A 576,716-nucleotide genomic window follows, 5' to 3' on the forward strand; every position below is an offset into this window, starting at 1 on the left:
TAAAAAAAAGAGGCCTGAGTCCCATTAAACTCCTTTCACTTGTGACTCAACTTTGAGCACAGCTGTCCAAAGCAGAAAGACTAATGCATTAATCCCTTGCACAGCTCAGCCCCCTCTAAGGGCAAGTATTATTGTTAATGTGGGACAGGGCGGTGCTTTCCCCACCCCCTCATGTTTGCAATCTTGGCTAAGTGCTCTCAGCTGTGGCAGCTGCAGCCCAGGAGGGCTGAGTGGGAGTGAAGTTATATAATGGGTGGGGCACAGCAGAGACTTGGAAAGGAGATGTGGTTGGAAGCTTGAAGCTCCCCTACAACGTGAACTGTTGCTTCAGAGTCTGCCTGATTCCACTAATTCTAGGGATCCTCCCATAGCAAGTACCCCAGCCTTCATTGCTCTGGTAAGTCTTAGACATTCTGCTTTTGTATTTTGCCCCCTTCTTCCCCAAGCAGGTGTGAATTAAAGCTGGAGCAATGGAACAGCAGATCTGGGGCCTGTGGAGGTGTAAGGTATGTCTCTAAGAATGGGGGACACAGCCAGTGAGAACTGGGGTCTGCTTTGAGTTAGCAGGGCTGGGAGACAGAAGCCCCTTTTGAAAGGGGAAGCACTTTAGGATTGGGAGTTTTTTGGCTTCTCTTTGGCTGGATTAGAGAAGGACTCTATTTAGTTTTACTCTTTTTGTGCCTTAGTAGGGAGTCCCCTCCATGAGCCCCTTGAAATCACCCAGCAAATGTAATTCCCTTTTACAAGTTACTCCAGACTGGTTACAAAGCATTTTCCTCTCATTGGAGAGAACCAATCAGCTAAGGGGACCTGCCTACTGAGTTCTGCTCTGCAGCAAAGCTTGCACCTGCTGGGCTAAGAAGTTGCTGCCTGACTAGAAAGGAAGGGTAGGTTTTGAAATGACCCTGGCAGGTGGGTTGGGATGCCTTGCACCAGTGGAAATGTGCATGCTCACCCTGGCTCTGCCTTACTCAGGAGCCTGCTTGGAAAGGGAGATATGGTACTGCTAAGTGCAGACAGGACACTGATGTCAACACAATATTCCACCTTGATGAGCTTTCATATATAAAGTTATTTAATGAATTAGTTAATTAATGAGTGGAGTTTGATTGATGGATCATACAGTGTTCTCTGTAGGGTGAGCCTGACCCTGGGACATTTTCTGCTATTGCTTAAATGCATCTCCTCATTGGTCTGAAGCACTGTGTGTTCTGGCAATTTGCATGCATTTAATGTAGTTCTTTAATAGGATGTAATGTTAGTGAAAAGCCAAAAGCACAGCAGCTGTAACTTTAAAGACAGCCCCATTACTGCAAGCCTTATAATTAGGATAAGAGGGAGACTCACTCTGCCATATGTTAAGCCTCTTTTGAGGTTAATAGCTCTGTAAGATTTTGCAATTTAAAAAAAATTAATCTTGAAGAATGATGACAAGGCTCTTCAATGAGGTGTCCCAAACCAGGGGCTGCGGATACTCTATCCCCTCACAGTCCAGTGGGAGGCACTTGCTAAGATGTGACTGGTACAGGGAGGTACTAGCAGGAATCCTCCTCTCCTGTTTCCTGTTCCTTCATCATTTGTCTTCTCACCTGCTCTATTGCCTCTTTTCTGCTTTCCTCTGCCCATTCATCTTTCACTTTGCCCCCACCCCAGCCCTTGAAAGGCAAATATGGCTTCATTTTACAGGGCATAAGCAACTTGCATGTGCTGCTAGCACTCTGCTGCTCTGCTTCGTTTTCTCAGTGCCAGGTAGGTTGTACAGTAAGATTATCCAGTGGCAGCTGCTGTCTCCAGGTCCGAAGTCTGGCAATTAACCAACACTGTGGTTCAAGCAAAGAATAACCTATTGTGCAGCACTTTCCTCTGATCATTGCCCTTGCTGCCTGTGCTACTCACTTCCCATAACCTTAAATCATCAACTGTTTGTGTCTCGTCAAAAGATGAGCTCAGTAAAGAGTGTGGTTTAGTGGCTAGAGAAGGGCACTGGGAGCCAGGACTTGTGGGATTTGGGTCCTGGGGAGGTGAGTGTGGTCTAGGGACTACCACAGGGGACCAGGGGTTGGGTTTACTGATTCTATTCCTATCTTGGGTGGAGAAGTTTGAACTAAGAGCTAGAGCTGACAGGCCATGGTTCAGAACTAGATTCTTAGCTCTCACTGACTGCATTATTTTGGGCAAATTACTTCACCTTTCTGGGCCTCAGTGTTCTCTTCCATATAATGGGGCCAGTAAAATACTTCAGAAGCAGAAGGCTCACAACACCTCTGAAGTGTTAAAAGTTGTCTGGTGAAAATTGTTGTGAAAGTGCAAATGCTTTATTATTGTTACACAAGAGGGGTGTCTGGCAGACTGCAGCCAAGAGCCCTGTGCAATCTAATCAGTATCTGATGCCTGGCACATCAGGGCTTTTGGTGATCCTGAGCTTCACACCAAATATCAGCCAATGTGGGTTGCCCAGCTGAACCCTCCTCTGGGCAGGGATTAGTATCTTCCTCTGTTGGTGAAGTGCTCCTAGTGCTCTGTAAATGACCAGGGATAACAGTACCTGGCCAGTGAGGGACTCCCAGTGAATGTAGCATTGTCATTTGCTATCACCACCTCACTTCCTGTTCTGTGACCTTCCTACAGGCAAGGAGACCGTCCTCCCCTCTGCTGCTCTCCCCAAGCTGCCCATCCAGCAGGAGTTTCTGCTTTAGCCATGTAGGGTTGAGCCTAGCTTGTCACCCTCCAAGGCACCCAGTGCACCCTCCTCCTTGGGGAGGGAGTGAGTTACAGGACAGGTTTGGAGCCCAGAACAGCCACTGCCAGACACTTCAGTTCCACAATGTGTGGTTTGCTACTACTGCATCTGGAGGCTGTTCTTCACCCCAAATCAGGCCTGAAGGCTGCCCAGCACCACCTCCCATCTCAACAGTTCCTTCTCCTGTCACTTCTTCCCTCCTAAGGTTGACTTTTATGCTCACAACCCATCCCTGTCACTGTGTCTCTTCACCTCCTTCCAAGGTGCCTAGGAGCTCCCTGCTGGTGCATGTGATCAAACTGCAAGGTCATTGGAGTCAATAGAAGCTGTGGGCCAGCAACCTCCAGGCTATATATCCAGTGTAGTGACTAGCACAGAAAGAGACCCATTCCCTTTTGCATTTGGCACCATAGAAAATCCAGTTAGTGGGCAACTGAGTTCCTAACTTGTGCTCTTTGTTCTCACATTGTTCCCCTTATGCACCACCTTCCACTAAACAGATTGTGGGATGGGCAGAAGCCCAGATGATCCAGTGTTGAAACATGGGAGTTGATCCGAATTCCAGATGAGAAATACTCCAGTTGTTCTGCCTTTGATTTGTATTTTTAAAGGAGTATGCGACAAATGAATGGCTTAACTGCAGTTACTTTGGGTGTTTAATGAAGAACACTTGCAGTCCCCCCAAAACAGCCTACAGAACTACGTTAAATTTGCCAGTGGCTGCTAAACAAGAGATGACTCTTCTGGTCTTAACTATAATTTGTTTCCAAGTGCATCTAGTGCTTTGAAAAGAGATAGGAAGAAGATGGGTGAGGAGGGGAGTGCTCTGTAGCAGTGGTTCTCAGCCAGGGGTGTGTGTGCTGTTGGGGGTACACAAAGGTCTTCCAGGGGTATATCAACTCATCTCGATATTTGCCTAGTTTTACAACAGGCTACATAACAAGCACTAGCAGAGTCAGTACAAACTAAAATTTCATAGACAGACTTGTTTATACTGCTCTACACTATACACTAAAATACAAGTACAATATTTATATTCCAATTGATTTATAATTGTATGGTAACAATGAGAAAGTCAGGACATTTTCAGTAATAGTGTGCTGTGTTGCTTTTGTATGTTCGATTTTGTAAGCACCTTTTTATAAGTGAGGTGAAACTTGGGGGTATCCAAGACAAATCAGACTCCTGAAAGGGGTGCAGTAGCCTGGAAAGGTTGAGAGCCACTGCTCTGGAGGACTCAGGCTGTCTCTTTCCAGTGTTACCTTGTGGTTTGTGCACAGGACTGGGAATCATGAGGGACCCAAGTTCTAATCCCAGCTCTCCTACCAACACTTCATGTGGAATGGGGCAAGTCACTTTACCACTACCTTCATTCCTCCATCTGTAAAATGGGCCCAGTTAATAACAATGTGACTAATTACTAGTTAAGGTCTATGCAGTGCTTTGAAAATAGCAATCCTATAAGAATTCCCAAGTATTACCTTCCTTTTGTTGGTTAACTTTATCTTAATAATGGTGTCCTTCCTTTATCTTTCATTCTTCCTTTGTGGTTGCATTCCATCTAATTTCTCAGCTGCTCTGAGGTTTCATTAATGATATACTGACATACACATCCTTATATCTGGTATTTGCTGTGTTTAGGGTGTTTGGATGCACTGGAAAATTTAAAACGAAATTCACTTGAAATCACCAAGTTCTGACCTTGTTTTGTGAGACAGAGGGTCAAATTTCTTCCACTTGAAATGGGGTCATTGGCCTGAAATTCACAGGAAGGTTCACAAATGTTTTGGTGACTATGGACCAGGCTTTGAGTTTAAGTTCATGCAGTTTTGCTCTAGTTTGGAAAACTATTACTTTAAATGTTGCTCAGGAGGTGCAACTCACTCACACAGCATGACTTGCCAGATGTTTTGTGTATGATTTCTGTTGGGTTCACACAAGGCACAGTCATAGTTCTCATGAACAGCACCCAGGGCATCCAAAGCTGTACAACAGCCTGAATTCCATCCAGCTGCCATGGTATCAAAGGGGCCATAGCAATGAGTAGATTATAAATTCCTTGGACAAGGACTGGGGTTTTTATTGCACCAAACCCAATGGGGTCCTGTGTCCATGACTGGGACTGCTAGGTGCTACTGTAATTCAAACAATCCTTTGCCTTCAACAACCAACCCCTCAAGTACAACATGCTAGCTCCCTTTTTGCTTCTGCTATGCTGTGTCCAATGTCAGAAGTGGAATTACCAACCTCAGATCAATAGCGAAACTATTAAAGTGCACCTTAAATTTATACTCCTGGCACTGCTGTGTTCATCACTTCTTTGGCAGCGTTTCTTATAACCTGGCTCATCTTTCCTTGTAGAAGGATAAGCTTTGCTGAGCCCTCAGTGGCCCTGGGAGCTAGGCTGCTGCCTTTCTGCCTCTATGGGTGGGCCATGGGTTTGAAGCCTGGCTTACCTCGGTGAAAGGAAAAATGGCAGGCTCGTTCTGAGGGTTCATGAGAGATTCTTGCACAGAATAACTAGACTGATGCAAGCTCCCAGTGTAAAGCCGGGGTCTGTTGCATCTTAGCCCCATTTCAAGCCACATCTGTGCTCAGGTTTTGCACTGGCATAATGTCATTGATGTAAAAATGCCTGATATAGATGAGCCTTTACTTTCAAGGGGACATTTATTCAGACACAATGTGTAGTCTGCAGCATGATCTATGCAGGCATGTGCAAAACACTTCAACACCCTTTTTTCTTTCAAATCCCTCAAGACCCACTTCCACTGTGATGCTGTAAGAAATTAGTCAAGTCAGACAGCTAGGACAAGGAGCAACAGAGGATAGTTGATTGTTACAAATGTAGACTGGGAGAAAGGTAACCTACTTTATATTTTGAGTTCTTCAGTGCAAGATGGGTGGCTTCTGACACTTTTGGACAACACTTAGCACACTGCCTGCTACCATAATGCAAATAATGTGTTCATGTCTTGCCATGTGTGCATCACCATAGCGTCTGAGCTACTTTCCAGTAGCACACTAAGGTGCATGACTAGCATCTATTGATGTGGGTGGCTCCTTTTGCACTGTTCTTTATTAGCAATAACCCTCATAAGGTGGGTGGAAGAGCCTTTTGGTCCCATTCCCCCCCTTGCTGCCTCCTGCTGGGATAGTTGAGCCAAGGTGGGCCATGTCAGGGTCTTAGCTTGTCTGCCGCTCCTAGAAAAGTGTTTTGTTTTTGTGTTTGCACGAGGCAATTGTCCACATTAGCTGAGGTTGCGGTCTCCAGCCAGTGTGCGCTCTGGCAAGCTGAAGGACTGATAAGCCTCCCCTCATGTCCTGATCTCTCTGTGTGGGGATGTTAGCCTGGCTCCATCAGCTATCCCATTCACGAATCCCCGACTGCTCATACAAACACTAACAAATGACTCAGAAGCCCCATTTGCACAGATGAGGTAAGGGAGGTCTAGTGATGAGACCCAGAGCTGCAGGAAATGCAGCTCCTGGGAAATAAGTTACAATGGCTTCTGCGTCCTCTCCAGCCCTTGACCATATTCAGTGCACTACCCTAACTTCTCCTTCCACGCAGGCGAAGGATCGGATCTATAGTGTTCTGGGTAGAGGCTACTTTTTAATCATTTCTGATCTGCCTGAGGTTGAGGCTTCATTTCCACTCAGCAGGAAAAAAATCAATAATGTTTAAATTATTCAATTAAAAAAGTGTTGGCTGCTTAGCGGAGGAAGAGAAACTGGCAGCCTTCTCCTCCAGAAAAAGGCATGTCTGCTCTGGGTGTGCTATGCAAGGAGCCCAGGGCTGCCAAACGGGGGGGTGCTTTTAGTGTCTCCCCCTTTTGGTGCAGTGGGGGATGGAGGAGTGCTCCCTCCCTGTAGCAAAGCACAGAATGGCATGCAGCTCTCAGGGCTGGGAAATGGCGCTCGTCCTGGGGGGAGCAGTGCCAAGGGGAAGGGATTTAAGAACTAGAATTCACTGAGAAAGCGAGGGCTGGGCCCAAATGATACAAGTCAGTCGAAAAGAAGGCAATCTTACACTCAAGGAAACTTCAGTGCCCACTCAAAGGGTTCATGAGTGTCAGAGGTCCAGTCAAGTGCCCCCTCTTGGCCACTCTCAAGACTGGGGGAATCTCCTCACTGGATCCCATGTGTGTTAAGCTTCCAGGGTCTGACTAGACCCTCTCTTGGTTCCCTAGGCATACCCTTCGGGTGCAGTTCCTCTATCTGCACCCTTCCTGAGCGTTTCGACCACATGGCCCATTGCTCAGCCCCCTGGAACCAGTGCTGACTCTCTCCAGCCCCCTGTAGATGGATCAAACACCCTCTTCCAGAATCCCCCACAGATGTGAGCCATGTGGGTTACAGTTTAACTCTCTTGGGCACAGGCATAGCACATAACACCAACTTTGCACAGAACTCAAATGCAGCATTGCTCTGTCTGTATATTGTTTGTGCTAGCAAAGATTTTTACAAAACCAGTAAAACCCTACACATTTCCCTGCCTCAGTTTGCTCACCACTCCAGGGCACTTCTTGGGCTGGGGTCCTGGATGTCTCTCACTGTCCAGCATCCTCCTGTTAGTCTGTATCTTGGTTCTGAAATGTAGATCCTTCTCCCTCCAGCTAGTTTCCTCTGACCTTGGCCAGTCAATCCTCTTCCCCCGCTGCTGTCCAAACTTCCTGTGTCTTTCTCCCTGAACCTTCCCCTTCTGAGTACTTTTATAATCTGCTGCTTTTGTCCTGTGTCTTGCCTGATAACTTTCTATTCTACAAACCTCTAGCCCCTTGTGGAAAATTGAAGAGAACTGGTTTCCCCTAGGAGGCAGTTACTCTTCTCCCCAGGTAAGACCTAGTCTGGTGCTGATAGTCCTTAATGATTGGCTGTTATCACTGGTCTAGGAAGTACATGCATTGGCAATGGTGGATACACAAGAGACAGAGGAGTTCAGGAAACTGCAGTTTTCATGGCAACAACTGCATAATGTTGTAATATCAACCAGATTTCGTGTTGTATGCACCGATTCCTCATGTGTCACAGTGAATGTCTCAGGTGCAAAGAACCAGTCTAAAAGAAAATACAAACAGTCTCTAAGGCCTGGATTTGTAAAGGTATTTAGGCATTGCTGCACTCAGTGTTGTAATGCGTAGCTGACTCAGGAACCTATGTCTCATTTTCAAAAGGGATTTTGACACTTACGAGCCAAAGTCTCGGGGATTAAGGCTCCTAAGTGCCTAAATCACTTTTGAAAATGCATTAGGCTAATCAGTTAGCTGTTGCAACAGTGAGCCCAGCACTGCCTAAATAACATTCCAAAATGTGAACCTAAGTCAACAGGACTTGAGCAAGGTCTTTAAGGGATTTTGCTAAATCGGCCTAAATTCCCATCCATTTTTGTCCAAGATACAACACAGCAGGTGAAATTGCATCATGCTCATGTCTCCATGGCTACTGTCCATTTCACACACCCCCCCCAATTTGGAAAGGAGATGCATGACTCCTGTGCTGGAGAAAATGGTACCATCCTGTAGCTCAACATATCATGAGCCAGGGATGGACACTTCAGGAGCTGCTCCTGTGGCTTGATGCTGGTTAGCTTGTGTCGTTAGGAGGACTGAGTGCAGTGGGAGAAAAGCAAATGGAAATCCATCTCCCAGCCTCTGGTTCAATGACCATGTTCATGAAACTGCAAAATATATTTTGGAAAACCTGACAATAAAACCTTATAGAGGTTGTCAAAAACACCCATAAAAACTAAGGGCATGTTGTTCAAGTGTGTTATGAGTTGAGGCAAATAACCCTTTCAGCAAATGAAAGGCCAGGAACGGCATCCTGTGGGTTTCTAGCCTGTGAAATGAGACACTAATGAATCTGGTATACAAGAATTTCCTTGGGCACCAGGGCCAATGGGGTCTCAATAGATGGAGAACAGAGATGAAATAGCTGTGGTGAGAGGGTGAAAGGTTCAACCACAGGATGTAGGGACAAAGGGAGGCATAGTAGTGACCCGTTGGAATGTCTAGCTGGCTGCTGCCTTGGAGGGGTTGCATTTCTACAGAGAATCAGATGCTGGACAGCTGTCTGCCCACCCTTGCTATGATGACACCTTCCCCAAACTACAAGACAAATGTTCCCAGTGGAGCATGCTTAACCTGGGCAGAGAAAGAAGGGGATTCCCAACCCTCATCTTGAGTCTGGAGCAGCCCAGGCACTCTTGTGGTCCAAGCACAGGCAAATTCACCTGATCAATCACTTTTTGCAGTTGATACCTATGGATACCAGGAGAGTTCAGCACATTCCATCCTTTCAGTAGCCTGTGACAAACTTGCATGATATTCACTTTGAATCTGTCTGGTGTCCCTGAGAACTGTTTGCTGATCTAGTTGTATCTGGGGGGGGGGGGGGAAGCATGTTAGTTGCATTTGTCTAATTAGTGGTGATTAGAAAGAGCTGTCATGCTGCAGTACTCCCTGGTGTTGTAAAGTGCAGGAGAGTCTGACAAACTACGCATCCTATGTTTAGTTTCCTGCTACTTTTGTATGGAATATTTGAACTGAGAATACTAAATACACAAGAAGCTAAATAGAGAACAACCTATCACGTTTTGTTCCCCAAGGTTCCAGCTCAAATTTTAATTTCTTTAATTAATGAGCTCATTCTTTTTATATACTAGTATTAGGCTGGTTTCCACAGTAACAACCAAACCTGGAACCCAAAACTCAGAGACAGACTTGAGTAAATAATGGGGAAAAAACATACCATGACTGCAAAGTGAACTGGCTTTAATTCTGTCTGTGTCCCTCTGTCTTCATTTTTCATGAGTTGTCCAGCAAAGGAGATTGGTGGCAGCAACTTGCATGGAAACATGGCTCTGAAGCAGATACTGGAGAATATTAATACTGATATACAATTCATAATTCTGAGTGCTTGCCTGAGTAGCCTCATTTCAAGAGGGATACTCCTCCAAACACCTTCTCTTGGTATCAACAGGCATCCTCCAAACCAAGGGTGATTTGGAAACACCTGGTTCAGGGAATAGCATCATGCTAGACAAGGTTTCATTGGCCTAAGCAGTGCTACAGTTTCTGTAAAGTTCTGTTCAGAGTATTGGAATGACAATCTGGCCCTGTCAGGGGCAGCAGCTGTTTCTTTGTAGGTTCAGATAAGACTCCAACTTGTCTCATCATGAACAGTGCTGTACTGGACAAATTAGTCCCCTTGTACTCAGCTGTGCTGCTTGAGAAGCAAGTTGTTAGTCATCATGAATAACCATATCATGGTCTCAGCCTTTGGGCACAATTCCTGTTGAAGTGAATCGGAGTTCTTCCTGGCTAAAGACTAGATGGCAGGGTGAAGATATGAGCCACTAGATTTTGAGATTTCAGCCAATTGCCAAATTCAGGATGCAATACTTAGTGTCCCTAACCATCTCTCTGCAGCATGTAGTACCAGCAGTATTATAGTAGTCATGTCAGGACAATGGCACCAAGATGATGAGTGGCTGTTTGAGGAAGCCCAAATACCTAGGGCCAGACTGTAAAAGGTATTTAGGTTAGTATTTAGGTTTGACTAGCCCTTCAAATATTTGTAAGGCAGAAGTGGCTGTGAAATGCCAATTGTTTTTCCCTTGGAATGTTTTTCTTTAGTCTTCCAAAATATCCTGCAAGTTTTAGTTTTGCAATGAGAAACAGAATTTTTCCCCTCTCCCACTTTTAACAAAAGAAAAGTTCCTGTTTTTTTCTGTTGGGGGGGGGGGGGAGGGAATCAAATGAAGAGAATTTTCTTTAAGAGAAGGGAAAATCTCAGTAGAAACCAGATTTTTCAGAAGAGCCAATGTGCAGCTTCATCGGAACCAGGGTGGGAGTCGCATGCAGAGGGGAGATTACAGGGACTGTAACAATGGGCCAATTTTTTAATCCATTCTCTGTCCATAATGCTGCTCTCTAAAGCAAATAGTTTTGGTATTGACAGTTTGTCAACTTGCAGTAATTATCTTGGTTAACCTTTAGGCAGATCAATTATTCCCTGTGACAGGGAATATAATATTAATATCCACTTGGGTTTACTTAGAGTAATTCCTCAGTACTTTTCCATGGTATCACAACACATCTTAATCAGATGGTGAGTGGGTTTAATTAGCTGAAGTATAGGTTTTATTTTTGATTCCTATGACTACTTAATCTAATGGAAACACATTATCTGCTCTGAGGTTTGCAGTTTTCTGTTTGTAATTATGGCTGCTCTTAATTGATAGTGCATCACGGGTTGTGGCTGCAATATGGGAACTGAAATAATGTCTCTTTTCTTAAGTAGAGCCTTAAATACGTTGTCATTGAAGCGTCTATGCCCTCATCTTTGCAGACAGATGGACTCCCCTTTTTTAATTATTGGATATCAGGCTTCTGTCAAAGGAGGAAGGAAGATCTTGGAAATTATGAAGCATTCAGTTTGCTTCTCTCATGCAGAACCTGTGTTGAAGTTTATCATGGCTATTATTTGATATCAATAAATTAATCTGTGGAATCTGCTGCTGCAGGAAATCTAAGTGAAATAGCTTAGTAAATTTCCAAAGGAGACCTGGGTATTATAATTAATCTATGGCTAACTAGGACTTCACAACTGTCACCATGTCTCACCACAGACACTCAGAATTGGCTAAAGATCAGGACAGTGCTGATAAAAACCCAGATACCCTCAACTCTGGAAGCACAAACTCACCACTTGCACAAATGAAGACTCCTAGTATGATGGGACCTAGAACCCAACCGAGGAGTTCTGATGGCAGCAGGTAGAGGGCACAGGTACATTACGTTAGCATCTTGAGCTACACCAGGTAGGGTTCAAATTGAAAACTGATGACTCCTATGGCTTCAGGATATCCACTGATGGTGATTCATAGACATTGGGGGAAAGTCTCTCCCCAATATGGTGTTACACAAATGACCATTGTGGCCAAGAGCTTAGTAGAATTCAGTAAAGAATTAGACCTCGATATGACTAATGAGTGTCCCATGTTGCAATACAAAGGTCACAGTATGTTTGTAGTAGAATCTAGGAGCCCCTTTGCACTAGATGCGGTACAAACCATGGATACAGGCAACTGGGGGCTAAGGGGGGGTTAGCTGCACTCCCTTCCCCCCCAAAAAGGCATTAACAAAGGAAATGTGTGGAACAAAAGCTTGTTTATCTACCTTTATTAAAAGTGGACACATTTAATCCTGGTACAAAACTGCTCATTGAAGTGACACTCAACGGCAATTGCTTTATTTTAAAGTTTAGACACCCCCTGCCCAGCAAACAGTGAAAAGACAGCCCTACCCCAATTGCTTAAAGTAAAACTCTCATGCTTCAGGATGTAAGCCAGCTGCTGAGGGAGTGTGGGTCTGTGTGGGCAGCCAGCCCTGTTCTGAGGGAGAGCGGCTTTACGAACAAGTGGTTGGGCCTGGTAGGGGGGATGATCAGACCCAGCCTGGAAATGGTCAGGTGATGACTATAAAGCCAGCAAGTGGCTCTTTTGGAGTGGAGAGAGCTACAGGAAACAGTGTGGTGCTTGTGGTAGGTGATGGAGTAGTGGGCTACCTCGCAGGTAGTCTGTCGGAGAATAGGGGAGTAGCTGCACTGTATTTTGATTTCTATGCTTAAATAACAAATGAAGCCCTGAGAAACGGGCCCTAACCTGGCATTGGGTATAGTCAGGCTGCCCTTGACTAAAACAAGGCAGTAGTCTTGAATGTCTGTTATAGTGTTTCTTGCATCTTACTCTGAAACAGCTGGTGCTGGTCACGGTCAGTGGAGTCTGGTAGTTCCTGCGTCCCTAAGTTGATGCATTGTCTGGTGTAGGCCTTTTCTTTTTGTATTCTTCTTTCAAGCCCCAGCACCAATCTCAATAAAGAGTATTCACACCTGAATAAGGGAGAAGATGGCTGGGCAAGAGACAAGTACTGTGCTTTAACAGCATCATCAATGCTGCTCCTCTCTCCCAGCCATCCAAGCATCTCCTGTTCCAGCTCCTGCAGTCAGAGGAAATAGACATAAACACAGTGAGTGCTTATTTCCCCTCTTGCTTGTCTGCTTTTATTAGTGATGTTGCTTAGCTCAGGAACAGGCTGCAGGAGAGGGAAGTGCTTGGCACTGAGATATTACATCTAGAACAGGTTGAACTGTACATTGTGGACCACTGGTTGTCCATGCTCTGGGCTCCAGCAGGGGCTCCCTCATGTGCTCAGTGGCGGGGGCTCAGAAGCAGTTGCTTTTGCAAAAATAATTACACGGGCTCCCTCATGCCTGATGTTAGTCAGTGACCTCAGAAGTCAAGGATTCCTTTCCCAGACTGACGGGGGGACAGATCAGATAATGCACTCTAAGCAAATGTACAAATGCCAATTGGGGTTGGTACAGAGCAATCAGGTGTACTTGGTGTATTTTGCAGTGTTCTAGGAAAACGTCTGAGTCTCAGATGGGGTTTTGTCAGAAAGCCGTCCCCCTGCATCCTGCAGAAAGGCAGTGGCCTTCAGGAATGCTTTGGGAATGAAATGAACTCCAAGGCATGCAGTGGGAGGGATGGTTTTATTTTTAAGGCATTGGACTGGGATTGTGGAGAACTGGTTTCAACTCCTGATTCTGCCATAGGCTCCTGGTGTGACCCTGAGCCACTTAATCTCTCTGAGCCATAGTTACCCATCTGTGAAAATCCTTGGTTTAGACTGTAAGCTCGTCAGGGCAGGGATTGTCTCAACTCTTGCTATGTTTGTGTGCAGCACCTCAAGTAGTGCGGCCTGGATCTCACTTGGGAACTCCAGACAGTACTATCATATAAACAGTGGGAAAGGAAGTCAGTTGTCAGAAAGGAAGGTGGACAGGAAAGTGTGGGGTTCGGAAAAGAGGTTTCCTTCTCCTTTGCAGCGTTTGCCCACATTTATCCATTCTTGTCTCCATTTCAGCAAAACTAAAATCTGTCTCTGCTTCTCTGATGCAATCAAATCTTGCCACTGAAGGCTGATTGCTCTGTGCACAACTATGGGAGTTGGGGGTGTGCACATGCATGTATATCTACATGGGTGTCCATCTGGCTATGTACCCCAGAGCAGTTCGAGATGGAGAAGACCTACACCACACCTGAAACCTTGTACACATGTGCACCCAAGCTGCCTTGCTGCAGTGGGGGAGTGGATCTGCATTGCTATCTATTGGGTCAACTGTATGTACTGCAGCACTGGCCAGTCTCTCACCAGTAAAGCTGTTTATGTAGGTGTGTGGGCAGATGGGTGCATGTCTCTCACCCATACCTTGCCTAATAACTGAAGCTTTAGGTCACCCTGGCAAACAAGCTCCCTATTACCAGTTGAGTTCATATTGCTACAGATGCTGCTGTTCTCCATTTCTGTGAACCTGAATTGTGCGGGCAGGATGTGATGACAGCATTATATTCCTGCTCCTTTCCCTCCAGACTTTGCCACCTCCCTCTCTTTGCAACATTAATTAGCTACAGCTAGAGGCAAGTCTGAGGTATTAAAACCAGGCTCTCTACAACCTCTGAATGTGTAGAATAACCATAGCTCCAGAGACACATGAGCCCCTACCCCTCAAACTCCCCTTGATGGAGCAATAATTCCTCACCTTCATGCCCCAGCTATCCTGTGTGAGACCAGTGTTCCTTGTTAGCACTGCAGAATCAACATCTGTTTCTTTTATGTTGTCTGTTTACATTGGGGAAACTTCAAGGGAATCTCTTTATTGTTAAAAATAAAAAACCAGGTTATAAGACTGGGGAGTTCCATGGATGAGTGTTCATAGTTAAAAATCACAAACTTTCAAATTTAATAGGTCAGTTGCCTGCAGCCTTCATGGATTTTACTGACATCTGGATGTTCCTTTCCCTTTATCTCTGTAATGATGCATTACGTGGCATGGTCAAGTGACGCTGCACAGCAGTTATCACTGGGGGACTGAACACAAAACCTCCAACCTCTCCAGCTTGAGCAAAATAAGACTTGAGCTGTGAACTAGATCAGATTTATCCTCTGTGGATCAAGCATGGGCAAGGGTAGGGGGATGTGGAACACACTGGAGGCAGGCCCTTAATCACCTGCATGAGGCTCACAGAATCAGGCATTCTTTCTGCCCTGAGGAACTCATGATCTAAATAAAACAAGGGAGTCTCAGAATTCCAGAGCATGAGGGCAGGGGGTGTGCGCACATGTGACTTTCTGGCAGAAGGCTTCGACTTCTGGGAACCAGCCATCATCCAACAAACCAACATCCTTCTAGGTTTTCCTGGCTGTTTAGTGCCTCACCTTTATTATGGCTTTAAAGAGTTTTTGTCTCTAGTAAATAACGGAGTTCAAACACCTCCTTTCCTTGCTCTGCCCAAGCTGGCTACTGAGGCCTTTCTATTCTGCAAAAACAATTTGAGAGGATTGTAGTGGGGTGCTTACCCTGCTCCTGCCCTGAAGGGCTTAAAACAGCCCTGGGAGAGGGCTGTGGCAGGGAAAGCTGGGCTGATTGGGGCAGCAGCTGCAGCTGGGCCACACCCTGATCAGGCCTCAGCTAGTCCTATATAAGAGGCTGGGAGCCAGGACCTCAACAGTCCCTCTCTGCATTCAGAGAGAAGGGCCTGGCTGCAGAGAGGGTAAACAGGTATCTGGGGAAAGGCCAAGGGAGCTGGGGAGCTCCGGCCTAGAAAGCCCCAGGTTGCAGGCCTGGTAAGGCCTATTAGGTACTGGGTTGCAGGGGCAGGCCACAGGTAGCCAGAGGCAGCAGGTCCAAACCCCTTTGCCTGTGATGAGTGGCCGATACTGCAGTCTGCCCCAATGAACAGGGGCTAGATGGAGACTAGGCAGTAGCCAAGACTGAGTCAAAGTGGAGATACTGGGTGGGGTTCCTCTGGGGAGGAGACCCCCAGATTGGGGGGGTACTGCCAGGGGGCAGCACCCAATTAAAGGGGCACCAGGGTCCTGGAAGGGACATGGGGGCCAAGCGTTAGCAGGACACCAGCCTGCAGAGGGTGCTCCAGAGGCTGGATAAGCTAATTCCCACAGATGACCAGCAGGAGGTGCTGCCGGGTGAGTCTGTGCCTATTTACATGGATACACTAGATTCGTTTGTCTTCTAAAATGATTTAAGGAAGGGTCCAGAGTCATGTCATGCTGCCTCTGATGTTCTGCTCTACTACAGCTGAGGGAGGGGAGTTAAGGAGCTGTGTGTACAGTATTGAGTGGGTTAAATTTTAAACCAATGCAGTGAACTGGAAGTGGCATCAAGGTAATCAGCGAGCTCTCCTCTACCTGCAGCACAGCAGGGACCTGGTTGAAGAGTTTACTTATCACCTTCAATTTACATCACTGCATGGTTGTCCTCAGAAACCAATCTCATGCTGATCCATTTGAGCAGGGCCTCTCCTAAGCAGCAAGATTCTCTTACTCATGTAGGTGGAGTGACCTGTGTTCAGGGCTGCTTTCACAGCCACTTGTTTAAGCTATTACATTTTATATATGAGACATTATAATATTTTAATCACTGTCCCATTCCCTGCAACATCTTAGCCTCTTGACCACACTGCACTATGCACTTTACAATGGCACATAGGTCCTCTTGAGTTGATGCAAGCAATTTAGAAGCCTGTAAGGGATACAAGTTTAAATTCTCCCCTCCAATGGGTAGATCTCTGCATTTATCCACAGTGAATATCTTTTGAAGTCTTCTTGCCCGTTTACCTAGGTTCTTTGTGTCTCAGTCCTTTCTGGTCCTGAATAACCCATATAACTTGATCTGCAACTGTTGATACCTCACTTTTTCCCCTTGCCAGATTAAGAGTATCCTGGAAACTCAAATGTATTGGAGACCAGCTGGTAATTTAGAGTGCATGAGTGTATTTTAAAGTTACTCCACTTAGACTCCCTAAGATACCTATCCCCTAAGAGGCCACAGAAACTTTCTTCTCTAAATCCCTCTCTGGCCACTAGTGGTCAAAAGTTTGGGCTGCTGAGCTCTGGATCCTATTCCCAAATCATCTTCTCACCAGGCAAGGGTGTTAATCTCTCTGCCTCTGTCCTATATAGCGCCCAAGGCTGAGATTTCATTACTTAATGTTTGTAACTGTGTTTTAGGAAGTAACAAAACAAGGATATTTGCTAAAATACAGTGTAGTACAAGCAGCAGAAATAAGGTCTACTTTCCTTAATTTAAAAAAATGTATTTTTTCCTTAGAATAAAAATTACAGGCATGAAAGACTGTCTAATTGTACAATTGTTTAAGCAGCACAGGTTTATATTCCAGGAAATTCTGCTGATGAGTCAGTAGTCAAAATTATTTATCCTATGGGGTAACTCTGTGCTAGACAATGTTAGACTTTAATTTCTCTCTTCTTACAGATCTGCATAATTGTGTGTAATTACTAATCTAATTTTTCTCTTGTCAGAATGTTTATCAGAAAATAACATTTGGTTTTTCTGAAAGAGAATAATGCAGAGCTGAGGATGTTTATTTCTTAGGATTGTGTCAAAGATGAAAAGGCCAAAGATGGTCTCAAGAAATGCAGTTAGAAGTAGTTTCAGATGTCACAGCTGCAGAGTCACTGCCAGTTTTTGTGGTTTTACATTTCTATTGATTTTACTTACATGCATGTGCACATAGACACACATTCTACAAAGAGGGGGAAATGACTATACAGAGCAATAGCAAATATGGTTCAAGACAAAGTCCTGCCCAGTGCATAAAGTGAACAAATGGCTAAAATAACATTTTGTTGCCTTTAATCTTTCCTTGATGAAACACTTTGGTGTTGCTAACACTAGCAAATATTTTTAAGAAAGTAATTTTTAAGGAGTGTCCCCTTTAAAGGGCCATTGTCAAATAACTTAAGTTCCAAACTTTGAGGGTTTTTTCTAAATTGCTTTACAGACCCTAAACTGAACAGGAATTCTGGCTTTGATCTTTAATAAAACCAAACCTGCTTTTATTGGCATGAAAGTGAACCTTTCCACAAAGTTCTAAAGCCCAAATGCTGTTTAGAAAGAGGAAGGTGGCATATATATACACCACAAATTGGAGCAGCTTAGCCTAGTTTCACTGTTGTTGGTGGTGGTAGTACAGGAGGGAAGAAAACTAGATGAATAGAGGACAGTAATAAGATAATCTTCAGAGGAAAAAAGGGATAAAGGTGGCAGGCCTTTGCCAAACCCAGAGGAAATAGACGCTTCCTAGAAGAGCTCACTGTCTTAGACACATGAGGTGCTGGGGAAGGGGTTGTGATATGTAAGCCAAGTGGTAAATTGTAACTTTCACACCCTGAGGAAAGTGTGGCACTTAGATGCACGGTCTCAGAAGCAAACCAAAAAGTGAATGGTTACAGCCCAGGTCTCTTCCTGCAGCCTGCCTGACCCCACCCACAGAGCAAGACGGATCAGGAGTGTAGCCAGATTTTTTTATCTGAGCAGGGCTAAACAGGGAATAAGAGAGGACTCTTTTATGCTCTTTCTTCCTTGTGTCTAAGGGCTGGGATAATCCAGCCCGGAGTGATCAAGGGAATGATAGTCACACATGGTTTGTTTCCTAATCTGCTGATGGGAGTTTAACTCTAAAACAGCCTACACTTCTCATCCCCCTTGGCTTCAACCAGCCATCTCAAGATTCAGATGCAGACCTTGCCTACACTAGCTGATTCACAACCAGTGCAATGCTGCCATGGGTAGCAATGGTGCAAGCTGTACAGGAGACATGGCAATAAGAACACCGGGGGGCCTGTCTCTACCTTGCAGTCTCTGTCTATACTACAGCTTACACTGTTGCTTGAAACGGTGGAGCTGCTGGTAAATTATAGCTACAGCTGCTAGTGTTGGTGGGGGCCCAGTGTTCTCACATCCCTCCCTCTCAAGTCAATGCCTTCTCTCCGCGTGTAAATAGATAGCATAAGTAACCCAAGCAAACAGTAGCTGACAACCAGAATCATCAGAATTCTTGCAGGTAACAGTGGATGTGCTTATCCATATAAATGTCTAATCTTCAATCCTACCTAGCTTTAGGCTTTGTGTGGTGGTGGTTTCTTCAGTAGTGTCTCATGACCTTGTCCATCTTCTAATGACTTTGTCACCAAAAGAGATGGCAAGTTGGTCGTCTGCACAGAACTAGATTTTCTTTTAATCAGATACATCAAACGGTCACCAGGAGACAAATCTATGAATGCTTGTTTTGCTACTTTCATGTGAGGCGAGTCTGGGGCAGTCGTTTAGAATGACCGTTTATGCAAAACACTTCAGGGCAGGGCTTCTCAGATATCAAAGGGAAAGCTTGAAGGGGTAACCTGCTGGAATTTGCATATCAAGTTACCTACCATTAGACAAACACAGGAAGGATGTGAAGATGAGTACGATGAAGGATAAGCATGAAAAACGTTGGAGGGCCTTGGAATTAGGGGGGGGCAGGTAAGGAGAGAAGCAGAGAGATGAAAGAAACGGAAGAAAATTAACAGAATATTTTAACTAACAGAAAAGTTTCTTGCACTGAAGACAAATGATGAAAGAGACCATGAGGAATTATTAGGACAGAAGATAAGGAAACAGCAGAGATAGGAAATAATTATTTAGTATCTATCTTTATAAATGAAAATGAAAGGCATTAACTTAAATGGGATTTAGATTTTCAGGGACAGAAGGGGATGAATTAGGAAGCATTCAGATAATGTAAAATTTTTTATTAAGGTTGGAGGCTCTTGAAACTAACAAGGCTCCTAGACCAGACACATTCTTAAGTGTTACAAGGCATATTGAGGCTAAGTCTTGGGGAAGCTTTCATGGGTAATTGTACAAGACTACTTGGTTAGACACTGGAAAGTGATAGATAGATATAGAGAGAGCATTCTAAGTGTGCACAGAACTTAGGGTCTCTGCCCCAGTGAGCTCGCAATTCAACTCCAAAGGAATCACAGCAGCAGTTAACGTGTGTGACTGGGTGGGCATGGTGCTGCCAACAAGGTCAAACTAGACAGGTTTTGCAAAAGGTTAGGGGTATAGGAAGCATTTAAAGGATGGTCTCAGGAGCTCATGGAGCTGGGAAGCCTGTTGATGTCAGGGGTGAGATGACAGAAGATTAATGCTGCTATTTGGAAAAGGGTTATACACCCTTATCACAGTAAGTGTCTAGTTTTATATGCATGGTTCCTCTTCAATTAGCACCATGGCTCCTTCACTTACACCTGCAAACAGTCTCTAATGGCACATCTAATTTTTATTTTCAAAATAAATCTGATGGCAGTGTCATTCTGCAGAATAGACAGAGCTGAGCCTAGAAATATACAAGTGGTCCAGTATCTCTCAACCCTCCTGCTCAATCAGCCCCTCAGCCAATGTACTAGCACTGGGTGTAAAGCATATTTATGGAATTCATAAGCCCTGGGTCCTCCTGCATTTTCATGCACATACAAACATCTTGCAAAATCTGTTCGTTCAGGCTTAGTTCAATTTCAGTAACATTTTCATAAAACCACTCTCCAAATTTTGCATGCACAGATTTCTGCCTGTAGTTATTTGCAAGCACAAAACCCCATGAGCTTCAAGCACTGACTGTCTAATTTACAGGCACAGATGCATAGGTTTGTGCCTGACAATCAAAGGTTGAATTGAGGTCCCTTTAGAAAACAGACCAAGTTTATCTGATGTGACCAGTGATGATTAGCTGCTTTGATTTGTCTGGAGCTCCCAAACAGACACTTAAATGGGCCTGATTTTCATAGAGCAAATGCTCAGCCCTTTCTAGGAATTAGGGCTCTTTAAGGTGTCTCAATTTATGCAACTGAATTCACTAGCCACTTCTGAAAATCTTGGTCATTGTTCCCATATTGAACATTAAAACTCAGCGCAAACGTTGAGGTACTGAACGTAGCAAGCTGTAGTAATTTCCTCTTATACCAGTCTTGCAACACTCCTATAAATGACATTTTAGTTTTCTATTTCTCCTATATACCCAAACCCTATGCAGACACTGTACTTAAGTGATATCGCAGTGGTACTACACCATTTCAGGAGACTCCTCTAGCATTTCTGTAAGGCTCCTATTTTTGTAAGGTTCTACCAATGGATCCCTGAACTCAGTCTCTCTGAGAGAAGCTCGGGGCTGGGGTTGTTCTTGGGCTGGCTTTAAGCTTTTCTGTTGACAGAATCAGATAATCAACTATGTTGAGTCTACCAGAGTTCAGGGCTTTTTGAGTGAGACATAAGGCCAGCCAGCCAGGCCTCTGAGCCTTAGTCAGCTTATTGCCTGTTTGAGTGACTTTACCCTGTGGTAATTACACCAAGCCTGTGTCTGTGCGGGGAGCTGTGATATAGCTGTGTAATCCTCCAGTTAAAATCCTGTGCGGGGAAAGCTTGAAACATTCCATGTTTGTTTCCTAAAGGTGGCAGGATCAACCTCCTGAGTGGGCGAGTTACTTATTTATAACTTTCTTGCTGCAGTTCAATTTGTTTAATTTTCTGGAGCAGCCCTGTGCTTGCAAGTAACGCTATACAAATTACTAGCAATTGAGTCTGTAGTCCATCAAATAGCTACGATGGATAGAGACTGGCCTAGCTACACTCTAGCCATGGGTTGGTGGTGGTGGTTTCTGCCACGGGTGGTGTAGTAAGAATGGTAATGAGGGGACCCCTTTGGGAGAGTGTAAAGGCCAATGGTTTATTGTATTTCCTTTTAGTTCTGTCCCCCTTTTTGCCACAGCTGCTATCTTAGCCTCACTTGGTGCTAAATAAACCTGCCATTCAATTACTGTTTTGACAGTGAATGAATGAGTTTGAGTAAAGCAGTGCTTTCTTTACACACTGTGCATAATCCCATTGAAGCCAAATGAGATGAGACTTGGTGCATAAAGTTAAGCATGTGGTGAAGTCTTTGCAGGAATGGAGCCTTGGTTACTGTTGTGATAGAAAACGTAGACAAGAAGAGGTGAAGTTCGCTTCTGCCAGTGATCCTCCCTTCTTGCAGTCTGCTCACTGCACTAGGTGAGGAGAGGTGCGCCTGGACTGAGTTCAGGAAAGGATAAATCAGAAGAAAGGGAGGATTATGGGTTGAAATGAACTTGCCCTAATGGAATCATCCCAAGACCTTCATGATCATGCAGGGAAGATTTCTCTTGCCTTTCCCCTGCATAAATGACTTTCAAATACAGTAGGTTAACATTAGCCTCTCAAACTTTTCCAATTGGATTAGAACTTTTTGAAAACTTTCCACTCTGTTCAAATACAAAAATTGCAGCTGAATAAAAAGCAAGACAAAACAGGAGTTCTTACAGACAGCTAATGTCCATATATAGTTAATTACTTCATGTCAACTCTGTCAATTAGCAAGGGCCTGGTTATGCACTTTTTGAAGTCCACTGAGTCTTGCAAATTACCATAATAGCTTTAGGATTTGGTCCTTAGTGAGAATTGATTGTTTTACTTTAAGGGGGAATGGAACTAAATTACAGTAAGAACTGACACAATACAAATTAAAGGTGTGTTTGAGGCTGCATTTTCAAATCACCGCCCACTATTTGTGTGTGAAGACGGGTGTATGTACCTAAATGCAGAAGCTGGCAGGATGTTAGGTAGGAATGATACTTCCTTCCTAGATGCAGAATATCCAAGTTTGCCTGTATAAATGGTTCTGAGCCACTCAAATTAGCGGAATGCTGAGGGACTAAGCAGAGCTGCTCTTGCAGTTACTCTAAATTTCTCTGAAAATTGCACTACAGCGCATGTCCCAACTGGCTAATGCAAGACAAGTAACGTTGACTTAGCTAGATACCTTGGGAAAGCACCTACGGCAGCAGGAACACCTCTAATCATTCTGGCTAGTTGCTAAAATGCTTGTGGGAGTTTAGATTACAAAAAGGACCCTTACAAGATCAGAAGGCAATATCCCAGGAGGCCACATTGCTACTTATAATAGTACTTAGTGATTCCTCTTTGGTCCCCACAGAGGAACTAGTTTCAGATCAGACTGAGTTTCAGTGAAAGGTTTTTGAAAGTTGAATACTCAGGAGACTAGTTACCTGTAACAGTTTTTTTTTTTAAAAAGCTACATCTACAACCTGTATAGTAACAGGCTTATTGATCACAAGCATAAGCCAAATGTAGACATGTTTTGTTTTTTGGAGAACTGCTGATTTTCTTCTGACATGCAGCTGTAATAGAAAGCCATGTATGGTCTTAATGAGACAATATTCTAGAAGCTATAGATGGAATCTGCTGAGGGAGTTTTTTCAAACTTCTGATAGTCCCAGTGCGGTCATTTCATGTCATACAAATTAAAAGGTACAACTGAAAATGTCATCCTTTAGGTGAATTGGGCAGTATTCTGGTGTATAAGATGGGCTCCTATGAGACAATCATCCAAAATAAACTGTGAAGGAATAGTCCTTTGACAATAGACAAGCTGAAAGTACATTTTAAAACAGTATGTGTAAAGTATATGCATTCAATTGGCTTTATACATGATTTTCTGTGTGTACACATACATACACACACTCCATAGCAAGTAATAAAACTGCACATTGGGGAATGAGAACTTGCATAGAAAATTACAGACATGTAAGGACTGGAGTGTAAGAAAACATGCTGCCACACCACCACTACATGTTGATATCTCAGCATTGCAGGGAAATGTAAATACTCAAGTGATGTATATTTGCAGCCTAGCTGGGCGTAAAAATCTGCTTGTGCAAACAAGCAGTGCTTCAGCTCATTTTGCATCTATTAGTGTTTAGCAGTACTGTATTTTTTTCCAGTACATAGAGATGCACTTGAGTTATAATTGTTACCCATGTGGAAGACTTACCCTGGACTATTTTGAAAGCCTAGTCCAAAATGACGTGCAGGCCAAGTTCAAAGGTCAATACTCAAGTAAGGATACTCGATTCCTTACTCACGTATGCATGTGAGCAGAGGGGCGCATCTAAATGTGGAATTGGACTGCCAATTTGGAAACTAAAATCATTATTTTAAAATATTGAAAACAGACTAAAAGCAACATTGAACTTTTCAGGTGTGCTGCACTGTGTGCGTTGTTTTGCTGGTCATAAGTGAAGCACCATATATCACACTCAAGTCCAATGTTCAGAACAGAAAACCCTTTTGTCTATATGGGATGGGAATAAGTGCTTGTTTTCTTGTTTTGGGTCCATCCCCTGCAACTCAAACGTAGATGAACATCTAACACAGCTTATTTTCTGTTTCTCTAAACTGTCCAGGTCTTAACAGCCTCTTACTTCAGTTGAGATCTGAAAAGTTTATTTCAAACCAGAGCCAATAAAACTTGGCATTATTAATATGTCAAGGGTTTTTCCAGCTGCTTAGGGAAAAACAATGTGTCCCATTAAACATAGCTCCTTGCACTGTGAAATATGAAGTGACTTCTCAATGACTACCAGCTGGAGCTATTAGTTTTTCTTCATAACTATTGATGCTGAGAGGAGAGGTTGGTTGAGAACATTTTATGAAGATGTGAGCTGAGCCTGTGCAATCGAAAGGCTTTTAGGTTTCATAGGGATCCCACTCTAACTGCGGCTGCATATCAAAATGTGAATTATTAAAGGCTTTAAATACATTTTGCAAGATGTGCATCCTCTCCCTCTTAATGTGCCTGTTCCATCAGGGCCTCTGCGTTCTCCACTGGGAATTCTACACTAGACTTCAATCAACTGGGCCAAGTTGTCCATCTCTTCCCACTTTCTATCAGGAGCAGCAAAGGCAGAGGAGGGAGGAATAGTCTTTGATATAGGTTTTTGTGGTGGGTGCATGGTGGGTGCATGCTAGTCTGAGAGTTGGCAGCTGTTATCAGGCAATGTTACATTCTGATGGGAGTATTTTACTCAAAGCTGGTTTTCCTCTGGATATCTCAGCTGCTGCTTCCTTGCTTGTCCAAGAGCCAGAGAAGAGAAACCACAGGCAGCTTGGTACAGGGAATATAAAGTTTCTGAGATGTTTTCCTTACTCTGCCTTTCAATTTTTCTGTGACCAAATTGCTTCATCTTTGTCCAGGCTATGCTTGGAAAGTGTCTTTAGAATGTGTTAGGTAACATGTGCTAACTAACACATTGTAAAAGACAAGGGCAGATGTTAAAGTGTACACAGCTTGGTCTAAGCTAGACATTTACAATGTGTTAGCACATTGTCTTTAGCACGCATTAGGTAACACACTTTAAATCCTAGTAAATTCAAAGACAGGCCTTCTCTCATTTTCCCACCTGAACAATGAGCCACATTTCACTATCTCACAGGGGAGCTGTGAATATGAATTCCATGTTGATGCAGCTTTGTCAACAAAGTGTTGAATGTTAAGTATCACTGTATGGGGGAGCTGGGGCAGTGATGGCCTCTGTAATAGACTTTTCCTTCTTAAGTATGCATTGACCTTCTGTGCTAGGAACCAAGACCATGGACAATGGACCCCTCAGATTCCCAGGACTACTGACCAGTACCAGCATATGGTTCCCTCTGGGTTCTGACTAGTCTTCAATTCTTAATCCTGTTTTAAACCCATTTACTAATGTGATTGTAAGGTCTAGTGGAGCAGCTACACAAACACTCTCCTCTTCTCTTCTTTCCCCCCACAGGACATGTTTGATCTGGTCTGTGCTAGAACTGAGACTCATGCTAGTTTACACATGTTTAAAATAACTTTAAAGTCCAGTACAGATACACCCCATATGCAGGATTTGTGGGCACTTGGAAAGGGTGCAATTTTTAGTAGGAGTTCAGTATAAGTCACTCTATGGAGTGACTGTCATGTTTGACTATGCAGCTTGTCCTTCTGCCAATCATGTCCCCGTTGGTCTGCAGCCAATTTAAGCCCCTTCTGGTCAGCAGTTGGGAAGTGACCTGTCCTTGCTCAGGCTGCTTTCATCTAGGCTAACCATTGTCCCATCCCCTCCTGCACTGCCATCTGCACATGTCCAGTGTGCATGTGGCAAGCGATGGAATGCTTTCTAAAGCAAGAGGTGACACAAGGCTTAGAGGTGAAGGCTGCCACAGACACTAATAGCAAGACTGCCTTCTGACAGGTGAAGGGTTTGGGCTTTTGTAGGCCTCTTGTAAATGGCATGCTCCTTCCCCCTCAGCTGGCTTTGGGATGGGTGTGTTTCCTTACAATGCACAACTGACTCACTCAGCTGGGCCTCACAGGCCCTCATTACAGAGCAGTTGGCCTTTGATTACAGGGTTTGCTCTTATCAGTGTCTTGTTGGGATCAGAAATGCTGGCTTGCAATCCAGGGGTCTGTTTTGACCATAGCATCTTGCCAGTGTACGCACAATGCATTTAAAACAAAAAAAACCACCCTGGTCCCATTGATAAAATTATCTCTCTGCTTTGAATTTTGTATTTGTCTGGCTAATGTGAAGCAGCAGCCTTTGCAAACTCCATGCAGACAGGCAGCGAGCTCTGTGTTGTGAATTGTATGGAAAGTGCAGTTCTAACAGACAACCCCAAGCACTGAGGCACTGCCTTCCCCTCCAGACTGAGCTGGGTCCTGTCACTTAACACAGCCTGGTTTCTTTTATACCATACAGGGAGGAGAGAAACTTGTATGGTCTCTCTGCCTGCTGCACAACCTTCCTTCACCTTCTTTCTTTTAATGTCTTAATCAAGTAGCTGATAAGAGAACTGATCCATGAAAAGGACAGGTATCTTGACAAGACACACACAGACTTGCAGTCACGCTCTTCTCCACAGATCAACATTTCCCACAAGAGAGGGAGAGACCAAAAAAGACACATTTTGTACCCTTAAGCCTCCACCAGCACAGTTCAAAAGACCAATCTTTACAGAAAATAAATTTAAAGGAGAATTTTTGATGTATATTATGGTCTCTTGTGGTTGACAACAGTGCTGCTGGCGGTATGCGGAGTTATGCAAAGCCAGGGTGGGATTACTTAAGTGTCTGTAGTTCTTTGATTCACTAGTGTTTTATTTTTTTAACACAATCACAGACCTACAGTGATATCTTGCTATTGTTCAATAGATGAAATCCCCTCTTTCCTGCAGTATGTTACTGCTTTTAAGGGTATATCTATATTATTTTTAAGACCCCACTATCTGCATATTAAAATAATAATTTTAAGAGATTCTCCATGCACATGGGTGTAGTTGGTGTGATGCAGACACATGTGGCTCCATAAGCAGTGATTCATGAATCTGAAAGCATAGAAAATGAAGTTTCTCTTGGTAATATTAAGGCAGTGCAGTCTAGTGAACAGGATGCTGGACCTGAGTTTTATCCCTGCCTCTATTGACCTGCTGTGTGATCTCAAGCAGTTCTTTCCCTCCCACTGCTTCCCTTTGTTTGTTTAGTTTGTAAACTCTTCAGGGCAGGAGCTGTCTATCCCTCTGTTTGTACAATGCCTTGCATGATGTGGACCTGATCTCTTGAGTCCTCTTCAGTGCTACTTTAATACAAATAATTGTCTTTTATATTGTGACAGACCCAGACCAGTGGGGTACAGGAGTCTGGTAGAGGGCAAATATACTGGTCACTGGATGAGTAGTTTTCTGTTCCCTGGGTACTCTAGTGCAGCCCCTGCTCTGGTCAATCAGGAACCTGCTAGAACCAATTAAGGCAGACAGGCTGATTAGAACACCTGCAGCCAATCAAGGCAGGCTAATCAGGGCACCTGGGTTTAAAAAGGAGCTCACTTCAGTTTGTGGTGTGTGTGTGAGGATCTGGGAACAAGAGGTGCAAGGAGCTGAGTGTGTGTGTGCTGCTGGAGGACTGAGGAGTACAAGGGTTATCAGACACCAGGAGGAAAGTCCTGTGGTGAGGATAAAGGTTTTTGGAGGAGGCCATGGGGAAGTAGCCCAGGGAGGTGTAGCAGTCATGCAGCTGTTACAGGAGGCACTATAGACAGCTGCGATCCACAGGGCCCTGGGCTGGAACCCGGAGTAGAGGGCAGGCCCGTGTTCCCCCCAAACCTCCTGATCAGACACAGGAGGAGTTGACCCAGATGGTGGGTTCCACCAGAGGGGAAGATCACTGAGGTGAGCAAATCTGCCAGTAAGCGCAGGACCCACCAAGGCAGAGGAGGAACTTTGTCACAATATGTATAGCCCTCTTCCTCCATACAGCTCAACGGCTTGTACATATTTCACAGAAAGGGTAAGTGGTTCACTGAAAGGGGGAAGGACTTGTTCAAAGTCGCACAGCAGGTTGGTGGCAGAGCCTAGGTCTCTACTTTATTTTTTATGACACAATTACAGACCTAAATTGATGACCTCAATTATCTTATTATTTTTCTCTCACCTCATTAATAGACTTCCATTTCCTTTGCCCCAATCCATCCATAGCCAGGCACAGCTCCAGCTGTCCTGTTCAGGGGCTTTCTCTGGTTTTTGCCTAGAGGCATGCCAAAGATTTGTACATCTCTCCTATCTCATGTGGTGAGTTGTACCAGCTTTCACCATGAAGCATTTTGTGAAACAAACAAGGAAAAGCCTATTGGGCATGAAGGGGAGCTTCAAGTTTCAGGTTTTTAACTTGGCTTCAGTTGGATAAATAAGTCAGTCCATGAATTGTGCAGAAAAATACCTAGTGTAAAAGTGCCTAAGGCAGCCCTAGCCAGAGCTTCAGTTAGGTCTCATGTCATTAATTTCTTTCAAAGGATTAAAAAGCTCCACCCCACAATCTACTTAAACTCTAGGGGCTAGATTGTCATTTAGCTGGCGGTCCCTCTCGCTACACCACTCTAGCAATGTAAAAGGGCCTGGGGTGTTGGTAGAGAGGTCTTCATATAAATGAGCATCTGGCTCTAGGTGTTTAGCCATTATTAAAATGAGATTGAAAACTGTATCGGCTGAAGGATCCTCTCAACCCATCACCAATAAAAGCAAAAGCTGCCCCCTTAGGAAAGACCTGGGAAAATAGATAGGCCTTGCAGCGTGGCCCGAAGGTTGGCAAATCTAGGCTCTGTCAAGCCACTGCTCATAAGCTGTCACTTGCTCTGCTCTCTCCTGTGTGTGAGGGAGGGGGAAACTATTAATTGTAACTCTGGATTGTTTGTTTGCTCCTCCCTGTCACTCTGCCAAGCAGCCTGGCTGTGATAGGGAATGCACAGAGCATGCTGAATGGGTGCACTGGCAATTAAGCTGTTCGGGACTTATCAGAGTGCCAGTGCGTGTGAGCTGACAGACGCAATCCCTGGAGATGGGCAAACAGCTCGTGACAATGAGAACTTGGTCTCGGTACCAAAAAGTGGGAGTGAGTTGAATCATCAGACACAGCTTGGCTCATTGTAACTCAGATTTCTTGGCTCTTCCACATCCAAATCTCCCCTTCCTGTTAAGCTTAGATGGGGTTTGGGTTGGATTCCCAGAGGTGGGGTCTGGGGTCACTGTGCTTGGGGGAGCTGAGATCTTCTGAATTGTCACCTTGGTTCTGACACTACTGACCTCTGAACTTGGGCAAGTCACCTAAGTGTCCTGCCTTATGCTCCATCCCCCACCCTTCTGTAAGTGGGGGAAAGAGTTCTTTACGACATCACTGGGCATGCTGCAGTTAGTGGTTGCACAGTGCTTTGCAGATGACGACGTGGCCTGGGGCCCCACTGTTTTAGATGTTGTACAAATAAGGGATAAAAAGCCCTTGCATCAAAGATCTTAGACTAAGAATTATTACATCTGAATATTGATTGTATCCAACTTCCTGCTGGAATAAGACAGCTGGACTGTTTGATGCTTCAGAGCCCTTAGGCAGGCAGGTATTAATCCCATACTTGCATGCCCCTGTAAGTGCTGTAAAAATCCCGCAAGACTGCCTGTTTGCCAGGCTGCAGTGGGGAGCATGTCCGTGCTGTTGCTGTCAGCATCTGCACTTCTGCGCATGCGCTTGTATGAGTCTTCAAAACCAGCTGCTGACCTGTGAACAAATCAGGGTAACTGTTACAGTGGCTCAGTAAGGCTCTAGGATTCTGATTACTACAATGGACTGGTTGGCTTAGATTAGTTACCAGATGTGCCCAAAAGTAAGGGATAATATTGTTATGGGCAGAAGTGACTCTTCAAAATTGTCTCTTCAGGCTCCATGTTTATCCTCAGCAAGTAGAGGAAACTTGTTCCATTTATGTGTGTGCGCGCATGCACACATGTTGAGGGGGTGTCTAGAAACTTCAATCAAGGATCAGCTCCTCACCGTGCTAAGGTTTGCACAAACACACAAATGAAAGCCAGTCCTTGCCCAAAACAACTTAAATCTTCGTAACAAGCACATATAAAACTCATTGGAAATCCTGCAAACTCAGACCTAGGCTCTGCTGCCAACTTTCTGTGTGACCTTGAATGAGTCGTGGGATCTGAAAATCAAGCTGGGTTCTTAAACCTTACAGTGCTACTAATTTAATCTGCATCAACAAGAATAACTGTTCTGGAATCAGAATGGAGCCAGCAGTGTTGTGGATTATGTACAAGGTGTAATAAGACACCAGCTCCATCTTTTGCAGCTATATTGCCTCTGCAAAGCTGATAGCAGTAGTAGCTTATTCTTGTCAGTTGGCTAAGCAGATATGATTCAGGAGACACATGCAGAGCAGAGATTAACTGTACCAAGGTGTCTTATTTCCCCAACAGTCGCTTTTTGCCCAACAAAATTCCTCTAGACATAGTGTAAGTTTTTTATCTGTTTTTTTAAAAAAAAAGCCAATTCATGAGACAGAAGCTCACCAAGGTGGTGTTAAAAGAAAATTTCTTCTGTAACAGGGCAGCAATCTTACACAAGAAGGAACTGGTTTCGTGGTGGGCCTCTTTGTTTTGTTTGATGTTTCTCAAATCCTCAGTGTTTAGTTGCAGCAAATGGCTCTGTGAAAATGACACCTTGATGTATCAGTTCCATCTGTGATTTTATGACTGGCCTCCCAGCTCCTTAATCACTGTGAGTGATACCCAGACAGTCACAGTGCTGAAGGAACAACTTGACTCTTGGAAGTCTAGCTGGCTTGACATCTGCTTCAGAATCTGTCATCCAAGAAAGACTCTGAACTCTCCATTAAGTATGCTTAAAGCACCCATCACCATAACATTCAGCTGCTGCTTTTGAACAGGATGCTGTTGATAAACATGATGGATCACACCCTTGTTAATATGAATGGAGTGCACTAGTCAGACTAACTGCACTGGAGGTTCTCAGCCAGAAGAGAGAACATAACATGCTGGGGATGGAGGTTGGGTAGGGGGTTTGCTCACAATGGAGACAGTTGTGGGGTCAGAATCGGAGGGCAAGGGGTGCTCAGCTCTTTGATTATCAAATGTATTTATTTTCTAATACTTTACCTCTTTACAGAAATGAGCATAACCAGCAAAATTAAGACCCAGAGCCAGGTGTTTTGGATCTGAACAGTGTGAGCTCATGTCCACATTATCAAAAGTGTACAGAGCCCCAGTTGTCAAATGCTCCTTACTCACAACGGGGTCAGATTTTCAAAAGTGCTCAGTTCCCCAGTGACACTTTGACACCTAAGGACAGATTTTTCAAGACAGTCCCTGTAGTTTGGGTGTGGAACAGAATCTAGTCACTTAATTTGTGCAAATGAGAGCTGAGCTTGTTTAAAAAAAAATCTGGCTCCAGTTGTGAGACCTGAGTTCTCTGCAAACTCAGGCTTTAAGGACTGAGTCCTGTAGCTGGCGAACTCCACCAGAGCAGTCCTTTGGGGCCATCTGCCTGTCCCAAGTCAGGGTAAAGGAGGAGGGTTGGGCATGGGGCTAGCAACCCCACACCGTAAAAAATCAATTTGCTACACAAATGCCTGTAGCTGGCTGCTGTAGATCCAGTGTGAATCAGGCACTACAGAAACAGCATGGAAAACTAGAAGGAGACTATATTCTTTTTTAGCTCACTGTCTTACAGTAGCATTCAGCTATTGCAGCAAAAGTTCAGTTGGTTCTTATATCCTCAAAGCAGTTATCCCATCCTTAATGCAGACTTGGGGTCTATTAGCCTCAGGTCATTTTAAGGTACAGTTGAGGTTTACTAGAATCAAACTTGTGTGACCCTGTATAATGTAACTGATATTTACATGGGGGATGGCTGGTTAATTTAGAAATCAAGCCTGTTTTTAAAAAAAGACAAATGTGACAGACATCTGCAGTGGGTGGTTGAAGACACTTTGTTCAACTCTTTTTTTAAAACTGTGGTATCTTCCATGACAGTATGTTTTGCTGGGAGCCATAACAAAGCGAGACGGTCGACGTGTCTAACATTTGGGATGGGTCTTTGTTGGCAGGGGGAAATATCTCTGTTCCTGAAGCCTTCTACTTGTTTTAATATAGTAGAAATAAGAACAGCAGAAGGATGGGTGTAGTGCCCTGACCACTAGCCTGGGACTTGCAAGGACCCAAGTTAAATCCCCTGCTGGATTGCAAACTTCCCATGTTCCCTCGGGAGTAGTGTGGTTGGTCTCTGGGTATTTCTACCCTGCAGCTGGAAGTGAGCCTCCCAACCCAGGTCCACAGACCGATGCTAGTGTGCTAAATAGGTGTGTGGGTGTTGTCTCGGGCTAGAGCTGGGACCTGGAAGCACAGGCTTGAGAGCCCCAGCTCCAACCCAAGCCTCAACACAAGTCCTGCTAGCACCTGTGTTGCCCCGTGGCTGGGCGGTTCACTTACAGATGCAGTTAGATGGGCCCTCTATGACTTACTCCCCCATTAGTACACCTCAGGTGGGTGGTGAGGGCCAAACCATTAAAACAGCAAGGTGCTCAAGGACTATGGTAATAGGCCATCTAAATATGATGGAAGGAGGATGTATAGGTGGGTGGCTGGCTGGCAGGTGAGTAGAGCATTGTTGTGCAGGCTTCCTAGTTCATGCTTCTCTTAAAAGTGGAGGTGTTCCCGTGGCTGGTATAGACAGTTGGCAAATGTCCTTGATATATTGGCCAGGGAAGGAAACCACCCACCATTAATTATGCACAACTTTAGAAGCCAAGAGCCTAATCCAAAGCCCATTGGAGTCAATAGGAGTCTATTTATTGGTTTCTAAGTGTTTTGGATCTGCTCCAAGTTCTAATTCAGATGGGGAGAGTGTTTATGGTGGGGCAGCTTTATGACTTCTTTCAATGATATTTCCCTCCATATATAATAATTCTGAAGTGGCTAAATGACTAGCTGATCCTTGGCACCTTTCATCCAATAATCTCTATTTGCAAACATGAAGGGTTGAGCACTTGCAGTTTCCCTTGATGGCTGTGAGGACTCAACTCTTCTGTAAATCAGGCTGCTTACATAGGTGCCTAAATATGAATGTAGGATCATAACTTGAGGAGTTTTGAAAATCTTAGCCAGAGATGATTACTCCCTTTGAAAATCCTCACTGGTAAGGTGTATATTCTCAATATATCAGAGGGGTAGCAGTGTTTGTTGCTTTTTACCGACCCAGACTGAGTCCTATGGCACCTTAATAGACTAACAGATGTATTGGAGCATAAGCTTTCGTAGGTGAACTCACTTCGTCAGTTGGGTATCCACCCACGAAAGCTTATGCTCCAATACGTTATTAGTCTACAAGGTGCCACAGGACTTTCATTTGCACTATACATATAGAATCTAATTTTATAGTTTGTGTGTGTGTATATATAATACCAACTGTATGTGTATATATCTAAATATAAATATTAACTGATGAATAAAGCATGCCATTGACCTATAATTACTTTGTAACTGATTCTGTCCATAATAAATATCTATTGCAATTAATAGTCAATTGAAATTTAATTAATGAAGCGATAACATCAGTGGAACAGAACACTGTCACAGGATAATGGTCTCCTGCAGCCACTATACTGTAGCTGTCCCACTAAATCAAAATTAAGTGCAGTATTATGTATTTGGAACACTCAGAATATAAAGTGTCACCATACTCACTGTCTTGCAGCTGGCCCTGTGCCCAACTTGTTAGCAAGGTGCTCTGAGGACACTGATTTTCTGTAAAGAAAGTATAGAGCAGCTCTGGTAAAATGGGTGTGTGATTGCAGATGAAGAGTGTAGAGCAGTAATGCTTGGATGAACTTCCCTCAGACTATCCTCTCTGAAACCTGGTACAAATGCAGCTCTAATGGCATGCAGGCATTGGGATGCTGTTAGGGTATCTGTAGCAGAAGTCCATGTCGCGTTGAATAGACAGCATGTGGCCTGTCCCTCCCTCCATCTCCTCTCCTCCTCTCCCAACCTGCTCTTTGGTGTGGGCAGTAGAATGGGATGGAATGATGGACATAAGTTTCTTCTAGAAGATTTAAGTCAAACTGATGAGCTTTCGAGAAACAGTGAATGTTGCTTTTTTTGAAGCAGGACCTTCCAGGAAGTTAGTGGGTTAACTGTGCTGTCTGTGTAATATTTGGTTTCATTCTATGCTCTGTCCTTTTCTTAGAGTGCAGGCTGTTGCACTAAAGCTGACTTGGGACACACAAATGCCAGCTTCCTTTAGGTTTTAAAAGAAGTCCTGTTTTTTCTGTCTTGTCAGGTCTAATTAAGTATTTAATGAGGTGAGATAGCACCAATAAATTTAACACAGCACAATAGCTGATATGGGCCACAGACTAATAAACTTCCATCCTTGGGACTGGAAAGTGATCCAGCCTATATTAGATTGTAACTGATTTGATTGCTTTGCTCAGATATTAAAAAGGCTGAACAAGGACTCTTCAGGCACTACCACAAATGTGTATCCTGAGCAGGAAAGATTGGAGTGGGTTTGCAGAATGCAAGGTTGTTTCTTGACAATTGAGGTGTGGAAGATGAGTTCCAAAGTTTTGGCTTAATCTTGCAGGGATAGCCTAGCTTTCAGAGTTGGATATCAATGATTCACATGCCTCTCGTGAGTATAATGGGGTAGGAGGAGCCAAAAGACTATCTTCAAGGCTTTAGGATGACTTGCGTACTAGATGTACACTGCAGACATTCAGTAACTGCACAAACACCACATTGCATGTGGAGCTGACTTCCAACTCCAAATGTTTGGGGGTCTCTACCTGGTGACCTAAAGGAGCAGAACTCTCCTGCTGAGCTTATCCAGGAACAACTGTTGCACAGAGATGAGATAATTGAGGCTGGGGTTTTCAAAGGAGCCTAAATGTTAGGCACCAACTTGCATTGAAATTTGGAACCCTTAAAACCATTAAAACTGTCTTGAAAATCTCACCCTTAATGAATAATTTGACAAATTTTCCTTCCCATTTGACATGTCTGCAAGCAGCTTGGTATTTTCTCAGAACTGTTACCTGGAATCGTATGAGCTGTCTTTCACGAACCTTGTTCACCGAATGTCGTGCAGTGCTTCATCTTTAGGGTCCTACCAAATTCAGTCCCTTTTTGGTCAATTTCACGGCCATACAATTTTAAAAATTGTAAATGTCATGATTTGAGCTACTTAAATCTGAAATGTCAGTGTAATTGTAGGGGTCCTGACCCAAAAAGGAGTTGTGGGGGGGTTGCGTTATGGCTACCCTTACTTCTGCTAGTGGTGGTGGTGTTGCCTTCAGAATTGAGTAGCTGGAGAGTGGCGGCTGCTGGCTGGGAGCCCGGCTCTGAAGGCAGAGCTGCCATCAGCAGCAGCACAGAAGGAAGGATGGCCTGGTATGATATTGCTTCAGTGCTGCTGCCTGCAGAGCTGGGCCCTCATTCAGCAGCTGCCACTCTGTGGCCACCCAGCTCTGACAGAAGTGCAGGAGTAAGGGTGGCATGGTATATTGCCACCTTGACTTCTGAGCTGCTGCTTGCAGGGCAGTGCCTTCACAGCTGGGTGCCTGGCCAACAGCCACAGCTTTCCACCCACCCAGCTCCGAAGTAGTGCAAAAGTAAGGGTGGCAATACTGTGACCCCCCTAAATAACCTTGTGACCCTCTGCAATTCCCTTTTGGGTCAGACCCCCAAACACTGGTCTCCCCTGTGAAATCTGTATCGTATGGGGTACAGCACACAAGAACAGATTTCACAGTGGGACACTAGATTTCATGGTCTGTGATGCATTTTTCATGACTGTGAATTTGGTAGGGCCCTAATCATCTTGCAAGCTGACATAATTGGTCATGAAGGTTCCATTGTCTGTCCCACAGTTTGAGAGAACCATGTTTCTCTCATGAATGCTCCCAAGTGAATTTTAACTTTTTACAAGCCTAAAATTCACTTTCAGTGTAACTCCATGGCATAAATATTGGTGGCTGAAGGAAATTCATATCTAAATTTGACGGAAGGGTTGTGCAAGTCTGTTTGCAGTAGGTCTTCTATTAATCACTTTTTTATAGCCTCCAGTCCACCCAGGAGAGGTGTGGTAATGGCAGAATTAACCCTTTCATACACAACAGTAATCACAAGTTCATGAGGGTCCATGACTCTTGCCTCTACTGAAGGAGAGGTGGAGAGAACTCTACCAGCTTAGGCTTTCTGCAAGAAGCCTATCAGCTAGCTTTATCTAACCAAGACAGTGGGTGCATTTACGCTGATCTTATACATCCATCTTGGGCTCTTCTCTAGCTATAGATTTCCAAAGCCCACCAGTGCTAAAATTCACCGTGTTTTGTGGATGCTTTAGCCAGACACATCTAATTATCCCCAATTGAGGAAGAGAGAACCACAAATCTACCATTATGGAAAGTAGTGGATGATTCAGAGGTCCAGGGTCCCTGCCTCCTAGAGTCCAGCTCTCCATCATAAGCCCAGGACAGTCTCAGCACACTTCTTCTGTTCTGTTTTTGCTCTGTTGGCTGTGCTAAGGGACATAGTGAGGGTAGTTTATTATAGCTTTCTGTTTAGCTCTGTTGCAGTATAGTAGAAATAATACAATCCTGTCTTACTACGTATGGTCTCTGAGTCTGACAAGCAGAAACTTTTTGCTTTGTTTTACGGTGTTGAACACGGTAGGGAATTTCTGGTGTTCTTTCCATCAAGACCCCTACGTACTCCTGTGTACCTCTTACTCCCCAAAAGGACCTAGGCATTGTTGTGGATTCATTATGATATGACTAGAAAAAAGTTATGCTTGGAAAAGTTGTTCCTGACCTAATTTTTTGTATATGTGGGTGTGTATATGTGAACCAGTTACGTAGGTCTGTGTGTAGATGTCCCAATACAGGAGGAATGGAATGAAATTCTACGGCCTGTTAGATCATCTCGTTTGACCGTCTATATAATGCTTCCTTCTGACCCCTTGATCTATGAATTTGAGTGATGTGTGTAATAAAAATGAGGTATGGGTATTCTAGTTAAATGGTTTAAAAACCCTACTGAAGGCTGTAGGTTTGGGCTATTACCATAGAACGTTGTGTTGTCATGGGCGTTTTGGTCTATGAATGGTTCTGTCTAGACATAGATGTTCGTAATTGCTGTTCCAAGCTTTTTTAAAGTTTTAATTGAACTCTGAATGTGTGTGGTGGTGGTGCTGCTCTGTACTGACCCAATTACTGCTAGCAGAGATTTTCCTTTTATCTTGTAGGGCAGTGGCCAGCACTTTTGGAGTGGGAGGGCTCATAGAATGAGGGTTGGAAGGGACCTCAGGAGGTCATCTAGTCCAACCCCCTGCTCAAAGCAGACCCAATCCCCAGACAGATTTTTGCCCCAATGAAGGATTGAACTCTCAACCCTGTGTTTAGCAGGCTAATGCTCAAACCACTGAGCTGTCCCTGCTGTCTTCTTACAGCTGATGTGAAGTTCTGCATGGCCACTCATGACCATTAAGTTGTAGGCTTGGATTGGTTAGTATTAAACTAATTATGCCAATGTAATGTAAGGCTCAAGGGTATTGAAACACAGGTCATAAGAGAAAGGAGTGCCACTGTTTGTCCTCTCTGAATCAAGCCAGCTGTACAAATTATACACAGCACTGCTTGCAAAATCCATCCAGAGCAGTCATGTATGCATCCATTCAATTGGTGCTCAGGTTTATTAGAACAAGCTACTCAGAATACATCTAAGGGATACTTTGTGCTGAGCAGCAAATTTTAGCATTAGCTAACTAAGACCCAGCTATTCCTTGAAAAAGTGTTTGAGGGGAGGCAACAGTCAAATACACAACTTCCTAAACTCTGTCAGCTTGGCTGCAGGTCATGAATTCTGATAAATTGATCCAGCCCTGAAACCTGAGGTTTCTTGAAACAAACCTAAGGGATCAAGAAAACATTCCAGAATGCTCATGTGCTTCTGTGCACAGAACTGCAGAAACAAATTTTTCCAGTTATTAGGGGGCATTTGCGTGCAGTTTTCACCAATGCTGTAGGGTCTGGATTTCCTCACTGATAAGGTCTGTTGGCCAACATCTATGTTCCCATAGAAATAAAATGCAGCTTTACTTGGTCGTGTGTGTACAACTGTTGGATAGAACTAAAAATAGGACAATCAAGAAGTGGAGGCTAAAAAGTTGAAGAGCAGAGATCTGAGAGAAGGTGTCTGCAGAGGAGACAAAGCTTTTCAGGGCCTGGTCTGAGACTGGAACAAATTCTCACAAGAATGAAGGACCATCTCTTGTTTCAGCACCTTCCACTTCATGTGTAAGGTGCACTTTTTTGACCTACCTTCTCAGACATAAAAAGAGCAGCATGGATATGTGGGTTTGAGGTAACCTATTAAAACACTCTTCACTAACACAGTCCTCCCGTTTTATTTGTTTTAGAGAGAGGATAGACACCAAATCATGCATGAGATGTTAGTCACATTGTTCAATGCAGTACTGGAAGGTATGCTGATGATACAGCAATGGGGGGGGGTAAGAGCCAATAAAGAATAGTGATCTAAGATATAGGGAAGCAGTTTCAGATGACAGGAAGGCTCTTGCACCAAGAGGGCAGAGAGCATGGGCCAGGACTATGACGAGGCTAGCACTAAAGGAGTTTGCTGGAAGGAACCAGGCCTTTAAGTCCAGCTGGCACAAGTCTTGAATAACTTGAAAATTGTGGATCACTTTGAACTGGAGACCTGAATGGGCCACATTACTCTAATTGTCAGCAGGTGGTGATGGTGTTGTGTGGCAGTAGCACCTCCTGGCCCCAGTGTAGCACGTGGCAAAGAGTAAGGGATAGACCTTGAACCAAAGAGCTTATAATCTAACTAGAAAAGACAAAGGGTGGGAGAAAGCAAGTCTTCCCATTCTACAGATGCAGGAACTGGAGCAGAGAGAGAGGGTGAGTCACCAAAGGTCAGAGGAAGTCTGTGGCAAACCCTGGAATTGAGTCTGCATCTCTTGATTCCCAGTTCAGTGCCTTGCACTGAAGGATGGCCTTGTGCTTATTTAAAGTACAAACATTTGGATGGGCAGATCTGGGTTCTATACTTGCCTCTGACTCTGGCTTCTTGAGTGACTTTGGGCAAATCACTTCATCTCTCTGCACTTAGCTTCCCCACCTTCAAAGTAAGGCTGATCCTTGCCTAGCTCCTAGACAATGCCTTGGTTTGAGCAGTTCTGATGAAATATATAATCTCAAATGCCTTCCAACTGTTTCTGAATATTTTTAAACAAGATACTCTGGAAGTAGTTGTTTTTGGTTGACAGTAACCAGGGCTGGCTCCAGACCCCAGCGCGCCAAGCAGGCGCGTGGGGCGGCATTGTCCCGGCAGGGTGGCATTTGGCTTCGGCGGACCTTCCGCGGTCATGCCTGCGGGAGATCCACCGGAGCCCCGGGACAAGCGGACCTGCCGCAGGCATGACTGCGGAGGATCCCCTCTTCCCGCGGCTCCGCTTGAGCTCCCGCAGGCATGACTACGGCGGGTGCGCTGGTCCCATGGCTCGGACGGAGCTCCTGCAGGCATACCTGCGGATGCTCCACCGGAGCCGCGGAACCAGCGCAACCGCCGCAGACACTTCTGCCCCGGCCGCGGGACCGGGGAAGGGCGGCGAGCGCGTCGCCCTGCTTGGGGCGGCGTAATTTCTAGAGCCGCCCCTGACAGTAACTGCTGTTGCTAGGAGGTCAGGCAGAGACCCTGGGGAGTTTCCTCTGTAGCATGAGGCATGGGTCACTTGGAGTTTTAAAGTGGTGTAAATGGTGGATGCTCTGTAACTTGAAGTCTTGAAAACATGATTTTAGGACTTCAGTAACTCAGCCAGAGGTGAGGAGCTGTTACAGAAGTGGGTGGGTGAGGTTCTGTGGCCTCCGATGTGCAGGAGGTCAGACCTAGATCATGATGTACCTTTGACCTTAATGACTGAGAAGCACAAATTTATTTAGTTATTACGTCAACTTTTTAGGTAGTTGATTCTCCTTCTCCCTGCCCATGTGCTTATCCCTGTTGCCTTTTCTGTGTCACTATTGGTACCAATAAATTTAATCCTGAAGGTTATATTCCATTATGTATTTTGTTAACCTGTGGTTTGTGTGTCAGATACTGTGGCTAGAAGAGCCCCTCAGTGTTCAAAGCAGAAAAGCCCAGTTTAGATACTGCTTATCCAAACTCTCTGAAACCCATCTCTGTGTGTAATTAGGCTGCACACATGGTGTTTACAAACTTTATTGTGGTATTTTTGCTCTTCTGGCTCTGGCTGAAACCTTGGAATGCAGAGGCATCAGCAGGGGATCTGAGAGAGAAAAGGGTTTGAGGAGGTGAACTTAACTTTTCTAACTTCAGGAGGGGTTTGGTTGACTTCAAATGCTTTTAAGAAGTGTATACATATAACAGTGAAGTACAAGCCCCTAGCTGTCCTTATAGCAGGAATAATATGGCCTGCAGCCATTCTACCTCAGGCTGTGATCTCTTCAGTGACAAGCTGAAGCAGTCAGGCCTGATAAATGTTTGGATCAGAGACCTCCAAGGAGAATCCAGGATGTTTCAGGGAATGGTGCTGCTCAGTTAGTAGGAGGGATTTTTCTGTCAGCACTGATCTGGCCACCAGGAGAATATTATAGGGCCCTGTGCTGATGGAGATGCCTTCTTTCAGCTGAGCTGTTGCAACCTCAAACCCTTGTTTCTTGGCACCTCTCAACTAGCAGGGAGTGGCTTTCTTTTAAACTGCAACTCGAATTGTGTTGGGTTTTGTTGTTGCTAGTGTAGCTCTATAGCCTTCCAAAGGGATTCTTTTCAGGATTTTTCATTCATGCTTTCAGCTAATACCTGTTAAGCTTAAATTGAGATCTGACCTGCAGGGCTATAGCTATTCATCCTAAATGGAGCCTTTCTCCCTGAATTGAAAGGACCAAGTCTAATATGGGCTATGGGTACAGAGCAGGCCTGGAGGAGCCTTGCTGTGGTATTCATAACAGAATTGGACCCACTTTGTTCTGTTGGTTTAGCAGAGGAAGAAGTGCGTGGAGACCCAGCTGATAGAGGGTAGGACACACAGCTGCTGTGTACCTAGAGCTTTGATTTTGCTCGCATGGGAGTAAGTGGAGACACTCTCAGGTAACAGATTCAGAACTGGGTTAATGCTGCGGCTCTTGGTTGCTCAAGGCACAAACCTATATCAAATGCATCCCTAAACCAAAGGGGCACTGCATCAGCCTGCTCAGCAGCCATGCATTTCATTCCTGGATGATGGCTGTAATATGGGATATTATTAAGACTACAATAGTAGATTGTTCAGCAGCCTACATCTTGTGTGTTCTATTCCCCCTCCTGTGTGTCTGGGGAGATAGATTAGATCAGTCATCCTGCTTCCTCAATGCTTCCATTAAAGGCACTTAAAACAGGGATTCTATTAAATATAATCTCCCATGTCAAATATTACCTTCCCTATTCTCTCGATTCTCCCTCTGGTTGTAGTGACAACAGTTTACTGCAAGGAGTAAAACTCTGACTCCACTGAACCTCTCCCTCTCTTCCCCCAGCGCAACCCACAGTGCTGCCTGGTAAATCCTGCTACTTTCTAGGGTGGTGGCATCCATTTGTAATACCATTCCAAGAAAAGCACCCTGCAAACCACATCTGTCTAGCATGTGTAACAAGCTTATCAAAGGGTTTCTTTGCAGCAAGATCCAAGCCCTTCTGGTTTTGATTCATAACGGGTAAAGACTGTGCTGAAATCTGATGGAAATGAGTGAGGTCAACAAAATAGAGCAGTGAGTGCGCAATAATTGGAAAAGCAGCACTAGACTTGCTTTCTCTGTGTTCATGTGATCCCTGCACTTTCATCTCCTGTTTGCAAAGGAAAGTCTTTGTCTTACGTACTCTTTATTATAGTGTTCATTTGCACAATGGGTCTTATTAAAAAGAGAGAACTCAAATTGTTACTGATGTGGATCATGTTTCTTTGTGCTCTTGCACCAAACATCTCCCTTTGATGTTGAGGCTGAAAAGGTGGGTATGGGAGGAGGAGAGGTACGGACTTTAAGGAATTCTCTCCCCACTCTCTACCTCTGATCCATTGTCCTAATAAACAGCTGATAATTACCATAGATCAACAGGTTTGAGATGAGGAAGGATGCTTTTGTGCTCTAACTTGTTTGGGAGGTTAACTCCCTTGGGGAGGTGAGGGTTCCATTAAGCACCAGAACTGAAACCTCTGGGATCATTGGGGCAAAATAATTGACTTTAATGGAGTTGTCAGGTTCTGAATTTGGCCTATGAGAATCAACACAGGTTCCAAACTTGGCTTTTGTTAGATCTGGTGTAAAAGTTTTGGTAAAACTTTTTTTCAACAAAAGGTGAGAGACTAGGCATATTGCTGATTCCACCCTAAGGGAGGAATTGGAGTTGAGGAATGACTCCAGGAACAAGTCCAAGCACGGACTCAGGAGAGTCATGGTGCCAAGTCCAGAGCTTGGAAAGCAAGGCTTACAGCACTGATAGAGCAGTACTCGTAGCTCATGGCTCACCCCTAGGAGATGTGGATCACTTTGCTGCACAGCTGTTCTGTTTGCTTTGCACATGGGGTGCCTGATTGACAGACAGGAGTCATGACAAGTAAATGAACTAGTGGTGGCTGATTGAATAGAAGCCAAACAAGTGAAGCAGGGTTTAGGACAGGCTCCAGCTCTCACCCCAATCCCCCTCCCCATCCCGAAGAGTTAAAGAAGACAGCCTAAAATTAGGGCATTGCTTACCAAGTCTTTTAATGCCACTGTGCACTGAGTCATCTAGGGAAGATGCTTACCCAGGGAATCTGGTTGTGGCAAGTGTCTTCCTGAGGTGGAGAGACTACGAAGGGAAATGAGAACCTTACGGTACTGCAGAACAGGGCTGAGCTGGGAAGTGGGATTCTGGGTCGTTCCTGGAGGACAAGATGGGACAGGGCTGAGCTGGGCACTGTGGCACAGGAGGAAATAAAAACAGTAAATTCTTCTCTCCTTTATATTCTTTCACAAGTTGGTTTTCTTTACCCTTAGAAAAATAAAGCAACCCATGCATGGGCTGTGAGTGCCCTTTCACTTATCGTACAGCTACAAACCTATATACATGGTCCAGTCTTTCCAGTCCAGCTCATTCTACCAAGCAGCAGTTTGTAATCAAATGCTAGCACCCCTGTATGTTGGGGTATATCGCCATCTCTGCCCCCTCATGAAAATCAATAGGTCCTGTAGCTCACCCTGAAAGTCAACAGTTCTGGACTATTTTGGGCCAGAGTGCAGGAGCTTCCTTCCATCCCCACCTCCAGTCTTTTCCTTGCCACCTCTTGCTTTTCAACTGAAACTTGCTAATTCTCAGTTTTGCCCTGAAATTTTGCTCCTGCTGTAGAATGGACAGGAAACTTCCGAGCTCCCTTCTGATGCACTTTGAGCCATGGCAGGTCCTCCCATTTGTTTAGTCAGGCTTGCTGTTCAGACCCCTGGCCTGGCAGCAGCAGCCAAACTTAAACTGCACAACTATGGCCTGAAGACACAGCTACTGGAGCCTGATTATCACCAAATAAAATCTCTGCCTTGCTGCAGATGCCATACTGATTAACCAATATCCACAGCTAGATGAGGACTCCCTGCATATGCCCCACACAGTCTCTGTGCTTCAAAGGAGTGGTGTGTTGAAAGTGGTGACATTTCACTGTGCATGTTTGTGAGTAGACCAGATAAGACCTGCTGCATCATGATTAATTACACAGCTTCACACACAAATGATTTGTAGACATCTGTGTAAACCAGAGGGTGAGACACAAGCAGAAACCCATTGTTGCAAAACATGGCATCTGAAACACTTTGCACAATAATGCGACCTTTTTTAAAGTGCAAAGGAAAATGGAGAGGGGGCGGTTATGTTTTGACAGTTCATGGTGCAAGTATAGAGGGCTCTGAGTCTACTGAATGAAGATTTGGAATGCAAGTGCTAACAAAAAGAATGAGAAGGGATATAAACCCTCCTGCTTCAGGGCTGAAACCAATCTCGAACTGTTAGGGATCAGGATGAAAACTTTGAGACCAGATTGTCCCACACCTGCCTACTGAAGGGTTGTTTGCACTGTCCTTGGAAGCAGCTGGTGCTAGCCACTACAGGAGAAAGATACTGGGCTGTTCCTATTTGTGTTGGTGATATTGAGCCTGGTGGACAGGGTGCTGTCAAAGGCTCCGGCCTAACTAGCAGAGACTGGGAGATGAGACCCCTGGATTCTATTCTTGCTTGTTGATCGTGTTACTTTTGGACAAATTGCCCAGGCTAAACCAGTTTTCCAGTCTGACTTGCCTAAAGTTGAGCACCTAAATGACTGCTGATGTTCAGAGGTGCTGAGTATCCAAAACTTCCATTGATTTAAGTGGGATTTGCTCAGTGCCTTGAAAATCAGGTAATTTACCAGGTGCCTAAAATGCGGCACTCAAGTATGATCTCATCCTGCTTTGCTCATCTGCTAATACACAGGGCTGGCATTAGACTGGTCTAATGTTTACCCAGCACTGGGAGATTGTACTTGAAGTGCTGCTGCTGTTGTGTGCCAGATGGACCAGTGCAGAGCTGGGACAAATATCTACCAGAATTTTGCTTGCAGGAATAGCTTTGATCAGCATCATTGGAAGATGGAAACTAACCTTACCTCTGGGATTTGAGGAATGATCAAGAGATCTCAAACAAAGCTATGCTATTAAGGAAACTTTTTATATCCACATACCATCAAGGAGGAAATCTTTGAAAAACATCTGGGATCCACATTTGGTCCTTACCCTAACTAGTGAGGGGCCTGGCAGAGGATGGGGGCCTGGCAGAGGATGGGCTCCTGTCAACTATGATTTTTGGGAACCTTTTGTAATAACTTCATACAGTCTATCTGCCTACTGTAGTGGTGTTTTTCATAAGGGGTAGTTGTGCCAAAAACTGAATGATTTTTAATAAGACTTAACCTTGAATATAATGAGCTGCTTATTGCTTATTTTAACCAGCAGCTGCCCTCTTCCAAAATATAAATGCCTGAAGCCTAGGAGCTGGAGTTTGAATTAAAAAGGGAACAAATGACTTTTGGTACATACTGTATTGATTCAGTGTCCATATTTGGATTTGCAAAACAATAAGCTCTACACTGACTTCAGGTGGTAGCTTCCTACATTCTCCTGCAATATGGTCTAATGGTAGGAGTAAGGATCTAGATGACAAGTAGACCCCAAGTTCTAATCCTGTCCGAGATGGTGGCTTGTTGGGACCTTGCAGGGAGCCATCTGATCTCCTGTTTAAGGGAGCCCATCTGGAAAATTGGGTTTAAAAGCTGGGTTTTTGCCAAATACGAGATGCTTCGTCTGAGCTGAGCTTTTTAAAAGGCTTTTGACATAGTCCCACACAACATTCTCATGAGCAAACTAGGGAAATCTAATCTAGGTGAAATTAGTGAGGTGGGTGCACAACTGGTTGAAAAACTCTATTCAAAAAGTAGTCGTCAATGGTTTGCTGACAAACTGGGAGGGTGTATCGAGTCCAGGCCCCCAAGAGTCAGTCCTGGCTATGGTACTAGTCAATATTTTTGTTAATGACTTGGATAATGGAGTAAAGAGGATACTGACAGTGTGTAGATGATGCCAAACTAGGAGGGTTGCAAGCATATTGGGGGACAGCATTAGACTTCAAAATGTTGACATATTGAAGTATTTGGTCTGATACCATCAAGATGAAATTCAATAAAGAGAAGTGCAGAGAATTTCACTTAGGAAGAAATAATCAAATGTACAGCTGCAAAATAAGGAATAACTTGCTTGATGGTGGTACTGCTGAAAAGGATTTGGGGGTTATAGTGGACTACAGATGGAATCTGAGTAAACAAAGGGTTGCAGTTGCAGAAAAGGCTAGTGTCATTTCAGGGTATATTTACAGGAATGTTGTATGTTAGACACAGGAGGTTATTTGTCCCACTCTATGCAGCACTGGTGAGACCTCCAGCTGGAGGATTGTGTCCAATTCTGGCTGCCCCACTTTAGGACAGATGGACAAATTAGAGTCTGAGGAGAGAAACACAGTGATAAAAGGTTTATAAAACCTGACCTATGAGGAAAGGCTAAGAGACATAATTAGCCTTGAGAAAAGACTTATCTGAAATCTTCAAATATGTTAAGGGCTGCTATAAAGAGGAGTGAGCAATTGTTCTCTAACCACTGAAGGCAGGACAAGAAGTAATGGGCTTAATCTGCAGCAAGGGAGATTTAGGTTAGATGTTAAGAAATAAGGGAAGGTAAGACCTAGAATAGGCTTCCAAGGGAGGTTGTGGAATCTCCGTCACTGGAGGCTTTTAAGAACAGGCTGGACAAACAACTGTCAGGGATGGTCCAGGTTTACTTGGTCCTGCCTCAGACCAGGAGGCTGGACTTGATTTTTTTTTAAGGTCCCTTCCAGCCCTACATTTCGATGATTCTATGAAATCTCTTAAAACAGGCTTGCAGCACCACTTCTATTTTAGCACATTGGGCCCCCCTGGAAGCTCTGCAGTTCACTTCATTCCTGACCTGTTGGGCTTCCCTGCTATTCCATTCTCTGCCCCTTTAACACAGAGTGGTAGTCAAAATGTGCACGCACACCTCTCCTACAGGACATGTCAAGGGACATGTCTGTATCAAAATATTACTGTAGCAACATGGTTGTAGTAATCCTTGCTGCAGTAGCACTAACTCGGACACAAGGAGCCCATCTTATCAGGGTTGCAACATCAAGGGTGGAGGGATAAGAAGGAACTTTTCCTTTCAGTGGCCTCTGAACCCCAACTGTGCAGGGTGACCCCTTCGCCCTTCTGGGGTCACAGGGACCCATGCAGTGCCTCCATGTGGCCTTGGGGACAAGTGAAACTCCAGTGGCCCAGAGAAATTGAAGTCAGTGGGGACCCTTGGGCACTGAATGTTATGACTCTTGTTACAACTTTGACTCAGGACTGATTGGCTGTTGGCTCCCATCTTCTCCCTCAAACTTCTTCACCTCATCTGCTTCCCTCTAACCCCCTCCTAACAGCTGCCCCAAGAATTAAAATAAACTCCATCAAGTTGGCAAACCTATAACTCTCTGCACTGTCCCTTTTTCCCTGCTCTTTGTCTGCCCAGAGCCAGTGCAACCCATTAGGTGACCTAGGCGGTAGCCTAGGGTGCTAACATTTGGGGGCAGTGACTGTGGCGGCCGGATGTTCATTCTCTGTTGGGGGTGCCATTTTGGGGGCGGGACCTTCCGCTGCCTAGGGTGCCAAAAAGGCTGCCAGTGCTCCTGTGTCTGCCTGCTCTACTTAGTTTGTAAGCTTTTGGGGGCAGCAGTAGTGTTGAAATTCAACTGTTTGAGCCCCTCAGTATTTGATGGTGTTGAAGCCTCAGATCCTGGAGTTGCGAACACACAACTTGAGATTTTGCAACTCCAGGATCTGAGGCTTCAACACCATCAAATACTGAGGGACTCAGTTAAATTTCAACACTACTGCTGCCCCCAAAAGCTTACAAACTAAGTAGAGCAGGCAGATTTGCTGGGGGGTGGGGGACAGACATTCCCAGCCCTTGACAACTGTGGAGACAACGTGGAAAGTATGACCCAACTTAAGGCTCAAAAATGTAAATAAACCAAAATGTGTGTTTAAAAACCCTCATGATTAAGCCAATCTTGTGATTTGGGGGAGGAGAGCCTGTCTCTGAATTCTTGGGGCTGGTAATACTCTGGGCAATGCCTAGCCCAAAGAGGCTTTCCTCCAACCCCTATGGCTGGATTTTTAAAGATACCTACTTCCAGTTGACATCCATGTAACTTAGGCACCTTAATACCATGAAAAATCTGGCCCCAGTATGCCGTACTGTAAGGCGTAGTGTATTGGATCATGGCTGTGGAATAATGTCTTTCTAAATAAGGGCAGCTGGCTGCTTCGGCAAAGGACACTCACTCCCCTTCCACCTGCTTCCCTGTGTCAATTTTGCTCTGTTTTCTCTGCTGTTACTATATCCCTTATCTTGACCCCGCCCCGGGTCTGCCAGTAAATTTCACATTGTAAAGGGCTATTGATTTCCCTACTAATGCACCTTGCTACATTGCAGAAGGCAGGCCAAACAGAACCCAATCAGCCACTTAAACACAAATACAGACTGGGATGATCATGCTGCTATAACTTGAACGGGTTCCAGTGACCCATGGCGCTCAGTTAAAATGAAGGCAATGCTGCAAATATCAGCCAGAGACACACTCAGGAGAGCTTTTTCCTTGCATAAAAAAAGACCATTTTGTTGATCCTTGTTACCTGCAAATGAGAAGGGAAAAGTGTCGCATTCCGCCACTCCTTGTAGCATTATTCCAGCTAGGCTGATTCACAGCTCCCTTTCCCCCTCGCTAATAAGTAATCATGAGAAGGTTTTTGCTCTTGTTTGTTATATCTGGCCCAGAAAACACATTTTTCCCCACCTCACTCAGTAAAATGCTTCCTGAGATTTATTTGTGAGCCTGTAAATGCAGAGTAAATAGCTTTAATTTAATTTACTGGGCTACTGTATGAAACCATATCTCCAAACCAGGCATTCCGTCCAGCTGTACTGAACTGAGCGGGGTCTCTGTGGAGGATGGAGGGGACAGATTTTTCTAAGTATTTTTTCCCCTTCCTAAAACAGAAATTGTCCCCACTTTTTGTTGTCTTTAACCAGCTCCACCAAAGGGTACCGGTCTGAAAAACCAGCTTGTTTTACTTTAAGCACCAGCTATGTGTGATGCTGAGCAAGGCAAAATGGAGTCTTAAACCTGAGAACTGCAATTTGAGGCCTGGTTCCTGTAGTGTGCACCACACAGGTGTTGAAGTCAGGTTGCCTGGAGCTTGCTGCAGGGTCAACCAGGGCATAAGAGGCAGACACAGGAGGAGGAGACTCCCCTGGGACCCAGAGGAAGGTGTTAGCTCAGTATTCTTTTCTTTCTCTCTCTTCCTTGTTGTATGGGATGCTGGGTTGCGGAAGGCTGACTGCCACAGCTTGGTGTTCACAGGCATTTGCATAAGCAGTGGAGGAAGCCCTCTGGCATACAGGGCAGTAGTTCCATGCTTGGAGAGGTGCACAGGAGAGGGGAAGGGAGATGAAACCGGGCCTTCGTGGGCCAAGAGGGAAAGGGAAGATGTGAGATCTTAGATGAAAGCTGGTGTGGAGCTGGGAAGCCTTGAAGCCCTCTAGGCACGTTTGTTTTCGAGGGCAAACTGTGTCCCTCTGATGGCTGGTGCACATAGATAAGCCTCCTGCTGTTAGGAGTTACTCCTTTAGCTTTGGTGATGGAAGGTCCCAGGTTCAAATCCTTGCTGACCTCTCATTGTAGCATCATTACACATGCAATGGAGATGCTTTGAAAATTCAGCTGTGGATCCTGCTGCATCTCAGCCCAGTGTCCTAGTCCAAGTGGGGATGTGAGTTGGGGCTCAGAACTGCTCAGTTCTTTAGCTCCCAGGCATGTGTTGCATTCCAGCCACTGAAACCATAACTCTAATTTTACAAGGCAAAACCTCCATGACACATGATCATCTTGAGACATAGTGCAATTGTGACAAAGTTGTATGGGTTCTTGAGCAAGCCAAAGCCCAATTTACACAACAGCCATCTGTGACATTATGTGCAAACTGAGTGCATATCTGGTTTGTAAATGTTTTATGGGCTCAGTAGTCATGATGATCCTTTCCAGTTGCTCTTGAAGAGGCAAAGCCATTCACGAAACAGCAGTTCCTGGTCCTTATGCCATCATTGGTGCTCCTAATCTTCATCTGCTCACCCAGCTATCTCACCCCCTCTGTTTGCAGCCCTGAAAAGAATCTATTCACTCTCATGCTGTTCTGTGCTCCCTGTACCATCAACACCATTGATTAGGCACAAGCCCAAAAGCAGGATGGGTGGGAACACAGGAAATGCAGGCAGCCCTGGCATGCATCAGAGCGCCTAGATCCATGAGCCACTCGTGCAGAAAGTTTGTTCTCCCAATAATGTCTGGCATGCTTCCAGGTATTCAAGTCTGTTAGTGTTCCACCAGCTAATGCAGTGGACTGGAGACAGCACCACTCCAGCTGTACTAACCTGCTACACGTGAGCTTGTGTGGCTGTGTTCTGTATGGTTTTTCTGTGGCTTGGTTTGGTTTTTTAATTCCAGGTTCTGAAACTTGCCAAATCTCCATTTGGCATCAATTTATCAAACAGGAGGTTCCCCCATCCCCTTTTTCTCTTGTTTTACTGTCTGCCCTGGTTAGTCAGACAGCTTATTTAGAATGGGCTGGTGCCCAGAGGGAGAATTTGCAAACAAATAACTTTCACCCAATGTGACAGTGCACAATAGATTGCAAAAATCCCAGGCAATGCGCTGGCATGACCATAACAATGGGAGGTTTTTTGTCCTCATTAGTTTTCAGACAAAAGGTTTCTGCTCTGCCCAACCTCAATTGCATGTCAGTGGGAACGGGTTTCAACAAAACCCTAACCACTTGGTAACAAGAGTGCTGTCTCCATAATCTGAGGAACAAAGGAACCCCGCTTCCCCATCTCCCCACCCTGGTGCCCTAGTAAACTGCATTGGTTCTGCAGGCTTTTTGTGCATCGATAGAGCCATTCGGGGGGTAGGTTATAAATCATTAGTGCTGGTTGACATTTGCATGTTTTCTATTTCCTTTTTACTCAACACCCATCTTTTCTCAGAGGGCACCAGGAGCCAGAAAAACACTGCATATGTTTTCCTCTGATGGAAGCAACTTCTAGATTAATTTTGTTTCCTTTTTAATTGGAAGCATTTACAAATCCTGAAGCAGTTGCCCATTTAAATGCTGACCCTAGATTACATCTCCATGATCACAGCATGTGTGGCAGAGGAGGTGGCAGGAGGAGTGTATGCTGATGTAAACTCGACTGTATCTTCTCTGCCCACCCACTCCTTTGTTCTATGTTAAACTAGGCCCAATGTGACTATTAAGATGGGGAGGATGGAAATCTTCTACATTCTAGTCTCTTTTCAGTCTGATTTTTAGTGTCGACCAGAGGTATTAATTTAAGCTATGAATTTAGGGCTTATTACAATGTGTAACCCACTAACCCCTTCTTTGTCCTATGACTGCAGAGGTGTTAACAGGCTGCTCTATTTTGAATGGTCCCCTAGGATGTGCGCTAGCTATTTACGCTAAACAATCTGTTCCACCTTGCAGTTAGCTGTGACACTTGGGGTACCTTTCCCAGACTAGAGGGGGATCTCTGTGTAGCCAGGGGTGGCTCTATTTTTTTAGCTGCCCCAAGCATGGCAGTCAGGCAGCCTTCGGTGGCACACCTGTGGGCAGTCTGCCGCTAACATGGATTCTGCAGCATTTTTGCGGGAGGTCCGCTGGTCCCATGCCTTTGGCGTGTCCACCGCCCAAGCCATGGGACCGGCGGACCTCCTGCAGAAACACTGAAGGAGGCTGCCTGACTGCCGCCTTTTTCAGCAACCAGCAGGCCGCCCCCCGTGGCTCGCTGCCTCAGGCACACACTTGCTGCGCTGGTGCCTGGAGCTGCCCCTGTGTGTAGCTCAAAAGCTTCTCTCACCAGCAGAAAGTAGTCCAAGAAAATTACTTCACCCAGCTTATCCCTTGGTACGTTGTTTTCAGAGGAGAAACAAAGGCACTTTACGTTTGCAAGTGGCTGGTGCCCGGGAAACCATCACTGAATCATCAGAGAAGACTGACAGTCTCCCTCTGAATGAGGAAACTGACTGTTTTCTGTTTGGGTGCAAGTAGGCCACCATTTTTCCTAATTAGTCACGATGTCTTGCCCATCACAGGAGTAAATAGCAAGCATCCCCTAAGGACACAAGATGAGAAGCACTATTTATTGCTGTTCTTGGAGGAAGCTGACAGCATGATGGGTGAAATATCAGGAGTAATTAAGAAAAATAAGGGCTTATGTACTTGATTGCACCAACAGTAGGAGTGTGCTGCCAGTTCCTCACAGGCTGCTTGTGAACCCAACAGCCTCCAAGAATTTTCTAGGAACCCACATATAATTTGCTCTGTAATGCTTGTATAATGACTTTCATGTGAGGGTCTTGGAGCCTGACACCTAAATTAAACCCCCTAGTGCCCCCAGCAGGTACAGTAACTGCTGTTTATTATTTCCATTTCTCAGCTGCTTAAGTGACACAAAGCAACTTGCTCAGGGTTGCTCAGTGAGTCAGACAGATGGCGCTGGAACCCAGAAGTCCATCTCCTTGTTCAGACTGTTACACAGCACTACCTCACTTACATTAGGTAACTTCAGGCCAAGGTAGATCTGCATATGCCCTGTGTTTCCCTGTGCATCCTCTTCAGAGCCAAGGTTGTTTCCTCTTGTACTGATCCTTGGCTTTATCCACCACGTAGGAGTTCTTCACCGAGTACTCATGGGTTTACTGGACATGTCTGAGCTCTACTGGAGACTTGAGTGTATCTGTAATGGCGAAGGAGAGATGAGAAAGATGAGTGAATGTTAACTGGTTCCAAGTGAAGGATCACTATGGGTATTGCCATTCTGTGGGAGTGTGCAGAGGGGCTATGATGGTGGCAGGACTGGGTAGGGGGGTTGCAGTGTGTGTTTAACACATCTGGGCCTTCTCTCCATTTGGCCTGTGGTCAGTAAAGCTGGCGTTTCTCTCGTATTGCTCTGGAGGAAAGTTGTGGAGGCCCAACGGAATTTTAAACTAAAAATTCAGTTTTTCTCTGCAACCCACCACTGCCACCATGTTTGTTACCCAGGTGAGAGTTGTATGGGTGCAATACAGTTGACATTTCATGTCCTCGGACTGCTGGCACTGGGCAAGTGCATGCAAGTCATGCAGGTCTCAGTTTCTGTCCAAAGAGGCCCATGTGCTTGGGGTCCTATGGGTGTTTTTAGCACAGTCTGATACCTGTGAAGTCCTGGAATGAGACACATCTGGTTATGATGGGCCTCTGAGGCAGAATATTAAAATGGGAGGGAAAAGTAATATTTAGAGCGTTGGAAGCACCCAGGTTACTTGAACAAAACATGTCTGTTGCCACAGAAAAGCTGAAGGGCCTGTTTTTACTCAGACCAGTTTTCCACCAGTGAGATTCTGCTAGCCCCAGGCAAGTTACTCCTGACTTTAAACCAGGCTAAATCAGAAGGCCCAGTCATTTTCTATTAAGTAACAAAAATGGGTAGCTTGTGCATTTTCTGGCCTGCTTATCCCCCTCTTCTCCCCCCAAAAAAGCAGTGACCCAGGCAGCAACATATTGTGGCTTTTACAGTCTGGGAAACTTTCTTAGCAAATCACTGATTTGAGGCAGGGAGCCAGGCAGGGGATCCTGTTGGAGGTGCATTTTGAAAAGACTGGAGCTACGTATGCCATTTAAGAGCTTGCCCGTTCTGTTTTGTTTTTGATGAGAAGGGGGAGGTACGTTAAGGAAAGCATCTGGAAAGATGGCTCCTCTTAGCCTCCATTCTAAAATCAATGGGGAAGGGGCATGCCAGGGGCTTCAGAAGATGTGTTCTGTTACAAATTTAGCTCTTCCCTGGCGGGGGCTCCTTGAGTCCATCTAACCTCCATTCCACTGTCCTCACCTTCACCCCAGACTTGTTCTGTAATGAAGTTTAAACTGTAGCATGGGTCCATAGGGGAGGCCCATTTCCTTTTGAAGCAGAACTCATGGAGATCTGAGTCAGAAACTGATCTATGCAGATGATGCAAAAACCTGATTACAGGAAGCATCACTGGGCTTCACTTTAATTCTTCTATAACCCCAGCTTTGGCTGACAAGTATAATAGATCTCCGGGATACATCTTGTACTAAAAGTAAATGTCTAGTCAAAAGTGTTTAAAATCCCTCAACTCTGGAGTTTGCTAATAATGTCATTACTTCACCGGTTCCACGTTATTTTTAGGACAGCTATTTCCTCCTACATTAAGCCTCATTAAGATTGTGCCGTAGTGTTTCTAAAGCAGAATAAGTGGAATGTAGCCTTTTTGGTCCAGAAAAAGAGCATTTTAAAAAATCATGTGGCTGTTCCTCATCTTGTTCCCTCTTTGACCAACTGCTACGAACACCCATTAGGACATTTTAGGGGGGCTTCTGAAAGCGATCCTTTATTCAGAGGGGAGGGAGGAAAAGCTAATGGACAACAACTTCTGACCTGGCAGATGCTGCATTTCATTCATTTATATTTAGCTCACTTACAGCAGTGTCTTGCTTTACTTTGCTCTCATGTTCCTTTGACTAGCAATACCAAGGCTCAGAAAGGAGAGAGAATAGTGTGTGGGGGTGTATTTCTTCAACTCTAACCCATGAGGTTATTTTAATTCAGGAGCCGGGGAAGGGGGATATGCTTCCTTCATGCGTGGATTCTGGAACCAGTGCCGTGCAGCATGCCTCAGGAGAGGCACAACGTGTGCAGCGCTGGCTACAAAGATGTTGCACGTGACTGGAAGTGAAACCAAATGTGGAAGATGAAGAGGAGTGTCGAAAATCACAGGTAGAAACTCATCCTCCAGAATTACTCATCACACACCATTAAGGAAGAGATACAGCTAGGAGCCATGAAGAAGGCAGGCTGGCCACGTGGATTAATTTTAAAATGTAGGGTGGCCAGAATCCCAGCCCAGCAAAGGAGGTGAAGAGAACTTGTCTCACAAGAAAGCCAGGTCTCTGCCAAAGCTGCAGCTGTGCTTTATTTTCATCTAGTAGATATTTATAGAGTGCTGTAGTACCTAGTGTTAGTCTCTGTGCTCCTTGGGGCTTTGGAGTATAAAAAGATGTCCAAAGTAGACTTTGTTGGCTTATAGCACTTGTATAAACTGCCACTTTATAGCATGACCTTGGGGGTTTTCACCTCCTTTGTTCTTTTTTGATTTATGGAATGATTGATCTTCTCTTGACAGAGTATCTGCAACTCCAATGCTACCAGCAGTCAGTATAAACTGGATGTGTCCTGGCGTTCTCTGCAATTGGAAAGGAGAAGGGAAAACCAGCTGCAGCCTACAGACTGCCGCAGCATTCCAGGCAGTCTGCCAGCATGGCCTGGCTGGCTGTGATCCATGAGGTCACAAAGGCATTAATCAAAGTCTGAGCAGTGGTTGTGTCCAAAAAAAGGTGGTTTCATATAAGATGTTAAGGCCAAAGAAAGTGACTTGTTTTGTCTTAAGGAAAAGTCACGGTAGCAGAGCAGAAATGAGCCACAAATGAAGATGGGGGAATAAGGTTGCTATAACCAGCTGGAAACAAGTGGTAGCTGTAAAACAGATGACCATTGACCATTGTAAAACAGACAACTGGTCATCTATCAGTCAGCTTTTGTTGACTGACAGAGCTTTAGCAAAATTACTTAATTCTTCTTGGTCTATTGAAGAAGTAGATGTCATTGAGTTCATAGCCTGCCGGGGCAGTGGGCCCCAAAACTCAAGGGAACTTTACAGTCAGAAGCAGCAGCATCTTAAATACACCAGGGAAATTAGGATTGTGGCAGTGTCCAGACATCCCAGAAGGAGAACATGGTGTATGAACCCCCAAAGAATAAGCTACAGAATCAATTGTGTACAATAATATTGTACACCAAAAGTGTATTGAGTAAGGTATCCTACTAAGGCTGGTGACATGCTGATCACGAATATCATTGTCATGTACGTGTAAGTTTGTATGTATAACAAATTAGGTATGTGTGCTGGAAAGAAGTTGTTAAAATGATTCATGCACTGCCTCCAAAATGCTAGTCTGCCCTAGACAAAGGATTTACATGTCTGATGGGCTTGATAACAGGTAGAGTAAGTTAAACAAAGCAATCCAGCTAACAAGTGACAGAGGAAACAATGTAATAAGCACCCAGGGGAGAGAGGCTCTGCACCCTCAGGAAGTCTTCCTGACTCTTGATATAAAGATAATGGACTTGGTTTTTTTGCTCCCTCTTATCTTCTCCATCCCTTCTGGGACATAGGGAACAGCACCCTCTGAGCCTGTGAATGGTGGATCCTCTTGGTCTGAAGGGCAGGAGCTGCTGACAACTTGCTGTGGGTGAGAAACTGTTTTAGGCAATGAAATAGCCTTCTAGAATCAAGTGTTTATCCACTAGAAAGTGGGTTTTACTTTGTAACCGTTGTCTGTTTCTGCTACCACTACTTAGTATTTTAAAACTGTTCTTGGTTTATAGTGAAACTAAGAATAAGTGGGTTTTTAACAATCTCAGTGCTATTTATTGAAGTAGAGAGGCGAGTCCTTAGCTCGCCTAATGGGCGATTTTGTGTACGCTGTCTCTTGGGAGGCAGCAAACTTAATTTCTGAGCCTCTAGTGAGAGGGACTGGATTCTACAGAGACATCTCTGTGGAACTTGAGAACTGGGCTCACTGTTACCTCCAAGCCAAGGTGAAGACTGGCAGAGTCTTAAAGTTCGTGATGTGGACAGTCTGAGGCAGTGAGTTGACAGTCTTAATCTTCAGTAAAACTCACTCTTCCTCAGGTGGGGAGGGGTCCCACAGTGGCTTAGGCTGCCCTGAGAACATCACAATCTTTGAAGGATTCCTGACAAAACATGAATTTTAGTGAGAACATAATGCTAACATCAAATCCTGCAGTGAATAAATGGGGTGGTAACAGGCCATCTGTTCTATAACTTCTCATGAGCAAGTGAAAATATACTATAGAAGGTCAGCTGCTGGTGCCATATTTATTCACTCTGCAATGTTTGGATTTTCTTCACCTTATATTGTCTCTACCAGTCCTGTCACTGACTTTCGGAGGCTCTGTCTCTGCCAGGATTGATTCTTTTTTGTTTGCCCGTAAGCAAGAGCGCCATTTTTGAGATGTTGCACATTTACAGCACATAAAGTACAGCAATTGGGATCTATGAAGCTTGTTATTGCATGGGTGCATGAGGCATAATTGTTTCCTCTTTTTCAATGTCACCTGTAAATGTTTTGGCCCAATCTTTCCTGAACATTATTCTACATGTATAAACACACACCTCTTCTTCTTTTGCCCTCTCTTCTGAAACACCCTAGAATCTTCTCGCATGATTTTCACACATCCTCCAGTATTCTGACTTGTAGCCTGTTTTAGCTAACAGGGATAAACTACACTCAATCAAAATCCTTAACAGCCGCTTCACCTATGTATAGTCAAGTTATAATATAGGTATCAATTAGGAAAGTCCTCCTGTCTTGACTATACATAGGTGAAGTGGCTGTTAAGGATTTTGATTACACCTAGGTAACCAGCCACTTCACCTAGAAGCACACTGGGGAAAACTCACATTCTGCATTTCAGAGCACTAAGTCACTGTGATCAATGCCAGACTCTACCGCAGGCACGGGGTGGTCTGTTGGTGGTGCCCTTATGCTCACAATGGGCCTTTCGATGGAAACTGGAAACCTTTCATGTTCTATAGATGCGCAGAAGGGGTGCAGAGTATAATTTGCAATGACCCGTCTCTCTAGTTGGCATTTAAAGGTCACATTATGAGCATGACACTTGGCGTTGGTCAATTTAGAAAAGCCTGAACTTTGTACGGAACGGAAAAGCGGGGGAAGGGAAACTAAAATAAAACTGACAGCTGTCATTGTTTAACGCTAACAATGAGCCACTGAAAAGCTCCTGTTGTACTGCCAATAGCCAGATCAAGGGAGCCCTGTGGCAGAGCCACGGTCAATGAGAGTATCTGGCCTGTATGGACAGAGAAAGTGTTTAGCTCATGTAGCTGGAGGGAATTGGTGGGGGTTCTCAGTGGCGATAGAGTAATAGAAGAATGGGCTGCTTCTTTGAAGGGGAGATGCTCAAGCCTTTATTTAAGGGCATGGACTGGGGGAACAATGTGACTAGCTGATGGGACTGTAACAGGACAGAGCTTTGCATGTGCTCATTGCTGAATCCTCATGACATCATACAGCAGGACAGTGTGAAAGGGATAGAAATATAGATATACATCCATGCACCTGTCAGGTCATCCTGCATTGTAGCTCTCAATGCTACAGGAAGCCAGGATGGCGTTCCCAGTTGTGCATTATGTACACAAGCAATACATAGTTACCAGTAAGTGTTATCTAAAGCACTCTGGAGTCTAGACACAAGGATGGTGATGGAGATGAGGCCTTGATGGGTGGAAGGCAGGAGAAAAATGAAAGCTTCTGTATGGCTATGGAGGTCACATGCCTTGAGGGATTTCAATAAATGTGCATCTTGCCATCAAATGATGGGAAGAAAATGGATTTAATGTTTAGTGAATGCACATCACAAGGTTCAATATCAATAGCTTAGGTATTTTGAAGGCAGGAAAGTGAAGTTCCCACCAAATGCACTTCAGTCTGAAGGGGCATCTCCCCACAACTGGAATTGAATAAGTACCAGGGAAATATCCAAGGCTGAGAAAGAAATGATTTGCCTTAATGAGCTCAGCCAACCGTCAGCTGTTTTGTAAGCATTAGCAAATAATGAGAAATAGCTGCATTTGCTCTGTGAATGCAGAGCTAATGCAGTTATCTGTCATGTAACAAGGGGAATATTGGCACATTGTTATATTTCAAACACAGTTAATCAATGTTCCAAAAAACAAATGTACCCGGAGGCACTCTAGTAGCATCACAACTCTCAAACCTTACATTATGAGGGGCGGCAGTGGAGTGAAGACAGCTGCTGTGTGCTTGCCAGTTAACAAATGGATTATAGAACAGATAGTAGGGACAGGCAGACCGGTTTTGGGGAGAAACAAGAACCCACTCCCCTTCCTGAGCTCTTACCCATATACAGAATGTGTTTGAAAAGTCAGACTTTGAGTTGGGGCTTGTTCCTCCTTTTGTTTTCAGTTTCATTCAGAACTGGCAGCGTCTAGTTAGCACAAGAGCAGCCTCTTGCAGGGTATGCTAAGAGGTGACGAGAAGTGGGTGGAAAGCAAATAATGCGTTCTGAGATTTGGACCAATTGTTGCAATTTTAAGTGGTCTGTCTGCGCCCCCAAGCCCACCTGAGTTTTACCCATCATTAGCAAGTAGTATCTTGAATCTATCCCCTCAGCTTGGGGTTTGTAAATCCTAGTAAATAAAGCAAACTTTCACTCCCCTTCAGGATGTGAGTATGATCAGAATATCATCTTTTCCCATGGGCTCTGTAACTGCACTTCACACACTTAACCATGCTATATGGGTCAACAAACTGCTCTCCACCAGAGGTCATGGTCCCTGTGCTGGAAACAAGCAAAGCAATTTTTGACAAGAGGGGCTAGTGTGTAGGAGAGGAAAGATGGTCCAGTGATTATAGCACTAGCCTGGGACTCAACAGCCCAGCTTCAGTTCCTTGCTCTTCTGCAGACCTACCATTTGACCTTGGGCATCAAGTACTTATCTCGGTTCCCCATCCATAAAATGGGGATAATATCTTTGCCCTGCCTCATAGGGGTGCTAGAGGACAAGTACATTAAAGGTTGTGAGGTGCTCAAGTAGTGCTGAAATGGGAGCCAGATAATTATCCTAGGTAGATAACATGGACTGATACATCACCCTGCTTATATAGGCACTCCTATAGTTAAGTTTATGCTCAGTTCTGGGCACTTCAGAGGGAATATGGACACAATTAAAATTCAGGGGGCAGGAGGGATTCTGTTTTGAGGGCAGGAAGTGAAATAAAAATAGTTCTGCACAGCGAAGATGAAAACAGATGGGTTGCAATATATCCAAGTGCAGGGTCTGTAATCAAAAGATGGAGATGACCGTTTTAGGGGGCTAAGAGTTAAGGAATGCTATCAGAAGAGAATACTTTTATAGCGAATTGCCGGGGGGAAAACAAACCTTCCTAATGGCAGGAAGCGGCAAGAGCCCTGTCAATTGATAAAATTAGACAGGCCTGATCACTAAGAAATATACAGGGCCAGCTCCAGGCACCAGGGCGGGGAGCGGGTGCTTGGGGCAGCCAACAGAAAGGGGTGGCGTGTCCAGGTCTTCGGTGGCGGGTCCCTCTCAGAGGGAAGGACCAGCTGCTGAATTGCCGCCGAAGAATGAAGTGGCATGGTAGAGCTGCAGCCGATGTGCTGGCCAATCGCGGCTTTTTTTGCTGCTTGGGGCAGCAAAAAAGCTGGAACTGACCCTGGAAATATACATTAAGGAACAATTCTGCATTGGCTCAGGGGCTGGGCCAAATGACCTAATGGATCTTTTCCACCTCTAACATCTAGGATTCGAGAACTACTGGGCTTTGGGTGTGAACAATGGAAGCCAGGGAAGGCTTAGATTATGGAAGTGATGGAGCCAAAGAAAAATAAGAGGTTTGACAGGTTGAAATTCACTGCAAAGTGTGGCCCAGAGGTCACCATGTTCCTCCTTCTTTTGGCTTTTTTTCTTGTGCAGAGAAAAGCAGCTGGCCAGCTTGACAAGTGGAAACTGTAGTTTTGTCACTAATGTGCAATGCTGAAACAATGATGTATGGCTGGCAATAGATCATGTTGGGTTTCCGGAGAGCTGGGAAGACTAAAGCATGCACCTAATCCATGATGCATGAACACATTGATCTTCCTGGCTCTGAAAATACAGGGTAATGAACCCCTGCTAACGCATCATTTTTATGCCACTGCACCTCACTAATATCTAATGATTTCACCTTCCACTGAGATAAAATATAATTGTATGGGAGTTCCTGCTTTGTTCTTTGATACCAGAATAGCTGTGTTGCTCTGCAGCTATTGGTGTGTTGAGACTGAAACTTACAAAACCAATTATTAGGATCAGATGCATATTTAAAGTACTGCATATAAGTGTGTATAGAGAGCTTGTATGTGAGGTACATAACTCTGATATATATGCACATCGTAACTGAAACAGCTGAAAGATAAAATAAAGTTGTAAAGATGCTCAGAAGCAGGTGTCCAGACTCTGGGATTTCTGGATCTCTTCCATCTGATTGGCACTCAGGAAATAACAATTAGTTAGGGATGGAGATTACCCTGTAAATGTTGTTGTTTGCAGCATTCCATCTGGTGATTTGAAAAAAAATTGAAGTCCATATCCCTTCCTAAGATCGGTCTGCCACCTCTTACACACAGTTAAGCAATAGTCAGACCATGCTTCTCTGATGCAACCGTTTCCCACAATTTTTCTTTTTAAATGAAAAACAAGTACAAATCACTTGCTGTGATGCTTTCTGCTCTATTGCAGTGAAGAAGCAGAATATTTGCAAATGCTTATGGACAAATGTCTCACTACTTTGTATGTGGCTTTTCTGCTTTTACTTGCTTATGGGTCCACAACATCCCTCTGGGCATATTTTGAATACAAATAACTTGCAAATATCATTTGTGAAGTTCTGAGTGCCTTATAGGGTGGATAAGAACTTTGTCTTGTTTGTGAAAATGGGGAGAGGCTGAGTAACTTGCTCTATATCATACAGCAAGCCTGAAGCAGAGCCTAGGTCTCCTGACACCCATTCCACCCTAGAACCAGTAGACCCACTGCCACCCAATTCCACTAGTGAAAGGTGAAATCACTGATTGGGTTCCAGTGGAATAAGCTCCCAGAAAGTTGGATGATACTTCAAACTTCCCAAACTTCTTGAATATATAAAATTGAGCTGGATTTTTTTCTGAAACAGGCTTTGTTGCAAGACTTCCAAGTGCAGCTTTATGCTGAATGGGGCACGGATGCGTTTCTGTGAGGTAGGGGGGTGGTTGGTGGTTGGTTGGGGGCGGGGAGGGTAACTAAGTATTCTGACTCTGATGAAAGGTTAGTTCAGGGTAAAGGTTCTGGGTAGAGGGGATGGGGAAGAAGGGTGTCTGGCTTTTTTTGGCGCACAAAGTATAAATAGGGCTGAGACAAAGGTGCATGTGTCATTAGAGAAATAAGGGTACCCAGAACCACCCCAGTCCAGAGCCTCTCAGTAAAATGATTAACTTGACAGTCAGGCAGTTGATATACTGAGACCACTGCCTGGAGCAGGGGTGGCCAACCTGAGCCTGAGAAGGACCCAGAATTTACCAATGTACATTGCCAGAGAGCCACAGTAATACATCAGCAGCCCCCCCAATCAGCGCCTTTCCCCTCCCTCCCCACACCTCCTGATCGGCTGTTTCATGGCATGCAGGAGGCTGGGGAGGATGGGGAAGAGCAGTCTGAGGGGAGGGGGTGGAGTGGGGGCAGGGTCTGTGGCAGAGCCAGGGGTTGAGCAGTGAGCACCCCCGGTACATTGGAAAGTTGGTGCCTGTAGCTCCAGTCCCGGAGTTCGTGCATATACAAGGAGCCGCATGTGGCTCCAGAGCCACAGGTTGGCCACCCCTGGCCTAGAGTGCTGACCGATGTTGTCTCATTATGTTCCCCTGCCTGTTTGTCTCCTGTTTTTATACTTGGATGGGGAGAGGGGTGCAGGGACCACCTTTTCCGTTCAGTATTTGTACGGCACCCAACACACTAGAGTCCTGGCCCTGGACAGGGACTGGGGCTCTTGGGTGTTGCCACAACATGCAATAATTAGCATCTGTCAGCTTTTAAACTTGCTCATGGATTCTTCAAAGGAAAACCCCATTACTTCAAAATGAGTGAGTGTAGCCCTTATTGAATGTTAGAGCTGAAGTTACATTAAACCTAATTTGAAATTTCCTCAAGGCAAAGTAAGATTCCACACACCCACACACCCATGTGTGGTGTTTGTATCCCTTTTGGGGCCTCTTGCCTATGAATTCCAGTTGGCTACATGTAGTGCTAATGGAAGACAAAGGCAGAGTCTCCTAAATCAGAGAAACAGCCAAATCTGACTGCACACGTGGGCATCGATTGGCATCGCTTTGATCATCTGAACCTGATATGTTCTCATGAATGCAAAGCCAAAAATGCGATGTGAAGAACAATCCTTTGACAGATGTACATTGGATAGTCTAACTCGTCTCTTCTACCTCTGATTTCTGCAATTCTTAGATTAAAAACGTCATGTTGTGGGGTCAATAAACTAGCTTTAGGAAATTCTCTGCAATACCTGCCCAGGAAATAATCTGTCCCCCTCAAAAGTTTGTGGGGAAACAAGGTTAGATATTGTTGCTGTAACGTTCTAGCCCTCCGAAATGTCATTGTAGTAGTGCATTCTTCCCTTTCAGAAGGTTCCCTGGTGTCTTTTCAGCAAACAAAATGTTCTGATTTGATGCCAGAGGATATGAATTGACTTATTCAGGGCTTATTTTCAACTAGTATTAACACAATCTTGTGTGTCTGGGATCTACAGGTTTTCTCCAGGAAACCTCCCATCCAGAGCAGAGACTTTTAAATGCAATCAGAGGGAAGAAGTACTCTTTAAGTGGTGATGAAAGGCACCAGGCAGACAGTCCTGAGAGAGGAGTTTAGTCCCCAGGGCTAAGTGTAGGGATCCAGAGCACAGACTGAGCAGCAGGCTATGTGCTGGTTATTTCTGGGCAAACAATCTGTCCCACTCAGTTGCATGGATTCCACAAACGTGACCCCTTTGACTCCCTTGAAACTGTGCAGCAAAACCACTCACCACAGTGTTGGGGTTTGCCCATATGTGCACAGAATAGCTGCACCAGAGCCAGTGGCAGCACAAGCTTCTCCCCACAGCGCCCACCCACTTGCCTCGAGCCTGACCAGAAGACCACTTCCAGCTGAATACTGCTCCATCTCCAGGCAGTTCTTGCGGAGACATCCAGAGTGTAAGCGTGCTGTAGATGTCTGTCCACCAACAGCTGCAATGATACCATAATGGTGGGAGCAGCTCTTGGTTGCTACCTCCCCAGGTATGCATTTGAAGTAGTATTTAGTGTGATGGTGCCTTCCCTGGAAAAGGGGGTGGTTTGGAATCTGAGAATCTCAGCAGAGGCAGCTAGAAGGGAGGATGGATGAGTCAACAGTGACTGAGAAGGTTCCGGGAAGGGACCACACACACTCTGCTTTGCATTAAAGTCCAATGTATCTGTTGCCTGGGGAGGTATTCTTCTCAGGGGGAAGTAGCATTGTCTGGGGCAACTTCAAAAGGAACCAGTCTTTATCGCATCTGTAAGGATCATTGGGCTTGGGAAGCATGTAGGGGAGGAAGAGGAGGAGATAGGCACTAGCATTCATTAGCTTTGAAGCTGCCTCTTTGACAAGCCTGTGGTTTCCCTTAGCACTTATTGATAGCTTACTCTCTCCTCTTCTCCCCCGCCCCCCCGATCTTCATGACTTGACTTTTAGAGGCACTTTTCTTTAAGAGTATGAAACATATTTAAAAACACTTAAATGCTAATGTGAAACCTGAAAAAAGGATGTCAGATGCAATCGAGACACACTGAAGACCATCTCTGCAAAAGGATTTGACCCCATAATCTAATTTGCTTTAAATTTAAAATGGTATTCTGTTCCCTTATTATAAGGCTCCATGTCATTGGCTCATAAAGATCACAATTTCTTGTCTTCCAGTTGTAATAAATCCAATTTAAGCACCCTCTTGATTTGAAATTTGTCACAACAACATTCAGAGGGCACAGCTTCTCCGATAAGTTTTATGGAGAGGGTGCTCTGTGCTCATCTGCAAGAGAGATCATGCAAGACTATAAAGTGCTTTGCCTCCTCCCTTCTCAATATGATCTGTGAAAAGAATACTATGTCTAAATTATAGTCTATTCCTCATTATCTAGCAGTAAAAAGGTTAGACCAGCAAGGGAGCCAGACTGGCTAGAGTTTCACATTTTATCTGTACGCCGGGGAATAGTTCAGATTCTTTAAATCCATCTGAAAATATTCCATCTTGTTCCAACAAATCTGGTAGCTTAACCTTTCTGGTTATTTTTACTGTAAGTGATAACTGATCAGTGAGGAGTGTCTTACTAAGTAATGAGTAATAGTCATCTGAACTGATGAAAATAAAACTTTTAATACTATAGATATCATAGATTCTGTAGAGTTGCCTGTCTTGAGAGGTGGAGCAGAAATCTATTTATTTATTAACTGCATTGTGAAAGAACCCAGGACCTCCCCATGACAGATGCTGCAAAAACAGTTTGGGCATGGGTCTTATCAGGCTTCCTAATTCATATTTCAATGTTAGCAATGTGCTCAGCTACTTCATACATGATTTTTTGGTACCAGTTTCACTGAGTGTGTGTGTGTGTGTGTGTGGATACAGATAAAGAATGGATCTGTGCATGTATCAATGGATAATTCTGGAGATACTGCAGATCAAGCCTCCCTAGTTAGGACTGAATTCAATGTCTCCTAGTTGGCATAGGGTGTACCATGCACCTGCATGATTAGGACACATTTCCAGATTGAGATCTTTCTTTCATTCTCTGGATGCATCTCATTTTTGTTCCCTTCTCTAAACTCCCTATGGATGGGATTAAGTATCATGTGGTGCCCAAAGCCAGCTTTGCAATGCGGGAGACTGGCTGACCTGTGGAACCAAAAACACTTCTAGCCTTACAAGTTGATTCCCACTTGAGCTATGCAAAAGTCGTGATGGCAATATTTCTGTAAAGTGATTGAGAGATCATGTCAGTTGGCTTGAGGTCATTGGACACGTCCCAAATTCTGCTTTTCTGTAAAATTTGACAAAACAGCTATTTTTTTCACCAAGAACTAGCAATGTTTGTTTAATTTTGAATTTCAAGGTCACTCTTCTCTCAGAACTGGAGAGCCAGGAATGGAGTGCAAAAAGTTGTATCCTACAGTCCCATGGTGGCGGCCTAATTTTCTGATCTATATCAGCTGTGATGGAGCAAGGCCGGATGGCTACAGGCAAGTACTGAGGAACAGGTATGTTAGTCCCAGGCTAAGCAAATCCCTAGGACCATGGGAACCAAAATGGCAGTTGCTCCAGGGTAATCAAGGCACCTGGGGCCAATTAAGAACTTTCTAGAAGGCACTGGAGAGAGCTACATTGATTGGAGCACCTGCAGCCAATCAGGACAGGCTAATCAAGGCACCTGGTATAAAAAGGGGAGCTCACTCCAGTCTAGGGAGGAGGAGCCAGAGGAAAGAAGTGCACATGAGGAGCTGGGAGCAAGAGACACAAGGAACTAAGAACTGAGAGGGGGTACTACTGGAGGATTGAGGAAAACACCATACAATCAAGTAACATCAGACACCAGGAGGATCCTGTGGTGAGGATGATGAAGGTGTTTGAAGGAGGCTATGGGGAAGTAGCCCAGGGAGCTGTAGCGGTTACAAGTAACACTATAGAGACTGCTGCAATTCACAGGGCCCTGGGCTGGAACTCGGAGTAGAGGGTGGGCCCGGGTTCCCCCTAGCCCCGCTACTCCTAATCAGACATAGGAGTAGTTGATCCAGACTATGGGTTTCATCCAAGGGGAAAACCACTGAGGGGAAGAAATCTGCCAATAAGTGCAGGACCTACTAGAGGAGAGGAGGAACTTTGCCACACAGCTGATAAGATGGCCTGAATTTGAAGGGAAATCCCTTTAATGAAAACCACAATGCACCCTCCCACATATATCCTCTTTCCTTTTGTGTAAGCCTTTCTCACTTAAAACAATTTAAAAATAACCAAAAAAAAAAACTCTACTAAACTGGCCTTTGAACTGATTTGGTGAACCAGTTCTGTCTGTCATATTTCAAGATATCAGTCTGAAGCAGAAGTGGACAGGTTGGCATTTCAGAAACCCAAATGTAATACAGTTGATCCAGTCCATGTGTGTGGATATAGATTATATTGATATAGATATCTGGAGAGACAATTGCTATTGGTTAGCTGCAACCATTTGGGAGTACTTCCCCCTTTTTGAATAGTCTTGAATCAATGCATGCTGGAGATTTCCATTCTCTGCTTGCAAGGGACATTTATATTTCTAGTATTTGTGCAGTGTTCTTTAGGGTTTGTTTGGTTTTGTTAACAAAGGTCTTAGCCAAGCAAAAAAATCCCATCTGTATTGTGCTTTTTTTATTAAAAGATAAAAAGCTGGAGTTCCTAGGAGTTAGCTTTAAGTCACAGTCCATAGCAATCTAAGGTATTCATTGGCTGGGGACTTCCTCTGTTTATTTCAAATACCCCTTTATCATTTTTGTTGAAAGAGCTGTGTTCTCTAAAGTGCTGCCAATTGGAAAAAGAATCAGATAATGAAGACTGATGCTACACTGATGACAGCCCTTCAGTTCCTCAATAGGATTTCTCCAAAATCAAAAGACTGTTTTATTGTCACATTTGTTGGGTTTTTTTACAAGTAAATTAAAAAATCTTTTTCAGGTCACATAACAAAAATTAAACCTTACAAACATGCCAAGAGAAGGATTGAGCAAATGCAAATATCAAGTGGGGTATTGGAGGAAATTTTGTAACTAAAAATGAAATTGTTTATGATGGGTGCTGAGCATATGTGCTTTACAAAGATTACATTATTGCCTGTGTACATCTATGTGATGTTTCTATAGATTGCAAGAGAATTGAAGTCAGTCTGATTACATCATTGTATAAAGGTTGCTTTTAGGTTTTTAATTTATCAATTTTCTCCAACTATTTGAAATCTAACCTCTTCCCAACAGAGGCCTTGGTTCAGAAAAGTACTAAAGCATGTGGTTTAAATTTCATAGAAATCAATAGAATTTGGGCATGTGCTTAAGTGCTTTGCTGAATAGGAACATACTCTAGCACGTGCTTAAAGTTAAGCATGTGGCTGCATTACTGAATTGGAGCCACAGTTTACTTCACCATGAAGAGATCCAAAAGTGCTCTTTGAACTGATGACCAACTACACAGACCACATTAGCCTTCTCAGAAAAGCAGCCACCTCTGGAGTGAAATGTAGTCGCTGTCAGTGCACAGCAACAGGGAACGCCAGCTAATTTTTATTTTAAAACTTAGAAGCAGTGTGAGCTAGTGGACAGCACAGGGCTGAGACGCAGGAGACCGGAGTTCGGTTTCTGCTCTGCCACTGGCCTGCTGGATCACCTTGGGCAACATACCTCAATTCTGTGCCTCCGTTTCCCTATCTGTAAATGGGAATAATGATACTGACTTGCTCTGTAAAACAGTTTGAGACCTATGGATGCTAAATTTCAAACAGTGAGGTAGTATTACTATTTACATAAGCTAGGAAGTTATTGGGCTTTCGGCTTAATGGAGGACAGTGGTTGGCGCCTTATGCTCCACAGGGAGTGAAGGAGGAAGTTATTAGATTTTATGGCACTGCAACTTTATTGGGGATTTTAGGGATGCAAAAATCTAGCTACTGAAGTTGGAACAAGGCTTGGACACTGGGATTAGTGATGCGAAAAGGCCTATGGGCTCTTGTATATCTAGTAGTCAGAATCCTCTGTAAATCCTTGTTGCTTTCCTTGCCTTAGTATCAGATCTTAATTAAATTATGGCCACCAAAATAGCTTAAACTTCTATTCAAAAGTGGCCTCTCCCCAGTACAACATCCCCCTTAATCAATGCTGGGGTATTCAGCCAGTACAGAGTAAGGGCTCTGGGCAGGGACTACCTCCTCTTGTATGTTTGTACAGCACCTAGCACTATTGAGCCCTGATCACTACGGGTGTCTCCACCTGTTACTGCAATACAAGTACATATTTAATGGGAAAAGTATCTCCCTATTCAATCACCAAAACCACTTTCTAGATCATTTGTCTTCTCATAACCAACCTTGTCTAGCTTGTGAAAGCTGATGGGATCAGAACGCAAGATGCTCCGTATCTTTTTTTAAAGGGGGATAAGAGCAGTATTCCTGCATTGTGCATTGGAGTCTCTTTGATACCTTTTAGATTTTGAACAAATTTGTTCATCATAGTGAAAGCCAAATAAATAAAATATATTGAGAGATTTGTACTGGAACTAAAGTACTAAATTTATAGAGGAAGAGCGTGGCAAATAACGACAACTTTGTCACACTACATGAAAGAGAGGAAATTAAGCTTTGCATTTTTACCTGATTTTTAAACAGACTGAACTTCACTTCAGTCTAGGGATCATTAAAAGGAGATATTCAGACTCCACCTGGGAGCCCTATTGGTTGAATGAAACACATCCTTGAAGTCCTTGAATTTCTGTCAGGAGAGCCATTGAGTTTGAAATGCTATAACTTGATTATTCCTTTTCTGGACTCTTCCCACAAATGCCTAAATTTTCAAAGAGTTACACAGGTTTTATCCACACACTAAACTTTCATGTGAGTTGTGTGGCTAAATCCCATGCAACTCTGAAAATTTAAGGGCTGATGCTTCTTGCAAGAAAGATGGCTGTTTTTATTCCACTTGACAGAGTGTGTGAATGAACAAACACTATCATTTGTGGAAAAATGAAAATCTCTTAGGAATCTATTGCTCTTTGCAGCACTTTTCATCTGAGGCTCTTAGAGCTGTATTAGGATGGAAGAAACCTCACAATACCGGCACAAATTACATAAATGTGTATCTCCATTTTACAGAGAAACTGAGACACAAACTCAAGATGACCTACTAAGGTTTATACAGCAAGTGAATGGTAGTCAGGGAGAGAACACTGGAGTCCTGACTCCCAGCATCATGCTCCAACTAGTTAGTCATGCTCCCTGGACAGCGAACAGTTTAATACCTAGATATAATCCCTTGATGGAGTTCAGGTGATGACATAAACCACACAAAATCTGAGCAAAATTCTCATGGAAAGAGAAGATCCTGCTTTATATCAATAATATCACTAAAAATCTGTATTTCAGGAAGTTGTTACCATGAAAAACACTCATAAAATGTGTGAAAGCGCAAAGGAAACTTGCACAGCATTTTAATGAAAATGACCTGTGTATCTGAGTTATGTCCAAATGCACAATTGGTGGGGTTAAAAATAAAAGTTTAAGTTTAAATATCACATTTAAAAATGTCTTTCTGTACTAACAAATCTCTGATCAACCAAACTTCATTAAAGACATGAGAGAGAGAGAAAGGGGCCTTTGTACATAATTTTGAATTAAACTCTATTTCCTTAGTTAAAAAGAAATCCTAAGACTTAGGGCATATGTATATAAACCTAGTGATCTCTGAATTGTACAATAGGCTATGCATACATGTTTCAGGATTCTGGTGGAGACCACCTTCAGCTGTGATTTTGTTCCTACCTTGATAACATAAATTCCATTAGGGAATGTCTGGCTTTATAGCAGTTACATTTGTAGTATCTCTGCTACGTACACTAGTGCTCCCAGGCTCCAGTCCTGCAAACCCTCATGCACTCACTTAAATTTACCCATGTGATTAGCCCAATTGACTTCAATCCAGCTATTCTTGGGAGCAAAGTTCAGCATCTGTGTTTGCAGGACTTAGGCTATGAATTGCTACTCTGTGTGTCTAGCTTTCTATCTCGCTTTTGAACAATAGCTTGACCTACCCTGAACTTATCTGCAGGAGAAATTCCTCTGGATTTAATACATTTTAGGTTGTGTAGTTTACCTATCAAGAAACTAAAAAAAGACTATTTTTACAGGGATTATGAAAACACAATTTCTTGCTATTGGCTCTTTAGAAGTAGTTAAATAAAAAAACAATCCTCATTGTAGAGCTGTGCAAATACTCTTTCTAGAATGAGTAGGCTCTATACAAAATTAGTGAAAGTATCTAAGGCACAAACATACCAAGGGTGAATGTGTAGATATATCTTGTATTATCATCTAGTGGTTAGAGCTGAATGTCAAAAAGCCTCCTTAAAGTAAATAAAAAGAACCTCTCAAATAAGAGCTAGATTGGTCCGTAACCTGAGAAACGTGTCAGTGCTCACTGTTCATCCAAATATCTGAACGTGAATCCTTCCCATGTCATATTTGCCCTAAGTGGCATGTATTGTTAAATAAGGTTCACTCTTTAGTTTGTTGCACGAGGGAGAGCAGTATATAAACTTGCCTTTCCACTTTTCTGCATTTTTTTCTATACGTGTAAGTCTAGCACTTTACAGTTTGGGCATTTTCTCCAGCTCAAGTATGTCACAGATTGGAATTCTCAGTGTTAAGTTTATTTCTGTTCTTGCTTTAAAAAGGCATTAACAAACAATTGATTATCGGTTATAAACTGCAAAAACACCATCTGGTACTTGAAATTAGCTAAATTGAAGTAGAAAAAAAAAATTCCCATCTGAATGTTTGCCAGTGGCTTAAAAAAATGCTATTGTCAAGAAATTCCTCATGCTCATAACTTTTATTAAGTAGCTATGAAAACTTGGCACATTTCACATATTCCATATGTGATCTAGATCATCTTCAAGTCTGGGAATTATCCGATCACACTTGAGTGGATTTCTGCTGATGTTCCCCAGTTATAAAGTGTTAGAAACTACAGCCCATATACAGTCTTAAAATGTTCCCACCTACCGATATTTGCCAATAGGAGAAGTAAGTCATTACTAGACTCAGAGGGTTGTGATTGGTTACTCTGGGGCCCTTTACCACTCCAGCAGTGTAAAGGACCTTAGAGTAAGCAGAAGCAGCATGCTGTGAATCTCCAGCCAGTGGAGAGCTGACTGGGAGAGGGACTGGACACTAGTCCTGCCCTCAGCATAGAGAACCGATTGGGAGCTTGGTCTGAGTGCATTGCACTATTGCTATTTGCTGCTTCGCCAGAGTCATAGGTTGCTCCCACTTGCACTGTGTGCTGGGCAGCGATCCTGCATGGCTGAGAAAACAGGGAGAACAAAAATGGCTTAAGAATATCTTCACTCCCATCCTCCATTTCTTTGCTGGAGGAATTTAGAAACAGGCCCAACATCTCCCAGGTTCCCTTGATCTCCTGACTGCATCTGCATGAAAGAGAGGTCACTACTGGACTAAGAAACCTGATGATCATTGAATGCCAATTTGAATGGGAGACTTTGGGAGAGGCCTTGTAATAAGAAATCTCTCCATTATAGATGTAATGGTCAGGTCACTCTTCTCCCCTCCCACTTTTTAGCTAGCTTCTGTCGCCAGCTGCCTGTAACCTGAGCCCTCTCAAGTATAATATAGCTTTCAATCACTACCAGTGGGGCTCATGCTTCAAGATCAAAACTGCAACTCACTGTGACCAATAATCTGAGGTTAAACTTCCATGGTAGAGGAAATAGTTTTCCTCTTGAAACTTAAGTTAATGCCTAATGGAATGCATTAGGACACTTCCAGCAGGTACCTAGCCACTCTCCTTAGTACATCTTGACTCTTTCAGCAAAAGACAAAGGAATGCACATGGTTAAGGAAGTCATTTCCTAAAGTTCAGGATTTGCAATTTGCATTCCATAATCTCTTGGTCATTTAGCAGTAGATAATTTGTCATGGTTTGTTTTAGCTGTTGTGATATTGATATTTATTATGCAAATTGTATTTCCTACATCTTATTGTTCTGCATCCCATGAATACTTAAATTATTATAAACCTTTACACTTAATATGGGTCGTCCTTCAATTTGTTGCTTGAGCAGCAGTGGGTCATAATGTACAATATCTTATGGAAGGAAATAAAATAAGTAATTAAAAAGAGACAAACAAGAGAGTCTGGTACCTAATCATACTGAGGCAAATTGAGTTTATATGCAGTGTCTTTCAGACCAGATTTGTTTACCAGCATGAAAGTCCTTCTGGAGATGAACAATATACGGTGTCCTAGACTAAGATAAGTGCCTCCCTCCTAATCAAAGGATAAATCTGGTTTAGCCACATAGTTGTAATGACTCTAGCAAGCTTAACATTGTGTGCATCTTGTGAAACAGGGCAATTGTTGTGCAGGGAGCAATATTTTACTTCCAATTTGTAAAATCTGAAATGCAAAAAGACGTTACTCTTCCAACAGAAGTGAGAAGAGCACAGATCTAACGGAGGAGAAAGGGGGCTGTTTTGCTCAGAGGCTAGTTGTGGATATAAATGCTCCCAGTTTGGAGGAGTTGGTGTGTGGGAAGTCCTGTGTTTGCACAGATAATGCTTGTCTGAATCCATGCTAGAAGCAATTCAATTGGAAAAGGTAGTTCTTTCTAAACCTACAGTGTGATGCAACATTGCCCTGAGCAGTTTTAAGTTTAGACTCTGCAGAAGGTGACAGAATCGTAAAGCTAAAGTGACAACTCCTTTGCTGTAGCATTGCTTCGAATAACCTAATTAAGAATGTTGGAAATATTTGGCATCCCCTTTCCGGTAAGGCATGCTTAGTTCCATAATAAGGAATAATGAGAGAGGGACATTAAGTTCTTCTTTCCAACGGAAGAGACACCTACTAGTCGATAGCCAAGATGATGCATTGCACAAAATGTATTAAGGCACAGCGTAGCAGTCTGGAGGAGCAATTCTCTGGAGCTAGTCTCTTTTGAAGAGGGAGGAAGGGTTGTTCAATTCAGACAATTAAGACCTGTAAAAAAAATCATTGCACAGATGGAAAATCTAAACAAAGGTAAGTTACCAGCTCCTTGACACCATCTTCCATTTACTGTCAATCCAGAAAAACAAGGCAATGGGGTGGGGAGATGGTGTCTGTCCAGAAGTGACCGCACCCCTCATGCCTAGAAGAGCAAAGGAGATAACTCCGTTCCATACAGTGTGTAATGCACTGATGTCAAAGGTGCAGAAATTAAAAAGAGCTGTGGATGCATGGCACCCTCTTGGGAGGCCCTTCCTCATGCCCATAAACTGACTCCTGCCTTTGTCTGACATCTTACATTGGCCAAAGTGAGTGGAAAGGTGCTAGGTTACTTTAGCTTAGTCTGTTCAGGGAGCAGTTGGATGGAGGGATGAGATGTGGGGGTGGAAGAAAAGTTTGATTGAATGGAAACATAGAACAGTCCAAGGAATTAAGCTAATGGAGTTATCTGAACTACACAGCTATTACTTTAGGAACTTTGAGGGCTCCTGATGAGGTGGTAGGATCATTACAAGAACAAACCAACCTGCTAAGGTTGGAAATGCACCTATGTGGACCATCAATACTTGTTTTGGTTGGTGTATTGAAGTGGGACTAAGTTGCCACCCATCTTGTGTGTTTCTTTAGTGGGGAATCAAACACCTATTAACTTGGAGAATTTACCAGCATCCACCTCATGGTCTCAATTGCATCATCTTACTCCTGGCTGCCTTTGTTTTGATCATAAAATACATTCAGGGGGAGAGAGGAAGATGACAGTAATGACTGCACTGAGCAACTCCTAAATTGTGAACCTAAGGTTGCTACTACTGCCTCCTCCATAGTCAGTTTTCTACTCTGCCCTTTTTACTACCCCTTTACTGTGTTTGCCTTCTTTCTAATGAGTCCAGATGAGCCAACCAGAACAATTCTGTGTAACACTACTGTGACCAGGGGTCCATCTAAACCTGATGCCTGAGCAGCTTGATTTCAGTGGAAGCTCACCAGGTCCCAGCGTGGCTAACTGCATGTTGTAACCTTTGACTATTCCTACTGTTGCTTGTAGTCCCCAGGCTTTCCCTGTCTCTCAACTGACTGCAGTCAATATCTGGGTGACACTTCAATGTGGTATTCCACGGGGCAGGTCACGTCTTTTTTTTCCCAGACTGCCTCTCACCAGAGGCCAGAAGGTTTGTCTTAGTACAGCCACTTCACCTCAAAACAATCAAACTCCAAGACAACTGAGCTGAAAGACAAAATCAAGAAGGGAAAATCATAGGTACGTTGTGCAGACCCTTCTGATTTATTCTGAAATTCACCAAGAGTTTAGCAGCTTGGGTTAGTTCTCTCAAAATGGCCTTAAATGTCTAGAGGGTGTGTTCTGACTCCTGGAAAGCACTGCCAGTGGAGGCTAGATCTTTGGCTTCATGTGTTGTGTTGCTCTCTTCCCTGTGGGTTTCAACTTGACTAGTGAATATATTAAAACTACAATGGCCTGTCTCTTAATCCTGTGGGTAATGCATGCTAGTTAGTGGGTTGAAAATGCACCTTTCTTCTCCAGTGAAGACCAAGCCTCTTTCCTCCCCCGTCAGATCCAAATCCTTTATAATTTGTGCCCCTTCACTGGTACTGAAGAGTGTGGGAGAGCTCATGATCACCTTGCTGTCCTGGTAGTGTTTATGAGCAATGTAATGTATAATCAGGTGCACCAGCCTGGTAAAGAGTGAGAGTGTTTGCTCACTGTTCAGTAGCTGGCCTCCCTGCTATGGGCTAACATCTCCTGTCAGGCTATTGGGAAATACCTTCATAGCTAATCTGAAAAATCCAGCATTGCAAATTCTCTTCAGATCTTTCCTACCCCTTAGTAAGCCTAAAGGGTCAAGATGACAGGATCTTGGTTTGCATGTCAGTTGTCCTTGGCTAGAAATGTTAAGAGTCGAGCTCAATCTGTCTTTAAAGCAGCCGGATTTACATTTTTGTATAGTTTCCCCTTACTATTTCTTACAATTGATTCTTAACATGAATTCTACTCTCTCAACTATGAATCATGGACAGATTAATCAGTCATAGCCGTATGCTATGTCTGATTTTTTTCTTAGCAACTGAATTGCCAACATTAGAGACAGAAGGTGCATTTTCTTATCTTGAGCTATGCTTTTTCCTCCTTTCTGTGTCCCTCCTCCCTTCTTACTTTGCCTTAAACAATAGGATCCAATTTCAAAGGTGGAACCAGAGAGCTTCTGCCTAAATCGCTTTTTTTACCCTAATGGAAGCATTTGATACCATCTAAGACTGGTAACAAAGGGTTTTTCTTTTTAAAAGACCCTAAGAAATTTGTTTAAAAACATCCACTTATTTGTTTTTTGAGGGAGATTTTTAAATATTTTTCTTGTGTACTTAAAAAGGATTTGTTCAGTTCATAAAACAAAACAAATCCCCAGCAACCACACCCTGAATGTAAATGTTGTGATAGTAAATTGTAACATCCTAAAAGCCCTATTGGATAATCCATGCAATTCACTGCTAAATTCCGTTCTCCATAGTGAGGGATAGTACACTGAACAAAGGCAAGGAATTGGGTGTTTAGTTGTTATAAAGGACTTAGCCACTGCCAAATATACCACCGTGGCTTGTTGCTAATGCTATTGCAGCCTATTGGTCCATAGTCAGTAATGCGTGATGCTGAATTCAAGGGATGTAAAAGAATTGTGGGGCTTGTGGTTAGCACAGAATCCATGTGTCCTCCCTTCCTAAGTCCCATTTACCAATAGGTTTATGTACACACAGTATTGCACCAGTTTAACTAAGGCTTTGCCTGCATGGGGAAGTTTCTTCATTGTAACCTAAGGTGTGAATTTAAACCAATAAATTACAGTGGTATAATTAGAGCTACGCAAATACCAGATCTTTTGGTTCACTGGCAGTTCATAAGTTCTTTTAGGTTGAACAAAACATTTTGTTTTGACAGTCTAAATGGTCCATTTTGATCTTAACAGCTTTTAACTTTTTTGATAAATGGAAAAGGATTTTTAACACTAATTCCAAAGGAAAAAAATGGTTTAAGCTACAGCCGAAATCCAAATACGCTATTTGTTTAACATTTGACTGTAGCTAAATCTGCGTTTTGCCTGAAGATTTTTGCCTTTAGGTATAATCCTATTTAGACAGTCTCATTGCAGTTTGTGGCTTTTTTTTCAGTGTTTAACTCCCTTCCCCCACTCAATATAAACTAAACTGAAAAAAGCCACTTTCACTTTGAAATGTATCCATAGACCATTATAGTCTGACAATCAGTCAAACCACTATAAATGATATATTTCCCTCTGTAGCTAAAGCTTAAAGTGGGTGGGTTTTAATAAAGATTTTAGGTAAATTTGAGAATGATTTTAAAACTAGCTTGTATTAGGTTACCTTACATTTACTTTGCACCTGTAAATGTATCAACTTCTCTACCCAGTTTTAAAGCAATCTAAGTCCGTCCCCTGTGGATGTGAGTTGAGGGATCTTAACGACCAGGGGTTCCTCTGAGGAGGAAGTGTGCTAAGGCTGGATTAGCTGGAGTATAAAAACATAGACCTGTGTGGGCTCTGTAAGTGCCTAGTACTAAGTCACAGAGCTGTTGGCTGCCTCCACTATCATCCACCTCCTGCTAAAGCCATCAAAGCCGCCTTGCTTTACGGAGTGACCCTACACCGCTTTAAAGGCTGCTGCTCTAGAGCATGGGGAGGGGAGAGATCCTTACACAAAGGACGGGGCAGGTTTCAGAGAGGGGCTGCATGGGTGGGGTTGGAGTCTTGGGGGAGCAGCCCCTGGGTTACAAGGGAGGGAAAGGGGGTTACAAGGGAGGGGGATGCAGGCAGACGGGGGCTGCAGGGTTGTTTGGGGGGGCTGTAGTACAGGGGTGGGGGCTGCACCACGTGGATCTGGGGATCGGGGATGGATGGGGGGGCTGCTACGGGTGGGGGGGCAGAGGGAGGTGGGGGGCAGCTGGCTCCCCCCACCGGACACCTGGCTCAGGCGAGCAGCAGCCTCCCCTCTCCCACCGCCGCTGCGCCCCAGGCCGGAGATGAGACTTTACCCCCGTTCCCTTATCGCGGGGCGGGGCCAGGACGGGGCTCATTAGCATCCCGCCAGCGGGCGCCGAGAGGGGCGGGACTCCAGCCCGCCCCGCCCCGCGGTGACGTTGCGCATCTCATTAGCGGGCGCTCGATCGCTAGGTGCGGGCGGCGCTGGCAGAGCGAAGCAGGTGCCCGGACATGGCGAGTCGGACCGAGCCCAGCGGCTGCTCCGGGCGCGGCGGCGGCGGGGCCCCCGGCATCCTCCCGCTGCCGCTGCTGCTGCTGCTGCTCGCCGCCGCCGCGCTCGTCCCCAGAGGTAGGGCGGGGGGGGGCTCCGGCCCCATGGCGTCCCGGCGACGGGGTGGGGTGTGGGGGGGAGCGCCCTGGTGCACCCCCATAGCCCCTTGGTGCACCCCTATACCGCACCCCTATAGCCCCCTGCTGCGCCCCATAACCCCATACTGCCCCCTGCTGCACCCCGTAACCCCATACCGCACCCCCATAGCCCCCTGCTGCACCCCATAACCCCATACTGCCCCCTGCTGCGCCCCCATAGCCCCCTGCTGCACCCCATAACCCCATACTGTCCCCTGCTGCGCCCCCATAGCCCCCTGCTGCACCCCATAACCCCATACTGCCCCCTGCTGCACCCCATAACCCCATACTGTCCCCTGCTGCACCCCATAACCCCATACCGCACCCCCATAGCCCCCTGCTGCACCCTCATAGCCCCCTGCTGCACCCCATAACCCCATACTGCCCCGTGCTGCGCCCCCATAGCCCCCTGCTGCACCCCATAACCCCATACCGCACCCTCATAGTCCCCTGCTGCACCCCCATAGCCCCCTGCTGCACCCCATAGCCCCATACTGCACCCGTATAGCCCCGTGCTGCACCCCCTGCCCTCATACTACACACCTGTAGCTCCCCACTGCACCCCCATACTGCACCCGACCCCATACTACACCCCGTAGCTCCGAGCTGCACCCCCATACCGCACCCCCTGCTCCCCCATAGTGCTCCCTATAGCGCTCCCTTGCATCCCCTATCGCCCCCTCTGTATTCCTGTGCCCCCATAGCTCCCCTTCTCCACCCCCTTGTAGTTTTCCTGCTGGACCCCTGCGGCTTCCCCGCCCCCCAGCTCTCCCCTGCACCCCCCCCATAGCCCTTCTCTTGCCCTCCTCCCCCCGCTGCTCTGCCCCCTGGCAGGGCCACTCTCGGGGCTGGCTGCAGCTCCCCTCTGCCTGGCTTTCCAAAGCAGAAGTTGCTCCCCCGTGACTTGGCTCCGGCTCCGGCTTCTGCTTCTTCCCCAGGCCCTGACTCATTGCGCTTCTCCCTTCAGCAGCTGTGCTGGGGGGCAGGGGTTTGGGGGGGGCAGGTTTCTTCTCCCCGTTTCCTCTCTTTCGGCCGAGTCGGGAGGTAGGCAGGCAGCGATTGTGTGAATTAAAAATCTCAGCCCCTATCAGTGTTTTGAATCCAGCCAGCCTGCCGCCTCCTGGGCTTGCAGACTCCGGTAGAGCCTCCTGCTTCGCTAAATTTTGCAGGGATGTGGAGATTGGAAGGACTAGTTCGAGTCTTAGCCCCCGTTCCCAGCCCTGCTGTTACAGAGGCTAGCTCCGTGTTTGTAACTAGAAGGGGATTTTATTTCCTTCCCTGTATTGCAAACATTTTTCTCTTCCAACAGCAGCGGCTGTGAGTGTTGGCAAGATTGGAAATGAAGAGGGCAGTATTTGCTTTCAATAACAAAAGGGAGAGAGACAAATCACTTCACCGTCAGATCACTCTCTTTAGCAATGCTTCAGATAATGCTGTTTGCTGATTTCTTTTCACCCATACCTCCCTAAATAAATACATGTGTGGAATAGATCAGATTGAACATCCCTTGTGCAGAGAACCCATGATGACAGTTACATCAGCAGCAACAAGTAGAAAATAAAAAAAATAAAATTGCCCTATCAGAAAGAATGCTTAGCTGTATTGTGGCCTGAAGGTTGTTCTTTGGCTGCTATAAAAGTCTTCTAGCATTTCTCTCTCTGATGTTGTGGTTTTACCAGTTATTTTCACAATTATGTAAATAGTATGCAGCTGAGTAAATCCTAATGTGCTAGGTCAAGCCCTTGAGAGGATTATTCCATGCAAAGCATTTTTAAAAAGTGTTCTATTTCCTCCAAGCCATTTATTTTATAGACTAAATGTGTATCGGGTGCATAAAATGAGATTTTTGGTCTCATTTTTCTTCCACTGAAAGCTTTGTGTGAATCGCTAAATCTTTAATTTATGGGTTGGTAGATCAATTGGTTTGGCAAACCTGGATTTGTTCGAGGTTCCTTCTTTGTGATGTCCAAGTTTTGATGATCTTAATAAAATATTCCTGAAAGAGCATCCTTGGACTACTGCATTGTGAAAGACCCTGTGTCATTAAAACCTGGGTGCACGTGAGGATCTGAAACTGGTGAATAACAGAGGAAACAGTACATTGGCTGCTGAAGAGACTGTTGGGCACAGATATTTCCTTTAGACCAAAAATGAGAGAGACATACGGTTGCTTATGGAGAGTAAAGTAATGGGCTACATCTGAGTGTTCAGCCTGCTTGTTGAGTGAGTGGTGAAAGTAGTAACTGCTTTATTTATAAATATTTTGCTATATGAAATTGCTGTTCTTAAAAGGGGATATATAGTGACTAGTAAAGAAGGAACTGTAGGCTCGACAGTGCGTGTCAGTGACATGAAAATTCTGTTACTGGTTACCATGGAAGCAGCTTCTTGCTCTTGTGTATTTTATGGGTCTGACTGGCTATCAAGTAGTGTTCACATTTAAAAGTAATTGGTTTCTGTGTGTGTTCTATAATTCTTTGTTCGTAGAATTGTTGTAATTGAAAGTGCTAAATAAGTCTGGGCCATATGCTGCAAAGGCAGGCATCTGTCAGTGTAGCCTGAGAGAGGACACCCCGATGATGAATTGGGAAGCCAGAAAGTCTGTAGTGAAGAGTTGAAAACCTGTTGGTATCGAAGTAGAACTTACGTGCTTCCATTTTCTTTTCTGTTGTGGCTAATAGGAGCCTTGTTAAAATGAGTACTTCAATGTAACATAATCTGTCTTTCATTCAGACTAGATGCTTTTCCCATGGCGATTGTTTTGGATTAAATGGATGTTAATTTAACTCAGCCAAAATGGGATTGCCCAAGCCTTTCTGGCTCTTTAAAATTGCTCCTGCTTTACAGGGAAGCTGCATGATTTAACTTCAAGCTATAATTGGAATCTCAGCTGACAGTTTTGTGGGTGATTTGGGGCAACTTCCGCAGTACTCTGCCACAGTGTTTTTGCAGAGGCTTGACAAGCTTCTATTCTGGGCTACGTATTCTACCAAGTGCTGCCTAGCTATTGTTGCGTTTCTTCTGCATTGAACTGAATAGCCACAGGAGGGACTTGCACTTGCGTCTGGCTTTGATAAAATATCCCTCATTAATGCCACTTTATATTTACAGTGTGTCACTGGAGACGCACAAGGCTTCATTCACTGACTTGTGTGACAAGAGGAGCTAGCGTTATTTGACTGGGACATTTTGGAGGAACAAGAGAGTCATTGAGTGATCTTTTGAATTTAACTAATACGAAAGGGGGAGGTGGAGAATAAAAGAGCAGGCAGTTCTTTCCAACAAAGAGCTTTATTCATCTGTATGTTGTACATGTTTTCCCCAGTGGCCCTCTTGGTCAGGCAGTGGGGGAAGAAAACTGGTGTCACTTTCAGTTCATTATTCTGACTTGACATACCTTCTTTGAGCGAGGAATGCTCTCCAGAGCAAGGCCGCCATCCCGTGCCGCCTGCGTACCAGTTAGGTCAATGGCAGTTACTTTATGAATGTGCCATTTTAAAACACATTGTTTTGGAGGAAGTGCTAATTTGAGTTCCAGTCCCTCCTCTTAGCTCAGCAGTTCCATAGATGTAAGTGCCTGCTTGTTGGGGGAAGAGGGGGGGTGGAAAAGGAAGGGAATGTGCCATTGGCTGATTTTTTTTTATTTTTTTTTTAAAAAGGGTAGGGAAACAGAGATGTCACTTTGGCATGACTCTCAGTGGGCAGAGGCCAACACTCAATATGTTCAAACGCTCAGGTATTTATGCAATTACTGCATGGTGTTCATGGTTTTTAAGACGTTTTGCTGCCAGATGGATTTTTGTCCTTTTCAAAAATGACATTGTAAAATGGGCTCTGGTTTTATGGGGTCATGGACTTTTCTTGCGCTCCTGCTCATACCTGTTAGATTTTAGTTTCACGCATAGTGAATTGTTCAGTCGTTGGAGCTGGAGAATTGGATCACTAAACAATACTCGAGCTAAAATAAAAATGCTTTCATAATGTGGCCATGAATACACAGTTGCTCATCCCCTCTTTATGTATCTCAAACCCTTAATGCCTCATCTCCTGCTTAGAATCACCATTTAAAAAAAAAACTTTTTTATTAAACGGAAGGCTCGTACCGCGCTACTACATGGCAAGCCGGGTAAATGGAGCCCAGCTAATAGACATAACAATCTGAATTAAAATATTGCAGCATTAGGAGCAATTGAAAAGAAATGAAAATGAGGGATCTGAATGCTGCAGTTCTTCCGTTAAAAGGAATGTGACTGACCTGTACATTGGGCATTACTCACTGACAGACTGGAGAGCACCACACAGCGGTAACTGTTGCAGAACGGATAATTTGCTACTTGGAGCCTGGTGGTCATTAATCTCCACTACAAGTCTGATTATCCGAGGCAAGGGGTAAAGCACTAGACACTCTCCATTGGCTGAATTTATGTCAGGTTTTCTTAAAACCCCAGGAATGTTTTCCTCACTTCTCCCTCCTCTCCCAGCACCTTTTAAAAGCAGTTAATATGCAATAATGAAGTTTCAGTACGTCCGGGAAAGAAAATCCATGCCATGGTAGTAAATACTTGTTTGGTAATAATTGCATAGCTTTGCGTGCCTGTCTGTCTCCTAACTCTAGGGTTAAATAGGTCCTTTCTGCAGTGCTTGGCTAGGTACAATACGGTGATATTGCTGTATCAGACTGTCTTGGCTGAATCCTATAATTGGGGTGTGCTTTGGAGCATGTTGTAATAGCTGTGCTGAATGAGTCAAGCACGGTAATTGGTATAGGGCTAGGCAGTGTTAAAACTTGGTATAAAATAGTCTAATGCCATGATGAATCTGCGTATTTCTTCAGCACCTTTCATCTGATGGTGTCAGTGCTTTACGCGTAAGTAAGTTTCACCTTCTCTCCCTGAAATGGGAAAAGAAAACAGGAATGACTTCAGCTAGCACTGAACTGCAGTCAGCCCTGGGATGGAACAAGCAGCTGTGTAACAGTGCACAGTAATATACTACATGGTAGTTTGGACAGAATAACATTCCAACTCAAACCACTGGGGGAATTTAGCGAGGCAGAGTATAACTGCCCAAACTGGAATCTTGTCTGACATCCAGAGTTAACAGAGACAAGATGGGTGAGGTAATATCTTGTATTGGTGAAAGAGATAAGCTTTCACCAACAGAAGTTGGTCCAATTAAAGATATTACGTCACCCACCTTGTGTCTCTAATAGCTTTGGACGGATACAGCTGCAACAACGCTGCAAATCAGGGTTAACCGTTATACTTGTAAGAGAATGCAGTGGGATATCTAATGACAAGAAGGGTCAGGACTTGAGTTTTACATCTTAGCCAGGATAGATAAGCCCTGTAAGCAACGGACCAGCAAAAAGATCTGCTCAGATGTCAGTGATCTAACGTGACTGGTCAACAATCCCACTGAGAATATGGGTTAAGCAGACTCTTGTAAATATAGAGCAAGATTGTAAGGAGCCTTTGTCTGCAAGCAGGGGGGTGGGGGGCGCGAATCTTACTATCCACTGTGTTTCACTGGGACTGAGCTGAGCACTTGGCATGAAAAAATATATTAAGAGTTTCTGGCTCTGGTGAGTGTTCTGCATGATATGCAAATACTTGAGTAAAGTTGCAAAGGAGAGGCTGGCAAAGAAAATACAACTATCCATTCTGGTTGTGATATGGGCTCATTCAAGGCAGTGGAGCCCTGGTTGTAAGCATGACATTAAATTTAGGAACCTAATCACCAGTGGGATTACTATGACCTCTTCTGAAGGACAGGAAGAATAATACCAATCATCTAGGCTTTACGTACCCAAGCTATGGTGAAATGGGGGCTAGTCACTAGCACCTTCATCTCACTAATTAGTTTTAAATTAACTAGTGACAATATTGGACACAACTATACAACTCAGGAAGAGCTGCTGCTGCTCTTGTTTTTGGGGAGGCTGTTGTACCCTTTAGCCAGAGCATAGATATGTTCCTTCTTCAAGCAGCAGTCCTCATCAGTTTCTAGTGTTGATCTTTTGCTGTTTGTTTGTGTTTGACTTTTGTTTGGTTGTGTAATTAAAGAAACACTTTACATGAAACAACTGACTCAGTAAATAAAGATGGCTTAGAGCTGTTGGGCTGTGCCAGACTTCTGAACATGGTACATGGTGGGCAGCAGTAGGCAGACTGTCTCTGCCCTATTGCTGGATCTAAAAATGGATCAGACCTTGTGTGTCTGAGGCCATGCCCAACAGAATCCATTTTTGTTTTAGAGCAGGCATGCTGCCTCCTTAGACTATTTAAGCGCTCTTACCAGCCTGTTTTGTTGATTTAAAAATAACTTTTCCTAGTAACATTATGCTTGTTGTTCTGGTTAGGGTGTTTGGCACTGACTCCCTGCAGATGCTGGTAATTTACCTTTTTAAAGTGTCTTTACATTTAAATTAATGGAGGTATCCTGTCTCCTAGAACTGGAAGGGACCTTGAAAGGTCATTGAGTCCAGCCCCCTGCCTTCACTAGCAGGACCAAGTACTGATTTTTGCCTTAGATCCCTAAGTGGCCTCCTCGAGGATTGAACTCACTACCCTGGGTTTAGCAGGCCAATGCTCAAACCACTGAGCTATCCCTCTGCCCAATGTCTTTCATTTCGAGCAAAACATGTTTCAGGGTGTCCCAGAACTCCTTCTCTGACTGTATACAAAAGTTAGGCACCTTCTTTTGTTTTTGGGGATATGATTTTACCAGACTTCTAAAACGTCCTATGTGCAAGTGGACTGTAAATTTAAAGCATTCAGTCTGGCTGGATTCCAGCCACATAAGTAAACATTTATGCAGTAGTTTAGGGATACAGATTACGTGTCCAGCTTTGCTTGTATCTTTTCTGTGTAACTGGACATTACACAGAAAACTCTGTAGTCATTTCCTTGTGAAGCATTGTATACAATTCTCCAGTGTTGCAGAACCACCAGCACTGAATAAACAGTCTTTGTTCAGAAACCTGCAATAAAAGGGAGAGAATTTAGCTGGAATGTTGCAATTACAAGTGGTACCTACTTGTTTAAATCTCATAAAGCTCTGAAAAAGTAATTGCATGCTCCAGCCAACAGCTGCTTTTGTGGTTAATGGGAGGTTCCATTGCAGAACTTTCTTTGAAGGTCTTCCAGGGCTGGCTCAGAGACTTTGGTGCAGCTGGCTTCAGACTTGTGTCGGAAGAGGTGGGGAGAACATGGGTGTGTGGGAGGGATAGTTTTTTGACATGCTGCAGGTTTTCCTTGGAAACAAAGCATTATGAGGTTTTGGTTACAAGTTTACAATTGAAACAGTGGGGCCATGTTTCTAGGAAGAGCAGACGGGTGTTGGTTACCCTGGTGAATCCTAGTCCGTTGGAGTTAATCTAGTAAATTGAACTGGGTTCTCCAGTTGTGTGTATGTGGACGCTGTGCCTGAATCTGATATTCCAGATGGGGTTTGTCAGATACAATAGTCAAGCCTGGCCATTCTGGGGGAACTCCTCAACTAGAAGCTACAAGTGGATATGGTAGGTCCCATTCTGATACTTGGATACATGTGTGGTTTGTGCACACACCAATTATTTTTCCAGTCGGTTAAGTTTGCTGGGCTGGGTTGTTGTGCTGCATTTTACATCTTTTACCAACTTGTTTTATGCAGCAGCTGAAAGTGAGTGCAAATCTCTGACTTTTAGGAGTGGGTGAGTAGGCCACATGGCAGGGCGTGTGGGGTTTCTCCAGTGAATAAGGTGGCTTGGGTTAGTCTCTCTTCCTGTCTCAAACTCCTCCTGTGGACACAACCAGCTCTCATGGCTGGGTCCAAACTCCACCCTTCACTCAGCTGCTGCTGTGTGTGGATGCTGTCTGCCTTGGGGGACTGCAGCATACTGGGAAATTCTGGTAAAATATAGCCAGAACCTGCTAGTCAAGGACAATGCTCAAGCACGTAGTGGCACATAAGCCGGAATGTCTGCTGGACCAACTCTTATTGTACATGTACAATACATGTTTTAAACAAAATCATAAAAACTGTAATTTGACTAGAACTTTAGTGAAGGAAATTCCCTGAGAATGTTGAGTTCTCAAGATAAACTCATAAACCGGAAAACCAGTCTTATTAGGAGCTCAATACTGAGATACAAAATGCCATCTTTACACTCCTGCACAATGGGAATGAAGAAATGGCATATTGTCTAGGTACTGGAGGCTTAATTGGGAGAGCTTATTGTCTGACTTCAGTAGAAACTCTTGCTTCTATGTGACTAAAAATAGCTGCCTAAATGCCTGTTTTCTGGACTGAAGACGTCCAGATTAGTTTAGCCCAAGTGCCATGTTCTGACATGGTTAGTTCCATCCCCCTTTTCTGTATTGCAGTAAAACTAGCCGTAGCCTGTAAGCAACTTTCTCAGGCTTTTGGTTCAGGATAAGTGGAAATGGCATTTGTGAGCGCAGTTTGACTTGTTTTACCATTCTAACATCTTATCTATGATTTTTTTTTCTGGACAATAAGATGTCCACCCTCCAGGTCTTCTGTTAGTGCCAGTGGAAGTTGAGTGGACATACTGAAGGGAACAGACCCTTAGCTGTACATGATTGAAACCACTCAGGTACAGATTATCTGATGTGACAGTGAATTTCCCTTCTTTGTTCCTACCATGTGAAGGTGGTACAACATCTTGAAGATGAGAGGAACCTCTTTGACACCTCCGTTTGGCAGTTGCGTTAATACCCACAGCTGCCATGTACCAAATTAATCTGCTTTAGGAGAATGAGAAACACCTCACCAATTTTCAGTGGAGAGGGCTTTGCATGATCTTGTCTAGTTTTGTTTTTTCAGTTCGATACAACATCTTTACTCAATACTATAGACTAGCTGTGAGCTGACCTTTTTTATCTCATTTTTTTTACCCACTTTCAGAGGTTACCAGCTACCATTGCTGATACTAGAAAAGACAAGGCTCTAGTTCTACTCATAAAATGAACCTGTAATTCATTAGTTTTTATTATGAATGTTATGGGAGATTGTAGAAGAAGATTGGCCTGTATCACCGGCAAGTCAAGAGCTCTTCCTTTACAGTAACGCTTGGTGTCCAGTAGGATCATAACATTCCTCCTTATGTAATGGGTGGGTTGACCTCCGTTCCTAGGAATGCCATCTGGATGTACCTCAAGGGGCTACTAAAAGGTGTTGGGTTAGTGTTAACCATGCCCCTGGCCAAAGGCTCCCGGTGTAAGAATTTCTGAAAATGTGCCGATTGGCGTGCATAATCTATTACCCCAGCCACCCCAAACACAAGTTACTAGTGTAAACTGCTTTCTCTTGCCTTCCACGTTGTCTGGTCTCTCCACAGCTTGGCTGCGAGGGACAGATGAGCATTGCTGGCCCTTAACTCTGAAGGGTAATTCTTGGTAATTCAACACTCTCCTTATTGTAAAATAACTTCTGTTTCACAGCTGTTTTTATTGGACGTCTGGAACAGTGAGTCACATGTTGAGCTTCCCTCAGGGGTGGGGAAGAAGAGGTTCTTATTAGCTAGAGAAACTGGATTTTTTTTTATTTTTTTTGGTCTACACTTCTTCACCTTCTGTTCTCTGTGGCAGTGCAGCCTAACCAGATTCGTCACGGGTAAATACAGTGTTTCAGGGCTAGATGTTGGGGCAGGGGAAACCATTGCACTTACAGTACCGAAGCATGGTCTGCTTGTCTCAAAGTGGGAGTAGGGAGTTACCGGGATGGAAGGTTCTTCCAAAAAGTGCATTCCCTGATTTAAAAAAAAAGGAAAAAACAAACCAACCATCTTCTCGAGCTTTCCGATCCTCATCAAAGAGAAGATATTCACAGTTGCAGAGTTAGTCACAAGGCGTTGCTGCTACGTCCACAGTCCATGCCTAAACATCAGCATTGTAACTGATTTGTATTAAACTTCCTTAAACACCCACTGTTTTCAGCCCACTCCTCGACAAACCCAAGCATGCACTTATGAATGGGGCAGGGGAATAATACTGAAGGAAGAAATCACTGAGATCGCCTTGGATCTCCTTGACTCTTCATGAAGTCAGTCAGATGGAGAAAAAGCGCACATCCTGCCTTAAGACTCCAGAGCCGTAGTCACATATATCCACATAATGCTATGGGGAATTACAGAGGTTCCTTCCGAAGAGCTAGAATACCAGTCTGGTCATTGCATTGCTCTTAACAATTACTGATTCTAGCTACGCAAGGAGATGGTGATGGAAGGTGTATGTCTGCATTTTCTTTTAGAGAAACACAAGTAATAGTAAGTGGTAATCTTCAAGGATGGCGAGTCCAATGTCAGTGAGTTACAGGGGATTGGATTTCCTTTAGGGGCATTAAGTACATCTCTCCTGGGATGGAAGTGAGCCCTCTGTACTCAGAATTCAGTCACTGGTATTGATGGACATAAGAGCACACGGGGTTCAGACTTCAGCTCTGCCAATGTGCTAAAACTTGACCAGACAGCTCAGATTTCTTTGTATCCCCTTCTAGCACCAAGCATCTGTGAGACAAGGACTCATCCAGAATAGAACTTAAATTGCATCCTTCAAGCTGTTACTAGGTGTTTGAAAGTTTGCTTCTGTGGGTTTGTTTGTTTGTTTGTTTTTTCTGTGCATTAAAACAAAACTTCCTAAACCCTAATGCAAAACATAAACCTTGAGATGAGTGAAGACCTGAGCAGAGCTCTCCAGATTTCATTTGAGAACAGCACATTTAACTGGCCAAGAAGTATAGCTTTATAATTCTGGTCACTTGGTAGACAATATGCTCCATTTGAGACATCTGCATAGAAGTTGGCACACTTTCCCCAAATCACCATTAATTTGAATAGCGGTTGGTTGAGGACTGTTGCTCCTCAGCAGTTTGGGTTAAATTTCTACCCATGATCTAGAAGACAAAAGCATCCTCTTCCATTGCCTGGCATCTGAGGCCTCGAAGTGTCATCTGTACCAGGTATCTACAGCATGTGTGTTCTCAGAAAGAAGCATGATTGAAATGAGGAAATGTTCAGCATCAAGTGACTGTTCCCCACCCCCATTCAGTAATTAGAAATAAGTCTGTCTACAGCATCAAAAGATCAGAGTAATAGGATGGAGCAAGAGAAGTGGCTTGTTGCTGCTTTTTTGGTTTTTAAATGAGGCAGCCTCCCTCCTAGGAAAATGTGCCCTTTAAATATCTGTGGTATTAATCTCTAAAATTGGAGTTATTGCTAAATAAGATTTTGCTACAATTAGGCCAGAAAGTAAATTTGCCTTCAAACAATCTCCTGTTAAATAGAACGGTTTTGCTTCACGTTAGCTCGGAGGGGAATACATTAAAATAAAGGTGAAACGAATGACTTTTTTTCCACTTTAATCCATATCCTGGGAGTAGATTGGGGTTTGTACCTAACTCTGAATGTAGAGGTAGAACCTGCACTAGCCACCTTTTATTGCTGTAATCCTTTTCTTAAATGCGTTTAGTGACACTGATATATCTGTGACCTTGAAAAGGCATGTGGCTTTTAAAAAAGCTATTTTTTCCCTCAGCTGCCATAATATATCATGGAATAACTTTTGGGCAACAGTCGCTCTTCATCCATAAACAGTAGCTGAAACGATATGACTGAGCTGAATTGGGGAGGAAAAGGCTAGTGGCTCTTGTTATTTATAGCTTATTCACCAGCATTGTCTCTTTTACATGAACTTCCATTTGTTTGGCCTTCTGTTATGTCTGCTGAGGGCACGTAGACTGCCAGCAGTTTTACTCTTTGCAATGTTGTATCGCGTCAGAACATTCAACGTCTTGTCAGTGTTTCCTTTGCAGATGTAAAACGGCGTCTTCGGTTACACAGTTGTATTTGCTTAAGCATTATATATGGATTAGCTCAATTGGTTGAAGTTTTTAGAAGAAAGACCAATACTTTGTTTTCCTGAAGCGTAAGGTGATGTCAAATGGTATTTCTTGGTGGACGTTGCCGATAGGACTACTTGCTTTTGGGAACGCTGCTTTATGAGAGGAGTATTCAAGCAGTCTTGTTGTGGCTTCAATTAAGCATTTCTTTCATAGGATGCCACCAATAAGCCAGTAAAGACAGAAAGCTGACGTTAGACAAATCTCATTTCTTGAGTAAAATCATTGTATATTAATGTACAGGATATAACATTTGTGCATTGAGTCAATGAAAAGGTTAGTCAGCCAATTCTAACTGGATTCATTACAGTTAAGCTCTAAAATATCCCTGCTTAGAGAATTGCTGCTCTGGCTTGTCTTTTGTGTATGTCTCTCTTATTGTTGTGAGATTTCGAATGAAAACAAGCTCTGATTCTTAAATTCATCTGCTTCTGTGATCCTGCTCTCCCCCACCCCCAAACCTCTGACATGTAATTGGTAATATGAACATGGTTGTGATGTCAAAAGGCTTCAGTGGATGACCAACTGTAGGAGTGGGTGAGCTTTTAAAAGCACCCCCCAAAACCGATGTGGGTTAAAAAAAGACTATCTGTAACTGAGATGAAGGGAGAAGAGATTCCTTATACTATGCAAGCTGTTTCTAAATAGAACGTATGGCACTTTTTGAGGTGTCAGCAGTTCTTTAAAACATTCATGCCCACATCTATCTTCCTGTCTTAATGGAAAAGGGGGGAAAAAAACTTGAGAGTAATTTCATAATGCTGCTTAATACTGAGCAGTGCCATTCAGCATTACTATTGCTTTCTGAACACTGTCTAATTAGGGTTTTGGGGGTTACAGAGTTAAGTAGAAAGCGGATTCACAAGCATCAGAACTGTTAATGCTTTTCATTGACAGAATGTCGGCTTTATTGAACTTCAGTCTTCTTGTGGAGCAGTTGGATTAGATTGTTTGGAGTAAGCACAATTTTTTTTCCAAGGGGTGGGGTACAAAACAAAACCGAACAAAAAGCTGATTAGTGTAGGAAATGCTTCTGTGATAGCAGTGGGAATCTAGGTCAGCCTAATAGCAACTCCAGTTCCTTAGGCAGATTAATTTTTGTCACCCTAGTTTTTAGCATGATATGCAAAGTCCAGAGAAACAGTGTCTGGTTCCTTAGTGCATATTAGCCAGCAGGGGGTCTGGAATTAAATTTGCAAATTTCATTTGCAGTTGAGCAGTGAGAGTTTAACTCAGGCCTAATATGGCATCATGCTGAGATGTCATTGGCATTTCTTGAACTCTCCAACATCTGCACAAAACTTTACGTCACCTGTGGTAGGTGACTCTACGTTTCTTGAATGTGGGGAATGTAGGAGGAGAGAATGGGTGGACTCCAACTCTGGCTAATATGTGAAGGATGGACGGATGGCCCTCTCTTGCACATAGCATGACTTGGGACAAGTGGCACACAGCTTCCCTTCTATGTGATACGACTAATTTCTGGCCAGTATTAATGCCAAAATTTACCCCAGATAGGTAGAAATATGGCAGAGTTCATCCAACTCCTTTTTTGTCTTTTCTAAAATCTTTTGTTGAGGCTGGTGCATTATCTTACTGCTTACTCACTACTATTTTATTACTTGCAAAACTTCAGAAATCTCTTAAGGAGGAAATTAACTTGATATGAAGAATTATCCTTTCTGACCTCAGTGTTCTAATAGCTCACCCATTGCTCAGATTAATGACTTTTGCTTAGTTCTTAAGAAGCTATATCTCTAAGGTTGTGATTACATGATTGCCATCTCATGCCAATACACGTGATCTTTCCTTGTCCCCTTCTCCTTCTGATGCTGAAAGTGAGTGAAATGTGAAAGAAACATTACTCATTTTAAATAGTTTTTTCCTGCCAGGTTAATGTGACTCTTAAGCGGAGCCTCATGAGCTCTGTCCACAGTAACTGCTTTTAAGTTGATTTAAAGTTCTTAAATACTCTGAATTGCTTTACATAATCTTTTAAACAGGATGTACAAATTTAATGCATTTTTTTTAAAAAAAATCCATAACTGTCAGTTGCTGTCCACGAACTATAAAGAGCAGGTAGATGATTGTAAGTTCTGGAGTGTGGAATAAAATTGGCAATGGACAGAAAATGCAGAGTAATATCAACTACATTGAGATATTGAAGGGCAAAGGTAAAACCTAGTGTGGGTGAGAAATATAACACCTACTTTTAGCCAGTTCATTTATTGCTAAACAGAAATATAATTTGAGCCTAATAAAAAGGAGGGTTTATAGCAGAACCAATGATGTGGCTTTTAAATTGCCCCAGGAGGCTGTTGAGTGCACCATTGCATAATGAATCTCTCAGCCATGCCCTCTTTTCTGCAAATGGACTCTTGTTAAGTATGCTAACAGAACCAGATAAATACACAATACAACATTGTGAGCCACATATGCCATGTTAAATACTGCTGTCTTCCTCTTGGCTTTGCAGCTGGATAGCATTTCTTGTGTAGATGCTGGATAGGTCTATTTGTGTGATTCCTGTGTGAGGAGAGGGGCTTCCTTCGATGATTTATTGCCCCTTGATATTCTTATGTTTCTTGCATGGGGAATTAAAAAAAAAAATTCTCTCCTCTCCCATAGATAAAAATGACTTAACAGAGTGTAGGTGTCAGATCACTTAAAAATAAGTCCAAAATAAACTTTGAAACACACTGAGATTTAAGTGTGCATGCCACAGTGCAAAGGGAAAGAAAGAAGAAAGAATAGGTGGATTCTCATTAACTCTACTGTGTTGAGGATTGGGGCTGAAATTTATCTTGGGTCTCAAATGAAGACGAATTCCTTCAGCAAGTCATTCGGGTATGATGTATGTCACGTGGAAGAGCAGGAGTGTTGCAGATACGGAGTATGAGACACATTGGGGAGAGCTGCCTGGGAAGACTTGCCTAGTGAATGTCCTTAGTGCAGATTTAAAGACTGCTCCTGTTTATATGTTTTTAGTGGATTAAAAGGTAACCTGGCTTCCATTAATAATTACAGCAATGCTGCCATAATGAAGGTTGCATTCTGGAACAGACTTAAAATGAGCTGTACATTTCTGTGTTTGTTTTTTTTCTACACGTGGATGGTCTTCCAGTCTGAAGTTTCACACAGGTTTTATGCTCTTGGAATTTTATATGTAGGTTTTTTGTTTTGGATTCTTTTCATAAACTTTGAATAGGAAGTGTTTTGAAATTGTTCTCTGCTCAAAATATGTTGGGATTTTTACTGTTTTGTTGTTGACTGTATTTAAAATAACGCTTTGCACCTGTTACCAATTGGCAGATGTTAATAGTTGCTTAGCTCTGGTACAATGGGTAACTCTTAGTCTCTGCCAGAATAATTTCAGTGGAGCTGTGCTTACTGTAGTGGTCTGTAATTGCTCAGTGCTTAAGGTGCTTGGGAGAATTCTGTTTTGTTACCTGTTTAGTTCCAATGGGCTGCACGTAACAAAGCACCCTACTCAGACTCTGTCTGGGAAGCTCAGCCCTTAAAGTCCTAATCCTCTCTAGATCATATTTGCCAGTGCTTTCCCACAATTCCCCTCTGGGTGAAGTGGGGTGGGGATTGTGCTTAGTTTGGGAGAAGGGGCTTTGTCAGAACCTGAAGCCATGAACATTGGCCTGGCCCCAGAAGCAGTGGGAATACCACCTTCAGGGAGGAAAAACTCATTAGGCATCTTCCTACTCAGCCAGGCGGAAACTTGGAACCAGGGAGCTGCCTTGGTCCTGATTCCTTTGGCTTACCCTATCCCCAAAAATGATTACAGGAATTTGAGGGCTGTATTGGTTCCTGATGATTTAATTCAAGATTAGGGGCCTGGCCTTTTACAGGAAGAGGGTCTCACTCTGCTTGTGTTACAGAGGTCTGGTTGGACAGTGCTGTGGGCCTGGCTTTGGCATAATCTGTTAAGTTGATGGTGCTGCTGGGTTACTTGATTTGATGTGGAGTATTTGGTAGGTATGTTTAAGTGTATTTTTAAGATAGTCAAGGCTGCCCGAAGCTTTGGATGACCGCACTCTTTTATTATCATTTGTAAAAGTCCAAATAACCAAAATGAATTAAATTTAGGCTCTTGAGTCTTCAACATTAACAAGTATAAATCCTGCAATCAAATAAGGAGTAGCTTCAATTTGGCCAACTGATCTTTTCTTAGGACAGGATATTTAAACATGTCATGTGACTTTCTTCCAAGAGGATCACGGAAGACTGCCCCGGTGTGTAAGGGTCACATCTCGAAATTCAAGAGAAATATTTTTCAATGTGCAGAGCTTAAGAGAAGGTGCTGAAGGCTGTCAAATCTTGCACCTTTCACCAGCACTAAATTCACTGAGAAAGGAAAACCTTTAGGACATTTTCAAACACAACTGTTATTTTTAAACCCATTTTTTGACCCACATCCAAGGCATTGGTCTTCGTTGAAGATGTAAATCCAATATACTTTTGAGGTTTTAATAAACTTGATTTTTGGGGGTTGGGTGCAAAAAAATCAGTTTAAAGAAATATTATTTTTCAAAGCTTAGTTAATAGAAAACTGGCTAGGTAATCTCTTACCTAAACCTTTGGAAAAAGTCACATGTGAATAAACTTGCCAAAGGGTAATTTTTTGACAACTTAAAAGCTATCAAAAATGAATTTTAGTGAAAATAATGCCTCTGAAATTGGTATCGTTAAGGAATTAAAGGTGCCTAGAGAGTAAACAGCATTAGCTAGATATTGAAGCAACTCGCATCTATTTTTCAGGAAAACGTATGGGCCTTCTGGAATAGAAGCTGCAGCTACTAAAAACTGCATCACGTAAGGAAGGTGCTGCTTGCACAGCTTAGAATACTGATAAAAGTAGACCTTCATGTTGTTTGATTTTGCAGGTCACTGAACATTTCAAGAATTGTTCCTGTTGACTTCCTTCTGTGCCCTTTGTATCGATTTTAACCATTTCACATCAGCATGCAATCTGCTTTATTTATTCACCACACACTGTTTTGTAGGCTTAGTCCTTTGGTGTATCTAGCATTCATTTGTCCAGATTAACAGCATGCACAGGAAAACTGGCTTGTATTTCCATGATTTAGTTGTAAATATGGTGAGCGTGTTGATGGATATTGTTGTCACAAGTGCTTACAGCTTGTGGGCTGATTACTGAATTTCTTATGTTTTAAATTTGTGCAGGCTATGCATGCTAGTAGGTTCCCAAGGGAACTAGAGCACTGAGCTTGTGGCTTGCATATAGAAATGAAATCCGAGGTGTGGTTGTATTGCATTGATATATTTATCAGGAAAATCTTAACTTCAGGGCCACTGGATTTGTGGCAGCAGCAGGTTTTGGTTTTTTTAGAGAAGACTTGGAGCAAATTTTTCCCTTTCTTCACTGAATAGGGTAATGATTTGGCGACAGAATGTATGAAGGATGTCCGTGAGGTCATATGGAGAGAGCAATAGATGGGAGACACATTAATAGATACCAGCAGGGTTAAAGGGACACACATGTGATTTTGCTGCTAGCTTTTTAATTGACTAATAAGCAGTAGTAATTGTATTACGCCTTTATGGTATTCATTCCAGAATGCCTTTGATGTCTGTTTAGGCCTCTGACGTTACCACACGAACGTTCCTAGAAAATATCCCTCTGCATGCAAGGCATGGTCTTGGCAAAGGATTGTTTGGGTGTTTTGTTGGCCCAGAAGGTAGACAGTGTTTTCCAAAGCTTGTATGAAACCTTGCTTGGTAGTGAATTTTGGATTCTTTTGTTCTAGGCCAGTAAAAAATGAAAACGTATGGCATTGGCTTGCTTAGTATCTAAAAGTGCGCGGGGAGTGAGAATGAATTGACTATATTGACTGTGTGTATGCAGTTAATTCTGAACTGCCTTAGTGCTGTTCACTAACCATGTTCACTCTGAGGGCGGTATTGTGCCCGTTTACAGGTGGGCACGTCGAAATACAGAAAATGAAGTGGTTTCCTGGTGATTCTCATTCACACTTGGCTAGTGGCAGATCTGGAAACTGGACCCACAAGGTTTGACTTCACTAGGATTTGGGAGGTACTTGGCTGAATTGGGCTGAAAATTTGTAAATGACGTTGTAGAACTACAGTGCTGGTCAGAGTGGTATGACAAAATGAGATTTGGACACAAGTGATTTATAATACAGTTGGCTGACTTGAGTGTATTGGTAAAAGAGATTGGGTGTTTGCCTTTTCTCCCAGACACACTGCCATGCTGTTAAATGACACGAACAATCCCCAGTTCTTCAGCGTCATAATCACATTGCTTAGATTAAATGAACAAAACTCAAAACTGTGAGGTTTGCTCAGCCTTGATTTCCCTCCCTCCCCCCAATGTGGCTAACTTCTGAAACAGTGAGACACTTGAAATAGAAGCAGTGCTTGCAGACGATACACTTACTTTCTTTGCTGGAACTAAGGCTCCATCCAGTATTGATAAATTATTTGGAAGTCTAGGTGTGATAAGAGGAAGAGAGATGATACGTGAAGATTTTAGTTGTATGGACAGAATAGGCCTTAGAGTCATAAATCCAGATGGATTACATAGGGAAGCTGACATCTTGTTTAAAAACAAATCATTCATTATGTAGCAATGAATAATCAAGCATTACAGTTTCATCTCTGGAGATTGCTTTTTTTGGTTGGGATTTTGATAGTTCAGTAATTAAAAGCTGAAAGCTGTTACACTGTCTACATGTTGATCAATTGGTAATTAAAAAGTTGATGATGGAATGGTATTTCATGCGACTATTTGGTTTATGATCAAATTTCCTTAGTCTGTTTGAAATTTTTCATTTAACTTGGCATTTGATTTTTTTTCAGTATTCATGAACTATTGTATTTGATTTTTATAAATAACACTATCACAGTTTGCATACTGCATAATGGATCATGTGATTTTAATATGATCTGAAGGGTTGTTTTTTATCTTTCTGCCAGAATGCATTTCCAGAATATTAAAAAGTTCTTTCTCTGAGCACCATATAATTTTTGACAGTTGTATCGTTAATTTGCTGATGGATTTGTGACTGCCTTAATCAGAATGAATGTAAGACAAAGTGCTGAAAACTACTTGAACCACGAATCAAGCGTCATGCCTCAATCCCTGGAGGAGACACTCAACTTTCATATTGGGTTTTTAATTTGTAACTGGTATAAAATCCTAATTGGGACAAATGATACGAGTGGTCGGGCCAGTATGTTGGCTAAACGTTTGCAAAACGGACACACGCTGTTTTCCACACAGTGACAATCCCTTGGTTGGGAATTGTCTCAAGAGGGTTCTACATCTCAAGAATAACTTCTAATCACATACAGTAGGACCTCAGAGTTATCAGCACCAGAGTTACAAACTGACCATTCAGCCACACGCCTCATTTGGAACCGGAAGTACACAATCAGGTAGCAGCTGAGATGGGGAGAGGAAAGCAAAGACAGTACAATACTGTTAAACAGCCTTTTTAAAAAAATAAAAGGAAAGCAGCATTTTTCTTCTGCCTAGTAAAGTTTCAAAGCTGTATTAAGTCAATGTTCAGTTGTAAACTTTTGAAAGAACCACCATAATGTTTTGTTCAGAGTGACGAACATTTCAGTTATGAACAGCCCCATTCCCAAGGTGTTGGTAACGCTGAGGTTCTCCTGTATCCCATTTATAGCAGTCGGTTTAAATACAGTGTATGGGGAAGTCCAGTGTTGCAGTACCATATCAGGTTCTACTGAAATGCAGATGTGTAGTCAACAGATGTGTGCAGTGATGCAAGAAGTGTATTTCTATGCTTTAAGGAATGAATTCGATATTGTAAAAGAAATGGTAATAAATCTAATCCGTTTGACCTGTATTTGACGCCATAGAGATAATATAAATAAATTTAACAGACTTTAAATCATAATTCTCCATTTAGAATTTGAGTACACCAAACTGTAAATCCTTTGCTCTGGAACCTTCAGACATTTGATTTTTTTTTTTTTGTATATAATCCCAAAATGCCTGGAGGTGCCAATTCAGGCTTAGCTGTCTTAGGGAGGGATAGCTCAGTGGTTTGAGCACTGGCCTGCTAAACCCAGGGTTGTGAGTTCAATCCTTGAGGGGGCCACTTAGGGATGTGGGGCAAAAATCAGTACTTGGTCCTGCTAGTGAAGGCAGGGGGCTGGACTCGATGACCTTTCAAGGTCCCTTCCAGTTCTAGGAGATTGGTATATCTCCAATTATTATTATTTTATTATAAGTGCTGTACAGAGCTCTAGTAGAGCCACTGCCCTAAAGAGCTTCTGATCTTGTTTAATGAGAGGATGCAGCAGGTGGAATGATGGGCAAAGGAGGTGTTGAGAACAACATAATAGTGATCCAATTATATTTTTGTAGATTGTCTCTGTATGCAGTGTAGTTTACCTCTTGTCTAACTTATCAACTAGCAAGCAATATGTTATAGGCAAGTTTAAAGGAGGATAAAAGTAGCTTTCGGAGTAGTTTGTACAATGAAGAAAGGGTAGCATAGGAAAGCACTACTGGGAGAAGTAGACCATACGTTTAGGGTTGGTAGTGATGGACCCTGGAATGGGGACCCTCGATTAGAACATAACCAGCTGAGACAATTGTGAACTGTATCTCTATCGGTGTTCGGGGCAATAGGGATGTATGCTCAATCACATTAAGGTAACTCTATAGATAAAGCAACTTTTTTTTTACCATGTAGACATACCATAACTGGTGATAAATGCTGGCAACGCTGGCAGAGCCAGAAGATCTGATAGTTGGGGCTGGGCTAAATTTTGAAGGGTCTGTAACGGTAAGGACAACGAGCTTGCATTGATTCTTTGGTTCTGATCATGTTTGCATAGGGTAGCTAGAGACTCACGTGGCTGCCATATAAAAACAAATAATTGAGGCTAGAAGAAGGATTATAGTTTTTAAATTAAAGGGTCTTGGACTGGAGGCCAGGCTAGCTTCCGTTGGCAAGGATGGATATGCACTAAAACCTATTGCAGTAACTCCATGAATTCAGGGCCTGTTCATTTCCATGAAGGAAAATGGTGGGAGGCAATGAAGGGGAATTTTAGTGCGTCTCCATTGGGAATGTGAATTCTTTTTTTCCTCTGAACAACAAAGCATGCTGCTGGAGGGAGTTTAACATCTTCCTTGTTGGAGCCAAGAGACCCTGTGTGAATTTCAAATTCTCTTTGGTGAATCATGGATTTTTAGTGGTTTCAGTTGAAGATGAATAGTTAGCATAAGCTTTTTAAAAACACATTCTACTTCAATACAAAGGGAAAATGAGTTGCACTTTTTATCCCATAGCATGATTACTGCACCTTGCTTTTTTTAAAAACTGGCTGGTGTATTTTGAAAATGTTTGTTTTAGTGAAGGAAGACTCCCTATGTGATCTATGGCACATTGGCATGGATCAAAGGGGAAGCTTTCAGATTTTTGTCCTCTCCTAACAATAGAAAGAGGGTTGAATTTTTAGTTACTCAATAGCTGGAAGGACTTGTGTGTCTTGGGAGCAATGTGTGGGAAATTCAGTTTAATTGCAAAATGTTTGGGTCCTTTATTACTGTATATTGAGTTGGTAGTTCCATCACTTCTGTTCATGTATTTTTAGAGAAGAAGTGATGTATGAATTTATATCCGTAGACCTATGATATATGAATGTATGTAAGCCTTAGCTTTGGTCTCATAATTTGAAGTCTCATATAGTGAAAGAGGAAGCATTACCAGTGATTGAAGCTTAGTTTGGGAATTTCTGGTAAAGAATGTAACACTCTACAGCTGGTACCGCTCTCTGCATATCATGAAGGTGTTCATCAGAGAACAGACTTTCAACCTACTTACTCATAATGTGAAATCACTTATTTTCCCCTTGAACAGAGTCTGCTGTAGCTTATTTATAACCAATACATTAAAATGAAAAATACTGAAAGGGTCTTAAGTGGAAGACTATTGAAATATTGCGTTATTTAAATGGGGGAATTCTGTCAAACTGATTTGTGGAAGGAAAAAGTAACCTAGGTAGTTCATGTACTTAGAAGTACAGTACAGCTGTATGGGATGAAAATTATGCACTCCATAGAAATACTGAGGAAAGGTTAGTATCTCCTATTTTAACAGCTTTTGTACTGATATTCAGTCAATATTTGTGCTTTTTGAACAAGTTCCCATGAGTTACAAAAAACTTCAAAGGTCTATTGGCCTACGGTGCTTTCTACAGCAGAGGGAAAGTTGAAGTTATGCTGAAAGTATTAGCTTTGTAAAACAGTTAAATCCCCAGGAGAAAACGCTTGGGTGTAGAGAGAAGAGCATTTTTGGTGGAAGGTTCTCTGCTCTGGGACCTCTAACTTGAGATCAGAATGAGGCTCAAGCCTGATGCATCATGCTCTGAAAAGCAAGACTCAGTGCAGCCTCCTCAAAAGGTAGGTAGGTAAATAAAAGAAAATAAAAGCTTTCTACCTGTAATTAGTGCTAAAGAACACTGGGGCCTTGGTCCACTGTGGGGACTCCTGTGTGCTATTGCAGTGCAAATAAATAAAATCAAGGTGACTTGACTTTGCTTTTGCATACCTTACTGGTGGGCACAATATATGTGCAGAGGGCTATGTAAACCTCTTCTACTCCTGTTGAGTCAATATTTGGTTTGGGAAGAGGTAGGTGTGTCACTTAAGGTTGAGTAACTTGACAAGAACACCTCAGGACTGGAGCGTTTTGATCTAATGGTTTAAAAGCCCTTGCAGTTGCTTCACTCATGCCTTCAAAATATATGAACATCTTTGAAGTAGAACAGCAGATACAATGTCTAGTTCAAAATATTAATAAATTTAGCTGCATTCTGATGTTGACAAATACTCTGAAAAGTCATTGGTTTAAAATGTATGATACCCTTAGATTATTGTTGCTGTGTGACAGCTGGTTCCAGTAATTTGTTTTTATAGGGCAGTTTGTAGTAAATGAATGACATGTTGAATATTTTGCTGAGATTTTAGGTTATCTAAAGAACAGTTTCTGGTTTACTAATTGGTAGATAATGGTGAATACATTGATGTTGACATGTGCAAATGGATTTAAAATGATTTTGAAGTGAGCTTTATTAAAAGATGCTCTAATTCAGAGTCAACAGGAAATGTCAACTAATATGTCCATAGTCAGTTTCACAGAGCAGATTGAGGCAGCGTTGGAATTTTACAGGTCTGTATTGTAGGCAAATACAGATTCTGTATACCCATGCTGATATGTCTTACTAAAAGGAGGGTGAAACTCCTGTGGAGTCCAGTTATCGGTGTGTGTTTAGTGAGATTTGTTACCTTAGTAGTTCTGAGATTTTCTGTGAGCCTTTCTGAAGGGTGTGTGGGGAGGAGATTGTGTGTTTGTTTTTTGTTTAAAACACCCCCAACCCCCAACTTATTCTGAAGGATTCTAAGCTATTATTTTCCATCTTAAAAATGTAGTTATCTCCAACATATGATGAAGCATTGATTCTGGAGCTGCTTTTTTTGGGGGCAGATTAGTACCTTCAGGGGTTTCAAAGTGCTTTGCAAAGCTGGCTTTGTTTTTCTAATTTTACAGATGGAAATATTGAGACACAAAAAGGCTACATGCCCAAGGTAGACCTGAAGAAGAGCTCTGTGTAAGCTTTAAAGCTTGTCTTTCACCCATGAAAGCTCATGCTCCAAAACGTCTGTTAGTCTATAAGGTGCCACAGGACTCTTTGCTGCTTTTACAGATCCAGACTAACACGGCTACCCCTCTAATATTTGACCTTTATATTGGTAAGTTTCATGGTACTTTCAATCACCTTAGGTGCTTGGGTCTTCAGGCTTGACTCAGCTGAAAAATGGCTGCACAGCAGCATATCATTTCTTAGCACCACACAAGGACATAGATAACATGACTTTGGGGACTATGTTAAAAACTGAAGGAGGACAGTAAGGACTTCATTATCCAAGTACAGAAAATACTGATGATGTAAGTGACGTGGAATTCTCCCCTCTGGTACCAAGACAACTTATAGAAGCACTTCAGTTGTTCCAGGAAGTCTCCTATCCCATTAGTGTGAAACCCTTCCTCTTTGTAGTGTGAGGGTGGGTAAGATCAGACCATACTAATATACTGTAGTTTTTCCTGTGAAATAGAGGTTCTAATGTCAGTTTTGTATTATGACTACTTTGTACATCACTTGACCGTGTTTAACTCAAGACCGGATGTTTTTCTAAAAACTCTGCTCTAGGAACTATTTTGGGAAAGTTCTCTGACCTGTTATACAGGAGGTCAGACTCAGTGATCGCAGTGGTCTTGGAATCTTGGACTCTAAACATTGGATGCAGTAAAATCTTTGTTCAGTTGTTGGTCACCTTCCCCGCCCCTCCTTCCCTGCCCTCTCCCCCTCCCCCAAAATGTGAATTACAGTGTACATATGGCAGTTTGGCCTGTTGTTAACCCCCTCTCTTGTTAGGGAAATGGAGCTTGCATCAACTTTAGAAAATGAAGGAAAAATGCTTAATGGAATGACTGTCTCAAATATGCATTATACTGCATTAACCCATTATGTGGGTTAATGTAATGTTTTCTCTAAAGATTCAGGACCTGTCAGGAGAGTGAAGAGAAACAAGCAATCCTTTGCCAGAGAATAGTGAACGGGTTTAGATTTCTATTTAAATATACATTCACCTTAAATTAAATATTTTATTTTCCCTTCCTTATTCAGTGTTGCTATGCTTCTGGTCCACTTCCTATCTTACATTACCACTATCTTGCCTGCTTGGGAATTTTTTTGTTCAATGAAATAAGACTAATGTGTTAAATATTTTAACACTGCTTTTCCTTTACAATGAATCAATTAAACAGCCACCCATTGCTTGAACCTTTGGTCAGCACAGAGACAGCAGGAGCAACCTACTGCAGATGATTCATCAGAAGTCAGTGGAGCAGGGACATAGACCCGGTTTTAGACGGTCTCTACACTCCCGATGTCGGCATAGGGTGACCGTATTTCCCAAAGCGAAAAACAGGAAACCGCGTGGGGTGGCCTGACCACTTGGCTGAGGACACCCCACCCCTGGCACACAGGGCTGGCCCGAGCCGCTCGCCCAAGCCCAGCCCCCCACACCCGGGCAAGGGCTGGCATTGCTGCTTGCCCAAGCGCGGTCTGCCCCCCATGCTTGGCTGAGACTGGCGTCACTGCTCACTCAAGCCCTGCCTGCCTCTCAGTCTCCTCCCCTTCTGATCAAGTTGGCAAGAGTAAGTGGGACAAATGCCCACTTTTGCCAAAAAAGAGAGGACGGCCGGGACAGGGCTTAAAAAAGGGGCCGTCCTGGCCAAAACAGGATGCATCGTCACTCTATGTTGGCATAGCTTATGTCGCTCAGTGGTGTGAATAAACCATCTTCCCATGAGCGACATAAGTTACATCAGCATAAGCGCTCATGTGCACAGCGCTGCATCGGTGGGAGAGCTTCTACAGGTGACATAGCTTCTGCTGTTCGCGGAGGTGGTTTTCTTATGCCAATGGGTGAGCTCTCTCTCCCGTCTGCATAGAATGTCTTCACCGGGTGCTCTGCATCAATACAGCTGCGCCACTGCAGTGCTGTTTGTGTATGCATGGCCTCAGTCTCTTCCTTGGGAAGAGGAAAGGGAGATATGGTGAAGTTAGAGTCCATGAAGGTATATGCACAAAGAAGTGAGACTTGCACAACTTCAGTTACGGAGAAGCAAAGAAGGGAGATGGGGCTCCTGTGCAGAAGTATTGCAGTAAAAATCACTTGTGCATAAAGCATTGCTTTTCTGAAATGCTGTACAGACACCAATCGTGTGAAATAGGTAAATGTTCACCATGTATTGATGGTGAAATTGAGACAAAGCTGGAGTTTGTTGAAGGCCACGCAACCAAGACAATGTGGCTTAGTGGATAGGGTGCTAGACCTGGTTCTACCATTTATCAACATGGTGACCTTGAAAGACCTTGCTAGGCTATTCTGTTTCATCTTGTCCAAATAAATTGTAAGTCCTTTGGGGCAGGAACTGTTTCTTTCATGTTTGTGCAGTGTCTGATTCAATGGGGCACTGATCTTGGTTGGGCCTTCTAGGCGCTGCTGTAGTAAAAACCAAAGGTAATAAGTCTGGGGTGTCATGGCAGGGATTAGAATTTGAGTTCATGTCTCCTCGTCCTGAGCTCAGACAAGTAGGCCCCTTATGTTGGGGTTTGGAAACGGGGTAATATTTTAGTGTTAAAATCTTGTTTTTAAGTCTCTGCCTAATATTTTAAATCACTGAACTAAATCACTGTTTTCTCTATAGTCTAGTACCACGTTTCATATTCCATGTTACAGAATCCAGATATAGGTTTTGCTTTTTCCACACAATCCAACTGGTATAAAATTACTAACGTTTGAGAAAGGAAGCATTCTCTGTCAGAGAAAGGAAGGCAGTTATTCTAAAGACTTTTTTTTTAAATAAAGAACACATATTGCATATTTCATTTAAAGCTGTCCTATGAAAAGTGTTATAGAAGATGAAATGTGTCTTAAATATAGTCTGGGGGTGGGTGTCTGCTGTGAATTGCCTTTCTATAGCATCTTGGAAACCTGTCCATGTCTCATGAAAACATTTTCAGGTCATCAAAGTAATTTTAAAAAGAATCTGTGGACCAGGGCGTTAAAGTGAATCTGTGCCTCTTCTGTCTGTGTGCGTGGGGGGAAGATGGAGAATAGGACTGAATAAGAGATTGTAAGTGTGCAGGGTCTACAGATCTATAGGAGTAAGTGCACTGCTGAGATGAGGGTTGAATAGACAAAGGTGTCCCCAATGCTTTCTTTGCTCCACAAGTTACTATTCTCTGAGGTCAGCAGGAGATTTCTATGTACAGTTAATTCTTACCTCCAACCCCTACCAGCAAGTTCATGCTGTCTTCTTTCTAAAATATACTCATCGATACAGGAAGCCGCAAACACAAGGATTATCGATTGACACATAAACTGGTAGAAATCATTCCCCAGCGTGCCTTCTCTAAAAAGTGATGTCCCCTCTCTTCCTCTGGCAGTGTAATTAGGTCTTGAGATGATTGTAACCACTACCTTCTTGGCATTCAGACCCTTTTTCATTGTAAGATCTGTTTTCTCTCCCTATTGCACAAAAATAATTACTTTTAGATTTAATAGTTTATGGTGGAACGCTCTACTGTAGCATTTTTTTTCTCTAGATTGGTACTAGACTGAACGCTGGGCTTGTCTACCAGCACAGTTGGAGATGCTGCATTCAGAATGTTAGGTGAGCGCAGGGCACCTTTAACCCCTTAAATTAGCATCTCTGTGGATATTAAGCTGCTCTGTGGGAGGACCCATGTTTAAAGATAACCTCAGACTGTCAGTTGAGTTAGTAGCTGCCTGGGGAATTGTGCAGTATGTGCCATGCTTGTTAAGTGTACCTTTCAGTGATGGGTTTAAAGTAGCACTTAAATGTGTGAATGCCCTTGGTTGGACTTTTAAGAGCCATGGCATTTACACGATAGAAACGGTGGTATGTGGGGTGTGGAGGAGTGCCAGCCTAAAATGAAGCAGGTGATGGATTGAGAGGTAAGCAGACTTCCTTTGACTTGGCCATGGTGTAGGCATTAAGAAGAGCCCGCTTGGTTCATGGCAGTGATGAGAGGAAAGCAAAGGAGGGTGGTGGGGAGGGGGGAAGGAAAGAGTTCACTTTCTGGATACTTAAGTGAGGCTTCCACCTATCAAAATACTTTCCTTTTTGTCTGCCCGTTGAAACCGCTGAGGCTGTTGATGCAGCATTGCAGAACTTGAAAGCACCCTTATTCCCAATATTAAATCTTATTTGTGAGGAAGTGACTAGAGGGGTTAATAAAAGCTGGAAACTATACAGGAACATTCGAGCCTTCCTCTGGCGAGTTCTGGAAGCCTGAAATATTCTGGTGAAATACTAGGAGGTAATTTATTTTCAAAATTTACTGAACCCAATGAAGCATAGACATGAGGATAACAGAAACCTTATGCACATGTGGCAAAAAAAAAAATCAAATCCTTTGGATTTTGGATTCCTGTAACTCTGCACTAAGCAGCCTTGAATTAACTTTTTTTTGTGACTCTTCCAATTTAATTTCTTCAGGTTGACCAGTTGCGGAGAAACAGCTGGTGAAAGCTACTGTTGGACTGCTAAGAGAGAAATGAGGGCCAAGAGTTCCTCACTGAAATTCACCTCCCTGTGAAGGGGAATTGTGAATTTCTTTTCTTGAAAGAAAGCAGCAGACCAGCATTCAACTTAATCTATAGTTTCAACCTTTCCAAGGTGTATAAATAGCAATTTGAGCCACTCTGAGTTTTCACTAATGCCTAAAATTAATTGAATATATTTTAAACACTGTGCTTTCACTGAGAAATTCTTCAGCAGATTCCACGTAGGCATAATTAAAGGATGCTTACCATATTACATTACCTGGATTGGGGATATTTTTATTATACTATGAAAGCAGTCTGCAATGAAATCTGATATGAAGAGACACAAAAGGTTAGTTGGAAGCAGACAAGAACTGAATCATTGAGTTGACTACAAAACCACATTGTGCAAGCAATAATGTTCCTTTCCATTCATTATTGCAATTATAATTATGGAACCCAAAGTATTTAATTGGCATAGCATACTCTTCACGTTGAATAGATTGCATTGTTTCCGTTTTAAAAAAAAAATCCCTCTTATGCATTGCAAATGCATGTACATGTTGCTCTCTGGCTCTCAAGAGGCTTCTTTGTTTACGTGATAAGTGATTAACGGAATTATGGATCCTTGCTATGTAGCATCATAAATGAAAATCAAGGGAGAGAGGATCTCTTCCACGCCTCAACGTCTGGAGTTCTCTGGCAATCTTACCCACTTTTTCTGTCTCCAAGTGGAGAATTCAATATTTGAGAACTGGGAAAAGCCCATTGAGTCATGTCACTCATTCCCTCCCCCCCCACCGCCCCCGGTGACTGGATCTGGATTGTTTGCCCTAATGTATTTCATCCAATTAAAGACCAAGTCTAGAAACTTTTGCCGTATAGCAATGTCTGTTAAGTGTGCATTACCTTTTATAGTACTATTTCTATACCAGCAAAAGGTCTAATAGAGATTTGGTTATGCTGGTATAACAGTGGTTTTGTTGATATAACTCACTTCAGTCTGGGAACTGGGATAAACTATGCTGTCATAGACTGTGTCTACATGAGGAGGGTTGCTGCAGTAGCTATACCAGCAAGCCATTGCTAGTGCAGACCAGTAGCTCTCAACCTTTCCAGATTACTGTACCCCTTTCAGGAGTCTGATTTGTCTTGCGTACTAAAAAGTGCATATAAGGCATACAGATTTTTTTACTCAGAGTGGTATAGGAAAGTGTTCAATGATAACACTTGGCTCTTTCTCACCAGTGCTTTATAAAACTGTACAGCTGATGGTATAAAACCATCAGCTATAGCGCACATATAAATTACTAGAGTCAAAGTTGAAATTGAAGAGTCAGTAGCTGGCTGCTTGAAAGAATGGCTGTGTCCCCTGACTCGAGCTCCATCTCATGTTGCTTTAGAAGTTAAGCGTGGCTGGACTTGGTCGCTACATGGATCGGACACTTCACAGGCACATCACGCACACTCAGACTTTTAGCTGCTGTCCAAAAAAGTCTCTCTCTCCGCGCCCCTCCCCCACCTTAGTGGTAGATAGCCTTACCACTTTTGGCTTCAGGAAGTTTCTGGTTCAATTTCTTGCTGGAATGAATTCCTCCCAAATAAGTATCAGAGGGGTAGCCGTAATTTCCACTACATGCATCCAACTAAGTGGGTATTCACCCACGAAAGCTCATGCTCCAATATGTCTGTCTAGTCTATAAGGTGCCACAGGACTCTTAGCTGCTTTTCCCAAATAAGGATAATCCTTCATTTGATGTTTACTTACTTGGATACCTTTCTATAGTCTGTGTTGTCCACACCAGCCTTTGCAAAAAAATTTTATGTATTCTTGCTGGAATGCACTTATTCATTAGCTGTTTTTATTAGAGTTATGGCTCAGGTGACACTTTCATTCTGAGCCCCCATTTTCAGTAGCCTATCACTTTGCAAAAAGATTATATTTCAGGCTGAAATTTCTTTTTTCCTCTGTTTGAGGGTGAATACATTCTGCAAAGTTACAAGAAAATCCATTGATCTTCAGGAACGCTTAAACAGAAAAACGCATCTCAATTTTATTTTATTTTCCTTTAAAAGGAAAATTGATGCATTAAATTACATTAATTTGACATTGCATCTGAATTGGCTGACTTGTATGCAATTAAAATCCCATAGCAACTATAACTCTCCCCTGTGCCTTTATGGGGTCTTTCAATATGAGATGAGTGACTTTATATTATCCAAGACTATCTGCTAATATATTAGAAAGGGACTGGTCTTTTTTTCTGTGCTGGATAAATAAGGCGGATGCAGTTTGAAGTGTGTAACCCCATCTCTCTCTTTATTCTAAGATGTCCAAAGATGGTATCTTGGCCTTATGTATGTGCTTTGGCCATGTAATGAAAGATACAGTTGTATTGCACACACACAAAGAGGTGGAATTAAGGTTGCTGTGGAAATCTTCTGAGAATTTACTGACTCATGCAATTAAAAATTTCAACCCTATTAGCATTTTTTTCCCCCGCAAAGGGTGGCCTGGGAGTTGCAGTAGTCGTTCCAACAGCGCTGTAATTTTACTATGAAATGTGTGCTTGTCCTAAAAGAGGCAAAATCGTAGCTATATTTCCTCTTACATTATTTTCCCTTCGCTTTATAACCTTCTCCCCCACATTCTGGGGATGTGTGTATTGGGGGAGAGACAATGACTTCTTCTTGTAGTAAGTGAAACATGAAAAAGCAAAAGCGGGGTAATACATACGCATTAGCTGCTTGAATTCCAGAATTGCCTTTGGACATTGCCAATTGGTGGCATTTCAGAGTGAAAATGTAGAGCATGCATATACTGTTGGCTTGATCTTGCAATACAGTACACGAGATCGATGAAACACTTCAGCAGAGTGCACACAGACAAAATGAACAGGTTTTTGCCTTACATGTAAGAACATTTGATTTTTTACCTTGGCTCCTGTTATTAGATGTACTCAAATTCTATTTTGCCACTTACTTTCGTGAAGTAAACCTGCTGCTGGTGTATCGGTAGTTATTGCGCACTGAACTTTGCAGGTAGTGGATAGTTACCAGTATTCTGCCCATTTCTCCCTCTTCCCCGCCCCCAATTTTTATTAACTTCCAGTCTTCCTTGGGGGGTGGAGTTCTGCTATGAAGTGCTTGCAGAAAAGTCGGACTACAATTTGAATATGTAAAATATATCCTTTCACATGTATTACAGTATCCCTTACAGTGCTGTGCAAACCTTAGTTCCGTTTCCCTATGGCAGGGCTTCTCAAACTTCAGGGCACCGTTACCCCCTTCTGACAACAAAAATTACTACATGACCCCGGGAAGGGTGGCTGAAGCCTGAGCCCACCCAAGCTCCACTGCCCTAGGTTGGGGGGGTCCAACAAGTATAATGTCAGCCCTGGTGACCCCATTAAAATGAGTTCACAACCCACTTTGGGGTCTTGACCCACAGTTGGAGAACCGCTGCCCTATGGGATAGGCCCGGTAGGTAAGTTGTCTCATTCCCATTTAACAAAGGATGAAAATGTGGCAGAGAAGCGTAGTGACTTGTCCCAAGAGATGAGGTTAAAAATGAGGAGTTCTTTAATCCCATCCTCTAGATGATGGTGTCTTGCGTAGTAAGAACATATAAACAGCCGTACCGGGTCAGACCAAAGGTCCATCTAGCCCAGTGTCTGTCGGCTGACAGTGGCCAATGCCAGGTGCCCCAGAGGGAGTGAACCTAACAGGCAATGATCAAGTGATCTCTCTCCTGCCGTCCATCTCCAGCCTCTGACGAACAGAGGCTAGGGACACCATTCTTACCCATCCTAGCTAATAGCCATCTATGGATTTAACCACCATGAATTTATCCAGTTCTCTTTTAAACGCTGTTATAGTCCTAGCCTTCACAATCTCCTCTGGTAAGGAGTTCCACAAGTTGACTGTGCGCTGCGTGAAGAAGAACTTCCTTTTATTTGTTTTAAACCTGCTGCCTATTAATTTCATTTGGTGACCCCTAGTTCTTGTATTATGGGAATAAGTAAATAACTTTTCCTTATCCACTTTCTCAACATCACTCATGATTTTATATACCTCTATCATATCCCCCCTTAGCCTCCTCTTTTCCAAGCTGAAGAGTCCTAGCCTCTTTAATCTTTCCTCGTATGGGACCCTCTCCAAACCCCTAATCATTTTAGTTGCCCTTTTCTGAACCTTTTCTAGTGCTAGAATATCTTTTTTGAGGTGAGGAGACCACATCTGTACACAGTATTCGAGATGTGGGCGTCCCATGGATTTATATAAGGGCAGTAATATATTCTCAGTCTTATTCTCTATCCCCTTTTTAGTACGTGTCCTTTATCGCATGACTATATATTGCAGTGACCTGTGGGTGCACCAAGTAATCTAAAAGTCTTCTTCTGCCTTGAATCTGCAACTGCAGTTTGGCTATCAGTGAGATCTGAGCAATGCGTTTTATTATGGTTATCTTTAGAATAGATTGGAAAAGGGAAACAGGAGTCTGGTATTTGACGTTTCTCATGAAACTGCTTTTAAAGTAGTTGTACAATTTAGGAGTCCATTACACAGCTGCTGCTCACTTCTTGAGTTAATTTTGTTATCCGCCTTCTTTGTGCCTCCAGATTGTATCAGTCACTTGTGAGAAGCTAGGGATGAGTGTGGCACCTGTGACCCAGTACTTTGGATGCTGTTTTAAACTAAAAAGCTTTAGTTCCCAGGGCTGCAGGGATTTAGTGCTGTCTGTCATCTTATCGTTCTTAAGAGGTACATCTCTGGCTGATTCTAGGTTCTTCCTAAAGCTGCTGTGAAGAATCTTAAGTCTGTTACATATGCTACTTGGACACTGGGGTATCCTGATATCTCACCAGGTGTCCTCTGTAACTACATGCCTTGTCATATTGCTTTTTCCTCTTGAAGTTTTGTACTCAAGTTAAAATGGATTCGGGTTTTTCTCTCTTAAAACAATTAAGCACTGTTCCAGTAGGCTTGATTTCTCTCCCCGCCCGTCCTTGCATTATCCACTAATCCTAGCACCAGGGGAGTTTCCGTCTGTGCTGAGTGCCCCAGAAGCTGCCTGGCAGAGGACAGCCAATCTGCAAGCATTCTGGTTTTCAGGAGTTCCTGCCAGAAGTTCTGACTCTACGCACAGTGAAGTGGGCAGTCAGGTACACTTTTACATAATCAGATTTATTGCTTTTAGCCTTTGAGGCTGCAGGGAGTGTTTTTTTTCCTCAAAGAAAATTAAGAAATAATCTTTTTTAGCTTCACTGTTCATGTTTGAAAGAATTTCGGGAAACTGTCACGTACCCCAGTGAGCTTTATCTTTAGCCTTTCACTAAGATGGCGCTCTCGATCCTCTGCATTATATATTGCAGGGTGCTCAATGTTTTGCACTCAGAAGCAGCTAGCTCCCCAGGCCATGCAAGCGCTGATGTTCCTGAGGTCTGTGGTGCAGGCACCCAAAGGACCTTGCTAATTATGCAAGCCAACCAGGGTGCAGTGGAATGACCTGAGTACAACTGTCTCTGGAATTGCCAAGGGCTTTTTTGACCAAGGAAATGACGTTGCTGCAATTCCTTCGGGAACAGAAGTCTTAGGGAAAAAAAGCAGGAGTAATCCTGATAGCAGTGCAGTCTGGCTTTGAGTGTAGCAATTGAATAGCACCCAGGAAGCATTCCTGTTGCCTTCGGGAGCTGTCAACTTCTGTCTGTCCATCGCCTTCCTCTGAGACCAATATCTAAAATAGGCTTCTAAAAAAATTCAGGAAGGCAAATGGTTTCTTCTTGGTCCTTCCTGCTCAGTAAGGCAGATGAGCCCGTGTAGCCTGTCTTTAAAAAGACACATGGTCTTGACGGTCTTTGATGTGAAGAATCCAGGATTTGCCCTTGGAGTCTTGTTACAATGGTAACAAATTCTCTGCATTGAGAAGCAGCACCACAGATGTTTTCCAAGTACACATAAGATACAAGGATTCCTGAATTTCCTGGGTGGAGAATGTAGTATGCTTTGAGGTGCCCCAGAGGAGAGGCCTGGCCAGTTTTAGGAATGATACAGAGCACCCTCCTGCTACCAGAAACAAGCATTTCAAACAGAAGCAGCGGCATCTGCATTATCGAGTGATACCGTGGAAGGGAACTGCCCCCTTTATCCCAAAGAATCCTTTTGAGGATGCCTCCCTTGCCCTGTAAAGAATTTCAGGGTTTCAGCAATCATCCCTGCCTGCAGCCTCATGCTGGAGGGGAGTTTCTTATGCAAAGGTTAAAGAATGTGGAGGACTGTGGTCAAGGGTTTAATTCCTTTTGGAAGGTTTTTAGATTCTTAGATAGGGTTGCTAACTTCGTAATGTATAAAAACCGGGCACTCCAAGAGGAGTGCTGGAACCGCCCCTTCCCTCAAAGCCCCACCCCGTTTGCCCCTCTTTTCCACTCCCCCCCTATCGCTCGCTGCTCTGTCCCGCTCCCAATGCAGGTAGGAGACGGCCCTGGCTGAGTAGGGGCTGGCGCGGGTGATGACTTTGCACCTCCCCTGCCTGTAGTAACCGGACTTTGGGTGTCTGGTCAATAGATCTCTCAGTCAAAAACAGGATGCCTGCCCACCCTATCTGTGGATCCGGGCTGGGAGGTTGGCTTGTAGATGCAGTGTAGACATTTCTTATGTGGTTGAGAGCCAGGATCTGCAGCTCTTCCAGCTGACCAAATTTGGTTGTGGAGCGAGGTGCTTTTTAAATCTCGAGTAAAATTAGTGGCCAGAACTGCAGGAAAACCACCATGTTTTATTTTCTTCCAAGCTTCAGAGAAATATAGAGTTTAAACAGCTATATATATATTTAGAGAGAGATGGCTTTCATCCCTATTCCCAATGAAAATTACAGAGGAGAGAGTCTGGTAACCAGAGACATACTTTGAATAAAAATCCCTGAAGAGGAACCTAAACTCTGAGACTTGAAAAGCAATCCATTTGGGAATCATTACCAATATGTGGAAGATGTCTCAGATGTTTATAGCTGAAGGTTTCAATGCAAATTGTGAGGGAAGAGAATAGGAGAGCCATCCTGAAAGGACTATGGCCCACTCTGCCATGTTAGTTTCTTGCTAAATGTAAGTTGGACCAGCAAGTATTTCCATCTACGATTTTTGAGAGAACAGGTCTCCTGCAATGAGTCTAGTTGGTTATCAACAGTGTTTCCCTCCCTTAATTCTGTCTTCAAGATTAGTGGATCTTAAAAGGAGAAAAGCATATGGTTTTTGCATAAACCAATTTGTCCCACCATATGAAACAAACAATATATCCTCCTTAGTTCTTGTTGTAAGCTTTTGTCTTCACTACACAAAAAAGACGCTGTGAAACTCAAGCTAACTAACACAAGATAAAGGCCAATTCATGTCAAGGCCCCATCTTTTTTATGTAATGAGGACACCACCATATATTAGCAAGAAGATGGCAAAGAGAAATGATCAAATAATTGCATTAAGTGAGCCCATCTCTGCAGCTTGGAATATCCTCGGGCAGTAACTCCAGGATTGGATTTTTCAGCCAATAAGTGCCTGATTGCTTCTGAGTGCCCCTATTCTTTCTGTTTGTTGCACTCTCCTTGAAGATGTTGGCCTTGATTTTTGTTACGTTAAGGCCCCTTTACGCTGCTCTAGCTGCAACATGGTGCTTGAAAATGGCCAGGAATGCAACCCTGAGATTACCCTAATGGGACAGAGACGTGTCACTTGTGTGGCTAGCCGAGAAGGCTGCATTGCAATTCTTGTACCTTCTGGTCCTCTTACAGGGAAAGTGTCTGAGAATCAAACCCATAGGTAGGTTTCATAACTAATGTGGCAGCATTTCCACCCCACTTCTCTTCCACATCTCCCTCCTCTGCTTATTGGTACCTCGGCATTTTAAAAGCCTTGGTAGTAACTAGTTTGCTTTTGTTCTCAGAATTGTAGTCATTGGAGGTGCTCACATCTGTGAAGTTGGATTTATGTAATTTTGATACTTGTGTTACACACACAACAAAACAAGCAACTTTAGATGTAGGACGACAATTTGATCTGTGAAGTTCCATGGAACTCTTAAAATATGTGAGAGCCCATTTTTTTCATTAAGAACAGAAACAATACATTTGGCCCTTTGATATTCATATTTCTGCTGATTGCTGGTGATACTAGTTAGAGTTGTCCTTCTCCAACCTTTTAACATCTCCACAGACTGAAAGAGAGTAGTTTGCAATAGACCAATCTAAAAACCCTTGCAAATATGAGCTGGTTTTGAAGCTGCTTGTTTTTCTGTTGGCTGATCTTCGTTGGGGAGTGAGGAGATGTGCTGACACGCTGTGTGTGACACTTGAGTGAAAGAGTTGAAATTGGATTTACAAGAAACTATTCCAGCAACTAAATGTCCATGGTGTTTATATAGCTTATCTCTATTCATCTGCGTTTGCAGGGCTCTGCTCACCAAGTGTTAATGTAAACACTCTATTTCGAGACACTCGTCCATTTGCCTTCTGGAAATCCATCCCTTATAACGTGGTAGTAAACCTGTGTACATAAAAACAACACATCCCTGTGGACGGAATGGCTTTACATAACTGCTCACAAACACATGCTGCTAACAGTAAATGACTGAGAACACTCACCACCTGTATCAACAGTTCTGTGTGTTCAACCTGTCCTGTTTAATTAAAATACTCTTGCTCTTGCGGGGGGAGTAGCTTGGCATAATGGATAAAGTATTTGACTGTCACCTCTAGTTTGAGTTGAAGTCCTGCTTCAGGCCCTGATTGGTAGATGGGGGAGGGAATTACGCTCTATTCCATCCCCTGGGTCCAAATTCTACTTATCTTTGACATTCTCCATGCAAAGGACACCCGAGACTGCTGGTTTGAACACATCCTTTAAAGACAAGCTACCAGAAAGTGGGTTATCCTGGCTAGGGTTGAAGTCCTTGATGGGACAGTTTTTGAGAACCCAAGTTGCTTCTGTATGACAGTACGTAGCCACCAGATATAAGAGTATCAGAGGGGTAGCCGTGTTAGTCTGGTTCTGTAGAAGCAGCAAAGAATCCTGTGGCACCTTATAGACTAACAGATGTTTTGCAGCATGAGCTTTCGTGGGTGAATACCCACTTCTTCGGATGCAAGCAGTGCATATTCACCCACGAAAGCTCATGCTGCAAAACATCTGTTAGTCTATAAGGTGCCACAGGATTCTTTGCTGCTTCTACAGATATAAGAGGTTTCTTTCACAGGAAGATAAGTGCTACGAATTATAGGTGTAGCCTTAACATATGCTGGAGATGATTAGAGGGATGCCTATTTAAAATATAGCAAGGTTGTTTTTTTTAAGTGACAAAATAACTTCACCTACTCTTTGGTTCCACTGAGTATTTTACAGTCTGTTACCTTTTTAAAATGTCTTTCTCTTCCCGTGTGCAATGTGAAAGGCCACACAAACAGCAGGAATGCTGAGTACTCAAAGGAAAGTGACTATACACAGAGTACTCTGAATTACTAATTTGGAAGCAATAAATATATATTTTTCTTTTAATCTTGATATCTTTGAAAACTTTTTTTTTGTCAAATGATCAGTAGATAAGGGGAAAACATCAGTAGCCACTGTAGTATGATACCTTTTAGGATGTTAAGAAAATAGCCAAAACACTTTCACCTCTGAAGCAAAAATAAAATGTGCTGCTTTTTTTAGTTTTTCAGGCTGTGTGCACAATGAAATTGTTAAAATCAGTAGAATGTTTGGAACTATAAAGTTAAGACGGTTTGGGACGTTACTGTTTCACATTTGGCTTGAAGGCATGCATGTTCTGAATAAAAGTGCCATAAGCATTAGCTGATGGGAGTGCTAGGAGGAAGTGTGTAATTTTCAGTAGCAGAGATCAGTTTTAAGAATTCAGATATGAGAAATGGAGAATGGAAAATTACAGGAACTCATGTGTTGTATTCTCCCCCCATCCCCATCTGCTGTGGGCTCAGACAAATTGGTGTTCAAAGAGGTCACTTCTGATTATGACTCTGCTAGAAAAACAGCTTTACAGGGCTGACCTTAAGTACAAAAGGGGCAGTAATTCAAACTCCTATGGGGGCTTAGGGAATGACTGCAGGTTATTGGTTTTGGCAATGAAAAAGTTGGTGGGTAGCATCACTTAGACCTTTGACTGAAAATGCAGAGAAGCTGAGCAAAAGCTGTGTGTGCCCCACCAAGCAATTCATTATTTTCATTGGCACAATGTATTGCCCGCTGTTTTAGAAATTATCTGAAACGTAGGCTAGGCTGGAAAGGGTCTGTTGCTTTAAATATTACTGTGGCAGACTCTTGACTCAAGTAGTTTGAGTACCCCAGATGTACACTTAAGAATTTTTGTTAGGAGTCCAGAAATCCTGATTTGATTTTTTTTAAAGAGTATTTGTGGAAGTTGGATAGACTAAACTATAAGGTGTTTTTTTTTTTAACACATTTTTGTCATCTTACACAAGTGTGATTTGGGAAGAGGAGAGGATGGATGAATGAATCTCTCACTGGAGAATGGTAGTGGTGCATATTGGTGTGGAAGTGAAACCTGTATATATCCTTGGAGTGCAGATAATTTTCTGGAAATGAAACAAACTTGATTATGAAAACCAGGCCATCCGTTACCTATTCCTGCTCTCCGGTTGCTCCTTGTACATGAGCGTTTATGAAAATGGGTAGTCTATTGTTGAAAAATCAAAAATTGAAATAAAGTTTCTAATGATTTTTATGAATGTGGCCTCAAATGGTGGGGAAGAAAGGGTTATTTGACTTCTTAACTAGTGAAGTTTCATCTATTATTGAGGTTGGCTTAGTTGAAGGCTCTGGGAATACACTTGTCAGGGAAAAGAATAGAATGTTCATGTTTTCAGGCATTGTCTTTGGGTCAATTAAGGAAGCTGCAGAATGAATTTTCTAAACTGAATGTTAAATAAGAGGACAGTTAAGCAATGTACCATTCCACTAATGAGTGCTTGGCAAAACATGCTGAGATGAGCCGCTGGAGTTGTTACTGATGTTAATGCACTTTCACAGTATGGTGCCCCGAGGTCACTTCTTCATGTTTACAAATAGGAGAAGGCTTCTTATTTTAAAGACAGAAAGGTGGGATGGGCAGAAGAAGAGTGAAAACATGTTCAAAAGCTGCAGAGATGCTTTGCTTTAGCTTCTCCATGTAGGTTATTGGTGTTCAGGCAAGATCTTGGTACTGAAGTGTGTGGGAAACATGTAGAAATGATGTAATGCAAAATCCCGGGTAGGATGCCAAAGTCTCAACGCACTTTGTTTAAAAAAAATAAAATACCCCCCCCCCCCCCCCCAGTGTTTGCTGAAGGTGCACTCGTTTTGGGCAGGTGAGAAAAACTGCAGCTTTTATTCTTCATCTCCTTGGACAAGTAAACGTCAGTATCTACTGCACTCTGTAGAGTTATATGAAAAACATAAGTGATCAGCTTTCTTCGTGACAAATGGAAACTGTCATTTAATTTTTATCCCCAATTATACAGCTCTGGGACCAATTTTTCAGGTGGAATGTTGGAGCCATTAGAAAGAAATAAGTAAACTATACTGCATTCCATCATTTTTCTGGCAGCTACCCAATGGTCTGTAGCCTTATTACGTGTACTTTTTTTATATAGATATTTTTCTCCGGGCTTCTACAAGGTTCTTATTTAACTCTCTACTGACTCTCTTGAGAGTAGGAGCATTAGATAAATTTTACAGCCAGATTCTTGAGTGGAAGCAGAAAACGCAAAATGTTGGCTGTAGTTCTGTACCAACGCTTATTCTCTGATTTTCTTGGTAAATTGGTGGCTGGTATGTTAAGTTTTTACCCACGTTGTTTCTAGAATGAGAATCCCTTAGCTTTGCTGGTGTATATCAAAGGCCTGCTAACGTTTAGGCTGTTTCTTTATAAGAAAAGAAGGACTTGCATATCTCTTTGAGTCTAGTAAACTGAAAAACCTGAAAATATTTTATGGAACATATATTAAAATAGGCAGTTGGACATCTCTCCCTCTTGCTTATCAGGCTGGGGTTACAGCATAGTAAAGCTGTTTCCTGCCATATAAGCTTTTAGTGTCACTGGTTCTGCAACATGGTTACAATTTTGTGGATGCTAAAACCGTATTTTTATTTCAAGTATTAACATCTGGAGGCTTAGTGTGGCAAATCCCATGCACGTGTCTCTTGCACTTGGTGAAGTTCTTCAATAGACAGTCTGTCTAGATAAGGCCTTGCCGTTTGGATACTTTCTAGAGTTTGACAAAGTCTTTGTTTTTTCTTTGTGTGTAGTCTGTCCTGTTGCCAAGAAGCAGTAGCCTTAAATGGTAGCTTGAGTCTCCAAAAAGTAGACTATCAAAATGTTAAACATGATTTCTAGTAAGAGAAGTTTGATAGTACATTGAAAGAAATTCAATTCTAAGTTTTCTTTAGATATTCTAAGGGAAGTTGAGTTAACTTGACTGAAGCTGAAGGGAGGGAGCTATATACTTTGTCTATGCATACAAAACCTTCAGCTGATAGTTACCATTGTAAATTCAGGCCAAAGGGCGTACTTTTAATGTGAAAGGTTTTACCAGAAAACCTATTGTATTGTCGATCTCGTCCACTTTCTTTTCAGGGACTAATAGTTGCAGACATTCTCTGCGTGCTATTCTAAAGGCATGAAGCTTCTGGATACCGCAGTCAAAATGCCCTTTAAGTCTGTTGCCTTAGTGTTTCTTTTGCACTTTTTAAACACCATTCCTGACAGCCATTTTAAGATGGGAATTCAAGGTTTTTTGTTTTTTTGTTTTGTGGGTTTTTTGTTGTTGTTGGTTTTTTTTGTTTTGTGTCTTAGACTGCATGCTGATATGTGGCAAAGCTTTCTACAGTTGATACTGCTACAGCTGATATGTTTTCTTAATTAACTAATTTACAAGAACTGCATACAAGTTATTTGTTTCTTTGACTAACAGGAATATGAATATAAATAAAACAAAACACCCAACTAGCTGCAGTTCCAGACATACCCTACACTTGTTGAACACACAATCCTTTGTTGCTTGTGTTGACATAATAAAATAGCTCCATTTGGTTAACACAGTTCCTGCAGAGGAAATGCCTGAGATTAGCATGTATTAAATTTTGTTTCCAGAGGGTATTTCTTTGACAAACTTGTTATCTCCTTTAAAGCGAAGTGATTATTAATTCTTAGTATAAAAACTAGGTGATAAAATGAATGTGTCCTTTTGCATGCGTCTTCCTTGGCCAGTGAATTGATTCCTCCTTGTTAGCCTATGGAGACAGAAGAAATATGGTGTTGGAGGTCATTTGCCCACGTAAGCAGCAGGGGGAGCCCAGACCTGACAGATATTCTTATGCTTCCATCAGGTGGGTGCTGTGGCCTCCTCTGATATCAGGCCCCTGGTTCTTTGGAGTCAGTAGTTTGAGTTCCATTTATCAGTGGAAGTTTTTCAAGGGAGAAATCTGGTCGAAGAGCTGTAAGGAATAGGGGCTGACTGTGTTCCTGAAAAGGGGAGTACCCTTCAGGGTCTTTCCCCATCTTCCTGTGGGTCGTACAAAATTAGAGATGCCATTCTGGATTTTGTACATCCTTGCAGGCTCTGGGTACCTGTAAGAAATGCCTATTGACTGATGTTGGCCTTTCTACCTTCCTTTCCTCTACAGAATGGCAGAACCGTCTCCAGGAGCATCTTCCAACCCCTCTCATGCTCTCTGATATTTCCCATATCCCTGTTTGATGTGGCTTTTCCCAGACCTCAAGGGAAATCTGGTAACCCCTGCCCTACAGTGATAGCTGATACCTTCCTGCATGTACATAGCTGCCCAGGTACACTAATATTGTCCCAATCCCTTCCTCCTTCCCCACCACAGCTGCAGCCTTCAAGCCTTCTTTTAAATCACAAAATAGATCTGAGAGAAACCCACACCCTTTATGAAGATTATTTCTATATCAGAAATCTGAATCAGGCCTGTTATCTGGAACGAACTAGAAAACCGATTTCATTGCTCTGGATATTTAAGGTAGCTAGTCCTATTCCACAGGAGTAACATCTGCTTTTGGCCACCAAAGGGAGGGTTGCCACATTAAAGTTCATCAGTGGAGTAATGTGGCTGTAATTTTGTAAATGCTACAAATTATAAGGACATTTTCAGCTCCCTCAAACACATCAATTGGGACAGATGGGTTTCCAAGCTGTGGTTTGGAACATTTCAATTTTCAGTAATGGGCATGCATCCCCAAGTGTGGTGAATGTTATGTGGCTTGTAAGGTTATGATAGTGTGTCCTTCCTCCAATGTAGTTCTATGATAACTGTTTACTGTGAGTAACCTTCCTTTGCAATTATAATTCTGCTTCACAGCAGCTAGACGGCGTTCTCTTACTTCTCGCTTGCCGGTTCTTGGGTTGGAATAACGTTATTGCATAACAGCACCTCTTTTCCCTCTTCCCTCCTCCAGAATTTCTGGAGAAACAAAACAGTCAGTACTTTATTTAGAGGGCCAGGACATGTGCATGACTCTGGCGTGAGGGAGGCAGGAGTGCTAATAGGGATCTGAAAGTCAGCTGGGTACTGCAGGTTAACCTTTAGTCAAATTGTACCAGCCTTGTGAAACTTTGTACACATTTAGACTCCGGTCCTGTGTGGGATCTCAGAGGAGTGGTGGCTTGTTGAGGTCAGTATGACTGTGTGGGCATAGAGATGTAGCCTTCATCCACTGTTGGATAACAGAATAATGTTCATCTGTACTGTGACAAGTATTACAGGGTGCGGACTGAAATTGTAACAGACTTGCTAAAATGTATGCACTTGCCAATAAAAGTATAGCAGGGACTTCTTTAAATATATCAGATTTTACTTAGTGCTACTTGTTACTCTTTAAGGAGAGCATTGACTAAGTGCTCATTAATGCCTTTACATTTAATATTTAAGATGACTTTCTGGGGTACAAAACCTGTCTGTACTTATGTAAATGAAAATATTTATGAAGGGGTAACTGTAATCTGACTCTCTCTTTTAAAGAAGCTCTAAAATTGGCCTTTTTACAGAATGATTAACCCCTTAAAATATTCAGAATGCTTTGTGACAAAGGCTAACATTTTTCAGGACCTGCCTTTTTATACTTGATAAACTTGGAGGTAAAAATTTTTAAAATGTGTGCGCCAGTTTACATCTCTGGCATGCTAACAAGACTTCTTGTGGGTAGATGGACCACTTCAGCTATAAAACTGCTGGGCAGGATTTAATCACGCGTGTCTCAGATTGCTTAGGGCTGGGGCACAGGTGCACTTGGTCTATATTATTTCCCTTTCATTGACTTGAGTGAGGGAGGCAAAAGAAATAGGCAAATATCCTCCTGGTTAATACTCAGTGAAAAGAAAATGGATATATTTTTAAGATGCTTGCTGCAGAGGCCTAAAATTATGCAGATAGTTTGCCAGCCTTATATATATATATATGGAGATAGAACTGGAAGGGACCTTGAAAGGGCATTAAGTCCAGTCCCCTGCCTTCACTAGCAGGACCAAGTACTGTCCCTGACAATTTTTTTTCCCCAGATCCCTAAATAGCCCCCTCAAGGATTGAACTCCCAACCCTTGGTTTAGCAGGCCAATGCTCCAACCACTGATCTATTCCTCCTGCCTTGGGGAGAAAGAATTTCTTCTGTTGAACTGAGCAGTTAAAGCAGTGCTGTGTGGTTACCTGCAAACCAAGGCTGCATTCAGGACTATGTGGAAAAGTTTTAATAGACTTTGTCTTTTTCTTTTAAAAAAGAAAAAGTGTTTTAATGAAATTTGCTTTATTGGAAATGATACCCTCTCTTGGAATCATGAGAATAGGTCTTACACTCAGCTGGTGTGTTTTACCTTGAATATTGTCACAACTATTCACCATCTGATTTGTGTAATCATTTTCTTGCAATACAGTGCATCAGCTGTTAAAAATGACTGTACTATCCGTTTCCAGTAAAAAGGAGTATGCTTTCAAGTTCAAGACTAGTGAGTGAAACTGTATTGATCATGTACTCCCTAAACGTTAATACAGTTAAAAACCTTTCTCCTCAAAATCCTTCTCCTAGCTTCCCGCTGTAAATATAATAATGAAGCTTGTAGCCTGAACAACTATTACATTAATAAGTTGTACCCCAATACATAATCTTATCACAGATAACCAGTTCCTTTCCCAGGTGGCTACTTAAAGTTAATTGAGAGAGTGGAATTGGTGAAACACACAGAAACTTTAATACAGACAACTATAATTGAAATCATAGGAAAGGATCAATACACATAATGATTAGAATAAGATAAACACAAGGAAGTGGTTTCCTGAATTGTTCATACTTGCAATCTTGTGCATACATATGGAGACTATTGGAAAGAGAGATGGAAGGGAAAGTGGAGCCCATCAGACGGGTGGTCCTGATTCATTTTACACCATCTTGGGGACCTGATGAACCCAAAGAAATAGGAACTGGGTATATTTTATACCCTTTATGGTAATACATGCTACATTTGACTCTTTGCCCTGATTATAATGTCAGTTCCTACCCCATCAGCTTGTGGCTTTGGGGTGTTCATAATTAAGCATTAATATCCATGAGTTACATCACTTATTTCTTATAATTCCTATATGAAGATGTGGTTTAACTGCTTATATATTGCATAGCAACATAATTGCTAAAAGCCCCCAAAATTCTCTTCTTGCAGAATTCTGTGGTGTACTACAGACACCCCCTGGGTTACACACACCCAATTTATGCAAATCCGCACTTACGGAAAAAGTTCCATAAGCTAGAAATAGGAGGGTTTTTTGCATGTAATGGTCGGGTATATGTTTCCGACTTATGCAAAATTCGAGTTACGCAAGGCGTTCCAGAACAGAACGCTTGCATAAGTCAGGGAGCGTCTGTATACCCATTTGTCAGTACTTGATAGTGTCTCTGAATGAGAGTGCAAAAGATCTGACCTGGGGTTATCTCCTTAGGTCTCTCTCATTTCAGCTACACTTCAGCCTTTAATAAACTACTCCCACAAAGCCTTAACATAATATGACAGACCCTTAACGATAGCAAGCTTAATAACCGATTTACTTAAATTCACCTATGTGCCCCCATGCATATTCAAAGCTAATAAGCAGCATATCTCTGTCGGTCTGATACTCCTATGCCATTTTACCTCTAGTAAACATAAAATCACCCTCGACATGAGACAGTGTCATAGGTTATAAGATCATGTCAGGATGAACAAGCTGCATAATTACACAAATGTTTTGCTATGTTAAACCTACAATTAAATATAGTAGTCGGTCAGTCTGTTGTTTTAATGGATGAGTCATGCTGTTCTGAGCATAGGTTATACTATTTTGCTAGCAGCTCACAATAGATCAATAGTAATTTTGTTATGGGAATGGGCCAGATGTCAAAGAACAGAAATATGCTTTCAAATACCACTGACTTTCTATGACAATTAGTATGGTGAAAGATGTTGCTTGCAATCGAGGCATTAATAGCAGGTTTTGTTGTCCACCTGTTCAAGGGAAGGCATTTAATTACCTTTTTGGTTGCTGGCCAGTGTGATAATACCTGTACGTGCTGCTTTTCTTTCCTTCTCTCAGTCCCTTTGTTTGAACACAAAGGAAACATTAAATGTCCTTTCCGGAAGAGATGAGGCATTTAGAAAGTGTATCCATGTTAAGGCATGTCTTCAAATCTTAGTATACTGAGGGATGCACCGAAGGTGACAAAGGAATAGCCTTTTGGAGTAGTTGCAGTCGCAAAACATAAATAATGCAAAAACTATTACATACATACACACACCACCATAGTGAAAGGCACCTCAAAGTTCCAGTGCCGTCTATACAAATAAAGATTCTGTGTGTATGTGAGAGACAGAGAGAGCGTGAGCCTTAATTATGGCATTTCCTAATTTTTGAGCGTGTTTGACTTTGCAACCTTAACTTTTTAATGTAGTTTTGGGATGCAATTCCTAACTTATTAAAAAAGCTACAACCCACCTCCCCCTCCCGGAAATCCCATCATGTGGAATCATATTGACCCCCAGCTTGGGTTATGGGCACTGTGTGGACTGAGAGATTCACAGCACAGCACAGCCTGTACCGCTTGAGCTAATGGAGTAACTGGCAGAGGATAATAGGCCACTACTGCTACGTGGCACAGTCACTAGAGGGTGGGGGGATGAGACAGACATTTGCAGAGGAATGTAGAAACTGAGGACTGCTGGATTCAGTTACAGGTTCTACTAGTTACAGATCCATATGCCCTTAGGCTGCCTCTATCTCCCTCCATTCTGTTCACCTTCTATGTCTCCTGCAGCTATGCCTATATAACCCCTCCCTATTCTTTCCTCTTGTGTACATATATATGTCCCATCCTTCTCCGTCTCCTCCTCCTCATTCCCTAGATACCAACAAGGGGAGCACAAACACACCAGAGAGACAAGGTCCCTGCAGCCCTTGACTGCCAGGAGCAGCAATTGAGGGAGAAATCCTGCATCCCTTGGGCTCAGTTGTTCTGTGGGGATAGAGCATGTGCAGTCCAGTTGACACAGAGGAACTGTGTGGGAGTGGATCATACTCAGTGCAGGTGAAATCTCTGGAGAATTCAGCTTCCAAACGAACAAGTCTCTATTGTCTAAATGGAGACACTTTTTCAGGGGCTTACAACTTGCCGAACTTGGGGAAACAGTCACAGGAATCGCAAAAGGCACATCCATGACACAAGGGCAATTGCCACCTGCCAAATGTCAAGCCCTTACTCCAAAGTATGAAGCACTAGATCAGGGGTAGTCTCCTCCCCCACCCCCCGGTCCAAATTTCTTGGTTAAGGTATAGTCAAGGTCCAGACTCCAGAGAAACATTTTCCATACCCCAATAACAATAATAAGTAAATAAAGATTTTGCTGTCCATTCAAAAGCATCAGGTGGTCCTGATTTGGCCCAGGGCCCACCTCCACTAACTACTCCAAGCAGCTCGGTGAAGCCATTGCAGGGATGTTTTGCCCACATTGAAAAAAAAATGTAGTTTTCCCCCCATCTTGTTCTCGGACGTAGTTGAGCCATTTTTGAGGAAATCCCCCTCCTCTTTTTCTTTTTCTTTTTCTTTTTTTTTTTTTTTTTTAAAAAGGATCTGGCAGACACCCAACATAGACTCTTTCAGCCTGAACTGTTAGTTTGGCAAATTTTGTAAGCTGCATCCTTAACTACAAGAGAAGCAGGTAGTGACCTCTATTTTAAGGGGGGCAGAGGGGATTTTGTTTTAAAGGGAGTGGTGCTAGTTATATCAATTTAACAGGGTAAATAGAGCAAAAGAATGCTAAATATATAATAATAATTTGTTAGGGAAGCATCACCGATTGGATCTCTTAAGATGAGTGGAAAATAGCCACTGTTAAAGTAATTGTTAACTGTTTTCTATTTCTACTTCTGATTATAACCCTGCCCTGCCTCCAGGTGTTCTAAGGGTTAATGTTTACACCCTTCTTTGACTACCTCAAGCACTATAAAAATGCTACATGTGACTTTATTAAGAAAAAGACAATAAACACTTTGCGTGTGTGACATTCCAGAGCAGTGGACATCAGTCTCCAGGTAAGTAGTGACAGCGGCAGGTAGAATTGTTTGTATGCTGCAATACACAAAGCCTGGGTTTTCCAATGAAATGGACTGATTTTATAGAGGCATGCAGCATTTTTTTAGCCATGTCCGTCCCAGGATATTAGAGAGACGAGGTGGGTGAGGTCATGTCTTTTATTAAACTCTGTAGCTTGAAAGTTTCTCTCTCACCAACAGAAGTTGATCCAATAAAATATATGACCTCACCCACCTTGTATCCTTGATTTTACAGATATCATTCTTCAAAATTACGCAAGATTTAATAAATAGTCTGTTTTCCCCCATCACTACACAAATATTCTAATTCGGTTTAGGAAATATACTCACATGCTAATTTGTTGAAACTGCTTTTGTGATAGGCCTAGTTTTTTACCTGTTTGTTTTTTATTCCTAGACTGAGTATTTAGTTCGGTCACTGTTTGTCAGTTGTCTTGCCCTTCTGCTTGTTTGAGAACCTGTGCACATAAGTGAATTCACTGCAGGCAAACAATTGGACTAGTAATGTAGCCACTTGAAAGCCAGACACTCAAGTGAATGGGCCATAACCCTTCAGGGCACGCCTGCCAGTTACACAGTTGTCATCAAGCCAGCTTCTATTGTGATGCTAAGAAAATTAATCCATTCTCGTGATTTAATGTCAATTTTATGTTTAAAAATTATGCTTCATCATGCTGTCACAATGTACTCTCTTTGAGCAGCTATGTTACTGCATTAATTTTAGTAAAATTAATGAGCGTCTTATGTAAATTCATATCTTAGCTTGCTCTTAATTTACATTGGATGCTTAAACAAGAGGTGTCTTATCATTGCCCATTGGCTCTGCTGCTCTCTAGTTTTCGTAGATCCAAAACAATCAGTTTAAGAAAACCCTTACAAGCAAAAGGTAGAAAAGGTTAGATGTTAGGGCTTTATCATTCATTTCACAAACTCTCGTTTGACACTTAGTGTCACATCTAAGTAGGGTGACCAGATGTCCCGATTTTATAGGGAGAGTCCCGATATTTGGGGCTTTTTCTTATATAGGTTCCTATTACCCCACTCCCCCCCCCCGGTCCTGATTTTTCACACTTGCTGTCTGGTCACCCTATGTCTAAGAAAACTGGGGGGGTGCGGAATTGACTTATTGCCTGTCCCTCACTTAATGCAGATTTTAATGCAAAGATCTTTTATCTGGAGTGCTGGCAGGCTAATAAATTCACGGACTGTTTTAAACATGGTCAATCTAAAAAGTAATCCTATTAAAATAATTGAGTATTTTCAGAGTAAAGAATCCCCTCCTCCTCCTGTCCACAACACAGGAGAGAACATAAAGGGTAGACAGGAGTGTCCTTTGAAGAACCTTGAACCAATCAATGTTTGTGTGCAGTTATCATCTTGCTTCAGCACAAACTCAGTCCGTTGCAGCCCTTTGAAGAAGCATAAAGTTTGTAATGAGCGACTAGTTTACAGATAACCTCATTTTAATTGTAATTATTTAAAGTCTCCTGAACCTCTCCCCCACGCCCTGAACACTGCACAAAATTAATAACTATATTAATGGTCACCTGGCAGCCCTGCTTTGGTTAAAGTTGCAGAAAAGTTTTCATAATAATCCTATCTTTCACATGTTGGTAACTTTCCAAAGTATTTGTCCAGTGGGTTGAAATTCTCCATATTTGGTCTTTGCTTGAAGAGTTTTTTTTTTTTTAATTTGCGGTGGGGCCTCGTTTTGCTTGTTTATGGAGGTTTTTCCACCTTCTTGTTTACATTAGATGTGTGAGGAATGCCAAGCCTAACCGTACCTGTTTTTTTGTTGTGTTTTTTTTTTTTTAACTGGTGGATGGGGAGTTTCAGAAAGATATATTCTGGTCTCTTTTAGTGGGAGGGGCAGGATTTTGAATCTTTAACCTTTCTTCCAATTGTTCATCTGGCATTGGTTTTTTAATAGGTTTTAACAAAAACAGAAGCCAGTGCTCAAATATCTGGCTGAAACACTCAATTTTCCAGCTTTCAGTCTCCAGTGATGTCAGAATTCCACTGGTTCTCCAGTTGCTACTGTAGTCTTTCAGTGCAGGGAAGACCTGAATTTCGAATATGAAAAAAACAAATAAGAGGATAAGGGGAAAACAACCATAACAAAAAAAATTTACATCAGGTTGTCTTTGCACAGTGTGCTCACACTCTCTTAAATTAACAAACTTACTTTGGGGCAGGTCCTTAGGGTTGCCAATTTTGGTTGGACGTATTCCTGGAGGTTTAGTCACATGACACACTCTTTAATTCCTGGAAAGTCCTGGACAGTCCTGGAGGGTTAGCAACTGTACCACTGTAAGGGGGAACCAAGTGTGAGTTTGGCTTACATAAGCTGAGTTTATTACAAAAGAATGCAGAAAATCCTTTTTTAGAAATAATCAAATTGCATTTTTCAGAGGGCTGTAGCAAAACCAGCTTACATGTAAACTTGCCAGAGAACAAAGGCTTAGTGAGGGGTGACTTGTCTTGACTGGGGGGGAGGAAGTAAAGCAAATGGGGAGGGGGGGAGAGAATCATTTCTGAGCATGCTCAGTTGATTATTGATGCTTTTACCTGTCTAATGAATCCTGCTCACTTTGCAGCATTGCTGCATGTTCTCCTTACTTGGCCCGGCCATGGCCCAACAAGCTGAGGGCTGTTCCATTTGGCAGGAGAAAAGTGTTGGGGTGTGTAGGTACTCTGTGAGTACCAATACCCTAGCACCTGTATGACAACGTGAGTTTTCAGTTTCTCCTCCTTTTGTAGAATAGTGTCTGCAATCTGAAATGTCTGTCCTCTTGCTTGGGGGCTTTTTGTTCCGTTTCTTCCCTAAGCTTGGGTTAACTTGAATTCAATTGGTGTATGGCTTGCCATTTTTGGTAAAATGGCAAAAAGAAATGGTCACATAATTCAGAAACGTTTGCCCTTGCAGTGATTTAGTCATGCTGGATGATAGCTGAGGAGCCTTTATTGACTTTGAGCTCCCTTTGGAACTGAATTCAGAAAGCTGTACAGTTCTACAGCACCTGCGAGACGCTCACTTGAATAGAGCTACTGAGAAAAGCATTTCAGTTATTGGCATTTTTCCTAATGCATTTTGTATGTGTCTATACCACAGGGAGAAATGTGTGGTTATTGTTGAAATATTATCTACATGGCTTTTCAGAAGATGAAAGAGAGCCACTCGGCAGCAATGAGTGTTGTGGACTAGTATTGTGGTAATGGTTTGGGGTTTTCACACAGATGTGGCTCAATGTGTTTTATCCCTACTATGCACATGTTTAAAAGTATTCAACAGGATACAGAATTTGTCAAACAATGCTTGGCGGGCTGCTTTCTGGTGACTGTTAATTATGGGCTGAAATGTTATTTAAATATCACTACTTCAGTGTAGAGTATATAGTCTATTAGAAACTAACTCGTAATGCACATCACCTATTTTAGTAGCTATGCTGTATATTAAACATCACCTGTAGAAGTCATTGGAATATGAAGAAATAAATGAATCTCCCTGATGCACTTTGAATTGATGTATACATTTATTTGAATTGTAGTCTAAACAGATTTCATTTTGTCATGGTGTTTCAGTACAAGTTGTGGTCTGTTGGAAACAGCTCCAAATGTCTGTCCTGTAGCCCTAGGATGCAATAGCTGCTTTCTTCATCTTAGAAAATCCATTTTTGTGTGTTTTGCTAACTTTGCTGGAGGACTTTGTAATTATTGTCCAAAACAGTACAAATCCTGTGGCTCTTTCTCAAACTTAATCTCAAAAGTATGGCTTGGTTTTTATTTGTTACATGAAAGGAGTTATTTATTATTCATTACTAGGCAAATGACATGCAATCATTGAAAAAACCCAATAGCAAAATAGCAAACCTGTGTTGCATCTCCAAATTTCTGTATCTTGTTTACTCAGCTTCTCTGGTCTTTTATCCTCGCTTAGGAGAATAGAGCTTCCTTTCTATAATAGCCTGGAGTTGTGCGTAGAATAAGTTCTCGAGTCCAGAATGATTGTTGGAAGTGCCAGGAAAAGGTGGAATTGAGCAAAAAGACTGAATCAAAGTAGAAACATGGTCACTTGCCGAAGTTACTGGTGATCTAACCACAAAATAAGAAGGTAGTCTCATTACCTCTTCTTTAAGATTCTGTTTCAACAAAATGGAAATATTGCATTTCATTGTTCTTCCTCCATTCATAATGTGTAAGTGAAATGCCAGACTCCTTTTAAAAAATAGCAATTTATTTGATCTTGGGGATATTAAATTAGCTGTCAGCACAATACACAGGTGAATGGTGACTTCTGAATGAACTTAACAAATCACTGTTCCTGAGGCATTTTTAGTCTCTTGTCCAAGATAAAAAAACCAAATCATTTGTCTAGATAACAGTAATATAATTGTAAGGAGGTGCTTTAGCATGCATAGTTTTTCTATATTAATTACAATAATGTGATAACCCTTCTGTTTTCATCTTAATGTGACTGACTACAACAGGCAGAACTATTAAATCTGGTTGGAAGAGTAGTTCCAAGTAAATCCAGGATGCTGGTACTGTGGGCTAATTTCTTAAGTGATTCAACTGGATACAATGTTAACTAACCTGGATTTAGTTTACAAACACAGTGTGTAAAAGAAAACCATTACAACACTATAAAATTGAGGCTTTGAAATAAATCCAGCAAAACAAGGGAGTTCAGAATTAAGACTTACTGTTCATTTCTCATTGTGTTATCTGAGTCTTGGCGTCTATGCAGGGTTATTACTAAATTAGCTTTATTAGTTAACCATAGTGAAATGAACTAAGGACAGAATGACAATACCTGAAACCCAGAGTGCAGGTTGTTTGCATCTTAATGTTTTAATGGGCTTGTTTGTAATATTATAGGTAGTAACTAACTAGTGTTGTTACACTGGCATTGATAAGATATATATTGCAAGTCAGTGCCATCTTACTATATAATCATACGCTGTTTATGTATCCTTCAGAGCTGTTCGATCATGCTGATGCTTGATGTGGGTCTGTGGCAAACTCCTGCAGGAGTAAGGTTTGTATGAGTCACTGTGGGCACAGTCAAATGGTAGTCATACTTCATGGAATTACTGTTTGAAAATCTAGGCCCCAGTGTGTCTTTACTCAAGTGATACCACTCTAATGGATGGGTCATTCATTAGCTTCCTTCTGTTCCACATACCTGATGGTGATAGGCCAGTGTAATCCAATAGGTTTTATATATCTTGGCGATGTTTGTAATTTGAGGTTGGTTATATGATCGAATGCATCATCTTTGTTGTTAAGGCTGTAGGCCTGGCCTGGCCATGTTCCACAGTTAAGGGACTGTTGCCCAGCTGCAGTTTGGTACCTTTAAACTATCACTTCTGATGATCTCTCTGTCAAACCTTGCATACACTAGCCCAGTGTTTCTCAAATGTGGTCCCCAGGGGCTTTTCATGTGACCACAGCTTCCTGGGCAGTGATTGGGGGGCGGTGGAAACATACAAAAAACACTTTGCACAGAAACAGATTTACTAGCTAGCAAGTCTTTAAACAAAACCACCAAACCCTGCCCCCCCCCCCTCCCCGCAAAGAAACAACAACAAAAAAGACAAGAACATGCAAAGCATGTGATTTGTTTCTATTCTGTTTAGGTCCAGTAAAGAGTAGACAGCTGTATATTTTTATTATTGAGTCTGTAATAAAAATCTATGTACATAAATTACAAGTATAGGTGTATATTTTTGTTTTTTCCTAAAGTTAATTGAGTCTTTAATCAAAAATTGTCAGAGCGGCCACCAGCAAGAGTTGGTGGCCATACTTTGAGCCATACTTTTGACCAAAATTTTTCTTAAGACCCCCTGTACTAGCCTTTCCCCCTAAAATTGCCCACCGTTGCTAACATGGATACAATTCCATCTGATGGCAACATCAAGAGTGTTGGTACATGAAAATCTTGATGGTACAGTCTGGACATACATGTAAGCTTGATCTATCTTTGAGGATTTTTCTCAAGAGCTGTGAATAAGTATGAAAAGGCGACACCTGCCTCTAATGGTGATGTGGCAAAATGTCTACTGGAAGAAGCATAACGTGGATGTTTGACTTATTAAACTTTACTGTATTGCGCCACTAGTTTTTGAGTAGTAAACTTGGTCTGCATAAAAAAAAATGTTAATTTGAATGTAATTGGACATAAAGAACAAGCTTTAGGATGAGCTATCTGGGTCAAGCACAATGGGAGTTTTTCCACTTGTTGCCCGCAGTGTGACTGTACTGTTTTCAGCATTTTCTTTTGCGGTGGTGGCATTGCCTCAAGGTTTTCATTTGAACTATGATGTATTCATCTAATTATAAGGGTGCATAAATGTTGCAAAACATACTACTTCTGTGACTTTCACTAGCATCTTATTTAGCTGCAGTATTATCCTACTGTGACGTTGCAGTCTATATGATTTTATAAAAATATGCTAATAAGTGAATATAATGTAACTGAGAGATGCTTCATGCAAAAGGTCTCTTGTAAGGTATCATTACAAAACTTATCTACTGAGAGTGCTCATCCTATTTCTATAAATGTATCACTGTTGTGTCTAAAACTAGAAATATGAAATATAACTCTGAGGGCCTATTGTAATTACGCAAAGTGCGGGCAATTAATGGTGGTTTGGAATCTTGCTGGCTCCCATCAACCAGGACAATTGACTGTGGCTGGCTCTGTTTGCAGGCAAGCCTTCCTGTGAGTCAGGCTGGGAGGAATGAAGGTTTGGGGTCTTAGTGACGTGATCATGTCACCTAAACTGGAATCCATCTTTAACGTGGTGTCTTTCCATTAAGAAGGAGGGGGTGGGAACCCAGAGAGGGACAAAGGGTTCCCGCCTTATATAAAAGATATATAAATGGGTGGAACATTACAAAGAGAGGGCCATCATGAAGAATCTCCTAGCTACCACCTGACCTGGAACAATAGCTGTACCAGGGGAAATAATTTGTGCCCAGGCCTGGAAGGTGTCCAGTCTGAGGAAAAAACTTACTGATGCATCTCTGAGGGTGAGATTATCTGTATTCAGTTTGATTAGACATAGATTTCCATGTTTTATTTTATTTTGCTTGGTAACTTACTTTGTTCTGTCTGTTACTACCTGGAACCACTTAAATCCTACTTTCTGTATTAATTAATAAGTAAATAGTGATTTTATTAAACTCGGAGTATGTATTAATACCTGGGTGGGCAAACAGCTGTGCATCTCTCTCTCTGTGTTATAGAGGGTGAACAATTCATGAGTTTACCCTGTATAAGCTTTATACACGGTAAAACGGATTTATTTGGGTTTAGACCCCATTGGGAGTTGGGCATCTGAGTGTTAAAGACAGGAACACTCCTGTTATCTGCTTTCAGTCAAGCCTACAGCCGTTAGGGGACGTGGTTCAGACCTGGGTCTGGGTTTGCAGCAGGCTAGTGGGTCTGGCTCACACCAGGCAGGGCACTGAAGTCCTAAGCTGACCAGGCAGGCAAGCAGGGGCAGAAGTAGTCTGGGCACATCAGGTGGCAGCTCCCAGGAGGGTTGCTGTGATCCAGCCCGTCACACCTACCTTCCCTGAGAATGAGAGAGAAATCAAAGTGGTGAGTAAGGCCAAAATAACCCTATTGGAATATAACTGTTTGCAATATGTAGTATAAACCGGAAACCCTTCCATTGTTCATAGATGGCTGCATTCAGTCCACAACACAACCTAGTAACATAATAAATGCCATCAATCTGGGGCCTTGTCTACACTGAGGCTTTTCAGTAGTTCTTCTACTGTTGGTCTCGCACCAGTGAACCACTACTACTGGTAGCATCTATGGAAGCACTGAAATAATCAGGACACAAGATTTTTGTAACCAAACATATTGGTCTTTCCGCAGTGCCTGCACCTGGTTTACACTAGCACTTCTACCATTGCTAACATCATTGGGGCTGCATCCACAGTGCTGTCACCTGTAGTGATTTTTATTGTCTCTCAGTAGTTGGTGCTTTGTCTTAAAGCTTCAGGAGTCAATTGATTGTATGAGACTCTCCACTTTCATTTACAAAAAAGGTTTCTAGCTTTTGTGATTGTGGAGAAAGCCTGCCAATGTGAATAGTGTACCTGTACTAGCTCAGAAACCAGAAGGCAAATATGAAGAAACCAGTACTACTTTAAATCATTAGGTTTTTGAGCCTAAGGGTACGTCCAGACTACCCGCCGGATTGGCGGGTAGCGATCGATCTATCAGGGATCGATATATCGCGTCTCGTCTACTCTGAACGTGCTCCCATCGACTCCGGAACTCCACCAGGGCGAGCGGCGGAAGCGGAGTCGACGGGGGAGCCACGGCCGTTGATCCCGCACCGTAAGGACAGGAGATGAGTCAAACTAAGGTACGTCGACATCAGCTACACTCCTTCCCGTAGCTGAAGTTGTGTATCTTACATCGACACCCCCCCACCCCCAATGTAGACCAGGCCTAACTAGTGATTTTGAAGTGCCTGAGGTTGGCAATGCTGCGGCCTTGTTAGATTAACAGTGGACATATTGCTGAAAATATCTTTTGAGGAGTGTCCCAGTGCTGGTCAATATTGATGCTAATTAATGGCATAACATATTTTACTTTGGTAGCATAACTTGTTGTAAACCTTAGCTGAATTCCGCCAGTGCTTGCTTTTGAACCGTTCACTTTTCATCTTTCTCCCACTTTAGTCTTCGTGCTTTTGTCCAGACTGCTACTTAAACCAGTCTTATGGTTCAGTCTCTTACTTCTTGTGCACCAAATCACCACCCTGCCCTCCCTTGGTTCCTTTCTCTAGACCTTTCAGCATTGCACTGAAAAGGAGGAAGGGGGGAAGGAAAAGAGTTAAGTAAAGTTGTGCTGTTCTGAAACTGGGCCATCCAACCCATGGTCATTCATTGCAATGTAGTATTTGTCCAGTGTAGAGTATAAGTCCCTTGAGTGGCCTCCTGTATAACATAGGCCAGAGAACTTCCCTAGACGAATTCCTAGAGCTTTTAAAAAAATCCAATCTGGATTTAAAAATTGACAGTGATGGAGAAATCCGCTATGACCTTTGGTATAAATTGTTCCACTGGCTAATTACTGTTAAACATTTACGCCTTATTTCCAGTCTGAATTTTCCTAGTTTCAGTTTCCAGCCATCGGATCATGTTCTACCTTTCTCTGTTAAATTGACGAGCCCATTATTGAATATGTTCCCCATATAGATACTTAGACTGTAATCAAGTTATTTCTAAACGTTCTTTGTTAAGCTAAATAGACTCAAAGAGTTCAATCACTATAAGGCATGTTTTCTAATCTTTAATCATTGTTGTGACTCTTCTCTGAATCCTTTACTTTCTACCATTTATAAGTCTTCACAGAGATAGTGACTGATACAGTGGCCATTCTTTGTGGTTAATTTGCTTAAATATTACAATTGTTTTTTCAGGGTAAGGAATATTCACCTGGGACCTCTGCTTAGTTGTAAAAAATTGCAAGAATTCACAAGCATGCAGGAACTTTTCTAACCCCCCTCCCCTGGGACCAATTAATTCATATGTCTTGTGTAGTTGGTTAAGTTTCTTCCCCACAATGTTGGTGTAACTTGCTCTTGATAGACTTGTAGGAGAATTTTATGCTGTGGTGTTGTAGCTGTAATGGTCCCAGGATAATAGAGACACAAGACGGGTGTGATAATCTTTTACTGGCCCAAACTTCTTTGGGGGGGAGAGAGAGAGAGACAAGCTTTAGAGTTTACACAAAACCTGAAGAAAATCTGTGTAAGCGCGAAAGCTTGTCTGTCTCTCCCACAGAAGTTTGGGCCAGTAAAGATATAACCTCATCCACCTTGTCTTATAAGAGAATTAGTAGTCAAGGAGGCAAGGCTATAATTCTGTTAGATAAATATTAGAAAATGGTTTCCTCTTTTGATGTAATGAAGTAAGCTTTGGAGCATAGAACCGTTCTTTTGCTGGCTTGCTCTGATTAGGTCAAAGCCTGCCTCTGAATTTGTATGTGTTGGAGGGAGGGAGAGGGTGGTTTTCTCTGATTACTTACCTCTGTTCTGTGGAGCCTTTTTGGTTTATCTAGTAGAGCAGTGGTTTTCAACCTTTTTTTTTCATGTGCAGACCCCTAAAAATTTTTAAGTGGAGATGCAGACCCCTCTGGAAATCTTAGAAATGGAATACAAAATGACCAATACTTGCATTATTTAAAATTGGAAGTCTAATTTGTTTGTACTCCATCAGCAATAATATTACTCTGCCACCACTTCACTAAACTGGATGCTTTTCAAACACCTGTCTTTTGAGACCAAAAACTAGATGTCAGTTCAAAAACAAACAAACAAAAACAACAACCAAAAACATTATTTTTTTTGTGGCATATTCAGCTGAACACTTGGCTTGGTTGCTGATGCCTCATTGAAAGCATGGACAAGCATTATTGCTTATTTTATTTTTTTTAAGCTCTTGCTTAACTAGTACCATAGTCTGTGTTTCTCTTCAAGTATTAAGTGCAACAGAATGCTTGCATAAAACATACAATATTTTGCTTAGGAGTTAATCTCTTCCTATTTCTTCTTCTGCACCTAAATACAATGTTTGAACGTTGAAAGCATTTCAGACTATCAGTGGACTCTTTCTGGATAATTAAGTGCTTTTCAGGAGGCTATGATCTGTGAATAAAGCTGTTCTTCAGAGCCGGTGACCTACTTTATCTTTGTAGTATTTCTAAAATGTTATGCTGTCCCTGTGTTGAAGATGCTAAGGCCAATTTCATCCATGAGCCTTGATTTTTTTTTTTTAATTTTTTTTTCATCTCTGCTACCCAAAACATACTTCCCAACCTTTCCGTTACAATCTCTTGCAATTGTAGCCAAGAGGAAAGACAAGCCAGCTAAAATTCCACCAAACCAAATGGAACTGACAGTTTTTGTCTGCATAAGGAGTTGGTACGAGTAGCTAGTACACACCAGCTGCTGTGGGCTTTTTCCCTGTGTAGACAACCCCTTAGTAGTAATGTTAGTTCCATGTACCCTCAAACCAGTCTGGAGAGTATACTGTTTTTGGACATAGACATGCTTGCTAAACTGCCCCAGTGCCTCTGTTTGTACACGATCACCTAGCATGGAAGACCTTACTGCATCCAAACTCTTGCAACACAGTGCTTCTGGCTGCCAGTCAGTGTTTTGTTTTTTGTGTTGTTTATTTGTCTGTGTCTGGCCAGGAGGTTGGGATCCCTTTCTTTTTTGGATGTGGGGCTAGCAGTCACTGTGTCAAAATCAGACTGTTGCGATATGCTCTGTGGGACTGCACCTGAAAACTTTTCAGAGGTTCAAGCTGGTACAGAATGCAGCGGCTCACTTACTAAGCGGGACATTGTGCTGGGAGCATGACACCAGCGCTCCAGAACCTGCCATGGCTGCCTATCTGTGTCTGGATGGAGTTGGAGGAGTTGGTTGTGTCCTATAAAGCCCTAAATGGCCTGGGCGCTGTCTACCTGGGACCTTCCTCCCATGTCATACTATCACAGCTGCAGGTCCCTCTCATTATAAATGAGAAGGGGCTGAAGGCAGGGCGTTCTGTGAAGATTTGGGTACCTGCTGGAACTACCTCCCCTTCAGCACTGAAATAACCTGAATTTGGTGACCCAGGCAGACTGCAAGTGAAGCCATTTTTGAGAGTGGTTTTTGGAGAGTATGGTATTGGCAAGTTGCTAGAATGAAGGGGTAGAATTCATTTTTTGTAGGTGGCTGGCTGGCAGGGATTATTTTTCTGGGGCTGTGTTGTATTATTAATAGCCCAGAGCCTTTGTATAGCCACCTATTCAACAACATTTACCAAATTACCACCGTAATATCTATGCAGGGTTTCCATATGCTTAAAGTAAGTGTCTGTTGTGCATATTGTTGGTAAATGTAGGCTTGGAAAGGGTGTCTCTCTTGTAAAAATACCTATGTAGCCCACCTAAGCCTTAAAATGCACATATTCCTCAAGAACTAGAGCTCTCAGAAGAGGCAATTCATCTGGTTGTAAGTGTATTGAATTGCTTAACTTTCTAAAGGTAATAGATCTTACCAGACAAGAAAAAGCCCTTAAATTATGAGCTATGGGTATTGTAAAAATCCGGTGTTTTAATGCCCAGAGCACATCAAGCTCAGTGGAAGAAGCTACATTCTGCGTAATGGCCAGAGCAGTCTTAAGATATAGCTGTTACCTAGCAACAGGTGGAAACGTAATGAGAATGAAAGGTGCTTGTCTGTTGCTGAAGTGAGTGTAATGCAAAACGTTCACTAGGCTGTATTGCTCTCTGTTCTTAAAATGATGGTGTAAACTGAAGAGGAGCTGATCTGCCTTCGTTGATGTCTAGTATTAAATTCCATGTGAAATAGTAGTACTTCCGGCTGGACAAGGCGAAGAGGGGAGCCCTATGCTCCTGATCTACTTCCGACTCATTGAATTTTGACTTTAGCATCGTTCTCCTCTACAGACTGAGGTGTCTGGGAATGTAATATGGAAACTCCAGCTTCTCAGGAGCAGGTGGTTACTTTGGCTTGTTCTGCAGCATGTGCCATTTATAGCCGCTCTAAGAATAGCCTGGTGCAGCGATACTTCCTGCAGCAAAATGTTGTTCAGGATGGTTACCGCTTGGTTTATTGCAGTGTCCTTTGGAAGTTTAATTTCCTATTCTAGTACCTTGCTTAGGTTCAATCCTTGGTTTGAGCTAAGTGACTGGAATAAGCCCATGAATCATTAGTGGAGGATGCTGCTAAAATCACTCAAAAACTGTGAAATTCACCATACAAAATAAAACAATCCCCTTTCTTCTTTTAACTTTTTTGTCCACTCCCTACTTTTTGCTTATTGACTGAAAATGTACTATGGGGATGGAGACGGGTAGATATTTTTCCCAAAGTACCGTTAGGTGCCCAAAACACAAGTTCCTTAGGCTGCTATGAAAATCCTAGCAATAGCTGTCAGGTCATTTGTTTCCCCACAACAATCTGACTTGTACTGTAAGACATGGTTTTGATAGACATAATATATGATCAGATCTGACTCGCTGTTGCAACTCTTGCCCCATCAGTAAACCTGATCCAAACCCTTTGATTCCTAACACAGTATTGAGGGAAAGCGTAGAGTACTTTCCATACGTATTTGGCAACTTGTGACAAACAATTTTAAAATTTGGCAGATGAGACAAAACTGTTAGCTGTGTCCTGACACTACTTCTGGGGCTTGGGAATGTGTTTGTGTAGCAGATGGAGCTATTAGTTAGCTGTGCTATCTTGAAGAATTGCTTTCCCAGGTAATCAGCTCTGCTCATTTAGGATGTCGTTTCCCCACCTCGAAATGTCAGTTGAGGAAGCAGGAATGATTAATCGCTTTGGTTTGGACATTGCTCTAGAATAACTGCATAGGGAGAGTCTTTCCATAGAGCACCAACACCACAGGGAGTTTAAAGTGTTCTGATGCAAAGCAAACAAGATGGAAAAGATGACCCTGATGCTTCCTGACGGTTGTGTGTTAGTGCATAGAGTTTCTGTGGCAACCTGAAGATTTGCAATTCATAGGAGGAGTGGAGCGAGACAAAACTTTAAGTCCTGGCTGTCATTCCAGTGGCATGACTGCCACCAACACCTGGCAACCTCTTCCTTCAACTGCTTTCCTTTCACGCTTGGGGGGATAAATCACATAAGAGTAATATGCATAGTAAACCCTCTTTTAAAAATATGTATGCCTTGTATATTTTGAATGAGTTGGAACTTAAAGTTAAAAGAAGAAAGAGTCAATATTAGTGATTTTTTTCTTGGATGCTTTATTTTTGGTGGACAATTGTGCAGGGAAAACTAGAGTCAGTGTTATCTTCCCCTCCCACTCCCAAAAACCAAACAAATCTATCTACTTAATTAGAGAGCATGAGTATAAAATACCTTGTATTTTTCAATTACGGATACTGTTAATTTGTCAATGATGACCAAGGTTTGCACTTCCTTTTTAGCAGGTTGCAAAATTGTAGAACTTTCAGGAGTAGAAACGTTGACTTCGAGTTTTGACTCAATCTCTGTAGCAATAGTAGTTTGAATATCGTAAGTTAGAATTTTCATGTATAATATAAACATAAGGTGCAAAATAGGGCAATATAGGATTTGTGGTTTGAAAGGATGCCAGCTACAGCTCCTAAGTATGACCAAGTAATTTAAGAGTATTAGGCAGTTTAGTCTCTTCATGAATATGCAGGATTTCCCGTATCTATCTTTCATTGTACTTGCTTCCCCCTATGTTTTTTCTGACCTCCTAGCTCTTGATTTATACATGAGATAAAATATGCTAACTGTTATACAAAAGTAACTCACTGATGACTTTATTTTCATGTTGGGTGAAAACAGAAATACCTTAAAAGGGGGTTCCAAACACTAAGCGTAAACTAAAATTCTGTAAAATGAAAAACCTGTCTTTTTTTTCCCCCTTGTCAAAACTTTAAAGTATGGAGCACTGGAAACTCATTAACAAGAATGTTCTTTTAAGTGCTAGTTTCTAGCAGGGCTTAACCTTAACCGGCTATTTATCCCCAACTGAAGTTAAAGGTTTCCTTTGAACATGATAAAAATGTATCACTGCAGTAAACCTGGTGTAGTCAGTTTCATAAGAGTGGGTGGTGTTGCCTGTCCAGCTTTTCCCAGGATTGTCCCCCTTTTTTTTCTTTTGAGGCAGCTGTTCTGAGACACTACCAGCTGTCCAGTTCTAGGGACTCAGGATCATTCCAGCTGTCCCCTGAGAGACGGCAACTCTAATGGCAGATGAATGGTCTGTTGGTTGAAAATCTAAAGGAGTATATTGTGGAAATGACTGAGCCATGTCAACATGCTTAGTGTTTGTATACAAAATGAAGATGGCAGGTTAGTTGCCCGAAGGAGCTTACAATCAACCAACACAGCAAATTATTATTTATAGAGTACTGTAGGTTTGCATGGTGTTTTACAGACAAATATATTAGATTCCCCATGGTATGCTCCGCCCTTTCCCAGCCTTTCTAAAGTTTAAAGTTACTGCAGCTGAGCTATCCAGAGTGAGGCTTTCAGAAATCTGACTAGGGTTCAGAAATAAAAATTCAGGTACAGACTCATGTAGTGTTGCTTCATCAGACTACAGCATGCTCTGCTTTCTATTCAGTCTTTTCTGTTGTGCACGTTCATTTCCTTTAACGCAGGAGTAGGCAACCTATGGCATGTGTGCCGAAGGTGGCACACGAGCTGATTTTCAGTGGCACTCACACTGCCCTGGTCCTGGCCTCCGGTCTGGGGGCTCTGCATGTTAGTTTAATTTTTAAATGAAGCTTCTTAAACATTTTAAAAACCTTATTTACTTTACATACAATGATAGTTTAGTTATATATTATAGACTTATGGAAAGAGACCTTCTAAAAATGTTAAAATGTATTACTGGCACTCGAAACCTTAAATTAGAGTGAATGAATGACACCTCAGCACAGCACTTCTGAAAGGTTGCCAGTCCCTGCTTTAACGTCTGTTCATCTATATATCATCTGTTTTATCAAAGTACTTCTACGGGACTCATCACAATACTGTGTAGGCACTTCTCAATGTGACTTATCCAAGGCCATGCACACAGGCAGGGATAGAATCCAGGGGCCTGACTTTAAGTGCTGAGCACCCACAATGCTCCTCGCAGTCATTGGAGGCTTTGGGTGCTCAGTGGTTCTGGGGCCTGATTTTACAGCTGTTTTTTCTCCTGGGTGCAGTGTGGTGTTCATGCATCTCGGGACTTAGCTTAGTGCCATGTTGTCACTTGATATTGGTTTGTCTTGTGTTCTTGATTGGCATGTTACTACTGTGTGCTGTTAGTAGAATAGCTTTAAGCCAGTAAGATAAAGAAATTTGACAAACATCTCCTGAACCTGCAGTTCTGTGCTTTTTGCAACCTGCTAGTGAAGAAATTATGCCAGTTTTTTTATTAAATATATGATTATACGGTTGTCATAAACCTGACGTTAGCCTGTTTTCAGTAACTTGAGTTGAATGAGAAGCCATACATTTTGCAAGTAGGTAACAAACTGCTCAGAGCTGATGATTTTCCAGGATTTGTGATGTGATGGCTCCACTAAGGAATTCAGTTCTATAATTTGTCGCACAGTAACTTATTTACCTCAATCAGACATGTTTGTGAACTTGTATAAATGTTATCCTTATCCAGTCTAGCTGTGTCTCTCTCCAAAAAACATGTTCATTTGTTTTCAACGTAACTAATGCCTGTAGCAAGATTTTGAAGTTAATTGCCCACATGAAGCGTTACAAGAAGATAGCAGTAGATGAATGGATTGAGAGAATAACCCCGGGGCACGTCTATGAATAGACACGTAAAAATGCATTAATTTTGAACTTCTGACTTAAAATATTTTGTATAGAAATGTTTAAGTAGTTTTCTATCAAGTTCGATCTTTTGAATCGCCAGACCTTTTTGTGGCTGGCAGGAATCGTAAACGTATTTTCTTAAATGATCTCTGAAGCTGTCAAGCAAGTTTGAGTGAATAGTTCTGGATGGACATCTGTACAATTTGTTCAGACAATAGCATAGAACTGGAATTTTTCCAATAGAAACTAAATTTGCTTTTTAAAACTACCTGCTATTTACATTAAGAGAAGGTTTAGTGTTCAAACATTTGCGCAAATGGAGGCACATTGCATTAGCTTGTATTTTTATATTGAAATGTTCATAAAACTTTTGAGACAAATGATTTGAGCACTGTTTGAAATTTAAGTGTATTTTGGGTCAGCTAGATTTGTTGCATGAAGCTGTGTACATGTTTCCTAAAGTGTACGATAAACTAATACAGGAATGTGGGCCTTGTTTTTTCCAGATGCTTAGAAGTCAGTCTCCCTTTTAAAGATATTTTTTCACTCTGTTCTTCCCAAAATGGGATTAGGAAAGAGATGGTTTGGTTTTTTGAATTGTTTTGGGCTAGTAGTCCCGTGCTCAGATATCATTTGGAATGGATAGACTCTTCCTGGCAGATGAAACCACAGCAGACTTGATCAGCTGGAAGCATTTGGCACAAAATGAATGGTTAAGCTGGCAGAGCTAGCGTCTCTGAGGCTGTCCTAAGGGTCCACCAATAGGTTTTGCCAGTGGGATTTACATTCTCAAGGTTAACATGAAAGCATAAAGCATATATTAATCAAAGCTGTTGTTGTGTGAAGGATGGAATACTCTTATCGTGCTAGTGTAGCAATGAAATTGTCCCTTCCAGTTGACATAGTGTAAAGATCTGAAGACTAGGACTTGTGTTTTCCAAATATGTGAGATTACTTTGTGGACCACTTTTTCTTTGACTCTGAGCCTAGCACACTGTTGAAATGCAGGTAGAAGAAAACTGCCTTGAAGTTTCTGGGCATCAGTAAGCCAAAAAGAACACAGCATGGTTCATTAAGATTTATAACTCAAACATAAAAAATTCAGACTCAACAAACATAACATTAAAACCCCCTAAAACACTCCTGGCATAGCACATAGATCAAAAGGATCAGACTACTTGATAGAAATGACTTGGTTTGAGACTTAGTCCCAGAGGCATAGTAACTTACACTGTAAGGTTTTTCTGATCCTGTTAAGTCCATTGTTGGATCTTACTACACTGCTACCCCGCTATAACGCGGCCCGATATAACATGAATTTGGATATAATGCGGTAAAGCAGGGCTCCCGGGGAGCGGGGCTGCTCCAGGATGGCGGGGCTGCACACTCTGGCAGATCAAAGCAAATTTGATATAACGCGGTTTCACCTATAACACGGTAAGATTTTTTTTTTGGCTCCTGAGGACAGCGTTATATGGGGATAGAGGTGTACTAAGGCGAATGGACAAGAAAAGACAAAACAGCAGGGATATGTCAGCTGAGGAATTAAATGTTCTGAAATTGATTTACTCTGTAGAAATATATACAGGCTTCTTTCTAGTCAGAAACTGCAAACAAAACAGATCTCATCAATTACCATTTTCTTTTGCAGCAACCGTCACAATTAGTAAGCATCTCAAGTACAAAACATGTTTTCCAAGTGAAGCCTGTTGCAGAGTGAAGATGATTGTGCAATCTAAAGTCTTGTCTGGGAGTTTTGTCGCAGTCATCCGCATAAGTCTGACCCATTCTGGTGACAGGCAAAGCTACTCTTGGCATCAGGGCTGCTTCTTTGGAAGTGGTAAATGGTGGCTTTGCGGGTTCATCCTAAAACTTGTGCTCATGCTGTTATGCTGGTGCCTGCATTGGGTTCAGATCCCCTAGACAAGGCCTTACATTCGCTGTTCAGCTGTTTTGTTTTATACATGAATTCTGCTGGAGAGCGACGTGTCAATATTGTGGGAGGCTCTACCCTTTCGGATGTGTGGGCAAAAAATACATGGCAGATGTCTTGTCATGCTGAAGGGCTTTGGGGGAAGCTGCTGTTGCCACAGGGTCCTTGAGTACAGTAGGTAAATGTATAAGCATTTCTGGTGTCTACAATTAGAGGGATGTTGCTAAATTGGAGAGGGCTCAGATTAGAAAACATGCTTTCTAGTCGTAGACTCCAGGAGCTCAATCCAAGCATGAACCAAGTGATGGTTAAGGGGTGACTTGATCAGGCTATTAGGGAATCTATGCAGGGAACAGAAACTTTGATAAGAGAGGGCTCTTCAGCGTAGCAGATTCAGGTATAACAAGATCCAATGGTGGAAGTTGAAGCTAGACAAATGCAGGCAAAAAATCAGATGCATGTTTTTAACTGAATTCTTAGCCATTGAAACAGTTTAGCAAGGGTTGTGGTGGAGTCTCCGTTGCTGACCATTTTTAAACCAACATTAAATGTTTTTTTCTAAAAGATATTCTCTAGTTCAAACAGGAATTAATTTGGGGAATTAAATCAGAATTACACCAGTGTTAGGATGAGACTCTCTCATAGATGTTTATGTATGAATTCTGCTCCTACTCATTTGACAGTCTTTACCAATAGACTTTCCACTGCTATCCCCAGTTACGGATACTTCCGAAACCTATAAAAGGGTGTTTTGAATGATGTTCAAACATCTTACCGCAGGGAGATTGCTTCTTAGAGCTCCTTCAAGCAGGGTTTGGTAGTACCCTTCCAGGGCACATTTTTACTCTTGGGACATCCAAGGGAAATGGGAGTGTTGACAGTGGGCTCCCATCCTCTTAAACACTTAATTTGGGCTCTATTAGCCTGAAATCAGTGCTTTCATCCTGTAGTCCCACTGTCATGTGTAAATATGTTCTTCCTTGCCATTTTGAGCCTATGCTACTATTCCTCTAGAGTAGACTCCCTCTTCTAAAATGGCTCTTTTTTTAATGGTTACTTTGGCCAGATGAGCTGGAGAGAGAGAGAGAACTCTCTTTTCCTGCAAAGAACCTTTTCAGCACTTTCTACAAGGATAAAAGCGTCAACTTTCTCTCTCGAGTTTCCACTTGACACCAGAATTGCCTATTCTGGTGTTTTATACTGCCGCCAATCACCATAATGATGGAGTGCCTTCCATGTAAAATTGGCAGCAATAGCCAAGTCCCTAGTGCTTCATGGATATTTTACTGACTCACCAGAAAATATAGCCTTGACCATTTGATGACCTTTGCTTTCTTCTAGAAAACCAAGTACTGAACTTACTTTTACCTTTTTAAAAGAATCAATCCTGGGATTTTTGCTGCCCTAGAATGGTACTTTATCTCACCCATGGTTTATTTCTTAATCATGAGTTCTTTTTTAAAGGGCTAATTTAGTAACATAATCTTCTTTTCTCTACTGCTTCATATATTCCTTCTCTAAACTGTGATTTAACAAGTCCCTGAGTCTTATCTTTGTAGATTATGACACTGTCTATCTCATAAATATTTTGTTAAAACACTGGATCCTGAAAAATATTGCATTGGAATAATTCTATTGCAGTCTTTGTTTTTGCTAAAACCTAATCTCCAATACTGTTGTTAGTCTCTCTGGGGTTGCATTTAAGGGAAGTAGCGTTGAATTGGATGCTTAATTCTAGAGTGCCTAATTAATTTTTCTTTTGGTAGCTGATAAACTTTGGCTTTTGGTCTCTGCAGTCTTTGACATTAATCTTAGTGAACTGTGATATGAAACTGTGAGCATCTTAAACTGACCCAGTAAATTCAATTTACAGCAGGATATTTTAGAGCATAACGTAGAGAATATTTCTGGTGCAGACTTATCATTAAATAACTGGAGACAGTCCCAACTGGCGACTCCTTTCCTGGAGTCTAATATAATTTCCTGCGAATCTGAATGAATAGGAGTTTGATATTTCAGCCCTTGGTTCTTGCCCTGCTGTAGAAACCATCCGGACTGTAAGCAGATCATGTGAAATAAAGGACCTGTGGATTAAGTGTTCTTGTTGTGTATAACATAAGCTGCTTGAGTGCTCCACTCCCTTTAAGTCCTGGGGCTAAGCATTAAAGGGAAGTTCCATTTCCAGCCAAATGGTACAGTGCACGACTACTGAGCCATGGGTGTCCCTGGCTTCCCAGGGGTTAACAGGAATAATTTTCAATGCCTGATTGAGATCTGGTTTATATAAATACACTTTTTTTCAGGAACTCTGTACTCAAAATATTGAAGGAGAAGATTCACTACGTAGGCATGCGATGTGCTTGTTGCTTTGTTTACAGTTGTGGCAAATATACTGGTTCTGTTGAAATTATAAGGTAACATTTAGTGCAAGAGCAAAATATTTTCACTGCATTATATAACTGTTTTCCTATTCAGGCTACAGACATGTAAACCAATGGAGTTAGCAGTAGTTACACCCATCAAACATAAATAACTTCACTAATGGTGTAAATAAATACAAATCATGGTGTTGTCAGCGCACTTTTCAAAGTTTTAATTCTAGGCTCCTTTTTAGAATCTGTTTCTTCGTAGCACTTAAGTACCTGGTTAAAGTTAGGCATGTGGTTAAGTGCTTTGATATGGTCCTTAGTGAGGTGGCCTATCATGAAGTCTTCGGCACATTCAGAGAATACAGTACAGAATGTTTGCACATGGGTAGGGCCCTACCAAATTCACGGCCATGAAAAACACATCATGGACCATGAAATCTGGTCTCCCTCCATGAAATCTGGTCTTTTGGGTGCTTTTACCCTATACTATACAGGTTTCAGGGAGGAGACCAGTGTTTCTCAAATTGGGGATCCTGACCCAACAGAGAGTTGCTGGGGGGTTGTGGTATTATCACCCTTACTTCTGCACTGCCTTAGGAACTGGGCAGCCGGAGAGTGGCGGCTGTTGGCCAGGCGCCTAGCTATGAGGTCAGCGCCCTGCCAGCAGCAGCACAGACGTAAGGGTGGCAATACCATATCGGGCCATCCTTATTTCTGTGCTGCTGCTGGTGGCGACTCTGCCTTCAGAGTTGGGCTCTTGGCCAGCAGCCGCCGCTCTCCAGCTGCCCATCTCTGAAGGCAGCATCGCCGCCAGCAGCAGCAGCAGCACAGAAGTAAGGGTAGCAGCACCGCAACCCCCTTCCCCCCCGCCCAAAGAAAAACCCCACTCTTTTTGGGGACAGGACCTCTACAATTACAACACAGTGACATTTCAGATTTAAATAGCTGAAATTATGACATTCACAATTTTTAAAGTCCTATGACTGTGAAATTTACCAAAACAGTCTGTGAATTTGGTAGGGCTCTACATATGGTGAAGTATATAGTTATTCTGATATACGCCATTTCATATTAAAGGGACATGTTTTTGTTTACTCTTAAAATTCACCAATCTGCGGTGTCGCTGTGAATTAGCCCGGTTCTAATATAGTTTAATTACCTGTGTGTGTGTGTGTGTTAGCTTCTGCCCTAATTTGCAAATGAATGGTTGATGTATCTGAACCATTTCTAACTATATGACGTACAAAATGTAAGGTGAGTATACATAGTGTTGAATCTCTTCAAAAGATTGGAACATAATTGCCGTATCATATGACAAAAGCAGTGTTTTTAGTCCAGCATGCACTCTGACAGTGGGTGTTATCTGATGCTTTAGGCAGATGTTCAAGAAAACCCACTGTGAACAATGTCAGCTCACCCTAGAGGAGACTTCTTCCCAGCCCGCTCTCTCCTCTTCCCCTCCCCCCCCAATCAATCTCAGGGTGATTCATTTTCCAGTTGCGTGCAAACCTGTTTAAATTTTAACCTCATTGTCTTGTGGCAATGAGTTCCATAGGTTAATTATGTTACAGTGGGTGTTGGGGGTGGGATGGAGGTAATAGTTCATTTTATCAGTTGTAAGTGTTTTCAATTAGCTGATCATCCCCTGACTCTCTAGTAGTATTAGAGGATGAATAGAAGCGGCCATTTAACCTTCTATATTGTTCGTTGTTTTATATACCTCTATATCATGACTCATCACTGAACTTAAACAGCCAGACTCTATTCTGTGAGCTGCTTCATGCCTTTCATGTTCACTGCTTGTCTCTGAACCCCTTCTATTTCTGCTCCATCATTTCTGAGATGGGGAGACTAGAACTGCGCACAGCATTCCAGGTTGGTCCCAGTTATTTTTGCTTAATCTCTAAGATGACTGACCTATTCAGAGCATCAGAGTACAGTAATTCTTCACATAAAGTCATCCCAGTTAACGTTGTTTCATTGTTAGGTTGCTGATCAGTTAGGGAACATGCTTGTTTAAAGTTGTGTAATGCTCCCTTCTAAGGTTGCCTGTTTTGTCTACTGCTTGCAGGAAAAAAACAGCCCCTTGCAGCTAGCTGGTGGGGGCTTGGAACCGGGGTGGACCGGCAGCCCCGTGTCAGCTCCCCACTCTCCTAAGTTCCTGTGCAGCAGCTGCCTGCAGTTAGCTGTGTCCCTCCCCTGCCATGTGCTGCTCCTGCCCTCTGCCTTGGAGCTGCTCCCGGAGACTCCTGCTTGGTGGGTGGGAGGGAAGGAAGAGGGGGGCTAATGTCAGATGTTCCCCCCCCACTCCTGCACCCCGCTTACCCCATCTTCCATAGAGCAGAGGGGACAGACCAGGACGGAGGGAGCTTGCAACAGCTGAGTCTCAGCAAGCTGATCTAATTAACAAGGCTGTGTACTTAAGGGAAATGGGCATATCTCCTTCCATTCCTGCTGCCTTGTGTAGAGAGAGAGAGTGTTAACGCTTGAAGGCTCAGCCAATTGCTAGTTAATCATTTAGCAGTAAGGGAAATATCCCCCCCTCTGACTCCTCCACCTCAACCAAGCTTCACAATCATCATCACGGTGTACCAGTATTAAATTTTGTTTAAAACGTACACTGTGTGTGTGTGTGTGTGTGTATATATATATATATATGTATATATATATATATATATGTATATGTATGTGTGTGTGTGTGTGTATATGTATAGGGAGAGACAGACAGATGAAAAACATGTCCCCGGATGCTAACCCCCTCATTTACATTAATTCTTATGGGGCAGTTGGATTAGCTTAACATCGTTTCCCTTAAAGTCACATTGTTCAGGAACAGAACTCCACCATTAAGTGAGGAGGTGCTGTGTGTTTACTGTTACTCTACAGATTTAGTCATTCCATGTTTACAGCTTCACCAGTTTTCACATCAGGGTTTAATAGTTCTGATAGGCAGAAATAGGAGTGCTATGTATTGTTTCTCTTCACGCATTCCCAAAGGATTAATGAGAAACCAGCAGAGAATTGGCCAAAGAAGCAGAACTTTGAAGAGGGGCCTCTCCTGTCTCAGAATATTACTTAAGTCTTAAGGTTTTTTAATAATTGACAACCTGGAGTTTTCTCTCAGCGTGTGGCAAAGTGGTGCATTAATTGTTTGACTTGGGGTTTATGAGGACAAGGACTGAGCTATAACATTTAAACAAAATGCCAGAAATGGCATGTGGACCAATGGATAACATGAAATTGAAATTTTTAGTGAATGCTATGCTATATCACTGGGGACTGTTTAAATTGCCTGCTGTGGGTTCCTTTCCCTCAATAACCAGACGCAGCAAACTAATTATGAAGCAAACCCTGTGGATGAAATTTGGTCTCTTCTTAAAGTGCAGTGTTACTGAGATTTATAGGTAGCTACTGACCCATCCATCTGTTGGTAGTAATTGTATATTCCTTTTTGAGACCTCTTACCCAACACTAAATTCATAATTACAGCTCAGTTATCAGGTTTCTTAGTAGTACCTGTTGTCAAGGAGACAAATGAGGCCTATTGAACTAATAGAAATTGTACTTTAGAAGGAACTGGCACATACTTGTAGTTCTAGAAGTGAGTGATTTGATTCATTTAGGTTTTTCAGATGTTAGCTGCAGCAATTATATTTATTTTTATAGATTAACTTTTGTATTTTCATGTGGATGTTTAAAATACATTGTTCACACGTGGTGTTTGTTGTATTTACTGATGGGAAATGCTTCATGGGAACTTGTTGATACTGGTTCGATGGTAGACACACGTGATGGTGATTGCATTGGTACAGAATTGGGTGTGCAAAGAGGTTATATTTGCAAACCAAATAAAATTCTAAGAGGTTAAAAAAAAAAATGAAGATGCAGTCCCAGGTGAGTAGTGCACAGTCTGTATTGCCACGTAGTAATATCCAACTCTTGTGGGATTCTCACTTGTGTGTGGCATAGTAGGAACGGGCATTGCTGTGATGGGGCAGCCTTTCTCATCCTTTACAGAGGTAGCAGAAGTGTGTGTGTGCGCGCGCGCGCATTCCCATGTATGTTTGGGTAACCTGAGAAGTGCAAAAGCTTATAATTTTAAATTAACATGCACTTCTGTAATGTCTCTTACACACATTGTTCTTTATGCTTTTCACAAACAACATCCCCAGGAAGTAAGGTATCCATCTCCATTTTACACATGGGTACAGTGAGATACCATGAGGGGAAAGGACTGGTCCAAAGTGTGTCAGCAAGTCCAGCTGTAGAACTGGGAACAGAATGTTGGCATTCTGGCTCTGTCATCTGTGGCAAACACTGATACACCATATTTACCCCCTCTTGAATCTGATGCATTAATTTTGGTTTCTTCATTTTATGTCACTATTAAGGGGATGTGTTCAATCTTTTACAAGGAACATAGCTCCAAGAGCAGCATTTGTGCTGCTCGTACCCCAAGCAGGAGACGATTATGATGAGTCTACTTAAATTAGAGGTGACAAATTATTGATAATTAGCATTTGTCTTTTGTTTTACTAGGGCAAAATGTGAATTTATAAAAGCTGATTTTGCTTTATCTTTGGCCTCAGGAATTCTCAAGCAGTTGTACTTATTCTTAATTGCTCGTTTTATGGGTGAAAATTAGGTTGTAATGTAGGCTGTATTGTGGGGAGAATATAGTAGAACTGTTGTGGTGGTTGAACACCAAGTGAAAAATTGGTAGAGGATTGCCTAATACTTTGCAAATTCCAATTTTTATTAAGTTTAACAATGCAAGCATTTCATACCATTCTACAACTAAATATAGTAATGAAATTTTATCTGAAGTCAGGAACATTATCCAGATATGACTTGATGTGTGTAAGATACTGCACATCAACTTAGTGGTACAGATTGTGTTAAATGGGCCAGAAATAATCTTCAGGAAAGAAAATCGCTTTCTATTCTTCTTGGCACAAAGTGTTTGTCACAGATACGCATTCTTATCCACATCTTGTTAGTGAAATCATTGTACTTTTTCATTACGAGTTTTATGCAAATATGCTGGCTTTCCTTGATTAGGTTTACATGAATAAGCTGCAATTATATACCGAGGTGATATTAATGTGTGATAATTAAATGTGTAATTAATATGTGTAATTACGATCTGAAAGGTGCATTGTAGTCCCTGTGCACTGTGTTGATTTATGGCATAAGTATTGCCCACGCAGGGAGATAGGTCTAGTTTTATGCTTAACACTTCTTCCTATAAATCTTCAACCACTTGTAGGGAGAGAACACATTCTTTTATTTAAGTACAGGGAGTCTTTATAGCCATGGGGGATGCAGGATTGCATTTAGACGTCCACTTGGTGTTTTCTGGTTAAGCATTTGTTTCATAAGCAGCCGCAGATATTTGGAGGAGGAAAGGAATACAATTAGTGTTTTGAGGAGGCCACTGAATGTGTAGTCACAGAGTTAGAACTCTGCTTTTCAGAAAGAGAGTTCGTAGGATGGATGTCAGAATCATTCTGTGGTGAGTCAGAAACATTCTTGTTTAGCATCACTTAGGATAGATTTTGCATTCAGTCCATGGGCGATCCTAGTCACTCTTCCTCTTCAGTCTCTCCCACTTCATGTGGTGGGGATCTGGCTATGAATAGAGGTTCGTTCCTTATCCATCCCTTTGTACAAAAAGCCAGCTGCAAAGGGCAAACTTAAGATCTCATGCCCCCAGCTGGTTTGCCATAGAGCTGGCTCCGTTTGCATCTGGACTCGTGCAAAGTGTTGGAACATTTTTGTGGTCTGGGTTACATTGTAATCATAAACTGACATGTAGGCACCATCAGTAACAATATGGCTCATGAGGCCCCACGTTTGACAGCTCTGTTGTGGCCTCCGGTGGCGTCTACAGTTCGTGTTTCAGCCCTGTTTGGTTCCATTTGAAGTCGTGACTTGTGCTCAGTGAACTTAATAGAGCCAAATCATTGGCAAAGGCCAATGTAACATCACTTAAATGTCTGATTCATTCTCTGTTGAGGACTATATCTTTTCATGGTGGGAGGACACACTCAGTGCATGAACAAGTTATTTTAACCTTTAATTCCCGACTTGTGTTTAACTTATTAGAGTTATTTTACCAGACTTTCAAGATGATTTCATATGTACAACTTTATATAGATAAGAGCAAAGGACATGGAATTTAGAAGGGTTTTTTACGGTTTTTCATGTACTTCATTTTGTATAGGTAGATACTGAGTTGTAATCAGGGAATTTCATGATTGTAGAAGTTTTCAAATTCCATCACTAGATGGGTCACCTAGAACTTTCTTACTGTTCTGTCAGTTGAAAGCTTTTGTGGTGCCTGTTCTTCCTTCATCACTTTCTCAAAATGTGTCGTAACTACCTGATATGCCAACTTATAAGAACTGGGGTGTGTCATACTTGTGGATGCATATAGACTGGATCCATTTCACGCAATGCTATTCCACCCTGTCACTACAGGGGTAACTTCTCTTTCAAGTACAATAGAACCTCAGAGTTACGAACACCTCGGGAATGGAGGTTGTTTGTAACATTGAACAAAACATTATGGTGGTTCTTTCAAAGGTTTACAACTAAACGTTGATTTAATACAGCTTTGAAACTTTACTATGCAGAACACAAATGCTTCTTTTAACCATCTTAATTTAAACAAAATAAGCATGGAAACAGTTTCCTTACCTTGTCATTTTTTTTTAAAGGCCCCGCCTCCCCCCCCACCCTTTTTTTTGTCCTTAGTACTTTACCTTTAACACAGCACCGTACTGCATTTGCTTTTGTTTGGTCTCTGTTGCATACTTCCAGTTCCAAATGAGGTGTGTGGTTGACTGGTCAGTTTGTAACTGTTGTGTTCGTAACTCTGAGGTTCTGTTGTAGCTTATTTTCATTGCAGTCGTTGGGGCCATCATATTAGCATGCCCAGTCAGAACACTCTTTAAGCACACTTGGAGAAGGATTTCCCCATGTCAGGAGGCATTGTTAAGGGAATTAAAGAAGCTCCTGAACTCCTCTGACTCCTTTGTACTTGAAAGTGACTGAGGAAAGATGCAGTCTAGTGAGGTTATAATACACTTGGAATCCGTATTGTGAGCCTGGGATGCAGACTAATAATGCTGTGGGTAATTGTAATGTAAGATGGAGAAGCCAGGTTGGAGATTATTTAAATCTGCTTAGACTATCCTACTGCTGTGTAGTCAATGTTTCTTGTCACATTTTGGGGAGAGCCCAAGGGCCTAATAACTATCAGCATATAATTTTGATACAAGTGCATATGTATGTATGTTTTCTTGAATAACATGTGGAGGGTTTACTTAAATTGTAATGCAGCATGTTTCCAAGGGGGAATCTCAGAACAGATGTCTTATCTACTATGAATGTATTGGGATCAGTCCATTTTGTGCTTACAGACCCTCCTTCTGTTTGGTGCACTCTGCCCTCTAAAAGCTTCCTGAATTGCTTTTTAAATAAGGCAGCTACTACAGCTGCAACTGTTGGATTGGGCCATCTGCCAGCATGTAATGTATCCTTACATACTGAGACTCTAGGAGCAGACGAAAAGGGAGTGATACTTCACACACGGAGACCTTGAAAGTGTGTGTGTGGGGGAATATTAAACAGGTTTAATTTAGGACTACTTCCGTTGGGATTATGGGGTTGGTCATCCTTGGTCCTCAAAGAAAGGGTATTCATCCTTGCTCGCTCCTTGTCCCTCTCTGTCTGATTTATTGAGCACGCTTGATGCAGTAAGTTGTTGCTTTTCCCTTATCTTTGCAGTGTTCATGTTAGTCGAAGATACACAACATGCATTCTTGAGGAAATGTACACAAGCCCTAAAATGACTTTCAGGGGTTTTCTTCATGTTATTTAGCTGACAGGCATCAAAGTGGATCTTTTCTCCAAAACATTAAACGGTTCTATATTCCCTTCACTTTTAGTGTGTTAAAACACCATGTATAAATATGTATTTAACCTTATTACTGGAAGAGTAAAAATACCTTTCAGTCGCTTAATTCATGTTTGGTGTACAACTTTTGAATGATTGTTTCTGTTTGCAAATGCTGAAGCTACAATGTCCTGTGTAAGCCTTGGTTTGAGAACCAGTTGGATTCATTTAAAGACTTCCTAAATACATTATTCCTTCTCCATTCCTTCTGCATACTCAGACATATATGACCTTTGGAATATTATTCTTAAAGAAGAAACTTTTGTCTCATAGATCAGGACTTCGGAAATTGCTCTAGTGACTCTTCTATATATCTCCTTTAATTTCTTTTAATGCCTTTTTTACATGTGATTCATAATATTTAGCATTGGAAATTTATTTCTTGTGTCAAAGAATTGGCCACATTCTCCAGTTTGTAGGAGCAGAAAGTAAACCTCCCCCCTCCCCAAAATAAAATAAAATAAAATAAAAACCCCAACCTTTGAGGAGCCTGCCAAAATTTTCCTTTTGGAAAAAAGTCAAAGCAGCAGATGAAGTATTGAAACAGACTCAGATATAGGGAACGCTCGCTTCTTGTCTTGGGAGGGTTTTGAAATTTGTGTTGCTGTTTTTTGCCGGACTCTTTGTGGCGGGAGAAGGGGATCAGTTAGGAGGTATGGCCTAATTACACCTCTGTCTCGATATAACAGTGTCCTCTGGAGCCAAAAAATCTTACTGCATTATAGGTGAAACTGCGTTATGTTGAACTTGATTTGATCCGCCCCCCGGAGCACTGTTTTACCGCATTATATCCGAATTCGTGTTATATCAGGTGGCTTTATATTGGGGTAGAGGTATACTTAACTTTCTGAGGGTAGTGAAGAACTGTGGGGCAATGGTCTGTGGCAGTATGATGTGGTAAGGCATGTTGCTTGATTTTGGTTTTTCACAGTGTCATTTGCTGAAGTGTTTCATTTGTTGCAATCTTAGGTCAGTGGCTGGTGCAGTTGAGAACTAGACGGTTGCGTCAGTGCATGGTTTGCAGGAAATGCAGGCACTCACTCACTTTCCTTGGTCTGAGTCCCAGAAGGTCAACTCTGCTGGGATTCCAAATGTTAAAAGCACAACATGTTAGCTGCAGCTTAGAGAAATGAGTATTTTGTGCCAGTAGAATCATCTGAATTGAAATTGACCCACTTTCCTCAGGCACTGTGAAGTTAATAGTGGGGGCTGTTACCATGTAGCAGTGATTTGAGGGGTGTTTATTCCTCAAATCCCTGTGCTACTGGGGTGTGTGTGTGTGTAAACAACTTACCTCTGTGGAAGTTGCTTCAGTGTTTATTAAGCTCTCAGCCTTCTTTTTAAGGACTTACAACTTTGCAGAAAACAAATGTTTGTGTCTGTAACTACAGTAGTTATAGTCCATGCACCATTCCTAACTTAATGGTATGGAGAACCATCTGTTAAAAAGGACATTGAGGTCTGTGTTCCTAAAATGTGCTTTTGCTCCCCATACCATGTCCAATCAGCCACACAATTCTTCCATGAGTCCTTTCCTTGATGACTCAATGAGCATGTATATTTTTCTCTCTAGGTACGGATCCTGCACTGTTTGACAATTGCACCTTTTAGTGTTTCTGTATCTTTGAACTGTGTTTGCTGTTGGATCTAGTTCTATGGGGCAGGGATTTCTGTACAGTGCCAAGAACACTGTTAGTACGCAATAAATAAACGTACACCTCTTCCTCCAGTACTCACACGTGTGACTTGGTATTGGAGGCTGTGGTGTGTAAAAAGAAATGTAACTTTATTAGACCTTTGGGTGCATTGGATTAACTTAATCGTAAAATTAAAATGGAGTTAGGGCTAAGGCGGCTCTTTAACTGGGTTGTTCGGGGCCTACAGCATAGAAATGAATTTTGGCTTCTATTTATACCTATAGGTTGAAATATATATTTCTGCGGACATAGCTCACCTTGCTGTTCCACTGAAATCGGAACAATAGTGAACTGGTTAAGTTTGTGTGCCTGTGGGTGTTTGTCTCCAAACATTTGAGAAAATATAATGTGGTGCCTTAAGCAATAGGAACAGAATGCCTTGGAGGGGAGGAGAAGGTGCAAGTGACATGGACTGGCGCTGCATGGTTACGTGGAGTTAAAAATAACCTTTCAATTCTCCCATACAAGCTTTTACACCTAACATATTATGCTTGTAGTAATATTTTTTCCCCCCGTCTTTCTCTTTTTAGGTAAGTGAACATAATGCTTGGATATACCAATTGTATGGTCGTGTTTTTTGCAACCAGCAGCTGTGAATTCAGAAGGAAATTGTAAGTAGAGCTGACCAGAGGACGATCGTTCTGTTTAGCAGCAATTTCTGAGATTTTCCAAATTTGTTTTTCATTCATGCACAGACACACTCAGTAGCTGAGTGGCTAGGGTACTGGCCTGGGATGTGGGAGACTCAGTTTCAAATGCATGATTCAGAGCAGTCTTGCATACCATATCACCCCAAAGCAGGCAGAGCAGGGACTTTAACTTGGATTTTCCACATCCCAGGTTCGTACCCTAACCATACAGATATTGAGTCAGTCTCTCTGCCTCAGACCTCAAACCTTCCCAGTAAACTTTGTGGAGGCCAGTATGTCTTCATGAAAGACATGGGCGAAAATGTTCTGACCAGCTCTGAGATGCTTGCCAACTGACAGATGCTCCCGTCGCACATCTAGCAATAGAATGCATGAGGTGCAATGTACCTGTAAAAACAATTACAGTGTGGTCAGTCTGGCGGTACTCTAAGGCTCTGACTCTGTTTCTCAGACCTGTGTGGGTTAAGTGACCTCTTTGGCTGTGCAATTACCCTTCCTGCCATCTGAGATAGGGCACTGAATGGCTCTGGAGGGAGCTGGCTAGTCACTATCAGAAAACATACTCAGTAGGAAGCAGATTCTGAGTTCGGTGAGGTTCTCTGGGCTGAGTGGGAAATGAAGAGCAGACTTGATTCTTTCTTTCTTTCTTAGTCCAAATGCCCTTTGCAGTCAGGGATTTAGTGTGTCTCCAGATATTTTTGAGATCCTTGTCCTCTAGTCAACATTTTTTAATTGATTCCTCATGGCAGGAATGTGCTTCTGTTTAATTTTGAATGAGGGGGTGGGGGGAGGAAATGTTCTTTCATGCTTAATTTAAAATTAAATTCAGAAGTGTTCGAAGAAAATAAACACGATCCCCCTCAGATCAAATTCTCTGAATACTTTTTGTCATCTGTTCCATTTTATCCAGTGAGCAAGTAGATCTAGTAGATGGAGTTACACACTGGACAGTTTTAGTGGCAGCAGATGTGCAGGGGAGGGATCTCAGACTGAACCAGGAGAACTTCAAGCATCGATGGCTGATTTCTTTCCATACTGGAGACTGTTGCTTTTTGCAGTGAAGATGTGACCTGACCTCGCCTGTTCTTACTGAAGTCAAGTCAGTGGAGAAACTCTGATTATGTCGATGTGGGGTCAGAGTCCATTTTCCTAAAATATATGGCTGACAAGCACTCACTAGAAATAAACAGGGTTAAGGAAAGAGATGGCAACTGAATGCACAACATGTGATTAGCATCCCTCTCTAGTTGGTTGTTTCAGTGCATCACCTGAAATTATTTAAAAACTTCACTTTTTAATTGGTGCCTATTCATGACCAGCTGTCTAATTTAGATGGCAAATGCCTCCCCTTCACTAATGTTATAAGAAAATTGCATGAGAGTGTTGAAACCTCATGATGGGGTGATCGGTGAAAAAGCGTTGACGAGTTCGGCTATGAATCCAATTCAATAATATACTTCCTGATAATTTGAGGAAGTCTTACTCATGTGGCTTGTTATACAGACAGCCCTCCTGGGCAAATATAATCTGTTGTGATGGAGACATCTGCCATGAGGAAGGCAAAGAATGGTGGAGTGGGGTTCTGACAGGGCCCAATCCTGTGAAGTCTGAGCATCTCTTGTAAGGTGCTGACTTTGCTGGAAGTTGAAGAAGTCTCAATACTGTTCAGCTCTAGCCCTTACAGCGCACATTGGGCTTGTCTGCGCAGCCCCGCAGTGTGGCCTGCAGTGGCGAGAATGGTAGCCCGCACTGAAGTGTCGAGCTGTAACCACCCCCGTGTCGACCCAGCCAGTGCGAACTAAAAGGCACCTGCTTCGCATTAACATAGGCCTATGTGATTCAGGACTGCTTGAACGCAAGCTTGGTACCTTTTTGATTGATTGAGCGAGTATAGGCCATTACCACACAAGGCCCCAGTGTGTGCTACAACTCACAGGCCTATAGTCTGCACACAAGCCCATTGATTCATTTCATCGTTAGCAGGGAGCAGTCCGGCTACTGTTGTTTGTGATTCTATGCTAATGATCTCAGCTGGGCAGACTAGTGCAAACGTGCGTCCCTTCACGCCAAGGGGGCAATGAAACCTCTGGGACGAATGAAGGATTTTATAAGGTGAGTGTGAAGGACGGAAACAACCATCTGACTAATACTAAGCTGTGTTCTTGGCTGAGTGGTTGTCGGCACCAGGCTATGGACAGAAGCCCTGTGACCTGAAGTAGCTGCATTCCTCCGCCATGTGGAATTGTGGCCTGCTGAAGCACAGACTGCCTTTCTCAGCAGTTTGTCCAGAGAAATACAGATGCTTGCTTTGCCAGGGGTTACGCACTTGCTGTGCTTGCAAGAAGCCATTATACAGAGTGGACTGTTAATGAGTAGAAAGAAAAAATGGGAATAGGAACCAGATAAATGATAGTTTCAAGTAGGATTATTTAGTCAAAAATACTTGTGTAATGTGTTAGAATCCCATTTTCCAGCAATAACGCACTCAGTGTTGTATTCAAACACTGAGATAAATGCATCAATCTAAATTCATGATTTTGGTTTTCATATTGCTGCTAATTATTGAACACAACTAGCTTAGTCATAATTTCTTTTCTCCTTCTGCTTGATAGCTATAATCCTGTATTTGTGCTGCTGTCATTCCCATGGTAACAGATTAATGTCTGAAGGAAAAGATTATTAAATACAGAATAGTACATTAAAATAATGTTAAGGTTTTGACTTCCACATAGGGGCAACCGTTTAAAAAAAGTATACAAAAAGCAATTTACTTTGTCAGTAATGTTCTGTATTCCCACAGCTATTACTGAAGAGGTTTGTATGAATAAACAGCCTTTTCTCACAACCCATTTTTTCCTTCTGCTTTGCAGAGAAATCCTAATCTTGTGTTTGTTGTCAGTCTGTTGCCGTGGAAACTTTTCCACAAATGTATCATGACCTCATGGCAGCGTGGAGAAGAGAGAAAAACATGGGTTCAAAGGAAATAATAAAGAAGACTTAAAAAAGAAAACAAAACAAAAAAAGAAAGCAAACCCTCAAATCTTACCAAATGTAGCAAGGACAAAGTACATAAAAGTTAAATAGATTTAGGATATTTTATATAAATCGATATGTTTATAAACAAAATTCCTTTTCTGTTGTGAAAGTTCCCTTTCTGTTGTGAAAGTTTTTGCAAATCAACAAAAGTGGCAAAATTCAGAGTTAAAACTGTGATGTCAGTCTGACACATTGTTGGATCCCTGATGTGATTTGATACCCTGCGTTGCAACAATGAGGCATAACAGGATTTGGTCAAATGGAATGTTAGAACAGCTTCCTCAACTTCCGTGATTTTAATGGCTTGAGGTTGAATTATCATGTTAACTTTTTAGAAAGTGTCAAACATTCTTTTTTATTAACCCCCCACAATCTATTTCATTTCGGTGAAGTGCACAAATATTCAACCGTTAGACTCATCAGTGAAGCAAAATTGCGTGATCCTCTTATACATGAGTAGCATGTGTGCTGGATGTGTGAAATCCTGATGCAGCAAAATCAAAGATATATATTTTTAATACCTGAAAAATCTAAATGAACTAAAACAAGAAAACAAACTGAAATGTATGCAGGATTTGAGTCCCAGAAGACAATGGAGATGTTTGAGTATGTGCCCCAAAAGCACTAGCAAAATCCATATTTCTTGGATTGTCGGGGTAGGGAAAAAGGAACAATTATTAGCTACCTCAGATAGTTCTGTGTAAATGGGTTGCTTATCCCGTGGTGGCTTGTGCTTATTCACAAGCTAAAACTAATCACCAGTCTTGAGTTAGGAGAGAATTTCCACCCACAACATATTGACAGGAAGATGGGCTGTTTTGCCTTCCTCTGGATCACAGACCAGTGAGAAGGTTGCTCTCCCCTTTGTGAGAATGGCATGAGATAGGTGGTGGGCTAAGATCTTCCTGGGAGAGAATGGGAAATGGAGGCAGATCTTGATCTTTCTCTCGCACATGGCAGTTCAGCTGCCTTCTCTAGTTCAAGGTACTTGAAGGTTCTGAGTTTGTCTCTGGCAAACAGTTTATTCAGATGTAGTCATTGTAGTTGACAAGTATGAGCGTTTTATAGGTATATTTTTAAACCTCTCCTAAATGCTGCCGTTTTGGAACCAACACGGTATAATTTTGTCTGCTGCTGGTTCTGGATTCCTTCCTCCCTGGCAGCTTTCCTGATGAGGGTATCTCTGTTAAATGTCAGTAATATGAAAATAGTCTGGTGCCAAACGTGACACATTTTTAATGACTCCTTTTGCTGTGGGTTGTCAGTTAAGCTATGATGGTAGCAATGTGGTATTTACTAAATCACTAGGCGTGGCTAACATCTTTTTGGATGAGGCTTCGAGCAAAAGTTGTCTCCTCCAACGCCTCTTGTGTTTAATGAAACTCAAGTCCAAAATAGCAAAGAGAGGACATAGATAAAAAATAAAATTTACAGAAAATGCTGCATCTAAGAGGTTACTCCTTTGCAAATGTCTTTGTCTGCAAATTCTTATAAGCAGTCAGCCACATAATAATATCATTGCCTGCATACATTGCCCTTTGCAGACTTTTTGGTAATGCAATAAACAATTGAATTATATCAGAGGTAGTGGCCACTTTAGCAATGCCACATTGAGAAAGCGGTGGAGAGAGCTTCCTGTTAGTTACCACCTGTTTAGTGGCAGAAATCAAACCCTGGCTTTTGACTTTGATTTGTATAGTACATGCTGACACTAGTGTTCGGCCAGCATACATTTTTTCCCCTTAAGGACTGTATAAATGAGATGACATTAAATGGATAGTTTTCCTCTTGCAATAGGTAATGCTAGAGGAGATGAGTAAGTGGCGATTTCTTCGTACCATAAAACAAAGTACCACTGCAATAAAGTCCTGCCTAAAACTTAACCCTGCATTTTTTAATTTACCTTGGTTATTGCTTTTCACTGTCTGTTTTAGTGAACAGAGATTTCCCTCTGGAGCCAGACTTAAAAACAGAGGTTATAAGGAATCAGAGCATCTTGTTTCAAGTTTAGCCAAATGTATTTGACTTAAAATAATAGGTCTATTTGTTTTTTCTATTATGTTCCACTTTGCAACGTGGATGATGTTAATCTTAGTTTTAGACTGCAGCCTACAGTAAGTTTACAAGGTAGCATTGTAAAATCATTGTGCTATAGCATTTTTTGCAAAGGATTTTGATGTTATTCCTCCACTGACACATTAACTTGATTGCTAAAGTGTGTTCTAGTTGTTTTAAAATTTTAACTAACATGTGGATGTGCTCTCACATTTAAACTACCTTAATTGGTTTATTTTAGAATCGTGAAATGACAAAGATAGCAGAAAAATATCCTTTGAAAGTAGGGCATCTTTTCTTCTAGTATTTCACCAAGGCTGTGCTATTTTATATGTGCAGTCTTTATCTTCTGGGTAATTTATGACTGAGTTCACCTAAATTCTATATTTGGCTGATATATTGAAAAGTCCATTTACTATCAGTGACTTTGTGTTATATTAAAAGAAGCAGATTTATGGGGAGGAGAGTGCTAGCATCGCGCATGCCCTTTATCTTTACTCCTGTGGCAGATTTGCTCATAACATGTGTCTGTTTGAACCGGTGCCTTGTTGGTTTTCTGAAATATTAGGATTTAAAACTATAATTCAGCTCTAATGATCACCTCAAGGGAAATAGCCTAAGGGCATGGGGTTGCTGTTAAATTAAAACATTGAGGTGTATTTCTTTGTTTAGTTTGTTCCCATTGTTAATCTTTGTTAAACTTTTATAGCTGAAATGAGAGAGAGAAATGAAATCTGATCAGGAAAGCAGTGATTCTTCCTGTACTTTTATCTTTTTATTTTTCACTTGTCCAAGAATGTGCAAAGGTGATGGTTGCTTTAAAACAATAATGCAATCACTTCTTTTGTAAAGCTAAAATCATAAGATGATGCAGTTCATATAGTGGTTTCAGAATGGGAAGTGTTTTAACAATCTGATTTAAACTGAATTAAATTCCTGAGGTGTATTGACTGGTAGCCAAATGAGCTCTTTGACACAGATAAAATGAAGATGAACCACTGAGAAAAGATCTGCTGGCCAGACTACTAAAAATCTCATTTGGATGATGATGATTGTTGAAATATCTGCCTGTTCCACAAACTGACCTCCTCACCAGTAAAATAGTGATCATTCTTTCCTCACTAAAATTATTGAGGTTGTAACAAGTTCATCTCTTAGCACCAGGAGGTGGATTGGAGCTCTGCATTTTGGGGATGAAAAATATGTTGGTGCTGGGATTATTAGGTGGAGGGTAGAGCAGATGATGGAGCATAAATCAATGCATGTTGCGTTCCTTGGGAGAAAATCTGAGTCTGCTAGGACAAATGAATTTCAGGTAAGTATCCTTGGAACAAAGGATTGAAAGAGGCATTGTGACTTGCAAGGGAGGTAATGAAAGTCTGACATCGACCCTTGGGATTATTTTGACAATAGATCACCTCCCATGTATTATCCCTTTTTACATGCATTTGTTTAAAAAAACACTTCTGTACTAGGAACACGGAAGTGAGGAATGGGAGGAGAGGGAGGGTGTGTGTATGAACTGAAGCTTGGCTCTTTGCACACCATCTAGAACCCTGTTAAGGACACAGGAAACTGTTTTAAGCCATCATGGAGGATTTGTGATAGGCTGTGGGTGGGAGGCAGAAAAAGACAAGTTGGATTTATTTGCAACTTTGTGTATGAGAGAGAGCAAGAATCTGATCTGACCTACTACACCGAGTTGTTGAATTGTGATTTGCTTTAAAACAGGATAAACAAGAGCTGACAGCTTTATGTATAAAACAGGCTTTTTAAAGTTTAAATTCACCCAGATTTGTTTTCAGTCTGGATTCTTAAACACACTAATGCCAGTGGATAGTTCATATTAAATAACTGCAGCTATGACTCATACTATTATATTGCAAGTATAGTTTTAAAAATGGGTCTAAACGATACTTGCACATATGGGGTCCAAATGATTTTTGACATCTGAGGCTATATTTTTACCATTTGATGTAGTGGAATAATTCTTGAATGCTTCATCCGTCTTTCAGGACTGATGTTGAAACTCTTGGTGTTTCTGAATGAGAGATGTTTCAGCATGCACCACTTAACTCTGAGAGTCCTTTGTAATCGTTTGCTGATAAAGAATATGAATGCAATAAAGAAATGTGAAAAATAGCTTGCAGTAAAAGTAGTGTCCTCTTGAAAAGGAACAAGAACAAAATGGAAAATTTCTTTATTTTTGTTCATTCATTTTGTTGAATCCTCTAAATTTTATGTCTAATTGGGCTCAATTATTACAGTCTGGTGCAGATAGGTTAATACTTTCTAGACAGTGATGTACATTGATTTCTTTTCACAGGCTTTGAGACAATTGTCAATTCATAAAGCATGGCTGTAACTTTGGGTGGTTGTCAGTTGTGTTGTTTTTTGCATTCCTGCTTCTGTACTATTGGCAGTCCTTAAATTGAATCAGTTTGAAATCTGAATGAGAAATTAGTGTGTTCCTGTATGAACACGTCTCAGCTAAATTATTAAATGAAGTGTTTGACTTTGCCATCTGAATTAAACTGGCAGAAGAATTTTAATTAACTATTTCATTGGCTGAGAAGGAGTTGGAAGATATAACCAAAGGTTATTAAAAATTGAGTAGATAAACATTTTTGTCTGTGCAATACTGTGGGAGGAGTATGAGGATGGGCTTTTAAAGGACTAGATGAGGGGAAGGGGACCACAACTTATTCCCACTAATAAAAGTTAATTTTTATCTTTGTTCTCCAGTTATTTGAATAACCAGCTATTTGGTACAGACCACTGGTAGCTTCTAATACTTGACACCATTTGTGCAGCAGAATGAACTGTATATCTACCCAGTGTCACTTTGTAGTAACAAAAAAAATCATTCAGGTCACCCTCATCCAGAGAGTCTCCTAACAAGACTCTTTAAGGCTGAGCTTTCTGAGAGAGCCTTTTCACAATGAGGGAGGTGACAAAATGGGCTGCCTGACAGCGAAATGTCTCTTCATCTTGCTCTGTTTGGTTTGTCCTTTCCACAGCCATGGTAGGTACATGGATCTCTAAAGCTATGAGCCATACCACTAGATGTCAGGTATATTTTTAAATATGGTCCAAATTCCAATTTGAGGCTTAATTTTTTTTCAATCGAGAGAGTGAGATGGAGTCAAATGACACACATGCAGGAATTCATAAACTTTAGTGCGTGTGTGTGTGTGTGTGTGTGTGTGTGTGCGTGCACATATTTATTCAGTGTAAAAAGTCTTTAGTTGTGTGGAGGGATGGTAGAAACAGTCAAACATGTCCCAACCTGAATTGTGTGCCCAATGTAATCCTGTATAATGGTAATAGGAACTGGTTAGGAAATATTTCAGTACTTGTGTACCTTTGTAATGAGTTTGTGTAGTGTTAAAATATGTTCAAATCACTTTCTAGACATTGGCACTCTTGGCAGCATCCTTGTGAGGGCTGATACCCTATTTTTACAAATCAACACAGTTGTTGAGACTGAGGGACAATGAGGTGATGGGATTTGCCTATAGCTGTGCACTGAGCCAGTGGCAGACCTGGGGTTAGAATTCAGGAATCTGTCTCCCAGCCTTCCCTTTGTTCCTCCAGACCATGGTGCTGCTCATGGGCTCTCTTGTTCAGGATCTGTGATTAGCGGGTGTAACCATCATCATCTGCTTTCCTCCACAAAATACTGCTACGCAGTGTGCTAGCTGTTAGGTTTGATACAGTTATATTTAACTGTAGTTCAGTTACGCCCAGCAGTCCTGTCCATGTTGAATTTTGCTCATAACCAGTGCTTTCACAGCACTGGCTCTGGTAACTATTTAGTTTTAAAAATATACATATGTGCTACTGGTTACATAATCAACCCTCACTATTAAGTTTCCAGTGAGACTATAGGATGCTAGCAATTGTCCCGTCATCTAAGTTAGGCCAAGGTTCGACAGCTGCACTGCTGCCATGTATCTGGTAAGTGTTAAGCAAAAACATTTTTCAGTACTCCTTGCACATACCTGGTGATATGTTGGCTACTTCACCTTTTCTGCACTTTGAGATAAAAAGCCAGAGACCAAACTGTTTTTGAGACATCATAATAAAAGCTTCCCTATTTGTAAAGATGGGGAGATTGCGGCATAGATAAGTGACTTGCTTAAGGTTACAGAGGAAGTCTGTAGCAGAGCTGGAAATAGGATGTAAGGCTTCATCAAGACGCATTAGAAACAGTACATCCAACACAGCAAATGTGGAGATGGCATTTTCTCTTGACTGTAATTTTGTATATAATCTTAATACACACTATGCAGGTACGCGGTTAGTATTATCCAGTGATTCCGTTGAAAGTTCCCAAATGTAAAGTACCAGAGGACATTAATTACAAAAGAGAGTGCTTCACAATCATCCTCTGAGGACCAGACAAAATGGATCGTAAGTTTTGTTTGCAAAATATTATGTAGTCTGATGAAACTTGGAGAGTTGTACGTATAACGAAATATATATATAAATATAATATATTGAAGTTGAAGTTTGGGCTTACAAAGCAGAGCTTGCTTGCTTGAACCTTGGCTGCTTTTATTTCGAAGGAGTTTGATGTTTGCCATGCAGATAGGAGTTGATGAACTTAATTTCCTAGTGCAATATTATTCCCTCATTGAGGAAAAGTGTGTGCCTTCTAGCACTGGCTGTTAATAAGAGCTACAATTTGGTTGTTGCACTGGATTATCTTGCCTTGTCTTCATATCAAAAGCTTGCTACTGAATTCTCGCAGCAAATCTTTATACTTACTAAATTCTGCACACCAAAACATTCCTTGGGAGTTGCTGGAAACTTTTTGGTTCTTGAAATACTGACTTTCAGAGAACTCTTTTGGTAGGTACTTTCATCTGCAACATAAAGAAACTTCACAATGTGTATTTACTTTTTAAATTGGATAAACCACTTCAGACTCCGTTAATGATCCTCTGCTGAGGAATCTTCATTATACCAAAAACTGCTGATGCGTTGGATTGACTGACTTGAGGTAGAAGTGAGGGTGGGGAGAGGTGGGGTGTGTGTGTGTGTGTGTGTTATAGACTTTAAGGTCAGAAGGGACCATTATGATCAGTTAGTCTGACCTCCTGCAGAATGCAGGCCACAGAATCTCACCCATCCACTCCTGTAACAAACCCCTAACCTATGTCTGAGTTATTGAAGTCCTCAAATTGTGGTTTGAAGACCTCCAGCAAGTGACCCATGCCCCATGCTGCAGAGGAAGGCGAAAAACCTCCAGGGCCTCTGCCAATCTGCCCTGGAGGAAAATTCCTTCCCGACCCCAGATATGGCGATCAGTTAAACCCTGAGCATGTGGGCAAGACTCACCAGCCAGCACCCAGGAAAGAATTCTCTGTAGTAACTCAGATCCCATCCCATCACAGACCATTGGGCCTATTTACCTGCTAATAATCAAAGATCAGTTAATTGCCAAAATTAGGCTATCCCATCATACCATCCCCTCCATAAACTTATCAAGCTTAGTCTTGAAGCCAGATATGTCCTTTGCCCCCACTACTCCCCTTGGAAGGCTGTTCCAGAACTTCACTCCTCTAATGGTTAAAAACCTTCGTCTAATTTCAAGTCCACAACTTGAAATTCCTGAAAATCCTATCTGAAACTGTGTTGGGGGTCTGTTAGGCAGGGATACATGAACATGTTTAACACATGGCAGCTCATTTCACCCTAACAACCTTTAATTGTTTTATACTGTAATAGTATGTATAATAGCTAGCTTGGTAAGAGAAGCTAAAATGAGTATGAATGTGGGTTTTCTGTAAGGTTCCAGAGTGCAATAATAGAATTTAAGCTCTTCTGTTCCAAGAAGGTGAGCTATCCATCAAAAGCACAATCTTGGATTTGGGTCTTCTATTTAGATTAGGCATGTTAAGAAAGATGGATGGTAAATGTCTTTCAACCACACTGTCCCCAAAACACAAAATGAAATCTAAAGACTCTCAAAGAAGGTTTCAATTACGTTAGCAAATAGCTTGAACAAGAATTGGGTAAGAGAAGGTCATGGGGCAATGGAGTGCCAGTTGAGGATTTATATAGCTTAAAATGAAAACATTATTTTCATTAACCCTCCCCTACACATATAACATTCCATGCAAGTTATTTTTCGGACCAGAGATTTGCAGAGATTCGTCATACTTGATGCAGAAAGACCTTTGGACTAGTATGAATTGCATGGCATTTCAGCATGCACATAAATATGTATTATTCATTACTGCATAATGCGTGGATCTTTTTCGTTAATACTCATGAGCTCTGCCTGGAGTCTTTCATTGTTTGTTGTACTGACTTGCTCTGAAAATGAAGCAGCAAGCAGACTGGATTGCAAGAATATGTTTTGCAATGCTGCTGCTTAAAATCCCACCCCCCCATGCTATGGGTGAACTTTTTTTTTGTTAATTGTTTTGTTCTGATTACATTCATTCTATACCACTGAGACACTGATAACTGAAAAATAGGAGCTACTGGAAATTAGAAATGAAGCTACTTAATACTTACCATAATTGATAGATGCTTGGGGAAATTTTGGTGTCCAATAACTTAAACACATTGGAGAAAAACATGGTTGGTAACAGCTGCCTAGCTCTTGAAGATTTGAAATTTACTATATGCTCAAGGGCCATGCGCTTCTAAGAAGCACTGTTAATTTTAATAAAATGGGAGAAGTGGGTACACCACACATTCAGAAAGCACCAAAGAAGATGAGCCTAATTGTATTGTCCATATTTAATTGTCTTCAGGCTTAAAGTTTTACAGGCATTTCAGACTGCTTTATTTCTTTATGTATATGCTTGACTATTCAGGGGTGTGTGTGTGTGTGTGTGTAGCCACATTAATATAACAAAAATGATGATGACAAAGTGATTTGGAATCCAGATAGCACTGCCACTGTCTCCTTTAATAGGAATTTTGCATCCTTGAGGCAACATATTTGGTTACTTAGACCAACGAGAGATGTTTTTGTGATTATTCAGGCATCCCCACAGGACTGACCTGGGTAGAAGATGGAAAGCATAATCTGGGTAAATTCCTCTTGGTGAAAGATCCTGTCGAGGCTTGTGGACCCTGGTCTTACACACTGAAAGGAGAACCTACTGTGTATAGGAAATTCTTGCTTGAAGTCCCCTTCAACCCGAATGTCATAATTTACCTTCATACACTTTTATTTTATAAAGAAAAGCACTAATTATCAAAAGGGGGGGGAATCACTTCTTGTTAATATCTAACAATAGCCGGTCTCTTCATTACAAAATGTACATATTATTTACAGCTAAAGCAAGAGTAGGTGGTGTGTGCTTTGAAATGTGATGATAGTATTCTAGCGTCACAAGGCTAGGCTTGTGCTCATAAAGCTTCCAAGGAAATCAATGATGTACTGACAGCTGGAATTAATGTCAACATGACAGTGATTCTATAGTATACTGAAGGTTTTTTTTATTTTTCCTTTTAGTTAATACAGGAGCCTAATTAGCCATTAACATGCTCTCACCTTGCATGGTCCTAACCACAGAAGCATGTCTTATTGTATTCTAGAGACTGTCACTGCTAGTTATCTTTTCACTTAATCTATTTTATGTATTTTGCACTAAAGTTTGCCCTTTTGAAAATCCCTGCTTCTGATCTGTATTTTTCCTTAGTTATAGGATCCATTTCAAAATATATTTTGACTACTGTTATCTTATCCAGTACTGTGCTAAGATGAATTACATTATAGTGCAGGTCCACTAATAAATCAGGAATTGATAGCATACTGTGCTGCAGGGCTGTGGCAAGATTAAAAAAGGGCAAAAATTACAAAAGATGGTCTTAAGCCCTTGCTGTTGCATTTACTCTGTTACCTTACAAAGATGGTGAAGTTGTTTCATAATAAAATGTGTGTGTGGGAGGAGGAGTATTACATTTCTATCCTCTGTAAAACTGGCACTTAACACTTGTATGACAAGAATGCTGTGAAAATTGGTAAAATGCTTTGAGAGCATCAGACGAAAGTTGGTAGAGAAGTGCAAAATAGTACTGAGTTCCTATATCAGAATATCTGCCCTGAATTTTATTTAAATTGGTGAAGTCTGTTCACTGTTCTCTATCTACTTTTTGAAAAGACTAACCAGAAGAGCAGGAAAGCATGAATTAAAAGTGTTTGCAGCGTTCAAGGTTTGGAACAAGAAGCTAAGAGTTCATACTTTCTGCTACGTTTGCCTGCTACTAGTATGAACTCGGTAGTGTTTTGCACTTCTCTACTACCCTTTATCAGGTGCTCTCAAAGCATTTTAATGTTCACACCATTCTTGTGATGGAAGTAAGTTTTTAAGCACCAGTTTTACAGAGACTACAAATGGCTTTTACACACAGCATCTTGAGTATTAAAAGATGGCTATAAAATTACTTGTTTCACAAGCCATGATGATGAACCTACAAAGGTGGAGAATGGCATTCTGGTCCATGTTCTTTCCAGAGCGTCTTGGTGCAGTGCCAGATTCTCCTTATTCTTCTTCGTGTTCCTGCTAAAGAACTGAAGGGTTCAGTTACCCATTCATGTCCACATACACCAGTACATGAATGTGCACAGAACATTGGAGTGCTTTAGAAATCATCTCCCTCTAATGAGCATTGCTGTGCCTTGTAGACTAGCCCTAAAGTCCCACTGGATGTCTGCGGCAAAGCAGAAATTGTCTCTAGATCACCAAAATCCTAGTCCAGCTCCCTCACCACAAGACCATCCTTAAAGCTTCTTTTCTGCCTCTGTTGCCGGGATTGTAAAATATCTGGCATAGGGACTATATTTAATGGTTTTGTACAGTATGTAAATTGTCGTCAATAACAAGCGAGGGTCTTAAACTTCTGAGTATGTATTCCACTCATGATCTTTATCACTGAAAGACAAGATTTTGAAGATTACAATATTGTAGCAATAAAAATCCATTAGGGTGATACATTGTCATGTCAGTACAAAATTTTAGTTTTGTGCTTTGATTCTTGGGATTTATTATTTTAGTTGTCATTTGGTGTTGCCAGTTCAGTTTGTTAGAGTACTGATTCCTAATGCTCACTTGGCAGGTTCTGTAATCTGGAATATAAGGAACATGTTAAAGTTTAGGGGACCTGCAAGCTACTCTAATTGTAAATCTTTGACTTATTGTTCCAAAAGTCCATTGAATGAGTAGTGTAGTACTGTTAGCCAATACATATGTGGTAGGCAAAGGCATAGCATGTTAATATTGTGTTATACCCAGCAAGTGGGCAGTTTTGTTAACTAAATTGTATTGGGAATATAGCTTCAAGGTACACATTCTTGATACATTGAACTGTGTGTTGTGAGAAATAAGCTTCCTAGAAGGATTTATATGGTATTGACTCTTCACTTTCTATATTGTACTTTAGACAATAAATTGGCTGTTTTGGTTACTTGAGCTAAATCGGCTATACCTTTAGCAACATTGTTCAATGTCAGTTGAGCTTCAAATAGGCGTTCCAGAGGCTTTTGATTTAAAACCCCATGCTAGACTTACATGAGCACTTCATAACTGAACGGTAAGTTTTATATAAGAAATTCCATTCTAGAAATTGCCTACCTTCTTAATCTTGCATTTGACTTCTAGCAGGAAAGTTCACATATTTCTAGGAAGCCCTTCCTCATACTGGAAAATTCATTGGAATTTTAATTTTGTCCATAAACTGGACTTACATATGGGATCACTTAGACCTAAGAATGGTTTACCGTATATTTAGGGTAGCACACTTGTAGCATTTTTAAGGATATCATGTTTTACATGGCATGACAACAGAAGCATAGATGGGATTTTGGTCAACAGTACTGGCAAACAGTATTCAAAAAGAGAACAATCTTTAATGTCAATGCAGAACACAAAGTCTGGCTATAAAGTCTCATTTGTAAGCCCCATTTCTCAACCTTGGAAGTGCTGGAATGCTGAATTGACCCTCTTGAGTTTCCAGTGTGGAGTTCCAATGACTCTTAACTATCCTTTGCTATCTGTTGTTGTCGTCATAACTGGTGACAGTTAATTTTTTAAAATTCTATTTTGGCTTCCAGAGAGACCAGTTGAAAACCATTTTAACACCATATTTGTTGTCCGACACATAAATTGACTGTTTACTAGGTTGTTGTTGCTGTACTTTGCCTTAGGCAAAGTTGTGAGTCAGTGCTGTTGTAAATGATGCACCATGAACTAGGCCTAGGCATCATAAGATGGCAAACAGAGGGACATCCAATTCTGCCTGGTTAGAGGAAAGTCCACCTTTTATGATGGTCAGGATCAGGTCCTACTTGAGCCACTGACTGCACAACAGGACCCAAGAACTCTGCCATCACCCCATTGATCCAGCCCACATACCTAGATTGTATTTTTTCTGCAAGTGCTGTAGAGGGAGGAAGGAGCAGCTGTGTTTTATTGCTACCTGATAAAATTAATTGGTCCCTAAAATTAATATTAAAAAAGATACTGTGCGTTCTGCCACACTGTAATGACTGAGGTAGTCCCCCCACAGAGCTTATTGACATTGGTACCATAAACTCCTTGGTGTTCAAGGTTGGCACGGTGTCCTGGTACAGATCCTAAACTTTCACGTGATGCTTTTTACTTGGAATTGGGAGGTAGCCACACTTGGTGATACTCTCTGCCCCAGCATTACTCCAGCTTGCTACCACTCCATGCGTAAGGCAGGTAAACAGTGTACTATCTCACCTCTCCATCGCTTTAGTAGTTTGTAGGATGCTGACTGCTTCTGCATGTGTGTTGCTGGTTTGGAGAGAGAGAAGAATAATCCTCACAGAAGCTGGTGGTCAACATGGCGCTCTGTCAGCAAGATGATAATTTGAGTTGTGTCTTGCATGCTCTCATTCATGCTTTAAGAAAACAATTTTTTTTATGTATCCTCTGAAATGTGACTGTTTTTCATGACACTTAATTTCTGTGCTAATGTGCATCTCAAAGGGGATTGTGGTGTGGTAAGGGAGTTAATATGTTTATCTGCTTTATTGAGGCAATTTTAATCGAAGATAAATGAGCTTTATTTTTAAATGTCTTGAGCTATTACAGATCTTCAGTTATTTTGTCCTAATTTCAGGACATCTGAAAAGCTAGGTAACTTTTAACGGCCCTAATCTGATTCAACATTCATTATTGCAGCTAAATCAAATAAGAACCAGGCTAATGGAAACGTGGCTGGTGCAGTCATTCTTCAGTTTAATTAGAATATTGTGTATTGTATTGTACTTAGATCTTTATATCAAAGACCGAACTTGTATCGATTCAAGAACTGTATTAGAGCAGTGCCTGCTAATGCCATTAGAGAGACTTGCAAATACATTATATCCCTCTGTTTCTGGGGCTTCCTACTTGACAATAGGAAACTTTGTTCTAAGCTAAAACTTTCTTTGAGTCATCTGTGATCTAGCAACTACCAGAGCATTTGAACAGTCTCTCCGGTCTGTCACAAGTACAGGTGGCAACTAACTGTAGAGGTTAGTTAAGTCCTCCTTCCCCAGTGGGGCCGATCAGTCCACTCGTCCTCATTTGGGTTAGAATTCTACATTATAGGAAGGGTTAATGCTGGAAGATACTTCTGACTTTTTTCAGTGGTACTAGGACAATTAGTAGAATGGCAGAACTTGTGTGTGGTAGGAGACTGCACAAAGCAAACCACTTCAGTGCAGTTTGTAGACAAGTTGGGGAGCTTGTTGCCACAGTAGATCAGTTTAATACTGTGGCTGGAGTTTTAAAACTGGCATAATTTCATGACCTAACAGCTGTAGGCAAAACCAAGGGAAGGGAAATCGAATCTCAGGCTTCACGATGTAAACCAGTTTCCTGCAGGACTGGGAAGATTTTTTTTTTTCAGAGGGTGGGGGGCATATGGACAGCCCAGCCCAGTTGACCAGGCATTTACGTTGTCTCTGAAACATCAGGTATTGGCCAGAGCCAAGATGCTGGAGTAGGTGGATTGGTGGTCCGATACTATATGATAAATCCTTGGCTCATGGAACTCCTCTTTAAATTCAATGAAGTTTTATAGCTTATATACACTATTTCCTGTTCCTTTGGTGCTATAATACACTTGCTTCCCTTATCTATACTGCATTAATGACTGTGATATCTAGGTATATGTATAAATAAAACTGCTGGTGACTGGTACAAAACATACCCAGCCCCACTGGCCCCTTTTTTGATGAGCGAAGTCTCCTTTGTAGAATCCCCCTGTAGAACTAAACTAGGGAATCTACTTTAGCAGCTGATTGCCTTGTGCCTCCAGCCTCTCCCACCACTGCCTAAAGTAGTAGATTTAAAGTGAGTGAAGGATAATTGTAGGCTATTTTCAGCTGCAGTTACCTTGTGCTATCAGATGCTTTTAGCTTTGAATTATTGAGGAACCAATAATGCCACTGAGTTGATTCGTCTGATTTCTCATTTCAAGAGAAACTTTTTTTATTTTATTTCTGGAGTTACTCAGTGTAATTAACATGTGCATAATCTGCCTTTAAACCAACAATCCTAACCAAAACAAAATGCTGTAAATTGATTGCAGTTTTTCAGTGTCGGTTTTCAGCCGTGACTTTTCTTGTTGAGCTAGTTGGCCATTGCTATTAATATAAACAAATAACACAAGATTAATTTTATCAGTAAAGTTTCTGTCAGTCTCATAATCTTGTTACTACATCTGTATAGATAGTACTGGAACACTGCAGAGGCATGCTGCTTCCATAAAGTCTTGATAGACTTAATGAAAAGCACTTTAAAGCTTTCCATTCCACCTTCACCAGGCAATGAATAAAAAAAGGTACCTGATCAGTCAGCTGCCTGGAAGCTGCTTTTGAGCAGTGATCAAGAAGAGGTGGGTTAAACCTCTAAGTTAATGCATAAGGGAGAGAACTTGGGAGCTGTGCTCCCTCACTGAAAGTTCAACTTGATGATAAATCTGCTAGCACTTTGTCACCTGACATTATGGATTGTCTTGCCTTATAAATATAGAATTGCTCATTTAAGCTTGCCACTGGCATCACTCTCAGAACTGGACAGCTTGGCAACCTTTTCTCCTTTCACTGTCTGTCTTTTAGGCCTGTTGGAGCAGGGCATGGTATGCGAATTTAAACCCTTCTTTTGTAACGGTAGTCCTCTGGGACATCAAAAGATGGAGAGCCATAGATGTCGTCCATTTCTCAAATTCATGTCGACCGCTCACCTTCAGAGCAGGTTAGAGAGGGAGGCGCTTGTCAGCTGGGTGTGGAGAGGTTATAGTGGTATAGACTGTGCATAGATTCCTATATACCAATCCAGACAATAGGTTAGAACATTCTGCACCAACAGGGGAATGTGACACCTACTAAATTTTAAGACCAGGAGAATCACCATGGTCTCATTTTGTATTTGGCTGCAGCATGTCAGTAATTGAATGATTTAAGTATCAGGGGGTAGCTGTGTTAGTCTGTATCCATAAAAACAACAAGGAGTCCAGTGGCACCTTAAAGACTAACAGAATTATTTGGGCATAAGCTTTCATGGCTAAAAAAACTCACTTCAGATGCATAGAGTGAAAATTACAGATGTCAGACATCTGTAATTTTCACTCCATGCATCTGAAGAAGTGAGGTTTTTTACCCCCGAAAGCTTATGCCCAAATAAATCTGTTTGCCTTTAAGGTGCCACCGGACTCCTTGTTGTTTTTGTGAATGATTTAAGCTTTCTCAACTTCCAGTAAAGGTATTTGATCACTTTTCCCCAAGAAGCGAATCCCTTTTCAGTCCTATTTTTCCCCATAACTTCAACATATTGGAGAGTGTGCACCATTTCTACCATGTGTAAGTATGGTCATCATGGAATCAAAGTGGTTCCCAAACCTTGGCTGGCGGTCCTTTAGGTAGTACTCAAAGTTCTGTAGGTCAGCTTGGAATCATCATGCTTGCAAGGGGGAAAAAATTTGACTTCAAAGGACAACTCTGACATGGTCAATTAATAATTAAAACCGTTTTTTAATGAGCTGTGCAATTACCTGTGTGTCCCTGGAGATGATAGTTTATAGTATTATTGCAGTGTGCCCTTTCTTTAGTCATGGCACATGACATCTGTAATTTAAAGCAGGCTAGACATTAAAGTGACAGGACTTTCATTAACCTTGTCTAAAGTTTGCTAATGACAAATGTCTTGTAAAAAATGCTGTTGTCAAAACACCAAGCTAAAGTGAAAAGAGAAGCCTTTACAATCCTGAGGCTTGTTTCATTGGTTAATAAGCATGCACAACTCCTATTGATGTGGATAAATGTAATGGGAGAGCAGAGTTTTTTCCCTTCTCCCTGTACCCACAATCTCTGTGTATGGTGTCTCCGTATTCAAGACATAATGGTGGTGCTGCATGAGTTTTTCCTGTATAAATTCTGGGTTTTCTGGGACTTGCAATTCTCAGCTATAACTTACTCAGGCTTAAAACTTGGTTAACAAATGTGGCTTTGCATTATTTTTTCCCCCAATTTTAAAATGCCTTGGCTGGTAATAGTGTAAAGGGGTGTGTGTGTGTGTGTGCGCTATTTTGAGCACATCTAGAGAAAATGAAATTTGTTTAAAGCTGTACTCTAAGTGGGGAGGGGAATGTTGTCTAGTGGGTAGAGTAGGGGGCTAGGAATTAAGACACGTAGAATCTGTGCTTGGCGCTGCCACTGATGACCTTGCTCAAGTCACTTATTTCTGTATATCTCCCCCTCTGTGAAATCTGTAGAACATCAACTAGTGAAGGATTTGTGCTTTTAGAATGCTTTGAAATCTTTAAAGAGGTAATAAACATTTTTTTCTTTCAAAATGTTTAGTGCCTGAAGAGAGATGAAAACTCAAACTGCCAGTGATATAAATGCAACTGGGTGTCTTTGATATATCCCCAGTAAAGTCTCTGGAATATTAACATAGGCTGGTATTTTCAAAGGACCGTAAGGGAGTTTGGTATCTGGCTTTGAAAATCCCTGGCTTTGAAAATAGCTGGTGATATATGGGACGGAGTAGAATGCAGTACGACCTGAATTACCCACAACTCCTGGGGACTCCTGAAAACTTCCGAAAATAGGGTAGAGCTGTCCCAGCCGAGCTCTGCTAATGGATCTCTGTTTGACCTCCTCACCAGACTTGGCTTTGCTCTTACAGAGTTGAGAGCTTTTGTAACAGCTTTCAGATTTCCTGATAAGCGTTACTGTAAGGTGAACTAGGCCAAGTCAACCCTGGACGATGAGTATGTTGCTGATCTTGCTTAGCTACCCTACAGTAAATACTCCCAAGTGTCTTGTCTCCACTTATGATTTTACAGCGCGATAACTAATGCATGAAACTTATACCATTGTTTAAAGAAAAGTCTAAACACAAATGCCCATAAAGCCTAAATGAGATTGACCAAACGCTTACAGCTCCGTTGTCTGCAATGCTGTCTGTGTGAACTTCTTACTTTACTGACAGAGATGACGTGGAAGTCACATTTGGAGAAATAAGAGTATCATTTTTATTCACTACACTGGCCACACCAAACAGGAGTTTATTTTTCAGTATGTCTTAAGAGTGCTGCTGTCTCCACCACTCTATTCCCCAGTTCTATGGGGTAGCTATTTTATTGTGGGCTGGGTGTTAGAACCATTACATTTTGTGTATTTACCCATCCAACATCCCATTTGGGACTAGTCGAGTGCTTCATTACATACTCGCAGTAATATGTTGGTAAATGAGCCAACCTTAACTCCTCTCCTCAAACATATGAGTTGTCTCTGCTGCAGTGTTTTCTGTTTGAGGCACTGAGAAGTTAATTTAGTTTTCACCGGAGTCTGGATTAGAGAGGAAAATTATCTGTTTGAATCATGAGCAACTTTGTAGGAAGGGGATCAGCAGCAGAGAAGTCTGTTGAGGAGAGCTGAATTTGCAAGGAGATGGTGTTAAAATGGATAAGTCAGATCTTAACATCTTAGTATTGAATGTCACGCTGTTTGGAAATGGAATCTGTTCTGGTATTTTTGCAGCAGCTTCACTAGAGAATCATGTAGTAAATAAATAGACTTTCCTTATGCCTCTGTCACTGCAGTGGAGCCTCAAACTCCAAACAGGTAGCAGGGTTTTTTATTTTACCCCCAGTGTTGGTGGATCTGGAATGAATAGAGTAGCTCATTAGTGAAGTCTGAAGTGATAGGAATCAGAACTGGATTAACTTTACTTCCATTCCTTTGAAATTGAAAGTCATGTCAATCCCACAATATTTATTGTTAATGTAGACTGTAGGATTTAGAAAGCACATTTCATACATAACGCTGCTACCTTTGTAGTCTCTCCATATGGCCATGAGAGACCATATTTCATCTGAGCGCTTTTTATTTTCCTCATTAATTTATACAGAAATTTATTTCTTACTGTTAACCTTAACAGAATAAATTTATTCATTTCTATTTGCCGTGACAAATTGGATTTTAAAAACGTACTTGTGCAAGAATTTGTTTTTATTTGCCTCAAGGAAAGAGTTATCTATACTTGATAGAGCCTTGTGTAGTTACATAATCCCCCTAATATTCTCCAGATTTGCCTAAGGATTTGAAATGAAGGCACTTCAACAAAATGTATGCATGGATTGACAGTAGTTACCTTCTCTTTAATTGTGGCTTTGCAGCAAGATTGTGGTATCAGCGGTGTTCTACTTTTTGGTTCTGTTGAGTAATCGTTAATGGCCTTACATGTTTTTCTCCAGTGCTTTATTGGATAAACGATTGGTGCAGAAAAGCATTCCTTTTGCTGGATGTAGCTTGCACTTCTCTCATGAGTTAACTGTCACTGGGTAGGAAGGAGGCCTGTGTTTCTGAAGCTTCTCCTAAATCTGTTAGCTCATTTGATCCAATTGCAGTGTGTGGGCTTCACAGCTCACTTCCTTGATGGGTAAAATCTCCCTTTTTCGCTTAAGAAAGTCATTGGGGATTTTAGCAGAGGACTTTCATGCAGGTTTAAAGGAACCACTGAAGTTATGAATGCCTGACACTTACTTTTTTGTATTTTTAATGAAGGTGGGATTCACTTGCTTTTTTTGTATTTTTAATGAAGGTGGGATTTACAGATTGGCACAGGGAATGGGAAAGGTTGGCCACAAACCTCTTATTCATTATTAGGCTATATAGGGGCTTCTCTAATCTCAATGCTGCCTAAAACCCCATCCTTCCTGCTAGCCTCCACCCCTAATTGTACACCCCAGTCCTTTTTGTTATGAGGTAAATATAAAACTTGGGAAACAACCGACCAACCCTTGCAACTTACAATAGTCTGCCCCAACTGTCAGTACTTAAATTACCTTCCAACACCCCCTTCTGTCTTTGCATGCATGCATGTCTAATTCAGAATGTAATCTCTTCAAACCAAGGACTGCACACATCTGTGTTGCCAGACTCTCTCTTTTCTGGATCTGCTCTGGACTAAGTGCTCACAAAATCTACACAGTCCATTAAAACCATGAGAACAAAGAATAAACAAACGGTCTGCCCCTAAAAACTTCTAAGCATAAAATAATTCACTTACCAATAAAGACAAAAAAGATCCCACAAAACTGCTCCCCTTGCCAAAATCCTGGGGGAGGAGGCGAGATGTTGGGGAATAGCTTTAGCAGCATGCCCTGAAGGTAACTATTTACAACATGTGTATGTATTTACAACATGTATATTGAATCATATGGTCAATAAATACAATGCACCAATGCTGGGGCCGTGTTATCCATTATAATCCCCCCCCCAGCATTTTACAAAATTTAATATCATGATAATTCCCTCCACAACGTAAGGATGTGGGCACAAAGACAGATCACTTACTTCCTTAGCTCTCTTAGAGTTGGATTCAGTCTGCTCAGTGGTATCTTCTGGACACCTGATCCCTGCCTTTAATTCAGCACTGGCATCTCCCCGCTCCTGGAAAAAGCTCTCCAACTTTTCCTTCAAATGTGGTGCAGTGAACAGCATGATCCAGTACCATAGACAGGATTGCAAACAGTGGCATCCCAACAGTTTTATAGGCAGTGCTGTCAAAAAAGAAACTGACAAAAAGTGGAAACATGGACAAATTGTGGAGGAGTTACAACAGAAGAGCACAAGCATGTAGGGAAAAAAAATCAGAAAGGCTAAGGCACAAAATGAGTTTCACCTGGCCAGGGATATAAAAGGCAGTAAGAAGAGGTTCTTTAAATACATTAGGAACGAGAGAGAGAAAAGTGTAAGCCCCTCTACGTGGTGGGGAGGGAGAGTTGAAGACACTGGCATCAGTATTGGCTACGGGTGACCAGCTACTCAGCACAACATTAACAACAAGGAGATAGGAACACAAGCTAAAATAGGGAAAAAAACAGGTGAAAGAATATTTAGATGTTAGATTTATTGAAGTTGGCAGGGCCAGATAAAATTCATCCTAGGATACTGAAGGAACTAGCTGAAGCAATCTCGGAACAGTTGGCAATTATCTTTGAGAACTCAGGGAGGATGAGAGAGGTCCCAGAGGACTGGAGAAGGGCAAACATCGTACATATCTTTAAAATGGGGAACAAAGAGGATCGAGGGAATTTTAGACAGTGAGCCAAGCTTTGATACCTGGAAAGATACTGGATGAAATTATTAAACAATCTGTTTCTAAGCACCTAGAGCATAATAGGATTATAAGGAATAGCCAGCATGGATTTGTCAAAAAAAAATCATGAAAGACCAGCGTAATTTCCTTGTTTGTCAGTTTTACAGGCCTAATGGATGAAGTGGTCATGGGGAAGAAACAGAAGATGATGATGATGATGTTGTTGTTGTTTTTAGTAAGGCTTTTGATACACTTCCACATGACATCTTCATAAGCAAAGTAGGGAAATGTTGTCTAGATGAAGTTATATAAGGTTGAAAGACATACTCAGAGTAGTTATCAATGATTCATTGTCAAACTGGGAAGGTGTGTCTAGTGGGGTCCTTCAGGAGTCAGTCCTGGGTCTGGTACTATTCAGTATTGTCTGTGAGTTGGATGATGGAGTGGGGACTATGCTTATAAAATGTATAGATGACACCAAGCTGGAAGGGATTGCAGGCACTTTGGAGAAGAGGATTAGAACTCAAAATGACCTTGACAAACTGGAGAATTGTCTGAAATCAACAAGACAAAATTCAATAAAGACGAGTGTGAAGTACTTCACTTAGGAAAGAAAAATCAAGTGTTCTAGATGGGGAATAACTGGCTAGGTGGTGGTACTGCCGAAAAGGCTTGGGGAGCTATAGTGGATCACAAATTGAATCTGCGTCAGTGTGATATAGTTGTGAAAAAGGCTAATATTGTTCTAGGGCATATAAATGGGAATGTTTTATGTAAGACATGGGAGGTAATTGTCTTGCTCAGCTTGGCACTGGTGAGGCTTCAGCTGGAGCACTGCATTAAATTCTGGGTACCACATGTTAGGAAAGGTGTGGACAAATTGGAGAGCGACCAGAGGAGAGCAACTAATGATAAAAGGTTTAGAAAACCTGACGTATGAGAGCAGGGTAAAAAAGATGGTCATGTTTAGTCTTGAACAAAGAAGACTGAGAGGGGACCAGATAAGTTTTCAAATATGCTAAGGGCTGTTATAAAAAAGCATAGGGATCAATTGTTCGCTGACTTCTGAAGCTAGGACAAGAAGTAATGGGCTTAATGTGAAGCAAGGGAGATTTAGGTTAGATATTAGAAAAAGCTTGTTAACTCTAAGGGTAATTAAGCTCTGGAATAGGCTTTCAAGGGAGGTTGTGGAGCCATTCCAGGTTCTTAGGAACAGGTTAGACAAACAACTTCCACCATTCCTGACAGGTTACTTATTCCTGCCTCAGGGCATATCTACCCAAACAGTGTGAAACTGGGGTGTAAACGGTACCCTTCTGTGTGCACACAGTCCGCGTGGACCCTGCTGCCGCACACTAAGTTTCCCTAGGGCACTTAGATGTACCCCGATTGGAAAAGGGAATAGATTAAAGCACACTCTGGAACTAAGATAATGTTTTCACCCCTCTTAGCCATAAGGCCGAGAACTACATGGCAGCAGGATCCACGCAGACACTTAGTGTGTGGCAGGGTCGATTCGCACCCCAGGAACTAAGTGTTCATGTAGACAAGGCCTAAGCAAAAAAGCAATATGTGTATTAAAAATTGTATCCGTCTCTGCCAGCCTTACACTGAAAGTGGGGAAGGGCAACTGTATCTATGTGTGGACTTAATTCAATAAATATTATGTAGTTTCGTATACAAAATATCAGTGCGGTTTGTGCAACCCTATTACAGATCATGTGACTCTAGTGACTGCGTTTGTACTCAAAGAACCCATTATTTTGAATTAAAATACTAAACATTTTCAGATGAGCAGATTTATTTAAATAGTCGACACTTGTATTTGTAAATGAAAGTTGCTCTGATGTAACGAATACCAAATTCAGGTAGATATCGTCTGCGCTGATGTTAGTGTTTGCATATTATAGGCCAGCTGAATGAAATCTCAACGTATAGTAACATGGTAAATGTGCAAAATGCTGTTCTCCTAGAATACACAGGTGTGATTAAGCTCTTAATTAAGAAAAACACTTTTAATATCTGTTGTAGGTTTTTTATTGCTGAAATGTTAATATGTGAGAGTGTTGGGAAAAGCATGTACATTGGGAGCTTGAATTACTCTGACTGCTTGCTTAAAATAACAAAGTTACTATATTACAAGTATAATAGAATTAGAAAATATTTTTGTGAAGTTAGCTGTCCCACAGGCATTCCTTGATCATTTTCTGAATCATTTAGCTGCTTATGCAAATGACAGAGGTTAGTCATTGACCAATCTGTTAGTGTGTAAACTAACAGAATATTAAGTCTGGCAACTCAAATTAAGTTAAAACTGACCAGTAATAGTTTGCCATCTACACGGTAGCCCTTCCATCTTATAGATAATAAAGTAGCTAAAAGGAGCATGCAGGCATTTGCGCTAGTGGCAAATATGACGGTGAGTTGTGTTTAGTACAGGAAGCTTGCCTTTGACTTCTTTTTAAATTATTTTTTCAAAACTTATATTTGGTTTTTATATTCCATAACCCATGTTCCGTGACGGTAAAACAGCTGGGCATATGCAATGTCTGAATAGTGGTCAGCCTGGGGTGGGCAGAGCAGGGGGATGTGCACTACACTGGAGCATACAGGATGGGCAATGTTCAAATTCAAGTGTAGATAATGGGAACTCCCATTAAAATGTATAAATTAATAAAAGGGATGATATGAAAGTAACGTTGCACTCAAGCACATCATAAATAACAAAAGGTCTGTCTGTCAGCTATTGGCAGGGATTTGTCATTTAGTTTGTGTCATAATTATTGCTGCAGGATGTGAGCAATAACGTTATATATCATATTGAAATAGGGTCTCTCCAAATCTATATAAATATCCAGTGTTAATGGAAACCCAGAGGTGACCGTGTATAGGTAATTCCTGAATGTTCCTCCAACTATACTGGAAACATTTTTTTTAGATTTCTAAGATGCTTGATTGTTCCCTTCCTGAGGAACTTTAATTTAAAATGGGGACCGGGATGAAGAAGCAGCATCCTGCTTTGTCTTCATCTCCTTTTTAAAGTCTTTTGTTTTCTATTTTCTGTAAATTGGCCTCCTTTTCTCATCTTGCTTTGTGGAATACAGTAGTTCCTCCCCTGCCCAAGCCACGCTTTACACGTACTGCATTAATCCTATAAATTCAGTTCCTTCAAACTTTCTAGGTCATCAGTCTGGTGAACTACATCTCTACCCCGATATAACGCTGTCCTCGGGAGCCAAAAAATCTGACCGCATTTAAAGGTGAAACTGCGTTATATCAAATTTGCTTTGATCCACCGGAGTGTACAGCCCTGCCCCCCGGACCACTGCTTTACCGCGTTATATCCGAACTCGTGTTATATGGGTCACGTTATATCGAGGTAGAGGTGTACTTTCTTTTGGTAAAATTCTTTATTCTTACTAAAAAACAAACAAGAAACAAAATGAGGAGTGAGTCTCTAAGGTGCCACACGAACAAATTTATTTGGGCATAAGCTTTCATGGGCTCGTATTTGTATTCTAGATCTACAGTGCTGGTGCTTATACCCTTCCTATTGGAAACGGAATCCATGCCAATACTTGTGGCAAGATGACTTGATGCTAGTGAGTAGCAGCAATTAGATACGGAGGCTGACTGGCTAAGATGTTCTACACATTAAATAAACCACCCTTGATTGAATTAAGTGACGATTGAGGAGAGTGTACTTCCTCTCTAGTTGGCCCAAGTGAGCTCGTCTCCAACCAAGTGTGGTGTGTGGTAAGTGATGTATGCTAAATCTGCCTCTTTCTGCCAAATGGATGCTATAAGATCTGTGCTGAAAGCAGACAGAAGTTGTATAAATAGGCCCATGCTACTCTTGGAACATTTGCCTTCAAGTTGGACAGATTGGTCACCTGTATCACTCCTCAGTTGCAGCTAGATATTGCCTCATGTTCCTGTCACAAACAGTTCAGCACACCAATATTGAAGGAGGTGAAAATAGGAACAAATCTGATTTTAAAGATAATGAGGTAACCGGTGCAGAGCTAACCTGCAATTATTGCTTCTTTTCCTTTTTTAGAAGGACAAAAATATCAAATGCTGTACAGTTCAAGACTTAGGGTGTTGGGGGAAAGCAAGGTTAAATAGCATCTCTCACCTTTCACTTCCGAGTTTGTTATTCATTGCTAATAGAAGCTTGGACCATCTGTCTCTGCAAAGAACATTTGTGTGTGACAGGCATAGTAGATACTGCAAAACTTTCTCTTCAGTAAAATGTTGGTTTATAGCTTGCTCTGTTGGTGCCCTGGAGTCTTCTGCAGCTCACCAGTTCTTACATGAACAGTAAACTACAAGCTTTGCTGCTACTGAGCTTAACTAGCTGAGCTTTTCTGGCTTTACAAGGCACTCGGTAGGTTAACAGGAACAATGAGTATTGTCTCTTTTCCTCTTAGGTTTCCTGTAAGCCAACTGAATCTTCCTTAACAAAGAAACCAAAACCGAGGGGTTTTTTGACACCGCTATAACTTAAGAGAAATGTATGTTGGGAAATAAATGGCTTATGTATTCTTAGTGGTATCTGGGCAAAGTGGTTTCTCTGTATAGGGACACTTAATTCCTTTTGCGGTGGATGCCTGGACAGGATCTAGCAGAGAATGAAATAGCCCTATCAAGATTCCACTGGTGTAGAGATCATTAACCTTCATGAAGAACTTACTGCAGTCCATTTTTAGTTCTTACTCATGAATGTCGCTTACTCCCATTATTCCAGGCTATGCATTTTAATCCATCAATACTGTGTTTTTCAGATGTCTTCTCAGTTGAACTGTTGGAGTAACTAAGAAATGAATTGTGAAGGATTGGGGGAGGGGTGTCCAATGTTTAAAGGTGAATTGCAAAGGGGAAAAAGGAACCATTTTTTCCCCTTTAGTACTGGTGATTTTCTAGTGTACACAACTCTTCAGAATCTGTGTTTTTCAGCATATTTTACCTTTAAAATACTAGGAATATATATAAATTCTTCCCTGGAGGATAAAAGAACTGCAGTTAGACATTCTCTCTCTTCCATGCCTTTCTGTTTTTCTTACCTTGCTCATCACTATGGTATTCGGAGCTGCTTATCTCCCTCAAGCGGAGTGTATGGATGTTGCACCTTCCCCAGGTATCTTGTTCTCAAATGTTTGAAGCCTGTGAATTAGGTGTTTTCTAAAAAAGGAATCAAACTGACTCAAAATCTCTTTCCCTCTGTTCAGGGCTGGCTCCAGACCCCAGCGCGCCAAGCGTGCGCTTGGGGCGGCATGCCGCGGGGGGCGCTCTGCCTGTCGCCGTGAGGGCGGCAGGCAGCTCCGGTGGACCTCCCGCAGGCATGCCTGCGGATGCTCCACCGGAGCTGCGGGACCAGCGGAGCCTCCACAGGCACGTCTGCAGGAGGTCCACCGGAGCCGCGGGACCGGCGACCGCCAGAGCGCCCCCCGCGGCGTGCCGCTGTGCTTGGGGCGGCGAAATTCCTAGAGCCGCCCCTGCCTCTGTTGCTCAGATTTGACTCACTTGGTAATCATGGAGCCAATCTGCAAGTTTTTCAATTGTTTAGAGTTTTCTAAGAGAAACCAAGTAGGCAGTATCTAAATTTCTATAATAAAAATCTAGGCAAAATATTTTACAGTTTTTGGTGGGTGTAAAACAACCTTTGAGCCTGCCTTATATGTCTTAATGGAGCAAAAAAGGGCATAGAAATTGAAGTTTGCTTACATAAGCTTTTAAACTTTCATAGTAAAAGGACTTGAGTGGATCTGAGAGCTGGAATTGGAAAGTGTATAGGTTACATTGGTTGTCCTGTTGTCTAAATCTTGAGAGGAGAGGGTGCGTATATGTGGGAAGTGTCTGTTGCAATGGAAGTAACTATTTTGGGAGAGATGGATCAGTTTGATTGCTGAATATTTTTAAGTCACAAGTATAGCAAGATAACCATTAAGTCTGGCTGCTTAAGTAAAAGATTACTTTGATTCCTATGGAATCCTTCTCTCTTCCTCCCGCCCCCGCCCCAAAAGAGGCATTTTTAGGAGGAAAGTTTCCCTGAAGGGATTGAGGTCACCTCTCTTTTCTCTTAAAACTTGGTGATTTGCCTCTTGGTCACTTAATCTTATGAACAAGATGGTGTTCATTGAAGGGGTTATGCTGACAGCGTAAACGACACACATACAGTTCAGTTTTTGTAAATCAGCAGAATCTGAGATTGAAGTACTGCTGTACCGTTTATGATTTAGTCATGGAATGTGAGGAATTTTCAACAGGAAATGTACCAGGTTCTGAAGTATTTTCATCCCCTTCAGACTTTTACCCTAGATGCCAGTGGGATATCAGCATTTGTTTATAGAATTTTGTCTGTAAGGTATTTTTCCTATTTCTTCACAGGTCTAATGCTGTTCGTTCTCAGTTTTTTGCCGTCAGTCACACAAACTGTTACCTGCAGGTTTTGGCAGAAACTACTTAGTCTTTACTTGGATGCATAACATGAATTGGCTGGCTCTATAACAACATGGGTACAAATGATAATGAAGTTAAGATGCAAATACAAAAGAAGATATCCCCAAGGCATAAAATGTGCAGATGTTTTATTCATGTCTTATCATTTGTGTCAGAACTGCACTTTATGCCAGTCAATAGAGTCTAGTGTTACAGATTTAGAAGTTAAAGAAAAGTATATGCAAAACCCTAATTTGGTGTGGTATTTTTTTTTTTAAGAGTAACTCAGATGTGTGGTGACAAAGCACTACTGTTGTTCCTTGGTGTGTGTCTTTACTGCAGAGCTAACCTGGATGACTGACCCCTTAGCCTAGCCTGGGTGTGAGAAATCAGAGCAAAGCCCTACTACAGTTAGTATCTCCATGGGTGCCGCATTCCTCAGGTGTAACCTCACTGCTAAGTGAGTGGGTTACCAGTCCCAATGAAAGCAGCATTCCAGCTGCTACTGACCCCCTGCACAGGCTGGGTTGAAAGCCCCACTAAACTCAAGATGTTTGTGTGGATGGGAGAGGGGTTTGGATCAGCAGCTGAGTAAGACTCTGGGCTAACAATGCAGTGAAGACATACCCCTTACATCTCCATGGGAGTAGTCGGTACAGTTGCTATGATTGTCTTTCATCTCAGAAGACTTACTTTGGCTACCAGGGCTGGATCTTATTCTAATGTCTCCAATTTGTTTCCATATTGCAGAATCACCATGCAGTTAGTTATGTGCTGGATAGTCACTGGGAACTGAAGTAGCTGAGATGTGAAAAGTAGGATTCAGGTGTATTGGCTAAAGTTCCCTTTATTGCATGGCTCTTCCTAGTGCGATTTTATCCATACCATATAATTAAGTTGTTTTTTGGTGTTGTTGTGTGTGTGTTTTTTTTTTAATTTTTTTTAATAACCAATTTTGATTTTTCTGTTAGATTTACATTGTATTAATCTGGAAGATGATGGATTCATAATCTACCTTTTAAGATTGTTATCCATGAAGTTGCTTTATCATACACTTTCATCTGTTTCATACGTGTAGCACAGGAATGTCCTATCTATTTGAAAAGGTATCTCTTCTAACAAGGATATTAAAAATAGATTTAGATCAGATGAAGATCTATAATGGATTTATTTTTATTTTTATTTTTTTTGTTAGATTTGAAATGCTGCCATGGTTTCTTTTCATAACACTCATTTACAAAATATGACGGTAGTGGAGAGAAGTTTTAATAGGAGAAGAAAGGAATAGCTAACCTTACCATCTGCAGTGAATCTCTATTGGCAGTACATGCCTTTGAGCAGTATATTTGGCCACTGAGCTGGAAAATTGTCATCTTTATGTGGGAAGGATATTTTTAGTCAGAGCAACATCTGTAGAACACCACTTGCTCAAACTTCTACCATCTTTTGACAAGTCAGACAGATGTGACTCATGTCAGTTTTGTACTTTATGGGGGAAGGGAGGAATGCAGTGCGTATACCAGAAGTGTGTGTGTGTGTGGGGGGGGAGAAATACTCTTTCACTCTAAATAGGTCATTCTCCTTGGTTTGTAAAATATATTGAGAAAAGATTTGATTTTCCATCTCCATATTAAAGATGCCTGCATTTAAATTTTTATCTATAATCTGTGTTGTAGAAATCATGTTACGTTGATTTTTATGAAACTTCCTACTAATTTCCAAGTTGAGGGGAGAATGGCCTACTTCTATACTTGAATGCACCCAGCATGTGCCCTCTTGTCTGGTGAGTTCTCCTGAAACCAGGATGTTTTGAAATGTGCTGCTGCTCGAAGAACATTCTGCAAAAGTGGTGGGGAGTGGGGTTCTATGTCTATTGTGTCAGAGTCCCAAATTTGTTGACTTTGCTATTTAAAAAAAAAATCTTCCTCCCTCTCTCTCTCTCTCTCAGTTCACTTCAGGATTGGAGGGTCAAGCTGTGATGTAGCATGAGTTACAGGTGGGGCTGGTTGCACCACGGCCTATTAGGGCTGCCTGATGCTTCAAATTATAAGACCGTTTTCAGTTGCTTATAATTTTGCCCAACTTTAAATGACTGCGATGAGAATTTACATGCTCAGGTGTCTGTGGGTTTTTGTAACTTTAACTAAAAGCAGATCAGCTGTTTCTGAGTGAGGCTTGGGAAAAATACATTTTGCCCATGTTTTAAATTCTGGCAACCTTGTCTTTGAAAAGCTCTTGCACCCCCCCTTTGCTTCAGAGCAAGCACTTGAAATTTGGGGGTGTGCGCTTTGTGTCAGGGATATGTCTTCTGCCATCCCTGTGAAAATCTTCCCATATTTAGCCAAGTTACAAGTCTTAGGAAAATTTCGGTTTGTGTGAGCTTAGTGGAGACTTGTTGAAGCTTGGCTAAAATCTCAAGGTTCTGTCCTCACTGAGCATGGTGGAGCCTCTCGCAGCTCCTGTTGCTACTGAGATGGCTCATGCTTCCTGTCCAGGGTTCTGGGAGCTCATAAGGCCTTTCCCTCTTACTGCTGGGCTGGGCTGGGTGCTGGAGCTAAGATCTGGGAGGGGGAAGGGAGGCTGGAACTGCTTGGACACGAAGACTGAGACTGGGAGCCAGTTTTTAGGCCCCTTTTACACCCAGAGGGAAGCAATATTGGACTTAAATAAGGGTCTCTAAAGAGGGTGTGGCTCATACATAGGTTTTATACACTATTTCCTGGGCCTTATGTACAGAAGACTTGATTTTTCTTAAAAATGTTCCCTGATGGATCTGCACCATGTGGTAGCAATGCTGGCAATGTTATGGCAAAAAAATGTGCATGCTAGCGAAGAAGCTTAGGGCCTGCAATGTTGGTGAAACAAATAGAACTCAGGTCAGCAAAACCACGTTTGAGCCAGGCTTTAACATTGTGTTTTTGAAACAGATTGGTTTTATTTGGCCTTAAAGCAGGATTTTTAGTAAGATTTAACATTATTGCCTACTCAGAGGTGCAGGATAGTAAAAGGAAAACAAGGCCATAGCTTCACTTTCTCCCGGAATTCGTTGATTTTATCGGGATGAAGGTGTGAAGTTTTCTTTTCACGTGTGGTGCATAACTTAAATACCGAGGTTTTTTGTATTCACGAAACAGGACTTGAGAGTAAGCTGTTGAACAGTATATTTTTTTAAATTATTATTTAATGAATGAGTTGCAGCTTTTGTTGACCTAGTTGGTTGTTTAAAGGTTGTTCACAGTTTCAAACTTGTATTATCATTATTTACACAAAAAGTTGGCATTTGGATTCAGGAGCTGCCAGTCTTACAGCTCCAAGTACTTGTGATACACAGAGTTTTGTTCAGCAATGCAACACTTCTGAATACCCTGCTGTCACATAATACTTGTGTGGGAGTCACGTTTTTTTTTATTGAAGTGACTTGCAGTTATGATGATCTTGAGTAGGAGTTGGACCTTGACACGAGGTCTCAAAAATATTTTTGGCTTAAATTCAGTCACTTGCTGTTGAAAGCATAAGCCGATATGTCTTGGCATATTTAGAGTTGTTTAAATAGCTTTTAAAATATTTGATAGTATTATGTTAATATATTAACATTATATTAATGACTTGTCTGTCACCAGTTAGTTATAATACTTATCATTCCATTACTTCTGATGGGCCTAGAGAGTAATTTCTCCCATCAATATACATACACAATTTGTATTACAGTGAGTGGGAGATAGGGTTGGCGGGTGGGAGGTTGTTCCCACTGTTATCACACACAAATGGGAAAAATAGATCCCAAGGCTTATGAAGATCGAATTGTATGTTAATGTTCCAAAATCAAATGCTAGCATTTGTTGCATTTGAGACTTTTAAAATAATTGTTTGAATACAATTTTGATAACTGGCTTTCCAAGCCATTCACAAATGGTTTCATAGCAACATGTTTTTATTGGGGGACCAAACAAAATCCAAACCTTGATTCTTTCTCTTCCACCACTCCCTTGAAAAAGATGCTAGGAAAGAGAAAGTTGCAGATCCCTACTCCATGGTTCAGGTGCATGTCTATTCAGAGACCAGAACCATGTTAAAAATGGTAAAGATTGGGAGTACATATTAATAGTTTAGAGTAAAACATGTTTTAGAGATGCTGTGTTGATCCCCAAACCAAGTGTTCTAAACCTAAGAAATTAAGAGTTAAGATTGAATTTAAAAGAAATCCAAACATGGTAAAGTATAAAAATACAGTGTGTTCTCACACAGCCTTAACTATGCCCTATATTAACACATGCAATAACTGTATAATGGATTGAGGCGTTTTTGTGTTTGTACTCCCACATTAGGTTAAACGTCAGTGTCACCATAATGTATTTTACCTTATTACTGATGTGTTCTCAACTTCAGCAGCATCTTAGACAAAAACTATCTTGAGAATTTATTTTTGGTTACTCTTCTATGAAATTATTGAAACAAGAAACCCACAGATAATGTTGTGATATTTATGTAATGTAATTAAGTATCAATTTTAATTTTTTAAAACTTCTATGGCCATTTTTACCATTATGATCTGACTTCTTTATGCTACACTGAAGTAGCACCAGGTATCCAAAGTATGTTGGCCAGTTAACCTGAATTAGAGCTGTTTTACATCTGCAGAGAAGTTCGAAATAGCTAGAGTACAACTCCAGAAGTTAAAAAAAAATTATGGGTCAGATCTCCAATAATAATGAGAGTGAGTTTTCTCTCTCTCTCATTTTTGAATTCCCCCTGCCCATTACCAGTGCGACAAATATATTTTCCTGTGCACATCCACACACTGTCTGTTTTTCTCCTCTCCCTCTTGCAGTGCCTCACATTATTTCACGGTCCGTGTGCACACAAACAAACCAGTCCCCCTTCTCTTCCAAATATATCTGCTGTAAGGAGTAGCTCCTGAAAATAAATATTTAGTACTAATGGTCATTTTTGCCATTAATTTTCATAACTGAAAGTTCCCATCAACAGAGGCTACTGCATAAATCATGTTTTCCTTCAGAGAAACTTGTGGAAAATTGCCCTCTTTCAAGAAAGGTGTCCTTCAAAATGGCCACCCCATTATTTCTATTAAGAAAGAATCCAGCAGCCATCTTGGAGCAGCTTGTATCCTCAATCCTGTTGAGAATAGGAGATAAACACCCTTCTCTCAAAATAGCAACCCAACTGTAGGTACATTTATGACCTCGTTTCTACTTGGAATAATGGAAGATGTTAGCCATATTGGAAGAAGGTGCTTCTACATGGAATTATCTGGAGTTGAATATTATTTATCATCCCTTGTGGAAGAAGAAACGTCATGAAGAATAATGGGGGAAGAATAACTATTAACTCTTCTAAAATAAACAAAAGAAAAACCTTCACAACAACCTTTAAATGTATCCTGTGTTGAGGATATCAGTGAGTTTTGACTGTCAAGGAAGTTTGAAGCACCTGCATTATTTTGCTATGATTATCCAGGTGAGAGAAATGATCTGATCCTGGGTGCTAATGATTTTTAATGACTATTTTAAAAGTAGTTTTAACCCATGACTAATTAACTGTTTTACTTGTAAATTCTCAGAAAATTTATTTTGTGCTCAGAGTAAATAGTGGAATTTTTCAGAAGGATGCACTGTATTGTTCAGCCATTGTTATGAGCGAGTCCCTGACTTAAGTCGAAAGCTCAAGGTGACTTTAAACTATGCAGTTGTGAGTGGTGCTGTATTACTAAATTGTATTATCTTTTGCAGTTTCTCACAAGAGATTATTTTAAGTCTCTGACTGATAGTAAGAGTAACTCTGGCTTCTGCTGTACCCTTAGGCATCAAGCTACCTAGAAAAGAGGAAAACACTTGATTCTTTGTGATGAGCTAGTTTCTTTGCTTGAAGTTGCTAATTGGAAAGCAGTGATTAAGGCTGACATGGGTGTCTTTATAATAGCAACCTGAAGGATCAGTTCTAATGTTTGTTGGCTTCAGATTTATGTGTTAGTTTCTTTAGCTAGTGGATCACTAGATATTGGGACTGGAAAGCATGTTTCCTATGGGAGAGAGAAAATATTAGAAGCTGCAAATATGATGGAATTACCAATGCCTTTAATTTTTTAAGTCATGGATAATTTAAAAAAAACCCTATTACTTACATTTGTTTGTTTCTTTGCTTGAAACCATGTCTATCTGCCAACCTTTCCGAAATGTCATCATGTAATTATTTTAACAGGCAGTGTATTCTCCTTTATTTGGGGGATATTAACCTTTCTAAACAAAAGGAATGTTAATATACACTGGAGACACAACTAATAGGATTTCATTTTTCTCGTTAGGCAAGAGACTTATTTGAATTCTCTTTTTAAATAATTGTGAAAGAATGCCTCAAGTAAAATAATTGCCTTAAACTAATCCATGATAGCAATTTTAAACGTGAATATCCAGATCATTTTGTATGAATTGGAAAGAGAAATGTTGTTTTCTTGCTTTTGTTTGCTTTGGTCAAACATTGTTGAAGGATGATATAAATTCATTGAATTCGGAACAAAGGAAATGCTAATTATTAATGCACTAAATTCTTTTATGCCATGAATGTAGTGTTCAATTCACAAAGCTTGTTGTGGCCTATTTAGACTTCAGCTAATGTTTTGTGTGTTGGTTTGGGGTTTGTATGATGTATTAGGGTTCAGCACAACACATTTTTATGTTTTCTTTCCAAAATATTTAATTGAAATTTTGTCTCCCTAAATTATCTGCACTTCACTTTTTCTTTCAAACACCATTTGCCTGGAAAGGCTGAAGAGATGAGAAGAAACACCTTAAACTGCAAATATCACTTCTGACCTCTTTGCATTGACGACTTCGGGCCCTTAAGGAAGATGGGTTCTGCTGTTCTTGTATTAGTGGGAGAGTGTGAAATGTTTCTTGCTTCCCTCCTAGGCAAAAATACCAGCAGAGTCAGCCTTTGGAATGCAAGGGCTGATACCTAGTGACTTCTCAGTTTTGAATTGCATGTTCCAACAAGAACTGTGCATTAGTCTGCTTAGCCATTGTGGGTGTATTTTTACATATTTGGATACTGCTTTGTGGAATTGGTAAAGTTTGTGTGTGGGTGTGGTCTATATCCCAAGCTGTTCATTGTTTCCCAAATAGTGATTTGGCTTTTAATGGTACTTTGAATGTGAACACTAGTGTTTTATGCGCTGAAACTGAAAAAATATATGTAAAATTGTGCAGTGTCTTGCATATGAAATGTAATGTGGACAAATATCCCAAACTCTAAAGCATTTATATTTCAATCTTGATTTTAAAAGAATATTTCTAGGCCCCCTAATGACTTTCTTTATCTACATTGAACTTCATGTGTGTTGCAAGAGTATAAGTGCTTCAGCACCTTGGGTGAACAAGGAGCAACACAGTCGTTAACAAAATACATACGGGAATTTAATACAGTCCTTTTGATGCATAAAGGAGGATGAATAGTAAGTGAAGTTGATTGCATAGCTAGAAGAATCTTTGTGCCTTATTTATGCTCTAATTTTAGCACTGAATTTCCTTTGTAATAGTAAAATGTCACATTAGCATGTCCCTTTTAATTTAATTTAGTTCCAGTGAAAACAAATGCATGTGCTGAGGGATTCTCAAATTTAGTAGTCCACTCTGTAGTAGACCTTGTTGCAATACAATTATTGTTAAAGTGACTCTCTTGGTCCCATATTTTGAGACCAAAATGTTATGTATTTTTTTCTTTCCATCATACTCTTTCATTCACCTTTGAATACTGATGAAACAAAATTAAGAAGACAGAAGTGTCAGTAAATAACCATATGGTTAATTTTCAGCAGCTAAGGGAGATCAGTTCACAAAGGCTTATGCCTCTAAGAAAATGAGTGGCTCAAAAGGTCTACCTATGTAAATAATAATTCATTAGAGGATAAAATCAAAAAGAGAAAGTACCTTTACTCTGGAGAAGACTTCTGAGTTACTAAATAGAGAGCATCATGTTCAAACATTCAAGCTCAGTTACTTCTCTTCATCATTTAATAAAAATTCAACACTTATGCATAACACACATGCAATTTTACAATTAAAAAAAAAACAATATTGCTGATTCTCAAGGGTTGTGACCCAGAATTTGAAATCCCACATTGGCCGAAGGTTCACTTGCAACTACCCTAATGTGTCTAAGTGCTACTAATTTAAAGCTGTACAGATCTAATCTTTAGTTGAAGTGAAAGCTGCCTCTGAACTAATTATGATTTACAGAAATTGATAATTTGTCTTGTGTGTGTGTGTGTCTGCAGGAAGAAAATTAATATTAAATATGATTAGCAAATGACAGGTTTCGACCCAGTAATTTACAGTCTTCATTAACAAACTTCCAAAATTTATCAATAACACTGGAAGTCACTTCATTTATACAACTTCATTGCAGCTGGCATCATTTTTGTAGAAAGGGAAATGTGGACATTCTGTTGTTAGGGTGCTTTTACCTTACCCAGCCCTTCTATGAGCCCTGAAGTCTACTTAAATCCTCTAAACCTTCCTTTAGTGTTATATCATAGGGCAACCACAGATGCATTTTCATAGAATGATCGGACTGGAAGGGACTTAGAGAGGTCGTCTAGTCCAGTCGTCTGCACTCAAGGCAGGGCTAAGTATTATTTAGAACATTCCTGACAGGTGTTTGTCCAACCTGCTCTTAAAAATCTCCAGTGGTGGAGATTCCACAACCTCTCTAGGTAATTTTTTCCAGTGCTTAACCATCTGAGAGGAAGTTTTTCCTAATGTCCAACCTAAACTGCCTTGCTGCAATGTAAGTCATTGCTTCTTGTCCTATCCTCAGAGGTTAAATAGAACAATTTTTCTCCCTCGTCCTCGTAACACCTTTTATTGATTCGAAACATGTTTTCTGCCTCCCACCACCCCCCTGGTCTAAACAAATACATTTTTTCCCCTCTTCCCTCATAGGTCATGTTTTCTAGACCTCTAATCACTTTTGTTGCTCTTCTCTGGACTTGCTCCAATTTTGTCCACAGCTTTCCTGAAATGTGGCACCCAGAACTGGGCACAATACTCCAGTTGAGGCCTAATCAGCACGGAGTAGAGTAGATGAATTACTTGCTTACAACACCCCTGCTAATACATCCCAGAATTGTTTGCTTTTTTTGAAACAATATTACATGGTTGACTCATATTCAGCTTGTGATCCACTATGACCCTCAGATCCTTTTCCATAGTACTCCTATTTAGGCAGTCATGTCCCATTTTGTATGTGTGCAACCGATGGTTCCTTTTAAATGGAGTACTTTGCATTTGTCCTGATTGATTTTCATCTAATTTACTTCAGACCATTTCTCCATTTTGTCCGGCTCATTTTGAATTTTAATCCTATCCTCCAAAGCACTTGCAACCCCTTCCTGCTCAGTATTGTCCACAAGCTTTAAAGGTGTACTCTCTATGCCATTATCTAAATCATTGATGAAGATATGGAACAGAACCAGGCCAGAACTGATCCATGTGGGTCACCACTTAATATGCCCTTACAGCTTGACGGTGAACCACTGATAACTACTCTCAGGGAATGGTTTTCCAACCAGTTATGCATCCGCCTTATAGTAGCTCCATCTAGGTTGTATACCTCTAATTTGTTTACGAGAAGGTCATGTGAGACAATCAAAAGCCTTACTAAAGTCAAGATATACCACATCTACCACTTCCCCTCCGTTAACAGGGCTTGATTTTTAATAGCTTGTAACTTTCAGCACAAAATCTCCAAGTCAAAGGGTTTTTTTTGTGAAGTGACTTAAGCCCCATTTAATGTAATTATGCATCACATGCTGTATTATCAAACATGATAAGGAGAGATTGTAGCAGTCTAATGTGTAAGCTGTTGTTGATAGCTGAGGAATGGTATATTGTGAGTAGTCTTGGAACTGACTTTGTAGGCACATTACTAAAATGTAAAACTGTTGTAGTATAATAGTTAAGATCATTAAATTGTTTCTATGCTTACTTAGCTTTTTAAACAGTTCACTTTATTGTAGGCACAATACCCCAACAGTGTATTCACTATGGCTTAACATGTGCATTGCATTTGTGGATCTGCCATCTCCCAGAGGAACATGATATGCTAGTCTCTGTGGATGCCGAGGTCAAGGCTAATTATAAAAAAGCATGGAATGCATCTGCTCTTGTCTTGGTAGAGTAGGGCAGAAAATTGTGAAACAGCTTTGTACCCAGAGGGTGAAGGCCTGTGTATGACGCTAATTCTAAAATGGGCTTGAGAGCAAATGATCTGACACTCTAATTAAAACTCCAAATATAATATAATCACTTGCTCACAATTTTTGGAGCAGTGGAAGGAAATCGCTGGAATGTACCAGTATGGTAATCAGGTGTCATACTCCTGTAGTAGTATCATGGTGCTGGTCTTCGACCAGGAGGCCTTTTAGAGCATAAATCATGTCCTGTCACAATTTTTTGAAGTGAATTTTAGTGCTTCTAAGAACGCTGGTGTGATTCCCTTAAATCAGAGGTTAACATTTCCTTAAATAAGAGAATGGGGAAAAACTACTAGTCTGCCTTAGTCATGATGTAAAACAGGGGTAGGCAACCTGTGGCACGCGTGCTGAAGGCGGCACACGAGCTGGTTTTCAGTGGCACTCACACTGCCCAGGTCCTGGCCACCGGTCCGGGGAGATCTGCATTTTAGTGTAATTTTAAATGAAAATTCTTAAACATTATAAAAACCTTATTTACCTTACATACAACAGTAGTTTAGTTCTATATTATAGACTTATAGAAAGAGACCTTCTAAAAACATTAAAATGTATTACCGGCACACAAAACCTTAAATTAGAGTGAATAAATGAAGACTCGGCACAGCACTTCTGAAAGGTTGCCGGCCCCTGATGTAAAACATCCCTGCCCTCTCTTACAGATCTTCTGAGCAATGACTGCCAATCTTATGCTCCATTTCATGCTGGCTTTATGTTGTGGACAAAAAGGGGCTAGGGATGAGTCTTTTGGATACTTGATTGTTGCAAGGGGTATATAGGTACCTAGAGAGTTCACATGTATCTCAGGTCTGTGTTTGATCCTAGCTCTTCAGAAGTGGAAAGCGAGTGGATTTGTGACACCAAGCTCCTGTTCCTGCCATCAGAGCTTCAGTCTGGTACAAGGGCTTGTGCGAGTTTTCCAAGTATTTTGGATACAGGCTTCTGAAAACAAAACACAATGTACATCACATGGGAAATAGCGGGGAGGGGAGACATTCTTTAAAAACTAATTTCAGCCCCATTTTAAAACGGGTGACTGTGCTTCAGGGCCATTTTTCCCTATAATAAACATGTACTGATGACTGTCGCTGCTCAGTATTGTGCATTTATTACTTGCTATGCTGACATGTGCACGTTGCTATGACATCTTCATACAGAATTATTTTTTTTAAGAAGTATGTACTCCAGGTGGAACAAGCATACAACATGCTCCTTATCCTAGTTAAGTGACAGTGTTAAAGGACAAAGAATCAGAACAGCTACTGATGGAGGACTTAGAGAAGTTTGCAATACAAAAATCTTTCCAGGCGGCCTTCAGGGTGCATTTACTCTTAAGCTGAAAATGTTTGAAATAGTGATGGTGCACCATCACCCATCATCAGTAAAAAGTAGTCTTCTCGAGAAGTCTTGGGGAGTGGGGTGGGGGAGTTGAGATTTGAACGACAAGAACACTTGCCAGTGGTACTGAGTGAGTAGCGGTGAAACTATGGACTATTGGGATCTTGCAAATCAAATGGAGCTTGCTACTACCTGGACAAGGACAGCATGTAGCTCCCTCTGTAAAGGTGCAGTTAGCTGCGTCATGCTCAGTTGGGACGATGCTATTAAAAGTTGCGCTGCTTTTGCAGATGAACTACAAGACATCAGCTTTCAACTTCTCATTCTTTAGCCTTGTTTTATTCCTTGCTGAGCACTGACAGATGAAAAACGTACTAAATTTAGGGATGAGAGAAGTCTCTCTCCCACACTCCCACTCCATTTTTAGTGCCTGAATTCTTTTGATTAGTTTTACCCTTGATTTCTATCTCAGATTTGAGACATTTTCTAACAGCAAGGAGTCTAATTTTATATTATGTGAGTACTTGGTTAGCATGATGGCAATATAGCTCACTGCTAACATGGAGTATGTCTGAACAACCTGAGCTTACAGGCATCAGATCAATGAAAATCATCTACCATGTCATAACATGATGGAGCTTGACTGTCCCTAACCGAAGGAGAGGGCTGTAGGTGAAAGCTGCCTTCGCCGAGAACAAGGTCTGAGGAGGTGAACTTTGAAGTGGAGTTCTAGAAGTTGAAGCCCCCTGGGTGGGCTAACTTTGTCAAATGTAGTTCAGCGAGAAGGATGTCTTTCTTTGCACAACCTCTCCATCAGGGCTGGCTCCAGGCACCAGCTTCCCAAGCAGGTGCTTGGGGTGGCAATCTGCAAGGGGCGGCAGTCTGTGTGTGTTTGCCCCCAAGCAGCCCGCCGAATTGCCGCTGCGGACGGCGGGAGCAGTCCGTGTGCTTTAAGCGGCTTGCACGTTTCCACGGTGGCAGCAGTTCGGTGGCAGCTTCTATGTTCAGCTGCCCGCGGCGGCGCAGCTTCTGTCTTCCGGCTGAAGGCAGAAGCTGCCGCTGAATTGCCGCCGCCACGGAAACGTGTGTGCCGCCCTAGCGGCACATGGACTGCCCCCGCCGTCTGCGGCGGCAATTTGGCGCGCTGCTTGGGGCGGCAAAAACAGTAGAGCCGGCCCTGCTCTCCATTGAGTAATTCAAGTATGTCAGCTTAATACTATGGAATTACTGTTTGATAGTTGAGAGTCAGTTAGGGTGGCACAGTTATATGATGCTGGGGATAAAACCAGCATTCTTTAGACAGATGTGACATCAGGGTTTGGTGCACAATGTACTTATGTCATGACTTATCCTCACTTTAATGAGTGTGTGTGTTCGCGTTCATCACTGTGATATTTGGCCATATGAGCAGTAGCATGATCTAGCAGATAAGGCACCAGGTTGGGAGTTGGAAAACCTGGGTTCTGGTCTTTGCTCTGCTACTGACCAGTTGTGTGACCTTGGGCAAGTCACTTCCACTCAGTTTTTCATTCCTCTGCCTCTTTGTCTCTCAAGTCTTTATTTTATTTTTATTTTTTGGCGGGGCGGGGGGGAAGGACACTCTCTCACTATATCTGTACAGTGGTTAGCATAATGGAACATTGATCTCAGGGCCTCCAGGGAGCTATTGTAATACAAGTGAGTAGTAATAGTAACGTGATGTGTATAAATAGCAAGTACCATGTTAAACTAATCACATTAGACTGCACAAAAAGTTGTTCTCACTGCACCATCAACAGCCCACCATAAGCAGGCCCTGAATAGTTACTCATGCTCACAGTTGTTTGGCAAAAAGAAGTACGTTTTACTGAGCTCTGAATGTTACAAGAGTGTTTGACCAGAGATCTGAGGCTAATGAAGAACACGACTACAGTCCTTAGTTGCACATGTAGGGACTGTATCAAAAGACTTGAGCTGAACTCCAGCCTTTGCAGTTACACAAGAAGGAAGGTGACCTCTGTAGTAGCCAGTCTTCAGACCAAATAGCACTTGATAAAACCGCTTATACTGTATCTGGAATCTGTAGGAGGAAGCAAGCAAATGCCTGGAATATAAATCTAACATGCCGAAACCCATTCATTACACTAAAAACTGGAGCTCAAAACATCTTTAAGACCACAGATTTAAAATTTGCTATTCATATTTATCAGCGCGTATATTATGAATCATCTTGCTCATAGTTGGTTCTGCTTTTCTAAAGAAATCTTGACTGTTTTCCACGACTGACCAATGAATTTTGTCGAGTTGTGAATAGCCAGTAATACAGCTCATGTGCCCTCCCAATATGGCTGATGCTTCTTGATTGTTGCATTGTTTTGCATTTGCTTTCATTGTAGCATTTAATTTAGTCAGTCAGTTTGAATTCTTAATAAGGAAGGAATTCAATAACCTCTAATGATTAAATAACCCTCATCGTTTGTAAAATTGGGTTTGTCTGGATATTAGAATGCTGCTCAGATGGCAGACGTGGACTTCTAATTGTCGGATCAGATTTATAGCTGAAAGATGAGATGTACTGTAACATTCCCTCGTTTTGTGTCTCCTTGTAGCTTTCTCTCTCCTGGAGCAAAATGGGCTGTGTGTAAAAGTTGGTGCATTTGTACACCATAAAAAAATAAAAAGCAAAATCCAAATAGCTGTCAGAATTGGAAATAATTGGTACCATTGTCCTGGGGGCTAAGGACTGAATGGACATTAAGAATGAGCTTCTTTCTCAGCTACTAGACAACTCTACAGTCCATGCTGAAACTACAGTGGTAGAATATTATGAAGAAACTTGTACTGATACTGCCCATACTGTACTGCTTCTTGGAAAAAGAGGGTTTTGGTTCCAAGAGCTGCTATTATGGAACTTTAAGCTAGCACTAAATACCAAGCAAAAACATTATTTTAAAAATATATAGTGTCCTGGTATGTTAGTTTCTCCCTGAAAGACAGTGGCCATATTACTTACACCTGGCTTTATAAAAATGGCACTACTTAGTGGACAGTATCCATATCCAGCTTCAGCTTTTTGTTTTCTATCACAAAATTGCCTCCACAGAATCGCACTCTTTGCTTCCAGTTTATAAGAAGACATGTGGGGGTGTTCCCAATCCAAATGTCTTTTTATCCGCCCCCGATCCAATGTCACTTTCTTTGGAGCTCATACCGTCTAGATACTTGGCCTTTGATCACTGTGTCACGTAAGACTCCTTCAGAGCAGAATATAGATGTAGCTCTTCCGTTGTGGTGTATTGGGACTGTTCTATTAACTTTGCTTCTAAGGAATCGGATTAAAGTAATCTTCTATTATAGTATGATAGAAGCTGCACATGTAGAGATATTTTACTGTAGCCACAGTTCTTAAGGTAAGTTAAAGTTATTTCAATTGTTACTTATCTTTGGGATGACAATCATGACAAATGGCTGGTATAATTTCTTTCCCTTTAGCAGATGGATATAAAATGAAGGTATTATATAGATCTTTTATAAATTTTTATTTGTGAACGTTGAATTAGATACTGACACATTTAACTTGACAAGCAAGAAGTAAATTGTATTCTGATCTAGTTTAATAAAGTGAAATCCAATTCTTGAGATTTGTGCTGGTAACTTTTCACTGCTCTAAGTTAAGTTACAAGAAACAGACAACAGTCATTGGTCTCTGTTAGTGACGCAGACTTCCAAGAGATGATGTTTACTGCAGTTGACTTTAAAATGGGCACCTTTTTGAAGAGGGATCCCTCTATTCTGTTAGTGGATGGGCATGTAGCTGTCTTCATTGCTACATAAATCAGTTTAGCAGGCACTGGGCTATAGGAAAAGAGGGCATCTGTCATGGAACTGAAAATACAGCAAATAGCTCTACCAATCTGACTGACCCAGGAAATGGAGTATGGACCCTATAATGAGAAGCCAAGCATGTGGTATAATGGATAGAATGCCTGAAAAGGAGGTGGGGGATTCTGTTCCTAGTTCTGCCACTGATTTTCTGAATGAGGTTGGCCATGTCACTTCATCTTTCTATGCCTCTGACGCCCCATCTTCAAATTAAAATGTGTTAGAAGGAAAAAAAAGGAGCAGGCTGACCCAGAGGCGGATTTGAGTAGATGGGCTTCTTTATTGCGGTACTTGTTCCGCTGGACCCAATTGTCCAGTAAGCACTGGATTAGTTACATCGTGCTCTTTTTTGTTTGTTTTGTTTAGGTTAGTATGTACACACCTACATTTATTACAAAACCCTTATTAAGTAACAGAAACACCCACTGGTAGTAAACCCGCTTCAGTTTATCACTTATAGCATGACACATCCTGTTACCTTGAAAATACATTTATTTGCAACAATTTGTTGCCACAAATATTTCTTCTTAGCAGTTCCCAGGGGAGGGAGGAAGGGGCCGTGGACAGTTCTCAAGGGCAGCAGAGGAAGGAGCCCTAAGCCAGGGCTGGTTTATGTAGCTGGGAAACGGAGGGAGGGGAAGATAACATCCCTTTTACTTAATTCTACACAAAGGGCATTTTTCTGCAGTCGCATCTTTATTAATCTTTGTGAGGAACGGAGAAGGGAAGAATCTGGTAACTTGCATTTTAAACAAAGAAACTGAAAAATTTACAACTTTATGTATTAGACATGAAAATATTGCCTACATATGCCTTTGTTAATAATAAAAAAATAATAATAATTGGAGATATACCTAGCTCCTAGAACTGGAAGGGACCCTGAAAGGTCATCAGGTCCAGCCTTCACTAGCAGGACCAAATACTGATTTTACCCCAGTTCCCTAAGTGGCCCCCTCAAGGATTGAACTCACAACCCTGGGTTTAGCAGGCCAATGCTCAAACCACTGAGCTATGTTTACAAATAAAATATATAAAATAATAAAGTTTCTCTGTTTACAGGTATAGTGAGTGACCAGAATGAAGATTTTTTTTTTTTAAATCCACAGCCTCAAACTTATTCAGTTTTTGAGCTTGGAATCTACATGAGAAAATGTTTTCCCCGTAGTCTTAAGGCATGAATGGTGTTTTTATGTCACTCAAAAAAACAGACTGAGAATCATTGGAATCGGGCAAGTTTAGCACCGAAGTTTGAACAACACTGAACGATTTGCTTACCTTTTGGCCGCTTATTTTACTTTAAAATTAAGTGAGCAGCATTATGAGATAGGGCTTCCCAGAGGGCTTACAAGATGGAAAAGTGACAGGGGGTTTGGCCAGCGATGGTATTTCTCTGTACCCTGCTTTTTTAAAAAGTGCAGCAAATGTAGAATGAGCTGTTTTGAGACTCTGAAGTGACCAATTGCTGCTGAGCAGCCACTTCCTTTCTTTTTACTGTCTGTTTTCTTTGTCTAATTTACTTCTATGTAACCAACACTGAAGGCTTTGTGGCTACTTAGAATTGTGTAGCAATATTCTGTACCAACGCAAGGTTCAGTATAGTTGTATGCAGGATATGGCAACATTCTCTTTCATAAGAGTCTCTGCCTCCACCCCACCCCACCCACGTAAATGGTGGCATATACCATTACCAGATTTCAAGTAACAGGAAAATGTCTTGCAGGTCTGCACATGTTGTGCTAAAGAGTAGATGCATATCCAGACATTTCATCGTCTCTCCTATAGCATTTTACTTGAGACTTCAAATTGACTTGAACTTGAGCATTGTCCCATGGATCATAAACTGGTTGGAAAAAATTCTGTATGAAGTGTAATGATAAATGGCAATTTATTGAATACACGGGAGATGCCCCAGGAGGTGTTGCAGGGATTGTTGTTAAACCTTCTCATTAATAAGTCTTTAAACAAAAATAAAGAGACAAGCATGCTAATTAATCTCAGGTGAGACTAAGTGGTGCTATGGAGGGTAGTGGAATTATACAAAGAGGGATTATTTAGAAATAAGGGGAGGAAATAGAACTTGGAAGCATTCAAGTGAATCCCCCTGAAGAATATTAATCAAATGTATGTATTGAGAAAAATTAGGCAAGAGCAGTACCGAGGGTCACCAAGGAGGTGATAGTGATCAGCAGATTAGACATGAGCATGCCAAAGCAGACAGTAAAATAGCCAGTGCATCTTTGGGCTGTATATGCAGAGATATCATGCATTGAGCAAAGAGTTGGTAATCTGTGTCGTTCAAGAGACGTAGCACTAAATTCCCTCCATCTGGGAGTTCAGCGCTGGTATTCTGGTGTGAGCCCATCTCTCTGCTAGAAAGAGGGTGGCAAATCGGAGGGAATTCAGAAGAGAATAATGGGGGGGGAAATTGAAGTGGAGGTGAGAGCAATTTAGGGGGGAAAACCCCCTGAGCTCCAGTCCAGCCATATGCTCCACACTGCTGGCCCCTTGTTCTGCGTGATGCTTCATTGGGTTGGACAGGACCCACGGCAGGAATGGACTGTTCATCTGCTTGGATCCAGTTGCAGGCCTAGGGCCTGTACATGTATAGAGGGACCGAACAGATCAAGGCAGTGCTGCCTTACATGTGCTTTAAGGTTGTAAAGGTCAGTGAGAGAGGAGCCTTGTTCGGAGCTGTTCAGAGGGATAGAATTAGAAGTAACAGGGCATTGTGAGCATTGTGAAATGGTATTTATTAGACTGGAATTGTCTCCCAAGGGAAGTGATGGAAGCCTGATTACTTGTCATTTTAAGACTGGGCTACTGGCAAAGCACAAGCGTGTACTATAGGGAACAATACCGTGTAGGCAGGTAGATGGACTAGGTGACCTAATAAGTTTCAACCACCTGTAATTCCTGACACATCTGTTTTTAAACTATATAAAATTCTGTTAATCTTTCAGCTGTTGGCTGCTTGGTTCTGAAATGAAAATACATTTTTGTTCACGCTTCTGGATGAAGGGCTAATGTCATGAAAACAAGAGGTGTATCTCATGAGGCTACTGCAGCTCTACAGAAATAAAAAATACATGTAGAACTGAGAGAGTTCAGTACTGGGGGCGGGGGAAAAGCATACACAGACTGCAGTATGGAACTGGATTAGTACATTTCTTTTATTGAATGTGGCCCTTAAAGACTGCATTTAAAATGGTACATACAGAAAAGGAAAAACATACCTACACAATCATTCTTCTCTTGCCTTGTGAATTTTAAATGTTAATTTGCCCATACCTGTGTGCTTCTGCAGTATGGCAAAGTGGGGAATGAACAGAATGCTTTGGTCTTTTAGAGACTGTTTGTTCAGTGCAATCATGGCCTTTGACAAATTCAGCGGTCACAAAGCTATAATATGTTAGCAGGCAGGAGCACGCTTTTAATATTCATCATCTCTAAGTGCTACGCACTGACATCTAGTAGTAAATGTGCAGATATGGGCACTAGGAAAAACAGAGCAGGGAAGCATACTTGCTAATTTTTATTCTAGATGGAAATCTTAAATTAGTTTGAGATTTTCAAATGAATTTTAAATGCCGGGCACATAGGAGATGGAGTTGATATTAATATTAATAAGGTTTTAAAAGATATTTAGTGAAATATTTGTATAATTTAATTTTGTTCATAGTCAAGTCGGAAACTATACCAAGAGTGACTGTGGAGTCCAGAAATTGGAGAGTTGGAGTATTCTTTAGTCTGATTCATTATGATGTGTATATATACAAAGCATTTTGCATTAACATGGGTAACTTAATCCTCACTTGTTTAAGCCTTTGCTGCTATGATGTATACTCAATACCTCAAATCTTATTTTTGCATCATGAATGTAATTGTTTTATCAGGAGCATTAAAATGACCTCTATCAAGGCATGCATATTGTGTTCATTACCCTTGATCACCTGCCAGTGATGTCTAGATCAGTATTCATGGAACAGTTTTTTCCCCTAGAATATTAATAATTATTTAATATCAGTCTAGTGCAGCAGGTTTGCCTAGTGCTTGACAGAAAAGGGGTTGGAGTGAGGGATGCAAGGTAGGAAAGACATTCCCTCCCTGGGGAACCTAAAACCCTATAAATAACAAATTTCAGCTATAAAGAGTTCTGCTAATGGTTTGGGGTGTAAAAAGCATTGTATGTGTTCATTGCACTCAGTCTTGCTCTAAAGAGAGGGTGTGTGTAATATAATTACTTTCCTCTTAATTTTTACTTACCTCTTGCAAATGGGGCGTAAGATTTCTCAGCACACATCAGGTGCCAGGGGTTTAAACTACTATTAAAATAGCATGCATGTAATATGAATGGGCAGGCAAGAGCAAATCTTGTGTTAGATTACTGTGTAGCGAATGCCTGTTGGGATCGTAAGACACAATTAAAAAGCATTTTACCCCAGATAAATGGTGACTTCTTGTTTCTCTTGGCAGTGTTTAGTCTCACAAGAGAATGTATTTTGCCGCCTTGTTGTTGGGGAGACGAGCAAGAATGGCGTCCTGCAGATATGGATAAAACCAGGGCAGTTACGGGAGGACAAAGATGGGAGACTAAAATATTAATGGATATCTTTAAAACACTGCAGCTACATTGAGAGCAATGTGATGTTCTTACTTATGTATTCATGTTGAGTTAGCTGGGGTTTAAATTTTTAAAGCCGAGTAGGAAAAGAAAAGTATTTTGCTGCTCGTTACAGGATCTGATGTTTTGTTTCTGTTGTTGAGATAGAAATAGAGGAAACTGATTTGAGCTTGTGTCCAAATACCTCTTGACTACCTTATCAATGTGCTCTCATGTGCATGACTCCGACAGACACATTACATGCTTAGTTACTTTTCCTTGATTTTGGGGGGCTTTTGTCAACAATTCTGTTCCTTATGTAGCCAAAGATGCTGTTTAAACCAGGAGTGTTATAAGTGCATTTAAACTGTCTTGTGTGTGCGGACTGTTCACTCCATGCAGTTCTACTGCTTTAACAATGCGGATATCGTTACAGAACACCCTACTGTGGATGCAGGTATAGCTTATTTCCCTTCTCATGAAGAGAAATGAGCGATACAGCATAAGACACCTTATATGGTATAGCTGCATCCCCATTAGAGACTGTGCATAACTGTTTTGGTTTAAAATAAATAAACACTACCCTCCTAACTGGTGTACTAGTACCAGTACAAAAGCCGCATGTAGCTCAGGCCTACCAATAATAATTCATCTGGAGTTCTGTAGCTGCTGCTTTCCCTGAGTTTCTCACAACCAGAGAATGCTACAACCTATAAACACGTGCAGATTTGCACTGTATTTTTCTTAGGAGACTCAGGATGGGATAATATGCTTCCAGCTATGGGCTATGGTATCTGGGTTTGTTTCAGGTTTGTAAACTGCCTCTGTACAGATTTACTTGATGGAGGGTAGTGACGTTGCAAGGTAAAATGGCATTTTAAAGTCCTCTGTAATGTACGCTGAAAAATTTAATCGGCTGTTCACATGACTGATAAAGTAACAGCATCTTTGCAGCTATTACGGACTATCCTATTGGGGACTTGTCTATAGGTGAATTGCTTCTACACGGCTGCATCAGCACTAGTAACAAGCTGTTCTGAATGAGGAACTGTTGATGCTATAGCAACTTTGATTAGCACTTCACTCACAACTACTACAGTACGCTTTAGCTTTCATGTTGATGTATGTGCTTGCTTCAGCAAGGAGTTTGCCTCCACCTACAGGAAGCAGCAGGCAAGAAAACCCCAAACACCTCCGATCAGCCAACCTCTTCTGAATAAACCCAGTAACATTTCTCTTCAATCTTTCTGCTTTTTTGGAACCAGTCAAACTCCCACAAGCATTATGGTGGTCCCAAGACCTTGTGCCCCTGCGGCTATTTCTGCATTTGCCCTTTCTCATGCCCCCACACTCCTATCAAGGAAACCTGTAAAAACAGGGCAGGTGGTAATTGGGCTCCACTTGTCATTAGCAAGGCTTCCATTGGAGTTCTGGGTTGACTAAACCATGCAATTTAAAAGACTAAATGCATGGTTCAGAGCAGAGCAACAAAAACATTGGGAGGTTTAGAAAAATAATAGCTTTTGATTCTGAGAGAATGGAGCATATCTGGCTGGAATAGCCAGAAGGTGAATGATACAGTAAACCTCTAACTTGCCTTTATGTATCCGAAAGGAGAACAACTAGCTGTTACTCTCATCTGTCACCCCAACAGACTGGGCTGTTAGGAGCTTAAGCTCCAGCAGGGACAATTCAGAGATATAGGCCCTTTCTCTCACTAAGGATTCCACAGGGGAAGGCTGGGATGGCTCCTGCCTCTATTTCACTATGACCCAAATGCTTCCTAAGCCGTGGAACCATAATGGTGTCCATGGATTGATGGCTTCTTAAATGCTTCTCGGTCTGCCTGTGGTGGAGCCCAATGAGAAGGTGAAATGAAAGACCAGTTATGGTCGCTAATGTAGCTCATAGACTATTAGCCAGCATGTTACTGCTTCCTTGGTGCCTATAATTACCTCCCGTACTGAAACCCCTGGAGCCCAGCAATTGCCACCTCCTTCAAAGTCTTCAGGCCCTCTGTACCCCGGGCCTATTTTGTTACCGTTTCATACCGATGTCCTTTTTCATTGCGCCTCTTTGTCCTCCTTTTCTGCAGGCCCGTGACAGCATAAGCAGCCTGACAGTCCTTGACTAATTGGAGCTGGGTCCTGTGGCTCATGGTGTATAATTAGCTGAACATGAGTTCTTGGTGCAACTCCGTGGCCTTAAAGGGCTAATGTGATCCGTGGCTGCTTAAAGGGGGAAATGTTGAGTAGGGCTAGAGAGGATATTTTACCGCTGTATTCTGCACACTGTGTCCAGTTCTGGTGCCCACCATTCAAGGAGGGTGTCAAGTGGTTGAGGGTTCAGAGAAGAGCCATGAGAAGGATTAAAGGACATGCTTTAACAGGGTGCTGAGTGAGGTGCTAACTCAGTACCCAGTCACTCAAATCCCTGCCAATATTGGTTAATTGGGACCTCATTAGAGGATCAGTTTTTAAGTGGAGCTACAGCTGAAAGACTAATTAGTGAGGGGGGAAACAACCCCAGCAGCTGGGAGCAGATCAATGGAGAGGAAAGAAGCCCTGGAAGTTGGGAGCTCAGAACCGGAAAGAAAGCAGAGATGGCTGCTTATAGCATCGCTCCTTTGCTAGTGGGGCGGCTAGTTGGGACTTACAAATGGCACTCCAGGGAGTGGCCTGCTGGAACAGAATAGTAACGTTCGGAGGTGTGAAGGAGACATGGAGTGGGTGTGGTCTGTATATAAAGCAAGAAAGGACTCACCCTGTGACATATGCCTTGTAGTGAAAGACTCAGAGTGCAATCTATTTAGCTTAACAAAGAGAATGTTAGAGAGTGACTTGATTACAGTCTACAAGTATCTACATGGGGAACAAATATTTAATAACGGGCTTTTCAATCTAGCAGAGAAAGGTAGAACATGATCCGATGGCTGGAAGTTGAAGCTAGACCAGTACAGACCGGAAATAAGACCTAATATTTTTAACAGTGGGAGTAATTAACCATTGGAACAATTTACCAAGGGTTGTGGTGGATTCTCCATCATTGGCAACTTTTAAATCAAGATTGGATGTTTTACTGAAGGTTCTGCTTTAGGAATTATTTTGGGGAACATCTGTGCCCTGCGTTATACAGAAGGTCAGACTAGATAATCACAATGGTCCCTTCTGGCCTCGGAATCCAAGTTTCTAGTTTGATGCTGCTGTAAGAATGGCTTTTCCGTTCCAGTAACTAATTCCTGAAATGATCACCAACTCCTAAGCTTCGGTGTTCTGTCCATAGCAATTAGAAATTAGTATGTACCAGGCACCAGCCTCTACACACAATGCTTCAAAATTTCCAGTGTGGTGCCAGTGGCTCTTTGAGATACATACAGGGTTTCCTAAAAGTTTATAGGATAGCTTTTTGTTTTACAAGAAAAAACAAGGTAATTGACAGCTAAAATCAACTTGGTCAACTCAGTTACCCTGGTTTGCTTGTGCCACCGAGCTTCTGTTGTGACGTGGAGAGGGTAAACAAATAATGTCTTAAACTTAACACGCTCTCCACGCCAGCTGTCAGTCCAAAAGTCGTGCCATCGATCTGATGCCAGATAGACAGAATTATGAGTTTGTCTGTCAGATGGATTGTATACTATTTTTGAGTGATGGCTTGACAAGAGATTCTAGCCTCCATATATTATGTAGAGGAGTCCTGGTGGTAAAACTCTATGATGATATTTATCTTTATGGACTATGAGAATTAAGTTGCCGATTTTAGTTTAATTAAGCAATAAAGCACAACAGATGGCGCATTTCTGGGTGATTATTGAATAGCTCTTGTTCACCAGGGAAGTTCAGTAACACTATAGAAATGCCTATGGTCCTTATTAGCAATGAGACACTCCAGACCATCATGTGCTGGGATTGGGCTGATAGCAAGTTACTTATGCCTGGAGTTCTAAAGCAGTTTTATGAGTGTCAAGGTCACAGGTGAAATATTACTAGCTGAAGAATCCACTCCTTGTGCCCAAATATGCCAGGGCCGCCCAGAGGATTCCGGGGGCCTGGGGTCTTCGGCAGCGGGGGGCCCTTCCGTTCCGGGACCCGCTGCCGAAGTGCCCCGAAGACCCGCGGCGCCCCCGCGCCGATTACCGCCGAAGCGGGACCCGCCGCCAAAGTTCAGCTCGGTCTTTGGGGCACTTCGCCGGCGGGTCCCGGAACGGAAGGGCCCCCTGTAGCCGAATTACCGCCAAAGACCGGGCTGCACGTCGGCGGCGGGTTCTGCTTCGGCGGTAATTCGCCAGTGGGGGGTCCTTCCGCCCTGGAGCGGAAGGACCCCCCGCCGGCGAATACCAGGAGCGGAAGAAGCTCCTGCGCCCTGCCCTGCGAGAGTTTTCCGGGCCCCCCGGAGCGAGTGAAGGACCCCGCTCCAGGGGCCCCTAAAAACTCTCGTGGGGGCCCCTGGGGCAAATTGCCCCTCTTGCCCCCCCCCTCCCCCGGGCGGCCCTGAAATATGCACCAGAATCTCAGCTTTTTTTATAAAAAGCTTGTAAGTTTTGTGTGCATATAAAGTTTTAAGAGAACAAAATGCAGATGAGCACAGTCTCTCGTCTTCCTGATTCTACAGGCAGTCTGAAACAACTGGTTTGAAAAGAGCAAGTTGCTTCTTATTTTGCTCAAGGAGAGGTATTAGCCAGTAGATGATGTGTCAATATTAACTAGTTAGGTGCTGTTACATTTAGCAGTTAATGCATTTAGTCCTCAATAGCAAACTGCTTCCCATTTTTCTCTAGTTACCAAAAGCCTCATCTACCCCTGACTTCTGTGATGTAGCTTTGTGATACCAGCACACAGATCCTTGGTACTTTAGAAACTAGAGGTGTGGGTAGCAAAAAATTACATTGACTATCAAAATATGCAGAGTATTTTACTGACAGTATGATGATTTTTTTGTATTTAATGAACAAAATAATCTCTTCTCCCTTAAACAAGGATTATATTGTGGTTAAGGTGTTGGAATGAGGTTCTGGACATCTGAGTTCAATTCCAGTTTCTGCCATAGATTGTGACATTAGACAACTAGCCTGGGCCATGTCTCTACTGTGGAGTCCATGCTAGCATAGTGTCAATAAAGCTGACATAGACAGTTTTTCTGCCAGCGTAGGTACACTGTTTCTCTGATGTTAGCTATATTGATGGAAGTCTTCTCTATCTGGCAATACTGTGTCTACACTGCGGGTTTTGTTGGCATAACTCAATTGGTCAGGGATGTGGTTTTTCATACTCCTGACCTGCGTAGCTATGGTCATATCACTTAAGTGTAGACCAATCCTTAGTCTTTCTTGTGCCTCAGCTCTCCATCTGCAAAATTGGAATAGTACTCTCTTTCTCCCAGCCTTTGCTGTCTTGTCTATGTAGATGGTAAACTCTTCAGGGCAGGCACTGCTTCAGCTAGGAGTTGTACATACACATATTCACAGAAGGATCTCAATCTCAGTTAGGGCCTCCAAGCACTATTGTAATGCAAATAAAAATACTAGCATAATTTCTAATAGGATGCAGAATCCAGGACATTAGCTTCAGAATTTAGGTCCAGCTTCCTGTGGAGTATATGGGACCTTTACAATGTAATGGAAGACTGCTGCACTAGCAGTTCAGCGAGGGAGAAGATCAGGAGTGCAATTGCCAGGAAATCCCCCAAATGTAGCTGTCATAACCTCTCTGTACACACTTGATTTGCAAACACTGTGTACTGTGGTATTCTTTTGTGTAATCTGGGTCAAACATTAAGGATGCTTTGGAATATGATTTGCATGTTTAAGTTGCTCAAAGGAGATCCAGAAAACGGAGAAGAGCTGAATTTATGGCAGGTTGTTTTATCGTGTTTGCTTTTACTGACTACAGAGAACATTGGGAGTTTTCTGCAATATGCGTTTCTCTAAGTACTGTCTGCTTACAGCTAACGTATTTACTCTAGAGGATGTTTAAAAATATACCGGGACAGAAAGAACATGGAATTAATCAAATAAACCTCACCAATCCCTGGCTCATAAGGGAGAGCACTGGACTGTTAACTTGAGTCACAGTTACTCCCATTGGTGTGGCATAACTGTTTGTGTCTCCTCCTATTATATTTTTTGCCCCTTAACATTTCTGAAGTTGTGACTGACTTGAAACCTGGCATGAAGCTTGCGATCGCACAGTATTTTAGATCACTGGCTAATATGCCTCAATTTTTCTCATTAATGCAGTATTTGAAAGCATCAAAATGAAATACATTCACTTGCTGGCTGCAGTGTTGTTGAAAGTATGATCTGTGGGGAGTTTTTAATACAGCTGTAGTTCTTTCAGATAAAATAGCCCATTTGTCTCAACCTGGTGCTGTGATGATGAGATTTGAGATTGTATTTTAAATCACAAAATTCAATACATATTTAAACATAGATGCTTTAAATTTCCTTTTGGGAAAGCCTGTGACTCTTCTTAACTTTCTGCTATACAATGAAAAAGATGTTTTCCTTGCTACGCTTTCTAAAGAGGTTGTCACCTTAAAATTACATACTCAACCATTTGCATCTGCCCACTTAAGTTTGTCTGGAGAGCTAACTACTTGATTTATAAACGTTTTTGGGGTAGTTTTTCTTCAGTCTTCTACTGTGATGTTGCAACTATACAAGGGACAGAAAAGCACCAAAATAGATCTTTCTGTGAGCAAACACGTTCCTATTGAGTTAGAAAATCTTGCCTTTAGTTAAAGCATAAATATATTTAAGGAAAAGGTTTGCAGATTCTGTATTCCCCCATGGCTCCCTGTGGATTTCTGTTCTTGTTTGTACTTCCAGCACTTGAATTCTCCTACCACAAAAGTTATGAGCTATTAAGTCCCCATATGCTCATGTTAGGCTCTTCATTCAGCAGCTCAGCTACTCCAGTCTTCTAAATTCATTTCCTGTCTGACTACAGTTGGCATATGTGCTTCTAGGCATCACTGTGCCATAGAATCCTTCAGTGTCTAAACACGATTAACACTAACAATTAGAGATTTCCCCAAATTCTACCAGTGATGATGCTCTGTAGCCTACCCCTTCCCATGTCCTTTAATCTTTTGCTCTTCTTCATTTTATGGGGCGAGAGGGTGTTAGTATGTCACACTGGTACTCCGACGCCTCCTCAGGGCTTCCTGTTCCATGCTGTGCTCTAGCCAGTTTCTGGCTGCAGGTCCTGGGTTGCTGTATAGCTGGGAACTTAGCTGCTTTTAACAGTAAATATTAGAAGTTCTGGGAAGAAAAGCAACCCTCAATTAGCTTAAAGCTTAAAGTAAATCGTGATTTCAAAAAAAAAAAGTTTGACTCCTTTAGATTAATTACTACAATTAAAGAAAAATCCCATGTAGCAATGGGCAGGTTGGAGGCATTTTTTTAATAAACATAATGGGTTTCCTCTGGTGTCCTTGATGTCTAAGCTTGATGAGTGTGTGTCCCCCTTGGATACATATTAAAGAACATTTGTGAGTATGCCCTCTAGTTTAGAAGAGACTAGTTCCTGGAGATTTTATGCACACAACTCTTACTATGTTCTAGGGGAGCTACATACCTCCAAGAATTTAGAGAACAAACTATAAAACCAAAATATTTGTTAGATGTGGACTGCTCCCTGAGCATACAAAAGATGAGATATATGAATGCTCAGTTGCTGCTCACTGTTCTGAAACATCTAGAATATGGAATGTGATGTAGAAAACCCAAGTTTTCCTGGGTTTGATCAAATTTCATGTCGATTTTAAGCATTTGGTATTTAATAGAATAAACTCCCTATGTTCTCTGTTTCAGTTCAGGGTTCTGACAGGTTTGAACATATTCTCTTTAGAACTCTCTCTGCCGAACATATAAAAGATGTGTTATATCAAAAGCCTTGTTTTCAATGCAGTATTATGAAACTACGTGTGTAATACAATTAAAGCAAATTCTTGGTCATAGATTAGTTGGCTTTATGCCATCTTCATAGGCAGTGTCCTACTTAAATAGCTTGGATTGAGCTGAGAAAAATAATTGCTGCTATGAAATAATTTTGCAATTACCACTGTAATTAAGGGCAGTTTGTTAATGAAAATGCTTGGTGAATAATGACTGTAGGGTACCTCATTTTGCAGCCTTATGCCAGATGATTGGTTCATGTGGTGGATATGGTTAGGGAATTAGTGACACAGCTGTCATGGTTACAGGATGGATGTAAATAGCCAGTGCTGTTTGATGATGATGAACAGTCATTAGCCTTCTGCCATATGGGAACTGGTCAGATAAGCAAAAATAAATTTAACATACGATGGTGAAAGCTATTGCTTATGTCTTTTGAAAAAATATATAGATATATATGTTCACATATACTCAGTGACCTATTGAAATATATATTCATTCAGTTGGTCACTGCGGCCATGTTAACTTAATAGATAAAGGCCTCCAATCAGCGTATTGATTACTCAGTTGCGAATGAACCAGCTTTTTACAAACTCAGTGGATATATTTGGATTTTATCCTAATAGATCTGCTTGTTTCATGGTTTCTCTCACGCACATGAAATCTTTTTTTTAGAACAATAAACATCTATGGACTTGTGTGCTTGCTGTCTGTATAGAGCAAACTGCAGAGCAACTTCATGTTTGTTTCAGAGTAACAAAATATTGTGTTGGCCAGGAAACCTGACAACCTTGCCTTCTCTTTCTGTTTGCAGGTAAGAAATATGAAAAAAAAATTTCACACTCAGGTGCAAGAGATCCACCACTCGAGCATGCTAACCTGTTGGATGGCAGTAGCCAGTGACAGAGACACTAACCAAAGACCCCTGGATCAGGTTTGATAGATTATGCACAGTTAAACTCCAGGCTTGTTGAAGCGAGTGGTGCTGATGACACAAATGTTGGTGTTGGACGAGCAATTTCCTGGACTTTTAAATATTTTCTTTATATTGATTATTAGGGGGTAGCTGTGTTAGCCTGTATCCACAAAAACAATGAGGAGTCCTGTGGCACTTTAAAGACTAACATATATTTGGGCATAAGCTTTCATGGGTAAAAAACCCACTTCTTCAAATGCATGGAGTGAAAATTACAGATGCAGGCATTATTATACTGACACATGAAGAGCAATATTTATATTGATAACACTATTCTCAAAGGTATTGAAAACCTACAGTGATTCATGAGCTGTTTACATATATTTGCATATATTTTCAGATTGGTCCTGTATTGAGCAGGTAACTGAATTCCTCCTGCAAATATAAATCTCCCTGTCATTAGCTGTGCAGTGCCATTCAGTACCGCCCATTGTATTCATTTGAGTATCCATGTCATGGCCTACAAGTAACTCTTAACAGCATGGCTGTATTGTAGCACAATTTGGGATTCTTACTGTATATAGAAGGTACCTTAGAACAACTGTTTTCCTTAAAACTTCATATTATCAGGAAGTGGCCAGCCACCACTCCGGCCTTCTGACTGGTTTCTTCCCCTTCCCTCTATTCTCCATCTGTCTGTTTAGCTTCTCTTCCTTTAGAAGGCAAGGCTGGCTGGTGATGAAGTTGTGGTGGAAATCTGAGGGAGTGTAGGGCGTCTGTCTAGAGGATGAAAATATTGTTGATGTAACTCAGGTATATCATTGTTTTGTGGTGCGTTTTTCCAGAAATTCTTCCTCAGAATGGCCCATGAAGCGATTGGCGTATTGGAAAGCCATCTGAGTACCCCTGGCTGTTCCCATGGTGATAATTCAGAACAGTGAAGGGAGGGCTGGTTCAACAGAAACTGAAATGTTTTCTCCTAATCCCTGACTGGTGAGACATAGGGTAGCTTGACTGGCACAGCACTTAGCGCATCACTGTCAACTTGAATTCACTAATGGATAAGTCAGTTTTGTGACCCTGTGTCCTGAAGGTTTATCATTGAAAACTTAAACAAATAAAGGGGTTTCTGTTACTTGCTTGATTAAAAAGATTTTTTTAGGACTCGCCTGAGAGCAACAGCACCAAACATATGCAAGCCAACCTTCCTTCGCTCCTTTGTACACCTTCCTACGGCCGATTCAGTGTTGCTGTTGCTATTAGTAGAAGTTCTCTTGTGGAGTTGGGAGAAGGGCCTGGCTCATCAACAAACACATCTAACTGCACACAAAGTATGGTCAAATGCAAAAAAACCCAAACAACCTAGAAAAAGAGAGAAGATTTTTGTTCGTTTTAGTTTTAATATACTAGACTACTGTTACTGTTTTTAATTGGATTCCCAACCAATTTGAATAGGTGTGATTTACAAGCACGGCTTAAATATATATACCAGGTTCTTTGGAATTGCAGAGGTGGCTGTCGTTTGATCATCAGTGTGAGATAGTACAGGTCCTGCATATGTTTGTGCAAATAGTTAAAGCTCCAAGGGTCCGAGAGGGAATGTTGCATTTCTTCTTTTTCCTGCCTCTGCCATATTGAGACCATTTATGTCATGCTCTGTCTTAGGTAGGAATATAAGGTACGGGTACAAAAGGCTCTCTCTTCAGGACTTGTCAGAGGATTTATCGAGTTCCATAATGAAGATGGATCAGGTTCTGTCTTGTTGCCAGTCACTTTATCAAAATAATGCTAATTATAGCAGTTACACATTAATGTGCTTCTGTGTCGTGTCACTTAAAAGCACATTCTGTACCAGTTGTAAAAGACTAGATTAAGGGGGACTTCTTTCTTAGTTTTGGAAGAGTAGTTAGTAAAGGAGCAGGAAATTGATTTTGGTGTCACAAAGAACATTTCTGACAGGAGCGTACTTTGAAATGATTCAAGGCAGCTGTTTCTGTTGCAGTGCTGCTAAGAGCTGTACCTAAATCAAACTGTTTAACATTTCGGCACCGGATCTGAACACCATCTACAGCCCAGTTGCTTGGTTGGAGTTTTTATGATTTTATGAACTTTCTTTAAGTCACTGAACGAGGTCTCTCCGGTAGCAATGGTGTTTTCTGGTGTTTGTGAATATTCAGATTGCATTTTGGTAACTGTCAAAATGGATATAACTTTATAAGCTGTTTGGGTTCATATGGTATTTAGTTATAAAATTTAACTTGTTTATTTACATTTAAAATTATATTTTTCATTTGCCCAATCCTGTTCCCATAGAAGACAATGACAACATTGCTGTTTATTCTAATGGGAGCCCTACGGAGTCGTTGGTTTGATAGATGTTAGATGTTTTTCCCCCCCAACATTTGCTTTGTCATGCTACAACTGTCACCTGCAGTAATACAAGCACTCCTGTAAAATGTTTGCAAATAAAAGCCAGTAGGGACAAAAAAGTGAATACAAAGAATTCTTTTGAATACAAAGGGCCAGGGATGTCTCTTACTATTTGTGTGTACAGGGCCTTCCTTGTAAATGGAGCCGTGATTTCACTTGTTTTGGGGAGAGGTGTGATCTATTGGTTTAAACATGGTAGGAATCAGGAAGTTTTGAGTTCTAATCATCCCTTTGATGCAAATGACTCCTGTGTCCTTCAGTAACCCACTTAATCTCTTTGTAAAACAGGGATATAATTTCAGAGACACTGTCATCTTACAACTAATGTCTGGAACTACAGCAAAACTTCCCAGCCCTCGTGTTTAGCAGAACACTCTGGCTGTACTGTAGAGGAACACTTATCTGCAACCTCTTATTGTTTTAATATTGTCGATGTTACTATTTCAGTTTATTTTTCTGTTTAGATTGTGCATCATATTTGCCACTTGTTATGGGGAAAAAAACAGAAATTTTGCATTCTGATGTCAGTGGATGCTGCTATTGAGCAGAATTCTAATACAGATCTTGGTGCTCTTTAAGAAATGGCAAGACTCAAGCTATTTATAATTAGAGGCCTCTTGTTTTGTTTTTGGTGGTGCTCACTCCTGATATCAATTTGCATTTCAAGATGCGTGGTCACTGTGGGTTTCTTGTTCTCTGGTGTCTTATGGATTTTTGAGGGACTTTGTCAACTTGAAACCTAGATGATTAAAAAAAACCAACACGAGTTAAAAGCATTTTCAGGTATTTTCACTGCCCCCGAGGCTCCCTGCAGTTTGAAAACAACATTCTCTTTTTCTGTTGGTATGTGTGAGACCAGTACACAGGGAAAATAATTATACAGGGGAAAGAGTGAAAGTGAGTCCAGGTATAATTCTGTCAGATGTGCACAGTAAGCAAGCTGGGGAAAAAATTGTTCCTAGTCTTTGTTACCTGAATCCTATGTGGTGGGGTTTTTAACAGAAGTAAAAAAATATTTTCTGGGAGAAATGTGACTTTTTTTCTTTAAAGCTCTTGATGCCCCTGTAAGTTGCTTGAAATACAATTTGATTCTTTAATTTTCTACCTTAGCTAAATATCTGTCTTAACGTAAGTCCAGGATAAGTATTAACTGTAAAACCTGATACTCTGGCTAGGACGCATTCTGATAAGCTGACGTTCCTATTGTTCCAGCTGTACTGAGGCTGCTATTAATGGATTAGTGCATTTCAATTGTACATTTTTATAGCAGTCTGTCTTCCAGCAATCAAAACATGAGCGTCGTTGTGTTGGGAGTCAGAATATGGAACTGCTGGTTAGGCTGCGCTTAAAGGGGGTGGCAGGGACGGACGGAAGAAGTGTTAAGCTGATGAGAGTGCTCATCTGTTGTGTCTAGTTTTTGTGTATTTTGTTGATGGGAGGGAAGGTTCTGTTTGAGCTGTCCAAAGTAAAATGCTCTTATTTATAATCGGACTGTAAGGATAATGCAATAATAATAATAATAAATGCTGATGTGTACATTTAAAAATCCTTATTTTGTTATTGTAGGCCTCTTCTCTGCCTTTTGTATGATTGTCAGCTTTAACTGTAAGCTCTTTGGGGCAGGAACCAGGTCTTCCTCTCTGTTTTGCTCACAGTTCAGGACGTGTAATCCTGACTGAGGCCTCTGACCTAGAAATAAAAGTACATGTTTAAAAATTTTTACATTGCAAATTGCCATGTTAAAACCACAGTTTAAGTATTATTTCTCAGCTGATAAGGAAATCGCATGTTATATCCTTCTGCCAGAAGTTAACCCTTCCAGCTTGGGTATCTACTTATGCCCTTGTATGGTTTTCATCAGGGAGACTGACCGGAGTTGTTATTCCTGTCTGTTTTAACTAAGATTTTTCTTGCAACATGCTAACATGAACTTTCACCCTCCAAGAGCGGGGAGGAGAGGGAAAGGGACAAGAAACCAGGATGGTTTCCTGCTCATACAGAACACGTGCACTGGGACACTTGTGAGTGTAGGAGCTATGTGGCTAGGAACCTTGCATCAAAGCTGCAGCCACTGCATGCACTGAAAACACACCTTGTGCCACTTCCACTTCCTTAGCTACAGCGTAAGTTGCAAGTTGGAACCAGTGGAAAGTTATATTGAAAGGAACTGATGTGAGCAGTGAATCAATGCACCCGCCCTCCCCCCATAAACAAGTATTAACAGGACACAGATGGCAATCTGAATTGGATGCAATAGAAGGTTGAATTTATCAATGGCCTGATTCAGCTGTTTTGTGCGCCACTTAATCCTATGCCGGTAGCCATCTAGCACAGCTACAGAATATGCAAGGAGCAGCATATCACCTTCCTTTGAGGGACAAAGACGCCAGGGTAGTCTTCTGGGTTAGACATGTCCAGCCAACCAAAAGGGCTGGCAGGAAGGCTTTTAGAAAGGGAGACAGAAGGGTGGCTGGGAATTGCTCCAGGCCCATGGCATAGTTCTACACGTACCAGGGTTTGTTTGAATCCAACCCAGGTTTTCCCTAGCAGACATCCCATCCCCCTCATACTCCAGAGAAGGTCACCTTTCTGCAAAACAATGAAGAGTTGTCAGAAGTAAGAATGTGTAGAGTGGGACACCCTCTCTGATTTGATCTGTTAAGTTTCCTAGTATCCACTCCAGTGAGTTGAAGGAAAAAAGGAAATCATACTCTTTGGCACAGAAGAATTTATGCAATACATAAAGTCCCTTTTCTAGTCAGTACTCTTGAACAACACCCCTGTGCTAGATCACTACAAATCCTCTAAAGGTCTTCTGCTATAAAAGCACCCTAGAGATGTGCATGATGGACTTCATGGCCCATTTCATAGCAGGGTGTGGAAAGCTGTACTCTGGCATTCTCTGCACGTGGTGCAAAATGTCCCTCCATTTTGTTTTGCAGGAAATAAATGTGCAGACTTTGTAAATTTGCTTAAATATACACCTCGGCCTTCAATTGGATGTGGTAAAAGTGGCCTGTGTACTTGTCTAGAGTGGTTTCTTCACTTTCACCATGTCCCATGAAAGAAGCTAAAGTTGCAAGTCAAACACTAAATGGCCATGAAGAACTTATACAACCATGCAGTGAAAAGATCCCTTGCTTTCTTTTTCTGGAGACTCTGATGGCATGTACTGGTAAGTAGACTCGGCTGTGGGCCTGCCCAACCTGAGCTCTGTGCTCGTTAACTAGCAGTGCACTTTCTTGTGTGCTGTTGTGGCCTTTTATGCTAAGAACAAGTGACCATTATGTACATTTTTTAATTTGTCCTTTTGACTTTTACACTTAAGTTTTTGGTATTTTTTTTAAAAAATGCAACAATTAGTGAACCTTGTATTCAAAATGTAGGGGCGGTTGTCAGTGCTAAGATTCTGTGAAAGTTGCAGAACTTCCTATATTTGATATAGAATCTGTTCGTTTGTTTTAAAAAGGCTCATAAAATTACTTTATAGTACTAGTTCTAACTAGGAGTAGAAAAGGAAAGTGATGTGTAAGGTTGCGCCTTACAGTTGTGAAAATGCACCATTTGCTACAGCTCCCTGTTTATCTCCAGTCTCTGCCATGGCACAAACAAATTGACATCATTTGGCACAGTAGGGAAGCTGTCTATAAATGACTACCAGAAGCAGGCTTGAGACCATGTGATTGATGTTGTTTCGGGTTGAACTCAAAAGTTGAACCCAACTTTCCAGATGTGGGATATCAGTACAGATGCTCCCCGACTTACACAAGCCTTCTGTTCCAGAACGCCTTGCGTAATTCGAATTTTGCATAAGTCAAAATATATACCCGACCATTATGCGCCCCCCCATCCGCTCCCCAAAAAACCCCACCCTCCTCTTTCTAGCTTACGGAACTTTTTCTGTAAGTGCAGATTTGCGTAACCTGGGGCATCTGTACCCTAAACTACTGAGCCAGCTACAAATCCAACTTCTCGTGCTTCAGTTCTTCCTCTTTTGCTTAACAACTGGCGGCTGCTGCTGCTGAAATAACAAAGTACTGGGTCAGAATGTCTTGGTAGAAATGTGATCTTGTGGATGACGCATGGGGAGAGGGACTTGGGAGATCTAGGTTCTGCTCCTAGCTATTCCATGGAGTTTCTATATGAGATTATTGTTTCATTTAATTAAATTTTGTGCTTGTTTCCTCCTCATGCATCTTAAAGAAGAAAGGAGTTTGGTGATAATCATAGAAATGAGAATATTGTGAGATTTGCTAAAACTTGTAAATCATTTGAGAGCCTCATAGGGAAGATGCTATAGAAAAATGCAAATCATTTATAAATTGCAGTCTGTGGGTGGGACTTTTAAAAGCTCCTAAGGCGATTCGGTGTCCAATTTTAATTGAAAATTAATGAGAATATGGGAGTTGGATCTTTACTCTCTTAGATACTTCTGAAATTTTCACCATGTCTTAAAACTGTATGTTAAATCTGCTTCTGTTTGTCTGGTTTGATGAGATGATAGGGTTTTACAGTTAATGTTTTCCTTTACCCAAAATAAACTTTTTTCATTAAACTTCAGTAATCTGTTTGGAGGTGAGAATAAATACAGTAAAAGCTTTATCTGGCATGCTAGGGGAACGGGGCGGGGTGGGGCGAAGAGTTTGTGTCCAGGAGGGGGCACAGGGCTAGATGTGGGGGCAGGGCACAGGCTCTGGGAGGGAGTTTGGGTGTAGGAGGGGACTCAGGGCAGGGGGCTGGGGAAGGGTTTTGGGGCACCGTATCTGGGCGGCGCTCACATCGGGGGCTCCCTGCAAGAGGGAACATGTCCCTGCTGCTCCTAGGTAGAGGTGCGGACAGGTGGCTCTGCGTGCAGCCTCTGGCCGCAGGCACCACCCCCACAGCTCCCATTGTCCGTGATTCCTGGCCAATGGGAGTTATGGAGCCCCCGTGTCCATTCCTCCACCTATGAGAAGCAGGGACATGTCGCTGCTTGTGGAGAGCCATGTGGAGCCAGGTAGGGAGCCTGCCTGCCCTGTGCCACCCAGATTTTTAATGGATATCAGAAATGCTGGTTTTCTAGAGCTTTCCGGTTGGTAAAGTGCTGGCTAACACGGCTTTGACTGTATTAGGACATAAGAATAAAGAGTGTACTTAAGAGGGGATGGGTGACATGTCATTACCATTCATATTAGTTTGTATTGGCTGAAAGGATAAAAGGGGAAACAAGAATATTGACTTAAATTATTGAATTAATATTTTTTTTGCAAAGGGCTTTTAATGTAACTCCTAACTGTAAATAGTTTCAGTTCAAGGTGGCCTAGAAAGTTCTCAGAAGGTATGTATTGCACACAACTGATTAACTTTTCAGTATTGCTAATATCTTGATGTTGGGGAAAGCTTTGTGGAGTTGCTCCTAGAATGAAACTTGGTGTCCCTTCTCTCCCCCCAGCACATTCTTCCGCCAGTGGATTAACTTGCATCATGTTACATAATATGCTCCAATTCTATTGATGGCTAGAATCCCAATAGTGCACATAGATTCTTGACTCTATATTTGACTTGCAAACCTTTCTCTGGAAGCTGAGCAACCCAGTTATCTTTCCAAAATGAAATGCTCATGCTTTTTAATAGGGTGAAAGTTCTTGCATACAAAAGCATTGTAGCATCTTGTCCTGTTGCTTAAATCTGTGGTCTTTCAGCAAGAAAACACTTCACAGCTGGATGTAGAGCTGTATGAAATAATCACTCAACGCCAAAGGAGGGAGAGGCAAAGTGCTGAATAAATGTTTCATGGAAACAAGGGAAATTAGATACAGTATATAGGATACGGCACCATTTATTTTATTGAAAAGGGGAAACAATACAAGGATCAAAGTCTATCTTTGGATGCAAACATCCAAGAGCAGAGTATGGTCCCAAGAGGTGGTCTTTTCCATTTACATTATTAAAGGTTTCGTTGTGTATGTGTTATCCTTGTTTACTCATTTCAAAGGAAATGGAGTAATTCAAAAAGTAGAAACTACCTCTTAAGCAGTACTGATGGAAACGGTTACTATTCTAAATCCAAACTTCATTAAGTATGTGAAGGTAACTGGTGCTGTTGAGCAATGAGTCCTGATTTCAGCCTGCATTTCCCCAGGGGATAGCGAGAGCTGACAGATGACTAGGATGCACATTTTCATTGTCCTCCCAATAAGCAATATGCAGGCAAGAGATAAAGCAGAAATGTACATACTTCTGACTTAAAGCCGCCCAGACAAGATGTTCAGGAACTATTTGCAATGAAATGGAGATATGTATAGTATGTACAAGAAGAGATGTGATAGCAGAATGAAGACTACTCATCTGCAAATAGGAGAAGCCAGATTAAATCAGTGGAAATAGAAAGGATTTAAAATGTCTTTCATATGAATTTTTGATTGTTTTGCTTAATATATACTGTTTAGATCTTTTTTAATGCAGCAGCATGATGCTAAGTTCCCTTGACATTCTAGCTGTGCATTACTCTCTCTCACTGCATAAATCGATCATAGCTACTTCGCTGTGTGGGGTATTGATGGACAACTTAAATACTTCTCATTTAAAAAAGAGAAGCATGCACTCTACAAATTAGAGATCAGCTTCTCATGGAGGAACAGTAATGAATAAAAAGTACATTACCCAAATTAAACTCTTACATTGCCTGTAGGTCTGTAACTATAGACTTGGCTATATGAATTTCGTTACACTGTAGCAGAATCCTGTTAATGAAGGACTCTTGCAGAAAATATTCATGGATTTAAGGGTTTATAAGGGGAGGTTTACACTTACCTGCCGGGTCGACGGGCGGCGTACGACTTCTCGGAGTTCGAACTATCGCGTCTAATCTAGACGCGATAGTTCGAACTCCGGACGCGCTCCCGTTGACTCCGGAACTCCACCGGAGCGAGCGGCGGTGGCGGAGTCGACGGGGGAGCCGCGGACTTCGTTCCCGCGGCGTCTGGACGGGTGAGTAGCCCGAACTAAGGTACTTCGACTTCAGCTACGCTATTCGCGTAGCTGAAGTTGCGTACCTTAGTTCGACCCCCCCCCCCTTAGTGTAGACCAGGCCTAAGTGAGGAGATGAACATTGTTGCTGCTGTTCTGATTGAAACACTTAACTGTTCTTCCTTCTTCACTCCTTTTACCTGGCCAAAAATGTAAGCATGAGTCTTTAAACCGTTAGGAAACCAGGCCTATGAGGTTTTTTCCTTAAGATAAAGACCTAAAATTAAGCACCTGAATAAATGGCCTGATTTTCAAAAGTAATGTGCACCCAGCGGCTCCCACTGAGATCAGAGGGAAATGTTGGGTATGCAGTACCTTTGAAAATCAAGCCACCTATTTATGAAAATCTTGGCCACGGGACTGTAAATATGTTACCTGGTTCTACAGTCAGGCCAGCCAAACCAATTTTCTTGGTAATGGAATTTATGTATTCTTTAGTAACAGATGATTGTCCTTCGAGCTTACATATTCTAGAAAATGGCCCAAATTCAGCCCTGAAGTCACAATTCCATTGGCTTTTGAGGGTTTGGACCTGTTTATATCGGCGCTAAATTGGGCCTAATATCCTCTGTAAATGAGAGGGGCATCATTAGCTACTGGATTAAGTCAGGTCCTAGAACCTCTTGAGTTCTATACTAAATAGACGGATTATGATTGCCAGTTGGAGTACAACCACTGGTATACTTCTGAATAACCACCTGATGCAGAGCCCTCAATCTGGACTGGCTAATAATAGCTGCCAGTTAATGAAATTACAGGAGTGAACATTTGTTATGCTTGAAATAGTCATATAATTATTTTGGACATCAGATGTCTATAACCAACTAGAGTATAGGAAATAGATAACTAGGTAAGGCACCAGTGGTGCATCAGTAACAGTGCAACATGCTGATTGGAAAAGACAAGCCTGCTTCAGCAAAATATTTTGTAATTTAAATCTGATTTGATCAAAGGACTCTAGAATGGCTCGTGCAGAAATCAAGTGCTGGCTCACTCAGCTCTCTAGTCTAGTGAACCGTTGGAGAGGGCAGCTTTGCTCATCCAATAACTTGAAATAGAGATGCTAATTCCATATGAAAGTTTTTCCATTTCTACAGTTACTTCAATTGAACGTAAAAGAACCCCAGTTCCATTGTGGTTGCTCAAGGTTCTATTTCTCCTTCTTCTCCTTGTGCTATGACTCTCCAAGCTGTGAGCATCAGAATGTGAACATAAGAAGCGGAGACCAAAATGAGAGACAACCAAATCTCCGAAGGATTTAGGCTAGTAAGAGCACAAATGAATAGGGATTCTTAAGGGCAAAGATGAGGTTACTTTCATTAAATACACATGGAGGGGAAAAATGGGGCTACTTACTCTCCCCTCTCCCTCTGAGCAACAGCTGTCACAGTGTTATACTTAGACATCAAGGGTCCCTGCCTCTGGCCAGATCCCGTCTGATGAACTGTGATGCAGCTTCCTGAGCTCAGCATGCGTTGCAGCTGGCTCATGCCTTGGAGGAAGACTTGAGGTAAAAGGGAAAATTGCAAAGGCTTGAAAGAGCTGCACTTTCACAGTGGTTATTCAGTGAATTTACAGCCATTCCCTCGTTTGTCTTCACCTGTGCAGTTACACTGGATTCCTGTCCAGTTGGACTGTTTGTCAGCCACACTGGGATTATGTCTACACTGAGATAGGGGTGTGATTTCCCTGCTCATGTACACATACTCCTTCAGCTCGCGTGAGTATAAATAGCAATGTAGCTGTAGTAGTGGTCGTGGAGGCACAGCTGATCCATGCTGAGTACCTCCGTTGCTGCAACCAGCGCTACCATGGCTACACTATTATTTATATTCGGGCTCGCTCTCCTGGAGCTAGTGCAATATGCGTTCATGAGCTGGGGAATCGCACCCCTAGCTCGTAGTGTAGACATAGCCTGAGACCTTCAGTGCTCAGTTTTAAATTGGCTTCCATTAACTAGGGCGTACTACAAGGTTCACATTTGCATCATATTGACTTTCTGCGTGTGTGTGTGTGTGTGTGTGAGCGCAAAAAGCGAGTAACTACAAAATCAGATGAGTCATTTATGTGCCACGGTCATATCTTTCCGTCAAGAAAACCACCATTCAATTAGCTTTAGCATAGTGTGTTTCAATCAAAGCATTTGATCCTTGTTTCTGCAAGATAATCCGAAGAATTTCTTACATTGAGAATAGAAGGCCATGATGGATTTAATTCATAAAGGGAAGCAGCCGTAAGGAATGTAAATGTAAGAGTCAGATAAGGTAGGATTTCCTAGTTGCTATGGCAACCCTTGGGTCATGAGCCTGAGAAAATATAAAGTAAGTCCTGAAGCTGTGAAGATGATTATAAAATTTAACTGTCATTCTTCATTTAGAGTTCATAGCAAACATTATTTACTTAAGTTTATCTGCAGGCAGACAAGGATCCTCTCCCCCCTCTGAAACCCCCCCACCACCACCCTGTGCCTCCTAGCCCCCCCCTTTAAATCTGAGGCTTGGATCACAAAGGAATATATGTTGTGCATGTCTGACATTTATACCCTGAATCCTGCATTTATTATTCTAACCAGGCAATTTGTACTTAATATTCAAGTAAATTTGGTCACTGTCCTGTAGAAACGAAAGGTTTTCTCTCTCGCATCCATAATGAAAGCCTTCGTAATGCAGCTTCTCGCAGAGTAATTTTACAAAAGCAGTACACTTTTCACTGGACTGAAAAGGTGGGTGGGGTAAATAGGGATTTCACACTAGTCTTGTACAGTTACCATTGCATTCTCTTGCTGGAGTACAGAGTTTTGGCTTGTACATGGAGGAAATTTACAACCCTAATTATTTGATCTGTAGGCCTACCAGTCTAAGCTTGCAGGGTAGTTGTTTTCTGCAGGCAGGTGAGGACAAAAAGCAATCTGCAACCCCTGCATTCTCCGTAGAGCATTTTCACTTAGTTTGGCTTTGGTTCCAGCAACAAAAATTTAAGTTTATTCGTCAGTTGCTGTCTCTTACTTACAGCTGGTGGATGGTTCCTTCTGTAACCCATATATGCTTTATATTGTGGATACTTGATCACCATTTCTAACTGGGATTGAGAAGGCATAGAACATTTTATGGGTCCCTCTGTCAGCTATTGACATTCTCAGGATTAATTTTTCAGGTAGCTAAGCATCACATGCTTTTTAAAAGTCCCTGTAACCCATACCATATCAACCATTTATGCATAGTAACTTCAACTGGTCTAGCAGGGTTTAGAAGCACTGTTAACTAGTTTTGGTTTTTTAAATTAGTGAAGTTAAAAAAAAATGCAGTCTTAGTGCCTGCTGTGTAAAGCAGGGATTCTCACACTGGGGGTCGGGACCCCTCAGGGGCTCGCAAGGTTATTACATGGGGGTCGCGAGCTGTCAACCTCCATCCCGAATCCCGCTTTGCCTCTGGCATTTATAATGGTGTTACAAATTAACACTATTTTTTATATATTTAAGAGGGGGTCGCACTCGGAGGCTTGCTATGTGAAAAGGGTCACCAGGAAAAAAGTTTGAGAGAGCCACTGGTGTAAAGGGAGCTTTTTAAACTAGTGTGTATGGATACGTAATGTTCGGGGGGTGCACAAGCACACTCCCCTGCTGATGTATAAGGGTCTTTCAGCAAGTTAGAAACTGGCTATAAAGAGGAATAGTAAAACCAACTATACATAGTGCTGTCAGCTGCAGAAAGTAAGTAAACTTGTAAAGCAGGACAGTGTGGTAGTCATTTTGTTTTTCATGTAGTTACAATAAGCACAATATTTTCAGACAGAACCAAGATTTTAAAGTTTGGTTTATATGGAGCTGTAAAACAATAAATTGTGGCATCCGTTTAACTTGGCCCTTTTTGTTCTTTGTTTTGATCATTTAATATACTGTATTGACTCTCCTCTTTAAACCGCCCCCCCCCCAAAAAAAAAACCCAAACTCCTCTCCCTTTTAGCTGCCTTTAAGGACGAGCTGTCTCTAGGTTTTAGAGCCAGGATCTTTAGTCCAAATTAATTTAAAATAAAATGCTGCCCCTCGTCCCCTAGAAATATCATCCCAAATCTTAGCCCAGATTATTCACTGCAGTCAGACATTCATCTATTTCTACACACTCGAAAATAAAAAATAACTTGAATCATCTTGTTTTAATTTGAGGTCTGCATACACCAAAAGCCCATTAAGGCATTGTCCTGAATTATTGAACTTAAGCAAAGCGAGAGATTTATTTACAAGTAAATCCCATAATTTCCATCAATACAATGTATTTTATCGCTATGGCCTTGATCCTGTAATGAACACCATGCAGGCAGATCCCATTGACCACACACATCTCCTTGCAGGGTCAGGGCCAATGGTTGCAAAATGAAATGCTTATTGTGGAAACACCGTAGATTAAGAGTAAAGGCATGAAGGAAAAACACACTCACTGCCTTTTCTAGGTAAACAGCTGTACTAGTTGAGAAGAGCTGAACCAATCAGGACACAGACTAAAAAATGTCATTTATTATAATGGTATGGGTGTTCGCTCCTTATAACCCAGGATCTATTGTTCTTGAACTCTGTCTCTTTTCTTTGTATGTCTGACACACTGTAGTTATTTTACTGCTTATTTCATTCATTATATTACTGAAATTGTAAGTAAAACTAAGCACCCCCTTCCAAATCAATGAAACAGAAATGTTTGAGGATCAAGAAAGAATTAATTAATTTGAAAAGGAGAAAACCGTGTTAAAAGTCATTGCTGTGTGAGGCAGCAAAGAGGCGTACCTGCCTGGCCCATCTGCTACCAGATGGATAACTTCCTGAACTTCATAATCCTATAAGGGAGATCTCCGTAAAGAGCTGTTCACAGCCTCTCACACCACAGTAGTAGCTACTTCACTGAGAGGCCTGGATCTGAGATGTATTAGGTTATTACTCTAAGATCTCTGAATGTATTCACTTGACACGGCTAGCTGGATGTGATCACCAGCAGAGACAATCTCTCAAGATAATATGTCTTATATGTCATTGTTCATCCTTTTTGTTTTCTTATGGTTCTGCTTAGTCCCAACCCTGAATTCATCTGTACAAGCAGGCTTTGCCAACAGGACAATCTCTTTCTACTTGCATGCTAAGTTTATGCCTTTCTTCTCTATAATCCAGGAATCTGTTCAAAAGAGAATTTTCCCCTTCCAATGAACAGTTGACGTAGGTCCTTATATTGTTGTATTCAGTTGCTGGTGTGCAGGATATTGTTTAATGCATGTGATAGCACTGCTGTGGAATTCTGAGAGAGGCTCATTCAAAGACCATTGTCATGCACCTGTCTTGACTTTTTTTAAAGTTACACTTTTAGGATTCCAAAATCTGGCTTTAACAGAGAAAATACTTCCACTCCCTCCATCAGTAGGAAAGGAAATGTCCCAGAGACCATATTATTTTTCCAAATTTTCAACTTTATCAGAAATTTTTCCTCCTGATTCGTCCAAAGCTAAAGTTAGTTCTGCCAGGGAAAACCAGTGAAACTGATCAGATGAGCCAGCTGCTTCCATTTGCAGACATTATTTCCTCTTACTTACCAGCTCTCCTGCCCTGCCTGATGCTCTGGATCCTGCCTGCAGCCATTGCTAGCTCCCCACCCGAGCAAATTCTATTGCTCCCATCCCACTCCATGCCCTGACCAGCCCAGCTTCTCTAACACACGTACAGCCTGAGTACCATGATCCTGCTTTTGAGACTTCCTAGCATCTGTTGGAACATGTTCTCCCTCTCCACTTTTTGGTGGACCACAGGAGAGTCATCAAAACTGAGCAGCTGCTTTTGGAGTTGAACAGCAAATTCTGTGTCTCTGAAAACTTGGCGTTGCCCCTTCCATTGACAGTAAGAAGGCAGGATACCTAGGGGAAGGGGTCAGCAGGTCCACTGCTCAAGCAGCTGCATCCTCTGATGAACCTCCCAGTGGCTTGCCAAAGGGGGCCACCCAAGGGAGTCCAGTGGGAGTGAGCTGCTTAGGCTTAGTAAGTGCCTTGCTGGAGTGTGTCAGTGGTTGGAGAAGAGGGGAGGCATAGCAGCTGACGAGAGGCCAGGGAGCATAGATAGGAGATGTGGGCAGTGAGGGACGTAGTGTGTGCCTGTCTAGTTCTGCTCCCTCTGCATGTGATCATATCCCCCATCCATCCAGGCTCCCATTCATCTTCTCCACCTCATACCACTTCTGAAACCCAGCAGCTCATCCTCACTCCTGGCTTCCTCAAATTTGTTAGAGCAGGGTTTCCTACTCACAAACCATAGGAAGTTCATTCCAAGGAGCGCTTGCCAGTGTAGTAGCGCTACAAAGTCCTTATCTCTTGGCCTTGAAGAAACCCTGCAGCTTCACAATAAACTCGCCTTTGATTCTGCTTATCATGCACCCATGCCATTTTTTATAATTCCACTAAACTCTGATCTCTACTTACACTTAATTTGTGCATGGGTATCTTATCCAATTATCTGTCTTGCTGAGGTCAGAGATAGGCTTTTGTCTGTGTCATTTTGATAAATTGGATGAGTGCATTAAGTGAGTGTGCTGGGAAGCTAGTATACTTAGGTATTGTGGTAAACGGGTGGAAATGTGTGCGATGAGGTTAGCGTGAATGCTTATGTTGGCCAGCTTGGGGTCTTCCTTGATTTTTAGGTATCCCATTGCCAAGAAGTACAGTTAAACAACTTTAACGATATGTTGGTTTACAAATTTGTTTTTGGGACTGAAGAGAGAGAGAGAGAGGGTGGAATGCAAGGGAGACTGGAAGAGAAATATCTAATCATAAGACTTTTTATCACACACTTTACAGCACTTGAGACCCCCAAGTGTTTGAAGTAAATCCTCCTAGCCTAACTAGGGATGAACTAAAAGCAGCATGTTTGTGTACTTTTTCAGGATGATAGAATAACTTCATTTGATATGTTCTGGTTAATCCCGGTTGCAATTGTAATTTCTATATAGTTAGTCTAGTTTGTGTAAATTGTGTTATTTGAGATGGCCAAGGATAGAAATGCCAAACTGTCCCCAATGTATACTATTGATTGCAAACTGGCTTATTGACCAGGTAAGAGCTTCCTTCTATGTTCTTGTTGAGGATACCTGAGCTACTGTGTAAGAGTTGTGGTTTTGTTTTGTTTTGTTTTTAGCATACTTTTAGGCCTAGGTGAGGGCATTGCATATTTGCACATTTATCTTCTAGTATTTTGAGTTGTACCTTTAGAAGAGTGTGGGACAACTGGGTAGCCTTGATTTAGGGGAAAGTCTGTTGATGGGTGTCTGGGATTCCTAGGCCACCAAAAATAAGTTTACAGTCTGCAAGGATTTGCTATCTTGCAATCTTAAACTAATATTGCAAGCCCCATGTTGTTTTATACTGCAAACTTTCAAAATATCTGAATACTTAACACTTATTCCAAGCAATTACCCTAAATCCCAGATGTAAAGAAAATAATTTGTTTTTAAAATAGCCTGAGCAAATCCCCAATAGAAAAACTATCAAATACCAAATAATCCAAGGGGTCTCATGTCTACACCTGTTTGAAAAACATGGTGTAGGTGTGTAGGATACTGTTGTTAAAGCTTGCAATTATTTTCAAAATCCTGGGGAAAAAATCTTTACTTGCAAGAACTCATTTTTAGAAACATGCACTCAGTATGAGAGCAGCTCAAATATTTTTCCTTTTAGATCAATTGCCATGTTTCAGTTTCCCTATTTATAGCCAGCCTAATTTTGGCTGGATAAAGTGAAAACTGTTACATTTGCCTGTATAATACACTTAAAGTAGCTAATCTGAAATAGCAGTTTTCAATCAGAAGGGAATTTTTACTGCTTTTATAGAAAGATTACTCTAAAACATGTTTCCCGTTTGGCTGATTTAGATTCCTTGAACACACTTTGTAAATGTTGAAATGTGAAACCAAATGTGTTTGTCTATCTTTTTTAAAACGTTTCAAATTCAAGGCAGAGGATTCTGTTTCCATCTTCATATCAATGAGAAAAAAACGTTTTAAGGGGGAAAATAGTGGCTCACGTGTCAGTGCTCTGAATCACCTCTATCAGAAAGACTGATTACTGTATTGATGGTGACTTCTAAGGCCATCTCACACTTGCTTCTGCTCAATAAGGTGCTATAATGCAGTCCACACTCAAGAAAAATAGGTCAAACTGCAAAATTGTGGGTATAGAATACTGAATTACCAAAAAACCTTAAGTCTTAGGTGGACAGGCCCTCCATGAGCTATTTCTACATTCTAAACAAAATTTAAAAACTGTTAATAGAAACTTAATATATATTTATGCACTGAGCCTCTTTTTTTGCTCATTTAGGCATCATTATTTTTGCAGCACCAGGGGCTGCCATTTATTATGTTTAAAGAATGCACATCTTTGGTATCTGTCAAACCTAGCTGCTACATAGAATGTAAAAAGTAAACACATGGACTTTTTGAGATAAATTCCCTCAAGGCTGAAAGCAAAGTTAGTTTTCTCTGTAAGCAGATAAGAGTATAGGCCTTGACTCAGCAAGGGTGCCTAAGCGTATGCCTAACTTTAAGCATGCGAAGGTGGGTGAGGTGAAAAGAGATTACCTCACCCACCTTGTCTCATCCTGGGACCAACATGGCTCCAACAATGCATATAAGTTTAAGCATGTGAGTTGCTCCAGTGACTTCAGTGGGAAAACTTGCTGAATTGGGACTACAATCAGTGCTAACAAGGTGCAAAACACCTAAGCATAGAAGGGAAACTCATTAATTTTTTATTTGGTATCTGATCAGCAGCACTCCTTGAGCCTTGCAATTGCTCTGAATTGCTTGAAAAGTTAGGTTCGCTGTCCTTACCTTTAGTTAGAGATAGAAAATATTTTTTGAAAAAGCATAAGAGTTAAAAGCGACAAAGAGTCCTGTGGCATCTTATACACTAACAGATGTATTGGAGCATAAGCTTTCGTGGGTGAATACCCACTTCGTCAGATTCATGTAATGAGTTAATTAACTCTGGAAAGAGACGAGACATGAGCTAAGCGTCTCAGCTCTTTTAAATACATCCGACAGGTGCCCTTATGATGTCTGCTTACTATTAGTATTCTGAACTAGTCTAACCTGACAGGATTCAGGTAACTTAAGTTTTTTGTATAATACGAAGATTTCAAGCGGTGTGCAGGAAACTGTTCGTGTAAATCCAATCCAGGAATAGCTGCTGTCTCACAGACTGACAGATAGATGCCATTCTCTTCATTTGGCATGTGTTGTCTGTGATACGAGGCTATGAGAGTTGGCAGCAGGCCCGTGGTGTTGGGTGTCAGACTAAGAAACATTCTGAGAAGTGTCTTCCAGACTGACACCGAGTTACTTAAAAGCATTGAGTTGTTAATAATAATAAATTAATAATGGTAAAGATAAGGGTGGGAGAGTCGTTGGATTGTACAACTAAGCCAGAATTCTTAAAGCAGGCATATTTCTTTTGGTGATCTAGGTTTTCTGATGTTGCTTTCTCCTTCTCTTTAATATGTACGAGAGCAATATATTGGCTTAGTGAGCTACTTTGCACAATTGTCATTGCTCCTGTGGTAGAGATCAATAATTCATGAACATATGGAACTATACTTGCTTGCTAGATGAGGCGACTTGTTGACTCCAGGAGAGTGTTTTATTAGCTAGAGTGGTCCATCTGCTTTTGAAATTGTAATTAAGATATGCATTTCCCTTTGACCAAAGAAGTGGAAAAGGTGTTAGAGATATTGCGGTGAGGTTAGTTACTCAGCTGCCAGCTCCTTCCCCAGAACCCAAAAAAGCAAGACTTGGCAAATGTGATGTAAATACAAGCACCCTCATGCACCCTGCACACTACCTTGAGCTTTAATGCTGTCACTGACAAATATTTAAACAATTTTCATCTCGATATCTTGATAAAACCTACATACCCTTGTGTAAGATGATGTAGTGAGAACTGTTAGTTTCCCATTTTTGGCAGTAAAAGGGATGCTGAATATTGTTACAAAATCTGTTTTGAGATGACTATAGAGGCTGTGTCAGGCCCATAACACATATGGCTGTATTTGTGGACTAATCAGCAACAAACTGACAATACCTTTGATTAGTTGTCAGTGGCTCTGTTTCTGTTGCCTTGTTTCTCTGTATAAAATTCCTGGCGGAGATGTGAGCAGACAGAAGCAATGATGGTTATCCAGGGCTTCATTATACCAATATCTATAAGGATCAAAGCAATCTTCTCGTATGGATCTTGTTCTTTATCGTGCAGTTGAACAGCTGTCTGTCCGTCCACCTTCTGATTGCTTCACCTAGGTATCTGTGATCATAGGCATCTCTGTCAGTGCCACTCTGCCGTCTGCCCTGGCTGATCACCATTAATGTAGTCTGTTCCGTGGGGGATGTGTGTACTGTAGAAGACTTTATTATTAACGTATGCCTCATCGTTCCATGAGGAGTTAATTGACTGCTACATGTTTAGTGGAGCAGAAACCATTCTGCTGATTTCCCGCTATGGGAACGCATAGGAGAATGTGGAGTGGGGCGGAGGGGTGGGACATGTTCGTTTGGTGCAAACAGATTCTTATTTAGTTGGAACACTTGAGTGTGTTCATGAAGTTGTTTTCTGCTACAGTAAATGTGAGAGTGAGGGTGGGGTACCAATCAATAGGCCAAGTAAGTCTGAAGTTCCTTGGGCACCATGATAAGCTCACACCACAAAATTAAGGGTTTCAGGGCCTCATGTTGCAGGATTACAAGGTAGGAAGCATCTGCTTCAGCTTGGGGGGACTAATTGGTCTCCTTGATAACAGTCAAATCCCTTCTGAGCTCATTCAGTCTCTCCCTACCTCTGCCAGAGATTGTTCTATGTGCTGCTTCTAAGATGCATTACAAAGTGTCTGAGGAATCATACTGGTTTTAGTCACATGGTTGTAGTACATTTTCTCTTGTGTAGAGAAAAACACACGTACAGGTACTCAGAACTGAGCTCAGCTACAGTCATAATACCAAGCAGCTGCACTTTGCTGTAGAGCCCTGCTATAAGCCTTGTCTGACTCAAGGAAATGAAGAATCAGGGAGGCTTGCTTCAGTATTTACCCTCGCTGTCCTGACTTTTCTGCTCCCTTCTTGAATTACGTTTGCAAATAAACCCCAGCTTGGTGATCCAGTGGTAGTGCTCTGAATTGCCATGCAAGACCTGACCTCAATTCAAAGAGTCTACAAACCTAGCCGCCCAGGAAAGGATTGTCCTTCCACAGCCATTTCTCCAAACGTAGAGGGTTAATGATGGTGTTAGCTAATTGGGAGTGTTCTTAGTGTCCGGTTAGTCATAGAATTTAAGGCCAGGGGGAAACACCGGATCATTAGTCTGGTGTATCACAGGCCACCAACATCTCCCACACTAAACCCAGTAACCAAAATTAGACCAAGGGATTACAGCCCTCGGGAGACTGAACTATTATGCGCCACACGCAGAGAATAGCAGGGACTGAGGCTCACCAATCCCTGAGGCCCTGCAATGGCAGAGAATTGAGGTTTGGAGGAATACATTTAAGGACAGGGCTATGTACATTAGTATTTCTAACCAAGAAATGAAAATGGTGTGGAATCTGCTGCAGACATTTTAATTTCCTCTTGCTACAGACTCTAAGCAATAATTGCAATGCAGCAATAGGAAATGTGCTATGTACTGCTTGTGTAAGAAAGATGTAGTCAGTATAAATGTGTAACCTCTTCGGAAAAGTTCACACTACCACTGGAAGACCATTGCTAGTTTGTACAAAGCTAGAAGATCCAATGTCTTTCTCATTGCCAGCATTGTAACTAATTCAAAATGGGTGCATGTGTGGGTTTCTTTCTTGCCAAATCATATTAAGCCTATTTCTAAATAAACTTTCTTCCTCAGTTAAATTGTAGGCTGTGATAATCTGTTCCTTTTGTTTCCTTGGTTGTTTCTTACTGCACAAAGAGAACAAGACCAAGATATTAAAAACCGAATGTCTTAATAGGTGTCTGTTTTTGCACATCCAGCTTGAGATACTTTAAATGGGTTTGGTGATGAACAATCACTCTTTGAACCCCCCCCCCCCAGATTGTCTCCCCCCCCAAAAACAATCAATCAAACAAGCAAACAAACAAAACCAAAGAAGAATTACAGTCAACTCTTAATTTCTACATGTTGAGCAATGACTTAGCAGCGCATTTCATAGAGCGTTCTGGCAGCAGAATTGTGATATTTTTAGCTCTCCTTCCAAGAACTTGCAAATAGACCTGGTCAAATAATTGAGTTTTTGCTTCAGTGGCTGAACTGAAACACTAGAAAAATTCATTGCAGGTTTACCCAAAATGATTTTTTTTCCTGTTTTTTTGTGAAAATTTAAAACAAACAATTTCATTGTCATGTTTTTACATTTTCTTAATTAAATTGGAATAAATTTTGAAACAAACTCTAGATGTTTTGTTTAGAAAATGTTGAGACAAAAACATTTACTTTTTTGAATTTTTACAGTTTTTTTTTTAGCTGAAACTATTCACCAAATTCAACCTGAATTCTTAGATAGGTTTGATTGATCTGAAATTACATTTTTTGGTAAATAAACTATTTCCTTGCAGTGCTAGCTACAAAAGTGCCACGCAAATGCCAGTTCTCACTTTCTGATGATATTGTAAATAAGAACCGGGCAGCAGCATCTCCTGTAAAAGTAAACAAACTTGTTTGTCTTAATGATTGGCTGAACAAGAAGTAGGACTGAGTAGATTTGTAGGTGCTGAAGTTTTATGTTGTTTCTGAGTGCAGTTATGTAACACAAATAATCTATATTCGTAAATTGCATTTCCATGACAGAGATTGCAATATAGTACTTGTATGAGGTGAACTGAAAAATACTATTTCTTCCATTTTTTTAACAGTGCAAATATTTGTAATAAAAATACACATTTTGATTTCAATTACAACTACAATACAATATATATGAAAATGTAGAAAAACATCCAAAATATTTATTAAATTTCAATTAGTATTCTATTGTTTAACAGTGCAATTAAAACTCTGATTAATCGTGATTAATTTTTGAGTTAATCACGTGAGTTAACTGCGATTAATTGACAGCCCTAGTTTTTACCTTTACTCTCATCTGTAACTGAATCCTATTATGTGGATCCCTTTACATGATCTCCCTATGACACATGTTCTCTAACTCGCCAACGAAAAGATGGGCTGTGCTGGATTTAATGTTATCCAGTCCAAAAACTAATAAAGTAATCAGTCCACTAACATTTTATATGGAATATATAACAAAATGCATATGCATCTCAATAGCATATGTAGCAATATCCTTTGCAGTGAGGTTTAATTGATTAATGACAAAGTTGCTCTTTAACTAACTAATTTCAACGAGTTCTTTTTCCCCTCATGATTCAAAGGGCTGGGGAGTTCTTTCTTCATCCCCTCGCCCCCCTCCCCAAAAAAGTTTAAGTATGGAACCTTTCAGTGGACTGTGAGCAGCGTATATTATGATTGTATCAAGACTGCATTTAATTTATAAAGAGGAAGGGAGGATAACACATGAGAGAGACAGAAATCTGCTGTTCTTTTTTTAAGTGAAAGGTCGTGTTACTGAGCACTGCAGGGTGGATTGAGAGAAATGAGCTCCTGTTTGCTAGGAATTAGAATGAGTCTATCTGATTTTCCTTCACTTGTGACCTTTAAAGATGCAGCTTTTAGATTGATAAGCAGGTTGATGCTTTGAGTAACCCAATCCAGAATTTGTTTAATATAAAGACTATCTTTCAAACCCCATGGATATTACTTCCACAAAAAGGTTTCTTTCTATGAAACCTCTAGAGAAAGGAATGCACCGATTACATCTTATCTGTTAGACAAAAGAAAATTCAGAATGACTGTAAGTTTAAATTAGATAGAAGAATGTTGAATTTGCTAAGGTATAAAATATTGTATGGAACTTCTTGCATCCTCTCATTAGAAGTCTTCAGGCTAGAATATTCTTTCCTAACCAAGAGCAAATTTTCCATGCCCTACCCTTCCAGGTCTACCTGCTTTGTTCTCTTTCCACTTCGTTTGCAGGCGTGAAGCATTCCTTTCCTATGGGACGATAGAATAGCTTGTCAAGATAACTTACTGTGTGCAGTGTACAGTGGAATGTTACTTAACAATCTTTTTGTCGATGATGTATAGCTGGAGGTGTTTGAGGGCAGATCAAAGAACGCATGCAAGTTGAAAACACCTTACATACTGCATGAGTAAAACATTGATATGTTGCCTTTAGATTTCTTTGTTTTTCACTATAACAGTCTGCTACCCTGTATTGGTACAGCAGGCTCTTTATAGCGCATCAAATTTCAAGCTTATCTGTACAGTTCTTGTGTCGTCTTGGGCACCTGTGGCCATGTGATTAATTTGTGACTGGGTTCTTCACATCTTTCCTGACCCTTGTTCACAATTGCTTGATCTGCCTGCAGGGGGAGTTTTTCAGCGTACTGTTTGTAACCCCCAGCTATCTAGTCACTCATGTCTGCTCAGAGATAGTTTCTCTTGAGCTCTCTCTGGCTCCTGGTGGGAGCTTTTTCCGGTGCATTATTTGTATGCACGCACCCTGGACATTTTCTTGCTTGGTGCATCTAGAAGAGGGAGGATTTTTATTTATGTATTTATTTAAAGAAAGGAGCCCGCAGACTACTTTAACTTGAGTAGTGTGGCAGGACTAGCTGAGCATGGAAAGTCAACTTTATCCCTAAACAAGGTCCCTGCTGGTCAAGGTTGAAGTATGTTTGTGTGACAGTGGAAGAAGCGCTCCCTGGCACTTCCTGGGCTCTTCTTGTTCTGTTGTTAATACAAGGCTTGCCTTTCCAGGTCTAGTAATCCAATGTCTCACTAAACAGATCATTACGGAAGTGCTTTTGTCAGGTGCTGTCTCTTCAGACTGCTGTACTTGAGTTCCTGTACAGGGCTCCAGCTTTCACATTTATTGTGCTGAATATTACCTATGCCGTTTGTACAGTCAGTTTACTCCTGTACTTGAAAAGTATTACAGAAAATGTGCTCTACAAAATAAAAAGAAAAAACATGTTTATGAGGTAGCTAGAACATAAGAACGGTTGTACTGGGTCAGACCAAAGGTCCATCTAGCCCAGTATCCTGTCTACCGACAGTGGCCAATGCCAGGTGCCCCAGAGGGAGTGAACCTAACAGGTAATGATCAAGTGATCTCTCTCCTGCCATCCATCTCCACCCTCTGACAGAGTCTAGGGACACCATTCCTTACCCCATTCTGGCTAATAGCCATTAATGGACTTAACCTCCATGAATTTATCCAGTTCTCTTTTAAATGCTGTTATAGTCCTAGCCTTCACAGTAAGGAGGGTCCCTCCCAGTAATGCTCCTTCAGCTGCTGTATGCGCTTCTTTTCAACTACATTCTCTGCTGTCTTAGTTTAAATTCTAATTTGACTGGCTGTTCCAAATCTCACAAATGATTATTCAGAGACTTCATCTGAATCATTGCAGGGACTTCCTAGGAGGGAGTATGAGTGCTGTCTCCTCTATGTCCTTTTTTGTTTCCATTTAATGTTGGTGGATGTAGACATGAGAAGTAAATCTGAAGTAAAAACCTGCATCTCATCACTTGCAAATCTGTGCCCTTACCACTTTTCCTTGATGCTGAAATTCCTGTCTATAACTTCATTTCCTCGCAGCTGGGATTGCTGTAATACATAACAGATGCACATTACAAATAATTGATGATTTGCTGTTATGGGGGTCAGAATACTGCCGCTGTGTCCACCTAAGGCAGACTGAACATTTTATGCCAGTTCCTGGTTCATCTTTATCTATTCTAGCTTTCAATTTGGCTTGATCTGGTTTTTAAAATCCTGTCCTGGCTAATTCTATGTAGACCTAAGGTTTCTACTTATAATATTAAGCATGCAAAAAACTCAGACTGACTGTGTGTGCCATGTTCCCTTCAGTTGTACTTGATTTGCATCTCCTATTGAAATAGAGGGTGCGTGTAGAAATCTTCACAGCTGCAAAACTGCCTTCTCCGGGTGACATGGAGCATTTGGGCTCCTGGCCTCTGGTGCTTTGGGCTAACGTTACCTGAAGAGCAGCCTAATGTACAGAACCTGTTGGGGTTTCTTTATACATGCTGTAAAGAAATACAGACACTCCCCGGGTTATGCAAGACCCGACTTGTGCAAATTCTCACTTATGGAAAAAGTTCCATAAGCCAGAAATGGGATTTTCGAGTTGTGGAAATTTTTGCGTAATGTATAGGTATACTTTTCCGACTTACGCAACATTCGAGTTACGCAAGGCTTTCTGGAACTGGACGATTGTGTAAGTCGGGGGGCGTCTGTAAGTTATAAAATGCCTTTACACCTCCTTCCCCCAAAAGTGTGAAAATACTGGAAATGACAGAATTAAAAATTACCTGGAGAATCTTTTACTTCCCCTTTGAAACTGTGAAAAACCCCATCTGTAGAAAGTTACTGCACAATATTGTACACTAAGACACTACTGCCAAAGACTAGCCTTTCTTTTAAAAGGCTTTCCTCATTGCAAACTAACGCAAAGAAGCCGTAGAACGCTCTTGAGTTTACAATATGCTTCCTGAATGCGTTCTTTAGATGAGTACAATTGTGCAGTGCAGTACAGTCCAGAACCAGTATCATGGAAACTTTATTGAACCAGCCAACTTTACTGATCTTGGGCTACACATCCGTTGTTTGGGAGGGGAGGGGAGGAGATGGGGAGGGAGTGTGGTTATTGCATTCTTCAGTAGTATCAGAGAAACTAATAAAACAGTCTCTCCAGAGTATTGTGTTAGAGCTATATTCCCCACCAGCTCACAATTGATGCTGCTGGGTCTTGTGATTCTAACTTCAAAAGGAAAAAAATAAATCTTTGAATGAAAGCTACCAAACCTCTTAACTTGAACAGATGTATGCTGCTTAATTAGGATAGCCATTCCGAATGTTCCTTCCTAGCTTTGGTTATCTGTCCCAAGTGTTGAGGGAAAATGGAGGCGTTCCCAAGCAGGAAATGATTGATAAGCTGCTTTTCTTGAAGCTCATTCTGTTATTGATTTTGTGATATTGTTTGAAGAATGATTCTGCATTTTTTATTAAAATATGTACTCCAAGTAGCTTTTCAATTAAGTGAAAGGTTCCGTTGTGCTTGAAATATGCTTGCTTTCTGTACCTTCAGCACCATCTTAATTAGTAGTGATGTGACAGGAGGTGGAGACATCTCACTGGCAATCCTCTTCCTTTCCCCTTGATGATTTTTTTATTTTATTTTTATTTTATTTTATTATTCCGCTAAAGCTCAGCCTCTGAAGTAGATGAAATGGTGACCTAACCGGGGAAGAGGGAAAGTTGCGTATAGTAGAATCTGAAAAATTTGATTATATACATGCTCAGCCATAGCTTCTGCTTGCCTGTTGCCTACATAAAGGAAGGAAGGTGTAAGATCCACATGTGGAGAACACGCAGAACTGAATAACTGGAATCTATTTGTACTTCAACTTGAATGCCAGCATGAAATGAAAAGCCACTCTGAGAAGTTCATTTTGCATGAGCAACTTTGTAAATGAATCAATCAGTGATATGATGGTTCTAGCTAGACAGTACTCCAACACCCCACCATACCTGAATTTGGTCAGTAACAATTGAGGCAGCTGGCAATTTTTTTATTTAGCATAGCTTTTATTCACTTTTTTAATTTGATTTGTTGTTTCTTCAGGCTGGGAGTAATGGTGTGAATGGGTGGACTCAAATGGTCAATGGAGGAGGGCAGTTACTGGATCAGAACCAGGTTACTGCCTCAGGGTGGTGACTGGAGCTGTGTCACGTAGGGCTGATGACTCAGTTGTTTTCCATGGCTCCTGGAGAGAAGTCCCATTTGGCTTATTAAAACATAAAAACCTACCAATTCTCCACGATGTCAGAAAGCATTGGGATGTGTCCATCAGATGCAGAGGGTGAATGCATGACTGGGTCGAGCTACTGAAGCATATGAAAGCTTTGTCTTGAATGACATTCCTGGATGGAGTCCATTCGCTAGGAATCAAATGCTTATGTCATTTCAGTCAATAGGGACAGGGGAAAAATGCATTTTAGAATTATGAGTGCTTTGAAAATGGGAAGGCTTTACACTTACTAAGCTTAAATTCATACTTAAAATGATTGCCGAGCACAGATGTTAAGGTTATGTAATTCTGTAGAGAAAGTGTAACAGTATAACATTTAAGATGAGCTGCAAACTAAAGTTCAGATCAGGCAAAGAAACGAATGGAAAACCCTTCTGTGTATGAGTGTGGAAAACCTAATAATCATAACTTCAACATTTCTGAGCCAATTTCTTTAAAACTGTGCTTGTTCTTTAGAGTTCAGTGAGTTCTAAACAAGTCAAGTTTGAATAGAGTCATTTTGGCTGTTGAGTAAATTATGCACTGTGCTGTTCAGACATGTGAGTGTGCATTTGTCTTTTACGTGCATAACTCAAATACCTGAACAGTTTTTTTTCCTGGCGGTTTCCAAAAAAAATGAACTTGAGGCAGACACATGAAAAATTCAGCCCAAAAGGAGTTTGAACAATAAAAGACAAATATAATACATATTGCAATTCAATCTGAAATGGAACACACACAGCAATTCAATCTGAAATAAAGTGGTTATTACCATTGTCTTTGTAATATGATAGGTCTTGGTAGCTATAGTCCACTGAATATCCTGTGTAAACTAATGAGGTTTCTCAATTTCATTTTATTTTTCTGGACAAGATGGAACATTTCAAATGATGCATTTGCTGCAACCTTTCCCCGAACACTGAGAATAGCTTATTCTTTCCTGTAGGGATGGAATTGCTCCTCTTTGACGTTATCGAATTCTAAGCATTTTCCATACAGGAAAGATGTTGCAGCCTCTCCATGCATGGAACTCCAGTGAAGGCCTACAGGGCCGGGCCCTCCATTAGTATGCACAGGTAGTGAAATTGGAATTTAAATAAAGTGGCTGGAGAGCGAGTCAGCAGTGTTGTCTTTTTGTTCTTGATCTTAAGAATAGTCACCATTTCCCATCTCCTAAAATGCCTTTATAAATATTCTGGCCATTGAATCTAGTTTTCCTAAAATTGCAGTACAGAATGGACCAGTCAGTTGCCTGGTCCGTCTGGTGAAAATCAGCCTTTACAGATTTGATGTCCCAGCCTGCAATGTGATTACATTAAGTGGCTCCTGGCAGTTTACAGTTGATGAGTGACAAGTTCAGTTCAGTATATTGCATTTCAGAATGAAATGCAGAAGAGTATTGCAGCTATATTCCTCTTTTCTAATTCCCCACCCCTATTTGATTACACTGTAGTGTCTCTGGGCATATTTAAATAGAATTTGACTTAACTCATTATCCATTGTCCCCCAAACCCCTCCATATAATTGGCTTTTTGTACATTCTCAAGATACTTGACTTTATGTAGTTTCGGTTGTAATGAGCAGAGTGTAATTCTGATTTTTAGGAAATTATAAGAAACTGCAGACCCATAAAATCTTATGATTCATGATCATTTGTTTTGTTCTCATAATGCAGCCTAAACTAAAAAGCCATTCATCAAAGCTGTAAAGCTGTTCATGGCTGTCTCAGGATAGCATGCAAAAGATAATTCATCCCAACCAGAAGAAAAGCACATGTTCATCCATCCATTTCCAGACATGAAGTTCGATTCCTTCTTCAGAGCTGTGGTGGAGGGAAGAGCTGTCACCAAATTATAAAATCTATGCAGCAGGGGAAAAAAACCTTCTTTGTTGAAGTAACCTGGCATATATTGAATGCAAAATATATGGTAGGACGCTTAAAGTGACTGTATAAAGACCTGCCTGCTTTGCATCATAAACAGAATTTACTAAATTCCATTTACAGAATTTATTACTCGCAGTGACTTATTTCAAGCTCAGACTAAGATTAGCTGTTAAGTCAGCTCTACATACCCAGTTGCAACAGCGTTTTTTGTTTGTTTTTGTTTTCCCAGCCTAAAATCACATTTAAAATGTCCCCTTCCTAATACTTTTTGGCCCCCTTAATAAGCTTTTTTGACCTTGGAAGAGAAGGTTTTTTGTTTGTTTTTAGAATTGAGGATAATCGACTTTTTAACTTTTTTACCTAGATTGTATTGCACTAAACTACATGACTGAGCCAGCAAATTCTAACAGCCCCTTTTAGAATGAGTCCAGTTGGAAGCACTGGTGGTCTTGTTTATACAGCTTGTGTTATCTCACTAATCTGCATAGAGATGCTCTTCAAATGTGCATCTGATTTTGTTCAGTTTAATTTAGATGGATTATGCAAAAATGGAGCAAAAAGTCCCCATTCCCGTGTTTTCAGAAAGGAAGAACTTCCACCTGGAGCACTATTACTGTAGATGAAAATTTGGACCTAAGCTCCATATGCTGCTATGACTGGCTAAATGGAAGACAAAAGTTATTAATTTGAAAGCCATTTGTAAAAACTAGGTCTTGAATGCAAATATAGCTAATGAATAAAATAACCCAGTGTTGGTATCTTGGAAGTACAATTGTGAGATTTTTTTTCAGTTATTTATTCAAACAGTTGCTTTAGAAATCAGGTATTCTACTGGTTTCTGAAGCTTCTCTGTTGTCAGAAGTGGCTTAGTGGGAATAAAATCTAAGTGACAGCAGTGTGTTTTTTCTTTATTGAGATGTGTGAGGCAGAAGTTATTTTTATCTAACTCGATACAGTTCTGATGTTTTACGTACCATCAGCCATACATTCACCTGCATGTTTGTCTGGCATTGGAGGGGGCTGTCTTTCTGATTTTTAAAAGTTAATAGAAGTAATCACACTTCTTCAAACCGTTCTTTAGGTTGGAACATGATGGTACAGTTCTGGGGTGCAAGGTTAGGGGCTTGAGAGATTTGCTGGTGCCTTTCACTGTGTGATTCGTGAGTGGCTCCAGGAACTTGCATGCAGTTTAGCTGGGTGTGGGGCTCCACCTGTGGTTGTGCTGAGTGATAACAGCGCCAGTGCTTGTCACTAGCAAAACCCTGGGGATCCCATCTCAGTCCCCAAAACCATCACCATAGTTGGCATCAAGGGAGTCCTTGTTGGCACTCGTGGCAGAGGGGGCTAGTTTAGAACAACCAAACTCATCTTTCATCTCTAGGATCCTTGTGCTCAGGGGTGTGGCAGTTCAGCAGTGTGGTATGGGAAAAGTTTGCATGGCGGCAGCCCTTGGTATCTGCTCTGTGGCCAAGTAAAGTACAGTTCTCTTGAAGGCTGTGAATCTGGCACTCTTTACGAGTACGGAGTCCACGTAGAAAAAACCTTGATAAGAGGAACATTTACACAGGCACCCAAGGGACAGAAAGCTAGAACGATGGAGGCTCTTATTTATTTATGGGCTGATTTTCAAAGGTGCTGAGCAGCTGGCAGGTCTTGCAGAACTCAATGGGAAATGTGGACCCTCAACACTTCTGAAAAATCAGTTGAGCAGCCTTGCAGAGAAGATGGCATTTGTACGAGATGCTTAGCGTTCTGCATTACACACAGGAGTCTTGCTTTACGATATTAAAAATACAGAATAGGAGCTTGCAATGATTAACTCCCCATTCTTACTTTACTGAAAAGCAAATGTCTTGTTAATTAAGCCTTTTTAATAAACTGGATTAAATCCAGTGGTTTGGTGTTAGCATGCATTGCAGCCAAGTCTGTTGTTGTTCCATGAAAGGAGTTTAGCATTGTACATCAATAGAGTATGCAAGGCACGATCCCTTTATAGGGCGCTGGTTTGTCGTGGTTTTATTTTGGAATGCAAAAAGAGTACAGCACATTGAGAACCAGTAACTAAATATTTTTAGACCCTATAAAAGGGCCATTGTAATTAAAGATATGGTGGCAAATTGCATTTGTGTGTATGTCTTTGTATATAAATAAACACTTGTTAAATATGGTGGGGATGGAATGGAAAGATGTCTGGCTTTGAACTGCTGTTGATGTCCGACTTCTGTAAAATCTGAATGATGTTATTCCTTCCCTGCTAAACTTTCATTGAGGTGTTTAGCATTTTAACGTGGACTCTTACGATTTCCTGGTGGGTTTTACCAGTATCAGCAAATATCAGTAAAATGCATTTTATAATCCTCTTGCCTTGCAGTATTATTAACAAGCTCATGATTGTTGGTGTAACCTTGCTCATAGACTGGAGAACCACTCCCGTTTCTCACTGAGGTGATAAATTCATTTGTGGTGCCAACAGTGTGTCAGATGCTATAGGGAAAGGCTAGAAAACCTGTTTTGCAGCATTTACAATCTAAGCAGCCAAAATTCAAAGAGAAGCCATTCTCAAGCATCAGCCAGTGTGCAAAGATTAAAGAGCGCCTCCTGGCCATTCCACTTGTGCCTCAGTCTCACAAGTTAAATAGGGCCAATCCTCATCAGTTTGAGAAGATGTAATTGTGGATGCTGACCCTTGTCCGGTGGCAGGGAATTAACCGTTGTAACCAGACACGCATATCAGTTGATAGGCACCTGGAAGCAACATTCAGTGCAGCACACCTGTTTATCACACGCTTCACTATGTGTTATCAATACTAAACTAATCTCTGCAAAAATAGATCAAATGAAGCTGTCTGAATCCATCCCTCAGTCTGAAAGGGCACCTGACACAGATGGGGAGGCATTGGTAGCAGAGCTTTCATTCTCCCAGAAGCATAGAAATGGGAGAAGGTGAAATCCTCCATGCTGCCACATGTTGCAGACCGAGAGGCACTGGAAGCCTGCAGTAGATTCCAGTGGGAGCGAAAAGGGGACCATAAGTATCAGGATGATGTCATTTGAAATGTCAAGAATACCATGATCTCCTTTTTGCTCCCTGTGGAGGCAATCACACAACACCAGACAGGTGTCCAGAGCAAGTGGTGCAGTGTCACGCTTACTGTTTAAAAACCAAAAACAAAACCAACCATTTTACAAGAGTGTGGTGCTTTGGGCATTTAAGTCAAATGCAGGTGATAGGAGGCAAGGAACAAAATTAGCTTCTTGCGAAGTGGCAGTCTTCCCCTTCACTAAGTTCTACACCCTGTGACTCACCCTAGTGATGAGGGGAATTGTGCTGTACTGTTTTTCAGGGGAATTCCAACCATGCTCGTTAAAGATCCCATGCCCCTCTTCAGAAAAGCAGAGGGAATAAGATTCGGTGTCCTGGCAGAGTCCCAGTGTGGGCAATTACTTTTTATCTCTCCAGATTGTTCTTCTTGGTTTGAACTGGTCATGGAATTTTTCGTACTTCCTGTCCAAAACAGCTGCATTGTGCTTTTAACGCTATCGAAGTATTACTCTGTCTTGGCAAACTGTATTCAGTAGCAAAGCTGGTGATGTGATCGCTAATGTTGCATCCTTCTATGCCGTTTGGAAGGCTACAGTTATTAACAACGAGTAACATCTTGCAGGCCAGCTTGCAGCCGCCTACGGTACATCACCCCCGAGTGTATTTGTGCTTCAATTTAATCTTAAATGGAAAATGTAGTCACTTTATTTTAGCTCAGTTTTCTTTATTCAGTAGGTTCTTCTCGCTTTTCCTTTTGTGTATCTTTGTAGCATATGGGTGGATCTAAAATTTATAGCAATGAGGGTAGTTGTGGGACATCATGGAGGATGCTGTGGTTTTTTTTTTCTCCCATATGCTGCTAGCATGTTGTCCCATTTTCTTGTATCTGGATGTTCACAGAGGATTAATTTCTCAGTCCGGCACTGCCCAGTGCCTTGCCAACATTCACCTGTATAAGTGGGTGCAAAGGAGATTTTTTTCTTAGGCAAAAATAAAAGGCTTTACTGTAGAAATTAAATGGCAAGTGGATGGGGAGGGGGGTTAGTCATTTTAAAATAGCTGTTCTTTACAAAGTTGGAATTAATAAATACTTGCAAAAACACTAAATATTCACTCCCTGCTACTTCTGAAATGCTACAACAGCATCATTTTTAATGATGGGTAACGATAAAAAACATCAATTTTAGATAATCTGTTTTCTTCTCTACCTCCTCCTAAAGCTGTGAGTCAGAAAGCCTGAAATTAAATACAGTTAATGCAGACAAGCTTTTGCTACCCTTATTCATGGAATTGATACCTGTCCATGTTTCTTGAATGCTCTGAGTATTGGGGAAGATCAGCAAACCAAAAATTGTTGCTAATGGGCTCAGGCTGGATTTTTTTTTAATGCATCTCAGAGAGAAGAAAACAAGAAATATTGAGCCTTTAAATAGAACAGGCACCATTATCTTCTAATGCACATTTTCTTGTGTTTGTCTCTTTACAGCTCTTGTCTGCTGCTTTTCTATAATAGCTAAAATGAACCTGTAATCAAAAGGCATCCAGAAAAATACCCCTCATTTTATCTTAGTCTTCCTGTTGGCTTTAATAGGGCAGTCTGCATGCAGGAGACTTGGGGGATCAGAGTGCTGCTAATCCATTATGTAACAGAACCCATCCAAAACATGCAGCCTGCTATGCCCCAGGGGCTATGGTTGTATACTTGTTGGGGATGAGGAGATGCTATTAGTGCAGTGTCAGCATGTTCACGGGTCTGATCATACCAGCTAATAAGGATGTTCTGTGTTTTACCATCAGAGGTGGGAGGAAGACATTTAACTATAAAAGAGGGAGCTACACAAAAATGAGAGCGCTTGTTAAATGGAAATTAAAAGGAGCCAGTCGCAAGGGTTAAATGCCTACAAGCAGCATGGTGCCTGCTTAAAAACACCATAATAAAGGCTCAGACAAAATGTATACCCCAAATCAGAAAGGAAAATAAGAGTACCAAAGCAATGCCACCATGGCTGATCAGCAGAGAAATAGAGGCTGTTAGAGGCAAAGAGTATATCTGCACTGCAGGTAACGGGTGGCTCTATGTATTTTGCCGCCCCAAGCACAGCAGTCCGGTGGCTTTTCTATGGGAGCGTCCGTCGGTCCCGCGCCTTTGGCATACCTGCTGCCAAATTGCTGCCGAAACCGCGTTACCGGCGGACCTCCCTCAGGCAAGCCGCTGAAGGCAGCCTGACTGCTGCCCTCATGGCGACCGGCAGGCCGCCCCCCGTGGCTTGCCGCCCCAGGCACGCGTTCGGTGCGCCGGTGCCTGGAGCCGCCCCGGTAGGTAAACATCCACAGCTGGCCCGTGCCTGCTAACTCCAGTTTGCGGGGCTTGGGCTAAGGGGCAGTTTAATTGCGGTGTAGATGTTTAGGCTTGGACTGCAGCCTGGGCACTAGGACCGGTGAGTTGGGAGGGTCCCAGAGGTCAGGCTGCCTCCTGAGCCCAAATGTCTACACTGCCATTAAACAACCGCACGAGCCTGAGTCAGCTGGCATGGGCCAGCCACGGGTGTCTAATGGCATTGTAGACATATCCAGAAAGGCATCCTTTAAAATGTGGAAGTCAAAACCTAGCAAAGATAATAGGAAGGAGCTCAAACTATGGCAAGTTAGGTGTAAAAGTGCAACAAGGCAGGCCAAGAAAGAATTTGAGAAGAAATTCATAGTATGCAGCGTAATGGTAGCCATGCTGGTCCCATGATACTAGAGCAGAGGTGGGCAAACTACGGCCCGCGGGCCACATCTGGCCCACAGGACCATCCTGCCCGGCCCTTGAGCTTCCGGCCGGGGAGGCTAACCCCGGCCCCTCCCCAGCTCCGGGGGAGGGAGGAGAGCGATGCCACCACGTGGGCAGCGGTCCGGGCAGCATGTCTTGCGCACTCCTGCAGGGCAGCGCGGCAGCATGTCTGACTCTGGCCGGGTGGCGCAACTGCCAGACATGCTTCTCTGAGCAGCATGGTAAGGGGGTGGGGAGGGGTTAGATTCAGGGACAGGGGGTTCCAGGGGGCAGTCAGGGGGCAGGGGGTGGTTGGATGGGGCAGAGGTTCTGAGGGAGATGGGACGGTCAGGGAACGGGGGGATTGGATAGGGGGTGGAGTCCCGGAGAGGTTGGATAAGGGGCGAAGGGTCCCAGGAGGGGGTGGTCAGGGGACAAGGAGCAGGGGAGTTGGATGGGCTGTCGGTTCTGAGGGGGGCAATCAGCGGGTGAGAAACGGGAGGCGGTGGATAGGGGGTGGTGACCAGGCTATTTGGGGAGGCACAGCCTTCTCTACCCGGCCCTCCATACAGTTTTGCCACCCCAATGTGGCCCTCAGGCCAAAACGTTTGCCCACCCTTGTACTAGAGACACAAGGTGGGTGAGATAATATCTTTTATGGGACCAACTTGTGCTGCTGAGAGAGACAAGCTTTGAGCCACACCAAGCTGACCTGAAGATGATTGTGTGTGTGTGTGTGTGTGTGTGTGTGTGTAATAGAGGTCTCTAAAATCATGAATTGGGTGTGGGGAAAAAGTGAATAGAGACGTGTTGTTTACCCTTTCCCACAATACAAAAAACAGGGGTCACCTAATGAAATGAATAGGCAACAGCTTGAACACAAAGAGGAGGCAGCACTTTTTCACACAATGCTCAATTAACCCATGGAACTCATTGCCATGGGGATGTTGTGGAGGCCAAAAGCATAATTGCGTAAGTTCATGGAGGGTAGGACCAGCAATGGCCATTAATCATGATGCTGATGCTGGGGTGAAACCCTATGGTGGGGAAGACAAGGGTAGATGTCTCCAGAATTGCCCTATTGGGTACACCCCCTCCTATAGCTCTGGTATGGGTCTCTGTCAGAGACAAGATACTGGGCTAGATGGGCCATAGGTCTAACCTTATATGGCCGTCCCTATGCCATTAGGGGAGTGGTGTGTTGTTTTTTCCTCCAAATTTCAACTTTAGATTCTTTAAGTAGGGTTATCTGATTATATTAAGAGACATTAAGTATCAGAGGGGTAGCTGTGTTAGTCTGGATCTGTAAAAAGCGACAAAGAGTCCTGTGGCACCTTATAGACTAACAGACATATAAGTGTGAGCTTTCGCGGGTGAATACCCACTTTGTCTGACAAACTGGGTATTCAGCCACAAAAGCTCATGCTCCAATACTTTGGTTAGTCTATAAGGTGCCACAGGCCTCTTTGTCACTTATTAAGAGACATTGTTAACCCTTTCTCTTGTGTAAGACTCGTGGCTGTTTTGTTTTTACTTTCCTTGCAGTCTAGGCAGCTGTGTATACCTGGTTAGAGAGAGTCTGAAAGCAGAAGAGTGTATGAATGAAAGGTGGCCATGAAGAATATAAAAGCAAAATATATGGATTTTCATTGACCCGTTCCTGAACCCATTCAAAGACCAGTCAATGGATAATTTCTAAAACTTTTGTTTCCAGTTCGTGGGAGCTGTGCTAGATATGGCAGGTGTTAATCTGGCAGAAACATTGCTGATGGAGTTATTATATTGGACCATTGTCAAGGTTTTGTATTAAGTTGCACAAAAGAGAATTTTGGGGCAAGGAGAAGAAGTGAACAAGGTTTGTCTCTCCCAGCTGTTTTTGTTCTTCAAGGGACAAATCTCCCTGGGTGATAACTACCAGATTGATGGGGTTAGTGAAACACAGCGCAGAAAAGAGGATGCTGCTCAGTTGGAAGTAGAACCCAAAGCTCATGTTTAAGTACCGCTGGCACAGCTTCAGTTTTGTGTCTGAACAAGTAATATAAGAAACAAAGCATAGTTGCATACGACAGTGTTGTGCTGATGACCTTGTTGCATTTGGTTATATTGTCATTCAGCAGATGATTCGTTAAACAAAGAGCGTGCAACTGAAAGATGATCGTAAAACAGGAGTGAGTATAGTGCACCTTTCTTTTACTCCAGTCTGATGACACCAAGAAAATCTTGGATTCACAGTATCTAAAATGTCTCACTAGCTACCACGTGCTCTTAAAAATTGACTTTCTTCTTGGCATCACTTATGTTTGCATGTCATCATACTCATCACATACTTATGTTCAGGATATAATTTCCAGGTGGTGTAATTGAAACCTAGATATTTTGCACTGACCTCTGTCTTTCTTTCCCTGCTCCTTTCACTCAACATTCTCTCCCTTGAATATTAGGTAACACATTTGCTAAGCTTTATGGTGTGTGCTGGTTAAATATTCCCCTGTCCTGCTGTATGCAGAACTGTAAGAGGAAATTAATATTTCAGTTGAGAAGATGAAAATATGAAATGTGAAGGCTTCTTTTGCTGTGGTTTTGCCTTGCAGCACGTTTCTTCAAAGACAGCAGTGAATTTAAGTCACTCACGGTAGCTGTCTCATTCTTTCTTGAGGCAGTGTTTTGATAAATGTTGATGAGTTTATAACTGTAAAACCAAATGACATTTATAGCACGATGCATGCTTTACTCATTGCATAATTATATCTAATAGCGTTGCATGTAAAAAAGCATTTACCATTTACTTTTGTTTAAAATGACAATCTAAACCTCCAGGCTTACATTTTTTTAATATGAAGATAAAGACTTAATTAAAAACTAAACACAATTTATTTGTGTATCTCGTTTTTTAAAAGGTACCTAGCACTTTTTATTAAATAGCTGATAAAAATCAGGGTGCTTCTATTGAAAGATCCATTTCATTTGAGGGTTGGTTTTTTTTTTTCCAGTTCTCAAGCACCGGTGGACTTTGTTTTTAATTAAAAAAAAAATTGAATCTGGTATGAGTCATCATCCTCTTCACTTTTCTATTTTGAAACTTTAGGGCAGTGTTTAACAGCGTTCCACATTAACTGAAGCCATTTAGGTTCCAATCTGAATTTGATACGGTGGCTGTAAATGATGGGCGCAGTTATCTGCAGTGTGGTCACATGGTGTAACATTAGTCTTCCAGAATTGCCTTCCTTTCTTGGCTGTTAGTATTGGTAAAACCAGTCAAGTGAAGGACATTCTGATTTTCTACCATTTGCTAAAGGAGTCCAGCCCAGAAACTACAACTGACTTCTCAGAAATGTGGGTGGTGGTTGTTTGACTTAAAGAACTGCGACTCTCCGATAAATGCGACAGTTATTTTGCACAAGCAATATTCTTCTTTCTTACAAACCCTCCTTAGGTTTTATTTTCTGACGCTACATGCATCCCATTGGTCATGACTTTTGGGGCTACTACTGTTAATCAGTGGGGTGAAAGTAAGGGTGTCACCATCTACCTCCTCCATTATATCAAACATTATACTTTGTTAAAAATTGAGCTTGTTTTTTTAAGAGGAAACTATATAATGAAATGAGATGTGTCTGATTTAGCCAGTGGCATTTTTATTGCTATTCACTTAAATTTATTGTTTGTTTTTTTGTTTTGTTTTTTTTCATTATATTTTAAAAGAAAAATCTACAGCATTATTTTGTTTACAAGGTATTCAGAACCTTCTGTCTGCTTGCCAAACCGTTCTTTGATTCTCTGCCAAATTTGCCTTTGTGCTCCTTGAAATTTTATGGTGTTACTCAGTCTTCCATGGTTACACCATAAGTGTCTGAGTCATTGCCAGTCTCCTACATTTTAAGTGAACTACTGTCATTTCTGCTTGTCTTAACCAACTGAGCATCACTTCACTTGCCTCAGGTCTTTTGCAGATTCATAGGAAAGCAATTGACATGTCTTATTTATTGGTGACTAAATTTTAGGTGCTAGTAAACTCTGTTACCATCATCAGCGTCATCACTCCCATCACTGCATTGGTCGTTGGGGCACCATCATTGATGAGCAATCAACCAATTGTCTCCACCCCTAACGATTGTGTGTCAGTGCTTGAGTCTCTGCGAAGTCCATTTCTGTCCACTCTTTTATGTTGTCAATCCATCTCTTTTGCTGTCTACCTCTTCTTCTCTTCCCCTGTACTGTCCCTTGGAGGATGGTCTTGGATAGGCCAGATGATCGTTATGTGGCCATACCACTTCAGCTTGCAGTTCCTCACGGTCATCAGGAGGTCTTCATCTGACCCAGCGCATTGGGTGATGATGTTGCAGACCTCTTCATTAGTGACGTGGTCGAAATAGGAGATGCCCAGGATTTTATGGAAGCTTTTCATGAGATGCTGCTAATGAGAGAGAGAAATACTTGCTCCTGGTATGTGTACAAGTACTGAAACTTATTTTCCAAATAGTGAGTTGGGTGGAGCGGGGGTGCAGAGTAAAATGTAATGCTTTCTGGAGATGCGATCTAACACCTGGAGACATAGTGCAGCTTTTGTTTGGAGACTTAATACAAATGTGTGTCAAATTCAGTAGCAAGTGTGAGGCTTTACAACTATCTGTTCAACCCAGGATTTCAATAATGTGCTGAAAGACTGCAAGTCTTTGCCCCACACACTCTCCCAAACAGAGTAAAAGAACAACTAACTGTAACTCCAACATAAGAACTGAAGGTCTCCCCGGACAGTCTGCCGGGATTTGTTAAGATGGAAGGTATTGCTACGTTGACACCTCATTCAGGTTTCCAGTACTATTTAAGGACAGATGTTAGTGATTCAGCGCATGTAATAACACCACCTTAGAGTCAACCGTAGTGCCTCAAACTCCAAAGGATTCTTCGTGCTTTCCAGTGATAGAGGAAGCGAGATGTCTAGCCACGACCTTGGGACAAAGTCTCAACTCCTCAAAAATGTTAATTAAATTAAGAAAATATTTGCTCGTCTTGTACATTAAAGATTAGACGAATAGTTTTTGACTTTGGTTTTGACAGACTCTCCCACTGGTACATGCTGCTTGGTTGACCAGCCTTGGGAAGGATGAAGATAGTCTCTCAGGTGAGATGAGAACTTACACCTGCAGTGTGTTGATGGATATCAAGCAAAGATGTATGCTAGATGAACTGAAGATCAGCTTCAATCACATTTTTCTCATTTTTATTTATTTTTTATTGTAATTGCTATAATTTCACAAGGGAGGAGGATAAACTATTTTGAAAACTCATCAACATTTTCTTGAAGGTTTTTTGTTTTGTTTTTTTTGGGTGGTGACAATTCCCCTTTTCCCTCCTCCAGGTGTGCCATTGTGCATTAGCAAACAAACAGAAGCTCCTCTATTGAAAATAACATGTCAAGAATGAGTATTTGTCTGTAAAGCTGCCTTTTTAAAAACAAACATCGGCTCAGAGTTTTGCACTTAAGCCTGGCTACCCAGCAATGACAGCAAGCAGTAATATGCTCAGGAGAGTCTTCCCTTCCTGTTCTTTTCAAGCTTTCACTCAATAAAGCAAATCCTGTAAATGCACTAAGAATATTTTTTTTTTTTTTTTTTTTACTGAAAGGTGGTGTGTATAAGGGGGGGGAACAGAATTTGTAGTGAATAGATTAATATTTAGAGACATCAGCACTGGTCTTTTGCTAACATTTATTACTCTGTTGGTGGCAGACTGAGGGCTGAATCAACATTTTTCCCCTCTGTAAAGTAATAAATATGGTAAAGTAGCTCTCAGAACTGCCTTTATCACATGGATAAATCAGGACAGTTTGTGTTGCAGGAGAGACTTTAAACTTATAAATATGTTGCCCTTTAGGCTACTATTCATCAATGTGTCTGATATGAAATCTAGACTAAAGGCTTTTGTTATTATATACCTGTTTATCCTTTCTTTGAGGTATAAATTGGAAGAAACTCTGTCACTTTGATCATCACAGGGCTGCTGAGTTATTTAAATGTTCCTCTGAGAGTTTGAAAAGAATTACGTAACATTGGTGGGTAATGTCTGTCATTCTTTCATTTTACAAAGAGCCTAGTGTTTCTTTACAGGTGCCCCCATCCTGTGGGGGGGGGTGTGGGTGGGGCCGGGTGTGTGGGGGGGGGGGGGTGGGGGTGCGCGCAAGCATGCACAGTGCAGGTGTTGCTTCAGAGATGACTTATCTGAATTTCCAGGCCACTGAAAAGCAGAAGGACGTTTTCACTGTATATTGATGGAGTAGATGTGTGCACATGTGTGTGCTCCTGTGGGAACTCACATTCCTTCTCACATTTGATAGGAAAGCGGATACAAATAATACAAAAAGACATGACCAATCCCACACTTCACAAGGAAGTCTAGCTCCTGGTGACAGAGTTCCTACAAAGTATTCACTAGTCTGAATTTCTCTTGTTCCCGTGTTTTTTGCAGTTAGAGCCTGAGCACTGAAGTTCAGGCTAAAGCTCTGTCCTTAATTCACCTCCATACTCAAGTATTGGAGCACAGATAGTATGTAAAATCGCTGCAGACTGCTTAGTGTCTAGTAAGTAGGGTTTCTTTAATGTATGGTAAGGCTTTAGGTTGTAAAAATGACCAACAGGGAGTGTAAACATTGCTCTGCCCTTGAACTGTTTAGTGAGTTTTAAGGCTCCAACATTGTATACTAAAAATTCACAAAGGCAGCATTATGATTCTTGCTGCAGTTTGACATCCTGCCCATTTGGCTTCAGTAAGCTGCTGGCATAGAAGTGCTCTGGGAAGGAAGCAGCAGGATCTGTTAGTTATATTAGCTGTTATATCATGTACAGTTGGTAACACTGATCATTAACTACATCAGTTAAAGCTCCCTGCAATCCTTGGATAGTTGCAGCAAAAAGTGTGCGTTTTCAGAATTATACTCTTGGTTTCAGAAAACAAAAATTTTGAACAGGAATTTTTTTGATTGTGTTGCAAGTTCAGATAATTTTTTTTTGTGCTTCTCCAGATATTTGGCAGCAGCAGCTGGAATCAATAAATTGTTTTAGAAGCTCCGCTTTCATCTTTTTAAAAAAGTGTCTAGCCATCCAGGTTGCAGAGAGAAGCTGGAGAATGTAAAGCAAGTGAACCCAAAAGTCTGAGAGAAACCAGGAGACAGACAAACCTTAGGGAGTATCTTTTCACTGAATTTGAAAATCCATGTGTGGCAAGTGTAAATAACTCTTTATAGGATTTTTAAACATACGATGTCTGCAGTATAATATATATAGTATGGTTATAATATATCAAGGGAAATGAATTGAAATGGAAGACATCCATTTTAGTTGTTGTTGACCTAATTTTGGATGTTACTTTGACTTAGTAATCTGACAGTAGTAGTTATTCCTTCACTAGTGCGGTTATAAAATACAGTTCAGACTAGTATAATTGCAACGGTTTGCTAGAAACAAGTAGTAGTCAGACTCAATGCAATATTCTGACATTTCTCTACTAACAGATCATAGTTCATTCACAAAGATACAAGTCACTTAGTGGATAAAACTGCCTTTCTAATGATTGAAAAATCATAGAATGCTGATGCTGTCTGCCTAGCCATTCTTTAAGTGATTGAGTCTCAGGTCACCCTATAACAATACTTAGATAATTGAGAGTGTGTGCAAAGTTTCAATATACAAAGAATAGTAATTTCAGAGCATTTTGCGAGAAAAGTGTGTTATAAGAAATATGCCAGAGACAGACCACTGGACATTTTGTTTTAATCTATGCTCACGAATGCTATACAGATGCTTTTGACCCTTTTGGTTCTACGCTGGGGGCAAAATAGCTGAGGGAGATCGCACAAAAGCATATCCGTACTATACAGTGACAGTATGTGGCTTGCTTACATCCCAATGTACGGTTGTGGGGGGGAGTTAGAGTAGGGGAGGAGAGGGCAGTTAATTCTCACAGCATCAAGAGAGATTCTCCAGACGGGGAATATATCTGAATGAGAGAGTGCATATTAAATCAGATGCCTGACACTGCTGCCAGTTTTTACAATATGTATAAAAATTGAGGTGGTGATGCAGATCACAAACCTGAAAATATAAATCCTCATCTTCTCTCCCACCCCCCATGTTTAAGATTGTAACAAAAGCTGCAACAGCTCTTACACAGTGTTACAAATATGGAAATGAGTATGTAACACTGAATGTGCTATTAAGTAAATTTGTTGTAATAATGTAAACATTTTGAATACACTTATTGTGTGCTGAAATATTCCATTTTCAGAAAGATTCCTCTTCCTCACCTGCAGCAATCCCACTGTAAATCATTTACTAATGAAACAAGGCATGACAGACCAAAGAAACTCCATGTGTATTTTAAACTCCAGATTCATCAAGGTCTCCATTCTTAGATCTAGGCTGCATGAGTCCTTGGTAGTGATGTAGCTGGAAGATAAAATGCAGATAAGAAACTCTGTATTAGAACAGCATTAATAATAAATGCATGTTGATCCTAACTGAGTAGTATTTAAATAGACAGGATGGAGGCAGCAGTCTGCAGGGACCATCTTCTGTTGTCGTACCACTGCCTCCCTCCTGTGCTGCTGGAGCACTTGCCTTTTTATAGTAAGACTGAACTGTTCCTTTTAAAAAAATAAATAGAGGAGCTCTTTGAATAGGACAGTTGAGCTTAGAAAATGGTGCGCTCACATAATTGTGGTGTTCCTGCAGAACCTCCCCGCCCCTCCATCTTCCCCCTCTGGTTCTAGGCTCTGCACAGCTCTGACCCTCCCTGCTTCCCTATCTCCTCTCCTCTCCTTCCTCACCAGACTCGCACCTGACAGCTCCCTTAGTTTTAAGCCTGAGTCAGCAGATGAGGTCTCCAGCTCTTTATTGATGTTCACCAAATCTCTCTCGCACGTGCGCACACTTACACTCCCTTTTCTTGTGATCTCCTTCCTAGCTTGTCTTGCACCTGCAGAAGTTGGTCCAATATGATATTACCTCCCCCACCAGGTGTCTCTAGCATCTTGCTTGAAACATTTGAAGAGTGGCATCAGCATTAGTCTAGCACCTTTTCAATCCTCCACAGTCGTCCGAAGCCCCATGCATCTCTAAATTGTTTTGTATCTGTTCCTGTTTGTAAGCATCTTGGGGTTGGGCCTTCTCCCCTTGTGTGTACAGTGCTGAGCATGCTGTGCATAATGCATGATAGCAATAGCTCAGGAAGGATGTTCCTGCACTAGACTCCTCTGTCCATGACAAGAACAGCAACATTTTTAACTAGCTTCATTTCTTCTGTTCAGCAGTTACGGATTATTTTTAGTCGGATCTCTGACTCGCTGTTGCAGAGCAGTCTAGCACCTCTACAGCCCAGGCCAGTCATGCTTAGTCTGCTTTTTGGATCTCATTATGACTTACTGGTGCTCAGGTATTTAAGAATCTCCTCGCTCTCTACTTATCCCTCTAGTACAGTAGGACACACACAACTTCCACTGGTGTGCTGGGCCAGTTTTTGAAGGGTGGAGATTTGCAGAATCTCCTGTGACGCGTGCCGTGATTGTGAACATGAAAGAGGAGAAATGTTAGGTCAATACAATGGGGGCAGGATGAAAATCAATTCAGTTTAATGTATTGGGTGTGGCTGCTGGATGTGTTTATCTACCCTTCTCCCCCATTGTGTGTCCGTACGGTTTGTTTTCTTCCCCTGGGGTGCAGAGCTTTACGGGAGCTGGTATCAAGTCTTCCTTTTTTTTGTTTTGTTTTTTGGTTGGGTACTTCTGGCCCCCATCACATATTGAGTTCTTCAGTCATCAGCGGAGTTTATCCACACAACACTCTGTGATGCAAGGCAATATTGTCCCTATATTAGAAATGAGGAGCTGAGGCATCAGATTGAGACTTGCCAAGTCTGTGGCTGAATTAAGAATTGAAATCAGGTCTCAAGTCCCAGTTTCTCATTCTATTTGCTATCCCAGTGGTTCTCAACCAGGGGTACGCATCCCCCTGGGGTACGCAGAGGTCTTCCGGGGGCACATCATTTCATCAAGATATTTGCTTAGTTTTACAACAGGCTACAAAAAAAGCACTAGCGACATGAGCGGTGGGTGGAGCCCCCTTTAGGGGAGACTAGCTCCCGGCTCCTCCCCTTCCACCCCTCAGCCGGAGCCCCAAGACGTCTGCTCCTCCCCCGTGGCAAGAGCGATGAGCCCCCCCGCCCGCCCGCTTGGAGGAGTCCCGAACCCACCCACCCCTTGTCTGGCCAGAGGAGCCCTGGGCCAGCGGCGCTGCGCCTCCCTTCTCCAGACCCCAAGCCATTGTGGGGAAAAGCCTCTCGCTCTTGTCCAAAGAAGCTTTTTCTATGCCCCATGCAGGTTCTGGAGCAGCTAAGAAAGCAGTATTTGCTACTCAGCTTCTTTGGTTCATCAATATTCTCTCTGGAGTCCAGGGACCACCCTGGAACCTGCATTGGGCATAATAAAGCAAGCTCCCTCACCCCCAAAAACCCTGCAACTGGGGGTCCGGTGGCAGCACCAGGGGAGGCTGAGCCATCCATGACTAGCGAAGTCAGTACAAACTAAAATTTCATACAGACAGCGATTTGTTTATCCTGCTCTAGATACTGTACAGTGAAGTGTAAGTACAACATAACACGGCTACTGCTCTGAAACCTCTTACAATATTTATATTTCAATTGATTTATTTTATAATTAGTGGCAAAAATGAAAAAGTCAGCCATTGTTCAGTAATAGTGTGCTGTGACACTCTGTATTTTTGTCTGGTTTGTAAGCAAGAAGTTCTTAAGTCAGGCGAAACTTGGGGTAAATCCGACTCAGGTACCCCTTTCAGGAATTGGGAAAGGTTGAGCCACTGTGCTAGGCCAACCTTTCTATTATTCCCTTCAGCACTCACTGCTCTGATCTCTCCAAGTCATTCCGTTCTGTGTGTTTACTATCTTTCCAGGTTGTTTTGTGTTCAGATATAAACATTGTGGGATTCACATCAAAGAAATAACAATGAGAAATACAAAGTAGCCACTCAGTACAGAGAGGTTGTTTTAGTGTCAAATAAGCCTCTGGGACCCACCTGAAAACCTTGAACTGGGCTAGAGCAAGCAGGAAGCATCAGTCCTTGAAAGTTTGTGGATGTTTCACCATTTTTATGCAGGCATTTCACTGGGCCATCTGGAAATGCCTTTCAGATGATCATTTTGAGAGATGCTGATGTAGCGAGTTAGGATCTAGTGACAGAGGGGGAGCCGTGTTAGTCTGGATCTGTAAAAAGCGACAAAGAGTCCTGTGGCACCTTATAGACTAACAAATGTATTGGAGCATGAGCTTTCGTGGGTGAATACCCACGTCAGACGCATCATCAGGATCTAGTGAGCAAGTCCCAAATTACTTTTCCAAAACCCAAACCGCTAGGAGTGTTCTACTAAGTAGCCTCTTGACAATTGTTCGATACCCTGTGCAGTTTCTGTCAATGTCGTCCACTTGCAAATGTGTCTTCAACACAGCTCCTCCTCATGACATCTTGGCCCCAGTCTTGCACCGTTGGTAAGTACATTTAGACAGTCTGTCAGGGCAGGAGGTTGATATTGGTTAGTCTCCACGCTGACTGTCTTACAAAGGTTGCCCCAGCCAGGGACTGTTATCCACAATGCTGTCCATCCGAGCTGTTTGTTTGATAATTTGCTATTGACCATCTGGCTATAAGGCAGTGTTTTAATAAATGACCTTGTATTGCCTTACCAGGTGCTATTTCCAGGATAATAGCGATAGATCAATTGGTAACTGGTTCCTGAAAGCATTTCTTCTGTTCAGCTAATTGAAGTATTTAAGCATCCACACGCATCCTTGGAGAAGTACCTTTTAAAGTTCTTACAGGGTACAGTATTATCATAATGATCTAACAGAAATGGATTGCTGCAGCGGAGTCTTCCCTTCTTTAGGGATTGTAAAATGGGCGGAGAAATTAGTTCCAAAATAGGCAATGCATAAGACACTCCTTTCCAGTGTAGTCAGTGAAAGCAGAATGGGTTTTTTTTCCCTCTATAAACTGAGAACTCTATTGTGCTGAATATAAATTGTAGAATTCTTTCCTTACATAAAAATCCCTTGCTGTAAATATGCTAATATTCTGTAAGGCTGGGAATTTTCGGCAGTGGATGTAAATTACAATCTACCACAAGATCATTCACTTAAAAATGCGAATAAAACACTAACTGGCCAGACTTTTATAGAATAATAGGTTTTTCTACGCAAAGCTGTAATCCCATGAGCCACACCATTTTTTTTTATCTTGTTCCCATGCCTTGCAGTGTGCCTTGTTTGCCATGCTTTTCTGGTGGTTTCTGACAGATATGATCTGTATTGATTTTGAGCATCTACTGCCCGTAACCTTTTGAAGGGCCATGCAATGCTTGGCCGTAGAATTTTATCTATCAATATCTGAGTAATAGAAAGACAGGGATGACATCTAATCACAACACTGGTGACAGATCATAAATCTGAACTGATACGGTACTGCTAATGGGCAGTGGAGGAAAAGGGATAAGGATTAACAGGATAAAGTTAGAAAAGGCTTAGATGGAAATGGGATGTTCTTTTTCTTTTTTTTAAAAAAAAGCTGTTTTTCACCTTTGAGAGGGATTTAATCGTATATATTTTTTTAAATCAATCATTTTACAGGTTGGATTTAGAACTAGTTACTCTAATAGATAATGCAGGTACTGTTATGAAGGACACGCAGACTGACACACATAGATTTCGAACAGTGCTGACTTTCATGCATATATATTTTTCATAGCTAGACCTCTGGTGGTCCCCTCCTTACCTATCCACATTGCAGACATCATTAGTCAAACTGTTCAGCTCAGGCTGGGACCGCTTTCAGAACTGATCTCTGTTCCTTAAAAACCACTGAACACTGCAGACATGCAATGCCGCGTACATACTGAGCGTCCTCCCATGCTTTCCTTTGGATTAGCATTCTGAAAAATGCTTGCATTCTAGGGGTTACTTTTCTGAAGGGGTCATTTAGAGATGAGGCACTCCCACCTCCTGACAGCCTGATGAGTAAATAATGTGAAGCACTTTAATAATAAAAATGGAGCATGATTCAGCAAAGAGACTGCCTTCTTTTGGACCCAGAGTACAGTCACCCTAGCATTATTTTAAGTCTGTTCCCCATCTTATAGTATCCTGGATGCTTAGCGCTACAAAGAGGTTTGAGTACAGCTTAATCACACCAAAAATTGACAAAAGTTTTAGTAAACCTAACAGCTGGTGTCAGTTTGGGGCTATTGTCCTTGTTGAAAGCAAAAATATAGTAATGGGGACAGGCTTCAGTAGAGGCAACATTTTTCAGCAGGAGTTTATGTCCGTGCACAACTGGTTGGAATTAAAGTACTTGCTCATGAACTATCTAATTTAGACCATAAATATGCTCCCCATAAACAGATCTGCCTTTTTAAGACCCGATTTCAGATATTCCCTGGAAAACTTTAGTCAAGTGATCTAGCAAAGTTGTTCACCAAGGATTGTGGAAAGGCATGCACTGCCATCCTGGGTGAATCAGTAATGAAAGGTGTTGAAAGCATTCACATGTATGCATGCCTGTTAAAATATGTATTGAGAAGAGAGAAAACAAGTTCCTGCAATTACAGAGGTTGAGTAAAATAGATGACAAGAAAATGAAATGTTTTGTGCCAGAACATGTGGAATGTTTTTTCTGCAGAAAATGTCTGGGATCTGACAAAAATTTACATGTAGACATCTCTGGATGCAAAGACCACTAGCATTCAAGTCTGTGCAATCTTAATTTCATACTAAATCCCTAAATATTAAGGATTTAATCCTGTGCCCAGACTTCAGTGACACAACTCCACTTGACTTCAGTGGGAGCAGGTTCAAGCCGCCCTAAAGTTTTGTTGAAATCTCATAAGATCTGATTGAGATGTTAGTGGGCTTCTGGGATTTCTCATCCTTTTATCTGGCACCTGCGATATTTTTCTTCCCATGCAATCTGTCTAGTGCAGGGGTTGGCAACCTTTCAGAAGTGGTGTGCCGAGTCTTCATTTATTCACTCAAATTTAAGGTTTTGCGTGCCAGTAATACATTTTAATATTTTTAGAAGGTCTCTTTCTATAAGTCTATAATATATAACTAAACTATTGTTGTATGCAAAGTAAATAAGGTTTTAAAAATGTTTAAGAAGCTTCATTTAAAATTAAATTAAAATGCAGAGCCCGGACCGGTGGGCAGGACCTGGGCAGTGTGAGTGCCACTAAAAACCAGCTCACGTGCCGCCTTTGGCACCCGTGCCATAGGTTGCCTACCCCTGGTCTAGTGTCATTTTCTGAGAAGCTTTAAAAAAATTGCTTATGGTCTGTTCCTGCTCTCATGGTGTCCAATGCGGAGACTTTCAAAGGCATTAATAGGTAGTTAGGTACCTAATTCCTACTGGAAGTTAATGGAAACTAGGCACCTAATTGCCATTTGGGTTTATGAAAATCTTGCCCCTTACTCTGCAGCCAAGAGGGGCCGGCCCAGCTGAATATGGATGTCTGACACCATACCTATTCCTTTCCTTTCCTTAATCTGGAGCTTGTTTTTCTTTCTTTTGTTGCTATGTATAGAGTTGGCTCTTGTACCATAATCACAAATGCCTGCAACTAAATTGTTGCAGAAAATTGTATTGTCTAGAAGACTAATTGAAGAACGCAAATGTTGCTGCTGCTGGTTGTGTTGTAGAATTTAGTCATGGTTGCACCACAACTTTTGCAGCATAATTGCATTGTGGTTTGAAACCCCTATTTTGTTCCTTGGTATGTTTCTTTTGCACATACTTGTCCTGGTGAAGTTTGAAGTAGGCAGCACAGAGAGCTACTTGGTTTGGAAAGCAGAGATAATGTGTGTTTCAGGTGGAAACTTCTTGTGTCCAGTTTTAAGCAGAACTTGTCCCTTTCCTCATGTTAAAATGAAGTTCAGACTCTGTGCTTACTACATCTTGGACATCTTTAGGGAATAGGCTCTGAGCACCAAATTCCTATTTATACTAAGGCTCCTTAAGATGCTTATACACTGTTAGAGTGGAACAAAGGGGTCCACGCCGCTTGGATGGGTAAGGCACCAATCTTAATGCTGCAGTCAGCCATCTTTCTCACTTGCTTTGGTCATGTAAGATTTTATCAGCAGGTATCTTTATTGTCTCCCCTGAACTTTCATGAAATAACTGGTAGGAGATAATCTCCCATCCCTGTATTCTAGCATCATGATCACCCCCAGCTGAAAGGAGGATCTGGTGTGGGGGGGGGGAGAAGGAGCAGAGATGTTCTACCTGACTGTTCTGAAGAAATATTCACAGGCGTGGAGTCATCAAATTTTGGATGCTAATCCTGGCTCTGCCGGTGATGTACTTTGTGGCCATAGCCAGCTGCTTTCCCCCCTCTGCCTTGGTTTCTCAGTCTGTGAAATGGGGATGAGTCTTACCTCAAAGTTGTATTGCAAGATGTAAGGTTCAGTGCTCTGCACATGTAAAATGCTCTGCAAGTGCCAAGAAGTCTGTTTTTCAAGTGTCATGACACAAACTGTTGGAATGGTTTCCTTCAAGATGAATTGTAAGTTTCCTCCCCTAAAGGAAGTAGTGTGTTTAACTTGCATGCCTGCTCAGAGTTGATGCCTCAGATTCCATTGCAATTAGGAGCAATGGAATTGACAAGGAAATACTTGACCTCTGTCTCATTGCTTTTCTTTAAAATTAGCTTTTTGCGGGGAAGTGAAGGATGAGTGACACCCATTCAATTTGAAAGTAAAACTGTTAGCACAAGATGAGCACTAGCAGATGAATTTGCTATATAGCATAAGCTTCAGACTCCGAAGTATAAACGTGTAAACTGTTATACCTGGTTCCTCTTACTTCATTTGTACAGTGTTTGTTTAGATCAGTGGTTCTCAACCGGCAACCCGTGGGCCGCTTCTGGCCCAATTAGCACACAGCAGTGGCTCATGTGACATCCTCGGGGCCGTGCGGGTGGTATTGGATAACATATTGTGGGCTGCATATGTGACCCACAATGGTAAATAGGTTGAGAAGCACTGGTTTAAATTGACTTCAAGGCAGGAGCCTGTGTGTCCATAAAACATCTAGTGCTCTTCCCACTATAGAAATAAGAGTTTTGCCCTGTGAAAATCCCAGAAGATCAAATACTTGAAGATGGTCCTCCACAGTGGAGGGAAACTGAGAAATGAGACTGTTTCTGCATTTGTTTTACTGCTAGTGTCTTTTCCTGACTGGTCTTTTCCCAGGCTTTTTTCCTGCTGGAGTCTGCTGTGAAATACCAGTCCTGCATGGTTCATATTAGTTTGCTGGCACAGAAATAACTTTTCACATTTCAGCATTCTGACTTCTCTACAGGCATCAAAACTAACTGCTTTGTTTTGACTTTTTCTTGTCTAAAATGTTATCGAAATCGACACATTCCTGTGAAACGTTTCAATTTTGACAAAACTGCATTTCCCAATGGGAAACAATACCTTCAGATTTGTCGATCAGCGATAATGGTATCCAAAGCCGTGGTTGCATGTGAGGTCACCATGAGATAGTCTGCAGAGGACCAAGAAGGGGGCCAGTGATGAAGACCTGAGTGATCCTCACTTCAAGAGGGAGAGGAAAGGAAAGGAGATCCCATTGAAGAAAATACTGAAGGAGGGAAGATCCAAGAGAAGATGGAATCATAAAATCCCTGGGAGGCTAGGATTTTGAGAAGAACATTAGACACTTGCTAAGTCTAGGAGGTTGAGGATGGAATGCTGTGTGGTCTGAGATTTGGCCAGGAAAAGGTTGCTGAGGACCTGAGTGACAGAAGTTTCTATGGAGTCCAGGCAGAAGCTGGATTAGGGAGCGTCTAGAGTAGAGTGTGTATGTGGGGAGTCTAGAAACTAAAGAGAATTTAAGGCTACGACCTGCACTTGCAGAAAACTGCATGTAGGGGGTAGCTTGTGGATATGCCCCTGACTAGCATTTGGCTAACATTGTCCTCTTTCAGGAAGGATATCAGTGAGGCAGTACTGCACGTGTCTCAGATCCAGCTAGTGCTCCCTTTGCATCAGCATGAGATCTGTGGTCTCCCTAACCACAGCTGGCAAGAGCTCGATGGATGGGCAGAAGCGTAGGCAGGATTGTCGGCCTTGGTCTCCATCCATCACAGATCCTTCTTTTCCTGTTGTGGGGCAATGTCTGCTCATTGACAGGTTGGGGGAGGCATCTCATCAGGGTGCCCTAGCTTCCTTGGGAAGTCTGATCTTCCAGTTGCTTAGACAGTGGTGCATCCTCATTCTCCTCTTTCAGGGCTCTTTGGCCTACACAGAGAGAGTTTTTTCTGATGCTGTGGATAATTGTGGGCTCTATCCAGGTTGCCTTATACTGAATTACACCTTGGATTTTGACTCTTCTTATTTGGTTAAAGTGTTAGCCAGTAGGGAATTTGTCTGTCTCTCTTTCTGAAGGGGAGAGGAGTGTGGGAGAGTTAGAAGTTTCAGGTGGCAATCTTCTCTGGTAAACAGTGTCTCCAAGAAAGAGAGTTACTGTTCTCCATCAGATTATGTGCCTGGGAGGCTTTCCAGCTATTGATTATTTTGCCTGCACTCAGAAAAGAGAAGATACTGTGGGGAGCAGATACATGAAGTCTTCCTATTGGTAACTGCTGTTTGATTGGCAGCTGATGAAGTGAGTAACCCATCACAATAGATTGGTGAGTCTGAGTCACAGAAACTTAATTTTCAGGTAAGAAATTACCCTTTCATATAATAGTCTGACACCACTTGGCATCTTCATGAGAAATATGAGTAATTTTCACATTGTAATATTATTCAGCACGGTTATCATCATCTGTTTACAGCTGTCTCTTGAGCGAAATGTATTCCTTCCACCCCCTCAGAACTCTCTTTGGAATAAGAGTCTGAGCGCTGAGCATCTCTTCTCCCGTCTCCTGCTTTCCCGTTTCTTTGGTAATGTCAGTGGATTCTGACATACGCTCTGAGTGCATATCTGATGAGTTCCAACACAGATCCTTACTGCTTGGTGTGTCAGTTCTAAGCTTTGAGTTTGGAAGGCTTTCAACATCTCTCTTTGGCATGAAAATGAACCAGGAGATGCAAGAAAACTAATATTGCAGCCAAATTTCAGTCACACAGACTGTCAATATTAATGAATGCCCTTGAAGCAGGTACTGCAAATGTCTGACTCTGGAGTTGAGCTGCTTTTAGAGGCTAGATCATTCAACAGACTTCTCTTAAATACCAAAGGCCCTGTATTTAGGTTCTGGTTATAGAGCTAATTTCATCGGTGTCACATTTAGAAGCTTCTGAATGCTGACAGATTGAGTGCTTAGATAAGTTCAGGTGCTTGTTGCAGTGTTTTATCTTTATTACTGTGCACAAATGAGATGTTGAGTTATTTTGTTACCTCTGTGCATTAACACTTTCATATCTGAAGACTTGGATGTCTTTCATATGCATGGTAAGCATGCAATGAAACTTGATTAAAATGTGCCTGGATTATAAAGTTGTCATAGGTTTCACCCCCACTTGGAGCTGTTGGGTTCCAATGTGGGGACCTGCCTTGGTTTGCCTCTAAACTAAAATCCTAGTTTAGATCTGGTTCTCGCTACCACCAGTCAGTTTTTAAGTGTCTGACACACTCCCTGTTCCCCCAAAAACTTCCCCTGGGGAACACAGATCCAAACACCTTGAATCTCACCAGAGAGAGAGAAACAGCCAGTTCCCCTCCCCCCTTCCCTCTCTCCAGCCTGCTTTGGAGAGATTACACCGAGTCAAATCCTTGACTCAACACAAAGAGGGACTCACCTCCCCCTCCCCTTCCCTTGAATCTCCACAAAAGAAGGAATTAACCAAGTCCAAAGAAAAGAAAAGAATTTATTAAAGAATAAAAAAAAGAAAGTCACGGTCTCTGTAACCAAGATGGAACAATATACAGGTCTAAATTTATCAATCTCTGGAGAGAATTCCCCCTCCCCCTTTCTCAGTAAAAGCAATATCAGCAAACAGGAATAAAGAATTTCCTTTAGCAAACACACAACTGCAAATATAGAAAGCAACTCAAAAGACTAATCCACCTTTCTAATTAATACTCACTATTAAATAGTAGAAACTACTCCAGGAGAACTTGGAGACATGACTGACCTCTCTTAGATCCAAAGAGAGCTCTCTAACAAAGAACACAGACAAAGGCTTCCCTCCACAGAGATTTGAAATTATCTTGTTTCTGATTGGTCCTTTGGTCAGGTGGTTATTAGGTACTGCATGTTAACCCTTTACAGGTAAAAGAGACCTTAACCCTTAACTATCTGTTTGTTTATGACAAAAGTCAACACTGTTAATAAATGGAAAATGCTGCATTCCAATGGCACTCAACTCACGTAATGAATCTGGTCCTATAGGTAGAAAATCAGTGTTTCTTTCCCATTGCTGCTCTGTAAGCACAGTGCATTGTAGGGAATTTATAACCGCATTCACGATCAACTAACTGGTAGAAGGGTATTACATCAGTAATCCATACAAATATATACAGTACAGAAATGCAAGCAAACCTTTGCTGGTTCCCCTCCTGCCCCAACACGTTTATAATGGTGCATCCTGCTGGCTAAGGGGTGGGGTGAAATGTAACTGTTAAGGATCTCACCTTTCGTATAGTCTGAGTAGAAGTGCCATCTTGACTGTAAATTCCTTGGGGCAAGTGTGTCATTTTATTTGTCTGCAAAGTGCCACGAACATCTGTGGTACAGTCGGCAAAGAATTGTCTTCCTCAGCAATTGTCCTTACCACTTCAGTCCCCTCTCTGAATTCTTCTCTTTTGCACGCTACTTCAGAGGTGTTGCACAACTCAACCCCAGCCTTCATGCTGGACCTCATTTTATTGCATCTTCTGCTTCACCTGCAATGCCAGCCTTGATGCCCTAAACTCTCTTCTCCCATTTCCATCTCCATCTTTTCCATGATGCTCTCTCGCTCTTGGACTTTTCCAGCTTGGCTCACCAAGCATCTCCCACCTATTCTTCATTTGTATCCCTCTTAAAAGCTCACTCTGTAGGGAAGAAGATACAGTACTCCGGATTCTTCTCTCTAGTGGATTCCCTGTCTTTGGCTGTCTGGTTGTTTTATTAGCTCCGTATTTCTTCAGAAAGAGACTACATTTAATGTGTGCCCTGTAGAGCGCCAAATACCTGTCATCATTAACACATACCAGGACTGCTTCTTGCCCAAGAGCTAGGGACAGAGCAAAAGAATTGTGTGTTCCACACGTCTCCAAAGTCTCATAAAGCTGCCATTTTATAGATGGCAGCTTCCAAGTGTCTGTGGAAGTACAACGTGGAAATGAGGCAAACTGGACAAGTTAGTGTATGTAGCAGAGAAGAAACAGCTTTTGTAGTAACTGGAAGCCAGATTTTTAGACACTTAAAGATAGTCATCAGCCTAAGAGCATTAGATGTCTTATGCCCAGGGGAGTTAGGCACCTAACCTGCTCAGGTGCTTCTTTAAATTCACTAGGCACCTAAATGCATTTGTAAATCTGGTCCTGAGACTATGGGAGTAGATGGTACCTGGAATTGAAAACATAAGCATTGTGTGTGGAGTGGGAGGGGATCACCTTTTACAGCTCTCATAGAAACCTGAGCTTATTAACAAAGATGCTAGTTAATATGGGAGGTTTTCATTAAGTGGTCACCTGTGATTAGGAACTGGACAGAGCAGCGGTTCACTTCCTGTGCTCTGTGAGCAAATGTTAGAGGGCAGCTACTTCTGATCATGACTGACCCTGGTGGTATTCAAACCAATACTGTACAGGTGGGAGGCTGCTGTAGTACGTATGCACCACACTGATGGGTGATTTGGAAAGGCATTTTCTGTAGTAGGATTCTGTATCCGATCACTAATGCTCTTCTAAGTCATTCGCTCCCTCTACAGTTTGTTTTAGAAACAAGTTCTAAATCTTTTCACCCTTAAGTTTTTATACAAGTGGACAATGGCATACCTGTTTTCACACACTCAAAATGTTTTAATAGATCTCGGAGGACATAGTATCAGGTTTTTTTATTGCACATTTTAAAGCAGCTGCAGTCAAAGCTAGACGTGATATTGTTTATCATTGGTATAAAACTGTTCTGGCCGGAAGAGACTTAATAAATGACAGAAAGCAGCACAGCTTTGATATTTTTCTGCTGACAGCTGTCCTTTTATTCTTTGGCCATGAACAGACGTCACAAAATTAACTCCATTGAAAGTAAATGCCTTTCGTTGCCAACACAATTAGCACAAATTGTCCATTCTTCTCAAAAGTTCAAGTTTGACAATTGTATGGCTTTTTAAAATGGTCTCCTAAGACTTCCTGACCAGATGCAGTGAGCTTCAGTGACTTGCTTTCTGATGTTTTTTTTTTTTCTTAAAGCAAACTTGCTGCAGAGTGAAACTGTGGCTAGCCTGCCTTTCCCTCCCCTCCCCAGCATATAATCCTGTATACGTTATACAGTGCAATGTCTGTCCATTTATGATAGTCTTGCCACAGAAATAGGTTATTGTGTTTACTTTAAACATATTCTATCTCTATGATGAATAGAAAGGGCAAGGACTCTGTCCAGTTACAAGCAAAGAATGCTTTTAGTAGCACGGATAGATGACTAGATGTTTGTAAGATTTACATGATGTTTGTCTTCAAATTTGTTGGTTCCTAACCACTGCCTTTCTTGTTGATCTTTAACATTGATCAATTTTTTACACTAAAATTGTGTTAGTCCTGTGGATTGATCATACTTTTTTTTCCCCCAAAGTAACAAGTGGGATAACGGACTTGATTGTCCCCCTTCTTCTCCCCGAATCAGCTTATGGAGGGGGATTGCTGCTTTTAAGTTGACATTAATTTTCATAAACTTCTTTAAAGATGTGACTCTAAGAACCCTTTTCTGACGACGCACATGTCCATCAGGCCTCACAAACTCACTACCCTGAACGCTGCTTTCAAAGCATTTACCCGAAAAGGGTTGTGTGAGGTGTCTAATGGGAGCTTACTGCTGTGACAAAGTTCCTCCTCTACCTTGGTGGGTCCTGCGCTTATTGGTGGATTTGCTCACCTCAGTGATCTTCCCCTCTGGTGGAACCCACAGTCTGGGTCATCTCCTCCTGTGTCTGATCAGGAGTTGGGAGGTTTGGGGGGGAACCCGGGCCCGCCCTCTACTCCGGGTTCCAGCCCAGGGCCCTGTGGATCGCAGCTGTCTATAGTGCCTCCTGTAACAGCTGCATGACAGCTACAACTCCCTGGGCTACTTCCCCATGGCCTCCTCCCAACACCTTCTGTATCCTCACCACAGGACCTTCCTCCAGGTGTCTGATAACGCTTGTTCTCCTCAGTCCTCCAGCAGCACACCCTCTCCCTCTCAGCTCCTTGTGCCTCTTGCTCCCAGCTCCTCACACGCGCACCTCTCTGACTAACTGGAAGGCTTTTAACTAGTTCCAGCCAGCCCTTGATTGGCTTCAGATGGCCCAATCAATGTAGCTATCTCTACTGCCTTCTAGAAAGATCTTAATTGGCCCCAGGTGTCTTGATTAACCTGGAGCAACTGCCATTTGGTTACCATGGTACCAGGGATTTGTTTAGCCTGGGGCTAACATACCTGTTCCTCACTACTTTACTGTAGCCATCCGGCCTTGCCCCATCAACTGCATAATGGTTGTGCAGTGTAGGTACAGGTGATGTACATACTGAAAAATACAGTTTAAAATCTGCATCCCAGTCAGGATTGACAGGTTTTTCCTAGACAAAGGAAGGTTGTTTTACCTGTCTGCCTTGACTGATATGTAAGTGAAGCAATGGAAACGAAACACAATGGGAGCCACGTTTGTATTCCATCCACAACCAGTAGAATGTGAAGTCAACATGGGAAGACACTGGAGACTGGAAGCACAGGGGTTGTCTTGTCTTGGGTGAAAACACAATGAACTTGGGGGTAGAAGGGGAAGTAAAACAGATCGCTCTGTTATCCATTTCACTGAAGAACAGACTTGGTGTTCTGGTAATTCTGAATCCCGGTTTGACTGAAAACTAGCAAGCTCTGCAGAAAAAGCTTACAATCCTTTGTCTAAAGGAGTGTAGTCTGCTACAGTAAAGTTTTAGTTTCTAGAAAGCTTGTTGTACTCTTGTATAACATGTTGTTCTTATTACCCTTGCTCAGGGGGCAGGGGAGGGACAGATAGCTCAGTGGTTTGAGCATTGGCCTGGTAAACCCAGGGTTGTGAATTCACTCCTTGAGGGGGCCACTTAGGGATCTCGGGAAAAATCAGTACTTGGTCCTGCTAGTGAAGGGAGGGTGCTGGACTCAATGACCTTTCAGGGTCCCTTCCAGTTCTGTGAGATAGATAGGTATATCTCCATTATCTCTTACTCTTTTGTCAATGAAGTTATATTTGATTTTACTATAGATTACAGTGCTGTGTTATATTGGAGCTGATACTCAGTTTAATCAAACAAGCTAGTGTATATGTACTGTTCCCTTGGAAGTAGAAAGCCTCGTAATTACAGAGTGTGTCCAGTGATGGGCTGGACACAACAGGAGGATGCGTCTCAGGTGTTTGGGGACTGAGATACACTCAGTGCTAACCTGCGAGGCAAAGTGGGAGCTTGCAAAGCCCAGAGGAGGATGTTTGAGTAGCTGAAGGGCCATGGCCCTGGACACCCAGAGAAACTTACATCCACTGTATTGATTGAGCAATCTTATGGAGCTGTCAATCAGTCTTTATTTGCAGTGCTGTAGCCATGTCGGTCCCAGGATATTAACGATACAAAGTGGGTGAGGTAATGTCTTTTATTGGGACAACTTCTGTTGGTGAGAGACAAACTTTCGAGCTTACGCCTCCCTCCTTTCTCCCCTACCTGTCGCTCTACCCGAGTCCAGTACATACAGAACAAGGATTTATTAAAGGGTAAATATCACCTAAATGTGGTCAGTGTGAATGAGCAGGATGTTCCCAAGTCATTCCCTTATCTATACAAGACATACATAATTGGATCTTGCGCTGAACACTCTGCTTATTGGGGGATTTTATTATTTTTCAGCTTTACAAACTAACGAAGACTTAAGACAAGAATATAGGTTTGCAGAATTTCAGTATATACCATCTTCTGAACTTCCTCGCATCTTGGTTTATTCCAAGACTTTTCCTTACAGGATTTATGTCCCTCCATCTCCCCCTCTCTACACTCACTATATAATTCACTCATTTTCAAATGGTCCAGAGGAACTGAATAAATGAGGTCAGAGATTCCCTTTAGGTAGTAAGGAAAAGTTAGCCCAGTGATTTTTCTTTCACTTACACTGCAGATACCTATTTCAGGTACTACTGACACCCATAAATATAATACATGGTTATTCAGCCTATTAATCCAAAATGCTCAGGTGCTGGAGTTGGTTTTACTTTTATGTTGTGTGTTTTTTTTTACAAAATAGGGAAGCATTTCTCCAGTAGCTTGAATTACCCCAGCATTGATTCAAAAGGCTTCTTGCCTGTTGTGTAAACTGTAGGTCATCCAATTTTTCACAGAGATGGAAAGTTTAATCGAGGAAAACGGTTTGGAAATCTGCATGCTGACAAGTGCAACTGACACATTCACACCGATAAAATGGGTTCTCCACTGCAGCGTAAGCTAGGATTTAGTTAGCAAACAAACTGTTATTTGAAGGACTTTTCTCCCCTTTTTCCAAGGCTCTGATTGATTGATTGATTTTTTTAACCTGGAGCATTTGTCATTGTTGGAATCTAGCTTGAATTTTGCTTTTTATATCCCTTCCCTATTAGATTCAGAAGGGGGGGGGAGCCAAGTGGCCCTCTCTGTTTTCCTGTAGGTTCCCAATCTCTGTAGCATTTTAGCCACTCACAAACAGCAGTGAATGTATCCTCCCAATACCGAGGTGAGGAACAGCTGTACTGTGACTGTTTTACAGACCCTGATCCCAAGGGTGGGAGGGGGGAATCCTTTTCTAGGACTGCGGTCTAACTGACTTCCACATGGTCACCCAGGAATCACGTGCTAGAGCTGGAAACAGAATCCAGGTCTCCTGAGTCTCTGTCCCGTGCTTTAACCACAGACCATCCTTCCTCTCTCTGAAATCTTTTATGGTACTTGCGGTCTTGGCTGGTTCACAGAACTTTGGCGATAAAAGGCATTCAGCTGCGGTGGTGATGAGAGGCAGTCTGAATCCCTAAAATGGATAAGGCAGGTGTGGGTAAGATCAAAGGCGAAGCAGATCAGAATCGGATCTTTCCCTTAAAAGTGTCTCTTGTCCTGACATCTAGGTATGGAAGGAGTGGAGCACAGGAGTGCATGGTGGGTTCCTTGAGACGCCGTTTCACTTACCTTATGTAAACCCAATGTTCAGTTTCCAGGAAGCTGTATAGTGCCAACTAAGCCCCGTAGCAGAACCGTAACGTGCCATGAAGGAGATAAATGCTTTTAAAGACTGGACCAAAGATGATGATGTAACAACTTAATTTATTTCATTCACTGATGAGAATATTTGGAAATGAATTTGTGTAGTTTTACCACATATGGCCTCAGAGTGTGTAGGCTGTGTTCGAAGCTAATGGGATTAGTGAGTGCAGCTCGAAGGACATAGTCATGTCCCTGTGAAAGTACTCAGCATTGCAGAATTCAACATTGGACGTAGTAATTAAGTGACTAAAAGTGTCTTAACAATTTTGCTTGGCTCAGAAATACCTTTTATGTTGAAATTGAAATATCTCCCTGTAAAACTCCATAAAATGCATTGAAATATTTCAGGCATCCACCAAATAAATTGAGCTTGCTGTGTGTGATGGCAGATGTAGAGGTAGGACAGACAAACTGAATTGCCCCATGGTCAAATCAGCTTTTCCTATCTATATTTTTTGACCCAATAATCCTGTTGTCATTGTACTGACAGGAAAATCTCAATCCATTGTAATGTGACAAAGTGGAAAACCTCAAAACCATTTGTATCAAGAACATTCTGGAGAAAGTGGAGGGAACTGAAACCCTGGAGGCACAGTGCTCCTTTAAAAATGAGACATTTCAGTGACTCCCTTGTCTTGATTGTGCTTCAGTTAGTGTAGATCTATGGTGGAAATGTATTTAGAAGCAAAACAATTCATCGTGGACAAGAATAAGTATCAAATCATGTAACCAAAAAGCAAGACAATTTGGAGTTTAGTGTGGTTCTTAACAAATTCCATGTGCCCCTGAGCAATGGTTAACAAACTTTACAGTATTTAAACAAACACTGGCATTTAAAGGGGTGACTTAAGGATGGGGTTTCAACTTTCAAACTGAATTTCCTGGGTTTGCCAAGTCATTAACTTTACTTGAATGAGGGTCTTTTAAACATTTTCTTTCCTTTGTTTCTATTACCAAATCCACCAAGAGACAATGCACCTTAATTGTTGTCAAGGAGATATGATTGTGATCTATATGCAAATATCCAAGGCAATAGACTGTAGAGGAACCAGTTATAGACTATAATCTTAACATGTATTTAAATTATTGTGAAACTGTATCATATTTACTATATAGACCCTAATGACTCCAAAGGACCCATTACACTATATTATGTGATTTACATGTTTAAAGTGCATAGTAATAATCAAACATACCCATGTAGTAATGCATATCTAAGCTGGAAGAGAGAATTTTAACTTAGTGTTAGACATCTCAACAGGAAATTAATTATATATAATACAGATACAAAGCACGTGGGTTTTTTTATATTCAATTTGTGCACAGTTAACTTTAATTGAACAAAATCTATCCAACATGAATATAAATCAGTTGATTTTTTTTACCCACTTATTTTTCAAAACTTGTTCAAAAGTTTTGCTGATTATTAGAGGATATTTATTCAAATAAGGATTTTTCACCCTTTAGCACAGCTTCCCTCACTCACACCACCCCCTGTGATTCTGCATTGGGAACATAAAATTGATTTTTCCCCCTCCATAATTTTTCTTTGTTAGAATGTAAACGCAGTCTAATGGAATTAAACACACTTTAAAATGTATATCTACCACCAGTAAATATTTTGCTGAATATTTCTTGAAATGTTTGAAGGGAAACTGAAATAAGACTGCTGTTGGTCATAATATATCTTTATGCTTGTAATCTGCATAATTCACATTAATATTTTTCCCTATTTCATGAAACTGAGTATGTATCCAGATGACTGAAAACACTAGCTTATACTATCTGGTGTTTTGGTTAAAACAAACAAGGATAATGGGTGATGTGAAGGGTCCTCATTTTGACTGGGTAAATGTCACTTGGGTTCATGATGCAGAGATAAAATTTCTAGAGTGGTGCTTCTTGGAGCAGGTAATCCTGGAACCCAAATGGGGAGAAGGAATTCTTGATTTAGTCCTAAATGGAGCATAGGATCTGGTCCAAGCGGTAACTGTAGCTGAAGTCACTATAATGCAATTCAATATAACATACTTAGGGAAGATACGAAAAAAAATAAATCACGGTAACATTTACCTTGAAAAAAGGGAAGTAAAAAGAATGACAACTAGTCAGAAATTAAAGTGAGCAGTCACAAGAGTAAAATGCCTGCAAGCAGCATAGGGGCTACTTAAGAACACCATAACAGAGGCTCAGAGTAAATGTATACCCCAAATCATAAAAGATTGTAAGAAGACCAAAAGAATTCTACTAAACAGCCAAGTAATGGAGGCTGTTGGAGGCAAAGAGGCATCCTTTAACATTTGGAAGTCAAAACCTAGTGAGGAAAATAAGGAGCACAAACTGTCAGGTTAATTGTAAAAAGTACAATGAAGCAGATCAAGAAGGAATTTGTGAAGCAACTTATTAAAGACACAAAACCCTAACAGTACGAATTATTTAAAGTACATCTGAAGCAGGAAGTCTACCAAATAGGTGTTGGGGCCACTAGATAACCAAGGTGTTAAAGGAGCAACCAAGGAAGACAATACCATTGCAGAAAAGCTAAATAAATTCTTTGCATTGGTTTTCACTGCAGAGGACGTGAGGGATACCCTCATCAGAGCTATTGTTTTTGAGTAGCAAATCTGAGGAACTATGCCAAAGAGATGTGCCAGTAGAAGAGGTTTTAAAACAAATTGATAAATTACACACTAAGTCACCAGGACCAGATGGTATTCACCCAAGAGTTCTGAAGGAACTCAAATATGAAATTGCAGAACTACTAAGTGTGGTATGTAACTTGTCACTTGAATCAGCATCTGTACCAGATGACTGCAAGGTATCTAATGTAACACTGTTGGATTTTTTTTTTTTTTTTAAAGAGCTCCAGCGGAGATCTTGGCAATTACAGGCCAGTAAGCCCAAGTTCATTACCGGGGAGAGTGGCAGAAACCATAGTAAAGAACAGAATTTTCAGGCACATGGGTATCTCTGATTTGTTGGGAAGAGTAAACACAGCTTTTCTAAACAGAAATCAGGACTCACCAATCTACTAGAATTCTTTGAGGATGTCAACAAGCATGTGGATAAGGTTAATCCAGTTGATACAGTATACTTGGATTTTCAGCAAGCCTTTGGCAAAGTCCCCCACTTAAGGCTCTTAAGGGAATTAAGTTGCATTGGATAAGAGGGAAGGTCCTCTCATGGATCAGTAACTGGCTAAAAGATAGGAAACAATGGGTAGGAATAAATTCAGTTTTCTCAATGGAGAGAGGTGGACAACGGCATCCCCCCAGGTTCCATACTGGGACCTGTGCTGTTCAACGTTTTCATTAATGATCTGGAAAAAGGGGTGAACAGTGAAGTAGCAAAGTTTGCAGATGATATAAAACTATTCAAGATAGTTAAGTCCAAAGCAGATTGTGAGGAGTGGAAGAGGGATCTCACAGAACTGGATAACTGGACAGCAAATTGGCAGATGAAATTCAGCGTTGATGATTGCAAAGTAATACACATTGGAAAACATAATCCCAACTATACATATATAATGATTGGCTCTAAATTAACTGTTAGCACCCAAGAAAGATCTTGGAGTTTCCGTGGATAATTCTCTGAAAACTTCCGCTCAGTGCACAGCTGAAGTCAAACAGGCAAACAGTACGTTTGGGATAGAAATTGTTAAGAAAGGGATAGAAAATAAGACAAAATATTATAATGGCACTAATCTACACACACACACACACACCCATAATGTGCCCATACCTTGATCACTGTAACCAGTTCTGGTTGCCCCATCTCAAAAAGGATATAGTGGAACTGGAAAAGGTTCAGAGAAGGCAACAAAGATGACCAAGGATATGGAAAGGCTTCCACACAAGGGAAGATTTAAAAGATCTAAAAAAGAGACAACTATGGGAGGGTACGCTAGAGATCTATAAAGTCAAGAATAGTGTGGGAAAAGGGACTAAAGAAGTGTTGTTTACCCTTTTCAACCATACAAAAACCAGGGATCACCCAATGAAATTAGTAAGCAGCAGGTTTAATATAAACAAGAGGAAGTACTTCTGTTCTCACAACCCACAACTAACCTGATGAACTCATTGCCATGGGATGTTGTGATGGCCAAAAGTATACCTAGGATGATCGTAAACTTCTGGCTGCCAGAAGCGGATCACTTCATAATTGCCCTGTTCTCAGCACTCTGGTATGGAGCACTTCCAAAGACAGGCTATTGCGCTACATGGACCATTGTTCTGACCTAGTATGGCAGCTGTGATGTTCCTTCGATAGAGGTTGGGAGGGGGGGTCAGAGAGAAGCTTTTCAAACAATGTTTAGATTGAGAGGCCTTTGAATCAAAATAACTATTCAAATCTTCAGGAAAGTTGAGTCACTGGCTGTTTCAAAAAATGCAGAACTGTGCTTATGCTTCCTGGATCCCATCATGAACCCCAAACCTAAAGGTGAAAACACACTTCCATGAGACATATTGTCATTCCAACTAGGCACTGGATTTCTAAAGAAATCAGTTGTCTGTTTTAATGGAGCGACATTCCATCATCAGAAGCTTCAGTGACTTGAACTTCAAGTAATTTATTTCTAAATTACTTTTACTGTAATTCTTATTAATTCAGATAGGGTTTTGACTTGACATAAAACTCGACAAATATAGGGAACGGTTTAATGAATTGAAAGATAGAATTGAGTCTTTTAAATAAATGTAAAAAAAATGTTAATTGCTTAGATGGAAATCAAATCTTAATAGCTTTGTTAATCCTTTGTAGTGAATATTGTGTTTACAAAGAAGTATGGAGAATGTATCCAGTTTAACCTTCTCCAGAAGCCTTTTCTCAACTGGAGTGATAAAACTCTTCCCCAGGGTTTTTTTTTTTTTTGTGGTGATTAACTTTTTGCTTCTATTTATCCACAGCAGAAGCTGCTGCTTCTGTATTGGTGACAATTTTCAGCTGGGGAGCTAACCCTACTGTTAAATTCTTCATTGTTTAATAGCATAGCAAGTTGAATGCATCCAAAAACCATCCTCTTCTTTGCACCTATAAAAATTACTGCATAAAAACAGGTGCTTTGCCAACTTGAAATTGACCACTAAGGCATCTGTACCCTTCCAGTGGTCTGAGTCTTGTAAATCCAGAAATAGTTTGTTCATGGGCAGTGACTTGTTCCATTTTTAAATGCAGCAGTTATTTCTATCATTATGATAAAAGCCAATGTACAATGTGCTGAGTTAATGCAACTTGGTCACATTCTGCAGTAGGAGAAGAGAGGGGGAAATGTTTGCTTGATGTGAGATCTTGAAAAAATCTTTGTGTGGTTTGCTATGGATTTAGTTACAAAACAAGGCCACACAGTAGTGTGTTGCCAAGTATTTTAACATGGCCTCCCACCAGGATTCCACCCTTTAGCCATTATAAACCACCTTTCCAGGGTTCCTTGTGCAAAGAGGACAGTGCGTTCAATAGCATGCAATACATTCACTTGTTTTCACATATGAATAGGAGACTCCTCCATCCCCCAATATAACGGCTTAAGTAGACAGCGTCATTTTGGCAAACCAGATAATAATTGTTTGGCGATGTTTCAGAAAACTATACTGAGTATATTGTTAGTATAGAATGGTGTTTAGCTTATGTGATTGGAGATAAGGAGTGAGCATTGATAGTCTTGTAGAGGCACCTGGTGGAAAAAAATTAAATGCCTGTAACACATTCATCATGAGTATTTTTAATGAATGCTAGGGGACACATCCTCTCTGGGGAGGGAGGTTGATTGCTTTTATTGATATTTTTTAATTGCCTTATAAATCTGAGACAATTTAGCAATAGGCACAGAGACATTAATAACACCCAGGGTCACAGAAATTGCTCCAAATCCCTCTTCAAAATGGTGGCAGGATTTGAACACGGCTCTCCTGAAAGCCCTCGCCACTCCCTCACTGAGCATTGTGAAAGGCATGTGGCAATTTTTCAGTCTATTAAAATTTACATTTCTCTTACAGGTTAAATAATGAGAAAAATATGAAATTTTAAGAGTAAATTGTGTCCTTATGTTGCTGCTTCTCAACCTTTTGTTAAATTGTGGTGCACAGAAATAGACTTTATTCTGAGGTTTCATCGGAAGCACGTATAGTCACATCGTTACTAAGTTACTTGGACTCTCTAGCCTTAATGCTAACCCTTTATGCATATGCTGTCATTAGCATCCTTGACACCTTTCTGCTATATTTTCTAGACATTCGTTGGTACCTCCCTTTCTCACCTCTAGTTCAATACCATACTTTTTAGTCATTAACTATATACCTACATCTCTTACATTTTCCCATCATTAAGTTTAATTCGACACATCTTGCCAGTCAAAAAGTTGAAATTTTTTTCCAGTCTGTGCTTGCTTTTCTGTCATCAACAAGTGAAACCACTTATTATCGGTCCTTTTGTCTGTACTGTTTGTATAGTTTGAAAGCAGATGAGAAATCAGAAGTGACCCAAAGGTACTTCAATCTGAATTTCTCTTTTGGGTAGATATCCTCTCAAGTTCTGTTTTATGTACTTTTTACTGCTTAGCTTCTGCTCTAATTTTCCTTAGGATTCCTTCTGCTTATTTTGTGACCTGACAGAACTTGCATCATTTATGAGGAAAATTAGAAATTTAGAATGCAAGGGTTTTATTTCAACTATGTTCCCCAGCATTCTCTAAAACTTGAACCCAGATATCGCTACATGCATCTGATATGTTGGTTCCTGTCAGTTAAAGAGAGAGGGGGGTTTTGTGCAGCTGACTTGTAAATAATTACTAGACTCAGAGAGAGGAGATGGCATGAAGGATTTTTCTTCCATTTCTGGACTTCACCTACTGCAGTTTATGAAACTAAGTGTGCCAAGGTTCCTTCCCCACTCTGAACTCTGGGGTACAGATGTGGGGACCCGCATGAAAGACCCCCTAAGCTTATTTTTACCAGCTTAGGTTAAAAACCTTGTCTGGAACAGCATGCTGCCACCACCAAGTGATTTAGACAAAGAATCAGGGAAAGGACCACTTGGAATCCTATTCCCCCCAAGCTATTCCCCCAGGCCCTGCACCCCCCTTTCCTGGGGAAGGCTTGAGAAAAATATCCTCACCAATTGGTAGAAGTGAACACAGATCCAAACCCTTGGATCTTAAGAACAATGAAAAATTAATCGCCTTCTTAAAAGAAGAATTTTAATTTAAAAAAAAAAGGTACAAGAATTACCTCTGTAAAATCAGGATGGTAAGTATTTTACAGAATAACAAAATTCACAAGCTAAAACAAAAGGTAATCTAATGCATTTCTTTGCTATTACTTATTATTTTTGCAAGACTAGATGCTTTGTTCAGATATGTCGTAGGGAGATGTATTTTCCCTGCCCTGTTTCCTTGTTGACTCCGGGAGACGCAGAGAAAAAACCTTCCCCCACAGATTTGAAAGTATCTTCTCCCCTTCTCGGTCCTTTTGGTCAGGTGCCACCCTTTACAGGTAAAAGAGGAATTAACCCTTTATGATTTTATGATACCCTTAGCTGTATGTTTATGACAAAGTGTATATCTGATAATCAGAGGACAAATTGCTGCTTATCTATATATTTTCTTAAATGTTTTAAAGAGACTTGCTTTGTGAGAACAGTGTTTCAATATTCATGCTTTGAGAGAGTGGGAGTCAATCTTGTAACATTTTATGCAGTCACCCCAATGCCAAGAAGTTAAGTGCTAATTTCATTTTCTCTGATCTGAGTACTTGGCTATGCTTTAATACAATGGGCTGTTCTTTTGTTATCTGCAAAATACTCTTTCTGTTTAAATTACATTGAAGAGTTCTGGTATCAATATGTTGTCACAGTGTAATCTGGATTCTGGTTTACTGTGGGCCTTCTCTTTTATTGCAGATTCAAATGGAGGGGCTTCTCCAAAGCATATGGAGAGCATTGTTTAGTAGCAGGCTAACTGGGGGTGTGAGTTCACAGACTTGGTAAATGTCCACCATGGAAATAAAGCTGATCTCCTGAGGCTAAGCGTGCTGAGTATTAAAGAATGAAGGGAGTAGTAAACAAGGTGTTTGATATTCCATACCGTTTCTCCCTAGACTTGATGTGCATAATTGGGTTCTGGATAAATTACAGGAATTAAAAAAAAAAGAATCCAGTGTAAAAGAGCTCATTTACATATAAGTATATTCTCCATAGCAAAGTAAACGATGCACAAGCAGGGATAGTTGTCCACCAGCTAAATAAAAGAAACTTCAACAAAAAAGGTTGCAGTTTGAAATACGATTCCTGATCGGGAGTAGGTTATCACTCTGGCTTGTGGAGTTCTTAATGAACAAAAATTTACTGGAAGAAGGCTTGACTTCAAAAATGCAAAAGTACATCCAGAGGGTCTATGTATAGTACAGCCAATTCCTCATGCAATACAAGCTTAGCATTACAATTAAGTCACCTTGCGTCTTTGAGAAGTGTACGTACTTTATCTAAAATAGCCATGCTGCATGCAGATGAAAGAGTTAATTGTTAAAGTATTTTTTTATAGTAGAGCTTTATAGTTCCAATATTTCCATGGCAAATAAAGCTATTATCGTCTGTGGCATATTTTGAACATAGTAGCTTCTAGGGGTTCAGGACCTTTTATGGAGTAGAGCACGTATAACAGCACAAAGGAAATAATTGTCATTTGTTACCTGAAGAATAGAGTTGTGACCATAGCTGCCAGTCCTCAGAGACAGATGTTCTCACCTTGGGAGCATCAACCCACAGCCTTGGCATCATTGGAAGGAATCTATCCTTGTTTGGGATTTGAGCTCCAGCTCTTTTTGGTCTCTTGCATAACCCAGCTGAAGGAAATCATTGTTTCTTACTGTGGCAGCTTTTGTACCTTGTCACTCCTTTGATTCAAGGGGGGGGGGGGCGAGGTTAACCCTGCCTCCCTGTGTTTGTCGGTCTTACTACCTCCCCGGTAGTCAGGGCTGTATGGCCCAATGGCCAGAGTCCCTCAAATCCACCTCCTTGGGTGGGGTAGTGCGGCCCAGTGGCCGGAGTCCCTATAGTGCTCTCCTAAACCAGCGGGGCCCAATGACCAGAGTCCCTCTACACTCTCTTCGCCCAGCGGGATAGCGCAGCCATGTGGCCGAAGTCTCTATAGTGCACTCCTAAGGCAGCGTGGCCTAATGGCCAGAGTCTCTCTAAATTCTTCTCCCCTCGGGTGATAGCATGGCCCAGCAGCTGGAGTTTGTCTACCACCTTTGGGGTGAGAGAGAGGGGTTGGTGAACTGTCTCGTTCCCCCAAAGGTGGGGGGGTTAGAGACCCCCGGTAGGGGAGTCCGGGCCCACCTGCCTTCACCAGGATCCGACTCAGGGCCCTGTCAGTGACAGCGTGATCCGCCATGGGTCAGCGGGGAATCCTACCACAACACGCTGCCCGCAGAGTGGTGGGAGATACCACTCCCTTCCCTTCCCTGGGTCACTTCCTACCAGTCCTCCAAACGTAGCAGTCCTTGTGGCATCAGGGTCTCCAGGTTCCTCAGTACCCGATGCTCCGTCGGGTTCCCACAGCTGCCAGTCTCTGGGCCTGCTTCCTGGCTCCTCAGCTCCCTCTTGTAAGGCTTGCAACTGCTCCTGGGCTGGAGCTTCTGCTGGGCGTCCTCCTTCCTCAACGGCCAGCCCTGACTGAGCGGTTCTGTAGGCTTTTATGCTTGACTCCCGGTTGGAGCATGCCCAACAGAGCCTCAGGGGCATGGCTTCCTCTGCCAGCGAGGAAAGGGTTAACTCTCTTAGTCCCAGTGCGGGGCCAGTCTGCCCCATCACACTTACCAAGAAAAAAAGTCTGCCGATAGGCTTCAAAACAAAGAGTAAAGTTATGTAATTTTTTAGTTAGCTATCTGTTGCAGATTTCTCCTTTATAGAACTGGAGCTACTGTGATATCACTACATGGTCTCTTGCTTACCAGTCATAAGCACATGTGTACCATGCATGGATGTAGTGATACTTTAAAAGGCTCATGAATGATGGAGTAAGTATAATTCTGACATAAATGGAGTTGCCCAGTGGGATTAATTTCAGATCAATTAGATTACAATTGAAAATATTCGTAGAAGAAAACTCATGCAGATTAGAACAATAGAGAATGTGTTTCAAGTGTTGTGTTCAGGCATTAAAATTAACTTGTTAACTGTTCAGAGTTACTTGATGTTTACTGAATGTTTTTATTGGGTTTGCTTGTTGGTACAGAACATTCTGACTGACTTGATTTATCCATTCTATTTTATTTATTGACTTCCTTTTAGTCCTGGAAAGGATAAAATACAAAAGGCTTTGGTAATATTATTATTTATATTAGTTGAGCAATTTCCATATACACTTCTGCTGCACATCTGATTGCATTATTGTGTTTAGTGGCTGCCTAATTGCCTGTGCAGGTATTCCTGGTTGGAAATTATCAAGTCTCTGTTGTGCAAGTGAACTGTCCTACATGAGTGGGGCAGTCACTAAATTGTTTGTGATATACCTCACTTTTCCATTCTAAACCCTCGAATCTCCAGTCCAGTTTATTTCATTACGTTTAAAAGTTGTCCATTTTTCTCCAGTGTTCCCTTATTCACAGTTTTTTAATGTTGCTAAGCATCATTCAAGTGGAAAGAATATTTGGCCTGCTAGAGGGAAAAATATGTTGCATTCTTAGTACATAAAATATATAGACAATTTAAGATTGAGAAAGGTAAATTTAATTTTCAGACTTTTAAGCAAATACTTTTCTGTTCCCTTCTTTATTCAACTCCGTCAACTACCCTTGACTGTTTTCTATGACAGTCCTTGTTATCACAGCCAATGTCAGTGCTATGGGGCTTGGCCACCCTTACTTTCATGAACATTGATGTGATGAAGTGTATGTTGATAAAGACTTACTATCATCTCCTTACCACTTCAGCTTGGAGCTGCTAAAGGCTCCCATCCTTGAAGGCAGTGGTTTAGTATAACTTAGTTGTGTAGCTTGAGATTAAATTTACATACATTACTGGTCTTTTTTTTTTTTAACAAACTACCCAATCTATAGGTATTTTAATTGCCTCTCAAGCGATTCTTAAAAACTATTGCTTTATCATAAAACAGTATAATTGTTGCTGTATTTTCCTCAAAAATATGCAAATTGCTGCTGAGTAAATAGCAACTGTTAGTTGTGATGATTCACAGATAATTAAAAAAAATGGAGAATATGGCCAAAGGAAGTATCACCGACTGTATAAAGCTTCCCCAAATTCCAGAGATTGAGTGAAAGCTGTAGGTGAACAGGGGGAAATGCCTGATACTATAGGGGCTTTCTCATGTATGGCTGTTGTGAATATGGGCACTTTGTACCACAAGTGATTTCCTTTCAACAACTGTAACAGGAACAGGCAATATTTTGTGTTGCAATTGTCCTAACAATAATTCAGCACTTTTTTCAGTTCTAGTATCAGAGTAGTCCAGTCACATTTTCTTAAATCACTCAGTGGGCTTGGTTCCCTCACCTCCATCCCAACAACAACAGAAAATGATGATGCCACGTGTTGCTCAGTATTTTGCTGGAGATATTTGAATCTTTAGGATTGTTAGCGCTACAGATAGCTGCTTTTTTTTTTTTTTTTGACTAGCAAGAATTCCCATCAGCTTTCCCCTTTCTACTTTTGGTTGGAGGGTAGGGGAAGACTTTTTAACTAAGTGTTTCCAGAATCTTTCTTATATAATTATAATATACTACAGAAGTAAGCTCTTCCATTTCCCTTCTTGTTCCTACTCCTTTAGTATATTTTAATATAACAGTACTAGAAATTGGCCATATAGCAAACACAATCAAATTTGAATGAACTAAAAATTAGGCTTCAGATTTTCACAGCACTTCAAGAGGAAATCCCAGGATTGCTGTATTCTTGGAAGCGCTTCGCATTTTCAGTGAAATTGGTTTGCCTCCTTAGCACCAAGATCTGCACATGTGGCTCCAGGAAATGTCTTGCATGCGTTAATAGGTCCTGATATTTTACTCCCTACAGCTTTGTTTTATCGGCTGCTCTGTCCATTCATTTCTCCATTTCACTCTCTTGTGTAGCTCTGATATTCTTTTGGTTCCTAGGGAATTAAGAGGTAGACATCATGCCATCAACTGCATGGCTCACGATGCCTCCACCACTTGTTTTTTAGGAGCCAGTCTGTGCCACGGTGCTTGGCTCCTTACTATGATGTAGGGCTGAGATGAAAACATGCCCCCCCAGAGTCAATCTCCTTTTGTTCCCTTCCCTCTTTCCCCCACTTTGGCATATGTTCCTTGCATATCTGCCAACCAGGGGTTCATTTTAAAATATTTCATTCTGGGCGGGTGGGATAAGGTAGCAGATGTTTGGCTTCTAGGAGCAAGAGAATTTGTCTGCTCCTTCTTTGCCCAGTTCTTTCCTTGGAGTCACATTTTTACATCTAGATGAAATTATCCATCAGCTGCTTATAGAGCAGCTTTGCCAATGCATACAGCAGAAGGGGCAGTCTTTGTTTTTAGAAAAGCAACTGCCCCTTCTCCACTCTAACCACCCACAGAGCTCTCCCAGTTATTCTAGTCTAATTTAGTAGTGTTCATTAGAGTTAAATGGCATGTCGTTATTTTTTTTCCCCAGGATCCCCCTTTCAAATGTTGTCCAATGGCCAACTGTATATGTGTGCAGCAATGAAATTATTGCCCAGGTAACTATAGTTATGAATTGTCTCTAGCATAGACACTAAGCCAATAATAATGCCCTCTTCATACTCAAGAAGGAATAGTTTGCTTCAGCATGGGGGTCCCCCAAAGCTTGTTCTTGATCGATTTTATATGAATCCTGCTGACATAATTTAAAAACTTGGCAATACGGTATTTAATCTCTTTCTTTCCTTGCTTTTTAAGGTGATGGACAGAACTTGGTTACTGAAGATGTGACGGTAGTGGAGGGAGAAGTTGCCACCATCAGTTGTCGAGTCAAAAACAGTGATGACTCAGTGATTCAGCTACTGAATCCCAACAGACAGACGATTTATTTCAAAGACTTCAGGCGTAAGTTTCCATCCCTGTGTTATTTGGTAGCAACTGACCCCCACCCTCCTAGCATTCTGGATAAAAATATTGCTAAAGCCTCTTTTTTAATTGAATGTTATGCACTTAAAGTTTTGTTGATTCTTCAGAGCGTAGATGACAGGCAATCATAATCTTTCTCCTTAATGGAAACCTTGATGGTCTCTTTTAAAAGTCAGACTGTTTTACTTTGCAGTAGGAATTGATTGTAGTAATTCAGGGTGAATTGCAACTGAGCACCAAATATTTAGCTGACAAAAACAAATTGAACACAGTAATGCAGGAGAGTACAATGTTCTGAGAAGTAATATGTTTGGTCTGAAGATTGACATGTTCAAGATAATCTGTCTCCTTTAAAGCCAAAACTAAATCTGTCGCCATGGTGCCCAGTGCAGGAGGATGGCTTTATTTCCTGTTTAGATAACACTGTGAGGATAACAATTGAAATGAGACTATTTCAATTATTCAGCCTAATGGCTGCTGTTGGAATTGGATGGGATGGACCAGGACTACTTGTGCTCTCTGTGTACATGCAACACAGAGGGTCTCTTCTCCAAAATTGCTTACAATGTAAGTAACTAATTGGGTGAGACGAACTCAGCAGAGATTGTGATTTACTGGTATTGCAATAGCATCTAAGGACCCAGTTCAAAGATCAGGGTCCCCATTTTGCTAGGTATTACACACCCTGTCCCAAAATTGACACTCAAGAGAGACCATCAGTGAGTCTTAGTTGAAATATTTGTCAGTGCTGTCAAAATTCTCAAAGGGATTTTAGCAGTAATTACTTGTGTAAGGAAACCTAAATCTTAAATTCTTTTTCCTGATTCTTCTCTGCTTCATGCCGGTTCTAATCCACTCATGGTATCAATCCTGCACTCTGCTTTAAGCCACAAAATAACCCCCTGAATTGTTTTTATGGCAGCCTTCTTACCCAAAACATCGCTGCATCTTCTGACAAACAAAAGCTAGACACATCAGTAGTTTGTATGGAGAATTTGTATTGATTAGTGTTATTGATCTGAGCACATGAGTATTGTTAAAACCCAAATTGAAATGCAAGGAGCTGGAATAATGTGGAAGAAGTAAGAGTTTTGTTTAGGCACCATTACTACTCTTTCAGGCTTCTGGCTTTGCCATGTTTTTGTGGGAGGAAATGTACTATCTGTCTTGTTCATCACAATCACTAATGATCTGTTTGTTCCACAGCTTTGAAGGACAGCAGGTTTCAGTTAGTGAATTTCTCTAACAGTGAACTCAGAGTGTCATTGACAAATGTCTCAGTTTCTGACGAAGGAAGATACTTTTGCCAGCTCTACACCGATCCCCCACAGGAAATTTATACCACTATGACTGTGCTTGGTAAGTGCTGGGCACTAAACTCTAACTCTTCAATTACGTGGAGGGTCCAGGAATGAAGGGGAGGGGAAAAGGAATCAGCGCATGGTTTTTTGGAAACTATTTTGTAGCAATTACAGCCAGCAAAAGTTGCTAAAACTGAATCAATTCTTAAAACTTGCCTTATGGAGCCACACCCACTCTGAGATTTCACTAAAAATCAACATTTTTTTTTAAATCCCAAAGAGCTCTTACACTAAAGACCAGCTGCCTTTATGGATCTAGTGAGTCTGGGACTCGAAACGGCAGTCTCAAGATTTTGAAGGTGACTAGCAAAGATCAACCTACATTTTCGAGTGAGCCATTTGCCACATGGAACGTCATAGCTGTTAGCTACTAGTGGTGTTAGCTAAGTGAGGAGGAGACTGGCTGTGTGCCTGTACCCAATAGAATTTCTTTGTAATCACTCTCCATGCTCCTCTTTCTAAGTAATATCCTGTCTGTAGTGGAGAAGCCAGATGTTTGTTTTTTCTGCAGCATTTCCGTTTCGTGAGATAAGTACAGGTTTAGGAGCCAGACTCCTCTGAATTCTAAGTCTGGCTCTGCCTGTCACTGACTCACTTAAATTCCCTTGGTCATTGTCTCCATTTGGAGGGGTGGGACAATACCTGCCTTGCTGAGGCTGCATAAGGATGAATCACTGCATCGGCTGAGTATAAACGTATGAATTCCTAATGTGACGTTTTGGAGTAAGTCTGACACTGTTATTGACTTGGAGGGGATGTCTGCCCACCCCACAGTCTGGGGAATGGCAAACACTTACAAGGGGAAGACAGTCAGCTGGCTTTAGTAATCCTGCAAACTATCCTCACAAACTTTCCTAGACCACATGCCTTTCATCTTTAGGGTAGCGGAGTATATCTGTGTGTGTCACACTTCAGCAGGAGGGTGGGGATCGTGGTCATAGATTCTTCTCATTCAGTGAGGAGAAAAAGGGAAGGAATAAGATTTAAGTATTTGTCTAAAATTAGGGGTATATTAATTATGGTTCTCAGTGTCCATATTGGGACCCTTGGTCTGCCTACCAAGAGCAATTCTTACTAGCTCCTAACCTTGTTGGGACCACTGGGGTAGGCAGGCCCATATTTCATTTGTTCTTCGTCTCCTACTTCAACTGCAGGAGGAAACCTTTGAGGAGCGAAAGGCCAAAGCAGACTAGGAGGGTACTCTTCAAACTGTCATCGCATCTTTCCCACATTGAAGCTGTTGTGCCCCCTCCACCTTCTCTGGCTTCAAACAGTTTCAGGAGCTAACATAACATGTTGCGGATTCATTGCATGTTCCCCTAGAGGAGGTTTGAGAGTCACAGCACAAGCACTTGGACATTTTGCAAATGCCACTTTCTGCTCGAGTGGCCTTGCCCATAAATGAGGCCCTCCTGGATCCTGCCAAGACCATCTGGCAGACCCCAGCAATGGTATTGCCCATGTGCAAACATTCTGATAAGACGTATTCTTTCCCAGCCAAGAACTGTGAATATTTATTTTTGAATCCTTTGCCTAATTCCCTGGCTGTTAAAGTGGTGAACGTGGCAGACAGCACCATTCGTCTGCAACCCCAGAGTTTAGAATTGCAAATTACCAAGCTCTTATGGCTAAATAGGCACACCAGTTATTCCAAATTCACCACATTTATTAAACACTTTCCAGCAGAACATCACGAGCAGTTCCACGCTGCCATAGCTGAAGGTTAGCTAGTGACTAGAACATCTTTACAGGCCTCCTTAGCTGCAGCTGACACTGCAGCTTGCTCCATCTCCATGGGAGTCACAGTACATTGGGCATCCTGGCTCCAGTTCTGTGGGTTACCTAGAGAGTTTCAAAGTATTATTGAGGACTGCCCCTTGGATGGACTGAAACTCTTTTTACTGAGACCACAGGTGGATCATTGATCACTTCGGGTCCCAAAAAAGAATGAAGGGTGGAGACCAATTCTAGATCTGACTCCTGAACAACTTTCTGAAAATACAAAAAGGCAGAATGGTGATTTTTGCAGCTGTAATTCCACCAATGGATCCAGGGGGGGTTGGTTTTCAACCTTCAACTTTTAGGACCTTCTACTTTCATGCCACAGTTTGTCCTTTTCACAAGAGATTATTTTGGGTTCTGGTCAGTCAAGATCACATCCAGTACTGGATACTTTTAGTCAGCCTTTTCTCTGCTCCAAAAGTATTCTTGAAAGTTTTGGCAGTGGTCACCAACTACCTTTTGTTTATTGAAGACAATGGTTTTTCCATGCCTTGATGATTGGTTGCTCAAGGGCCAGACTTGCAACGAGGTTTCTCTCTGCCGTAAACTCATCACTGTCCATGTCCCACAGGTTAGGTCTCCAGCTCAACATCAAAAAGGCCACTTTGACCTCAGAACAAAGGAGAGAACCAATTCATTTAGTTAGTCTCTCAGGCAGTTCAATTGCTGACCTGTTCAAGGGAACCACCGTCTCCATTCAGAGTCTGTCCAGGTGGATATCTGGATGTATTATTCATTGTTGTTAATTTGCCGATACACAAGCTCCTCCCAAGGTGTTAGCCCATTCCACTAGATTTCTGTCAGTGTCTATGATGGTGTTTAAACATGTTCCCATTGTTGGGATCTGCAAGGCTGCAATTTGGACTTCAGCACATACCTTTTCCAAACTAGATGTGATGGGTCATTCTTCTAGATAAGATGTTGCCCTGGGGAATGCGGTCTTGTCTTCTGTGTTGGACTCTACTCCTCATGATGAAGATACTGCTCGGAAGTCACCTGAGGTGGAGCACCCATAGGGATGCTAGTTGAAGGAGTCCAGTAATTGGAATTCTTCGAGAGGTGTCCCCCTATGGGTGCTTCACTTTCTCCCCTACTTCCCTTCTGCTTTGGAGTTTCCTCTGTGGGACTTTGTTGTGGAGAAGGAACTGAAGGTGGTTCACTCATGGAGTCCTACATATATGGAGCACAAGGATGTATAGGGCGCATGCACAGGTCAAACAGGCATTGCTACCAAAAATCTCTGATCAAAGGCTCTGTGTCCAGTTGAGGTGTGGGGACAGTGGCATAAACTGGCACCTGGTCTGCCAGCATCACACTAATAAATGAAGAAGAATAAAGTCTTGTTCGCTGTCTGTGGTGTTCTTTAAGGAAAGTACTATGAACATTATGAGGTTGTTAAACCTCTTAATGTGCTTCAAGATGCTTATGCCGATGCATGTTTGTTAGTTGCTTGATGTTTAAGTAAAAACTTTAAGCATAATTATAATGCAAAATGAGGGATTTATGTAAACTTTTGTCTGGGCTGATTTAATAGCCACTATTTTATGTATTAGTTTGTATGTATAAAGAACTTGAAATCTTTCATCTGACATTTTGTGTGTGCTCACTTGCTTAGGAATTATCCATTTTGGAGTGTTGCAGTTCACTTTTTCTACTCAGAATTGTCTTGGTGAAAATGTAATCTACCAAATTCTCCTCTTTTTCATCCTGTTTCTCATGGTTTGCAAGACAGTGATACAGATGCAGTTATAAGGTTAATACAGTTACAGATAATAGTAGCTAATAGTATTACAGCCATGTCCAAAGATTAGTGCTGACTTTTAAGCTCCTGTTAATAAGAGAACCTGAATCGCAGTGGAAGATCTTAATGTAAGATCTCACTCACTGATTGGTTGTAAGTTGGGTTGTTTTTCTCATATTTAATGAGATTCTGTTCTGTCTTAGTGTTTATAATCTGCCCTAGTATGGATCTCAGGTTATCAACAGCCTTCATGTTGTACTTCAGTTTTCTGATCTTCAGCTGAATAGGATGATGATTTTGTCCCCTTCAGTTTCTCTCCTCTTGGTACATCTTTAAATGTATTGAGTTAGTTAATGTACATTCACTCATTGCTAAGAGATGCATCAGAAGCAGTGGTACCTGTTCAATGGGCCTAGAAGCAAGTATTTTGTGTCTTCTGTAACAGGCTAGAAAAATAATTTAGTTGTTCTCGTTAAGAAAGTTGTATTTCAAGATTCAGAATATGCCAGTTTTTGTTTCTTGTATTCCAGGGCTATTTTAGAGAAATTGCAGCTGTGTGTATACCTGATGTATCTGTAAGGCCCTGAGCATCTAGGTGTGTCAGTTCTTGGCATACTGGGGATGTGTATGCATGTGGGTGTGCTCCTAGCCCTCCTTTCATGGAATGGAAAACAAAGGCAGAAGCGTGTTCAGTTGCTCAAGAGCAGAGAGCGGCTGTCACTCAGGGTTGGGAACCAGGATCTCGGGTGCTCAAAACACTAGGCTAACCCTTGTTCCCTTGATTAAATGTTCTTATAAAAAGAAAATAAGTCAGAGCATTTCCTTGGTCCTCCTTTCTAGCACTTTATGATGGGATCTTGTACGTGGGAAGTAAATAGCACCTATAGTTCCATGTGTTGATGTTACACTTAGTAGTAGCTTTAACATTATGCTTTCCAGTCACATTTTCAATGATAGTCTCTTGGGAAAGCAGAGAAACCTTTCTAGATGTCTCTCACCACTGCTACAGTGAAGGAGCCATCAGTGGCTGCCTGTTAACTTTTCTTTGTCATTTTATTATTTTTTCTCTCTTGCCATGTATTTTAATGTCTTCTGTGACACTATATATATTTATTCATTCACAATGGATTAGAACATATGAAAATCTGAAATATATGGTCTGTTTTACTCATCTTGGAGAAAAACTACGAGTGACTAATTAGTCCTTCGATCATCTGGAAGATATTTATACATTTGTTTTTCATGAGCTTGAAAATGTATGAGTCATGTTTCAACCATACAATTGCTTAATCATAGTGATGAGAACAAAAAAATGTTGAGTTATCTTTGGAAATATCAGTTTAAATTCTTTACTTAAAGGCCTAATAAGGATGGAATTGTATGTATTTGGGTGATATATTCATGTTTCCCTCCTTACTGACTTTTTCATCTTTTTCAGAATTTTAAACTTGTTTTTATCCTGTCTATGGATTGCATGCTACTGTGGTGGTGGTGGTGGTCTCCCTTGGGTATTGCACTGTTCCTAAATAGCATTGGATTGTTTTTCACTGATGATGATTACAGCCCTCTGGCTTTGTAGCTCACAGTAGTGTTGTCTCTAGAGGATACTTGCCTTAAAGAGAGGAAAACTCTCAGCTTGCAGTAATTGCAATCTGAAGCAGTTATCTTTGTAAAGATCCAAACTTGTTTCCACATCTTCTCATCAAATCTGGGATTGCATTTGCCTTTTGGTTTATTTTGATGGGCGATGCATTTTCAGTTGGAGGCATTCTATTCTGGTCCCAGGCTTGGTGGCTTTTTTTAAGAGCCTAAATGTATTTGATCTTTGCTGGTCATCTTCCACATCTTGAGCCAGAGGCTTGAAACTGAAGAGCAGATGAAAAGAAGTTTTTTACCTTTAGGGAGCTAAACCTATAGGTAGGTACAGTACCTTTAAATGTAATCCTTTTTCTGTTTCCCTTCTTGTGACTGACTGACTAAAATGTATATGAATGCAAGCTGTATTCTTTGTGTGGTATCCCACACATGTAGCATGAAAGAGAGCAGACAATTTACAGGGGACCATGCTTAGCTGGGAGGGACTATAGAAAATGTGAGAATTTAATAAGCAATAGTTGATGAAGCTCAAAGCTGGGCTGAAAACATTTAACACAACTATTATGAACCTGTGTGTTAAGGGACAATAGTACAAATAATTTGATAAATTAAGAGATCTGATAAGTCTGGGTGCGTAGTTTACCCCAAAAGAATCCAACTGTCAAGTTTAAAACAAATAAAAGGAAGTTCTTCTTCCCACAGCGCACAGTCAACCTGTGGAACTCTTAACCTGAGGAGGTTATGAAGGCTAGGACTATAACAGCATAAATTCATGGAGGTTAAGTCCATTAATGGCTATTAGCCCCAGGATGGGTAGGGAATGGTGTCCCTAGCCTCTGTTTGTCAGAGGATGGAGATGGATGGCAGGAGAGAGATCACTTGATTATTACCTGTTAGGTTCACTCCCTCTGGGGCACCTGGCATTGGCCACTGTCGGTAGACAGGATACTGGGCTGGATGGACCTTTGGTCTGACCCAGTATGGCCATTCTTATGTAACATTGAGTAATTTGTTGATGAGTTCTTGGGTATAGACCAGTTAAATATCAAAATGTACTGACCGTGTTCTGATTTATATTTTGATTTTAGTCCCACCACGCAATTTGGTGATTGATATCCAGAAAGACATTGCCACTGAAGGAGAGGAGATTGAGTTGAACTGCACTGCCATGGCCAGCAGACCAGCCACCGCAATCAGATGGTTCAAAGGGAACAAGGAGCTAACGGGTAGATTTATCTTCTAAATGAGCACCGTTTTATAGATAACTGAAGTGGTTACATTTTATACTTTCTAAATATAATATTGTGGTGACAGAGAATAGAAACACGTGGGGTTTTTTTTGTTTTTTTTTTAAATAGCTCAAGCTATTTCAGATGCCATGTCAGTGGCAAAATATATGGGCAGACTTAAATGACAAACGCATCTTAACAATAAAGGACTTTACACCTGTTTTGTCCTTTGGCCAGAATCCGAGTTCAGAGTTCTGGATTTGCTCTTCAGCTGCTGATGTCCTCGGTGATCCCTTAAGGTGTGCGGGGAAGGTAGCTCTTTGCCCTGATTTTGGGGTCAGTGTGATGGCATCAACTGGGGTGTAAAAGCATTTCAGTGCCCTTTTATATCTAGCTCAGTTCTTCATGTGGGATTGTGTAGATGTTCGTATAAAAATGAGTTTCTTCTACTCTGTAAAGTCTAGTGCTCGTGAAATTTGTACAGATAAGTCACAACATGGATTGCATATGATGTGCTGTTTAAGTCTGCGTGCACATGGCATCACCTCTGGTTTTGTCCCATCTGAGATAATAACAGATCCTTACAGAAGTCAGATACAGCCCTGTAAATCTAACCCCCTGCAAGGACAGGATAAAGTCCTCCAGACAGAGGACATATATCCCTTCCCTCCCTTAGCACAATGACACATCCTGAACTTGTGCTGGTAATAGTGGATGGCAAAGCTGCTGCCACATGTAGCATCCCATAGAACCAACTGCTTTCCGGCACCTGTTGTCATCTAAATGATGCATGGATCTTCAAATGGCCTCCTCCTTGGTTTCTTTTGCTTTCTGTAGAGCTCCAGGACAACAGTATTTGACCACTTGTGCTTGACCTGTCCAGCTCCTTTATTAAGCTTTCTCGCTTCAGCAATTGAATTCCCACAGTCCTGTATCTTTGAAGACTGCCGAGCAAGTAGTCGCTTCTTGAAATACCAAATCACCCTGCTGATTCTTTGGCACAGTGGGGTTTTCAAAAACAGAAATAGGGAAACTGAAATAGTTTTCTTTGTTCTTGATTTTATACGGACTCAGATGGAGAGAGAACCAGGATCCTCTTTGATTATGCAGTCTTTCCTCTAAACATAACAGGTTGTTGTTTTTAACAGCTGTCAATGTGTTTTACCTATGTATTATCCACAGGAGCTGTTTTGTGGGCTTGAAGGGGAAGTGTCATGTATAGGTTTCCCTCTTATCCATTTTATCTCCATGGTTTGAACCATAAAAAGTGCAGCTGATAAGCTCATTTAAAAGAGGTAGTGGTTTCTGGTCAGCAAGTATGTGCTGAGTTCATGGAAAACCTCGTTAGTTTTGGTCACTTAACCATGAGCCGTCTCTTTCCTGTTCTGTGTGTGTTCTGGAAGTCCTTCACTCCAACCCACCGCTATGATATTTTCAATGGATCTTCAACAGTGCCACTGTTTAAATATTTTAATTACTGTTTTTAATTATGTTAATGCATTTACTCTCTTTCCTTCCTAATAGCTGATGATGGGTTTTCATCTCCATAGCATCTGAATTCCAGGATGCTTTCCAAAAAAAACCTCAAGCTCTTAAATCAGTGGTGCTGTAAGCATCCTGGCATTTTTAATACTTATGACAGTGCACTGTATATTTTAAGTTTTAATGACTTTGGTAGGAGGGATAGCATTACCCACGTGTACACCTCCTTGCCCTTAGCAGTCAATGCTATAGAGATGAAAGTTGGAAATTTAAGGGCACATTCTTCCCAGCACCTCTTTTGTCTACCATGGTGACGCCAGCGAGATGATGACAACGTGATGTTGTCATGAATATGCTCTCCCGTGATTACTCTGTGCTCTCTCCCTCATCTGTCTGGCAGGCAAATCTGAAGTGGAGCAATGGTCTGATATGTTCACTGTGACTAGTCAGCTTTTGCTGACTGTGGGGCGCGAGGACGATGGGGTCCCTGTCATCTGTCTGGTAGATCACCCCGCTGTCAAAGACTTACAGACCCAGCGCTACCTAGAAGTAATATGTGAGTACCAGAGCTTTCTATTCTTCTAACGTAGAATGTTTCTCATTTAAACAGAAGTTCAAAACCATTAATTATGTAATTAGGTTTTATTACAGTGTAGATAGGGTTTATAAATGTAGAAATAAAAGTATTGAGTATTGTTTAATGGCTTAAACAATGACTTCTCCTTGCAGTTTTGCTGTGATGCCAAATTCCTAGTTTTATTCTCTCCACATAGAATAACTTGCTTTACTCAGATTTAGCACCTTGAAGGGTTAATAGCTAGGCCTTCTAATTATGTCACAGCAGATTAATTTTAATTTTAAGTCCTAACTTTTTTAACAATGCATGTATTTCTTTAAAAGTTAGCATCACTGCCGAGCTCCATTTAAAGTAACTTACTGCAGTTCTCCATTGGTAAATGAACTGAGAGACACATGCTGGGATGCAAGAGAGACTTTCATAATGCATATAATGGGAAGTATAGTACAGTAGTTCTTTTCTCAATTAGAGCTGCAGAAATGTGTTTAAAAATAGTGAAACCTTTAAGGTAAAGGTCAAGTAAAAGCAGCCTGCTAAAGCAAGCTAATCTTAGGGTTTAATGCTTCTGACTACTTTCAGGATAAAAGCTAGGTAGGACATTTCACTTAGTTCTCTATGAACTGCCATTTATATACATTACATGAGTGATGTACCTAAATAGAAAAAAAATTGATTTCTGAAAATACCCATGGGGCAGTCCACAGCAGAGATGGCTCATGTTTATATTTGTGACACAGAACACAGTCATGTTAGCATCACTGTGTCATGTTATCAAGTGGAATATGGCTTTTGAAATCAGAAATGCAAACAAACCTGACATTGCTGTTCCCCTGTGCTGAGGCAGTCACCCCAAAGCGGTGAGATGCTAAGATGACTCAAATTTCTTTCTTTTGTAGGTTCATCTCAACCGTAACATTATATAAAGGGAGTGGAGAGTTGTTAATGTTTCATCTATTTCATTATGCAGCTTCATTAAGAGCATTCTGCTTACAATTTTCATATCACTGAAACTAGCATGAAGTAATGTCCCTATAATAGGGAAAACAAAAATGATCAGATACTACCTAAATTGGCAGATACTAGATTTCTTTTGACTGTGCTAATGTGTAATTCATTTATGCAAACTTAATGTCCATTAACATTTCTTGTAGAGCTCCATTAGCTTTAATAATACATTAGCACCTTTGTGAGGCTTGATCAACTACTTAACGGGGAAAAAAATCCCATCTCTCAGATGATACAGGAAAATTGTTTATAAGGGGGTCAGATGAGTAGTTTAAGGTTTTCCTATGGATATTTCTGTGTAATGCCTAACTTTTGGTGCAGTAGAAATGGGTCAGTCTTTTTAACAGCCTGTGCAGTAGGGTTCCTTCTACATTTGTCTATGAAAGAGAAAATAAATCTCTTTTCTGAATCCTTTTGGTTGCAGCTTGTAAAAGGCACCACACAGAATGATGACAAAGTACATTTACACCTGTGGTTATCTGAAGGTCTTGGGGGACATCCAAAACCTTCACTGCATTGGTTTTATCTGTTGCAAAAGGCATTTTTTCCACTTACTGCTAATTTTAGGCCTGCCTTTGGGTGTCTCTTGGGGAGGGAGAGGTGATAGTGCTTACCACGAGTTTGTTGGAATGCCCTTAATGCAGAGCTTTCTGCAAGAGGATGGGGAAACAATGTGAAATGGTCTTGTTGACTAGCGTGTTTGTCTTCACATTCTGAAATTAACCTGGAGCTTGTGAAAGGCACTAGACGAATAGCTCTGCCAACGATCATTGCTTTTTGATCCACAGAATGAACAAACAGCCCAGGGAGCTGCACAATAAGTGTCCTAACAGTCTCCTCTCTCCCTCTATCAATCTGTGTCAGCCCTCTCCTGGTGTTGAGGGGAGTTCGGTCTCCATGACGTGTCAATTCCTGGCCCTTCTTCTGAACCTGTTGTAGGGGTGGTAATGAAGATTTATATAGTCAGAGGACACTGAATTATACTCATATCTAAGCTATGTTGTGATAAGTGGGCCTACAAATGTACCCTAATTGTGAGCTCATCTTTGAAAAATATATGGTGGTTTATAAGAGATCACAATAACATAAAGAACAAATGTGGATGCGAGAAGAAGCAAAAGTGAGACAGAGACTGAATTAGTTCAAACAAAAGGCCTACTAATGTAACTCAAGGACTGTGTTAAGATCATGCCTGGTACCCGAGAGAAGGGTGGAACCAGAAATCTGTGAACCCGAATTGGGGTGCTGGAAACTAGGCCTCATTGGTGGTGGTGGTGGTAGTGGTGGGGTTTCCGCCTATTGCTTCTTTTGCAGGTCCTCAGAGAGATTTTGGGGAGAAAAATTGGCTACTGGAGTGAGCTTCACCCTCACGACAGCCACCCCCACCATTGCTTGGGACCCTGGGCCTTTGTCATCCCAATCCTGAAAGATATCCTGATTTGACAGGGCCAGAGAGAGGGACCTAGATGTCATGACCAACCCCACTGGTTCCAGCTGACTCCCAAACACCACCTGGATGAAAGAGAATCAGACATTGTAACAGCTCAAACCCATCTCCGCTAACTTTTTTTTCTCTTTTCCCCCGAAGGAGAGTTTTTTACCACCTTTGATACCATCTAAGGCCACGTCTACATTTCCCCTTATGTCAGCCAAACTTATGTTGCTCGGGGTCCCACCGACACAGCTACAGCCACTCATTGCAGGTGGTTTAATTATGTCAATGGGAGAGATCTCTCCTGTTGGCAAAGAGCGGCTACATGTGAGATCTTACAGCGGCACAGCTGCATCGGTACAGGTGTGCCATTGAAAACTCGCTAGTGTAGACATAGACTGAGGGTACGTCTACACTACCCGCCGGATCAGCGGGTAGCAATCGATCTATCGGGGATCGATTTATCACGTGTAGTATAGACGCGATCGCTCTCCCGTCGACTGCTGAACTCCAGCTCGGCGAGAGGTGGAAGCAAAGACGACAGGGGAGCGGCGGCCATCGATCCCGCGCCACAAGGGTGCGAAGTAAGTGATTCTAAGTCAATCTAAGATGGGTCAACTTCAGCTACTCTATTCTCGTAGCTGAAGTTGCGAATCTTAGATCGATCTCCCCCCAGTGTTGATCAGGCCTAAGAGACTGTCAAACAAGGGATTTTATTTTTCCTTCTAAAAATCTCTCTCCAGCTAAAGGGAAGGGGACGGAACAAGGGATGTGGGTAAAATGAAAGCCTTATTTAATACCTGACATTTCAAATGCTTTAACATTTTTGCCTTTTTTTCCTTTTAATGGTGTTTCCTCCATGGGACTAAGCAGTCTGAGGTCTCTGTATTTCAAACCCTGAACCTTGTTTAACACTGTTTAATGTTGGACAGTGACTGGGTTATGCTAACACCTTTGGTCCATTTATTCAATCTGAATGAATTCAAAAGCCACCAAAGAACCATCATCATATGGAAAGGGCTTCCAGTCAGTACCAGCCTGTTTTGGATCTAACCTGGAGTCCAAGGGGTGAAAGATTCTATAGCCCAATTCTTATCTCTGGAGACAGTCTCATATCTATTTTTTCCCAACTTTGTTTTTTGAAGACAATATGGTCAGAGGATTCACTGCAGGCCTAGGGAGGAAGTAAGGAAGGAATTGATGGGATCAAAACTCCGGCAGCGCCCCTCTAAGGGGGTTCCAGGCAGTTCTGTTTATAGACCACTGGGAATTCTGTATATAGACCACTGGAAGAGAAGGGAGCCAGTATGATCTGATGGCAGAAGTAGGGATCAGAAGATGGGGAGTGGCTGTGGCTGCTGATACTGGGGAGGCTGAGCACCAAAAATAATCTGCAGTGCTGCCGTATCAGCTCTGGGTCCTGCAGGCGACTCTTCTGGCTTGGCACAGACCATGCCATAGAACCATATGGGAGTGCCGGCCTGGACCTCTGTAGCGTTGTGGGGAGACCTGGCAGTGCAGGCTTCTGTCTCCTGAGTCTCAAAGCTGCTACATGTAGGAATAAGCTACGATCCCTTGGTGACCCTTTTTTAATAGATCAGATTCGCACCAGCTCCAGGCAACAGGGAAGAGGCAGCTAGAGCATTTACCTACTTCCACATTCCTCTCAGTGACTCAGTTTTCTTGTCCCTAAAATGGAAATAATACTAACCTTCCTCGGTAAAGCCCTTTGAGATCTCCAGAGGGGGAAGTGTGATAGAAAAGCTAGTTTCTCCTCAATGTGAATGATGCAGTTCAATGCCTTTTTTGGCCCATTACCCAAAGAGGGGCTACATAAGGTGGAGGAAAATCCACTTGTCTTCTCTGACTGAAGTGTAGATCAGAGCGTCCTCTGACGCAGGGCCAGCCTTTTAAAGAAATTATACTCCTAAAATCAGGCATAATTGTCACTTTCTCAATAGCTTTTTAGAGCTGGGGTTTGCAATCAGAGCGAAGTAGCCCTCCAAATTGCTGTTTCATGCACTTTAGCTGACCACTTTGTTACCTCCAGCTTTACAGTATACCGAATCTCCAAGCAAGTGGCAATTAACATTTGCACATAGTGCTGTTTCAAAACATGTGTTTACATAGTTGTGTTGCTGAGTCCAGAGAGGCATAATTTGAAAGAAGGTTGGTTGCTTTTAAAAAATAAGTGATTGCATTTATTATTGCACAATGCCGGCCTGAACTTACCCTTCCATACAGCACACCATGTCCATGTCTTTGGAATGTCAGCTACTGACACTATACGGGGAGCCAGAGTAGACCATTTTCCCAAGGTGTCGTATACTCCAGTGCTCTTAGTCTGTCAGACTTAAGAAAGAAAGGTGGTGTATGAAAAAGAAAGAAAAGAAGGTATTTGCAGGCAACTTTCAAGTGATGGATCCAGCTTTCAAAGCTTATGAGCTAATATTTGTTGGTTTCAAGTTCAGAATATGCAGGTACACCATAAGGCTAGTAGCAAAACGAACACAAAAAACACAACATAAACTATAAAGTTTGGAATGTAGGGGAGAGGAAATGGTTGTCATCCTACTAAACAAATCAAAACAAACCCTACAAAAGAGAGCAAAGGCTGAATGAGCTCAGCATAATCTGGGCCTTATGGAGGGTAGTCTTGAAACAGAAGTAGTGCTTTCAGATGTTCTCCTACATATTTCATAGTAATTTTCCAAGAAAAATGTACTTGGGTTATTCCCTACCCAGTTAATAGCAGCCGTGGTAATGTTTTTTCTGTCATGCTCTTGAAAAAGAAACCTCGCCTCAGATTAACCAACATGTGCATGGTGCAAATGCAAATGATCAAAGAGAAGATTAGTCTGGGGTAGCCATCAAAAGAAGCCAACTGATTGCAGAAAAGTCCAATAAACAAGTTCCTCCTATTGTCCCCTCAGGTGGTGTAAATTACCACTATAAAATAGCCAGGGTAAAATTTCCCTTTTAAAAATTTGGACCCTAAAGGTAGTATTTTCAAAAGCTCCTTGGTGATTTAGGAGCTCCAGTCTCATTGAAGGTCAATAGCACTTCTACTTCTAATTCATGCAGGTGCTTTTGAGAATGCTAACCTTAAATATATATCTATGCCATTAGAAATATATTTTCAGCTGTTAAGAAAAGGAAATCATTCTGCTGGAAATTGAGGTGCAAGATGTCAGCCTGCAAAGTGACCTGTTACAATGAGTTTTATAAACGATTCATTTGTATGTTTTCTTGTGTGTTACAGTTCAAAGAATTTAAAGATTTCAGCTTCTCTTTCGTTTACCAACCACTCCTGAGAGCTAACTTTTTTAAATGGCTCTCAGCCGTACTCCCTCGGGCGGAGTGCTCTCTACATCTCTTAAAATAGGCTGGGGTGGGGAGTCGGAATCCATTGTCCCTTAGAGCACCATCTTAGGCCCTGACTTCACTGATCAGAAAGGCGTATGTGCAGCTGTGTTAGCTGTGAAAGCAAAACAGTGGCAACAAGTGGAGTTCTACTGTAGGGTAAATTGGGCAAAGTCAACCACATCCCTGACCTCTGCCTCACCTATGTCAGGGTAAAAAATTCAGATGCCTTGTCTCCACTAGGATGTTATGATAAGGTACTGAACCAGCATCCGTTATCTCACTTGAGGGTAGGGATGGAGAGGGAGACATTTGTGTCAGGGAAGGCACAGCCTCAAGTGATGCGGGAAGTAGAGTTGATGTCCCAGTCTACTTACAAGATGTCCTAACTGCTCATGGTTACTATCAGTAATTCCATGGCACTTTTCATTAGAATAAGGTTAGTGCCCTAGCCAAATTCCATTGTGATAATATTCTGCTCTCCTAATGTTCCCCTGTGGTATCAGTAGGCAGTGAAGTGCTTATCCTTCACTCCCCTGCTGGTAAGCCTACTCATGAAGAGTTGCAGAAAAAAACATGGACTTCTGGTGTTTTCCAAGCCCTTTGGGTGTGCAATAGAACCTCAGGAATTTGTCTCTCCCTATTCCACCAGCCCCATAATGACCCCACGCACAATGGGGTCTTACACCATTTCTTAGCAAAGACATAGTAAGGCTGTTGCTCATTATGCTTAATGTGATTGTTCTATTGTTACCTGGTCCTCTGCTTATTTGTAAGCATTTTGTCATGTTCTGAGACTGTAAACTCTTAGGGACAAGCACAGTCTTTTATTCTATTGTATGTGATAAGGATAGCTAGCACAGTAGGACTCTGCTCCCTGTTTTGGATTAATAGGGCCATTATGATGTCTGCTATGAAAGAGACTTAATAGAAAAAGACTACAATCACTTTACTATTGTACTGTGAAGCGTGCAAAGTAATTAAGTGAGCTGCAAGTTCTCAAATAAATGAACTCGGAGCTTGGTTTTTGCCACTCTTATGTTTAGTAGCTCATCCTACTCATGAAGTAACCTAATAGCATTGTGAGTAAAGGGTGCGAAAGTCTGGTCCTTTCTGAACTTTTGAGATAAATGCTGCTATGTGAATGTAGGAGATATTATTAAAATGAAATCTCTGCAGACAAGCAGGCCATAATGTCTTAATAATGTTTTTAAAAGCAAAACTGAGTTTGACAAATGGCAGCTGTGTTCAGTAACAATAACTCTTTCATGCTTGATTAATAGTCACACTAGCAAATGTATAACTGCAATGGATTGATACAATATGCTGCATGGTCTTAGTTCAGACATCTCCAATGGTTTTCGAGTAGCTGTCTCTTTTAGAATTCGTTATTGCACGAGGGGTGGATGGGTGTTTGTGTTGCATATAATTTTTAGAAAGGAAACAGCAACAAAATACATTAAAAGATCATTAAGGAGTTGAAATGAGAAAATACCCCCAGAAAAATGAGTTAAAGATTAATCTTCAGTCTTTGTGGTACTTTTTCTTTGCTTGTTATAGCACTGGAAATGGATGACAAAGTATAAGCCTTAACTCTGTATTTTTTCTTTTGTGGGTTTAAATTCTAATTAATTGAATATAGATTTTTATGTCTACATGCATGTTTATAAAAATATATACCCATGGAAACAGTTGTGACCGCTTATTATGCCAGGAGAATTCATCGTACCCAATTATGCTAAAAATCAGCCATATATGTATGCTTTCATACTTTCAGTAATCTTTGTTTCTGGTGAGTACAGATATTAATTGCATGGTATGCAGTGAAGTGATTAACATCAATGTAATTTATCATCTGGAGATTTCTGAACATAAATAAATGAGTTGTTTTGTTCAGTGAGGTGTTGACCCCTTCAGAATCTGAGACTTATGTTTTTTTATTGTAAATATGAAAGGCACCACAATCAGCCAAGTGTTGAGTTATTTGATTTTCTGGGGCATTAGTCGCTCTTGTTTGTGACATTTCCCAGTTGTGTGCTCGTTTGCAAGCTCATTAATAAGGTTTTCTCAGAGGAATGTTGTTGAGAATGAAGAACATACAGTAGGGCCTGGGTTTGATAGTTTCACTGTGAGGCTCGGCAAACATACAGCAGCAGTGTGCAGTTAGATGTTTAAAATGGGAAATAATTCTACACAAAATCTTTTAGTTCAAAGGCCTCTTCTTGTCAGTCTGACTTAGACCAAAGCCTTGTACTTTTTAAAATGAAAAATAAACCATTTTGCTACATGTGGCCCCCAGAAAGCAGATAATTAACCATTTCTTTGTATATGCCTATGATTTTGGTGGCTGTACTTCTGTTATGTTAAGTTTGGCTAAAGCAGGACATATAATTGGTGACAAAGGTTGCAGAGTTCACCATCTGAGGAGAAGTGCCTCTAATAGTGTAACTGGCTGTTTAACAAAAGCAGCATGCTATATATTAAATAAAAAACTAATCTCAATAACATCTAGGTGGCAACACGTAAGCTGGACATTCAGACTAAAGGTTAGACACTATATAATGAAAGGATGTCATTGTGTGAAAAAGTAAGAAAAGGCACAATGGGAATAAGAAAACTGGCGCATCTTAACTTTAATATTTCTTTACTATTACAAGTTAAATGCTTAAATCTTCTCTATGTTTCAGGGATGACTTTTTAAAAGTCTGTTTTGAGATCAGAAGGGCTCCTTTAGACATACTGTGTGTCAGTCATCCATTTAACTGTTAGTTTAAAAATGAGGTCTATCGATCTGATAGTTGTTTATTTTCTAATCCCATGTTGCTATTCAACCATTATATGGACCATAACATTGATACAGATGTGTGCTTGCTAAGATAATAAAGGTGAGGCTGAGGTGGAAAGACCTATTAGACTCTTAAGTCCCTACCCATTCCACTATGAAATATAATCCCCTGATAAGAGGACACAGCTGCTTTTAGGATGAAGATGACACTTACATATATATAGTAGCCAATATACAAATATTGATGCTTCTGACATTTTTGAAGAATACATTCCTTGAGGGCCTATCCCCAGGTCTTAATCTATAGTCTAGATTTATGCACTAATTGCATCTGCAAAGCTTCATATTAAAATGCCAACTGAATTTATTGCTTTTTCTGTTTGCATTTTTACCCTTTAACTCAAAAGTTGTGTTCTTATAATTAAATAGACATTTTCCCCCTCTAACTTAAATATTTTTTCTGACTAATTTTGCTTTTTCTGGAGTTAATATATGCAGTCTGATTTAGAAACTGGTGAAAATCAAAGCTCTATCAGCAATTTCCTTGTTAATTTTAATTTAGACAATATATCATGCCTATTAAAGTAAAAACACAGGTCAAAAACCATAGATTAAGGAGATGAGAATACATATAAAACTTTCACAAGCCTCAAAGGCTATTGGAAGGAGTATTGTGAGTACATCTTGCATGATTTTTAAACTAACAGAAAGGAAGGTAGACAGGAATTCTTCTACTTCAGCTGAAAATATTTTCTTCTGAGGAAACAGTGTCTCCTGGATCAGCAGAGAGATTAAAACTAGGGATTAACACGATCAGAAAATAGATTTTAACATATTAAGACTTTAAAAACTCAAAACTTAAGCAAGATAATTTTAATTGAGTTATTAGAAGATTCAGTTTCCTAATTTTCTCAGCTGGCAAAAGATTTGGCATTTAAAAAGCGATTCATACTTGAAATCAAGAAACAAAACTATTTAATGCTATATTAATAAACATGTAGAGCTAGATAAAGTCTCATTTTCTCAGCCCCAATGCAAGTTTTCTCTCCTGTCCCTGCGTGCCCAACTTGGGTTACAAACTCCTTTAGCTTATACTGGACATGTTGTATGCAGTGCTGTAGCTATGGTGGTCCCAGGAGATTAGAGACAAGGTGGGTGAGGTAATATCTTTTATTTCACCAACTTCTGTTGGTGAGAGACACAGACAAGCTTTCATATTTACACAGAGGTAGTTGTCTTCTGGAAATGTTGACATGGCTTGTGCAGCAGCAGGGATGCGGCAGCTATACCTATATATCTGCTTTCCTGAATGAATGTAATAGACTAGAGTGCTAGGTGTTACTGAAAGCGGCCCATTGATATATTTTCTTGATCTGTCTGTTCATATATATACACACCATGAATTTTAGTGTGTTTTAAACAGCCTGTTTGTTCGTTTGGTTGATTTTGAAGGCAGCAATGTGAAAAGAAAACATTCAGTCTGATGGGCTGTATCAGCCATGAGGATCATTCGTTTGTTGCTTTTTCCAGGTAGGAAAAGTCAGAAGTGGGCTGAGTTATGAAAAAGCTCTCTTGAGTTTAAAAAACATTTCACATAATGTTGTTGTGTTATTAATGGCTCGGGTCCAACACAATCAGTGTGTATTGAAAGTGGATGGTCCTGCAGGGGCAGCTGTTGTCTGCCCCATATCACTTACACTGAAATTCTTGAAGAGCCATGAGCTATTAGAGTGTGAAGAATCAAATCTGGTATGATTGACACAGCCCCAAAGAGCGTTGTCTGGACTTCGAGCATAATGCAATTTTCTCTCTCACTGCCGCTTTTGATCACTCTTGTAGACGGTGAAATTACTGTACACGGCCACCAAAATTAAATGTACTGCACAGCACTCCCCCATTCTGTATGCGCTGATTGTATTTCTAAGGTGAGGTCTGAGTGTGATCACACTCTCTGTCTCCTTTTTGGGGTTCATCAAGAAAACAAAATTTGCAGTTAAGCATTTTACTCTTATTAAAAATGTCAATTGCCTTTAGCGTCCGTTGGCCACAGTTTACATCTTCATTGACTGCTGAGTCCGAACAGCAAACGAGCCACAGAGGCTTGAGCTGCTATTCTGCTGCCACAGGAAGGGCTGTCTCCAGCTCAGGGGCACGTGGGAGGATGAGGAGGAAGGAATCTTACTGTATTGCTCATTTTGCTGTACTTGTTGTGTGCAGAGCACTGGTCTCTCAGCACACCTGTAGCTGGCGCCGCTTTTGCAAAAGCTCAGTCCATTTAAAAGAGTTTGACATGCACATATATCTTCAGTAGAAGCTGCAGCTTGTATCCTCTGCTGTTCCCCCACCTTGCATGGTTTTCAGGTGAGTTAATATTTAAGGGTGGTCTCTAAACAAGGCAGGCCTACAGTTTGTACAGCCTAAGAAGTGCTTTGGGAAGAGTTGGAGATGAAAAGCATTGTATAAACTTAAAACATGAATTAAGCACCACCATTTCAAAATAGGTATTAAGCACAAGATTGTCAAGTTGCCCGTGGGACCGTCTGTTTTGCATACAGCCCTGCTGAAAGGTCGTCAGTTTTGGGATGGATAGAGTGACGGCCAACTGCTGCAGAGCATGGAGGGGCATTTCTAGCTGAGGACTCTAATACAAAATCTTGACCTCTTGAGGAAAGTCCTGGTATCCTCTGTGTACATTCAGATGGTCAGTGACGCCATTCATTTCAGGGTCTCCTCTGAAAGAGACGTGCTCTTTAAACTGTGTGTACGCTCAGTGTATGCTCTTTGGAAAGAGGAAATACCGAGTCCATTTTTGCAATACTTAGTATTAGAGCTAGGCAGGCATAGATGCTGGAACTAGGGGTGCTGCTGCACCCCCTGGCTTGAAGTGGTTTCCATCAAATACAGGGTTTACAATTCGGTTCAGTGGCTTTCAACACCCACCCCCACTATACAAATTGTTCCAGCCCACCTGGAGGCAGGAAGCAGTGTGGCTCTATGCAACGAGATGAGAAGTAGAGACAGCTTTAGGACTTGCGTGTCAGGATTGTCAGCATCACAGGCGTTATAGACTTTGGCACTTGGGCAGATAGGTACCCTATTCAGAGAACACTATTGCTGGCCCGGACACAAAGAGTTATTGACAAGTGACCTCTATGTACAGCACTTTTCATTTCATCGGTTGACTTAAAGACCACAGAATATTGTGCTTTGTCAGGCTGGCATAAACTAATCTACCAACAAGAGAGTAAGAGCAAGTCATCCTGGCCTCTTTAAAGGCTACTTTTCATGTATTTTATAGGCACACTACATGAGTGCTTTTAAAGAAATCTCGTCAAATCCAGAATGGCTTGCAGTAAGGTTGGTTGATTGGTTTTCAAATTGGTTGCTGTTGCAGTGGGTCCTTTAGATGGCTGGTGTTTAAGCTTTTGAATGAATTCAGCTTAATAAAGATTCCTTATAAAATTACTTGGGTGGGTTGTTTTTTTTAAAGCCACTGGAAAAGTTGTAAGTGTATTAGGAAACAGCTTTAGATTATTAGAACTAATCGACTACCAGTACTGTACTACTGTGGTGTAGGTGTGGCTCTAACGACTCGTCTTTGTTTTTATGTAGAAATCCCACTGTATAATGATATAAAGAAGCGCCAAGATTCGCATTTCAGGGCAGTTTTGTTGTACGTAGGTAGTAAATGTCCATCTGTTGTTGGCCTTATGCCGTCTATTGCTATCTGAGGCATGCAGTAACTGCCCCAGAATGTACTACTGCAGGTCTCATTAATTACAGAATTCTAGGAACTTGGCATTAGAGTCCTGCAATCTGTCGATATCTGAGTTAGATTCGCGGACCATTTTTGCAGATTGGATACGGATACAAATTTTGCATCCACGCAGGACTCTACTTGGCATGTTTAAATATGATGTTTAATAGCTGATACACAGTTATTGGAGACCATAAATTCATCATAAAAATTTCAGTCTAAAGATTTGTTATGATAACAATAATGAATGATTGATAAGACTATCTAGAATATATGTACCAATTACTTTTAAAGATTTACTTTGCAGCTACCACAAATTAAACCATGTAACTAGAAGGTCAGCTGGTGTTTTCAAGTGTGTAAATATTTTATACTAGCCAGTATATGATCATTTTGCGTCTCTAAAATGTTGCAAACACTTACTGTGACCTGGTAAACCAGCACAATGATATTTTTTTATACAGTCTTATGGCTTCATAGTTGCAAGAAAGATCTATGAGATGGGGATTCATTTATTAAAAAAGCATTTATTGTGTAGCTATCTCAGGAGAGGATTTACTAGTGTACTTTATTCCATTACTGAAAATTATGAGGGTTTAAATTGTTAAACTCAGCCATGGATTTTTTTTTTATTTCCACTATTCCATATGAAGCATGTTAATGAGTTAAACGCTGTTAATAAAAGGCAACAAGCCAATAGTATCGGCAGTAGAGATTCTCAAACAAAATAAAAACATTTGTATTGTTTCGACCTTTATGCATACTGAGTTGCTGCCCTCCCCTGTTTCTTACAGCTGAGTAACTTTCTAAAAAATATATGTGGCTTAATGGCATTTGTGGTATTGAATTGATTTTTGCGTTCATAACATTTTAGCTACAGTTGAGATTGCATTTTTAATCTGTTTCAGCTGTTGAAGGCAATGAATTTCTTATTAATTGCGGACTGTGGCCTTTTTCCTACAGGGCCTTTCTGAAGGATTTCTGAGCTGTGTCCTTTGGCGTAAACGTTTTAATCCCCTATGTTTATTTTGAGACTTACACAAATTTCATTTGGACTAGCAAGAACCTGGCATTGCTCAAACAAAGGCAGCAGCAGATATGATTTTTGTCTTTTGCACAAGTGCCTCCAGTAGAGCCGAAAATATTAATATGCAGCGGCACAAAGTATTGTCATACAGTAATATGACACATGATAAAAAGTATCAATTCTGAGCACCACAAATATCTCTGGTTTCACCTCCGCATGAAGGCAAATGAGTTCCCTTTAGCTTGAGTGAGTTCAGAGATAAACTTCAATGTAACAAAATGCATTTTCCAGGAAACGGTGGTGCTGCACTTAGTGTGAAATGCTCTTATCTATGATTCACGTTTTGGAGTTATTAGTCAATTTAATTTGAGAAAATACTGAATCTATTTACTGATTAGATGAATGGTATGAAGGTGGCAAGGGTAGGAGTACTGATGCCAGGCTTTCCTTTATGGGTGCATACAAATCTGATTCTGCTCAATGAGATAATTTGTCAAACAGTTTGGTTTTGTTTTTTTGTCATGCAGATAAGCCTCAAGTGCGGGTTTTACAGAATTACCCACTGCAAGGTCTAACGAGAGAAGGGGAGCCACTTGAGCTGACATGCACAGCTTTTGGAAAGCCACAGTAAGTTTGGGACTTCAAAGGCTTGAACAGATCACCCACTGCCAATTATGTCATGCTATAGAAAAGTGATTTGCACGTTTTTACCGTAGGAAGTTAATATGAGATACTCTGCAGAGAAAATAGTTTAGCCATGAAAACAATGAGTGCTGAAGGGGAATGTTCTCTGAATCTGTACCTCAACTAAAACATTAAGACCTTGATTTTAACCCATATCCATTTTGATATGTGATAGGTGGAAAATGTCTCCTTTCAAAGCTCTAAATAGAGCTTTTTCACAAATGGGCACATAGGAAGCAACTCTGTACTTTGTGCCATCACTGGCAGTAAGAAGCAACAAAGAGTCCTGTGGCACCTTATAGACTAACTGAAGTATTGGAGAATAAGCTTTCGTGGGTGAATACCCAGTTCGTCAGATGCAAGCTATTCACCCATGAAAGCTTATGCTCCAATACTTCAGTTAGTCTATAAGGTACCACAGGACTCTCTGTCGCTTTTTACAGATCCAGACTAACACAGGTCCCTCTCTGATACTGGCAGTAAGGTCTCTCTCGCACAAAGGGAAACAAAGTTAATTTTGTTATGGATGCCACATGACAGGACATCCCTTCCTTCAGGGAATGGCTTAGATGGCAATTGGTTTGTAATGAATCTGCAAAATCCAGGCCATTGACTATGTACTGAATCCTACAAAGGTGCAAGTATGGCTGGGTAATTATGTCACGAGGGGGGGAGATTATGGCACATTAGAGTTGGAGTGGAACTGTAAGGTTAGATAGTCTCTCCCTGTCTGTATGTTATTGAAAACAACCACCACCACCACCCAGAACAGTTTTCAGTGTTTTGTGCAGTGATGCTATTATACAGTTTAATAGATTGTACCCCAGGACAAATCTGATTGCAAAGTGTAAATTTTCCCCTTTATTTTTGTGCCATTAGTTCTAATTTAACCCTTGTAGCCTCCTTAAACAATTCCTCTTCCATTTTGGGTTTACATGCTTTTGTAGGTTAATATGTTGACTCACTCTTATTAATCACGTAACCTAGCCTTTTCTCTTCCTTATGTGCCCAGACCCTCCCTTTCTTAGGCTACATCTAAACTACAGGCTAGGGGTGTGATTCCTCCACTTGTGTACATGTTCTCCCAATATCTTGATGAGAGCTAATGCGAGTACAAATAGTAGTGTAGCATGGGCAGTGGCTGTGAAACACTCCTGAAACTGATGGGTACCACAGGTGGGTACCATGGTACCACTATTACTTATATTCACTCTAGATCAAATGGAACTACCATAAGTATGGGCATGCAAGTTGGGAAATCACACCTTTGGCTCATAGTGTAGATGTAGGGTTATTCTCATCATCTTCATTATGTTTCTCTGATCTCCCTGCCGTTTTTTGGTAACTTGTCCAGAACTGAAGAGGTTATTCTGGGTATAGAGCAATCTAGATTGGGCGTTCTATCTCCATGGGCAGTGATGTGAGGTGTATAAACCTCAGAAATGCAGTGGCTTCCTACTTACACCTTGCTTTCTAAATTCATGTCTAACCTTTTCTCCCGCCTCAGTCTGTCTCAGTAGTACTGTTTCCCAGCTTCTTCTCCCCCATTCAGCGTTTGTGTTTGAGTTCTTCCCCCAGATATTAACCTGCATATTCCAAGTTGAATCTCCTTTTTATGATTTCTGTTCCCACGTTTCTAATCTCCCTAGGCCCCTTTGTATTTTTTCTGTCCTTGGTAACTGCGGCTCTTCCTAATTTAGTATCATCTGTGAATTTAATGAACATATGGTTGACTCCCTTTTCCATATGACTAATGTTCAGTAGGACTGAAAGTAACCCTGACCCTTGCAGTTCCCCATTAGACACTTGCCCCAATCTGTCTGTTATTTAACTTCATGTTGGTGCCTATACGGTGATGGTAACACAGTTTTTATATAGTGGGTTTCATTAGGGCATCTGAAAGCATTTACATCAAAAATATAGCCTTTAAGGGCAACTGCCAGGTCAAATGTTCTAGAAATATAGTTGTCATAAAAGCTTGTTTTTCAAAAAATTAATATTAAGTGGAAAGTTTCCTTGATATTTTAATTCCAGTGGAATTTTTAAAAAAAAGAACTGTTCCCCTGCGATATTTGCAACCTAAACGTGACTTTGTAGAGTTGCATTAGAACTTGAAAAATAAGGCGAGACATGATCTTTTTGTGCCTAGTTACGCAGTAGTCCATTTTCATTGTCTAAATTTAGACTAAACCAAAAACTAAACAAATGTAAATGGTGACAAGTAAACAAGAGCTGCAAAATTCTTTCAGTTTTAATGGTCTAAGGTGTTACACGTAAGGAAATGAAGTCATTTCTGAATGTGCAAATTGCCACCTCTGTACATAACTTCATAGGAGATGTGGCTGCTGTCCCACTAGTTTACACTCTGCATATATTTTGTATAACATTTAATGACTCTAACTATGCCCCTTTAACAGTAAAAGTCATTTATCTGTCCCCTCTTGCCCAATATTAAAGTTTGCTGTCTCTCAGAATCTTCTGATCACCTCTGCAACCTTTAAATGTAAAAGCCTATGGCAAAAGGATAAGATGTTGGGTGTCTCATTTTTTCGTTGTCCCACTTGGGGCACTTTATAAGGTGCCTGATTTTCAGTCAGCGGCGAGCAGCAACTCCATTAAAATTGTATCTCTTCAAGGGAAGCACCCAAAATTGAGACTCCCAAAATCACTAGTCAGTTTAAAAAAGCAAGGCCAATAGTAATAAAACCTGGCTTGGCAACGCTAAGATTAAACTTATCCGCACAGTCAAATAGCAGGTCAAATTTAGAGTTTCAATTTGAATAACACCTAGTCTGTATATAGAGGTTTACATGCTTTAACTAAGTTCCACAGATGCCTGTGGACTAGCTAAGTAATTACCTCCATTTTACAGAGCAGGAAGCTGAGGCACACAATGGTTAGCACTTGCCCAGATCCACACAGACAGATCAGAATGCAGGAGTTCCTGCTTCCCAGCCCCAAGATCCCCTCTGTCACATCCATTCGTATGGCCTGGTGGGCAATCTCAAGATTCTCAGTATCTATTTTCTTTACCAAAGTCCATCACTTGGTCACCCCGAAAAGCCCAAACTTTTGTGGGACCCTCAAAAATGGCATGAGCTCCGTCTTTTAGCTCTCGAACAGGAGACAACCAACAAATCTTATCCCCCGAGTCCGGATGCCTTAAGACTACTTGACTCTCCTACATAATCTTTCATCCAATGATCTTGAAGTACTTTCCAAACTCTTAAGTCCTCCAGAAGCTGTGTGAGGGAGGTAGATAGTGATATACCCATTTTACAGCTGGGATCCTAAAGCACAGCCAAACCAAGCACAGCTCAGGGTCCCCCAGTGACTGAGAATTCTATTCGGAAGTCAGCTACCACATTAGTCCTTTTATTCTAAGCACTAGCCCATATTTTCCCCCTTTGTAAGTATGTGGCAGTGTGGAGGCCGTGTATTCTAGCAGAATTTCCTTCATGACCTCCTCCTTGCCAAGATGTTAGCTTTTGCTCTTGGCAAAAAAATCCCAACTTTGCTTTTGTCTCTGCAGGAGTAAAAGGTTTTTTTTAAAATTACATCATAGGCTGATTAGGAGCTCATCTTTTACTCCAAAAGGCAAAGCCAACTTTGAGAAGGATCTCAAATGCTTCATCACCTACATTGAAAACCTAAAATGGAGTAAATTAAACACATCCCAAATTCCTTACTTGGGGACAGGAGGGAAATACTGTGGAACCCAATGCCATAGCAGAGAAATAATGATTGCATTTATTCTCCGTTTCATTAATAGTGCTCTCTACACTAATTCTTTCTCTCTAGTCATGTGAATATGATTATATGCATAAGCACGTTGGTAGGTTACTTGTGTGTTTTGCCAAGATGTTGTGTATAATCAAAAAGGTAATGTTAATTTGCTGTTAAATATTGTCCCACCTATCACACTCTGGCTACATCTATACTGTCAATTTAATGACAAAACATTTGTCTAAAAAGACGACCTCTGAAAGACAAAGGTTTTGCCGCAACAGGTGCCTGTGTGAACAACGCCCCTTGTTGAGGGTGGAAGTTTTTTGTCGGCAGGAGAGCCAACAAACACCGGCTACACTGCGCCACTTTTAGTGGCACGGCTATAGCAACACAGCCATGTGTAGTGTAGACAGAGCCCAAGTGTTTCACCTGTCAAGCAGGAGTTCTGATTGCCAAGCAGCCCATTCGCCACAGCCTGCAAGGCTGACGCATGCGATACTAATTTTTAAGTTACTTTACTGGGTCATGGTGACACACTCAATTACTATTGTTTTTAGATGCCGTTTAAAGCTTTTAATGTACCTTACTATGATTTGAATATTTATTAGTCAGCCATAATGCCTGATTCACAGATATGTCATTGCCCATTGAGACTGTTTGAATTGATGGAAAGTTTAGGCCAGGGCTTTTCAATTGTTTACTTTGCATCAGAAATATGGGTTGTCCCACTTCTGTTTAGATAATGTTCTGGAGTTTGCTCGGGTTTTTTTCCCCTTTACTCTTCAGCAGAGCAGTATTCTTCAGTTGTCTAAGACGTACAATATTTTTTTTCTCTCACTTAGAGTGGTGAGGAATTTATCCTTGATTCCAAATACTGTATTGACATGTTTTTGAACGTTTAATGAAAGTCAGTGATAGTTTTACTGCCATTGTGAGACCCACAAAACCAGTTGTTCCCTCCACTGACTGTATAGAAATGTTCCTGTTCCCTGAGCTGCGTAACTATTGCATTCATTGTTGTTTCATTAGGAACAGATGAGAAAACAGACTACCAAATGGAAAAAGGGTAATAAGGGGTGGGGAGAAGAGGCAATGTTATTTTCCAGCTGCTAAAATGGTACTAACAAACAGGGGAGACAAAAATGTTGCAAATGAGTCAACTGTATCCCCTTTCAAAGCTGCTCAAACTTGCTAAAATGTATCAATTTTGTTAAATTAACGTGTGTTTTACAATAAAATTCTGTTGAAATTTAATTCACGCTTAAAGGTCTACTGTACGTACATGTATAGCCCATTGATTGTAGGCCTTAAGCCTTTGAGTTTGTGGGGTTTTCCCCCAAATTAATGAGATAATTATCTTTTGGTGAGGTCTGTTCTCCGTGGATTGCTGTGAAACAGCACAGCAAGGCAGCAAATATTAATCTCTCAGGGAATCGTTTCCAATTGATATAGGATAAATTGTAAGTAATGTAAGTGCTTCAGCATGTGAGACGTGAGTGATTCAAAAGCAAATGAAGAGTATTCACTAATCAGTGCATCTTACTCAGGAAGATCAAGAATTTCACGTCATTTCCTTAGTGTCTTTTTGTCTGTCATGTGATCTCATGTGGATGTGGATGAAATATTGAAAATACCGACTTGATTGTCGGAATTAGTAATGCAATTGTTTCTTTCTCCCCCTCCTGCCTAGGCCTACGGAAGTGAAGTGGTTAAGAGTAGATGATGAGATGCCTCAACACGTTGTAGTGTCGGGTTCAAACCTTCTCATTAATAACCTAAACAAAACAGATAATGGTACATACCGCTGTGAGGCTTCAAATGCGGTGGGGAAATCATCTGCGGATTACATGCTGTTTGTATACGGTACGTGAGGAAAAAATGCCATTCTACTAGACTCATTTACACATAATGGCTACATACCACTCTCTAAAAGCTTTTGAAAAAGTAAACATTTTGCTTAATGCTGGAATTTCTGATAGCATCCAACGCATCCTCTCATTATATTGGGGGGTTCTGGGAAACCATTTCCTTCACTCTTTTCCCCTGATGCTAGCCTCAGATGCAGAGCCTCTGATGTTCAAAGTCCAGTAAGTGATGACTTCTCGGAGCTGTCATTGTGAGCTTGCCGTGAAGGTGGGATGTATTGTAAGATGCAGTACAGGAAAAAGCCAGAGCAGAAGCTGGAGGGGTTTTGGGGAGGGGCTCATGGGAGCTGGGGGGAGGGGGGCTTAAGTTATCCTCTGACAGTCCTGAATATTGTAGGACTGCTCCCTATGGTGTCTTATCTAATCTGTTGTGCTATATCTGCAGCAATGGTACAGGATTTTCTCTCCACTCTGTTTTTAGCAAGTTAAATTACAGAAGAATCAGCAAGCATATCCAGCTAATTACAAACCAGTAAATAAGCTGGAGGAATGAGATGTCTTAAACAGATCTGTGGCTGCCAAACAGACGCTAAAACATGCCTCAGCATCTTTTTAAAGTGCTATTAAGTACCTACTTTAATTCTTCAGTTCCTCTGCATTATTTCACCATCACTTTTAACCTTGTTGTGCTCTTGTCATGGAGGTCGGGCATATAATGAAGATTCAGTAGACACTTGAAGAATGGTCCCCAGTCTAATTATGAACAATTCCCTTGTGCTACATGCGTATGGCTAGTTCTTTAGGAAGACTTAAGATGCATGGGCTTCCCCACCTCTGCATTTTATAAATGCTGCCACCCCTAGTGGCGTAGACAGGCTCTAAGGACAGATCAGCCTGAGAGCCCCAGTGGTCATCAAGCCTGACTGCTTCTAAAGCCCCCTTGACTTCTCGCAAGTATTGACAATTGATGTCTTTTGAATTATTACAATTAAGATGGTGCTGGTATTGTGTTTCTCTGGTTTAAAACTTACTCCATATTACCTCCGCTTGGAACAGTACAGCTCAAAATCCCTTGTGCTGACACAGATCAGGCAGCTTGAGTGCCCAACTTCTGACTTCCGTACTCAAGCATTGCTGTACATGTACAATATTTTAGGCATTTATAAAGGGAGGCCCCTGTAGAAATGTATGTCTATGGATTTTAATTAAACCAGGGGTTTTCAAAATTCATTGCTTTGCAACTCCCTTCTGACAAGAAAAATTATTACACGGCCCCAGGAAGGGGGACTGAAGCTGGAGCCTGCCCGAGCCCCACCCAGGGCGTTGGGGCCAAAGCAGAAGCCCAAGGGTTCAGTCTCAGACTTGGGGGCCTGGAATCTGAGTCCCACCACTCCGGGTTGCATCCCTCGGGCTTCGGCTTTGGCCCTGGGCGGTGGGGCTCAGGCTTCAGCCCCGGCAAGTCTAATGCCAGCCCTGGCAACCCCATTAAAATGGGGTCGCAACCCACTTGCGGTCCCGACCCACAATTTGAAAATGGCTGAATTAAACAAATGGTGAACATGTCCAATCTTTTCCCCCAAAGTGCCCCAAAAAAGGGCTTCTGCTTTTAAAGTGAAAGTTTATTTCGTAAGACACATCCATATTTCAGAGTCGTTTCTCTTCTCTCGGTCTGGTGGGGTGGGGGTGCACTCACACTGATGGTTTTTCCTTAGATCAACACCTGACTGACTTTGCAGTCCCAGAAGGAATAAACTCTCCATACTAAATGACAGCATGAGAACCTGTGAAACGAGGCTCATGCTTATTGCATCAGTGCAATCACACTTTCTGTATAATGTCCTAAACATCATAACTAAGGAGTTCATATGAAACTAGAATTGTGCAGTATAATAAAACAACAGTGAAATGATTTTCCATTCCTTGGATGGCTCCATATACTTAATTTCCCCATAAATGTGGATTTTAAACAAAATTTAGCAGCCATTAAATGAACTGGTCTTGTTCCAGTTCCTAGTGGGCTTCTCTTAGAAACAGCTCTAGTGGGAATGGCTCTAGTTGGAATCTCTGGCCATTTCAGGCCAAGGATTCAATGTGCTCTGGAAACTGAACTCCCTTCTGAATGTTAGACATGATCTAAGAGTGAAATTTTCAGAGCTCATGTTAGCACACACTATTGCTGATTTTGCTGTATCTGTTGTGTGAACAAGAAGTTTAGGTCTGTCAGTGCTGTACCTCTCATTGGCACATCGAATTCACAGGGAAAGACTGCAATTAAATTATTTTAAAAGAAATAAAAATTACAAAAGATTTTTAGCCTGTGCCCATAGTGCATACATTTGACAGCCATATAAGCATGATTAGCCGCTTTTATGGTCTGTCGGGGGTCCATGGTCAAGTAACTTTTCTACAGCCCATCGTATCAAGATTGTGTAAAATGAGAAGTGTCCCAATATGGCTCAGTACTCTAGATTGTATAAAGAAGTCCCTTGATGCTATGCATGTTCAGCCCAGGAATTCAGAGCTGTTGGTCTTATGAGAGTGGATTGCTCATGGCTTCCTTGTCTAGTGCGCTGGTTCAAATCTAGCCCAACTGTGTATTAAGGAATACAAATACTATGCTGTGTCCTGCGTGGAAATGCGTCGGCAGTCTGAGTCCACCTCTTAATAAAGCATGCATATCTCATAAGCCATCACCACGTTGGGCATCTTTTACTCAGCATGGAAACTGACCCGTGGAAGTAGCATCTACAAACCTAGTGCAAAATGCATTAAAAGGTTTCCCTATTGCTTGCCTCTCTACCTGTTCCATGGATAAGTAGGACTTATTCTCCGGGGCTGTCAATACAGGACTTGGTATCAGCACCAAATTGACCTTAAGAGAGAGAATAAGAAAATAGGGTGATTAGTCTGTCAAATCACTCCATGTCTTAACAAGTCCCTTAATAGTTATCTGATGCAATAGAGTGTAATGACTGCAGAAGAGTTGTGACTATCTGACATGTCAGCCCTACTCCACCTCATTAAGATTAATCTCCTTATAAAATTAAAATACACATACGTTTAAATATAATTAAGTCTAAAGTGTCTTCCGGCAGCAAGAACCTGCAAAGTGATTGCTGCGGAACTGTGTCGTCCCCCCCGTTTCCCCCCCGCACACACACACACACTCGCGCTCTCTCTCTCTCTCTCATATCCTGCTGATGTGTTATAAGGATGTCTAATCACATACAAAATAATACAAACTGAAAATGTTGTTGCCTAAGAATTAATTTCACATTGGGAGTGACCAAAGACATTTCCTAGAAATCTCTAGTGTGATTAGCACATGAGGCTAGACAGTCATCTCCCCAATCAGTAGGGACGAAACTGTCAGTAGCAGTTTCCCCTGGTCGAGACAGTGAAACAGAAAATTCAGTTTTTCATCCTCAGTGACAAAGGTTGGTGATTTTCTTCTCATGCTTTGCTCTGTCTCCACTGATAATAAAGAAACATCAGTGTAGTACCTTGTCAGCCTACCCCAAGTTAGGCGGATGATGAAGAAGTTATCTAACAAAGAAATGGACCCAGGTATTGCAGCTCCAGGAGGACAGAATATTTAAAGGCATTCTTCATGAATGATCATTTTCCTTTAGCTGACTTCACAATGAAGCGAACACCAAGGTAATGTTTCTTAACTTTCAGGAAGTTGTACTGAACACAATAAAGGTGCAGCATATAATTAAAGTTTGGATGTATTAATTAGAGAATTTGAGAGCTCACTTGGAGATAAAAGAGTAGCAGATGTGTCAGTGATGAAAAGTTGACATGCTTTAGATAAAATTTAAAATCAAAAGCCTATGAACCGTTTCATGCTCTATTATTGCAGAATGATTCCTTAGTTCAAAGTCTTGCTGACTACTTAACACATTCAGTTTGATCATTTTGAGGCATTGATATACATATAATTTTTTTTCTTTTACATCTTTTCTCATCTTTCCTCCTTCCCCAAGTAACTTTTGTGAAGATATGACACTCTATATGGTATAAATATTTTATACTGTATAGCCTAGCACTGTTTGGTGGCTTTACCGGGTCAAGTGTCTTTTATAAATTCTTTGTAAAGAAAAAAAAAACTCTTCAGTTTTCTGTTTTTTTTGTTGTTGTTTTTTTTTCCCATCCAGGATGTGATATTAACAAAAGGCAGGGCAGCATTAAAATATTGATATTTATCAGTCACAAAGATATTGACTTTATTTAAAAAATAAAGTCTCAATAAAATCTTGTATGCCTCAAACTTGATATTTAATAGTGACATTCTCATTTCTTTGTATTTATTACTAGCTTAGAAGTAGTTTTACATCCTGTGGAGATGTATTGATGGAGGAAGAATAATGAAGTTAACAGTTCTGGAAAAAGCGAATGAGAGAGACTCAATCTGCTGTGGATATTTAGTCTGTTAAGCGCAGCAGGAACTCCCCCCTTCCCCACCAGAATTTTCAAATGTAAACGTAGAAAAATGACAAAGCACCATTGTCTTTCTTTGTACATAGCAAATTGTCCTCCTTGTCACAGGAAGTTTTTGTGGTTTGTTTTTCTTATAGCTCTCCCATTCCATCTCTCTCTCCCATCAATGACTAATTTGTGCTAGGTTTTTAATTTTTTTTAGCATTTATAAATGACAGAACAAGAGAGAAATTTCAGGCCAGATCCCTTCTGCTGGCATAAGTCTGTGTGTAGCTCCATTGCAGTCAGTGCAGCTATACCAGATGGGTTCTGGCTCTCTGTCTTTAAAGCCAGTTGGGAAATTTGCCCCCTGTTTTTAGGGGAATAATGACATCAAACAGCCATGCTGCTTTTCAGTGTCCTCGTTTCTCTCTTATCATTGTTGATCATTGTTGTGTTCTGCTTGTTTTTCTTAATTTGCCTTTTTATTTTCCTTTTTATTTTTTATCCAGATCCCCCCACAACTATCCCTCCTCCCACAACAACCACCACCACCACCACCCCTACCACCATCACAGGTATGGTACCTTCATGACCATTGGAAATGTCCTGAATGTGTATTGTCTTTTATGTCTATAAACAGAAGCCTGGGGGGTGGAAATCTTTATTTTTCATAATATACCATTCTTGTACTGGTGTGTTATAATCTCAGGAAGTTGGGCAGTCCTTACTGCAGGTGTTCTTGGAACATGGAAACTGACATGACTAACAGTCCCTTTAGTCCAGGGCTGGTGGCTAATATTGAATACTTCAAATGAAGGTATAAACACCTCTGTAGTACATCTAACATGGGGAGCAGATGTTAAATATCTTGCTCACCCCAGTCGATTTCACTTTCTGAGCTATTTATGCCCGGAAGCATGAAGTTTGTTTGTAACTTTGTCCAACTGGGTATGATTACAAGTGCTATTCTCATTCATAGATATTTCATCTATTTCTGAAACTTAACAAAACAAGCTATCTACCTCAATATCCTGCAACAATAACACCACCACCTAGCTCTTAGATATGAGCCCACCAGTCAGTTATGCATATTATTCTAATATTAAAAAGAATATTTTGTTTAATTTTTTTAAGTTGCCTTTTACTTTTGAATTCCTATTTTCCTGTATTCTGGGACCAGGTAAATAGGAACACCCAACTGTCCATAATACACAACTCATTACTTTACATCCATCATCTCACCTCATGTTCCTTTCCACAATAACTACATCTGTCTTCCCAGTCGCTCCCCATAAGGGAGGCTTTTCTGATTTTCCCTGCTCAGCTACAATGCTCTGCTCATTTTCATTGCCCTTTCCTGAATGTTTTTATTTCAGCTATATTTTTTTTCTTGAGATAGAGGTGACAAACTGACCACAATACTGAAGGTGAGACTGTACCATCGATTGTCCAGTGGCTTAATATTTCCTGTATTATACTCCATCCCCTTCATAAAGCAGCATAACATTTTATTTATCTTTGTGACTACCGTTGTGCCTTAGCCGACTTTAACTATCCTACATTCCCACCCTCGCTCCCATGTGATTTTACAACTAAATCAGAACTCACGGGTGTGGACAATTAATTTAAAACCTTCCTTCCAATGTGCCTTAACATGCTCTTGTCCCAGTGTGTTTCATCTGTCATTGTGTTGTCCAGATTTTGCCATGTCACTATCTTCCTCCTTCTAGGTCCTCTGTCTATCTCCTTACTAATGAACTTCGGAACATGCTGGCATTAACTTTTTCCCATCTCAAGACTTGGCTATTTATTACAATTTTTATCTTTTAATGACTTTTTATTCCATAATATGTCTTTAACTTCTCACCTCATTGTGTCAAAGCCTCCTTAAGAGCCTTTTGTGGGGAGACTTTTTCTCCAGTGTCTCTCGGTCTAAAGGAATGCTGTAACTCGGTGGTTCTTTATCCACTGTTCTGTTAACGCTGTCAAAGAACTGTAAATGGTTACAGAGCCTTCCTTACCCTTTCAGGAGCCAAGCTGCTTTGGCCTTGTTACATGATATTCATGTGGTGCTTTGTAATACTATGATGTTCTCATCTCTTTGTCCTGGAAATGAAATTAAGTATTGCTAACATGTCATTTTGGGCTCACTTTTAGTATTTTTTGGGTAGTTGGGTATAAAATCTGTGCTCTTATGAGTTGGCTTTTGTAGCTACACAAATTCTTAGTCCTTCCCCCCCACAGACTTGCTTGGATCAGAAATCTACCAGCGCCCCCCCCCACCCCACCCCTGTGATCCAGGCTGTTTTTGCAGTTTTTAGTGTCAGTCATTATTCAAAATGCACATTGCACCGCTGATGCGCTAGCTGGCTCCATCACTGTGCCCTCCCCTTCTCTCAGGTTTCCTGAGTGTCCTTCCTCTGTAATCTGCCTTCTCCCATGTAACATTCTCTGTCAGCTGGCCCTGCCTTTGGAGCATTTCTGGAAGAGTTATTGTAGTGGCCTTGGGCCTTGATGATGATCCTAATAATCTAAATTTAGCTTCCTGGATTTCTGACAGTTCACTTGTGGTTGACACAGACACATCAAGATTGTAAGATCTTCTTCAGACTCTGAGAGAGATCCACATGCCTGGTGAGATCTGACAGCCACTTATAGTGGACAAGTCATGGGTACCTTATGATTCTTGCAGTGATCAAATACCCATTTTTGCTTGTTCCTGCTGGTAGAATCCCCTCTCCCCTTACCTATCTAGTGAGTAGAACAGGGTGAAAAAGACCCCAGGTACTCTGGCTTCTAAAACAGAGCTAAAAAACATGTTTAAACACAGTTTATGCTCAGCCATAACCCTCATCAGTTAATCTGGTTTAACCCGTGTGAATGGGGCCAGACTGTGTTAGTGACATTGTACTCTGTTCTACTCTTATTCCAGATCACTGGGAACTTTTCCATTGACTCTAATGAGGGCAGAAACAGGCCAATTGTGCCAAATTCCTTGGTTTCAATGTGGACTTTCTGTTTCTGTCTCATTCTGTTGCTGCGATTTGAGGCCACCTTACAGATATACTTTAACCTCCTGATCCAGGAGTTGTGTCTTCTCTCAGCACAGAATGCCTTTGTGCTAATGAACGAGCTAGCACTGAGGCGTTGTTAAACTGAAATTGCTCCTAGAACAACTTTGTCAAATCCCTCTCTTTGATGGATGTGATCTTGCAGAGTTACTGTGTCTTAGCAAGCAGCTATATATGTATTTATCTTATCCTGAAGGCTCAATATCTGCACTCGTGGAATTTAACATTTGCTCCTCTCTCCAAATAGATTAAAGGTTATGGAACTGAACATTTTCAATCTCCATTTCTACAGAGACTAGACAGTCTGCTAAATTTAACTGGAAAACCAAGTCTGACAAATGGATATAAAAATTAATTTCCACTTTTCCCCTGCATTGTTTAGTTCATTGCAGCCCCTGTTAACCTTAGAAGCTTCAGCAGCCAAACACTGATGAGTAAGTTCCTGCAGTTTTATACTGAATCCTTTCTTCCCAGTAAAGGGTTTTGCAACTGAAATCCATTTACAAACTAGCATCATTGCAAGAATTATGTTCAGTAGTAGTGTAGAAATACTACTTAAAAGCCTCAAAGGACAATACATAACTTCTAATTGTATTGCCTCCAAAATACGGAAATGTTCTCATGTAGCAGGGGTGGTCAAACTTACTGACCCTCCAAGCCACATACATTAATCTTCAGAAGTTCCAGACCCAAGGCGTGCCTGCTTCAGCCCTACGAGGCACATCTGCCAGGGCTCAGGGCTTCAACCCCACTCCTGCTGAAGTCCCAAGCCCCGGCAGGCAACTCCCATGGGGCTGAAGCCCTGTGAGGAGACTCCTTGCAGGGCAGAAGCCCATAGCCCTAAACACCCCAGTCTGGTAGGTGGAGAATGGCGGGGAGGTGTGGGGTGGGGGGCTCCGCAAGCTGCACTTCAACTGAAAAGAGCCGCATGCGGCTCTCAAGCTGCATTTTGGCCACTCCCACCGTATACCCTGAATACTAGTGATTGACTTTGTTCAGAGGTGGTAGTGTTCCTTTTTTCATGCTTAGTCTTCCACCCAAACCAATTATAAGCACTTTTTTAAATGGAATTCCTCAAATCGGGGGAGATTTTACCTCCATTATGCTTCACTTTCTTTCCCTTCATTCCCCGCATGAGCTGGGGGCACACTCAGCAGGCATCGCATGGAGGCTGAGGGCGGTTCTGCCAGGACCCCGTCTTCATAAGAAAAATGAGCTGTGTTTTGAGAGAGTTTTAATTTGCAAAGCTCCTATTCTCTGCGTTTACACTGCACTCCTTATCAGATGCCTCCTCCGGTGTGGAGAACGCTTCCTGATTCAGGTGCTGAAGTTGCTTTGAGGGCTCACTTTTTCGACCGTAAATAAGAACAGGCTTAGGAAGGGCCCATTTGTGCTTGGGCATGTTCAGTAGGTTCTTCAGCTATAGTCTCCAGTGGCAAACACCCGCTTTGATTATTCGTATAAAGCCAAACGTGCTAGGTGGTGTTGTACAGCCATTACAGGAAGGCATGCTTTCTACACCAGAGAGCTTGCGTCGCTATAACAGATAATACATTTTGTGACAAAATATGACCCCCTAATTCCTCCCCAGCCCATTAAAATCCCTGTTCAGTGCTGCCCCCTTGCCAGCCAGCCACTGCTGTCATCAGCCATGCTTCACCGGCCAGCCATGCTTTCTTCTCCATACTCTAGATGACAACCTAAGGCAAGTCTTGGCATGCCTTCATTGTCCAGTCAGTCCACTTCCTGAGCGTAAGTGTCTTTCTCTCACTCTCACTCCTGATGTGACTGTGAAAGCTGCTGGCATGGACTTGACCTGATGAGTCGAGCTGAACTCTGAAAGCAGTTCTGTAGTGCTGCGGGGAAATCATGGAGCGTCTGAAAGAGCACAACCTTTAAACCATTTGCTCTGTCTCTGCTGCTTTGCTACTTCCGATTTATCACATGATGGTTTGATCTTTTCAGTATCTACCCTGATTTTCTGACCATCCTTTGGCACGTCAGCTGTTATCACTGGCAAATCCTTTTTTTTTTTTATCATTTCAAATTGTCCTCGTGGCTTTGTTCATTAAGATGTACAATATGATATGGCAGAGCAAACTACATAATTTAAATTGCCCCTGGAGTCCTCATTTGAAATACTGTTTTTGGACAGCTGTTATATCTTGGGAGATAAATGTTCTTAATTTTTTTTAAAAATCCTTCTCTCTGGTCATAATGTAGTATTCAGAAAAAAGGTCTGCCTTTTAATGAATTTTTTTACCCCCTGTAGGGCTAATTTTCTTCCCCCTCGGCACATAAACAATTAATTGTGTAACTGTACAGTCATGTTTGTTGCCGCCTCTGCTGTTGGGACTTGCATGTAACATAGCAGCCATTTTAATGGAACGTGGGATGTACTTAGCATACTACCAGGGAATCCCTGGTGTTGCAGATTACATGTTTGAGCATATATTGCATGGATGTTCCTTTATAACTTGTACAGAGACTCAGTGCAGTCCTGTAGCAATGTCAAGGCTCCTCAGCAACTCATCACATCCTGATCCTGAACTGGCAGGTTTCATATCAGATGACTTGCCTTTGAAATAATTGTGAAGTCTTTTCAAATTTATTAAAACATTTTTTTTAAGTTAACGAGATGTTGGAAGGTTTAAAAATAAACACATCCTGATTGGTGATAGCATAGATCAGCAGTTCTCAAACTATGGGTCGGTACCACAAAGTGGGTCACGGCCCCGTTTTAATGGGGTTGCCAGGGCCGGTGTTAGACTTGCCGGTGCTCGGTTACAGGTTCCCCTTGGGCTTTGGCTTTCCCCCTAACTCCCTGGGGGTCATGTAGTAATTTTTCTTGTCAGAAGGGGGTCGCAGTGCAATTAAGTTGGAGAAACGCTGCCATAAATGCTTAAAACCAAATGGTAAAAATAGAACGAACTTTTCAGTTTTTCTGCTGTTTTTAAGTTTAAGCATTAGAAAGTAAAATTATTAATCTACTTCCCAATCTTATGTAAATGTTCCACTGTTTAGGTTGCAAACACCAGAGGAGGTTGTTGAAGTAGAAATGAAGTATTTTTCGTACATTTTCACTTAAATGTTAATGTTTTATTAGTATTCCGTTTTGTGAAATTTTAAATGTGGGGACTAAACAACTTGACTGTCTTTTTCTATATAAATAAATAAAGTGGGTGTTGCCAAGCCTGGAACGATTTCACACTTAAATATTCTGTAGGCTAAAGCTACAGTGCTGGTGCCTACAAATTCCATGGATTTCCTGCCTTCCCAGATGAATTCCTCTGAATAGCACTGAGTTCCTGTCTTAAAAAATGCTCTTCCTGAAGGACAGGTTAAACTCAGATTCTGAAACTAAGTCAGTGGAAAACATTTTTTCCATCTTTGCATAGGTCTCTAATATAGGAACTCTTGTATTCATTAGCTAAGAAAAACATTGCACCATTTTAAAATTGGAATTTACATCCTAGAAAACTCATTTAAAATGATAAATTTATACCCACCACAAGTTTGTCCTTTTCCTGATTTCAGCTGCTAGTGTGATGAACTACAGCTGTCTGGGATTTATTCCAGGAGTAATCCAAAAAGGTTATGGGTGGGAATTATGCAGTAGAACATATTCTTTGCTGAAAGGTATTTTCAGCAATAGGTTTGTGGGAGGTTCAAAGACCATGTGGATTAATGGGGCTACATATGTACCAGTGGACATGGAGGCTTTGTGCCTAATTGGTTACTATTGCTGACACTTTGTGATGCCAGTTCTGCTGTTCAGATGAAATTTAATGGATAAATGGAAAACTTCTTTCCCATGAATTTCTACAATGGATGATGGTGGTTAATTCCAACCTGGACTGGGCGAACTACAGATGGCCCCAGCAGCAGTTTTGTTTCCTTTTCTGAATGCTTCTTTAAAGATGCAGCAGTGTATACAACTCGACATTTGAAAATCAGAAAACATGAATCTGAAAATAAGAGCCTCGCAGTACTCTTCTGTCGTTGTAATCTTTGAATGTACACACACACACACAAAGCTAGGTGTTTGGTGCCACGCAATGCTTCACAGGCTGGTGCAGAGATTTACACTGCTTAGTCATTCCTTTCCCCAAATTATTTATTGTAGCATTCTTGGTTTCTGTAGAAGCTTCCCTGTGTCCCTGATAAAATGTCAGGTTAATTTACCATTAACATCGTACTCCTCTGACATTTTCATCCAATATGTGACCACATTAAAGGGAAAGAGGGAGAGAATAACCTACATGCCTGCAAAGAAATAACTAAGCCAGTCTTACCCCACTGCTCTGTCAATAGCAGCCAGAGCACTTTGATTTGTTTGTTACTTGTTTGTGATGAATAAAGTACTGCAGCAATCATTTTTACTTAATTGTGTATCTTCAGAAAACTTGTCTATTTTGAAGCAAGAGGACTGATGGAAAAATAATAAAACTGCTTATTCCACTTCTCCAACAAGATATAGTCTAAATATCTACTTAGTATTTTGTTGAGTTCAAAATTCACAGGGTTTCTCCATGACCGCTGGTATATCTAGTAGCTTCCGATATCTGTGCATGCTGTAGGAAGAGTCCTCATTCTAAAATAATTGCAGGATAAGGGGTTTAGTAGCTAAGAGAGGAGCATAGTCAAAGGTGTGGAGCCCGTTTGACTTCAGGGAACTCTGTGCAGGTTCTCTTAAGTTTTCTTTGCAAGGCTGGGGCCTAAGTGAGAATGCATATTATAGGGCTTTCTGGAAGAAGTGTTAAAAATCCCAGACCAAGTTGCAGCACCAGATCTAGAATTCTCTCCTCTACCCCCCAACTACACAAAGTTACTCAGCAGATCCTGATTATTTTTGTGAAACATCTGGTCTGCAAATGAAGCTGTCTCGGGGGTGCAATGCAAAAGCTTTGAAGCCAACTTGGAATTATTTTACAAAGCATGAGCTTACAGTATCAAACACGGGGTCCATTCATCATTATTCTGGGAAGACTTTAGAGATAAAGGATGGCTGCTGCTCGGCATTATATGTAGGCTTGAATTCACCTCATCCTCCCTCCTGCACCATTCAGTTTAATTGAAGTGTAACATAAATGAAATGAAGCTAGGCATTAGGTCAGTGGAAATTAATAGATTTTTTTCAGTATTCCTTTTACTATCTCCTATGGATTTGAAATAAACTGGAAAATAATATTCTTTTCATAAATACAGAGCATTCATTACTTAGGACATTGCTGTAAAAATGGTAACATCAAGGGAACTCATTCTTGCCCTGGCCTTCTAAATGTGAAGAAATCTGAAAAAAGCAGATGGAACACGATTTCAGTGAGTCTGATCAGAAAGCCTATTGGCTCCTTTTTTACTTTAATGAAGGAAATAAACTAGAAAGGAACTATACTGTGTTTGTATTTCTTAGTTTGGTTTAAAGACTGACACGTGAAATGGGTGCAGTTGAGCCAAATGTGCACTTTTAGATGCTATTCTTCTATCCATTCTGGTATGGGGTTTGTTTTTAAAAAGCCCCGGCGAATCTGTAGCTTCTTAAAGATAGTAACACTGCAGTTCAATTGGAAATAGAAAAAGCATTTTAAGTTTAGGCATTTAATTTTGTTCCTAAGATTTTCGTTTTCATTTATGCTGTTCATTCTGTGCAAGACTATGGACTAATTTATGGATTAGCTTTAAACCCGCAGTCTGTCACGCTCAATGAACAATTTTCAGTTGGAGAGAAGCCATGTGAAAGAATGAGAATGTGCCACAGTGGAGCGCTTGTGCCACTGTTTCAACTAAATATTGTCCCGCTGCCTCTGAAGTAATGCATTTTTTTGCTACTTAGTTAAATGGCTGGTGTCTAAAGGCTTGAATGTTGCCAGTGTTTTCCCATTTTGCAGATACCTTCATATTCTACCACAACATAATGTGTATTAGAGGTTTAATTCATTCAAGTCCTGGCCACGGTAAACTGAGTGAGTCCTATGTCTGATGCTAAAAGGAAGTCAATATTAAGTGAAATATGCAACTTTATATCAACAGGAAAATTCCTTCCTGGGATACCATGTTTGATGATACTCATAAAACAGTCATTTCAACCTTTCCAGACTAGTGTACCCCTTTCAGGAATCTGATTTGTCTTGTGTACCCCGAGTTCCACTTCACTTAAAAACTACTTGCTTACAAAATGAGACCTAAAAATATAGAAGTGTCACAGCACACTGTTACTGAAAAACTGCTGACTTTCTCATTTTTACCATATAATTATAAAATAAATCTATTGGAATATGAATATTGTACTTACATTTCAGTGTATAGTATATAGATCAGTATAAACAGGTCATTGTCTGTATGACATTTTAGTTTGTACTGACTCCACTAGTGCTTTTTACGTAGCCTGTTGTAAAACTAGGCAAATATTTAGATGAGTTGATGTACCCCCCTGGAAGACCTCTGTGTACACCTGGTTGAGAACCATTGATCTAGTGAACACAGTATAATTATGGATGTGTAGAACTGAAAAGGCCACTGGATTGTTTTTACTACACCACATAAAACAATTTTAGCTGAGCCTTACTAATTAAAATCCTATTCTTTGTTTTACCTTAAGATTAACAATGCCTTTACTCCACCTCAATGTTTTGTTATATTCTTCCTTCTATCCTCTGTACTCACCTCAGAATAGAAAACATCCAGTGTCGGCACCATAGGATAAATTTCATTTTCATAAAATTCATGTGATTGTTGCTATCATCCATCACTAGGGGACCTGATCAAATGCCTGCTGAAGTCACCGAAGACTCTCATTGACTTCACTGGACCTTTAAACTAGAAACAATAACACACAGCTCCCTCCAGAGTTTGGACCATAAAGTTAATCAGTGGGATGACATGGTTATCCTCAGTATGAAATAAAACTAAAAGTGGGTAACCATGCTAAAGTCCAGAGAACTATTTTAAAAACTAGTCAACTCATGGTAAAATCATAAGAGATTCTAGCAGTAGCAGCCCGCACAGTCTTTCCTATTACTGCTATATTTCTTCTCTTACACCAAGCAGAACAGTTATGTTCTTGAGTGATTTATACGCCATTTTGCAATACTCAGTAGACTCATACCAAAGGAGCACAGCAAAAGGCTAATTTTCTCTCTCTCTCTCTCTCTCTCTCTCTCTCTCATGATGCAAAATATTCTTCCTTAAGTGTGTGTTGTTTTAAATCTCTGAACATGAGATCATTCTTCTGCAGTGCAGCATTGTACCATGCGTTTAAAAAAGTAAAAATACATATAAAATCCTTGTTCTGAAAGAAGACGGTGGAGTTGAGAAGGACCCCCCGGAAAGCATGTTCTAAACCTTTAACTGGTCTGTGTTTCCTGCTGTAATCATCCAATCCATTTGCTAATCATAACTTTACCATTCCAGCTGCAGCAAACATGTTGTTTGACTTGGATATTTGTTCTCGCTTATAAACTGCTTGAGAACTTTATTTTTGTAAAGCTGTTGGTCTCTGTCCCCAGAAGAGGAAGCGAGATGCACTGTCCACTTCACTGTTTCTTCACTAATATCTTTTCCAGCATATGAGTACAAGGTTGCTTCTAGCACAGTTTTATTTAATCTTAATGCTGACATAACTTTTTTTATTTCAGGAAGACAGTAAATTGAGACTGTTTGTAGATGCCAAGATGGTATCTCAAGAGTTGACAGTTCTGTAATTCTTTCTAAACAACACTCCCTACCCCCACCTCCATTTTTCCTTTCACCATTTGCTTGTTTAAAATGAGGCATTATCGCAATGCTGCTTCCAAAAGAATAAAGGCCCACTCTTGTTCTCATTTTTGTTTTGGAAGGCTTCCATGCTGCCTTCACCAAAGTTCCCAGCATGAGAACGAGTGCTAGCATATTAAGTACGTGTTAGATTTGATTGCCAAGATAAGAACAGTATATGTTGGCAGTGGGAACAGATTAATGATGGCTTGATAATCTGTCATGCAAATCTTGGTGTAGAGTTTGTTAAATTGTGCTTTTTTTTTTTTTGCTTTGATATTTAAAGCGTGCAGACTTTGAATCTGTAAGTATTGTGTACTCCTTGTGTGATTCTCGTCTTCACTGATGGTCCAGAAATTCAAACATAGACTGTCCTTAACTAAATTACAGAAGATTAGCCCTTCATGCTTCCTATTGCTTATTCTGAGTGTGGAAAGACTACAGTTCCTATGGTTCTGAGGAGAGCATGTTAATTGAGGGGGAACGCCTATGCGAAATTGTGTACTGTAATTATAAAACTAAACTTCCTGGCTAGTTTACAGAAATTATATGTTTTGGAGTGCTGCTCTGCACTTTAACATATGCTTTTGTTCATTTAAACATTGCCTTTGTAGTCCATATGTAGTCCTTTGAAGCCCCTTTCTGATGTGAATGACTACATCTGTACTTTACTGACAGTTTGAGAATATTTTTGTAAGTATTGACAATTTACAAATACATGCTGAATAACCAGCCTATTATAGCATGCAAACAACAAATGCATGTGGTAACAATTTTCTGACCCATTCAGCATAGTTAATGAGAGTCTGAAAGCAGAACCAGTTGTAAGCCAACAAATGGAGATGGATTTTCCATTTACAGTGTTGTTGCTGAAATGTAAATAGACCCAGTAGGATAGGGAATCTTGGGAAGATAATCTAATTCCCAGGACACTCAGAGCTGAGGTGGTAGGAAGTCCATCCCAAATACAGTTTAGTCTTTATAAACTATCTATATGTTCACATTAAGCAGCAACTCCAAAAATATTTCAAAAGCCTTTAACAAAGCTTCCCAGTTTGATGTGAAGCAAGTTTTCTAAACCAATATATTCGAGGCTAGATGAAAAAAATGCAGTATATTTAACTTGTAACACATGACACTCAGCTTCCTGAAAAATAAATGCTTTCTTCAAAGCTTAGCATAAAAGACTAAAAAAGGATCAGAGATGAGGCGATATTTCTCAGCAGAGGAACTAGTAATCTCCACTTGCCGCCCCAGTATTCTGCGAAGACTTGTACTTTTCAATCAAATGAATGTCTCATTGGTGCGTGATTCATTAGAAATCAAGCAAAAAGGCCACCTACAAATTTAATAAGTGTTTCTGAGTGAATGTGGTCTGTGAAAACACCGTGTGCTAGTCCTCATCTCCCTGGTGCTTAATTGTTACCTCTGGATCAACCCTAAAATGAGCTGGATGCCTAAATTAAACCGTGCATTATAGCACTTATAGGTTTCTTGGCATCAACTGGAGGAGGGGAAACTTGAGGCTGATTGATTGACTTCTGATTGGTAATGAAGGACCTGGGGTGAACAGGCTGGAGGGGAAGATTTTAGTGAAGGCAATGTTTGAATGTATGAAACCATTTCCAGGCTTTTAGGTCTCTGTCCTAGTTTTGAGCATCTGTGTTTTGGGAGTACTTAACCAAAGAGTTGACACTGGTGGTGTTCCCCACATTTCATGTTCCCCTTAGCTCTTGACCACCAGTAAATATCCTCCTGGCAAGACTCCAGAAAAACAAAGAATTTACTGTTTTCCTCAGGCTCACAGCTTTTGAATTCAAGGCATGTCCTTTAAACAGTGCAACTCACTTCAAATGCTTTTTGCCTTTCATTTTATTATTGCTTGTCACGCAATGTTCTTTGAAAGCTTGCTCATATATTATCTGTTCCATTTTTTCCATTTTCCCTTTTTTTGCATGCCGTTCCTCCTGTTTCTTCCCTTCCTCCAATCCTCTGTTCCTGTGTGTAGACACAACGGCGACGACAGAATCGGCAATTCACGGTTGGTATCACATTCCTGTTTATCTACTTTCTCAGCACTGCTGAGTAGCAAGACAAGCTTGGGGTGGGGGAGGAGAGGAGGGAATGTAGTCTTCAAGGGAAAACATGTTTCAAGTGGACTGATCTCATAAATATAACATAATTTTTAAGGCTTGAAAGGATGTCTAGTCTTGTCATTTCTGTTGAGTTTAACCACCAGTTGTTACAGTCCTAGACTAGCAGCAATTCCCCAAACTGATGGAAATGGCATGCATGTAAGAGCAGTACAAAGGGAGCGACTGATTTTTAGTAATCCTTATTACTGGGGTAATCACATCAAAGATTAAAAAGAAATCTGGCTTTTGAAAATGTGAACTCAAGTTTAATTTTTTAAGAGATGCATAAAATTTTCAGTTGTATTTTTGGTTTGGGAAGAACTTGAATCCCTTAAGTCTGTTAGAGACAAGTGATATTTTTGATATTCTGTAGACGTTCCACAGAAGACCCTCTCGTCTCATAGGTCAGGAGTAAAGTTTTCATCATCACCTTGTGAGGAGAGCTTTTTAAAACAAACACCAACACTAACTCTTCTCATTGTCATAGCAGTCTAGCAAACCAATCCTTGTCTTCTGTTCAAATTAGTCTATCAGCTTGACAGCTTTTCTTGTTCCCTATTTTTAAACCACGTTCAAATATTCACTTCAGGCCAAAACTCCAGCATACAAAGAGCTTGGCACAAATTACTTATTTTTAAAACAAAATGACACCAAACCTGACAATTGTAATGAATTCTAATCCATATTTTGGAGGGAGTAAAGGGATTAATATTAATTCTTTTTTCATGTTGGTAATGCAACTTTTCCATGTTTCACCCTGAAATTTGATAAGCCAATACATCCATAATGTGGAATAATCACTTTCTCATCTAGTGAGACATATCTTTGGCAACAAGGAAGGGAGGAGAACTGAGATATTAAATGAATACGATAATATACAATACAAAAAGGAGTAAAACAGTCCCTGCCCTGAAGAACTTGCAATCTAATTTGCAATACATTTTTTTTCAATTCTTTTTAGGATGTTTTCATATTATTCATACACTGCCCACCTCCCCCTCTAAATTATGATCACAGTTTCTGTTAAATGCTACACATTTTCACATGGTTACAGTGGTTTTGTCAAGACTCCTGGTAAATGAATGCATTTCTAGCAGCTGCAGCAGGAAAAGCCATTGTAAAGTAACAAAGCCCAAATGACCTCATAAAACAGACTACATTGAACAAACTTTCAAGGTCAGATGAACGCAAAAAGTTATGGAACCTACTGATCATTAACATTTGAGGAGAGATTAAAAGAACTAAATATGAATACAGTGGTTGGGTTAAGTGACAGCTAAGGGGTGGACTTAACAATCCACCAATATTTGATGTGTCCAAACTGAGGGAGGAGAACTATTTAGAGGCGTACAAGTGATTAGAACTTCAAATAAAACTACAGGCAAATTCAGATGAAATAGTACTGTGGACTTTTGAAAAAGTCGGCTAAGCAAAGTTCTACAACTGTAGAAAATGCACATTCGGAGATGTGCTGAATGACTTAACACTAGCTCTTTTCTACCTCTAATCTCTGATTCAGGAATTGATTGAGATATTAAATTTCAGATTCCTAGGATAGTGCACCATTGTGCCTCTCTTAATGTTGCTTCACCACACCCCAATCCTAGTCATTAATCAGTTTTATCCAGAATTTCCTGATTTAGTGACTCATCTGAGCCCTCCAGGCTTATTTCTGTGTCATTTGTGAGTGAATGATATTACTAGACATTAGATAGACATTTTAAAATCCCTTATACTTTCAGGTGGACTGTGGAATTTAAAAATATCTTGTACTAATTAGGATGACAAAGTTATCAAAAAAATGTGTAGCCATAAAGATTAGGAGTGGTATTTCCTAAGCAGTCAATGTTGGCCAAACGCTGACTAGGAGTTTTAACATGGGCTTCTCAGGAGCAGAGTTAGGCCAGCACCGAGGATCTCCTTATATTTAGCCTCTGTTTACTTGCTCCTCCCTTCCTGATCTCATTATCAAAGTTTCCGTGCTACAGAGGCCATATCCCCTGGCAAAAGAAGTCTGGACATGTGCCTTTACAAGGCTAGTGCATACTGCTCCTTGAATAATTGGGAGTCTCTAGAGAAATATAGGGAGGCTGCATGAGCTTTATCAAGTGCCCCAGCCGCTGCTAAGACAAGAGTAAGGCCAAGACTGAGTCCTGAATCATAGGCTATCGGGGTTGGAAGGGACCTCATGAGGTCATCTAGTCCAACCCCCTGCTCAAAGCAGGACCAATCCCCAGACAGATTTTTGCCCCAGATTCCTAAATAGCCCCCTCAAGGATTGAATTTACAACCTTGGATTTAGCAGGCCAATGCTCAAACCACCGAGCTATCCCTGATAATAGTGCGCTTGGCACTTACTGAGATCACCAGACAGGTCCTACTGCTCATGCAGCTTAAAACAAAATATTTGAAAGACTTTTCCACCTTGATTTTACTACATCTGCCAAGTCATAAGCTTGAGATTGTTTCCATAGAAACCATTGGCAATATTAGAAACATCTGAAACGGAGCAGGCTGTTCAGGGAATACACATGGCTTGACTTTGGAGTAAATCAAGTTCTTCCTTTTTTTTATTTTCCTTTTACCAGTGCGGTTTGATTCTATACTAACCATAGTGAATTGTGTGAAACCCGCTCACCGTAAGGATTTTAGGTTACTCGTTCTCCTGATGTTTGATCAGTACTTTCCAGCCTGAGAAGAGTGGCTGGATTGGAGGCTTTTCCCATTTTAATTCCTCTTGATGTTAAAGCAAAAATAAGAAACTAAAACATATTATGGGGATGCCATGCCTCAAACCTTAGGGATCTGTATAAGAAAAGCTTAATATGTCTAGTTGTAGGATACCTGGTTCATATAACGCCCAAAATGTGTACTAACATCTTTTTGGTGTCTAGCTGAAATCATAGCCATTTGCAAGTAAAGCTGTTCTTTGCGTCACTGTGGGGAGGGTTAGAAGGGTCTGCCATCCTGCAAATTAGGACTAGTAAACTAAACCAAGATTGACATCTTTTGTCTGAAATAACACTTGCATTGATCTCTGGGAGAACCTGGGCTAGTGGGAGGGAGCCCCAGAGGTATCAAAATGAAGTCATTGAATCCATAACTGTTGTGAAGGGTTGATAGTGGTGTTCATGTTGCAGAAGGAAATTGCATTAGAACACAGTTGCAGCAAAATAACAAGTATTTGTTAAATAATTAAAGCTAGTAGTAGATGTAGTTAACTGTTTAGGGAAAGCCCTGAGGGTGCTCCATTACGCCAAGAAGCACCTGTTTTTCAGTATGTTAATCTACAGGTGAGAAAGCTGTCAGGTCTTATCACAGAAACAACTTGAATGACAAGATGTGCTAGGCAAACTAGCTTTGACAGTCTTTTCAGCCTTAAAAATTTACCTGAACTCCACAATACCTCCCTCTTAAAGTGTTTTTTCCCTATGAAGACTCTTGGGTTTCTTTCCAAGCTTGTGTTGCTGGAGTGTGTATGGAGTATACCAGATGTTTATGTATGTTGGCCATTTGTTCTTACCAATCTGAGTGAGCATGTACACGAATGATTAGAAATGCATGGGCATGATATAAAACCAAATGGATTTTCTCCAAAAAACACTTAAAATTAATTAAAAATTTAAATCCAATAGATTGGTAGTAAAGAAAATGTGACCGTAAGAGTGGAATTTACAGCTAGTGAGACGTACAAAACTACAATCTCAGAAAGGTTTTTTTGAGTGATAATGATTTTTGGAGTGTATCCTAGAGACCTGGAAAAGAGGAGCCACGTGTGTGAGTGCGTGAATGCGCGTGTGAGAGTGCGTGTGTGCATGTAAAACAATAGCCAAAAAAACCCTGCCATTCCTATTTTTTCATGGTACAGAATTTGCAGCAGTAATGCATGAGTAACTTACAGCACGAACTTTATTAACTCTTCTGTTTAAAAATGAAATAACTAAATTTTCTTGTGCATTTTTTTTCCTTTCTCTGCACTGTTTATTATCAGAACTCTAATAACAGCATGGTCATGGCTGGCAGTAGTGCTTGTGTTTCTGCTGCACTGCGGTAAACTGGTTTTACTGAAAAAATTTAAAAATCCACTTTCCCTTTTGATTTTTTCACTTCATGGTGCCAGTGGGGCTGATGCTCCCCCATGCATTTTGAAATCCCAATTCCCTGCATCAATAGAATTAATGTGAGGGATGAACATGGTATAGCAATGGCAGAAATAATTAGTTTAACATCTAATCCCATAGACTTTGGAGAATAGGCCAGGTTCATTCCCACCCACCCATCCACCAACATCTAAATTTATTTGCTTTAACAGCTTAAAGTCTTTGTTCCATGGTAGGCTTAGGAGCTTAGCCTCATAGGTCATTTGCCCTATAAGAAACGTCTCTATATAATTGTCAAACTCATTCTTTTACCGGCTATATAAAGAACGCATGTATCTGAGGCCATGCTTTTGTTCATAATGCTCGGTGTTCCCACAGCAAAGACAATATCTGAACTTCATAATTTTCTCAAGTTCTTACCTCGAGTCAGTTTTAAACCAGCCCTAAACCAGTTTAAAAAATAATTTAAAAACCGGTGCACATTGTACTTCACTACGAATGGCATATCCATTCTACATGTGTACATATTTATCTGAATACATAAAAATAACATTCAGGAACTGTAATTCAATCAAGGGATCCTGCTAACAGCATATACATTGCAAAAGTGCACCCTGAAGAGGCTAATGAATGGAGGAGAAGTTTTCAATGGCATTTCAGCTATAATATTTAGCCAGGGAACAGTAGGTTACCATTTTAGTGCAGACAGAACTCCCACGAATAATAGCAAGGAAATAAATTGGTTGGAAAAACCCCTCCTAAAGCTGACAAAGCAGGAAGACAGAATTTCATAATAAAATGTCTGTGACACCAAAGTCTGGTTAGAGGGTGGGGGAGGAAAAAAATATTATCCATCTCAATGTTGTAGATATTCATGCTAGCTAAGAAGGGGAATAGGTAATTGGTAGCACATGAGGGGTTGTTGATGTTGAGGGTAACACAAATGTCCAATGGGTTGTTAAGTTACTGTTTCCTTTCTAACAGTTACCCACTCTGAAACTCAGGCTTAAGATGGCATCCCAAACTGAGCCATCCAAAAGCACTAACCACTTTTGAGAATCTTGGCCATATAAACAGTACAGTAAAGAACAATCTCATGCTGGCTTCTGTATTGACATAATAGGACAACAGTGGTGCCTAACTGCTATTTGTTCCATTTGAAAATATTCTCCTTAATATATAACCCTAATAGTGAATATAATAATTTACCTTGCATGTCCAATCTTTGGGGCAATTTAAATAAAAGTCACAAAGATCTTTACGTATGTTTTAAGATATCTTTAGACTGGCGTGAAATGATTAACATAAAATAGAGCCATAATTTGATATTTCCTGTCTTATAAGCAAAGAAAATAATTGTTGCTTTAAAAAATAGAGATTATTTATGGAACGCTACACAATGTTATTTTGTCAATATAAATCTGAATAAATAGATGTCATACTAACGTAATCACTGAAATATCTGTACCTGGGAGAGATGAAACTTGTAACTTGATGTTTTCACTTTTTTAAGTTTTATTATTTGGCAGCAAAATCGGAGTGAAAAGTTAACTTTCATTTATTTAAAGAAGTTGCAGAAGACTTCGCATACATTTTAATCAGAAATGAAGAGAAAGGACTTTAATAGTCGATATGAACGTTTAATGAGAAAAATCAAGTAATTTACCACATTTAAAATGCCTCGCAACAGGTTTTAATACTGTTGGGTGACATTTTTGAGTGTACCAGGTGTGGGTAGAAACTGAATTGCTGAATTGTTAAATTTCCTTTTGAAAAAGATTCTTTGCTTCATAAAAAATGCAACATTGCCCTTTTTTCATTATTGAGAAAACCAAGTTCCCTTTAAGTGAAAGAGAACACAGTACAGAAGCAATTTTAGTGAGATAAAAATTGAATGGCTGCTCTTCAGGGTACAGGTTTGCATATCTAATTCTTCTGAGAGTCAACTCCTAATTATATTTATACAAAGATGATCATATTACAGTTAAAAAATGTGCAGCTTCCTGAAATCTAACAGTGGTGCGAAAACAAATTTCATGCCATTAATCTAAATGGTTTTCTACGTTAGTAGATAATTCAAGCAGTAGATTCCAAATGACGTGGTGTATTTAAAACACTATGTCATTGAAAATGACAGTTTCATCTTTAATGAGGTGTCTGCTGCTTTCTAATGGGGAAATTTTGCAGATCAACAATATTGTATAAACATCTTAATCTTTATTATAAAAAAAACCACCTCTATACCTTCTTCCTAAAATCCCTCTCCACTCAAAAGAGAATTTGAAGTAAACACAAGCGCTAAACTCCATTTTTGCCATTCTTCAATAGCAACTATCCTTATAGGAGCATATATAACATTATTTGATACTCATTGGACCACATAAATGAGAGGGATTAGCTTTCTGAGATTTGCAACTATATTGTTAAGGTCCTTTTTGTTGCCCATATATCATTATTATTTGAATAATGGTAATGTGTCTTTATGCAATGGATAAAGTCATTTCTGCAAGAGAACACTTTCAACCAATGAAATCTCAGGAGACTTGGATATTTCTGCTCATACGGCTAAGGCTCTGTCCACTCTTGGAAAGAGCAGCAATCTGTTGTCAGCAGTTTTTAAGTAATCCAGTGCTGGCCATCGTTTGCCCTTGTCCATGCACACCTGATGTGGTCAGCAGCAGTTCAGCTAAAACCACACTATTTCTTAGTGTATATAAATCTGAGTGTACGTTCTTTGGGATCCAGTCACTTGGAACAGCAAGTACCAGTTTACTTCATCGCACTGGGTGTTATCCCTTAATTAAATAGGTTTCTTTGACCTTCGGATACTTTATTTGTGCTGACACTTTAATAAAGTAGTAAAGAAAAAGATTGTCCTCGCTGAACTAAATTTTCTATGCTTCCCGTCAACCCCTCAAAAAATCTTTTTACAAACACACTAAAAAAAGATACAACTGTTCAAACCAAAGCTAGTTGGGTTGTAGTGGTAGCTTGCAATAGCTCTTAGTATTTAAAGGTCACAGAAGGGGTTTATCCTGCCTAACTGATTTATCAGCTTTGAGGATACTTTTCCACAAACGGATCAAGTTTTGAAATTAAAAAGAAAATCATTTTCCGTATCAGATTTTTTTCACTGAAGATAGAACCTGCAATCTGCTTGTACAGCTGCTTTGCAGTTTTGAAATGTGCTCTTCTTTAAGTGACTCCACATGTCCATTCCACTGTAGGTGCACGTCTCATGCACAGTTGTTGAAGATTTTTTTCCCCTCAGCAGTAGCCATCGGGGGTAGTATGAGTGCCATTTGGTGCCTCACGCCACTGCATGCAGGTACAAAGGGCCATGCTACCCTCGAACCCACTTAGTTCCTTCCTCCGGCTAGTAATGGTTGTTGGAGCGCTGAACTTTGTATCTGCAAGCCTTCCTCCTTTTATTGTACACAGTGTCTGTAGAATTAGTTTTTAGTCTAGTGTAGCGTTTGTACATATTTTGAATAAACTTAGAATAAATCTGCACTTACGAGCGGGGTCGACGGCGGTGAGTCGCTCTTCTCTCGGATAAACTATTCGCGTAATCTCTGGGCGATAGTTAGAGAACTCGCGCGCGCTGGCTCCACCACCTCAAAACCACCAAGCGGTGGCGGAGGAGTCGCCGACGGCGGACGCCCGATTCAGCGGCGGGTGGCCAGTTCGCAGTGGAGTTTAAGTATTCTACGTTTCTGCTTCGCTATTCTGAACTATTAGCGTGATTTCATTCTTCCCGCTAGCCCCTTCCTTAGGGTAGCGTTTTTCTAGAGTGGGCTTCCGAGCCTGGTATTGGGCTAAAAGCATCTGTTCCTGTCTTTGGGGCCTGTTACTCATGTAACAAGTCTTGTGTCAGTGAGCAGCCCATGCCCCATCTGCCTGAAGCATCTGGGAGAGGTGTATGTGAGTGACAAATGTCATGTCTGTAGAAGGTTCAAACCCCAATTGAAAAAGGATCTGGCTGCCAGACTCAAGTACCTGCTTCTGGAATCTGTGCTTCGCCTGCCCTCAGAATCTTCCCACTCTGAATGCGTATGAGCACGTCTGAGTCAGGAGTGCTCCCCGTTAGGAGTCCAGAGGCAGATCCTCATTGCTGATACTCAAGAAGAGACAGCATGAGTCTCTCAAACACTCTGTATTGGGGCCTTCGAAGTCTATGGTGAAGGCATTTGAGCAGAGGCAAGAACTTAAAGGTGCCCTCAAAGAGGAGGCATCCCCAGACACAGTCAGTAAGCCAGGAGGGATTGCTGACTCCAGAGGCTGGGACAGGTCCATTGCAACCAATCCCCGAAGGACCAGCACGCCTTTTGGTACCATAGACTCCGGAGCCCTTTCTGGTGCTGTCTACAGCCGAAGCTTTCGAGGCAGCCAGCGAGTTGCTTAACCTGTCGGTGGCAGCTTCCCCTGATGTTTGGGTATCTCACCTAGTACCAGGGTTGGAAGCACATGGTCCCAGTTCCAACCCCAGAGCACCATTCAGTACTGGTGGCTTCTGCCGTTGTTGCCCCTCTCCATAGGGCTCTATCTAGAGGAAGCCAGCAACGATCTCACCGACACCCCCATCTCCAGACTCAGAACTAGCCTCCCCAGTACCGATGGGGTCAGCTCCACTGTGATCTGAGGTAACGGAGTCCATCGGATCATGTGTTTCTTGCCCCAGGCATGCCCAGCAACCCGCAGTGGGGTACCTGCCCATCATGGTACTGGCCACAGCCGCAGCACTCAAAGGACCCATGATCTGCACATAGCTGGGCCCTGCCTCCATATCAATGGACCTTTTGGAACCCTAGGGGCTTCCTTCCGTGTTCTAGAGTCTCTTGGCTCCCTTCCCACCCTTACACATCACCTTGATGCTGGGGAGCATCTGCAACAAGGTGAGTCTTCCCTCCTCCAGAGTCCTGCAGGCGGAGCTGCGTGCTCATGACTGTCCTGTGGAGGAATTAGAGGAGGGACCTCCTCAACAATCCTGAGCTGCCTCCTCTTCATCATCTGATGAGGTGGTAGTGACTGAGCCAAGCTCTCACCATCCCATTGATTTCAGAGCTCACTGAGACTTTGTTGAAGAGGGTGGCTGCAGCTCTGTATCTCCAACCAGAAGAAGTACAGGAAAGGTTATGCAGGCTTGTGGACATTTTAGCCTCTGGAGGACACTCTAGGGTAGCTCTCCCTATTCATGAGGCTATCCTGGAACCTGTCAAGGTTTAATAGCAGACTCCATCTTCCCTGCCAACCACTACTAAAAGGGCGGAGAGAAGATATTATGTCCCTTCACCGGGGATTGGAGCGCTTCTACAGTCACCCTCCTCCAGGCTCCCTGGTAGTTTCTGCTGCTAAAGGAGGAGAGAAACAAACCTCAACGTCTAAAGGAAAAGAAGCAAAAAAGCTAGACCTGTTCGGCAGGAAGCTTTATTGCACGGGAGCTTTACAGCTTAGGGTCGCAAACCAGCAGGCTCTGCTGGGCCAGCACAGTTTCAGCCTGTGAAGTATCCTGAAGTTCAGAGACAAGCTTCCTGATGAGGCAAAAGCAGGAGTTCACTTCTATGGTGGAGGAGGGCAAATTTGTTGCCAAGACAGCTTTGCAAGCGAGCCTGAATGTGGTGGACTCTGTGGCTCGAGCAATGGCTTCAATCATCATGCTGCATGTTCATCTTGGCTGCAGTCATCAGGTCTTCCCCCACAGGTGCAACAAACCTTTGAAGGCCTCACACTCTTTTCCGATAAGACAGAGGAGAGGCTTCATAGTCTTAAGGATTCAGGAGTGACCTTTAAGTCTCTGGCAATAAGTAGCAATAAGAAAGCCGTTCCATCCAGAGCTTTCCCAATACCTTCATCCCTTCTTGCCATGTACCCAGAACCTCTCCACAAAGAGAAGTTACAAGAGATGACCTCCTCCTCCCTGCTCTTCTGCAGCTGCCATTCTAGGCAGATTGAGTCCCCTGAACAATCCTTTTGACCCGTTGATTAAGAGCAGTATGCTACTCCCCACAGTGCCATCTTTCCCCACTCCAATCACCTATCCCATTTCTTATGTGTTTGGACTCGCATCAACATGGACCAGTGGGTCTTATGGACAGTAGAACTGAGGTACACCCTTCTATTTATTTCTGTACCCGTCACTCTTTGGGGACTACTCTGATGAGAGTGTGCTACTTCAGGAGATTCAATCTCCTCTCCTCATGGTGCCCATGCAGAAAGTTCCATGCCCTTCAAAGAGAAGGGATTTTATTCCCATTCCTTCCTAATCCCAAAGGCAAAGGGAGTATCGGGCGTATTTTAGATCTAAAGCAGCTAAACAAGTTCCAAAAGACAACACGATTCCGGCTGGTTATTCTAGCAGCTGTTATCCCTTCCTTAGATCCTAGGGACTGGTATACTGCTCTTGACCTAAAGGATGCTTATTTTCATGTGGTGATTCACCAGAGCCACAGAAAGTTTCTCAGATTCATGCCTCAGAGAACAACAGGGTTGGCTAGCCCTTGTGTACTCGCCGGCCCATCGTCAGTTGACCTGGTAGTTCAAGTATCTGCTCAGATTTTGTCCTTCCTGGGGCAGGGTAGAACCTGCAATTGTTGCTTCTCCATAAGTCATTCACTCTAGTCACAGATGCATTGGATCTAGATTGGGGAGCTCACTTAGGTCCCCTTCAGACTCAGGGCCTTTGGTTTCTTGATGATCTAAATCTCCATATAAATATCGGGGCACTTCGGGCCATCTGTTTGGCTTTCGTGGTGTTCCTTTTGTGTATTGAGGGGCGGAATTTGTTGGTACTCTTAAACTGCGCAGAAGCCGTGTTCTAAGTATACAAACCAGAGAGAGCCCATTTAACAACGTTATGCCAGGAAGCAGTGCTCCTTTGGAATTTCTACATCGCCAGTTCTCTCAACCTGAGAGCTGCTTACCTTCCCGGAGTTCAAAACACTCTGGTATACTGCCTGAGCAGGTCGTTTGCAAATCACCACGATGGAATCTGAGCCCAGATGTGTCCAGGTCCATTTTCCAGCAGCAGGGAACTCCCCAAGTGTGGACCTGTTCACGAGAAGAGCAAACAAAAAAGTCATCTTTTTATTCCTGAGCAATTCACAGCCCAGGTTCACTGACCGATGCGTTCCTCTGACCCTGGTCAGAAGACCTTTTGTGTGCTTTCTCTCCAGTTCTGCTTCTGCTCAAAGTCTTGTCCAAAGTCGAGCAAGATTCTAATAGCCCCAGTGTGGCCATGTCAACATTCACTCTTCTTTGAGTAGTGTCCCTATGGGTGCTCACTGTAGGCGTATCTGCATCCCTGCGCCTCTAATTGGAGATTTTAGGTAGCAGTGTTTGTTCCGCCCACATGTGCGTTCTCCCTCCCTGCTTGAATCACCTACAGTGAAATGGACATGTGCAATTGCTCGAAGGGGGAAAAAACCTTATATCTGCCTCTCTGTAACTGTTTTTCAAGATGTGTTGCACATGTCCATTCCACGACCCACCCTCCTTCCCCTCATCAGAGCCTTTCTAGTAAGAAGGAACTGAAGGTGGGTTGGGGGCAGTGTGGCCTTTTATACCTGGATACAGCAGTGGAAGGCACCAGAGGGCACTCCTGCTGCCCTGATAGGTACTGCTGAGGGGAAAATCTCTTGATGCTGTGTACGAGGCGCGCACATAGTGGAATGGACATGCACAACACACCTCAAAGAACAATCATGGAAAGATGTGGTCACATTTTTATCCAAGATACCCATAAATTGATAAAATGCTGTTTGTGTGTCAACATTGGCCAAGGATTTCAATTTGTATTGTACCTACAAATAAAATTTTACATAAATACACACACACACACGTGTAATCTAAATAGAACTGTAATAAAGTGATACATCACACCATTTGACAGTTAACAATCAAGGTTTGGGAAGGGTTTTTGCATGCTGTTATGGATGAGTGATTTTGAACATTCACCTTCATATTTCATGTGTTTTAAACAGTGTAGACTGAGGAATCTTTCTGACAGTCTATCAGTACTAAAGTAGACGATTGGAGAACTGCTTTTACAAGCTAATCTATTCAAATCATCCAAAGGTGGCAAGTGACTGACTCACTTTTTTCCCCAGTAAATCCATCCTCAATTGTTAAGTGTATTATTGTTGTCCCTTGAGGAATATAAAGAAAAACGAGTTTGTTTTTACTTGTAAGGCTTTACTCGGTTGCCAAATCCCGCAGAGGAACTGAACTATGGGGATCTCTCAGGTAAGGGCGAGTAATTAGGTAAACTACTGTTGTGTTCAATCTGTGGATACTGCTTCCACTTTGATTTCTGCATCTTGGCCATTTTGCATTGCACAGTTGCTGTTGTGTAGCAATTAAATATAGAAGCCTGTCTTTTAGAAATATACTTGTTTTCTGCTTCTTTTTTCCTCTCTCAATATTGGCATTCATTTACATATTTCAGAATGGGGGCAGGGGAATGTATGCAATACGGTGTGATTCATATTTCAGGTTGTCAAACAGCAACTGTAAGTTCAGTGGCTTGAAATAATGTTTTAATCCTAATTAGAGAATGGTTCAGTTGAAATTTTGTTACATTTGTAAAACACTCCCGGATGTTGGATTGTATGAATGTCTATAAAAATGCAGTTTGCACTAAATCTACCCTGCCTGCTACTTCATGTTGTGCTGGGAAATTGTCATGACATGATTATCTCAAATGGGGAGAGAAGGGGACAATTATTTTATCACGCACTATAATGTAAATTAATTAGATGCTTTGAACCTTTTTTTCACAGCAGACTGAGCAACTTGCACAAGTAGGTTTTATTTCTGATTCCCAAATGCAGGCATTACTGTTAAGAAATTAAGAAACAAACATCTCTTCAGCAAGTGATTTGCGGGGGGGGGAGTGGGGGATTTAGTTGAAACACAGACATAAACTACGATACATAGATGTATGTTAAATCACTTTGTCTCACTTACACCCAGTCAGATGAGCTCCTTCTGAACATTCTAAATACTCTAATTTAGCACCTGCTGTCGCTGCTTCACTTTTAATTGTTCGTTTTACTGGCCCATTTTTATTTGTGCTGTGAGGTCTTGAGCACACGTGAGCTGTGAGGCACCATGTGAGACTTTTAAACAGCCAAGAAAGAAATGGGCCATATGGCATCAGAATGGGGCTCTTCCATGGTACACAAAATCATGGCAAAGCAGACCCACTTTAAGTCCGGCTTCCATTGTGGGACTCCTGGCAAATTGTTGAGGGGGGCTGGCTGCAGGGTTCACAGATACTTGGGACCAGCGCTGCCCAGAGGCATAATCTTGATTTGATGCTTCTCCATTTTGTAGTAAAAACCAGTCCAATTTTATACCTTTTTTTATTCATAGAAAGTTTTGTTTTGTTCCCAGTAAACTTATCTGCATCTTTTTGTCTATGCCACGAGAGGCGTAAATTGGCCAAGTGGTTAGATATTATTTAACTACCATGCATTTTATCCGAATAAGCCATCCCATGAGCTCTACAACAGCTGTAGAGCCCGGTGGTGCTGATAATGATACCTCAGGCCTGAGCCAGTCCTGATAGCTAAGATGTACCAGGTGTTTGTGATGTATCAGTGTATGGAGGGGAAATGATTGTTTTGATTTGATAGTTAATTAGAACAAAAAAAACCTATAACCGATTAACTGAATAACTTAGAGAGTAATTCCCTAGTTGAATTGCTGAAATGAATCTCTTCCATCACTCCTGTCGCTGCTTTTTGAGTGGAGCTGTCTGTCTCTCAAATTCCTGACCACAGCACAAACTCTCAAACTGAGTGTAGCAGGCTGTTGAGGAATGGATATTACTGACTGGCATAGGGACAAGGTAATCATTTTGTTTAATTTTCCCATTTTGCTTCCGATGCAGCCAGTGACTCATTCTGTCTAGAGGCACTGACAGGATAGCATATTTTCTGCTGATAGGTGTGTTTTTCAATTCAGAGCTTTAAAATATAGGGCTACGTTTTCAAAAAATCTGCCCATACCAAGCAGGTGAGAAGGTGTCCTGTTTGCACGAGCACATGCCCATATGGTATGTTTTTGCAGATGTAAAACAGACCATGTGTTTTGAGAACTTGGTCTATGGGTTATTAGTATTTTGTAGATTTTTAAAAACTGTTTTATTACTTATGCGCATGTGCCCAGAGATGAACGCCACCAACTTTAGTCATCAGTGCCACTTAGAATTACAAAAGTGTCTCCTCCCCTTCCTTAGCTATAAACCAGCATACACTAACCCCTTAAGCAAAAGCCTGAGGGTATGTCCACACTGCAATAAAACACCTGTGGCTGACCAGGGTCAGCTGATTTGGACTCGAGGGGCTCAGGCTGTGAGGCTGTAAAATTAGTGTCAATATTGAGGCTCAGGTAGGAGCTTGGGTTCTGGGACACTGCGAGAGGGGAGGGTCCCAGTGCCCAGGCTCCAGTCCAAATGTCCACTCTGCAATTAATAGCCCTACAGCCCCAGCCCTGCAAGCCCAAGTCAGCTGGCACAGGCCTGCTGCGGGTGTTTTATTGCAACATAGACATACCCTGAGTAGCCAGATGGGCCGTCTGTCATGCCCAGAAGGTCAGTCAGCAAACTCAGGCTTTCCGACATATGGTAAAAGTAAGTTCCGAGTTGAGAGCCACCTGCTGGAAATGCCCAAGCTCCAAACTTCCAGTTCTAAGGCCTAGGAGTGAGTGTCCAGTTTGTCTCATCTCCTTTACATGTAAGTTGCGAGACCAGCATTTTGGTGGCTAGCCAACATTCAAGCACGTTGGGCTTCAAAAATGAATAGCAACACCTTGAATTGCACCCAGAGTTGGACAGGAAGCCCCTCCAGACAGAATTATTGATGAGCTCTGGCATCATTAAATGCTAGTTCAGCAACTGGGTTTGTGCAGTATGCCATTAATTTCTGGTATTCATACCCTGCCAAACAGTTCCCCCAGGGGCTCTCCGAACAGTATGATTATATGATACATCTATTCCCCTGCATCTAGGTGGGCAGGTTCCAGTAGCCTGTATGACTTTTGCTGTTTGAGGTACATATGTCCCTATATAGAAATAATAATATATATGGAGATATAGAACTAGAAGGGACTCTGAAAGGTCATTGAGTCCAGCCCTCTGCCTTCACTAGCAGGACCAAGTACTGATTTTGCCCCAGATCCCTAAGTGGCCCCCTCAATGATTGAACTCACAGCCCTGGGTTTAGCAGGCCAATGCTTAAACCACGGAGCTATTCCTCCCCCTATGATGCAAATATTTGCTCTGTAACATAACAAGACCCTATTGCTGTGGAATAATTTGTTTTATGCTCACAGGAACTCATATGAAATTATTCCCCCATCAACCCCTCCTTGGCACCATAGTATCAGGGGTATCATAGCTGTAGTCTTGTCAATCACTCACCTGTCACAAGTGCTAAGATGGTTTTTTGCTTATGATTGTAATAATCCTGTTAAATTAATTCAGTAAATTGTAGTTTCCCTCCCCACAGATGCATTATGGTCGTCTTATTTTTCTCAACAGTGTTGATACACATCTTGTAAAACACTGAACAATCAAGGAGCAACCATGTAGCCTCTGCATCTGGTTTGATTAGCTAATCAAAACCTGATTAGCATCTTTGTTCAAGGGGGATGCTGATTAATCAATTACTATTGATTGTAAGCGTGGCTTCATTCTCTAACAGAGAGATGTCTGAAGAAACAGCCAATAAAAATTGAGCAGCTGTCATAGTGATTAAATTTATTAAAACAAGATAGCTTCATAAAAAAGAATGTATCTTGAAATGGGTCACTGCAGAGGAGCTTATTGATTGAAGAAGGATGAACTCCTTGAATTTCTATAGTTTAAGTTAGAGACCAAATTCAATTATAATACAAGACAAACAGGTTAACACCAGTCTTAAACAGTCCATCAATAAATTAGAGTAGGTGTAGCGCACTTAATCCTAAACTGTCATCATGAATAATAATATCATCCATTCCTACTGCATCCGGGTAGCAATTCCAATCCTTCCCTATTTATGGATGAACATGACACATTTCTCCAAACTAATGACAGGCATGAAAAATCTCAAACCCCATCGCTGCTTTAGCTAATACCATTTTCATAGGCAGCTGGATAAAACTCACCACAAAGCAAGTCGACCAACCAATGTACTTCTTTAAATAGAAAATGCACTTTGAAAATGTTCATGGTCAATTATCAGAGGGGTAGCCGTGTTAGTCTGAATCTGTAAAAGCAGCAAAGAGTCCTGTGGCACCTTATAGACTAACGGATGTTTTGGAGCATGAGCTTTCATGGGTGAATACCCACGCATCCGACAAAGTGGGTATTCACCCACGAAAGCTCATGCTCCAAAACGTCCGTTAGTCTATAAGGTGCCACAGGACTCTTTGCTGCTTTCATGGTCAATGTCTTTTTTAGCCTCCTAGTTATTAGCAGAGATGGACTGGCTTTTTTTTATTACATGTTATGCCTTTTAGACAGTGGGTAACATCTTCAAAAGTGCCAAAGTGATTTAGCGGCCAAAGTCCCATTATCAAATGTGATTTAGGTTAGGAGCCTAAATGTCATTGAAAGTCAATGGGCCATAGGCTCCTAAGTCACTTTTGAAAATGGGACTTTGTCTCCTAAGTCACTTATGCACTTTTGAAAATGGTATTCATTAACTTTACCTTTTAAAAGTAAGATTTTTACTGGGCTTAGGGTTTTTTAAAAACAATCACTTGTTTTCCCTTCTCCGGCACAGTCCATGTATTGCAAAAGCACGAGTAGTATGGTAGCTACAAAGAGACCTTAAAAAAAATTGTCCCACATCATAGCTTAAAAATTAATTTCCCCCTAGAAATGGAAGTGCTGTTAAGAAATGTTTGTGGGAGTACAGCGGTAAATCTCAATTGCCGAAATTAACGGCCAAGCTGCACACGCACAAAGGGCTCTATCAATCTTCTGCTTTTTACAGTACAAAGGTGCACAGAAGAAACTTCAGAGCTGTCAGTTACCCCCCATTTCTTCCCCCAGAAAATGTTTTAAGACCTTGGTCTACATAGCAGAATGTAAACCAGAAAAAATAGACGTAGCAGCTACAGTAAATCAGTGGAGTAAAACACTCTGTTCCCTGAGCCAGAGGTGGGACAAACTATATCTCCTTAAGTGCTTTCTTTATACTGTTCCCCAGGTGGTAGAAATAGCGCCTTAATGAGCCACAGTGGTGGAGTGCATGGAAGTGCAGTAAGAAACACTGTGAAGGTGCATTGTTAAAAACAGTCCTTGAGGCTAGTCTGGCCTGGTGATGCAGTGTTGGACACCACGCTCAGAACCTAAAGTTTCTGTGCACTGTGGCAGTTGGGAGTGTTGTGAAGAAACCTTCCATCCCTTTAGCCACCCCGGGAGCTACTGTGAAGAACCTTGACTCGTTGTGGGAGCAGCTGTTCTATGCAAGGGGGAGGGGCTGATAAAAGCCCAGCTTCTCAGTTTTAATTGCCAGGTCTAAACTCCGTCTAGGACTTGAACTTGGTCACCTAGGGCTTTCCGTTCTTGTGCCGATTTTTAAAATAAAACATTCTGTTTCAGTCAGTGGTTTTCAGTAGTTTTACAGGTATGTTGCCTTCTACTTCTAAATCAGATATGACTCGGATTTTAAATTGGGCCAGTGATGAGTCCATTGTCATATCTTATTCAGTCTTTCTCAAGCTCCGAGGCTTGAGTTCCCACCACTTGCAAAGAGATTAAAAAGAAACTCAAATGTAAAATATTACATCTAAGAATGGCCCAGTAGACACAGAATCAAACAGACCCATTCATCGGTTAACGGGAAAAGATCTGCCACAATCTAGCCTAGAGCTTCAATCTTCCTCTAGCTGTTTTAACCCACACTATCCGAAAACTGCCATCGAAATCCACTCCCTTCTTTTCAGACAATCGATAGTGTCCAATATCCTGGTTGTTTTAAAACAATTACTTCTCTGGAAGTCCAAAATACCATGTCAGTTTTGGAAACGTGGGGTTAATAAGTTGTTAGTCTTTAAAACTATAAATTAATTATAACAGGATATTTAGGTTTAAAAGGCAGCTGTTAATGGCATATGGTACTGTGAAAATGATTCTGGACAGAATTTGTCTGGAATCAAGAGATGCATAAGCAGTTTCACTGATCATTTTCATAGTCCAACATGGTGCTTTCGACTGTTTTTTTTCTCCTAATTTATCCTCCCTCTTACAAAAGGTAAACATGAGGCCACTGTGGATTTTTTTCTTAAGCCAGAAAAACAGGTACGCAAAGTGAACTGAAATTCTACAGGTTTCAGGGTGGTAGCCGTGTTAGTCTGTATCAGCTAAAACAATGAGGAGTCCTTGTGGCACCTCGTTGTTTTTGCTGAAATTCTACAGATTGCACACTGCCATGGGTTCACTATTAACTGTATTATTTAATCTATCCTCCCCAGAAATCTGGAAATATATCTAATTAAGCTATGGTGTTGAATAGATACTATTCAAAAGTTCATTTCCTTTTTTCCTTATGCATACTGTTTATCAAATATGCTTGTTTCAAGGAAAACTTCAGGTTTAATATATTGTCAAAGCATGGATATGTCTTAATTTGTGGATAATGTAACAGTTGGCTTACCCAGTTTTAAAAAAAATTAAAATAACTTTGTAACAACTCCCAAAGTCTCCAGTTCCCTGTACTTTTTAATGGGGGCAGAATGTCCTTGCTGTTACTTCATGTCAGGCTGACCCCCTGGTTGAGACGTTGACTGTTGTATCAGCCCCCAATTCAGAGTCAGCAGCTCCTTTTTCCCCCCACTGGAGGCAGTACAACAGTGTTTAAAAATTCATTGTTTCAACCTATATTAAATTATTAATATAGCCCTCTAAGGAAGTGGTGAAACAAATCACTGCAGTTTTCCTTTTAAGATGCTTTGACACATTAGAAAGAACCATACTTGAAAGTTGGATGATTTTTTTTCTTTTGCTGCGGTGCAAAGTAGTTGCTGAATAGTGCAGTACCACTGTATGCTGCTCAGAGAGCAACATGCAACACTGTGTCTTCAGCTGTTTCCTAACTTCCTACATTGCTTCCTCTCAACCAAACACACCCTTCAAATGGCTATTCGCTGTTGAGACCAGCATGCTCCAATGTATGTTAACATCTCAATGGGAACGCTGAGCATGTATACATTTCCTACCCTCTGACAAGAGGGAATTAAATGTCAGAAGGATTTGTAGCATCTGTAATTGAATTGGTGCTGAGCAAAGCAAATCTTAAGGAAGAATAACATATTAGGATTAGCAAACAATGTGGCATTTTGTCAGTTCCTGCCATCTAGACCGTTCCCCCTTCAATAATAAAGTTGTTTGATTTTTTTTTATCATAGATATGAAGCTACAGTGAGTTTTGTAAATTGGGGGCAGCATTTTTCAGCAGATGCCTTTTTTAAGGTCAAATCTTTGTTCCTGCCACCAATTTCAGAAAGCTGCTGCTTCCGCTACTCTCTCCCCTCCCCCCAACATCCCTTTCTTTCCAACAAAGAATTGGCATTAATGATTGACTATTCCCTGTGTTAGGATAATGTCCCTCCTCCCCCCTGCTCTGAAGGGGCTTGAGTCTTTGTTTGTAACAATACCTGATCTTCAGGGCTAGTAACTGAGCTGAAAACTCAGCATGCATGTCCAGGAAAGAGCTCTACCATCTGGAAAAGTGTGCATATGTGCATGGACATAATGTGTACATTGTAGGTTTGCTACTGCAGCCTGTACATGGCGATTTCATATGAATGTCAATAGTAGCTTTGTGGGTTTGAGCTACAGGATGGGGTCCTTACTCCCTATAGCTAAAGCACCAAGTAAAAAACAAGGTAAGTTCCCATCTCAGGTGTGAATTTTTGTTTGTTTATTTTGCACTTGGGTAATTTAATAGGAAAAATTAAATAGCCTGATCTGATGCCCTGTGACACTTTACAATAAAAGGAAAATTATTTGTTTCCAGTCATCCCTAAAAATAGAAAGGTTCATTTATTTCAGGATCGGTTGGGTCAGATACCACCAACTGATTCCCCAGTGATACCTGCCCCACTGAAAGGCCTCATTAGCGCTTCCTGCATTAGAAGTCAGAAACTCTGTTAGTGTTAGGTGTCCTGACAGTGATGCTGCATGTAGGATTGGGTAAGAGAGGTGATGCTTATCTTTCAGTGCCTAGTGGAGAGTGGTGGCTAAGGCATGAATATGGAGAAGTGAGGAAAGAGAGAGAACAAAAAGGTGTGAAGAAGTTAGTGACAACAGGGGAAGAAGAGGAGATGGCACCAGATGCTCTGGTGTATGGTGACAGAAAGCCATATAAGTCCTTAAACACAGTCAGCCCCTGCCATTAGACGGTAAGCTCCTCTTCTTGAAAATTCCATTCAAAACACTGATAAGCATTGGTAATAAGAGCAGAAAGGCTGATCCATCTGTCTGGAGGGAAGAAAGTCTACATTTTTTCAGTGATCATTGTTATTTCAGGAACTTTTTTTCTTCTTATCAGTGAGACACTGACCCACTTGTGGGGCTGAGGATGATTTCTGAAATGAATCCTTTACTTCAGGCCTCTGTTTGGATCAACAGTGGCCTTACTTACCAGGCATAATCTTAAAGGTGCAGGAATTCATGGATGCCCACTGACAGCTAGACTGCAACAGTTGTTCCATTTTCCATTTTTAAAAAATTAAATAATGAGCTTTAAATATCCCCTGAAGTCTTTCCCAGCTGAAATGGCAAATAGCCAAACTGCCCAGAGAGAGACTAGATGAAGCAGAGAGCAGATGCAGTGGTGGTTTTATTTTGCTCTATGAAGCTGGCTGCAGGCTGCTAAACATGAAATATGTACACGAAAGGATGGAGCTTGATGGTTTAGAGCCTTTGCTCTCTGGAGGCAGAGTTTAAAACTTTATTTTAGGTCACAAATGCGATGAGTTATCAGGGAGTCAGCTGAGTCCCTATCTGTCAACTTTATGAAACAGCCACACAAATTGACGTAACTGGTAGACTCTGCTCAAGGCCCAGGATACGAATAGGGCTGCAAGACAGGATTAGCATGTATTGGCAGAGCTTTGTGGGAGACTCAGTACAGATGTAACAGGGAGGTTCTGCAGGTTGGGAGTGAGGTGCATTGGCAGAGTCCTTGCAGAGGTGACTTACCTTTCCTCAGCTGAAGGCTGTTTGTGAAGATGGGAGAAGTGGGAGCAGGTGCATAAATACATCTGGTTGGGTAATACTGTTTTAATTGAGTAATATGTACAGAATTTCTAGGGAATAAACATCCAGTGTATTAGCAATCAGACTCGGAGAGCAGTTCCTTTAGTTTGATGATCTAATAAATATGAAGCCATTTTCCTCTAAGGCAAAAGTGCACTGTTGACTGACTCTCAGATTTGTCTCTAGATGGTTTGCAAGTACTAGACATCCTCTGTGTGTTGTATTTAATTTTTAATTAACACGTAAACTTAGATAGACTATTTAGCCATACACGCAATAAAATAAACTTGGAGCGTATACTTGGAAAAAATATTGTTTTCCATAAAAATAATTAAGAAAAATAGTGCCTGTCCCAGTGGAAGAAATCATGTTTAATAAACTCTGCTGGCCAAAAATGTTTGTCAAGCTGTGTTTGAAAGTCAATTCTCAGGGAAGCAGGGACATGACTAAAGACTCACTGCTCTTGACTTAATTACAGATTGAACAGAAACCACCATGGAGCTGTCAGTCCAGTGGTTTTGGCACAGCACTTCAGTAGATCTCCAGCTGGGGTAAACCAATGTAGCTCCACTGTAATTGTTGCTATGCCGATTTACACCATCTGAAGCTCTGCTCCTATATTTGTCTTTTTCTCCCTCTGTGTTGGGTCAAGCAAAATGCATCTTGGCTCCAATTCTTGGGCTATGCTCTCGCATGACACAGATGTGCTTAGATGTGCATACTTTGCCCTAACTGTTCCCAACATCAGCAAGAAATCCTTACTCTTAATTTGGGGTATGTCCATCTCTCTGGCAGAGAGGGTGCAGCACTTGGAAAGCATAACTTCTGATGTTGCCAATCTATAGAGTAAACTGATATAACTGCAATAAACAAACTGAAGAAGATAGGTGAGTTAGTGCGGGGCGTTATTTAATTGTGTGAGCAGAGTGAGGCTTGGAAGATACCTGTTGAATTGGTGTGCTTCTGCTGTAAGTAGCTGTGAAGAGTGTGCATAGATTTTAGAACAAATAAAAATAATTGGTTACATTGATAAATACAGTGAAACCTGTCTTAAATGACCACTGAGTGGATCAGCCAACTTTGGTTGTCTTGTGGAAAATGACTTTTTAAAGACCTTAAATAGTTGTGCTGGAACATGGAATGAGGTGATTTTAGAATGGTTGCCTAGAACACCAGTCAGGGATCGCCCGTTGTTCTAGATGCTATATAGACAAGTAACACAGTCCCTGCCCCTAGTATGTTTGCAGTCTAGGTGCCAAGGGGGACATGACGTTTGGGTGGGGCAGCTGTCAGTAATCATGGTCATTACACCTCTGGCTACAACAGCAAATGCAGATGCATTTTTCTGATAAGGCACATGTCTGCAGCTCCGGTAACAAAGAATGCCCTTCCCAGGAGAAATTTTTTCAGGGTATATTTTGCAGCCACTGGGAGCCCTTCTCTGCCCTTAGTTATCGGGATCTGCACCTTTGTCTGAATTACTTATCTTTGTACGTGTATCTTCTGCATTGTTTGTCTCCACCCAGCTATGAAAAATTGACTTGAGGGAAAAAAAAACTGATTGGATCTGAAATCCTTGGCAGGTCATGGTTAGCTAATTCTCATTGAGAGATCAACATTTATGGTTTTTCAACTGAGTAAACTATTTCATTGGTTGCTTTCCTGTTAAGTTTTGTCCTTTGGATATACTTTGTCATTATGTTAGAGATAATTTTGCATTTCATTTTTCTAATCATGAAGTTGTAAGGAATAACCAAATGGGATATACCTGCCATGTGTAGGCACTGTGTTGTGAGCACCAAGTCTTAACCCATATCACGCTTTTAAATTTCTCTAGCACATACAAATAATTTAACTATGATTAGAATGTATATCAGGCCGGAACTACCCCAGTAGTGAAAGCTTTTGGCTACCAGGAGAATATTTTTTGCCACACTTAGTTTCACATATTAGATATATTGCTGAAGGGGATTTTATTTAACATGGTTCTGTCTAATTGGCTGCTCTTCATTTTGTCCTTTAATGTGCACCTACTTGACCTAATTAAACCTAAACATTCCATAGTCTATGGCAATTCCTACCCGTTTTGTTCTGTTACTTTTAAAAGGCAACTTGAAGAAACACTAAGATTTTTTTTCTTTTTAATTTAAACTGTTTTAATTAAAATGAATTTTATGGAGCTCTTGGTCACGAATTATTTACTTACATCCTTCAGTACTTAATCTTAGAACAGAATTGGAAATATCGATAGAAAGTGTAAATCCTGAGCTCCTGCTGAAAACATTGTATCAGGTTTCGGCTCAAAAGAGCACCATTACCTTTAGCTGTCACGGATCTGTACACTTGATCGATAAACTTCAAATATTATTAGAGGTGGAGGCTTCAGAGATTTGCTCTGTTATTTGGAGAGAGACGGAGATAAATCTTTCTTAAAAATTGACTTGAATTTGCACTCTCAGTCTTCCTGGTGAAATGCATTTCTCTTAGGTGTCCAGGCAACTGCATGTGGGACAGATTTATAGGCCATGTGCTGCTTGTAGTGAAAGATTTAAATGGTAAATCCTTCACATATGACTTCACAAATCATGTAAAGTTAAAAGATTTTTACCGTTTCTGTTGCTGCTGTGCTTAAATTGTAAGGTACGGCTAGTAAATCATTTTAATAGAGGTGTCGCGCTTGACTCAATAAAAAAAAAAGAGAGACAATGGTTTAGCTTCCATTCCAAATGTTAATGTATTAATCAACGGGAGAATAATTGTTTTTTACTACATTATAAATCTCAGTTGCCATTAGAATTGCAGCAAGGGTTGATGTAGCTGCATTCTTAAATTAAAATTGTTTACACTGCTATACATTCATTTTACATGGCCATAGCTCATTCTGGGTTCATTTCAGAGTTGTTCCCCCGCCAAATAAGTCATTCCTCTCTAGGGAACTGGCATCCTAAGGGAGAGATGCTTATAAAAGAAAATTAATTGCATGGCGAGGTGTTAAATAAATAAAATAAAGCGGTTGGAGGCAATGTACAATTATTGCTCGCTATCTGGGTTTGAAGAGGGTTTTATGGTTTGCATTGAGAGTTCTGCTATTTGATGCATCATGGAATGTATTGAGAAAAAATGTATTTAATCACGTAATCCTAGATTTCTTTTGAAATTACAAACTTGAGAACTTGATCACTTTTTCGCCATGCAAATAAAATTGTGGGGGATTGAACATTCATATAAATAAATGCCCTGTTGATATTTCCATACAACTGATATTTGATGTCACCAAACTGGCACTCCCTGGCCAATTGTTGGATCGTCTCCTTTATCTGGGGGGGGAGGGAGAATTGAAATTGGGGACCGAGATGTGGACAGACCCTCACAAAAGATGCAGATGAGTCCATGTCTCCCTTCCCTTCCCGATCTTGTTCCATGTGCATTAGTGGTGACTCTGCTGCTGCTTAGTGGGAAAATAGCTTGTGAGTTGATCAGCCAGGCCTGTCTGCACCCTTGTGTGAACTGACCCATCTGGATTGGTGGGTCTCAACCTGTGGCCCAATCTGCACACAACTGCCCACAGAACGAACAAACACACACACTCTCTCTCTCTCTCTCTCTCCCCCCCCTCCCTCCCTACCTCTGCATATGAGGCCTACAAGGATAAATAGGTTGAGACCACTGGTCTGGATAGTTCAGTGCTTTACCCCTCTCCTTTTAAAAGTAAAAGGGTGGCTTTTCCAACCCTGGGCACAACTGCAGCCAAACCTTCAAATCACCCTGTAATAAGTCCCAAATTCCTATTCCTCTTCTGCTCTCGACAGATTCTCGAGCAGGTGATGAAGGGTCCATAAGGGCCGTGGACCATGCGGTGATCGGCGGGGTCGTGGCCGTGGTGGTGTTCGCAATGCTTTGCCTGCTCATCATTTTAGGGCGATACTTTGCAAGACATAAAGGTAAGCTCAGGCTTAAAACACAACATTGGGAGGGTTTGGCTTGGTGGCAGCTGTAACAGTCAGTTGGTGATACAAGGCAATGTGTTTTGCCACACAGCAGGAGAGAGAACAGAAAAAGCAGCAGAGGGACTTGTCTAGTGGAAGGGGATCCAGGAAACAGGAATACAAGATGGGAGGAAGCTAAAAGCAAGATGGGGGCGCACAATAGAGGCAGAGAAGAAGGTGGAAAGCGCATCAGGACTGGGAGAGAAGGCTAGATAAAAGAGATGTCATCTTTAATGGAAGGGCATGACGTGCTTAAGAATATACTAATTTATTTTTGCATTCGCCTGTCCTGGGAGGGGCAATATCATTCCAGACTCTTACATGGCATGAAATAACTTAAAAATCATTCTGTTATTAATTCAGTCCACTCATAAGAGCATTAAGGCCCTTTCATCAGTGTGGGATGCTGATGATGTCCACTTGTTGTATGTGCTCCTGGGAACCTCCCATGTACTGGTGACTGCCAGTGTCACCACTGAAGTGCCCACCCCTACCCTCCCATGCTGGAGGCTCTGATTGCAATGACAAAATTTTAAAAGGGGTGAGGGGAAAGCATGGTTATTGGTAGTTCTCAATCTACCCAGTCATGGAGAGAGACTTGCCCTGGGTCATTATATAATGTCCTACTATCTAACTAGTCATGTTTGTTCTTTCCTTGGTGTCATTTTTATAATGCCCTAGACTGTCAGTTTCAAAGCCCCCTTGCAGAATTTAGATGCACAATTCCCACTGAACTTAGTGTGCATCTAAATCTATGAGGCAGCATTGAAAAATCTCAAGCTTAATGTCTGAGGACATTGTGCTGTCTTGCTGATTAATGCTATCATAGCTGTTTACGCTTGAGTAACACCTACGGAACCCCTAGATTCAGACTTCTCTCCTTCCTTCTGGTCATGGTTCTTTTTCTCCCCACTCCTGGTCTTCGCAGTAAAGCAAGTGGCAGTGTTACAGCCATTTATACAGAGACCATCAATGAGTCACAGAACCTCACTGCTTTATTTTCAGGTACATACTTCACTCATGAAGCCAAAGGAGCAGATGATGCAGCGGACGCAGACACAGCTATAATCAATGCAGAAGGAGGACAGAACAACTCTGAAGAAAAGAAAGAGTACTTCATCTAGATCAGCCTTCGTTTCAATGAGGTGTCCAACCGTGGACAGTTACTGGCCCAATTTAGATGACAGAGACAGTGATATTGGAAGTTGCAACCAGCTTGTGTCTTTTTTTGTTTGTTTTTTTTGTTTGTTTTTGTTTTAAACAAATGGGTGGAGAGATGTCAGACTGGGAGGGTCCGGGACTGGCTGTGTAAAAAATGTTATTTGTAAAGTACACTCTGCTGTTCGACACCTCAGTTTGGGTTTTATTTTTTGGCCAAGTCCAGCTTGGATTTAGTTTAGTTAAATCATTTGCAGAAAATTCTGTGCCTTGTTTTGTTTTTTATTTTATTTTATTTTGCGGGGGGGGCGGGGAGCGGGTTATATGGGTGTTTCTTCTTTTTTTCCCCCTTTCTGTTCTCTTTTGGAATTGCCTGCTGGAACCCCTTGGAATAGATTTGATTGTTTTTAGCGTGTTTATTTTTACGGCACTATTTTTCTGTTCAAAATTCAATCTCATCGGAGGAGGAGAACCAGCACGCTTTTAGATTTTGTAGTTTGCAAGTCAGTGTATCCATAATACATTCTTCTCTGTTGTCTTAAAGGCTTGGATGAAGAAGCTATGAAAACTGTTTGCGGCTGCCTGTGTTTCAAATGCTTTCTAGTGGTGGAGAGTAGAAAATAGGCTGTGACTCAGACAATGTACTCCGTTGGCTACGGAGAGACATTACTGCACAGGGTTATCTGCAAGTGAGGTGTGTCACTGTGAGATTGAATCTGTCTTGAATCCTGTGTTTGTAGACTGCTCAGTAGAGGTACCCTCATGCTGTCTGGACAAGTTTGGGGCAGGAAGGAATCCTCCTTGTTGTTGCCATAAGCAGAACTGACAGATGAAGGCTGTTCATTTTATGCAAGTGGACAAATTTCAGTTGCCATGGGAGGGAAAGGGGGGGAAAAAAGGTAGTTCTGCTCTGATTATTTCTGTTCCAAACAATTCCATCAAGCTTTCCCAATCGGCCTTACTTCTGCCTAATTTGCTGGAAAAAGAAAAGTCCTCATGGTGTGCAAAGAGGTCTAAATGAGCAGATTTTATATTATTTTTCCTTCTTCTCTTTGTGCTAGTTAGGGAAGGCAGTGGGATCTGGCCTGCATGTACTGTATATTACAGATATTTGTCATGCTGAGAGATCCAACCAGAGACTGTGTGAAACTTTAATACCTTAAGATTTGGTTTGACAAAGCAGGAGGGACAGAAGAAGGGTCACTCTTGTTTTCATCCTGGTGTGCCCTGTTTCTCAGTTCTGCAAAGGTCAGAGCAGGTGGAAATAACAGCATGTAGGCTTTTTCAGTCACTTAATCAAAACTCAAATGTTGTATTTTTTTATCTCTTTACCTTTCATACACTAGGCCTTGGCCTCATTCCTCAGCCTTAAGAACCATCTGCCAACAAATTACTGATCCTTGCATGAATGCAGTCATGGTGCACAGTTACTAAAAATAAGTTACCTTGAAAATGTTTTAGATTTGTAGCCTCGGGAGAAACTGGATACGTGAAGTTGCCTTTTCTTTTATTTTCCGATAAAGGAAATGTGGGGATTTGCATTAAAAATTGCAAGGAAAACAGATTATAAAATATTTAGGTGAAGAAAAAACAATGCGAATTAGTATTATGATGGACCTACAGATAACAGTCCACAATGACAAGATAGCATTAAAAAAAATGTATCTATACTGAACTGTTCAGTGAGTAATATTGGATTTTGAAAGATGAATTTTTATTATTGTTACATTATGTAGAAAACTTACACTGATTTATTTAAGGGAAAAATTTGCATCTGTTACAACTTCTTGGGCTTTTAGGAAGCATTTTTTACATTTGTGGGTTTTGTTTTTTAACTTTTTGGCAGAACCACTGCAACACAAGAGCCTTTTGGGAACGGGTTGGCATGTAAAAGGGGAAAAAACCAAATCCATTCTTGAGCAGTATTTTGTCTTTTCCCCTCCCTCAGAATCCACAAAAGGAAAGTAAATTTTGTCAAGTGCAGCTCTTTTGAGCCTTCAGCACCAGCTCGGCCCATAGCCAAACCACAGCCACGGGCAAGAAGCATTTAGCATTTTAGTGGAAGGTTTTTGGGGGAGGCTTTTTTACACACTGATCACAGAATTGGCATTCTATTTTGTTTTTTTCGACCAGCCCATCTTTCTGTTTTGAAAGTGTACAGTAGTGCAGTGTTACCGATGTAACTTTGACTTACAATGTTGACATGTCTCAGGTTCATGTGTTTTGATTGGTGTTTTCCGTCTCAGGTAGATTGCAAAATTTTCGGCCCCACACATTGGAAGAGAACTAAATAAAACAAAAAACCCCAGGAAATTATGGATTTTAGTTGTATATTGGTTTATGTATTTTTTTTCTTCAGTATACAGTGCGCTGTTGAAATGTATTGTTGAGTATTACTTTGTACAGGTTTAGATCATAAGGGTTTTTTTAAGAGTGTAGAAAGAACAAACTTACTTTTTCTTTAATGAAGGATGTGTAACTGATGGCAAATAAGCTTGTTCTTTACTCACCTGCCCTTTTTATTTTTTCCCCCTTAGGCCAGTTCTGTTTTAAGGTGTCCATGGACGATGTTACAGTGTAAGAAAATACATATCCATATGTTCCCATTCACATTTTGTATTGGTTCATGTATATCATTTTTACAAACAGAGAAGTACTATAAAATATCTGTCTTCTTAATAAAAAAAAATTAATGTTACAAAACTATTCTTTAATCTCACTTTTCACTCTTAACTGCAACTAGCCACCATGGCTGAGGAGGTAAAGTCCATTCTTGGCTCGCCTATGGTGAAATTCCAGTTTAAAAACTTGTTGTGGGTTCCCCCAAGATCTGTGGCAACCTAAAAATAAATCTCCCTTCTTTAATCCTCCCTCCCCGTCTTTTGACCTGTTTCTCTCTGTCTATTCTGACTCACAAGTGGTTGTTAGGCAGCCATCATAACCCAAGCCAATGCTGTTCTTTGGCCAAGGCAGCAGTGCTCGTTAGAGCCACAGCACCTTGTAACATTTAGGGCAACTAGACAACATGCCGAGTCAGCCAGAACATGCCGCTGTCGTGTGGATTTGTATTTTTAAGTCCCTTCTGTGATCACTGACCTACGTGTCTTGTGTGATTTCAAATAGCTCGTGTAAAGATGCCTTAAATTTTCATAATTAAAAATCCTTTTTTATTAACGTCTCACTAACAATGGCCTGACATATTTTTCCCTGTTTGACTACGGTTATGTTCTTTCAGGGGCATGTACTATGTCTGCGTTAGTCCCCTTTTATTTCTGACCCCATCTTGTGCAAAGTTGAAAAATATAGTGGTGATTAGATGTCACTCCTTTATTTCCGGTGTGCTTGTAGGAGATAGTATTACCTCTAGCCCTCTGTTTGGGTCTGTCACACAAGCCGGCTTGAGTATTCTGAAGAACAAGGAAAATGTCTCTCATTTTTGGACATAACAAACAATGATGGTTGCTCCCGAAACAAGAGAATCATTTTAAAAGTTTCTTCAGCTCTGAATTATTTCTGAACATGTGCTGTCAACATAGCTTTTTTTAAAAGCTCTTCTGAAGGCTCCAGACATTCTTTTCCCATATTTGGCAGAAGGATAAAATGAAGCCAGATTCTTGGGGCAGGGAAATTTTAGTCTTCACTATTGTTTTGGCTAATGAGTTTTCCCAATATGTTGGTTAGGGCTCATAGGTGACATATAGGCTTTAATTGGTGCCATCTTTCAATGCCTTCTGCAAGTTTGAAAAGAGAAATCTTGCTCTGTAGAAGAGATTTTCCTTGGAGAGAGGTTTTTCTGATGCTTTCTTTCAGAATGCTAAATCCACAAGTGTTACCCAATTCCACAATTTAAAAGGGAATGTTTGTTGTTTCTTTTATTTTTAAATGGCCTGCCAGAGAGAAGTGATTCAGCCTGTGCATGACAGTAGCAGTCGCATTTCCCCTGTCCAGACCACAGGCAGTCAAATTCCCAAAAAAACAAATTATGCGCACATACCTGAACATACTTAGTGTGGGTAAAAGCATCTAAGTGATGTAAGTGACAAGTCCTATTGAATTTCAATGGGATTTGTGTTCCTAAATCATCTAGGTGACTTGAAAAATCCCACCCTTAATGTATGTAATAATAAAAGACAAAGAAACACAAAACTGTTGTGAACCGAGAGGCCGTAGCTACTTTGTTAACGTACTTTGGGGCAATTTAAGAAAGTCTGATTTTTTTAAAGACCTGTTTCAGTGTCTTTAATTTTTTAAAGCATTCATACAGTTAGTCATTTGTAGAATACTGTCGTACTGTTTTACACTCTAATGAACGCTGTCACCTCGCAGAATGGCATGTTCGCGCTTTGCAATTTATTGACTCAAGAACTGGATGAAAAATGATTGACAGAATAATTTATTGCCGATAACCTTCTGCCTCTTTTAAATCCATCCCTTTTGCAGCTCCAATTTGGATACCCATCTTCACTTTCTCCTCTAAATTGCTATAGAATGTGGCTGTGCACTGTAAAACGACTGTTGTGTTCCACTTGGGAGGTGGCTGCATTTTATTGGTGAGTTAAGTGATCTATGTAGAAGGGTAGGAACCTTTGGGATAGAAAATATCATAAATGCAATTGGTTGTATTGTGAAGAAATCCTCCTAGGTATGAATGAAATTACATTTTAATCCCATATTAGTCACAGGATCTTGGATTCCAGAAGCTAAAGAATTTAATGCCATAGTTCTTGAAGATGTTGCTGTCATACTCTTTCTGTTTGTTTTTTTTCAGATCACACAAGCTAAGCAGAGGCGTAGGCTATGGTCAGTACTTGAATGGGTGACCTCCAAATGAAACCAGCAATTGAGGTGCAGTCAGCAATTGAGTTAGGTGGCTTACTTTACTAAAAGTTGCTTACCTCTGACTTCATGCTGAAGGCGATGCCCCAGCGTGGTGTGGGGGACGCTTATCTGCAGGGGGTTGTCTTTCGGCTGACACATAAACCTGTGTCAGCTAAACCATGTAAAGTTCTCATGGTACTTTTTGCAGAAGTAGAGTTAACTAGAGGTATACTAAATATTAATTATCTGTTTGTGGTAGTGCCCTTTAGGTACTAGATGCTTTCCAAAATTATAGTACTGCCTTTGCCTTGTGGAGCTTACAATCTACAAGGCAAAAGAACGCACGCAAGTTGAAGGGAAGGGAACGATGTAGCAGTAAAGTAGTCAGGGTAGTAAGTGTTGAGATTAGATAATATAGCACAGTGCTTTCTTTAGTTAAAAGATAGAAATTATCTCCAGATATCCCACAAGGAAGCCATAATCAGAAGGTTAGTTTCGTGTTGAAGTCCTTATGGGAGGGGTCGATCTTGAAAAGGGATTTAGTACAGATAGGGTAGTGGCCTAGGAGATCAGTTCAGGAAGGACATTCCGTGCACAGAAAACAGTATAGAGGGCAGCATGGAGTGGACATAGAAGACATGGATGCAGGACAGAGGGGCACTGAAACAAAAGCAGCAGATCAACAAGTCATGGGAAGAGTTATGTAGGGCCTTAGAGGCAAAGACCAGAAGTTTGGGAGGAAGGGTAGCCTGAAGCAGGGCTTCTAGGAGAGGGATGTGGTCAGCTTGGTCAAAGAAGGTCTTAGTAACAGAGTGTTATGGGGACAACATGGGTGTCAGGGATGCTGGAGAGAAGGTTACAATAATCACTGGGAGACTGAGGGTCTGAGCTAGTCTTTCGCTTGTGCAGAAAGAGGGAGAGACAGGAAGAGGTTGGATTTGGATACAGCCTGTGTGTGAGGGTCAAAGGAGAGGGAGGATTGGCAGATAACTCCCAGATTACAAGGTGTGAGTGGCGGAGGGGAGGGTGCCCATAGTGACAGTGAATGTAAGGAGGGGAGAGAGTTCAGGTCTGTTAAACTTGAATTTACAACATGCTCTCCAGGAGATGTTAGAGACAAGCTGATGTAGGGAAGTGGCAGAATGGAGACAAAGCAGGAATGAACATGTTCAGGCATCTTGTAAAGTACTTTAGAATCCTTCAGGATGATAATTTTTTATTACTAGCTAGGATTCTGGATTTCCTCATCCGCAAATGCAGGCATGCCCTGGTCATGCACCGAATCCCTGTTGTGTACTGCACAGTTCTTCCCCAGCTTCACCTCAAAACCCAATCCAGAGTTTTATGAGCATTATACAAGGGGATGATGGGAAATTATCACCATCCCTGTTGGCGTGAGCATTTATTGTGTTGTCATTGGCCTTGGGGAGCAGCTTAGTAGCAGGTTTTAAAACTCTTCTGCATGCTCTTTATAGACAAACATGAGCGTTGCCTGAGCAACATACGTCCTTCTGTCTATGGTGCCTAACTATGCCCTATTACCATCGTATCTGAGCGCCTTACAATCTGTAACACGTTGATCCTCCCAACACCCTGATGAGAAGGGAAAGGCTATTTTCCTGCACTGTACAGAGGGGGAACTGAGGCACAGAGACTTCCTCAGAGGGAAGTCTCAGTTCTTAGGTCAGTGACCTAATCACTGAACCATCCTTCCTCTCTAAAATGCAGCTCCAATGGGACATGGACCTTCACATCTTTTGAATGCACTCCCTGCGCTAGAAGTTCAATGGACTATACGTAGTCCTACGTCGCCACTCAGGAGCGCTGAACATATGGTGAGAGAGGTCACTGGACGAGTGAGGAAGTTGTAGCACTCTAAGAATAGCAGGACCAAGTTAAAAAGAAGCGGGGAGTAAAATCCACAGGATACAGCCAGTAATGAATGAAACCAGTGACACCTGAAAGCGCTGGGGATTGTTAGGCAGTAAATACTCTGCACAGAGATGACATCATGGCTGCACCAGCTTTGAAAGATTTATATAATTATTTCAATCATGACCAGGAATTACTTGGATATCCTGCAGTTTTACAACCATTTAGCCACGAAAAGAAAATGTGTCCAGTTTCACAAATGTAATCCTTAAAGCCGTAAAGAATCAATTTTGGGGAAAACAAGAGCTAGACTGGGGAAAATCAAAGCACATTATATCCTTTCTGCAGCATTCCTCTTAACATGCACAGCATCTCATTCACTCATATTCCCAACATGATAGTCTTAAATCTTCCTTAAGTGATATCTTCTCAGGTTAATTAATCTCCAGGCTTAAACTTGCTGTGAGCAGCGGGAAGTCCATCCTGAAGTCAGCAATGTTACGATTGCATCTTCTAATACTATTTATCCTGCATTAGTGTTTACTTAAGGAGAAAATTGATCTGTAATTGATATTTCAATCTTCCAAAGCTGATGTTGGGAGAGTCTAGCACAAATCTTTAATAGCGGACAAATATTTAAATCCTGTAATGGTAGGTGAATATGGAAACATGCGGCTTCCCCCTCTTCATTCCCACCTCAAATTCAGCTCTGATTTCTGTTTTCTTCAGGTTTGATCATTTCATTATTTTGAAACCTGTAACATGCTCAGAGAGGCAGAATCCTAATACCTAAAACCTGTTTGACTAGAGACACCAGACTTGATTAAAAAGTACTGCCATGAAAGGGACTTTTCAGCACTAATCAGTGTCAGTTTAGCTAGTGACGAAATCAATGTTAATTTCTCCCCCGACATTTCCCTTAGGCCACCTCTTCTGGAATCAGGTTATGAGGCAGCTGCAGTATTTAAATTAGAGGCATGAATCTTTTATGGCTTGGACAAAGGAGTAGGGGTGGGGGTATAGCTATTGCTCTTTGTTGAATAGGTACTACAGAGATGAGCATTGCAGCACTGCCCATAAATAAATAAATTGAAATATACTTGAGGTTGTTTCTCTGTGCTGCCCTGCCAAAGCCTGTTGCTGCAGATCTAGGAAGAGTCTGGCATTCACAGCTGCTCTTGATTGTGTGCTTTTGAGTACAGTCATTTGCAAAATCAAAAACTTGACTAGCAGAGCTACTGATGCCACAAGGAAAACTTGGAGAAAAGTAGGAAGAAAGAAAAGTTAAGGAAATGTGCATAAAAACACAGTGCCTATGTTAGAGAGACTTATAAAGTGTTATCGATTTACAGGGTATTTTACAACCACAGATCAGATGCATGCCCCTGCTGTTGTTGTTCCCTTCGAGCCACAATCCCCTTTGTGACATCACATTAAATTGCAGCATGGCTGGTCTTCACCATAGTATCTGAGCTACCTTATAGTCCTCTAGAACTCTAGCTCAGATAATACAGTGTGTGTGTGGCCTAAGCACTCAAGTAGGACACAACAAAGTTCATAGATCTTGATTTCATGCAGATATCTCAGTGAGAGAGAGATGTAGAAAATCTGACAAATGATCAGAATAGCCTCCAAGCAGAACATCTTTTTAAGCTCTACATGAGGCATCTGAGGAGCTACAACGGAAACACTGCGGTTTCCAAACCACAAGAGCTGAATTTATATTGCTGTCCAAGTTTGTGCCATGATGCTACTTGGCAGAGAGTCACAATACATTCCAAGCCCAACTATTCAGAAGTACCTACAGCATGCACAGCTGCCAAACTTGAGCCTGCAAAACCTTTTCTAATCTCATCACTCTGCGGTGCATCTTCTGATTGTTTCCCACAGGCTAAAATAATTCCATTAAAATGTTTTCAAGATTACAAAAAGTGAGTTAAATAAATGGAGAGGTATTGATGTCTCATGCACTTAACATATTATTGCACAATGAATGATTGGACTTCTTTTGTCTTGAATGTAGTATCAGTCAGAGAGCATCACCTAGAGAAGGCATAATCAGGAGCTCTCAGGTCATCTTCCACCATGCATATTTAACACATGGGTCTTGAACTGCTACTCCCCATGTATTTTAATTCTGGGCATCTCCAGAGCAAACAATGCAAAGGAGCATTGCTCCAAAAGGTGAAAGGGCTTCATGTGTAACTCATTAAACTACCCGATGACTTGAATCTCTTTGGTTCCTTGGAGTTCCATAGGTCAGGTGTGTTGAGCTGTGTTCTGAGCTGGCTGATTCAAATAGCTACAGAAGAGGAAAAAAAGACTACCCACTATTTTCTGTTTACCTGGAGTCTAGAGAGCTGCTCAGTGCTTTGGTATAACTATGGCTGCTCTGTATGTCTTATTTGTATGTGTACCATGTAGGTACTACAGCGGGTAGGTACTTTATGAATACACAGCCTGATCCTTTGCACTTCTGGTTCCATTGTGCAACGTTTAAGTGTCTGTGTATGTTGTGGTGGGGAGAGTCTTGCTTTGTGTTAATCTTTTGATGTGCTGCTTTTTTCCCGAAAGCTTTGCATACCACCCCACCAGAGTCTGAACTCTTCCCTGAAAGCTCTGCGCTATGATTAATGCTACAGCTTTTCTTCAGCACAATCATCCTGCCACTTTTAAGCTGCAGTAATTTTCAATAATTTGGTGTGCTCAAAAGCAAGGTAGTGGATGGCTTACAAAAGAAAAGCCCACAAGAGCATAGTCAGGCTGCTGCACAAAGACTGTTTGGTTTTAGCCTCTTCTCAGTTTCAAGGGTTCCACTGCTAAAAGTTTGATTGAACATTAATAGCCCATTAAGAATCCAGTTGTGTACACTGCTCAGTGAAACTGCTGCCAGCCATCGCTTTTGTGAGGAAAAAACAAGTTGCATGTTGGAGAGTTCATGATTTATTTATGGGCATATGTGGTTCATTCATAGCCTTCCCCAAATCAGAGCTTTTTCTCATTATTTTTACATTTGCCAACTTTTCTGTGCTGTGAAGGAAATGCAGTTGCTTTGCTCTTGGGCTGTTTACCTTCTGTGAATGCTGAGCAGGGCTTTTGCCAAGATTTTGGATTTAGTTCCTCGAATGGGCCAGCTATTTCCCCAGCCATGTGTATTAAACTACTGCTCCCTCTAATCTTGGCAATTTCATGCTACAATATCCATCTGTTTGGAAAAAGAAACACAAACAGAAACTGTTGCTTGAAATGATCACAGATTTACTTAGTAACAACTTCAAATGGTTCTTATTTATACCTCATTACATCCGATGGCATAAGAAGGTCTGCCTGGACAACAGGAGTTCAATGCACTGAATCTGAAGTGTGTGAAAGGTATTCATATCAACATGCAACGTGCAATATCTCGCTTCACGGTGTGAATATAATTGACGGTATTATGCATTTGCCTGACCACTGACAGTGCCGTGCAGAGGACTAAATCAGTTCAGCATCCATCTTGCTTTCATTTGCAAAGGTTTAAACAGCGGAGGCTATTCTCTGTGCTCCTGGATTGCGTATTGAATGTGTCTCCTTTTCATTCCATAGCCTTTCCTTCCCTAGCAAGCCAGTGGTAGAGATTGCTGTTGGACTTCCAGGCAGAACCTCTTAACTTCCAATGAGGCTGCCATTACCTCCTCTGTCATTTTCAGAAACAAACGTTAGGTTTGTCCTGTCCATTTAATTACATCCAACAGGCCATCATGGATAGGCAAACACTAGATGAGTGCAACCAATTAGTATTTATCCAAACTTTGACAATTCCTCCGTCCTTCTCATCCCTCCCACCAACCTTCCTCTGCCTTTCATCTTCGCCTTGCCATGCCTCACAGGAATGATTCCTTTCCTTGATCTTTTCTCTCAGGCTCTGCAGATGGCTGCTGCAATAAGGTATACTTAGGGCTTCTGTTTTTCCAGGGTTAATTTCCTTTTGGGGGTGTATTTTTAGCAATTTTTGAGTTTGTAGATGTCCAAAAATCAGGGAGAGGTTGGGGACTTTCTCTTTTCATATGTTCCCTAGTGGGCTTTAACGTAGCACTGTTCCAAACACCAGTGAGAGTCTGCACTGACTAATTAATGCACACTAGGTTAATATACTTTAAAAATCACATGCCCATAGTCTGCATCACTTCTCCATGTAGACAAGCTTAGATACAAGGAACCACTTTACATGTGGATTGAATAAACACTGGGGTTTTTTTTTGCGGGGGGGGGGGGGGGTTTGTAGCAGGGTATTTTATCTATCCGTGTTTAACCTAAAACTAGAAACCCTAGGTCCCAAGTCTGCAATGCATTCTGGGGCATTGCAGACTATCAGGACCTGAATAACGTGTCTGCAATAAGGAACACTGATCACCATAAGGCATGCCAGATCCAATGGGATTTTTAAAGCTTATGAGGGGGAGAAGGGACAGTGGAGCCTGAAAGGAAGTAGCTGGAGTAGTGTATTGTTGGCCTGGAAACGCACGTTTTTGAGGCGTGGGAGTTGAAGGAAGAGGGAATCGCAACTCCTCTTGTAAGTCTTTGTTCCACAGACTTGTAAAGGCTTCAAAGATTGGAAAGCGGATAGAATTCTAGACTTTCCGTTTAATATATTTTAAGGCCAGAAGGTACCATTATGATCATCTAATCTGACCTCCTGTAGAACAAAGGCCAGGGAATTACATCCAGTTATTCTCATGGTGGATGGATTTATCCCTCCCAACTGGACCAGTGAAACAATGTCAAACCCAATAGCCCGTGGTTTAACTAGGACTTATCTTGAAGAAAGCCATCCAATCTCCATTTAATGGCTGGAGAAAATGGGGCTGAATTTATCACTTTGATAAATGAACAGTTTCTATAGCTAATTACCCTCCATGTTAAGTATCTGTATCTTATTTCTAGTTTGAGATTTTTAAGCTTCAGCTTCCAGCCATGTTTGCTGCTCTAATCTTATTTCAAAGTGGAGTAGAGAGACATTGTTGACTATGGGGGCTCTTGCAACTTTATTCTCCTGGTTGGTTGGTTGGTTGGTTGGAGGGTTTTTTTAAGTTGCTAAATGTCACCTTTTAACATTTTTTCATACTTTAGTATTACAGGGATTCTTTTCTATCCTGTTCTTGGAAAATCATGCAAACATTTTACAATAGACCTTGAATTTAATGTTCAGAACCAGTTTCCTGATGCCAGGTTGTGAGTCCATTGCATTAGCTTTTCAAAATAGCAAGGTAAAAACTTGACATGTTCAAATGAAGAGGAGAGAGAAGTTTGAAAAGAAGAAAGTTAAGAGGGAAACTAACATGTCCCCAGTACATAAGAATGGCCATATTGGGTCAGACCAGTGATTCATCTAGCCCAGTATCCTGTCTTCTGACAGTGGTTGGAGCCAGATAATTCAGAAGGAGTGAACCGAACGGCAATTTGAGTGATCCATCATGTCGTCCAGTCCTAGCTTTCAACAGTCAAAAGTTTAGGGACACCTGGAGCATAGGGTTTCATCCTTGACCATCTTGGCTAATAGCTATTGATGGACCTATCTTGCATTAACTTTTTTTTTTTAGTCTAGTTATTGTTTTGGACTTCACAATATCCCAAGGCAAATGACTGCACTGTGTGAATAAATACATCCTTTTGTTTGTTTTTAAACCTGCTGCCTACTGAAATGAAAATGGAAATGAAATGAAATGTGTGTTATCTGAGGGGGTAAATAACACTTCCTTATTCATTTTCTCTGCACCATTCATGATTTTATAGATCTCTATCATATCCCACCCCCCACTTAGTCATCTCTTTTCTAAGCTGAACAGTCCCAGTCTTTTTAATCTCTCCTCATATGGAAGATGTTCCATACTCCTCAGCATTTTTGTTTCCCTTCTCTCTATCTTTTCCAATTCTAATATATTTTTTGAGATGAGGTGACCAGAACTGAATGCAGTATTCAAGGTGTGGACTTTTTTTAGTGGAATTATATTTTTCTGCTTTATTATCTATTCCTTTTCTAATGGTTCCTAACATTGTTAGGGTTTGTTTTGTTTGTTTTGGTTTGGTTTTGGTTTTTTGGCTGCTGCTGCACATTGAGCAGATGTTATCAGAGAACTATCCATCATGACTCCAAGGATCTCTTGAGTGGTAACAGCAAATTTAGACTCCATCATTCTGTATGTATAGTTGGGATTTTGTTTTCCGGTGTGCATTACTTTGCATTTATCAACATTATCTGCTATTTTGTTGTCCCGTCACCTGGTTTAGTGAGATCCCTTTGTAATTCTTCACAGTAAGCCTTGGATTTAACTATCATGAGTAATTTTGTATCATCTGCAAATTTTACCCCCTCATTATTCACCCCCTTTTCCAGATCATTTATATGAAGATGTTAAACAGCACATGTCCCAGTACAGGTCCTTGGGGGACCCCATTATTTACTTCTCTCCGCTGTGAAACCTCCAACCAACCAACCAAACAGGAGAATAAAGTTGCAAGAGCCCCCATAGTCAACAATGTCCTTCCTACCCTTTGTTTCCTGCCTTTTAACCAGTTACGGACCCATGAGAGAATCTTCCTTCATATCCCCCAAGGTGAGGGACCTTGTCAAAAACTTTCTGAAAGTCCAGAAACTGCAGAATTGGAATTAATTTGCAGACTTGACATCATTAAATTAGGCTTGAATAAAGACTGGGAGTGGATGGGTCATTACATAAACTAAAACCTATTTCACTATGCTAATTTTTTCCCTTACTGTTACTCTGACCTTCTTGTCAACTGTTGGAAATGGGCCATCCTGATTATCAGTACAATTTTTTTCTCCTGCTGATAATAGCCCACCTTAACTGATTACTCTTATTATATTTAGTATGGCAACACCCATTTTTATGTCCTCTGTGTGTGTGTATATACACATCTTCCTACTGTATTTTCCACTGCATGCATCTGATGAAGTGAGTTTTAGCCCACAAAAGCTTATGCTCAAATAAATTTTAGTCTCTAAGGTGCCACAAGTACTCCTTGTTCTTTTTACTTTAGACTGTATCACCCTTATCTACATGATTGTTGATACCTTCCAAGAATTCTTATAGATTGAGGAGGTATGATTTCCCTTTAGAAAAGCCGTGTTGACTCTTCCTCAACAAATCATATTTATCTGTGCCCCTGATAATTTTGTTCCTTGCCTGATACTGCAGTTAGGCTTGCCAGCCTTAATTGCCAGAATCACCTCTGGAGCCTTTTTTTTTTTTTTTAATCTGTATTACGTTAGCTATCCTTCAGTCTGGTCTAAGTAATTGGTTACATACCACAGTTCGTATTTGAGTTCCTGCAGAAGTTTTGAATGAATACCATCTGGTCCTGGTGACTTATTACTGTTGAATTTATCAGTTTGTTCCAAAACCATATTTATCATTTACCATTCATCTGATGATACCTCAGTCTGGGACAGTTCCTCAGATTTGTCATCTAAAAACTATGGCATGGGTGTGAGGATCTCAGCTACATCCTTTGCGGTGAAGACCTGTGTAAAGAATTCATTTAGCTTCTCTTTAATGGCCTTGCCTTCCTTGAATACTCTTTGTGTGCCTGGATTGTCCAGTGGTCCCACTGAATGGCGGGTTTCCTGCTTCTGATGTAGTTAAATAAATGTTGCGTCAATTTTTGCATCTTTAGCTAGTTGCTCTTCCAGTTCTTTTTTAGCCTGCCGAATCTTACTTTTTGAACTTGACTTGCCAGAGTTTATGCTCCTTTCTGTTTTCCTCAGTAGGATTTGACTTCCAATATGTAAAGGATGCCTTTTTGCCTCTAACCGCCTCTTTTACTCTTCTGTTGAGCCATGGTGGCATGCTTTGGTCCGAGTATTATCCTGGTTTAATTTGGGCTGTACTTTTTGTTTGAGTCTCTACTACAGTGTTTTGAAATAGCCTCCATGCTGTTTGCAGGCATTTCATCCTTGTGACTGGTCGTTTTAATTTCTGTTTATCTTTCTCATTTTTGTGTAGTTTCCCTTTTTGAAGTTAAATGCTACTATAGTGGGTTTCTTTGGCATTTTCCCCACTACAAGGACGTTAAATTTAATTAGATTCGGTTACTATTACCAAGCACTTAAGCTATATTCATCTCTTGGACCAAATCCTATGATCCACTTAGGACTAAATCAAAAATTTCCTCTCCCCTTGTGGGTTCCAGGACTAGCTTCTCCAAGAACCAGTAATTAAATGGGTCTAGAAACTTTTTATCTCTGCATCCCTTCCTGAGGTGACACATACTCCAGTCAATATGAGGATAGTTGAAATCCCCCCGTTATTATTGCATTTTCTGTCTTTGTGGCCTCTCTGTTCTCCTTGAATATTTCACAGTCACTGCCACCCTCCTGGTCTGGTGGTTGGTAGTACATTCCTACTGCTGTATTATTGTTCAAGCCTGGGATTTCTATGCACAGAGATTCTAGGGCAGGGGTTCTCAACCTTTTCCCTTCTGAGGCCCCCAACATGCTATAAAAACTCCACAACCCCCCTGTGCCACAACAGTTTTTGTGCATATAAAAGCCAGGACCAGTGTTGCGGGGCAACTGCCCATGGCCCCAAACCATAGGGGGCCCCATGATACTTAGTTGGTCAGGCTTTGGCTTTAGCCCTGGGTAGTGGGGCTCGGGGCCCCAGGGTTCAGCCCCATGCAGTGGGGCTTCGGCTTTCTGTCCTGGGTCCCAGAAAGTCTAATGCTGGCCTGGCTTGGCAGCACCCCTGAAACCTGCTCGTGGCCCCCCGGGAGCCCTGGACCCCAGGTTGAGAACCACGTTCTATGGTACAGTTTGATTCATTTAAGATTTTTACTATATTTGACTTTTTCACATGTAGTGCCACTCCCCTGCCAGTACAACCTACTCTCATTCCTATGCAGTTTATGCCTTGATATTAGTGTCCCACTGATTATCATCATTCCATATATCAATATTTTCATTTAGTACCAGGTACTCAAGTCCAGCTAACTTACTATTTAAGCTTCTAGAGAGACAAAGGTGGGTGAGGTAATGTATTTTACATTTAAACCTATATAACATTTGTATACAAGCACTTAAATTTGTCAATATTGAATTGTCTGCCTTCATGTGATGTAATTGAATGGAACTCTGTTTTTCGTGTGACTGTTTCTCTTCAGTTCCTACCTGTACTTAATCATCTTCTATCCCCTCCTCTTTACTGGAACATAGAGAATCATCTTTAATAAACCCTCCACTGAGAGAGATCACGTGCTCCTCTGCATCTGTTGGCTGCCCTCCAGTCCTTAGTTTAGAAACTCCACTATGACCTTTATAATTGTACATGCCGGCACGCTGGTTCCATTTCGCTTTAGGTGGAGCCCATTTGTCCTCTACTGGCTCCTCCTTTCCCAAAAGGTTCCCCAGTTCCTAATACGCCTAAATCTCTCCTCCAAACACCCTCATCTCATCTGTGCCTTGAGACCCTGTAGTTCTGCCTGTCTAACTGGCGCTGTGCGTGGAACTGGAAGCATTTCAGAGAATGCTCTCAGGGAAAAAGAACATAAAGCTGGAGAGGAGCAAAATGACCCCATAGTTGGGACTGTTCTTTCAGATAACATCCTGGTATCGTCTCACATTGAGGATACCCTTCAGGGGAGGGGAACCCCAGGTATTAGGAGGATTTTCATTCTCAACAGCACAGAGGCTGTCAGAGTCGGGGCGGGACCCCCACCCTACTGGATCCCAGAAAGTCTCAGCTATGTATCGCTCTGTTTCCCGTAGCTCTTCCAGTTCAGTCTCAAGAGTCTGTATTTGGTTTCTGATGGCCATGAGTTGTTTGCACCAAATGCGCGCATGCAACACCTGCCCACAAGGCAAGTGATCCTACAGGCCGCATTTGGTAGCCAAATGCACAAACTTTTCCCTTCTGTGTAACCTTATTGTTGAGGGTTTTTTAATTTGAATGATCTCAGCGCATGACTAGATTTTGTTAAATTGAAGCAAATGATTTTGACTTTAAATAAAAATTTACTGTTTCCTCAAGGAAACAGTTGAATAAGTAATTTGTTACTAACTTTATGATTCTTTTTTTTTCTTTAAGTTAGTAATATAATTTTTGGAATGTTAACCAAGCATAGTGAGGAATTACTTTAATTTAGTAAATGATTGTCATCTGTATAATGGCTTCCTTGACTTTTCTGCCAACTTGATATTAGTAAAAGTACAGGGCTCCATCACTAGTGCTACATAAAGTAATTGTGTAATGGTGCTTTAACTTGCAGCAAGCAAAATGTGTCTTAATTTTAATGAGTTTGAGAGTTATATATAGAATATGCTGTTAAAAAATATCAGAAACACTACAACTCAAAGGCATTGATTTGAGATGGCAAGTCAGTTATCAATAGAAGGTCCTGACAACAAACTAATAGGTTTTTCTGAAGATCCAATCAAATTTTCTAGGCAGTAGTTTGAGGTGTTCCACATGGGATAATATCTGTCCCATACTGTATTGATTTCACTCTCTCTCTTTCTCTCTCCTTTTGGCTTCAGCTCACATTCCATGTTAACAGTTAGGCGGACCATGAGCTGTTCTGCTTTAGCGACAGATTCTGTTCCCTTTGGCATGCTCATTTATCTAGCTATCATTAATGCCAGATATAATGGTTTCCTGTTTTTCTTGTTTTATATCCCATTGCACATAGCTCTGGAGAGTAAAAGATATTATTAAAGAGTGCTTTGGTTTGTAATGTACATATCCAAAAAAAAAAAAGAGGCAGTTCCCAGAGCAAAAGGGAACTGGTATGCCTCACAGCACCACTGCCTTTGGTGCAAAGTCATCAATAACAACAAAAACAAATCACTCAAGAAATGAAGCTATATCATCTGATTGGGATGATGCTTCCCTGTACCATTGGGCCTGCATGTTAGGTATTAGTATTGTAAAGAGCGCCCACTCTGCATTAGCTGAGTTGTTGCAGGTAGGTTTGGGTGGAAAGAAGGGCTGAGGGAATAGGAGTGAAACAGCGTTCTTTTGGTGGGTGGCTGCCCCTAAGGAAGGCAGGTGCTGCTGTATTAGGGCACTGTCTGCGTTAAAAGTTTGTTGGATCTTTAGACAATGACGCCTCCGTTCCTTTGGATATGTTTTGATATTACAGTGTGGTTCTTTGTTGTACAGTCATGTCCCTGCCCCAAAGAGCTTACCGTGCTGCTGAAGCTGGAATCCTGTGTCCAGGTCTGGTGTCCACAATTCAAGTAGGATGTTGATAAATTGGAGAGCGTTCAGAGAAGAGCCACAAGAATGTTTAAAGGGTTAGAAAAATGCCTGTTTAGCTTAACAAAGAGACGATTAAGGGGTGACTTTATTTCAACCTGTAAGTATGTACATGGGGAGCAAATATTTAATAATGAGCTCTTCAGTCTAGCAGAGAAAGAACACAATCCAATGGCTGGAAGTTGAAGCTAGACAAATTCAGACTGTAAATAAGGTGTACATTTTTAATGGCGAGAGTGAAAGTCATTAACCATTGGGACAATTTCCCAAAGGTTGTGGTGGATCACTGGCAATTTTTAAATCAAGATTGGCTGTTTTTTCTAACAGATCTGCTCTAGGAATTATTTTGGGGAAGTTCCCTGACCTGTGCTACACAGGAGGTCAGACTAAAAGATCACAGTGGTCCCTTATGGCCTTGGAATCTGACTGAACCAATGGGTTGAGGAGCACGGGGCTGAGAGCCAATGTACTACTGGTAGTACTGAGATTACTGTAGCACTTAGAGGTCCCTTCAGGCGGGGCTCTATTGTGTCAGGTGCTGTACAGACAGATAGTAAAAGACAGTTCCTGCCTCCAAGAGCTTAGTCTTAAAGGCCTGGTCTACACTAAGAAGGGGGGTCAAACTAGGGTATGCAAATTCAGCTACGTGAATAGCGTAGCTGAATTCGAAGTACCCTAGTTCGAACTACTCACCCGTCCAGACGCTGCGGGATCGAAGTCCGCGGCTCCAAGGTCGACTCCGCCACCGCCGTTTGCAGTGGTGGAGTTCCGGAGTCGACCGGAGCGCGCGGGGAGTTTGAACTATCGCGTCCAGATTAGACGCGATAGTTCGAACTCCGAGAAGTCGAACTCTCCGCGTCGACCCGCGCGGTAAGTGTAGACATACCCAAAGACAGGAGACTACAGGTGGATGAACCAAATGCAGTGTTGGGGGGAACAGGGTAGCAGGAACACAAGCATGTTTTACCTAGAACAGCTGTGTGTGCAAATTTTAGCTGTAATAAACCAATCAGTGGCACTGATATTTGCTTTCTACCTGCCTAGGCATCATCAAGTGGCAATGTTCTTTAGACATCTTAACGTAAGTGAGTCCTAAGAAAGTATTTAAAGATTTGAGGGTGAAAACTATTCCTTGCTCTGCCACTGACTCACTGTGTGACCTCTGTGTGAATGCACAGTTCCTTAACTAGCGCTGTTCTCAGTTGCCCCCCATCTGTAAAATACTTTCCAGGGGAGCTCTGAGTCTAAATAACTGTAAGGGCTCTGAGATACTTGCAGGGAAGTGAAGTAGTGCTAAAAAGACCTATGATAAATAAAACAAGAACAACATCCTTAGGAAATTCTGTCTTTGAGTGGTTTCAAGTGGACTGTGAATATTTTGCAGAGTCCTAATTTGCCCTGCCTATCCCTATATATTTCAGTGAGATTTCTTATTGAACCCCAGCCTTTGTGGAAGAGGTGTCTGCACAGCAAGTGTCCATGTGTGCTGTTGGTTCTCAAAAAGTATTCCCGTCATGACCATTGAGGAGTAGTTTGCTCAGCAGGTTCAGATGAGATCCCTGCTAACTGAATGTTACCCCAGTGCTGAGAAATTGCATTGCAAATTCTTCACGTTGCCCTACTGGTTGTTCACAATTAATTTGAAGATGAGCCCAATGACTTCTTCCTAGTTTTGCTGCTAATGAGATTTTTCTAGACCGGGGTCGGCAACCTTTCAGAAGTGGTGTGCTAAGTCTTCATTCATTCACTCTAATTTAAGGTTTCGTGTGCCAGTAATACATTTCAATGTTTTTAGAAGGTCTCTTTCTATAAGTCTATACTATATAGCTAAACTATTGTTGTATGTAAAGTAAATAAGGTTTTTTAAATGTTTAAGAAGCTTCATTTAAAATTAAATTAAAATGCAGAGCCCCCCCAGACCAGTGGCCAGGAACCGGGCAGTGTGAGTGCCACTGAAAATCGGCTCTCATGCTGCCTTTGGCACATGTGCATTAGGATGCCTACCCCTGTTATAGACCAGTCCTCTGAGAAACTATAGTGGCATTTGGTTGTAGATCAGCCAGGGTAAGTAGCATGTTATCGGTGTCAAGAAGAATTTGCAACTGTCGTACTTGTTAGTGGTCACCAGCTGAGCCGTTGAGTGAAAAGAAGCAAGCAGGAGACGCCTATCTAGGGCCTCTTTGCAGCAGAATAGAAAGTAAGGAAGTTCTGTTGGCAACCAGTGAAGCAGATGGTTGTGAACATAGCAAGTATACAATATTTATAGTATACCAATTGAAATGAGCTTTATTTGAGACTACGAGCCCAGGCAGAGCAATTCAGTCCTGTGCATCGAACAAGATTGTAATTGTGGTAGTTCCAATTTACTAACCATTTGCAAAAGATTACTTACCTTGCACATATTATCCTCTCCTAATCTTTCTTTAATGAACACTACTTTATCTGGATGTATAATTTCAGCAAAGGGAAAAAACAATTTCCAGCCTCGAAGGCAAAGCTTTAGCTAATATTTTAACATCTGAATTACTGCGAGAGAAAATACTCTATAGCTAATAAAAGTTTAAAGGAGCCTCGTCCTGTTTTAAAGGGTAGAAGTGGAGAGACATTTTCTATTATAAGTCAAAGGCTTGTCTTGGATAATTTCTTCTTATGGTTTAAACAAATTGAAGCATCACTAAGGACTGTCCATCTGCTTCCTCTTTTCCAAAGTGGCTGATTTTTATCACTCTTTGGTCCTCTGATAAGAGAGACCTAATTTTTCAAAACTGGAAGCCTTCATTGTTGGTGCCCAGCCTGAGGCACCTTTTAAATGCACCAAATTTTCAGAGAGAGGTTTTTCAGCACTTTCTGAAACATCAAACCCTGTTAAATTTTCTCATGTTGGGAGCCAAAATCATGAGTCATTTTTGAAAATTTAGGCAAGGTGACTACTTAACTGTGAAAAGCATCTGACGAAGTGGGTATTCACCCACGAAAGCTCATGCTCCAGTACGTCTGTTAGTCTATAAGGTGCCACAGGACTCTTTGTCGCTTTTTACACATCCAGGCTAACACGGCTCCCCCTCTGATACTTAACTGTGACTGGCTTTGTCAGAATAGAGCTGTTTGATTCTCTTTAAAACTTCAACTAAATTGGGGGTGTGGGCAGACAGGAATTTGACTAATTATAGAGCTGGCCAATTTTTAATTTCAATGTTTTTAATTGGTATTTTTGAAACTAAGTGACTTTTCCGTCCCCGCTTTTGCCAGCTTGAATCAGAAATTTGTGGTCATGAGCATGTGACTTACAGCTCAAAATTAATTTGAACAACTCTCTCCCACTCAAAAAATCACACCTACATGCTGACTCATTGTGTACTAAGCTCCTCTTGAAAAGATAATGGCTTGTCAGCGGCAGCTGCAAGCAAGCAACTTGAATCCAGTACTTGGAGTCTACAGAACTTAGGTTTCCTGGCTGTTCTGCTGACTCAGCACATGACCTTAAGTTCTCTTTCCCTCTGTTAACCCATCTGTCAAATAGGACTAATGGTGGCTTTTATCCATCATTGAAACGTGTGATGCAATCTTGGGCACAAAGCTTGATATAAGGCCAAAGTGGTATTCATCCTCCAAAGAAGCATTAGTGATCCTTAGATACCAAGCCACTCATGGCATGGCATGAAAAATGTGAAATGGTAATTACATGATTGATATCTGTATTCCAGCCCAGAGGACATGTTCCATTGTAACTATTATTTTGGTTCTATTAAGGGTAATGACTTAGTAATCTTCAGGGACATAACGTTATTCGGGGGAAAAAAGACCTACCTACACATCACTACAGACAGCTCAATAAACACCTCTGCTCCAATATGCAGCAGCAGTCAAAAAAGGCAAACAAAATGCTAGGATCTATAAAGAATGGGATAGTAAACAACTGAAAGTATAACAGCACTATTTTATAAATCAATGGCTCACCCTCACGTGGAATGCTGTGTTCAGTTCTGATCACCCAATCTCAAAAGAAGGTGAAGGAGTTCACAGATGGGCAATGAAAATGTTTTGAGGCCAGGAGAGACTTCTGTGTGCATAGAGATTGAGATTTTTTTTTTTAGGAGAAGACAAAGAGGAGGGGGGGACATTATCAAACTATTGAGCATATATGGATGAGGAAATTTGGGGCACCTATTTTTTACACATTCTTAACAGAAGAACAAAGGGATGCCCAGTCATGATGAAAGGCAATATTTTTAAAACAGATGAGAGGAGATACTACTTAAAATAATACATATTGAACCTGTGGAACTCTGTGCCGCCATATATCATGAAAGTCCAGAGCCTAATGGGATTCAGGCGGAATTAGGCTTTAGTGTGGATAATGAGTATACCCATCGTTCTGTTATAAAGGATGTGACAAATACTTGGGAAGGGGGAGAAATTTTCCTATTTCAGTTCAAAACTATCTGATGGCGCTAGGGAAAATCTTCTACTATGGACAGATTTTCTAATTGTACACTAGCAAGTTCCTTGCGTCGTCCTCCAAAGCAGCTGGGGTTGGCCAGTCTGGCTGAGAGGCTACTGGACTCTGTGGAGCCCGATGTGATTCAATCCAGCAATTCCTATCAATTCTTACATGTGGTATTACCCAATAAACATTGAGGGTGTGGTGGCCATGTGGATATTGGTATATTTAACTATGGCTGGACACTAAAGCCAAACAGATTCAAAATAAAAATATGACACAAACTTGTAAGAGTGAGGGCGATTAGTCATTGGGACAATCTGTTTTCCATCTCTTGATGTCTTCAGATCAAGCCTGCATGCCTTTCCGGAAGAGATGCTTTAATAGTGATGAAGTGCCGTGGCCTTTGCTGGATTAGATGATCTGGTAGCTCCTTCTGGCCTAAAGAATCTATGAACTTATGAAAGCCTGATGGAAGTTGTCGTGCTTGAGTTCTGGGGTCAAGCTGCCCACCTCTTTTTTGGACTAATGACAACCTCCAGGATGCTCTTCTGAGGCCCTATTCTTGTGCCAGCAAATGGGATCCTTGGAATTACTATACAATGTTCTAGTCATTTTATGGTGACTGAACTGTCCTGTGGGCCAGGGTTCTGGGTGCTGGGTTCTCTTCCTCACTCTACCACAGGCTTTTGCTATGACTCCTGGCAATGTATTTCATGTCTGATCTCTGATTCCCAATCTGTAAAATAGGGGATAATGCTCCCCTGTATTGCAGGAGATGTGAGGTTTAATGCATCGTTCATAAAATGCTTTGTGATCTTCAGACAGAAGGTGCTATGGACGTGCAAACTGCTTCAAAATATCTACAGCTCTGAGTGTGGAAAGAGAGCATGACTGTTAATGCCGGTTGAACTCACAAAGGCATGTGGAGAGGAGAGTACTCCTACGTTTGAATAGTAAATTTCAGAGTGATTTGGATGATGGCTAAATTCAAATTGTTGGATTAGTCTAGATGCCTAATCTAGCATGCAGAAGGTGAAACGTAACAGGTGCAAGAGAACTTTAAGTATTCCTAAATTGGCGTAAGATATGGCACTGTTAAAATGGTATGCCTATTTAGAAGTTGCATGGAAAATTTACTGCACTGTTTGTTGGTTCCTAGCCAGAGCCATGAAATGGGATTTAGAAACTGCAGTAGATAAGTAAAACAGGGTAAAGTCTATGAACTGAAAACCTGGTGAGCGTGATGGTCCAGCCATAATTGAGTATTTGGCTAAATGGCTGATTTAAAAGAAGCTTTGGCGCTTGCTTTTCAGATTGTAGAACTGCTGAAGCCATGGGGAAAGTCTTCAATCAAGCTTTAAAAACATTGGCCCAAATCCTGCCTTCAGGTCTACACCTGCCACCCCATTAAACAAAGTTAATGGGGTTACATATGTGTGTAATTGAGGGCAGGATGCAGCCCTTTGTTAGCAAAGAGGACATGCATTGCTTCCCTTATGAGCTGAAGACTGACATGACCCCCAGGTCAATCTTTGTAAAGTGCTTTGAGATTCTCCACTGAAAGGAGACGCACAAGGGCAAAGTACTGCACACCCTGCTGCTCTCTCTGAGAGAATGAGTGACTACAGGCACCCCGCTAACTGCAGAAGTTTCTTGCTGGATTTTGGTCCTAGTAAAAAGTAAACGTAACAGAAATTAAAGCTGTGCAGGCCAAATAGAGAGCTGCAGATAACATCCCCAGATTCTCTCCAAGCTTGTCTCTGTTACTGCTGGCTGCTGTTGAGGCATCAGGGAGTGTTCATATTGATCAACTGTCTCCTGTTTTGGAGGGGCAGGGGTAAGCATCTCTGCAGCCTAATTGATTATGGCACAGGCTCCTCCATACAGTAATATAGTTTCCTCGGACTGTGGAGAAATTCCATTCAGCTTTCAACCACTGAGCGCCGATAGCCTAATTCCAGCCTATTGACAACTTGCCTGCACTGCACTGGTATCTGATTCAGCATTAACCCTCTCATGACTGACTGACATCAGTGCCCAAAGCTCATTGCACAGAGAGAGAAAAGACCCAGGCTGCGGGGTGCTAATTGCTGCCAATGTACCATACAACCAGATGTTGAACTGGTCTCAGTCACCACGGCTGCTCTGCCGTCAATGGAGCCATGTCAATTGACACCAGCTGAGGGATCTTCATGCATGGGTGCTGGCTGGTAACGGAAGGAAAGATTAGCACCATTTAATATAACACCTCTGAAATGAGCGTGTCTCATGGAGAAGCTGTAAGACCAGTAGCATCACCTGCTCTACCTCCATTGCATCTGTTTGTACCGCCACTGTGACCACATGCTGGGCAGGGACATTAAATACATTGGAAATCTGCTTTATATTAAATTTGCTTTGAATGTTCCTCGTTGAGGTTGGCTGGATGGACAGTGCTGGACACCGTCATGCTTTCTGTGGCCGTTCTCATGTTCTTATGCTGAATACTACCTAGAACTGCCCACTGATAACTGTTCTGAGGCCCAAACTCATTTCAGGTAGGGTCTGATGAATGATGGCAACAACTTTTCTGGTCACTATCAATCTACGTGAGATTTGGAACAGCATCCTGGAGTGAAAGGCCCTGTGTCCTACCAATCCATTGCACTTGGTTAGCTTTTGAAATGGTTGTGAAAGCACTTCGCTCTCAAACGCTGATCTGGATTAAGCCTCGTCTACAAAAAGGGAGTGATTTAGTAGCTAGCAAGTGTTCCTGCCTTGTTGTGTTCCAGAGAAGGTCAGTCTTAGCAGGTATTGTAATGATCTTCTCACAGCTTTTCAGTGTTAAATGCTCTAAACGAAGCTTGCCCAGACTGAGTTCTGGAGAATAAATCTGAACTATTTCTACTACTCTAAGCCCTTCACCTCGTGTCTGGTTCTTTCAAAGGACAATGGAAAACAAGTGACCATCTTCTGAAAACTAAAGGGTTCACCTAGCTCCCGCATGGCTGGGGAGATTACCCTGCAGCCCCGGCGCCTCCTCCTAAAATGGTGATCCTATCAGACCTCTCGCATGGCTTTTCTAGAACATCTCTTCTGGCCCATGAGCCCAACCAACCAGGAGCATCCTGCTGCCAGGACAGTCTCCCAGCTATAACAATTCTCTTAATTCAAAGCTGGGATGCTTCACTTGCTTAATGTCTGCTCCCTACTCAGCCCTACCTCTCTCTCCTTCCACCTTTACCCATTTCACTCTAATTTAATTGTCTTTCAGAGCTGTTTGCCAGGGCACAGTCAGACTGATTGAATCCAGTGCTTTGTTCCTGAGGTCTTGTCAGACAGTCTCTCTCTCATATCTATATATGTATAGACACTGACTGCAAAGGGCTTCCATCTGTTTTCCCTGTCAGATAAGGCCTACCTAAGCTAATATCAGTTTTAACCCACACGTGTCTGCCTGCCTGCTTCATAACCTCTATTCTGCTGCACCAGTTTCTGATCCAGCCCTGCAGGATGGGAGCTGCTCTGATGAAATAACACCTTTAATATCGATAGAATGGATACAGGGGAGATACAATTCAGCAATTCCACTACCAGTAGTGGAAGACAAAATTATACAGGCAAGAGCTGGAAAGAGCCAGCACATCTGCATGCCTGGGTTTGTTTTTGGGTGCCTTGGCTTTTGGCAGAAAGGAAGTGTGCAGTTAGTGGTTAAGGAGAGACCTGGCAGTGAGGACTCTACTGGGGTGTGACCATGGGCAAATCCCTATGGCTCTGATACGGCACAGCACTTAATCACATGCGTAGCCCTAAATGTGTGAGTCATTGACTTCACTGGGACTATTCATGTCCTTAAGTGCTTTTCTGAATCAGGGTCAGAATCTCTCTCTCTCGGCTTCCATTTTCCTTCCTGTAAAACAGGGGCAGTCCTTGTCTGCCCCCGAAGAGAAGGGTGCTGCGAGGCTTGGCTAATGTTCAAAAAATGCTTTGAGATGGAAGGTGCTAGAGGAAGGTGAAGGATTTTTTACTTAGCTTGTAACTAGAGCCTTAAAAGTTACCTTGGATCAGAATTTTCTTGTTTCCTCCATTTTGTGATTAGGGGTTGAACCCAAATCTAAACACCCCTCAAGACTCAGGAGAAGCTGGGACGTGAACTTCACGGCTTTCCCCGTCTGTGCGGGGCAGCAAAATCTGCCTGAGCTCCGATGTGCATCCTGGAAGAACTAGCTTCATGGCAGCCTATAATTGCCTCGGTGGAAATGCTGGTTATCTCAGACCGGCTCACTTGAGGACATGCTGTGAGTCCCATCTGTTCAGGTCTGGCCTTTCTCATCTCATTTGGGGGCCACTTATTCTCTGTGCACCATCTGCTCAGCATCCTTTGGGACAAGTTGAGAACAGATCCCCTTTCTCGGCTGACCCCTCTGCCGGGTTCCTTGGTTCCCTGAGGCCAAGCGTTTGGCCTGGTCATTTGTAACTGATGATTAATGACTTGTACTTCAGCTTTATACCCCGGTGCGCAGATGCCCTGGGCAAATGCACTATCAGCTGATTTCCCTGCAGCCTAATTCCCCTTTGTTCATGGATGCCAAGGCTGCGTCCTTCTTCTGAGAGCCCTTGCTGCAACTGGCAGCCGGAGCAGTGTTTGGAGTCATCTCACCTGCACTAGAGCAGTCGAATCAGGCGCACATGCAACGAGCAATCGGGAGATATGAAGGCTGCCAGGAATAAAAGGAATATTTGATCACACATTTCCCCCCACCCTCCTGCTCACGCACGCTCTCTCTCTCGCTCTGTACTCAACTCTCCACTGTCCCTGGGGGCTGGCACCTCACTGGCTGTGAGTGCTGCAACCTTTCTCTCATCTGCATGGAGACAACATGCTTGGCAGCAGCTACTCAATATGGCAGCTGCACAAGAATATAAATGAGCTAGAGAAGGAAACCTAGTGTATCCACATTTATTTCCTCACCCCTTTGTGCCTCTCCTTGTCTCCACCTTCCTCTCCACTGCTCTCTGTTTCCTGCTGTCTGGTGCTCACTCCAGCTCCTTCCCCTTTCTGTGTTCCCAAGCATGTCTGTTCCGTAAGAGATCTGGCAGGAGAGGCAGCACGTTTTGGGGGGATTGTAACCTGCCACAGGGTTCTTCACAAACAGGAATGTGAAGGCAGTCTCTCACCGGTGCTGAGAGGCACTCATCTCCCTACAATAGCTGCTCAGAGTCTCCTCCTTTGAATGCTCCCCCCTGCCGTGGGGTCAGTGCTGGAGCTTTGGAGCCTGGTTTTCTTGTTGGGTGGTCGTTTACGCCTATGCAACGTGAGCTTGACGCGGGGTGAAATGCTACCACTCTGACTTGGCCGTGCTTTGCACCCACTGTGCCCAGGGGTAAATGACTACACAAAGTGCTGGGCAGCAGGGAATCAGAGCTCTGACCTTCCTATTGTTTCCCCTCTCTGTTAATCTTCCATTCTTTATGGTACAGCATCCTAATCACTGGACTGCACAGGACTGGACCTTACCGGGAACCTAGCAATGGCTGGAAGAGAACATTACTGAGCAATAAGGGCCACTTTCTTGACTTCCTTCCTCAAATGCATCACAATCTCTCTCTCTGCTGAGTGTGATGCTTCTGCACCTCTCCCAGTCTGTAGGGCAAGAGACCAAGGCCAGAGATTTTACCCAGATTGTGCATGGCAGTGCAGAGCACTAACCTCTAGGCAATCCTGTTTGTTCTCAGCAGAGGTTCTAGGGACTGACAGGGTGATGAAACCCAACTTCCATCATTAAAATCGGCCCTCTCCATTGGAGGGATGAGATGTGGGTTAGGACTGTACAGGCTGGTGTGGGATTGGAAATTTACACTGCCGATGCCATGCATGTCCTGGAAATAAACAGGGGACTCCATGCTGTCCACCCCACACATCTTTCACTAGCACTGATCTCATTTTGAGGACAGGGAGATCTTGGTTGCATCTTTTGAGTGTGTACAAAAGATGTTTTCTGGGCACGATACAATCCTGCCAGTCGTGGGTGTGACTCATTCCCAAACATGGGGGCATGGAGGTGATCTGTGCCGGTGATGGATTGAAATTCCTGCCTGTACTCCCTTGTTTAGAGAAATCTTTGGCTAAAGCATCTCATCTGCAAGCCCCTGGAGCTTTCTTTCCCCGTGCTGCTCCCTGGCCATAATCAGCCTGATAATGTTTGGATAATTTTCACTCTTCTCAGTTATGCTGCTGTAGAAGGGAACAAGGAGAATGGCAGTGTTTTTCTGTGAAAAGGTGGACATGGTCCTGATTGCAAATGAAAAATTAAGGCCTCGTGTCTTGCATTCATTCCCACTTGATTACACACTGGTACGTAAACAAATCTTCACCCTGTTGCCTGAAGGGTGCCAATGATCTACCTTTTCTTTCGCTCACCTCCCTTTAGCAAATCTATAATGCATTTAATCTTCACCAGCCGCTCTGCTTGGTGTTTAAATGTCTAATTTGCTGCCAAGTGCAGCTCCAATTCTCTCTCTGCTGCAGTTTAACTCTCTGGCTTGTGTTTGCCCAAGCAGTTGTCTGCTTGAATGGATTGAATCAAATACATCTGATCCTTCAGCGAAAAAGAGAGAAAAATTAACTGATGAGCAGAGACTTTTCAGCATAATTCTCTAAGTAAACTTCCAGAGTCCCCCCAAATTCCTCCTTTTGCCTTGTTTTCAAGCAGGTCTTTCAGAATGATTTGAGATGGTCCATGAAATCAGATGATACAGATGCTTTAAAAAAGTCATTGGTTCACTTGCTTCCATGTGGAACTGGCCAGCAAACAATCACTAGTATGTGACCGCGCGCATGGCTCCTGGGCAGTGGCCCCAGCACCAGAATAAAACTTCATGTGAGTCTTGAAAGACCCAAAATCTGCAATAGAGATTAAACTATTGGATAACTCTTGTGGGTGTCTGTGAACATGGGGACTCCTGCCTCTCTCTCTGTGCCACAATGATGCCAGGGCGTCTTGACCTTGCTTTAAAAGCATTGCAGGGGGGAGGAACTCTTCCCAAATGAGACACAGCCCTGCGCACGTGAGAGTGCAAACATGACAGATGTTTGTCAAATTGGTTAATGCACCGTGGAAGGTGTCCAGATACTACTATGATAGGTATGGCATAGAAAAAAATGAGGTAGAAAGAACCACTTTGAACTGAAACGAATAGTGTAAGAACTGGAGCAGATACTGGGCTTATAGGTGGTTGAACTGAGCAGCCGTTGGGAATGTTACCAGTCCACTAGGGGAAGTACAATCTGATCACAAGCACTCGTGAGTTCTAATTCCAGATCTCCACCTTTAACCTTGGCCAAATCATTTACTTTTGTCTCAGTTTCCCTATCACTTACATGGGCCTATTACTCCCTACTTGCCTTACACTCAGAAGGAGCAGGGGGAGTTGATTGATTGTGTATAGAACCATTTTCATCTGCAAAATGTTGAGCTGTTATACTGACAAGGCCAAAGACAATTAGACTGTCAGTACATCATATGAGAAATACTTGAATATTTCCAGCTGTAGCTGCTTCCAGACCACCATCCCCAATGGCCACATGAGTCTCATTCTGCTACTAGGAAATGCATATGCATGGAACAAATGGATAGCAGGGCCAAGCCGGACAGCCACAAAGAACAACTGAATAACACTACCCCAAGTACTAAGAATACCTTCTCATTTGGATGTGCAGATGAATGACGTAGGCAGCTCCCATTAGTCCTGGGGGGAGACAGTGAGCCAATCAATACACGTCAAAATGAGACTCTAGTCCTGAGCAAATTAGAAGGGGGAGGGATTTGGCTGGAGAGATTTGCTTCTCTCTCTTGACATGCACTATTGTGCCATTTAAATGCCTTCATTCGAAAGCATCATAAAATGCTTTTGCTGTAGCAATGCCCATGACAAGGCTCCCATTCCAGAGCTGAGGCTCCCCCAGCTATCGCACCCGCCCCCCCGCCTACTCTTCCTTTCCCCCTTCCCAAACACCAGCTGCCCAGACGCCCCGGTAAGGGATGCCATGTAACAATCTACGCTGAAGCAAAGAAAACCTCCCAGGTGCCTAATGGACCAGCGCGTTGGTGCCACTGAAAATGGTGATGCTTTGGATGCACCCTACATGAATGTGTGTGTAGAACCATCCACCGAAGGTAGGGAAAGGGTTAAAGTCACACCTGCAGGCTCTGAGTGCGGAGGTCTGCAAGGAAGCGGGGTGAGGGCCAGCTAAGAGACATGCTGCTTGGACAGCCAGGCGCTGAACCTGGCAGTGCAGGTCAGTGGAGGAGGAATCGGTGGGAGTTGGGCTGGAATGGGTGAGGAAGTCGGTTCCTCATCGACTCTTGGCTGGAATGAGCTGCAGTCCAGGCTGCTTTGCACTCTGGCTGCAGGAAGCCCTGCTGCATGTATGGGCTTTGAAGCAGCAGAGCACTCACCCTATGAACCGCTGCTGTCGAATGAGGCCTCCTCAGCCAGGTGTTTGAGCCCCACCGAGGGGAGCAGGAATCCTTTTCCAGCTCCAGCCCTAGGGCCTTTACCGAAGCCCCCAGGTTCTGCACTATGCCCCTGAGTCTATCGGTGGAAGGGGGATCTGGGGGAAGTGTGGCCTGGCATTGCCCTGCTCTGGGGCTGGGACAGAAGCTCTGTACTGTGTGCACGATCAACCCCGTTTACTCCTTAGGAATTAGACTTGCTGGGTAAAATAACAGCGCTTGGGCCCCGTGCAGCTTCTTAAACCCTGTCTCCTCTGGTTCTCTTCCTGCGGGGTGGGGAGCTGTAACAAGGTTGCCTGAAAAGCTAGTTGATTCCCCAAAGAGCCAAGCACAGTGGCCCTGCAGATTTTCCCCTCTCTCAGCCAGCTGTGGTCACGTCTCAGTTTGCAGCTGCATTGACTCAATGCAAAGCCACACTCTGAACGGGAAAGTATGGGCTAGACGAGGGGTACTACTGCCCCCTTATGTCTCTAGCAATATGCAGGGAGTTGGGCAGCTCTGTGCAGTAACAATGCTTCCTTCTGCTGTGCTGAAAATATGTAGAAAGCCAAGGGGACTTAAATAAACCAATTCACAGAACTAGGACATAGGGGGACAAATTAAATCTCTGACAAGCACAGAATCCAACAGCTGGGTCACTTAGGTGCTTTAGCAAACAGTTGCACAATAATATTGAGGGAAATGAAGAGCTGGGAATGGGAATCATTGCGGACACTCAATTCTTTATTCAACAGAAAACTTCTTATATTTTTATTACCAAGGTCGGCAGCTCTCCCTCCTGAGAGTGTCAGGGCTGGAAACGTACTGCACGAATGATGTCAGTCAAAAGTCCATGAGGTTTGAAGGTCTTGTTATTAGATAGCAACACAAAGGTAAATACATTTCATTCCTGTCCATTGCAGCCTGTTCGCACAGTTTATAAATTACGACTATTAAGACACAGCGGCTGGCTGCTGACAAGGCTGCTCAGCGCTGGAGGTTGTCACCTCATTCCGCTCTACGGGAGCCACTGGCTGCTTCCTTGAAACAGTTTTAGCTCGGTGCCTGTCACCGCAAAGTGTAAGGGCCTGCTTCAGCTGGGATATGGCTGCTCAGCACCAATTCCAGAGCACGACTCAAAAAGTCCCTTGGCTTTCTTAATTCTGTTCTTCTAGTGAGATGGAGTAATGCAGGTGTCTCTGGTCTCTATCTCTCTCTGTCTCTCATGCACACATGGCATTGGGAACGTAGGGTGGGATTTTCAACAGTATTGGCCTAATTCTGCTCTGACTGAAGTCAGTTGGGAATTTTACCATTGACATCAAAAGGAACAAAATAGAGCCAGTGCTCAGCACTTCTGAAAATAGCATCCAAAATGTACAACCTTTGGTTTCCAATACAGAGACCTCCTCTATTGGGGGTTAAAAGTGAATCTTTTAGGTGTCAGGTCTTTTATCTTCTCTGTAGCCTTCAGAAGAGAGAAGTCTTCTCATTCTTACTTCCTCTTACACTTGGTCAAAATATGTTGTTTGTGGGTTTTTTCCTTCTCCTATGGAAAATTTCAATTTTTTTTGGGTGGAAATTAGAAACCCGAAAAAATGGCTGAAAACTGAAAGTAAAAATTATTTTCAGGTGTTTGGTTTTTCAATACAAAACCAACATTTTCTGCAGAAGGCAGATACTTCTCTCACAAAAAAATCCATTTTGTTGAAAACCAACTGCCCATTTTGGTGGAAAATTTTCAACCAGCCCTTCTCAATCTAATCTTTACAACACTATAATGTGACGCGTGCCAAGACAGCTGTTTGATCTAGTGCAAACCTCAGCTCCTCCACCCATGCGTGCAAGTTTCTCTGACTGGTTCAGTTCACTTCTAAACAAGTCAGAACATAAGTTAGAGAAATAATTACATCAGCTTTCCAAGACAGAGACTGTCCCTTCACTATGCTCGTACAGTGCCTTGCAAACTGAGGCCCTGAACCTGATTAAACGCTATCACAATGTATAGGATTGATAGCATTAAGGACTTGGGGGAGATATAGCTGTAGGAATTGCAGGCTGACTCTCTGTTTAGGTGGTGCATTTTTGCTCAGGCACATTTCCATTGGAGGGCAACTATCTTCTTGTTCTAAAACCTGAGCACTGAGAAAAAAAAGGTCGTCACTCGCTTACTGTAAGAGCCAGTTGTAAACAGAGGCATCAAACTTCATTGCATTTGTTGGTGAAACCCACAGCAGACAGCACTGAGTAATGGTCTCTCTGGTGCAGCAGCTAGATGGGGGGAAAAAAAACCTAGCATCGCTGACTTCAGCATAATAGCAGTGCTGTCCTTTAGCTTCTCGCTCATTCTTCTTAGATTTCTCAGAGGCCTATTTGAGATGAGCTTGTGAGACCTAGTCTGCTCAGAGAAAAACCTATTTGTATCATCAAACTCACCATAAAACTTATAAGACATCTATTTTTTTTTCTTTGTGCTTCTATTTCTACTTGGGTCTAAGGTTTTTCCTTCCACTAGCTTTTATCTATTCATTTGAAATGACTCTTACAATATTTAATCTTTACCAGAAACTGTAAGCCTTGTATTTATTTTATGGGTCAGTTGTTCATCCTTTTTCCTTGATCCTGCTAGCTGGAGCTGGATAGCCTGCTTGTTTCTGCCCGTCAACATTTGTCCAAATGACAGGCAAACAAATCAGAGCTCTGAAGGCTAATAGTAGGAAGATAAATCTGGCAGAGAGTAAATGGCTGCATGAAAGGGCCATCGGAAATTTCCATCCCTTGTTACAGTTTCCAAAGAGGACAAGAAGATTACAATCTATGTTGCTGGTCAGGCTGTAGCGTTCCCCGATTTGCATAACCATGTTTGTCACAGGAGGAGATTAGGATATTGAAGAGGCTTGGATTCCAGAACTCTCTATGGATGAGATATAGCCACTGCTTCCGCCAGTGGAACTGCAGGTGCTAATGTTGTGCCAATATTTTAAAAGGGTAAACGAGATGACCCAGGTAATTACCGGCCTGTCAATCTGACATCGATCCCAGGGAAGATAATGGAGCCGCTGCTATGGGACTTGACTTTTAAAGCTTTAAAGAGGGATATATAATTAATACTAATCAACATGAATTTATGGAAAATAGATCATGTCAAACCAACTTGGTATCTTTTTTTGATGAGATGACAACTTTGGTTGAGAAAGGCAATAGTGTTGATATAATGTAATTAGACTTCTGTAAGGTGTTTGATTTGGTACCACAACATTTTAATTAAAAAACAAAACAAAACAAACCCTAGAACAATGTCAAATTACCATGGCACACGTTCAATGGATTAAAAGCTGGCTAACTGATAGGTCTCAAAATGTAATTGTAAACAGGAAGTCATTGAGTGGGTGTATTTCTAGTGGGGTCCCACATATTTTTATCAATGACCTGGAAGAAAATATAAAATCATCACCGATAGTTTGCAGATGGCACAAAAATTGGGGGAGTAGTAAATAATGAAGATTAATACAGAGTGATCTGCATCACTCGGTGGAATGGGTGAAAGCTAACAATATGCATTTTAATATGGCTAAATGTAAATGTATACACCTGGGAACAAAGAATGTAGGTCATACATACAGGATGGGGGCCTCTATCCTGGGAAGCAATGACTCTGAAAAACACTTGGGGAGAGAGGTTCAGAGAAGAGCCATGAGAATAATGAAAGGATTAGAAAACATGCCTTAGAGAGAGAGAGACCCAAGGAGCTCAATCTGTTTAGCTTAACAAAGAGAAGGTTAAGGGTGATTTGATCCCAGTCTGTAAGTACCTACATGGGGAATAAGTATTTTAATAATGGGCTCTTCAGTGTGGCAGAGAAAGGTAGAACACAATCCACTGGCTGGAAGTCGAAGTTAGACAAATTCAGAGGGGAAATGAGGAGTACATTTTTAACAGTGAGAGTCATTAACCATTGGAACTATTACCAAGGGCTGTGGTGGATTCTCCATCATTGACTATTTAAAAGTCAAGACGGGATGTTTTTCTAAAAGCTCTGCTCTAGGAATTATTGTGGGGCAGGTCTCTTCTGGCCTTGGAATTTATGGATCTGGGACTCTTGGCTGAAGGGACCTCTTAAAATGTTGCTGGTTTGAATGGATGTCTAAGGAGGTGGATTCTTTTAGAGACAACTCTGCAGAAAAGCAAGGGTGATTTTTTCTTTTTTCCTCCTCCTTCCCCCCCCCCCCACTTTCTCTCTTTCCAAAGTCAGGAAAATCAGTCAAAACGTTTATCAGAAATCTGTATAAACTGGCTAAGCGCTGCAAAGAGCTAATCTGTGCAGAGCTAATAAGAATGAACAAAGTCACCATAGACTTGCTATGGGCATTTTTGATAAGGATTTGTCAGAAGAATTGCAGGTGAAATCTAAACTGCCTGTGGAGAGTGTGATACAAATGTCACCTTAAAATCGGTAGAACCTTAGAGAGCCATGCTGGAGCCTGGAAACTGAAGGGCGGGACTCACCAGCAAGGTCACGGCCAACCCCAAAACGTAGTTGCCCATTGAGGAGAGATCGCAGGAGCCGGGTGCTGGTTAGAGGGGCAGGTCTAAAAAGTGCAGCATGGCTTATCCTGGACAGTTTAGAGGGATGATGAAAGAGGACAAAGGGAGGATGTGGGAGATGTGCCAGGTGTGTAGAAAAGGGAGATGCCCTGAAAAACCATTGCTGGCTTTGGGTTTTTCTTAATCTAAAGCTATTGCTAGAACTGTTTTCAAATCTCCTGTCTCAGTGTATAGGTTGTTCAATGCCTGGGTTAGGGAGGAGTCCTCCAAATGATGGGTGGCATTGCACATCTGGCTGCATGTGTTGATAGGAAGGAGAGAACTCCCTACACTATACTCAGGTGTTGCTCACTGTCAGAGGCAGGATCCCAGACTTCATTACTTTATCCACCAGCTTGTCAATTCCTGTGAAATACATTAAGGGAAGGGTGAGAAGAGACCATGGTAGACACTTGTGGTGATCTGCTAAATTCTGTTCATTTTCGTCTTCCTCCTGCTGGCTCCCACCCCATTTATCTGTTCCGTCCACTGGTTGTGCCCGGTCTGAGGCCTGTGTTGAGAGATCACCAGGGCGTGGGCTGTCATCTCTGTAAGATGCTTATACAGCACCTATCTCAATGGGGGCCTGATTCTTGATGGAGGTTCCTAGGTGCTGCTATAACACAAATAATGACCACAGAGAGCAACCCCTGGGTGGGGGCAGGTCTTTGAAACGTCCTTTGGTCTTTGGGTAAAGTCTCCACAGTATAACAGAGTACAGGCCAATGGATAGGTCGGGTGAGACATGGGTTCTGGTCCCAGCCTTTTCTGCTGAGACCTTGGAAAAGTCATTTGACCTCAGCTTCCTGTGAAGGGTCATACCAGTCCCACACTGGGCTAGAAAGGGTTGTGAGAACCTGTGGGCTCAGTCACCCTTCCCCTGCTACACCTGCAGTAGGTTTAAAGCCTGGAGAGGAGGAATTAAAAGGGCTGAACCCAGCTCAGGTGGGGGCTGACCAGAACAGAGACTAGATCGCTGGCTCTGGGTCGGGGAGAGAGGCCTGTCTGGAGCCAGGGAGTAGCAGTGGCCTGAGGGCAGACATTTCCTCCCTGAAGGAAGATAGGCCTGCACTTGGGAGCCTAAGGAAGTCCACAAGGAAAGCAGAAGGTAATGAGTCTGCCCAGGGCTCTCCATGCTGGTGAGGGGCTTGCAGGGGGCAGGAAGGTTCCCGCCGAGTCAGGGACTGCCGGGCCAGGGGAGCAGAGAGAGTTCTCTTGCCGCAGAACCCACAAGGTGGCAGAAAGTGCTAAGAAGCTCTGCAGGGAATCTGTGGAAGAAGCTTAGAGGGCGATGCCAATACACCAGCTGTGGCAAAGGCTGAAGACAAGGATGGGGGGAGGTGTTCAGCGAGGCAGCAAGGGGTCTGTATAGTCCAGAGCCCGGTGAAGAGGGAGGACCTAGGTCCCCTAGCAGCCCACCAAGGAAGGTGGTGCAGAAACCCCCTGACAGGCGGTAAGGACTATGGAAACCTCCCTGAGACTGCTGTGAGGACTAGTGAGTCTGCAGCTGGACCAAAGGCCCAATGTGAGGTTGATGGATCATTGTCAGATTGTTGATTGACTCCCTAAGGGACGGGGCTACCTGCGACCTGGCTGGAGGGCTGAGCTGGAAGAGGAAGCAGACCAGCGCAGGGCTGGAGCGACGGCAGTGCACAAGGAGGTGAGCCTGCTACACCAATCCCACCAACCTGGGGGCACACCAGCTGTCGAGCTGCACTTGTATGCTTCACCATCTAAAAAATGGGATAACGATTCTTACCTACAGTTGTAGAGTATTTTGGGAATCTACAAATGGAAATTGCCGCAGTGTCTGAGTGCTGTGCTGCTGTTGATCACTGTGCTCGCTTACCCAGGTTTGGTGAGGGAGGAAAATGATTTGCATCTTACTGCGAGCACCGAGTGCGCAGCCTGGAGTCTGGCTTGCAGCTATCCAGGGGGTTGTGTGGCATGTTTCATGCTATGGAGGCTGAGGGGAGCTGGGACCCTGAAATGCAGCAGTCATTGGAGCAAAGAGGGAGTCATGTCTTGTAATAGGTATTTATTTTGGCTTCGCAGTAAATGAAACATTGGCACTGAGATAGTGTTGTACGCTCTCCAGCTTGGGTCTTTATGGTGGAGTTTATCGTAGGTCTGGTGTATTTTTATGGTGTCTCTTAAAAGCAACCACATTTCCATGTCTCTCTTGAAATACATATCGTTAAACCTACCTGCCAATTCCCTCCCTGTGATGCTCATTGGGACTGTGAGGAAGCTTTTGAACATCACTGTTGGCTCTGGAGTCACATCTGAGCGGAGACACCACAGCCTCGCTCCACCCCTGCGGCTGGTGCATTGGCAGGAAACACAAATTGCCCGATTAATTGGCATTAGAATTGGGCTCTTTGGGTTTAAAACCAGTGTTTTTGAGTACCTCCAGCCATGGGATCACAACACAATGGAAAGTCATGAGAGGGGGGCAGCATTACCCCCTCTTTAAAATGTACATCATTGCTACAGGCTTTGTATGTGTTGGAGCTGCAAACAGGGTGTGTGTCTAGTGTTGATGGCTCCTCCCTCCAGTATTACATGGGGCATCATGTACCAAACCCCAGGGACGGACCCATTTCTTCTTAATTGCTTTAATTTTCCAGTGCAAACACCCACCCTACCTACAGCATTCATTCATTATTGTGCCAATGACACCTGCCAGTGATGCCAGCGGTTAGAGTCCTTCAGTTCATTTCCTGCAGTGTGTTCACCGATGCATGCTGCCCCCCCATAATTGAGTAATTCCCCACAAAAATCTGCTGCGTTAGTCTTTCAAATCCCTCCTTGAAATTCTTCTCATGATGCCTCCAAATCACATGGCAATGGCTAGGTAATGCTTATAATGTCCCCTCTATTTATTAAGCTAATTGGGATGATTTTGCTATTTGTGGCAGAGACTGTCTTTATTCTGTGTGTGTACAGAGCCTGTCACTGTGGGCTCTGATTCCTGATCAGGACTTCTAGGTGCAGTACAAATAATGTTGACCAGAAACTGACTCATTCAAAAAAAAAAAAAAAAACACAAAAAAACCAAACAGTGTTTGAAATAAGGGGAGAAAGCTGAGAGAGGTGCCTTCGTCATCTTCCCATTGGTAAAGACGTGCCAAGGTAATCCAGCCCCTATGCGTCTCTCTCTTGGGTGATGTGGGGAGGTCCAGGACATAGTTCTGGAATGGGGCAACTTGGGATAAATGGGCTCCTGGGATTGCCAGTTACCTAAGTGTGGGTTTCTCTAGTGAGCACATCCAGGACAAATGAATTACAGGGAAGGTGACTGCAGTAAGCAGTGTAGAAGAGACAACCGAGTGGGTTCCTGGAGAAGGTAACTGTGGAGAGATGGTGAAAAGACGATAGGTTAAAAAGGAGGCTGTTATGCTGGACTGTTTACCCACTTTCTGTTCTTAAAATGTAGTTAGAGCAGGACACTAAGAGTGAAGAGAGTCGGGCTCTACCCCAGACTCTCTTCCCTTGACCAGATGTGTGATAAAGCTTGTGGAAGTCACTTAACTTCTCTGTGCCTCGTTTTCTCCATCCACAAAATGGGGCTGCTAGTTGATAATATCAAGGCAAAATTTTTTAAAAAAATGGATAAGACATTTGTATGGATGATGATAGCATCCAGAGCTGTAGTCACAAGGATTTAGAAAGAGTTTTGGAAGGGATGTAACCTCTCAGTCTTCAGGGCATAAACCAACCTCTGACTAATAGGGGTCAGGAAGAAACTCCCTCTGAGGGCAGTTTCTCTCATAACTACCCTTTTCTGAAGCTGGTGCTGGCTCCCGTGACTGACACAAGACTAGACAGACCACTGTTCTAAACCAGGAAGGCAGTTCCTATATTACTAAGGAAATGAAAAGATTTTAACTACCTTCCTCACAATATTATGCTCAGCTGGTCAGAAGTCTCTAGATTAATTCAGGTGCTTTCCAGTTCTCACATTTCTTTTCCCTGGATAAAATGCATGGCACTCTTACAGTCCCCACTGTAGTGGGTTTAAAGCTTCAAATGCTGACTAGTATAGGGCTCCCCCTTCCTTCCACTGGGAAAGTTTGGTTTCAAATGTTTCACACAATGTTGCTTGTAAGTAAGACTACCCCAAACATCAGCCTTTATCTGCCTTGGGGAAAATCTCTGTGAGATTTTATATTTAACTTAAAATGTAAATAACCCAACTGGCAGCCTATTAGAACTAGCTAAAGACCCCATTATTCTGGAGGAGAAATCTCCTGCTCCCCTATCAGTTAATCTTTGACCACACGAGGCTGCTCACATATTGATGAGAAGATTGGTGGCTTGTAAAATGGCATAAAAGAAAAAAATTAATGGAGCTGTCAGATAGTGGTAGGAGTAACAACACTGTGCTGCAGAGAGCCTGCAACCATGCTAACTGCATTGGTCTGCTCCTCTTGTGGAGGACAGAAAATGCCACATCCCTGCTAGCTAGCTATGCGTAGTAGGGTTTTTATGCTGTTACATGATTATCCAAAGATAAATGCAGTCCTGCAATGCTTAAACAGCCTCTTGTCTGGATGTAAATGTTGCTTAACACTCGCTCACTTGGTCCATGCAGGGCTTGCCCCCGTCAGGTAGGAGGGATAACTGCAGCTCTTCTATGTCCCTTGAAAGTATTTAATTCCTTCCTCTGACACTCTTAGGGTGTTCGGTCTCTCATGAATATCACAGCTTTATTTCCAAGGCCTTTGGGGAAGCAGTGCACAGGGTTAGTGTTAGGGCACGGCCCCGGAGTGCAGCAAGCAATGAGCTTAGTGACTCTCTCATGGGCGGACCCTTGGTTTCCTCTGTTCCTGCTACTGGGAAGAGAGGATCTCTCTTCTACCGGACTCCTCCGCCCGTCTCCTGGGCAGCAAGACAAACACAGGCATTTCAGGATGCCCATGGCTTCCTGAGGCCCCACAAATAGTCCAGGGATCCTGGGTTCTAACCCCTGCTCTGCTTCTTACAGTGGAGTAACTAGCTAACTTCTGCTTCAATTTCCCATCTGTGAAGTGGGGAGAATACTCTACTCTCCCAGCCACATAAAGTGCCATGAGACCCTAGGCTGATCTTAGGGCCCCTTGCTGCTGCTATGCTCTGTCCATCTGTAAGTCAAATCCCACCCCTTACGAACAGCCCAGTTCTGAAAAAGGAGATAAACGATACTGCCTGTTCTACCTCAGCAAGAGCTTCGACTCTGCTCGCAGCGCCTTCTGCTTTTCATTGTAAAGTGACCTCTAGGTTCACGTGTACGTTGTTTTGCATTAGGCCATTTCTCTGCACCTCTTTTCTTCCTGCTTTCTTCTGTTCCTTTCACTTCAGAGGGTTGCAGCCCCCTTGGGGATGGTAGGATGTGGCTAATCAGAGCAGGCTTTGCAGCTGACCCACCTGGAAAGAAAGGCAGACAGCTCAGAAAAACGGCATTTAGAAAAGATTCTGGGAGGGGACATAGAGCAGGGTGTTAATTGACTGGTCTGGATTGCTTCTAGAACTGATATCATTGGCCGGAAGCCAAGCATAGTGAGAGTGGTGCAGTGCAAGCTCCTACGCTCATCCCTGCCCTAGCGCACTGGTTGTGACTGGCAGCACCTCGTGCCATGCCAGTCCCGCCCCTGTGAAGGCACCTTCACCCTGCACCACTCCCAGCTACCCCAGCTCTGAGCCTCCGCATAGCTTTGCCAATGCACCCTTCTTGTTATGGCCCTCCTGTGACCTGGCCCATCCACATACGATGTCCCCTTGCTTCTCTACGAATGAAGCTGTCTTGAGTGGTGGCTGCCAGATTGACTCTGTGATATGAACAGTTCCTCTCCAGGGGAGCTGAGCTGCCCAAATTAATTTCACTTGCGTCCTAAACCTCTCACTCCCAAACGCCGCCAAAAGCAGAGCCTGGGCTGGCCCTGCACACTTCATTTTCTGTCTAAATGAATCTTGCCGATACAGTGTGAGTCTGAGTAACATTGCAAGTGTTGTCTGGAGAGAACTAGCCCAGATACATCATTGAGACAACATTTAAAACCTCATTTAAGTGAACACAAAGAGAGGACTCTTGGGTAGTCAGAGAATTAATTAATCTCATTCCTGTGCAGACTTTTAATTAATATAAGTGTATGGTCTTTTTAAAAAAGTGTCTTAAAAAAACCCATGAGCCATTGTGCAAGTTTGCTGGGCAGAGGACGGAGAGTAGTGAAATTAAAGTGTGTGTGAGAGAGGGCTATTCTGAAACAGCACAGAATGATTTTCTTCTGTCCTCTTATCTCCATCAGCTGTGTTGTCATGTGGCTTGGTGCCTGATGCCCTATGCCAAGTTTAAAAGAATGAGCCAGGCATTCCATTCCTGAAAAAAACCTTCCCTGAGAGATGGAGGGGGAAATGAGGAGAACCAATGGTTTCAGAGGAGTCTGCCCTGTTTGCAGTGTCCTAAAGGATGTGGGAGAAAGACAGGTACTTTCCTATGCTGTTCTGTAAACTCATGGGATGAAATCCTGGCCCCATTGAAATCAATGGTAAAGCTCCCATTGACTGCATGGGCTCAGATTTCACCTTTATTCTTTGGATCTTGTGAATGAAACACCTCCCCAAGTCTAATGGAGAAGGAACATCTCCTTATACCCTGATGGTGACTTAAGGGGCCAGGCTATGTAAAACAGCAGGGCAGTCACTGCCTAGGAAGCTCTGGAAGGGGCTCTGCCAGTCTGGGGAGGAGAGCATCCCAGAGAGAACATACTAGCTGCACGCTGATCCTATTACATCATGCTAGGATGGGCCAGCCACCTTGCCAAGCATTCCAGGGATGTCCTAATGGTCAGTGGCTGATGTCATAGCAGCTGCAATGGAGGACCAGGAGGAACGAGGTTAGGGAGAAATTTTCATAGGGTAGTTTCAGTGGGTTTGGGGAGCTGTAAGGCCATCTCGGAAATCCCATCCTAGATGTCCAACTCACCCTCTTATCCATAAGAGGAACATTGGTGGTAAAAGTGGTGGGAATCCTGAGTCAGGTTCTGCTGCTGACTTGCTCTGTGACACTGACCTGCCTCACAGGCAGGCAGTGATACTTTAATGTCTGCAAAGGGCTTCGAAAACCCTCTGCCGAAGGGCTCTGGACAAATGCAAAATGTTGTAGCCACTTAAGGTGTGTCTGTACCACCAACCTGATGAAGAGCGGTTTGGATCCACTTGACTGCGCTACCAGGAAAGTGAGAACTGTACCTTTGTGTATTTCTGAGCTTGAGTGACTGAAGAAGTAGTGAGATTCCCTGGCTCCTAAAAACTCAACACCAGCAGGTGATATACGGGTATAATTAAATGTTTATGAAGTATTGGTTTTCTGTAGACATTGGAAATTCAGTAAAATAGCACTCAGGATTCCCTCTGTTAAAATATGAAAGCCGATAAATAAGGAATGGGAATGCATTCATTAAATTAAACAAACCCACAACACTATGCCTTTGGGGGAAATAACCCTTATCAAACAAAACAGCTATTTTTTCAACTTCAGTATTAAAGAGAAGAAAAAAGAGATTGCAGAGATAGTGCTTTGATGGGCTGACTAGAGAGCTGTTCGTGTTTCTCCAGGGATTAAATATGTCCTAATGTGCAAACCCATCTGGAAACAGCTGGACAAAATGCTGGTGTCCTTGTTAAAGATTCTGGAATTCCATGGTATGTCTGCTGGGGAGGTCAAATACTATTGAGTTGCACGCTTCCACATTCCCCCTTTCACTGGTGCAAACCCTTTGACCTGGGTAGCTCCAGTGATTGAGGAATTCCTTGGATGCCTTTTGGTTTTATTGGTTGATGGCTGGCAGTGCCATGCCCCTCTTATTACTAGTATGCACCTGCATCCAGGATGCGTGTGAGAGAAGTTTTCGGCTTTCTTTGCCCATACGTGTGCTGTGGTGACATGTGGTGTGCGAAGCTATCCACTGCCACATTGTAGAGAAGTTGCCTGGTCTCAGAATGGCTTTCAGCATTGATTTCCCTGCCCCTTCTCATTTGAAGTTTCTAAGAACGTAAGAATGGCCATAATGACTCTCTGCTGTCAGCTTTGGATTAACTATTTTGAGTAATTTTGTATCATCAACAAACATTGACACCTCGCTATTTACCCCCTTTTCCAGATCATTTATGAATATGTTGAACAGCACAGGTCCCAGGACAGATCCCTGGGGGATCCCGCCATTTTCCTCGTTTCACTGTGAAAACTTGACTGTTTATTCCTAGCCTTTGTTTTCCTGTCTTGTAACAAGTAACTGATCCACGAGAGGACCATCCCTCTTACCCCACAGTATTCTGACAGTAACCATTCCTCCTCCTCATCAAAATAAAACCAAGGAATCCAAATAAATGAAACTCTGCTGTTGATGTCAAACTGGAAAACTGGAGGCTCAGCATCTGTATCACAGCAAGAGTATGCATTGCAAGTGATGGGGAGGGGGTCTATCTGGGGACACTGAGGTGTGTTTTGCATATGTGTGCTCACTTCTGGCTGGGTGAAATGCAATTCCAGGCTATAGGAGGCAATGAGATCTGGATATGTTCATTATTATGTCCACAGGGCAATGAGTTAATCAGTTATATGGATAGACTCTGTACTGGGGCCAGAATCTCTGCAATGAGATGAGTTCAACTGAGCTCCAGTTGAGCAATTGGACCTGGTTGAGGTTTTCCAAAGGCAAATTCTCAAAGAGCAACCACATGGGAAGAAACTCCAAGGTCTGCTTATTACAGTCTCATTTGCCATTTACAGGAGGCCTTCTTTCTTTGCTTTGGAAATCTCCAGCCTGCTTAACAATGGGATGTGGTTCCCGAGTTTAACCCCTTGTTAGCCCCTAGTTGGCTTGCAGTGTTGTTGTAGCTATGTAGGTCCCAGGATATGAGAGAGACAAGGTAGGTGAGTAATACCTCTTATTGGACAAATTTATGCTGGTGGAAGGTACAAGCTTTTGAGCTTCAGTGAGCTCTTCAGATCTGGGGAAGGAACCCAGAGTGCGTGAGCTAAATACAAGAAAGGACAGATTGTTAAGCATAAAGGGTTAACACGTGTTGTGGGGAACCACTTAAAATGAAGTGGGCAATTACAGGGTTAGCAAGCAGTGGGATGTCCTACCAGTGCTTCTAATGAGTCAATAAACCAGTATGTCTGCTGAGCCCATGGTTTTTAGTGTCTAGCCAAGTTCCAGGCTCATCTTGTGGAGGAGTTGTGCAGGTTTCCTTGGAAAGGTCAGATACGGAGTGACCACTTTGTGAAAAGTGTTCACCCATGGGCGACCATTGCTCTGTGTGAGTTCATTGGAGAGTGCTGTGATTGGTTGGTTGGTTTCACCCACATAATTGTTGGTTCATTAGCCAGCTGGTTAAAACACTCCAGCTGTGCCAACTCTTCCCCTTTCAACACCAAACTGCTTCCTTTGGGACCTGGCAGAACTCACCAGAGACTAAAGCCCTGTGAAACCCTCACTGCCCGCACAGGAAGTTGCAGCAGCCGTTGTGACTGTTTTGCTAAAGCTTTCTGGAAAGTCGCCTAGTCCCGCTGGCTTGTTTAAGATGCAGGTGCATGATCAGCTACATTTGTATGGAGCAGCGCAGTGCTGCATTCCCCACGGGTGGCTCACAGGGAAAGGCCTTTGCTCGCTTCTTCCAAACAGGGCCCTGACTTTGGGGCAGATTATCAACTCTGCTTAAAGCTGCTTCTCACGTCTCAGTAACAAGCCATACCATTCACAAATTCAAGGCAGGCTAGCAAAGGCTCCAGCCCAGCCCTGCCTGGCGCCTAAGGACTATGATGGAAAACTTATTTTTAAGAGAGTAGAAAGAAGTTTGGCAAGAGCCTGAGCAAATCAAACCCTGGAGTATGCCCATGTGTCTGCAGTGCAGCGCTGGCTTGTTTTGACATCTTGTGAAGGCTCCTTGTTCTCCTCCTCTGTTGTTTTATCTTTGTGTGGTGTACATCAGGGGCTGTTTGTAGATGCTTTGTGATGAGCTGCATGGGTCAGAGCTTTCTGTTAATGAGAAAGGTTTGCTGGCTGCCAGAAAGCGTGATTGGAGAAACCAGGCGGGCAGGCAGGGAAGCAGGCAGTGCTGTTCTGTCACTTTGGGATGTACGAGCTCAGTCCTCAGCAGCATCAAGATCATGTCTGGTGATTATAAACCGCCTTTTTGCTCTCTGGATACTGGTCCAACCAGAGACTGAACTGTAACTGATAAGTTACACTGTGAACCTGGCGAATTACACTCCTATGGCAGCAAAAAAAAAAAAAATTGTTTGCACTTGTAACATAGACACAGCCCATGTCAAGATGAACTGTTTCTCATCATGCATCTGCCCCTCTGGGGGCCATTGCTATTGTTTGTGTGCTCCGAGAGATGGTGTGCTGTGCTGGTAGCATGGGAAAGGCATTATCCACCCATGCAGCCATTTGAGGACCATGCAAAATAATGACTTCAGGTTTCTACAGCCTCATGTTCTTAAAAGGGATAGCTCAGTGGTTTGAGCATTGGCCTACTAAACCCAGGTGTGTGAGTTCAATTCTTGAGGGGGCCATTTGGGGATTGGTCCTGCTTTGAGCAGGCGTTTGGACTAGATGATCTCCTGAGGTCCCTTCCAAACCTAATAATCTATGATTCTAAAAGGTTCTAGCTGCTGAATGTGATGCATAGAGTCCCATTTTCGCCTCTCACTTTCTCCCCGACTTGCTTTGTCTACCCCTCCTCCCTGTGGTTTCTTATCTTAGTAGCTTGCCCCAACTGGTTTGCAAAACCTATTTAACATCAGAAAACTCTGTCAACCATGGAGAGCTGACAAAATCGTGGACGATCAGGCAAACAGCAGCTGTTAAGTGCTGACTGTATTTTCACAGCTCAAATTATATTCTGTTGCAGTCGAGTCTGAGAGCACGAAGCAAAACAGTAACAAAGGTGAAGGGAGATAAATGTGTAAGATCTTGGGCAAGGTGAGTGGTGCTTTCTGGCTGTTGCCAGAACACCCAGATCTTCCCTTGCCATGGGACCTGCACGCCTCCCGCTTGGGCAACTTGTACTTGACCATGTTTTGCTGGATCTTTTTTGAACTGTTAGGGGGGAAGAGACAAGCTGATTTTTGCTGGAAACCAGTCTCGCTACTATGGATCAGAACTGTTCTACTGCACCAGTATCGGCCAAACCCAACCTCTGTGAGTGCTTTGTACAAAGCAGATGCTGTAGTTTTAACACTTAAATATCAAGCTAGGTTCAGAAACTCAGTTTAATTTTCCTAAGAAGAACACTTCAATGTATAGATAAATGGGACCAAAGAGGGCCGTGTTGTTGTTGTATTAGGAAGACAAGCTTGCTCAGTTTTCTATCTTTTTTTATTAGTATTCTGATATTTCATTGCTCCAGAGAGCATGGGAATCCTGTATTTCAAAGTGAGGAAGCCAGTCATGAATTAGATGCTTTTGGACTAGAAGAAGTGGACTTTAAGGGGTAAACTTCTCACCTTCTATGCATTGGTTTAACATAGTGTAACCCCACACCTTCTGGGTGTGGTGTCTGTCCCATCTAGTGGCACCGAGACCACTTAGAGAGCAATTAATGAGTCTGTGCTACAGCCTTAGCTAACGGCCAGTTGGCTTTTAGCTCGTGCGCTAGAGGCTCATGCACTAAACTCTAGAGGTCCCCCCGTTTGATCCTGTCCGCCAATAACCGGGGTCTATCAGCGTCACAATAACACCTCCTAAAACTCTATGAACAGTTCCTTCTGCTAAGCCTGTCTGTGTTCTGCTGTGTTGGCCTAGAACTAGATTTCTCTTTCTGCTCATAATGGAGCATTAGAGCTCGGTGAACAGTATTATTGAGCTGGACGTTTGATGACTGTAGGCTTTTTGTTGATGAAGTCTTCCTAATTTCTGCAAGCAAGTTTGTTGTGCTAAGTACTTGCCAAATAGTTCAGACAAATAATTTTCAGGGAGCTGTTCACTACGGCTGTTTGCTATTCATAATATGTGTTCTGTGATTGGTCACATTTTATTCCTTCTTGACTGGATGACTGAAACACATTACCAAGCGAATGGAGAATAGCAAATAATACACTTCCACACATTTGTGAAACTCTTGGGATTTACACACATTTTCATGTGTTTCAATGATTGTCTGTCTGATTCTGTGCTCATTATGATGGGAGTGATACAAGAATGTGAATAAAGTAGAATGGAACATTTGCAAACACATTCACAAATCTGTTTTTATTCCATTATTTGACTTGCTCTTGGGGGCATCACATGGCTAAGAGGACCACATTTTAAAAATAAAAAACTGGGATGTTGGGGTGGTGACTTTGAAGACTGTGAAATACTCATTTAAAACAGACCTTTTTCAAAATGTGGGATGGTCTCGCTTCCTTCAGCTTCTGATTCAACACTGAAATGGGCATATTTTGTAGAGCAGAGGATTTTTTCCCCCAGTAACTTGATATCTGAAGCAGTTTTATGGAATGATGAAAATGTCATTATTAACTTTAAGCAAAAGATGAGCTCTTAAAGAGTCTGCGCTCATTCAACTTTGGTCTCCACTCGAGACCACGTTCATTGCAATGGACCGTTTTGTTCCTGGTAAGCACAGAGCATATTGGACTCAGTGTCACAACACATCTTAAACATAGTAATTATTCTTCTTATAAAACTGTTTTGATTAAAATTTAAAACCTGGGACATTTCTGGTGCCCTGAAAAACTCCTGTAGACTGGAACATCACATCAAACACTGAGATTGTCTTAGTAAAATAGGACTTATGTGGTTACCTGACGCATTACTTATCTACCTAATGACATATAAAGACTCAACTGCCATGCACTGTAGGCAGGTTTTCTTAATATAGTCATCTGTATGGTTTAGACGACCTCTTCATTGTTATAGGAATGACTGAGCTTTATGGCGAGGGCGGAAGCTGCAGGGCCCCTCGCATGGGTGGGTGAGAAGGGAGAATAGAGAACAAGAATAATCCACTCCCAGGATTAATTCACTTGGGACTCAGGGGAAGCTTCCCTCTGCTGTCCACTTGGAACTGGGTGCAAGCAGCCGTCAGTCTAAGTACCTCCCAGCACTCCGAGTTATGCTGTGTGTGCTTGCAATGGCAGATGGACAATCCTTATTGAGGCAGTAAACTGACATATGCAGGCTTGTGCGTGAGGCGCTGGGAAGGAGGCAAATCAGTGTAACAGCCCCTTCTATCTTCCTGCCTCCCATCTGCTGCACATAGGGATTTTCTACATGGTGACTTGCTGCGTAGCAATGGTCCCATGCAGACGGTGAAATGTCCCATGTCCCAGCACAATGAAAGTGCAACTCAATGTGCTACTGTTTGAAAGCATAGTTGTTAAGCTGCACTCTGAGACTTTTGCTGCACTATAGCAGTGACCGTGTGTGACGTAACTTCATGGCAAGCTGATGTGCTGTAGCGTCACCGCCTGGTTGTTCGTGTAGTCTCTCCATGTAGACCTAACCTTAATTTCTGCCACTGGCATGCCAGCCATATAGATCTTTATTGCGAAAATCCCTGTCTTCTACTTTATTACTATTTGTGTTACAATAGTGTCTGGAGTTCAGCTGAGACATGGCCCTATTGTGCTAGATGTTGTATAGACCCAGAGTCTTAACAGACAGGACATATACTGGGTAGGAGCGGGAGGAAGGGATAAAATATACAAACAGATTGAACAGTGGTGGTTTGCAAATGCTTTGTTAGTTCCATGAATTTTTGGGGGGTCTTTTTGGTTATTGGTTTTTGCTTTTTAATTAACAAACATTAAACTTAACAAACATTTCAACTTTCCCGAGGAATAAAAGAGCTGGTTTATTATCCTGTCATGTTTTGGCAAAAGGCGGGAATGTGGGTCTCTGCGGCCACCTCTCAAAATGACAGGATGTTAATGAATTGAGAAATTGCTGTGGGATACACATGGGACCAGGCTGCCCTGATCACATCTCCATTAGCGTTCCCCTCCTGGAGTTCGCTGTGATTAACATCGCCACGATAAACAGGAAATGAAAGAATAATAATTGCCCATCTATTTGAAAATGTTACTGGCGTTGCCATAGCGATTGCACCTTTTGATAAGCAGCCAAGTATGGGCCCTGTGGAGAACTTCAGTGAGTGGTTTAGCTGCTTCCAGGTTGCCTTTATTAGTTATTCATTAACAATTTGTTGACCTTTTAGCTGTAGTTGGAATGCCCTTTCTGGCTTGGCCCAGCTCAGAGGTGGTATGAAGGGGGAGTTAACCATTTCTGCGCGGGAAAGTAAGCATTTGGGACCCGTTCTTCCTCTGCCCACAGAAAAACATCTTAAATGGGGGGAGTATCTCTTGACATGAACTTTTCCTTGTGATCTACAGCAAATTCTCAATGCAAATGAAAAATGACTAACTTCTCATTGCAGCTTGACGACTGTCAAAAACTCTTCTTGGATTGCACACTGCAGTCAGACTGACCCACCTGGGAAGGGGAAATTACCTGGGCTCTTGCACCCTGGCGGGATTCACCTGGAAGGAGCCCAGGTTGTGGTGTCCTACTTTTTTTGTTTTTAGCTCTGGAGGAGCCCAACAGCTTTCTCCTCTCTTCCACACCCACCCTGGCAGATGGGTGAGGTAAGCTGGTGGATAGACTGTACGTCTCCCGAGCCCAGTCCCTCTTTCTTCAGGGGTTTGTTTTACTCCTTCAAAATAAAACACAAGCACCGTCTGTCAGTCATGTCCTTTCCCCTGACTTGGGGTCTTCTGCAGGCAAGTCTCTACTCCCTTCAGCTCTGAGCTACTTGCCAGCTTCCATGATGACCAGGTGATTTTCCAGCTATCATCAGATCCTTCCTCTGGCAGCCTCAGCTGGGAGGCAGTTGATTACTCACAGGTAGGGCTGGGCCCAACTCCCTTAAGGAGCCAGCCACCCCATGGCAGAAGATTATAGATTGTCCACTGCCAGACCCTTCACCAGGGTCTACGGTGGTGGAAAACACCATGGACCCTGGCTGGATATTGCCCAGTAACAATGCAGCCCACCTGCCTCAGAGACGGTTGTAGCTACAAAGCATTCATTGATCCTACACGCATTATAGAAACTCGGGTGCCCCTACAGGTGAACCACCCATTACAGTGTGGGTACCGGGCAGTACTCGGGGTGCTAATGGACTCTAGAGCTAAGCTAGCCAACCTAAACCACATGGCATTAAAGCTGGCAGGACTGAAAATGCCTGCAGATAAGGGTGCTGGAATATGGAGCCTTTCACCTCTAGGTGACTTGTTCCACATTGGGATCTGCTCCAGAAAGGCCAAACCAAAGCCAGGCAGAAGTGAGCTGTTCTGGCTACGTGTTCAGCACGCTGCTCACTGGGCAAGTATGTTGGCGTGTCACCAAGGAGGCCCAGGACAGAATGAGAATGGAGTGCCCTGCTCACTCTGGAGGGGGACCCACCCAGAGGAAAGGCCTGCTCTCCATTGGCATGGGGGAAGCCTGCCCTGCCACTGCCCTGGGCATAAATAGATGACTTCAGTCTCCAGAAACAAGGCTCTAACCAAGCCATTTCTGTTGCTAGAATTGCCTGCAGCTCATCACAAAAGCACTGATGCAAGCTTTGGGCCTTGCCCGTCACTCTCCCCATGACCATACAAATACTTCGTATGTGCCCCCGTGGCCCGTAGCTACCATGTCATTGTCCTTTCTTTCAGTGTAACAATAATGCGGTGTGATGTGTCCCTGCCCTCTGCTCTCCGCAATGCCACCGTAAAACCTGCTCAGGTGTGTGAGTGTGTATCACTTTCCGGTGGCTGCAGCTTATGGAGTGGGAAAAGCTCCAGGGAAGGGGGACAGCAAGCCCACGGGGAAAGGTGGTGAGTGCAAGGGGAGAGGTGCAGAGATAGAGGAGCAAAGAAGCAAGAAGGGCAGGGAAGTAAGAGAATGGGTAAGGGGCGAGGGGAGGAGCAACCCCAAAGTGAGGCTCTGTGATTTAGGGAGCAAGGTGCTAGCACTGGGATTAGGAACACCTTGGTTCCATTCCCAACTCGGGTCACTTGCTGGGTGACCTTGGGCAAGACACTTCCCCTCCCTGTGCCTCTGTCTTCTCTTTGCCCGTCTTGTCTGTTTAGACTGTAAACCTCTTTGGAGCAGGAGTTCTCTGTCACTGTGCCTGTACAGCACCTAGCACAATTGGGCCCTGATTTGAGTTGAAGCCTCTTGGTGCTAACAGCCAGTGAGTGTTTCCCAGGTGCCAGCCATGTGGTCTATGCCATATCAATTGAAGCCAGACCCTCCTTTTTGGCTAATGAATTTGTAACAGGGCTGCCGCAGAGCTTACACTGATCCCCGTGCTTGGTATGCAGCTCACCACGGCCAACCTCAGACTCCTGCATGTCCCTGTGGCGGGAGGTTGCTAACATGCTAGGTTTGTAGGTGATTGTAGCACTCCGATATTATTCGAAATTGGCAGCCAATCTTAAGCTAGATCTGGGGCTCCCCTGCTGTGATTTTTCTCCAACCAGTTTCATCACGCTGTGCTGAACATGTTCCCCAACAGCACTACAGCTGCCTTCAACTGCCAGTTAAAAATAAACCCACCCTAATTTGTTAGCAAAGGCAGCTCAAGTGTCAGATTTCAGGTACTCCAGTCCCTGACACCTCCTAGTTATATAACAGCTTCAAATTCTCACTCTGGACTCTGGAGGAGGAACTTTTAACAAGTCTCTCACTTTCACAAGGCGCTTTTATTAGACAGTTGGGTGAAAAGCTCCAACTTGTTATACAGCTGCCATGCTGTATATGTGGTTAGTGATTCGAGAGGGAAAGGGAATGGAGTCATTTTTAATATGCCAGCACCACTTTCTTTGAAGCACATTCACTGGAAGAAATTTGCATTGTATAAAGGAGGCTGAAGTTGCAGAAAAACTCTGAGGTCAAAAGAATAAATTACTGTAATTTTTAGGCTTTTGCGGTTTGTTTCTTCCCCCCACCATGCCCCTGTTTCCAAGTCAATCTCATCAAATGTGGATTTGTTACAATCACTGCTCATGCTAACCTTCACCTGGAGGGCATTAATATGCACAGCACTTGTTAAGTGTTTGTTTAATTTTTATTTATGGAAACTAGAATCTGCTAACTGTAGCCAAGCTGGATGTGAGAACATGTGTGAAGGCTGTGCTAGAATCGGAAGCCAAAGTGAGAGATGAGTTTCCCTACCGGTCTTTAACATAGGATGCTTCTAGCCTTGGCTGATCAAGACTTCATTTTTATGTCCCTCTCATTTCACAAGAGCCAGGGGGTTGCTCGTTGAAATTAACAGATGGTAAATTGAGGGAAAAAAGGAACGAAAATCTCTCTCCGTGCAACACGAAAACACCCTGCAGAATTCGCGGCTGGTGTCCCGTCAAGCTCTGCAGCTGGTTTTGAAAATGGATGGAGAGAGTTTCATAATCTCTTTGAACATTTGAGTCATGGAGGTAGTGAGATCTGAGTTTGTGTTGTTACGGTGTGGGTTGGAGAGGTCCAACCCAAGATCAGAGCAGTCCTTGCATAGAAAAATGTACAGTCCCAATAGACGAGACAAACCAAGGGTGAGGGATTGCTGGTATCATCCGAGTTTTACAGATGGGGAATTGGGGCAAAGAGGGATTAAGTGACTTGCCCAAAGTCACCCCGAGTCTATGGCAGCTGGGACATGAAACCAAATATGTTGATTCCCAGGAGACCATGCTTCCTCCTCTATTGCGGGCCACAAACTGGTCATTGTAGGGGTCGGAAGGACACCTTTTTTTATCTTGAGATACGATTGCACAATTGGTCTGGAGAATTAAGTAGCATCAACCCCTGGGTTCTGCCAGGGGCAGGAAACCAGACTTAATGGAGCAGTAGCACTGTCGAGCCAGATCCTCAGGTGGTGGACATGAAAAGGGAAAAGCAAACTGCCAACAGAGGCACTGGTTTAAGGGACAAGGCACCCATCAGCGCCCATTTCTACTGGTTGAGGATGTGACCCTAACTCTTCACATGTGACACTGACATTTTGTTACACCTGAAGGTGGGAAATATAGTTATCCCTGTTTCAGGAATAGTGAACTGAAGCACAGGGGAAGGAAGGGAACCCAGATAGTCACTGTAAGACCTAGGCTCTCAACTCTGGCTCCCACTCCTGTGCTCTGATCATTGGGCACAATTTTTTTTTCCCAGATACAATCTGACTTCAGGGCTTTCTGGTACTGCTGGGACTCAGTCAATACCTAGAACCAGCAGCAGAAGGCTCAGAGGTAACTGTTTGAATGAGAGAGGCTTTATTTCCAGATAGAGTTCACACTTTGTCTCTGTTTAAAAAAAAAAAAAAACACTTCTCATCCTGTGAACCCCCAGAACCTAGTGCTTGGCATTTTGGAAATACCTTGAAGTCACTTTTCTTTTCAAAGGTATTTTGAGATCTCAGCTGTTCAATTATAAGGAGCTTCTGCAGAACCTCTCAGCCAAGAGGCAGGCTCTGATTTTAAGTAATGGTGTCTAGGCTATAAGAATGGTCCTGGGATTTCTAGGTACCAGTGAGAGGTGGCCTCCGCCTGTCCCCTCTCTGGCAGTGTTTTTCATTCTGTGCCCTAAGGGTTGGTAGGCAAATGCTAACCACTCTTCCCCCCACTACCACTCCAACTCAGTCAGCATCTCATCCATGGCTAGGTTCAGCGATGTGCTACAAACACAGCGCCATGATGGGGCTTTGCTCCATGTGCTGACCCTGAGGGCAGCATTGCTGACTCCCTGCAGCAGTGGATTAATGACAGACCCAAGGTTCTCTGCCTGTCTGTGCAGTCGGGAGATGGGCTGCAGATTGGAAGCACTCGACCTGAGTGGTGGAACTAAATGACTGACACTCATCCACTGCCGCTGCAGCCCCTTGGTTGATAAGAGCCATGTTGCTAAGTTACACAAGCCCCTTAAACACAGTATTTAAAGTGCTTGCATTAAGGGTAGCACAGGAAAATCTCAGCAGTGTGGCCATATCTCCCCCTTTCTGCTTCCTATGGGGGATTACACGTGGATGATTTATCCAGCATTTCTTTGCTCTGTTCACAGACAGGTGCAGGTGAAGTTCAGATTTCCCCCTCCTCCCCTCATCTCTCCTCTTGCTTTTGTTTTCTCCCAGGGAGACAAGCATGCGGGATTAGCTGCTACCGCAGCATAATAGATTAAGTACCTGCCAAATGCAGCATCTCCTTGCCCAGAGAGATGATCCCATTTTACAGCAGTTGCAGTGAAGCTTTTTTCCTTGTGGGTTGGGGAAGGGAAGGAGTGTTCATCTTAAATCCTCAGCTAGCAAAGGAAAACTCTGAACAGGAGACTCTCTAGAAGTACTGTGTCGTTCTCAGCTGCTCAGAGCACAATGCATGCACAGTGCATTAAGGGGCAGGGTCTCCCTGCTTTTGCTTCTACCAGCATAGTTCTCCCACAAGCTCCCCGTGAGAATTTGCAGATTCAGAGACCTGATTTAGATGAAAGTGCTCAGACCCTAGAACCCTGAAGTCCATGAGAACTGTAGGTTTTCAATTATGCAAAGAATTTGGCCTATGTAGGATAGCAAGATTTTGGTAGTTCCTTCCCCACACCATTTTCCATGGCAGGTCTCAACCTGGGAACAGATTGTGGTGCCTCATGTTTTCAGAGAGGCACTGGGTCTAGTGGATGAGGCACTGGACTGAGAGTCAGGAGATTTTGAGTCTGCCACTGACCTGTTCTGTGACCGTGGGCCAATCACATCAGCTCTGTTGCTTCTGTTCCCCTTCCACCCTTTGGGCTTGTCATCATGCAGCTTTTAGCGACAAAGCTGTGTCGGCACAGCATCGTCACTGAAAGTCAGCATGTATAAACGCAAAACTTCCAGCACCGCGAGCGGCGTTAGTTTTGTCAGCAGGAGAACGCTCCTGCCAATAAAGTCGCGTTCACACTGCCACTTGCATCAGCAAAACTTTTGTCTTTCGTGGGGGGGCCTTTTAAAGTACCTGTGATAGACAAAACTTTTGTCTACAACCTCTCAGTCTAGGCATAGCCTTTGTCTTGTTTAGCCTGAAGGCTCATTGAGGAATGGAATATCTTTTACTATATGTTTGTACAGCACCCAGAACAATGAGACCTGATCTCATTTGGGGTGTGTAAGTGCTACACTACACTGTAAATGATGCTAAATTTGTCCCAGATGACAATGTGCCATTTTCTGTATGGAAAAAGCATCTCCAGTTTTGGGGCACTTGTGAAAAAGTCAAGATGAAACCAAATAAAATGTGATCTCTATCCCCGTTGTGCAACGGTTTTACCAGTCCTGCTCCTGCACACTGATTGGGTCGAAGTGCTTGGCCTGCTAAGTGGCCCTGCCAAACCAATCCAAAGCTGCAGCAGAGAAGGGTGAAATGATTGCAGAGACAACGTGCAACTCTCACCTGCTTTGCAGTGTCAAACACAGGTTGGGTTTGGCATTAGTCTTGCTAACCTTTGGAATGAGGTGATGCCTGTTTTCATGTGCAACTGGGTCCAGTTTTTGTTTTTTGCCTTGAAAAGAGGCAATTGTGCAGCTTGGAATGGTTTTGATGCAAAACCAGGGGAAGCTCAGCTTTTCTTTGAGTTCGTTCCGGCTGGAAACCAAGGGAAACTTGAGGGGAAGCTGAAATTCCCTCCCACCCCCAAAGTCAAAGCCAAGGATAATATTTCCCTAAACCTACTGCAAAGCACCATGGCTGAGTTTTTCACAGCTGCCTCTGTGGTGGAACTGAGAAGAGAGGCGCATGGGGAGATTGAACGGCTGCAGTATCATAGAGAAGCAAGACCGCTAGACAAATAATAATAAAAATCTGCTTTCTAAAGTGGCGTTTACACTGATCTCTCCGCGGGGCTGGAGAGCTGGCAACCAGAGCACATTGTTAAATAGAAAAGCTTGACCCCTAGCCCTGGATTACTGTTTAATGATCTGAACCTTGTGTGCCATTCTTCTAATCTATCGAAGATGTTCTCGCAGCTCACTTGGGGGTGATAACATTGTGCTCCTGTGAAGGAGAGAGGCTTTTTATAACAGGGGATTTTCCTGCAAATGCTTTTATTTTTAGAACTGGCATTTGGGAAGGGGAAAGGGGCAGTATTTATTTTTAGCGGGATGTATATGCAGATAAGATAATTGATACAATTGTTCCGGGGCTGCATTGTTCTCCCATTTAGGTAAGTTGGCAAGCCAATGAATTGTTTTCATCATAGAGACAGAGCAGGGGAGATGCTTTTGCAATGGGCATAGAGTATATTCTAACAAAGCCATTCCAAGGACTTCACGCTGCAGGGCAAAGCTATCTTTGGACCAGAATCCTCGGAGGTCTCCCTGTGCTGGGATGTTGTATACATCACATCTATACTGATGACAACACAGCCCCTGTGGCCATTTCTGTGACAAGAGCCCATTGAGAGCAAATGGGCTGCATATGTTACTACCACTGTGCTTCCCAAGTTTCCGTGCGGCTGTAACTCAGGTGGGGTGAGGATGGGGAGGTGACATGGAACACTGGCTGTCACCTTACTGCTGTCAGAGAGCAGCACGAACTGTGGGCTCCTTGGGATGCACAGGCGAATGGGCCTGATGGAGCGAGTCACCCAGGCAGCGCAGGACAGAGCAGGACAAGGCTGGAGGGAGAGATGCATTATTACTATTCCACTCTTCTGCCATTCGTCTCCCCCGCCCCCCAACCCACTTGTTGTCACAAGAACGCCTGGAATGAAAAACAACTGTACATGTTATTGATTACCTGGGTCTTTTGCAAGAAAACTCTGGCAACCTTTCCATGAAGGCTGCAGTAACAGGCTCCATGGGCTTTCTGGCCGCCATTGGAGCAGCTTAATATTTGAGAGAGAAATGGGGAGCTGAAGAGATGGAACAAAGGCAGGAGTGAGAACAAATGGATACAGAGAGGGGGAATAGCATAGCTAACCTTTATATAATGAGGCAGTCAGGTGGAATCTTCCAGAGGATATGGGGGACTGATGAATTCTATGCTTCCCTTGAATACTAGTATTCTTAATAGTGATTGCATAATATTTTCCATTTCCATACGTGCCCTTCACCCCAAAGCACTTGACAAGTCTTGTTGGTTCCAGTTGTACCCTCTGACACATGGGTGTGTTCTCCCACGGGTGCCCCTAGCTGCACCTGTTTGTCTGAGGGCATAACTAGATGCAGTATGCACTGCAATGCAGCTGCTGCTGGGGAGGAGGAGGAAAGTAAACTATACAATAGGGAAGGGAGAGGAGGGGTTTTGGCTGAGGAGGCAAACTCCATCTCTAGCCAACAGTGACTGAGATAATGTCGATGTTTAGTAGACTGGCCTTCAGTGATTAGTCTCAGCTGAAAGTGGTGAAGCCTAGGATTTGAGAATATTCAAGAGGATGAATTGATTAACTCACCTCACTGTTGTGTGAGGCTATCTGTAAGTATCATTCTGGCCATTTGAAGATGAGGTTCTGTGGCACAGAGAGGGGGGTAAATGTCTCCTGGCAAGTCAGTGTCCAAGATGGGATTAAAACTTTGGTCTCCTCATTCATGTTCCTCTTCTCTGCATCTAAGGACTAGGCCTTGAGTTATTATTTGGGCTTGCAAAGTGCTATCAGGTCCTCAGAAAAATGATGATTTATATAGTAACTAATGCATTGGACACATGCAGATAATGCAAAAGCAGTCTGTGTATGGTGTAGGTGACCCTTTAAAAATGAATTCACTTTGGCTATGTGTGGCGCTTTGAACATTGGACTGATCCACTTTAGTCAGGCACCAGTCTTCACAGGAACCAAATTTCACTCACTATCTGCTCTGTTGGTGTGCTCATCCAATGAGGGGTTGAACGCAATGCCATGTTACTTGTTCAGCCAGTTCCCACTAAGCAGCACTGTTGCAATTTACAACATTCAAGACCAATTCATGAAGAGTTTAAAAAAAAACTTGAAGATGTTGGTCAAATCCATTTGAATAACCAAATAAATTAGAGGAACCTTCAATAAGCTCAGGGTTATTCCATGTAACACCATCAGATAAATTGTTTGCTGCAAATTATCCCCTCAGCTTCATTTATTAGCAGTCTTTTTATTGATGAAAAGATCTGCGGCCCCATTAATTAAATCCAAGAAACGCAATCCTAAAGGCTGCCCCAAGGCTTCTATTCCAGCACTTCTCATGTAAAGGTACTAATCTGAACTGAAATGGACTTCCAGTCCTTGCTGTGTTTGTCTCAGGTCTCTAAATAATAATTCATCCATTGACCACTAATTTGTACACGTTATCGAAGGTTATTGAACCAAGTGCTTTTACACTAAACTTGATGAGATTCTTCAGCCAATCTAATCTTGAAATTGATTATGAAGTCAATATTTCCTAGCATTTTATTTTGATCTCCTTGGAACAGTCAGTGGGTGGTGTATGTGTCTGGTGCATTTACTTTTTCTAATATCCAGTAACTTTATCCTCCCACAAGTAGGATTGATGTTAACCCCAGTGATAGCAGGCTCTTGATACAAATCTTCAAAGCTGTCTCCTGGATGCCCTTAACGTATTCATAACATTGGTGTTTATGTATTTGTCTCCAAAAAAGCCCATAACCTTGGGGGGAAAAAAACATTTAAGGGGGAGTGGGGGAAAAGGACTGTAGTGATTAAAGAAAGCTTTGTTCATTTGAGCAACATTAAATACAACTGGCATAATGACGGCTGTGAGATCTGATAGAATATAGAAAAGGCTGCAAATAAAAGGCTTGTATTTTTCCCTGATGTAACATAATGGTCACATTTTTCTTTCACAATGGTTTTTCTGAGATAAAGAACAAATTATACTGATTTGATTGCTACTTAGAAATACTTAAAATTGAAAAAGACAGCAGGTGGGCATGGTTAGGAAGGATGGTTATTTTAGCATAACAGATGCATGCATAAAACATTGCAGAGCCAATTTTTTAATCGTGAGACCAAAAAAAAAAATTCCAGACTCTTTCCTTGTGAGCTGGGGAAGGAATTGGGCGGGGAAGGGCAGGGGCGCGAGTGCTGACACGTAGAAACAGAGGCGACTGGGGGTTTCTTTGTGAATGGTGTTTTCTGCCACTGTTTGTTGTAGTACCAGCCTTTCTGTACTGGTTGCAGATAAAGCAGAATGAAGGGCTTCCTGGCTACGGAGCTCTATGGGGTTGCACTGTCTAGGAGAAGCTAAAAGTGGGGAATGAATAGGAATGAGGAATCAAATAGAATGTGAGGAGGCATTTCTGGAACAGGGAAGTTTATACATCTGGGGAACGGCCTCCCAAAGGATGTAAGGAAGCTAAAAAATCTAAAATTAGACATGGAAAAGCCATGGCGAACATGTTGTAGGGAACAATTCTGCTCTGGTCCTGTGGATGGGGTGGGGCAGTGGGGACCCACTTCCCATTATGCAATGGATAGCGCACTATTAACTAGTCATTTCTCAGCATTTTACAGGGGTTGTTTTGTGTCTCTGTCCTTACTCTATTCTCCCACTCTTAAGTGCCTCGGTCAAACTTGCCAGCATCACAACCAGGCCATGTCTCTCAGGCATATTCTCATGTCCTGGAAATACCAACCTCCTCGGTGTATGTGAAACAGCCAGCATCCTCCACCTCTACCAGAAGGTACTTCCCAACTAAGGGAGCATGTCTCTGCAGCTTGCCTGGGTTTTATCCCATCGTGACTGGCTATCTCCCTTGAAGGCTGTGGAAGCCTGTTCTGAGGCAGACCCACTGTACAATGTCCCGATGTGCTAGCTCTGTAAATAATACTGCCTCTCTGTGTTCCCCCCAGTGTAACACCTCTTGCCTCAAGATGCAGCAGGTGGGGCTTTGAAGGCCATGAGCTAATTGCCCCAGGTACACACACATACACCCCCTAACCCCAAGGCCAGTCATCATACCGTTTGCACTCTGTGCTAAACTGGATAGTGCCCACCATGGCTAATCTGCTGCTAGTCTCTTACATCGATAGTGACATTGGAGTCTTTGCTCTGTGACTGGTTCCATGACTGAGTGAGAAGCTAAGAGGGTTTTTTAAAATCATTTATAGTTTATTTAACAGACTTGTTTGTTGCAGTACACTAACAGCTATTTACCCTGCCTACGTCCCCTCAGAGTCAGCGCCCCTGGGCTCGCTGCTGAGGGGCTTCTCTCAGCTCCAACGTGGATTTAGTGGGAGCAGATTCTTGAGGGTGGGGAGGGGGATAAGAAGAAGTGGGAAGGTTCTCTGCCTTAATCCTGAATCCACTCAAATGACGTGGGATTGAAAATCCAACTCTAATGTTCCTGGGTTTGCGTTCTGCCTGCGGGGAGATTTAGTGGCTTGCTTTTCCTCTCACCTACTGTGTAACTGAATTGGCTTCAGTGACATTAGTCCTGATTTAGGTTTAGATAGGGAGAATGAGGATGGGGGAAGAAGGAGGAGCAAAGACCATGAGAGCGAGAGAGATTCTGACAGGAAAAAATACATATTTATCCCTCAGTCTCACCCCTTCCCTCCCTTTCTTTTGGGTCATCATTTTTGTTCCTCTTCTCAGTGCTCCCTCCAATTTGGCAATGGGGTTTCCGGATGTGAACCCCAACACTGACCAGCTGGGGGGATGTTGCAGGGACACAGAATTCCTGCCTCAATTTCCAGGTGAGCCTGTGCCGGGCAGCTTCCATTATTTAGGTAGCCTCTCCCTCACAAAATGAAGGGTCACGTTTAGACCCTCTAAGCAGAGTGCTGACTGTGCTGAGAAACCAGGTGGCTGGCTCTCCAAGGCTTCTCATGCCCACCTGCAGCATTTCATCCGGATGTGAAAGGCTGGCAGGATTCAAGCGAGTATCCCAAACTGAAATAATTACACCTATAAATCAGAGCTTATCTAGGAATCTGGAGCAAGTAGTTCTCTGCGTGTGTATTACATTTGTCACATAACAGATTATTTGTTACTGCTTTGCCTAGGTAAAATTAAACTGTGTTGAATGAAAACTTGCTGTACCACTCAATGGCTGCTAGGGCTTGTCTGTCTTTCTTTTCTTTTTAATGATAGGCTGACACAGTGTGTCTAAATAAATGAGACACTGCAACAAGCTTCCCATTATACTGCACTTCAGCTGGGGAAAGGAAACCGCCCAACCAGCTTTGCTTCCCAAAGCTAATCAGACCTTTTTACAAACTCTTTTAAGTGCTGTATGCAAAGGTGGCAGCAAGTTTGGTCTCATGTTTAAAGCACTGGAGAGGGGTGTTAAGGGCCTGGATTCAATTCCCATCTCTACCACAAACATTTTCAAAAGTGACTTAGGAGCCTTAGCCTCATTGGCAATCATTTTCCCCAAAGTGCTGAGTCACATTTGAAAATGGGATTCAGGATCCTAAATCCTTTAGGTGCTTTTGATAATCTGACTCTCAATCTCCAACCTACTATCCAACCTACTTCACAAATGGTGGTGAAGCTAAATCCATTAATGTTCTTGATCTGTAGTACAGTTATAGGGGCCATAGAAGTGCCTAGATAAGTCACAATGTGTTCATAGCCTGGAGAGATGTGGGATTGTATGGGCTCTTTCCTGTTTCTTGTAATAATACTCACAAGAAAAACAAAAGTAAAGATATTTACAGCACGTTAAAGCTGATCATCCAGAGAGTAAGTTTATTCAGCAATCCTCCTAGACTCCAGCAGCAAGGAGGTGGGGAGAAGACAGCACAGAAGAACAGTCCCCCGATAAGCAGACACATGGGCTAAAAATGCTCTTTGAAGAGAATGCTCTGTAATGTTTAATTATTTATACAATTAAAACAAAAATCACTTGTTTACTGATAATTACCCAATGCTAATAAATGTGCATTGGAAAATACTTAGTAAGCCTTAATTTACTTAATAGACCCCTATATATAAAGTAAATGCGTCGCTTCGTAAATCAATTAATTAGTACTTAATTACTGGAAATTACTATCAGTTACTGAACATTACTATAAATTACTTACAGAAGGGACTGCCCTGTTTGCCACTATAAACCATTTCAATGACTTATTTATAGTAACTTCCCGCCCCCCTGCTCACCCATTCATGTGCTGTTTGAGAGGAGGAACCCTTTTCCCCTGGTCTGTCTCTGCACCCACCCACGCTGAACATGCCACGTGCGGCCCCAGAATCCGAAACCCAAAGCAATGGAACATCGTGGAGGCTGCACGAACGTGATTGATCTTGAGTGCAGGTTAAAACATAAGCAACTGAGTGGGGTCTGACAAAGCCAAGTCTAAACACAGCAGAAACTATATCTCCCAGCTTATGCCCTGTTTCTCTGCCCCCCCCCCCCCCACCCCTAAGCCTTTGGGTGCACAGGACCTGAATGTTGCACTCCCCATGAGGAGATGGAGACAGAGCCCTTGACAAAGTGCAGTGATGAATTTCACTCATGCATGCGAAGCACTGTGTGAACTGCCTAGGTAAATCACTTCTAAGCATAGTGCCCACTGTGCCCCACTGGAGGAGTGACTGCAGACCAGGAAGAGGTGTCCTGCATGAGAAGAGGAGGAGGAGACAGGCCAATAATGCTCTGAAACTGCTGCTGGTGTAACGAACATAATTGTGTCACTGTTACCTTGTTGTTGCCTCTGTTTGATTGTTTTCTCACCTGTTTTCTCTTTCATATGCTATATAATGCCTCCAGTTTGGCTCATCAGTAAGGTTGGAACCCAGGACTTACAGCACTAAAAAATATGAGCTGCTTCTACCTGAGCTGAGGGCATAACTCCTCAAGCAATCATCTGTAATAGGCTGTTATCCTCTTATGTGGACCAGCCACTTGAGTGGGGGAATGACCCAGTCACAGGACGGTGAGCTCTTTGGGGCAGGGGCTGCCGTTTTATCACTTGTGATGTACAGCACCTAGCATAATGGGGGCCTGATCCAGACTGCAGCCCCTGGGAGCTAACATAATGCAAATAACAGCAGCAGCATTGGGAGTCGATAAAGGATCTTTAATGGCTGGAATCTTGTCCTACTTCACTTGTCACAGAGATGAAAGCCTGGGGACCTTTTAGCTCAAAAGGTTGCTTTTTCTTAAGTCCCCACCCACATTAAAAATGGTAGCTGCTCCTCAGACCAATAAACTCTCCTGTTTTCTGCCTTGACCCCTCCTCCTCCCTCACTTTTTTTCAGACAAGTCCCAGCAGTGTTTGTAAAATACCTGATTTTGACATCAGGTGCAGCCGAGCCTAGGGTGGAGCTAGCTCTGTGGAGAGGAAGGAGTTTCTTCAAGCTAGCAGCTGAGGCAGGGAGCTCTGGTGACAGCAGAGTAGAACTGGTCAAAATATTTTTGGCAAAAGGGATTTTTGTGGTCAAAACAGGTTTAGTCAAAAACAAATGTTTTGCAACATCAATTTTTGATTAAAATATTCTGCTTTTTATTGAAAACTCCATGTTTGGTTTAAAAACTTTGATTAAAACTGGAAGTTTTTGGTTTAAATATTAAAACTTTTTTTTAATGAAAACCAATATTTTTTGCTGAATCTGTTTTGATTAAAATGAATTTTTTTTCATTGAAGCTTTTTGTCATGGTGAGGGAGGAGAAGCATTTTTTGGGGAGGTCTGGTGGAGAAAGGGGGGGGGAATTATTTCCAGAGTGCATTTGCTGTAGGGTCATTCTGCTTAAGTCTTGTGTTTGTGGATTGAAGAGACACACACAGACTATGGACAAAGGCTATGGTGGAGTTTGGCTAATTTGTTTTCTTCCACCTATATAAGAATATCCTACAAACAAATCTGAAACTCTAGTGGGGGTATTTTATTTTCACTGGGTCTCCTGTGAAGCCCCAGGCACATGAACCTGGCTTTGCTTGGTAAGAGTTTAGAACAGAGATACAGACTGGGCTGGATTCCCTCAGCAGACAGCAACTGGAATTTTCTTCCTTTGTTTACCTTCAAAGAAGCCAGGCTTAGGGAGCCTAGCAGAGACAACAACCTTCAAAAATCAAGGCCAGTTTTTTCCAAAATGGTTGCAGTTGCTGGGATCTTCTCATTGCTTCCATTCCGTGGCAAACAGAGAGAGAGCGAGCATGCACCCCATCCCAGAAGAGTGTAAGGTGAGAGCATTCACATAGTGTGATAGAATGGGAGCTCTCCTGGAGTCTCACTCCAGCTGTGTCAATCACCTGCCATTGGAACCCCTAAACTCTGCCCAGGTGCCAGCAATGAGCTTGGGGAGTTTACACAGCTGGGCTGCATTGCTCTAGCCCTCCTCTCCCATTCTGCAAGTTCCAGGGAGGGATTTGTTTTCAGGGCACAGTCATTTGAATGTGTTGGCTTCATTTTTGTCTGCAGGTTCTTTCCAACTTGTAAATAGCAGCGTGGGCACTGATAGATGCCTCATGCTGAGCCAAGACTGCAGGGTCTCATGCAGCTCAGATTCCTGCTTGGAAAATGTGGGTCAGTTTGAGGGGATGAAGCAAATGGTCAGAGCAGAAAGCTGGGACTAGGGGCTCCTGGCATCTGCCACTGACTCACTTGGAACAAATCACTTCTCCTGCTCTGTGCCTCAGTTTCCCCAGGTGTAACATATGGACATTGACCGCCCCCCTGCAGCGGGTCTTTAAGCCCTTTGCACTTTTAGAGCTCCAAGGATTGCAAAGTATTGTTGATAAATTGTAGTCAATTGTGTGACCACACTTTGGTTCATTATGAAATATATTCAAGAGATCAAATTACCAATGTCTGTCAGGTTTATTAATATGGCTCAGGGAAAAGGTTCTATGCGATACCAGTCTCTGAAGAGCCATCCTGTGCAGTGATGTTAATCACCCTACGTAGGTGAGCTCTGAAAGTTACCCATTTCAGCTGGCATTTATATGATGATTTTATGAGTTACAGCTCTTTACACATTACTAAAATCCAACCCATTTGTTCCAGTTCCCTTATTGTTCTGTTCCTTCCTTATCTTTGTTTTGGATACTAGCATTCCAGGTACTGGGCCGTGAAGGAACTGCCGTAGCTTGTACTAAGAGACAGAACGAATGCCTCTTGATTTTGACAAGTTTCCTATCTGCTTATGCCAAAAGCTTACTTCAGCAAATGCGAGAAGTTATGGGATACTTAGCATAAGTGAGCAGGATTATGGTTTAGGTCAGTTTAGGCTATATCACTGTTACAATATTTGTATTTAATGTTATTGTTGCTTAATGCATACTAAAGTATGGATTGTGCTGATTGTACATATTGTTAATATGATATATATTTATATGCTAGCCAGCATATATTTGTCAACAGTACTGATGCTTCACTTGTTGGATCAAGCATGTTTACTCCAGGGTATCTGCCTCACAGTGCAGGGCTTCTGAAATTAAAGCCTCTCCTCACAGAAGTTCAGAATAGAGGCTGGGTGCTTCCAGTGCATGCTAAAGGAATCAGGACAAGTTCCCACTTGCTGCAAATCACTGAGTGATGGGGGAGGGGACTGGTGCAGGGGAGAGGGAGGCAGCACAGTAGAACTAAATAACCATATTTGGAACCAAAAAATGTGAGGAGCTAGTTTCAAATAACAAGCGACAGCTGATTTTGCCCTTTACTCCAAAAAGCAGCTCCTGCTATCAAGGGACCGCCATGCTCCAAAGGGGTTGCCAAGGAACCGAGAACAGGCATGTGTGTGGGCCTTGTTGGTGCTGCAGAAGCATTTCTGGGATTTGCCTGCCTATTTTGGGATAGGATAATGCTGTCAAAGCCTTGTGCTTGTGCCCCAGCACAGCTGTGTTTTGCTTAATTCTAGTGCAGTGCTGGGGAGGAACCTCTCTGGTTTGCAATCAAATGAAACAGCTACACTTAGGGTAAACAGGTTTCTTAGCTGTGTGCGACTGTCGCCCTCTGGAAGCCTGGAAAAGGATGACAGTGCTGCTAGTGACAGCTAGCAAGGATCCTCATTACATTAGCGCAAGTTGTGGATCTCCCCAGTGCTTTTTAATACTCTGCAAACTCTGCATGTGCCCTCCAATGTTAAACAGAGTGGGATAAAACCTGCCATTAATTCAGGCTGCTTTGACTGGGCAGAGACGTGGCTGGATGAGCATTATCTTTAGAGTCAGTTTTCTGGCACAAGTACTCCTCCTTCCAGATGGGGATAGTGTGAGCATTCTGCAATATTCACTGTGCAGGCCATTTCTGTTGATGCTCCAGCCAGTAAATCTGTTTGCTGGGATGGTCACAAGAAGTGTGACCCTTTTGGGTTCAGAGTAAACTAACTCATTTAAAAATTCTGAGGAAGGTTAGTGGCAATATTGTTTGCAGTATCTGCCTAGCTGTGGGGCCAAACTGATTCCTCTACTCTGCTTTAGAGTTCCCATCTTTGCTCAGTATGAACCCAGTCAAGTGCTGGGGGTGGGGAACACTATGGAACGTGTGGTGGTCTTTCCTTATGCCAGTCTCTGCTTGTCAGGTTGTTTCAAAGAGACTTATGATGTGCTCTGCCCTTTGGAGCATTATTATTATCTTATTCCAGTCTCAGACTTTGGAAACAGGGGTGATTAGATCACAAAAATAAGCAGGTTGTAGAGCAGTCAGCATGCACAAGGACAAGGAGGCAGGGAACAAGACAGCAAATGAAAATCCATGTACTTTCTGGAGTAAGCTGTGATAACTATATATAGATAGTGGTCTCCTTGACCATCACTTTGGTCTCTGGCCTCCAGCAGTCGTCTTTCTCTGGCAGAGTCCCACAACTCACTCTCTTCAGAGTTGGGCTTTAGGCTGCAGAATCCTGCAATTTACTGTGATGATTGGAGCAGTTCTGATTTCAAGTCAGCTCCTGCAGTCCTGCTTTCTTAGCAGCAATGACAGGGTTAATCTGTGAACAGTCAGCTCCTATAAAATAAAATACTGTTTATTGAGAACAAAAGCATTACAGAGAAAAATGTATCTTATAAGCACGCCTAGCTCATCAGGCGTCACGCATCTTCCACATGGAGACCCTGGCAATTTTCAAAATTCTTCAGGCCCTTCCCATAGTGTTTGTGTTTCTCTGTCACAGTTACATGTCAGTTAATGGATCGACTGAGAGTGACCTCCTTATGGCAGGATGGTACTTTATCCACTTTTCAGTTGTTAGTTTGCCAGTCACCTTAAACCAAGTCAAACCAGTCTATGATCTTTCCCCAAGAGGTGAAACGTCCACAGATTTGTTACCTTCATTTGGGAATTACCTCTGTGTGATTTTAGTTCCTACTGGAAATACTGTTTTTAGTTCACCCATTGAACAAGGGATGCAATCACTAGCCAGCCCATAAAGATACATGCAACACTTATAAAGTTGTTATAATAGCCTTTGACTGTTCCATGTGTCCCTCACATCTGTCACATCTCGACTGAGTCTTTGAATAGTCCATGTTTCCAAAGCATTGTGTCTGTCACAGTTACATGCATGTATGAGCTGTTACTGCCACAGACCTATTAAGCATATGTGACAGGCAGTAGAAGAGTTTGTGTGTGCAACTCTCACACTTCCAAGGGCACTAAAAGAGAAAAACCAGATAAAAGTGCAGATGGATACAATTAAAATACTTCCCGGGTATGAAGCAGAGATCTGGTGGACAAAAGATCAGAGGTAAATGTCAGAGATCTCTGTTAAAAGAGAGAAGTGGCCTGCTAAGAGGCTAACATTGTGATGCATTCAAGACCGCATGTTTCACAGCTTTCTGCTGTACTATCAGCACTTGAGTGTGGTGACAACCCCCTGACATGAGCAGAAGGAGCTAATTTTAGTGTGTGTCTCTCGCTCTCTCTTTTTAAAAACCCTGCCTGTCCTGCTGCATTCACTGGGGCATCCTATGAAAGTATGGATTTGTCTGGCTTTTTGTGTTTAATCCTGAATCTGTCAGGCCTTGTTAAATTTGATGGGGCCTGAAAGGTCTGGTGTTAAGCAAATACACGGTGACCAGAGCCTTTGATGAGAATCAAACTGAAGCCTAATCCTAAGGTAATGGCTTTTGCTGTAAGCCTGCAAGGCCCCAGGATAAATAAAGAAGGCAGAGCTGTGTGTACGTGTGGACAGGAGCTCTGAACAATGCCACACTCCTGCTCACCTTTACCTTGGGCAGTTTGAGGGGCAGACCTTCGGTGGCTTTATTAGTGTGTGAGCCTGTCAGCCCACCCCTTTCCTCCCCCAAGGAGGATGGTGAACCCCAGCAGTGACTTTTGTCACTTCCTCTTACATCATTGGCCTCTGTCTTGTTTAGAAAGTGGGGGAAACCGGCCAAGCAAATGGACCTAGGTACCTGGGAAGAAAGCAATTGCTGCCTCTGACAGGGCCCTGGGACCATTCTGGACAGGCTTGGTGGGAGGTAGGAAGCTCATCTAATGTCCTCCTCCTACCCAAGCAAGGAGGGAGGATGGGAGCGGGGTTTAAACCCTTTCTCAAATAAAGGTGCTGGAGCTGGCCCCTGTAGCTGTGGGGAAAGATGGAGAAATCCCCTCCAGACTGCTAGCAGGGAAAAAAGATACTGCCACAGAATGTTGTCACTGGAAACACGGGAAGCCAGGTGGGGCCTGAGAGGGAGGAAGTATAGTACCCAGAGCGTTACGTCCCCTAGGGAAGGACTAGGTTCTGTTAAGAGCTAATGCAAAGAGCTGCTATTTACACAGATACAGAGTCCTCCTGTAACAGGCTTTACCCTGCAGTGCTCCCTAGACCACTAGGGAAAGCTGAGGCCTCTGATGGGATGCAGCTTCCAGTAGCTAGGCAGAATCGGAGGGTTGATGAGACCCTTCCATCTCCCCGGAACATGTTTCTCAAGCCTGGAGCTGCGAGCTGTCTCTCAGGCTTTTCGTCTGTGTGCACATGTATGCTTCTATCCAACAACGGGCCCCAAATTACCCAGCGTGCCTCAGATACAAATTGAACCTTGCATCAGCCCTGTGCAGGAGGAGGCAGGTATCACTGTTGTACAGAGAGAAATGGAGGCAAAGAGGTTATCTGACTCGCCCAAAGAGAAGTTAGTGTCAAAGCTGGGATTAGAGTTTTGACATCCCTGGCTCCCAGCCCTGGGCTCGGGCACATAATGGGCTGCTTCTTGGTGTCTGACCTTATTATAATATGCTTCTCCTCTCCCCACCCCTTACTTTCCTCTCTCCTCTGAGCTGTGAGCTGCCTCCTTTGGGAGGGACACTCTGTACTTTGAAGTCTAGATGGACCACATCCGCCCAGCACAGAATGTAAACTCTCCCCCCACCCCTTTCGTCAAATCCTCCCAAACAACATAGGAAGAAGCTGTTGTTCTTGCTCTGGCTGGTTCCCAGGGGAAGGCTGCTGTGAAGAGCGCTATGGTATCTGATTAAACATTCATGCAAAAGGTATAAACACTTTGCAAAGAGATGCTTAAGCAATCAAACGCTCCAGGAGGTGGGTTACTGCATGATAACCACACACCCTGGGGCTAAGCCACATTAAAGGTTGCCTTGTGCCTTCACCACCCGGTACTTTACATCACTGAAATCCTTCCCTAGGGGTCCTGCTACAGCCATGGGGTAGCTCAGTTTGGTCTTTATTTTTCCTTTGGTTTTGTGGGTTTTGGGTTTTTTTTGAGGCTTGCTTTTCCCCCTCTCTACATCAAACAAAACTTTACAAGATGCAAGTTGTACAAAATAAATCAGAAATCCCTTTCAGGCCTTCCTAGCCTGATGCAGAATGGCTTAACTCGTAACAGTGGGGGAGAGACACTAGAGTCTAATAACAATGCTGCTCAGGCAATCATGATCTGTTCTGATCCGATGTGAGGGGCAGGACCTTTCCCGGAGCCTTACGGGCTGGGGGAGGAGAGACTCAAAATGCTGTATCATTCCTGTGTCAAGTACAAAGGTGTACAGCTGGCTTCAGGAAATCCATGTGAGTTCTTATTTATTTCTGAACCCTCGTGCCTTGGTTTTGGCAGCTTTCTTGGTATGGGACTGTTATAAGAATGGAAACCAACAAATTCTGAAGCGTGTGTATGAAGGAATGATGCTACACAGCTGGCAATCACACAGGCATCTAAAGCTCCAGATCACCTTAAGCACCTTGTCAGAAATTGATCCAGGTGGCTTTTGAATTGCAAGGAAGCTGTGTCCCTATGAGATTTGCCGTGATCATGATGGTGATTCTGAACCTTGGGTTCAAACAACCCTGGATGTTTAGAAAATGAACCCGTGCCTTTATCTGAATGTAACATACAGTATCTTTCTTTATAATGGGTTGAGCCAGATCCCCAGTACTGAACTTAAAGGTACTCATATGCAAGACCCCTGATGTGAATGTTGTGACTTGACAATCTCTGTTGGTTTCATTAGTGCAAGGTTATAAAAAGATGTGTGGTGGTGTTGTTAATATTGTATTGTGCTAATGCTTCTAGGTCCCAATCAGAGATCAAGGCTACACATACACGGCACCCAAAGGAGTTTACAATCTAAATCAGAGGCAACTTTGCAAATATAATTTCCCACGGGAAACACCTTCTCCCATACAGTATGTAATTTGAGAAGATCATAACGATTCTATATGAGTAATATGAGTCCCTCCCAGGACTGTGTACTCTAGGTCAGGCCTGATAGGAGATCTATGTTGGGAAACGAGGCAGCACTAGCTGTATTTTGTCAGTCTGGGATATAGAGTGCAAGATGGAACCACTGGGTCTGTCTGTCTAGCCGCCTCAGTAAAGAATCACCATGTATATCTAGTCTTTAACATAAGGAACACTTCAGTACATGGCGGTGGGGAAATATAATCTTTACTCACTGGGTAATATTTTAATCTTCTTATACTTCTACCTTCCAGCTCTAGCCTGCCAGCCTATGACAGTAGTTTTTAATTACGCTAATATTACCGGACATGTAATTGAAATTCCAGTATTAAAACTGAAAAGCAATGAGCCTTGAAGGAAGCCGTAATGATGACCGTTGTGCTCCACCTTGTTTCTGCTGCCGGGGGCAGGAGGTGGTGGTACTTCCAAGCAAATTCATCCTTTGGTTTCATTCCTGACTCTTCTAAACCAATGATCCTGGATTTTTGCCCTTTCTGGACGTTGATTCTGAGGAGACAAAAACAGAAACATTTCATTCCCTTTTCAATTCTCTGGCCCCCTTTCTAGCAGATGTGAGGGTCACAGTTCAGCATATTACTTTGACCTTCAAACTGCGGGACACTGGAGAGTTTGAGGAAGGGGGACACTGTCAAAATACAAGCTCTGTTTATTTAAAAAACCCAACCAAACAGAAAATGTTGAGCCTCTAATCATTCAAACTGAAATAACTGTATAAACATGCAATTTGCTTCACACCACTGTTACCATGTACTTTTGGCACATCACCCACCTTTGACAGTCGAACTAGTCTGGTCAGTTTAGTCAGACACCTTGTTCTCCTCCACACCTATCAAGCTCTCCTGTGGCGTGATGTCTACAAAACACTTAACAGTTAGGCAACTGATGTGTCAATACCACTGCCCATCATGCTGTCCAACATTCTCATGATTTCCTTGTGTGTACTTCCCTAGCTGTTCACCAGTATGCACCTGTTGCCTTTTCTCTTCTAGTTAGGGTGTAAGCTCTTGGGGGAAGAGGCTGTCTTTTTGTTCCATGCCTAGGCAGCACCGAGCACAGTGTGCTCCTCGACCACGACTGGGGCTCTTCTGTGCTATGGAAATACAAATAATAATAATACAGCCAGTTTTGGGCTCTCAAAGCTAGCCCCCAGCTGCAGAGTTTGGGTTTAAAAAGAAAATTGTGACTGCTCGTCCAACTCGCTCCTGATCCTGAGTTACCATTTGAAATAGATGTATATCTCCTGTAACCCTTTCTCTTTGTATTAGATTCTCTCTCGTCTTCAACCTAAAATATGGGCCTACATTACTTAACTATGGCTGGGATTTTCAAAGGAAGTCAAGGGTTTATTGCCTTTGAATGGCAGTTGGCTGCCTGATTCCCTTCGACTAAGGTTATCAAAGGAGCCTACTTCTTTCTACTTCATTTTGGATGCAATCCTGAGTATTAGAAGTGTATAATAGGGAAGCCATTGGCAGGGGACAAAGGCAATAACGTTATTGGTCCTACAGCCTTCAAAACAATGTTACTTATGCCTAGGTGCCAGTAGATACCTTCTTTATATTAACTATATACATATGCGCACATATATACAGCTATAAATCTTATGTATAGCACTCCTGTAACACTGAGCAGCCCCATCTCTCCAGCTCCTTGCACAAGTGAGCCTTACTTTAACTTGTTACTATAGGCAGGGGCACACCTTCTTTTCTATCACTGGCTCATTCTTCTTCCTCAGTGTTTGTCATAGGTCTCACCCCCACTTGGAGCTGTTGGGTTCACAAGATGGGGACCTGCATGGATCCTTCTAAACTTAAATCCTAGTTTAGATCTGGTAAAAGCTGCCACCACCCAATAATGTACGTGTATTGGGACACAGTCCTTCCCCAAAATCCTTGGGGATCCCAAGAGCCCCAAATCCATGGAGTTCTTACACCTAGGAGAAATAAACCATTCCCCCCTTCTTCTCTCCCTCCTCCCTTTTCCTAGGAGAGATACTGGGATCCAACTACAGAGGGATGCCTCCCTCCTCCCCTTTCCCTGAGAATTCACCCAAGGAAAGATCAACCAAGTCCTTAACAGAAAAGATTTATTAAAGAATAAAAAGAAAGTAATTGTCTCTGTAATACCAAGATGGAACAATACACAGGGTCTAAACTTATCAATCTCTGGAGAGAATCCCCCCGTCCTTTCTTTCTTAGTAAAAGCAATAACAGTACAGAATTAAAGAAATTCTATAGCAAAACACAGAATTGCAAATACAGAAATAAAAGTATAAGAATACTAATTCCTTGCTAATACTCGCTAGCTTGAATAGAAGAATTTATTGCAGAAACCTGGGAGGACTTTATTAAGATGTCTGGACTCTTTTAACTCCCAAGAGAGACTCTCTAAAAACAAAGAACAGAAAAAAAAACTTCCCTCCACAGGGATTTGAAAATATCTTGTCCCTGATTGGTCCTCTGGTCAGGTGTCCACAGGTACTGCTTGTTAACCCTTTACAGGTAGAAAAAACCCTTAACCTTTAACTAACTGTTTATGACAGTGTTACTAACTCAAATTGCTCAAAGATGAGTCAGATCCCCAAAGTCATGGGATTATAAAAAATAAATATTGGGTTCTTTTCATTTGTGTTCTGGTGTTGGAACATTTAGGGGTAACATTTTCCAGCTTTTTTCTGCTACTATGAGGGTTACAAACTTTCCTTTGAGAAATGAAAATGGAGACTCTTTGGTGGTAACATAAATGCAGCAGCTGGGGCTTTAAGGAAAATAGAGAATTATCACAAGAGTTGCCAACTCCGCTTCCTGCAAATGCAGGAAACATGGGCTGTCAGTGCTAATGCTTTCTGACTCCGAGTTGAGCTGGATGGGAAACAGTTTTGAGTTTGAAATTCTTGAGGTTGAGTTTGAAAATTTTTCCTGTCCCAAATTGGGATAGGAAGTCAAAATCTCAAATTTTCACAAACACAAAAACCTGAATAAATATTAAGTGCAGATCAATGGAAATATTTCACTTTAATCATTTCAAAATGTTTCTTAATTCATGTTTATTTTTTAAAAATTTTAAACTAAATTTTTTGAAATGGAAAGATGTTTCAAACCAAAAATAAAACTTTTTTTTTGAAAATGTAGAAACAGGAGATTGACAGTTTAAAAAAAATCTTTTTTTTTTAAATAAACAAACAATTCATTGAAACAGGCACATTTCTGAAGGAAATTTTGGATTTGACAAATTGGCATTTTCTGATGGGAATTTTTTTCCCATATCCATTTTTTAACTAGAGCTATTTCTGTGCCCACCACATTGGGGCATTGTGTTTTGCAAATGTAGATCAGATGGCTACGCCTGTATGCAAGACTTCTATTACAGCTTTACTAATTATTTACAATGAACCACTTAGTCTGCTAATGATGGTGCTCTAATTAACCAGGCGATTATTTGTGTCAAGTGGCAGGAACAGGGGCCTACAACTGACCTTATAGTTAAATTCTGACACTGGATATGGAGCATTTTGAAAAATCTGAAAGGAACAGGAGCTGGCAAGAATCTGGAATCTTGCCTTGCTTCCCAGATGCTGATAAAGGAGCCTAATTCATAAATGAGAGCTGAAATGAAGATGTATCCTTTCCCATCGTCAGATAAAATAGTTTTCTTTGTAAATTAAAGTAATTCATTCTGCATCTCCAGACAAATATGCACTCATGCACTGTTATTAATATGGTCTTTGCTTTTAATTTGCTCTTTCTACCGTTAATTACCTGTCAGATAAAAAATTATCTACTGTTCTGTGTGCATTGAATAGCTGGTTGTGTGGTAAGCAAAGGGGAGGGGAAATACAGCTGTTTTAGGAAGGGTCTGATTGCCATGTCTGAATGATGGGTAATTCTGAGCACAGGCTCTTTGTACAGTGCTGTGTTCAATGTTTGTCTTTGGGCAACAAACCCTTTCCCAAGCCACTTTGGTGTCATTGCTTTGCATCACAGTATGTCAAGAGTAGACCTGATGCTATTCAACATTTTCGTCAGTGATCTGGAATGATGACAGTGGGTTGGAATGGATCGTAGGGTATCCAGGGTCAGAGTCATCTGGGTGATTCTACTCACACGTATCTTGCCAGAAATTGTAGTGAATAGGATGGTGCTCGAACAGGAATGGCCGCTATCAAGTTATAGAAAAGTAACTGGCCCAAGTATGGTAGCGACACTGTTAAAAATGGACAGGCCCCATTCCCTGTTATCATGCAGTTTGCATTGTAATTTATAGCTTTGTGAGTACAATCTTATTAGAGTGGAAACAAGCATGGGTGTAAGGGATGACACAGGGGCAGGACAGGCCCATGGGGTTTTGGAGCATTCTCGCAGGATATTATAGCATTTCCTGAAAGGGAGGCTTGAAGGGTGAACATTAAAGTTGCCATAAAAATCCCAAATTTCACGGAAGACCGTGCGTGAGGCAAAATTGTTGTACATAATGAACTGTGGTTGTAGGCTGCGATAACTCCGATTATAGCGATGGGTCTCACACACACGGACACATGAAAGATGCATGTAGGGGATCTGTAATTAAGACACCAAAGAGACCATAAAGCTTAGAGAAGCCAGCTAACTTCATATACATGAAACTATTTTATGTAGGCCTTATTGTAAAAGGGAGAACCAGACACTATCCTGAACCCTCCTCTCATGGGAACAATTGGAGTGCTCAGATCCACCAATCGATTAGATCCATGGCCCTGATTTAGGTAGCAGAGAGTTTAGGAAGCCTAGCTGCACTGATTACGGCAGTATGCATGGTGTACTGTACAAGAAAAGGTATTATCTTTACTAGCAGGGGCTGTATCTTACTAGCCATCAGTAATTCCTTGATTCCGGATAAAATTATTAATCTCCCAGACATTTTGAGGAAAAGAACACTGCAGGGAGGGGAAGGGGGAGAGCCAGACTCTAGGCGTAGAATAAAACAGGCCTCAGTGCTGGTAAAGCTACGCCTATCTCCTCCACTCATCTTTGTGATAAATGGCATTCATATTGCATCCACATTTAATACCATATCAGTTCCTCATGCTGACAAAACCCTCTGCACAGCGCAGATAGAGCTAATTTAACACTTTGTATGGTGCTCACTTAGGCCTTCTCCCAAAACACCTATAGGGGAGTGAGTTTGAGGGGGAACTCAAATTTCAGAGAGGGTGGGATTTTGTAAAACACATGCCCTGGGGGAAGGAAAAAACACTAGGGATGAACGTTGGTGGGATTGAATGGCTGGTAGGATTGTTAATGGAGTTTAGAGCCTCTTTCTGCTGGCTCAGCTCCAGCCTGTGTAGCTGGTGACTAAGAAGTAAGACCATTTGGCAGCCATTTTGGAGGCCTGTGTGCCACGAGTTTGGTGGGTCTAGGTTGCCAACCCTCCAGGATTGGCCTGGAGTCTGCAGGAATTAAAGATTAATCTTTAATTAAAGATTGTGTCATGTGATGAAATTTCCAGGAATACATCCAACCAAAACTGGCAACCCTAGTTGGGTCTCAGTCCAGCCCTTGGTGTAAACACATCCACAACACAAAAGCCACCACAAATGGTATCAACTGCCCTCCTTGTGGGCCATCTCACCAGAGAGCCCTGACCTTGGAATGCAAAATGGAGTCCAAAAGCCCAACGCTCCCTTCAGCTCTGAAGCAGGTTGGAGAGATGCAACGCGGAAGGAAAGCCATGCTGCAGCTGCCTGCAATGGTGCCTGTTCCATGGAGGGAAGCATTCCTGCCCTAGAGCTACCAGTCTGGCTACTTTTGCAAGCACTGATGTTCGCACAGAATTTAAAAAATAAATACAAAACCCACAGAAAGCGGCACCGCCTGCAGTCAAAATTCAACACAAGCGGAGTACTTGCATTTATTTTCTCACACTTTATATTCGTTTATCACAGGTTAATAAATGATGAATAGATGTCATGAGAATGTTACGGACATGAGTGGTGTGCGATAGTAACCAGCTCCTCAGAGGGATTTAGAAACCTAATTCCCATTGACTTCAGTGGAAGTTTGGTGCTTAAATGCCTTGAGGATCTGGACCTAGATGACTGTTAGTATATCAGTTTCAGGTGATTATAAGCAATTGATTGATCTGTTGGACTATAATCTGTTAACCATTTATTAAATCATCTAGTCATCATTTATTAATTTATAAAGGGAGTCAATATAAAATTGAGACAATTTTCTCTCTCAAAATCCCTGATGTTGCCTCTGTCCTAGGAGGGGATCCATAGAGAAAAGGGGAACTGGATGATTTCCCTTTACAAAGCAAAGCGAAGAAGTAAACTTCCTATGTGACCCTAGAAAACAAAGTTTAGAGAAAGCACCCAACAAAAACCATGGAAATCCTCCAGCCCTAGAAGGAGGCTTTCTTTCCCTGGAAGGCTATCAGTGTTTTCCCCAGGAATTGAAATTGGGGGGCTGTTAAACAATACAGGGGTGAGACGGCTGAGCGGTCAGACCATTAGAGTGAAGGTGGGCTGAATGGCACCATAGTAAAAACTGAAAAATGTTTCACAACCATTTTATTAGATTTAACTCCTGTTTAAATCATCACATAAATTAAAGTTGGCTACACAGGCCTACTATGAAGCACTATATCTACATCCTTCTTGGTTTCTTGTTGTAATTTTGCACAACTCTGTTAATGAACTTCTCAAATACAGTGCATTCATTTTTGTTGGCTTCCCCTGTGTCCAGTACTTCCAGTCCTTCATGATATGCTCATGATCACACAGAAGGTGACTTTTTTCAGAACACAAAGTTCTATTCAATGAGGGGAAAGAATGCTCAGCTGTAGCTGTTGTGACTGGGACTAGAAAGAGATGAAAGAAGTAGGAATTCATCCCAGGAAATATAGCACAAGAATTGGGTCGAACCACTAGCGATGATGAAGAAAAAGTTGAAGTCAAATCTTCATTTGTTCATCGTATGCTATTCCACTCTGTATTCAAATTCTCTATTCTGTCCTGATCACATGGCAGCCCCATTGCAGGTAGTGTCTCACTCCCCTCAACTGTCAGTGTTTTATAAGACAGGCATCTATAAAAGCTACATAGAGGTTGATAGAATCCAGTAGTAGTAGTTATAGAGATGTAAGAATCAAATCAGTGTACTTTACTTTTTCAGCTGGCTTAACAAACGCTTCTTGTCCTCTTCATTTAAGGAGTCAATATAATTGCCCTAATTAGTCAACTTCTGTTGCAGATCTCTCTCTGGTTGATCCAAGTGTAGCTTCCAGTGCTGGACAGAGATCTACTACTGTTGTAGCAGATCCCTGGATGGCATTGTTTAATATCCTAAGTGGTTTCAATGGTAGACTTACACTGTTGCACTGCATGCTTCTAACCAGTCAATTGAGTTTCTTGCAGAAAGATAGTGAGCATTTGCTGGTCTTGGTCAGAACCAGTGCCCAACTTCAGGATTAACAAATGACAATGCACTTAACATTGGCCTCCAGTTTGTAGTGTGTGGTATCTCTTGCTTAAAGAGAAAGTATGGTGTAGCAGCCATGTTTGTTTGAATAAACTGTGTTGTGTCTCCAGCCTTTTTAACAGCCTCATTAAGCACTTCTAAAATTGGCTTTGACAATGACTGGCTTATAAGGCTTTCTGCATGTCAATGCAGTCCAGAGGATTGGTGTTTTGCAGCCTTTCCACATAGTTTGTCAGTATTGACTTTGCTGATCGGTCTGGCAAACCAACCTCCTCCACTTTTACTATATAAATCCAGGGTATGCTCACATCTTGAATATCGTGTGCAGTTCTGGTTGCCCCATCTCAAAAAAGATATAGTGGAGTTGGAAAAGGTTCAGAGAAGGGCAACTAAAATGATTAGGGGTATGGAACAGCTTCTATATGAGGAGAGATTAAAAAGACTGGGACTTTTCAGATCGGAAAAGAGAGGACCAAGATGGGATGTGATACAGGTCTATAAAATCTTGACTGATGTGGAGAAAGTGAATAAACTCCTTCACATAACACAAGAACTAGGGGTCACCCAATGATATTAATAGGAAGCAGGTTTAAAACAAACAAAATGAAGTATTTCTTCACACAATACACAGTCAACCTGTGGAAATTTTTGCTAGGGGATGTTGTAAAGGCCAAGACTATAACAGGGTTCAAAAAAGGAGCTAGATAAGTTCATGGAGGGTATGTCCATCAGTGGCTATTAGCCAGGATGGCAGGGATGCAACACCATGCTCTGAGAGCCTCTGCTTGCCAGAAGCTGGGAGTGGATGACGAGGGATGGATCACTCAATAATTGCCCTGTTTTGTTAATTTCCTTTGAAGCACCTGGCATTGGCCACGGTCGGAAGACAGGGTACTTGGCTAGATGGACCATTGGTCTGACCCAATATGGCTGCTCTTATGTAAAAAATTAATTATAATATAAAAAAAAATATTTAGGACAGAAACTCCCCAAGATGATAACCTCTTGAGATAGCAACAATGACCTTGGCATATAATGCGTTTAAAATATCTTGGCCTATTAGAAAATGTATATTTATATACTTTTCTCAGTCACAAATCTAGCATTTGGGAGCAAAGTCACTAAAATGTAGTCCAACAAACAAATGTTCCTTTAATGTGCACCTACCTTCTCCCTTTACCGCACCCCATTCATAGTTGCTGGCCTTGGTCGGTGAAGACCCGGAGTTCAGAGATGCTTTCACATGAGTACATGTCCCACCGTGCGGGGGGAAGGGAAGGCACCTTGCTCGTTCCTCCAGCTGCTCGCTGCTCACTCTGCCTGCTCACTGTGGCTGCTGTTGTTTGTCGTGCCACCATTCACTCCACCACTCCATTGCCAATGGCGCTGCGCCGTCACCTTCTGCTGCCACCTGCCACTGTGACCCCTGCGAGTCAGTCTCTTGAGGTTCCACCCAGCACTCAGCGATTTCATCTCTCAGTGGGGGAACCTCACAGCGAGTGCAGGCTGGGCTGTCTTTTCCACAGAAAAGCTGTCCTGCAGCAGGTCTAAGACCTGATTGTTAGTGATTTCAGCTCTAGTGACCACTTAAAACAAAACAAAAAGACACTCTATGGAGCCTAATAAGCTCTATCTTTAAATAGGTGAGAGGGACAAGTCAAATAGTGCCTGTGACTCTTAGGCACAACCCACACCCCCAAGCAAAACCCCTGTCCATTTGGATCTGCCATCCAAACCCCTTGCTCAGTGAGTGCAGTTCAGTTGAGGGTGACCAGTGCTTAATTTGTAATGAAGGAGGTGCCAGGGCTCAAGCAAGTTTTTTACTTTCATAACTGATGTGGCAAGCCCAGGGCTAGGAACTGCCGAGCCTGGAGGTGCCCGGGCTCAGCTCTGGCAAAAATTAAGCATTGAGGGTGACCTCCCTCAGTCAGGACAGGCTAAGAACAGTTCTGCTGCCCTTTACTCAGACAATAAGGATAACAACGTTTCATGACCCCCACATTCAGTACTAAAAGGATTTGTAACCCAACACCAGCCGAAAATGGTCACTTGGGCAACACAGTTCTGTCTGCTGAATATCTAGGCAGAGTAAGTGAGTTCATGTAAATACAGTCTGGTCCTGAAGCCTTTCCCTCCACCTCTGGCTCATCACTAGTTGTCAGGGGAGAGCTCATTCACACCTTGCTTACAAATCATAATTTGAAATTATTACCTAGGCCAACATTGCCTAAACGAATGTGCCAACATTGTCAGAAAAAACAACAGCTGGGTGAAGAAGCTATTCTTTGTTCATACTTTTCAAACTTCTTATACTTTTTCATGTACAAGTATTTTATCATATACTGTATATGCTTTTAAAGTGTGCATTAATGTTTCAATTTCCATTCAAATTTCCAGCCAATGACTAAACTGGCAACTCATGACGATTTAACTAGTTGACCAATGGGGCAGGGGATGTAGGGGAAATTCGGGGTGTGTGTGTGTAGGGAAATCCCTGCTATAATGAGAGGTCTGAGAGGCATTACACATAGTGCTGCTAATAGATCCACCTGCAAGAGGAAGTTTAAAATGCCAAGTAATTGAGCCAGAGTGACACATCGATTCAGTGTCCTTGATTATGTATTGACCATTCCTGCCAAAGGCAGCTCTCAGGATAACAGTGCAGCTCTGTGGCAGTGACATAAATTGGCTGCAGAGTTGTCATGCAACCATGCCCTGGTGGCTTATGCTAATGAGATGAAGTAAGTACTCTTATTAGTACCTGGGTAACTCTTTGAAGCCCATGATAACTATAATGGATGGCTGTAAACTCTGCAGCGAGCTAACATGCCAATACACCAATAACCCTATCCAGCGCCAAATCCTCCTGGTATGTGACGCTGCAGGTGAAAGTGTATAATGCTGGGGCCTGAGCCAAAAAGCCCTTTGGAGACAATGGCAAGTCTCCCATTGGCTTCACTGGGTTTTGGATCAGGTATTTAATGACAATACCAGCAGCCTAGGCCTTTGATAGTGCACATCAGGTCACCGGGAAATGACATGAGTTCCCAGTGCTACTTCTAAAAGTGGACCTAGTGCAACTCTCTTTAGTTGCTCTGTCAACTTATACTTCTTCCTCGTTTTTGTTTAGATTCTATTGATTGAGCCGTTGCAAATAAATGGCTCTTAGCTGAGCTCTTGTATAGTTTGTTCATGGAAATGGCTTAGAACCCCATCTCCAAGGACTGAAAAAGACTTGTGCTGTTTTCAGAAGAATAATGTAATTCCTCATATTTTATTAACAATAATAACCACAAGGTTCTAGCCATTAATACATCCACACAGAGGGTTTTTTTCCTGACTTTCCAATTATTTTAGCTTCTTGTTCAGCCCTGACAGAAACTACATTTTAGCACAGTTAGTTTGTTCAGTACAGAACAAGCCTCCCAGTGCATCAAACACTAGTACAGACACAATAAAGAACACACAAGCATTATTCTAAATGGCCATATCCTCCCATGAAACTATATAAGCTTGGCAGTGGTTTTGATTAGCTACTTGCATTTTGCCACAATTCTCTGAGCCCAGATAAATCCTGAGCACCCAGCTTTGGTCGTATTAAAAATTATAGAAAATATTCAAGAGATTTACTCTCCATAAAAATTGTGCTGCTGTTATGCCAAGTTGTTGTATTCTTCTGTCTTTTCCTTGAATGGGTGATAAAACTGATTGACTCTGCAGCTTCAGATGACTTCACAGAATATTAGTTGGGGTGGTATTGATCTTTTCCCACCTTGTCTGTACGGAAGACACCTGATGACTTTAAGTTACGAACTTTGAGTTAAATTATGAACCTTTTAGCTTTGCATTAGAAGAAGGATCTGAAACCTGATTTCCTACATCAAACCACATTAGTTGTGTTGTTATTTTCTAAAAACACATTTCAGAGAAATAACTCCAATCTGTGTCACATTTTATAGAGCAAAATAATTGAATGGCGGCTGTTTGTAATTTTAGCAATCTCTTAACCTTAATCATATTTAATGGCTTTTCTCTTCAGGCTAACAGGAGCAAAAAAAATATATTTCAGATCCATTATATTACGGCACTACAGTAATGCACTCCAGTCTCTGGCAGGCACTGTAAATTCCTGCTTTCTGAATTGTTGGTTCAGGACAATCATTCAGCAGGGAATTACTTTCCCATCTATGAAATAAATGAGATGTTAAACTAGTTTTCTGCTTCCTGTGGTACAAATGTGGCAGTGTGCAAACCCATGGAAGGCAAAAACAAGTGCCTAGCTCCCATTATGTCAATAGAAAAAGTTGAAAGGAACCCAGCATGAGTCGATCAATGAAAATATCAGGGCTAAATAAATAAATAAATTGGACAAAAAGGAACCAGGCTTGCAAATGGGTCCTTCCAAGGATGAGCTCGGAGGTGGCACTCAGTGTAATGCCCATGCTTTGGTATCAGACAAAGAGGAGCGAGCACAAAGACATTGAGCCCCCAAAGTTGACTTCTCACTGCTTGCACCCCAGGATCACGCAGGGCATCAGCTTCTGTCTACAGCAGCAGGATTGGCCTGTATCTTCTGCTGAGCATCTGGCCCTGCTTGTCATAGGGGGGTCTTACAACTACTAGTGTCCACGTGTTCTGAGCCCAAAACTCTGAGCACATTTGGATAATCCCATGGTGAAAACACTCAGGACGTGTCCATGCTAGGGACTACACCGTTGCTACCAGCGGTGAAGCTGTACTGGTGCTGAATCCTCCTTTTCCTAGTGTAGACAGCCCCCCGCCTCCCTCTGCAGTCTTGGGTAAATCTCTGAACTGCTCTTGCTCAGCTGTAAGATGGAGACAATAATACTTTGCCTACCTCATGAAGGGTGGGTTTCCAAAGAGCCTGTATCCCTGTGCCCAGAATGAAGTCAGTGGAGCTGTGTGTGGAGCAGAGACCCAACTGTTTGTAAAGCTCTTAGATGCTGCTCTGGCTAAATGCTAAGCCTTATTTTTTTATTGATTTTATTTTAAAATTTGAAGCTGGTGTTTTGAGCTTTGGAAGCGAGACCCAAAGATTCAGTGCAGAAGGCTAAGGCTCGGTCTACACACACGCGTTAGGCAGGCATAACTCCATCAGTCAAGGATACGGAAAAACTCACACCCTGACTGACATAGTGGTGCCAACAAAAGACCCATTGTTGACACAGCCACAAAAAGGGCTTCTGTTGATGTAGCCAATGTTGTTCAGGGAGGAGTCATTGCTACACCAAAAGAAAAGCCCCTTCTGTCGATATAGGCTGTCTCTACACTGGGGGCTATACTAGCATAGGCTCTGCAGTGCAGACATTGCCTAAGGCTCTGATTCAGGAAAGCCTCTCTGTTCAAGAAGTGCTTGAACACAAACTTAACGCTACATCAATGGGAATTAATGCTAGGTCAGTGGGAGTTAAGTAATTGACTAACATTAAGCATGTGCTCAAATGTTTTCCTGAAAGATGGAGCTGCCAGGCAAAGAAAAGTAGAGCTGGGTTTGAAGTGTGAAGTCGAGTGCCAAACTGGAATCCAAATGTTCCCAGCATGGCTGGGTTTGGGGCTGGGCGGATGTATCAGACAAATCTTTATATAGTGGGTTCAGCATATCTTGGAGATGTAGGCGCTTGAGCTGTTTTTCTGAAATTGCCTCTCTCCTCTGCGTTTTAGTGGTGATATATCATACTGGGTTGATGGAGGGAATTTTTTGTTTGTTTGCCTGGTTTCCAGATTGCTGGCAGAGTTTGATGCATTTCTGCATCGTTACTAATTAGAATTACAATTGCCTTTAGAATTGAAATGTGTTTCATGGATGAATTTACAGAACTTCTTACCGAGGTGTGATTATTGCCCAGTTGTTGTGAGACCGTTCCATCCCAAGATGTCATATGGAGCAGCCAGCGTGTCTGCAAATTATGAAATCACAAGTGTTTGAAAATAACTGGCTCCCCTGGGCAACAGTGATTCGTGGAATTGGCCAGGTGGCTATAAATAGCTTGTGGTTTATATCTGTGTAAGTTGTGCATGGCTGTGGAAAGTGAGGACTCTAATAAGATAATAGAGTAGAGAATGGATTTTTGAATGAGACGTTCAATGCTGGATCCACGTGGACCACTGCACTTAACTTAAGAGAGGTGGATTCAAACTGATTCATCACACAAATCACAGGAGCTTGTTGGTCTCACCTGTTGTCTCATGAATTTCTGACTGCCACTCAATTTAGCCAGCTGGTGCACTGTTAGCTGTCCCTCCTTGGAATGTGGACTCTTGATAAGGGTAGAGTGATGCTGCAGATCAACACTAAGGAGACAGTTTTGGGAAGGACAGAGGATGGTGGGGTCAGGTTTGAGATGCACTGTCAAAACCTTGGGGGGCACGCTTGCACAATGGCCACTTGCAGTATGTGTCAGCGACCGCGGGTCTCGAATCCTGGTCCACGGGGTTCTTAGGAGTCAGTAAGTTTTGACTTGCCACCCCGCGACTTGCTAACAGGCACTAAAACGAGAAGCTCAACTCCGACAGAGGACAACAGTCCCGGGATCTGATTGGTGGAACTCTGGCAGTCCTGATTGGTTCCCTGCTTCTATTTAAACCAAGTGCAGGAAGAGGAAGTTGTCCATGCAACAGAGCTTCCCTTACTTAGGACTGCTTCCCTTGTGCTACCTGCTCCTACGGCCTGCCTCTGATTTCCTGGTATCCTGACCCTGCCTGCCTCCTGACTCTGTTTGTCTTCTGGCCTGTCTTGGACTCTGATCTCCTGGTATGTGGCCTGCTTGGCTCCCGACTCCCGCTCTGACCGCTTGGTGAAAGCGCCAATGTCCCAGTCGTGACAGTGTGATTGCTCTATCTCTGACATTCACGAGCACCAAACTTTCCAGTTAATGCAACCAGTACTGATAACCACGATCCTGACATAGTGCTCATGGGATGCTGAGGATAGTTTGTGTGATAACATTCTTACCTGCAAATGGAGCTGGTTGAAATTTTTTTTGAAATGATTTCACCCACCCACACAAAAACACTGCGCCCACCCAACCAGCCAGGCTTTTTCATCAAAACAGATGGGGGGAGTGAGGGGGAAAGGGGTTCACTGAAAACCCAATTTTTCCCACAGTTTTTGGGGACTGCAACCCCATATTTCTTCCAGTTTTTGACAATCAAACACCCAAAAATTTCAACCAGAAAATGAAAAAAATCATTTGGGGGCAGATATTTTTCAGTTTTTGGTTGCTGAAAACTGTAAAATGTTTGATTTGGGGGTTTGTTCATCTGTTCTTGTTTTTTGATGAAAAAACATTTGAAGAAAAAATTTAAGAAAATTTTGTTTTATATACTTTTTTTATAAGAACAAAACACATTTCCTCTCTGTACACACCCCCACACCCACACCACCCTTCCCTGGGGCAGTTTGCTAATAAGAGGCATGGAAGGAAAGCATCAGCAGTCCCAAGAGGATGGGTGGACTTTACACTTGTACCCTGCCGAGAGGAGAATTTCTGAAACAGCTGAGAACAGGATCTTCTGAGCACAACCAAGGTGTGGACATGTTTCTTCTGAGGCTACTGCAGCCCGTTATAGATGTGTGGCTTCCCACTGCCTGGAAGTCCATTGTCAGAGCCAATGCGAGGATGGAATAAGGAATTTAACTGCATGGCTCCTATCTGTGGACCATATTCTGCCACTTTAGGTCACACGGACTAGTACCTTACTCCTTGAGCACTCCCACTGAAATCCAGGAGGGAATAAGGTACTACTCAGTATGAGTAAGGATGCCTGGTCTGGCCCCATGAGAGTTCTGTGGCTAAATTCCCACTTGCTGCATTGAAACACTTGCCCATGGTGCTAATGTAAAACGCGTTAGCATCATTAAAATGATCTGGATCCCAGGGTAGCAAATACAAAGGCAAGAAGGTGATTAATTGTATGTGTGGGTGTACAGGATCTCCTCTCTTCACACCTTCCCCTGGGAAAAATGATATTTCCCACTGATTTTTTATAAAGCTATGATGGAAATAATTGTGTTCCAGTGGACTATACGTGACAATATACATTATATTTAAGAGATGGCAAAGCAGAGGAGGGAGTGAAAGCTATTTCTCTGAATTTCCCGGCTTCTTTCAGTTTGTCGGCATATTAATGCTGCTTTAACACAGTCTTTTATATTCCATTTCTACAGAGATTTTTTTTAAATGATGACATTAAAAGGGAAATAATGTCCCAGCTACCCTACCCCCACCCCTCAAGCCCTGGCTCTCATCACACAGAGCTGCTAAGGGGTTCTTTGATATAATACACAGTAATGGCTCCTGAATCAATCCATACCACAAAGTCAATAAGCAGATCTGACACAATACATCATATTCAGCTGTGGTGTGGAGCTCTGACGAGGACAATAAAGATGCAATCTAGGGAATGGAATCCATAGGAAGAAATAAAATAAGTGGGGAAAGTTACGGCTCCTCTTTAGGGGACTGATTTTTTTTTTCATATGCCATTTACTTGGGAGTTTAAACTTATTGAAAGAGGGGGAAAATGTGTGAATTCGGTGCTTGTGGATGGTGGGAGATTGTCATGGGTGTTGAGAAATGGTTTGCATTTGCACTAAGAAACCTTTGCACTGCTCTGGTGGGTGGCCTCAGAGGATAGTGCCCCTTTGCTCTACTACAAATGGTGTAAAGGAGCCATTGTGCAAATGAGAATAAGGCCCTGGGTGTCCTCTCTCCATCCACAGTCTGAGGCAGAAGGTGGGCAGGCTTCCTCCATCTCAGTAGGTGTTTAGGCCCCATCCTGAAGCTGACAGAGTTGGGGGTGAACTCGCTCACCTGCTTCCTTCTGTTGATGTCCTGGTTGCAGGGAGGTGTGTGTTAGCTACACGAAGCCATCTTTCCCTTGAAAAGGGCAGCATATTCAGGTCTCTGTCAAGTGCTTATCTTGTCCCCGCTACTGCAGTATCTGAGTAACTCATAATCTTCAATGTGTTTATCCTCACAACACCTTTGGGAGGTAGGGAAGTGCTATTATCTCCATTTTACAGATGGGGAACTGGGGCACAGAGAGGCTAAGTGACTTCCCCGAGGTCACCACAAGAAGTCTGTGGCAGGGCAGAGAATCAAACCCAGGAATCCTGAGTCCCAGGATAATGCCTTGACCACTGGGTTTCAAGATTTATTGTGAAAGTGTGTAAGATAAAGATAATCAAATTATTTCCCTGTTCTGATTCCCATGTCCCAACAAGGCATCTCAACCTTGATGAGAATGGGCTTACATCATGGTGAGCTGTGTGTCCCTGGGATATTCAGTCTCTGACCACAGTGGTTAGACAGCTTGCGTGGGAGAGGGGTGTCAGTTGGTATCACTTGCCTGTCGGGTATTTGAATGAGAGCCACTGAATATTTCAGCTGGGTCACCCATCTCTTTTCTTCTATTTTAAAAATTACAAAAAGGAGAGCAAGGGAGAGAGAGAAGATAGCAATCCCTAGGGAGGTCTTACGAGACCCATCGGCTTAGAGTTACCCAAGGAGTTGTTTAGCTAAGTCACTCCTGCCAACTCCCAAGGACATGGCTGAAATCTCCTGCATACAATGCTTTGAAAATATTCTTAGGTGTGAATTATTAGTCTCCTGGTTTTGGCTAGAGTGTGACTAGAAAAAGAGGGGACCTTCTCAAAACAGAGACACAATTGTTTTGTTTTGTCTGAAAATTGTCAAACCAGGAAACTAATCTTGTGTTGTTGTTTTTTTTAAAGAACTGTTTGATAAATGGCAAGTACTAAATATTTTGAAAAATAATTCATTTGTTTTTAAATTTGGGGGTTTTTTCATATAAAAGAAAATCAGAATTTTTTAAGGTATTGATTTTTTTTCCCTTTTAAAAAAGAAACAAAAAACTTTTCTCTTTTCTCAGGGGAAAAATGGAGGGGGGGAGAGGAGGAAAAGAAAAATGAAGGAAAGGAGGAAACAAAAACCAATTTTTTAAATTTTTATTTTTTGAGGTCTTTAGCCAAAGAAGAGAAGATTTTGAAAAGAGAATTCATGACCATGTTCAATTTTGAATAAAAGGCCATTTTTCACTGACACCCCCTTCCCACTCCCCATTTTTTTGACAAAAACAGAGACATTTTCCATTGAAAAACATTTTAATTGACAACTTTTGACCAGCTTTAATCATGAACAATGCAGAGCAGGGACGGTTTATCTCTCTGGCTGTGTAGTGTCCAGCACAAAAGGGCCTGATCTGGGCTGCGAACTGCAAATGCTACTGGAATGTCATAATAAATTATAATAATGGTGTCTAACAGATCCTGGAAAAAAATCTAGGTGGGGCCAGATTCTTAAGTGCAAGGCATCCACAATCTGAGCCAGATATTCAGAAGTGCTCAGCACCCAACATGTACCCCACATCCTCTGCTCTTATGAAACTCTGGCCACCTATTTCAATGCCTAAGTGGGAGTCGGGCTCTCTTGGAAAATCTGGGTTGGAAATCCTGGCCCCACTGAAACACTCATTGACTTCAGTGGAGCTAGAATTTCACCTCTGGCCTTCAGTGCAGAGAGTTGGGTAGCTTATGCTAAATGCAACAGATGTAAATGAAGCTCTTGATGTGAGCAAAGCCAAGTGGGTGACTTGTGCGGGATGTTTGAAAGAGAAACATGGAGCAAATAAAAGTATAAAGAGTGTAGCAGGAATGAGGCTAGATGGTATAAACGTCCCTGGAAGTGAACTATTTAGTCATTCCAACAGGACTCCAGTGGGCATCCAGATGAGTCGGAGACAGGCCAGGGTTGGGAAACCAGCCAACACATGCAACTGCCCACCCCCCAGCCAGCTGCTGCCCCCCCTCTCCCTCCGTCCTCCTCTCCCATCGACTCCTTAATGTGCAGTGGTGGCTGACGCTTTGCTGAGGGAAAGTGATAATTGCCTTTTTATTCATTTTGATAGCATCGTGAAACATTAAAATCTGATTTGGTTGGTCATATGGGAGCATCACTCATCGGTGACTCGGTGTGTGAGTGAGTGCGTGTGAGTTTCCCCCACTGCCGGCAGAAGGCATTATTAAAGAAACTAATCATTTTAAAAAATAAATAAGTACAAATAACCTAGTTATCTGGTGAGCCTTAATGGCCTTATTTTTCCATTCTCTGGCATAATGAGAACAGTCTGGGCTGCTTGAATCTGCCTCTCTGAGAACCTAATTGTTTTTAAATGTCTTTGCTAACCACTTCACATACAGCCCATGAATCTATTTTCGGGTAACTGAGAGCCACACTTCTGAGCTCCTTTTTATGATGACACATTTGTACGTTAATTAAAACCACGCTTAGGAAGATGCAATCTTTCAGCCTTTAACATGAGACTGTTTGCTGTGCCGGAGAAGGGTCCGAATGCTGGCTTTCTAGCTGCAGCAGCAGAAGGGACTGGCAATGCAGATTATCCTGGGCTCCTAACAAGGGGAATGGTCCCAAACAAATGTCAAGACATTTGTTTCTTACTCTAATGTAGCTACCCTTTATTTTGAAGCAGTCTTTTGGGGTTAGGCACTTCCAGCCACTGTATGCACCATTGCAATTTGTTCTCCTTCTAGGTCATTCCTTTATGATGATGATGACAGAGAAGGTTACTTCATTTAATGGTGTCCCCGATGGGCTGCAGAGGCTCTTGAATGCTGACATTATTTTCAGAAATGTCTCTTCTTTCCTAGGAGGCAGCCCCGGTAAAGCTACGCTGCCTCGGAACTTTGAAGAGAATAAGGAAAGGAGACTGGGGGAATTAAATCAGATTTTAATCAGCTCTAATTGAGTTATGTAAAACAGAATGAACACAGACGTTAAGGATGGGAAGAACTAAAGATGTAGCCCATTCCCCTTGACACTACAAGATTATTTCCCTGGAGTCTGCTCTTGAAGACTTCGTCCAGACTAGCTTTGTGACTCAAATGACCGTCACTTCTAACTGGAGCTGGGGAGAAAATGAGGGTGTTTTCTATGGCAATTGCCAAGTTTACGGTGGAAACCCGAAATATGAAGTATTTTGACTCTGAAATTGCCTCATGGGAACTGTAGTTTGGGAGCCTCAAGCTTTCCTTCTCCTCTATAGGTCAGACTGCATGGTTGGAGTCCATTTCCCAGGATGCACCATGGTCTCCCTTTGTGGTGAGGGGAGGAGGTGTATCATGGATGTGGCATGGCTGTGAGATATGTAATCTGACCAGGGAGCATGAGACACCGTGGTGGTATTTCAGAATAAAAATATTTTGGTTATCAGCTGAAATAATTTGGTTTTTGGCATTCTGTTTTCTGGTGGCAAAGTTGAAATTTTCTGTGTAATAACACGTGCTTTGTGAAAAATTACATTCAGACAAAAATCCAGTTTTCCACCGAAAAATAGTTTTGACAGAAAAATTTTCAACCAAGCCCTACTTCTAACGCTTCTCTTGGGAGATTTAATCTACAGCCTCCTAGATCTCCACATCAGGAAATGTTTCTGGATAGTCAGTTAAATGCTCCTACTTCACTTAATTTCTGACCATCAATCTTGGTTGTTTCCCTTGTATCTCTTCGAATAATGCCTCCTCTTCTTAATGTTTACACCCCCTGAAACATTGTACATCATTATCCAGTCCCTTCCACCTTGCCAATCCTTAGCCAAGCTTTATAGATTTACTCCTCCCATCAGTCAACCCTTCTGGCCTCTTAATCACTTTTGCTGTTGTCTGAATCCCTTCCAATTTATCAAGACATTTCTGGAATTCTTATTGCTGCAGCAGGAGTTGGGAAATAGAGTCAGGCTGCTGGCCCATGAGATGGACATGGGATAAAGATCAGGCATATTGTTTGTCATGCACTTGCTAGGGAAGAAGAGCCATACCTATCCCCTTGCCAGCCAGCTGGCTGAGCAGATGCTTCTCCCAAGTGATTGCCTGGCTGGTGTAAAATGGGAAGCTGGTGACAATGGCAACTGGGAGAGGTGTGTGGAGAGCTGTAGGCTGAGACTGCAGTCCTGCAATGTTAGAGAAACTAGCTGTATTGTAAGAACACCTGCCCTGAGGCTGTGGAACCCAGCTGGCTTCTGCAGCCTGAAAGGTGAGCAAATGAGAGAGACACAGATGTTACCCACAAAGAGAGGGATGGAAAAACATAGTAAAAGTGGAAGCCAGCTCTAAGTGCCAATCTCCAGCTTTTCAGCTCCACAACGGAGAATCTAAGGGAAGAATGTATTTATTGCTTAGATGGTTGGACTAGAAAATGGCCTTGCCACAGTGAGTGCTTGAGAGAGTCAGGAGGGTCAGGTCATTGAGGTAAATACACTGGGCTATTCAGAAAACAATTAGAGGCCATAGATGTTGGGAGAGGTTTTGAGAGAGGAGCCTTGGTAACCTGTACAGTCTATTCTTTTTCCCAGGCTTTCAAGTGTTTCTCTGTCTTTGTGGATGCTGCAGAAAATTGATATACAAAATGTTGTCCCAGAAAGAATATGCACTGTTCACTGGAAGCAACAATAGCTTTCCTAGGATGACTAAGAAAACCTAGCAGGCCAAACTGGCTCAGACTTACGGATAGTTTTAACAGAGGAAAATTGGGGTGAGGTTGGACTGATGAATGCTCCTGGAAGTATAAATGTAGAACTGGGTTAAAAAAAGAATCAGATAAATTCATGGAGGGTAGGTCCATCAATGGCTTTTAGCCAAGCTGATCAGAGATGCAACCCCATGCTCCTGGTGTCCCTAAACCTCTGACTGCCAGAAGCTGGGATTGGATGAGGGGATGGATCACTCGATAATTGTTCTATCCAGAATCATTTGGCATTGCCCACTTTCAGAGACAGGATACTGGGCTAGATGAACCATTGCTCTGACCCAGTATGGCTGTTCTTATGTTTAATCAGAGCCGTGTGCAGAGGTAGGACAAACACCTAAACATCCAACCTCATTTGCCCAACTCCCATTCCTCTCCATAAAGGCTGTCCCACAGTGACATTCTGCAGTACAACATTGTGATCTTTCTCCAAGTCACTTACCAGGATTGTCTGGGTACATGGCACTTAATCATTTCCAGTGCAGGGGCCTCAGGCATAGGTGCATCTCAGTCCCTCCTTGTAAAATTTAACAGTTTAATCTCCTGAGGGTTGTAATACTCGGTTCTAATTTCAATTGTTGGGTTGAGTGTGTGGGAGCTGGGTGGCATTGGTGGTCTGTGATACACAGAAAGTCAGATGAGATAATCTGGTGGCCTTAAACTCTATGATTATCTGTCTTCTTACATGATGCCCATCACCGCAGTATCTGGGCGCCTCCCAAAATTATAAAGTATGGATATAAAGATATGTTTCTCTCTCTTTCTTGTTTTTCTTTGCAGTCATCCAGGACTACTTTTCTTTGTCATCTTTGGGAGTGAGTTCCAGAGTCATGGGCTGATTGCTGAAAATCTTCTGTCTCCTGTACTCAGAAGCCTCACACCTGAGGACAGCTGTTCCATTATTCCACAAGAACTTAGCTGTTGTGGAAAGTCATGCTCATGCAGGGTGAAGCAGTTCCCTGGGGTAACTTGATATAGAGGCATTTGAAGATGAAGTCTAACACCATCCATGAGGAGCCACGGCAGAGATCAGAACACAGACAAGGTGATTGGCTGCTATGTTGTGAACCGACCAGCGCTTGCTAAAGGTCAGTGTTCCATACCTAGATACAGTAAGATGTTTTTAAATAGCCATGTTTTATTGCAGGGCTTAAAATACCCTCTGGTTACTAGAGCTGGTCAGGAAACTGTTTCCCTGTCCTGTGAGAGTTTTTGAGAGTTCAATTTTTTCCCATTTGAAATTGGCACAAAAAGTCAAAATCTAAAAAATTTTCATGAACCAAGTTTAGTTTTGATATTGACCCTTTAAAACTTTTTTTACTAAAATTAAATTAAATTTAATGAATAGTTGTTTTGATACCCCCAAAATAACTTTTTTATTTAAAAAAAATGTTGAGATTTCTCATTTTGACAATTTTGAAACTTTTTTTCCCCCATAACTTTTTTTGCAATGGGAAATTCATCGAAACCAACCCTTTCCTGGGAAGTTTCAGTTTTGACAAATTAACATTTTCCAATTAAAATAATTTTAGATTAAAATAAATTCCTGAGCAGCTCTATTAATTACTCTAGGGAGCTGCACCAGGAAGTGGAAAAACAAATGTTGTCTACTAGCTACAAATGCAGTTATTTCAAAACATGGTTGGTTAAATCCTGACCCATCTGAACTCCACGTCTGAGAACTTATTGTCTTCAGTAAGGTCAGGATTTCAACTGGTGGAATGAAAATAAATTACTCACCTTGCTTTAAACACCTGTGGGTTTTATATACAGTATCCTGGGTAACTCTTCCCATTAACACCCAGGATAAGTAGAAGGTACCAGGCATTCAGGCCTGTTTCCCAAAAAAATCTCTGCTGAGGGGATTGAATCAAATGTAATTTCATAGGTATTCAGAACACGAAGGAGAGAATAACTCAGCTCTTCTCTGGAATCCAGAGGAGGACACAAATTGGGAAGCAGGAAAAGACATTTAAGTCTGTGGTGTGGATTTTCTAAGTTGGATCCTCAGTTGGTGTAGCTCCACTGGCTTCCACAGAACTATGCTGTGCCAATGAAGCTACGCTGATTTACACCAGCTGAGAATCTGGCTCTCTGCTGCAGCTCACTCCCACAGCATATGGTGAGATCTACGGTAGCAAAGTGCATTCTGCTGTGATGATCCGGAACACTGATGTCTGAAGTGCTACTTGCAGCAGGCAGCAAACAGATGTTTTCAAGGAGGCATGGGCTGAGGAATGCTTTCTATTTCTCATCCTCATCCTCTCCCAGCCATGGAAGAATGGGCAGTTGTTTGAACAGCTCTGGCAACTGTCTGTCCCCATTTAAACGCCACTGATATATTCTTTAATAAAATTTAGGCTATGTTTTCCCCTGATAAATTAAACGAAGTCTGGAGTCTGTTATGAGCTTGAACCTTGGGCTGGATTTAAGCTCAAGCAGCATGAAAATATCACATTTTCCAATCTCTACAGTGAAATATTTTTCCCTGAGAAGCCGAAACACTAACTGTATCTTTCAGCACAATTTTGATTCAATTGCCCCCTCTGTGAGATGAAGTTAATGCACAGGGATGTAAGTCAGGCACGACTTCCCAAGAGCTTACTTTTAAGCAGCCCATTATACATTAACCTGTACGACAATATGTTTTAAAGAGAACCTTGTTCATCACCTCAGAAAAGTCAAATTAACATAATTTCTGGAAAAGAACAATGGGGAGAAAAATGTTAGTCATTGTTGATTGAACAGGTAAGTTTCAGTTGCATGATCTGTTGAATATTCATACTATATTGTTTTTGACATTTAAGAACTCAATTATCAGTTGACTAATCAGTCTTTTACAGTACGTTATTTTTGTGATGGAAAATGAAGCACCGATAAGCCCCAAAGGGAATACTATTCAGATAGAGGTTTTTTTTAAACACTTTTTTTTCTCATTAAATGGATGAATTTAGCACTGGTACCAGCAAGTGACTAACAGCCTTGTAGTAGAGTGGGCAGCTTTTAGCAAGCCTCCCCACCGTCCTCCCCAAAGCACCTTGTTCCTAGATTAAAAGACTCTGGATATTCAGGTCATGACTAACTCTGTGCTGGTTTTGTAATGCGGGCAGCTATATTGTGGGGAGTGTGACAGGTTGGACCGCCTTCCGGGGTGCCACCTGATGTGCTGGGGTCCCACTAAGCCCAGCTGTCCCACCAGGCTGGGTTCCCCTTCCTCTGTGCTGCTGTGACAGGCTCTCAAGCCCCCTTCCAGCACACACACACAGGCAGGGATGCACCCAGTGGTAGACTCACACAGAGTCTGCAATCAGCTCTGTGTGGGAGGACTCAGCTCAGGGAATTGCCCGTCATTCCTGTGCACACACCCTCTGGAGTGTAACCCCAAAATTATATTGTCTTGCACTGTATAGAGATCTGTGCTGCGTAAGTTCATGAAATTCGCCCCCTCCCTCAATGTGGAGGAAGATATGCATGGCTTTTTGCTCCCCACCCCCAGTTATGAATTGCACAAACTGGGGTTTAGAGTAAACAAAAAACAAGCGTATTAACTACAAAAGGTAAATGTTAAGTGATGATAAGTGGTAGGAAACAGATCAAAGCAGATTACCTTAGTAAATAAACAAAAACAGCAAACTGAGCTTAACACTCTAGCTAGGTAGGATATAAATTAGCAATTTCTCACCCTGAGTGATAAACTGGCTGGCAGACTCTTAAGGCACAAGTTGCCTTGACTTTCCCAGGTTTTCATACACAGGCTAAAGATCCTTCTAGCCTGGGACCATCACTTCCCACAGTTCAGTCCTTGCCCCTCAGGTGTTTTCAGGTGTGGTGTTGCAGGGAGGTATCATTGTTCCCAGCTCTTTTGCTGTGATCTGGGTCAAACGGTTCCTATTGTGTAGTGCTATCTCTGAGAGTTTCCTATTGTACACAGTTCCCAGGGTAATCCTTGTGCTTGTGTGCATTTCCTCAATAAGCCATTCACATTGTTTGGCCTTTTTACTGTTGTACCTGAAAGGCTGCTGCTTGTGGAGGTTTTCAACCTCATGACATGTTTCAGTAACACACACATAGCCAAACTTCATAACTTCGCACATGACGATAGCATATGCAATCCAACGAGATATGACTGTCTAGCAGATCAAGACTTTTAGAATGACACCTCACAAGGCATACTTTGTATAAGGCACATCCTAATTATGTGACAGTGGTGAATATGGGATGTCAGGGAGTTGTGGCAGATGCTCACAATATGCTCCGTGCGTATGTTGGGACTGTCTACATAGTGAGTTAGTGCATGCCACGGCACGACAGCATGTGAATCTACAGCACACTAGCTCACTTTGTGGACCCTGCTACAGTGCACTAAAACTTCCATATTCCAGTGGAGTAGTAGGACAATGAACTTACTGCTGCTACCTGCTACAAGAAGAATCTCCTTTTGCTCAAATGTTGAGCCTGTGTTTACTGAATTGGAAGGGCCAGGCCCTAGTGTCAGTTCCTCAGCGTGGCATGTGTGATTTGGGCTTTCCTCCTGCACCACCAATAGGAGTTTTGTTGTTGACTTCTATAGCAGCAGGAAAAGGCCCTTTTATCCTGTAATGGATTCTGTTATCTGCAACGCATGGAATCATTACACCGCTGTTCAAACTCGTCTTCACTTGGGTTCCAGAGTGGGCTTTGAACCCAGAACTCCAGAGAGAGTCGTGCGTTTACCCTAATGACCCACTAGCTCCCAATTTGTGCTCTTCAGGCGGATGCAATGTGTCACAAAACAAAATATTTATTTATGGGACCCAGATAGGTGAGTGAAGTGGATCCTCTTGTGCCTGCTGAAGCCAGCAAAAAATCCTCTTCCACTTCATTTGTTTTCCTTTTAGCAGGGGCATACCCAGTGTGCAGCATCCCTCTTGAATGTTTGTATTTGCCGTGATCAAAAGGCAGCGAAAATTGCTTTTCATTGTGACAAATCCCTCACATCTTCACTGGTGCCCCAGAGCTGGACCCAGTGGTAAAAAATGGAACTGAGGCATTATCTGCAAAGTGTCATTTCTTCTGAGACTCAGCCTTGCACCTTGCTCCTGATTTGTGGCAAACCACTTGGGAAGGTGCCTACTCAGCCCCCTGAAATGTGCCTTTTGCCTGATCTAGCCTTTGTGTCTGGAATTGCTATAGAATAACTCCTCAGAGCTACCTGATTTGTACTACTCCATTTGTATAACCCACAGCCTGCTTGGAGCAGCAAGGCAGAGCAAATGGGGTCACCCCACTGTATTAAAATTCTCTGCATGTAGGAAAGGGTGCCTGCCTTTTCTCTTTTAGGTACCTGGGTATGCTAATAGATCTCTCCCTGGGGGCTTCTTTCTGCTGGTTGAAGAGAAATAATTGGGAGCGTCCCTTTCTGCTGATGCTAAGCTGCCTTGGCTAAGATTCTCCCAGACTGTGGAATTCACCATTTACAGTAACTGCCAACCTTAATAACTTCCTGTGATGAAGTTTTACTGTAAACAGCAGAGGTGGGGGTGAGGGGAAGGGTGGGCTGCAAAAGTGACAGGTCCCCAGTCGCCTTGACACTCCCGAGTCTCCTGTCTGCCTCTTGGAAATGACACTTCTGACATTCTCCCCTACCAGGTTCTTTAAATTACTCTGCTTCCTATAGCCCTGGGATTAATAACAATGTCACCTGCTGGTTTTATTTCCCTTTCTCTCTCTTGCAGGGAAATTATGCATTGTGGACTGTAGCAAGCATTAGCATGCAGAGAACATTAACTACAATGAATGTGTATTCCCGACATTTTCTCCCTCTGCCCCCCCTTCTTTGAAAGCAAATGAACAATAAGGTGTTTGGAGGCAGTGAGGAAATGCTCTTTACTACAGACTGACAAAGTCAGTGTAACATTAGCCCCAAATCTGTAGCATGTGCCATGAATTCAGATTTCAAACCAAGTCCCTGAGTCAGGAAAGCATCCCTATTCAGGAAAGCATCTGAGGACATGCTTAACTTTAAGCATGTGCTTAACTCCCTTTGAAGTCAATAAGAATGCATACTTATATGCGAAGTATAGGATTACGTGCTTTCCTGAATTAGGACATTTATGTCTCTTCTCCTTTAACAAAAGATACAGAAAGTTCTTTCCAAGTGTGACTTGAGTAACAATGGATTAAGCAAGCATAGCTGCGTTGAATTCAGTGGGGTTGCATCCATTTACCCCACTAATGAGTGTGAATTATTGTACCTTACTGGGAAGTTACAGTTAGAACTGAGCATATGTCAGTTTGTTTTGCCTGGGTTTATGGGAACATTGTGCTGGGCTCCAATCTGTATGGGGCTCATAAGCTTCCATTTTTTCTTTGAGTTTTGAGTTTGAAATTGAAGCATTGCCCGCCCAAAGTATTAAAAATCATGAGTTAGGCCCCAAGAATTTTGAGATTTGGCTTAAAAATCATGAGATTTTTTTAAAATTACCAGCTGTAGAATTCTTTTCTTTGCCTTCTGGTTTCTCAGCCTTTACAGTACACTTGGTTTGTCTTTTCAGGCTTTTCTTCCAACCATAAGGGCTAAAAATGTACTTTTAAAAAAAATATAAAAGCTAAGATTCTCTTGTAATCACTTGCCTCTGGGAACTGGGGGCTTGAAAAAAGACACCAAATATTGCGAGACTCACAATAATAGTACAAGTGATGGCAACACTGAAATGGAACAAAGTCAGGATTTTTTTTATATAATTTCAAGCTAAATCACACTAAACTAGACTATGTCCAAAGGATATGAGGATCTCAGTGAATCATGACTGCTTTTCCAAACCATTTTTGAAAGCAGGAAAGGAAAAAGCCCTGTCTAGGTAGCTATCAAGATGCCAAACGCCCTTTCCTCCTTCCTTCCCATTTTGGAATATATTTTGGAAATACAGTGATAATCTTTATGTAATTTACCTCTCTCAGTGAATAGCTTTGGGATCAGGTTTCTTCTTGACAGATTATTTTGACATATTTACTCATAGTTATGTCTGTCTCAACAGCATCCATATCCAAATCTTAAACTTTAAAATTAACATTTTGGGATTCTGGTTGTGTTGCCTCGTACTGAACATGCTCTTTGACATACACCCCTCTCTCTGGCTCCCTCACTTTTATTTATATGTAGATAAATTTTTAAAAGGTGATGAGGGATTTTGGTTGCCTACGTTTTTGAGAACTCAGGTTTCTAAGAGCATAAAAAAACTTGATTTTCATAGGGTGGGTGCTCAGTGTTTTCTGCAAAATCAGATCCTTTTAAGGTGTCTCAAGTTAGGCACCCAAAATCACTTGATGCTTGTAATTTCCTCGTGATGGCTCTGTACTTTAAGCCAAATACTCCTTAGCATCGCTGTAGGTCTAAAACAGGGATCTCTGGACATTGCTTAAATTCCAACTTCTCTGCCTGGTGACCTGCTAATGACAAACCCAGAAGCTAGGCAAGGAATTAATGTTGTCAAGAATCCTGGTGTTTAAAAGAAGTGGCACAGCCCAACCGTGGCCCACGTGCCCTAGATTGAACATACAGTCCCCATGCCCTTTCTGTCCTCACAGCTTGTCTATCAGGGGATAGGTCTGACATTGCCACAATGTCTGTGTTCTTGTAGCATGGGGTGAGCCTAAAAATGGGAAGATGCAATTAGATTCTCCATCACTTTGGCACCTTGTGCCACCATTTACACTAGGGCAGAGCGGGTGTAAAATGCTACTAAATCCGACTGGTAAAGGTTGACACCCACTTTGCTCTAATGTGAATTGCTGCACAACATACAGGACAATGGAGAATCTGGCCAGTGCTGGGGTTGATGCTGTGGGTAGGGTGAGCCCAAGTGATGCAACCTGGAGTTGAAGCCCTGAACTTGGGATCTGACTTGGGAGGTTTCTTTTGACTCCTATCCAACGCTGTGATGAATGTTAATATCATAGACTCATAGATTTTAAGGTCAGAAGGGACCATTATGATCATCTAGTCTGACCTCCTGCACAACGCAGGCCACAGAATCTCACCCACCCACTCCGGTATCAAACCTGTGTCTGAGCCATTGAAGTCCTCAAATCATGGTTTAAAGACTTCAATGTGCAGAGAATCTTCCAGCAAGTGACCCGTGCCCCATGCTGCCGAGGAAGGTGAAAAACCCCCAAGGCCTTCCCAATCCCAAATATGGCGATCAGCTAAACCCTGAGCATGTGGGCAAGACTCACCAGCCAGACACCCAGGAAAAAATTCTCTGTAGTAACTCAGATCCCACTCCATCTAACATCCCATCACAGACCATTGGGCATATTTACCGCTAATAGTCAAAGACAAATTAATTGCCAGAATTAGGCTATCCCATCATACCATCTCCTCCATAAACTTATCAAGCTTAGTCTTGAAGCCAGATATGTCTTTTGCCCCCACTGCTGCCCTTGGAAGGCTCATTACAAGAGCTAATACCTTATGTTGTTTGAGAAGAATCCTGCCTGAATACAGATGTGCCTAAAGGGCTGGTTCTTTATATGCTCTAATGCAAATGAATTCCTTTGGCAGAGGCCTCAGAGTGTGTAGCCCTTGGCTTGCGGGGCAAGCAATGGGAGGGTGGGTAGCAGGACTGGGGAAGTCGGGGAGGACACGAATGCTGCTTAGACGAGCTGATCTTTGAGTAACAATTTCATTGTATAGCTATCAAGTTGATGAAGGAATTGGCTGGTACAATCACATTACTGTTTTTCCACCCTGGCTTAAAGATATAAATGGGGAGGGAGAGAAGACTCAGAAAATTCCCTCTTGGTTTATTTTAATCTATGGAGGGGAAATAAGGCACATTATTTCACCATCTTGGAACGTGACAGGTATTAATAGCCCTATTAAGAGCAATACTGTTCAGCTCTATTTAAACAGGCAATGCCCGAATGATTGCTGGGAAGCAGGAAGGCCACCCCCGTCTTACAAAGTTAACAAGATGTTGGTTTGTTAAATTGTGTTTTTCTCCTTTTACAAGCTGTGCTAGCAGTGTTACAGGTTAGATCAATACAAGTGCAGGCTTCCCCTCTATCACCTTTAAGGAGAGGGTAAAAAGGACATCAGCAAAGTGTTTATTCTTGATTTTTTTTAAATGGGAATTTTCCTTTACATTCTCTTTTAACTTAAACCTCTTGGAAGTTGGAAACTGAAATTTGTTTCTTTAACATGAAGTTTATTCCTCCATCAAACCAGCTGGTTTTGGGCCAGGTGTCTCAGGAGTGTTTGGGTGGGAAGGCAGGTTTGTTGTAATGTTGCTTATGAACACTGCAGCAGCTGTGCATGCAGATGCTTTATTGTAGGGTTGCCCAGGGCACTGCATTTGTGCAAAGTGGAAACATGGAGGAAAGGCAGCTGAATTTTGGTTGGAATGTCTAGGTTTTCCCTTTTCCCCCTTGCCCTTGTTGTAGTGTTGGTTGGTGGCATTGCAGCTGTGTACAATGGTTTGATATTCAGGGTTGCTCATGAGTTTTGCAATTGGACATACTGTTTTGTTATTGTAGGGTTGCTACAGTGGGCCCAATATCCTTTTGCTGTGAACTTATTTGTGGATCATGGGCATTAGTGTTATTTCTTTAAGAAAAAATGTTACAATTTTTTGGTCTGGGGGAAAACATCAAGAATGAGAGCTGTCCCTTGTTCTCGCGTGAGGATAATAATGTCTAATATTACGAATCCTGAATAATTCGTTAGTGTAAATACTTTGTGCCCAGAATAAAATGACACCCTCCCTAAAATGAAAACAAACCCAGAAAAATGTTAAAGAATTTGTTCATAACAAATTAGATTTGTTTGATTATTGGACAATTTTAGGGAGTTGTTTTTAAAGCCTGTGGGACGCATCTTCATTAGATGAGCCGGGATGTCCATGTGTAACTCCAGTCAGTGATGCTAATGGGGGCAGATCATGCATAGCCCTGCATGCTGAAATGGGAATGCACAGTTCTGTGGTGGGGTGGGTGAATCCTACTCCATGCCTGGAAAGCAAAAGGTTAAAACCTTGTCATAGGCAGCCAGTGGCCTTCCACCTGCTGCAAGCAATTAGGCTTTGTAAGGCAGCAGGTGTTGCTTATAAAGCTAATTGCAGCAGGCACTCCCATTCCCCAGTGTGAGCACTGGGGAATGTAAAAGCAGCCACACAGAGGCAGATAGGGACTGGATGGTTTGGGTTGTGAGCTGGACTGTTTCCTCCTTTAAGCAGGAGTGTGAGACTGCCAGACTAGGAATCAGGAGCGCTGCAATCTAATCCTCACGGTATCATGGACCTTGGGCAACTTGTTCCCCTTGCGCCTGTTTGCCCACCTGTACAAGAGGGGATAAAGCCAGTGTACCTCCTCAGCAAGATGGTGAGTCTGAAATAACGAAAGTTTGTGCAGTGCTAGAAGATCCTCAGATGGGAGTTTCTAGAGGAGAGCAAAATTTGGTTATTAAAGGAAACCAGCATTCTAAGTTTGAGCACAGAATAAACTTCCCTCTCCAGCCTAGAATATTCCCCCCACCCCACCCCGAAAGACCAATTTCTCAACATTCCTGGAGTCCCCATTGCCTGCTGGCTAGGGAGAATTTAGCAAAGTGAACCAGAGAAGCCTGCTATTGCAGCTGTCCTTTTCTGCATTGTACAGCAGGAGCTGTTTTGCCCATCTTTCCCCTACGGGACTTTTTCTTTATGAAACCTACTTTCTTTTGTTGCAAACAATAAATGCATTGCCTAGTCTTGACTCCCTCCTCCCTTTCCAGAGAGCAAAATGGACACCTTTCCCCCTGCAAATATGTTTATTGTGCAGCAAGAAATCAAAATAACATTTAATCTTGAAGATTAAATGCCATGTTATCTGGAGACCCTCATTTTGGGCACTTATTTTCTTTGCATGCACACAATTCTCTCTTGATAGAAACACTTGTCTGTTTTCTCGTCAGAACCCAGACCCCTTCATACTGATCTCAGGGCTATTACTCTGTCACATTTTACCATTCTACAGAAAGAAGGTATTAAGCAAAATAGTGTTCTCTGGAGCAGGAATTGCTATTGTTCGTGAAACAATACCTGCAAAATAATTTCCTTCCAATTGTAGCCTCATTTCACGCAGCAGATAGAAGGGAGAGACAATTTATTAACTGGAGGTAGGAATATGACTGTGACTTTTAGCCTGTGAAGTGCAGGTGTCTGGATGTACATGGCTTAGATGATTAGGAAGGAGTCAAGAGGATTTCAAAACATGCGTGGCACATTCTGAATGGCTTTGCATCCCATCTTAGCAGCAGTAAGCAGCTGAGCTACAGCTGCTGGATGTCCCCTTGTTCGAGCTGGTTGAAACCTTTCACATGATGTCAAAGGTGTTCAAAATTTAAAGTTTTTTTGAGGCGGGGAAGGTTCAAGGAATTTCAAAGAAATTTTCATGCAAATTTTCTGTTTTCAACCATCTAGAGAAGTTGGTTAAAAACACAGATTTCAAAAATTGACCAAAAAAGGACAAAAATAAGAAAACAAACCAAAAATAGTTTGTGACTTCCCCCTACCTCACACATACATACTTTTTTTCAAATCAGATCTACTCATGATAGAATTTCAAGAGGATGAGAAAGAGGACTCTCTGAATCATAGGCCCTTTTCTCTTTAATGCTCTACATGAGGAAATATGCCAGAGCCATTTATTTTGTCCTTCCTAGTGGGACCCAAGGCAATTTTCTTTCCTATTGTGTTACATTTGGGAAGCTCTTATTGAGGGTGGCTGGGCTATGGATTTGGTTGGTGCTTTTCTGCATACTCTCCCTCTTTCTCTTTGGGCTTTGTTGACTTTTTACTGGTCCTTTTCCGATTCGATTAGACTATGTTAAGTCACAGCACCCCTCTGTGCCCCCATTTGCCCATCTGTGAAATGGGAATAATAATCCTGACCACCTTTTGTAAAGTGCATTGAGATTTGGATGGACAGCTACTTTGTGTGAGTTAAGCATTATTATTTATGTTACCTAGCTTGGAGGATCCCAAGATGTAGAACTGGAGAGAACTCTATGGTGGAGAGTGACAGCGAAATGTACAACAGTGGTGGCAGGAGTAAATTGGGCCAACAACACTGTTGCAGGGTTGGGAGATGGAATACCAGGGGATTGTTAATACCCAGGCACATTAGACATTGCCTAGGTTTTGACAGATTCACAGATTTTAAGGCCACAAGGAACAATTATGTTAATTTAGACTGACCACCTTTGTGACACGTCACAGAATTTTACCCAGTAATTCCTGCATTGAACCAAATAATTTCTAGTTGACCAATAGTATATCATTTAGAAAGTCATCCGGTCTTGACTTAAAATCCCTTGGCATTCTGTCACAATCATTGATAATTCTCACGGTGGACAATTTATACCTTATTTCCAGTTTGAATTTGTGTAGCTCCAACTTCCAGCCATTGGATCTTATTACACCTTTGTCTCCCCATGTATTCACTTAAGAAGTGATTTGATCACAGTTCACAAGAGCTCATCTGAAAGCAAAGCTCTTAAGTGCAGGTTTGGGTCCCTGGAAATCCTGAATGCCTTTATAATTGAATGTGATGTGGAAAAATGCACCTTTCTGAATATACAAGAAAAAGATGCTACATTGTGAACTGAATAAGGACAGGTTCCTGGGATGGCAAAGCTCCAGATCTCTAGATTCACTGCTCAGTTTTTCAATAGCAAGAAAAAGAGTTTTGAGCTAATCAGGGGTTTCAGAAGTGACCATGGATAAAGCTGCTCTAAAGCTCTTGGAAAAACATATTGAATAGCATAGCCACCATGTCATTAAAACCAAGCACGAGATCCCCTGCATAGCAAATCCCTCATTTCCTCATTAAACAGAGATAGTAACATTATGGCGTCTCATGCTGTGAAATAGGAAGGCCACAGAAATAACACCAAAATATTTGGGATGTGCGTGCAGCAGTTTAGTCAGTCTGTCCGGAAGGTGGAGGGAGGGGAATTTTATGAGTCTCAATAGCAGACAATGATTTGGTTGCTTGGATTGAGTGAAAACTATTGGAATCCAATGGCTACATTAGCAGATGCAGAAAACCTTCAATTCCATTGACTGGAGGAGTGGGGATATCACTTTGATCTTCTTAAGTTAATGAACTATAGCCTGAATTTCACAACGTGGTTAAGAATGTTATGGATTTCACCCACTAGCCTTACTAAGAGGATTTCTGTCATCCCCTGTGACTTCTCTGCAGGCCCCTGGGCTTGGCAAAATTTGTGTTTTATCCCCTGTGGACATCTACAGTCTCTGACAGTATCCGGAGGCGTGTCCCTTCCCTTAGCGCAGTGGTGGTTTTGCACTGACTGGTGCACAAAGAGCAAGAGTTGCATGCTGATCTCGCAGGAGTGAAGCCCATGGATATCTGCTGAGTTTCACTGATGAGAACTGATGCACGGGACAGTATGGAAAAAGCATTTCTATGGAGGCACTTCCAAAACATGCCTGTGAAATGGCTTTGATCAAGTTACCTACCAAAGCCTCTTGCTTCCATTTCATGGCACCTCTGGGACACGGTGCATGTCGGCAAGCTTGCTATGGCACCTCCTTCCTACGGTGGCCTCAAGTGCATGTTGTGACCCATGACAGTGACATCAAGTTCATGCCATGCCATGTGAAGTGGTCACCTCAGAGCATGAGCTACTCACCTCCATTGGTAGGCAGCCACCGATGCTGCCTTCTCCTTCCCAGCAACTTTATTAAACTCCAAGCTCACAAAGTCTCAATTTCCTGCACCCTCTGAGATGGGAGTTTGATACATTTGCCCCACAAGTTCAAAGCCAAGCTACATGCATCAGCCCCTTGGGAGTCTGTTCAGCTAAGCCAGATGGAGGGCCAAAGATTTGGGCTGCAGCTTTAGTCATTAACAATTGTAATGTGGCCTTCACTCCAAAGCATCTTCCTAAGTGGGAGGCAGTGTAAGCACTCTGATTTTAATTTTATTCATAGAGCCACTGTTACTCCATCCGGATCATGCAGAATGAATACTAATGGGACTCTGGATTGTTTTAAGTGCAGATCTGAACAAGATACTTCCTTTCATTTTGTCAGGAGCTGTCATTTCTTACAGAGGTTTTTGAGTATGCTTTGTGATAGATTCCATTCAAACTCAACGCCAGGTCCTGCGCGCGCGTGTGTGTGTGTGTGTGTTCGGGGTGTGGAGTGCTGTACAGCTCCAGGGGAAGGAGGGAAAAAAAACCACTTCCTAGAGGAAGCTGAATTGATGCATAGAGGAAATGTAATGACATAGGGACTAAGGGCCTGATCCTAAAGGATGGTGGTGTGGTTAAGGCAGTAGTCTGAGACTCAGAGTTCAAATCCTGGCTCTGCCATGAACTCCCTGTGTGACCTCGGAGAAAACTTTTATTCTCTCTCTGCTTCAGCTCCTCATTTGTAAAAAGGGAATAATTACCACGTGTCCGTCTTGTCTATTTAAACTCTGAGCTCTTCAGGGCAGGGTGTCTCTCTTGCTATGGCTCTATCCACTGGGGCTTCAGTCTGAAACGAGGCGGCTAGATATTACTGCAGTACAAATGATGAGTGGATTTTCATCTAGATTTCCTCCTCTCTCGAGATCTTTCACTTCCACCTCTGACTCCTTTGAAAATTGATCCATTTATTAGCTTGCCCCCTTTAGGAACTTTGAGTGTCCCGGCTGAGGGCATTCAAAGTAACTCCTTGGTGCTGTGATCTCTTAGCATGGCACAGAACGTTCTCATGCTCTTTTGGTAATTGTGCTGAATACAAGGATGTCTCTGAGTCTGCTCTGAGGGCACTCCAGCATTCACTATGGATCCGAGGTGGGAATTATTCCATTTAGCAAAGAGGATTAATGTTTCATAACAAAGGGTAATTTATTCAATTGTATGCAAAAAAGATAGCGGTAATGGCATGTACAAAGCTTGCTTTATTTTTGTCTATTGTATTATAAGTTTAATTCCTGTGAAAACACTGGTAACTCCATTGTGTACCTTTGGGGCGAACTTGACCAGCTCCAGAATGAATTGGATTGAGTTAATTAAATACACTTGACTTTGACAGAAGAGAAAGCTGATAGGCTTTCAGGGAAATGAGGCTTAAAAGCCTCTGTGAATTCCAGAAGAGCGGCATGTTCACACAGAGTCCGAAGTGGCTCTGAGACTCCTTCACTCAATTCATCTCAGGACGTCAAGTGGCGCTACTTGTCTGGATGGACCCCACACGTGAAAGTCATATTGACTAGTGTGGGCCGTGCTTCCCTTTGACTTGATCATCTGGCTGGGCTAGCTAGGCAATCCGATTCAGTGCTGGTAGCCAGGCGTAGCCCCAGAGGGTGCAGGGCATCATCTTTCTAAGCTTTTGGGATGAAAGGGATTCCAAGTTGGCTGCCACCACCACCGCTCCTCCTCCTCATTAAAGTCATAGGCTCTGACCCTCACCGAGCTTAAAAATGGCTTTTAGTTCCATCAGAGGTTCATGTTCCTTTGTGGGGGAAGGGTTTTCTCTGAAGCTTTACTGTGATGGGTTGGATCACAGAAACCCCCTGGGAGCTGCCACCCGATGTGCCCAGTTACTTCTGCTCCTGCTTTCCCTGCCAGCTCAGGACTCAGCACCCCGTCTTGCTGAGCCAGACACGCCCGTCTGCTCCAACACAGACCCAGGGTCTGAATTACTTGCCCCAAAGCTGCAGGTTTACCTGAAAGCAGTTAACAGAAGTGTTCCTGTCTTTAACACTCAGATGCCCAACTCCCAATGGAGTCTAAACCCAAATAAATCCATAAACTCATAAATTGTTCACCCTCTATAACACTGATAGAGAGAGATGCACAGCTGTTTGCTCCCCCAGGTATTAATACATACTCTGAGTTAATTAATAAGTAAAAAGTGATTTTATTAAATACAGAAAGCAGGATTTAAGTGGTTCCAAGTAGTAACAGACAGAACAAAGTAAGTCACCAAGCAAAATACAATAAAATGTGCAAATCTATGTCTAATCAAAATGAATACAGATACGATCCTCACCAGTTCCAGAATGCTCCCTTTTACAGACTAATCTCCTTTTAGCCTGGGTCCAGCAATCACTCACACCCCTTGCAGTCACTGCCTTTTGTTCCAGTTTCTTCCAAGTATCTTAGGGGTGGAGAGGCTCTCTCCTTAGCCAGCTGAAGACAAAATGGAGGGGTCTCCCAGGGGTTTAAATAGATTTTCTCTTGTGGGTGGAAACCCCCTTCTCACTCCTATGCAAAGTCCAGCACCAGGATGGAGTTCTGGAGTCACCTGGGCAAGTCATAAGTCCATGCATGACTCACAGTTTTTACAGGTAGCAGTCATGGGTCACATGCTACCTTGAATGTCCTCAAGTAGACTTCTTATGTGGATTGGAGCATTCCAAGATCCATTGTCCTTGAAGTGTTTCTTGATTAGGTACTTAACTTCAACATTCCTTTATCCAGGAACTGACCAAATGCTCTACTAAGGTTATTTAGAAATCAAGCCAGTACATAGCCAACGTTCATAACTTCGAATACAAAAATGATACATGCATACAAATAGGATTAATACATTCAGTAGATCATAACCTTTGAGATATGTTACATGACATATGTAGCATAAAACACATTCTAAGCATATTTCCATAAAGCCTTATGGGAGGTACCATCACACTTTCTATCCTCAAAATATCCCTGAGCACTTTGACTGGATGATACAGGCTATGCAGGCAAAAGGAGCAGGCAGTCTGCCCTGCATGAGACCACATACATTGCTTAGGACATTAGGAACGTCTCCTAGTGGGAGAAGGAATGTTGGTCAGGACAGTGTGGGGGAAAGCAGGGAGGAGTCTCCTCAGATGTCTCCCAAGAGGCTGTGGCCTCCCTGTCTCTCAGGGCAGCTCTCCAGAGACGAGTAGCCGGGAACTGAAATTGGCACCTCATTGGATGGGTGGCACATCTGGCAGAGCAGCACTCTATTGTATTGCACGGTGGTGTCCATTTTGGGGATGAGACCTATTTTCAGTGGGGGGACCTGAAACCAATGACCTCTGACCCACAGGCAAGTCAACTGAGACCTATTCCTCATGGCAGGGGATTCTGAACTGGATCATCTCTGACCTGTATCCAAGACAGCTAGCTGCCTACTAAACCAGTGAACAGTATAAATTCCAGCGTGTAAGTGCCTGAAGCCCACCTGCAGCTGACCTCCTTATCTGTCTTCCTTTATGCCTTGTGTCAGTACAGCCCAGTTTGCTTCTTTCTAGAGGCACTGCTGCTCTGTGATGATCGGGGAGCTGTGTCAGCTTGTCTCCCTAGATGAATTCACCTGCAGTTTTCCAGATTGAGTCCAATTTTATTTTCCCTTCCTGTTATTTCTCTGTCCCCACTGGTGTTTGCAACTCTTCCCAATTGAGTAACATCTGTGACTTTCACTTTTTGCTGTTTCTAGCTCATGAATGGAGATATTGATAGACAGGTAGATATACTCTGCTCTCTCTGCATGCACTGTTCGATGATTGAGAATAAATGAATTCTCCACACCTTGTTGGTTCTGCCCATACATTGTTCACCAGATGAAAGATCAGACTGGGATTGATCATTTACTATCAACGTAACCTTTATTTCTGGTGATGATCTGAGAAGCAGAGAGAAGGCAGATTGATTTTCAGATCCCAAGTAGCGTCATGGTGTTGGCAGTTGGAAAAAACCCTCATCTTTTGACTTGCAAACGGGGTGCTTTCCGCCTGGAAGTCATTGAGAGAGAATAAACATGGAAGCTTAGACTGTCATTTTAACAGAGTTGTTCTTGCTGTAACCATCACTTTAAAGAAAAAAAATTGTTTTCTTGCAAAACCGTGTGTGTGTGTCACCGTAGCATGCAGCTAGAGTTCAGTGCGAACTTACGCACTGACAGTTTATGTGGGTGTTACAGGTTTCTTCATTCTACTCTATGTGAAACCAAAAGGAGGCGGGGGGACTCAGCATGTTGTTTCTTTAGCAACTGCCACATGATATTCATTCTTTCGTGATCTGTGAACTTCACAGGAGCTTTTTACAGAACCACATGAGTGGAGCTGGTGAAGCTGTGTGCTGTTCGCATTGTTTCCAGGGAACAGGGGCTATGGTCATTTGAAAAGCCTTGTATATGCTCCATACTCCTAGCTCTGGTTTGCTCCCGAATTCGAGTCACTTTTACTTTATCATGGCAAGAAATATTATAATGGGGACCAACAGCACCTTTACATGAAAGATACCTGCAAATTCACTGGACTGCTGCTCTAGAACTAAGGTTGTCACATGTCAGTGGTGGTGATCTAACATACACATTCCCAACTAATGGAAGATATTTACTGACATAGCTTCCTAGCTGGTTTTTTGTTTTGTTTTGGGTCTTTTGGCATTTTTGTTTGTTTGTCTTTTTGGAGGGGAGGCAGAAAGAAGAGAGAAAAAATTCTACCTGCTGATTGCATGAGCAACATTCACTTAAGTCATCCTGGACTAAATCTATCTTTGGAGTAACTCCACTGAGGTAAACAGAGCTACACCAAGGATGAATTTTGTTCCTCTCCATGCTGTACCCATAGCAATTAATTAATTGATTGAAAAAGCACACTAGAATGAAGCGGACTTCACCAGCCAGACAGGGCTGGGATGTGTTTGTGAGGAAGAGGGTAACCTGAGCGATATTAGCCGGCTCTGATTTTTAGGCTCTTCTGATACATCATGATATGCACAAAATTATCACTTGAGGCCCTGATTCAGCAAGGTATTTTAAGCCTCACAGAAGTCAGTGAAAGTACAAAGTTGTTTGAAGTCAGGGGTGGTCTACACATAGTTATTCTTCAGTGACTAATTCTGAACTGGCTTAATCCATGTCGAAAGTGGATTTAGAAAAACCAGAAAAAGCAACTCCTATTCTAGAACAAGAGAACCCACACATGTAGTTATTCTATTCTGCTGTAAATTTACATGCTACCTTAATCTGGAGAGACTCTAAAAGCTCCATGCTTAAGCACTCAGCTAACTCAGGACGAGGGAAGGATAAGAAGCCATTAAGCATCTCTCAAACACCGAGCTAAGGCCTACTGCTGCTCTGTTACATTACTTTTACCCTGGTGATTTATTCTTGATTTACACCAAATGGCCTTGTTAATAAAAAGAAGAAACTAGGGAAGAGAGATTCAAAAACCAAAATGAATCAAACAAAAGAAACCTGCCTCCATGCCATTATCTCCAAAATTTTCTATGGGCATCAGTTGGTATTTGACTAATACAGCCTTGTCTTATTGAATGTAAGTTAAATACTTAGTTAAGATACTTAATTCAAAGTGTGGCCAATTCAGTTGCACTGAATTATTTTCTCTGGCTCTTCTGATCTCTGATTCACTTCCTTTCCTCTCTGACCAGTGTCCTTACTGGTGTGGTGCAACCTAGTCGGTTCTTCCTGCAAAACATGTGCCATAGAAGAGATTAATCCACTAGGGAGGATTCAGGGTCACCGCGTTGGGGAAGCTCTCCCTCCCAGGAGACTATGGGGACCAGGACACTCTGATCTTGAGACTATTCCTGGACCTCATGGCAAATATCCGAGGCTGGCCCTAATTGTCGTGCTGCCTGTGTTGAAGAGTAAGCGAGAGCAACTCAGTAAAGCAAAGCAGATGAAGACTTATAGGTTGGGGGTGGGGGAGAATGCTTCTTACAATATTACCTGAGGCTGTTTCCCATCAAGGTCAAAAAAGGGCAGAGGGATTGTTTTTATTCCATTTTCATCATAAACATTTCCTTCCCTGGGCTATGGAGCCATCTGCCAAACTGGGATGAAAGGGAGTTGTAACAGCTGTGTTATAACAGGAATCTTTAATTGGGGTGGTATGAAGTCGCTTCCACATTTCCTCCTGCTCAGCTTCAGAAGTAAAATGGGTCCCTCCAGTTACCAGTCAGTGGCTGTCACTCCTTTGATAATCCCTTCAGGGATCATAGAAATGTAGGACTGGAATGGACCTCGATAGGTCATCTAGTCCTGCTTCAGTGCAGGGGACTGGACCAAGTATTATCTAGACTATCCCAGACAGGTGTTTGTCCAACCTGTTCCTAAAAACCTCCTGTGATGGAGATTCCACAACCTCCTTGGGGAATTTGTTCCAGCGCTTAACTACCCTGAAAGTTAGGAATGTTTTCCTAATGTCTAACCTAAATCTCCCTTGCTGCAATTTAAGCCCATTGCTTCTTGTCCTGTCCTCAGTGAATAAGGAGAACAATTTATCACCTTGCTCTTTATAACAACCTTTTATGTATTTAAAAACTGTTATTGTGTCCCCTGTCAGTCTTCTCTTCTCCAGACTAAACACACCTCTTTCCTCATAGCTCATGTTTTCTAGACTTTTAATAATTTTTGTTGCTCTCTGCTGGACTTTCTCCAATGTATCCACATCTTTCCTGAAGTGTGGTGCCCAGAACTGGACATAGTAATCCAGCTGAGGCCTTATCAGTGCTGAGTAGAGTGGAAGAATTATTTTGTATATCTGGCTTATATCCCAAAATTATACTAGCTTTTCCCCCACCCCTCTCAGTGTTACGTTGTTGACTCATGTTTAGTTTGTGATCCACTATCACCTTCAGATCCTTTTCTGCAGTACTCCTTCCTTGGCAGTCATATCCCATTTTATATGTGTGCAATTGATTGTTCCTTCCTAAGTATAGTACCTTGCATTTGTCCTTATTGAATTTCAGCCTATTTAATTCAAACCATTTCTTCAGTGCTTAAAACCCCTCCCAGCTTGGTATCATCCACAAACTTTATAAGTGTACTCTGTGCCATTATTCAATAACTTCATAAATAATTAAGATAGAGTCCAACCCAGGACAGAGCCCTGTGGGACCTCACTCACTATGCCCTTCCAGCTTGATTGTGAACCAGTGGTATCAGCTCTGAGTATGCTTTTCCAACCAGTTGCCCACCTATTTTATAGTACGTTCATCTAGGCTATAGTTCTCTAGTTTGTTTATGAAAAGATTTTGTCAGACAGTTTCAACAGCCTTACTAAAGTTGAGATATCGCTCATCTACTGCTTCACCCCTATCCATAAGGCTTGCTACCTCGCCAAAGAAGGATTTTTAGGTTGGTTTGACATGATTTGTTCTTGACAAATCCATGCCGACTATTACTTATCACTTTATTTTCCTCTCTAGGTGCTTAATAATGGCTCTCTAAAAAACAGCCAACTCTCCTAAACTCTTGTTTCCTTTAGACTTGTTTCCCATGGGATCTTACCAACCTTTTTTTTGCGTTTGCTACACTATGCCTTCTTGAAGTCCATTGTGTTTATTCTGCTGTTTTCCCTCCTACCATTCCTTAGGATCGTGAACTCTACCATTTCATGATCACTTTCTCCCAAGCCGCCTTCTGCCTTCAAATTCTCAACCAGTTCCTCCCTATTTGTCAAAATCAAATTTAGAACAGTCACTCTCCTGCTTGCTTTTTCCACCCTCTGTAATAAAAAGTTGTCTCCAGTTCATTCCAAGAACTTGTTGGATAATCTGTGCCCAGCTGTATTATTTTCCCAGCAGATGTCTGGGTAGTTGCAGTCCCCCATCGCCACCAAGTTCTGTGCTTTGGGTAATTTTATAAGTTGTTTAAAAGTGGTCTATGATAGACCCCATACTATGACATCATCCTTGTTTTTTACCCCTTTCATCCTTACCCAGAGACTTTCAACAAGTCTGCCTCCCACTTCTGTCTCAACCTCAGTGCAAGTGTATACATTTTCGATATACAAGGAAATACCTCCTCCCGTTCCCCCCCACCTGTCCTTCCTGAACAAGCTGTACCCTTCTATACCAATATTCCTGCCATGTGAATTATCCCACATGTATATAGAACCAAGCATGGGGGATTGGGTTCCATCTTTGGGAAGGGGCAGGAGTGCTGGGCTAATTGTCCAAGGGAGGGTATGAAAGATGATGCCAGTTGCTGCATTACAGAGCTGTAGTTTACAATCCTCTGAATTCTTATGTCAACATCAGGCATTGCTAAATCCATTACAAATGAGGGCAGCACACTGTGCCCTGGAAAGCTGCTACCTACTCTGCAACATGCCATCAAGGGTGGCAAAACTCAATTAAAGAACAGCATTACTGGCACCAATGAATGAGGCTCCTGGTTCCCTGTGATGATCAAGCAACCTTGGTGCAGGATGTCCAAAACACTACATGCTCTGGTAGCAGCAGCAACTCCTCCTTACTATTAGCAAGAAATGTCCTTGGGTGTCTGTCTTAATAGAAAGGTTATACACTGTTTATGATTAATGTTTCTCTGCCACTGCAGCACAAGGACACTAAAGAGTTATAAAATCATTAATCTGCTTCTGAGATTATTCATAAAGCCAAGATCTACTCCAGGCCCATAGCAGGTGTGCGGCAACATAAATAAGCATTTCAGAGCCCTCTAGAAGGGACCCTGCAACCAGACTGTACCTGCCCCAGTGATGCTCTTAAAGTGAAGCCTTGCCAAGCCAACCAGCCCTGTGAGGTTTTGGGAGTTAAATCCCAACAGGCATTTTCAGAATTAGCTCCCAGTCATGCTGCCTAGCTGGAACATCATGAGCTGCAACTGAGCCCAGTTAAGCTCCAAACTTTACAAATATGGCTGGGCTATTTTCAGGGGGAGATGCTGGGGTTTTGCTGTCTAGAACTTAGGACAGGGAGTTCTAGAGAAAGCAGTCTAGTGTGTTATTGGTGCCATACCTTAAGTCAATGGATAATGGCAACTAGCTTGGTTGGCAACCAGGGAGATTCAGGTTAGATAGTAGGAAACAGTTTCTAATTCCAAGGCTAGTTTAGCACTGGAAGAAGTGAGGCTGTGGAAGCCCCATCATTGGAGTCTGTTAAGAACAGGTTAAACAAACATCTCTCAGGGGTGGCCTCTGTGTGGGGAGGTGGGGTGAACTAGAGGGTCTTTGGAGGTCCTTTCCAGCCTGACATGTCTGTGATGCTACACTAGCAAGAATAACAGGCTAGAATGATTCTGTGACGACCATGCCTGGGGGCTGAAGCCAGACAAATTCAGATTAGAAATAACTCACAAATTTGTAACAGTGAAGGGGGTTTACTCTGGGAACAAACAAAGTTAATACCCCATGGTGTGTCAGCAACCAGACTAGATGATCTAATGGTCTTTTCTGGCCTTAAACCATGAATGAATCTATGAATAGCGTGTCCGTGTTTGTGCTGAAGGATTTAAGTTCTGCGCAGAGAATCTGGCCAGAGACACTGATGGGGGTTGGTTTATTTGTGCTCTCTGGGTTCCACAAGAACCCCATGGAAACAAACCTGAAATCCCAGGAAAAGATGGCTGCTTACCCAAAGCCTCCTGCAAAGCTTTCCTCCAGCTGCACGGACGCTGGCACTGCCACATGGTGTAATTCCATCACAGCCAACATAGCTGCACCTTTACCTTCTAGTGCAATGCCCCAAGCAATCCCTTTCCTTTTGCTGCCCTTTCTAACAAGGGGTGCAGGGACAGCAGCCACTCTTGGGCTCCAATCTAGTTCAGAAATCAGAGTTCTTCAGGGCTTGATTCCTCTCTGCCTGTGGTATGTGGTAGCTGCTTTTTTTTGCTAAGCCCCTTCTGGCCCTAAGTTGTCACCACTGCTGTTAGTGAGGTGGTTATAAAAGCCTTCATGGTCTGTCATGATTTCTATGGCTCCTTGTACTTCAGAACACTGCATATTTCTGTTTACTTCATTAAGTGCACCTGATGATCCTTCCCGCTGAAAGGGTTGCTAGAGAATGCAACTCCATTTTCCTTTGTGTTTCAGCCCTGAACCTGGAGTGAGGGCTCTCAAGTGGGAAGAGAGCCTGTTGCTTTTTTGTTAGCCTTTTCACTGAAGAGAATAACAGACAATTTGTTGTTGGGGACAATTAATGGAAGTGTTTATTAGAGATATAAGGTGGGTGATGTAATATTCTTTTATTGGTCCCATCAAAGGTATTATCTAATCCACCTTGTCTCTCTAATATCCCAGGACGAACCTGGCTACAAGACAGCATAATATGTTTATTGATGATCTGGAAAAGGGAAGGAGCAGTGAGGTAGCAAAATTTTCTGATAACTCAAAACTCCTTTGGACAGTGTAGATTAGACCAGACTGCAAAGAACTTCAGGAGCGAAGTGAATGGGCACCAAAATGACAGATGAAATTCAGTGTTGAGGGGCGTGAGGTAATGCACATTGGAAGGAATTATTTAAGCTATTTGTACACATTTCAGGGCTCTAAATCAATTGTGTCTATTCAGGACAAAGATATGGGGAGTCGCTCAGTGAAAACCCCTTCTCCTTCTGGTCATAAAGCCAACAAAATATTTGGCTGCTTTAAGAATGGGATAGAAAATAATATTGAAAATATGATAATGCTATTATATAATGGCTTGCCCTCACCAGAGAGACTGCGCTGAGTTCAGGTCAGTCTATCTCAAAAAAGACATAAAGTGGGTTTAGTGCTGGGAAGCAAGAATGATTAGTTGCACGGGGAGATTTATCTGAGAGGAAAGATTTAAAAGTCTGGGAATGTTTAATTTACAGAGAAGACAAGAAGAGGCAATATGATAGAATTATATAAAAGAATGGGCTGTATATAGATTGTTTATCCATGTACTCTTTTGCATAATAGAAAAACAAGTGCACAGTCAATTAAAACCAATAAAACTAATGAAAGGAAATACACAAAGTATCACTGGCATGTGGAACTCACTGCTACAAAACATTACCAAGTACAAGAGCTTAGCAGGATTCAGAAAGGATTAACCACTTTTCCAGATAATGAGAACATCTGTGGTTACATTCAGATAAAATATATACACTCTCGTGTGTCAGGGCATATGCTAATCTCTAAATGATTGGGGTTTGGAGCACCTTCCCTGATTGCATAATTGTCCACTGCAAGAATTCATGCAGCAACATCTTCAGCATCCAGAATTAGACACTCTCTGAGATTTGACACTGAAATAAATGGATCATTGATCTGATACTTAGGGTAGCTTTTATATTCCAAAACCAGGGTAGTATATGGATGTTTCTTATGCTGAATAGACCTCATATGAGTTCAGCTTCTTTGGTGGATACCTTCAGCTTGTGTTCTCAAAGGGATAGTTGAAAGAAATACTCAGAAGAGCATCTGGGTGATGCACTAATTCCAGGGACATTCTCCAGTGCAATTCTCCTGTCTGGTTCAGTTTAGATATTCTGTAATTTACTGAACCAAGGGAAGGGTTGAGTAGGTGAATTGGTGGGCTGCAAATTTTCCACCCTAATATCTCAGTTAAACTCGGGTGCATAGAAGGCAGAGAAAGGAAAACCAAAAAATCCACTTGTTAGCCAGAGGGTTACAGCTCAGTTGTGAAGTCCTCTGTCTGCCTGACTCTAGCACCAGTTAACCTAACAGTGATCACCTGGGACACTATCCCCTCTCCTTCCAAACCCAGCAGTGCCCCCAATTAAACCTCCCATGCATTGTCTCTAGCATGTGCCACCAGGATTAGTTATCAGGCCCCAAGATTCATGGTGCAGCTTTCCCCCCTGATAAGTAATAATTCTCAAGCAACATTCAGAATTGCAATTTATTCCACTAGTAAAACATAGAGAAAGTAAATCAGAGACAGTATAATCATTTCTTTTCTTTCTTATAAATCATGCCACATCTGAAAACTAATGTTCTCTTTGCATGCTCAGCCAGACTCTCTGTTTCATAATTTTGGGGGATGAACGTTCATAAATGTGCATAAATGTGAGGGACTGATGGCATTTAAAGCCGTGCAATCTGCACAAAGAGCTATCCAAGAAAACACCAATGGAGATTTCACCAAGCCTCTCTCCTGTCAGTCAGCTACTCCTGGTGTTCCAGTCCTTGGTTCCCAACTCCCTGCACAGCTCTTTTGATGCCCGTTAGTCCTGCCCTGTAGCAATCGCTGTTTCCAGTCTAAGGGCCCTCTACAATGTTCCACGGTCCTGCTGTGCAGCATCGCCTGTTATTCCAGCCCTGGAACCCCACACACAGCTCTGCTGGTGCACGTTACTCTTGACTCTGTTACCCGATTGCTGGGACTTTCCTGATCGGAGACTGCCAATAATGCCATACTGGTGTGATTTGCTAATGAGGTTACTATGTCCATTGGAGATGGGGTTAAATCACCAAACTCATTATCACTGATTTAGACCATAATAATAATTTGCAAATGTATAGTCACTTCCATCCGAGCATCTCAAAGCACATCCCAGACATTATTAATCCACACAACCTCCTTGTGCATTGACTGTTATACTTAGTTTACAGATAGGGAAACTGAAGCACATAGAGGGTAAGCATCTTGCCTCAAGGTCACACAGTGAGGAAGCTGGGGATGAGACTAAAAAGATAACCCAGGAGTTCAGGTACCTAGTACCTTGCGCTTAGCCCCTTTTCACACACCTCCTCTAGATAGCCAGACCTGAAAAGCTGTTTTAGTAATTGGTGCTGCAAAAGTCCAGTCATTATGGAACCGGGGTCCATTTCCATTCATTATCAAATGAAGCAGTGTTTGCCCCAAAAGTAGAGCCAAAGTGCCAGGAAATTTGAAACAAAGATTTTCCTCCAAGATCAGGACATAAAAGCAACTGAGAAACAAACATGTTACAAAGTTGTTCATGTAGTAAGTCCTGCAGGGCTTTCTGCAACTTCCTGGCTTTTTTTAATTTATAAATCAACCAACAAAATTCCTTTTGAAACACTCTGCAATTCAATCCAGGGCTGTTATTTAGTGCTTCGCTGCCAATTCCACAAATACAAAGCCCTCTCCATAGTTTTTTACAGCTAATAAACTCATATGATTTAGCTTCTCTTATTTAGAAATGTAACTTAATAAGTCAGGAAAGATATGGACATGGATGAGTGTGAGCTAAAATAACCACATTTACTGTATATTAATAGCGGTAAACTATTGTAAAGGGAAATCATGCCTCTCCAATCTATTAGACTTCTTTGAGGATGTCAACAAACATGTGAACAAGGGAGGCCCAATGGATATAGTGTACTTGGACATTCAGAAAGCCTTAGCAAGGTCCTTCACCAAAGACTCTTAAGCAAAGTAAGCAGTCATGGGATAAGAGGGAAGGTTCTCTCATGGCTCAGCAGTTTGTTAAAAAAGAGGAAACAAAGGGCAGGAATAAATGGTCAGTTTTCACACTGGAGAGAGGAAAATAGGAAGATCCCCCAGGGAGGTGTCCTGGGACCTGTGCTGTTCAACATATTCATAAATGATCTGGGAAAAGGGGTAAACAGTGATATGGCAAAGTTTGCAGCTGACACAAAATGCTCAAAACAATTAAGGCCAAAGCTGACTGCAAAGAGTTACAAAAGGATTTCACAAAACCCGATAAGTCAGGGGGGAAATGGCAGATGAAATTCAATATTGATAAATGCAAAATAATGCACATTGGTTGGAGAACAAAATCCCAGCTATGTATACAAAATGATAGGGTCTAAATTAGCTGTTACTACTCAAGAAAGAGTCATTGTGGCTAGTTCTCTGCTAACATCTGCTGAATGAACAGTGGCAGTTAAAACAGCTAACAGAATGTTAGGAACCATAATGAATGGGAAAGATAATATGACAGAAGATATCACAATGCCACTCTATAAATCCATGGCATGCCTACAACTCGAACACGGTGTGCAGTTCTAGTTGCCCCATCTCTAAAAAGAGATATTTCAATGAGAAAAAGTACAGAAAGAGACCAAAACGATTAGGGGTGTGGAACTGCTTTCCTATGAGGAGAGATTAAAAAGACTGGGAATTTTTAGCTTAGAAAAGAAATGACTGAGGGGGAATATGGTAGAGGTCTATAACAAGGGTTCTCAGACTTTTGTCCTGGTGACCCCTTTCACACAGCAAGCCTCTGAGTGTGACCCCCCTTATACATTAAAAACACTTGTTTAGATATTTAACACCATTATAAATGCTGGAGGCAAAGCGGGGTTTGGGGTGGAGGCTGACAGCTCCTGCCCCCCATGTAATAACCTCGTGCCCCCCTGAGGAGTCCCAACCCCCAGTTTGAGAACCCCACACATTAATGGTGTGGAGAAAGTGAATAAGGAAGTGTTGTTTTCCTCTTCACCTAACACAAGAACCAGGGGTCACACAATGAAATTAATAAGCAGCAGGTTTAAAACAAACATAAAAGGTACTTCTTAACACAACACACAGTCAACATGTGGATATTGTTACCATGGGATGTTGTGAAGTCCAAAAGTATAACTAGGTTCAGAAAAGAATGAGAGAAATTCACGGAGGATGGGTCCATCAATGGCTACTAGCCAAGATGGTCAGGGATGCAGCCCCATGCCCTGGGTGTCCCTAAACCTCTGCCAGAAACAGGGACTGGATGACAGCGGATGGATCACACAATAATTGCCCTGTTCTGTTCGTTACCTCTGAAGCATCTGGCATCAATGACTGTCAGATGACAGGCTACTGGGCTAGATGGACCATTGGTCTGATCCAGTATGGCCATTCTTATGTTCTTAAACATTTTATAATAACCCCAGTATGCTCTTCTTTTCCTCTTTTTTTTTTCTTTGCTCCTTTCTTCCCCTCCTCCTCTCTACTCTTGTCACTTTCTAATTTTCCCTTTCTCTGGTTTCTTCCCCCCCCCCATGGCATTTCTCTTTCATCTCTTTGTTCATCTGCCCCCCTAACCCCCATTCCCGGTTTCTGTAAAGCTTGGGGAAGTAGCACTAGGTCTCAAGGCAGCTTAGCTTCATGGTGGTCTATGGGACCATATCCTCCTCACTTCTGGATGTGCAAAATGGGCACAAAGAGATCAGCAAGGAGGCCTGAACCTGAAGATCAATAGCTGAGTGGGGCTGGACATGCTGGAAGCTGCTGGGTTCCAGGCTGGACTATTAGGAATTAATTTACAACACGGAGTGTTAGCTGCTTGCCCCCATTAGTGTGAATGTCAGTTGTGCAGTAAACTCTTTGCAGATCACCCCGCTGGGAGTACGCCCCATTATGAGCATCAAGGCATTTCTATCGTGCGAGCGGGCTTGATTAACAAGCATTACCGGAAAAGTAACTACTGAACATGGGCAGCAACCAGCTTCCCAAGATAACCATGGAGCTGCCCTGAGTATACTTCATAGCAAAAGGCACCTCTGTGAAATGAGTTTGGGGGGGCAGGGGGAGGGAGGCAGGGGAGGGAGTCTGAGTCCAGTTCCCGGTGGATAGTTGCACAAAGCACTATGATATTTCGTGCCAACTGATTCCTCCTGAGCAGAGGAAACATGAAGTGTGAACTTCCCCTTGCAGCCCAGTGGCAGTGTGTTTGGGGAGCTGTGCTACAGGAGCTGCTTTATGGAAAAATATAGGACTGGGATCAAATATGGTGCCTTTACTGGCAATGCGAGGGATGCTAATGTGAGCTGGACCAATGTGGATCTGGAGTCCTTCCAGGTACTTTGGTGCAAATGCTACCGATTTGCACTGGTGAAGGTGAGATCCAAATGTAACCCCTATATTCAGCTAAGCCACATCAGTAAATAGTTATAAATAATGTCAATATCCGGCTTTAAAACTGAGAGTGGCGCAGTCACTGGTGGGAGCTGAAAACTTGCACTTCCCAAGCATGGCTCTGAAGGTGACTCTTTCGTTTGTGTGGGCAAGTCCCTTTGCCTCTTTCCCTGTCTGTAAACTGACGCTACCTCCTGGGGATGGAGAGAGAATAATGACGCGAGGGTGCGATTTTCTAAGAGCGTTCCACATTGGTCTCACTCTGCTGCCATTGAGGTTGACGCTAGACCTTGTATTGACTGCAGCAGAAGCAGCTGGCATTGGCATAAGAGCTTTTGAAAACCACACTTAATAGCTGTAAAGCACTTGGAAGGAGCTTAGGGTTGGGCCCAAAAGCATAAAACCAGTTCTCATTTTAGCTTCCAGTGCTAGTCTGTCCTACCCCTGCTTACACTCATTTTTTTCCCTATGATACGAAACTCTTGCCACCCGGCTCACCCCTTGCCTGTTCCAGCCCAGTGTTGGTCCATAGGGGCTGTGGCCAAGATTTTCTAAAACCAAACCCCTAAAGTGAGGCTCTTAAATAAATTACTGTTTTTTTTTAAAAAAGCACTGGGTTCTGAGCACTCAGAGGGTTTTGAAAATCATACCAAAGGGAGCTAAACACACCCAAATCCCAAGGCTCACTAATCCATATTTAGGCTCCCGAAAGTGTGTCCTGACTATTCTAAGTGTCTCAGTCAATGGGGTTTGTGCTACTAAGGGTACGTCTATACTACCCACCGGATCGGTGGGTAGTGTTTGATGTATCAGGGATCAATTTATCGCGTCCCGTCCTGACGTGATAAATCGATCTGCTAATCGATGCCTGTACTCCACCACGGCAGGAGGAGTAAGTGGAGTCAATGGGGGAGCTGCGGCAGTCGACTCGCAACCATGAAGATGGCCAGGTAAGTCGAACTAAGATACCTCAACTTAGAATAGCGTAGCTGAAGTTGCATATCTTAGTTCGAACCCCCCGCTAGTGTAGCCCAGGCCTAAATCATTTAGTGTATGTCTACACAGTAACCCCCTTTCTTTCCTGCTGCAGAAGCACGTCTCAGAGCCCAGTCAACTGACTGAGGCCTGGGCTACACTAGCAGGAGGGTTCGAACTAAGATACGCAACTTCAGCTACGCTATTCACGTAGCTGAAGTTGAAGTATCTTAGTTCAACTTACCTGGCCATCCTCACGGCGGCGAGTCAACTGCCGCGGCTCCCCCGTCTACTCTGCTTACTCCTCCTGCCAAGGTGGAGTACGGACGTGGATTAGCAGATTGATTTACCGTGTCCAGATGAGACGCGATAAATCGATCCCCGATACATTGAACACTACCAGCCGATCCGGCGGGTAGTATAGATGTACCCTGAGGCTCATGCTATGGGGCTAAAAATAGCAGTGAAGCCAGTCCCGCTTGGACTCTGAAACCCAGTGAGGGGGTAGGTCTCAGGCCCCAGGCTCCAGCTGAAGTGGGAATGGGGCTAAAAATAGCAGCAGAGATGTAGCACAAGCCCAGTTGGCCTGGGCTCTGAGATGCACCACTGCGTCGTCGTTGTTGTTGGGGTTTTGGTTGTGTCTTTTGCAATGTATACATGCCCTTTGGGTCTTTTGAAAATCCCAGTCTCCGTGTGGTTTTTAGAGCCAAACTTTGGGCATTGAGGCAGAGATCTTTAAGTGCTCAAAGGAGAGTTTGACTTTCAATGGGAGTTGGGTGCCTAAAACATCTATTTGTGCCTTTGAGACTATCTTCCTCAGGCCAAAGCTTTCCAACCTGGTGCCGAACACTTGGTTCCTCAGTATGCCCGTGGAGGCACCCTGCATACATGTAGCTTGATTTTCAAAGGTCTGAGCAACCGCATGGTTTTTCAGTGGGGTTTGTCGGTGATCCGCACCTTTCAGAACCAGAACCCTTGTTATGCAGATGCCTAAACAGGGATTTAGGAGCCTGACTTTAGGCCTTTAGGTTTGAAAATATTGGTCTAGAGATTTTTTTTTACCCAAATAACTATCCAGCAAAGGTGCTAATCATGATAGTATCTGAACACCTCACAATCATCGATGCATTGATCCTCACAACACCCATGTGCAGTAAGGTGGTGCTCCTGTGTTATGTATGGGAAACTGCTGCACAAAAGACTAAGCAATTTGCCCACTGTCAGCCAGGGAGTCTGTGGCAGAATTGAGGCTGGATCTCCCAAGACTCAGGGTAGCACCAAAACCCATGGGCCATCCTTCATCTCTTGGCTTGAGCCTGAAACACAGAAGCCAAAGGGAGGTTTGCCATTGACTTCAGTGGGAGCAGGCACTTACACTGCAGTCAGACAGGGCTGCTAATGAGGCTAGGGACTCAGCCCTGATGATGGTATCTTGAAGCACAAAGCGGTAATGAATGGTAATTCTTCAAAGCCAGCCATTTGCTCTGTTTTTTTCTCCCCTTAACAACTGAACTGATTAGAATGAAACTTTGACTTGATTAGTGATTATTGTCTCGGTATGGCAGTCGCTCGCAACCCTTTCATTTTCTTGGTTTGTTTTTTAAAAAACATTGGCAGGCTTCTCAGTCCCTGATTTAATGCTCAGTTCTCTGCTCCATATTCATTTCTCTTTTTCTCTTCCTTTTTCTCTAGCATGAAAAGGTTTGAATTATTGTTTTATTTTTATTATTTCATTTTTTTTTTAAATTGGGGCATGTTTGAAATCTTGGGAGGACATTGGGGCACCTGTCTCATTTTTGGTTCCCATGCTTGACTCTCATTACTGGCTGTAGTTGGTGAGAGGAAGCTATACGCAAGCCTGGGCACATTCTCCACATGAAGACTAAGCTTTGATGGGAATGACAGAGGGAGTTGCAATAAGTTCCTGTTACAGAGAAAAAGGCAGTGGCTGCTTTGTTTCCCTCTTCCTCCTGGCTTGCAGCCTGATGCCCATATTCCCACCTGTGCCCTCCCACATCAGAGAGCTACAAAGGGTTAATATTAATTACCGACATCACAGCAGCACCTAGAGACCCTGAGTGAGATCAGGCCTCTATTGTGATGCTATTATTATTATTATTATTTATTATCTGCTTTGTGTTAGCATCAGGACCCCAAGGGGCTTCCAGTCGAAGCACAAGACAAGAGAGAACAGAAAGATACAGACCCAGGGGAGCAGAAGGATGTTAGATATTGTACAGCCATAAAGACAGGTACCATTCCTGTCCCGAAGAGCTTACAATGTGATAATGAAGAGAGAGAATTTTTGTAAGCAAATTGTATTTGGAACAACTTGCAAATCCATCACAAAGTCACAACGTCCACCACAACTGGCACTAACTGGCCCCAGTGCTGGCCGTCTTAGCAGAGAGGCCAAAGACTGAATAAGCCATAGAGACTGAACTGCTTTAAAAGTAGGCTTGGAAGGATGGGATAGGTCGGTAAATGTCAATTTCACTGCGCACGCACACACAAACCGGTGACAATGTATTTCCATCGACGATAATCTTACTTTGCCTGTATGTAAATTTTGGAGAATGCTACTTGGGAACCTATCAGAGTTTGACTTAAGGCTATTTACTTTGAATATTTTGACATGTGATGTTGGCCATTTGTGTTTTGATGGTTATAAAACTTTAACTTTTGGAACTCCATGGCTACTCTCGTGAAATAATTATTGCCTGACCTTCCACCATTTCCGGCAACTGTGAAAATTTAAACAGATAATTGAAAAAAAATGATTTAAAATAAACAGATATTATCTGCCTAAATTATTTTTTTTTAAATCAAATTTCACCCTTTCTTGCCAGGGGATGGCATGAATGAGTGACGCTCGCACTACAGCTGCCAGTGCTATTCCTGTTTTGTAGCTCAAGGAGGCTTTAGTCTCCAGTGGCATCAGATCCAGCACTAAATCAATCCCACATTCATCACATGCCTTCCAGATAATTTACAAAATATTAAGAGTGGAGAGCAGCTAGATACCAGCCACCACAGGGAATGTTGCTCATGTGTGGCATATTTCGATAACATTGGCTTATTAAATAATAACTGACATTTACCTAGTGCTTTTCATCCTCAGAGTCACCCAGACTTGGCAAACTTTAATTAATAGTTGTTTTAATAGTTAAATAACCTTTATAACTGCATTTCATTTGTTCTGGGCCCCTCGGAAATAAAGTCATAATGATGTGAGTCAAGTGATAAAACATAACATATGGCTGAATGTTTGCAGGTTATTAATGAGTCAAGTAACCCGGCAGAGGAAGAATATATTTTATTTTCAGTGCCGTCTGCTACGAGTCGGTATTTTGAGAGCAATAATACTTTTGCACGGGGGTTTGCCTTCCGTCCATGGATCTCAAAGCACTCTGCAAATATTCATTAAATCTCAGCCTGTGAGGTAGGTCAGTGTTAGAATCACCATTTTATAGATGGGGAAACTGAGGCACAGCGATGAAGCAACATGCCCTAGGTTACATAGTGAATCAATGTAGTTCAAGGACTTTAGGCTGCACCTTCAGGGCATATATTTTAGTCTGCACTAGTGTGTCATGCATTAACGGGCCTGTATGGATCCTGCTGGTGTGCACTAAAAGTTTCCTAGTGCATGTTCTCATAGACTCACCACCTTTAACATCAGAAGGGACCATCATGATCATCAAATGAACTGGAATGACATTAACGCAAGGTAGGGAACCCTTGGTGGGTGACAGCCGGGTCCACATTGGCCTGTTAGCATGTGCCATGCTAATGTGGACTAAAATCCCCATGGTACAGACTAAAGCACGGTGTGAAGCCTCAAGAGTCCTGACCCCAAATCTGCTCTAACCATGAGGGAGCCTTCAATAGTTAGGCCTTGAACTAATACCACAGTGGCTCCATTCTGTGCCCAAGGGCATGAACTAGGGAGATGGAAGGTGGGGCGTGTCCCCTCTGGTCAGAGAAGGTTTTTCATAACCACACTGAATGCAAAATAAGACACTTCTGAAGCTACTGCACACATCTGCCAGCTTCCCCGCAGCAATAGTCTTGCCCAAGCCCCGGACTGAGCAAAGTGCTTCAGTGGGAGGTTAAGTCCCATGGCCTTCAGTGGGATTCATGTTTCAACTTAAGCATGTGCTCACCTGCTTTGCTGAATTGTGCCCTAGAAGTCTGCCTGGCATGTTATCTGGCTCCATCTCACATTCCACTGGGAAAAGAGAACCTATTGTTCGTACTGCTATGCCTCACTTTTCTCCCAGCCTCTCTCTTTTCTCTGGCCCAGTTACCTCACCCCACACACTCATTAGCTAAACAAATTTTGCGTCTGAGACTTGCTGTATCAGATCTGTCCACCGACAAAGTGGCAGAAGCACCGTTGATTTATTTCTTTATGCAGTCTTTGCCATCTGTTTTTATATTGCTTTCAGCACAAGATGAGTGGCTCCCATATAGCGCCGAGCTTCATAGACTGCAAAGTTCATGAGTTTGCAGAATTTATGATAAGGAAGAAAATTGTCTTAGTGCATCATTCATCTGAGCAGGGGCCAGAACAAATGTTGCAACCTCCAGATGTTTCCTTCAGTTTGGGAAGTTTTGATAGCTGCTGCATACTGGATGACTGGTCAGTGTTCTGAAGCTCTTGCTTTATATAATAGGCCCACAGAAGTCAGACTACAAAAGAGCTTTTACTGTCCTACTAAATATGCCCACTGCAATGAAAATGCCATGTACAATAGAAAGCAGCTTCTGTTCATCAAACTCTTTTTGCATTGTATCAACACACCATACGACATATCAGTAGCTCACTCCTGCCTCCTGTTGTGGCTTCACCACCATTCAGGTTGAATTGGCCAACCCAGGAGTGTAGGACATGGCTAATGGGGCTTTGCGTCCGCTACTGCACGGATACGGACATTACCTAAAAATCGTGGCAGGTATACTTGTGCAAACAAATACACTGTCCTGGATACTACCTCAAACTATGTAACAAGGGAACAGTTCTTCACAATTTGTTTATGTTAGCCAAAGGAATGGTGTCGCTATCTCACATCTCTGCCTCCCAGCCAATTCCTCCTAATTTAAGGCTGGTAGTTGCCACTAAATATGCAAAAGAGCTTGGCAAGATCCCTAAGAATGAAGCCTTGTGGAATGCCAGTTTGTCTATGGCCTCAGACAGACATCCATGTAAAATGGGTGCTGGCGTCCTCAGTCTGTCTCCTAGAAATTAGATTCCGTAGTCAGACGCCCGGCTTGATTTAGCTCTGCCGATTACTTCCTATGGAACTTAAGACAAGTCACCTCCCAGGGTTCCTGGCTCTTGTTTTTATGCTGCTAGAAGTTTCTGGGGCTAGATTTTCAAAGGAGATCAGCACATTGTTTGCTGAGAGTGTCTGAAAATCTGGTCTTAAGTGCCACAATGGGAGCTGCTGGGTGCTGAGCACTTGGAAATCTGGCCCCTCATGACTGTCCCAGCTGTGACTGCTTTAGTGATCCTGAATGCCCAAAAAAGGGCAAAGGAAGCAAACTGCCCCATTTGGCTGTAACTCAACTCAAGAACATTAAAATTGTCTTGCTTGCATTTCCTGGCTCTGGTTTCATCGTTTCTCTCTGCAGCCTATTAAGACACTATCCTGACTAATGTAGCTTAACACAGCTCCCACTCCATAGTTCCCAGAGCAATGTCTGCACAATAAAATTAGCTTCGTCAGGTATATTTTTGGTACTTTTCCTTCCCCCCAACATTATCTATTAATTGCTTTCAGAAAATATTCCAGAAAGCTACTTATGCCCTTGAGCTATATTCATGTTTATTTCCATAACTGTTTGATACAATATTTGCCTGGAATAGTTTGCCAAAAGAACAGGGGGGGTGAAGCATGCAAATGATTCTGATTGCTTCACATCTGCCTTTTTTTAAGCGACCCATATGGGAAAACATTCTTTTGCACAGAATTTGTTAGAGGTTTCATAAAATACATTACACACATATTTTAAACACAGCCGAACAATATTTATATTTTAAATAGGACCAAACAGACCAATTTGGAGAGGGTATAAAACATGTAGGATGGCAATTCAGTCTGAAAACAGAGCAGTTTATGAGGAGTGTCTGTTCAGTTTGTGGGAGATATTCATGCAATACCCCTAGAGCATGTTTGGTACATCTAATAATAATAAGAATATGTGCAATTTAATGGGCACATTTCATTTGAAAGGGGTGAAGAAGAGACGACATCATCACTACACTTTTTCAGTTGAGGTACTGAACTGGGGATGGACACCAGTAGACCATTTGCCTGCTTGCCTTGTATTTGGGTCCCAGGGTCGGATTGTGAACTCTTTATTCCCATTGGAAAGCAGTTACATGATTGACTTCCTTGCAGTTATTCACCAGGAGGAGTTGGGGGTTCACCGCCTAGTTAGCCCAAAGGATTCATGTACGGTGCTAACACCTTCAGCTCCAAGAGGGAACTGGGGGTATTTGGCACATCCAGCAGTTGCACCTGCAAAGTGCCCTACAAGGTCACTTATGGTGGCATAGTTCATTGGAATTACTCTGATGTGAGATCGGAATCAAAGCACCAGCCCCATCTTTAACTCTTAGATGTAACAGTGTGAAATCCTGGCTCACCAAAGTCAATGGCAAAACTCCCATGGACTCCATAGTTTCACCCAGAGCCTCATAAACGGCAGCTGACGGAGATGAAAGAAAAATGTCCAACCATACCCTGAACAGCAAAGTGACTGAGGCAGTTGGGCTGTGTGTTGTGCATAGAAAGTTTGCACAACCCATCCGGTCCGGTGTCCAGGCATTGGTGTCCTTGCAATCCCATACCTCTGCACCATCTTAAAAATGCCCAGATTGGGCCAAATGTTGTGCCCCAGCATAGCCAGCCAAGATGAAAACACATCTCACTGTGACCCGTCTTATTCCTAAATTGCATCTAATCTAAGGATTCAAAAATATTATTCTCCCCCCTTGGTGTGTTTTATTAAATATACAAGTTCAGCATCTAAACAAGAATGGATTTGCAGGTTTTACAAGTGAAAGGTAAAATCAGAAACTAAAGAGAGCTAATCAAATTCGATTAGTTAGTTTCAGACTTCACTGAGTTTTGTTTGGTCTAGTTTATCTGAATCTTTATTAGATAAGCTTGAATTGGAAACATTGTGTGTGATGCAACAGCCTACGTGATATCCATCTGAAAAGGCAAACAGGCACCAGACCCCTAGCTACGCTTCCTGAGAGCAGCTCACAGCTAGCTCTGCCTGCCTGGAAATAATTTTATTTAATCTTGGCTATAGACATAAGTACACAAAGATCAAGCCACTTACAACCTTAATTAGGATACACATAAATAATGGTTTACTGGATTAGCCAGGAGTATAGAGGAGAGCTTTGAAAGTAATAAGAGACGCTACCAGTATTTCCCTAACAGTACAATTCCCCCCTTCACCCCGCTTTACCTGCTAAATGGCAATGCTGGGAAAATGGAGGAACAGGAATGTAGCCAGCATGGAAAAGAAGCTCAGAGAGGCCTGTAAAACCTAGATAAGTGGATTGGATAGGGGAAAGGGCTATATATGTTACCCATTTCATGAATGTGCAATAGAATTGGCAGCCAAATTCTCTACTGTTGTGTTAGGAGAACTGGGCCATGCTTTTCTCTCAGTTCGAACCCAGCCAGAACCTTTTTAGAAGGTGGAAGAAGTTGAGGTGACTTTTGATTTTATTCTGTGATTTTTTTCCTGCGATGCCCCTGTGCTTGCTGGCTTGGGCTGGGCCCCAGCCCAGAAACACTAGACTATTCAGGGGGTGGGATCAATTCTTCTTGTGTTTTGGAACTGGTTAAAGACAAAGGAGGTAACAACTGAATAAGTTCTCTGGCTGGAAGAACTACCGAGGGGTGAGCACTTGGAGCTTTGGATGCCTTGTTTGAACAAAGCAGAACTGCCGTTATTTGTGAGGGAATACCTTTCATTGGACCACCTTCTGTTGGCGAGAGAGACAAGCTTTTGAGCTGCACAGAGCTCTTCTTCAGGTCTGCGAAACTAGCTCAGATTGTCCCTGCTGGTAACCCTTCCTCACGTCCTTCTGGGAGCTCCAGGCAACCCCAAGCTACAGAAAGCTCCCTCACTACTGGGAGCCCGATGGTCAATTCTGTGGGATCGCTAAGAGAGCCACTGGATTCTGCCTGGTCACTAAGGTTCTCAGTCTGTTTCTCTTTTGGGTACTCACATTAGAAAGGAGAATTTGTGTAGCACGATTCTCACCCTGCCCCCTCTGCAATCTCAGGCCTGCAGGAGGGAATATCTCATGCACCTACCCCTACTCAGAGCTAATTGTCTGGGGCTTGCACACATAATACTCCACACCTGTGCTGATCAGACTGCGTTCAACAGGGTGAGCAGACAGGCTGGGCTTCTGAAGGTATGGAGAACACTTCTGAGTCGTTTCCAGCCATCACTCTTCCCTTAGCATGGCACAAGGAAGTAGTGTTTATTCTGAGTAAACTAGTTGGTGTGCGTGGATGTGCGCATCACTGTCCCCTACTGGATGGACTCAGAATTGCCCCACTGCCTCACTGTCGAAGGCCTTATACTGATAACAGCCTGTGAAGATTCTCCTTTAGCTCACCAGGCAGGGGTCTGCGCTTTTGGAACAGGATTGTCACCATGAAGTGCTGTATGACCACAAGTGAAAACCAGGAAGTCCCAGGTGAGAGCAGTTTTGTTGCAACCCTTCGATTCACCAGGCAGGGAATCATTTGTGAATGTTGTTTTCTCAGAGTAGGTCTTTGCCAGACTGTCCCTCCATACACTGAATGAGCACAGCTAGTGCTGCCTGCACCTGCGCTATTGACAGTAGGTAAAAATGATCATTTACCCAGGCCTATTACTCATCCTCTGCCTTTAAATGATAGAGACTCAGCCAAGTCAAAAATAACTCTCTGGCTGTGGTAGTTCATCCCAGATCAACAGTCCATGTGGTCTCTATCTATCAACGTGTGTCCTATACTAATGATGTGATAGCTGTGAAAAGTTGAGCTATTTACACAAGGTCACTTTATTAGTAGGGAAATCGCTCTTATGATAAATGAGCATTCGGCAGCCTGTCACAGTTGCTCTCCTATTCTGCTCGGTGAGATCCTCAGCGCGGTGGCACAGCAGCCATAGCAGAAAAATATACCTCCGCCACAAACAAAGCAGAAGATGATAAAGAGGAGCTGGGTTATTAAATGGACAGTGTCGGAACTAGGGAATGGAAAGTCCTTTCCTTGCTGAGTTGGTGAGCTAACTCCTTTGCTAATCATGCAGTCTAACACTGTCTCATTCTTTCCTTCTACTTTCCCATCTGTCTGTATCCACCTCTTGTCTCTTGATTTACACTTCAATTATAAATCCTTAGGAGCAGGGACCTGCATTTTGTTCTGTTTGTACTGCACCTAGCACAATAGGCTACCGTGATACAAATAATGGTAATACTCACCTTCTGTGCATTGGGTTAACCTGAGTCCCCCTAATGTATCTTACTGCATCTATACTTGACGGTGTCAAATCACTGGTCAGTTACAATGTTTCTTGGTATTTAAAAGATACCAATAATAGGAAAGGGAAGAGCGTGGTGAGGAGAAGCCTTGGCGGTTCTGAATCCCTCAACTCCCAGTTAAATTGACAGGAGTTGAAGTTGCTCGGCACCCTGCAGGGGTCGGCCTCAAGAGAGTTGCATGATCCTGGGATATAAGTCCAGTGCCATATTTTGTTCCCCTCACCTGTGGAGGCCCTCCACACGGGTTTTCTGGGGACTCAACATTCCATTATGCTGCCAGAATGACATAAAGGGGCATTGAGTGTAATGGACAAGTTCCCATTGTCCTGCTGGATATTTTAGTTATTTACCATCATCTGTCTTTTTTCTGAATTGGTCTCGGTGCAGGTCTCAACTTGGATCTGAATTATTTTAGCTTAGGTCTGATTCTGAATCATTCTGAACACCCAGTGGGATCATATGGGATTTTTGGATGAGCAAGGAATACAGAATGAGACACTGTAAAAACAGACGGTATAAAACCCTCAGTGGGATCCTTTTAACCTGCTGTATCTGGACCAAAAAAAAAAAAAAGCATTTGTAAGGAAATCAGTAGCATTCTTCCTCCCCTATTTTGAGCATCCTTCATTCGCTGCTCATCTATAGAAGGCTAGTAAATTGGCCCAGCATGGTCACACATGCTCAGCAATCTGTCAGCACTTCCAGCTACATGCTCTAGCTACTGCCTGTGGAGGCAGAGGCTGGAGGTGGGTGAGTGGCAAAAAACCCAGCCAACTCTAAAATAAATAAAGAAGTAAATAAATCATCAGCCATTCCTGCCCTCTGGAAGGCTTGGAAATAGAGCATTTGCTGCACTGACAGAGAAATAAAAGTGCCCAGTGCTTCCATGACGTTTGAGCAGGATTCCACCGTACCAAGGAGGAAGGCATGGTGGAGGGGCCAGAGGAGGTCAGTGGGTTGGCATGGGAGGCTGCCTTTCAGCAACTATCATAGAGCAAGGACAGTCTACATTCTGTCCCCTCTGTTACTGAGAGCATACATCATGGTGACAACAGTAAAGTGCTAGGTGGAAATGGATTTACCTTCCCACAAGAGGGCTAAGTGCTTTGAGATCCTTAAAGGAAAGAAGCAAAGCACTAGCAGACCAGACCATTCCAGCACCTGTCTTCCCTTCCAGTTTTTAACCAAGGGGATCCTTGGCCAAGAATTTTGCAAAAGGGACAAATGATTTTGAATGTCTTGATTTTTCACTTGCTGTCAGGGCACTTCCTTGTGGAGACACCTGGGGATTAGCTCCATTCAGGTCTGACAACCCCTTTCTGATGCTTGTTCACACTACATCCCTCCCCTGCCCCTCATTCTCCCCGACTCAAAGTACTCCCTCTCCAGGACTCAGCCCTCTGGCCAGGATACTGTACAGTCCCCCACTTCCAAGACCTCAAAGTCCCCCTGGACTAGCTGTCCACATTCCATTCTAGACAGTCTTCTGCTCCCAGGTCAGGGACTGCATCACTTCCTTAGCTAGGGTGACCAGATGTCCTGATTTTTGGGTCTTTTTCTTATATAGGCTCCTATTACCCCCCACCCCCATCCCGATTTTTCACATTTGCTGTCTGGTCACCCTGTCCTTAGCAGCTGATAGGGGAACCCAGGCCTGCCCACTAGGCTGGATTCCAGCCCACAGACCCTATGTCTAACCACTACAACCTGCTTGCTCCCAGACCCTGTCACGACTTCCACGGGTGCCTGCCTACTTGTCTATTGTCTGGCCCTCTCTGGGTTTGCCAGCCCAAACTCACTCCTCCCAGGGAGTAATTGCAGACTACGTCCGCTCTTTGACTTCTTCCCAGACTCTGTACCCCCAAACAAACCTCCCGGCTCCCAGGGACTGACTTCAGACTGCTTCCCCTGCAGCCCCTTCTGGGCTCAATTTCTTCCCTTCATGCAGGCTCCACCAGCTCATTCCCAGCTGAACTTTATCTTCCATTAGGTTTTATTGATCTCTGTCTCTCCTCCAGGTGCAGCATGTAAGGTTAATTGACCTAATTTAACCTACTGGTGCACCCCCCATCACACTACCCAACTCGAGAGACTTGTAAAGGAGACTCATTTCAGACAGTGGCAAGCTCGCCTTGTTCTGAGCACTTGCTCCCTTTTGCGCATCCAGAAACAGGCCCTTAAAATCACTTATGCATTTTTTGAAAATTGTATCATACGTGATTTAGGTGCCTAAGTCACATTGACAAAAGTCACTTAGGTACTTAGGGCTGGACTGTCAAAGGTGCCTAGTGGAATTTACAGAAGTGCCTAAGCAAGACCTAAAGCCTATTGAAATCAACCTAACCTGCTTAGTGCTTTTGAAAATCACAGTAGGTGCCTAACTGCATCTCTAGGCACCTAAATACCTTTGAAAGTCTGGCCTTGGGGGCCTACATGCCACTGCCTTCCAGGGACCCGTAGGCTCTTAAGTGCCTAAATCACTTTAAAAATGGGAGTCAAGCTCCCAAGTCACTTAGTCACTGCTGCATATTTTAACCCTTTTATCAGTGGGGCTTGCTAGTAATTCTATGTATCTGCCCTGTGAAATCAGAGACACCCATCGTCTTTGATGGTGTTCTTGCAGCTGGATTGGAATGGCAATGACTTTCACAGCAGCTGGAAAGGAAAGCTGATGCTGATGTATGATAACCTGGCTGCGTTACCAAAAGGCATAAAATAATACAAGATGTTATTTTTCAGCCAATGTGCTGACGGCACCATTTTTGTTTCTTAACTGAAAATGATGTATGAATTACCCCTCACCTAAAGCCTGAAATATGCATTGTAGACTGTATCTTTCTGTGTTTTATTTGGGCTGTAAAGTGGCACCTTTATTATTTTTCTCTCCTGAGCTTTCTTAACTGAAGCTAGATTTGAAAGTGAAATATTTATTATATTTCAGAAGAGAGATTACATTTTAGTTTAGGTGTGGGGGGGGAGGGATATGTTAATCTGCAGGGTGGCTGGAAAATGGTCTCTCGGTAGTGAAAGATGGCCTGTGTGTGTCTCAAGCACTGAGCGGCTGCCCCCAAAGAGGGACTGTAACAGGGTGTGGGCACTGGGATTCTGTCTGAGACTGGGGACTAATTTAGCTACAATGAGTCAGGAAAAAGATCTTGGAGTCATCGTGGACAGTTCTCTGAAGATGTCCATGCAGTGTGCAGAGGCCGTCAAAAAAGCAAACAGGATGTAGGAATCATTTAAAAGAGGATAGAGAATAAGACTGAGACTATATTATTGCCCTTATATAAATATATATAAATCCATGGTATGCCCACATCTCGAATACTGTGCACAGATGTGGTCTCCTCACCTCAAAAAAGATATACTGGCACTAGAAAAGGTTCAGAAAAGGGCAACTAAAATGATTAGGGGTTTGGAGAGGGTCCCATACAAGGAAAGATTAAAGAGGCTAGGACTCTTCAGCTTGGAAAAGAGAAGACTAAGGGGGTTATGATAGAGGTATATAAAATCATGAGTGATGTGGAGAAAGTGGATAAGGAAAAGTTATTTACTTATTCCCATAATACAAGAACTAGGGGTCACCAAATGAAATTAATGGGCAGCAGATTTAAAACAAATAAAAGGAAGTTCTTCTTCACACAGCGCACAGTCAACTTGTGGAACTCCTTACCTGAGGAGGTTGTGAAGGCTAGGACTATAACAATGTTTAAAAGGGAACTGGATAAATTCATGGTGGTTAAGTCCATAAATGGCTATTAGCCAGGATGGGTAAGGAATGGTGTCCCTAGCCTCTGTTCGTCAGAGGATGGAGATGGATGGCAGGAGAGAGATCACTTGATCATTGCCTGTTAGGTTCACTCCCTCTGGGGCACCTGGCATTGGCCACTGTTGGTAGATAGATACTGGGCTAGATGGACCTTTGGTCTGACCCGGTACGGCCATTCTTATGTTCTTATGTTACACAGTCACGTTATTTCTATCTATCTCATTCACAGGGTGGTAATTATAACAGTGTTAATACCAAATATAATAATGGAGTGAGGAAGATGCTGTGGTCAAAGCATAGAATCAGGTACCAGGTCTCCTGGGTGCTACACCTGGCTCTGTTACAATCTTCCCATGAGATCCTAGATGAGCAATTCACTGCCGTTGCATGTCACAAGATTGGGCCCAGTAACCAATACCAGGTATAATCCAATGTAAAATCAATGCTTTCCCTCTCCTTTAGCATCTTTCACCTTAGGATTGCAAAATGTTCCACAGACACTCACTAAAACCTGACAACACCCCTGTATTATCTACATTTGATTAATGGGGTCACAGAATCACCCAGCAAGTAAGGGATTTGCTGTGACCACTAGTATATACTCTCCCTCCCAGTGGATGGAAAGGGCTTGGTGGCTGGATTTTCTATAATAAATGCACTTTGTCATCCCCGTCCCAGGCCTCTAATTGAGTGAGTTCAGGTGCTCAGATTCCACAATGATGGGTGTTGCAGAAAGACCCAGAATAGGCTAGAAGGAGCACAGTTCTCCTTTAAAGAAATTAGCTTGTAGTCAGATCTTCTGACGCAGTCTCTAATTTTGGGTGACTCACTTTTGGGGGGTCCCCAAACTCAGACACATCGGGCCTGGGTTTCAGCAGCACTGGGCACCTGGATCTGCCACTGGAGCAGTGGCTCCTCAGCCCACCTCATGGTCCGTTACGAAGTGGCTCTAGTAAGTCATCCCAAAAACGGAGGCTCTCGGAACTAGTGAACACTTCTGGAAATGTGGCCCTTAGCGTGCACGCTTGGAGGATGCAAAGACAGAGGAGTTCCTTTGTTGAATATTCCCCATTGATAGAACCAGCCCTTTCCGATGCCACAAGAACAGACGGCCCAGAATCCAGAGCAAAATCACCCTAAGCCCCTCTGTGCAATTATAAACCCCCTTTTTACAAGCAACGCCTTCTTTGGACAGTTCACAGATATAAATTCAAAACCATGCCATTTTTCACCCAGGGCTACATGGTGATGGCACATTCATTGTGAGAGGTGGCAGGCCCTACTGATCAGTGACACAGACAGCAAAACTGGCTTCTGCCTTTTCTGACATCCAGATGCAGGAATTGAGAAAAATAGTGTGTCTCTGGAGACAGAGTCCCCACGGAGTGACATTTTCTCTGCCTGATTTATTGCTTTGCACCTGTTGCCAAGCAATGAGGTGTGAGCCTGCCAGACTGTTTACAGTGCAGAGTTGGAGCCTGGGGAGAATTCGCATTGTTCATCACTCAAGGAGAGAAATTTAGAAATTCAGTTCAGATTTCCAGAGGTGGACAAAAGATCCAATAATACCACTTCGTGTGGCTTTGCATCGCTTGCTCTAGTGGGCAAGGAGGAAGGACAAGAAACAAACAACCAAAAAACTTCCGAATGTGGTTTCCCAGCAGCAAACTTTGTGGACCAGTTGTTACTGCTATTTAATGTTTCACATGTGCAAATTCTCTCGGCCAGCGGCTCCAAGCACCCTGCACAGTGCCATTTTTGGGAATGAAAGGCCAGATCCTCTGCAGCCCCCTTGAGTATTAAGTTACACCGAGGCTGTGCCAATGCCACCCTGTTCCCAGCTTGGAGGCTGTTAAAAGAGCATGTGTCCCCAGTGTCCTTACACACCCTGGTGATCCAGAACTGCCCCTTGGGAGACCTGGGACCAACACAGCTACAACACTGCTGCTAATAGCATAGCATCCGTTCTAGCAACCCTATGGCTGCGCTAATGTGTGTGGCCATTTGGGCCTATACAGATAAGCTCCAGATGCCAGTTTTGGCCTTTTTCCTCAGTTTGGCCATTAATACAGCTCTGCTGGGCTACAGGACCTGGGTAAAAATTCATTCAAATTAAATAAACACCCACATTTATTAACATTTTTAAACGTTATTCAAGTTCCTATCAGTCCCCATTTAACTCAGCTATGGTTTTCAAAACCACAGTGAGAAACACGTGCAATTGAAATTGTATCTGGCCAAGCCCTGGCACTTTTTAACATGAATACCATTTGTTTAAAAATAGAAATATGACGCTTTCCAATAGCAAGAATGAACCAAGCTATTAAAGGCTTAGGATTTTGTGACTTCAGACCTATTGTACTCTTAATATTTCTTGGTGCATTGATGTAGAGTACATAATATAGTGAATAATACTGTTGGTTTCTGCTGTTCCAAACAGTACAGTGGAGAATTAATTGAATAAAAAGAATTACAGCTGAGGAGAGAGAGGGAGCATTTCAGAGTATTTTGTGACACGGGAGACTAGGTGTTCTGAGTGCACACTGGAAAAACTCCCCATCTTTGCTGTCGAAACGATTTCAGGCCTGATTCTCCCCTGCTTTGGGGAGTCATTTAGACCTGGGCAAAGGGGGCGAGTGAATGGAAAGGTCTAATTCATTAGCACTGTCCACACACTTTGCTTCCAGTTTGTACAGGGGCAAGGCAGTGGAAAATCAGGCTTGTTTACATGCAGACTTGTACTGGTTTAATTAAACTGGCCCCAACCCCTATGTGGATGCCCTTATTTCAATTTCAGAGTGGTTTATTGCATTTTATCTTAAACCTGTTCTTAATCAATTTAAGCAAAACCAAAGTAAGCCTGATTTAAACTGAAATAAAAGTATCCACGTGGTTTTTGGCATTGGTTTAACTAAACCAGTTTAAAGTCACATATTAAGTTAAACCAGTGTAGGTCTGCATGTAGACAAGTGCTCAGACCCATTGTTTTCAACCTCAGTATAGTAATTGGTCTGTCCTCCTAGAATCTCTTGTAGCTACAAAGGTGATATCACTGGCGGTTCAGCGGCAGAAAGAAAAATAACCGGGAAGAGGTCTGATGTTTGTGCAGAATTTTGCGGGCATGCTCCACAACCTTTCCAGCCTGCTCCCTGTCGATGTGCCATTAACTGAACCTCCCTCAATTAGGAGTGAGTCTTGGAAAGATTTTCCTCCTGCCTTTTAATCCATCCTCAGCTCCTTCTGCTTTCAGGGTGAAATTCACTCCCATGAGGACTTAAGCTATGCATTGAGGAGAGATTAATAAGACTGGGACTTTTCAGCTTGGAAAAGAGGTGACTAAGGGGGGCTCTGAGAGAAGTCTATAAAATCATGAGTGGTATAGAGAAAGTAAATAAGGAAGTGTTATTTACTCCTTCTCTTAATAAAGAACTAGGGGTCACCCAATGAAATTAATAGGCATCAGGTTTAAAACAAACACAAGAAAGTATTTTTTCACACAATGCACTGGAACTCTTTGCCAGAGGATGTTGTGAAGGCCAGTACTACAATGGGGTTGAAAAGGGAGCTAGATAGATTCATGGAAGATAGGTCCATCGATGGCTATTAGCCAGGATGGGCAGGAATGGTGTCCCTAGCCTCTGTTTGCCAGAAGCTGGGATTGGGTGACAGGGCATGGATCAATTGAAGATAACCTGTCTGTTCATTCCCTTTGGGGCACTTGCCATTGGCCACTGTCAGAGGACAGGATACTGGGCTTGATGGACCTTTGGTCTGACCCAGTACGGCTGTTCTTGTGACTTTTTTTCTGGATTTCTGCACAGGGCTGAATTTCATTCTTAGGACAACCTTTCTCCACAATCCCTACCTTTCCTTCTCCTTCCAATTCAGTAGAGATTTTGCTCAGATGAGGTTTGGATACAAAACCTTTGGCTCGGTCCCAAGCATTGCCCGGTTAGCGGTAACCCACACATATACAGCACCATCTCAGTTTTTAGTGGTTTTCCCCCCCAACCCAATCATAAACATATGGCTCTGACTCCCACATTGCATGCAGCTTGGCAGTTCAAAGGGAAATACATCTCTCTGTTTTTTGAAGCCTACGGCCAATGAAATCAGATGATTCTGGCCCTGCTAGCAATACTTTGTTAACAAGCTTGTAGAAACTAGGGAGAGGTGTGTGTGGGAAGCAATCTATACTTCCTGTTCTTTTAGTTTTTGGCCTTTCTTGCCTCCAGTAAAATTTTCTCGCCTTGTAAGTTTCCTTCACCTTGTTCATTCTCATTATTATTTGTTTTATTTTACATATTTTGGGTTGTTGTTTTTTTTTGTCTCAGTAAAGTCAAGAATGGGGTGGGGGGAGGATTGCTTGTGATTTGGTCAGGACCTGTGGTTTTTCCCTTCTCATAGCTGTTAGAAGTCTCTCCTCCCTCACTAGATGGTCTGAGTGGGAGACTTTGAATCATAAATCCACAGGCATTTAATAGGGTATATTCCTCCTTCCATTTCTGCTGCAGAGTGAAAACCATTTGCCTGACAGAGAATTCCTCTGTACTCATGAGGGAAACTTAACACACAATGGCAGCTGGGTGCCACTATCTGAAACCTCAAAATATCCTTTGCACCTCATCCAGGAGGCCTGTGCCGCAAGCTTTGTGAAATGCAACCTTACATTTTAACTGACACTTTTTCATGAGCCTGTCTCACATTTCACCTTCATTCACATCTGGTGCTGTGTCCTGGGCCAGCAGCATGGGCTCTCAGACTTTAGGTTTCACAAGGCCAGCTGATCCTTACGGGTTCCAGAAGGCCTCCCCACTCATCTCATAATTGGTGAAATGCATTATGGGCTAGATCCTCAGCTGGTGTAAATCAGGTTTGCTCAGCTAAAGTTGCTATGCTGATTTACACCACTGTGGATTCACCCTATGAGTTGTTCCCTTTCTTTGAAGCATTAGGTATTGTCCCACTGCTGAAAGAATTATATTAGACCAAATGCAATAATGAGCTGATCTGCTATAGCAGTTCCTGTCATGGTCTTGGGAGGCTCTTATGTTTCCTAAGAGGTTTACTCCTTGGGAGGGGTATTTGTGGACCACAGGCTATTTCAATATTACTTTCAGGGGTTCTCAAAATATGGAGATGAGGCCAGGAGCTTGGAGTGGCTGGGGAGCTAGAATGCGACCTGTGGAATCCTGTAGTACAGGAGGCTGCTGGTCAGAACAGAAGCCCATCAGCAGAGCTGTGATGCTGGAACAGTGCAGGTATTACTGGCTCAAGGAAGTTCTTGAAAGAGCTGAGGATGTAGATGGGCAGTAGGATTGGAACAGGAGTGGGCGCTGCAGATCAGGATGGAGGTGTATTGACAATGTTGTGTGTGTGAGAAGCTTACACAGCACCTGGTACTCTTCAGTGATCACCAAACCGACATAAATTAAATTATGTTTGATCTCTAACTAGAGCCTGAGGGCCTATCCTGCTGCTGACGTCCCCATGGACAGAAGCAGTATAAGACTGTCCGTCATCCAGCTGAAATAATCATTGAATAGTCTGAACTCCATGTGTTTTCCTTAGGAGCTACCACCTGCGGCTTGGAGAAGCCGGGAGCTGTTGAAAAAGAACTGGGGTAGGATCTTCGCAACTGGCCAAATTATTGAATTGGAACTGGAGATCCCGAAGGAACAGTAGGGAACTGTGAGCTGAATTCCTTCATTTTTCTGAGATTCTCTGGCCACTTAAATTCTCTGGCTCAGCTCTCCAGCAGATCTGGCTCTTCCCCACCTCACTCCTCAGCCCCCAGGCGATTTTCAGATGTCTAGTAGATTATGCATTTGTGATGCATTGGTGCATGTATTTCTCTCTTTAGATGGCGTTAGATGATTTGTTTGTCCTTTGGAGTCTGAAGTTGTCTTTTTTTTCTTTACCTCCTGAGATAAGTTAACCTGCCAGCATGCCTTCCGGGGAGATATCTGTACATACAGATACATCCCCTACTAGTCATAAATTGAGGTTAAAAATTAGTAAGGAGAACAATGTAGCCTTGCTGTGAGCTTTTTAGCTGCACGGGCAGATGCTTATGATCCTACCTGCATTAATTAGCACTGTGGAGCATGGGGTGCTCAGTAGCTTCACCCATCTCCTCTTTGCGTTGTGCCCAATGCCAGAAACAGCCCTGAAATGCAAAGGACGTGATTCTCACCTGGTGTAAATGGGTGCAGTTCTCTCGACTTCAGGGAAGCTTCGCCCAGTTATACCAGCTGAGAATCTGGCCCCAAATTTGGTACTGGATTTCAAATGCACTGCCATTCCCACTTCCCGGAGTTCAGCGGTGTTCAGATCTAGGGGCCAGTTTGGGCTTATTTCTACTTAAAGACACATTTGTTGCAATGTCAGTGAAGTAGGGCTGATTTTCTGTCCTTTTCCGAAGCCCATCCAGAGGCCACATCGAAAGTATAAGGACACTTCGCTCTGTCATTCAGGACCTTTGGACCTGGTGACTGATCCAAAGCCCATTAAAGCAATGGAAAGATCCACTGATTTCATTGATCTTTGGACTAAGTCTTTGGAGCCTGAGATCAAGCAAGTCTAATGGGAACAGGCAAATATAAACATACATTCTGGGGGGGGGGGAAATTCCCCTATGCAGAGGCCTAGCAGCCACTTAAATTCCACTTTATTCTTCAAAACAAGCCTTTAGTGGACTTTGATAGGCCATGTGCTGCGACGGTGCACAGACGGGGAAAGCATCCCATGCTCCGGTAGCGTCTGCCTTGTCTCTTGGTATCAGTTGGCACCCTGTTATCTGTACAAATCTCTAGACTAGGTATTTTCTACCTAGCCCATATAGTTGGGGCACCTGCATGACTGCCCTGCTGCCTGACTCCAATTTCTGAGTTGTCACTGGAGAAAACTGAAAGAGAGAGGAAGAAAAATAAAGAAATCAGGACATGCCCCTAGAGGTCTTCAGGAAACTGTTCCCATTGGAAGGCAGCCCCTGTGGAGATCAGATTCACTCTGCATTGGTAGCCTGACATCTGTCATCTCCAGCATGTCTCAATCTCTCTCCAGTGGCTAGGAAGTTTCTTCAGACAAAACTTAAATTGCTCTAAATATTAAAGGATTAGGTTAAAACAAGCATATTTATGAAAGATTTGTGTACAAGAGACCAGGATTAGATCTCTGTTGCCTTGAAAGCTTTATTCAGGGTAGCCTGCTGGTGACACTTATGCACATTTTATATTCATGAGAGTTGGGTTTGTGCTTTTTTGTTTTTTGATGCTGTTGCAGGGCAAACTTCTCCCTCTCATCTGCCCACTGTGTCTGTCTCCTGAATGTTCTGCACTGTCACCGAGTATAGGAAATTCCCTCTGTGGTATTTGCTTTCTCCTGATGGCTCAGGTATTGGCCACTGCCAGGACTAGGATACCTGAGTGGATGGAGACTAGATGAGCTTGTGGTTTTTTGATGTTATGTTTGAAGGCAGCTTTCTAGAGTATGTGGGACATTGGGCTAAAGCAGTATGGCTGGAGACACAGGTTACTAAACTAGATGGGATTGTGAGAGTTCTTGGGGTACCCAGGACCTGTTAGCCCCTGTCTCCAGCATGACAAAGAGAACCCAGACATTAAAGCACTGATAGGTACTGGAGAGTATTCTGGTTAAAATTCCACCCCTAAATTGCAAAGAAGGTTGGTTGTGATCTCTCTGCCTCTGATAGAATCATGCAGTCTCTTTGGCAGTCAACCTTGCCAGAGACGGGTTATCCATGGGGGACTGGAAAACACTTCTGCAAAGTGAAGTCTTTCCTTTGGAATTGGCAGGTTTCAGGATGAGTTAGCTTAAAACATTCTTAGCGGAGAGGTAGGAATGGGAAGCTATGTTGGAGGAATAGTGTCTGACTCCACAGGCAAATAAATCTTCAGTGGGCATTTTACTTCTCTGCAAAGGCCAACATGAGGTCTTAGTCCAAGGGTTTAAGTGAAATTAAATAGTCCATCAGCTTTGTTTTAGCACTCTGGCCGGGGGCAGTTTTCACCTAGAGTGGCTGAACGGTAGCTGATTTATAGATTATTTTTGTAGTGACTTGTTGAGATGTTAGCAGATTATTATTATTTCAAGTGCAATAGGAGCCCAAATGTGACAGGCTCTTTCCAAACACATAGGAAGAAACAGTTCCTGCCCCAATGTACTTACAATACTATCTGTTGGTACAAAAAATGGAATAATTTTTCATCAGAACATGCAATTCAGCTGAAATCATGTCAATTTTGCCAACATTTTGTTTTAGAGACTAAAAGGTTTTGATGATGTCAGAACATCCATTTAGACATTTTTGGTATAAAATGTTTTGATTTTTCATTTTGTAATCACTTATGCTTTGAAATATTTTTATATTTTACATATTATAATACAACCTTTATAAAAAGTCAAAATCAAAACAAAATGTTTTGGACAGTCCAAAACTAATTGGGGGGCGGGGGAGACTTTCCTTCCTGGAGAATTTTGAAAATTTCAGGTCTTGTTCTGGTTCGTAATAATGCCAGATTTTGAAATCTCAAACTCCTTTGTGAAATGAAATATCTGTCCTCTACACAGCTCTGCTTACAGCTATTTTCTCTGGTGTTCCACAACCATGGGGGAACTCTCTACGGTATCTGGGTAGCATCTTGCAAGTACTGTGTGCTGAATGCCTGAGATTCTTTTTCTGACATCTTGAGGGACATGAAGGCAGGCTGAATTTTTCTGGTCCCTAAACACCCTAATGAGATGACATTCATATGTAAGGAAATGTCACCTCCAGTGTTAGTTATTATAAATCACTCTTTGCTGGATATGGTGTTACAATATATAGCAATGTTTTTCCTTGTGAATTTAGTTCATTTAGAAATGAACAGAGGTTACCTACAGTACATATTGGAATGGAACCTTCTATAATCAACAAAACCTGAGCTTTAGCACTTTTAGCTTGTCTGGGTGACAGATGAAAAATTGATAGCAGAATAGCAAGTTCAGAAGTTGGCAAAGGTTCAGACTCTTGGCTAGTTGCATTCTGGTTGCCCTTGTTGCCGAGCTATAGTCTCAGCTCCCCACCCTTTGCACTAGAATTTGTGTGATTTTTTTTTTGAAAGCTCATTGTTTCTCAAGAGCAATTATTCAGGATGCAGGCAAAACATGTGCTCTCTAATTAGAGGGAAGCATTTACTTCATGTGGAGGGGAAAAAAGTATTCAGCCTTACAGTCCCTTTGACTAGATATTTCTTTCAGGGTTGGATTCATTGAAGATCCTCTTTGATTTTCTTTCATCTGAATCCCCCTCATTTTCCTTCAAGGAGCCTTTACTCCTTCCCCCACCTTTTTTCTTTCATTCTTTCTCAGAACCTTTTTTTATCTTTATCTTTCTGTTTACAGATGCCAATCATCTACCTCTCTCATCTCCACTGCCTTCTATTTCAGGCTGCTCCTCCGAGTCCTTCTTTTACCTTTCCCTGCTACCACTCAGCCTTTCCACTTGGCTGCACTAACCAGACTTGTGGTACTTGGTGCATCTGTCATGGTCGTGTGATCGTGCCACTGCTGCTTGCCTGCTATTTCCTCACCTCTCTTGCTGTGTTGCCACCTGCCTGCCTGAGGATAGTCTGACTGGCTGGTTCTGAAACAAATGCCACTGCAAACCCTTCTTCACCCAGTCAAGGGACTGTGAGTCAATGGAACTTGCACCTCAGATAGTTCCGTTCCGATAGGAAAGGGCAGACCTGTGATTGTGCTACAGTGAGTCTGCGATGGAAAAAGTTCAACACAGGGACAGCAGGCTGCTATTCTTCTTACAACTTATTTACCTGTATTCCTGCAGCACCTAGACGCCCCAGTCACGGACCAGCACCCCTTTGTGCTAGGCGCTGAACAAGCACAAAATGAAAAGATCCTCCCTGCTGCAAAGAGCTTCCAATCTTGGTATATCTTGCATTCAATACTGTCTTGCATGACCCTCTCATAAACAAACTAGGGAAATACAACCTAGATGGAGCTACTATAAGGCAGATGCATAACTGGTTGGAAAAACATTCCCAGAGAGCAGTTATCAGTGGTTCACAGTCCAGTTGGAAGGGCATATCAAGTTGGGGCCTGCAGAGATCAGTTCTGGGTCTGGTTCTGTTCAATATCTTCATCAGTGATTTAGCTAATGGCATAGAGAGAACACTTACAAAGTTTGTGGGAGATACCAAGCAGGGAGGGGATGCAAGTGCTTTGGAGGATAGGATTAAAATTCAAAATGATCTGGACAAACTGCAAAAAGGGTCTGAAGTAAATAGGATGAAATTCAATAAGGACAAATGCAAAGTACTCCACTTAGGAAGGAACAATCAGTTGCACCCATACTAAATGGGAAATGACTGCCCAGGAAGGAGTACTGCGGAAAGGGATCTGGGGGTCATAGTGGATCACAAGATAAATATGACTCAACACTGTGACACTGTTGCAAAAAATCAAACATCATTCTTGGATGTATTAGCAGGAGTGCTGTAAGCAAGACACAAGAAATATTTCTTCCGCTCTACTCCACACTGATCAGGCCTCAACTGGAGTATTGTGTCCAGTTCTGGGTGCCACATTTCAGGAAAGATGTGAACAAATTGGAGAAAGTCCAGAGAAGAGCAACAAAAATGATTAAAGGTCTAGAAAACATGATCTGTGTGGGGAGATTGAAAAAAATAGGTTTGTTTAGTGTGGAGAAGAGAAGACTGAGAGGGAAATAAGTTTTCAAATATATAAAAGATTGTTATAAGGAGGAGAGAGAAAAAAATTTCTCTTTAACCTCTGAGGATAGGACAAGAAGCAATGGGTTTAAATTGTATCAAGGGAGGTTTAGGTTGGACATTAGAAAAATCTTCCTGTTTGCGTGGTTAAGCACTCGAATAATTTGCCTAGGGAGGTTGTGTAATCTCAGTCATTGGAGATTTTTAAGAGCAAGTTAGACAAATACCTGTGAGGGTTGGTCTAGATAATAATAAGTCCTGCCCTGAGTGGTCTTGAGGTCCCTTCCAGCCCTATGATTCTGTGATTCTATAAAGGGCTTGTTTGAAAATGTAAGTAGTGGGTAATGGAGGCTGGCATCATGAACCGCTCTGAGGTGGTAGTCAACATCTTAATAATGAATACGAGATCATTGGTAGGGTGGGAATAGGCCATGACGTCCATGAAACGGAAGACAAGCCTTTGTAGATGCTTAGCTTCCAGAACTAGCCGTGCAATTTCACAGCAAATACATCATTTCAGCACCGACTTGGTACTATCTCCTCTTGCAGAGGCTGCTGGTGGCCATTGTCCTTTCCTTTGTCATTCCCTATCTCTGTATGTTCACATATCATATCCAGGACCAGTTGGCACCTCCAGGAGTCAGGGAGGAAGTTCTATATTCTGTTTTTGCAGTAGATGAAACAATATGGAACTTCACTCTCCTACTGCCTCTTCCATGGTGTTTCTCCAAGCCCAGTATTGACTATTGCTAGTTAGAGTTAGAAATCACAGATATAGTGTGACTATGTTCAGTGGATGGCTAACAAACACCCTTAAAGCTCCTTAGCATTAGAACAGAGCTGTCAAGGTTTGAAGATTGCCAAGGGGCAATTTGTGGAGTGAGACATACATTTTTAATAAACTGTATTTTACTTCAGTGATGGGCAAGTTATTAAGCAGTTTGACAGCGAGTGGCATGAAGAAATGGAAGTGTACCTTCAAGGTAGACTATTTTTGGCAGATAAGGGAACAAATCAGCAGGCTAGCAGCTATGAAAACAGAAGTGCAAATAAAGATATGATGCTTTTACTTACATGCACATAAGGTAGATACTGCTAATAAAGTGGGAAGTTATGGAAATTACTTTCTGTGAGACTTCAATGTCCTGAAAATGGGCACACCCCCAAAAGGACCACCCTGCAGAAGAACCTGCTGGGGAGAAAGTGCTAATTCACGGCTTTCTTGCGCTAAGTCAGAAGAGAATTTTATAGGGTTTGGGGTTTTATTTCCAACATTTGATTGGAACTGATAATGGGAATGATCTTGAGGTTTTATAGTGCCACTCCACCAAAAGACTCAGAGAGCACTTTGCAATCTTTACGAAGCATTGTACAGTTGGCTACTGTTGGTCCAATATAAATAATAACCAGTAAGAAAATACGAGGGATCCTGATCTCTCTTTGGTATGAAAAGTACTGTATAAAAGTTAGGTTTTGTTGTTATAAGAACCACATACACCTGCTACTGAAATGCAGCCACCTCTGGCGTCAAACACAGCAGCTGTTTAACTCATGCCCAGTAATCTACACAACACTTTAGAACAAGAGGTGAAGAATCCTGTATGTAGTAGAGAGTCAAGAAGGAATGTAAGGAATCAGAATGTGATTTGTCCTGATTGGAAATTGGCCAGGAGTTCCAAATTAACACATTTTGTCCTGCCAAAAGAACAATGGGATTATTTGCGCCCTTGGTCAGGAAGAGGCTGTTTTTTATTTCTCATCTCTGAAGTACAGAACTCCATATGGTGTCCCTCCCTCCTTGAGCTTTTAATGAAAACACTCTGTGGGAAATGAGCCTTCTGTTATTACCTGAATAGAAAAACTCTCTGCTTTTTGACTTTTGTACTTAGCATAATGTGGCTTTCTGGGAGATGGGGAAATTGGAGACAATACTCTTTCTTTTGCTAGATGACGGTCAGGGGGAAGAGAGCTAGGATTCTGGTTAACAATGTGAGGCTCTGGCTCTCATCACGGTCAATCAGAATTCTTAACCTCATTCCTTTCTGTAGCAAGTGCCCTTGAGCCTGTATGCATTTTTATTTCAAGGCTTTCACGGAGAATGCAAACAGGCACGAGGGAGAGAGTTAGTCACACAAATACGCAGCCCCTTGTATGGTTGTTCTTTCATGACACAGTGGAGACTATGATGCAATTGGAGATGGCAATGTCCTGAAATCTGGGGTTTCTCCTCCCTCAGAGGGATCATTTATAAGCACCCAGGTCCCCACCCTTACACCAGTATGGGCGCACACACAAAATGGAGTTTCCTTAACATCTCAGAAACTAACACAAACCAAGACATAAATAAGCGTTGGCATTTTCTAGATTGTCATTGCAGTGAATATTTAGGTGGATGTGCGTGTGTGCAGATGCGCACACGTGCACACACACACACACACACACGCGCGTACACACACACATCTCTCTCTATATAGGGCCAGAGCCTCAGCTAGTGTAAATCAGCATCATTCCCTTGAAGTGAATGGCGCTATACCAATTTACACCGGCTGAGGATCAGGTCCAACATACATGTGTTTTGCATAGAATGTGAAGAAAGGAACGGTTTATTATCTTAGGGTTTGCACATGTGTGAAACTGGCCCCTTAGGGAGTTTCTTAGGGCTTGTCTACACTACTCGCCGGATTGGCGGGCAGCAATCGATCCAGCGGGGGTCAATTTACCACGTCTAGTCTGGACGCGATATATCAACCCCTGCGTGCTCTCCCGTCAACTCTAGTACTCCACCAGAATGAGGAGCGCAAGTGGAGTCGACAGGAGAGTGTCTGCTGTCGACTTACCGCAGTGAAGACACTGCGGTAAGTAGATCTAAGTATGTCGACTTCAGCTACGTGAATAGCACAGCTGAAGTTGCGTATCTTAAATTGACCCTGTGCAGTAGTGTAGACAAGCCCTTAGGCCCAGCTCCTCAAAGGGATTTAAGCTTCTACTGGCCATTGAAATAATTAGATGTGAGGAGCCTATATACCTTTGAGGATCTTACCCTAAGTTTCCAAATCTTGAAAATGCCTGAAAACAGTAAAATGTGATGCATTGTTGCAATTAATATTCTAGTTTATAGCGGTAAAAACAGCTTGAGTATAGAACTGGTAAAACTATCAATTTATTTTGGAGAAAAAGCATAAAATTGTTGTTTCTTTTTAATTTCCTGGTTTCTTTCTGCAAAAGCTGAAAAATGTTGGGTTTCTGAACTGAATTTTTTTCAGGTTTTTCACAAAAATTTTTTAATAAACTTTATTATTAAAAAAGGCTATTTTCTGTTGAAAAATTTTGAACATCTCTACTAAACAGCTATGATGACTTGTGAAGTGGGAGATGGGCTGCATTATATTTGGGTCCTTGGAGTCTTCTTTCTGAGTGCAAATATAAATTAAACATTTGTTAATGGAAGCTTAAACCAAGGCTATGTTCTTCAGAACAATGTCTGAGGTGTATACTGCTAACTAGTGCTATAGTGGCCCAGAGGAGAGCAATCTGCCATTGCAATCTATTTTCTGAATGGAGAGAAAATAAAATTAAACATGACTCAAAGGCAGAGAGTATAAACTTGCAATGCTTTTGGAGATCAAGAATGTTAAAATAAATCCTCCAGCAAAAGAGGAAACAACCCTCCCTCTCCCCAACCCCCCCTCAGATGATCACTATAAGTAATAACAGGGGATCTTTCCCATTCCCCCCAGCACCACAGAAGTTAGTTTCCGACATTATTACTTGCAAATATATACTGCAGGGGATGTAGGGTGACCAGATGTCCCAATTTTATAGGGACAGTCCCGATTTTTGGGTCTTTTTCTTATATAGGTTCCTATTACCCTCCACGCTCGTCTCGATTTTTCACAGTTGCTGTCTGATCACCATAAGGGGAAGTAGGTTTGCAAAGCAAAAATGAGGAAAGATGGCCTTGTGGTTAAAGAGTTAGATTGAGACTCAGGAAATGTGGGTTTTCTTCTTGGCTCTTCCACATTTCTTGGGTGCCCTGGGCAAGGCACTTAGACTGAGATATTGTAAGGGCAGCTGGCCACTAATTCCCTTATGGTCCTTTGGAAATCTTTCTCCATGTCTCTGTGCCTCAGTTCCCTATCTGTAAAATGGGGATAATAATCCTTGCCTACCTCACAGGGGCATGGTGAGGCTAATGCCATAATTGCTCAAGGGGTGCTCTGATAGCTTGGTGATGGGAGCCATAAATGTGCCTGGAAAGACAGCCACGAGAATGCCTACTCAGCCAAAGGGAACGGTGACACTAGATCAGCGGTTCTCAAACTGTGGGTCAGGACCCCATTTTAATGTGGTCACCAGGGCTGGCGTTAGACTTGCTGGGCCCTGGGGCTGAAGCCAAAGCCCAAGGTCCACTGCCCAGAGCTGAAGCTGAAGCCTGAGGGCCTCAGCCCTGGGTGGTCTCACGCCTGGGGAGAAGCCCTTGGGCTTCAGCTTTGCCTCCCCCAATCCCCATCCGGGCCACAGGGCTCAGGCTTTGGTCCCCCTCCTGGGGTCATGTAGCAATTTTCATTGTCAGAAGGGGGTCCTGGTGTAATGAAGTTTGAGACCCCCTGCTCTAGATCACCCTGGTTTGAGGGGAAGATGTTGGAATCTGATGCTCACTTTCATAGGCTTGCTCTTTGTTCCCTGCTCCTGGGATTTGTCTTTCCCCTATGCAGACTCCTGCATGCGCAGCATGACTAACACTCTAGTTAGTCTTGTGCACAGGCGTTTCCTTGTCAGTTCCCCTTCTCAATGCACAGGCACGTTGGGCTAATCACTTCCTTCTCTCTCCTGAGCTTTCCATCCGTCCATGTATCTCACCATGGAATGGGATGATCAGTCTGGCAGCCTGTGTCTAATCTGACAGAACTGTAACATGTGAGAGGAGAACATCAAACGACTGAATAAAGGCCCAGTCGCTTCTCTCTCTGTCCCTTTTGCGGCTCCTCTGTGCCCTGTTCCCCTAGCGATGAGGGTTTGGAAGCAGAGCAAGGAGATTTTTTTCTCAGCCAGCGTTATTTCCTCCTACTGCAGGCATTGGCTGTCTCCTGCTGCTGGCCTTCTGGAAGGGGTGTATGTGCATATGATGGGGAATTCACAATGGACGTCAGCGTCTAACTATTCATGAGACAAATAAAATTCAAGGGGTTCATATCCTGCTCTACCTACCTTTCTCTATGTATTTTAAAGAGAGAGACATAGCCCAGGTACTCAGGCCTGGTCATACTATCCTCAGCACAGGACTCAAATTAGTTTGAGGATAGGAAAGGTGGCTTGTGCAGCACCAGGAATAAATTAGAGCAGTCTCAGGCTTCTCTAAATTATGCCAGCTGGTAAGACCTCCTTCTCCCCCTCTCCTCCCCAGAGGTGGCACACAGCACAGAATCACTGGAGTAGCATGCACAACTCCTAGGCCTGCTGTATGCTAGCTGAGCAGGGGGTTAGACTAGATGACCTCCTGAGGTCCCTTCCAACCCTCATATTCTATGATTCAAGCATTCCCCTATATAAGGGTAATCCACAGCTGACCTGGTAGGGCAGCTTAATAATGACTTATCTATGCCCTACAGAGATGCAAAAGAGATGGGACACATACACTCTGATACGGGTCAAAGTTACCATAAAGATGATTCCTCTACATACATGAATCACACGCAGGGCTCAAATACATTTCACTGCAATTGGCTTGATTCTAAGTTTAGCGTCCTCTCAATTGTTTTGTGCAACATTTAATTAACACCAAGTAGCCTGATGGGAAGGGCGTGCAGAGACCACAATTACTCTGTCGGACTCTGTGCGAATGGAAACAGGTCCCCTTCTCTTTTTCTCTCCCTACCCCCGTTCTCTTAAGATACTCGCCATGCTGTATCTATCTCAATGTCATTTTCCTCAAGATGTGAGCTGGAACAAATCTGGAGCAGCTGCTTCATTTCTAAGTGTCCTTTAGGGATCTCCTCAGCAGACACTTTGCAGAATATAATGATGACATTCTAACGAGCATTAATGCACATGTTGTCATTTTTCTATATTTACACTTCCCACAGGAGGCATAGTTCTGAAAGAGAGAGAGAGAGGGAGCAAAAGAAAGTTTTTATGTGTAAACTTCAGTGTCTGAGCTAGGCTAGGCAGCCAAAGAATCTAATTACAAAGAATTACAAACAGCGAGAGCCTGGGGCTGAGGATACAGAGCAGGGATTCTGGGTGGAAGATGGGCAATGTGACGTTTCCTGTCTTCAGGCCCCTCTGCCATGTACATTGGCCAAACAGGACAGTCTCTATGCAAAAGAATAAATGGACACAAATCAGACGTCAAGAATTATAACATTAAAAAACCAGTCGGAGAACTCTTCAACCTCCTGGTCACTCAATTACAGACCTAAAAGTTGCAATTCTCCAACAAAAAAACTTCAAAAACAGACTCCAATGAGAAACTGCAGAACTGGAATTAATTTGCAAACTGGATACTATTAAATTAGGCTTGAATAAAGACTGGGAGTGGATGGGTCATTACACAAAATAAAAACTATTTCCCCATGCTAATTTTCCCCTACTGTTACTCACACCTTCTTGTCAACTGTTTGAAATGGGCCATCCTGATTATCACTAGAAATTTTTTTTTCCTGCTGATAATAGCCCACCTTAATTGACTAGTCTCATTAGAGTTGGCATGACAACACCCATTTTTTCATGTTCTCTGTGTACATATATCTTCCTACTGTATTTTCCACTGCGTGCATCCGATGAAGTGGGCTTTAGCCCAAAAAAGCTTATACCCAAATAAATTTGTTAGTCTCTAAGGTGCCACAAGTACTCCTCATTCTTTTTGCTGATACAGACTAACACGGCTACCACTTTGAAACCTATATATGCTTGGTACTTCACAATATGTAAAGCTGAAACAGATAAGGTCACAGCAATGTCCTCCGTTTACCAATTTTATCGGGGGGAAGATTGTATCAAATAAATGTATCAAAAGATTTCTCTCTCCCCCTCTCCTCCCTGCTACATTATCCAAATCAGGAGTGGATATCCAGCTGGTATGATAAGTAGTAATAAATGGTTATGCTTGTCTGTGGGAATTTTGCTGGCAAATTTCCGAACCAGATTAAAAAGTAAATTAGATTTCTTCTGGAGAGTTATTTTCAAGGGTTTTTGTCTGATGATGTTCTTGTGCGAAATTGCCATTTTGCCAAGGGGGAAAAGAAAAAGAAGGGGATGAAGAATTCAGCCTGCAATTATCTGACTGAACAAGGCTCTCCTGCAGCAGGCACCTAATCAGGAAAGCCTCAAATTTGCTTAAAATACAATGTGCAATATAACATTTACTTATAATGTGCCTCACCTGCTCAGATAAAATTGTTTCTAGAGCCAGGCAGTTGCCAAAGACAAGCCATAAAATGGAACAAATAGAATCAAATTGGGTATTAATAACAGTAGAATAAAATAAAATAAAATCCTCCCCCCACCGTTAGCAGTCTTAAATTTTTCTCCATGGAAAGTGCAGATGAACGGCAGAGCAGACTTTGTATATATCCTAAGCACCAGGGCAGGCAATGATAGGAGACAGACATGGACAACATACTTGTCCCTGGGCATCAGAGGGCATTGGGGAATGAAAGGGGAACAGAATTGCAGCCTAGGGATGGGAAATGAGAGGTGGATGAGAAGATCATGGTGGTCTGGGTGCTTTTGCTCACAAGGGAGAATGTGGTATTTAATTGTCCATCTCTGGGGATTAACAAAACCCAGCTCCCCAATGGAAAAGATGGGCCCTTTTCTGCCATAGTGTTGGGGACAGGAAGGATGTTCCCGGGGCAAAGCATTGGGCTGGAACTCAGGAGATAGTTTCAGTTCTCTGTTGTGCCACAGATTCTGAAGAAGTGTTTTTTTTAGCCACGAAAGCTTATGCCCAAATAAATCTGTCAGTCTTTAAAGTGCCACCAGACTCCTTGTTGTTTTTTGTGGATACAGACTAACCTGGCTACCCCCAGATTCCCTGTGTGACCTTGGGCAATTCATTTAACAGCGCTGTGTGTCAGTTTCCCCATCTGTAAAATGGTGATTTTTTCCCCTTGTCCATTTAGATTCTCTGTCTCTTATACTCTGTAGCTGTTCAGTGCTGAGCATAATGGGGAATGATCTCAGCTGGAGCCCTACGCATCGCTGCAATATAAATAACAATAAATATAGTAGGGTTGTATGTAAAACTGACCCTCCTTTTGCCTCTGTCACTTCCAAAGGCCCCACGTCTCTGTCAATGAGTGTGGGCTCCACGTAAGGGCTGCTGGACGTGGGTGCATGAACATCTTTCACTGCATTGCCCAAGAGTAACTTCGGTCTGAGTAAGAGCCAGGCTGATCCAAGCCCTGCCAATGGGGCAGGTGGCTGCGTAGGAGCAGCACTGGGCTCTGTCCCAGGGGCGTACATTTATGGTCATGATTTATTTGAATAAAAATCTCACCCAGAAGGTATTTTTCATAATGTTTGAATGACTTTATAAAATCACTGCCGTGAACAGAAACCCTCCAGTGCTGCAAAAGGAAAGCTTTTCCCATAGTTACACTGTTTTTCAGCCATGTGATACACATTGGTTTGTTATTGTGGTGCTAAGATACACACATAGATTTGCTCATGGGTGCACTGGACTGGGAACACTGGTTCATTACTGTGTGGCTCTTTGTGAGTACTGGGCTGGGCCCACAGATTTATTATTGTAGGGTTGCTCATAAACACTGGCTGGGTATCGTGGCTTGCTAAACTAGGGATGCTCATAGGTGCGTAGCTTGGGTACTATGCTGGGTGTGCTGTTTTTGCTTAAAGTAAAAAGAGTATCTTGAAGAATGTATTTTGAACGTCACTCACAGTCCTAGAAATGATATAGCTTTAGCAAACAGCTGGGTGTGGGATATTCCAAACAAGCTAAATTGTACTGTACTTTTATAGTGATATAGCTACACCACACTCTGGGATTGTACTGCTTTCACTTGACCAGTCTAGTGAATGGGGTACAACTTTTGTGTGTGAGGACAATGCCTTTGAGCATAAGTCCTACTGACTTTCAATGGGACTTGTGCTCCAAAATTCCTTAGGTGCTATAAAAATCCCACCCTATAGGAATAACAAGTGATAGGTCAATTGTTTGCCATCCCACCCTAATTGAGAAACAACTGAGGTCTAGAAAGCAATACAGCCTATTCCTTTGCACTGGATTATTACTTTGTTTTAAGTATGCTGGGTCTACATTTGAAAGAGCCATCGCAGAGTGTGGTCCAGATGCAGATGGAGAGCGAGAAACACCAGACGGCTCAATCTTGCTGTCGTGTTACGTGTGTGGGTCTTAGACCGCAATGACTGTCCAAGGAACATCTACTTTCCTTCATTTCTAAGTTTAGCCTTTTAATGTTACCCTGAAAGAAATTAAACTCTGTTAAATGAATGGGAAAGTTTTGCCTAATTACACGGTGCACCCTGCCCTGCTGCTTCTCTCTGCAGGATTATACTGGCAAATGGAAAACAACAGAAATAAAATGGGGGAAGAAAGAAAATTTCATTTAAACCCACCTGGGGAGGACTCCTGGGTTCTATCCCATACGCTGCAGGGACATTCTGAACCGCTTACTCACCTGTGTAATGGGTGGCATGTATGTTAATAGCATGTGGATGGGTGTGCACAAGGGTGCTGATTAGATTCTGAGGCCTGGCTTCAATGGGTTTGGGTCAGATCTTTGGTGCAGGTGTAGGGAGTGGATGGTTGGTATGGTTAGGTGAGTGCCCAGCCATGTGCAGTGCGTACAGCACACTGGTCAGTGCATGTGTAGGCTGGTGAAGAATGGGGCTAGTGTTATGCAGGGAGAGTATGGGTGGCCTTGGGGTGGGCATGCAGCAGGTGCAGAAGAGTCAGTGGACATACATCTCCCAGGTCTGGATGGTGTTGGCAGAGAGGGTTTGCAGGAAGATCTGTGTGTGATGGAGACTCCCAAGGAGATGCTGCACTAGTAACCTTGCTCCCAGGGAATGCTGAGACCCTGTTCTTCATCACAGAGAGTTGGCTGGCCACACCTCCGACTCCTCCTGGCCACAAACCTTGCCCTTCGTTTTGTCTGTATTGGGGCAGCTGAGTCTCCGGGCACTGAACAGCTGCCTCATTGACCTGAGTGATGCACTCAGCCCATGTGGACTGACTTCTTAATTGGGGTCAATCGTAAAAAGCCCTGTCACACTGGAAAGCAACTTCCTGGACACTGGCCCTGCTGCAGACAGCAGCCGTCCGTGGACTGGATTGGAAGAGAGCCATGCTGCTCTCTCTCTCTTTCCCCTTCCTTTCTGCTTCTTGCCTGTTTTCCGTTCATGTATCTCCACGCCTCTGCCCTGCAGATGGAGTTTTCACTCTTCCATGACACACTGCTGGGGTTGCTGCCTCTCCTGGCCTTTATGGCTGACTGCACCCAGGGAAGTCATCACCATGAATCATTCGGGACATTTCCAGGGCTCTCCCTGTCCTTGACCCACCCTGCTCATGAGGACGCTCTAATCATGCCTTCAGCTGTCTCTGCCCTTCAGTCCAGAAAGGGAACCAGCCCCTTTTCTTCCACTATCACCAAGGAGATCCCTTCTAATCAGCTGTGAGTGCTGCATGGCGCTGCCCTTGCAGTCTGCAGTGATTCCTACAAATACATAGAGACAGGCCGGTACTCTGTGCTCCTGCTGCATATACAGCCAGCTCAGAGATGTTCCTAGGTGTGCAGGCCTCTATGTGTCCCTGCAGGGGGCTGCAGCCATGAGGTAACCTCTCTCGGGTGCTCCCACGCTGAGCCACTCAGTGCTGTTGTTTGGGGCTTTCGGAGTTAAATCCCAGCAGGGGTTTTCAGAGTGAACTTTGGGTCATTGCAGCGCAGCTGAGAGGCCATTAGGTGCAGCTGAGCCCAGTTATGCTCTTTATAAAGGGGCAGGGCTACACTCAGGCAGAGAGAAAATGGTGGGGGTACTCAGAGGCTGAGCTAGGAGTTTCTAGAACTAGGAAGGTCTTGGCTTTGCTTACAGCAGGTGATGTTTGAACTGCAGGAAGGGAATGTAGCTAACAGTTGTGAGGGGGCTGATTTATTTGTATTCTTTGGGCTATGCAAGAGCTTTGTCAAACCAACCCTGAAAACCCAGAGAGGTCTTTTCTGCTTATTCAGGAGTTTTTCACCCAGCTGCTCAGACTCCAGCCTTGACTCAAACATGCACCACCTACAGATAGCTCTGCATGTATGCTGTATTTAGAGGGAGTTCAGTGGGGACGGCATACAGGTTGCATGCTGCATCTGTAGTGAGCTCAGAACTATGCATACAGGCTGAGTACACACTCAGAACTCTGCACCCAGGCATTGGACTCAGCAAAAGTACTAGATTTATGCAATATAGTGGGAGTAACAAGCTGCTAATACTCAGTTATAAGACCTGAGAGAAAAGCTAATCCTCTCCTGCAAAGAGTGACTGCATGAGTTTGCTCTGTACCTATGCAAAAATTGCATGTTCCTGTATATCTGACACTCAAAAGAAGCTACCTGATTGGAGGCACTGGCTTTTGCAGAAGGGTTAAATTAGTCTCTGAGCTCGCTCTACTGATATGAAATCAATTTCTGGCCAGTGGCTCTTAGAACACATTTCTAGCCTTGATGGTGAGGTAGGAGATTTTAAATCTGCCACTGATCCAGGACTGATTGTGCAAAACAAAACTGGGGCGGGGAAATCCACATTGGAAGGGAGATAAGGAAACAATACCCTGGCAGGTTCTTTTGCTTTGTCCTGTTAAATGCCATCTATCTGAAGCTGTTCAGAGGTGTGGAGTGTTGAGATAAATTCTGAGATAGATGGACTAGTGGGCAGAGTGCGGTGAAGAAGATAAGCAACTATATAGGAGAGCAAGTGGTTTATCACACACACACATGAGCTCCACTATAGATGTTTTATATTTTGTGCAGTGGCATAGGCAAACCACCCACACTACGCCAGCCAGGAAAGGGTTAGTGGCCTGCCACAGGGACTGAAGACAACAATACCAAGTTTGGAGGAAAGGCTTTGCCGCTGGAAGGAGCACAAAGGGAGAAGGCAGGTGTCCGAGATGGGCAGAGGGGTCTTGGAGCTGAGGCAGAGAGGACCAAGGGCGGGGGGCTGAGCACCTTGAGCTAGAAACCCTGGAAGTAGCCAGGGCCAGGAATGGATGTCACATGGCCTCCATGTCTGCTTCTCTGTTTAAAAGATCTGACTCCAGGAACTGGGGGTGGGGGGGGGGTTAGAAAGTGTGGGGACGGTTTTAGAGCAATTACAGTGTGCACAGAACCTTTCTCTGTACGTTTGCACATGCATTACATGGATGATGCTGGCAGATTCTGACGGCCTGGAATGTTAAGAGCTGCAGCAGCAGCCTTCTTGTCAGAGCCCCATATCAGCTTGTGACACGGCTCAGCTGGGGCTGGGAGACTTGCAAAACCCTTTTGCACTTCCATGGCAAGGAAAATGCCACCTGCCCTCAGTAACAGCCTCACCCCCACAAGGGAAGCTGCTGCTTCTGCCACACAGCTATGTAATTGCCTCTCTGCTTGGAGTCTTAACCAAAGCTCATCCACTCTTTCCAATTTCCCCCAGATTGAGACACCTGAGTGGCTGAAGTGCAGAGCAAAGTCAGACAGGTAGGAGCTCCTGACCAGGTCTCTGCTATTCTCTTGCTTTGCTTTTCTGATGGTTTAAAACACAGACAGTGGCTGGCCCAACATGGTTCCATCCCAAACTCTTTTGGAATGAAGGTAGCAAATGGGCAAAGATAAAGTCTTTGGAGGTTCAGTTTGATCCAACTCTGCAAATCCAGAGACTCCTTTTGAAGTTATTTGATCCTCTTGAGGTTAGAAACATCATAAGCTCAGGCTACTTGCCCATGAATCTTAGTTTGGCCTAAGAACAGCCTCCCTTGTGGTAATTTTATTTGTGCCATTCCTGGCCTAGATCAAGAAATCCAGAGACAGGTAGAAAGCTAACTGAGCTTTTCTGGCCCTTCACAAAGATTGGGGGTTGGATCTGGGTCCTGGGTGAAGGTTCAGGTCTTGACAAATGTTTTCTGCAATCATTTGTTGGACTCCTTAAGAGAAGAGCTATAAACACTCAGCTGTGGACAGACTTGTTTCTGAAATATGGAGCCCTTTGCAGATGTTACCTAATTAATCCTTGCAACATCCCCATGAGGCAGGGATGTGTTATCCCTGTCTCATAGATGGGGAAACTGAGGCACACATAGGTTAAATCCAAGATCAGAGAGGCTCCATCACACAGAGGCCCATTTGTGGTTCACTACTCTGTGTCAAGAAGCTCTTGCTAGCCCTGACAAACTCATTCCACCTAATGCAGTGTTATAATCTGTAACTAATAGGTATCAGTGGAAAACTAATCACTCACTGAACTTTAACATACTTGTGCGATGTGTGTTACACATAAGAGTTATGGCTAAATGGTGCCTAAAATGTGTTGGGGCCAGGTATGTCAGGGGGAGTTGGTAAAAAGGTCTGCCCCTAAACCAAGGCATGTGTTTGCTTTTCTGACCAGCCTAGTCAGCAGGCAGAGAGAATGACGATCCATTTACATAGGAAGTAAACAAAGCTTTCAAGCAGGGGAGAAGCCCACATGGCATCTTCTCTCCAGCAGGAGACAGACATTTTATCTGGGCTATAAAGATGAGGGTCTGAACCTCAAGTGATAATTGAATCAACTGATTGTCTACACCATAACTGTACTGTAGAAGTATAACCAGTGAGGTGTTTTATGAAAGCCTGTGACATGCCGGTGATTTGTATGTATTGACACTACATAAGGAATTATAGATACTCTTTAATAATATACTTTATAGTCTGTGGCCAAAGAAAGGGAGAAACAGATCTCTCCTTCCTCGGGCAGGAGGGAACATCACAGCTATCTGCCTGGCTGTAATGAAATTAAGCAAGGTGTGACCAAAAACAGTAGAAGCCCCATTTACACAGCAATAAGGAAGGGGATGGGAAGTTCACAGTAGTGGAAGAACAGCATAAGGTTCACCAGGCTCTTGAAATAAGGTAATTGATTCTTGGAAGATATAAGCAAGGACAGAAGCCGTCTTTGGCTTCTGTCACGAGACAGATACAAGGGAACAGAGCTCTTGCAAGCTGAGAAAGATGGGAAATCTGTTTAGGCAAAGATCTTTCACCTAGGAAGATGAGGGAAACCAGCCCCTTGTGCTTCTGAGAAAAAGTCAGCCATGGCTGGAAAGAAGAAAGATTGGGGGGAAAAAACTACCTTGAACAAAGACTGTAGCTTGTTAAATTAAGTCTTAGCCACTAGGAAGCGTACCCTATTTTGTTTGACTTGTAACTCTTTCTGTCTTCATTTCTTATACTTGAACTCACTCAATCCTATGCATAAATTTGTTTTATTTTTACTATAAGCCTACTCAGTGCTGTGTTTGAAGGGAAGGGTGCATTTACCCCCGTTAAATTAAGTTAAGCTGTAATTTGTTTTTGTCTCTTCTCTGAGTGGCCCAAGTGAGGGCTGGACCCTTCCGGGCACAATGTTCTAGGGAAATTTGGGACTGGGAGTGTGTTGGGGTCACCCTGCAAGTAGTAACCAAGGGTGCTGCAAGCCAGGGTGGGGCTGTTATGCTGTTCACAGGCGGCTGGAGTCAGTGTTCCTGATCTGAGTATGTGCAGCGTGCAGACACTCCGGGTGTGACCTGCAGGCTTATTGCTGTCTGTGAACCTCCCAGGAAAAGAGTTACCGTAGCAAAGCGTTTGAGGTACCCAGGGGTACCGGGCAGGCAGTGACACAGTACCTCACTGGTCTGGATTGCACCCCAGAACATGACAGGCCCCCAAATAACTCTCTGCCAATGCACCTGCATCCTGACTTGCAGTACCCTGTGATGTGTCAGTCCTGGCCTATCCCCCATCCCCTGCTTTTCCAGTCCTGGGCTCCCCACATACAGTTCTGCTGATGCCCCTCAGTGCTCCCTGCTATTCCATCTGTTACCAGTGCACCTCCCATGCAGTGTAGGAGTTACTGGCAGAACCAGGCTGGTCTGAGAAATGGAGATCAGTAACTATCCAGTGCATTGATAAAGAAAGGGGTAAGATTTTGCTCTGAATCTCCTGCTGGATGTTTCCCAAAGGAGTGGGGTTGTCTCGATGTGACCGAGGATGCTCACTGTTTGGGTTACTCTGTGCCTCTCACTCCAGGCTCTTGAAGTGCATTTTCAGCCTAAGGAATGATGCTTCACCCACCAGGGGATTGGCCAGTGTTGTAATTTACCCCTTCCCCTAGAGATAGGGGTGGTGAGGGACTTGCCCAAGATCACGCAGAAAATAAGTGGCAGTTCTGAGAATAGAAGCTAAGAATCCTGGCTGTGTAGCCACAAGACCACCTCTCCCTCCACAGGAGCTGTGCAAAATGCCTCAGCTCATGAGCCGGAGTAAAAAGCTCAGGAGGCAGAGGCTACATATCCCTGACATGGTCCCGCTGAAATAAATAAATAAGCAGATAGATCATTTCTGGTTCTTTTTGCTAACCCGGCCAGTCAGTGACGAAGGAGCAGGAGCCCTTTCATTGAGATAAATACAGTGTAAAGGGGTAATTAAAGTGAGCGATTTCCCAGTCACAGTAGCTCTCCAAGGTTCCACTTCCCTTAATGGCCTTGCATTCAAATAGGGGAGGGGAGGGGAGGGAAGGACCGTGTAAGTTTCAGAGCAGCAGCAGCCTGCTATCATTCGACATGGGGACAACTGTCTCTGAGAGGACCCCTTCTCTCCCCATGAAGTAACCTCTAATTAGATCTGTTTAAAAAGCACAGGAGGTCTATCAGGGCCGGTGCAAGGATGTTTCGCGCCCTAGGCAAAACTTCCACCTTGCGCCCCCCTCCCCGCAAGCCTGGGAGGCGGGAGAAGTGAGGCAGCGACAGCGGGCTCGGGGAGGAGGCGGGGCCGGGGTGAGCTGGGAGGGGAGTTCCCCTGCGTGCCGCACCCCCCCTTACTTGCTGCAGGCGGCCCTCCCCGCGATCCACTGCCCCAGCTCCCTCCGCCTAAATGCCGGCGGCGGCTGAAGATCCGGCCGCCGCGTTCGCTGCCGAAGAAAATGGCGTCCCACAAATCCCAGCGCCCTAGGCGACCGCCTAGTTTGCCTAAATGGTTGCACCAGCCCTGAGGTCTATAAGCATCCATCTAAGAACACAAATAAGAACAATCTCATTTCCCAGTCATGGCGTATTAGCAAGAGCTTTCCCTTTTCCCTTCTCTGCTGTGAAAATAGCATGGGAGAAGATTCACAGCTTTAAGTTGACCTGTTAGCTTTCGCCCTCAGCTATTTTCATGCTTTCCTAAATCCAGGGAGCGGGTTTGGAGCTGTCATCGCTGTTGGGTGGCTGACAAATCTACTTAGAAGGTGAGATACAAAAGTCTCACGAGTCAGGTTTCCCAGCAAAGTGGATTTTGCAAAGGCATAAGGGGAGAGGAAACCCCTCTAATGGAACAAGGAGCCCAGAAGTTCTGAAATGGCCATTGGAACAGGTGAACTGGGGGATTTGCTAGCCGAGATATATGGAGCTATCCTTAGGATGCTCCACTGTCTGCAGAAACTGGCTTCCAGCTAAGATGGGCTCAATATAGATCCTACCATCAGATTACCGCGGAAGAGGGGGGAGTCTTGCAACTGAAACCAGTTCAGTGCATCTCCTAGCAACTCAAAAGAGACAGCAGTTCCAGCAGAGATCAGCGCTGCCCAGTTACTACCAGTTCAGCCAAGGGCAAGTTACTCAGCTGAGTCACTGCTACTACCAATTCAAGCAGGGGGGAGATTTTTATCAGGGTTGCTCTTTGGGTCTCCAATATGTAGGGAGCAGATGCAGTAAATCTAGACACAGACAGGGGACACCACAGATTAGTTAATAGACCTTGCAGTGCCTGCCTGAGGAAAGCCGTCTGTAAACCCTAAGAATGCTGGACTTCAGTTCATCTCCATTTCTAGACCCAACCACTCAATGGTTTCTAAGAGCCTGGCACATGTTCTGATCTAGGTAGCATGTTTTCCACTTCTCTTTCCTGCTCAAAGTGGAGATGCTGAGATGCAACACAGAAGGGCTGAGCTCATGGTGCCTTCAGCTGGGAGCAAAACCAGAAGGGGAGATTTCTTTCCAACTATTGCAAATGCAGGAGGTTGATAGAAGCATCTAACCGTTTTGATACTTACATGAACTGAACCACGGCTCAGAAATATTTGAGGAGCTCTGGCCAGGGCACCAATCGTGCATGCAGCAGGTAATCACATTTCTCACGCATTGTAGAAGTCCCCCGGTTCCTTTTGCATTCTCCTACCTTTGCTGGCAGCTCGCTGTGTGAACAGATGGCTGTTGATTAGCTGTGGGCCCAGAGAACCTGGATCCTCAAGCCAGTGGGGAATTCCAAGTCCAGTTTGGACACCCCTGAGATTTCAGATCTGGATCCACTTTCCAAATTCACAGCTGACTCTTATCTCTGTAATGGCCTCAGACTTCACCACCACCAAACTTGGAGGAAATTCAGACCTGGGTCTGGGCTTTCACGCCACAGGCCCCATTGTCTGCTGTTCATTAAAGCCCACTGTTGACAGGTTGTCATTGAAAAGCCAAATGCAGCTACAGTAAGTCTATGTGACAAACAACAACACCCCAACATCGTACACAGCAGCCGCCTGCATCACTGCAGATTCTGCAGGGTGATCATCGACCTTGATCCTACACACAGAGTGCTCAGCTCTGTCCAGCGCCTGCTGTGAACCACGAGGGGAGCCGTGGAATTAACCAGCCTTGAGCAAGATCTGCATTTGGCTGGGCCGTGCAGACGACCGGCACTGCAAACCGCCAGCTCTGTGTAATTTCCCAATGCTCCCTTTTCCCTTTGTAATACTCCTTTTGTCTTCATGCAGCTTCATTATGGATGTCCTATTACTTATCATAAGAGAAAATATGTCTCATCTTGTTTATGAACAATAAACGGTTTACATACAGCATGTTAATCATTACCCTCCACCTTAATCTAAAGTGTTAGCCCAATCTTCAACTGGGGGCTCATTTAGATTTCGTGTTTGTAGCAATAATACCCTTTTAATATGCTAAATGAGCAAGCAAATGAACCTTCCTCACACTTATGAGTTTTTAAAAACATCCCTTCTTTAGTGGCTGAAGGTCATTCTTTTGGCAGATTAATGCTTAACTACTAGGCCCTGTTTATTGTCTGGGGTCAGCGCTGCTGCTGTCATAGCATATTAAAAAGTGCCTGGTCGCAACAGCGAGAACAATGCTGCTAGGTGGGGAAAAGTTAAAAGGCCCAGCAAAACATGGTGATTCACTTCTCCAGTTCTCATTTAAACTCGGTCGCCGTCATTAATGCTTTAATTTGCAGGGCATTAATGAATTTTAATCCCCATTATGTTACAAGTAAATGGAGCTTCATCAGACCAGGTTTGCTGTGCATCTTGCTCGTTGGTGTATGAATTACAACTACAAAAGCGCTGCCAGAGAGAGCAGAGAGATTTCCTGTTTGGGAGCCTGGCTGGTTAGGGGGGTGTTTATGCTAAACAGTGGCCCAATGCTACAGATTTAAACCCCTCCCAGAGCCCTCCCCAGTCAAGTAGGTTTGCTTTATGTGTGCACCCAGCTTGTTCCTATAACTGAGAGTCTCATTTGGTACCTTGTGATTCACAGACAGCAGCTTTTCCATTGAGAGTTCATTGGCCAACCAAAGCAACTCTGAACGTTTTACTTACTGCAGACCATACACAAAGCACCCCAGACACACAGTTCATTTCAGTCCTAGGCCAAAGTGGTGAACCCTTTACAACTGGGAGACTGGGTCATTGATCTTGCACAGCACACAAGGGACCAGGTGTGACTCCACTGGAGTCCGTGAAGAGACAGGAGTTTGGCCTGTCCTGCCAGGTTCAGCAGTGCTGCAGCCCAGTCACCCTACTATCCTGTTGTCTCAGCCCTAGCGACGAACCACAAGTCAGCCTGCTTCGAGAACAGACAGGAAAACCAGAAGGAACTTTCATCGGTGCATTTTTGTGTGTGACTTGAACCCTGGAGAAAGGTGCCTGATGGAAAGCCCTGGACAATTGAGTCCTCCCATTACTATGAGGATTATGGGCGCCTGTCACCCTGGTATCTGAGCATCTCACCTACATGAGTAAATGCATCTTTGCAATGCCCTCTCTCCCTGTGATATATGGATGTATTATTATCCCCACTTCACCAATGGGGAGTTAAGGCACAAATGTATCAAGGGACAAACAGGAAGCCTGTATCAGAGATTGGCCTTAAAACCAGATTTCTGAGTCCCAGTTCAGAGCCGGAACCAAGAGACTGTTCTTCCCCTGGGCAATAGCGCTCCTTCCCCTGACACTGCTAATGTGATTCAAGCGTGAAGTGGAGAGAGCGCCTCGCGTCAGGTGAAATGGAAGCTCCAATGAGGATACATTATAGAGCCACGTGTGCAGGTGGTTTTTATGATTAGACTCCGACCTCACACAGGAACCGGTCTAAGACCCAAAACACTCTGAGAGGCCAACCTGCCACCACCACAATCAGCATTTTTTTCCCCAAGATTTTTGTCCAGAATAACTAACTCCTCCCAGCTTCCTCACCACCATTGGCTTGCTTCTTGCAGCTGCCGCTTGGAGGCCTTTAGAACTCACTGTCAAATCGCAGACTCTTTCTGCAGCACAATTTAGGCACCTCCTTCCACTAAGCTTCCAGCGAGAACCTCTTCTGTTATTCCAAAAAGTCAAGAAGCATCATCAAGCCACATCTAGATCCCAGCCTTTGATAAGTCCGTTGCTGCTTCCTTATGCCAGATGTCTCCTCTGATGCTATCATACATTCTTCTCACTTCCCTTTTTGCTCGTCTTAGGAGTTTGTGTCCTAGTGATCTATGAGTTGTTTGGAGAAGGAGTAAACACTACTTATGCATTATATACATGTCTTGTCTGTTCCACTTGATAATACCATTCTTTAATATGCCCAGTAGTCGCTTTTTAGCTGTTTCTGTTTTTCCTCCAGGTCTGCCTGGCATGCACTGAGCGCCTTTTATTCTTCAAATAATTTAAGAGATTTCATTAGATCCAAAACTTTGTTTTCCACCACACTCACCCACACAACAAACAACACCCCCATAACCCAGATGCCGGTGCCTGCATTTGCAAAGATGCAATGGAGCTGAGGTGTGCTGAATCAGAGATCAAAGAAGAAAAGACAAGGATAGATGAGTGCTCCTGAAATTCACTCTTGCACTAAGGCATCACATATGCATTATTCATTTAATCAGCTGTGGGTTGGGAAGCTGTGTGTGTTTATGCATGCATCTTTTTCTGTATGAAGGCATCCGTGCTGGCATGTGCATGCATCTAGGTGTCTCTCTCTCTGTTTCAGAGCTGGGGGGGGTGTTTTTGTGAAAAGGGGGAAATGAGCTTTTCTTTACATAAGTGGCTGTTGTATTTGTCTCCAAAAATTCTTTGAAGAGTCTGGATGTTTTGACAGGAAGCCAAATCATGGACAGACAATGGGCACTGCAGGTAGAGCTGGGGGTAGGAGAATGAGCATTGCAAGCACTACTCAACAGCAACCCAACATGTATCAAAGGCTCAGCATTGGATTCTGCAGGTGCCTGGAAACCTGACTGGGTGGGACTGTGCTGCTCAGGAGAGGGGACCGAACGGATGTTTTCCATCAAAGTGGAGCTGATGCCAGGCACCAGTGATGACTAACAGCTCAGGGAAGCCAAGGACTCTTTTCCAAGACAAAGATTCACAGCATTCAAACGCTTTCTGAATCCTCTCCTCCCAGCAGAGAGGGTCTGACATTGCAAGGCTGATTCATGAAAATCACTCTGAGCCCTTCTGTTGATAGTCTCAGCTCTCTGTATCCACAGGAACCTTGGCCTCATCACTGAGCTCCATTATTTTACTTGTTCTCTTTCCAGCGACACTAAATAAAGCACTTGAGGTACAGTACTTAAACATGCTCCGGCGTAACTAAATGTACCCCGCAATGGCCTGTTCTCTTTGGGTCCTATGCAAATGGGAAGTTCTGCGCACTTGTCCCCTCTGTTTGCTCACCTCCTGCGGCAGCGCAGCAAGATGGGAAGAGTTTGCCTAGCTCACGGAGCGTTCAGCGGAACAGTCAGAGTGGAAAAGCAAGAGCGGGCTCACTCTGAAGGCTGCAGGCTAACCAGGAAAATTACCCCCCTGCCTGGCTGGGTGCAGGAACCGAGCTGATTGAGCTGCATGCTCACCTCCTCATCAAAAGGTCCTGGGTTCTCTCTAATCTAATCCACCCAGCCTATCACCATGGCATGTGGGTTCAAGTCCCACCCTAGGGTCCTGGTTGAGCTTCTATTGAAGTGATTTCAGGGGTCTTTCCACTAAGTTCAATGGGCTTGAGATCAGGCCTTCTGACTTGGGCTCACACAAAATGCTGACAGCACAGTTAGGCAAATGGGGTGTGGTACTCCCACACTCTTTGCCCACTGAGCCTACCCAGTCAGTTGGCGGCAGGCACAGAATCCAAGATCTACAGCTCAAAATAGACAAACATCCACCCACGATTACCTGAGCTTCCATTAGCCATAGCAATGGCATGGTTCCTATCACCCCAGGGCAGGCCCGTGTTCCATCCATTAGCGGTTGCTGGATGGGAATTCCCAGCTGCTAGCATTGGGTGCTGCTTCATAACTGATTCTGAGACCATAGGTTAAACCCCCACCTCCCCCATAGAACCGTTCCCTTCTCAAGCTGGTTATTGCCAGCACAGAAGAGAAGCGTATGATGGATAGGCTAAAAAAAACAACCCCAGGGTCATCTATTCCTATATAAAGAGTAAATGATGTTGAGAGCAGAGACACGCACCCAGCCACATGAGTGCACGTGGGATGAACAAAGCACTCTCTCTATTTGATGGAATGATTTCCTAGGGAGCCTTGAACCCAGCTGTAAATAAGAGACTTGCTGAAGTGAATCTATGATTCTATGATTCTATTAATCTGTCGCTCGCCCTCTTCCGCTCAGCTCAGGAGCGTGAGACCGCCAGTGCAGAGAGCCACTAACAGGAAACAACTTTGAGGCTATAAAGATGTTTGCTCCTTGCACCGTATTTCCTCTGTTTATGTTGCCAGTTGGTAAATAGCTCTCCGATGTCTTTTCCCCAAGGGATCCGTATGGAAAACTTTCCCAAGTCTGAGCAAATGCTGCTGCATAAGTAAATAATGGAGGAGGTGGGGGGAAAGCCCTTAAAGCCTTGGAAAATAAAAGTACTTCACAGGTATGTTCTGTGCTTTTATGGCATGGGTGGTTGGATGCAGTTGGAGTATAATTCCATAGTCAGAAATAGGGAGTAAAACTTAATTTCTTTGGCTGGCTAGCTCCCCAGTCAGTGCAATAGCGAGCATGCTGCAATGGCACTAGCCTTCCTGGGAGAATCCAGAGGAGGGCTTGAAGGCTCCTCCGCTTCCCTTATTGCCCAAATCAGCATCTGCAAAGTACAACTTGACCTTACTCAGAAAGAGATGTCAAACAAATCTTGTGCTCGTCGCACATGGTTTGAGACACACACACCAATTCCCCCCCGAATCACTCTTCCATTGACCTGGTGACCTGATCCCTTTCTGGGGAGTAAAGTGAGGCTGGTGGTGCTGGTTTTTGACATCAGTTTCCCCCAGCTATCCCTGGAAACAAATCTGAGATGCAATGTAGTTATGAAGAAGCCTCGCTGAGCAGCATCCGTAGGATTATTAGTGGGTCACATGAGCCACAATAATCATATTTAGAAGTTTACAGACAAGACCTAATTATGCCCCATGATCCACCTTGACAATCTACAGAGGCTAAAACTAATGGGACAAAACACCCGTCTTGTAAAATTCTCAGGGATACCAGAATTTGTCCTGGAAATGGGGACATTCCTGAGTTTCAGGGACACATGTTCACAGAAGGTTCATTGGGAGGATGGATGGGTACCCAGCACATGGCTTCAGATGTAGCTGTGCCCAGGTGGCCGATGGTTTGGTCCAAGCTTTGTATTTTAGGGACGACTGAGCGAACTGTCCAGGAAGGGGAATCTCAAGATGAGGTTGAAAAAGGTGCATAGTACCAGGGTTGGCAACAAAAGCCAAACCCATTGGTCAATCTGCAGCTAGGGGTGCAGTGAAGAGAGCTCCCATTGCGCGAACACCAAGACTGGCAATGAAGAGAGATTTCAGCGGGTGAATGCAAAGACTGGCAGTATTGGATTAATTGCAGGCGCAGTGAGGAGCAATCCCATTGGGCAGCCAGGAGCAAAGTAATCGCTATAAAGAGATCTCATTGGCAAATCGGTGCTGGAGACAAGTGGCGACGAATGAGCAAGGTAGGGCTCTGGAATTGGCCATTTTTAGTAAATGTCAGCAGTGCCACATGCTCTTGTATTGGGCCTCCTAGGCCTGATACGCCCCCGGCAGCATCTTTGTAGTGGACACCGTCACCGCAGCATAGTTTCCATGCTGGGGCAGGATGTCTCCTCTCCTCTCGCCACAGGCAAAAGAAGAAATGCTCGTGGAGGTTAAAAAAAGGCTAAAGAAAATCCCATGTAGCATAGGCACATTAAAGTTTCTTAGCGTGTCCCTTTGTCAGACAGGGCACAGCGCAGGTAGCTGGGGGCAGCTCATTTAACCAGCTTCTCCTTGTTCTATGTCTAATTCAACAAACTCCATAGCAACGCTTGAACTGCTCTGCTTACCTGACCTCACCTGACCTCATGTTAACATCTCTCCTACTAAGTTGCTCTAATGCGAGTGTAAAATGCTGCAGAAGCTCTTCTGACTCTGAATTATGCTGCCAGGAGATGCAAACCCTCAGCAAGGTGTGGTGGCAGGGGTGTGGAAGAGCAGATGGAAAACTCCAGCCTGCTCTGCCTGCAGCTCCTTCAGTGCTCTCTCCCCCATCCGCTGGAGTGGGTCTTTGTGGGAGGGGATGAAGATGTGAAGGGGGGAATGGAGTTGGATTTAAGATGTTTGCTGATTAGTGATTTGTGTGTGGGAAGGTGGGGAGGGGAACAGGGGTGCTGTTTTGATGTACTGGTTTTAGGTATTTTTTTAATTAATGGCAACGGTGCTTAAGAGGATGCTGATCACGATTTATTACACAAAACCTAGAGGCCCCAACTGAGATCAGGGCCCCATTGGGCCGGGCCCTCTGTATAGATGCAGTGAGAGACAATCCCTGCCCCAAGGACCTGGCAAGCTAAATACATAAGACACAGATTGGGGAGGGGAAACTGAGGCACAAAGAGAGGCTGTGACCTGACCAAGAAGAGGTCTGCAGCAGTGCCAGGAGTAGACCCAGCCCAGCGCCCTGTGTACTAGACAGCACTGCAGCCCAGCACCTGTCTTACTGTAGAAACTGTATTTAATATTATTGTATTTGTTAGTATTAGTAAATAGGGTATCACCTGGAAGTTCCTGTGAAGGGAAAGGGATGAGTATGTAACACACTAACAGATTAGTATGGGGAAGAATTGGCGCAGTTTTGTGAGTTACATGCGGCGGTATTATTGAAGGCCTTTGATTCATAAGAGCAGCAATTGTTTATACGTCAGTAGCAGTCAGAAGTTGCATGCAGTACACGCACAGGGAAAGGAGCGTCCCTGCCCTGGACCAAAATAAATGGGATGAAATTCACCCCTGTGCAGTGGGCCAGCTCCAGGTCTGTGCGCTACTAAACTCTATTTTGGGGGCTTGAGTTTCACTCATCGAGGAAAAAAGCATCCATTATTTTGGAATTTAAATATACACAAACACCCAACTCTACATTAAAAGAACAGGAAGGTTGTAAAGTCAAGCACTGAAACATTAGGGAATGCCACGATGAAGATGGCACATGCAGCCTTAACTTAACTCACTTGGATAAAATTTCAGCCCAAATGGATAAAATTCAGCAAAGGTATAAGCTACTGAAAATAATGGGATGTATCCAGCAATCTTAACAATAGGTGTTGCTACTGGCTCAGCGTCTAATAGCTCACCTCTGTTGGGAGACAGATGCTCTATTTTAAGCAAGTATGAAATCAAGCACTGTCAAACATACAATCAGTCCATGAGAATACCATAAAAAGATCCTTAGCCATTACTGTAGCAACATCGTCGCTGCTGAAGGCGTCGGGCTACCAGCCCTGGAGCTCTGTTTATCTCCCCCACATGGGCACGTGCATCAGCGCAAACTTTCTCCACTCGCCGTCTCCTGCTAATTCGATCAGGAACTCACCCCTTGGGGTAAGAAGGGAGTTTGGTCTCAGTGGCCCATTCAATCTTGGCCTCTGCACTGAGGCTGGCAACAAGGAGGCCAATTAGCTCGAGTTGCAGCAGTGATATTATTTGTGCTGGAGAAGAAAATCCATACCAGCTGACACCTGAACATCAGAAGGGCAGTGGCAGTAACTAGTAACAAAAGGCACTTTGTGCCTGAGAAAACATCCTCTGTTTTTTGTGGTGGTTTTGTTTTGTTTTTCCTTCTCTCCCCTTTGGGGGATCCTGTTATTTTGTTATTTACTAGCAAGCTCTTTCTCGGCAGCCCCAGCCGCACGTCCTGCAGCCTTCCAAATGGCCCCTCAAAGGGTTCTGCTACTGATTTTTCTTCCCTGAGTTCCCAGTGGAAACAAGTCAAGATTCGTTTTTCCCCACTGTCGCCTGAAAGAGGGTAACTGCTGCTGGTTACAGCTGCCATTGCCATGTCAGTGTCTTGGTGCTTTCTGACGGATGGGACACTACCATCGCTAGGGAATTGGAGAGAGTGAACAAGAAAATATCCCATGGCAGCCCTGGCTGCTTTCCCTCTTCTTTATAAAATACAAAGCAGCCGGAAGTAGGAGCGTCCACATTGCACTTCAAGGAATTTCAGATCAAATGAAAGCAGACAGAGAAGAACAACAAAAATGGAAGGAGTGGGCGGTGGAAAGAGGCTAAAGGAATAGATACAGATGGACCAAAAACCCCTGAGGCCTTTTCTGAGCTGGGATTTCACCCACCTGTATAGCTCCATGAGTGCAAACACCTAGTCTGGACGTGATTACACCAGTGCATAGCAATTTGCACTAGTGCAGTTTACCCTTTTTTGAAACTAAGTTGACTGTTGGGTGCAATGTTATGTTTGTTGCATACACACAGAGAAGTTAGATGAAAACATAAATACCTTTGCTGGCAGGTCTCAGTGTAACACTGCTTTATTTCTTAGAATTAAGAACGATAACACACAAGAACCTCAACATAGAGAAAAACAAAGCAGGCTGCTCCTCAAAACAGAGGGGCACAACTCACCCACTTTACTTGAGCTGGCTGTCTACAAACTGACTGCTGGTAGGAGGCCCAGATTGCAGGCTTCCCTACAAAGCCACCTTGCCTGCAACCAGGACCAACAAAAAAAAAGATGAAATTTAAAGCAACAGGCTCACAATTTTTAATACTGTTTTCAATATACTATACACAACTCAGCTGGAATTGCACCTGCTTATATCATGTCTGAGTATGACCTAAGGATAGAGGCAGGCAGTTGAAGCATGTAAATACCAAGGGGCCTAGCTTCCACGCAGCACTAGCAGGGCGAGTGGCAGAGTTGTTTTGACACTCGTGTCTGTAATGCCCTGATCTAATGGCTTTCCAGGCATTTATGTATCAATCGCATTTCATCAGAATAATAGGGCACCCCAAGTTGTGCACTTCAGGTTGATCACTGTGCTTCTTGGCTGCTTAAAGTCCTCTCCCATCAGCCTTTTGCCTGCGAGCACACCTTTGGGCTGTGATAACAGAGATGCAATGCTGTCATTTTTGCATTGCTTAATTCCATTCTAAATTATTTAACATGCCTTTAAAGGTCTCATTAAATCTAAATTAAATGTGTAATCAAGCACGTTTTACACACTTTGTTGAGAGCATTAGCAGTTTAAAAAAAATATGTAATGTTTACATCAGGTAGTTCCCAGAGACACGCATTGGGATTAGGGCCCATTGCGCTTGGCGCTGTACATACATATAAGATGAGATGGTCCCTGCCCAGAAGAGCTTGCAATCTAAGCAACCCAAAGCCTTTCTGACTCGAGCATCATGTCTCCCTGAGTTGTCATGATCAGATTGCCAGATAGGTCAGGAGATGGGGATTGCAGGAGGCTGTCGAGAGAGGTTGTAGTGGGATGCAAAGGACACAATGGAAGTGCATTCCCTTAATCCAACCAGCCAGTACTGTTCATGCTTAGAGAGAGGAGCAGTGGGCTAAAGTGCTTTCAGAGGTGGGGTAGATTTCTTGGTACCTACAGTGATAATGTATTAACAATGACCCTGGTTGTGTAGTACGATACCTCTACAGAACCTCTTTCACTGGAGGAGCTCCAACCACTTTACAAGTCTGAGGGAGCCCTGCCTTGTGGCATGTTACTGTTATCATCATTTTACCAGTGGGGAGCTGGAAAAATGAAGATCTGCTAAGTGGTGGTGGAACCAGGAATTGATCGCAACAGGCCCCTGATACCCAGTACTTTTGCTCTGATCCTTTTCTCTCAAGAGGGTGTGGGGGGAGCACCTTACAGTGTAACTCAAGTTTGCATGGCTTTGAACCTATTCAAGCCACTGTCAGTGCAAAATGGGGAACACTGCATCTCCCGACACCCTACCTGAGTCCTTATGAGTCAGGCAGTGATACTCAACCCCTAGCTTCCCGGGGGCAATGGGGGTCTGTTGGATGGCTGCAGAGAGCAAAATGAAAGAATAACTGTGTCCGGTTGCAGGGAGTTGCATCTCCATGGGGATGATCAAACGAAGGAAAATTCAGTGAAACCCACAGAGTAGAACAGAGCATGTCAGCCTGTGCATGACAAACTCTCCATTATGGGATAATCTCAGCAGCAGGTGTGTTTTCTCTCCTTCAGAATCTGCTGTGTTAAACCTTCAACTTTGAACAAAACTTGGCAACTATAAGAACATCAGCTGCTTTTCTCTCTCTCTCTCTCGCATCTCCCCCCCCCCACTTCTAAACTAATGTTTGGGGGTGGGCAGGAGGTGGTGGTTGTTGGTTTGTTTGTGGGTTTTGGGTGTTTTTTTTTTTTTTGCAAAGATATAATTACACATCCCTGATTAATCTTCAGACAGAGTCAAGCATTTGCCATAAATCCTTGAAACAAACAAGTCTATTTATATTTTAATTATCTTTTTTTAATCTCTCTAAAATTCAGGTTGATTTGTGTTTCTTCTACATATTTATAGACTGGATAATTCTACAATCACTTTTCCTAGACTTTTAGCAGACAAGATTTTAATTCCCTTCTGGCCTCTGACATCATAGCTGCTCCCATCATCAAAGGATGATAATAGTCTTCCCCAGCCCTGGGAGGTTAGAGGAGGAGCCAGAACTCTGGGGTTCTGGAGCACCTTTGGAAGAGAGCGTGATCTAGTACTTAGAGAAGTGGAGGAGGAGCCAGGATTCCTAGGTTCTGCCACTGACTCTGTGTGTTGTTGGGCAAGTTATGAGGGTCAAACATTCCAAAATTGTGCCTTCCATGGCACTCCATTTTGGGGTGCGTGATATCACTCAAGTGGGGCCTGGTTTTTCAAATGTACCAAGCACCTGCAGCTCCCATTTGTTTCAGCTGGAGTTATGGGTCCTCTGAAAATCAATCACCAGGTGTCTAAAACTGGGCAACCTAAAAACTATAAATATTCCAAAATTACAGGCTGCTTGTGAAAAGCCAGGCCTTAATGTCTCTGTGCCTTGGTTTCCCTCAGTGTACTAGGTGGACAATACTACTGAGCTGTATTGCAGGGGAGTGTGAGAAAGATTTCACGAGTGTTTGTAAAGCACTTTGGGAGCCTCAGGTGAAAGGCACGAGAGAAAGGCAAAAGATTCAGGTGTTATTCCTACTATTCTTAAAAGCAAAATGAATAACACAACGCATTAGATCCACAACATGCATAAACTGATGCCGTTCAGTGGGCTTCAGTGTCTCTGGGTGGAGTTTAAAGTACTGGGCATGACTATAAAGCCTAAAGTGGGATGGGCCTGGCCTAAGGGAGAGACCACCCCTCCCTCCATGCCATGCCGCAGTCAGGAGGGGGACCTGAGCTGGATCAGGGAGGGAGCAGCTGGCAGGGTCTTCTGGGCTCTGAGACTCTGGAACTCACTCCCCTCCTTGGTCCAAAATAGCCTGAGTTTGGTGAGCTTCCAGGCATGCCACAAAAGACTCCCGTTGCAGAGGGTTGAGGGTGTGCTTCCATGCTGCTGGTGGGGGTGAAAGAGGAGTTTCTGTAAGTGTCTTGCTGGCTGGACTCCAGCTGGGGTGATTGCCCATGCTGCTGGGATTGCATTTACTGTATCGTTAGTGATTGGTTAGGGCACCTAGGGGCTTGGACAGCCAGCATATTTTGTATTCTTTCCCATCAAAATAAATAAATAAAGCACACTGACTGATACTGCGGCTCTGTGCCAACGTGTCTCGGCTTGTGAAAAGAGGCCGTGTTGCCAGGGGCTGGGTGCGCTGAAAGTCCATCTCTGAGGGCGCCTGGATGCTGCCTTGTTGGGAGCTGAAAGAAGGTGGCCTGTATTCTCTGGGTAACCATTCCAGCCGTGCTCTCGTTCTGAGTGAGGCTCTCAAATTTGTAAACATTAATAACCGTTATTATTATTAAAAAGGAAAGAAAGTGAGTATCCCTGTAACTAATTACTTCAAGTGTTTTCAATGAGCCACAGTTCAACTCCTTTATAAAATCTCCTGCTGTGAAGACCAGATTGTCATTATGATCAGATCTTTCCTTAGACCTATTAATTTTATTCAGAATAACAGCAGAACAGATGCAGGGAGAAGGCTAGTCTGATTAACATAATTCTTTTCAAAGACCATTTCCTCCCTAAAGGCCACCGTACCGACTCTTCTATCGGGTCTCGGATCTAATTACATTCAGGAGAATTCAGACTCTGATTGGCGATCTCAGCAGATGTCACTTCTCCGATATGAAGCCCCCTTCAGGATATGAAACCTTATCAGAAAATCAATTGAAATTAACAATCCTATCACTTCCCCACCCCCTTTTCTGTGGCCAGATTAAAGTTGTTTCTACAAAGCGACCTTTCTCAGGTGGAGGAGCTGTATTTTCAGAAATTCATTAAGCCTGAAACTTGATACTTTAATTCACTTTTTGAAGTATTTTGCTCCTTGCGCTTTCTCTGTTCTTCAGCCTATTGATCGATCTATCTATTGATCTAAAACACTTTGCTCTGCATACATCAGCAGCTATAATAAACAAAAAGAATAACTCCCATGAAATGTTTTAGATCTGAACAAAGCCACCCCACTGTCTTATTGCTATAGGGCTGACTTACAGATGTATTTAGGCAGTAAAAATGCATGTGGGTATTTACATAGCTTTGTTAATCTGACCCATAAACCTTGTCTTCCCGTTCTCTTGCCCCCTATTGATAGAGCTCAACGTCATTTTTGGCATGACTTTAAAACAGAGTTTGTCTCACAGGCTACTTCCTCTCTTTTCTGTGGTCATTTAACTTCCCGGTGGCAACAACGGCAATTGCTTACGTGAGTAACATTAGCAAGGTTTTTGAAATCAGTTTACCAACTGGAAATAAAGAGGAGCCATCTCCATGTAATGTGCTGTGCAAGAGATCAGGCCAGATGATCTGATGGGATCTTCTGGCCTTAGACTCTGTGTCCATATGACCAGCCAGGTCTCCAAAGACCATTATCAAGTGGTCCATGGACTACAGTTAAAAACCTGTGTTAGGTGCTGTGCACACAAGGGAAGATATGCCCCCCTGCCCTGAGGAGATTAAACTCTGAAAGGAGCATTTACAATCACCCCTAGCATAGCTAAGATTATTATTATTATGTGGCAAAATACACTCATGCCCCTGTGTGTATATGTGTATTTGCCATTTAAATGAAGCTTTTAACTGAACATTGCATTGCCATTTCACATGGGGAAACCGCTTCAGTATTTACTGCTATTAAATTAATTTCTCAGCAGAGGATTTTAGACTCTTATAATTCATGAGGATATTTTAGGTCCTGTTTACTGTCTGGTGCTTAAAAAATTGTCTCGAGCATTTGTTTGCTGAATATAATGTTATTACATTAACTTTCCCTCACAGGAGAGACGAAGGTTCATTACTGCTGATGCTGGGCTCATTGTGTTGCTGAGGTCTCTGAACAGCGGGTAATTTTTCATGCCATATGTGCTGCAATATGTAGACACATTGGGATGAGCTAAAGATAGGGTTGCCTTAAATCAGTGGCCGTACGGACCCTGAAGGGGCGGAGCTGTGACTGGCGCATGTGGGAAATGCCTTGGAGCTCCCTTGTGTGCTAGGGAGGAGGAGGAACTGGATTCCAGGGTTTTCCAGGAATGGCCCCTTCCTGCTAATTCACTTTGGTTTTTGCACGTTGATTTCAAAAGGAAAATAATAACGATTCTGCCTGGGTGGATCGGCTCTGGCCCAGCTAATTTGTGGCAGTCAGACCCCAGCAGGCTGCATGCTGGTGATCTCTGATGGGGTTGGGGTAAGAGGCATGGAATCCTCCCCCCTAGGCTGCTGAAGCATGGTTCCATCACCCCTAAATGCAGCTCTGAAGTTTCAAGAGCCCTTAGGCTGCTCCAGTAGATCCACTGAGCCCTCAATGTCCAGCCCACAACCCAGGTCACGCACTGGAACAGCTCTGGTTCTGGAGGACAAGGAAGTGAATGAGAAGCGAGATGGGGCCGCCACTTGACTGTGCAGATACACATTCAGGCCATTTTTGAAATACATGTCATCATTTACTCAGTAGACAGCAATAGCTCTGCTTGAGCTTTCATAGGGTCTCGACTGACTACTCACTGTACATTTATGAGCATCTCCTGGAAGAGCCCTCAGGAAAAGGGAAATTGCTGTGTTGCATGGATTAATCACTCACCAGAGCATGTGTCTCAACGAGAAGTTGCTTTGTAGAGGCTTGAATGCATGAAGGCGGCTTTAAGACAGGTGGCATCTATTTTGCAGACAGAGGTGAAGTGATCCAGCCTCACCCATACTGCATGAGCATGTGCGCTCTTACGCAAAAACCCAGCTGTCATTCTCAGCTGTCATTGTGTCTCCTGTCAGTGACAGCTTCCAGTTACTGCAGCTGCTGGTGCTGTGCAGTGCACAGACGCGCACGAGGTGCCTGGAAGCAGTCAGCATGCAAGAGAAAATGCACTTACTGTGATGGGGCTATTCAAGAGGCCATGCATGAAAGGAATTGTCATCTGCTGGCTAGGACACTGGGCTGGTATTCAAGAGATGTGAAACAGCCCCAACTCTGCTATTTAACCTATTATATGATTTCAGGCAAATCACTTCACCTCTGTTTCTCCTCTCACCAGTGGCTTTTCTTTTTCTTTCTTCTTCTTGAGTTCTTTATTCAGACTGTAAATTCTTTGGGTCAGAGACTGTCTCTGGCTGTGTCCTGCACTTTGGGAGCTCCATTTCTACTGAGGCCTCTAGCCAGTACTGTAATAAAAGGAAGTAGAAGAACCGACATGGCCTTAATAGAATTTTCCAAAATTACAAATGGGATGAAGAAATCTGATAGACAGAAATTGTTCCCAGAGGGACAGAGTTGGACTACATGCTTCATCTGTGTATTCCCACAAAGGTTGTTGAGTATCTGGATTAAATGACCAGGTAAAGCAATTGCAGCAATGACAATAACTGAGTTTAAGAAACACCGAGATTTTTTTTTTCCATAGGATTGAGGCGTAAGGGTGCCAGTGCCGTGGAGTGGAAAGTGCAGATGAGATAAACCACTGGGGAAATGTTGGAAGCTTGCAATGATGAGATCATTGATAAAATTGCTGAACTCTTCAGCAAAGTATGGGACCAAGAAAAGCCTCCAGAACAATGGAAATATGGCATCATTTTCAAAACACCAAAGAAAGTTGACGTATATGATTGTAACAACTGGCAAAGTGTTCTCCTTCAGTGATAGGTAGTCTTCTACAGGATCTTCTTAAACAGAAAAAAAGGAAACAGTTGAGGAAAAGCTAAAAGGAAAAAAAAGAGCAGACTGAATTTCAACACAAAAGACTTTGTATTGACCAGAATAATCTTTGAAGCAAGCACTGGTATAGACCAGGGGTTGGCAACCTTTGAGAAGAGGTGTGTCAAGTCTTCATTTATTTACTGTAATTTAAGATTTCACTTGCCAGTAATGCATTTTACATTTACAGGGGCTGGCGGACAGAACACCAGACTGGCCGTGGGTTGAGTGGGGCTGGTGGCCGGGACCCTGGCTGGCAGGGGCCAGCGGCTGGAACACCAGACCAGCAGTGGGGGTGGCAGATGGAACCCCACACTGGCAGTGGGCTGAGTGGGGCCGGCAGCCGGGATCCCGGCTGGCAAGGGACCGGCAGCTGGAACCCCAAGCCTGCAGTAGGCTGAGCGGCTTAGCCCGCTGCCGGTCTGGGGTTCTGTCCGCCGGCTCCTGCCAGCCGGGGTCCCGGCTGCTGGCCCCGCTCAGCCCACTGCCAGCCAGTGGTTCCATTCATCCAGGCTGGCAGCAGGCTCAGCGGGGCCAGTGGCCGGGACCCTGGCTGGCAGCAGAGTGCCACTAAAAATCAGCTTGCATGCCACCTTTGGCACATGTGCCGCAGGTTGCGACCCCGGTAGACAGACATCTAAAAGCAGATTAATTATGATTCTTGTCTCTTCCTGCCACACCTTGAAAAAAACAAGGTGAAGAACCTAAGGGCCAACACAACCGAAGTGTCAGCAGTGCTACTGAGTACCACAGCAATAAGTCCACTGATCTTTATATCGCCATCCTTTCCCGATGCCTTCCAAAAGTCAGCTCATTGGCTGGTGTCCAGGGGTCGGTTCACAGGAATGAAAGAGATGTGCATAGCCCAGTAAGGGTTCCTCCCTCTCCTACTAAAGCCAATGGCAAAACCCCCATTGACTTGAATGGTGCAGGTCAAAGCTCTGAAGGAGTGGGTGGCCTGTTAACCTTCCTAGTCTGCAGCAGGATGAGGGCTTTGCCAGTGCTGTTGTATTGTCGTGGGGAGGCAGAACAACAGATGTGAGACTGGAAATTGTACAGGATTTGAATGCAACAAGGAATTTCATTAAAAAGCCTGGGCATATCTGGCTCCTAACAGATGTGTTATCTGCCAACTTCCTGACTACCTGAAAACTCTCATCTCCCTTAAGTCCAGAATGTTATTTCACTTCTAAAAAGGGCTGGCCAGCAGGATTACTGGATATCCAGAAATGCAGGGAAAAGCTCCCCTTTTGGAAGCTAATGGTTAAACCCATAAAGGTCTCAGCTTCCCAGTTCCCAGAGAGGAGCAGGAAGTGCTTGGTGGCAAGGCTTTATAAACCGGGAGAACTTCCTCTTTACATATAGACATAGCGCATGAGCTTTGCCTGGAGCAAAGCACAACTCACTCTCATGGACCCCGGCACAGATGTGAAGTCAATAGCAAGCAGCTGAAATAATTGAGAAGATTGCCTAGCTCACAGGGATATGTCAGTCAGTCCAGTTAAAAAAGAAGAGAGCTCGTTTTCTCCTCACTCCCCACATTATTCCATTTATTGTTGCCTCGAAGCTGATCTATAGCAACCGCCTCTAACAGTGAATGGGGAATTTCATCTCCATAGTCCGCTGAGTCTTTCCTGACAACAAGGGGACCCAATTCATGACAACAGTGGTGGTATTTTTCTGTGATGTGGGCATTTGTCCTCTGGGTACAGGAAAATGAGGCCCAGCAAATTTATTTCACATCAGCCATCTGATGGTAATAACTTTCTGTCCCTTGAAAACATTCTGGTCAACAGAGCACAGCCTAGATCAGGGGTAGGCAACCTATGGCACGCGTGCCGAAAGCGGCATGCGAGCTGATTTTCAGTGGCACTTGCACTGGGTCCTGGCCACCGGTCCAGGGGCTCTGCATTTTAATTTAACTTTAAATGAAGCTTCTTAAACATTTTAAAAACTGTATTTACTTTACATACAACAACAGTTTAGTTATATATTATAGACTTATAGAAAGAGACCTTCTAAAAATGTTAACATGTATTACTGGCACGCAAAACCTTAAATCAGAGTGAATAAATGAAGACTCGGCACACCACTTCTGAAAGGTTGCCAACCCCTGGCCTAGAGGATGCAGGCTCAGCATTATTGCTTCCAGTTTGCAAGTGGAGTCACGTATCTGGAAGGTGGTAGCAGGGGAACAAGTTCCAGAAATGTACAAACATATTTTTAAATAACAAAAGGAGCAAAGCCTTGACCACATGGAGCTAGAAGTCCCATAAATGAGTCTAATGCTTTGTACCTGCCCTGGCCAACAGCTCTTTCCCAGGCAGCATTTACTTAAAGGCCAAAGAAGAAATGGCTCTTGGTTCCTATCCCTGTGTTTCCTGTGGCTCTGATCTTTGGAGGAAATTATTTTCCCTTTGTTCTGCTTTTAAAGTTGCAACAGTCAAGTAGGAACACACAGCACTCACAATATGAAAAGCAAAGCTATCCAGACTGGAAAGTTAGCTCATCTCTTTGAGCACAAAAGCATTCATCACAGCTTTCATGTCTGGGCAGGAGGAATGGAAAAAACTGAGCTCAAACAGAGAAATATATATATACTTTCCCAAAGACCTGATCACAATCCGCTGAAAAATACACAGCCTAGGATGGGATGGAAAAAAAGTGCTCCGTTTAAAACGTTGAGTATCTTTTAGTTACTAATGCCTTTGCCTCCAAATGGCTATGTTTCTGCAGCTGAAATTGACAGCAATCAGACTTACAAGTGTTGGGGAAAGATTTACTTGGACTTCTGAAAGAAAACCATTTCCTTCTAAATGCTGTGCCCAAAGCCAGATCATATGGCTTTCTCTAGCTATGCATGAGGGCGGATATGTTCAAAGGGCTTGTTTTGTCATAAAATATAGTTATTGAGATGTGGGAACAAACCAAAACAAAATCTAACCACTGTGGTTTGCTTGGTTAAAAGGCTATTGTTCAGGTAACAGTGTTTACATAGGGTGGTGATTCAAAAAAAAAAGAGGAAAGATTAAAAACATATATCAAGGATGTGAGAGGTGGATAAATACACATTGCTGAGCAGTGCGGGGAAATTACTGTCTATGACAGCTTTTCTGTGTCTCCTGAGTGCTCCTATGCTCCTTTGCACTGCTCAAGAAGTTGCAAGTTGAAAGGAAGAGAACTCTGTGATGCACGGGACAGATTGAATGTCAGAACCTCTGGGGGAAGGGTGGGGAAGGAGGGCATTTAATGATTAAAACTGCTGCCTCAGCAGTCTCCAACACATCCCTTTCATTTGCCATCAGCAGCGACTGCTCAAAGGCCCTCTCAGGTGCTATGCAGGAAGGGAAAGCTAACAGCCGAGAGGGACAGTGAGTGACTGGGATGAGTGAATGCATTGCGACACAGGATGAGGTGAACAAAACCAATGGGCCAGATCCTCAGCGGCTGTAGATCTGTGTATCTGAGCTAACACCAGCTGAGGATCAAGAAGATGGACAATTCTTGTTGCTTGCAAGGATCTTGCATGCTTCAGAATTTGTTTTGGAACACTAGGGGAAGAAAATCCAGAGCTAGCCCACTTCAAGCCCTTGTAGTCCTGTGCCCGTGTGCACACAAAGATCCTGTGCCCATGCACACACCCCTAGTAACATAACCAGGGAGAAGGAGATGCAGAAGACAGTGTTCAGAGGCAGAACTGTGTCTGGATGGGCTGCTTTTCAAAGTAGTTTGAGGCATCTGTGGATTAACAAACAATGCTCAGCAGGACCCTGATCCAAAGCCCGTTGAACAATTCCTACTGACTCCAGTGAGCTTTGGTTCATGCCCCCGGTGAGAAAAAGAGCCTAGATTAGCACTGACTTCTGAAAAAACTGCTTCTTCCATAATAGCAGATAGAACCCAGCTGAATTTTGTTCTTGAAAGATGGTCCATGAATGCATAAAGTCCAGTTGGATCTGCCTGGATGATCACTTGTAAGATGCTGGGAGCAATCTTCTCTCTCCTTCACAACCCCAAAAGGTGGCCCCAAGCAGCTTGAAAGAGAGGCAGAGACTTTCCCTCAATGCATGAAGCTGTTAGGCTCTTTAATGAAGCTCCTAATTCTAATTCCCATGCACTTATCCACAGCACAAGGTGTGCTGGAGAGGTGAAAATCTCCCTCCCCGTTCCGTCAGATGTGGATTCAGACTGTTTGCATACTGAGCACCCTGGAAGAACACCAGCTCCAAGCCACCCATGTTTTGATACCTGCTATATTCAGCCCCTCCAGGCTTTGCTTCAGAGACCTGCGCTAGGTGTTTTTTTCATCTAGTGATAATGAACAACTCAACCGTGATTTCTTTGTCTGAGCCATCATTTATCCATGGTGTTTTGATCAACAAAAATGATACGATTCGGAACTACTCTTCTTTTTTTTTTTTTTTTTTGGAAGTAAAATTATAACTAAGTAGGGCGGAGGGAAACAAAAGCCTGTGAAAGATCAAAGGGGCTTCATAAAGGGGGAAAAAAAACACAATCCTTATTTCCCCCCCCCAAAAGGGAGCTTTTCTGTGAGCCCTATCAAAGCCACACTGCATCCTTCACATGAAAGTCCTCCCTGTTTAATCCTCTCCTCTTAACACCTCGTTTGTTTTTAAACGCTGCTGCGGTACCTTAATGAACAAACAACCTAAGTCCATCGCATGGGGAAAAAAGATCTGCAGCATTCTCTTTGCTGGATTCCCTGTGGTCTCTGAGTTGCCTTACTGGAGAATTAAAGCCAGCAAAAATAGACTTGGGAGAACTCTTTGATATTTGACTTATTTTTCAGTTTATAAACACTCAAGGCTCTGCAACGAGTCTAAACACCCTAGCTCACTGAGCGCAAAGCCCTCTTATCCCACTGAAAAACTACCAACACCATCTTCTAAGCTCCAGGAGCTGGGCCTGCACATGAACCAGTTACCAAGAGCCACAGAGGGAAGGGTTTGATCGCTGGTGAATAAATTAATTGTTGCCAGTCCCGGAAGGTTCTTGGAGGTCTGGGGACTGTCTCTGTCCAGCTATAAGGGAGCCAGCTGTGATGAGGGTTCTGTGATGTGTGGACATTTGCCCATTAAGAACCAGACTGAGAGGACTCCTTGGCTAGTAAACAAACCTAAGATGCTAATTGCCAGTGACCTTAGCTGGATTCAGACCTCTCACCTCCATTTCCTGTTGCCAATTCCAAGCCATCCAGTCCCTGCCAGACTCATTTCTTAACCTTTAACTCTCCAAGCAGGGGAGGATTTGTTCCTTTACCGTACAGAACTTCTGGACTCAGACATGCAAACCTCTCATTATCCGTCCTACCAGCTGTGTTTAATAGACACTTCCTCATTCCTCCTTTGGAGCTTAGAGCAGATTCCATACCTGAGTGGTGGGAGGAAGCAGCTTCCTTTAAACAAATATGGCTCATTAGTTTTTTGTAGAAGCGCTTCTTCTGTTTCAAAGCTTCTCAAGGTCCCAGTTCCCAGAAGCTCTGGAGCAGACACCTTTAGGACCTGATTTGTTGTTGTCTTACACCTTATGTCATCCTTTACATCAGTGCAAAATGGGTACAAAACCCAATAGATCTTACCCGCTCCACTCCTGGTATCTACTTTCAGGCCTTGTTACATTGATTCATATTTACATCCAAGGTGCTTTCCCTTTCTCTGGCAGAGTGTTGCTCACTCTCATGGTTTTTATTGCAAGTCTCTCAATATTGGATGTTTTTCTTAAAGCCTCAGCTTTAGGTCAGGTGATTACATGTGAATCAATAGCTTTGATTTAAAAATAAAGTAAGTTTCTAGTCCTCATGGTTAGAGAGAGAGCCTGAAAACATGGCCTAAGTGTATCCTTCAGGCTCAGAAACCTGATGGCACAGAAAAATACCCCAAAATGTATGTTTAAAAAATCTTTGTCTTTTAAAAAATCACCAACTTATAATTTTGGGGACCTAGCTCATGATTTATTAATGCTTGGGGTTGGTGATACTGTGTTCTGATCCAGCAGCAAGTTACACCCGTTTTGCACTCCGTTTGCACTGGTGCAAATCACCACAAAAAGTGCAGGGCAGTTGTGAATCAGGCCACCAGCCTGCTGCAGGTGCTGGGGAGGGAGGGGTGGTGGTAAAGACTATAGCATTTCTGTATTAACATACAAACAGTTTTTAAAAGGACAAGAAAGCTGCAAGCAGATTTGAGAACCAGTGAATCCCTTTTAAACATACAGTTCTGCAAAAGGGGACCGCTTATGGTGCATTAAGGGTATATGCTTTGGTGGTTCCTGCTGTATTTTCTCCACCAGTTGATCAGGATCGTCAGTTTCTTCCAGCCAGTTGAGCAGTTCCAGATGGTATAAATTCAGTGTATTCCAATTTTTTAAAATAGAAATAATAAAACAAATGGTAGCAACTAGCAGATGTTGCAAAATGTAATTACCAGCTAATCAGTTCTGGCCTTTTTCTTTTCTTTTTTTTTTTAATTTAAAATAGCTCCCAGATTTAGGAAACTGCAGTGCTGTAGGGTCAGCTCTGCCTAGTTACAAGAGAATGCACAGCACAGATCGAGGTGCCTGGGGAGCAGTGCAGCTGTTACAGCAGGGTGCAATGTCTATTGTGGGGTACAGTCCTACAGCCCAAAATGTAGCTACAGGGTGTTCACGAAGAGGGATTGTAGATCCAGTAGGTACAAGTGGGATCCCAGTGTAGTGTGTTGGTTAAAGATACAGGTTCCAGATGGAATGGGCAAAAGTGCTGCAGATACTATAAATAGTGTGTTAATGGATTGTAGGTGCAGCATGCGTGTGTGGGTGCCCATAGAAATTGTGGGGTGCAGGCAAAGCTGCAGCACAGGAATAGCTCCTGGAGACTGACTGGCTGATTGGATACCCTCCAAGAGAGGGAGCCTTTCAGGAGCCCACCTGTGCTGTGCTTTCTCAGGTACATATAAGCAAGTCTTGTATATCACCAGCGGGCTGAAACAAATGCCCCTGATTCGCTCAAGCCCGTACTTTGATGTTAATCCCAGATGTTCACATTTAAAATGAGGCCTTAATGCTTCATTCTCCCAAAAATCAATACTTATCTTCTCTCTTTGCTGGTCTCTTAAACGAACTGTGTCACAGAGCAGAGAAGGTCAGAGGAGACAGCGTTGATGGAGGTTGGCGAATTGCTACATCTCTTTGCTATGAAGCTGAGCAGAATGACATGGGTTCACTCCTTATTCCATATGTATGTTCCATGCATACATTTGCCAAGGACTCTCAGTAAATTCTCTTTTTCTTTCTTTGATTTCTTTCATTTAGAATATTTTGGGAGGACTTAAAGGGAGGAGGGAATTGGACAAAACACACGCATTTATGTAAACAGCAAACTGGCTGCAGCTTTGAGGTGTAGAATACAGTGGGTTACTGGAATGCCTCCAGGATAATTCGCCCAGACCCTGATTCTTCAATGTAATGGATTAGAAAGTCACAATACACCATTATTCTAAGCAGCATGAGGACTGAAAGCTAGACAAAAAAGAAGAAAACCCTCTCCTCTACACCTCCACGCTCCCTCCCTCTTCCAAACCTGTACAATGAGGCGCCAATTAAAGCAGAAATGGCAGTTCGGCATCCAAGCTGACATCTCTGGAATTGATGCATCTTTAGCATTTGACAGAAATCCTGGCTTTCTTACCTCCAATGTGGTGTTTGGAAGAGGGGGAAAAAATCACTAACCCCTGCCAGGGAAATACAAAGCCCTCTCTCCCCACATGCGCAGCAATATTTTTCTTTTTTAAGGATAGGTTTTTTTAAATAAAATAAGCAGCATTTGAATGTGTTTCATTTATTTATTTTGTTATTCTGAGCAAACAGTGGGGGCTTATCTCTCATTCTCCTGTTAGGGAGAGGGTAGGAGCCTTTCAAGACGTGTTTCAATTAAGATTTTGAAGCTGAGAGTTCTGAGTTGATCAGAGTGGAGTCTGATCTCAGGAACTCCCCTCCATTCCCTGTTTGATATTCAGAAATGTCATGTTTTGTAATTTGGCATCTTTGACACCGTTCACTAATGATTACATTTTTGTGAATATTACCTGGAAAGATCTAACCTGTTTTCCTCCAACTGGCTTACCCTCTGTGGGTAGGAGAGGGTTTGTTAGAGAATAAATACAGAGCCATGAAATTAGTCATTCAATTCCTATATACTTCTGTATAACTCTGAGGGGTGGAGATAGGGGAAAGGACTCAGCTTGTGACAATAGATGTATGCTTTCTATAATTAATTTTTAACTTTGACCTTTTTTGGAAGTTTTTTTGATACCAGATGTGAAACAGATAATAGTAAATAAGCCACACAAAATGTCCTTTTAAAAACAGCTGCAAGGTCTGAGTGAAATACAAGGAAGCCAGGATGTTCAGGAAAGAAAGGCAGTCTCATTGCCTAAGCATAGGGCTAGAAGCTAGGAACTCTGGAGCTCTCACCCCATCTTTGGGTTTGTCTTCACTGCAAAATTACGTTGTTACAACATGACCTCAAGTTGTTAATAACTAATGCAACGTTGTATGCTCCAAGCCTGAATCTTGGTTGCCCTCCACCTTGTTCAGTTAGTTACACATAACATGATGCCCGTGGGTAGATTGTCAGCAGCAAGGACTGAGCCCAAGACCTCTGCATCTAAAAGCTGGAGCGTCTACTGCCTGAGTTAAAAGCTCCAGTTGTATTAGCTCAAAGATAGTACCAACTCAGAAACCTCTGTGCAGTTCAGCCACGAGATGGGGACAGAGGTTGCGCATGAATGTAAAACACTAGGGTTCTGATCTGGTAAAACTTTGCACTCACTTTGCACGGGTGTCAGTGATGACACAGAGTGCAGGGCAGTGAGGAATCAGACCGTCAGTATGGACAGGGAATGCCAAGAAGACTCAGGGTAAGCACAACATTGCGTGTCTAGGCCGAGCGTAAAGTCAGGCTGAACATCATGGCTCCTTGAGGTCCTGTTTGAACACAATATTCCTTTCCAGCACAGACACAACACACACAAATTGTTTGTGCCTCCATTTTCTGGGCTTCTGTGGCCCATTTGTAAAGGAGGTGAAATGGCACTTGCCTATGACTCAGGGGAGTTGGAAGGAATAATTAGTGCATGAAGCACTTGGAAGATAATTGTACATTCTATTATTATCATCTACATTAATTTATTCCACGGTGCCCAGTTACTGCAGCAAATGATGATAAGCTCAATAGATGGACCTTCATTTTGAGGAAGCTAGCCAAAACCAGCGAACAAGCACTAAAGGACCAGAGGTTTTATTCCAATAAGTATTCTGATGCCTACAAAACACCCGACAATGGCTATCCATCCTGTATGTTGTGGCCACTCCTTATTACAATAAGCATAACTGTCTCACCATAACCTTGTCCACCCTCGTATGTTTGTTGTATTCACCTGTTGCTCTCTTGTCTGATATTTAGATTGTAAGCATTTTGGGGCGCGTGTGTGTGTGTGCGCAGTGCCTACAACAATGGGGCCCTGTATGTTACAGCTAGAGCTCAGCAGGAACCAGATATTCCATTTCATGGGAAATTCCACGATTTAAAAAAAAATTCCAAACCACTTCTACATTTCCCATAAAAACGGAATCGCAATAACATTTTGTTTTGGGTAAATCAAAACATTTCATTTTGACTGCTTATCAAAAAGACCTCCTAAAACATTTCAAAACAATGATCGAAAAACAATGAATTTTGTTCCAAAATGTGTCAAAACAAAAATTCAAAATATTATGAGTTGATTTAAATGAAAACTTTGTTTGTTGAAAAATTTCCAGCAAGGTCTAGTTACCGCAATACAAAGGATAAATAACAGACTTTCAGAGCTTCATCTGATCCTCATCCAAACTGTCTGTCTGTATAAGTCTTTTGCTTGCAGAATTCCCATATACAGAGGCCTTGAATGATTGGGCCCTTGGGGTGGAAGTCTCGTGAGAACAAGCTTTCTTCCTTCTTGTTTCTTGCTTGCAGTTTCACTTACCATATTTCAGTGCTTCTGCTTCTGCTCTTGTCTGGAATCTGAAGGCAGAGAGGCCGCTATATAGATGTGTGAAATATATATTAAGTTATCCAAACAGTTTTGAACTTTGCAAATGATTTGGTTCAGGTTGGGCCTTGGTTTGAGTTTTAGGTGAAAGTTCCGGTCATTTCTCACTTCATTTATGTAAATGTTTGGTTTTTTTATTCAGATGTAGTAATGATTTTTAAAAGGCTACAAAAATCTCTAAAGGCCCTAACAGTTGCTTAGTCTTACAATTGCAAATGATGATTATGCAGCAACAAAAACTAAACACACACAAATAACATTAACTCAGCCAGCCAATAAATCAACAGGTTAGTGGGCTTCATTTAACTGAAAAGTGGTTCTTGGTTTTGGCTTTGCATGCAAACCATTCTACAAATGCTATGGTAGTGATCCGAAACACTGTGCGAACATTGCTGTGAGCTCTAAGCTCCTGGACCACTTCAACTGGATACTGTAGGGCAGTGATACTCAGACTGAGGCTTGCAAGCCACAAGTGGCTCTTTAACGTGTCTCCTGTGACTCTTTGCAGCACATGATATTAAAACTCTGCATGATTTAATTATTAACCCAACTAAGTTATTAACCAATCAGGATGCTTTTACTATATTAACTGACTGTAGTTGATAAAAGAATAATACTTGGTCTGTCATTTTGCTGTGAGAACATATACATATATATATATATATATATAATATATATATATGAACTAAATATTCCCCTGTTGTACAGTTTAAATATGAATAGTACTATGGTAAATGAAACAATGAATTCCCACCACTGTGGCTCTTTTGGGTGATGTTGATCTCTAATTTGGCTCCTGAACCACTGAGGTCTGATTATTACTGCTGTAGAGTATTGCTTTAAAAAGGAAAAGGACCAGAGAGACTTCCTTTATGGGACACTACATCCTAGGGAATAGCATGAAAATGCTGTACTCTGCTTAGCTGAGAAATCTTTCCTTGCAGATGATGCATCTCAAGGGACAGCATGGATGTGTGTTACTGTGCTTAGGTAGGAATTAATCTGGATGGGGCTAGTTCATCTCAAAGATGAGATGAACATGCTATGTTTCTGTTTAGCTGGGAGTGCTATCCTTCGGGGTTGGGCATCCCAAGGGATAACACAAATATGCCTAACTATGCTTATCTGCTTGCATCCGAAGAAGTGGGTATTCACCCACGAAAGCTCATGCTGCAAAACTTCTGTTAGTCTATAAGGTGCCACAGGATTCTTTGCTGCTTATGCTTATCTAAGAATTCTACTTTAGGGGAACAGTTCTTCTCAAGGGATAGCACAAATGTACTGGATTCTGCTTAGCTGGGACGTCTCCATATGTGATAGACTCTCTCCAGTGATGACATCAAGTGCTGTTATCCACTTAGTACAGTGTAAGTCACGCATGTTTACTGATTTGGAATCTTTGTTTGCCATCGGAACCTGCCCATTTCCTTTTGGTCCTTACTTTGAGGCAGGCTTGAACCACAGAACCAATGTACCAGCAGGAACCTGGAGCTAGAGATTCTAATCTGAGCCTTGAATGAACATCTTTCAAAAATTAATGCACCGCCGCTGGGCGTCCCTTGCGGATAACAGATGAAACCTGTGATTACACCTCTTTGATTCAAACCATCAGGTTGATACAGTTGCTTTCTAAGGTTTACATTATTCTTCCTGGTATGCCTTTCTTTGTGATGAGCATAGAAATTACCATGGAGCAGAGTGGGAATGAGGATCAGAGGATTCCGTGGTCTCTAAGACCTCCCTTAATGATTGCTAGGAGATGGTGAAGTAGCCCAAAGAGCCTTTTCACAACTACGTTGCCAGCAATGGGTGGGTGCCAGCACTTAGCACTCTGTTACTTTTAGTCTCCACACTGATATTTTAGATGATTACCTTTCAAATTTTAAATGTGAGATCTACTTTATTGAAATAACATGGTACAAACTAATTGCAGGTTTCATTGTGCGTGTGTGTGTGACATAAAAAGCACACTCTGACTGTAAACCTGATGGTTTGAGAGAGATATGCTTCCAGAATATCGCACTAGAAATTGTAAGAGACCTGTGAAAATATATGGTTATATTTACAAAACCCCAAACAATTTAATTGGATGCTGCTGCCAAGAATGTTGAAAACTCCTCAGATCTTTTCTGAGAGGCTGAAACTTTCTTTGTCCTGGACAACAGATATGCTCAAGGAGAGAAGAGGTGTGGAGCTTCCCATCAGGGAGACCTTTGTCTCAGATTGAAGCTTGGGAGGCATAGTAGCACAGATAAAAAGGATGGTGTTGCAATTAAAACCCTAGACTGTGGCTCAGATTCAATTCACAGTTTGGCCACAGGAATTAGGCAAATCGTTTAATCTCTCTGTGCCTGACCTCTGTCAAAATAGGTGATGATAATACTCCCTTTCTTCCGCCATTTGTCTGTTTAGACTGGATTCTCTTTGAGGCCAGGATAGTCTCTTACCATGAGTAAGTTAGTGTTTGTATATTTTTATAGCATGTAAACATGAGATCCCTTTTTCTAACTTTGGTGCCTTCAAATTAATTGTCTAAAACCCTCATCAAAAGGTCCTCAAGTCAGCATGTATGTCTCCTAAACATTGGACCTATCTGTACTCTTAAGCCCTTTCATCTGCATTTTATGATACCTACATTTAGACACCCATATTTGAATACTGGCCCCATGGAAGAAAACAAACAGAGCAAGTTAATTTCAAGCCTCACTAAAAAGTGTGGGTGAAAGTGGACATCAATACTCCCCAGATGAAAGAGGACATTGGGAGGGAGAATGTTATTTTCCAGTTTCTAAGAAGCTCTTTTTGTTACAGACAATAGAGAGTGAACCTACAAAAAGAGCAGCCCTTAAAAATGTCCTGCTAATCCTCAGGGTGCTCATTGTGTTTCAGAACTTAATTGTAGGAACACACGAAACTCAGCGATGAAGATTGTTCTCATCGTTACAATCTACTCCCATTTTACGTGCTGCAATGTCACAGCCAAAAGATTTGTTGCTGTTTGCTGTAACCCAGCAGAAAAATCCAGCAGAGATATATTTGATCTTTGTTGTAGGCATCTAAGCATGAGTATAACAGACGGAGAAATGATCTAGACTCAGAGGGATTCCTCTTCCTTTAGGATGTCTTAAAGGATCACTTTCTTTGTCATAAGGGTAATAGAAAGTAAATGGAGGCTACTTGCCAAGTGCCAACGAGTGACATTTTTATTCTGCTCTAGAGGAAGGTGGAGTCACTCTCAAATCCTTGATGGATGAGCATGTTATCAATTCCTTCCTCAGAAGTGGAATAAAGAGCAGAATTCTATAGAGGGACGATTCCGTTGTTGACTGGAAAGTGTCTTTGCTCAGTCCTTTAGAAGAAAAAAAAAGACAAGGGAAAGAAATCCTAATCCCCTAGTGTTGAAAAGAGGCTTGAAAACAAAGGCAGCTAGAGTAGATTACAATGACATTTAATAGCCAAGTCACAAAGACCCTGGACTTTTATTCTATTTTCAATACCAGGGATATTATAGAACATATTGGCAGTAAACAATTATTTCCCAGTATAAGAGAACCTGAATCTATTAGCCCAATGGCTGGTGACTCACCTGTTTGCCCGTTTGTGTCACTCAGCAAAAGCTGATCCCAGTTTTTCAAGGAGTGACCTGTGAGTATATGTTATTTGTATTACTGTAGCCACCAGACCCCCCCAAATCAGTATCAGAACCTCATTGTACCACAAACATTCTTAGTCTTGTAGAGGCCTCTCCTGGACTGTGGGGACTACTTGAAAGGTGACAGGTGATCCATGGACATTTGGAGACAATATGGAGATGGGGAAAGTTAGGACCAGTTGAGTCATGGTTCTCATCCAGCCTTTGAAAAGGACCTTGTGTTCATGTTATGGATGGGCAGTATTTCAGCACATTTCTCCTCCCAAATACATTTACCCTTCTCTATTGGAGACCAGCATCTCACCTGTCTTCAGTATCACACTGACACTGCGTTACTAGTGTTTTCTTTTGTCTTAGCAAAGACTGCATTGAATGGGTGCCTGGGAGGGGAATTTATTGGCCAATGAAGCTCTTGAATATCTCACTTCTTTTACCCACTCGCCTTTGCCTTCATTCCTTTGGAGACTTTGGATGGGGCAAGTGATTATACCCATCCTTAGTGATTTGCACTGAGCTCCTGGCAATGTGTGTATGCAAAGCTGCTGTTAGCTCCCATTGCCTATTGCAAATCACACTGGAAATACATTCGCTTAGAAACCAAAATAAATATCAAATATGGCTCGCGTTGGGTTGGAATGAGAGTCGGGCGACCTACCCTGCACTTATTTCTCATGATGATTCTGTTCTGCTGTCCATGGTATCATCTATTATCACTAGGGAATATGATCGGATTGGTTGGTAACTAGACTCCCTGTATTTAGGATACAAATCATCGTACAGTCTTAATATTGTATCACTCCTCAGATAAGGAAGTAGCCACTGAGTTACATTTGTACAGGCATGATTACCTGCCCTTTCCTGGTTACTATATGTGGCCAGTCTGCATCTAAGTCCAGTAAAAAATAATTTAAAATAGGATATTTATCTTAATAACTATTTATTTGTGAATTAAACCCACAATATAAAAGGGACAGGTGAATGAGTAGCCAATGGATACAAAGGTATTAGCAACCGATAATCCATTGAAATTAAAATATGGAGAAGTAACTGAAAAATAAATAATAGTAGGATACATGGAATGGAAATCCGGGATCGCTACTCATCACCGAACATAGCTATCATATCAGCGGTGGCATATAACACGAGTGAGCAAAGGTTTTCTTTCAAATTCTTACCTGTCTCAATTCCCAGGAGTTTCAAAAGATCATTATTACCTTCACTCCATTTGCCACGAGCCCCAGTTACGAGACCAAAGAAGTGGATGTTTATACTCCCAGATATCTTTTTGATATCTTCCTCCAACTCGAAGTAATAGGCAACCTTCTCCCTGTAGGCCCTTTACAAACTGTCAGAATTATCCTTCCAACAAACAGTGACATCGACCACCACTGCAATATCACCCTTCACAAAAAACAATATCTGGCTGACACAAATTTCCCTCGCTATTCCTAAAACGTGGTTCCACTATCCTCTTCCACCCAAGAGTACTAGCTTTATCAATCACTGACGAGACTGCCCTATTGTCTTTTAATCTGCGCATTTTTAGTTTTATAGAACTGCCTGGATATATGCCGCCTCCATTTGCGGATCAGCATGTTCATCAATGCTACCCCCCTATCTCTTCCCCTGACATAAAATAGCCCATCTGTAGTACACTAAAAGAGTTTACATCTCCCACAAACAACTTTCCTAACTAAAACATCCAATTCACTTAAAATATAAAAAGGATGCTCAACTAAAAGCAAATTATAAAATAACCTAGGTAAAATATATGTCTGTAAAATCACCAATTATGGGGCAGGTTTAAGGGGAGCCCTACATAGACTATTACACCACTCGGTCAATTTATCCTTAAGAGATTTATCACGCACCCCAATCCAGGGGTCGATTCTCGCCCCCGGGTACTTTTCAAATTCACATGGTTATATGTAGTCAATGCTCTCACTATCTAATCTCCAGTTTGCCCTAGGGTTAATCACATATGTCTTGTATTTAGGTAGTATGTGAAACCCTTTAGTCTTCTTAACATTGACCTGTAAACTACTGTTCCTACAAAAATGATCTAAAATCTCAAGATTTTTAGTCACCCCCTGATAAGAACCACTTAAAATTGCCACATCATAAGCAAATGCCAATGACAATACTATTACCCTGAACATAAAACCCAGAACCCTCAGATTCTAGTTTAATTAACAAGGATCCATCGCTATATTAAATAAAATTGGAGACAAAGGATCTCCTTGTTTAACCCCACTCCATATAAAAATGGACTCAGTACTATCATCACCAACCCAAACCCCAGTAGTGCAGTTACTATACAAATCCCTAATAATTTCTATCAAATGTTCATTAATCCCAAACCTCTTAAGGCCGGATATAATGCACCCATGTCGAACAGAGTCAAAGGCCTTGGCCAAATCAACAAAAACAATAGCTAATTCATCCCCATTCCGCTTTGCTCCCCTAATTAAATTATCTAAAATCAAGCTATTTTTCTCACACCCTGGAGCTGAAATAAATCCCTTTTGTCTGTTACATATTTTAACTGTCATAGTCAATCTTTTGGCTAAAATTTTTGTGTACAGTCTAACCCAAGCAGATTCAATAGTCAGCGATCTCCATGAGGACAGTTTAGCTAATTCTTCCTCATTCTGTACCTTTGGGATTAAAATCATTCTGTTATCTTTAAGAGAGTCCGGGAGCTGCACATTTAAAAAACATAGATTAAATTTTCTTGTGAGAATTTGAGAGTCCAAATTAAAAAATTCCCATAAATCATTAATAGTTGTCTTATCGGAGCCTGGGGCATGAGTTTTATGAATACTTCGCAAGGCCTCCCTAACTTCCTCCACGGAGATTGGACTCAATAAAAAATCATTATCTGCATTCTCAAAGGCCGGGGGCCACCCTATTGTACTACCATGTCCAATATTATCTAGCGTATCTACATAATATTGTTTGACGTCATGCATTTGGCTCCATCAGGTTCTCCCATAATTATATGTGCCAATCTTTTTTAATCTTTAACAAACCGCTGTTGATAAAATTTATAACAGGCCTTTTTAGTGGCATACCTTCAAATAGAAATCAACTGCCTCTTCCTATTTCCATTCCTCACCTCTTGTTCTTCAACATCTATCAATGATTTACACAATTCCTCTACCATTGCCTAACCAACCAAAGCCGTAAGAGCTTCTCTCAATAACATTTCAATTTCCTCTAGACTATCTGTCCAGCCTTCCCACCTCATCTCCCTTGCCTACACAATAAACCCACTTTGTCCACAAATGGATGCTCTCTTAATGGCAAAAAAAAATTCCCTAGGGGTTGGAACCTCCAATACACCGTCATCACCAATTCTTTCATTACTACATTAATCAATAACCTTCCTATCCCTCTTTGCCAACTTATGTCTTCTATCAGAAATTTGTTTTAGTTTCTGTCCATCATTCACTCTTTATGCACTTATTTGTAATTCTCTTACCTGCATATTTAATCTCTAATTGGGTAAGAAGTTCAACTTCATGTTCAGTCCATACTCGAGAGCAAATAGACTCACTAACAGCCTTCCTACCCACCTTATTTTCTTTCCTTTGTTCATTCCTAGCTGCAGGATGTCTAGGTCTAAAATGTTGGCTCAATCCCAATTTAGTGTGGAAAGCCAACCCGCAGATCAAACAGGCATAGTCCATCTCAATTTTTGTCTGCCCACTTTGGATGAAGGTCTGATTTTCAAAAGTATTGAGTGCCTGCCCTCCAAATCTCAGACTCCTGTAGGGTCTCAGGTTGGGTATCCAAAGTTTTACTGATTGAAAACAAATGGTATAGGGTTGTTGTTGTTGTTTTTTGCTTGGGAGGAGGAATCTAGATTCATGGTGGGGGTTAGAGAATGTGACTATTTTGGGATGAATCTGTCACCTGGTCCTAAATAAAACAATATTTGTGTTTGGTTTGACACTCATCATATGTGTCTCTAATGCTATTACAAAGTAATAATCCTCTCATTTGAAATTCATCTGCATGGTAGAAATTTAATAGTTTCTTTGGAATGTGCTATTCACATTTGTCATACCACATGAATATTTAAGATGAATTCGGAGCCATTTAACTAGCAACGTTGTTTGGGTTGGTTTTTGCTAACGCTATATAGTTTGTTTCAAAGGAGAAATGTATTCCCTTTCTTGTGGATAATAAATAGAGAGGATTCAAAAACCATTAGTTACTTTAGCCTAATATGACAAGAGAACAGGAGGTCATTGATAGCTTTATTAAACTGACACTTTCTACACCAGCCTGCAAAAATAAATAAATACACAGAAGTCTGTTTCCTTACATCTCTGACAGCTTATGGAATCCCAGGTGGCAGATGGTTCTATTCTATTCTGTGTAGGTTCTTATATTGTTTCCTACATAATGATATCTGAGCACTTTCCAATTTCCATTAAACAACATGACTAACATTACCAAGGGTCATGGTAGATTCTCCATCACTGACATGTTTTTAAATCAAGACTGGATGTTTTTCTAAAAGATCTGCTGTAGGAATTATTTTGGGGAAGTTCTGTGTACTATGTTATGTAGGAGGTCAGACTAGATGATCACAGTGGTCCGTTCTGGCCTTGGAACCTATGAATATATGAAACATCTGTCACATGTGGTTTGTTCTTTCTCTCCTCAGAGAGACAACTGTGTGAATTTCACATTATCCGATTGGATAAAGCTGGATGTCATGGTACCAAAGGGCAATGTGATTTGTCAAAAGGGGAGTGACTTAATAAATGAATACTTAGACATGCTCTGAGCCTTTTCATATCTCCAGTGATGGTTTGGTTGGAGTTGATTGAGGCTGCTTTTGAGTTGGTTCATGCTTTATCCAAAGTGGGTAGCTGCCTTCTTAAAATACAGATCCCCCCGCCTGTTTGAAATCACTCTGCCCACTTGCATGAAAGTTAGCCGGGACTGTCTTTCTGTGTATCCGTCTGTCTGTGATATTTCTTAGGAACCTATCACAATGGTAGCTAAGCACCTGGCCCAAAGCCCAGAGGAGTCAGTGGAAAGACTTCCCACTGGAATCAATCAGCTTTGGATCAGGCCTGAAGTGCTGAAAGTTTAGTAAAGTGGCTGCTCACTCCCGTTTTGACCTGCAATAGGAGACCAGCCATCACCAATGCTCCCATCTCTGGACTGCCATTTAAACCTAATTTAAACCTTTCCTTAAGACGCTGTCCCTTTCTGGTTCTCAGGAGGATTGGTCAATAATATAAAGAGGTTTAAATAAACAGTCCCCCAGGCTACCACATGCATCCTTTCTCCTCCATATCTGCTTTGTTTAGATTACATGCTATGTGGGGCAGGCACTGTCTGCATTTGTGTCTTGATCTGCATTGGTCACACTGTCTGTGGCTGACAAATAAATAACAATAAACCATCCCTGTGAAAGGCAGATGGACTGCAGAGGTGAACAGAGCTACTTGGCTGCAGGGAGCCAGCTATGGGCAAAAACTTATTAACTTTCCCATTCAATCGCTCTCTCTCTGTGCGCTTAAGAGCAAAAAATACCATTGATTACAGCTCTATCAAATTAAAGCTGCTGGTAAGGCCGTGAGTGGTCAATTATTATCAACAACAAAATGCTGGAAATTGGTTATTAGCTGGCACCTCTTTGTTTCCTCTGACAGCTTCCTATTTGTCTCTCTCTGAACTATGGTACCCATACGGGGGGGAATTCCCAAGGAGATACAATTGATTCAGCATCTCATGATGGGATGCAGCATGGAAGAGGAAATGCTACTTATTTGTCATTCACATCACATACTCGCCAACATGTGTCCTTTTTGTTTTGCTCCTAGGCCTGGCTTATTTGTCCCAACTTTGCGTGCTGCTAGTAGCACAAACAAGCTGCAATATGGCATCACATTGCTAGGGGGAGGCACAGACCTGTGGGTGACCTTGGGCAAGTGATTTTCTCAGCCTTTTTATCCCCATTTTACAGATGGTAAAGTAAAAGTACAAACAGCATGCTAGGAACTGTTAGGAGAGGGATAGAAAATAAGACAGAAAATGTCATAACGCCACTGTATAAATCGCTGGTGCACCTACACCTTGAATACTGTGTCCAGTTCTGGTCGCCCCATCTTAGAAAGGATATAGCAGACTGGGAAAGGTTCAGAGAAGGCAACAAAGATGATCAAGGCTATAGAATGGCTTCCGTACAAGGAGAGACTAACAAGATTAGGGCTGCTCATTTTAGAAAAGAGAAGACTAAGGGGAGGTATCACAGAGGTCTATAAAATTATGAATGGTGTGAAAAATGTGAATAGAGAAGTGTTATTTACCCATTCCCAAAATACAGGGGTCTCCTGATGAAATTAATAGGCAGCAGGTTTAATACAAACAAGAGGAAGTACTTTTTCATGCAATGTACAACTAACCTGTGGGACTCATTGCCATGGGAAGTTGTGAGAGCCCAAAAGTATAACTGGGTTCAAAAAAGAACTGGATAATGGAGTATTAGCCAAGGTGGTCAAGGAGGTCAAGGATGCAACACCATGCTCGGGGTGACCCTAAACCTCTTCTGTCCCCCCTCCTGGGGTCGTGTAGTAATTTCAGTTGTCAGAAGGGGATCATGGTGCAATGAAGTTTGAGAACCCCTGCTCTAGATAATCCTGTGTCCTGCCATGTCAAATCAAACTACTGGTCCAGCTATAATCCAGTACCAGGCCTCCTGCGCTATCATAACGGTTGTCTGGTCCATCTATTCTGTTATATTTTGGCTCAGGGTTTTGGGACACAATGTTATTCAAGTGCGATACAGAATAAAGTTGCATTGTGTAACCAAGACAAAGCACAACCTCCAAAACAGCTGGTTGTTTCCAGACCGCAGGGAATGCACAAGCACCACAGAATGTTCAAGGCCCAGTCGGATCCCCAGCTCTCTGGCTGCCATACTCTAATGCCAGCTGTCGGCGGGGACGTGAAGAAATTTACACCCTGTGCCAGAAAAGCATCCAAGCAGCTGTACAACTGCAGCGATGCCACGCATTAGCTGTCTTTGAAGGAGAGAGGCTGCCAATCAACAATCATCAGGTATCTCTCCGCGATGTTGTCTTCCTCCCCACACTCACTTCTCTCTCCCTAGCTAGCCTCTGTGTGAAAGGAGTTATTCAGTTAAGGAGACTGAGTGAGCTGAAGATTCTCAGCTTCCTGTTGTACAAAGACTCAGGTCAAGAACCAAGTTGTCAAACTAAACAAAAAGTGGAATGGGGGGAGAAGAAAGGCAAGGAAAAAGCAAAGCCCCCAAAGTTCGGTAACGGCTCTGAGATTAGAATCACACAGCACTGGTTGATGGAGTCTCTTTGGCGTAAAGTCTTGGCAGGAGTGAGAGCAGCTGTAGCTGGCAGGGTTTGCAGTGACATCACCTGAAAGACAGCTCAGGGCATCGGGGGTGAGAGAGGACATTGGAAGTGTGTCTGACACGAGGCTTCTGGCCAACCATGAAATGGGGCTGGGCAGGGGGGCTGAGAAAATAACGCAAGTTGAGTCTTTGCTACAAAAACCCATGCATGTTCCCTTGCTGGTATGACTTTGCCTTCCTTGCTTGACTATCGCGGAGATCATCAGAGCAGAATTGGCTGGCTGGAAAAGTCCGCTGTGGCTACAGGAGTTGTCCAGTCCTGCCCTGTCAACAAAAAGAGAAAAAAATGCAGAGGCAGGATATGCATGTCGAGGGGAACCCCCATGTGGAAGGCAGATTTGATGAGAGACACTAGCCTGAGTGCACTGAAGCCAGATGGCTGGTAGGCACCCGCTTCCTTATTTTACTGAATTGACAGAGAAGCTTTCTTTTCCTCAACTGGGCTTCAAGCACCTATTGCAGCACTAACCAGAGCAAAAGAGCAATCTGGCTACCTCTCAGGATGACATTTGGTATTCAGAGGAAAACTGCATCAAACAACCACAGAAGGGGTGTGGATCTCTGAGACATGGTGCCAGGCTGGTCTAACAGGCAAACTTGAGTGAACCCAGGTCAATTAAGGTTTGTGTTAAAATCATGCCAAATCCAGTGTGTTCCAGTGGGTTCATTCCAACCGGAAATGTGAGGGAATGGAACCTGGATTGGTTGGAAGAAGGAGAAAACACCCCACCAAATTGCAGGAGTTTCCCCAGACAGCTCTGCTTTCAATTCAATTACTTCCTCTTGGAGTTAGTTGACTTGAAAAGCACGTCTTGAAGCTGCTCCTCCATCCGCCAGACTCATATTCAATTCAAGATCAGGAAACTGAAAAGTCTTTTAAAAGAGTAAAAACCCAAAGCCTCTGTTTTCTTAGTGAAATCCAGCTGCCATTAATGAAAGTTGAATTAGAAAGGGTTATTTTTTTAAGTAAAATCATTCTGTTATCTGCGTTAGCAAAAGTTAGTCATATTTGACTGGAGACGTAATATGACAAGACATGTCCTAGCTGTCAGTCAAATCACAAGGATATAGCACATGGCATATGCACAACCTGCTAGTGTCTGCCAGTGCCATCTCTTGTTTATGTGAAACTGTCACCAGCCTAGCTTCACTCCCCTACTAGGAAAAAAAAAAGAAAGAAAGAAAGAAAAGAAAGTATCCCGGTTCTGAAGGGCATATTTCAAAGATTGCAGGGAGACATTTAGTTCATTTAGTTATGTAGAAATAAAATATGAATTTTAATGAGAAACATTAACATGAGCTCTTCAGGAATAACTACAGGACTTTATGATGAACGTATTAGAGCACTGTTCTGCCATAGGTGCCTGCCAGTCTTCATAAATCAGCTCAAACAAGTTAATTCTTCATAAAGGAAGATGAAACTGAATTTCAGGCATGGATGAATGGCTACATAATAGAGGGAAGATAATTTAGTGCACCCAGGCCTGGGCAGATGGGGGGAGTAGGACGATGTAGGACACATTGATCCCTGGAATAACCCAAATGAAGTCAGCAAGTCAGCTCCTCAGCTGGTGTAACTCAGTGGTCAATGGAGCGATGCTGATTTACACCAGCTAAGAACCTGGCCCAGCGGTGAAGTTATACTGCTTTACCCCAGCTGAGCGTCTGTTTTACTAATGGAGTTACAACACAAGCAATGCATTTGGCCCTTTGTGTCTACACTTCACAGGGAGACCACCCAAATATTTTCTTAGCTTCGGATTTCTGCTGGTTTCCACTCATGCTCCATTTTGCTTTGAACTGGCAGATTTCCACGATCTCAAAGTGAAGCTCAGTTGCAGCCACTGAGTTTCATGTGGAGACCAAGAATTTTCTAGAAAGGGGTTCTCAAACGGGGGGTCGGGATCCCTCGGGGGTCACAGGATTATTACATGGGGGGTCGTGAGCTGTCAGCTTCCACCCCAAACCCTGCTTTGCCTCCAGCATTTATAATAGTGTTAAATATATTAAAACATGTTTTTAATGTATAAGTGGGGGTCGTACTCTGAGGCTTGCTGTGTGAAAGGGGTCACCAGTACAAAAGTTTGAGAACCCCTGTTCTAGAATTTCAGTGCGAAACCACAATTCAGCCCAAGGTTTGCTCAAGAACTGGGCATAGGTTTGTTTGAAAGCTTTCTGAACCTTAACAAATCCTTTGCCAAAGCAACCCGCACTGGGTTTTGAGTTTGCACTGAAGATATATAATATATGGGAAATAAACATCAGGTAAGGGGGAAAGATGGAGGAAAGGAACTTTAAAAAAAATCCTATACAATAACTGGGAGATTAGGGATGAAACCAATAGGATTGCATACAAATTATTCAAAAAACTATAAAATTTAATAGCTATTGAGACATTTTCTACAGAATTTTTGAAACATCCTGTAGAATTGAGTAGATGGTAATACTTCTTGTTATTTATCGCCTGTATTACTCTAACACCCAGAGGCTCTGGCCAGCATCAAGACTCCACTGTGCTAACTGCTGTATACACAATGTGAAAGACAGTCTCTGCCTCAAAGAGCTTGAAGTCAACACGGACATGGTGGACTAAGGGTGGGAGGGGAAACTGAGGCACAGAAGAGTGAAGGTTACACAGCAGGTCAGTGGAAAACCAGAAATAAACCCCAAGTCTCCTGTCTCTCAGTCCAGTGCCAAGGCCTTTAGGCAATGCTGTCTCCTACCCTTAGAATTCTATAGTATGGTTAATAAGAAACTCCTATAGAAATGTTATCGTACTCTATCCAACTCCATAGGCGTCTGGCCCAATGCCCATTGGAGTCAATGGGAAGCTTTCCATTGACTTCAATGGACTTTGGATAGGCTTGGCAGTTTCCCAAAGGAGAGACTGTGTCTTCGTGTGTGTGTGTGTAAAGTGCCTACCACAACCTTGCTGACTGGGGCCGACTGCAGTATTGAATATTAGCTCTCAATAAGGCTCTGAGTTGGCTAAGGTGGTGCAGTGTGAAGCTTTGTGTTGATTCTGGTAGCAGTGGGTGGCTGATATTCTTTTTTATTATTAGGATGATTTTCTTTATATCTTTATTTTCATTGCATTATGCTCCTCCTGGCCGTCAGCACTTGCGCCACTGGCTCCTGGGGATCCTCCACCACTAAGCCTGTTTAAGAGGCAGCTTAAATGTTTCCTTTAGAATGTAGCTTGCTGCCAACTGTGCTGCTTTTTCTGTTGTTGATTTTATTGATATTATTGACTTTTTCATGGGGCACGTTGGGATGTTTGCATGATAATGTGCACGCGCTCTATAAATTGCTTTGTGTTGCACAGTGTTTAACTCACACCCACCTCCAGCCAGAAGAACACATTTTATTAGGGCATTTTGGTCGTAGCTGTTGCTCTTTGCTTTTATGATAAAATATATAATACAATCATCACCCTTGCCTCCACACTGAGTTTTACAGTGGCTCCCAAGTTAGGGAAAATAATGATGCATCATCTGAGCACTTCAGGTTAGTAACAGAATGTATATAGGACAAAATGTCACCGCCCCATTTTCTAATGCCATTGCACAGGATGGACACCATAAGGTTGCATCACCCGGAGGTGATGCAATGACACCCCATGTACAAAGGGGCACCTAAAAGTTGATTATTCCTGGATCAGGCCTTTATGTGCCAACTTGTGTCTTGCATGATGGAGGGTAATTAAAGAGAGATTGGGAAATCAGATTTTTAAAAAATGACAACATCAGGTTTAAGATTTCAGTGGTTTAGGCGTGCCTAGAATAAACTTCACTGAACCCAGATCAGAGACTCTCTTTGGATTTGCTCACCTCTTGGTCATGTAATTGAATTTATTTATGTATCTGCACATCTATTGTTAAAATGATGGCGCACATGAGAGTCATCTCTGTAACATGAAAGCAGAAATATTAAACAAAGGCCAGCCTGTCCTTCTAGATTAACCAACTGTGGATCTTCAGTGACTGGTATTTTTACACAGCCCCTGTGCTGGGCCCAGAATAAGGGACATGAGTCTTGCTCTGCAGTGTTGGCACTGTGTCACACCCCAGTGAACATGGGCAGGGAGACGATGAGAGGCATCATTCACCGATGCTGCCCATGAGCCTTGTGAATGGGGTAATTCACTGATCATCATGTGACAATTGACATTTGTTTACACCGACATTAGCTGGTCTATACACCCCATCACAACCAGAGCAGACAGCATAAAATAGTGACCACCAGAGCCCATACAAATCACTGATGCCAGCCAGCTGGCATAAAACACTGACATAAGTCTGGTATATCCACATACACTAATACCAAGCTAGTCTGTATAAAACTGCTCTTTAACCAACAGGCAGGTCTATATAAAGCACTGACATTAGGCTGGCTGATATAAACTACCGAAACCAGACCAGTCAACGTAAAGCAGTGACATCAGGCCAACAACATGCTGGACAAAGGTTTAGTTGGGAGTGTGAGTGTCGTTTCGCTGTGTGGGTGGGTGAATGAAGGTTCAATTCATTAGGGTTCTAATTTTTTTCCTGAAACATTTCTCATCCACCTATACTTCTTGAGTGTCACTTTTAACATAATGTTACAGTAGTGTCCAAGTTACAGCTTTGTAATGTTAATAACACAGCAAATTCTCTCTCTCACATTCTCACACACACAATATTTCCATGTGGGGTGAGTAGAGGCATGCTACTTTCTGTAAATACAACAGGATCGATTGTTTTCTATACTCACACTTAGACCCCATCCTAGGCAGTAATATTTTAAAGTTGATTGGATCTTAAAATTGCAAAAGGTCTCTGGTGGCATGACTTTAGCTGGCATTATCAGCTCAGCCCTTGTCTTACAAAGCAATCTCCTACCGAATCGCTCGGCACTCTCTCATCCTTCAAAAACTTGCAGCAAGAAAATCGCTGAGTTCTCAGCAGCTCACTAACACTCAGGTGATGGTGAAGAATGAGGCTGCATATCATCATGTGTGTGACCTTGGGAGAACTGAACATTGTCCTTGGGGCTCAGAGCACCTACCTGGTAGGTTTTTATTTTTTTTATCCAGGCTGGTTGACAGTGTCATTCTTCAATGTGAAAAACACTTTGATGGAAAAGAATTGGGGAAGTGTGACACAGAGGATGAAATCATTGCCGAGCACATCTGGGGTGGGAGGCGGTAACAGGCGAGCCTGTGCTGCAGAGGGTTTCGGGGCACTGCGGTGTTAACCAGATGCTTCGGGGGTGTTATTGATGTATTGTGGCACTTCTAGTCATTGAGACCACCTTGCCAGGGCCCCAGAGGTGAAGCCAAGGCCCAAACTGAGAGAGAGATGGGGCCTGAACCGAAGCCTACTAAAGCCAGCAGAATGACTCTCATTTACTTCGGATCAGGCCCAAAGTGAGCAAAGGAGACCCCCCCACACACACCTTCATTTTCTTAGGCTAAACAAGCCAAGCTCTCTTCATAAGATAGAACCTCTATTTCTCTGATCATCCTAGTAGCCTTTCTCTGTACGTGTTCCATGTGAACTGCACACACACTCCCAGAATAGGTCTTTCCAGTGCTTTGTACAATGGCATTAATACTTCCCTCTCTTGACTGGAAATGCCTGGCTTGGAACATCCAAGGCTCGCATTTGCCTTTTTCACAGCCACATCATATTGGTGGCTCATACTCTTCCTGTGGTTGACCAACTTGGCCAGGTCTTTCTCTTATTCTGTTGTTTCCAACATGATGAGCCCCCTGCTTATAGAGATTATTCTTGTTAATAGTCTCTAAGTACATGACCTTGCCTTTTGTATTATTAAATTTCACCCCATTTCTATTACTCCAATCCTCAAAGTGAGCCAGTTCTTCCTGTACAATATTCTGATCCTCCTTTGTATTGACGATACCTCCCAGCTTTGTGTCATCAGCAAATTTCAGTAGCCCACTCCTAATTTTTGTGCCAGCGTCATTAATGAAAATATTAAATAAAATCAGTCCCACAACCTGTCCTTGGAGAACTGCACTAGTAACCTCCCTGCAGCTCTACAGTTCTCCTTTCAGCACAGCCCACTGCCAATCTCCCCTTTAGCCAGATCCCTACACACCTTACAATTCCTGTACTAATCCCAACTTCTCCAATTTAACTAACAATTTCCCATGTGGTACCACATCAAATGCTTTATTCAAATCCATCTAGATTAGATTGACTGCATTTTCCTTGTCTAAGAAATCAGCTAGCTTATCAAAGAAAGATACAAGATTAGTCTGGCACTATTTACCTTTGGTAAATCATTGGTGCTTTTTATCTCATTTTCCATTTACTTCCATGTCTTTAATTAGTCTTTCCTTCAAAATTAGTTCTAAGCCTTGCGTGCTAGTGCAGTCTGACTAATGGAGCTACAGTTGTTTGGATTAGTTTTTCTCCCATCTTTCTTAAATACAGGTATTCCATTTGCTATTCTCCGGTCATACAGTAGCACCCCCAATTTGATAGATTTATTACAAATCTTTGATACTAGACCTGTAATTTCATGTGCCAGTTCTTTCAATATTCCCCTTTACTTGAATACTCTTTGAATTTTGCTTCCACCTCAGATGTGGTCATTTCCATTTCTATACACTCGGTCCCATTAGCCATCCTGCCTTTGCTTGCATGCTCTACATTATCATCCTTATCAAAAACAGAGGCATGAGACAACAACCATTAGAGATTGTAAAATGTTACTCTGTAGGTGGAAGCTGGTAATGATGTGAAATAGCTTTATATAACAAGGAAGCTGCTTGCCAAAGAATTTGTTCCTTGATTCAGCAGTTTGGTACCTGCAGAGTCAGACTCAGGCTTATAATGTCTAATTATGGAAACTAAGTTGCACAATTCTCTCTCTCTCTCTCTGTTCCTTTTTTGAACAGATACACAGGCATTTTGCTACATTGCCAATTCAGATCTGCCTTTCTGCTGCTCCAGATCTTTGTCACATTTTATTCACAAACAGTTTTGCCATCCTGTTGGACCAAACTCCAGCTGAGTCAGCAAGAAAATGGGACAGAGGCACAGAAGATGGTCAGTGAAGTGAGACAGGTACAAGTTTTTCTGTGCCTCTGACAACATGCCGATGTGGGGCAGCAGCTACATCCTCAGAGGAAAGATCTTGAAATCCCACTTCCCATGCGCTGTGTTTCCTATTTCCAGAAAGCAATGATCAGCAAATCCTGGCGAGTTTAATTGCTGATATTTATCTGAACCTCTTTGCGCTAGAAATGAGAGTTTTGTATCCTCTAACAATGAGGCATTAGAAAGAAACTTTGCCTATGGGCAGGTTACTCCATAGTTGTCCAATTGGAGAACACTTGCACTTTTTACAAGTACCTACATGAAGAAGAGATTTCTGAGAGCACGTGGATCATTACGGTAGCAGAAGAAGTCAGAATGAGATCTTATGGTTGGAATCTTGACAAATTCAGACTAGAAATAAAGTGCATATTTTTAACTAGGGTACCATTTACCTAGCCACATGGTAGATTCTCATTTCTTGATGCAGAAATTATTGACTGAGGTTCTCTGGCCTGTGTGTGGTGCAAGAGGTCAGATTAGATGATCACCATGGTTCTTTTTGGTGTTAAGAAACAAACAAACTATGAATCTTCCTCTGAAGCATCTTGTGATGGCTGGTATTAGGCACAGGGTACACAGCTGCTATGATCCACTGTGGCTATCCCTATGTTCCAGAAATCTCTGGAACCGGGCAAATAATGGTTTTTAAAGGAGTCACTAGTATTTTATTTGAGGAAAAAAATCATGTCTATACACAAATATTCACCAGTTATTTTCTTAGCTCTGTCAACTGGGTAATAACTGAAGGATTGAAAAAATGCTTGAGGCAGACCCCATTTGTTATCAAAGGGAATGGCTAGCGCGCACACACACACACACACACACCACATATGAGGCCTGATCAGAAAACCCTGTGTGCATGCATGACATGCCCACAAGGGACTGACAGATCCTGGATGACTTTGCTGGGGCTCTCATGGAGTTTGTGTGTGGCCAAGGTATACTCCACATGTAAGAAACAGAATGAAATGCAATTTAGTTTTAATGTCACTGAGTAACTTCCTAATTAAAGAGGAGGCCAAAGCATGATCCATGGGCCAGCCCTTTAAATTCTTTTCATGTGACCTGTAGAGCCAACTTTAATATGATCAAACAGTCAGACTAATGGTCCCAATGAGTCATCTGGATCTGTGGGGGCTCCAGGATTCTGCAACATGCTTCCTCACCTCCTTGGTCCAATATAGTTTGAATAGCTAGGGCACACTGCAAAAGAGAGGGCTGACTGTATAGCCCCAGACAACGAAAGACTGGAAGGGAGTTTTTAAGTGGCAGGCTGGCTGAGTTTGTTTTGAAATGATTACTTTAAAGCTGCTGGGATTTTATTCCATTATTAATAATGTTAAGGCACCTGGAGCCATGGAGCGGCATCTTCTTTTATTATTATTTAAATCTAAATAAATAAATCAGTTCAGACCAAGGTTTTGTGTCTGTTCTTATTGCATCAGAAAAGGTTCGTTCATCCCCAGTGGAAGAAGGTGTTCTGGATTTCACATACCGTGAACCCTTCCTCGCCAAGTAAACACCAGTCCACATTGTCCACGTGCCAGGCTAAGAGTCCACGTGTGAGTTATCAGTAAATTGATTTTAATTTTGGCGTCTTTAATGTGATTTTATAAAATCAGGTAATAAATATTGTGCAATAATAGATGTGCTTTTGCAACATCCTTTACTTCTGCTTTTCACTTGAACCCTGTGAGATTGGAATTGCATGTCTGAATCTTTACCCCTTGGCTTGTAAGAATCCCCTCCCCATCTGCAAATAGTCCTAGAATATAAAATTGGGGCTGTTGCTGAAGTGTCTGTGGTATCCAGGAGACTGTCAGACACCTGTGCGCCGTGTGATTATCCAAAGCAGTTGTCATACCATTCCGGTTATTAATGATATGTAATTATGTATTAAGATTCCCACCAGGTAAAGCATTTCAGGGCAATTAGAACACACCTCAAATGGTGTGATAAAGAAACAAGACCAAGTGATTTTGTCTACCTGGGAAGTGAAATATTTGCCCCAAATTATACTGTCTGGATCATGCTATTTGTACTGTAGCAGGAAGGATGAAAATCCCAGTTTGTCATTGAGAGAGAAGCTGCTCCCTGGGGAAAATTTTCCTCATGTTGTTTCTAAACCTCCTCAGATGCCTCCAGCTCCCACAATTGTGTTTGTGAGTGAGAAGCAGAAGTCATGATCTACAGGGAATGTGCACCCTGAACTGGCCATTGAGCATTAGCTTTCTGATGGGTAGGATCTTTGCTTGGGGCAGCCATGCAGTTGAGGCAATGGCAGGGTTGTCGACATGCTTTGATTCACTAGCCAGGGTTGGCACAGTCATTGGGCCCACTTATTTTCATTCAGAAAAAAAGAGGTAATGCATTTGTTTCATTCTTTGGGGAATCCCCAATGAGAGATGCAAAGAGATTCAAAGAAATATGGCCTCTTGGCCAGGAGAGGGGGATCTATGCTATGACATTCTGGGGTGCAAACCTGACCAGTGAGGGGCTGTCTCACCACCTTCCCTGCAACTATGGGTGCCTCACAGTGCTTTGCTGTTGTAGCTTCCAACTTGGGTCACTCACAATCAGCCTGCCAGCATGCAGGTCACACCCTGAATGTCTGTGTATAGTGTAGACGAGCCCTTCAGTGGTACAAATCAGTCGGAGACCAGTCTTTGGCAAACCCCAGTGCCTTTTATTTCCCTGCGTGCGGTTCCACCACCAGCTATATACAGTTCTGTACACTTCAATATTACCTGGGGAACAGCTAGCTCCTGTAGCTAGGTGGGAACGGTGATCCCTAACTCCTCCCTTTCCTGTCCCCCTTTCCTGTTCCTTCCTGCTAGCTTTACAGGCCTCTTCCCCATAAAGCTCACAGGTGATTACCTTGCAGCCCTTTAATGAGCCACACCCTGCCAGTTCCAGTTACTTCCCCTTAATGGGAGCTGAGCTAGCAGGAGCTGAGCTAGCAGGGGCTGGTTCAGTGCTTCTTAGGCCAGCACCCTGTTACAATAGCCACAACTCTGATCCCAGCACACACCAGCCACACCCTGGCTTCCAGCAGCCTTGGCTGATACTTGCGGGGTGACCCCGACACACACCAAGTCCCAAACTTTCCTCCAAAAACTTGTGTTCTGCGCTGTCCAGCCCCTTCCTGGACAGTTCAGATAACTTAGATCCGTTGCCCCTCTAAGAGGATCAATATACAAGGTGAAATGCTTAACACTGTTCCAAGCAACATTGCTGCCCAAATTTTAGGGCAGAATATCTCCCCAAAGTCAAATGATTTGTTCCTTTTGTCTTCTTCGGTCAAGCATAGATAGAGAGATGGACAGGGAGAGCTGGAAAGAATGAATATCTGGGGTGTTTTGCCCCTCGCTTTTATAGTCCAGTCTCCCTTTGAAGTGGATCTTTCTGAGGGTTACCCCTCCAAGCAAAGTTTATTCAAACAGTAAAGAAAGTGGGCCCATGCTCTTTCTCCTCCCCTGTGTATTCAGAAATGGAGGTTTGCCTCCTTGCTCGCTTGCTGTCTCAAGGATCCTGTTTACTATTTGTATGTAAATTGAGATAAATACACTTTCCTTTGTTTAAGATAAACCTTCTTAACTGTTCCTGCCTAGTTGGGGCTATGTGGGTTTGAACATGTGCTACCAACATCATTGAGGGGGAATTTGTAACTTTACATATAATATTGCTACATACATTTCACTATGATATTATTGACCAGCGAGTTTAGTTTTCAAATGATACCTCACAAGGCTTAGGCTGTACAAAGATTATTACAATAGTATGTAGAGTGTGAATACAGGGGTGCATTGAGTCATATATGCACAGAAACGAGATCACCAAAGGAACCCCCAAGTGACCCTCTGAGAACAATTGTCTTTGGCAAGATCAACTACAGGCAGGGTATAGTATGATCAGACCAATGGTCCATCTAGGATAATATTGTTTCTTCCACAGTGACCAGTACATACCTTGAGGCTTCATAGGAAGGCAAACAAATACATAATGCCCCTTGCTAATTGTGCAATGCTGGGAACACATTGCTTGCCATCCTTCATACTGATAACCTTGTGTCCTGAAGTGGGTGATTTGTTAGGTTGATAAAGTAGGGCCAATCTATTCTATTAATGGTTATAACATTAGCCAGTCCTTTTAAAAGCTGCCTGAAATATTTGACTCTGTGGATTCCCATGGCAGTAAATTCCATGGGATTATTATACACTAAGGAAAGTTGAACTGGTGAGATCATTGAGAAGATATTTGGTCTGGCAGCAGATGTCATGCTAGCCTGCACTGCACTGGCCATGCATCATATCCCAATTTTTAAATCCTAGCGACAGCTGTCCAAAGAACAAAACCCCCCCATGAACTGAACAGACCCTGGAGGTTGAACTCCCCTACTAGAATGGGGGTTCTTTCAGGCCAGAGAAGTTGGTGCATGGGGAAAGCATGTGTTTTTTGCTGGCTATGCTGTACCTGCTCTGGGGTTATATAGGTTCTTTCTCCAGGACTGCTGTTGCTGAGAGAGAAAGAAACCCAAAGTGTTCTGTAAAACCATGGCCTCTCCTGCGTCGGAGATCGCTGTGATTCCTGCAAATAGAATAAGATCAAAACACGCAGTCTTTTTGCCCCCAAGGCAGTTCCCCGCAGTCTGAGAGGGAGGGCAGCTAGTGCAGAGAGGAGACGAGACACAGACGCCGGTTAAGCACTGTGCTGGAGTCAGAGGTGATGTATTCATTTTAAAAAGGCTTGGAGATAAATCATGACAGTCTGAAATAATTCCTTAAACAAAAGGTTTGAGCTTAGCTTTTTCTCTTGCTAAGCTCTTTCCAGTTTGTCATCTCTTAGCTGAAGGGGGGATGCAGAAGACGCTTCTACTACTCACATATAGAATCTGTGCCACTGCCTCTAGTGGCTCTAATGTTTGCACACTTGATCTACTGTGGAACCCGCTTACATAGTCAGCTGAAACTGACACTCAGAACAAGAAAACCGGGCTTCCCTTCACCTCAGCATGGTCATTGCTAACAGCTGCCGTGGAACGGGTTGGATTCAGAATGTTCCAAGGATTGGGGTTTGCTCCACCATCACATTCCGGCTAAGTATTTTAGCCGAAAGCACGTCCCACAAAACTGTTGCTCTGCCCCGTACAAGCCAATACACACACAGGAGGGGAAGCATGGTCTGGCCTATTCAATAGGAGACCCAGTTCAAATCCTGTTCTGCTACAGACATCCCGGAGTGACCCTGGTCAAGTCACTGAGCCTCAGGGCCCCTCTGTAAATGGGGATAATAGCCATGCCCTGTCTCACAAGGTTGTGAGGATAAATGCACCAGGTACAGTAATGGGGGCTCCCTCAGTAGCTAAGACATACAGATGTAAAGACTGATCAGGGTGTGTTACTCGCCCCCTCTGTGCCCGATCCATGGGGATGTGGGTCTGTTACAGCACTCGGCTTGAGATCCTGGCTCTTTAGCTCAAGCTGTAGGCACTGGGGCTATTAGCTCTGTGGATTCCCAGTTCAATCTCTGGTGTGTTGGCAAAAAAGGCAGCTGTCTCTCACTCAAACACAAATTAGTCTGCACCAGAAAACCCCAGGCCCCTAGGTGACACGTCCACATGAGAGAAACAGACGACTTTGCTGAGGTTCTTCTGGGGTTTGTGTCTAGCTGAGATAAGATCCACCTGTAAGAAAGAGAGTGAATGCATATTTAGTTTTAATATCACAAAGTAACTTCCTAATTAAAGGAGAGACCAAGGCAAGGTCCTTGAGACAGCTCTTTAAATGCTGCAACAGGGCCTGTGGAGCCACTTTTAATATGGCCAGGCAGCCATCGGAGTCGAAAGCAGGCAATGCTTCATTCGGACCTGAGCTGCTCACGTGAGGTCCTCTGACCTTCGCACAGCTCCTGTGCTTCGTGTCCTCTGTCCTCAATAGCCAATCAGCAGCCAGTATTTCACCAATGTTCTGAAAGCCCCTCCTTTTACCGAGAACATTGTCACTTAGTGCGGGTCTCAAGATGGAAGGGGGGGGAATTCACCACCTGGTGATGGGGTATTCCCTCGCAATGGAGCCGTGTAGAGGAGCGGTTTTGTCCATCTGAATTCCCTGGCCAAAGAGCTTCAGATATGGCTAGATCCTGAGCCCCTTTAACTCCCACTGACTTCCAAGAGGGTTCAGGATGCTCAGTGACTCGCAGGAATGCCCAGCCTGTTGGAGGACGGAGCCCATGAGCAGAAGCTAGAGATTGAGTAGGCAGTGGATACTGAAATCCCCTAGCAGGGTGAGGCCTGGTGGACAGAAACATGTACAGCCAGTACCCATGCTGTGTCATTCTCCAAGAATGTTTCAAGTCACCCCCTTCCACAAGCTAGGCAGTCACTTCATTTTCTTTGTAATGGTAGTAAAGGGAAGCAGTGGAAGTAGCTT

At 42.4% G+C, this 576,716-nt stretch overlaps 1 protein-coding gene and 2 long non-coding RNA genes across 9 annotated transcripts; all 3 read left to right on the forward strand.

The window, feature by feature from the left end:
* The first annotated feature begins 283 nt into the window (after window positions 1-283).
* On the forward strand, window positions 284-55,890 carry LOC120375678. Its single transcript, XR_005586681.1, has 3 exons — window positions 284-397; window positions 54,274-54,441; window positions 54,848-55,890. It is a non-coding gene; the product is annotated as an uncharacterized LOC120375678 (long non-coding RNA).
* A 21,507-nt stretch (window positions 55,891-77,397) lies between these two features.
* Window positions 77,398-364,921, forward strand: CADM1 (cell adhesion molecule 1). 6 transcript variants are annotated; one of them, XM_039496484.1, is made up of 12 exons: window positions 77,398-77,553; window positions 288,752-288,898; window positions 290,126-290,278; window positions 296,488-296,625; window positions 298,511-298,666; window positions 312,584-312,683; window positions 318,160-318,332; window positions 323,269-323,334; window positions 335,591-335,623; window positions 348,005-348,058; window positions 360,881-361,012; window positions 362,063-364,921. In XM_039496484.1, the coding sequence occupies exons 1-12, from the start codon at window positions 77,436-77,438 to the stop codon at window positions 362,179-362,181; spliced, it is 1,389 nt and encodes a 462-aa protein (XP_039352418.1). In that variant the 5' UTR covers window positions 77,398-77,435; the 3' UTR covers window positions 362,182-364,921. The 6 variants fall into 6 exon arrangements, with proteins under 6 accessions (XP_039352418.1, XP_039352420.1, XP_039352421.1 ...); XM_039496485.1 differs by lacking the exon at window positions 77,398-77,553 and adding an exon at window positions 220,731-220,918; XM_039496486.1 differs by lacking the exon at window positions 348,005-348,058.
* Window positions 364,922-426,323: 61,402 nt separating this feature from the next.
* On the forward strand, window positions 426,324-487,494 carry LOC120375570. Of its 2 annotated transcripts, none has more exons than XR_005586639.1 (3): window positions 426,324-426,773; window positions 455,068-455,375; window positions 486,945-487,494. It is a non-coding gene; the product is annotated as an uncharacterized LOC120375570 (long non-coding RNA). The 2 variants fall into 2 exon arrangements; XR_005586640.1 differs by lacking the exon at window positions 486,945-487,494 and adding an exon at window positions 480,162-480,235.
* The last annotated feature ends 89,222 nt before the right edge of the window (window positions 487,495-576,716 follow it).

The sequence above is a fragment of the Mauremys reevesii genome, linkage group 12 (genome assembly GCF_016161935.1).
Source record: "Mauremys reevesii isolate NIE-2019 linkage group 12, ASM1616193v1, whole genome shotgun sequence".
Lineage (NCBI taxonomy): Eukaryota > Metazoa > Chordata > Testudines > Geoemydidae > Mauremys > Mauremys reevesii.

Bases quoted from the DNA above. Each gene is read 5' to 3' on its own strand.
- CADM1 (XM_039496484.1), top strand. From the start codon at position 77,436: ATGGCGAGTCGGACCGAGCCCAGCGGCTGCTCCGGGCGCGGCGGCGGC. The intron at 290,279-296,487 runs GTAAGTGCTGGG...TTTTGATTTTAG, and splicing joins TACCACTATGACTGTGCTTG to TCCCACCACGCAATTTGGTG. The intron at 296,626-298,510 runs GTAGATTTATCT...TCTGTCTGGCAG, and splicing joins AGGGAACAAGGAGCTAACGG to GCAAATCTGAAGTGGAGCAA.